The 438955-nt window shown below is 40.0% G+C and overlaps 4 protein-coding genes and 1 long non-coding RNA gene across 17 annotated transcripts; 4 read left to right on the top strand and 1 right to left on the bottom strand.

Moving 5' to 3' along the window:
- Positions 1 to 37087: 37087 nt before the first annotated feature.
- GRM1 (glutamate metabotropic receptor 1) lies at positions 37088 to 234768 on the bottom strand. 2 transcript variants are annotated; one of them, XM_055714872.1, is made up of 9 exons: positions 233897 to 234768; positions 196813 to 197062; positions 111083 to 111318; positions 84174 to 84420; positions 77993 to 78161; positions 76027 to 76153; positions 68076 to 69006; positions 51534 to 51618; positions 40721 to 40829 (listed from the first exon to the last, which is right to left on the bottom strand). In XM_055714872.1, the coding sequence occupies exons 1-8, from the start codon at positions 234657 to 234659 to the stop codon at positions 51558 to 51560; spliced, it is 2784 nt and encodes a 927-aa protein (XP_055570847.1). In that variant the 5' UTR covers positions 234660 to 234768; the 3' UTR covers positions 40721 to 40829; positions 51534 to 51557. The 2 variants fall into 2 exon arrangements, with proteins under 2 accessions (XP_055570846.1, XP_055570847.1); XM_055714871.1 differs by lacking the exon at positions 51534 to 51618 and having other exon boundaries at positions 37088 to 40829.
- Positions 37138 to 57636, top strand: LOC129736407 (uncharacterized). 2 transcript variants are annotated; one of them, XR_008732961.1, is made up of 4 exons: positions 37138 to 37228; positions 43776 to 43854; positions 49435 to 50048; positions 57543 to 57636. It is a non-coding gene; the product is annotated as an uncharacterized LOC129736407 (long non-coding RNA). The 2 variants fall into 2 exon arrangements; XR_008732960.1 differs by lacking the exon at positions 57543 to 57636 and having other exon boundaries at positions 49435 to 51480.
- Positions 234769 to 256562: 21794 nt separating the features above from the next.
- Positions 256563 to 321782, top strand: SHPRH (SNF2 histone linker PHD RING helicase). Its single transcript, XM_055713254.1, has 30 exons — positions 256563 to 256729; positions 258869 to 259540; positions 259913 to 260042; positions 265006 to 265224; positions 265508 to 265586; positions 266376 to 266526; positions 268252 to 268357; positions 268853 to 269109; positions 269538 to 270233; positions 273598 to 273849; positions 275255 to 275333; positions 277115 to 277278; positions 277365 to 277621; positions 280362 to 280483; positions 283293 to 283381; positions 285096 to 285185; positions 287591 to 287698; positions 288646 to 288788; positions 292157 to 292330; positions 292659 to 292721; positions 293858 to 294083; positions 296607 to 296750; positions 298057 to 298158; positions 298970 to 299041; positions 300786 to 300974; positions 306296 to 306388; positions 306935 to 307021; positions 307414 to 307592; positions 309478 to 309558; positions 310789 to 321782. Exons 2-30 carry the CDS (start codon positions 258899 to 258901, stop codon positions 310883 to 310885), a joined length of 5091 nt encoding a protein of 1696 aa, XP_055569229.1. The 5' UTR covers positions 256563 to 256729; positions 258869 to 258898; the 3' UTR covers positions 310886 to 321782.
- A 30929-nt stretch (positions 321783 to 352711) lies between these two features.
- Positions 352712 to 370076, top strand: FBXO30 (F-box protein 30). Of its 2 annotated transcripts, none has more exons than XM_055714413.1 (3): positions 352712 to 352906; positions 364222 to 366316; positions 367171 to 370076. In XM_055714413.1, the coding sequence occupies exons 2-3, from the start codon at positions 364238 to 364240 to the stop codon at positions 367372 to 367374; spliced, it is 2283 nt and encodes a 760-aa protein (XP_055570388.1). In that variant the 5' UTR covers positions 352712 to 352906; positions 364222 to 364237; the 3' UTR covers positions 367375 to 370076. The 2 variants fall into 2 exon arrangements, with proteins under 2 accessions (XP_055570388.1, XP_055570389.1); XM_055714414.1 differs by lacking the exon at positions 352712 to 352906 and adding an exon at positions 357041 to 357141.
- A 17576-nt stretch (positions 370077 to 387652) lies between these two features.
- Positions 387653 to 437516, top strand: EPM2A (EPM2A glucan phosphatase, laforin). Of its 10 annotated transcripts, none has more exons than XR_008732701.1 (5): positions 387653 to 388777; positions 426129 to 426370; positions 427806 to 428109; positions 430374 to 430423; positions 437291 to 437516. XR_008732701.1 is itself a non-coding variant. In XM_027810938.2 (5 exons), the coding sequence occupies exons 3-5, from the start codon at positions 408473 to 408475 to the stop codon at positions 428084 to 428086; spliced, it is 540 nt and encodes a 179-aa protein (XP_027666739.1). In that variant the 5' UTR covers positions 397468 to 397591; positions 402665 to 402839; positions 408427 to 408472; the 3' UTR covers positions 428087 to 429745. The 10 variants fall into 10 exon arrangements, 8 of the variants coding, with proteins under 8 accessions (XP_055569200.1, XP_055569199.1, XP_055569201.1 ...); XR_008732700.1 differs by lacking the exon at positions 437291 to 437516 and adding an exon at positions 430589 to 430706; XM_027810938.2 differs by lacking the exons at positions 387653 to 388777; positions 430374 to 430423; positions 437291 to 437516 and adding exons at positions 397468 to 397591; positions 402665 to 402839; positions 408427 to 408489 and having other exon boundaries at positions 427806 to 429745.
- The last annotated feature ends 1439 nt before the right edge of the window (positions 437517 to 438955 follow it).

Raw genomic sequence — 438955 nt, 5'->3', positions numbered from 1 at the left:
AGGGGGCTCTTCCCTGGAAACGCTCGAGGTTTCTCCCCTCTCCTCAGCAAAGAGGCTTGCGGGACAAAGAGGGCTTTACCATCACGTCTGCTGACAGCAGTGCTACCGTAACCCTCACCCACAGTGGAATCCCCGTTACCGGGCTTGCTGCCCGCCCGGCCCGGGCCTGACCCTGCACACCAGGTGGGGTGCTGAGCCAGGCCCGGGGCAGTGGGGTAGGCAAGGCCGTCACTGTGAGGGGCTCGGGTAACCGAGGAAAAAATCCCCCCCTCACCTGCAGGATTCCCATCAAACACAACTTTATTCGGTTCCCTTCTCCCCCTAAATTAATCCAATAACATATTTTTTAATCACTTTCCAGTTGTTTTAAATAATACATCAGGCAATGAACAGGCACACCGTGAGAACCCAACATAAAATAAATTTCCAGTCCCTGGGACCATGCAGTGTCGTGTGTGTAGCTTGTAGGTGCTGGGAAAAACAAACGTCTTTGCTAATGTGCTCTTCAAATAAAACACCCAACCCCAACCATCTGTCCTTGCGACAAGAGGCTGACGTTTTGTGGCTAAGTAGTGGTGTCTTCGTGCTGTAATGCTTAATTATTGTGTAAATTCCTTAACAGAGTTATTTCATACCGGAGAGGTGTGAAAAGTGCTCCAAAAGGGAAATGCTGTGTGTCTGGACTGTGTGTGTGCACGCCAGCTGGGAGCCCAAGTGAAGACCCTGTTAGCAGTGAAGGGATGCCTCCAGCAGGAAACAGTGGTTAAAATACCTGGTAACTAATCTGGCAAACCGTCTTCTGTTGCTCCTGATTTTGTAATATTTTATTGCATATACTTATTTATTCCTTTCCTATGCTTTAAGTAAGTGGCTTCAATAAAATGATCCAGACTTCCTCAGCTGGCTTGGAGCATGCTTACTTCCATGTCACACGAAGGCGGTGCATGCAGCATACATGGGAGTGGGTGAAGAGAATAGCTGTTTGGCAAAATGAGGCTAAAAACCTAGGGTTCTTGGAGAAAACCTGTGTTTAGAGATTTTGGGTTAAATTTGTTAATTTAAGCTGTCATGCTATATTGACGTCAAGACAATTGTTCTAATTACTGTTTGCTTTCCAGCAGCAATCCTAACATCAGAATATAAACTAGGGGAAGACTGTTACTCAAAAAATAGACTTTTTTGTTGCTTTTTTTGGATGGACGGTGGCAGAGGGTATCACAGGTTCTCTGGCAAGAGATGAAATAAACAAGAAACATTGCCATTAGTTGGGAGGTTGATGACGGATGTGAGACAACCTCATTTCAGGTACATGTACTTTCACCACTGTGGCTTCTGGTAAACCTCTCTAACTGTATCTAGACTAACACAGCACAGCTATGGTCCATTGAGACAGGGGGGTTGGCTGGCATGCACTGAAGATCTTTCCCTGCATAGGTGCCAAAGTTTCCCTCCTTGCAAAAACAAGGTAGGATGGAAATGAATTGTCACGTGCTCACTTAAGGTTGTGGCTGGGGTCTGACATGGGTGCAAAACCCTAGCTCCTCAGGCTTAGATGTAGTCTTTGCATCTTCCTTCCCTACCTGTCTGGTGGTGATTATAGTGCTTTCCTACCTTACAGGAGAGTTATATGAATTCATTACTAGGCATGTTCTGCCATTATATGGCAGGGGGTGGAATACTTGCCTGTTCTAATTGCAAGCTTCTCGTAACATTAGATAAAGTGTTTTTCCTTGCATAGATGGGGTGAAAAATTTTAGGCATTTCCTACCATTTTTTAGGCCTGCCTACTACCCTCTTTGTCTTACATGGCATAGAAATTCATTACTCCCATTATTTTCTTCATTCCTTCTCCTCAATTTGTAGAAGCAAGGGAACATAGATCATATTGGACAACTAAGTGAACAACTGTACTATGGTTAGTAAACTGAATACAAGTGCTTCAGAATACTTGAACTTTGGTATCAGCGGTACAAAAGAAGCCTGTAGGTTATTTTTCCCCACATACTGATTTTGAGCAATTAGAACCAACATCCAAAACAAAGAAGTCTATAGAAGTCATGATCTGTTCACAGAAGAGTCACTAACAGAAACAAGGGCAAAATGCGAATGATAAGTGTCCACAATTAATAGTTTGATCAGTACTAATTACATTACAGCATGCCAAACATATAGCAGCAGGTCTTGCCTGAACTAATAATTTGCCTTAATTTCATTATTATTCATTTTGTTCAAGCTGGCTGATATCTGTGTGGAGCAGCTTGGAAGAATTCAGTCATTTGCAGTCCTGTTATTACTGTTTTGTCTCTCCATGGTGCAGTATAATCAACCATGCGCAAGGTTATAGAGTAATCATCACCCGCCTAGTGCAGGATAGGTAATCTTCATACTGTGAGCTAAATTTTGGTGTCACTTGGTCTTCTGCATGTAGTTCTACTTTTTAACTGACTCCTCTTTACAAGTTAAATGTCAGCAAAAATCCTATACTGAACAAGGGTTGTTGGCATCTTAGTACGGTAATTTGGATTACAATGATATATTTTACCTTTGGTTGCCTACACTGGGAGACCGGGAGAAGGTTATTGTTGTGCCATTCTAACTAGCTTATCTGGTTGGTTGCCTTTAAATAAGATGCTTGCTTCGTATTTCAAATAGCAATTGTAAAAGCTATTTGTCTTTTTCTTTCCCTGCACTGGAGGTATCAGGAATGAGGAAGAGAAAATTTAAATCTTACAAAACAGGCTTTTGGTATCCTCTCGACCTTAAGGCTGAAGGTTGGATGGAATAAAAACTAGCAGCTTTTTTTTTTTTTTTTTTCAGTTGCTGTTTGCTGGCATTAGCCTGCTTATTCACTGGGGTGTTTTGCTAAATTATCAGTTTATCCATGTCAGAACATTGGCTTCCAACATCAGCTGGGTTTGAGGAACTGGCTGCTCACTGGAGATGCTTCAGAACTTTTAACAGCCTCATGATCATTACATGATGAAATACCAAAGGACTCGTGAAATAGCTCTGCTTGTAAGATGACACTGTACCTTCCTTTTTTCTGATCCTTAATGTCTTTTTGTATCGCTCTTCCTTCAAGACTGCTTCTTCTAATCTTTCCCATGTTAATCACTCCTCTACTTCCTCTGCACCATTTTACTCTATTTCCCTCCTGTTGTCATCATACTGACTGTAGTTCTTTAATATCTTTCCATTTGTCTTTTTTTTTTCCTATTTTTATTTCCTTTTCCCTGAATGTTCTTCTTCACCTGACTTCAGTTTAGGCCTTTCATTTCTGAACTTTTTTTTTTTTTCATGATTTCTCCCTTTCATACCTTCCCATTCTGAGCTTTTTCTTCTCTGATGCAAATGAGGGATTCTTCATGTTTCTTCTTGTCAGCCTGCACTGAGGAAGGGATAGCAGCAGGTTCAGCCAGTTAGTCAAGCCAGGAAAGCTACAGGAGGCCCATTGTTGCCTGAAGCAGAGGGATGCATTTCACTTACTTTTCCCTGCAGTTGCATTAGAAGTGAAATTCATAGCTGAAGGGATGGTGCAAGCTGCTGGAAAAGTGGAAGAAGTACAACATGTGGAAGATTTCTCTGTATCTATATGAGGAACCACAGCTGCTTGGACGCTATTACTGGGCAGATTTGCATGCTGTGTTATCTATCTCTGTGCGCTTCTCTGATCAGGTGGGGGATGCACAGAACAACTCCTCTGCTCCACGTGCATTTCCCAAGGAAGGGGGGAAAACATCTGTGTTGAAAAGATTGTTGTTATAACAGACAAATTGTACTGCTTGGAGCAGCATAGGTGTTTGAATGCTTTCTATTACCAGTGGTTTTCTAGGGAAATGTCCCAAAGTACTGCTTTTAGTGGTAGTAACGTACAAACAGTAGAGGTCAAGGTAAGAACGCAAGGCTGGTGGACTGCTGGAAGAATACTATGATGGTCAAGTACAACACTGGAGAACAAAGCATATACACAAGAGGTCTGTTTACAGTCTAAAAAGGCATGTTTAGTTTTTGCCTGCTGAAAATGTTCTCCGTCAGTGGTATGAGAACACCCATGACCAGAAAGCTAAGATTTTATGTTAGTATTAGCTTGTCTGGGGCTTCATTTCCTACAAGGAAATATGATACACTGTTGTCTCCTGACCACAAATTTAACTGTATTATGTGGATCTGAACTTGTAATATACACACAGCCTACATATGGGACAATTCTACTGATACTTGAAAGATGTGATTGTGGAAATACAGATACTCTTTCTGTGTCAGTTGTAAAATGTATCTTGGATGCCTGCACACAAAACTATTACTAGAAAACCATAAATATATATTGGAAATTCTAGAAAAATGAATATTAATATTTTATTTAAAAACATAAAATAATGGTCTGTTTAGTGAAATTATGGATGAATGCTTTTGTCTGGAAGAGGAAGAGAAACCAGCCATGAGGAAGTCATGTCAAACAGTGCCATTTGCTAGTCTTTGGCAAACATTTGGAAAGAGCCCTGATGATCACAGACAGAAGCCTCTTTCACAAGGCCTGATGGTCTTGCACTGAGGGTAGGATAGTCTCCCTCAGACTAACTCATCTGTAATCCATGCAAATAAATGATGTGTCTGTTGGACTGCCATCTTTACACAGCATCTGAGTTACATGATCTCCGTTTACAGGCTTCCTGTTAAGCACACTCTGTTTTGTCACTAATTCTGTTCTTCTGAAAAGTCTTTTGTGCCTTTGCGGTTATCAGGAGGTGAATGGATACAATGCTGCTAGAGCTACGAGAGGGACTGAGGCACTCTCATCCTCTGTGACTGCAACATGTGACATGGGGGCAAGTGGTAGTGAAAGTGCTAAAGATGTGCAGAACCTTCATGACTTGTTTTGGTAAATTTACATCTAAGGAGATGACAGACAGAGAGAAACAGCTTTTGAAGTCTCTCCATTGCAATTTTTCTTTTTCCTCATTGCATATTAGAATGGTAAATCCTTTGTCTTCATTAGCAACACTCTGAAGAAGATAATAGTTCAATATTCTAGTATTGAACCAGGGCAACGAGCCCCAGGAGTGTTGTTGGCAGGCAGATTTGTGGCAAAATAGGAGTACTTGTAAAGCTTCATCTTCAGATTGAGGCCAGGAGGGAGGACAGCAATTGACTGAGATTCAGCTAAGAAAAACGAAATAGTTTGTGAAATACTGAGGGAATTATTACTGTACACTTTCTTCCCTTACTAGCTGTTCACTCCAGTTTGTATGGGGACCTTAGTTCCAAAAATTCTCCCAACACCTTTTCCAACATTCACTAGTTAGCATCCCATTGTCCTCAGTACTCCCAAGACATGTTTTCTAGGATGGGAACAGAAGAAGTTCTTCATGTAAGGCTCTTTCCATCCACAGTGCCTCCACCTGACTCTTTCACAAAGTCAGGGTCATTTTGGTCTCTCATCAGCACAGAAGACTAGGCAATGGCCTATATGATGGTGATTAACTAATGGCACCTACAGCCAAATATCAGGTCTATGAGCTGCTGAAGATGGGGATGAGGTAAGAGGATTTACTCTAGCAGCAACTGGTAGCATCTCCAGCTGGGTAAGAGAGGACTCTGCAGTAGGCACCAACTAGACATGAGCTGCCCTAGTGAAACACTTTTCATGTGTTTTAAACCAGCTCTGAAACTAAGTACTTAGGAACTCCCAATTATCTTTATGTTGATGAGTCGACATAATTATTTTTTTCATTCTTATCTAAAATCCTTATCATTCTTAGCTTATCTTGGTTGACAAGTGTGCTTTTCCTGTACCCCACTGAACAATATTTGCAGCTACAGAAGTATGACTAAAGTGAGATGTGCCTTGGAAACATAGATACCAAATTACACAGATACTTAGAGTGACAAGAACGAAAACTGGACACTAAAGAAATCCATGTTTACCCACATATGTCATTTTAATTACTTAAAACATTTATTTTTTAACAACCTTTTAAAGCAGCAGCATTTATTTTCTCTTACACATGGAGCAAAGTAGAAAAACTGAAAGAAAAAGCATTCTGTGACCTTTTTTAAACCATGTTATACTAAGTCCCTGTTCTGCTTACACATCTAAGCAAGTGCGGAACTTCAGACGCCATGAGTCATCCCATCCACCCCACTTTCTAGAGGTTATTCATGTGCACGAGCTTTGTCACATGCAGCCAGCTGCTACATTTTTGTGGTGGGACAGAGAGTGAAAAAGATCAATATTACACCAGGCCTGGAAGTACAGCTAATATGCATGTAAATATAAATATACATCATACTTCCTCATCACAGGTTCAACTGAAAATGTAGATGCTTTCCCCACTTTGCTGCAAAGTTTCAAAGTTATTACAGGAGAGGTGAAGATGCCCATTCCTTTCTCTAGTCCCATTCAAAGAGGCAAGCTTCTCTGACAAAGATTTTGAATGAACCTAATTACTGTATTTTGTGTTGGCCTCAGTGCTGTTCTGTGCCTTAAACAGACCATGAGCTCATGTAATGGAGCAGATCATATAATGACCAAAATAAATAATAGTTTCAGTCTAATTTATATGGAGATTATGATGTAATTTAAGTTGTAATTATGTGGCTTTCTTACAGCTGATTTATCTGCCAGTTGCCAAAATTCATGTTTGAACTGAGGTGTCTAAGAGGCCCCAGACCAATTTTAAGAGTTTTTTATAGATACGTAAAGTTTGATTTGTGCTACCCCTGTGCTACCCCCTGTGTCAATTTTCAAGATTCAGTGGCTGAAATGAGAGTCCAAACCTTTCCAGAAAAAGAAAGGCTTTTTTTCTTGACTTGGGACAGTAATTTTTCCCCCCCTCTAATTTATTATTGAGAAATGACTGAACAGGTCTTGCTGACAAGTTTTAGAGGTTTTGAGCCTGAGGCAGGCAGCTGGCATGGATAAAGTTTGCTTAAGTTTCAAGCAGGCTAAAGATTCCCAGCCTTCATTACTGGGAAAGCTAGTAGCTCCCGCTGCAGTACTGTAGTACTGTATCATCTTATCCCCACTGCTCCTCAATTCTACAGGTATTTGGACAATAGTTTATAGGTTTGGCACTGCTTTCAAACCTAAAAAAAAAAAAAAAAGAAAAAAAAAAAAGAAAACAATGTCCTGTCTGTTTCCATAGTGGCATATTCTATCCATCTAAATGAGTATTGGTATTCTTTCTTTAGAAAGACCTTCAGGCTCCATGCATCTACATTAGCAAAATGTATTTTGCTAATCATATTAGCATTTTTTTTTTTATACTCAGTATTCTTTACAGGAAAGTGTGGAAATAACATATTGGGAATACAAATAGAGTGTGTGACTACTGTGACTGTGTGAGAATGAAGCTGGGTTTAATGCCCAAACACTTTACCTGTAATTGCAGACAAAACAGTCTGCACTTATTCCCTGAGAAAAGATCTTCTTTTCCTACTTTTTATTTTTTTGGGGGGGCGGTGGTGGGGAGAGTGGTGATGTTGATTTGTATGTGTGTGCAGGTTTAGAGTCTTCTTGAAACCATTTTCTTTCTTGAGTGTGTACTCCATCGTGGTGCTTCAGTTCTTGACCTGCCCCTGGCTGTGCTTTATTTGCCAGATCCTTCCTGAGGAGCAGCACCAGTCAGTCAGGGGAGAGCTGGCAGCCAGGGAACAGGGGACTGAATGCTTTTGCCAGCTGGCTGATCAGCTGAGGGACAAAGACAATAGCTTATCTATGCTTGCTCTGGTCGGCTCCCAAGACATTCTTGTCCTTCAGACTGGCATGACTCTTGGGTCAGTGCCAATTTTCATCAATGTACTGAGTCTGTGTACATTTTGCTCCTTTTTGCTATAGATATTTCCATTTTTCCAGAATTTTACTTTCATTTGTGGTGATCATCTAAAACACCGCTGCCTATTTTCTTCATTGTTAGCAACAGACAGTTAAATATAAGTTACTGTCAGCTTGGTCTACCTAAGCTGCAGCATTATTTCCTCAACCTCTGCTTATTCTATGGACGCCTTATTGCCTACACATCTCTAAACCACCTGAACATAAAAAACAATAAAGCACTCACACTGGGCAGAAGTCCTGGCAACTGAATATCGGTGTTTACTGTTTATGATACAGTCTTTTGAAAGTTAGCTACAGGATTTTTTCAAAATATAATTGCACACTTATTCATACCTAAAACCTAGCCCAGGTTCATTGTTTTTTGCTTGTTTGGTTGTTTGTTTGTTTGGTGGCTTTTTTTTTTTCCAATCAGTTAAGCTCCGTAGCTAGTGGGAGAGGTTAGCTAATTAAAATTTTCAATGAGCTCTACCCATATCAGATCAGGACCTTTGGAAATTTTTTGCAAGATGAGTAACAATCAAGGTGAACATTAGATGTAAATGTTGCTGATTCCCTGAGCAGCAATGAGCAAGGAAAAGGGCATCTGCTTTATTGTCTGCTATCAAGTTATACTAGATATTATTAATGAGTGATTACTATTTGCTAGTTTTCAAACTATTGCCAAGAGAGTAGATAAAACTGCCACTGAGTTACATATTTAGGTCTTAGGATTGCTCTTCCAACTGGACAACTTGGAGTGCAATTATAATCTTTACCTTGCTTTCCATCTCACCACGTTAACATAAGTTACGTAGCTAATCTCTCTACTTCCAAATACTTTGTTTCATGAGCACAGTCTGTTTATGTCAGAGATAATATTCTCAGCCTTTATACTTTATGTAATTCACAAACAATTAATTCAGCACAGACCTTACAGTCCCATCATGATGGTTCTCTTGCAGCCTGTGAACAAGCTTTGATTTGCTATAGTATTTCCACAGGCGTTTGTCTCTAAGCTTACTAGAGGTGCCTAATCACTGTTGATTAGAGGAAAGCAATTGCATTCTAGTCTAGGAATCTGGAAGATGGCAAGTATTTTCCTAGGGTTCTTTGGATGAGGGAAGAAGCTTTCATCCCAGAGTACTTCAGCTCAGCATAATCTATTTTCCTAGGGCAACTTAGAGATGCCAGAGAAATTTAAAAAGATAGCAAGTATGGTGAAATCCTAAAATTGGACCAAGCAACGCTGCAAGGAAATCTGGAATAAATGGGGTATATTCAATTACTGCCAATTTTCCAGAAATTAAAGAGAAGCACAGACAAAAGAGGGAGAAAGAAAGAGAAGACAATGTGCACATTTGTGCCTAATTTCAGAACCTTCAGTTTCAGAAAGTCATCATATCACGAAGAAAGCCCCCAAAAGCAAACTAGGCAAAACCACAGAAGAGTCACATTCAATTGTAGCAGGTTCACCATGAAAGTAGGAAGGCAACAAGAATTTCCTGTCAGATGATGGACTTCATCACAGATTTCTCAAAAAAAAAGTTATCACAATGTTTGCCTGGCCTTCAGTCCTAAGTCATCTTTCATTTCTAGGAAGGTACCATGGTGTGAAATGTCAAACCGACATCCCAGAGTATCAATTTGTGTTTTATTTCCAGCTGCTACTAACATGCTGCATAATGCTAGAAAAATCATTTGCTCTTCCTGGTCGAGGTTCCCCAACTACAAAATATGAATAATTATATTAACTTTTGAAAATCTGAGATGAAAACCTATCAATTAAAAATACTTTTGTAATTATTAGTCTGATGTGGCTGATGACTTAGAGTCCTTGGGTTCATATCTAAATTTGACAAAAGACAAGCAAAATGTTGTAGCCTAAAATGAAGTATTTCTACTGATTTTCTGTCAGTACCTATTTATCTTTCTTCAATTCCTCTTTTTATTCTTTTCTCCTATATTATCCCAGTAATTCTACTAAAGAAATTTATCTTCTCTGAATATCTTTTAAAGACAGTATATTAAGTTTACAAATCAGGCACTAGTCTGTCATTTAATTTATAGGAACAAAAAGTTCCTGACTACTTCAGGAAATTCTTAACTACTACTACCACTGCAGTCTGCAGTTTATTCTCTGGTTTGTTTAATCTAACCCTCTAAGTACTGGTACCGATCTCAACAATGTTAAAGGTGTCTAACTGCTTTTGTCATAGCAGTAGTTCTTAAATATTAACCCGGTCTCAAACATCCACACAGCGAAAACCCACTCCTTTCCATGCTGCTGCAGCAATGTGTCTGTGATTTGCCTGTGACGGAGATACTAAGTTCATCACACACAGCTTTCAGATGATGGAGATTTTCTTCCTAACAACAGGCTGGCTCAGGTATCAGCTCTTCTGAGCTACTTTTGCAGTTTCTTGCCGTAATAGCTGCAAAACAAACCACCAAAGAATCCAGTCCTTACCACTTAAGTAAGGAAACTCACTTAAAGAACAGAGAGAGTTTTGCAGATACAGAAGTTCCATTTAGAACTGAAGATGTTGATTTAAAATATCCCAAAGCTACAACTGACATTACTTCCTTTTGCTGGACCTAGCAAATGCTTTCTTTCTTACATGTGCTTATATGTCTGCTGCAGATCAGAGAGTTTTTCTTCCAGAATTGATTCTCAGATGTGTATGAAGTTTTAACAACTATAAACAGTCTTTTCAAATAGCAGCTTGTCACATGACACATCAAAGATACCAACCAAGGTTGTTGTTCTTCTTTTTCTTCTAAATGAAGACATTTATTCTGGCAGCCTCTTATAAACTACTTCAAAGAAGTCTTCCCAAGTCCTCATTTTTTCCAGTAGACCTAGTATTCTGCATCTTTCCTTCAGAAAAGTATCCAAGGTGTTTCAAATGTAAGGAGTTTGATCTAATAGTGATTTTGATTTTTGAAAATAATAATGCATTTCAAGACTCCTGATTTTGATTTCAATGATTCTTTAGTTTATATCTCTCAACTATTAAAGATCTATTTATGTATATATATGTATTATACATATATAATATTATGTATCATATGAAGATCTATTTATAGATAGATAGGGTTGAGGGCTGAAGCAAATGGAGTTTTTGAAACTACAAGACTGTCAGAAAGAGCCTCTGTCCAACACAGTACTTAAGATGTGCTTAGTGTCAATGTTTGAGTTGATGTAGGAAAGCTGAGATGATACTTGAGACTCATGCCACAAAGCTAACCTCTTTAAGTGCTTTATTAAATGACTGCTGAGAGAGCAAAGTTACCTGCGCAGGCTGGCCCCATGCAGCAATAGGAGTTTCTCCCACGCCACTTATCTGCTGGAAGGAAGAACCCGTCATGCAGTGATCTCTTCACCTCTTTTTTTAATACGCCACCAACTGCTGCCCACTCTGCATAGTATGAATTCTAACCACGTGGTGTCACTTCAGTAGGTGGTTCTTGGTAGACATTTTTTTGCACAGTACAGGTGACTGAAACTACATTTTTACTTAATTAAGAAATAATTAAAAAAAAAGAAATCTACTTGAAAAGCCAAGCATTTGAAGTTATGAATTGCCAGAAATGAGGCTGTCCATCCAACGTCATTTGTTACCATATGTGTGCCTGTGCTTAATAACACAACCATATTCTTCCCCAGTTCCCAGCTTCATTGACTGTTGGTTCATGTAATTTAGTTCAGTTAAACTTGTTAAAGAATAAAGGTAAAATCTCCCAATGATAAACTCTGTATGATAAATGCATGAGGATTGTTCATTTTATGCTGAAATGCCTTACTCGCTGTGTCTACAGTGTGTATTTTTCAAAAGAATTTTGGGAAATGGACCCATTTCCTGGGCTTGTCTAGAATATCTATGTTCATGGCATAAAAGCTGAGACAATAATTAGCCCACCCTTCATCTTTTTGGAAGCAGATCATTGAGTTTGATGTGGTATACACCCCAGAGATTTTTCAGATGAGACTTCAAAACTTGAAACTAGATCATGTGTGCTTTGATTTGCAGGCATTTTGGGTGACTATAATGATCACATACAAGGGAACTGGCCTTTAGCGGAGGTTGGCAACACACTAGAACAAGTCTGTGTGAAAGACATAACAAGCAGTGAAGTCATCTGGACCTCCTCCCAGTTCATCATTGACTAATAGATCCATCTGCTATCTATCTCATACTATGCCCACTGTTCTTCCAAATAGTTCATGATGGTCAAAACTTGCCACTGAATTATTACAGAATTGGGTTCTGAATTTAAGTGCTTCTTGTGCCATTACATACTGCTCAAAGTTTGGATGAGAACTCACCATCTCTACTTGCCTTAAGCTGTCACTGCATTACACCTGTGTTTCCCATTTTATATCTTCACTCCATAAGAACTCTGAACAGCTGTGAGAATGATCACCTGGAGGCTTCTGCTTTCTGCTGCAGTGTTTTAAACAGCCCCAAAATGAAATAGTTAAATCGTTGGTTTTTAAGATCATGCAGCCCATGTACAAAGGCTGGAACTAGTGACTGTAGCATATGTGTGGCATATAATTAAACCTCTTTAATGACACCCACATTGCTCTCAGTGGAGAAGCACCTCACAGCAGTGGAAATATTTGCAGTTACAAGGGGAAATTATTGCCATTGTAACTGCCAAGAACTTGCAGCCTACTTGCATGTAGAGAAGACACCGTGGAAGGCGCTTCTCCTATGCTATGAACTTCACAATCTGAACAAGGCCAGTGGACAAGTTGGACAGAATTATACAAGGCTTCTAACATAAAGCGCATTGCCTATTAATGTGGTTTGCTTTGTTTTGTATTTCACAAAGGAATAAAACCTCACTCCCTTAAGTGAATTGGGCTCATGGATATAACATTAAAGAGGGAGTTCTAAAGAGGAAATGTTCCCAAAGAATTCAAGGAGCATATTACTTGGAGAGAGATTGTACAAAAGGCATGGAAGCATTTAAAAAAATTTCCACACAGCATGACATGCTGCTAGGTTGTTATTCTGTGACGGTTCTCCCTATTTACAGTGAAAAAAAAATCCATTCTACAGCTAATGAACAAGACATGGTTGTCCTTTCTTTTTGCCTCTCCTTTCTGCTAGGAATGACTTGCAGGACTAGGAATGATTTCTGTTGTTGAATTACAAACCTTGCTTGATGTATTCTTGCTTGACAATTAGTTTCTTGAATTGTAGGGTTGCTGTAAAATGTAATGAGCGGACTGTGCAGATATGGAACTCCATGCCAGAGGACATAATTTCTTTCTGTAATCATTCATTTCTACTCTGCAAGCTTTTGCTTGTACACCATGTTTCTCAGCTTTGTCACCCTTAAATTAAAAGCAAGTCTGCAGGGACCTAGTTCTGTGTAATAATGATCTCAGTAAGATGAGTTTCAGAAGGTATAAGAAGTCTATAGAAAGTGTAAATCTTTCTCCAATTCCAGTTCTTCTCTAATCACAACTACTGACAAACTAGTCACACTTCCTTATTTCACTTGTTAGAAGATGTAGTTATTTGAATGAACAAATTACTCTCTCAGTGCTAAAGAGTGATAATACTTGTTCTTAATTTAAAACTGCTTACGCTACGATTTCCACCAAACAGTGTGGAACAGTAAGGATATCATTTCTAATTGCAGAGGCACAAATAGTTCCTCATATGGCTCAAGGTCCTTGTCCTCACAAGATATTTTTTTTTACCCTTTTGAAGTTCACCGCAGGACTGGCTTACGATAATTTTTCATTCACACTATCTCAATGTTTTCCAGTAATCTGACATCTCACTAGGACCAGATTTACAGAAGACTGAAACATCAATGACATATCTAATTATCATGTTATTATACCACATTGCCATTTCATTACCTGTATTCAAAGTTTATGTGCACATGTCCAACTGTTGAGTTGTAGTAAAGAGTGAGCAGAGCCATAACATTGTTAATTATTTTCCATATTAGAACTGCCAGGCAATAATTTTTCAAAAACAGATGAAAGCAAACTTGTGCCTAAGCGTTATGAAATGTGGGAAATTAGAGTGTATTTTCATTCTAGCAACTTATAGACCTCCTGGTTTTGTGATCTACTTTTCCCCCAAGAACAAAATTGTGTTCATGCAAAAAAATTTGTAACGGTAACCACGTATCAGTTTTCTCCCATCTTTCCTCCTGAAAGTATTATGGCAGTTTTTCTCTTTTTTAGATTGTTTTGAGATACCTTCCATTCAGAGTTCAGATTCTTTTTCCTACATATTGACAATGTTCACAAAGGGGTATCCCCACCCACATTAAAAAAAAAAGACACAACATCTCCAGATAGGAGGAAGATCCTGCTTTTATGATCAGCTGTAGCAAAACCAACACATTAACAAAACCATTAATACACAAGCCAAAACACATGTGTAACTTCCTATTGTACATCAGTCAAAAAGTCTTCCTTGTCCTTTGTTTTTTCACCATCACTGTTATGACTTTATTTGCACAGCAGTATTGTTTTTGAAGAAAAGGAGGATGCCACCGTTTCTGTTTGATTAATGAAGATCTTTTCTAAACTCTTTTTCTGCTTCCCTGACCTCCCTACAGTCCTTGCTATTAGCTAAAATGGGACAAGGATCTTCTGCTGGTGCAAGGTCATCCATTGCTGTGCTGAACAGTTCTCAACGTGGAAGTATTTGAACAAAGCATTTGACATCTTAATGGGATAAGTTCTAGTTTCACAGCAGTCAGATCAAATACTTGACAATTATTCTGAGAATGACTAATCAATTCTGGTTGCTGTTTTCACAGGCTGACTTAACTCTTCTTTTGTGAACTACCAAGGTTAAGGATTGATCTGAATCCTGTGGATGTGTCCACACTAAACACTGCTCCTTTGGAGGCTAGGTCTAGTGTGAGCTGCACAGGGTAGCAGTGTCAGCTGGTGCTGCAAGAGTTATGTTGCCTCACTGGATGACACTTTGCAACCAGCCCCCCCTGGCAGATGTAACTGTACAGCAGGAAGCCAACTTTTGTTAGCTGCCCTTACATTGTCTGCGTAGCTGATGTAACCAGAGCAGCAGAGAAGCTGTTCAAGTATGCTAAGTCTCCATTCAGGGGTTTTGCAGAAAAAGCCTTGTTCACAATTCAAAATTTTTGGTATTGCTTCTCCCATCAAAATCTGGGTGTGTGAAACAATAAGGCCTGTCATGTCTAATCACATATTCACAAAGCATTGTTGGTATACATCAAGCCATCTGTTCTGAAAAGCTTTTTCTGCCTATATGTCAATTCAGAGCAAGACAAGGTTATGATTATCATTATGCATAGTATCATCCCAGTTCTCCCTAGTATGCTGACATCCACTTGTGACACGACTTCTCACAGTGATAATTGGTTACAGCAGCACAAGATCCTTGCCACACCATTCCCAAGTGATAAGGGATGTGCAAGATGAGCTGAACTGCCTCTGCCCTGCATGTCTGGAGGGGAGTTTTGAGGAGCCAAGGCAGCAGCCCCGAGGTAGCCTGTGGGAATGAGACAGGAGCTGGACTCAGTGTGGCACTGGAGACAGGGACTCTGAGCCTCTGGAAGGCGTTTCTCAAGTGGGGCTGAGCCACGCAAAGATGAGAATCAGTGATCTAGACCAGGTCATTGCCTTTGTTCTTGGCTCTATTATTACTTAAACTTTGTGAATAAAATTGCATACCGCTTACTGTGGGAATAAATATTTGATTTTTTTCTTTATTTTTAAATTTCTCCTGGACGCAGAGAATGCAACAGAAGTATTTTGTGTAAAGAATAAGGAGGCACTTCAAAGCAAAACAGGAAGTTAAGACATGACAAGAAACAAGTACCAGATAAATGAATCTGAGAATGTCTGAAAGAGGGTAGTGGTTGAAAGGATTCAATGGAGATGCAGAGTATAATCTAAAACCTATGTAGCCAGTCTTTGCACTGAGCACTGACCTAAATAAGGTCTGGATCATGACCAAAGAGATAAATTGTGTATCAAGTCGCCCTCATCAAAAGTTTTTACACAGGCGTTTTGATCCACTTAGTGATTAAGGTCACCCAGCAACATCCTTTCCATTTCTGGAATGTATTTTACAACATACTGTGCATATCTTACTGAGAATTCACAAAACCCATTTTAGTCTACAGATGCTCAGGAAACTGCAGTGGACACCTTGAAGAACTGGATCTCGGATGCAGCCAACGAATGCACCACTTAATCGAGATGTTATTAGTCTTATCCTTTCTCATATTAGTAGAATAGTGTTCAAAAAGATATGGTGACGTAGCAAATATCTCAGAGAAGGTCCAAAGAACATTTAAGAGCAGAACACAGCCCTGTGTTGTAACCGCAGGATGATCACAACAGTATTCAAGGCCAGGCAGCACTCATGTATCATTAGATGAGTGTCACATGTATATGCCTTCTGGTGCTTTTTAAACATTGCTGCTCTTATTTTTCTTAGAGGTTAACTGCTAAAGCTTGTAGGTGCAAATGACACTAAGAAATAGATTTCTTATCATTAGGAAGAATCTTAAAATTATGAAATAATAAAATCTTGCTCTAAGCACAATGAAGTCAATTTAGCATAGAAATATTCACATGCCATTGTGATTCCTGTATCTCTTAACCTAAGGGAATCACAGTTTAATAAAGTGAAGACTCCATGCAGTTTAATGAAAACCAATATGACAAAATCTAAACTACAGTATGAAAATAAGGTCAGCATAAAGTACTTTTAATCTGGTATGACTGACTCACAAGAGTAAAATGAAAGCTGTACTCAGCTTTAAACATACTGAGAACCTCTCTAAAAATACTTGATCCGAAGATCAAGTTTTAGGTTCTCATCATTCATGTAATTATTGGACAAGAGAAAGGCTGTTTGGTTCCAGTTCTGTGGTACTAGATTTATTGTTATATTAAGTTCAACAGCACTTGGAGGATGGGCATTCCACTGCCAAGTGAAATCCCTGAGCACAGTGACAGGGAGTCTCCACCAAAAAGACAAAGAGATAAAAAGGGTTATGAAGGATTGTTGTTTTCATTTGATAGAAGATAAGCTGAACACCAGATGACATTACTTACAGAAAGTCAGCTATCAATAGGACAAACAGTGGGAAACTGGATTTTCAATTCACTTGCAGGTTGGACAAATTGAAAACTGTTTTCCCAAAAAATAATATAAAGATTCAAAACAGCATTTTGAGTATTCTGAACATTTAGAAAATTAAATAGAAGGAAATTTGGGAAAAAGACCTTTACATCAGAAAGTCAAACCATTTAACTATCAGAACGTTAAGAAAAGTACTAAGACTTAAAGAATTAAGAGTTTCTTGAAACAGATTACACAAAATGCTTTGGGTTTGGTATTTTTTAGTAATTATTTCTACTTGATTTTTTTTTTTCTTGGAACAAATAGCAAAATAGGTAAATCTGCATGTGTTTATAACATAGATATGTACCCAAATCAAATATTTCTGAAGAAAAGGCATGTTTATTTGTGAACAGGAGTTAACAGAGCTAGGAGCCGAATGCAGCACCAGTGCCATACTGACCCTGGAGTCCAAGGCTGTCTTACAACCCTGGCCTTTCAGCAGATTCTAAGACTTACATATATATATTACCTGGCACTTGATAATAGTAATTTTTAGATAGCACTGACTGAGAAGATATTCAAGAAAATAGTTTAGTTGTTAAACTAAATAGTTGAAACTGTAAGAAATCAATGAAACATGTCAGTTTTGATGAAACTTTCATGAGAAAATAGTTAAGCCTACCAGAGTTTTTCTGTTCAAAGTCAGGATAATATCACTGATGTATAATTGCCAGGGAGTAAGTATAGGCAATATAACAGAATAGAGATCCTCCTGATTCAGAGGAGAGCCTTAAATGAAGGTTTCCTGTGTTGCTTCTTATTGCAAGGGGAGTCACAGCCAAGGACACATCTGGAAATTGATGCATTATGTATAAAAAAAATGAAATAACCAGCCACTTACTGATTAGAGAGTGGAAAGACAGCGGTTTCTCTAGCCATTGGTATTGGTCTCATGGTGTTACATTATGCAATGAATTTCAGCATGATATTCCTGTATGCTGAATTTCTCACCCAAATATCTTGTGGGGTCCATTTAGCATGAGAAGCATCTCTGGCAACGCTTTCTATGAGCAGCTCCTGACACTCACTCAAGGTGAGAGCCCAGAACACACTGCAGCATCCACATGTCTTTGGTCTTTACCTCTTGGAAAAGCAAGAGAAGCTAGAGTTATGCTACAGAAAGTAAAATACCACCAGCACTGCTCCTTCTCACTCAAAATTCCCACCTACTTATGCAGAAGGATATACATGTCTCCATGTCTTCTCTCTGGCCTCACCTGTTCATGTGATCAGGACAGGTTGCAGGTGGCTGTGCTTCCCAGGAAGACAAAGCACAGCTCAGGCTGGCCTCCTGTAAATAACACTGCTGTGTACCTACCTCCACCTACAATCACATTTACAGTCTTAAATTCACACTATCACACCTGGCACAGAAGCTGACTGCAATTAGTATTTGGGCTGAAAACTACATCACACTAAGAAGAAACACACTGAGTTAAAGGGCAGGGTAAAAACAGAGAGAGAGGATTCATTTTCTGCAAAATCCCCAGTGAGGGCTGTGCTGAGCATCCAAGCACAAGGGAAAGCAGGAGGATCTGAGAGCTGGTTGATGAAGGCTGGCAGCTGCAGTCACACCAGGCCCATGCATAGCCCATCCACTGCTGCTGGATGTTGCTGCTCTCAGCTGTGCCATCTCCTGTCCCTGCCCCATGTGATGGATAATCTGTCACTTATGCCAGGCTTTTGCTTTCTGCACCTGCCTCCCTCTTATCGACAGTATCTCCTGAGTACAGGAGCTTTGCATCAAGCTGGCCACAATTTTTTTTCAGGACTTCAACTTCTTGGCAAGCTTTGGAATCCTGTAGTGTCAACAAAACTAAATCCAAGTAACAGCTTTCGTAAACTGAAAGATTTACAGACTTTTAGGACAGTAGAGAGTATTTGCTCAACTAGCCTACTCCCCATGTAGCACAGGTTATAGCACCCATTCAGTACCAAGTCCAGTAACCAGTCTTGACTGATTCAGAAAGTTATCTGCTTTGCTCTTGGCATCAATCGATTCAGAAGTGTGGAAGAGCACTGAACCATGTACCTCCACTAAAAAGAGGAGAAAGTTTTAAACCAGAGAGGACTGAAAAATGCAGAGCTTGAGTAAGCATAATCTATAGCACTTCCAGCTGCCTGCCTGTCTTTTTTTTCTCCAGATGTCTGCTACTATCTAGGTCATTCTGGCACCCTTGAGCTTGAAAATGTTGTGAAATTTAAAGACTATTATTTTGAATTAAAATTATGCAAATGAGGTAAGGCATAGATAGTGCCTGAAACTAGGACCAGTGCCTGAAAAGAGCAGGCACTAAGCAAACCACCATCTGCACAGCCTGAAGAATAATAACACTGAAATGCTAATCTATCAACTGGTGTTGCTCTCTGCTGTGGTTTCCAGCAAGCTTGCATTTAATTTCTCACTGCAGCTGATACCTATTGTCATGAATCCTCTAAAAAATGGCCAAATGGTTGAACAGAATTAAATTTCGGGTTTGTGCATGGCACTAAAAAGCACAGCAAACTCAAGAGCATCACGTCCCCATCACCATTCAAGTTCAGTCCTGAATTCAGTCTAACAGAAAATTTTGCATTTGTTTAGTTTGTCAATCTCAAACCAACATATTCCAAGAAATAAGGAACTCCATCAGCTGGTCTAGTCAGATTTTTTGTTATGAAAAAGAAATTAAGGAAGATGTAAACTCTACTATATTTCATATGAGAACTTCTAGGGATTTGAAGAAAATAAACTTTTTCAAAGAGAGGACACTGTAAATGAAATATTTTCACCTTGCTTTTCTTCTTTTCCTCTGCAAAGTAGTTTTCAACCAGCTCAAATTTTCTGTCTTGCAGGATCTGGCAAGGCTACAGTCTGTTGAATCTACTGTGAGAGTTTTTGAAAGTAATCTGCAATGTATTTTACTCTGCTCACCTTTAAATACTAGTTGCCCTGGCTTGTTTGGCATTTTTAAAACAGAGAGACAACTTTGTATGTCTGGGAAAAATTTCATCAAAAGCATTGTCCAGCATTGGAACAGGCTGCCCAGGGAAGTGGTTCAGTCACCATCCCTGGAAGTATTTAGAAGACATATAGATGCGGTGCTTAGGGACATGGGTTAGTGGTGGACTTGGCAGTGCTAGGTTAACGGTTGGACGCGATGATGTTAAAGATCTTTTCCAATATAAACAATTCTATGATTTTGTGAATTGCTTCTTGACATTACTGAGCAGCAGCCGATCCTTCAGTAACATTTTCTTTTCTTTTAGCAGGACATTGATTTCAATAGGATCTGACTGGGGCTGAATTTGTGCACCTTGTTAACCTTCCTTCAGTGCTGCCCATGCTAAGAGTTCTTAGGGAGAGAAACTGGTGAGACCCTCCTGCATAAGGGGAAAGGGAGGATGTGGCCTACAAAGGGAAAAGTCGGGAGCTCCCCAGGTCAGAGCAGGTGAGGAAGCACCAGATTGTGGCATATGAATGAGACTATCTGGGATGCAGAGATCACACTGACCTCATTCACTGCCCAGGCATGGAAGATCCACCCATTATTTGCCCTAGAAATCTAGGCAGAGCTAAAACAGTCTGTACCATTAAACTGTCTGCACAGTCCTCTCTTGGCATGATTTTTGGTGCATGCCTATGAGGAGTCTCCCAAGCAATTGCTGGGTGTTGGTCAAAGGCCAGCTTGGGCCAGGAGCCATCCACAGAGACAACTCAAGTATGACTACTCTGTGTCAGAGAGCAAGAGATTTTAGCCACAGGGTTTCAAGCTGTGCTGTGCCAGTACGCTTCAGGGACAGAGATTAGGTCTGATTTATTTTGTTTAGCATCCCTGTAGCCTACAGGGGCTGCATTCTACAGTAGCAAACATTGAGCTGGCAGGTGCAGAAGCCTGCCCCCCTTCCTGCTGAGCAGAAAGCGCCCATGTGCTGCATGCTGCGGCCTGACATTTGGACCTAACAACTGCGCTTGTCACATATGCTGCACGTTGTAGACAGTTTGACTGCAGCCACTGTACTCCAACACTGCTTCATGTGATGGTTGTGATGAATATTAAATAAATTTGAAAGGTTATATGGCACCGTGTACACTGAAAGCAAATTCCCTGAAATTGGTCAACCTTGCACACTTGGGAAGAAGGAAGACCCATCCCACATCATCTCAACCTTCCTGCCAGAGAGGCTCATCAGCCAGGAAAGCTCCATAATGCTGAGCTGCCTTCTCACCTGTGACAGGCTTTATGTTCACCCAAACTTTGGTGCGAATCTGAAAATTCAGCTTCCAAACTCAAGAAGAAATTGTCCTTTAGGGAAATATAGGTGGAAGAAATATCACTAAGAACATGATTAGCATGGGCAAACTTAGGCTGTGTGTTCCTCTAATAGGTAGGCTTATAAAAGCAGTTTGTGTGCAAAACTTAATGGTCTTTTTTCTATAAAAAATATTTTTTGTCATTTACCATGCTGTGCTCTTTAAATCATGTTTTAAATTATTTCTCTGCCTATGTTTGAATTCAGCTTTCAAAGAATACTGATACAATAAAAATTGTAGTTCAAAGGTCACTATTAATTGTATAATTTGGTCTGTGACATTTGGGTATTAATATTGCAATCTGCTGAACATTCAAATGTAGAATGGTAATAAATATTTTTTCTACTGAATGAGTTTTTTTGAGTTATTTAATCTAAATGACATCAATATTTTGAAAGTTCATTTTTTAGACTAAAAAGAGAATATATAACGTATTTCTCTCTACTGATTATGCAATCTGTAGACAGGTCATGTGATGTATGCCTCAGTATCTTACCATAAGGATCACGTGGCAATTTGGGAATACAACAAACAGTAGCTGGGGGTTCCAACAGTTCTAAGCTAATCTCCAAAAGCAATAAGATAATCCATCATTTTTATAATAGCCTCATGTTCAGTCTAGACTGGCCATTTATCTTGTTCTCAACAGGTGTTTTAGCTAATACCCTCTCAATAGTGTCATTATAAATCTCAATTTCCAAATATTTACGCAAAGACCATAAACATCTTAGAAATCCTTATGTCTTGTAAATTTCACCTGAATTTTACCTTCTGCTAAATCCGTACAGCCTCTGTGACCTCTGCATCAGCAGTGGAATCATGTACATTCCAACCTGGGCTGCTGTAAAAAAAAAAAAAATACTGCTGCTGCAAATGGTGAGAGAGGCGCATCAGATGCCTCCTTTATTCTACAGAAAATGTGGAGAAAGGAAATCCTGGCATAGTGGGAAGATGCAGGTCTAGCTATGAGGCTTTGCCTGCAGAGGATAAAGTAAATTCAATGCATTCAAACTACAGCTTTTATCGGGCAGAGGCAGATGCAGATTAACAGCCAAAACTCTCTGAAAAAGAGAGTCCTATAGTTTCTTCATGGAAAGTGTTGGTAGCTCCTCAGTACTGAGGAATATTCCATGTGGACAATTTTAATTGTGCTGACAATTCATTTTCCTCAAACTGATCAAAATGCACAGTTCTGAGCAGTTTTACCTAGTGATACTCTGCTATGCGCGTTCAAGTTCCGGATATATGTATGAAATTTTACAATTAAACATTTTAATGGAGCAGTCAGCGGTCTATTTTGCCTGGAGGTATGGATCATTCTTTTGCTTCATTTAATTTTTTTAAGTCATGATGTGTCTTATGGCACAACAAAGTGGTAAATTATCACAGTGATAGTAAGTGTTATCATTTCACAAACTGCTGTCAAACTTCCCTTGAATATGTTTTTCCACCACTCAGGGTTACAAAGTCATCAAAACAGGAAGCCTCGTTTTCTATTTGTGTATACTTTAATCACAGACCTCGATCCAGCCTTCACCAGAAGAAACCCTGTGGGCAGTGTTAAGCTCACATTTCATTTTTTGTCTTCAGTCACTTGCCAATCCTGACAGAATTCCTCCAGTAAATCTCCCCATGATGATTTGCATAGAAAATCTACACCACTTAAGTATTTGAAATAATTTTAAGTTCTTGGGAAAAAAAAAAAAAACAACAGCTTAAAATAATCTGTTTCCTTCAGCTGTCATTCCACATGCAGCTGTTGAAATGTCCACTGTCTTCTGATAAAACATGCCTACCAATGCATTGATCTATCCGGGCTGGTTTTATCAGCATCCTCCTTCACATTAGTGACTGGGCTCAGCAGCGGAGGGGAGCTCAGACCTCGAGGCTCAACTCAGAATGCTGAACTGAATATTTGTTGAATAGTCACTGAATATTCAGAATATTGTTGGCTACTAACGATGTTCACCTGCAGGAAGATTATTCCTATATTAATCTTAACTATCACGTGCTAAAATTCAACCCTTTTCCTTATTTCTTCTTGGTCATTCTATGCAAAACATTTATCCAGTTAGCACAGGCTTCCTCCCTGCCTCCTCACAACTTACAAGTGACTGAAGTGCACGGAGCTTTTAATCAGGAGGAAAAGATACTGTTTTATCAGTTCCAGGTCCCTCCTTCATTAAATCGATGTTCTCTCTCCTAGGTGCAAAAGACAGCCATTTAATGAACAAAAGGCAACGTGAAAGTAATGGCCAGGGCCACCTGGCCACTTGCCAAGCTGTGGGGCAGTTGCTTATTCTGGCCAAAGACTGATTTTGATTAGTTACCACAGTTACAGTTACACTTGTATCTAGCTTCATGCTTACCGAGAGAAGAACCATCTGAACCTTTAGACATTATCCCTTTGCCAAATGTTTACAGTATTCATCCCCTTTTTGGGAAAATAGGATTTGTCAGAGGTGTAGCAGTAAAACGGCACTGGAAACTAGATAGTGTTAAAAGCAACAGTTGCCTTCGGAACAAACTTGGCAAATAAATATTAATTAATAAATAAACTGAGGGCAATTTTCCAGAATTATTAAAACGAATTGCTGAAAAAATAGGCTTACTTGTGTTTGCAGTCCCCCTGTTACTGTGGGAGATGATGTGTTGCAGGGCATGTAGCGCCCAAATTCTGGAAAGCAGCTGTAAGTCTTGCGGGAAGCGATGTCTCCTGCACTGTGGCAGTAAGGCAGAAGATGTGCTTGGAGCTTGGATGTTTTACAAAGACTCACTCTGGCAAAGTTTCTGTGGACCTCAGATGCAAGGGCAAAGCAACAGTCATTGAGGGATTGCCATCTTGTCTGTTGCACACAAACAACACATGGCTGTGCCAGTTTGAATCATTTAATATCATCTGAATAGGTTTTTGGACATATATTGAATGTCTGTGTTCATGTGTGTGTATACAGATATTTTTATCTTACTGGAGACTTAATCCTTTGGCAGTCAACTCTGAAGTCCTCTGGAGTGCAGCCAAGATATTACTTTATGAAATCTTCTTGAAGTTCTTCTTTTTTGAACTATGAAAATACTTCATTTTTTTCACCTTAGATGATTTTTCATTTTTTTATATAAAAAGAATACTGCCAGCTTTTTCAGCATTGCATTATATATCATATATGTATATAAATATATACATATCATTCAGCCCCAGATGAAAAGAGGTCTGGTGTTCAGTGTGTGTTGGCATCCTGTGGAGAGGCCATACTCAAGGACTCTTTATGGATGACTGGGGTCTCTGTGCATCATGATGGGATAATAAAGGACTTGCTGCTTAGTGATGTTATGAGACTATAGCATCTGATAAATGACCTTTTCATGGGGATTACTGAATGTGAATGATCCACCTGTGTCTCCCACTGACCCTGTAGACCAAATGGTGATTAGATGCACCAGTCAAAATAGATTCATAAAAGACACACTGGTTTTTTTCTTCCAATAATAGAAAGCTCACTTATTTTTGCAGCAATTATGAATTCTGTTTTAATGGAATCCAAAAAAGTGCCAGATGCCCTGTCTATAGGATAAAAGCTTGTATTTCAGGGAGAAAGGAAGCAGCATCTAAGCAAAAGATACAAGCACACATTTTGTTTCTTCCTGATTACCCCCAGTACTGCTTGCTGTACTCTTGCTAATTACATAAAATGATCCACCCTTTTTTCTTTCTGTTTTTTTTTTTCTGTATTCTTTTTTCTTAAGTTCAGATGTGTAAAAGAAGGGAGAGTTGGAATATTTCTAAGCTGATGAAAGGTTTAATCAAAATATTTAAGAATCCTGACCTTTTTGTCTGTTATTTCAGTTAGATTGCTAAAGCTATAAGAAAATGTTCTAAGACAACCAGTTTTTACAGCATTTCTTCTTTTTTCTCCCTGTTTTTCTTCACTGAGATGCTTGGCTGTCTTAACAGACACAGGATATCTTCTATCCTATTTTTGAAGCATAAGAATATCTAAATTTTCTTTCTTTTCAGATTACAGATGGGAAGGTTTTTTTTGCTTGTCATGAAGCTCACTGAATTTTATTTTGGATGTGAGAAAAGAACAAGTTGGCAATACCAATTATTTGTCATTTTTAAGTGATTCATTAGGGACAATTATATCGTTACCTCTATCTGCATTAGGTAAGTAGTGGATCCTCACAAATAATGTGAATTATGTGCTAAAATGTTAAAGATTTTTGATATCCCCATAAATTTGTCTTTTATTTCACGCAAACAGAAACACCAGAAACCTGACAGTCCCTCTGTGGTTTCTCACCCCTACCATGCACGGAAGCTTACGCTCCCTTCCACAGAAAGTGGCTCATGAACCACCATGACCACACTACACACACACGTAGTTAAACCAAAGGAGAAATGGATGTGCCATCAGGTGGAACAGGGCTGGATGTGCGTGGCTGCCAGGTGTGTATATGCAAGGAGCTATGGGAAAGGAACTTTCTTAGTCTTTGCTGCATATTTTACATCCTTTGTTCTGTGTCTTGCGTATTATCTCTGAGCATGTGACACTATTCAAAGCTACTGCAGAATCCTCTTTGCTAAATTGATGAAAACTGGCCTTATAATGGGACAGAATATCAAAATTAGCACTGCCTGATAAAAGAAGTTGCCAGATTTCTTGGATGAACTATAGCATAAGCAAAATATGTGATTGGCTCTCATTTGATTAATCGTATTGCCAAGAAAAGCCCAAAATGACACCATTTATATTGTCAGATCATTCCCAGATGAATAACTTTTATTTCTTCTAAATAGCACACAGTCACAACAAATGTCAGGGGGTAATAAATGTACCTGGATTTCAACCAGACAGGCTGCTTGACAGTGGTTTAGAAGTGCAAGAAATATCCTACTGAACAGGAATAAGACCAGTGATTTCCTGTACTTCTGAGTTTGGCTGACGGTCTACCCCAGCGTAGCATGTGTTGCTGAGGACCGCTACCTCGGCATTGCCTTAAAGCTTTACAGCATCTCCTGCTGTAAGACTTCGCTTGCAGCTGCTTGAGATTTTGTTAAATTGTTTGGGCTGTGATTTTCCAACAATTCAACCAATCTTAAATTTTAAATGGTAAAATTAAAGATTTCCTCATCAGTTAAAAAAAAAAAAAATACAACAGCTTCTTTAACAAGCACTGAAATTCACTCTGACTTTACTATGGGGGTCTTGCCTGCACTGTGTCTGCCAAGGGGGTACAAGGTACTGGGCATGGAGACCAGGACACTCTCCCCTGAACATTGTAAGGGGTCATCGGGGAAGCAGACACACCTGGGGCAGAGATCACTTCTTTCGGAGTGATGCAGTGGCCCCAGCACATGCTGCAAATTCACCGGCAAAACATCCCACCTCCCTGTAGCACTGGGCTACTGAGGGAGTGAGAACCCCTCATTGCCACTCAGGCACTGGAAGGACGATGCAATGAATCAACGTAGCCCAAACCACTAGCAGCAGCCACGAGGCTGTCACTGCTCTGCTGCTGAGTGCAATCTCCAGGCTGTGTTTCAGCTTGAAAAAGATGTTAATCTTGCCCACAGGAACAGTATTAACATGCACCATCTGCAAACTTAACCTCCTAACAAGCATAACCTTGTTTTTTTTCCCTTTGTATAGACATGTGAAGACAGCTTTTAAAGACAGGAGCAAACACCATTTTCCCATGGGCTACTTTTCTATTCAATAACAGGATGAACTTGTTTTAGGAATGAATCAGGTTCATGTGGTAAATGAAAATTGTGTGGTAAATGAAAATCATGTAGTAAATGAAGAGGGGGATTGAGAGAAGTCAGAAGACTTTTTTATGAGCTTGAAATATTAGACCTGATTTCCAGCTTTGGGCAGCCATATGTACTAACAAAGCTGTGATTTTGTGTATGACTTCTATATAATATTATGATGTTATGTAAATTGAAGTAACTTGCCCAAACTGTGGACCCACAGTTAATGGTTTGACTCTTCTCTCTGTCTCGGTTTTATAAACTGCTTAGTGGGACTAGTAGTGTCCTCATATCACGTTGGAGAGTTATAAAATAAAATTCATTTGATTTATTTGAATGATGTTTAGTAAAGAAAGCTTGCTCACCTTCTCATCAGTGAAGAACAACAAAATATTGAGAAATCACTATCTGAGCACAGTCCATCCCCTGCACTGAAAGAGGGAGAGCTGTAAAAGGCAGATGGTCATGTAGTGACATAATTAAAGGCTTTGTCCTAAGGAATGGCTAAAAAGAAATCAGAACTACAGATGAATAAGCATGTCCTATTTCAGAATGCTAGACTGGGGGCTAGATGGTACCAAGCAACATTAGGGTAGCTTTTAATGTTCAAGATGAGTATCAATAACTAGTCATAGGTAGGAAGAGGAGAATCACTTCTTTTTCTCCTCAGTGCCACAGGCCCCCACTTGTGGTACAGGATCCTTTCCCTGGAGCAAGAGTTTGAAACATTTGTTCAGAAAGGCACCTAAATCCATTAGAACTGAGATCATCAACCTGAATTTTATATATATGCTTAATAGCTGTAGCTGTCATTAACTTCAGGAGGATGAGAACTGAAACAGGCTTTTTTTCCTTTTTTTTTTTTTTCTTTGAGTATCAAAATAAGAACTTGGTGCTCAGCTTTAGCAAAATATTTGAAAATGTTGGTGTTAGTATACAATGTGTCAGCCTCCTCACCTGCCAAATGAGGAGGACAGTGCCACATCCCACACAAACATACTACATTACAGACAGACTGGATCCACAACTATTTTATGCTCTGTAAAACTCTAGGAGAGGAGTGCTCATAAGCTTCCAGAAGCCAGCCTTTGAAGAGCCTACATGTCTTGCACCAGGCTGAATAATGATATAAATCTCAGAGACAGAAAGGGTTTGGGACTAAGCTGTTTAAGTGTGAACACAGTATTCTGTAAGATGCCATGGCATCAGTTTAAAAAATCTTGGAGGTACTTGTGAGAGAGAATGCAGTTAGTCAAGAGGTTTGAATCTGTCCTGAGGAATTTTAGTGTTTCCATAGGCATGAGAAGGTAAATTACTGCCTCGTATGTTTTCCAACAAAAGTTACTGGCAATTAAAAAGTAGACTCATGTCTTAGTTATTGGATTATAGAATCACAGAATGGTCAGGGTTGGAAGGGACCTCTGGAGATCATCTAGTTCAACACCCTGCTAAAGCAGGTTCTCCTACAGGAGGTCACACAGGATCATGTCCAGGCAGGTTTGGAATGTCTCCAGAGGAGGAAACTCCACAAACTCTCTGGGCAGCCTGTGCCAGTGCTCTCTCACCCTCAAAGTAAAGAAGTTCTTCCTCAGATTCAGATGGAAATTCCTGTGTTGCAGCTCGTGCCCTTTGCCCCTTGACCTGTTGCTGGGCACCACGGAAAAGAGCCTGGCCCATCCTCTTGACATCCACCCTTCAGAGATCTGTACGCATTGATAAGATCCCTCTCAGCCTTCTCTTCTCCAGGCTGAACAGGCCCAGCTCTCTCAGCCTTTCCTCACAAGGGAGATGCTCCAGCCCCCTCACCACCTCTGGACCCTCTGCTGGACCCTCTCCAGTAGCTCCCTGTCTCTCTTGAACTGGGCAGCCCAGCAGGGGACACAGCACTCCAGATGGGGCCTCACCGGGGCAGAGCAGAGGGGGAGGATCACCTCCCTCGGCCTGCTGGCCATGCTCCTCCTCACGCCCCCCAGGATCCCACTGGCCTTGGCCACGAGGGCACAGTGCTGGCTCGTGGGCAACTTGCTGTCCACCAGGGCTCCCAGGTCCTTCTCAGCAGACATTCAGACAGTAACTACTTTTTCTGCATGGCTTGAGGTCATTGTCAATGATGAAGACTGACCCCACAGTCATTAATGACTGGATATTGTCTTATAAATATCAGGCTTTCTGTCTAAGTGCACAGTCTCTCTTTTCCCCCAAGGAACCAGCTTTACACTATTTCCTTCTGTAGGGCAAATATGTTTCAGTCTGTTGTTGAAAAACACTGAATTACATATTTTGAGGAAAAGATACAGGACAAAGTGTAACTTCTTTATGGGTTTATGCAAGGCTTTCCTCTCAAAATAAAGGAAATAAATCAAACCTAGTCTTCCATTAAAGACTATTTTTCTTTGTCTGAACCTGGTTAAATTCATATTAGCCATTCACGGAAGTTATGAGTTGCCCGTAAGAAAGCTACTTTTGGAAAAGTTAGGAAAACTGGCCTGCCTGGATGATTAGTGTCAGGCATTAGCTCACTACATCAGGTGTTCAGCCTTAGTCAGGCAATGTGAAAAGCCTGCACACTGCATCTTTAAATGTAGTGATCTAGCAGAGCAGAAAACATGACTAAGGGCCTTAGGAAAAATGCTTATAATTGGAGAATCCTCTCCCTTTTCTTCTTGAGGTCAAGCAGTACATAACATGCCCATCAGCTGATGTGAGAGCTGTGGTACAATTACTATATATACCTGACAGTCTGCAGGAGGCTTATTTTTTGCAATACGGTAAACTAAATAATAAAATAAATATCTCAGTGCTTGAGTGGATCTTTCCTGGTAGGGAGTGATACAAGTTTCCTTTGAATTATTCTACAGATGCAGTGATACTTTCAAACATGGATTAAAGAAGAAAAAGATTTTTTTGCCACAATGTCCTATAACTTTTATATTAGAAACTGGACTCTGATTCCTCTGTCCTGGTCACTTGACATTAATCATCTGTAGAGGAGTGAAGGCAGTGGGTTGATTGGCATTGATAACATGCAGCTGTGGCCTTGCCTCGGCGGCAGTGGGTTGATTGACATGGACGATGTGCAGCTGTAGCTTGTTCCACTAAGTGGTTAAATAGCCCTGAGGATTGGGGCAAAGGCAGTTTGATGGAGGAGGAGCAGTGTGATCTGATCTCTGGAGGATGGAGATACAGCACAGACAGTAGAATCTGACCTATGGTAAGAGCCTTGTTGCAGCCTGCTGGTTTGTTTGTGCTGCAACGATTGGTGCCCTGTGTGAGGCTGACTGAGTTGAACAACAACTAGTGCCCAAAGTAGCTGAGATGAGTGGGAGAACCTGTGACCCATAACAGATGCTGTGAGAGGTGAGCTGTTGCAACTAATCAATATAGGTGTATTGCAATATTTGTTGTCCATCTTAACTCAAATTGCAACTTTTGGTACCCAACATAGATGGGGACTAATTGATATGGGTGCAGAAGAAGAAAATTCTACGTTAACAATGCTTAGAGATACATTTGAAAAAAGTGTAAAGAATAACAAGAAGGCAATAAGAACTTTGCCAGGATGGTGCAAAGTAAATAATGTGCTAGTTATGCTGAAAAATGTTGGCAGTGTTCAGACATGGCAAAATGCTGGAAAACTTCCTTGAGGCTGCCTCAAGGGCTGATGAAATTGCAACAACGTTGCTAACAACATGGAGATTAGTCTTAGATTTACTAGAACAATTAAATGTGGACAGGGAGATGAATTCTATATCTGCAATGCTTATGGATATAGTTTAAGAAACAGGTGTAAAATATGACAAAATGGCAATAAGAATTCTGCTAGTGTGGTCTAAAAAGTATGATTTGCCAGTTACAGTGAAAAAGGCTTTCAGCATTCAGACATGGCAAAGCATTGGAAAGGTGCTTTTTGAGGCTGCCTCAAGGGGAGACAAAATTGCCACAGCTACATATCGTCAATGCCAATCAGCCCACTGCTTTCATTCCTCCACAATCATCCATGTGAAATTTGGGTGTTTGGGCACCACTTAAAATTTTTAAAAGACTTCAGATTTCCTTAAAAGAGCAGAAGATGGAGACATGCTTGGCATAGTGCTATTACACCAACATGACAAGGCCTCTTGTTTTTGATACCCTGGTAAGCATCACTCTTAGCCTTGAGCTGGACTGAGCCTAAAGCATTAGGAGGAGAATCTTGAAATAACTTGTAACTTTTTGGCTATTAAATTCAGTAGCCCATATGTCTCTTAAGTACGCTTTTAAGTATCAGGTCTTCTTGATGAGCTTCTGTTTTGCTTCTGTTGTCTTTTCCAGTGTGATGCACTGTCACAGAAGGTACGAACTCAAAGAAAATCCTCAGCTGCCGGGGATGTCTGGGCTTGGCCCATCGGGAACAAGACATGAAGGTCTAATGGACACAGTGCACTACTTCTCTCCAGCCCAGTCAGAACTCTGGGTTTTCATGATTTAGCCAGGATTTCATAGATGTCGGAGTGAAACAACTCATGGATGCCATTCATGCAGCCTCTCTGTTTCTATAACTGTGCTATATGAACAATACCCACACCATTAGGTATTAGCACTGTTGCGCTCTCTTCCCAGCCGGAACAGTGACAGCAGATGACACACTGGCTCCTGTGCCTTCAGGAGCAAGCATCAGTTCTGATGTCAGTTTGCATTTTGCTTAGAGGCCAAATGAAAATGCACCAGCGGAGACCCCTGGAGCAAGAAAACAAAACCACCAGAGTCCTGCCAACCCCTGCAGGCACCTTTCCCCAAGGAAGGAAAGAAACCACTGGGAAGAGCCAGGGCTGGAGCTCGGGAGGGCCTGGAGACAAAGAGAAGCTGAGGCTGGGTGAGCTGCAGGCTGTCCCCAACACCAGCCAGTCCTATGCTGACATAGACACACTGACCAGAGTCCTCAGAGGGGGATGGCAAGGGGTAACTGCCTGTCTTTGTATTTTTCAAAGCTCTTTGTCCCAAACTGGTCCCACACGTCTTGGTTGTGTTGGTGAGCAGCACCTGTGGTCTCAAAGGGCCTGAGAGGATCCCATCTGCCCTGTCTGATCCCCAGGCTGTGTGCCAGCACAGGGTCTTGTCTCCACTGTGCATGGGGACCCTCCTGAGGGATGTGCCTGGCCTCTGCCAAGCAGCCTCCCTGGGCTACCTGCCTTTGGCACCGAGAAGCCTTTGCCCAGAAGAGTGTCTTTCATCCCTGTTTCTTCATTCAAACTGGCTTCTTTGTGTCACAGGTGGAAAGCTGTCTGTGACAGCAAGATGAGGAGCGAAGGTAAGGGAAAGTCTTAGCAACTGAGCTGGGAAATTGAGGTCAAAAGGTAAATATGGCTGGCTGCAGTGTTTTCTGCCAGCTGCATGCTATTCATGCTGCTGCAAATAGAGGTGCTGAGGCTCCCAGCAGCCAGCAGAGCTGGAAGAGCTCTGAATGCAGAAGGAAAACACTACACGAATGTCTCAAAGCAGCTTGCTGTGCAAGGAAGCTTATTTATTCCCTGGGTCCTGATCTTGCTTCGGCACTGGGCGCTGTGCAGTCTGTCATGGGCAGGGTGGGCCTCACATTGAAGATGATGCCTATCTTGAAAATCAGCAATAAGAAGAAAAAGGCTTCAGAAGTTTTGTAAGTGGTGGCAGCAAGAAGTGAGGAAAGGTCTGTGCACAGCAGCCCTTGTAGATGATGATACCTCTCCCAAAAATTAAGAAGGAAAAAGGCTCTGAGTGTTTTGCAGGTGGTATTGAAGCTGACTGCTTAGTGTTATGCTGGAGCTGGTACTCAAAGCCTGGATCTTGCTGGGAAAATTAGTTCTTGTTAGACCTGATGGTATTTCTGCCCTCCTGGGTGTTAACTGTGCTATGGATTGTGGCTTTATTCACTGAATTATATGGCTGCAGCACCTAAGTGAGCACCAGCTGATGTTTCTGAGTCTGGAAAAGAATAAGCAAGAGTGAATTGGCATTGAGATGGAGCTGGGAAAGAGAATAAAAGGACTATGGGATTTCTCATGCCTTTACACAACCCTCTCTTGTGTCCAGACCTGCAATGGAGGAAAGGCCTTTGAAAACTCAGACTGTATCTGAAGGATTTCTATGCTCAGTTTTCACTTGTGTCAATTGTAAGCTGGCACTCAGCTCCCTTATCCCACTTTGAAATACCCCATGGTAGATGAATGTCCCGAAGTTGCTAAATGAATCAATAGCTGAAATGGGGACAGAGCTCAGTGCCAGGCTGTAATGCACTGAGTTTTTCCCCCAACAGTGTGACTCCTGCCAGACTGTCCTATATGAGCACTGGGTCCATGAGTCTGTGCAGATCCTGCTGTTAGGGACAACAGGAGGGCAATGCTTTCTTATTCTGTGTGGTGGTTCACTTAAAAAAAACCACCAAAACCAAACATATTACCCAAGCACAAATGGCAAGGTGGAGGGCAGGACATGCAGAATAGCCACCTCTCAAAAAGGGAAATATTGCTCAGAAGGAAAATCTCTCAGCTCTGCTGGGGAATTGCAGCCTGACAGGGACTTCCACCCTGCAGAGCTGGTGCAAAGGTACAGCACCAAATGATAAGAATAATGAGCAGCAGCTGCAAAACCAGAAATAAGCCAAAGATCCTCACAACTGCAATACAGAGCTTTAGGTGGGAAATTAATCTTTAGGAAACTCAAAAGTTAATAGTACTGGACCAGCTTTGTGAGGAAAATGACATAATTCAGGCCTTAATGCTGATTCATACACATTTGGAATCTCAGCACTTGAAGGCTTCAGTTTCTAAATTGGCATTGCACAGATGCACAAGAAAATCCTTGCACAGTTAATAGTTGCTAGGTATTCCAGGCACTATTTTTAAGCAGAAAAAAACCCACCCAAGCCAAACCCTGCCCCAAAACAATTGCCAAGGTAGCTGCCAGATTAAAATACAGTTGAACTGTTTTGCTTCAGTGTTCAAGCAACATGTGTATCATACATCGCAGGAAAACAAATTTGTTCTTACCTCCTTCCCCAAATAAAAAGACATCTATTTGTCAGTGCATTTCAAAGTCTAAAAGGCACATAGAAAACTCCTATACTGTAAGTTTCTGAAAACATTGCTGAGATTCAGCTTCATCAAAAGCCATCACTCTCAATGGCGGTATTTAATATTTTGCTTTGATAACTTTGTGGTTTGTCTATTTCAGTGTTAGCTTACAAGAGCAGCTAAAGAACGAAGGGCCAACACTTCAGGTCTGTCAAAATGCAAATCACAGAGGCTGACAGGACTTTGTGAGATCAGAGGCTCTAGCTGAAGTCTTTAGGGGTACACTGCTCCACAGCACTGTCCTACCTGCCTTTCTTGTAACAGAGGTAAAAGCACATTGTTCTCTCTCTCTTTCTCTTTCCCTGTATCATTAAGGACAGCAAAGGCTACAGTGAGCCCTCTGTACTGCACAGACCTCCCAGTGTCAGCAGCCCAGGAAGCAGCAGGTGTTACTCTTCTGCCTGTGCTCAGGGGCTTTACGAACACCACAGATGTTTGGCAGCACATGCTGCTGGGCATTCAGGAAAGTGATGGTTCATCACACCCTGGGATTAAGGCTGTAGGATTGACAGGTCTGCTTAGCCATAGTGGGGGAGACTGGTCTCACCTCAACCTTCATGCAGTCTGTTGGAGGGGAGCTGGGGAAATGGCTTTTGTTAAATTATTGACTTCTTTTGAGTCCCTCCACAGCACTGAAATCCCACATCTCTAGGTGGTGCTTGCAAGGAAAATAAACTCTTTGTGCATTGCAAAGACACTATGTGTAAGGCAAATGGAGTCAGAGGGAGCTGAGCAGAGACTTTTTTACCCTGAGCCAGTCCCCCAGGCACACCGCCTCCCCAGCAAGGAGGTCTCGCAGATCCTGCTCCTGCTGCAGACTTAGAGCAGCACAGGGATGTAGGAGTCCCATACACCACACTGTGGTGGGTGGGGGGGTGGGGGATGGATCTCATGCCACCTACATATTGCATGGTGTGCAATAAATCAGTGGGTGGATTGAATGTCATAGATACATACCACTCCTAAACTCTTATCTGTCTGCACTGGTATCTGTGCCAGCTGCTTCTCCACCTACCTAGAGGCCTTTTGGTTATGGGAACCCACAACTCACAATGATATTTTACTTCTGTGGAGATGTATTGCTTACGCCCACCTTTGAAATCGAGTAGATACCAGATGCTCTTTCTTGGTACCAAACATGACCTGCTCTCCCAGGTGGAAAGCAGTCCCCTTTTCGGTGATTTACTAAGAACTGGAAGTTGAATTAGCAAGGCAAAGAACACCTTGCTTGTTTTTTGAGTTGGATAGGATTTACCCATAGCACTGGAAATGGAAACCAGTCATTCTGCTCTCATCTGCCATCTCTTGGAGCCTGCAGGATTTGTCAAAATGTGGGTCCAAGTCCAGATATAGGGCCTGCGGTAGGGCCACACACTTGGCTGTGTTACATTTCCTTATCTCCCTTCTTGCTAATATTCTTGTTGGGAATCTTACGTAGATAAAAATAGGCCTTGATATTCGCTACAGCGTCTGCTGCTTCTTCCCAGTGATTTGCAGACAGGTACTTGCCAAGTATCTAGTGAGTCATTTATTTGGGAAAAAAACCCCTACCACAACAATACAATCTGCAAAACCACGCTTTTCCCACTCCCTTGTAAGAAATATTTTTAACAGCCACTCAGACCTTGTGTAGAACAGCTATTAGCAATCTGCTTCTCTGTTTTTCCCTAAAGAGTGATGAATACAGCTCCAGGGGCCCAATTTCCATTGCCTTGTGCTTCTGATAGCCACTTACTCCATGCAAAGTGGATTCGACACACTAGCCTGGGTCTAGAGACCTGGCTTACTGAGCAGAGCTTGGGCAGATAGACATGGACTGGGCTGGTGGAGTTGCCAACCCTGTCCTCGGCAGGAGGTTGGAGACCAGTGCTCAAGTATGTGAAGCTGCTTTGTTGCTCTGTGGTCCTGGATCTGTCACCCATTTACCCAGTGTAAAGCTACTTCAGATGGGCTTTTTCAGCAGCTTGTGCAACACTGCCCAGGGTCCTCTGGAGGGGAGTAATTGCTGTGTTGTCCTGAGGATGCTTTTGTAATTGAGTTCACTTGAACAGCAGAACCTTTATGGAGACATAGATAGACTAGACTTCAACTAAAAAAGAGGGGGGAAAAAAAAGGGGGGGGGGGGGGGGGGGAGGAAAACCTCTACAAGCAAAGATACCAAACTTTTTTTTGGCACTTACCACTGAGTGCGGTGTCATTCTGTGTACTCCAGCAGTGCAGTAGTTGTAGGTGGACTGACCCCCTCAGAGAAGGGCTCTTGCAAGGCTATATCCAAACCAAGGAGCTACTAGAAACAAGCCTATTCACAAGTTTAAAAAGAAAAAAGGCTAGAGTTTCTACATCTAGTGCCACTTGGGTCTGAAAATCTCAGCAGCGCTTCAGTAGAAGCATTTATACTCCCATCTTACGGAACCCCAAGGTGAGGCATGCAGCAGTTCAGGAGTCACCAAAAAGTCAAAGTGTTTGTGAGTTATAGAGCAGGATTCAAGTACTTTGCTCTGTTCAGAGGCAGTCAAAGAAGGAGCACAAGGTGCTTGGGATGGATCATTGTCTACTGCTTATAGCTGTCAAGAAAGCATATTTGAATTTTTTGAGTTTCCCTGATGGGAGAAGGTGACATCTCAGTCAAACACATGGAGTATTTCCAGCAAAGGGTTGGTGTTTCCCCATGTCCTTGGGAAGCAAAATTTCCTGTCATTTGCCATTGAATTCTCTTTTACAATGTCAGCCTGAGTGCATACTTCCAGTGCTCCTGATTTTATTAGGAAGCCAAAAACCTGGGATTTGCTTTCCAAACAAAAATCCCCCAGTTCTCCACCATCTTACCTACATGCCACAATCTAATCAATACCTACCTCCATTTAGGCATCCTATCATTTCTCACACAATGCTGAAAGGCCCTGGAACAATTAATTACTAGGCATGACTATTTTCTGCTTAGGAGGCAAAAATTAACAATCTTGGCATTCTGTTTTTAAATAATAAATAGAAAATTTATTTTACAGCATTTTCAAGATCATTTTGACAAAAAGGCAGTTTTCATCAAGCATTTGACAGTCCAAAAGAAAGAACTTTTACAGGAAGCTTCATAGCTCATACAACTACATACACAAGGTGAGTTCTTGCTCTTTAGATATATTTACGTATGTGTATGTTTCCAGTTTTAACATTTACAAACTAAAAGCTAATATACTGAATTTCAAGAAAACTCCTACTCATAATTACATTGCAGTAATAAAATCAGTGCTTAATATGTTCAAAACAGACACATATGAAAACAATATAGTACCTTGCCACATTGCTGTCCCCCCATCAATATAGATCTGTTACATTTCTCTTTCTTATCTATCGCATTTCTTCAAAGATCAGCTTCCTAGTACTACCTCTGTGCTACTGAAGTGTTTTTGGAAATAGCACAACAAATCTTACACTAAGATTATATGAAGATAGAATTCATTGCCAGTGTAGTGATCAGCAAAGAAAATATGGCATTTTTCTCATTGCTTTAATGAGTAATCAGCATTAAAAAACCAGAAACAACAAAAAATTACCCCTAAAGGCCCCAAGCAGGCAAAAATCAACCAACAGACCCCCAGGTGTCTTTAGTTCATTATAGAGACATCAATCTATTGACAAAGACATAACTGTGTCTTTGGGCAAAGTCGTTTCATGCTTTCCACATTGCAAAGATAACAATTGGCCACTAGTCATACTGAAAGGAGCAAACATCGTGAAAAGAGGATGAGGAAAAAAGGCTCTATCTGGTTTTGAGCACCACCCAAACTTTCCAATACCACTACTACAAGTCAGACCAAAATGATGAGATTTGGATCTTCAGAGACTTGATGACTGGCAGCAGGACTTCTTAAAATTCAAGTGAGAAGAAAGAAAAAGAATAGAAATATGCTGAATTCAGAAAAACTGTGATAGAATATTCACAAGAAGCATGATTAAAATCAGGTTTTGCAACTACATTGATATGAAGAGATTCCTTAAAAATATCTTTGGAAATAAAGTATAGAACTGTGGGACAGATCCTCAGCTAAATTCAACAACACAATCAAAGTTCATAGCAGCTAAAATCCTGTCCCGTATATGTATAATACACACGTTTATAAATAGGGTAATAATAAATACAATTAAGTTCAAGCCACAGCAATTAGACCTGGACTTTGAACATGCCAGCCATTAGGGAGCTTTGGATTAGATGTATTTCTAAGTAACACGTGAAGGACAGAAGAAGAGGAATGAATGACAGAACTACAGCTGCCTAGAAGTGGTGTTTAAGATATAATATTGTATATTAAATAGAAGTAAAAGCATATGGAAAGAGCATGCAACTAAACATCACAAAGAGATTAAAAGAACCATCTATAACAAAACCTGGGAATTTATGCACACATTAAGCACTGATGAAATTTCTTGTCTGGACATGATTTTATTTTAAATTATCTGAAGCAACAAAATAGTTGAATTACTTTTCCTGTCTCACCTTTATACTGGCATGTGCAAGATTTCTAAAACAGACTTTTTTCTTTTTGTTTTTTTTCATTAACACACTTGCTGCAAACATGTAAAATAACAAATCTCAATACACTTGTTATTAATACCATATGTCTACTTCATAAAATATCTGCAAAACAAGGCACCCTATTATAAGGGTAACAATCTCAGCTTGTATATGAAAAAAAAATATGTTAGCACAGCATACAAACCTCCAAAGATCTATTGAGTATTTGTAACAATGTGATATAAAACATGATTTAAACATAAAAATATTCATAGTATAGAAGACAATCTTCCAGTGGTAGCTATAGGACATTACGCTTCACACATACCATACACACGCATACAGAAACACAAACGTACACTCACTCTCTTGCTTCGAGACTGACTATAACCCCCAGTACGGAATTGCCTTTCTTTCCGAGTAATAGTTGTTGCTCTAAGTATACAGCTATTTTCCAATGTATTTGATTCCAAAGTAACACAAAGGAATGATGTAGTCACATGGCAAGTATGTTGTATTATGAAAAGTTAGTCAATAAATATTGTTCTGCTACAGGAAATGTTGTGTAACAGTTCAGTCACATAGTTTGCAATCTTATACAAAAGGGCAGTTTATCTAAGTCCTTATAGTATTACAAGTACTACAGCAAGGGCTTTCTTCAGAAACCTCAAGTCCTAACTTGATAATATTTCTGGCTCTGTTCACCATCAGCGTTAAAACAGCCCAGATCCCCCAAAGAGCAGCCTAGAGTATGAAGAACAAATTGTTCAGACAAAAGTCAGTCAGAGCCATGTGCTTTCACATTATCTCAGCTCCTTTCCCCCAGACACATTATGCAGTTCTACCACCTATAGAAACCAGGAAAAAAATATTTATGCATATATGTCTCATATACAAATAGCTTCATTCCTCCTCACCACACTTCACCCTTCTAGCTCCTGGGTGTGTTGGTTCTGTAGCAGACAGCAGTCATGAGATGTACTAATGACTTCTCCAGGTGATACTTCCCAGAGTCCTTTTCAAGCATTGCCAAGAGAGGGTGTGACTAAGTGTAATTTTTTTTTTCCTGTTGTGTTTTTTTGCTATAGAAGTTGTCTCTTGGGTTTGTGCTTTGTTATGGTTTCCTATCTTTTTATCAAAGTACAATACTTTTGTTTTCAACAGCTAGAGAATTCTGAGCCCTCAGAATGGATTTTTTTTCTTTTTGTTTCCTTTTACTTTTTTAAGTGCAGGATGAAGCTTTTTCCCTGTCACATGTGACTTTGTTCTCTGCTCGCTCTCTCCCCAGCCCTGGGAGACTTGTCTCCCCAAGACCTCCCAGCAGGCAGCTGCCAAAGTCCTTCTTGCTTTGTCTCTTGCAGCATCTACAGAGTGGATGAGCTTTGTTTGTAATCCCTCAGGATGACAGAGGCATAGGTCACATCTGGGGGCGTGCAGAGCACTGACTCTGAGACGGGTGAGCTGGGCACAGAGCTGCCTGAAGCCACTGAATCCCGGAAAGGGGATGGGGGTGTCAGTGCCGGAGAGTCTTCCAGAGTCAGTTTGCTGGTCGATGGCTCCTCATCCTCCTCCTCTTCTGGGTTCTTTTCATAGACGTATCCCTGAATGAGCTTCAGCTTCTCGCTCTCCACTTCGTCAGCTGGGGGAGACAGGGGGTCCTCACTGAAGGCAGCTGCCTGGAAAGGTGGCAGGGGCGGCTGCTGTGGTGGGGGGGATTGGTAGGGGGGCTGCACACCATTCCCCGAGCTGGGTGCTGGGAGGATGGCATTGAAGTCAGGGATGCCAGTGGCAAGGTTGTTGACCACTCCTTGCAGCTGGTCCATGAGAGACCGTGGCTGCAGGGGCAGGGTCTTGGGGGGCTGCTCTGGCAAGAAGAGGGGTGTCTCTTCCACTGTGGTCTGCAGCGGGGGAGTCGTTGCGACCCGCCTGTGCACCACCATGGAGGGGCTGCTGGGCTGGTTGAGGTGAATAGGCTCTCGATCTTCCTCCTCCACCACATTGCACAGAGTCTTACTGCTGATGTCGGTAAAAGTCAGGCTCTTGCTTTGGCCGTGGTAGCTTTTAGTGAGGGGTTTGATCACCGCTGTCTGATTGCACCCTGTCTCCTGGCTCTTCACATGCACTGAGAGTCTGTGCCACATGTGTTCCCCCTTGGGACCTTGTCTTCCACCTGGTTCAGACCATGACACAGACTTTCCATTAGAACTATGAATAAAATAAAGATGAGTTTATTTGCATTTACATTACACAGATACAGGCAGTATAACAAACAAACCTACAGAAATACTGATTGCTTTGCTTCATTAAAAAGCACACCCCCCCCCTCCAGTTCTTCACGTCGTCCCAGAAATACTACAGAAGGAAACAACATTGTGCTTTAGCAGCAGCAACTATGCTAATTTTCATCCAAAGGCAATTACTCCCTGCTGGTTACCCACCCTACAGCCAGCCTGGAAAGCCTGGCCCGTGGGAAGGGCTCTGGGAGGGCTGGATGTTTTGAGGACTTTAGCTACGTCATTTTGTACCCAGGTTTGCTCACCCCACCTTGCAGGGGGGAAGAAAAAAAAGGGGAAAAAAGTCACAGGAAGAACTTTAGTTAAGTCTGATTTGCAGCTTATAGGAAACATTTCCAAACTGTTGGAAGAACAACCCACAGCCTTAGCTTTTGGCACTCTGGGTAGAGAGAGGAATTGTTACTAACCCCTCCTTCCCTTTTTATTCCCTGGCCCCATTTTGTACTAAGGAACAGATTAGCTATTACAGCAATGAAGGACTCCCTGGGCCTCCATCAGGTAGGAGGCAAATGCACATCTTCCTGAGTGACTATTATTTACAAACCAGGGTAAAATGCTGGGATTGAAAACAGTTGGTTTGTGTGGGTGGAGGAACAAGCAGCGACACGATCGTGGTGAGTTGAACCCTTTGACTTCACACACAGGCTGGATCCTATCAAAACGCTGGGCTGTTTGGCTGAGCGAGGACATGAGAGTCAGGCCTGTCCCTGAGGAACTGTAGGTTTTTTGCATTTCCCTGTGCTTTTGCTGGGAACAGCACTCAAAGCAGAGTGATAACTCATTAGCAGCTGGTGGGCCAGGAACCTGAATGGTGCTCAAAAGGACCAAGCAATGTTTACTTGCAGGTCAGGCAGTAGATATCATTTACAAATTATAATATACATCACCTGGGTGGAAACCAGAGATGGGGAAAAATTCGGAGATGATTTATGCGAAGCAGCCTTATCTCAGGTTTTCATCCCTCAGGGGGCAGAGGTAAACAAAGTGATTGCAGTGCAGGTGGGAGGCTGGCACAGCAGCATTGCCTCCTCCTACTGCACACACCAGGGGAGATGGCTTCCCTTACACACAGCCTGCAATATTGTTCTAAGTATTTTGCCTTCCCTTGCTCAGATTCCTGTGCTTCTCTTTTTCTTCAGGGAGTAAATAATTACCAGTTGAATTTTGTAAAAAAATATCGACTGTCATAGCTGGAAGAAACGGGTACAACACAGATAATGTATATCTGGCAAAACAGAGAAGAAATGTACATGACAACATGGCATGTTTCTGCTGAGCAGTAAATATTCCTGGAGAAAAAAAGAATTTGAGATGGATCCAAGCTGGGAAATTCACCTCCAACTCCAGACTCCAAACGCTGGACCTGTGACTCACCAACACTGTGGGAACTGGCTTGCAAGGACAGGCCAATATAAAAAAAATTCATAATTCCCCACAGCACGTAGTTGGTAGGACCTGGAGCTGTTTGGACTTAGAGCTTTAACCTAGAGGGAAAAAAAGCCAAGTTTCCACCTGAAGAATGAAACCTCTGTGTTACAGTGATCAATGGAAAGATAAGAATGAAGGATTAGAAGCATTCCTGTTCTGATCAAAATGAGCTGTGATATGACATTTTTTTGAAGTGCTATAGAGATAAGCAAATGAATGTAACTGTTGGGTGTGAAAGATTTTTAAAGTAATGTTTTAACATACCAAGATCTACAAACTCTTCACACGGAAACACTTTCTGTCTGCTTTAACTTCAAAACAAGTCTCTTCTTGTAGAAAGGAAAAAAGTCAAGCGATCTCATATTGTATTTTGCTGATGCTATAGCTTACAAATCCTGCAAAGGGCTTTTCTGAAAAACACCCCCATGATGATTATCTGCTGTCTGTTATGCTAAGTCCACTTCTGCATCATTTACTTCTTCCTTCATATCTAGCTCTGGTGCGTCATCTCACTTTTGAATCCCTCCTCACACCATCTGTTTAGTCTCTATCTCATTTTGTTCCCAAGATTTTGTATTTTACATCAAAGGCAAGCACTGCTATTTTAAGGAACTCCCTTCCTCTGTCTTCAGGTCTTCCTCCTATTCAGCTCATTTTCCTCCCCCTCACTCTCAAATTCTGCTCTTCTGACTTCTTTCTTCTGTAGCACTCTCCATAATGTACTGAACTGAGCCCAGGTCAGCGGCCATACTTGCATCACACTGCACTGAGGCTGCACTACCCAAACGTGGACTGCAATATCCAAGCGTGAGCTAACCACTTAATCAGGATTTGTCTGTTACCAACTTGCTCTACAGGGAAAGCCGGTGCTGGTGAAGCACCTTGCCTCGGTTTGCCAGACCTTACTGCTCGTGACTCCGATGGCCTTGTGACAAACAGCTTTAGAGCGGCAGTGGCTCTCCATGTGGCAAATCTGGTGATTTCCACCAGAAATTCTCTCTTTTCTGTTACTGTTCTCCTCAGTCTCTTATTCCATCTCTTTTCCTCAACTGGATCCCCTTGCTGTGTCCACGCATCGTTAGCCTGTTAATGAGTCACATTTGAGACAGTCACAAGACTGTCATAGAAATACCTGGGGTCTGTCTTGCTGGATGACTGGTAGGGAGTCACACTGAGATTGACATACTCAGGCAGAATTAACAATTAACAGGTAAGAAAAACGCTTGTTATGCTGGAACAAAGACCAGCCATCTTGGATAACATTAATCAACTCTTAGACAAAAAGTGAAGGTGGGGCTGGAGGAGTTCAGACCTGAACTGGGTCTCAGTGAGATAGGAGCTGACTCACTTGTGCAAAGCGGTGATGGCAATCCTGACTGCATTGGGATGCATGGTCACCATTCACTGATTGTCATCTTCTTTTTTGAAGGAAGCATCCGTGGGAGAAGGTGAAGATCAAAATAATCTGCCTGGTATAATGGGAGAAGCGATGATTTTTCCACGCCAAGGTAGGAAAGGGCACCGAGCCAGGTTACAGTTTGGGGTGTTGAAAAAGTGATGTTCAATTGCCCAGTGATGAGGTGGGACTAATTGCTGTTTTCTTGCTTTTATCAATAGGATGGTTACCCATTTCATGTCCATCATTAATTTATTTGCCTTACTAACTTTCTTTCTCCCTTATACAATTTCCCATAGGATGTAGACTTCACACTTACTGCCTAGAAGTGAATTCCTTGGAGTGCCAAGGGATCTTAAGGTTTGTAGTTGTGTATACCCAGCCAAGTACTGTTTCTTCATATAATACAACACGCCAAGTACTATTTCTTCAAATCCTTGCATCTAGCCTAAATGTTCAGACAAGTTCTTGGATATCCTATCAACACATAAGACGGGCTTGCTTTTACATTATAGGCAAGGACATACATTGAATTTAGCTGTTGTTTCTCAATTTTCAACACGGTTTTGTCTAGGGGTTTTGTATTTTGGGGGAATAGACATATTTTTTGTCTGAATTTTTATTAGTTCCATGAACAGATCTGTTGTTATTTTTGGTAATTCAAAGTGCTATTTTTAATATATGCATCGATCTTCACAATATACTCTCTGCATGACTCTGGGGCAGTCATTTTCAAATACTTTCAGGTGATGATTATGGACACTAAACAAGCTGGAAAACAACTTCAGTCTTTAACAGTTACTCATAGAAAGTCTTTAAAAAAACTAATGCACTCAGATCGGAGACTGTGATCCAAAATACCACTGCCCAGTTGTAGAACATGCCTACAGCGTGTTAGATAGCTCACTGTTCATTGTTAAGTATCTCCAGCTGTCCAAAATCCTGCTCCTGCTTGTGGCTAGGGGTGCCTTAGACTCAAGTCCAGTCATAGGCCAAGAACAGAGTGCTGCTCCTGCCAGTGCTTGGAGGATCTGCCCTCGTTGGCTTTCTTGGAGCAACGTCGAGTCTCAGCACCCCATAACAGGCGGTTCCTCCCCAGCTGCAGGGTCCTAAAGATGCCTTACTTCAGATATTGGGTAGCAAAGGTTTCTTTACATCTTAGAGGCTGAATGCTCCTGAGGTAGAAGAAGATTGCCCCAGTGGTCTAAAGTAACTTAGTCTGTGCAACTCTTTGATCCTCTCACCAGTGAAGCTATAGCCTGAGACCCAGAGCACAGAAAATTCGATGAACTTTCAATCCTGTGTGCTTGAACCTTTGTCCTTTTTGCCTGGAACATTTCATGTGTAACAATCCCTAACTGATACCACATGAAATGGTTAAGCAGGGCGATGTATGCTCTGATGAGGTTAACTTTAGGAACCAAGGACGTATTGGGAAATGGCTTCTCATCTGTTGTAGTGCTTGTCACTGCTAGAATGAAACAGCTGGAGATGCAGTCGGTCAAAGAGCTTGAAAAAGAGCTCTTCCAGTTAAAAAGGAAGGGACATTCCTTGATTTGTTAGAGTTCATCCCCTGTTTCATCCAGTTAGGAAGCCAGAGTTGTGGTCTGTTATCTTCTTCAAGTGGCCATGAGCTAAGGGAGCATCTTAAGCTTGCTGAGATGAGGGATACAGTCAGTTGGGCCAGGTCTGGTGGTGTTAGAAAAGATTCAGAGCACAGTTTTATGATATAAGGGTAGGGTTTTTTTAAGCAGCAATGGCAATGAACCAGTGGAAGAGGTTATAGGTGAAGTGACATATATATTCTTTTTGTTTCATTGTCAGACTGATGCTTTGGCCAAAACTACCTCCTTGTAGTCACTACATTAACTGAAAAGCCACAGCCAGCAGAATGCATTGGGATAACCTAGCGGCCCCCTTGTACGAAGAGAAGATCTTAGGAATGAACGTTAAATGCAACCTGAGAAGGGCCTATCAAATTAAGTCAGCAAAAATTAGGTCCAAACCAAACCCTGAACTACCTTACCAGCAACCAGACAAGGTCAGTGTCAGGTACTGCCCAGTCAACAAGTGATGCTCCCACTTTCACAGAGTGGGGCAGATACTGGCCGCCTGACAGCTGTGCTCCAGAACACAGCACCCGCAGGGCTGTCCCTGTGCGCTCACGCAGGGATGGCCAGCATTTGGAGACAGCAGGGAAGCAGAACAAAGGCAAGACCCCATCCAAAAGCTGTGTATTGGACAAAACATCTCTCAGCCCAAACAGCAGTTGCTGATGGATGCCCTCCTAGGGAAGCCAGCAAGGGAACTTCTGCCCTGTGCACAGAAAGGCAGTTAGCCATCCACAAGCTTTCTCTGACCCTGCAGTCATGCAAGAAGCAGTAACAATCCCAAGCTTGTCACTCTGTCCTGCCGCAGCCTCACTGTTCCCAGGTCTCAAGCTAAAAAGCTTAACATTTAAGGGTAGTACCTGCACTGCAGCACATTGCAGGTTCTTTGCTGGTATCCCCAAGGTCTCTTACACTATTTTCTCCATTTAGATAAGGCCACTGGGGCGTGAAATTTGATTAAGGGAGTGAACTGCTTTTAATCCAGGGTAGTGATATCTCCCTGTGCTAAACAGGACCCTCCTCTTGGAGCTGCAGCAGTCAGCCCTGCCACTCATTACAAGAACAAGCCATGCTGGTTAGCATGTTCCTACAAAACTAATTTTTGGAGCATTGCTTCTAGAGACTCATCTTTTTTACTAGGTTGAATTTATCTGTGGCTCACCGAAGGGTGAAGGAGCCATCGTCTACCACAGTCCCTATGGGGTGTATGCTCAGGTTTTTGCCTGATATTATCACCTAAAAGAAAAAAGGAATCACAAACCAATTTTAGCCTTTGTCCATTTACGCTGTAATCTATCTCAGTGATCAGAGGACCCTACAAAAGCTCTCACAGTGTGACTCCCTTGCTTTCTGTGGTGCTGTGTAATTAAAGCAAAATTTAACCTCTTGTGTTTCTGGAAATTTAAATTACTAACTTTTCCTTGTTGCTCCCCTCAGGGTTTTTTGTTGGGTTTTTTTTTTAGGAACAAGTTGCCTTGGCCATGGGACACAATGTTCCACATAAATCAGAAAGCTGTTTTAAATGTATGATGGAAACTGCTAGACAAGATACAGGAAAACATATCACGCAGAACTGATGAGCACAAGCCCAAAGCCACCTTTCCAATCTCCTGTCTTGCCACTGGCTTATGTCAAGTAAATCTAGCCCGTTCATTTCCTTCATTAGTTACTGTGCTGCAGAGGTTAAGTATTGCTTTTATCTGAGCTACACACAGGCTTTCTATTTAAAACTGATTTTTTGCTGATTTTTTTTCTTTTTTTTAAATTGGAATATTATTATACAGTCTGTAATGTGGATGCAGTAGCTACGTCTAGCCTGAGTACCCTGTGACATGATCCCGGTTTCTATTCACAGGGTCCTGAGGTTGGGGTCAGACCCTTGGGGCAGTATCAGAGGGTGCCAGTGCCCTCCCTGCCCCTGGCTTTATGGCCTGGTCACCAGACAGGGAAAGCAGGAGGCAGGAGTGGGGTCACACACTTTACGCTTTTACTACCATGGAACCGGGTTGCCGCCAGGCTCATACCTGGTCCCAGGGGCAAGGAAGTACTCCCAAATCCAACAACTCGGATATAGTCAAATACCCCTAAATAAAGAGATTTATTCATTTTGGGACTTAACAATTACATATACGTGCACAGGTACTTTTGTACAACTGTAAATTGGGGGGTTGTGGTGGAGGGCAGCGTGAGAGAGATGCTCACTGCAATGTTTCAACATAGCTGAAGTCCTACAGCTTTAGCACGTATCACAGATCTTACTTACCCAGCTCAACAAAGGTGTGAGAATATTACACTGATAATGTGTATAAAGGGCTGACTACTAATTATAATTACTACACATAAATTTTTTGTCTCGTCTGAGATATAGAAGTAGTGAAAAAACTTTGGTTCACCACTGTGTTCACCAATTATTTTGAAAAAATGTCACATAGCTACAAACGTGTTGCTTGGAGAAAACAACTTATTGTAATAAATAATACAAAGTTCAGGATAAAAAACAGTTTGTCCCAAATAGCAAGTGAATTCTTCCAGTGTTCAAGAAATGAAGATCAGAAACCTGAAAATCAAAATGAAATTAAAAAGTGGTCTTACTAATGAATAGTTTTTGAATCTGTTGGTTGGGGGTTTTTTTGTTATTAATAAGTAAACCCCATCAAATATTCAGAATTAATACATCCTACTGAATCACTTTATAATTATTTTTCAGGATTTTAAAGTTTGTGCATGAAAAAAAGCAGGATGTGAGTCATCATAGATCCTCAGTATCAATGGAGAAGCACATTTGTGTTATCTGTAGATGTGTCTCGTGCTGCACATTCAAATAAATGTATATGACAGTGCAGCCAATGACCATATCTGAACTGAAGCATTTATTCAGGCAGGCTCAAAAGGGAGCACAGCTAAAAGAACCTGAAAACTGAAAATTACAATGTTTTGGGCAAAGGGACCTGGAAAGCTTAGGAACATGGGAAGAAAATGATAGAATGAAATTAATTTAGGAAAAGTGTAGGTGGGTGCAACTAAGACAGAATAGTCTTAGGACTGGAAGGCTGTGAAGATCAAAAGCCTTCAAAAAACATTGCATCAAAAGAAATACTATGGGGAAAGATCTAGAGCTGCTAGAGCTGCCGTTGAATGAAAAACACTAATTAATGAACTCTGAATATAATAAACCTGCAAAAATAGTCCAAGAATTTTGTGTTCCTCACTCAAAAGCACCACACCATGGTACGGAGATTGGGAGGTCTTTCCCATGAATGCAATTTAATAGTAATTAAGATGGTTGGCAGTTTTTCCTTGCTTTCTGTAATCCTCTATGGTTCTAATAGGAAATTATTTGGGGCACCATGTTTTTTACCAGAAGCATATTGACAAGCTGGAAGCTGTATACAGAACAGCAACAAAAAGCCCCCATTGGGGATAGAGAGGTAACTGTGAGAGAAAACTAAAATATCTGAATGTATTCAGTTTGACTTCAAACATCTGAAAGGCATTAGCACTGAAGCTGGAAAGTATTTCACATAGCATACAGATGCACAACTGAGAGCCCTAGATAAAATTACAAAAGAGACAAATTATACTGAAAATCCAGAATATTTCCCAGTCAATAGCTGTATCAGAGAAGGAATAAATTCCTAATGAACTGGTAAAAGCCCATTGATCTGGATACTTGCTGCCAAAAAGTGTACAGCCCTTGCAGGGGTACCAGTCAATGAGGTCTTTCTCCCACTCTAAATTGTCAGATTCTCTGGTATACTGGAGAATAAAATAAACTCCCAACATTTCAAACAGTGCTTGAAGAGCCGTCAGACTTGCCTTAAGATGCCCCCATTTTGAGTGCAAACTTAACCCAGTTGCCACAGGAAGCTTAGTCATGAGGCCCCTTGTTTGTATCAGACAGCTCTCCCTAATATGCTGCAGCAGATAAAGCAGCTAGTAAAGACTGCGGGTTTTCTGGGTGTATCTGAAAGTTTCCATGGTAACAAATGTGCAGCTTCAGAAGAAAAGAGCCCTGAAACCCAAAACTGATGTTTCTGAGTTTTTTAATATGATAATATTTTTTTATGATTCTATATTTTCAGGATTCTGCATTTTGGACCATCTCCAGGATCACACGGATGATGGAGATCAACATTAAGACAGTAACTGATGCTAAGTATTGTGTACATCAAAACACTAGAGAGTTTCAAGTCCCTAAATCTAATTGCTTGTAACTGGAAGGCAAGGAAAACCATAGCGCCCGTGGTGATTGCTGGCACGTTGGGGTAGCGAAGCAGGGCTTCCTCAGGAAAATCCGGACTCACACACTGCTGCAGTTCTGGTGACCGAGGCTCAGGCAGGAGGCCAGGGGGTGGCCATGGGCAGCTGAGGACACCACGGACACAAGCCTACTGCTCAGTCTGGGCTGCGTGGCCTCAGGAAGCGCGGGCAGTCGGCCGCTAGTGGAGGACATGCCCTTCCCCTGGCCACAGTGCAGCACTGCCCAGCCTCTGAAAGCACCAGCCCTGGCTGGAGGGAGAGGGAAGCCTGATGGGCAGGGACGGGCAAAGCCAAAATGGCAAGCTTCGTGCTCAGCAGGTCTGAAAAGCTCCACTGCTTTTTAAAGCCTTTCTTATCTGTATAGCTGCCACAAGTGTTTGAAGTCTCATTGACTGGTTGGAGTCCCACCAGAGGTGTTCCTCAGGAGCTCATGTGGGTAAGGATTTTTTTTTCCAAAATGAAAAAAAAATCCCAAGCTTTGTCATGCAAAAAGCAGGAGGTTCAGCCTTCCCTGTGCTCAGGAGTTTACAGCCTATGTACGTGCTTTTAAAGCATAATCTGTTGTTGCATTCGCCTTTGCTTCCTAATGGTATGCCTGTGTTGGACTCCCATTTCGTCATCAGTCTTTGCAGACATACAACTGGCAATCTGTGCCCTGGGAATCTGCAGCACTTGTTCCAGCTTGGAAAAGAAGGGCATATTGTTGTCGGACTGGAAGCTAATGTACAAAATGTTTGTACTGCTCCTCACACTGCCTTTGTAAAGTTTGTCTTTCAGGGTGGCAAATCTGGTTGCTGCACAGGCCCTGTAAAACCGTCACTGCTGCTCCAAATATATGATGCCTTGTATATATTTCTTCTGATCAGCAAATCAGAGGGGCAGATTCGATTGAATTAACATCATTTCTACCTGTCTACAAATAGCATAGACTGCCGGAGACATATACAGAGCTAGAATGCTTTGTCGCTGATTAGAAGAGCTGAACAGCATCTCTGGCAGTAAAGAGATGGGGCTGCTCAAAATGCTGTGTCAGCGGATCACAGGCAGCTTTCCACCTAGTCACTGCACAACCTTCCCTGGGGCAGGGAGCAGGACTGTTTCACATCTGCAGTTTATCAGATGGAAATGAGCATAAATCTATCCTGGAAGAAATGAGGCGAGGCTTTGCTGTTTCTGCAACAGCTAGCACGTTTTCTCCACTGGGTTTGTGTTTGCTCAGAGGGAGCAGTATTTGCACTTGTTTCTGAAGAGCTGGACTTTGCTATTGTTGGCTGAATGCAGAATATACAGAATCTGAATATCTTTCAAAAACGATAACAGAAAAATTTCTCTGCTGTTGTTTAAAGATACTTTAGGGTGACTGTTCCTAAGCCAGATTCTGCTGATTTTATTTACATGTGCCTGCTCATGATTTCCCTGTTCTGCGAGTCCTACCAAACCAGTGTTTTCTGTGTTCCCCCTGCTGGCTCTGCAGCAGCAGTTCACTAACAAGCACAGTTAGCAAGAGCTGTGCACAGCAAAGGTGTCTTGCCGTGAGACAGCCACTAGATTCTTGTTTAAAGCACGCAGGATAATGTCATCTCCATGCAAAACTGTAAAAAAGAAAAAAAATGTTGGCTAAATGGAAAAAGAAGATAAAATCAGTACAAAAAAAAAAAAAAAGGATGTATTTGCAAAGTTGTAGGCATTTATAAATAAAATTGAAGGCTTAAAAAAAAGTAAAAGCTGCAAAAAAATTTTTCAGTGTCCTCGTCATCACATCTGGTCAATAAGATTAAGGCATTGTGCAAAACAGAGGACATAAGCATATTTCCCATCTTTACTGGCATGCACCACATTTGTCCCATCATTAGACATGATAAACCAATGAGAAAGAGAAAGCAAGGGGTAAAACCACTCTTTGTCATGCAGCTTCTCTTACACATTCACTGCAGTGTGGGATTTTTCAAAGCTGCACATGTGCCGACGGACACTGGCTGGTGGGCGAGAACTCTGGCTGCCTCTTCCTGAAGATTGAAAAGAAAAAGACACCCAGTGAGTGGTTATACACATGTGCACACATGGTGGCTATACCACTCAATAGGGTGCCTGTCCCTGACCTATGCCTAAGGGTCACTGTGGGCTTTCCCATCTTTTCTCTCTTGTCACCTCAACTTCCACATAGATTTCTGCTTGGCTCCAGCATGGTGCTCATTTCTTCTTCCTCTGCTGAGCCCTGATGCACTTCACATGCCAGATGGCAAGGGCTGCTGTGCATCTAGCTGCCAGAGGGACTTCTCCCCTGGTATTCTCTATGCAGGGTGGAATGGCGAAAAGGGGGCATCTGCCTTTTGCATCTTATTTACAACAAAAACATCACCAAAAGTTTTTGCTGGTGGAGTTCGTAATATATACTCAGCTCCTGCTTTTTCCTATGACTCTTATTCCCCTAATCTGCTTTTCTAAATGTTTCCCTTCTTTTATTTTTGAGCTTTAGCCAAATAGTCACTAGCTTTTATTATATATGATCACACTATATGTGCTTCTTTTTTTTCAAGGAAACATTGGCCTTGTTGAGGTAGACACAAAATGAATAATCTCCTAGGTGCTCTATCTGTAATGGTAATTCAAAAAGGAATTGCAGATTGCAGTTTTGGCCATTAATATAAGACAATTTCCACTTCATTTTTCTGCTCTTCCCTTACCCTGTCAAGCGAATGCAAACTCTCATTTGTCTTCCCCAGTATCAATAAAAATATATACACACACGCACGTGCTTTGACAAAAATCTCAGGTATTTTTGCACATGGAATGTATCAATGAATTTCTGCAAAAATAATTTTCATTGTATTGCAAATAAAACGCAAATCAAAATTCAGCATTTCTCCCCATCAAACAATCATAATGCATGCTTGCCAGACTTCTATTTACCTCAAAACAACGGATTCATGGAGGCTATGTGCGTGTACTACATACTCAGTACAGCTGCTCATGAGCCAAACAAGCCGCCATTCTCACCACATACTAAAGCACAGGAGCACAGCGTGATGTACACAGAATACATGCATACCCATTTTGGAGAGGTAGATGCCTTGAGATGACTTCTGAACTATTATGAATAAAACACAAATAAGACATACCGCTGAGCAATTTTGTAAACCTACTTACTTTGAAGTCTCTAGAATAATTAAATTCCTTAGCAGGTATAATGACATCTCTGAGATTTAACATTTTAAAGGTGATCATAATTAGGACCTTAGCTACCATGGTCTCTTCTAGAGCCTATTAAAGTTACAGAGATTATTAAGCTTCTGATTAAACAGAATTTCCAACATTTCTACAGACCCAGTTTTCTTCATCTGTTGACAAAATAAGAGCTTTCTACTTTCTGTGCTTGCTTTGCTAAAAGTCAGAAATTAATGGTTTATTCACTCAGAAGAGCTAATTTTACAAAACAAGTAACAACATGCAGTTGATTATCCGAGAGAAGAATCCAGTTCTAAATGTATTTCACACACACGCAGTGCTGTATGCACAATAGAGGGCACCCAGCCACAGCGAGCCTTGCTCAGGGACCCTGGGAAAGGGGAAACGCCTTTGCTTCAGAGCCCTGCTCCAGACCTAGGTCCTCCTGAACCAACAGACTTTGCCAGCTATCGTCCCTCTGCTATGGCAGTTTGCTGTCGCTTCTGGCTTACTTTGTTACATCCCTTGTTTCCCCCCAAATTCCTTCTTATTCAGATATATCTCCGGAGTGAGGTCAGAGCATTTTGGTCTCCAGGCTTTGGGCATGTGTAGATCTTGTTATGAAATCGTCTTATGTGAAAGGAATAAAGAAGCCTGCTTTCTCAGGCAGTCCAAAATGCTTCCTAAGAAGTTCGAAATGCAGTGAACTTTTTCCTTTCTGTGGCTACAGTTGGGCTCCTCAGCCAAAATCAAACACAGATACTACATGTAATAGAGTATGCAACCCCCAAATGCCTCGCCAGGTTTGCATTCTGTGGGAGGCTGTTGTTAAAATGCTGCCAAACTCCATCAAAGAACCAGTCTGCCTTTTGGTCAAGGTCAAGGTCAATCTCCGTATGATGATCTACAGCACATACACTACAGGAATCAGCTCTAAATCTCAAGGTTTGTGCTTCAGCAGAATTTGGATTTGGATTTACAGTGAAATTTGGATTTATAGTGTTATGGGAAATGTAGTGCCTGTGTTGATTATACTTCAGTGAATTATTTTGCAATTATCAAATAATTGTCAACTGCATAAATAATAATGAATGCTTTTGAAGCATTCAGTTTGAAGTATCCTTGTAGACTTGCTTTGTCTTACTAGTAGTGTGTGTTAATACTGCAGAACCCTAATTCAGAATTAGTGCCCAGATATCTGTACCTCTCTTCTTTTTTTCTTCTGTTTTTAATTATGACAATGTACCCCTCCTCTTCCTCCCAGCCTTGCAGGAATTGATGGCATTTCAGATACGTTTCTCTGGTCACCAAAAAATTAGGTAGCCTTCCCATCTTTACAATATGAGGATTAATGGATCATTTTTGGGGCAGTCTTCTCAAAGGTAATTCCTGCTGAGTGGTTATTTGTATCCTGAGCCCAGAGGCAGGATGGATCTTCTGTGCATTTGAACAAGGACTTGGCATACCATCATGAAAGTGTCTGAACTGCTTTCTAATGAACCCCTGGGTGCAGTAACATGGACTCTGGCAGAGGAACCAGGGTGGCTGTTTAGAGGGTTTATGAAAGAAGTGGATTAATTGCTTTACGTCCTTTGAAGCAGAAAAATGCTTTCAGCCAGTCACTCAGAACAGAATAGGTAAAGGGCCTGTTGAAATCTGCAGAGAGGAGTATAAATGATCTGAGGGAAGAGTCACTCTTGCCACTTTATTTTCTGTTCAGTGTAAATGAATCATCCCACAAGGCAAACAGCTGTGTCAGGATTGTAGGAAAGTGTAAATTGCTATCTGTAATGTTTTATATCTGAACAGCTGTGAAACTAGAAACATTCACCTTCTGCTCTGGAATTACTCTCTCTGCTCAACCAGCCTCCCCAAACAGACACAAATTGAATGAATCTGGTGTCCAAGATAACTGAAGTGCAGGACAGTGTTGCCTATCATCTGAAGCCACAGTCAGAGATCCTCCACAATAGACATTGTCCAAGCTGTAAGAAAAGTTTTCACATTCCCCACAGTAAAAAATATACGGAAAAGTACATCCCCGGATTTTATACAATCTAATCTGAAAAAATTGATCAACAATAACATTAGGAAGAAAGCAAGGTGGGGAGGAAATTCAAGAGAAGGGATGATGGCATCATGATGATACTTACAGTGACAGCCTTGAATCATCCTGTAGTTTTTAAGAACTTGTGTATAGCCCCTAGCTTTAATACAGGAAGGGAGAAGCCTTGTGCCATGAGCCCTGTGGCACATTGCCATCACATCCTAGAATATATCCTGCTCCAGCATTCAGACTGACCTCCCTCTGTACTCCCAAAGAACAGCTCAGCAACAGCACAAACTTTCTAGCCTGCTTTTCACCTCCTCAACCCTCCAGCAGTCTGCAAGGTGACTGCGGAGGTAAGCACACTTTGTATGTAGAACCAGATTAGTAAAGTGCTCACCTAAACACACTCATCCTAAATCCTCTTGTCTCTCTAAATCTAGCACCTTCCTAGGCAGAAGCATGTTCATCTTTGTGATGTCTGTGTCCTTGAAAGGTCAGATTTTATGTGTGGTTGTCATGGTTAGATCAAAAGATATCTACATAAAAAGAAGTAAGTCCATGTCCTTTTCCTGTAGGAAGAGAAGCTGAATTTTCAATACCTTTTGTACAAGCCAGGATCTGATAGAAGTTTCCTGCAACAAATTTAATTAAGCCAATAGATGAAGTGGGGAAGATGGACAAGTTTTCAATATAAATTCATTTTTAAAACACAAGTCCTAAATTCCAGGATAAGTGATGGTTGGAAATAATTGCTCTGGGTGTTAACTTAATTATGCTAATCAATGCCACATTGATTTGTGGGCAGTTTTTGGAGAGAAAGAAATCATTAAAAGCTGTGGAGCAAAAAGCTCTGCAAGTAGGAGGGAGGTTATAGGGTCGTTCTCCCTTGCCAGGCAGTGAGACATACAGGTATCTATCACCTGTGAAGGAGTGAGGAGCAGGAGGAATTTCACAGAACACCCTCTCTGTCAAGGTGGGAGCATCTGCCAAAGAGGACATGGCCATGCCAAAGAAGGGTCATGGTCACCAAGGAGAACATAGTCCCAGTAGGATGCCCAGAAAGACCCAGCACTGAGCTGCACAGTGGAGACAGAGCTAAGGCTGCACTTCAGGTCACCCCAGGCCAGCAGGAGCCAGCTGTGTGCCCAGGGGAGCGCTCTAGCCCTCCTCAGCTGCTCCCTCCTGCTGTCCCACCCTCCCTTCTGTGCCAGCTCAACCCTTGGTGCAATTGTTCAACCAACTGGCAGGGAATGACAGGGACAACTAATCTGGGTCACAGTTAAGCCAGAAAAAGAAAGGAAAAAAAAATATTATCAGTTCCCCGCTCCAGTTCACAGCATGGCCTTCCAGGCTCTTGTCCCTGCAGAAGTGATGGGACGGCATGGCGTAGAGGAAGGCTTTGGGTGTCATTTCTGGCTTAGGGAAGGTTAAAGCATTTGTGGATTTACGGGCTATGACAGCAGAAAGTAGCTGCAGGCAAATCTCTTGGCTGTCCCAGGATAGTGGCAGGAGAATTTTTTGAGATAATTTCTATAACCCTAAGGATTAAGAAATATGTATAGCCTTACGTTTGAGAGGATATGAGAAAGTAAAGGAGGAAGAACTGCTCACTGACGGGAGCACGGAGAAGTCCCAGGGCCACACTTTGTACCCCACGGGAGCCTGTACTGCCCAGACACACAAGCTGCCACTGCCCACACACGTGAGCCCCCACTACGCACCCCCCCGAGCTCCCACCGCCCCCGGTGAGCCCAGGCAGCACGCCTGCGAGCTCCCGAGGGCCTTGCGGAGACACCCAGCTGCCCCTGCGTGCTCCCGCCATCAACCTGCCACCCAGCCTCACAGCCCATGGCACGGCTCGGGGAGGTTAATGCTTCCCATCTGCTTGCTGGGCGTTGTTTGCAGTTGTTTGTGCTGCTGTGGCTGTGTTTTCAAGCGTAGCCCTTTGTCAGTCCTTGTCAAGGTAGATCATCCCTCCGTGGGGCCTTACACAGACTCTGGGATTTGCCTTTTTTCATTTGGTTGGTTGTTTCTTGGGTGTTTTGCTGATGGCTGTCTGGTTAGTTGACTGGAGTAATGTGGGATAAGTCTCAAATTCCAGATAATCCTTGATCTGGGAATGCAAAGCTTGCAAGCCAGCCAAAACAGGTGAACTGAACCATCTGAAATGATCTAGCTTGTGCCATGAAAACAAATGGCCAGAAGAGAATTATAACAAAACATTTCCCATGGAAGTAGAGGGGAAGACTAACAAAAGCTTTAAGAAAGCAACAAGAGCAGACATTCCGAACTTTAACACACTAAGGATGAGGGAAAATGGATAGTGCTGGGTAAAGAGAAGGATGTACTAGCTAAGAGATGGCTTGCAGATGGGCATTTAAACTGAACCTGTGATTCTCTGGGACCGATCAGACTGAAACTGCAAACACCAGCAAAGCATCTACTAGTGAGAAGCTGCTAAAATCAGATTGGGGGCACTTGTTTTGCTAGAGTTTAAGATCAGCTTTGACATCTCCTGCTGTGGTGCTGCAGCACAGCTGAGCTGATCTAATGATCTGCTGCTGAAATTGACAACTCTCACCCCCTGTTCCCTAAACCAGGGGCAGCAGGGACACCTTCTCTGGTGCTGATGTTAATGTTTCTATGACCTTGAGATCTGGCTCGAGAAGAATCCAGCAGATAATAATTCTTTTTTTTTTTCCCCCTCTCTGTAAGGTTAATTATACAGGGTGAAAGAAGATCACATCCTGCATGCCACGGAAGAAGAACCACAGAGCAGAGAAGGGGAAACAGCTTAAGAAGAGATAACTAAAGCAGTAAGTTAGAAATGGTAAATTGTTTATAATGCTGTAATAATAAAACTGGAACTTTTTAGTTTTCAAGTGGGCTTTAAAGTGACAAATTGTGTGATTACTTCTAGCCTGCACAATTGTTTGCTGTTTACAGTGATGCCTTTCAACCTGTGCTTGTCAGGTGTGGGAGGCTGAATGCCAGAGTACATACATGCTCTGAAGAATTAGCTGACTTGTTATTTCAAAATTAAATAGTCTTTAACAACTTTAATATGAAGGCAGATGTTCCATTGCTAAAATATACTTTCCTTTTCAACCCATGCTTAAAGTGGTTTCTTGGAGTCCTTCGGCATAGCAGAGAACATAACTTCTGTAGCTGGCCATGCTTATTAGTGACTCTTTGACAGTGGATGGCTTCTGCATGGACACGAAATCTGTCATAGTCGGTTCTGCAGACTTCCAGACTTGGGCCTGGAAACCCCAAACAAAGGTCTGGCAATGCTGATTTTACCCATTCAGAGTCCTGGTGGCACAGAACTAAGAACTGGGAGAACAATGTGATCAGATCTCTGCTCCAGGTGTGAATGCTTGTCAGTGCTTTTAGGAAAGATGGAAAACAGTATCAGAAGACAGGTGAAAAAAATTCAACCCATACTAGCTAAAAAAAAATCGAAGTCAAGCAGGAAGCAAAGATGGAGATTTGGAAATTCCTCACTCTTCCCTTTATAAACTCTTAAATCATCGTAGACCAAAAAAAAAAAAAAAAAAAAAAAGAGAGAGAGAGAAGAAAGAAAGTTGCTCCAGTGCAAACATCTGTGGGACAGGCATTTAGGAAAGACTACACCCAGATTTTGGACTGAGTAGTACACGAGAAGTTAGCCCCTGCTTTGCCGCACATCGTAACCAGCACCAGTCTCTGCATCTTCTTCTGCATTCTATGAAGTAATGTGAATAATAGAAAAATTAAGATGGCATTAAATGTTGTAGGAGGTAGTACAGGTGTTTGTGAATAAATGTGTCTGAGTTTGTGGGTATTTTAAGAAAAATGGGCTTCTGCAGGTGCCTGGCTAGTGTGCTGTGTCCTGTCCCTGTAATAACTGGAACTCAGGTGCTGCTGATGGTGAGACACAAAAGGTGTGCAGGCTGTGGTCTCACAAAGGCTGCTGCAGTTGGCAGTGGCTCATGCTGTTGAGGCATATGTAAGCTGAAACTGCTTGACTTTTGTTTCCAAAGTTTAGTAGAACTCCCATTGCCAAAAGTACTCCCAGCTCTGGGAGCACAAATAGTGGTGGGGAGCTACTGAGATACTGCTGTTAAGAAATTTTTTCAGATCTTTCCTTAGGATATGAAAGAGGTGTGGAGACAATTCCCAAATTAGTGACAATGTAAGTCAGGATGGTCAGGTCTCTGTGCCTTGGTGACAGCAGGCATCACCCTGACAAATTTGTTTTGAAACACTTTACTAATCAACTGACAGAGCAACGTGCAGGCTTCTTCCCACAGCAAACAAAACTTATATGCTAGTGTCATCCACCAAGGACTTTGAAGATATTTCTCTAATGAAACACAGAGCAATACTGGACTGAGACTAACCCTGTAAAATCAAGATAAACTCCTGCTCAGACAATTTAGTTTCTAGCAGGGTGGAAAACCATACATGTCTTCAGTCCTTTAACAGAGATGGACCATCTTCTCTCTCTGGGGGTGTGATTCACCTATGAATTACAAAGCCCTTCTAAAAATCAGGTGCTCTGTCAGCATATGTTCGCAGCATCTGCAGTTTGTCTTGCAGTGTTTTGTTTTGTGGGTCACCCCTGAGCAAAAGGGAGCACTCATCACAGGCAGGAGTAAGCTCGATGAACAAGCCAGAACATGAGATGCCTTTCTGAAAGAGGTGACATCCAAGGGTGCTGTCCTCTTTTGGGCTCTCATGTGCTTGTGTGTCCCTAAGCATTAAAGAGGATTAAATAAATTAGCAGTAACTTTGCACTGAATTGCTGGGATGAATCAAGAATATTTTTCAGACTACATCTTAATTTGAGGAAAAACCCAAACCCTTATATTAACTGTATATATGTATGTATAGTGCCTGTGCTGTTTTATAGCCTTATCCTTACACAGAGAATATCACATATCCATGTGATATCTTTCAGTACCCAAATTTTTGTTCACCTGTAAATTAGCTCAAAGATGTATGAAATTACATGGTGGCTCAGAGATCCCTGCAGAATAAACACTTGCAGAATACCCTGTGTGTTTATTCTAGCAAGTATTTATACATGAATTATCATGTGTTCATGAAATGTCACAGCTCTGTTTTCTTCTGCTGAGGGGAGGCGAATAACTGAGGCACAGTGCTGAATTATCACACCTTTGAGGATAGGAAGGAGGTAAAATGCATTCTTAAAAAAATCTTAAAGTAGCCTCTAGGAGACTTGTATTGTAGTTCTTTATTCCATTGACATTTTTAAATGCTAGATTCAATAAATAAATGCTATTATGCATTTAAAAATATTTCAGACTACCCCCGCCCCACCCCCCCACCCCCCAAACAGGGCTTGGTGGTTTTTTTTTTCTAAGTATGTGCCTAAGAGAGCTGGAGCTTGAGTTCTATATGTAATATAGGAAAATATCCAGGGGTTTAAGTATTTATCTGGATGCCAACTTCAACATTTATTTATTTACCTGATACTCTTAAAAGGAGAAAACTTCTTCTCTATTTTTCTCACAGAGAGAATTCTAACCAAAACAACATAAGATTACGGTGCTAAGCAGATGAACATCACTTGCTTATACCTACATGTGAACACAATTGTTTGTATCACTCACTGTTGAGTTGGTGTATTTTTGTAGCATCCTAACTGGATTGTAATGACTACATTTCAGAATAAAAATGCAATAAATAATATATACAAATACAAAATTACAAGGAAATGTAATAAGTGATCCAGTCAAGCAAGAAATTAAATTACAAGTGGTGTCCTTATTCCGGTGTTTTATGCCAAGAAAGATACTAGTCTTCCCCAGGATTTCTGTAGTACTGCCTTTGCTTCCCCTCAGTCAGGAAGCAGAGATTGTGATACATAACTGTAAAGCTCCCCTCTGATGTGATTGTGTATCTATGCATCGTTTTGTTTAGGTACTGACACTCATTACACAAAGCAACCTGGTGCTACAGCAGTGCCCATAAGCAAAACAACATTTTGTGATTCAGCATCTTGAGAGCAGCAAAACAAGAGAAGGAGCTGTAAAGCAAAGTTCTCCAGGAGTCCTTTGGTAAGAACCAGGCTGCACTCAGAGACCATTCCTTGGGTTTATGTCCTGTCAAAATTCCCTGGGAGAACAGAGTTGCGAACATCCATGAAAAAGAAAGTGGCAAAACTGCCCTGGACCGGGAACTCCTGAGAGGGAGGAAATTGCATAAAACCTTACACAACAGGCCCTTTCCCCTAAAGGGACCATCCAAATAAAATGTGGCTCTGACTGGTGATGAAGAAACAGAGGTCTGGATGGGAGCCCAGGGTGCGGGTACTGTGCCCGGTAAACCCATTTGATATAGCCTGGATTTTGTCTGAGGGGGGCTTTATCTTCACTGCTTTTACTGGGAGGGTGCTGCTGAACTTCATTGCTTTTCTGATTTATTTCTCTCAAACATAGTCTTGAGCAGCCTCTGTTTGGTCACAGAAAGGAACCCAGATGGATAAGCCTAAACTGCCAGAACTCTTGGCTTGTACTTGATGACAAGTGTCCCAATCATATTGCATATGTGCCCCCACTCCTTCTCCTCAGCTTGCCTCAGGAGTGACATGTGATTGGTTATGCATGTGCTGGGACTCCCTTTAGCCGGGATAATTTGCAAGGAAAACTTGCAGTGCCTAATGCAGCCTTGCCCCTTATTTCTCATTAGAAGGAAAAAGTAAGTCCTCTGTCTCCAGACTGGTTATCTTGCACATATATACACAGATAGACAATTTGATATACACATTTGCCATGCTTGGTTTTTAAAGAAATATGATTTTTAGCATTCATTTAAACAACTAGAGAGAATGTAAGTGTGATAGTGACATCTCAGAGTTATTTATCACCTATTCTGTGCTTTTTTGTTGCACAGGACAGAACTACATCATATCTATTAAAGCAAAAGCAAATTCAAGGCTACGGGGGACAATATTAGATATAATTACATAGCTCAGATTTAATGGACAACCCTGCAGCAGGGCTAGAAGAGATTGCTATTGGATTATTAAGTTTCAGACTCCTTTATTTGGTGTTCTTTCCAATTCTTTAACATCAACTGTAAGAGTCCCTTTGGAAACGCGTAGCTGTCTTCTGAGAGTTTTAAATACTCACTTAAATCAATATACTGACAAGGACTGAACAGCTTGACTGAGTTTGATAAATTTTCTTATTTGAAATTCACATCACATACATGAGATAACTGGGTAAGAGCTGTTACCTGTCACAGTGCTGTGTCCACAAAATCGTTAATGGTTTAATCCCAGTAAATAGCCCAGCGAAGCCAGCAAACATACCAGCTGCTGAGAGAGAGATGTCTGGCATTAAAACCTTCAGCTATCCTTGTGAGCATACACAGTGCTCTCCCAAAAATGCACTGCACCCTCAGAAAAGGGCGAAGAACTACACTGCATACAGAAGCTAGGGAAACCCCAGGGAAGGATGTGATGGGGAGGCGAGTCAGGCCAGACCAGGATGCCACCAGCTTTCCCTGTGGCACCAGGGAACCATGCCAGAGATGCCACATCTTCACCCACACTGCAAAGGAAGCAGACTCCTCCATGATATGCTCTGGGTGAGGTGCAAGGTCAAACCGAGCACCCTGTGGTTGTGGAGCCCTGTGCCCTGGCAGGGAGCTGGAAGCTGCACAGCCGCAAACCAGCACTGCGCCTTGCACCCCACGGTGCCACTGCTCTACAGAGTCAGCACCAAAATCAGAGCTGGACATCCACATCTTATTGCCAGGTTAATGGAGAGATCAAATATACAACAACAAAGAAATTATTTAAATAAATAACCTAACCTCACCTGTATCATTTTCCCTATTATCTTTTGTTTTTTTTCCTGTTAATCTTTGTATTTACCAGTTCCAGGAGCTTAAAACCTTTCTGCTGTTTCAAAACTCTCTTCTGTAATATGACTTTTCCCTCTGGGGTAAGCCTCAGCAGGATGGCTGTGCAGGCCCAGCATGCTTAAAGGCCTTCTTGAAAATGCCTTGAAATTTGACATTTTCTAAGTCTGTAACTGTAAAAATAAAGGGATGCCTTATTGTGTATGCAATACTACTGCAGGACACGAGAAATTTACCCACCACATCAATTTTCTAAATTGCAAAACAAGCCAGCCTACCATTTCCTAGTAGATTCAGCAGTTGTCTATACACTGGTTTGGAAATGCTGTAAGAAGATAAAACTACGCTAGACAGTAATCGGTATAACAAGCATTTGAAGATAATTCTTACATGGTGCTGGCTAGGTGACATAATTTACAACCAAAGAAAATACTTAAATCTATTGTAGACTTCTCAGGTTGGGCTTGTGTCCTAAGTGCAGGAGTTTGACAATATATTCTCTTTTATGGGAGAAGGTACAATGGTGACCAGTTATTATTAATCCTCCTTGCACTTTCCACTAAATCTTCTTGTTTCAGATCTTTTGATGCATTTCAGCCAGACAGAGTGAAATATTCTTTGTGCAGCTGTGCCAGGTTGAGATTAGTTTTGTTCAATTTCACACACTATAGCCTGCAGAAGTCAGGACAGAAGTCACTGTTTTACTTACGTGAAAAGTGGTCTCACATCTTATGTTCACACTTCTTTCCCCTCCCCCCTTGTCTCCATAGCCTCCTACTTAAAGGTGTCATATTGATTGCAGGGAGTAGTAACGCGGCAGCAAGAAGATGGAATACTCCTGGGCATCTCTTCCTATGATGAGGCACCCAGGTTGGATCAAGTGAGCGGCTGTAAAAGATTTGCATTTGTGTGACTGCAACTGAACATGCTGAACATTTACTCCATTTCTGGAAGCTCCAACTCTTGCCATGTTGCATTGTGCATTTGCCTCCTCCCACCACCATGGAAAAACAGTGAAACAAAATGTCCTGCCTTCTGGACGTACTTGTGATGAGATTCCCCTCACTGTGTGTCTGTGGGAGGCTTTGGAAATGAAGGAGCTGAAGAGTCCAAAAGCCTTTGTGGACTGTGAGTCGCCAAGTGAAACGAGTCCCAGAAAAACAGTATGTCAGAACAGCTTGCTGAAGATGAATGGCAACTCAGCAAGTCAGCTTAAAATGAAAGAGTAACTTAAGAATACCTGGAGATAATTTTATAATTGGCAAGACAAAAAAAAGCAGATGGTTCCCTAAGCCTCGGTAAGGGAACAGACACATGTTACTAGAGGTAACTGAGAAACCTGATTCCCAGTTAAAAATCTGTATGTAGGGACCCAGCACAGAGGGAGAGAGGACAAAGAACAGGGAAGGATGAAGGAAGCAGGGAGAAGGTACTAGGAGATGTTGGGTTGCCTGACACTTTTTATTGGAATAAAAGAATTTTGAAAACTTCTTGGCTCAAATTCTAGTTGAAGTGTGTGTGTGTACTATAGGAAAGTAACAGCATAGACCTGCAGGTTGCAGGCCTGGCTTCAGCCTTCTTCGCATTGAGTAGGGTCCATTTGAAACAGTGGCTGGAGAAGGTGTTTCCTGAACCTTCCTCAAGATCAGCATCTTCAGTGTCACTGGTTATTTTTTCTGCACATAGTACACAAGGGAGCACTGCTTCCTCAGGGAAGCGATCATACATGCACTGTACAGGAGTGCTGCTCTTCAAGCTGATTGACCCTTGTAGACCAAAGTAACATTTGTGGTCAAGAACAAGGCTAATGATCATGGCAAGATCTGCATCCGAAAGATACAATCTCACAGCTAAGGGAGAAAAAATAAGATTAAAAATTTTCTCCTAAAAATGCTGCTATGTCATCATCCTGTAACAGCCAGGATCTCGTAAAGTCATAAAGCATGAAACTAACAATAAATGTCCCCACAAAGCTTCAATAAAAACAGCAGATATCACTCTCTTTCCATATCTCCTGATGGAGCTGTTCCATTTTTTATACATAGTTAAATATTCATTTGACAAGAGGGAGAGACTGGCAGCAGTTTGGTACTGAAGGGATCACAAGGGATCTCTCAGACCCAGATTCAAGCTCTCTCACAGAAGAATACAAAGTATTTCTCTAGGGTTTGCATCAGGATTTTTTTTCTCTGTTCCAGGACACATTGCTGGTCAAGAACAGAAAGAAAGGAGGAGAATTGCCGTGGGACAATGCATAGTCCAGTTATAGAGCATTCATCTGGGAAGTGACAGAGATGCTCTTAACCTAAATGAGTGCCTTAACTAATTTAAGTGAAGACAAGTGTTACTAAACAATTTATTTTCATTGAAACTCTTTTGGTGATGCAGCTGGGACAGACATTTTTCAAGAGGACTTTCTGACCTCTATATTAGCACCAGACATAGCTGAAGGTTTTGAATTGACTAATAGATCCTATGTTAATAGATTTCCCTAGTTAATTCCTTTGTTCTACTTTAGGAAGGAGAAAGGAAGAGTGGCTTGGCTTGCTCTAGTCCCCAGGTTATGCTAGTTAAACTAACAGCACAACATTGCATATGAGTGCTTTATCCAGGCTTACATAAGTTTGACTTGCCCTTGTAAATGTAAACTAGTTTCCATACTTTAACTCTGTATGTGCACACAAATTTAATTTAGATGGATGCCACTTTTCTGTTTAGGAATTGGAATTCATTGGATTAGCAGAGGAGAGGTTTGATACAGACAGAAAAAGAGATGAAAACTGAAAAGTAGAAAAAGAAAAACAATATAAAGAGAAGAGATAACAAGAAAATGGATGAAAAGTTGTAAGACAGCTGGAAAAGAAATCTTGAATGAAGCACTGCTAGCCACTTACACACAGAAAAATGTGGCCATAGGGAGGGACAATAACAGAATGAAGAAGCAGAGCAACATAATCAGGGATCTTAATTACTGAAAAAATAGCAAATAAAGCCCAGAATTTGAGGGGAAATGGAGAAAAAAAAAAAAAAAAAAAGAAGACAACAATCTGCCTGCAGGCCATTCCTGTGGGCATTAAGCACATTCAGTAGTTTCAAGTCCTGTTTCAGGCAGGACCTGACCACACACACTGGAGCTGTCTAGGAGCTTCAAAGGCTCTAGCAAATTCTGCTTTTTCCTTCTTAGTTTCCTTAGTGACACTTCTTTATTAATGTCAGCGCAATGTCCTCACAAGCCTTGCAATGGACTGTGCTTGAAGCTACAATATCCTCCAAAGCCCTGAAATTGTTTTTTGTGCTGTCGTGTGACTTTATTTCCAAAGCTGTGTGTTTGTATGCTACTCTGTTTTCAGTTCTTCATGTCCATGTACAGAGAGGAATGCTGTCCTTCTCCATCAGCAAGCCCAGCATGCCTCCACATCTGTGCTGGTTTAGGTGAAGAACTTAGCAGTTATTGCACAGAAGGTTTAGGTCAGAGGTTGGGATTTTGCTGTGTAAGAAGATCTGGAGGCTTGGCCTGAGATAAAAAAGCATATTAACTAGGTGTTGAACATTTAGCTTAGAAGAGCATCTTAAAACTCTGTAGAACTTTTTTGCTTTATACCACTCACAGAGACTCAACAGAAAGGTCAAGAAAATCTTACTAAAATGATGCAATAAACAAATTCCTAAAAAGCTCATGTAAGCCCTGTTGTTGTTTTAGGGTGACAATGCTGAGGGGGAAGCTCAGTTTTTGAACAGGATGAAATATTTTCTCACGTTATGAACTGTATTCTAGGTATATTGCTTTTGGATCTTTAAGGTAATTTTTTTTTGGTGAAAGTAGAACAGTAAGCACAACAAAGAATTAGTTATTAAGTTTCTCATGATCTGAAATACTCAAGAGTCTTTGTTTCTGTCTGATATCATCTTAAAGATACCAACAGCATTAGCCAGAGACTACACTGCAGAGATACCACACTAGTTTCTTACAAACATGTAAGACCCCATCCAACTTCCAGAGAGTCAGAGGAAGGCGTATCAGGCTCCAGCTTCCTATTTGCATGGAATTCAATGTTTTGACCTACAGACATTTTTGGCCATCTCCCTGCATGGGGGCCTCCCAAGGGCTGCCTGCCATTCCCAGCTCCCTCTCTGCCTAGCTTAGGAGCTGGCAGTCTTATCATGGCCTCTGTGGCACACTGCGCTGTGTATTTGGGTTACTTACATCTCCGTTCCCTTCTCTTCTGACTCCCTGTCTGGCAACAAAATAAAAAGTATGGAAGTAGCATAAAGGCAAAATTGACCAGAGCATGGGTTTTCTGCAGTATTGCCTCCATCCTTAGCCCTTCCATCTCCACAACATATGAAAACAGTTCTTACACAAACCAACTGGAGTGACTCAGAGAAACTTACAGATCCCAAATAGTGGAAATTAACTGAATTTTAATTCTATCAGGAAGCTCAGAAATGTAGACTTCACTGGTTCATTATTATTCTGTAATTTTTTTTTAATTGGGACAAAAATAATCTAAGCTCATGTCTAGCCCTATGGTGCTTCTTTAAAGATTAAAAAGCAATAAGATAATGAAGAATGCAAATGTTCAGACAGCTGCTCACAGGAAAATGCTGTTTGAAGTAACAGTTCTCTCTCTCCCTCTGCTGCAGCTGGGTTGCTTATAATTATTAGCAAGGAAAATAACAGGTTCAATAGATGTAGATGCAAGTTCATTTTCGCCATCAGTTGACTTCTGCAGCTTTAACACCAACACTGGGTTTGAGAACATGGACAAGTTTACACTAACGATGATTAAGAGTATTGCTCATATTTCTGAATATTAAATAGAGCACAGGAATAGTATGAAGGGTGCTTTCGGATCACAATTATGAGGACTGTCACAAAACATTACCTTAAAAACTGATGTTCAATCCCCAACTTTCACGCACACATCCCAGCAGCCTTAGACAAGTACATGTGATTTACAACCACTCAGACATAGATTTCTGGTCCCCTTTCCCCAAAGGCTACAGTATCACCTCAGTTTGAACATAACGCAGAGTAAATGCACGTAGGTGCGTGAGATCCCCATCACATGCACGGAGAGATGGGAGAAGCTGCAAATGGAGCTTGGTTACTCTGCCACTGCCTGACCTGCCCCAGAGGTAGAGGGAGCTGTGTACACGGCTGCCTTTAGAGCAGGAGAGAAAATGAGCAGCGACATGTCCATATCCATCTAAGGCTTAGATCTAAAAGATCGTTTCCATCTTTTCTGCTACACATGAGTTGAAAAACTGTTACATACCTTACTATCGAGCAGACTATGGTCAACCAAGAGAGGATGACAAAGAGAGGGACATATACAGATAGATGTGTACCTGCATTTAACCACTTACTTTGGATTTCCAGCCCCTGGCTTCTTTCTCCGGAATATGTTGAGGAAAGTGTTGGACTTGCAAGGTGCCTTGCCATCCCCGACATGCATACGCACCACGTCTGAGGTGGTGAAGGCACTGCGGACATTCCTCTCAGGCTTGGCTATGATGATGTACATCTTAGGAGTGAACATGCACCCCAGCGCCACTGTCACGCTCAGGCTCACTGCAAAACAGGTGGTGATGATCTTGTAGTTGCTGCCAAAATAGATAGGCACAAAGGCCAGCCAGATGATACAAGTGGTGTACATGGTGAATGCAATGTACTTGGCCTCATTGAAATTGGCAGGCACATTGCGAGTCTTGAAGGCATAGTACGTGCAGCTCATGATGAGGAGTCCATTGTAGCCCACAGGAGCCACGACGCCTAGGTTGCTGGTGTTGCAGATAAGGTAAACTTCCTTAATGCTGGGGTAGGAGAGGATGGGCATTGGGGGCTCCAGGATGATCAGCGTGATCACCAGTGTCAGCTGCACACTGATCAAAACGGAGGCGATGACTACTTGGGCCCATGCGCTCATGAAGCGTGGCTTGCGGGTACAGATCTTCTTTTTGCTGCCTGCCAAGATGCGTGCAATGCGGTTGGTTTTGGTCACAAGGGCAGAATAGCACATGGCAGAGGAGAGACCCACCAGAAGGCGCTGGAGGTAGCAGGATGTCGTGGTGGGTTTAGCTATAAGGGTGAAAGGGCAGACATAACCCAGAAAGATGCCAGCAAGGATAATGTAGCAGAGCTCCCGGCTGGAGGATTTGACAACAGGGGTGTCCCTGTAGAGCACAAAGATAAGGGTGACAAACATGGTGACCAGGATCCCCAGGCAGGAAAAGACCACAGCCACAATAGACTCTATATTGCTCCACTGGAGGTACTTTACAGGGATGGGTTCGCAGCCTGCAGTGTACAGAAAAGAAACAAGAGTGTTAGAAAGGTAGCTGCCTGAAGAAAGGTCTTTTTTTCTGGATCCCAATATAATTCAAACATCAGTTTATGCCTACATGCCATGGTTTATTGCAACCATCTTACAAAGGAGTGAACTGCAGCATGGAAAAGTTTGGATTAAACATGTTCAAAAAACAACCATCAGTTTTGTGTGTTGCAAACATTTGCTCATGACACTACAAAAAGAAATGAGATTTGGAAATTTTCTGAATATTTTTCTTGAGATGACAAGCCCAGCATATCAGAGACAGAGCTGGGAACAGAACCCAGAAAACTCAGCACCATCCCTTTATTTCAGAAGGGAAAGGATTGTTACAAATCAAAATAGTTAGCTTTTTGACCGACCTTATTTTAACCTATATCAAAACCACTATAACTTGAACCACGACATTTTTGTGAGGGTGATTTTATAAATAATATAAATTAATTAGAGATCTATGGGCAGAAAAATGACAATAAATCTGTGGGAAAATCACCTTGAGGGGGGGAATTAGAGAAAATTGGGTGCTAACAGAAGCGTAGTATTACAGAAAGCTTTTTAGGGTAAAATACAGCTATCACCTTCGGGATGGTTGGTGTGCACAGAATCTGCATCGCCACAGCTCCCTAAGCAACACACCCTGCCAGCTCAGCACATGCTGGTGGGAGTGATGGAGGGTGGAGCGGAGTGGAGACCCCACGGCCAGGCTCTGCTGTGCTCCCTGCAGGGGTGGGAACCTGATGGCACCCACAGCTGAAACTGCATAGCAGCTGTCACATGCAGAATCCATGAGATGTCCGTGGCTGAGCCAGCCATTGTGGCAGAATTACTTTCCTCAGATGAAATAATCTCATTATAATACCAACGCACACCTCCATCTCAAATTTACCTGCTTCCAAGGCACTACCACACCTCACTGGGCACGTGTTACCAGTTGGTAACAACAATATGTGTGACTAGAGTCACCCAAGCACCACCTAAATGTGCTGGAAATGGGTTAGTCCTGGACTGAAATAAGTCCAAAGGGGGAGGCGGGGGGGAATTGTTGCCTAAACCTCCAGATTACCCAACTCTGATTCAGTGTTCATAAAGTTAGGTCAAGCTGACTCACTCTCTAAAGTTGTTATGAAGGGACTTCTAATCAAGGTAGTCAGCCTTGGGGAGGATGAGAAACAAAGGACAGATAGTGAAAAGGACACCATTACCTAAGTTACACAGAAAGGAGCCTTCAAGTGAGGAAAGTTCTGGCTATGAGAAGAAACAGGATGATAAGGTGTTGCAATGCACTGACATCAACAGAAAATTAGATGAAAATGAGACAAATATAATTGTGGTAGTGAGATCATAACCTCCAGCTCAAATAGCCCCCCCAGAAGAGGGCAAAACCCCACTTGAGCAGCATGCGCAGTTAGCAGAGAACTTCAGCAGTGCTATCTGAGGATGTGTACTGATTTGCATCAGAAGCGAAAAACTTGTAACCAATCCTGTGTATGAAAAATGAATATGCAATGGAGTATAAGTGGACAGATGAGGCGAGAAGTTAGGGAAGACTCCATCGTAACTTCTGGGATCAGTCGACGGGCTGAACCTGTCTGCTCCCCCATAGGGACACCTATTGTGTGCATGTTGAATAACTAACTCATGCTAACTGCTATTAGTGATTATAATTTAGTTGTATATAATTTCAAGCTTGTTTTTGCAGACAGTCCCTGTCACCGGTGATCACTAACCTTAATTTGTCATGATTTTATATTGATAAAGAGTGTTATTCCGTAACCTGTTACCGTTAGCCCTTTGCGGGCGCTAGCAGCTGCCAGCGGTGGGTAACACATTCAGGTAAAGCGGGAGGACCCGCTGAGGGTCCCCCTGATGCAGCTGGGGTGTTTCCCTGAACAAGGCAGTCGAGTTGCCCTCCGACCCAGCGGGACTGTTCAGTGAAGGGTCCCTGTAACGGGACGCTGACAGACTGGTCGGGCACAAGGGTCTCGGCTTTCCTGGGGCACTGTGAGACAGATCAGACACCCGGGGCTGAGAAGATTCCACCCCTCCCCCGCCTTCATGTGACAAAATCCAAAGTTGTAATGGAACTGCACCATAGACACTGTATGTTCTCAGTGTATTTCTGCTTTTCTTTTGCCCTTAACGTTACCTTATTCTTGTTTTATCAAACCCTCTGCTTATTGTTTTTCCTCTAAATAACGTAATTTAATTCTTATGGAAAAGCCAAGCCCATGAAATATGCATGCCTTCAAAAAATAACTGGAAAGAGTCTCTTTTATGACTGGTACAGATGTGCAAACATAGGAATCAGTTCAGATGGTACTTAACTGCTCTCTCCCACACTCAATTTAAAGGAGTCTCTGGCTACCTTCCTCACTGTGCTGAAGATGTAAATACCAGCAATAAACATTACCAAGAAGACAAAATCCTCTGTGTTAATAGGATGGTACAGTTGTGAAATTGAGTTACTGAAAACCTTCATTCTGAAATTTCCTAATTTCTGTTCTTGGCAGTGCCAAAATGCTTTTAGTGTGTTTCTGTATCCCAGGGTAAATATCCATGGCCTCTTCTAGTTCTTGTTTTTGTCCTCGTCCAGTTTCCCTTGGACTCAGATCACCTTTTGTGCCTTTTCTCGACCTTTCAGGTACCTTTCCTCCCAGTCCCTCACTGTCCCCATCTCAGTTCTCCTTCCTAGCCAGCCCCCTCTCCACCTAGATGTCTCCATCACTCACACTGCTGGTCCAGCTTGTCACTGCTGCCTGTCTGGGTTGTTGGATGCAGTTAAGAGCAGGGAAAAAGCAGCGTTGTCAGCAAGCTTGTGAAAGAGGCATTTTTTTCCTCTGTTTTGCTGCTAAATCTTAACAAGGGCCCTGATATTGTGATGAACAAAAGCCCCTTCCTCCTCAGTATGGAGTATATCTACAGAAACCAAGTTCTATGAATTAAAAGCTTCTGAGACCCACAGTTTACCTCAATTTGCATGCATTTTCCACAGGGTGACACACAATTACCAGCTGATACCTCTACCAAAATGTAAAGTCCTTCCTTCCAAATATAGAAGTAAGCAGAGGTATGGATTAGGGTTGAACAGTTTTACTGTAACCTCATTTTTAGAAATAGAAGAAAAAAAAAAGTTTTTTGTTGAAATTAAAAAAAAAAATCAGCCCGAGGCAAAGTCCTGACATGGAAAATTTCCACTCAAACTTTTAATGTCTGCCAATGTCATGTAAACTGAAAAAATGTCTTATAATTCTGTACTCCAAAGAGACAAATCTCTGAGTACCCTGCTGACTTAACTACAGGTAAAGCTGACTACTTAACTACAGGTAATGATGTTACAGCTGTCTGTAACATCAAACCCAACAGAAATGCTAGCATGTGCAACTGAAGGTCATATTTTGTAAAGGAAAGGAATTCTGTGCTCAAAGTGGTCTGTTCAAGATGCAGATAGGTGAGGAAACCTCTTCTTCCAACTGGCATTTTTATAATGAAATAAGAAGAAAAAGCTTTTTATTGGAAGTGAGAACCTCTGGCCATTGACTGCAGCAGCCCTGAGTGGAAGTTGGCTCTTTCTTTGGTTTAATAAAAGACTAAGAATCAGAATTTCCTGCTCATTGATTAATACATGCAGAGCTCTTCTTAAACAAGAAGCCAGTCTGTGGTTGCTGGAAGGGGTTAAGTTTTAAGCTTAGTAACTTCAAGCTTTACTCATATTATTCCATCTTAAACAATATTTTCAGAGCCTTAGCCCTGATTCAGCATGGTAGTTTAAGCTTTAAGCTTATTCTGTGTAAGGTCTTAGAAATCTGTTTCATTAAATTAGTGTAATTCCTGCGCACTAGCAAGCCCCAAGAGCCACATATGCTACAAACATTGTAAAAAGCTGCCTGCACTGCTTGTATCAGCAAACAGTTGTTGGTTGTCAGCGCCTGTGAAGGTGGGTCATTTCCCAGCTAGGAGAAAGTGGGCTAGGGAACCTTGTTGAGACTGGGGGAGGATACTCAGGAAATGGTGTACTTAGAGGCTGAAAAAAAAAATCCAACACAAAAATCCACAAAAAACCCAACAGCTAACCCACACTTCAAAAAAATCAGAGAATTAGTGGCAAAAGATTCACAGCTCAGTTTCTAGTAAAAAGCTATTTGTTAGGTTTCTTCTACTATTTCCCCTGTACTTTAACCATGAATCATTTCCTAGGGCAGAAGGCTAATTGATTTTTGTAATTATTTAAAAAAAATATATTCATACTGCAAGGCCAATAAGACAATCCAGGATGTTTTCTGAGGCCATTAACACATCCCAGGTAACTGATGGTCCCAAACTTTTATTATTCCTTTCATAATAACTCTATATAACTTCCTGTCCTACCCCGTTTTATTGCTTATTTAAGATTATTTATGTAAATTGGGTTTACTAGCTTCACATTCATTCTTCTTATATTAGATTCTGATACTATAAAAGATATCTCTTCTTGGCACAAGGCCTTAAGATACTGGGTTTAGTGACTATTTGTCAGGTCAGATTTTTATCATCTGTGGTGAGAAATCCTTTGTGCCTGCTGACTCCACTTCACTGAACACATGTTTAGGGGAAGCAATCTATAAAAAATTTGTACATTTAAAAATAACATTAAAATGTCAGGAAAGAATTGCTGAGCAACAGAGACTGATTTCAAACAGAAAGAATGAGCACCTTGAAAAGCATGTCTTAGGAAACAGGTTAGTATGTGCTTCACATTTCTTAAAGGGACTAAGCATTTTAGAGCCTTCATCTGTGATGGAAAATGGGACTAAAACTGCATACATGTTTAACGTCAAATATTTAAGGAAAAGGGAAAAATTAGCTGAAACGTGAGATGTTAATGTCTGCGTCAATAGTATGGTGACTGTCAGGGTATGAACGCAACACACAAAGGCAAGCTATAAAAAAACATTTGATGGGAGAAATCCTGGCAAGAAAGGTAACTCCAGATTAAATGGTACCAATAGTGAATCCCACAAAATTCAGGAACCAGAGTTTATCTATAAATCTCCCTTTTCTAAAGGTTTGTATGGCATCAGCTTCTCTTCACAACTTTGTACTGCTATTCAAGTAAATGAATTGCAGGGGTTAAAAAAAGTTTTTTCCTGAATAAAACAGAATGAAGAAGCTGTGCAGGAGCAGATTGCCGTTTTGATGTTCTCTAGGAAATCAGTCAATGGCTACACTGTCATTTAGCTGATGCTACTGTGATTTTAGAACAGCAGCAGTCCAGTCTCCTTGCTGAGAAGAAACACAAATCAGCAGGTCATCTACTGATTTCATTAAAAGTTAATAGATTGTAACATGCCCCTGAGATTTCTTCCAGCACTGATGCTTTCCTCAGCTCCTTTCAGCAGTGCCTGTCATTTTGACATGCCCCCTTTTGAGCTGTTTTGGGCAGCTGGTAGCACTGAACCATATTTGCTCAAGTGCACATTGATCTCTCACTATGTTCTTGTTCTGCCTTATTGATTAAAAAGAAGCCCCAGTTTTCTTCCCTGAACAGTAGATACAAACAATTCTGCAAAGCTCCAAGACTAACAGAACCCAGTTGTCTATAGATATCTCCTTTAAAATTAGCAGACACTGGTGTCCTAGGAGGTGAGAGCTGAATATGAGCTTTTCCAATGGTCAGGATATTTATGAAAGATGCTGTAGATTTTCTGGTGTCTAGTAATACAAGAGGTTTTTCCACAATCAGGGGCCTTACCAGGGTTTTTCAAGAATTCCTCTTCGTATAACCAACTTGTATGAAACTTGAAGGCACTGAATGATCATTGAGATTTCTGTACCCTGACAAATCTGTTTGAAGTAGGTTCAGTTGCACAGCAAGAGGTAAGGGGGGGTGTTGGGATGAGAGGTATGAGATATAGACAGATACACACCCATCTGGGACGTGGCTGTAGCTTATTTTCCATAGAAAACTAAGATAAACAATGGATCAAATTTCCCAGTTTATTGTGATTAATAATATATTTTTAGCTGAAGAAGTGGGCAGCCTTCCCTCTCTAAATCGTCTGAAAGCTCACCTCAGTTCAGTGGCTAGCTGAACAGTATGTCTTGGAAATATTTAATTAAGGTTTGAGTACTTCATCTATGTGTTAAATGCTGAAGCAACATCTAGTTCCCAGCCAGTCATGTTAAAGGACAAAGATGTGATAAATTGCCCATTTGATCTTCAGCTAGGTAGCCAGATGCCCTGCTGAATACTGTCAGCCAAGATTTGCAGATGCGGCATGGGGCAGAAGTTCCAGTAGCCTTCTACAGTGATGCAAAGCAACCCCCAAGGTCAGGGTGGTGTTTCTCAGTGCATTAAATCTATTTTCTTGGGGTAATGGTTACTGCAAAGCCCTGAGCAGTTGTGGAGGTTGACTCTGACAGGTACAAAATAGCAGAAAGATGTCACTCATCCAAAGCATATACACAGGGGAGACCACTTCTAGCTGTTTCCCTTTCTTCTGCCAGCCTTTCTTAGGATTTTGTTTACATTCCTCTTGCTTGCAGGTGCAGTAAGAATGATCTTTATACCGAACAAAAGTCTGGTAATCAGTTGTTGAATGGCCTCTGAAATCCCAGATAAAGTATTACTAATTGCATGGTAGAACAATCAGAAAGAGTATCAAGTCAATCTGACAAGGATGCACTGCGTTTTTGTGATAATCACTGCTAAAATTGCAGCAAATGCTGCTGAATTCATTAGCAGTCTTAACAGCTTTATCAGTGCTTATGCTAACTGAAGAGGAGGAACAGACAATGTCATTTCTTCGTAGAAATTGTGCCATCTTTATTGCCAGTGCTGTTGAGCTGAGCCAAAAGATAAAACAGTTTATAATGTACCCTAAGCTGCATGGGGATGTGCGTTTAAATATTTGCCTTTAATATCTCTTCATACTGCCATCTTACTCTCCACCACACACCATTCTTCTTACACCACGTAAAATGGGAATGCATTTGGAGGGACACATCCCTACCTGTCAGGTCAGCATTTGGCCACCAGCCAAGCTCACAGGCTTTACATGTGAATTCATCCTGAACAAATTCATTCTCCTTGCAAGCAGTGCAAATCCAGCAGCAACTCACTTCTCCTTTCCTGATCACCTGTAATGCAAAATACATCCTCAGCTATGATCCTCTATAAGACAGCACAGACAACCAGCAAACAGATACCACCTGCATTGTTTAAAATATGACAGGATCCCTGTGTATGGCACATTTCAAACAACTAGAAAACATGAATCCTGATTCTGTACTACCCCTACATATTAAAGTTTGTGCTTAGGAATTCAAGGATAATCTCTGGGAGAATTCTATTTAATTTTGGGGGTAGCAAGTCTGAGTTAAAAGTACAAAACATTTTTTCTCTTTGGTACAGAGGCATGGTGAGTGTTATATTTTCAGTCAGGCTTGAGAAAAGGCTTAATCTGAGAGATGGTTCAGGTCAGGACAAGTAGCTCAGCCCACGCTTAATATCTGTTGCATACCAAAAACCATAAACAAAGTCAAAGGTTAGAACAAAGAGTGATTCATGCATAGATAGATATATAAATATACACACACAAGTGCACACAGACACATAAATACCAATTTACATGGAAGTCTCTTTGGAGCTCATTACACTAGTGTAAACAGAAATTCAAATAAGAGCAAATTAAAAAATATACTGCTTAAAAGATGTAATGGGTCCTAGTAGAAAATAAAACCAATATGCAGTGACCATATTGCTCTTTTGGAGAGAAATGTCCCTGAAAGCTGTATCTTTCTCTGCTGTGAAGCTGCTAAATTTAATGATCCAATGTTGAAAAGCTGGTTTTCTTGTCTTGATTCCTAGTTCCATTATGCTGAGGCTAAAAGAAAGATTAAGGATTTCTCCAGCTCATGGGGTTCCAACAAAGGCTCTAGCTCTGTTTACCAGAAAGGAGGAATCAAGCCTTCTCTCCAGGATCTTCCTATCCATCTATATGCAGAGCTAAGTGTAGTAGTGAAACACAAAATATTTGTTTTATTGAATGCTGGCTTTGTGGGCTTTTCTTGTTAACATTTCCTCCTGCAGTCTGTGGAGAGATTCCAATAGACTTCAATGGCAGCCGAAGCTGGCATTTTGTATGCATGGTGTTTACATATACACACACATACACAAACTGCACAATCTCAAAAACAGGGAAGAGATGTTTTGGAGGGTAGTAAATAACGATAATGTTTCCCCTCCAAGACTGTTGGAATATGTCACTACTCCTTTGCCAAATCATCAATCACATTGCTTAGATTAGCAATATAGAATTAAAAAGCTGCAAGTGTGCTTATTACATGAAATTAGAAAGGAAGGTCTGCTCTAAGGTGATTTTACTGAATGGGCTTCTTGCCATTTTAAACTTACTGTATCCATACAATTTTGATACTGGTGAAACATGTCTTTATGTCATCCAGACATGGCAGGTGGCAAATTATTTGTAGCTTGGTACAAGTGCTACTGTTTGGTAAACACAGAGTGATTTCATTTGTGTTTCCATACCTCCTGTTGTGAACACGAGACACAAATAGGCATTTTTTCCCCTTTTTCTTGCAGGTGTTATTGCTGGAACAAAATACTGCATTCCCATGGGTCACGTTATTTTCAGGATCAGCCCCCAAGTGAATCACAGCCACTGAATGTTGTAGGCAATGACTAAATGAAAATTCTGTGCTTTCTCACATAAGGTGAAATTCAAATCCTGTCACACTAGAAGATTCTGCATCTCTACAAAGGGCAATTTTAGAAAACATAGGCCTGTATGTGGGATTGTAAGAGTAAGATGTAAATCTAGGAGTATTTCTATAATTTTGGCTTTCCTGAAGAAAAGGAAGTCCTACCCCTTGGCTTAAAAGAAGCTTGCTTGGGTTTAGGGAAAAAAACACTGATGATTCAATTTCTATAGCAGAAAGTTAGAGTCTGAGGCAAACCTTAATCTGGCCCTTCAAACAAGGCTCACTGCACACCGATCGGACCATCCCACTCTTATTCATCTGAATCCTGTAGTCATCGATGTTGAGCACTCCCTCATGCCAGGTCCCAATGAGGACATAGTCATAGCGGTTGGGCTCGATGTACTGCAGGTTCATGATGTCATACCTGCAAGTGAAAAAAAGAGAAGATGAGTCACTGTCCTACAACACGAAGGATAAAAAATTAATTTGACCTTTTCCTTTTGCCTCCATAAATATTCATATCAACCCTTAGGATTTGCGTACCTGTAGGATTTTCAGCAGAATCATGGGAAATGACAGCTCTGATTGCCACACCATTACCAATCAGCTGAACTGCTTACACAAAACTGTGGGTAAAAGGTTGTGTGTCCAGAAGAACCACACATCAAAGACAGCCAGCTCTGCTAAAGATGCACATGTACGCACTGGATGGATGGTGTGGTTTTTAGCCATTTTTCAAGATGCCTTAAACATTCACTTGGTGCCTACATACAGGCTGGTTGCAGTGTAGCTTCTGCTGGGAACTTGAAGTAATCAGTAGAAATGCTCAAACTAACTGAACCAGTATGCCATAAGTTAACTGTAAGCACTCGTTCAACTATTTCTATTACCCAGCCCAGTGAGACTGTCAGGAAAAATTTGCAGCTCGGGCACAAAATTTCCCTCCTCACCCCAGGCAACTAGGAGAGAACTTCCCAAGGCTAATGTAACGGAAGCATAAAACATTGCTACAATAAACAGCTTCCCTGCCTCCATCATTGCCTTTCATTTGTTGGACCTGGTGTGAGTGAATCCCTTACTGCTAGTTGTACTGTTCTCTCTTTAACCTACATAGTGTAGCTTGTGCAAAGCAGTGATTAACTGTGGTGATTTCTTAGTAGGAAATAAGCAAGAATGGGAGAAGTAATATTGGAGAGTGCACAGAGAAGAAGAACTACAAAAGAGGCTGGACCTACAGCCTGGCCTCTTCAGATGAGAAGGGGGGGTGGGGTGCTGTTTAAAAAAGGACAAGAGAAAGAGGGCTGAGAACCAGAAATCAGCACTGGAGCTAAAAATCACCTTCTGAGTGTTGAAAAGCATCTTCTGTTTGCCAGGCCTGGGAGTTACTGCCTTGTTTTTCTCAACTGGATTGTCTGCCTCTGGAGAAAAAAAATATCTTTTGTTTATAAGAACTGTTGCTAATCTGTATGTTCTTTAGGAATGAAAGGTAAGCAAACTATGAGCCATAAATAAAACTGGGATGCTTAGTTGTGGCCAAAGAGAGACATCCATTTATTTCTTTTCCATTCTGAGGTTCAAACATGCAAAATTTCAACCTCTGCACTTCACAGAGGAGAGAGGTGCTAGAATTACACTCTAGATGTCTGTCTGTCTTAACTGAGTCTTTGGAATTTCTCTAGTTAAAGGTAATTTAAAGAAGTGCACATTTACAGCTGTATTTAGACCTCAGTCTTGCCACTGACAATGTCAGTGCCATTGCAGAGCTCCGACGAATCACGTGGGAAAAGGGGCTCTTGCCATTGAATTCCGTGGAGCTCCTAGCAGGAGGCAGCTCTATTGATTCTTAATCAGCTATTAATTGAGGTGTTGCTTAGAAAAGGTGTAAATTTAAAATTCACTAGGAAACAGTTCCCTCTCATATCTCAGTCCTTATGAAGGGAGAACATAAAAAAAAAAAATGTTTTCAGGACTATGAAGAATCAGGATATCAAGAAGTAAAAAGAGCCTGGCACTTTATAATATAGACTCAACAGACAGGAGTAAAACTGAGCAGGAATGTACATGCCTCTTCCTAGAAAGAAGAACCTACTCGAATTTTAGTGTGACCTTGTATTAGACTGATACAAAGTAAGTTACTCTGGGCTGGAAAATGAATTCCGGAAGGGGAATAAAAGATTACTAAAACCTCACATTCCCTTAATGGAATTTTTGAGCCTGCACAGTTTTCATTTTTGCTAAAATATATTACAAGGTACAGAATGGCATTAATGCAATATCAATCAGGGGTTGGCAATTTCAGGGACGTGATTTTAGGTTGAAAGCCATTCTTATGTTTTCTTATAAGACTTTTCCCTTTTCTATCAGTTATCTGTCAAAGAATAAAGTATGCAGACTAAAAGCTTTTGCACAGTCTTGCATATGACAAGTTGTAGTACAACGTTTGCAGCTTTGATATGCGGCTTGAAATTTAAGTGGAAAAATGCAGTCTAACTCTAACTACACTTGGTACATGGAGATGTGCATAAGTTCTTCATCCTTTCCTTCTTGTTCTTAATAAAAAATAAATCTGCTTTGATTAAGGGCAAGTTCAGTGCTGGAATACCTCCCCCCATCCACTCATTCACATACGTACAACTGTAACAGTTCTGGTCTATGTCCAAGCTAAAAATTGTTATCCCAAAAGAAGTGGATTTGACAAAAGTTGTGAAGCTCTAAGAGAGTGAGGACCATGGAGGCAGCTGGATTTCACACATATAGGGCAGCATTTACAGAAGCCATGAAAACACTCTGCAGATAAGAAAATTAATTCTTCTTAACATAAGAGCAAGCTCTCTGGTATATTGGAAAATGATGTGACCAAATAGGTGGTGTCATATGAACAAGTTATTTGTGAGGTGAGCCAGAACATTAGCCAGCTGGCCACAGGCATATTGTTACTCCAATGAGTCTGAGACAGCTGAAGTTACCTTTTTCCATAGCCATAATACCAGACCAGCAGTGAGGTATGCTATACTGGAAGGCAGAATGGAAAACAGTAATGCTGAGCAAAGCACTGGGATGTAACTGGCCAAAACAACAACCCACGAAGCCATACTCCAAAACAACCACATAAATTGGACAAAAGGTTCCTTTATATACAAGTCTGAAGTCTTTGCTTTATGCATTTGATAATTTACTCAAAGCATTGGAGTTGATAGAATTGCCACGTCTGAAGCCAGGACAGCTACTGGAATTTTTGAACTAGACGGACTTATATAGGTCTGTGTCCAAGTCTAGTTAAGGTAAAGTGAAACACAGTGTTTCTGTTAGCTAATGAACCTCAGCATTTCTCCATATATCAGAGGTCCATTTCTCCTGCCCACTGTTACATATCTTTTTATGGTCAGAGCCCCACACAAATTTTTTGTCCTAGAGAGGTAAGTTTCTTCATACCTGCCATAAGCTAAAAGTAGGCAGTTACCCTAGAACAGACAAGAGCTCAAAATTATTTGCCCCTTGCATAGGCCCAGAGAAGGATGTGGTATTGACTACTGCATCCCTCACACCTTTTCCAGTCTTTCTGGAAATCTGAGTGATATGATTACTATTGAGAAAGGAAATGGGAAGTACTCAATGAAAGTAAGAAGTTCAGCAATTTTACCAGCATGTTCTTCATGACAGTATAGAGAGCACATACTGTTGATTTTGCAGAGCTACATCAATATCATTTTCCCCAGAGGTAGTGCAGTCAGTTAAGTGACTATATTTGTGCCCTTCTGATAAAGGTCTGCTTCACATTTCTGCATAAAAGCTCTTCAAAGAAAAGATTCTGCATAGAAGAAATAAACCTTCAAAAAATGCTTCAAGTTTTCTAATCTCATTTTGAAAAAAGCTTGAAACCATGAACTGAGCCTGGGACAGAAAAAGAGTTGTATCTAAACAAACGGTTAAGGTGTGATGAAGCTGTAGGGTGTTCAAAACAGGAAATTATGTGTCAGGCAAACATAACTACAGGCATCTGTACTCATGATGATAGTAACTAGGAGCTGGTGAGAGCCAATTGCTCAAAGAACCTCACAGATTTTGAAAATAAAGTATGAGGAAGGGTGCTGCCTTCTAAGAAGGAATATTGATTTATTCCATCTTGTGAAGTTGATTTGTTCATATGATATGGTAACATTGTATCACAAATCTTTTTACCTATTTGTGTGACATTCTTGCACTGGCACAGAAAAGCTAAAAAACCTAGGAAATTTCAGATCTGGTGATCTCTGCTGTGTTTAGGTGTTGTATGTGGTGTTTGTATTTTGCTGAGGTAGAAAAGCTCTTTTGAATATTGATACAATGGTATGGTCTGTTCACTCATCCACAAAGAAGTTTTCCACATGGAGCTGTGGGAACACTGGGGCTAATCTGAAGCTAAATGCAATATGCATGGGCATAAACTACTGCTGGCATACAAAGATCTGACAGACCATATAGATAGCGTTTCATATACACATCACCATTGTCTGATATGATATTGTCCCTGTCATAAATGCCACAGACTGATCCGATCCAAGGATTACAGCATGAATAACAAAAAGGTTAATTGAATTTTCTTGCCCAAACTTGCTAACTCCAGCTGCGAAAATATAAATGAGGAATAGCAACAACAAAGAAACCAAATCCCAAACTCACCTAAAATAACCCATCAAATTCTAAATAGGCCAGGGTATCAGGAGAAATGAACCTTCCTATAGAAGAAAATAATGGATAGAATAATTTCTGTCATTCTGACCTACTCAGAAAAATATCCTGATACAATCCCTCCTATATCTTCAGTTCAGGAACTGTTCATTCTAGTTCTATGCTTGGTACTTTTGATAGGTTTGGAAATGCTCTCAGGTGACAAGATAATAAGTAAGATTTGGGCTAAAACTGGAAAATTACACCTAAACATCAAAGCAAATAACTAACAGGCAGACAATGTAGCATATGCAAAGATGAAGTAATACTTTTATGGACATAAGTAGTGTGTAATAAAGTTACACTAAGCAGTAATTTCTCTGTCTTATCTAAATTATGTGTGCAAAGACTTGATTTATGTATTTGTGTCAGTAAGTATGTGTTGGGCTGTAACAGAACTACTTGCCTCTACTTTCAAAGTCTGACCTAGCTCATCTATATCTCTGACTAAAAAAATCTGAAGTATACAATGCTCCAGAAGACCAAACTGACCAGGTTTTTATTACTATTTAAATGTAACAAGTTGTTTAAATGTATATACTGTTTAAATATAACAAGAAATGCAAATAGAAAATGGTAAAAATGTTGGACAGTTCTGCTGATAAAGGTTAGTAATAGAGAAAAGAGCTGCTTTAAGGCCGCTCTGTCTTAGGAATACTCTTTGAAGGCATATGCCAGACTGCAAACTTGTTTGTTCCAAAGCAGTCTCATTGTGCAGTGTTGGCATTCAGATGCATTTATGCAATAAGCCCAAAGATGGAGTGAGAGAGTCTTTTATAACACTTTAATCACTCAGCAGGAAAACTAACTTCAATGAAGTAACCTCTGAGTAGGTTTCAGTTAATAATGGAATTTGCACTTCAGCAGCTGAAATAAAGTTATTTATAAAGAAAAGAAAAGCACCAAAACCCAACAAACAAACTGAAAAATAAATCCTTCTGGGAGGTGTCACAGTTAAAGTTGTTGGATAGAGGCCACAGAACTAAATGAAGAGGAAAAAATTTCTGTCAGCTGGCTCCTGTAAGAGGAACAAAGGTGACGTCCAAGTCCACAAAGTTCCCGTTTCACATATTGCTCAGGTACATACTGTGTTTGCTAGCAAGGGATAGACAGTAGCAGTTACCACAGCTGGAATTTACCAGACCCCAAATGAGTGAAACACAGTATCTTCAGGGAAAAAAAAATATTAAAATTATCTATTTTTAAACTCTGGAACAGGAGATCTTATTTGGAGTGAAACAAGTTGAGAGAGCACACAGGAGTTCACCAAGCAGAACTAAATAGTTGCTGGCAAGGATTCAGCAGAGCTCCAGTTGGAAAAGGAAGTGCTCTACAGCTTTACCTTCACAACCTTATTAAGTAAATGCTTCATTAAATTCCAATCACTTGTATCAGGCTTTATACATATTAAGACCCTGGTGCGGAGTACCAGTGGTACGCACCAAAAGTCTGTGAGATACAAGGTTTGTCCTCTCCTGAAACACTAGAAATTTCACAGGCTCTGCTGTAGTTCCTGTCCCAGTACAAGCTGTAGCTATGCCTGTATTGTGTGTTACCAGTGTTACTTCTGGCTAATGGTAAGACTAACCGCAGTAACTCCATTTATGTCTCGCGGTATGCATGCTGTATGCTTTAGCAAAATGGCCAAAGAAATCTCCATCACCAAACCCAGCAACATTCCCCCTTCCCAACACATGGTTTAACTAGTTGAGGTGAAATATCTCTTTACCTTCCAGGGGCATCTCCCTTTTCATCAAACCAAACTTCTTCTCCAGAAACACCGATGAACGAGGATTTGAGAAGGAACTCCAAGAGCTTGCTGCCATCGATTGGCTTCATAGCATCACACAGCCCAACATGTCCAGGGCAAAGGGAATGATGCATATTTTGTAGCCCATGAGCCATAGCATATATAGCATTGATGACAAATCCCATTTTACTGTCCTGCACATAATTTTCTTCCAGGCTTTCATTGCCTACAATAGTAAGAAAAACAAGTGTTATAAACAAAGATGAAATAACATGAAAATATGAAAAAGAATGAGACATAAAGAGGGATTTTCTTATTTCTCTTACAAAGCTTTAGAAGCATAAACAAGGTGCCAGCCAGGGATTTCAATTAAATAAAAAACCCAAACCCACACTTTCCCCCCCCCCCCCCCAGAAATCTTTAATTCATTGAAAGTGAAATGTCTCATGAGAAAGCACCATTTTAATCAAATTGTCAGCTAGAATTTGTTCTTTTCGAAATTTTGCTTGTCATTCCACAATGTTACGTATGCTAGGAAGGGATAAATTTCAGCTAGAACAATTTTTAATTTGCTTGTAAATTTGACTTTTTGTCACATTTGAAGATATTTTTTTAATCTCATATTTTTGAGGGCCAAGATAGCTATGTCCCTTTCAGTGTTAATAAGTAAACAACCTAAATGATCATCACTTCTGAAGCTATCAGAAATAATCATTTTAGCTAAAAGTAGTAGTAGATATGCCAATTTGGAATTGCTACAGAAAGTCAAACAAAGTTTATAGTACTAAAAGACATTTATGTAACTGCAGCAAGAGTAGACATTGAAGTCTCTGTCCCTTGATCAGAAAAAACGTGGCAGTGAAGGTTTTCCCCACACGTGGATTTCAGCTCTGATGGGCTGATGTGCAGGCACTGCCAGAGGGTGCCATTTGTGTCTGCATTTCACATCAGCCCCCGCTGGGTCCTGGGCCGTTTCCCCGCTTTCTGTCACGAGCTGCTGAGTGCTGTCAGCATTGACCCCGAGTCATAGCTGACCTGTGCTGCAGGGGTCCTGAGGGAGCTGCAAGCAAGAAACCTCCCTGTTTTGTTTCCTTCCCCCTGAGTCATTCTATCACAATATGCTCCAAACTGCAAGATGCTTTTATCTGTAGACCTCCCACGTTACTCGGTGTTTAACAGGCATTTGCAATCCACTCTCTGTTACTTTGTCTAAGTAACACCTTGTCTACACTGGGGAAGTAGGATGTGTGAGAGACTAGGTGTTAACTGACACTTCTCAAATCCAGGTTGGAGAAGATAGTTGTCATTTTAATATGAAGAAAAGAGGAAGATCTGTAAGTTCACTGGAACTTTCAAAAAATAGTTTCTTTCCTGAATGTAGATATGTTATGGCTTTCATATCAAATCATGAAGACCATCCTTACATTTATCTGTGGAAAAGGGTCTGATCTGGTAGTTCTCAGCTTGTTTACCCTACAACTCAGAAATGTCAGGTGGGGATCCATTAGGATAGCAGAGATTCCAAAGGCAGGGTTGTCTAGCTTCCTTTCTCTGGGTCTGTCTTGCACAGGACATTCATCACAACTGGGCAAGAAAATCTTGCCTCGGTACCTATTTTCCAGATGAGCTGAACATAGCACACAGTTGTGATGGTGAATTAAAAAAGCCTTGTGAAAAGAGCGTAATACGACTGAATGAGTTCATGTGCTCCTCTCACTGTCATACATTCACCATCAGCACCACCAAGCAAGGAGCAGCTGGAGAAATATTTCCCAGAGGCAATGTATCTGCCACTTTCTTTGCAGGAGAAGGTTCATAGGTCCCATGCAAATCACATGAAACCAATGACATTCAGACCCATGTTCAGAAACACCGAAAGAATAGAAATCTTCTGTGTAAGCTGACAATATTTACCTAGGGAAGCAGAGAGTATGCCAGTGCATGTACCCTCACTTATGTACTGCATATAGTACATATGGCATAGTCTAGACATCTGTTGCCTGAATATAATATGCTGTCTGAATATACTATCTCTAGGTGTGTTTTATCTGCTGCTTAGTCCCTTAGGATTAACAGACCATGAATTTATCACATATTCTCCTTTCCTATAGATAGAAAATGAATGTGTTGTCCATCCTTATGTGAAAGAAAGGCAGAAAGCCCCTGTGCCCAGTCCGGCAGTCCTCTCATGAAGCTTCTAGGCAGCAAGTCATGGACGAGATCACAAAATGACTGATAGTGCACAGCACGCACAATCAGCTGTTTTCTACCTAGGAGTTTATCTCAAATACCTCATTGATTTCTCAATTAGTTTAAAAAAAAAAAAAAAAAAAAAAAGGAACGCAAACATCAATGACACTTGCAGGAGATAATGATAGCATCCATACATGATTCCTGAGGCAAGCATTCATTTGGCTGCTGGAGGCAGAAAACTAAATGTAACAGAACTTGCCAATGTTTAAAAAGAGGCCATTGCCCTCAAGTATGTATTAACTCTGCAAAGTATGCATTTGGTTCCTCATATTTCAATACAATATGCATACCTCCAAAGAAAATGAATATTCAGTGGTGGAAGGATTTGCTTTTGACTAATTGTGAGTGAACATCTAGCTTACATTAAGGCTCCAAGCATATAGTCCCACACTGCAAAGGTGACTGCCTTAATATCACCTATAGAAATAATTGTACTATAATGGAAAACAATATATGAAGCATCATATGGTAATGAATTGTCTACAGATCAGCAATACCAACATCCCTATGTGTAAATAAGATATTTTCCAGTAAATCCAGCATAAGAAGTCATGCTTTACCCAAACTTAACTTCCCACAGTCAAAATCTATTTTATTTCATTTTCATCATTGTAAATTTTTGATATACCTATGCATTTGAGCTTGTAAAAATTCACTTATGCAATCAGTAAGAAATGTGTGGGGTTTTTTAAAACAAATGAAATCATGTAATTATGTTCAACCAGAGACAAAACAGAGGTAATCGATGTTCATTTAGGTTTTCATAGGACAGCTTGTCAAGAAATACAAGAACTAAACAATGTTTATTATGGGACTTCTCTGTGATATTGCATTTTTCCTCAGTAGGTCTTTGAAAGGGTCAAAGCAGAACTCTGGACTATGAAACTTGTTTTTACTTCCTTTCACATCCTTTGTGAAAAATAACATTGATCTACAAAGACTGATTTGAACACTAGGGCTTATTAAAATTAAAAATGGAAAAGTATTTTGTTAGCTTTTTTTTTGTTTTTGTTATTATTATTATTTTGAGGACCCTAGCTTGCACTAAGCAAAAAAAAAGAATAAATGTAAGCCACGTGAGTACTGGATTAATTGTAGTCACTCAAATTAGGTCATTACTTTTTTGAATGACCTTGAAGAATTCAGGTGTCCTAAATTTCATAGTTACATATTTTTGTATTGGATGCGATGCAAATCTTCCTTTAATAATTTCATTTTAACAGTTCATCAATAGTCTGGGTCATTTTTTTGTATCACAGTTTTGGTTTTAGTCTTTGTTTCTGTCAGTCAATCTAAAAGCTGAAAAAGGAGGAGGGTATACACACATATACTACTAAAACAAAAAATAAACAAACAAAAAAAATCCCCTAAGCACACCTTGTGGCTGCTCCCAACAGTGCTAAAAGTAGTACCTAAGTAGAGGGAGAGGAGAGAACAGACCAAAATGTCATGAAACCCACTGTGAGTCTTTCCTTTTACCATAATGTGCCTCACATCAAACTACTCTTGGCTTCAGCTAGGTACTTGGAAGGACCTGAATGTAAAGCAACCATCAATTTAATCTAGTGCCTTTGCTGTGAAGTTGATGTGGGATTAACAGTGTTCTTGAGAGCAGAGTGGGTACTTATGCAAATCCCAGTTGACAAACTCAAGTTAAGAAAAACTACACTATCAGAATTACAGCTAGAAATGAGTTAATTTTCCTGTATAAAGTAAAGGTAGGACAAGCCTATGTCAGTATAAAATAAGAAATAAAGCACAAAGAATTAGTCATTTGCAGTTCTCTAGAAAGACTAGGGCAAGAAGGAATTTAGGATGGAAAGAAATGTAAAAACATTTTGGTTGGGGAATCTGATCAATACCTAGCCAGTTGGTAAATTTTGAACAAACACACACATTTGATAAAGAACATAGTCTGTTCACAGATAACTCTTGATTAGAACAAAAAGCCAAAATCTGCTGAATAAAATTGTTGTAAATGATAATGTTTCATATGGAATAGGCAGATTTTATGGTTTGTTACTAACTGTCTTCTGCTGAATATTGAGGTCACATAAAAAGAGATTTTTTTGTCTTGGTCCAGTTAGCAACCATTATGAGAGCTATCATCTTTTCTGGTGGTCCTGACAGAGGTCTGAAGGTCTTAGAAATTGTATATACTGTCTTCTTTATTTGTAGCAGTCCTTCCAGGGATTGATATGCTTCACGGGTAGGCCATATGACGTTTTAGCTTTATTGAGAGTTACAACATGGTGTTGGTTACATTCAATATGAGTGCTCATTTAAGCAAAAAAATTGTTCTGGAAGCACAATTAGGGTTAATTTTCACTGGGAAGATGAAATAAAAGAAACCTCCCATACTTGGGTTGTGTGTATAACAACTTGCCAGGTGGCAGAGCAGGGGTTACGCCATGAACTGGTAGACAAGTACCCAGGCTTATAGCAAATATCCATATGCGTTGGAGAAGCCATGGAGGCAGATTTCTTATTCTCTCCTTCAGTTCCAACACACACCACCTTACCCACAGGATGGTTAAAAAATAGAACAGGCTTCCTAGAGAGGTGGTCAGTGCCCCAGGCCTGTCAGTGATTAAGAAGCATTTGGACAATGCTCTTAATAACATGCTTTAACTTTTGGTCAGCCCTGAAGTGGCGAGGCAGTTGGACTAGATGGCCATTGTAGCTCCCTTCAAACTGAACTGAATTTAAAAAAACTCAGCAAAACAAAAAATACCCTGACTCTGAGCAAACGTACTCAACTGGCTCTGTATGAGCTTGTGCAGAGATGAGCTAGTGACATAACATGTTCTTGGAAAACAATGGAAGGCACATATCTTGCAGTGTCTCATGTTAAAGAGGAGACCTGACAAACTCGGAACACAACAAATTTGTATCATACGGCCTTGCAAGGAGCAGGACAGAAGCCTGAACTGATCTGTCATTTCAAATCTGGGTCTCTAAAGATAAGAGCTAAAAATTATTCTGGAAACTAAATGACACATGAAAGATGATGAATTTTACTAGAATTTTAGGATATTTGGCTTAGAAAAATTAGAGCAATTTTATTTGGATGCTTAACTACCTATGCTTTTATCTTTGGACACAGGAGAGAAAATTCAATTAATTTTACAGTTCTGTTTTATCACTGTTCCTCAAAATATTTTTTTCTTTCATTTTATTTAGAACCATAGAATTTTTTAGGTTGGAAAAGACCTTTAAGATCACCAATCCAACCATTAAACCAGGACTGCCAAGTCCACCACCAAACCATGTCCCTAAATGCCACATCTGCATGTATCTTAAATGCCTTCAGGGATGGTGACTCAAGCACTTCCTTGGGCAGCCAGTTCCAGTGCTTGACCAGCCTTTCAGTGAAGAAGTTTTTCCTAACATGCAGTTTAAACCCTCCTGTGCAACTTGAGGTTATTTCCTCTCATCCTATTCCTTGTTAGCTGGGAGAAGAGACTGACACCCACCTCACTACAAACCTCCTTTCAGGTACTTGTAGAGAGCTTCTGTCCTCCCTGAGCCTCCTCTTGTCCAGGCTAAACACCCCCAGCTCCCTCAGCCGCTCCCCATCAGACTTGTGCTCCAGACCCTTCCCCAGCTCCGTTGCCCGTCTCTGGACACGCTCCAGCACCTCAGTGTCTGCCTTGCAGTGAGGGGCCTCCACCTGAACACAGGGTTCCAGGTGCGGCCTCACCGGTGCCGGGTACAGGGGGGTGATCACTGCCCTCGTCCTGCTGGCCACACTGCTTCTGACACCAGCCAGGACGCTGTTGGCTGCCTTGGCCACCTGGGTACACCGTTGGCTCATGCTCAGCTGGCTGTTGACCAGAAACCCCAGGTACCTTTCCACCAGGCAGCTTTCCAGCTGCTCTTCACCCAGCCTGTAGTGCCCCATGGGGTTGGTGTGACCCAAGTGCAGGACCTGGCACTTGTCCTTGTTGATCCTCATACAGTTGGCCTCGGCCCATCAGCCCAGCCTGTCCAGATCCCCCTGCAGAGCCTTCCTGCCCTCAGGCAGATCAACATTCCCCCCAGCTTGGTGTCGTCTGCAAACTTACTGAGGGTGCGCTCTATCCCCTCATCCAGATTGTCAATAAAGATGTTAAACAGGAGTGGCCCCAGTACGGAGCCCTGGGGAACACCACTTGTGACTGGCCACCACATGGATGTAACTCCATTTACTGCCACCCTTCGGGCTTGGCCATTCAGCAAGCTTTTTACCCAGCGCAGAGTACAGCCATCCAAGCCATGAGCAGCCAGCTTCTCCAGGAGAATGCTGTGGTAGATGGTGTCAAGGCTTTACTTAGGTCCAGGTAGACAACACCCACAACCTTTCCCCCATCCACTAGGTGGGTCTTCTTGTCATGGAAGGAGGATCAGACTAGTCAAGCTGGACCTGCCTTTCATAAACCCTTGCTGGCTGGGCCTGATAACCTGGTTGTCCTGTACGTGCTGCGTGATGGCACTCGGTATGATCTGTTCCATAACCTTCCCTGGCACTGAGGACAGAACAGGCCTGCAGATCCCTGGATCCTCCTTCCTGCCCTTCTTGTTGATGGGTGTCACATTTGCTAACTTCCAGTCAACTGGTCTTCCCCACTTTGCCAGGACTGCTGACAAATGATGGAAAGTTGCTAATGGATTTATAGAAACATTTTTTACTGTTATGGCAGTAGCCAGATTAAGTTCTAGATGGGCTTTGGCCCTTCTAACTTTCTTCCTGTATAACTTCATGAAACCCTTGTAGTCCTCCTGAGTTGCGCTGCCCCTTCTTACAAAGATCATAAACTCTCCTTTTTTCCTGAGTTCCAGCCAAAGGTCTTTGTTCAGTCAGGCCAGTCTTCTTCCCCGCCAGTTCATCTTTTAGCACATAAGGACATTTAGTAATGCCTAATCCTATGAATAATCATGCCAAACAAAGATTCTATGAAATAATTTTTGCAAAGGATTTCATTTGTTTAAATTCATTTGCCCTTATTGCTTCAGATATTTTACAAATATTGCCTGTTCACTCCCTCCTACATTTATAACATCTCTTACCATTATCTCTCAACAAAGATAACAAAATTATTTAACAAATTTCACTTTAAGGCACTGCAAAATGAATCACACAGATTATAATGTCTCTCAGTGTAATTAATATAATGATAGTATGTTCAAAACCTGTGCACTAACTGGCTTTCTCTCTTCATATCACCTTAATAACAAGTGCACTCTGTTCATTAATATTGTATGGCTGAATGAAATCCTCACGTCTTGACAGTATAAAGAGGACTTTTGTTCATGTCGCTGTACTCATTTCCAAATGTAAATCACAGGAAACAATTCAGATTAGTAAAAGTCAGTTATTCTATATGAAAACATCGAAATACCCATCCATCTCTTTCAGCCCACAATCAAATATAGAGCTACAAGAAGTTCTGAAGTTGTGTTTTCAGAAGCAACTGCCTGTTTTCCAGGCAGTTCCAGCTGTAGCTGACTGTCTGTGCAGGAAAGGCCAGAACTGCTACCTGGTGACTAGAACAAGCAATTGTGGATCAGGGCTGCAGGCTTCACTTATTGTGGGCTGTCTCAATGACTTTGCTGTCTCTACATGCAAGGTAATGTGACAGCAAAAAATTTGTGGAAAAATTAATTAATTTTTTTGTGTGTTTTACCAAGCCAAAAGAGGGTCAGAAAAAAAGACGCTTTGCTTCAATCTCAATTAAAAAAATATTTCTAATTTTCATGAGACAGAATGATAGGCTGAAAAATTTTTCACAGACCATAATAAATGCTTCATTCAACCTACAATAAATAATCCCATTGTGGCAAATTATTTTTTATTGTATGGGTTCTGGACCCAGGAAACCAGTTATTACACTGTTTTCAAACAAAAACAGACCATATGTGTAATGGTTACCCTTCACTTCCTACTTTGATGTCTCTACATTTGCAGCAGGGATGCAAGTTCAAGAGGCAGCTAAATACAGTGAAAAAGAGGAGATAGGACATACAGGGAGGGCAGTAGAAGAGCTATTGAAAAGACACAAGATAAAAAAGGTAACTCAATTCCCATGGTATGTCAACTGTTTGTTTGCCTGGATGAAGCTCCACTACTTGTCAGGTAAGGGTGAGGAAGGATGTATTATTTAAGAAAAGGGATCTTTCCTTAACTGCCTCCTGAGCGTCATGTCACCAGTCTATAGAAAGCAATGTAGCAGTCCACAGAACTGCAAGTTGCTCTGCCCTTTGGCAAGAGGAGAGGAAGCGGAGCTTTAACTAGTGCAGCTAAAAGGAAGGAGTATCTTACAATATGTGTATTCTACTCCAGATTTCAAAACATGCTGATAAACATTTGACATCTTACAGTACTGTGTAAGATGTGAAGCAATAAATGGAGTTCATGGGGCTGCAGACTTCATTTTCAGGATGTCATTAAATCAGAAAGATTTCACTTCCATTCATCAAATGGGTTTTATTTCCCCAAGCAAAGAGATTCAATTCATGCAATTATATTTGATGTATTTTTCCCTGAAAAGCTAGGATACAATTACAGTTACCAGTTGAGAGACCCTGCTGTTTTCTTTTGGAGTATGGGGAAACCTGTGGGTCTCCCAGATACTACTGCTTTGTTACATCTGATGAGTGTTGCTTTTTAATTGGGATAAGTGTACTTCTATTCTTGTATAAAACTACAGAGAGAAGTGAAAGCTGTGCAAAAGCTGAACATTCAGCAGAAGCTCCTTCAAAAATTTGCTCTAGAATTCTCTAAGGCATTAGCAGGAAGCTGATTGCAGCAATATTTGTATGCAGTGGGTTATTTATTTTCACTAGCAATGTTGGTCAAATAACTAATGAACCTTCTTCTAGAACGAAGTTGATACTGAATTTAAAAGGGTTTGGGATTTTTTACTTACTTTTACGAACATATCTTTCACAGATGTCAACTCAATGGCTAAAGGAAACCAAAACATTAATTCAGCCATCAAAGGCACAGGTTCTTCTTAATTTCAGATGATTAATACCTAAACTTTAAAAGATTAGTCCCCTTTTTAGATATACTATACACCACCAGTGTCTTCAGTTTCCTTGTGTGTTTTTGTGAGGGTGCCACATTACTCTTTAGTGTTCAAAAAAGAAGTGTCTTCCTTTTGTCTCTCCTTGTGTGTCAGAAGCAGTGGGGAAATATTTTAATTAAATTTACTTTCTTGGTTCTCCGTATCATGTTATGTAAGCACATTAGGGCTGTAAGAGCTTAGTGTCAAAGTCTCTGGAATGAGGCTGGCATACACAAATACAACAGTGCCACAGTGGAGCTGAAATATTATGAGAAAAGACCGCACAAGCTGCTGACTCATTCATTAATCAGATGCAGGGGGAGTCTCAGAGTCGCTGCACTGGGCAGGAGAAAAGCGACTGAGCAGTCCTGGCAGCCCTACGCCAAGTCTGAATTTGCAGGTCCAGCCCATCCACCGTGCAATCTGAGAGCAAAACAAAAGGAAACCAATTCCTAACTGCTCCTGTATTTCCCCATCTGCAAGCTTTGCTTAGCAGACACAAGAGTCTGAGGCTTGCTTCCCATCCCTGCCCTTTCTGCCTCTCCCTGTGGACATTCAGACTCACACAACTATATGACTCAAGGAAAAGCAGATTTAAGATGTAAACACAAAGCGACAATGCACATAACTCATGCTCACTCTGTGGGAAATGACAAAGATGTGTTCAAATGTGCCTGTGCCCAAGAGAGCAGTGAGAGCTTTCTTTTTACCTCTCCTTTCTAGTGACCCAAAGGAGTGAAGCAGGGGATGAGGACTGTCCTTTCCCAAAGGCTGGCTGCAGCTTCAAGTGAATGCAAGGACTGGGCATGCCTGATGTCTGTACCTGACAGTGCTGGGGCAAGCAGGCGAAGCATGTCTGGGTGAAAGATTATATACGCACAAGCACTCCCAGCTGACGTGCAATGCTGCAGCCCCTCTCTGCCTTTGGAGAGAGGCTAGAGGGAAGCTGGAGACCTGTGCAGCAGCTGACAGCATGGTTTTGCCAACACTGCACCACTGGAGGGGCAGGGGAGTGCAAAACAGGCCTGTGGTTGAGAAGAAGTTCCTTTTCCCCTTCTCCATAAATCTGCATCACCTGCTCTGGTTCTTCTGTTGTCTAGCAGAGAAGAAAGAAAGACAGGAAGGACGGAAGGAAGGAAGAGAAATATGATGTCCTGCCTAAGGGCCATGCTAATAGCACAGCTGTCTGCACACCAGCCACCCCCAGAGAGGGCCGTCTCCTCCTTCCCTAGGCTGCCCCTGGCAAGGTGTAGCTTTCTACCATCACAGGTTTGCAATCTACGCAAATTGTCGCCATGCATTTATAATTCCTGTCAGTGAGAGCTGAGAGAAACTTATCATAGAGTTGAAAAGTTGCAAGAATACAGAAAGTGTCCACAGAAAGTATTTATAACAACAAGAAAAAGAGCAGGAAACTGGTCAACAAGCAGAGGACTTCCTACAAGTTAATGCATATGGCACATGCTGTTAAATGCAGGCCTGGAGAGATCCACTTACAGCAGATGGCCTGACAGAAGCTCACCAGCCCAATAAAGCTTCCGTAAGGGGTGACAGTATGGCCTGAAGCCTCTGTGTTTCTTCCCACTGGGCTAAAATTCTTCATAAGGAATTTTACTTAAGAAAAATCCTAGGGTTTAAGGCCCTATGAGGATGATTTTCTGAAATTCTTTCTCCACTAAACAAGCCTGCAAGCGAGTATTTGAAACTTCTGTAGGCATCCACTGCAATAAGCTATTAAAGGTTTGGCAGGAAATTTTTGCATTGCTTCACTTTGTTCCTAGCTTTTAGTAGAATGATTGTGATGAAATATCTCTGCAGCGAAGGCTGTTTTTTAGTGAAATAGAAGCTGAAGGATATAGAGTATAGCTCAGTGCAGGGTGAAAAAACCCAGCCCCTTTCAAAACAAAAAGAAAGATCCACACACATGGTATCTGTATGTGTTCTTGCAGTGCGATCAGCTTGAGAAATACAATTCACAGAATGTCCAACAGTGAAGCTATATAACCAAAAATTGAAGAGAATATTAAGTTTTAAGGTTATTACCTCATTTTGGCTATTATCTTAATTCCTGTCCTTTGGAATCAAAAGACTGGAAAAAAGCAGAGGAAAATAACTGTCCCTATTTGAGATGAATCAATTTCTGTATCTTTGACTCCCAGGAAAACACAGTTCAGTGTAAGCTGAAATGGTTTGAAAAGAAACATGAGTTTGGTTTTATGTGCCATTCTTTTCATGGCTGCATTCATGTGCCAAACTGGGACTATACTTACAACTGCCATAATACACATAAAATCATGAACATTCATTATTATGCACATTCTAATGAAGATGTTTTGAATTAAGTCCATCATCAAGTAAGCAAGCTGTAAGGATATTTAACCTACTTGATGATCATAAAAAAAAAATCAATATATGGCCCTTCTAGCGTATGTAAATGCATCTCCAAATAAAATACTGTGACCACCCATTGGAAGACTCATGGAACTGTCCAGGAATCTGGCATGGAATAACAGCAGCTTATTAGTACCTACAGTCAAATACCCAAGCATAATATTCAAGGCTTAAAACTAGAAATCAATAAAACTATGACTGTGATTCTGAACTTGGGGAATCCATCGTCGCATGTGGTTTGGGCTTAAAAAAATCTACTCCAATTCAAATAGGACATAACATTAAATGACAAGTTCATTCCAGAAATGGGCAACATAGAAGATAATCTGAAGTGATTCCAGTGCCTTTCTTAGAGACACAGAGTAATTATTATGAGAGCTTGACAAATAATTATTATGATTTATCTGTTTTTCTTAAAAGCTGGACTGTGTACAAACTGCCTGCAAATGACCGCAACATGTTCTATTATTTATTTGAAAATATTATTTAACTTCTGCAGCAAGATATTATTTCTCAGCTCCTATTTTAATTAGAAATGAATATTTCCTCTTATAAATAGAAATAAAATATGCCAGCTGATTTTTTCTTTTTTGTTGTTGTTGTTCCTTGATTGAGTGGTTTGTACATGCAATCAGCAAAGACACTGATTTCAAATCCGGATATAGCATTTGAAATCCATCTTATTAATTCATTAGCTGATTAAGTGTTACTGCTGACAAAGGAATCTGAATGGTCAATCTCAGCCTTTGCATTTAAAGGATGTAGGCAACAGCATAGTTATTTTAATGGAAAATTCACGAGCCCTGGGAATGGAAAGGAGGGCTTTTGCCCTGTCTTTTCCCAGTCAGAGGCCATATTCTGATCTGGCATCACAATCCCCCAGTCCCAATTTATTCTTTGACATTGATTCTTTCTGTTTTTTTAATTATTTTCTCTTCTTCTGTCCCCTGTCTTAGGAATACAACAGGGAATTCAATTTGTTACTGTGTGGCCTACAGCTTTTTTTGTCACTCGCAAGCCAACAATAAACTCTCTCTGAGCCTCTCTCTCAGATTCTGCAGGGTCCCAAAGTGCCCATGCTCCCAAAGCCCCAGGCACCATTTCAATGCAATTGGCTATTGTTGCAGAGACCTTGGATGTGCCTGCTTCTCTTGCTTTCTTTACAACTTTCCTCCAGTGCCATCCTGGATCCTAACAGTGTCTCTCTAAGGACAGAATTCCACACAGCCATTTTCTACATGACTTGAACTCATGTGGAGGAACAATTAAAAAGAAAGAAAATCCAACCTTTAGTGTTCTCCTCTCCCACAGTTATCCTTGCTGTCTTATTTGCACATTAAAGACATATTTAGAACTAATATTCTTAACAGATCTGGTATTTGGAAGAAGTCTAACAGATAATGAGCCGCTGGTACTTTTATTTGAGACAAAAATGAACACATTAAAATCAAGTTCATTTGCAAATTTAAAGAAATACTTGCAGATTTTTGTTATTTGGCTAGCTTTCATCATGCTTTTCACTCAATAATAACAATAATTTAATAATTTTATATTTTAATAATATATTATTAGTCATATAATAATATATTATTGCATGGTAATAATAACAATAATAGTGATAACAATAATAACAATAACAGTTAAGTCAGATACCCTTGCAGATACCCTATTATAACACACAATGACAGAAAAATGAAAAGCACATGAAACAGGACCGATCAAATTTCAAGTGTCATGCTTTTCATCTGAAGCCTGAGACTATCTGAAAGACAGAGACAGAACTCAGTAATTGTGCTGCAGCTTTCGGAACATTAACCACCTTAGATACTTAAATTAGGAACCTGAATACATATTTAGGCACCTAATTAATTGACTTGATTAATACCTGAACTTCTCTAGCTGCTGTTGACTTCCATGGGAATTATGGGAGATCAGTACTGTTAAAAATCAGGCCAATTTATCTAGGTCTCAGAGCATGCATTTCAGGAGCTTAATTTTGGGCATCTTCATCAAAAAGTGCTGGTTCAGAGTTGAAAATAAGCAACCTTCATATTAATCATAGAATGTATTACCACTGAACGGGGCAAAGAAGTTAACAGAAATCTAGTCTCAGCATAAGTTAAATATTCAGCACCAGCACAACACCCAAAACTATTAGTCAGGGTCTTTAGATTGGAGTGGGAAAATATGATGAAGATAATAAAATATACATACTAATTAAGCTATCCTTTCTGGAGATCTCTGCTTCTATCTGGCATGGAGACGGTAAATAGAACAAATCACATAAACTCTTTTCTGTCCATTGATCTAGACCTGTAAACATCTAAGTGCTAGCTCATGGTTGTCAGTGTATGGGCATGAGATCCTGAGGACTTCCAAGATATGTGTTAGTACCTCCTGTTAACATCAGAGCAAGAACTCCCCTCATGACAGGGTACCAGCTCATGGCTGGCAGGCAGATCTAGCTGGCCTCACTGGTATTTTCCTGTCTTAAATTCCAGCATGAGTCTGAAGAATAGTCAGGAAAGATATCTAATATTTATCATGCTTTAAAACACTATTGATTTAAGATGGGTTTCAGAATTCTTGCATGACAACGTACCACCCAGCAGCCAGTACTACAGGTTCTCTTTTTCTTTTATTATTCTAAAAGAACAAAGCACATCTTCGTCACTTCTGTTCTTAATGTTAAGGTAGTATTAAGAACACCAGCATTAGCTGCCCAAGTATAAATCAATATGAACACCAACATGTCTTACCTCTGCAGAAATACAGCTCCCTCCAAATTTGTCCTTTGCCAGGTTTAGTGTTGGGTTTGCGTTATTGTTTTGTGTTGTTCTGTGTGTTTTTTTAAACAGACTGCATCCTCACACACAAAAACTTCTGTCTGAAGGGCTAGCTTCCTGGAACCACATGTTTGCATGCCAATGGGGTGGACTTCACACATGCTACGAAGCCTGGGGTCAAAGGCAGCTGCTGCCCCTGCTCTGCAGCTGAGGAGCAAAGCACCCTCTGCCACCACAACTCGTGCCTAGTTGGACTACGTTATCATTTAACAGAGCACACTCACCTTTTTTGGTTAAATCAAGTGCAGTTTTCAAGGACTGTTAGGAGGATCCAAACATTCCCTTGTAACCCTTGCAATGTGCAAGATGTTAATGGCAAATACACAGATCACAAAAATCCACTTTAAGTTCCCCTTAACTGGACATATGCCCAGAGCTGTGTTCAAGTACAGTATCACAGAAAAAATATCATTTTAAATCTAAGCTAAGATTAGAAGCTTCTGAATGACATCTGCATGAGAACAATGCATTGCTGATTAGCAGTGAACTAGAGCTAAGCAAATCAGAAGATAAAATAAGTGTCCTTAATCTTTATTCACACATTAAATTCAACAGAAAAACAGAAGCAGGATTCTTTCAGATCTGAAAGAATTTTAAAAGCATTTATTCTAGCATACCTCCTTTTTTCCTGGGTATAGCTAAATGTGACAATGCAGAAAAAAAGGGCTATGAAGCCCAGCCAAACCCAAATTACTGAAGTACTTGAGATCTAACAAGAAAATGGGCCCTTGTGATGTGAATTTTTAGATAAACTAATCCTGGAAAAACAGACAGAGTAAACTGGCCTTTGCAGAAAGTAGACAGCACACTGCATAGCATGATGTGCAAAGTACTATCGCTTTGAAGAGAACTGCCCTGATTTTCCATCCCTATAGAGCTGAGCCTGAATTCAGAGCTAAATTAAAGGTCTGAACTTGCAGGTTCCTCCAAAGCTGCATTCTATTACTTGAATTTCAACAATCTGAGCTGAAGGAAACCTTTGGAAATACTCTTGTCTTGCACCTTGCTGTGCTTCAGTGGCCCTCTCTGGCTCAGCCAGCAGCCCAGCCTAGCTGCAGTAGCTGGTTTCATTATTTTTCCCTAGTTCCCTCCACACTGCACTCTCCCAGACTTTCCAGTATGAGTGGGAAAACAGAAGTTTATTCTGGCAGCACTACTCTTTGGAGCACACGCCTTCTATCAGGTTATTCTCCCTATGGATACCAATACGGCTTATTCTGAGCAGGAAAGTTTGTGCTTTGTATGGTACAGTTTCACTACTCTGGCTCATAATTTATTGTTCTTTATACCACTGCTTGTCCAAGATCTATTAAAGGAACCCATTGATTTTTAGAACTCTATTTCTATTTTTCAGAAAATACTCTTGTGCACGAATGGCATCTCTCAGCTGCAGCTAGACATGTGTGAATGTGTGGGTTTGTGCCTACATGTTAACCTCTACTTGTATGTCCTTTGCACCTGTATTTGTGGGGTAATACTGCCAGTAATGACAACCCGTAAAACTGCAAGCTGAGTTTAAAAACTTTCCAGGTAAATGAAGGGAAGAAATGATCCAATAAAAGACCAGGAGGGCTGACAGAAGGCAGTTGGCCTTGTTTTCAGGTCAGTTACCTGTGTTATTTCATCTGGTTTACTTAATGGTTTGGTTAAATGCTTATATCTAGGCTAATTGTTCTGATGCGTGACCTGCACAAACTTTTGACTTCTAGGAACAAGTAAATTCATTTTAATTGTGTGCTTTTGTCCTCACCATGCTCCTGATACAAGTTCAAAGCACCTGTGACAGTCTGGGCAGTCAAGAGTGCCCCTGTCACTCTCCAGGCACAGGAGACAGGAGCTCCAAGGAGGCACAAGGGAGCATGATTCATGTGTCCTGTTCCCTTGCAGCACCATTGATTTACTCGCATAACAGGGAAGGCTGAATGTTACAAGCCTACCCAAGGATTGTTTTAATCCCAGAAGTGGAAAATCTGACTGTTAAAACCCACAATGGAAAATGTAGGTGTAAATTTTACGTTCAGAAAAAATTTCTCATATCCTGCTGTAATATGTATGTGTTCTGCAAACTGTCTTCTATGCTGTTTACCCACCTATATGTATACTGCTTCCTTCCTTTATTTGATGATGATTTAATTTTTTCATGGATCTCAAAAGAAGAAAAGTATTTATCGTTATTGTATTTTGATTGACAGCTTGGTTTTAAAGTATTTTTTGAAATATAAAATATTAGATAAATGTAGCTGCTTTCTTCCAAACACAGAAATAAGAAGCTAGAAGCAAATGAACAAAAGCCTGACTATAGATAATGTCTTCCTCAAATAATTCCTATGATTTATCACAGATAAGCATGTTATTAATCTTCCTCTTCTTTAAGTTTTAAAAGCTGTCTGTAACCTTGTCTGGGAAATAAAATGAGACTACAGCTCTCCTGTCTTGCTTGTTGTAAAAAAGCCATGACTAAAAAGTGTAGCAAACAGAGTCCTTTCAGACAAGTTGTCCCTAATAGGCTTTACTCTAGGTGCCCATGACACTGAGATCAGTTTTGATCACTACTGTGAGAGATTCCTAGGATCTCCTGCCTCATACTGAGGACAAAGAGAATGACACAGAAATCAGCTCCTTCTCTACCACAGGGACATAAGTATATAACGAGAATCCAGAGCAGGGGTTAGGGAGGGCAATTCACAAGATACATAAGGTACAATACATCCTGAAGAAGTCATGTCATGTCAATAGCTTGGTTCCTTCTTCAAAAGCTTATAAATGTGTCTCCTGTACACTGCACAGGTAATTTACAAACAGTGACTGATCTTTCAGAGTGTGTGCTCAGGCTAATGTCTTATAATTAACTTTTCTGACCTACTGTAGTGAAAGTAGCTCCTACTGTAGGTGCTTCTGCTGATGCAAAGTCTCATGGGACAGGTGCTCCATGGGGGAGCCTTGCAGGTGTTGAGATTAAAGGAATGTTCTGAGAAACCTCTATGAGCACCTCTGACACAGCAGAATGAGCCCTAATAATGTCTGCTGGATCTAACTTGTCCAACTCAAAACATAACCTGAAAGACAGAAAACCACTCAGATCAACTGTCACTGGAAATGCATTCACCCTTTCAGCAAAGCGTAGAAAAAAGCAAGTACATGTCCTGGAGTGCTTTGTCCATTGACAGAAAATTAAGGCCCCATGTTATGTCAATCAAAACTAAGACTGATCTTGAGAAAAAAAAAAATTCATTAAGAGAGGCTCTGAACTACATTACTGGTAGACTGAATGTAGTCTGAAAGATGTATTAGCCAAATACAAAACTGTCTGAGGATGGGAACAGGTCAGCCATCAGCTTTTTTTCTTCCTACCTGGTGCAGTAAGTGCAATCAAGGAACACTTCACAGACATACAAACATGATAGCTGTGAGTAAAGGCTCCACAGATCTTCCAAAAAGATGTTACTATCCAATGTCAGAAACAACTCCACCCTCACCGAAACTAAGGATTTTGTCTATATCTGGATGAGATAAAAACTTTCTAACAAGTGGGTGATAATGGTGGCAAGCATTTAGAATGCTTTTCAGAGAAATTTTAATTAGAGGCAAACAAGTCAAGCTGGCTCCTGAAGCACCTTTTGAAATGACTGGATTTAGTAGCTTGGGTATAATGTCCCACAGACATAAATATACTAATCCTGTACTTGAGCTGGTATGTTCGTGTAACACTGCACCGTTCCTTGTGTGTGTGCCTGTGTGGGTCTCATACCTAAACCACCTCTGCACCATGCTCTACACCTCCTTCAGATTATGGCTATACTAAGAAAAGTCAACGATTCAAGGTCTTTACAGTGACAAAATAGTCTATTTTTCCTGTAATTTTTGTCTCAAGAAGTATGACTCTGCATTATTCATACCAAAGCATAAATGCCTTTTCTGCAATATTTAATCTTCCTCACAAGCTCTTTTCTGCTATGATTATTATGTTCTACCCAAGATTTGACATGCTATGAAGATTTACAGTAGACATTCAGAACTACTTAGGTGTGATGAAAGCTTATGTCCTCTTTCTGAGCGAGTCTACTGATGCAGAAAGAAGGAAAGAAAAAATACAACTTCTTGGTACCAAAGTTGACACAAGAATATGGTGGCTGTACAGGTCCTTACCAGGAATGAAAGCAAGCAGCATCCTGGTTTAGAACTGATAGCACAACTGGAGCATGTGATGACCTTCCCACTACCACCACTCTACTTTGCACTCATTAGGCTGCGTCTAAAATACCGCATACAGTTTGTGAACCCCCAATACAGAAAGATTGATAACCTGGAGCACATTCAGCAGGGGGCCATCAGGATGATCCGAAGCTCCAGTCCTTGTCCTTTGAGAACAGGCTGAAGGACTTGTGCTTGTTCATCTTGGACAAGAGATGGCTACAGGGGAACCTTACAACAGCCCCTCATACCTACAGGGTGGATATAGAGGAGAGAGAGAGACGTTCTTCATGGTGAAGCACGGTGAGAGGATAAGAGATGATGGGCATAACTTGAAACAAGAGAGGCTCAGAGTCGATAGGAGGTAAAACTTTTTCACATTCAAGTAGTGGAACATATTTCCCGGAGACACTGTGCCACCTTCATCCTTGGAGGTTTTCAAGGACCCAATGAATAAAAGTCCTGAGCAACCTAGTTCAAATTTGTAACTTAAACTGCTTTGAGCAGTGGGTTGGACTACAGTCTTCCTGAGCTACCATCCAGACAGAGTAATTCTGTAATGCTGGCTGCACTCAAACTGCTTGTAGTTCCCTTGGACAAAGACAGGCATTAGCAGATAAAGCAATCCTTGTGGCATGACCAAGGTATGAGTAAGCACCCTACAGGGACCTTGAACTGTGATCTCCTTTGGAACAAAAAAAGGTCTACATTTCTTTTTCTTGTCCGCCACAAACACATTCATAGAATCATAGAATCGTTTAGGTTGGAAAAGACCTTTAAGATCATCAAATCCAACTGTTAACCCAGGACTGCCAAGTCCACCATTAAACCATGTCCCTAAATGCCACACCTGCACATCTTTTAAATACCTCAGGGATGGTGATTCCACCATCTCCCAGGGCAGCCTGTTCCTATGCTTGACCAGCCTTTCAGTGAAGAAATTTTTCCTAGTATCCAGTCTAAACCTCCCCTGGCACAATCTGAGTCCATTTCCTCCTTTCAGGTACTTGTAGAGAGCTTCTGTCCTCCCTGAACCTCCTCTTGTCCAGGTTAGACACCCCCAGCTCCCTCAGCCGCTCCCCATCAGACTTGTGCTCCAGACCCTTCCCCAGCTCCGTTGCCCATCTCTGGACACGCTCCAGCACCTCAGTGTCTGCCTTGCAGTGAGGGGCCCCAACCTGAACACAGGGTTCCAGGTGCGGCCTCACCGGTGCCGGGTACAGGGGGGTGATCACTGCCCTCGTCCTGCTGGCCACGCTGCTTCTGACACCAGCCAGGACACTGTTGGCCGCCTTGGCCACCTGGGCACACTGCTGGCTCATGCTCATGGCTGTCACCCAGCACCCCCAGGCCCTTTCCAGCTGCTCTGCCCCAGCCTGTAGCGCTGTGTGGGGCTGGTGTGACCCAGGTGCAGGACCCGGCACTGAGCCCTGTTGAACCTCATACAATTGGCCTCAGCCCATCCAGCCTGTCCGGGTCCCTCTGCAGAGCCCTCCTGCTCTCAGGAAGATCAACGATCCCCTCCCCAGCTTGGTGTCATTTGCAAACTTACTGAGGGTGCACTCGATCCCCTCATCCAGACTGTCAATAAAGATGTTAAACAGAAATGGCCTCAATACTGAGCCCTGGGGAACACCACCTGTGACTGGCCACCACATGGATGTAACTCCATTCACCACCACCCTTTGGGCTCAGCTGTCCAGCCAGATTTTTACCCAGCGCAGAGTACAGCCATCCAAGCCATGAGCAGCCAGCTTCCCCAGGAGAATGTTGTGGCACTAAAGTCCAGGTAGACAATATCCACAGCCTTTCCCTCATCCACTAGATGGGTCATCTTGTTCTAGCAGATCAGGTTCTTTAGGCAGGACCTGCCTTTCATAAACCCTTGCTGGCTGGGCCTGATCCCCTGTTGTCCTGCATGTGCCACATGACAGCACTCAGGATGATCTATCTGCTCCATAACCTTCCCTGGCATATTAGAGGCCTGTAGCTCTCGAGGTGCTCCTTCCTGCCCTTCTTGTAGATGGGCATCACATTTGCTAACCTCCAGTCTTCTGGGACCTCCCCAGTTTGCCAGAATTGTTGATAAATGATGGAGAACAGCTTGGCGAGCTCCTCCATCAGCTCCCTCAGTACCCTCAGGGGGATCCCATCCTGCCCATAGACAGGTGCATGTCTAAGTGGGGCAGCAGTTCACTAACAGTTTCCTCCTGGACTGTGGGGGCTTCATTCTGCTCCTCCTCATCCCCGTTCTCCAGCACAGGGGGCTGAGTACCCAGAGGGAAGCTTGTCTTACTGTTAAAGACCGAGGCAAAGAAAGCATTAAGTACCTCAGCCTTTTCCTCATCCCTTGTGGCAATGTTCCCCGCCACATCCAATAAAGGATGAAGATTATCCTTGGCGCTCCTTTTGTTTCTAATGCATTTGTATAAACATTTTTTGTTATCTTTTATGGCAGCGGCCAGCCCAAGTTCTAGCTGGGCTTTCACATCTAATCTTCTCCTTGCATAACCTTGTGACATGCTTACAGTCCTCCAGAGCTGCCTGCCCCTTCTTCCAAAGGTGGTACACTCTCCTTTTTTCCCTGAATTCCAATCAAAGCTCTCTGTTCACTGAGAAATAATCCTTCTCCTCAAAGATCAATTGAATTGATGAATGAATCATGAATTGCCCACTTTGTTCCACTTCGCTCTGTTGAAAAATATCTGCACTGATTGCCTGCCAATGTATTTTTTTGTCCCAGCAGATGAACTGTTGTGAGCATAATCTGATGTTTGCATCAGTTCCATAACCAATTTCGTAACTGTCTCTTGTGGTGCAGAGGACTACTCATCCCACCCAGTTTACATAAGCTACAGAGATTGTATTATCTGCCAAGAGGTGAATAAGGCATTCTGTAAATGAGCAGTTAGACCTCCATAGGAGAGTTTGCACTGTACTGAGTTCTACATTTCTGCATAAGTCTAACTTGCATTTAATTCTGGCCTACGTAGACTCACCAAGTCCAACAGAGAAGTATTTGTCACTGTAGATTTGTCGGGAGAGAAACACTTTCATCCAGGCTGTTTCTATCAGATCAGGGAGGAAAAAAGATCCTACAGAACTGCTGGAAAGGTATCTGAACTCTGTTGCCGGACATACACAGTCTACCACCTAATCTTGCTGTCAGCATACAAGCTCTGTATGATCTCCAGAATGTGGAAAAGGCTGAATTGTCTGATGAACTGAGAGAAGTTGTGACTGTTGCTTGGGGCAGTGCCTGAGGTTGTCTGCTAAGGGAACTTAGCAGGTTCATCCTGAGTTAGGTAGCTTCTTAGTATCTCAAATTCAGAAACAGCTTTTTTTCTGTTAGTGTTAAAACAGCCTGCTCTGTTCTGACATTTCATCTGAAGGGCATGAAGGATGATGTGAAGTTCTGAAGCTCACGATGAGCCAGGGGTCCATGCAGAGTTGCAGGACATGCTTTGTTTCCTAAAGAGAGTAGCTACTACATGAAACACATTGAAAGTACTTTAGTGGCATGGACAGCTTAAGAACAGTTCTATACTGGAAGTGGTTTTGGCCTGCTTAGATAACAAGGAAAGTACAGGAGAATGGTCATATACAAATACCTCTTTTCTACTGTGGTGCATTGAACTGGGCTGGCAGGCAGGCACCCACCAATCCACTCTCTCATTCCCTCTCCTCAGCTGGATGGGGGATAGAAAATAAAACTAAAAAATCATGGGTCAAGATAAATGCAGTGTAATGAAGAAAAGGCCATGCATGGAAGTGAAGGAGAACAGAAACATTTACTCTCTGCCTCCAACAGGGGTATGGCCAGGCACTTCCTGGAAAGTAGGGCCTCAGTATGTAGCAGTTTCTTCAGAAGAGAAATGCCCCCCACCCCCTCCTTCTTTTAGCTTTTATTGCTGAGCACATCATCATATGCTGTGGAAACTTTGGTCAGTTTGAGCCAGCTGTCCTGGTTATGTCCCCTCTCAACCTCTTGCCCACTCCCAGCCTTTGAGGGCAGGGAGAGGAGGGGGAGAGAGCCTCAGAGCTCTGCAAGTACTGCCCGGCAGTGGCTAACACACTGGTGTGTTTTCAACACTTTTTTAACTATAAATACAAAACACTGCACCATGAGGGCTGCTATGGAGAAAGTGAACTCAATCCGAGCCAGATCCAATACATCTACGTATAAGAAAATTTCTAGGCTTGAATCCTGTTGTGTTGAGGAAGAATATTTCCTACAGCAGAGAGAGAGAGAAGGGGGTGGGGGGAGTAGGGAGAGAGGCATTCCCTTATGAGAGGCATTTGTCTGTAACATTAGCAAAGAATGAGTCAAAAATAGCTCCCACTCATTTGGCTGCCACCCAAGTAGGAAAAGTTGCTTAATTTTTGCAAGAAAGGATGATCCAAAAGAGCAGTCGCTGCAAAACTCTCTATGATCTCCTTCTCTTCCCAAGAATTTGTGCTACTATGATATAGTCCTAGTACGTTCCCACAAACTATTCTGAAAATAAGGCCAAATGTTAGGCATCCCACAGACTTCACAGAGTAGAACGCACTTGGACGTGTTTCCTTCCAGTAGTGTTTAGACTAGGAAGACTTTTTTTCCCAAAAAATACTCATGTACATTCAGAGCTCAGTGTAACGTGAGAATTCCTGAAGGACAACATCTGGCTTCTCAGGGACTGAATGAGGGAATTCAAGCAGTAATTCCTGTCATCAGAGAAGGGGGATTTCTAGGAACTGGCTTTCCCTTGCTTTGTAGAGAGCCTGCAGTGCTAAGCTAGTGCTGACTCAACAGTAACAGGGTGTGAGAAATTGTGAATGCAGCTGCTGTAATTGCTTGAGGAGAAGTCCTTGCCTATCCATGAATGCTAAAAATTGAACTTTACATTCCAGTGGCAATTCTGAATAAATCATTCGGTAAAGTGATTAGGTTGTATATGAGCAAATTATATCGGGCAGGCAGTAATTGAAGATTCTCAAATACAAAATTTGTAGTTAATCTCCTTTTCACAATGGATTGGTCCAAGTATTCTGAATCTTTTAATAAGGTGGTTGGAGAACAGCACCACCTTTTCTTTTTTTGTTTCTGGCTGCTCCTAGGCAACCCACTGCTGGGTAGATACAAGTACACCTTAATCCCCTAAATATCACAAGTATTTTTGTACTTGGTTTTCTTTTTCATTAGGTAGCTTCCTGAGATGTTAACTTTCCAGACAGGAATGATGAACTTCAGCAGTCTACTGCCTTTGACTTAATTTCTGTCTATGCAAAATTCCACTTCTGGAACACAGAACAGATCAGGACCCAGAGACAGTCACAATGCATGCTAACAATGTGCATGGACTCCTGGCACCACAGGGGACTTAGCTTTTCCCATAACGTGAGACCTTATGTATCTTGTTACAGGAATATTGATGGAATACTGTGAAGTAAGAGCGAAAGATCTTAGATGTAAAGGGGTTAGGGTGCTTGATACCATTATTCAATACTGATAATATTCCTGAAATGAAGCAGTAGTAGCAGCGGTAATTAAATCTGTAGTACCACAAAGAAGTCAGAACTTCATCTATTGATACTTTTAATGGATTTCAAATATTAGTGCTTATTATTTATTGAGCAGTATGGATTATCTCTTTCAAATTTGTGCATAGATCTACTTTGTGAAGGAGGGAAGAAGCAATTCTGACTTCCTGACTCCTTTTTCTTTCACAGAGAGTTTGTGAAAAGGCCTGTTTCCAAACCTGTGAGAGGCAAAGAAAGCAGTTTCTTGGCACTATCATAGTTAGACCTACTTGGAGAGAAAGGCTCCACTAGCAAGCTTTGAAGCTGTTAGTATTTGAAGTGACGTTGTTAACCCTGAAGAAAGGTCAGATAAAGATACGTGTGCAGAAAGCTCTGGTGGTGCCAGACAGTCACCAGTCAGCTCTGTGCAGTTAAATAAAAATAAATACAATATTTTATTGCCCCCAGACTTACTGGGGACATGTAGGTCTCTTGATTCTCTAGGTATGCAATTATTGGGAATAGATATGTTGTGGTGATTCCCTTTGGTGATTTGAGATGTTTATGAACTTCTTAGTTGTGTGTGACAAGTCTGAGGGTTAGTGTTACCACCAAATCTAAGAGCTGACTGATTTTCGGCAAAGCCTAAAAAGTATTGTACATTTTGAGGCTTCATGCAAAAACTTAAAGCTTTTTAGAGGAAAGATGTCCGAGTGCCTGAACTGTGACTATTAACTGTCAGAATCTACCAATATAGACAAATGTTTTTATGTTTCATTAGTATTATCAGAATGTAGTGGTTCCTGTCTCTGATACCTTACACCTTGAGAAGCACAGAAGACCAAGGCAGGCATGTTACAGCACCTCTGCAGCACCCTCTCCAGTGTCTGGTGGCTTCAGCCTTAGAATGTCCTGAGCCAGTTTGGGGTGGGATTTTTTTTCCCCAAGAAACAGCCCTTATTGGTTATCTTCTGTGAATTTGTTTCACTGCCTTTTGGCTCAAGTTTAGTCTACAGCAACCACTGTCTGTAAACTGATCTGCACATTCTGTGCAGAAGTATCCCGTCTTGGCCATTTTGAACTTCACCACCTGGTATTTGCCTTTGATGCAGCAGATTAAGAATGACTGTGCTGGTTCAGACTGAAGTTTTTAGTTTCATAACCAAACAGAGGCTGGATAACAAATTACCTGTGTATACAACAGCTGCTGAGATTCTTCAAAATGAGACTTTTTTATAGAATATCAGCATGAAATCTATTTTTGTGAATAGAATGAACAAAAAAATTGCAATCTTAAGCTTCTTAAGAAACAAGGCTATGCACTTGCACTGTGCATCAGTCATTCACCTTCTCCTTAGTAATTTCTGCCCATGTGGGTTTATATTAACTCCTTTGCCTGAGTTGAAGCAGTCTCAAAACCAATTAAATATATATACCATAAATCAAGATTTTGGTAGAGTCCATAGTTAATGACTCCTTTGAGGAAAAAATATCAGTATAACCTCAACATTTATTTAGCCCGTCTGGCTTGCCATTAGCCCATCAGTACCCAGATGGTCCAGCCTGGCTACCAGTCAGTACATCAGGCCAATTTTGAGTCAATGACAGTATTTGATGATATGTCTCAGCTGTTAGTAAGAGAACCTGGGGGAAACAAAAGGTAATGTGGAAGCTGTTGTTCGGAAGTGTTACTGATGGAGAAGGGAAGAACCAGAAACACTATAGGAATTCAGCTCAGGGAGCACATGAAGACCAACTGAGATTACTGCTACAGGATCGAGGCGGTGCACAGGTAAAGAATAGGACAGAAATCCAGGGGAAGTCGAGCTTCATCAGTTTTGTTGCTAACGGACTAACTTCCTTACTATCAGAGTACACATTTTTTGACTAGAAATCAAAAATTTACTAACTACAAACAAAATATTTAAAAAATTATTCAGCAAGTATTTCCAGAAAAGTGATCACCTCTCTCACTCAAGTTCCTAATAAATTTAATCATAGTGAAATATTTAAATTATTTTCTTAGATTCTGCCATGGAAGAAAAAACTCATCTATGCAGAGATACACTTTTCTTGCTATGAGGTGAGCTTTACTTCTATTTGTAGGACAGTGTGTTTTTTTTATAAGTGCTCCATAGTGAAAACAAACTGTAAATGTTTTAATGGGTGAAGAAAAGTAAGGGCGAAACAGATGACTGGCCAATTTTAAGACTCATCAATTTTCCTTAGAATTTATTTTCTGCCGTAATATTTTCTATGAATTTCCTGATTATTATTCAGCTTATCAGAAAAAAATTGACTTTGAGGAAAGAAGTTTAAATCTGTTCCTGGTTTTGTTAAAACTTAATGGTTGCTTATTTTTTACAAACTATATTACAAACTTGGACACTTTTGGCAGCCTCAGCATAGCCATAAAACATGAAAAGGAACAAATCACTCTGTAACAGAGCAGATCTAAATTGAAAGGAGGCTGTGCAACCAGTGCCAGACATATTCCCACCAGAGCTGAGACTTATATACATACAATTTGGGGTTGGCATGTTTCACTGGTGATTTATACATTAAAAAAACCACAACAAACCAAACAAACAACAACAAAAAAAGAAACCCAAAGACATTTTTTTGCCAGAGCACAGGAAAATAGCTGACAAATTACCAGTGCAGTTCTTCTGGAAGTTGGGATTTTCTAGTGGGTGCCCCGGGATGCGACATTGAAATCTGTGCTGCCAGAACTCAGGAAACCAGGGGTTGCGGGTGTTGGTGTCCAGACGTAGCTTCAGATAGTAGTCATCAAATGCCAAGACCTCTGGAGACTGCAGTTTGATAGTGATGCCTCCATTTGCTTCAGGTTCGTAACCTTCAATAACTTCATCTCTGTCTGCCCAGCCGTCACTGAAAAGAGGGAAAAACCCGCTTATTACACAAAGACAGAAAGCTTGTTTTGATAAAGCAACCAGCTAAAAGCAGGCCAGCACCCTCAGAAACAAGTGATTAAGGGGGAATCTAAAAGTAAGTCTAAAATTCAGGCAGAGAGGGAAAGAAGAAAGCACAGTGATGGAGACTTGTAATGAGCAGTCTGACTGATTTCATGCAGAGTCCCCATTAACCCATCGGGAATGATGAGGATTTATACTTGTCCCTCTGGAAGGTGGTTTTGGGCATAGCTTCCGGTGTGATGTCTTTATTACTGAAGAGATTCTGCCTTATTTAGGCTGTCCTGTAAGGGGTGGAAACTGAAAGGATTAATATCGATGGAAAGGAAACTGAGCCAGAATCCTGGGTGTTTTGCAGAAGAGATCTCAGCATGCACAGATCTTATAGCTAGAAGAGTAATTCAAATAAAACATAAAGTGAGAAATGCATTGTGTTGGAAGAGAATAGAATAAGAATACTTGATAAGGTTGGCCAAACTAAAAAGAAAACCACATGCTATTCTTGCACTGCATGGGATTTGTGATAACATGCTTTTTTTCCTCTCTTCTTTTTTTTTTTTTAACAAACAATGGCTTTCTATTTTACTTCTCTGTTTATTCATGTAAAAGATACTTTCAAAAACCTGAAGATAAAACTCTTTCTCGACAACGTTATTTCATGTAAAGTCTATTTTTACAGGTTTGAACAAAGTCCATTGAGCTTAGCATCTGAGTTTTGGTTTAGTTCTTTTAACAAGAAGTCCATTGATTTAGTGTCATTCTCCAGTTCTTATTAGGGTCCCCAAAGAACAGGGCTATTACAGTCTAATTTAAGTGCAAATATACATTGGCCATTGCTTAATTTTAAGATGCTGGGCATGTCATGAGAGAAACAGATTATTCTGGCACCTCAGATCTAGCTCTATCCACTCAGAATCAGATCAGTGGCACTGCTGCTGTGAAAAGCAGACAGATGAAGCACTTTCAGTGGCAAAAAGCTCAAGAGGAAAAATGCAGCTAACCATGAAAAGAGAAGTCTCTGGTTCGCCCAAAAGAGTGAACTCCAGACATCCTGAACTCCAGACAGACTGGAAGCAGGTCCTTGTTAGGAGTCTCTTACACACAGCCTTGAGAAGAGCATCGGAGTGCAGACCATACCAGCTGAGGGCATTTATGAGACACTCAGCATAGATGTGCCTGGGACTCCACAATCGAAAATTGACAAGATTTGAAGAAGCAAACTCTGTCACAGTCCTAGTCAAACAGGTGCAAAGTGACTGTGCATTGGGCATGTGTGAGTCTTTGGTCCTCAGCCATCACACTAAGCAGCTGCATGGTTCTCTCACATTAGCTGCTGCATCTGTGCTGTAGGCACCTGGGAAAAAATGGCAGGTCTCCGTGAAAATACAAGAAAGCCCAGATACTGAATGCTTTCTATATGGGACACACAACCCAAGCCTCTGTTACAGGAAGCTATTTAAGACATGGGTCATCTGGCAGCCCACTGAGTGACTGATCAACAGATTCCTTTCAGCCTGTGCCTGGGGACTCACAAAGCTATACTTTAACACAGCACTACATGACACCTCTGAGCCAGGATTTCTTCTTTGTTTCCCCCTTTGCCAAGACCTTGCTGTAGAACTGCCCAAGTTTTCTGAGCTTACAACCCACTGACCAATATCTTCATATAGCCAATCAGCATGCGATACACGTGTATGCATGTTGCATCTCATACGTGGTATAAGAGTGGAGAGCAAGGGGAGGTGCAGGGAGTAGGTCACGAGAGGGAGGCAGTGATGGCTGAAGATACCTGCTGCGGAACAAGGGTGGGCATGATGTACTATCCCAAAGTGACTGTCTCTGCCAGGCTGAACCTGGCAGCATCTGCTGGGTCACTTCTTCCCACAGCCAGTGGTGCAGGTTACCCAGCTGCTGCCCTTGTACCAATATAGCTCAATGATAACTGTGTGGCACAGCCTTGGCCTGACAGCTGCACTTGAATTGCCACAGGAGTGCACAGAGTTCAAAAGCCTCGATTTGTCCATCCTGCTCCCTGCCCCACTGGACTGCCTTGAGTTTTGCAGAGGGCAAGAAGGCACAGCTCATCCTCTCTGCATCCCCCTGCTCCTCACTTGTCCATATGCTGAGGCCAGCGAGTAAAAAGTACCATGTACTACGCACCCCTGACTACCTCACACAACAGACCACGGTCTAAATAACCCTACAAAGGTAAAACCACAAAAGCAAACTTTCTAGATTTCACAGAATTCAAGCCACAAACTATCACCAGAGTGGAAAAAAAGACATAATATTTATTTCTTCTTATGTGGGGGAAAAACAAGCAAGAGGTTATTCTTATAGCATAAGTAATTGGGTCTTAATTGCATGATTACTTCAGTATTTGTCACAATGTTTATGGCTTGCAAACTGTAGACTCAAGCAGAAACATTAGTGAGTCAAAAAGACTAAGTAAATTGGGCCATTTTTTACAAGACTTTCTAGAAAGGAGGTAGTTTCTCTGCTGCTTGGATTCCTACCAGCCAAACATTAGAGTGATTTATTTCCCCTTCCCTGTAACTCTGGCTTGGAAATTTGCCACATTCACTCTGAAGGCAAAGCAGAGCAATTCTGCAAAGGCAAGAGAAAGTGTATTTCAAGTTCTTTGAGGGCAGCTGATGGAAAAGTTCCCCTAAATTGGAACACAGGTTGTCACCTAATGTTTCTTTGTCTCTTTTTGGCCCCAAATGTTTTTTGTTCTCTTCTAAGCTTCCTCAAATTGTTAAATCTACCTGGTAAGTTTTGTGTGCAGCAAATCGTGAAAAAAAGGCACCAGAATCAGAGGAAAAAGTTTGTATGTGTGGAAGTTCATATGGGAGCCTTGGTCTACTTTCAGCAATGTCAAGGAAGCAAAAAGGAGTCCTCTGGTCTCTTAGGGGACATCTGCCATCCTGGAAGCTGCAGGCTGGCTGTGCTAAAAGGTATCCTAAGGGGGCCGTGCAGCCCTACCAGCAGCCATGGGAGGACTATCAGAGACTAAGATACTGTTATAATTTCTGCCTATATTGCTTTTTGTTATTTATATATTAAAAAAGGGGGGGGAGGTGAGAGGAGGAAAAGGATTCACTGGGAACTGTGCATCCTTAGTGCCATATAAATAAATGGATAGCGTTCCAGAAGACACTGTCAAAAAAAATTGACATTTGTAATGCTGGGCAACAGCACGATACTGAAGTCCAGATGACAGTATGCATGTCAGTGGCAGAATCACAAGACCAATAGCTGATTCAATGGCAAAATGAAGTCTCATTTAAAAACAGGCAGTGCATACTATTCTTTTGTTGTCAGAATTGAGTGCTTTCCACCTACTTTCCTTCTTTTATCCTGCTGAATAGCAAGTAGCACCATACATAGCACTTTTTGGGAAACCATCTTTCTGTGTCTTTACTGCAGATTTCAGGAGGTGACCCAATATCCATCACCCAAACTGCCTTCCCTGATGAGTGCCCACGAGTGTTTCGTGTGACAGTCTGGCCTTGAAACGTGCCAGGTATCTCGTGCAACAGTTGGTCTGAAGCTCTGTGAGGGGGTTGAAAGTGTGAAGTCACAGTGAGGGAGGGACAAGCGTGTAGGAGTCAAACCAGAAACCACTCTGTCTGCTCTTAGGAGAGAAAGAACTGCTTTTGTTACGGTTTCATAGTGAGTGTTTATAACAACCAGAATGGTCACTGATATCCTGCAAGCTACTCTCAGTCCAAGTGCCAGTCTGGCAGCTGACATTCATGATGCCAAATCCCAGTTTCAGCATTCAATCACAAACAAAATCAGACAGAAAGGTAAAAAGCCCAGAGCTACCCAATCTAGCTTCAGAAGTCCTATTTCCCATTATCACAGGCCAAATCTGAAGAATCAAAGCTATTTTTGTTTTATCCAGTTTACTATTCTGTTAATTTGTGATAATGGATGTCTCCGAATTGTGGCTTAAGCATTTTAGCCTCCCTATATTTTGTGAACTACAGTCATATATATTCTTGTGATTGAAACACCAGGAGAAATGTAATGGATTTCCAATTTCCTCTCCTCTTCCAAACATGAACACTGTCAGCTGCTTTTCACAAGGGCTGATGAGACAACCAGCAATCAGGCTTTCTATTTTCATCTCCTCAGGACTTAACTCAAACTATGCTGCAGCAGCTCTGCTCTGCCTCCCAGAACAGCACTCAGAATTACTTTTTCAGATGCTTTTTCCACATAGGCAAACATGCAAAAAGTAAACATGATATTTTTTTTTATGAGGACTACCTGCCCTGTGATTATTGTGGTGGGAGGTAGCATCCTTGCAAAGGTAAAGAAAATGAAACACATTTGTCTGTCGTGAACACTGACTGGCAATTTGATCCCTGTACCCTTACAATGTTTGACCTGACTGACCAAAGCTGTGGAGGGCATCTGACTTGGACTCCTCTGTCTGGAGGGCTGCTTCATTGGCAGCTTTGTCAACTCCCTCTGCATTAGCTGAAGTAATGTTTTCTTAAGAAGTTTGCATTCATGATAAGATTTTTTTCTGCTGTATTGGCCAAGTCATAAACTATATAAAAGAAATTAAGAGCAAAAAGCCCTTTATAAATGCTAAATGAATTATTTTTTGCAATAATACTTTTGCCTACATCAGATATTATTATCATTATAAAACCAAATAAATATATTAATTATTTATTTATTTTTTACAGGTTTTGTTTCTGCCCTAGTGGATACTTTTATCCACTTTGAAAACAATGTTACATGTCACTATACCTATGTAAATTGGGAACATTAGTTTCAAACTTTCATCCTTCACAGAGGTTCCCTGCAGATATCTCTCTCAGGCAGGGTAGCAGGGCACCAGGTAACCATAACTGTCACACAAAAGGATCAGTATCTATATTCTTGCCTTTCTCTCTTTTCCACAAAAGTAAAGCCCATCAATGTACTTTCCTTGACACATCAATATACATCCCTGCAAAGCATGTTTCTGAATGCCTTCTTACCATTGCTCCCAAGGCTGCCAGCTAGCCTGCTGTTATGTTAAACTTTAATAGATTTAAATACGAGGACAGAACCACTCAAAGAATTCAACATTCAGTGACGAGTCATGCCATTTTGTTATATGTCAGTGTCTTTATTTTTCAGGAGAGTTATATGGGGGGTTATATAAATAAAAGGCTGGACATTTTACTTGGAAATTGCTTTTTGCAAAACCATCTTTCTGTGTGGTGGTCAGACACTGCTTATTTAGAGGCATTTCAAAATGCTACAAACCCCAGGTAGTGATAAGCAGAGTTTAAATAAGTTATTTGTTTCTGATAAATGTCAATGTTCCGGATTTCAAGAGCTGGTCAGACCTGGAAGCCTGAAAATTCCGTTTTCTCTTTTTATAAAAGTCTTCTCTGACGCTGGAAAATCCAGCACAGATTCTCCTGCCTGAGTGCAGAAGTTGTGCAATTGTGAAGGCCTCCTGCCCGCTCTTCTGGCAGAATTGACAGAAACTCAGAGCTCAACATAGGGTCAACCTGGAAAGTACCAGTGTGAAATAATTTCATAGGCAGTTCCATCAAAACTGTCAGTGTTCCTATTTGGTATGAGCACAGGTGGCAGAATCAGTCCTGGAGTAATTTGCAGGCAGAACTGTGGCTGGCAGCTCAGTTGCCCTCCTCTGGGAGTAGACTTTTTAAAAAGTTTTTATTTTGCCAGCCTGATATATTGAAAAGAAAACACAATTATCTTATTGTGAAGGAGGATGGACCTATTCTCTGGCAATAAGGAACTCTACCAAAGATATTCAGTGTCTGTGCAATACACTCCTAAAACAAAAGGTGCCACGTAAAGAAAATTGAGACTGTCCAATACTCTCAAGTCAGCAACTAGCAAAGTGACCTCCTTAGGCTTATGCATTATCAGTCAACCCCAGTAGTCACCAATGTCAGCTGAAAGGTGCTGATCCATATTGTTAATGAGCATTATTTCAAATGTGGGAGACAAAAGGCCTTTTTTACACTAACTCGTTCAGCTGATTCACCAGTACTACAAACTTATATTGGAAGGTGAGAGAGCTTTCCTCATTGCCAAGCCATGAATTCTTAAAAAGCATAGTTTTACTTTTACACATCTGACAAGTCCTAGCAATCTTAGATTAGTCCTATGGCTACAGGTAAGCCTGTATCTCACTGCTGGCAAGACCAGGCTGAACGCCATGCTATAACCTGAGGCTTGCTGAGCACTGACCGGCCTCCTTAAAACCGGAAGAATCAAGTGCACTAAATTTTATCAGATGAAATTAAAAAAAAACAAACACCAAAACAAAACAAAGGTAATATAGGCCAGTAGTTTTGCTCCTGCAGGCATAGATGAAGGTGGGAGTCATCACCTTCCCAAGCTGCAGCAGGTAATACAAGGTACTGTGGGGTTTGTACTTTTTCCCTTTCCCCACAGCCTGTGCTGGGCTCAAATGTACCTTGAATTCCAGCCTTTAGATTTCTCCTAGTTGTTGACCTTCATAGGTCGGTCCCGACTCAAATCCACTGAAAGCATCATGGGAATATCAGCCTTGCACACTGGAAGCAGGAAAAGAAAACCACTGAAGCTTCTCCTGGGAGGGCAACGGGAAGTAAAAGCGAGAGTGAATATTGCTGCCTTGACAGTCTCATGCACACAGACAAAAGAAGGTACAAGAGGAGCATTTAGTACCAGGCTGTGCAGTTACTGATTTCAGACTTATAACTCACAGAGTGCTACTATGCCACTGTGGATCACAAACCTACCATGGACTATAGATTGAAAAGCATGTCAAACCTAATCGGGGATGGGGCTGGACATCTCAAGATCACCAGTGTGACTCAGGAAAAGACCAGTATGATTTATCAATTAACCCTGCTCCCTTTGAGACTGCTACATGTATCCATCATGCTTTGAGCTCCAGTGTCCTACAGGAGGTGCTATTCAGAGAGAAATTGAAAGATGAAGTTTAAAAATAATTCCCAAGGCTGCTTTCTGCAAGCACTTTTTCATATTTCTTAGTAAATCTTCTGTTCTTGCCAGGTTCTGTTTCGTAACATTGCATACACAATTTTTCACTTCCCATCCATGATTACCAAAGGTGAGCAGTGACAGTAGCCCATTAGTACTTATAATTTACACAAGCAGAAGCTGCTGATAAAAGCTTCCAATTTTTATTTAGTGAATCACTGGCTTTTTTTGAATGAGTGACACTGTAAAGAATGTAAGTTGATAAATGATAGGTCATTATGTTTCAAATTATTATCATTCACTTTTGTGTCAGTTTCAGAGTTTTTGCACCATTCATTTAAAAAATGTAGATTATAACCTCATGGACCATGATGGATTGTATTTTGCAAATATGTATTTAGGAAGGTTTTAATTATTGTGTGCGGTGCATACATTTGCATGTAATTTACATAATGTAATTTAACTGCCTATCATGCAGGCATTATCTTTGGGAGTGTTTACTGTGAAGATTCTTGACATGTTTGGCATGTGCAGCTTTTTGTAAATGTAGTTGCTGCTTTTATGCAGGAAAGGTTTTACCATTCTCAAGGGTGCACAATGGTGCATATCTTGGAAAATCAGCAACCAGACATATATTCTCTAAGGCAATAACTGATTTTTCAAAAGGTGTACACATGCTTTCACCCCAGACTGACAAGCAGATTGAATCCTTGCTCTGCATACTTGAAATTCATGCAAGGCATTGTGAAAGCGCATTTTTTTCCAAAGGAAAGCACATGTGTATGGAGAGTATCCAATTTTAAACACACAAGTACGAAGCCTTTCACTTAGCACTGTGCTTCATATAAGGTGCTCCTAGGCTCCAATATGTGCAGCCAAATCCAAGATTTTTAATATCTTATTAATACACCCAAATCTGAAAATCGAGAACTTTACCTTTGCTACTCTGTACAAGTTCCTGGGGACTTTTTTTTCCCCTTGCTGCTGCTGTGCTACAAATTATGTGCAACACTTGGTTGAAGAATGAATATGGATATTAAGAGGTAGTTCCTGATATGGAGAACTCAACTGTAGTCCCTTTTCAGGGGGGATAGTTAGAAAGACACAATTTTGTTAAGACTTCCATTTTGCCTGAAAGTGCTGGAGACTGAGGTCTTTTCTGTGCAACCATGCAAAAGCATAAAGAAGAATAGAGTGCTTCCCACCTCCGCTCCAGCCAGCTGCAAACTACTTCAGCCTCTGGGCCAGATCTGAAGGACTGGCAAGTGAGATAGCATATGGAGGGAAAACAGGATGGAATTACATGGAAGGGTACAGGTGTGCTTACAGGAAAGAGAACAGGTTAACACATGGCCCTCTCTGCTCCATGTCACTTCAGCAGAGTTGCTGGATGTTTGCATGTGAATTTGTTGCACTTCCTAAAGGATTAGTTCAGAGATGTCTTCCTTAACCACAGACAGAAAAAGGAGAAGCACATTTCCTTTCTTCTCTCCTTGCTTTGTTTGTTGTGATACTGAGGAACATAAACATCTTAGAATCACATTCCTGTCTCCATTTTCACACAAACTGTGCTGAGCTCAAAAATACCTTGAAGTCCAACCTTTAGATTTCTTCAAGATGTTGACTTCTGTAGGATAGTCCAGAATTTTCCTTCAGTCATTTATAGCCTTATGTGACTCCTTCAAGCCATCCCTTACTGTAACCATTTCATATGATAATGCTTAAAAACAATATACACAGTTTATAGGCCTTTTTTCAATGGAAGTCAAATTTCAAACATACAGAGCTAAAGCAGATGTCGTACATCTTGCATCAGTTTGCTATTACTCGTGTGCATATATCCCATTTCCATACCTGTACAGGGCTTGTGGAATGCTATTTCTACACTGGTGCTTGAAAACTGAAGGTTTACACACACCTTTATGCAGGAACTGCTTATTGCTTTGATAGCCCCTCAATGAAACCGTGTCTGCAGAGGAGCTGATAGTCATAAATAAGAGCCTGCTATCCATTCCATTCCAAAGCATAGTAACATGGGCCTCAAAACATCAGATGGAATAAAATTAAAAACAAAAGGTCAAATATGATTAAACCTACAATAAAATCTCAAAACTTGTGATGCTATCAAAGCTAATATATATTAGAATAATATTTCCATAAACAGCTGTTTCCATTTCTACCAAAGCTATTTTAAATTTGGCCATATCTGCCATTCTTTTTCACTTTCTGTGGATACTTGAACATTCAGATTACTTGAATGTTTATGAATAAGAATTTCCACCCAAATATCTATAAATTCTTCATTTGAAATTATATATTGGTATGGAAAATATCCAATTCATACTATACTAGTGAGTCACCTAAGCACCTAAACCTTTCCAGTGAGAGAATCAAGTAATACTTGAAGGTTTTCATAGACTGAATAAAGTAAAATCATTAGACTTCAGCAACCTACTAACACAACCTTGCATTGTGTCTACAATGAATAGCTTATGAACCACTTGCAAACCAAGAAACCAATGAATAATTTGAAAAATGAATTCACCTCGAAATCAAGCCATCTTTTCACAAACAGTTGCTGAACTTTAAAATGGGTGTAATGCCTTGAATATTTTTTTAATAATCCACTATGTCCAGGTAATACTATGATACTTGACCCAAAGCAACTGTTACAGAACATTTGAAAAATACATAAAAGTATTATTTAATCTTCTGCATTTATAGCTGTCTTAACGTCATAAGTGTTATTTTCTATCTGTGTAGCTACGTGAAAAAAGAATTCTAAGTACAATTATCTGCCTGTCTAAACCAAACCCAGTTCAACATCGGTCAGCTAACCTCTACGCCTTAAGAGCATCTGCCTTATCAAGCAGAACTAAAATAGGACAGTAGCAGCCTTTTAGGCATTTAGTTGTCTGATATCCAACCCATATTAAATCAAAATATGTCCAGAATATAACTGGAAACTATTGGTCAGATGAACCACTGAAGTGCACCATCTTGTCTGAATGCTACTTATTAAAGACTAAATTGTAAGTTTATCATTCAGATTGTTCAAGTGTTACTACTCCTAGGTATCATGCTGGCATCACTGAGGATGCCAGATACTAATGCAAAGAAAAGGTGCACACAGGCTCCTGCTAGCATGCAGCAGCTGAATGGGATTACACTGCATCCTATAGTGACCCCTTTTTGTGGCATCTAGGGCATAGAATAGACATAGCAAGACGCATACATAAATTTAGTTTGTGTGCAGTGATACCTGCCTACCAGCCTGACTACCTAGGAATTAGAAAAATTACCTATTGAATCTTTTTCTTCTATTAAAAATGTGATTAATATGCAGACTTATATTGTTCTCCCAAACACTTGGATAAGTGGAGATTTTCCAAAGCAATAGGTTTTCTTATAAGTTATGTTAATCAGAAAGGTATATTTAAGATATTATAAAAAAGGATAAAACTCACTAATCTGTTATAAACATTAATAAAACTTGTGAAGTGAACAGATGTACATTTAGAAAAAGAGCAGAGTGATTTGCCAAAATCTTGCTCAGACTACTTGTATTTTATAGGTACTTGAAACAGACTTAAAGTTGCAGAAGTAAAATAATGCCATATACTTTTACTATAGTCAATCCAACCTGTAACTAAGTAAATGTGGGCCTGAAATGAAAGGCCTCCACTCTTCAAAGCGTCTAAATTACTAAATTATCAAATGAATGCACAATATAATCAGATTCATTTCAAAATGGATGAAACAAAGAACTATTCTTTGTTAATTCTGTACTGGAGATTGAGGAGGCAGCTGATTTTCTTCTGGATCCCAAGTTTTACTTGAATTGGTACACTTCTTCCAGACAATAGGTATGAATAACTTTTCTGATATCGGGTATTTTCCTGATGGAAATTCCTCTTAATACTCATCTTTCCCAAGAAAGGATGGAGGCTTTGCTTCTGGTGTAGATGCTATGCTTTTAACCTTTATTTGTGCAGTTATGGAATAACTTAGGTTGGAAGAGTTCCCTAAAGATCTTATAGATCAGTAAGCTACATGGTCTGTGCAATCTCCCTTCAAGCAATTTGGCTCATTCCTGTCATTGTCTTCAGGTCATTAGAGGAAGTACAAGTCATGTAACTAGGGAGTCAACAAATATGAAACTATAACTAGAGCTTTACACTTTTCTTTAGGAAGCCAAAAATTCTTCTATATTTTATAGATCTATTGACCCCAGAACAATCAAAGTGTTCCTAGGATCATATTTATTAATTAGTTGTGATGTCACAACTTACTAATGGAAACAGAAGTAAGCTTTTTAGAAATAAAACCTGATTTTTTCCGGCTTTTGCACAAGGGCACAATTGTGAAAGAGTGTGTAAGCTGTCTTTTTTCTTACATGACACAGTGACAGAGAAGTATTTTCCTTTTCCATTCATGAATCCAGCCAGAAAAAGAGCAATAAGTATGTATTCACATAAAATAGACAATTGTCACTTTGCTTCATGTGGTAGCAGGAGATATGCAAAGAATGTATGAAAGGCACTGTGCAGAAACTTCCCTTGAATAGAACTGCTGCGTTTATGGGCAAGGAAAGGCGGAAAAGTAAAAGTCAAATAGCATCAGCTAAGGCCTGCTGTCAGGGTACCACACGGGCCAGCTGCCCCCTGAGGGCTGGGGAGCCAGGAGCCAAGCGGGAGCCCAGCGCAGGGCAGGTTAGAGCCTCCCCAGCCAGGGCTCAGTCCCACTGTGCCTGAGCCAGGCGAGCCAGGGAGACCCAGACATCGTGGCCAGGTTCAGTGAAGAGTTCAGGTCACTGGGCAGAACATCTGATGGCATTAATCAAAGAGCTGACTGATACCACAGCATAAGCATTCCTTCTGTTTTCAGCTTTTTTTTTTTTTTTTTGAGTGATTTTAAAAATCTTTTAAATAGAGACAGGAAATACTGCTTGCTTAATGTTTCTATTCCACAACTACAGTTGCTATAGTCACCACAAACATGCAATACGTGTGCAGACAAAAGAGAGAATGACCTTCAAGACAACAAACTGGACCAATTGCCATTTTCTGATGATGAGAAAGAAAAGGAAATTCAAAGCCATGGAGAAGTTGACAAGTCCCCACTGTTATTTCATTTTGCTCTATGGTTGAATGGTATGTGAAAGGTTAAGAATCAACCTCAAAGAAAATAAATCTAGTATATCTCTATCAACCAAATCTGAAAGGAAGTTTCATGAGAACTGGAACACACAGTTATTTCTGGGGAAACATTCGAAACAAAAATACTGTATTCATCCATTGAAATACCAACAAAACCTACAGACCTCAAGGTAAGTCACATGCACATTAAACCAAACCCAAAACCCAAACAAAACCAAATAGTGGAAAAATTAAAGGAAAATGGCTTTTTTTGAATAAAAATACTGTTGTGGGACAAATGTAAGAACAGCGGTCTGAGTCTTTGAATAGTGTGGGTGCAAGGACTGTTGCTCACAAAAAGATAGGAGAGAAGCAGGAAGAAAAATTTATGTGGCCCTGTCCTCCTCATCAAAAACTCCATAGATTTTGTGTATTATGGCCTGCAAGCTGCAAGTAAAGGAAGACCGCGCAGTTGGTACTACCTCAGGAGAAATCTGGGAAGTGATTAAAAGTCAAACAGGCACAGCACTTTCAGCTGCTTCCTGCTGTCTTAGAAAGGTAAATCATTTGAGTTTTCCAGGCTATCTTTTACCTTCTATGGATGACTACCTGTGTTTAGTCTTCTACCTTTCTCTTTACATGATTCCTGGTGCATTACAACTCTCAATTTCCCACCCCACTGAGAACAAAAGCATGGGTAGGCTTAATGTACCCAAACAAAAGGAGTGGACACAGGGGACAGTCTTATAGTAGTCTGAGAATTCAGGAACCAGTTATTCTACTTGAAGCAGATTACTTATCCTTAGAGAATACTGTGGGATTGATTCTGAATCCTCTACCTGTGGTCTGGTAACATTTATCTGAGGGATACAACAGAGAAAAAAATATTGTTCAGCATTAGTAAATATTGGTCAGCTAGAGAAAGGAATACAAGGATAATATACAGGTCACTTTCATCATGGGTCATCACTTTTTCAGAAAGTCCATGTCAGGCAGAACACACAACTGTTGGGAAAGAATGTGGATGTGAAGATAGTTTGAGAGTTCTTAAGTAAGAAGAGTGTATAAATACCTAAACACAGATATATAAATACGTTGGTGATACCATAATTTTTGAGTGACATTATAACTAATGAAGAAGGAAAAGAAGAGAAGGAAAGTATAAAGTTACTATAGGACAGCCAATGCTACCTGAAATATAAATAGTTCATAATTAACACATATTAATCTTATTTCCAGTTGTAAGGAAGGAAAAATATTTAACTCAGTGCCCCATTTGACAACATTTATGAAACAATGCTTTTTTTGTTTAATTAGAAATAGCCATATATTTGTAAAATTTTTGAAGTTAACTTTACTCTGCAGTTGTTATTGGGGGAAAGAGGGAGGAGGTGGGAAAGCTGTGCAGGTATGAAACCTATGTATCATACATGTAGTAACCACAGATACAAGCTGAAGGGGAATTCACATGAGAAATGTACCCTATTTGCCGATCAGTTTTCATCCTGTGACACTCGCCAAGTCTCCTATGCAGTGATATAGGGCCACTTACTGTCTCCTGTATAGTGACTCCCACTATGGCTAAGCAACCCCTTGTCACCCCACCTTTTCCTCTTTACCATTTGCTTGTCTGTTACCTCCCCAGTTATTCTTCCTTTCTACACTCCATGACCCCCACCCTTTCACACTGTCTAACTCATTGGGACTTCATTCGATGAAAGCTTCTAGATATTGCCATGATTTAAACAACAGAGAAGCATTAAATTCCTTGCCAACTACATAAAGAAAAGGATATTTTTTATCAGCTACTATTATTTGTACTAGAGACAGTATTTCCATGTGCACAGCCAGCTATTGCACACTGGAAACTACATTTTAAACCCTACTGAAATACTACAAAGTAGAAGGATGCCACATCAGTTAAAAAGAATTAGGTGTGAAAGACTGGCATTGTATTAATGGGAAAGTTTTGGCAGAGGAAGAACAGAACTCTCCCTGGAAGACTGACCCAGTACAAAGAATGAGATCACGACAATATTTATTATTTTTTTTTTGGTGAATTAACATCAAGTTTAACTGTGTTACAAGGCAAATGAACTCCAAAATAATATAAATGCATGTTTGTGTTCTGAATAATATTTTTTTAGAGAAGTAAATATATCTGTTTAATAAAATTAGAACTTGATCCAGTATTGGTCAATGAGATGCTTGGACTGCCTAAAATGTAAGTGCTACAACATCATTACAGTTCCACCAGGAACTCAATTATGACTTGGAAACTATATTTTTGCACAGAGAATGGAAGGGAAACTAACCATGTCATGTTGATTGAACTGACATGTCACTCCCCAAAAAGACAGCCTTCTGTCATATTATAGTCATGTATATATGTACTATATTTGTGTGCTATGTAACACTGCCAGCCAAGAAAACAAGGAGGTAAGAAAGGATTTGAGGAGGGGGGGAAAGCAATGCATTTAGAATTAAAACAAATTAATATTTGCTACCTAAGTTTTTATTACCTTGGTGGGGAAGTCTCTATCTCAGGACTCAACATCAACAGGCATCAATGAATTTCAGCTTAGGACTTTGTTTTCTAATACCCAAAGAGAGGAGAAGCATGCCTTTGTTATGTGCTTGTCTAATCAATGGCCAGAAATAGCAAGGATTATTTTTCAGGGAAAGTTTGACAGAGAAGTGTCTGATGGGAATTGATTTAGTAAGATAACCTTTTAAAGTGGTATATTCAGGAAATCCTTAGAGAAGCACATACTGGTGTTAATTTGACAGCCTTCTCCATAGATATCTTTTTTCTCTTAAAAGAAAATAAAAAATATGAAGCACAATAGGAAAATACATCTGTTCCTTTTTTTTTTATGAGATCACAGGCTCTAATTAACCAGGTCTGTATTTTTGTATTGAAATGTAAGCTCATTTAAAGCCAAGGAGCCAATTCAACAATAATGGAAAGAGTTATTGCTGCTCCTTTCTGCTCTCTGACACCACCTTTACCACACCCCATCCCATCAACATAAATCAACCAATATTAGTCCACACTGGTCACTAGCTGCTTTGCAAAGAACTTTCCATCTCCTTATTTATTAAAAGCGAAAACAAAATCAAGAAAAATTACTCCTTTTTACTGCCTCAGAAAATGAGGTTTTGGAAAGCTACCTATTGTACAAAAGTAACTTCTGTGACTACGCTGATGCATAGTACTGAAAGACACAACGCTTCATTCTCAGAAGTGTTGCGGTGTTGAATTGCTTATTGTTGGCTCTTCACAGCTTATTCAAGTAGATATTTGATGAACACAGACTATAAAATTGCAAGACTTGTTTACAAATTAAGAAATATTACAACATACAACATTTTTAGAGACTTTTTAAGAGTCTTCATGGCTTATATATTTCATTCTTTGAAATCATGAGTTAAACAAGTATTTTATGTTAAATGGAAATGAAGATTCTTATATTGACACGTGCTTTCAGGAACTAGAACTGAACAGAAATGCAACATAATCTACAAATCACACACACAAAAAAAAAGCTGCTCTGGTCCTCCCACCAAGGACAGAGAAGAATACTTAACAAGCCAAGTGCAGACACAACACTAGGGCTCGGATGAAACCACACTCTTTCATTCCACAGTTTGCTTAAGTTAACTTCCCAGAAAATCTATTCACAAATAGCAGAAAATATTCATGCAAGATATACTTGCTGTTCTGTACTTCACTGACAATATAGACTCATTCAAAATCCATTTCAGCTTTATGTCTTCATAGTACAAAGGGCTTTAGATTGGTCCTACAGGTTCATCAGTTTTGCAGCCCAGAAAGACAGGAAAGCACCTTCTCCCTGGTGTGCTACTGTAGCCCTAATTATTCAACTTTTTAATGGCAACTCCTTTAAAGCATGTATCTGAAACAGCCACTCCTGTCCTAGCACTACAGAAAGATAACAGCTACCAACATCCCAAGAATACCTAGGATAAACTTATTTATTTTCCCAAGTAGAAAAGAAAAAAAAAGTATTTTCTTCTTCTTGGTTTAAAAAAAACCAAGAAACAAGAATACACCTGATATCTGACATCTAAAAAATACAAAGGAAAATAGAAGAAGGTGTGTCACAGCACTATCCAAACTATCACACTGCAACAAGGTCTTTCACCATCGTCATACCAGCATACTCCTCATGCCAGTCCCTCTGCTGCCTTCTCCTCATCACCTCTTACCTCATCCAGAGCACACAGTCTCTCTTTTCTTAATTCTTCCTCCCCCTACTTCTCCCTCAGCTGCTCCCTCTTCATTGCCTCTCAACCACTTAACAGAACCAGCCACAGCTGCACCGTATCTACATCGGCCAACGGGCCGCCCCTGAAGCCAGCCCACAGCTGTATATTATCAATGGTAATTAACCCAGCTTCATTCCTCTACAGAGGTGGAAATACTATTAGTGATTGGTTTTACTCTTCAAAACACTGGGACTTGCTCACTGCTGTATGATGGAAAGTTTATGCTAAAAATTTGTTGTTAAGTTTGAACCTCACATTTACATAGGAATACACTCAAAATTCTTCTCATCCCCCGCCTCTTTACAGGGACTTGTCAGAATTTTATACTCCCCTTAATGATCTCCCTTAGTATATTTTACATTATAAGTTATTTGCATGCAAAACATAAATTTGAATCTTTCTTTTTACCGCCTAACAGTTTACATTCTTGACATTATTTGCCTATTCATTTTTACATTTGATTTCTTTCTCTTTTATCAGCAGTCATATTTGCAATGTCCTTCAATACATTTAGGTGCCTGTGTGCTTTGTCTTCATTTCTATTGAGACAGATTTAAACAGTGGATAGTTTAGTAATTTTATTTTCTCTCTTTATTAATAAGTTTGCTAACTTCCTGCTATTTATTTTTTGTCATTGTAATAAGCTTCTCCAGTTTCTCCTAACATATCAGCTACCTCCTTCTGTATGTGTTGTAATTACCTTTCTTTGCATGTTGTTCTTGTTTGGCTTGCTGTCATATCCTTCCACTTGGCAGAAAACAAGAATGCTCAAATAGCCAGGCTGAACGAATCATATTCTTCATTATGCACAGCACTTTATTGATACGTATTTCTTATATACACTTTGAAATAATTGCTCTTGTAATTCATATTGCAAGTTCCTAGGAGGAAAAAAACCTCTCTTTGGAATTTCAGTATTTAATTTGGAATAATGCAACTCAGAAGTAGCACTTCCAATACATATTCTAATTAATCTTCAGGCATATGTATAGTGCTTAGTACTTGAGGGGATGGGAATCCTGAGCATACAACAGTTGTAGCTTTAAGTAATTTTGTAAGTACATCCTCGGCCTTGAAAAGACATGATGATTTTTGTGTTGCTATTTCTGTATATGTTTTTCTATCTGTTTGAATATATATTTCTATGCATCTGTACTTAACAAAAAAATCTGAAAACTGGTTATATATTTACTGGAGCAATCTCTTTCAGAACAGCCCCTGTGCTCCCCAGCTACACAGAGATTTTGCCACTCAGCTCAGCTGTGCTCCTGTTAGCTTTTCCAGTGCCCGCCTTGGACTTGGCATGAAAAGTCACCAAGCCTCAATGAGTGCCAGCACACGTGCTGCTGTGCCTCCCCTATGTTCAAATGGATTTGTTCTTGCATGGGAGATGGAAAAAGGAACTATAGGATGTTACTTCTGGCAGTGTATCTCCAACACACAACATGCCCCAGCCAAAGCTACAACTTTAACCCTGCTCGGTTCTCATTGCCATCAATTCAAAATGTACATTAAACTCTTACCATGCATGCAGAGAGGTCTGGATTCATGGGGAAACAGATAGGGGAAGATGAAAAAAGGTCTGGGCTGAACTTCTATATCTGGGCAGTTTGGCACCCCTGGCTGAAGAGGTACTGCACATAGGAACTGGGAGATCACTGTCTCCAATGTTTGGGTTTTGTTAATCCAGCCCTCTTCTAGTGTTAAACGGCCTCAAAAAACTGACTTCGAATATTTTCTTTTCAGAACTTTGGTCACAGAGCTGAAAAACATTCATTAGGATAGTGCTGTGCTCAAGGGGAAGACCAGACCCTCTCACTCACAGCCCATTTCTCTTTCCTGAGAGAGACAGAAGCAAACTGTGGGGTTTTGTGGGGTTGTACCTGGCCTCTCGACAGCATACGGGCAGTGAAAGTCAGAGATGAGGAGAAGGGGAGAGAAGCTCAGTGGGTAGTGGCAGGGAAGATAGCCTTGGGCAAAGGGATTACCCAAATAAAGTCCATTCCTGTTTATCACACCTCTAGCTAAGCGTTTGTGCTCTTGTGCCTGTCCGGCTGTGGACAGCATACTTTCTTTATAAATGACAACAAAAAAAGAGTAGCTCTGGCTGTTCTGGCCTCTGTCGTGAGGCTGGCAAGGCATGTTAGACCCAAGTAAGCAGCAGCCATGTGTGGTAGCTACTGAAATGTTAGTAGGACACGCAAGCACAGGGCACTGGTTACATCAGAATGCTATGAACGTCCAGTGGCATCTCCAGCTCTGATGAGGTTAGCTTCTAGGCAGACGTGTGTGTAGCAGAGGGCTAAATCAGTGGAACTCAAATATATTATAGCTTGGTTTACAGTGTCTTGTCAGTGTGTCTTTTGGCACACATGTTGGTTTATCTGGTATGGCTTTTGTCTGAGTTGTTCTTAAGTGTGTGGTGCCAAGGCTTTCCTGTGACATTTCCAGTCCTGCTCCTCTTCACATTGGCATGTGCTCCCATGGTCTGGGTAAGTAACTTTGAAGGTGCTTGTAGGGACTCTATAACAGGAAAACATCTGTGGGCCAGTTTGGAACATCAGAATATGAAGGCAACTCCAAACAACTGAATCAGAAACCAAAACACATAGTGGGAAGCCCAGTAGATTTGAGAGCTTATATTAGTAAGCTAAAGTAAGGGACTGTATGGTCCTGAATTGAAAGTAAAAATTAAACTGATTCAATTATTAAAATCAGTGGGAACAAATATTTTGGCCCAAAGTCAATTTTTAATGTAAAACATGCTTCAGCCAGCATGAGATGCAGAGGATGTATGTCCTGAAAGAGCCCAGAAAGGGTAATGCAGAGGACCAGCTGTCCATAATGGTAGTACACTGGCCATAGATTCTGTTCATTTAGAAATCTGTAAGCCAGAAATAGACAGAAACTCCAAAAGAAACTCAACCATTTAGTTAACAAGTGATGAGAATGATTAGAAAACGCCACTGAATATCTACTACTAATAATACTGAAATAAAATCTACATTACTGTTTCTGTTTAGATCTAAGAGAACTAAATAAATTGTTAATTTTGTTTTTCCATTAAATGAAACATGTTAATCTTTAACTAATTTCAATTCATATCTGTTTTGCTCTTATAAATCTCCCCAAATAAGAGACAAGTTCAAGGCAAGCCACTTTAAATGCACTGCACAGGATGTAGTACTTTCACAGGCTTCCTTTGGCTTAAAATATGCTCCTAAGAATTTTCACTAAGTGTTACATATTACTTGAAGGAACTGAATCTATTCAAATGTATATTAATGATGTTCTGACGTGAGAAAACAGCAGCAGAACATCACCAAAGACTATAAAGTACATTTGATAGGACTATGAAATTGGACCCAAATTATGCAACAAATGTAAAGCTTCAGGCTCCAGAAAATGTTTGAAAGAAAGGCTAAAGATGATACAAAGAAGGCAGTCAACACCAAGCTATTCCAGACTTCAAAGATCAAAAGACAAAGAAGTGTGCAAAGTGGGAGGGATGGTAAAATCCGTAGGAAAATTTGTGACAAATTTGACAATCAACAAGCAGTTGAACATTTTTGAAGAAGAGTATGCAATGGTACTCAAGCTTGGACAGAGACTTTCAAACCTTACAGGGTTAATAAAGTTCCTACCTGCAAGTATTTTGATACCAATATAAAGACCAGGGCATTTTCAGATGCTTTGGAAAATAGCTGAAGGATGGGATGCTTACAGAATAGGCTGAATACCAGGCACTTAGCAAATCAGAATGTCCCTGTGCATTACTGGGAGGAAGAGGGTAGATGAAAGAAGTTTTATGTATTCGCTTATGGAAAATTCGCAACAGCAGAAACTAGTCACATAACATTTTTGCCCACAGCAAAGGTGGCACTGGTTAAATGTAACTGCAAAGTAAGGTGGGCTTTTTCAGTTGCAGTTACAATATTTGAAAATATAGCATACACCAGGAAACATACTGATAGAGACACTCTCAAGGTGAATTCTCAAAAATAATGGACTATCATTGCACAAGGGAATAGTAACAAAAATTTTGTTTCAGAAACTATACTGTTCGATTATTATTTGTGTTACCATAAGGCTACATGGAGAAATTTGTATAAAATTTTTTCAAGGGAAGAATTAAATCTGTATTTGCCAGACGTGTCCTAGAACTTGTTATATCTGATCATGGTCTACGACCCAATAGGCAGAACTGTTGCAGCAGAGAATTATGGATTTCAACATGTCATATATCAAGTTCCAAACATCCTAAACTGGACGGTCTGGTGGAAAATGACATGGAGAGAGATAAACTCTAGAAGACATGTATGCTTACTGCTGATCAATGTGTGAGCACCATCTGTAGAATGGGTCTATCACTAACTGAAATTTTGTTTAACACAAAAATCAAGATCAGACTTCCTAGTTAATCAGAAACACAACAAAAGACCAAACTGATTCCGAATGATACCATCAAAGTATGACAGCTGTTCTAGGGCAGTAAAGTTTTGATAGCCTGGACATGCAGACTGTATGCATGATGGCATTTGATGGATGCAAGGATGCAGTTACCCAGGAAACTACTTTTTTCATCTTATACAAACTTAGGAACATACTTTTATAGGAACTTGAAGCCATTACAGTGTTCTGGGGGTAAAAAAAAAAAAAATGGAGGGGGAGGAATAGTTGACAGAAACTGCTTTTCTCTGAAAGCTAACTGGAAGCAGTATTGTACACAGAGCTGCTAGAAGAATGCGGAGTGGTGGAAAAATGGGTCACAGTCTGAATTGCTCTTAGAAGACCAACAAGAATATGTAGAGCACTACTAAAATAGTTTAATGTTTTTCGTATGACCCCTGTAAAAGAAAATTTAGGGTGAGATCAGTTTCTGTTTCTAAAAAAAAAATAAATGAAACATGAGGAATTTATGTACTGGCCCTTTGAGAGTAAAACAACAAAGAACAAAGTGTATGGCCTGAGACCATTAAATCAAAACAATGAGTTCTGAGCAGAAAGCTTGTTAGAGTCAGAAGACTGCAAATCTGAATCCCTCTATACTGGAGATAGTGAAATTTCATAGGAAAGAGTAACTGGTAATGGAGAGGTGACAAAGAAAAGTTTCATCAATTATCAGCTGTCTTTTAATTGCCAGCTGCCAGCTGAGCCTGATTTAACCCTGTAAGTGCTTCTTTTCTTTGGTCCAGCACAAAGAGAAAGTTTAAACACTCCCACATGACTTTTCTTTGGGAGGAAGCAAATGAGCTATGTTCACACAACATTGAAAATGGGAGAGATGGTTTAAGAACCCATTTCTTGCTGCTTCCCAGTGATTCGTCACTCCATGCCTGCTGAGTAGTGTACTTGGCTTCTGTCTTATGAATATCACACATCTAAACACCGACAGTGAAGATGCTTGCCAGCATGGGCCAAATACATAATATAAGCACAGAATTTTGCATGCAGCTACAGCTGCAGAGCCACTTAGACCTTGGTTTCAAGTACATGTCTTTCTCCCCAGCAGCTAGAACAGTTGCAGACATATCAGTAATCTCCCCAGCACCAGTGTACAGCAAAGCTTCATTGGGTACCTGAACCAAGCCACACTGATGTGACATTATTGGCAGGGATCAGGCAGCTGTGGAAATGTGAAACTGTTTGGATTCAAACAATTCTGCAGTAATAATACATTCAGTTCTCTTTCAAAAATGCTGGGAGATGAAAAATTCACATGAACTATGCAACAATTTTAACTCTGTAGCCAACATTTAAGCTGAATTCTCACCTTGCTGAGACTAGAGTCACTGAGGAGCACCTGAAACTACTGGAGTTACAGAACATTTGTAGGTATCAGGACTTATATCTACCTACAAAATTTGATTTATTTTAACTCTAGACTACCAGAAGATCCTTGAGACAAAGGTGAAACAATATACCAGGATGGTATTAGTCCCTAGCATTCTGCTGCACGCAGCGTTAACTTGCTGTCTAGTCTGCCTCTGCTCAGGGCAGCCCAGAGCCAAGGGGTAGCCCAGTGGAGTAAATCAGTATTCAGAGACACCAAACAGACACAGGGAAGGATTATGATGGCTACTCTTAGTGTGGTCTTTGGGCCTGATCAGGCATTTAGAACTCCTTTCTTTCTCATAAGCGTGATATTTCCTTTGTGGAGAATATATGCTTAGGTTGTCTAGGGGATGCTGTGTTAATGCAAATATGTGTAGAAGAGCAGAGATACAATCATACTATCTTAAGAAAATGTCTATCCCCACCCTGAGGAACTACATCAGTTCTTGAAACAGAAAAGAGAAAAACAGATGATAAAACCAGCAAGACCACAGAATATGGAAGTGTGTGTAATCTTAAAAAGCCAAGAGAAGAACCGGGCCATTGTTACTTGCGGCTTCATGAAAAATAGCAGCCAGGCATACAAAAAGGGAGAGAGGGAGAAAAAGCTTTATTGGGCAGTGTCAGGATGATTAAATGTCAAAAAACCATCCAGTCTTCATAAAAGATCAGTGATAAAAACACCACCTCATGGAGGTTGAAAATATCCTTACAGGAATAAGTGTCCCACTTTTCTGAATGTGACCTGTAGGATGAATTACTAAAATCTTAATGTAGGAAGCTGAAGATTAGAAAGGCAGCATTTAGCTGTAAGTGAGTGTGTACTGGACTAAGGATCTTAAAATACATGACTGAGGAAAGTCACAGAATAAGTCATAATCCATTTAATAAGCTTTAGATGTGAAAGGACAGCATCAACAGGTAGAATTTCTATAATGTGATGCTATATTTAAAGATAGATGACATATACAACAAATTACAAGAAAGTAACTCTTACATCATTTTTGTTCCCTTATGAAATAGAATTCAAAGATAGTTTGGCCCATTTAAAAAGATCCAATAAAGGCTGTAGCAGCATATAAAAGGCAGCAAATGAAAAAAAGACAAGCCTGGCAGTGGGTTAAAATCAAATTAATTTAATATCATGAACTCATGAGTCATTCCAAGGCTATAGTTCCAGAATTTTCATAGATGGGCATATTTCTTCTACTCCTAGATTTTATTTTCCTCTAGAGTCAGCTCCTCTAGTCAGCTAATACTCGGCCCCATCCCCTTCTTCAGCGGGATCTTCCAAAGCCTGTAGAGTTTGTTCCTGAAAGAGCTTGCCTAAGTGGATCCACTTCTGCTGCTTTTCAAGGGACAGTGCTAACTTCACTGTCTCAGAGGTGTCTATGTTGCTATCATAAAACCAAAATTGCTTCTTGGAGGCTGGCAGAAGTTTGAAAAGACTTACTAAAATCCTAATTACTGTGCTAAGGAAGCAGAGACTCACACTTTTAACCTGAAGAAGATCACAGATTATATCCAATTGATGACAAAACCTGGAATTAAGGAATTTAAGCCACAGTTACATTATGTCTCCTCAGCAGGAATTCTAGAGGAAGGAAGATAAAACACACTCTCTGAGAGGAGAGAAAATTGCAATCTGTAATGGTGTACTGTGCCCTGCCCAGTCCCAGGAAGCATTACGTTAGGTTATGAAATGCTGCATAAGTACTTAATCCAGCCACTGAAATGTGAAATTGATCAGCAAGTGTGCCTGAGGGGAAGGGCTTCCTAACAGAAACATTAAACCACTCTGGAGTAAGTACTGAATGTGTGCATGTTACCAGTTATGTGTGTTTAGCTAAATGAATTTAAAACACATAGAGCACCCACACATTTTTTTCCAAGATGCTGGGGCACCATATGATTATTCATTTATTCATCTTTAAACGGAACTGAATTCCCAGAAAGCAAATGTGTGAGATCATGCTAGAGACGGCTTTTGTGTTCCTTCCATTCCCTCCCTTCATTTATTCCAGGATACACTCTCACATTGGACCTTTTCCTGAAAAGCTGTAGTAACCACTTTGCTGAGTGATGAAAGGAATCACTATGAGTTTCAAGACTGCACTGATTTTTAGTCAAAGATAAAGCCCTGTCTGACAGCCCCAAGGACCAAGCAGAACAGAGCTGATATACATAGCGGGTCACTACAGTCCCTGGGAGTTACATGATAAACAACAACCACTGCAAACAATAGCAACAACAGAGTTTGAACATTTCATTATACAAGTATTTCCTTGCATTAAAGTATTTCCTTGAAATAATGCAAACCTTGCAATCCAGGTCTAAAAATCTTATCAGAGGAAACTGAACTTTCCAGAACCTATTACTATAAACTTGATTGCAAATATAGCAACAGGAGTGCCTTTTTCTGACATGTTCAGATTATAAACAGAATTGCAGAGACATGCAAATAATGCATCAGTTAAACTTAATAACCATTTCCAACTTGAGAAGGACAAAGATGTGTAACAGATATTTAAGCTGAACTGTTTTACCAATGCCTACTCAAAAATGAATAACCAACACATCTTCTAACTTGATTTTTTAGAAAAAACAGCTCTCCAGATCTAAGATGCTAACACACCATAGCTGAGAATCAGTTATTTCTGAAAAAAACCCACCCAAATCATAAATCAAGCATCAGCAGGTCTAGGGTGATGAAAACCAGTCAACTATTCGAAGCACAACTACTAGAGGCCTGTTTCTAGTATTAGTAAGCTTTTAAGGTCAATATGAGGTTTTATATGAAGCCAAGGTAAAGATTTTAAAACAGTGCTAATGTGTTAAGACAGTCAAGTGCTGCTAATACTATCACTTTGTGAACAGGGTTTTGTAAACATGATCACAAAGACCCTGTAAAGACAAAATTGCCTGGATCTAACCTTTAAAAATCAGAGGTGTTAACTGACTCAGTATCATTTTTAACAACCAGGGATCTCGCTTTGCAGCTCTTCATATCATAGAGAATAGTAAAACAGAACTGGTAGATCCAAGGTTAGCAATATATGATTAGACTAGTAACATGTGAAGAGGAGATCATTCATAGAGGGAAATGCTAGAGGAAAAGCCTCACATACCTTTAGAGATGAGTAATGTTATTTCTGTTGTAATGTTATAAAACTATGGGACACCCATAGCCTAACACAATGGAAGCTCACCATCCGAATCCATCATAATAAAACCTTGATGTGAAAGAGCTAGAGAAATTGTGATATTAATGTTATTTTTAGTACTGCATAGCTGAATCTCATAGCATCATACGGACACAAAGGAGAAGGACATACCAAAATCCAATCTTCTTGGCAAGCTGCAAAGTAGAGCAGGGATCTCAGAACCTGAGACGCATCCAACCTATTTCAAGCCCATGAAACACAAAGGATGCAAATAAACCATAATAACACTGTTAATAACCAATATAAAAATAATGGTCTACAACCAGATCAAAACATGCCACCTACAAGCTGTGAAAAAGAAGTAATTTTTCATCACATTAAGTACTGAGTGAAAGAAGAATCCAAAGAAAAGCTATCTTGTCCTTTTCATACCATAAAGATGTATTTTCAATGTACAGAAAAAAAGTCCCACATCTTTTATGCTTAACGACATTTGATGCTCTTTTTTTGTCTTTGATGGTCATTTCAATAAAGGTTTATGAAAATAATCTTCCCTGTTCAGTATGCTTGGAGTATATGTGCCTGGGGATTTCACGAAATGGGGGGGGTGGGGGGTGGGGTGTGTGTGTGGGGGGTGGGGGTGGGGGTGTTTGTGTGTCTGTGTGTGTGTGTCTGTGTGTGTTTGTGTGTGTGTGTGTCTGTGTGTGTGTGTGTGTGTGTATACACAGTAAGCTAGTATGTATGAAGATAGCTAATGAGTGGAATATGGAAGTGTAACATTTGCTGTATTCATCAGGCTGTAATCACAGCAAAGTCCTTGTGATTATACACTTCAAAGGGCTTCCTGTCCGCACCTCCTAACGATTTCACCAGATCACATGTGCATCAGTATTCAGATTAGGAACCGCGCTCTACTTGACCTATTCGGGCTCCCATTTCTGACAGTTCTCTCCGAAAGGCCAAGTTCATTTTCTCTCTGAATCAGTCACCGATAATCTTCCCCAGTCAACAAGGTCTCCTTTTGAGCAGCCTTAAATTAAAAACCTGGCAAACTATCCAGATAAGGAAACTGAATAAAAATTCTTAAATAAACCAACCCATCCAGACTTAACATAAGAAAACCCTACTAAATTGGCCACCACGGAAGAATAGAGATTGCTTGAATTATCTCACACTTTTTAATCTAACTGGTAAGGGCTTCCAGCAAATATTTTTGCACAGTTAGCACATCCCAAACTTTTACTGAAATTTGAGCTGATACCTATAAATTACTAAAATTGCCTGTAACTTCCTAGGGTTAGATTTTATTTACAGTAATTTATAACTTGGAAAAGTACCTGTGTGGATGGAAATTCTCTTTGCCTGCTGTTTACTTCAGGGTCTCTTTTTTTTATTTATATTTTTTTTGAATGTCACCCAGAACAATTTTGTAATTTCTACTGTAATGGCTGCAGAAAAAGATAGTTTCGCCTTTGAAAAAATCTCTGATGACCTTCTTTTGCAAAGCTCTTGCAAAGCCCACCTTGAAATTTGTGAGGGCATACAAAATATTTATTAGGCAGTTGTCTGAAAATTCATCTGTAGTCAATGCTCATGAAGTCTCACAAGTGGGTGGAGGCCAGGGGAGGGCTTTTGTCCAACTCAAGACAGGGACAGCTCAGAGGTCAGACCAGGCTGAAGCCCACAGTAAGGGTAACTGCTGGAATTGCAGTTGGAGTGCAGAGATCAAACAGAAGACCTCTCTGGCAACTTGAAAGGCTCCTTAGTCCCAACAGTCACTTCCAAAAGTGTCATTGATATTTACCTAGATGGTATTTCTGCTTCCAGGGTTTGCTGGTGTAGATAACTAAGAACTACATCCCGTTCTACCAGGGAAAGAATTTCTAAAGGAACAGAAAAAGCAAGACATCAGGTAATAAGTTACAAGTTCTTGAACACATCACTGCCCCTTTCATGGTATACTACTCAAACCCTGCTCTGAAGACAGAATGGTGACTTTTCCAATGGTTAGACATAGGCAACAAAATGCATTTTTCAGTTGTGTCTAAACCTTTAAAACAGGTCATCCCTCCCCTTCCAGTTCTCAGATTTTGCAGGATGCCAAGAAGACATAAATTCTTATGTGAGGTCAACTTACAATGCTGTCTAAAACCAAATGTTTTGTTTCAGTTTTAGGTTGATGTTTTTTTAACCTTTTCCTCCTAACCTGGACCAATTTTTAAACACAAATTCCTCTCAGATATAAAAGATAAAAGCTTCATTTGGAAGAAACTTGAATTAAAATAAAACAGCCTTTCATGGAGAAAACATTTCAGTTAGAAAAGACAAACATATTTACTTTTATATCTTCAAAGCAAATATTATCTAATGGTGTTCATCAAACCTTCATAAATTTCTATATAAATCTATACATATCAGCTTCAGTATTAAAAAAAAAAGAAATCTTCCAACATTACTCATGCATTTTTTCATTTGCGTAGCTACAGAATATGAAGAATTTCTTAACAATTAATTTACCTTCACAACACCCTTGCAAGATGGGGGGGGGGAGTAGTTTTTACTTCTTAATAGAAGCTGAACTGAGACATAACAGAGAGTAAGACAGTAAGTACAGACTAATTGAGATGTCCAGTAAGGACACCTAAAACCCAATCTTTCTGACTACCTAGAATATTTTGAATCCTTTAAAAATCTGTTCTGCATGTGTTTTCCATTGATTTTAATACAACTGATTGTATTCAGCACTTTTGCAAATCACACTCCAAGGCGTCAAAGCTAGGCCACCTGCTAAAACCTTATTCTAAATTACTTGGTCAGCATCACACAGAAATACGATGGAAATGTGATATTGTGACAAAGATAGGGAATTTTTTTAATACTTTATCATAAATGTCTTTGGATTTCAACAAATGTCAATGTTTTTCATTCAAATCATTGAACTGTCTTAAGCGACAGACTCCCTTTCCTTGTCCTATTGTCCTCTGCTTTGTTTACTACATCTGTGATATTTCAGTATTCCCTGAGGCAGTTATTCCAAACAGCAGTTGCCTTCTGACACAGCCTTGCCCATACCCAAGGGAGATCTGTAGCATGTGCTGAGTAAGCAGCATCTTACGGAGAGAGAACCTTGTGGTTAAGTAAATAAACAGTGCTTCACTGCATTCTTAACTTCCAAGTCATTTACTTCATAACTTTAGGAATAAAGTCTTGTAGTAGTTCTGTGTGTGCGTGTGTGTGCACATGCGCATCATGGATGTCATCTTCTTCCAGTTATTTCTGTTCTTTTTAAGAGAGTATTTCCCATCAACCCCTTGTAATGGAATATAATAAGCTGTGTGTTATCTCCTCAGGAGAAACCATATCAGGCAAGAAATAAACAAAGGATTTGAACACAGCTTTGATGATTCGTGCATCTTTCTATTCCCGCACAGTTACGTTCCAGATCCTTTTCATGCTTTCATTATTTTTACACTAAGAAGTAAGGACCCTCATTACAAGAAATCAGGCCAAGTATATGCAGGTCAGCATAAATAAGTATATGACACTGAATATGCAGATTTTGTCCCATATTCCATGGGGAATCCATTTGATCTGTAAATATAATGATTTGGTAAACAACATGAGTTTTGACAGTTCAGAAAATTAAAATGGAAAGCTCATGTACTATGAAAATCAGGATAAAATAATATTCTGTTTTCTTTGCGCAAGTTTTTGTATGAATGAAATGCCTCCAGAGGTGCTAACAAGTACTGATGTGCTTGGGGAAGGTATAGGTCGTATTTAATCCCTACCTTGATGGACAGCATCTGCCCACTGGTTAGCAAGGAGCAGGTGTTGGGTTTGGTTTTGCTTTGTTTTTGTTATTCACTGGGCAGACAGATTGCTCCATGCTAGCATTATTAACTAAGTATTCTTATGTGGAAGTGCATTAATTTGGTCTTATGTAACATGTTGTCATAGGTTGCCTCCAAAGACTCTTTCCAATCTTTAATGTACTGCGTGCCTCCAGTCAAATGTTCCCTATAGGAAGACATGTCCTACCTAAATGAGGGTTCTCTTGGTGTCTAGTAGTGCCCTCTGTGCTTCATGTTGCTGAAATAAAACCCCTTATCTGCCATTATGAAGCGAATGTTTATTGCTCTTTGTTATCTAAGGGCATCTGCTATTCTCAGCTCTAATCATTTTTTATTTCTTTGCTCATACTATAATACACCTTCAAAACTCTCAACACTACCGTGTGGAAGAAAAGTTCAGTGCTGACTGCCACGGATGAGAAAGAGTAAGCTTGGAAAATAAAAGTGAAATGAAATGGGAAAACAGTGCTATGCAAAAGTAAAATGCAGGTCTTAAGCTCAGGAGATTTAGTTTCATGTTCTGAGTTAGACATTAAAATTCTCAGAGAAGCTCTTCTTATTTTTTCCTGAAAATCTACTCAGTTTAGGAAAATGCTGGTTATCCATGTGAGAAATACAGAGAAAAGAAATTATTGCTTAGGGTACAGCAATTAGGAAACAAATAGTGTTGGGGTTTATTTGTTTCCTTCTTTTGACTTCTTTTTCATTGTTGAATCTTGAATCTCATTAAAAAGTTAACTATTTTCTTCAAAGTGCAGTAAGGAACAAAGAAGAAACACCATTTCCATCCTTTACACAGGCTACAGTCTTGTTTATCAGCTTAGAGTTGATAATGAGATAGGGGCCCATCTCATTTCGAACAGATCTGACTACCATGGACGGTAATGAGCAGATTCTTCTTTTAATAGTATGTATACATGGGAACAGTCCATGAGATTAGGAAGTTTGCTTTCAGGTTTTTCTATGCAGTGTCTGCCGATGCCTTACCACCATTTTCTGCTGCTTTGTTTGTCCTTAATGAGTAATTACTTTTTATGAATGAGTAACTTTTAGTAAATGACTGCAAAATAGATATTATGCTTAAGCCAATAAATTTGCATGATAATTTTTCAAACTCATAACAAATAATTAATAAGTAGCAATGTCCAGAAATATTTTTCAGTTTTTCTGTATTGACTGCTACAGGCTGTTCACCTGACTTTGTTGCTATGTACTTCCACCTCCTCAGCAGAAATTTAAAGCTGCTGGTCTTGACTCAGTAATATTGTGAGAAGAAAATCAAATTCCAGATGCTTTCATCAATACAGAGCTATTTAAGGAAGGGATCCAACAGGAAATTACAGCTGATAAATAAACACCTTTGACATACTGCTTATGGCTATGAAAAAGAAACTGATTCTCGCATGAGATGTGTAAGTGAAATCATTAAAAAACCCACAGAATTTATTGCTTTTTTTCCCTGTTTGTTATCAACCAAAGTTAAAAACATCCGAGCACATTCCACATGCTAAATGGTGACTATATCAGCCTGCAGGCATGGTAATCAGCTTCAGAATTTCTTTAACTTTTTCCTAAGCAAAAATATTGACACTATCTGACAGTACATTTAATACCTAACAGTGACAATATGCTTTTTTTTTTTTTTTAATTTCAGGAAACATTTGAAGCAGATAAAAGTCAGGGAAGGATACGATTATCAGGCTAAAATGCTTATGTACCACTCAGAACAGAGCTTAAGATATTTTTCTCACATTGACTTTTTCTTATGTAATGGCCACAGACCACTCTTGCTAACAAGAGCAACAAAATCCAGTAATTTGAATAGCCTATTGTCTAGCAAAAAGGATTCCTCCTATGTTTAAAATTCAGTCTGCACAGGGATGGATTTTCAAAATAACATTTGGAAAGTAAAGAGAAATTAAGCTATTGTACTGCCATTAAAACCAGCAGGAGTCAAAGAACTAATACATTGGGCACTACTTTGAAATAGATGGGGTGAGAATAAATTGACTGGGCAGTACTGGTATTTGGCAAAGGATCTGGATTTCAAAGTTATTTAGACAGCATGAGTTCTCACAACACTAAATTACAGTCGGTAAAATCAGAGATCATCCAGTGCAATAGCCATCCCACAAAATTAGCTTTCAGGATGATCCCCAGCATATGAACCCTTTCTACTGTGACTTGCACTCGCCACGCAGCAGTCAAATGACTAAAACATGTAGCACTGTTACAGCCTCTGCAGTGATCTTAGTGAGCCAGAATCAATTTATCAAATGGGATAAGTGTACAGAATTATCTGCCTGATGAAAATGATTTCTGGATATTACCAGTACAGAGAGATATTTGTTGCTAGTTATTCCTTTCTTTATCTGGGGAAAGAATAAATCAAAAGTGAAGTCCCAGGAACCATTACAGAGTGATTTCCAAGGAGGACTCACCCCTGCAAACTTTTGTTACATGAAAAACTGGAAATTACTTTTTGTGCATGAGAGAGAGAAGGTGCAGCATCTGCTTCTGGTTGAATTTGGACATGTCGAAAACTGAGATGGTCCTACAGTTATAAGGAGATTGCTTCTCCCTTGGAACAATTTAATTGTATATCTTGGCAAACACTATAATGCATGAAGGATATACAGCAGTGAGCAATAATGAAGCTCTAGAACACCTACAAAATACATTTTGCCTAAGGTTTGAAAGTTCTATATACCAAAAAATTAATAATGCATCTTGGTGAAGTTCTGCCATATAAGGAGAATAATTATGTCCAGTCTTTGTGGCCTGCCTCACAAAGAACTTAGTCTTCCTATTATCTGTTTTAATGCATTAATCATAGAAATGCTGGAATATATGAAATATGTGGGTTAAATAGCCATTCTCTAGACTTTTCTTATGGAGAGAAAATTAGATATCTCTCTTGGACAGATGTTCTTCCCTGATTTATACAAGTCGTGAAGTTTAAAATTGACAAGTAACAACCCATATTTGAGGAAATATTAACTGGACAGTAACAGCTAAACAGGAGTAAATGCTAAAGAGCATGAATATTTGGAACCCAATTCAGAGTCCACATGAGTTTTTCTATTGATTTAAGAGAGGTCTGGATCAGTCTGAAAAACCAGAAGCAGCCTAGGACTAATGAATGGAAAGTGATATTCAGATTACACAGTCGTCGGTAAAGCGCACGGAATGGAGTAAAAGAAATCAATACCAAGGAGAGCTGGAAAGGAAGGTAAAAAAATAATAATCCACCGATAACTATAGTTTAAAAAGTAGATTATTTAGATCACATTCCCTCTTTTAGCAACTGTTGAATGCAAAAATAAAAGCTAAATACTAAAACCAGAAAGAGACCTCTGCTGAGTGATGGTATGCCACAGCTGGGGCTGGTATCCTGCCCTACACCAACAAACTTAAGTTGGGAAACATTAGCATATGTGTGTATTTCTAAGGAACTTTGTTGCAGAATTTGATTCAAGTATAGTTATTTATTACTACAGAAAATTTTAAACACGTTGCCAACCATGAATATTAAAACATCTTTGCATTTAACGGAGGAGTTTTGAAAATGATTACTTGTCATTTCTAATATTGGTCTAATCCTACAAAAAAACTCCACATTGCCAGACCTTTATGGCCCTGGAGAGACTCACTGATTTTAGTGGTTTCTCAACAGGCTTCCTGAATAGATCCCTATTACATTACAAGTTCAGGTCTGTGCTCAGCAGAATATTTAAGAGTACACTTAAATCCATACTTACTCATCAGAGTACTCAACTTTAGGCATGTACTCAAGCCCCTCCAGAATCAATATAACTTAAATGCTTTACTATGGGTAGATATTTCTGTTGGGACACTGGCTGTACATGCCAGCGCGTATCATTTCTCCTCTGTAGCTAGGATTATGGAATATTTATTGTGACTCATACTACTATGAAATTGTTGGATTTGCTTAAAAAATTGTCAGATTATATTTGGCCTAATACATTTATATTTTTACATTCCAAAAAGTTTGCTGGAAACGTAAGTCTAATACACGATTTCTGTGATGTTTTTCACAGTACTTCGGTATGATGAGGTTTGCTATTGCATTGCTGAGTTGCTAGAAACAAATGAAAAGATGATCCATCTGTTTTCACTGTCCACTTTAAAAGAAACACGAGCTCTCAAAATTTATGCAGAGAAATGTACAGGGAAATAACTAAAAAACTGGAAAAAATTAAACCAAGATTTTTAAAATCTGATTCTATAGTGCCTTACTCTGGTTTTAAACTACAGTAACTGTTCTGAGAACAGAATACCCAGGGCTGAAAATAAGTACAATTAGGACTCTTAATTTGAAAGCATTTCCTATGACTAGCTAAATACTGAATTACAAAAAGGTGAAAGTTCTCATTTTAATTTTTTACATGAGAACTTTTGAAAAGGTTGCTAGAGAAAAGTTACCCACAGAATGTCTTCAAAATAAGATATGTGCCTCCAAATCTAGAGGCTGAAAGAAGACATCATTATTTCAGTTGGTAAGGGAAGTGCAAGATACACAAAATACCACAAAATTTATTTTGAGGTTTATATATTTTTAATGCAATTTGTTTGCAGCCAGAGGATAAGGATGCTGCATCAATTTCTGAAATAGAAAGACCTTTGGAAAGACAGATTAAAAAATATGAGAACTTTTCAAAACAAATAGTCCACAAACCACTAAAAATTAAGGAGTCTTTGTGTTTAATATGATAACTTGAATAAAACTGCAGCACAAAGTAAAACAACTGTCCTTTCTTCAGAATAAATGTCAAAAATAGTTATACTCCTTTATGTAACCAGGTAGCTGAGGTCTCTACAAAAATCCAATCAGATAGCTGATGTCTCTATAAAGATCAGTTGCATCAGTCACAGCACAAATCAAAGGCCAGTTGCATCTCTTTTCATACTAAAAACTTCCCAGTGAAACAGATTCCTAAAATCTGTGTCAGCATTTCATGTCTTTTTTGGTGCATCACTTTTCTTCCACAGAAAGAGCAGAGCCAGGAGGCAGTGATCAGCTGGAGAAGGTAAAGTGTGTCCTGTTTTTGCATAGGCAGAAAAATAGTATCTCTTTCTTGGCGGCGTAGAGAGTATAGTGGGCTGTGGCACAGCCACGTGTGGTCTTGTCTTATGTTAGATTCAGTTTCATTGTAGCGTAGGGTTGAATAATTTGACTTCATGAGTTAGGCCTGCCTGGCAGGTAGCGTTCTTATTTTGACACAAGCGAACGTTTGTTCTGTAACACTTCATCTAGAATTGTTATCATTTTGTTTGGGTTTTGATGGTACATCAGTTGCAGTAGTAGTTGCTGTAGTAAATAATGCTCAGAACTACAAGCTGCCTGATACTGCTACAACACCCAAACGTAGTATTTAGAACAGCTGAAACTGATAGAAAAAAACCCAAACAAACGAAAAAAGAAACATTTTTAAACAGCTAAGGCCCATAACTAGTTAAAACATATTTGAAGTTATCTTCTCATGTCTCCTGCTTGTGGTGTAACAAACTGGTGTGATAGTCACATCTCAGTGAGGCACAAGGGGTCTTACAATAAGCACTTACCAGCAGCCAGAAGGAAACGCCACCAGCATCTCATCATGTGTTGCTGTGTGGGTATCTGCGATTGCTTTTTCCCCTTCCACAGAACAGATGGGTAACTTTGCGTGAAATGTGTGCAAATTATTGTTGTAATGTTGAAAAAACTTTTAATTTTTTTTTTTTTTTTTTAGGTTAGTAGATTGCATTTATACATTAGGACAGGCACTTCAATGTTTGCAAAACAAGGAACAGTATGCAGACTGCAAAGCACACAGTCCCTGTGATTACCCTCTTAACCCCTGCAAGCTTAAACAGAGTTAATTATCAGCTTTGCAGTCTGCAGGTATAGCTGAAAAGTCATTAAGAGAACAGATTTTCTAGCCAATATTATACTCACAGCAGAGGGAAAAACCTTAGTTTACCTTAAATAACATTAACAGTAAAAGCGAAGCAGTTCAAATTTCAGGCTCTGTGTTCTCCATAGCTGTATCTGGATGTTTAGAAGCACCACTGAGGGCAACAGGAAAACAGGAATGGCAGCCTTATCAAAACTGTAGAAAACCTAACTGGGATAAAATCAGTCATAGTGACTGAAAAAGTACATAAGAACATTTGATTTAACCCTCAGAAAGACAGACAAAGCTCAATATCCACAGGCTATTTTTAACATAAAACTGGCAACACTGAAAAATCTTTTAAAAAATGAACCCCAAAACTACTTGATTTTGAGCTTTCTGTGAATGCATTTTTATAGAACACTTAGTGTTATAGATACAGAAGAAATATGTTTTAAAAAACCTTATAGTAATCGATTTGTCTTAACTATATGACCTAAATTCCCAGAGACCTTTTTTTATTATTTTTCCTAACTGTTGGTATAACACATAGGAAGAAACAATTGATAGAAGAAATTCTGAGAGGCTGTCTGAACTTTCAGACCTTTGCATTAGCAAAGGTATAGTTGTTAAAGGTGCCATTCAACGGTTTCTAACAAACTAATCACTGAGTTGTCCTCTTCACCAGTGTGTTGTGCTACATAAGGTTGACCAAGCACTGGCACAGGTTGCCCAGGGAGGGCCTGGAGTCTTCATCTTTGAAGATACTCAAAAGTCATCTAGACACTGTCCTGAGCAACCAGCTCTAGGTGACCTTGCTTGAGCAGAGGGGTTGGATCAGATGACCTCCAGACCTCCCTTCCAACCTTATCCACTCTGATTCTGTGCTAACTCTGAATTTATTGTCTTTCCTATTCCCCTCTTTAACTGTGAATATTACACTAAACTTTCCTGAAAAGTTCTTTGACAAAAAACTATACAGTACAAATTCAGTCTTTGTTTACCATTTCATGTCCTCCTACAGACACTCTGAGGAATGTGGGACTCAGTCTCTTAAATTGTTTTTGTACTGCTAACACAGGAGGCATGCTAGCACAGTGCTTTCTGGATGCTCCAAGGGATCTTGCAAACAAACCGCCATGTGAACTCAAATATTTTATCAGACTCACATCTGGATCCATCCCCATTGTTATTTGTCATGTGCAGGAGAAGTCATTTGGAGAAGGCATCAATGACAGTCTTGAGGGCTTTGTGCAAAATGCAGTTCACCTTGAAGCGATAGCAAAAACAACAATCTTCATGCCTCTTGACAGGAACACAAGGAGGCACCAAGACAGCAATGTGCTTTTAGATCTTGTATTTTACATACAAAAACCTGTCTCAAAAGAAAGAAGGGCAATGAGCTACATCCATCTGGTCCTTCTGGCCTAAGGTGTTGTTAGTCTTAAAATATGCCAAATAGAGGCTGCGAGCCCCCCAGCTTCAATGCTGAGCCACATGGCAAAAGCAGCCCAGTGAAGGACTGAAATCTGTGCAGTTCTGTGTGACTTCCTCTTGTGGAAAAGAAAGCAAAGGGGACTGATAATAAAATGAAATTAAGAAAGGATACATTCAACAAATAATACTACTGACATCAACAGAGAACACTCAGCAGCTAAAGGAAACAAGACCCTTTTAGTCCTTTCCAATCTTTGTATTTCTTTGTCTTTTTTCTGGTAGTTTGAAGATTCAAGGCCTTGAAAACCATCACCTTTGGATAGCTCACTGCTAAATCAGCCCAGAATAGCTAAGAACTTGCCAGGAACTGTGATAAACTCCCTCCCAACTGAAATGTACTTCTAGGATGCAATAGACAGTTTTAGTCGTACACAAAAGCACTGTAAGCAGTTTAAAAGAGAAAACAAAGGAAAATTACACTCAATGACAAAATTCCAAAGGCATATGATATAGTTACACAAAATGTGATTCACGTAGAGCGTTCAAAGGAGACTCTATTCGCTCTGCACAGACTTATTCCATTCTGCATGGAATAGCACAGATATGGTAGATTGGAGCATAAATCTGAGACACTTAAAGCTCCAACTGAACTCCAAGATCCTGGAAAACCCTTAAGCTCCAGGGCTCAGGTGAATGTCCTGCTTGTATCCAGCTCTGTAATGGTAGCAAGACCTAGGATGGACCTTCACAGCTATCCTTAGTACTCGGTGCTTCTGTTCCGCCCTTCAGAAAAGCAAACTCACACATACTAACATTTGTCACTCATATTCTAATGTCTCTGTGATGCAGAGTTGAATCACCACAATTACAAAGACCGGACACAAGAATTTTGTGTGTATGCGCATCTACCTTGACAATTTCTGTGTTGGAGTCCATGGATTCACTGGCAATGCCATAGGTGGACACTTTTCTCACATTATTCACACCTCATCTATTCGTATTTCCATCTAGAATGCCACTAAAAAATTTCACATGCCAAAAACCATGCAAAACAGTGGAAGAAGCAGTTCCCAACCATGGGTGGTCCCAGCCAGCTCTGTCGTAGCACCCTAGAGCATGCAAGGTGCTTAGATTGGCTGTGGGGGGGGGAAAATGTGTGACCCAGAGATACAATCTCAAACACTGAGGGCTGCTTGGAGTCTACAAGCACTTACACCACCCAGGAGGAGTCGTGATTCACAGCATTTCTTGGGGATTGGTATGCAACTTTTATCTTCTGTGTGTTTGACTGGAAAAACATCAACAGTTTTGCTGCTTCCACTCTCAAACTTGTGGTAAACAAGTGAATTTAGGAAGAAAAAAATAACCCTCCTTCACTGACCTGAACATGTTGTTCCACAACACTAACAGGTTGCTCCACTTCGAATATCACTGTAAAAGAAGCACTCTGTGGTACCAAAAATGTGTTGAGCACTAGAATGGCTGGTCTTCTGCATGCCTGTTATTTCAACTTGATTTTATTTTGGGGGCTGGAAGGGGGAGGGTTCATTGCTGCTCAGAGCTTAGTGCAAATGCAGCAGCCCACCAAAACTGTAAACGTAGGTTGCTTGGCAACTGCTTTTAAACAGTGTTATTTGCTCTCAAAGAGACAAGCTGTTATTTCTTGCCTTTTAAAACAAAAATGTAAAGGAATAAAAAATTGAGAATAAGAAAAAAAAGGGGGGGGGGAAGGTAATTACTTCACCAGCTAATAGTGTAAATGGCTCCATTATATGCACACAGTGGTGATGTGCAAGGTCTTCCTTGTTACCACCATATGATTTCCGACAAAGAACCTGCAGCAAAGTTGTTTTCTACAAGAGGTGCAGTCAAGTGGAACTGACATCTAGTATCAATTCAGAATAATAAATTACATGCAAGACAATGTATCTCACAGGGGAAAAAAAAGACCTGTTAGAGATCAAGGTTAACCAGCTCAAAATTTTCTTTTTTGAAAGTGCTTGCCAGCAGCCACTTCAGGAATAGCTGTAACTCCCCCCATGCATACCCCCATCCAGCTGTTTAATCCCAGCTTAGAGGAGACTGTGAAGGGGCAGTGTGCTCAGCACCGCTAGAACATTCAGCCCACAGACTTCACAGTGCAGCTGCAGAGCAGAATTAGGCCATCCTGATCCCAAGTGTCCCCTGGGCATGTGGCATATTGCAGACCCAGCACAGGACTCTCAACAGCAGCATTACAAGAGACAGGATCCCTGAGGTCCCCAAGGAGGACATCCCTCCATCTGGAAAGCTTTCACACCTTCTCACACATCCTTTGTATCCACTCCTTATTTACACATCTGTTTCTATATGATAAAAAATTTCCCAAGGGTTAGCAGAGTATAAAGCATTTTCTCTCCTTCCCTTCTCCAAGCATTGCTGCGGAGATGGCCCTAACCCTGCCAAAACAGACACAAACAATATGCAAGTAATGCACTCAAAGGAGCAGCAGCTACCAGTTGTACAGCAAATCCCAGTATCCACCTGTGCTGTCTGTCTCAAGCCAGTCTGATAACAGCAGTTGCAGTTCCTAGCTTGATTTAAAGTGCAGTAGGTGGTTAATTCTGTTTTCTGGCTTCTCATTAAAATAACCAAAAGACTGTATATGGGGCTTGGCATATGTGGTATTCTAGAAATAGAGGAAAGATACTAAAATGCAAGCTTATTTTAAAATACTTCTATTAAAATGATCTTTCATCTCTATTCATTTTTAGCCATATTTGGCCTTTTCCATAAATATTAATTCCTTAGAGGTCATATTAAAACATTACTTGTTGCTGGATCTTCTTACTAAAAGCAAAATGTTGGATGCAGAAGAGGACTTACAAAGATGCCTGTATATGATTAGAACACTTACTTGCCATAGGAAGACTTAGATTCTGAATGTCACCCTTCCCAAATCAGAGATGGAATCTGAAGTGGTGGTGTTTAGGATGCTGCCATGCACAGAAAGAAATTTCATTAGCGTGCTAGTTGTTTATTCTTTTGCTTTTTTTTTTAACTCACACTGTTTATAACGTTCAGCTGAACACTACAAGTAAATGCTCACTGAGTAAACAAGATTTGCTGTAAAGCCTGGTAATCATGGCTGGACATTAGGCTCCCTTCATATTATGATTTTTTTAGTTATTTATACAAAGTGAAACAATCTCAGCAGGAGAGGGGGAGAGGCTAGGCCATTCCATTGCCTGTAGGACACAACTTCCAGGTTTTTACACCACCAGATTTCGTCCCCAACAGAAGCAAAATGCCCCGGTAGAACAGTGGAGAACTTTATATCCTTCCTCTAGCATGTGTAGAAGCAGTCTGCTTAACCCTAGGTGACAGATCTGATGACTGTATCATAAGCAATCTTATCAGTTCATCCTAGCTAGTTTTGTACATGGTATCTAACTCCCCAAACACTTTATTCAATGTGAAATTATAAAAGAAATTTAGCTCACCAAACTTAAATCAAAGCTAAATTAATTCTGGGTTGACTGAAACTGCTCTTCCCTATGTATTACTCACTGCTTATAGTTTGCTGAACCCTAGAGGAGGCTGGTAGTGGTACATGGTACGTTTATGGTTTGCACCTACCACCGTCTCTATTTGGATAGCTGAAAAATGAATTGTAAGTCACTGGTGTCAGTGTTTTGTAGTACTACTGTTGTAACTGCACCTTCTTGACCATTTATTAGGAACCCCAATGACTGGTTTGTGGAGATTGAACTTCTTTCTTGGTGGCAAAAAACATTGTGGAACAACTAGGTTTGAAAAGACCCTGCTATTGCATCATACTTGCATCAAGGCTGTATTGCTGCTGGACAATTTGTGAAACCAGAATCTTTGTCCTATCCCTTATGCTTAGATCATGCCCAACAAAATGTCACCTGAAACTGAAGCCCAGAAAAACAAACTAGCAATGACTGCTCAGGACAACGATGTCACATGTCCATAGGTTCCACCACTTCCATCTGCCTCCCTTTTCCTCCTTAGCAAGTATATGACATCTTAAATCTGCCTTAACTGAACTCTGCTTAGTTTGGTTTTGCTCAGACAATGAGTGTTATGTTGCATCATAGCAACACTAATACCAGCTATTATTTCGCTGTGCAAAAAGACAAGATAGCTTGCAGAAAGCAGGTATGCTGAAGGAACAGTAAAGTTATTCAAATAACATATTTGAAAATTTGTTTGGTATGTGCAGTTTGGGTTGCAACTTGTCATGACAAAATGTGTGGTTTATAAAACACACACACTTATCTCTCTTGGAGGAAAATCTATGCAGGACAGAGGTCTAATTCACACTACAGAGACTAACATTTCAAAGGAAAGCACATAAGGTACAGATATGTCCTCAACTGGCTGTCAACTCGATGATATATATGTGTATGTATATTTTGTCCGAGCAAGAGTCAGCTATCTGAATGTCTGCAGAACAAATAGAAAGGAGGAGAATTGCTGATAAAAATTAATTTGTATGTTTTAGTAAACACAGTAGAAAGCTTTAAAATTGCAGGCTAAGCTCTTAAATACTAGCAAGAAGATACAATATGAAGCAGTTTAATGTTCTTCTAATACTGAAAGATGACTAGAGGTCAAGAGTAATCAGGTTTCTGTTAAGAATACCCTGCAGACGGTGGAAGCTCCCAGGTCAAAAAACAACAATGACTAGCTCACCTAGTGTTCTGAAAGATTGTCACTTGAAAACACTGTATGGCTAGCATTATCAGGTTTTATTTAATCTACCTGGAAAGCTTGGTGCACAGTGAATTTCAATATCTGCTATCTGGCAAAAAGAAAAAAAAAAAAAAAGAAAAAAAATGGAGACATAGGTATAAGTCAATACAGAGGCCAAGACTCATCAATTAGGCCTGAGTACTTTGCAGCATCAAGTATACCAATTGTGTTGCACCAGAGAAAATCTGTATTCATGTGATGGACCTGTATCTTTTTCAAGTCCAAAGCTGATCCACTGCAGCACAGGTCACTTTGGCTGCATGTAGATTTATCTTTTGGGGTTTTTTCAATTAATTTTCCCATGTAAGTATGCAATTCTAATCATAATGTTCTAAACATTTTGCAGTTTCTTTGATTGTTACCTAAACAGTGCCTGATTCCCATGTGTTATAGTCTTAAACCATATTTTGAGATTACATTCTAGGATAAAATCTCCTTCTGCAGAGGGGAACTGAGGTGCACTCACCTCAGAAAATGGGTTATGTGAAATGTTTTTCCTGATCTAGTTCCAACAGTAAAAGAAACATATTTTCTGATATACATTGAAAACAGTTCTTAAATGAATGGCCCTAGGAATTAGTCTTCACATTTTGTATCAAAAATATAAAGCATATGCCCAAACACCCCTGTCAAAAAGAAACTCACAGAAAACATGTAATTTTATTCCAGAAGGGTGGGATATTTCCTTTTTTTGGGCTTGTCATTCAGATTTTTTTCCCATAACTCTCTGCATATGTTTCATGTGACTGTAAGAGTTAACAGCAAAGGTAGATGCACAGAGTTATACAGCTGTGATCAAACACAACTTTGCCATCACCCCACCAGTGAGATCCAGCAGTAGTACCACTAGAAAAGCTTTTTATAGCCACTGTTAATAGTGCAGATTTTGTAACCATCTCAGCCAATTTTTAATTTGTTGGGGTATTTTGTAAGGACTTAATGATCATACCACTTAATGATTTACCATTAGTAAAATGTAGTGGCACATACGCATCAGATGGGCAACTGAGCAGCTGGCCGGCTGCCAGGCCTCTAAACACAGCAGTGGTGAAGTTGCAGGAACATCTCAATTCAATTTTGTCTTAATCTAAAGCAATATGCAAGGGAGGTGCATGAGGGACTGTGATGGAAGCAATGAAATGCTTTTCCTTCTGTGCAAATCATAACTGACTCTGGTAAAGGCAGCAATGTTTCATCAGTGTGTCCTAGTGTCAGTCAATTAGGTATCAGGCACCTTATCCCCCAGACATGTTTTTTCCCCATAAAACTGTCAATATTAGGAAAAGTGTGCAGCGGTTACTTTTTCAGAGAGCAGTTTATATTTCAGACTCCAATTATTGCCAGAATTATCTTGAAGAAGTTAGAGCTTTTTCCCAGAGCTAGAATTAGAGTACATATGCATCTCTTTAGATTGTTCAGCCCTTTATCGCACATGTGCATTACGATAAGGGCCAGATTCAAAGCACTGATAGTGGTCATTCAAATTCTGTACTGCAAAGGAAAAGAAAAAAGGAAAGAAAACATCATCTGAATTATTTTGATTTCTAAAGTTAGTCTCTGTATGTCATCAAGAGATATGTAAACCTCTCTGTTAGGCAGCTGAAGGCTCCTTGGTGCATCCTGAGCCAGTAGACCAGGAATGGACAAGCTGGTCTTCTCAGTGGGCACCTGCTTCAGGCCTCTTCAGACAGGCAGGAGGCACTTGAGTGGCAGAATCTGATCAAGCAGGGGCATCATTCACCTTTGCCCACTAACCTGCTGGTAAAGCTGTTCACACAGGCAGTGACAGAAACCTGGGTTCATGTTCTTTCTCAGTCTAAGAGATACAAAAGGCCCATATTCCTTCTCAGGTGTGTATCAAGCCATGGGTGAAACCATCAGGCACTCGCAATTTCAGCAGCCTCAGATAGACTCAAGTCTGGAAAAGAAGCTAAAAAGCAGAGCATGCAGTGGCATCCATTTCTGTAGCATGCAATCAGGCTACAAGGTGAGGGGAAAGACTTCTAGATTTCATTCACTGTTTCCTTGATTGCTTATGCATTTTACATTACTTTTTTTTTTAATGAAGAATGAAACAAACCAGGAAATCCTTTAGTCAGCACTGAACTTTCCAATTGCATATTCACTAAAGCAGAGCAAGAAAATCTCTCAATACTACGAGATTTCAGGCACATTTTTAGGAGGTGGAAAATGTGTCTGGATGTAAGATTTTTTTTAGTCTCAGAACCAATTCAACAAATACAAAATAGTAGTCAGTTGAACCTATGTAATAGGGGTGTAAACTTTTTAGGAGGTGGAAAATGTGTCTGGATGTAAGATTTTTTTTAGTCTCAGAACCAATTCAACAAATACAAAATAGTAGTCAGTTGAACCTATGTAACAGAGGTGTAAACTTTTTTTTTTTCATTCTCATTGGGCAGTGTTTATGTTTGCTTAAAAACTGCAGTTACATCTCAAGTGACATCACCAATCAATATTTGGAGCTTCCATAGTTCTAAGGATTGCTGCTTAACTGTGGCAGTAAAATTATGAAATACCATCTTTGATATTAAAATCTGATCTCAATATGTACCACATCAACTCCAAAACATTTATGTTTTTACAAAATTATTAATTACCTGAAGCTAACCTAGCCGTCTTACAATAGGAGGCACACCTATTAGCACATTCCATACTACTTCAGCAATTCCATCTGAGGCTTAAATAAAGAGCTTGTGTTTTGATACTGTGTTTTGACATTTGTATAACATTCAGACTTAACATCAGAGATTTTTTAGGGAAGTACCATCCCTGACTTTAAAGTGGCAGTTGAAGTTGTTCTTTCCATTAACAGCCTATACTGAACATAGATTTGTACTTCAGTTTAGGTAAAAGATAGTAACTAGCATTATCTGTTGATAATGGAAAAATACATGTGCAAAAAACCCCATGCTTGAGTCAACACAATGCAGGAGTTATGATCTAAAGTAGGTATGATTTCAAAATACTGGCAATCGTTTCCTGCTAGTATCAAAATCCTTTGATTTGCAGGTTAAAGGCAGGGAAAAAGGCTGACTGAAGCCTGAGGTGATTAGACCCTTTGAAATGGAGCCAGGCCTCTTATGCTTGTCTTGAAAATATAAGTTGAAAATATAAGTCTAAAGCTGTTTCCAGCCTCCCAGGCTACCGTTTCATCAGATCACAGAAAGATGCTGGCATGGCAGCACTGCCTCCGCAATGGAGGGGACTTCTAACTGCTGGACCAGACTGGGTAACATCCCTGAAAGGGTGTTTCCCTCATTTCTGTCTCTTTTGTGGATGCCTGTTGTTTTCTGCAGTCCTCCTTTCCAGTGAGAAACTTTCACCAGTTTTCTAGCATGAAACAAGCTACATGAAACCTCTCCAAGCCTTCTCATAGTAAAGTGGACAACAGTAAGATTGAGCGAAAGCACCTAGATTAGGAAAGTACTTTTAAAGAAATTTAAATCAAAATTAAATACTTGGCAAAGCACAGGCCTTTGATGAACCTGAAGCATCTGTCACAGTTGCTGCTCATTTTCTATTCTGGCCTGGAATAAAGGGTTGCTGAGGTGCTCAGAGAAACAGAGCTTCTCTTTCAGATCCCCACTGTAAAGCTATTTGCTAGAAATGGTGTTAGGTGATAGAACAAAAGGACAGCACTGGCTTCTCTTAACTGCATGTGTTGCCTTTTCAGGATGAGCCATTCAAGACAATTCTGCTTCTGCTTCTCTTTTCAAGGATTTCTCCTGTTGACAGGAGCATTTACATGAGAATACAGAACAGGCACTGACTGACACTGTGTTGAGGCTCATATAACTATCAAATTATGTTAGATTAGAATAAATGTCATTGACATACAGGAACATAACACACTCAGTAAAGCTTCTGCACGAACAAATGTGAATATTTACTGAAAACTATTTAAAGATAGTATAACAGCCTGTTCAAAATTAGTGATTTTTGTTTTGTTTTGTTTGTATATTGTAGAGAAAGGGAAACTATCATTTATTTAAACTATTGTTACAGGTGACATCTGATCAGTTTTGTCCCATCTCACATTTCTAATGGAGTTTTGAGAATATGCGATAAAAATAGATTCCAGAGATGAGGGTGATATTTCTCACTCTGTGTTGTTATATCCTGTAAACAAATATGCCTATGCATATGGACATTATGATATGAGTGAAACTTAAAAATAATGGATCAACTAATAATAATAATCTCGATATATTTTGCTGGGGTTTTTTTTACTATTTATCGTCAAGATGTTGTAGGGCTGAATCACAAACCTGTAAGATATACAGAAATGATCTGCAAATCTCACAGCAACAGACAATTCCTATTTCTGGCCGGGCGGAGAGTGGTATGTAAAATTCAGGAAGCAGTGAGAGGAAGACTTGTCCAATATTTTGCATGGATATAAAAGGAACTGGAACAATACACATACAGCCTACCGACTAGAAAAGATTTGATCCAAAGATGGTGGCTGAGATGCTTACAGAGGGTGGAGAGACAGATACTGATACTCCTCTTTGCTTGGGAAGGTGGATGACGTCACTCAGCAAATGACAAAATAAAATGTTTTCCAGCTAAAAATGAAGATTTGTTTGAGATTACAGAGATATAAATTTGGGTCCAAACATTCATGAATTGATACAGAACACTATCATAACACAAAGGATGGAATGAGAGCTGCTGCCCTCATTGAGTGAACCTCAACCAACTCAGGGAATGGATACGTATATTGGTAAGATAATGTAATGTAAAAAGAGTGTGGAAAGTGCCATTTACTGAGAGAGACAGTGTTAAATGCAGAATGGAACAACCTTCTGGTTCTGTGGAAAATGGTAGAAAGCCCACAACTCTTTAATAACAAGAAAAACTGAGTAGAAGTTGTAGATAAATGATGTGTCAAATATGGAAATATAAAGAGCAGTGCAGGTATGAAGGGATAAAACTCAAATTACAAAAAAATGTTAAGGAACAAAAAGATGATACAGGTCCATTTGAATGAAGATTAAGACCATTATTTAAACACCAAAGGAGAACAAATACATTATGCAGCACCTAATACTTTTCTGACCTCTGTCTTCAGTAAAGGATTAATCAGTACTGACCACAACTTTAACAGAAGGAAACAAGAAAAGTTGGTAAGCAGGAAAGAGTAGCTTCTGGAACTGTAAGATAAATGATGGGTATCTCTGTTACAAGGTGTGATGACATTTACTCTTGAGTACAAAGGAATGGATGGAGGCTGTCCCTGCACTGTTAACTCTTGCCTTGAAAACCCTGTGAAACAACATGGGAAGTCTCAGGGGACTCAAAAGGGACGAACACAGCACCTATTTTGAAAAGGAGCAGGAAAAGGGGGAATTTGGGGTATTACACAACGTTCAAACTGATTTGTAACCCCAAAAAACACTTGAACAAATTATTAAATGACCCATTTATAATCACAAAGAGATAATCAAGTGATCAGAATCGATTGCATATTTCTTAGGAACAAAAGTTCTTAACCAATTCAATTTCCTACTTTTTCAGGTTAGATATATTAGTGGATTAGAGTGAAAAATTGCGTGTAAGATATATTCACTTTAATTAGGCTTTTGGCAGTTTCCTGCATCAGACTTATCTATGCAAATTGCAAAATATAGTCCAGTTAATGTTATCATACAAACTATGTAAAATTAATTCAAACAGTAATTAGTGTTTCTGCTGTGAAGGGATCCAAATATGTTTGTTGAGAATTCTGTGATATTCTTATTATTATTATTTATTTTAATTTAGATTGGAAAAGAGAAAATAGGTCAGTAAATAGTTTATGGCTATCCTAAATTGAGAAGGATTGCACACACACTGGAAAACAGAATCAGAATCCAAAGAAACCTTGAAAAAATAAAAATCAACTTACGAACAACAAACTGGAAATAGTGTCCCTGAGGAGAAATCAAAAGTCAAATAAATAACTGGGGGGAAAATGTATTGCAAAGAGATCTGGTTAATATTAAATGAATAACAAACTGAAAATGAGTCCACAGTATTAAATGATAGAATAAAACTTCCTGGGACATATTAATTGACATGTTGTGTGCAAGACACCACAAATAATTACTGCAGTCTCCTTGCTACTTCTGAAGCTTGTACCAAAGTACTCATCCAGTCATGACTATAATGTTAAGAAGTGCCAAAACCTGTAGCATTCCAGGGCAGAGCAAGAGGAATGATGACCTATGAGTAAATGTTAAAGGTAATTGTTTACTTAATATCTCAAAAACTAAGGGTTAGGGACACATTAGCGATGTCTTGTGTGTAAAATCTGCTAGTTAAAGCATAGCATAGAATTTTGTTCCATATCCAGAAGAGTAAGGAGAAGTAGTCAGCTTATTTTCTGTGGTATAGGTTAGGTACTAGGAAAATCCTTTTAAATAATGTCTTGCAAAAAAATATGGAGCAAGTAAGTAATGGAATTCCACTGGAGGTTTCTAAGCACCATCAGATAAAAATACGTCAGAGATCATTAACTTTGTAAGTGCAAGAGAAAGGACTGCATGGTCCCTCTTAGCCATTTCAGCTGTTTTAAGGATAAGATTTCTTTTGCCATTTTGCCTTTCTGCTTCTTGCATAGGCTAGTGTGATGAAATGCATGAATAAATATGAATAAATAATCCTGTAATTTTTTGCAGACAGGGATTCATTCTGGGCTCAGTTATGATGAATGTAACATCCCTGAAATGAAGGAGTGGCCAACATTTTCATTGTGAAAAGGAAACAAAAATGACACAGTTCTAATAGTGACTTCTAATTCCTTAATCCAGAAATTTACAATTCAGAAGCTCTTAAAAGTAGTAAGTAAAAAAATTGTTGTAGCCTTTTAATCTCTTCCCTTATGACTAGTAAGACTGTAAGGTGAAGGAACATAATTGTGCAACAGGTTCAGCTGGAAATAGCAAACAAGAAAATTAATTTCAATTTGGGTTTACTTCATTTTGAAAAGAGTGAAGGCTCAACTACATAGGTTATTCAGCATTCCCTAAAATTGCTCTGCCACAGATTTACCAACTGTATTTAAGTTCTTAAATATCAAGCAACTTTATGGAAGATTAGTGATGATTTTTAGAATGATTCAATCAATGAATTTCAATAAGTTTATAATTATATATTTTAATATATGTTCAGAGGTCACTGCATTTTAATATTTTGACATTTTTAGAACAACATATGGCTGTGGTTAACTTTCATTTTGCAGTTTTTATAGAAATCAGTCTTACTACATATTACACAAACATTCAGGAAATGTTTACAGAACTGGAAATTGTAACATACTCCACCTTTCAAAACTTCCTTTCTTCTGGTAAAGACATCTGAGCTTCAATGCTAGAAATACTATTATGAGTTAAAATCCGATGAAAATATTTTAGAGGTTAGAGTTCTGAGACTAACAGAACTTATACAAGCATTGTAGCGTTAAATATAATAGAATTCAGGGCACAGAGTTATAGAGCAATGTTGCTACTTTGATTGTCTCACATGAAGTCAACAAGGTTTTTTTCCCCTCATTTTTCTGGGTTTTTTTGAGGTTTTTTGTTTCTTTGTTTTGTGGTGTTTGTTTTTTTTTTTAAATCAGGGTGCTCCATGGCTCATTTTTTGCTGTTCCTTTGATTGAATTCTCAGGGATTGCCCAAAGAATATTGTGAAACCGTTTACTGAGCACAATGTAAGAAGGACCGAGTTCTGCATTAGTCAAGAAATGGTGTTAAGCATCATACCCACTAACAACCCTGGAGAGAAGGTCAAGAACTTGGTAATGAAAATTGAAAATGTTACAAACTGGGAAAATTCTGCATTCTAGTGAAGACAGAAAAATAATACAAACTGAACTAGAGTTATTAAAACATGAATAGGAAACAACAGTGCAAAATTAAGTTGGTAATCTATTTAGAGAAGAAAAAAGGGTTTTAAAAGCATACAACATTCCAAAACTTAACACCAATTTCTAACTAGAGAGATCAGGAAAGAAGCAGCAGAGGTGAAACTGGAAATGCAGTACAAGTCCACCACAAAGCCCACCATTACCAGTGGGAATTTCAACATTGAGTATAACAAGCTTGTCACAACCAACAAATCAGTGGATTAATGCACTTTATATGGAAGGATGTCACCGTTTCAGAGCAGCCAGAAAACTGAAGTGTATCCTACTTCAGCTCTAATTAGATCCATCCCCAGATCCCTGGCATTTAACCTTATCACCACCACAAAGACTGAAGAACTGGAGAACAATGGGGAGAACTAGAGAGGTGGAGGAAAACCAAAAGACCTATACTGGATTAATTATGAGAAAAGAGTAATTGCATAGGAACATCTAGACTAAGAGATAGCTATAGTCATGTGGAAAGGCTCAAGAACAAATCAAATATATAAATATAAAATACACTAAATGTGGTGATATCAAGCAGTGGAAAGGAACCAGCAAAAAGCAAGTTTGGGATGTGTACCATGAGCATCTGACATTTCAATAAATTTGGCTGTGGAACAGCTCAAGAGAAATGGTAGAAACCAGCAATCCCATTGCTTGCAATACTTCAAGGTTTGGCAAATGCAGACAATGTGCTGTGAGGAATACTTCCTTGCACTAGCAGGAAGAGAGACTGCATGATTTATGGAAATTTTTCAGCTCTAAATTCTATGATAAAATATATAGCCCCTGAAAGTACAATAAAGCTATACCATTCTCTGATGAATATGCCCTAACCTTTAAAAAGGTAACTGCCTTTTAAACTTACAGTGGACCTTATAAGCTTTTTTTCTCTTAGGAGGACATTTAGCCATGCTTTTTATGAGGTATAAAATTACTGGATTAATGGAAGGAATGTCATATAAATAACTATTAAGGAAGTATTTCATGACCTCCATTTCTTAGTCACCAGAAGGAAAGCAACTTCTTACAACTAATGGTAATACAAGCTGCTTTGAAAATCTAAAGTGCTAGATGACATTCAAAGTATTATTATTGCCTGATCTGTGTTGGTAGCAATCAAATGTGAAGAGAATCCATAGATCCCAGCCCATTGAAATGTATGAAAACAATACTGATTTATATTTGACATTTCCTAGGCCTGGTGAGCACCTTAATTCTCCTTGAAGTGGACTGGAGGGAGAAATTATCTCAGCACCTTCAGGAGCTCCATGCAACTTACCAGCAGAATCTGGCTGCTTTGAGAAATACTGATGCTTAGCCTGTGAGTAAGCAAAGAGAGAAAAATATCCAAAATACAAATAGTTTTCCCAAATAAAATGTTTCATAGCTATTATTATGTTTCATATAGTTGTTATCATACTTTGGATAGCTTTTTGCATTATTGGGTTTGGGTTTTTGAAACGCCCTTGATCCTTACTTCTCTTGTCCAGTTATAAACATGGAAGATGCATATTGCCTTTTCACACCTTTCTCTGTATCCAAATAATGTTTGTCCTCATTTCTACTACAAACTGTTCCAGAATGCTGTAAACTGTAAGCTTTCACTTTATATAATTAATCATTCTAAAACAAGAGAAATTCTAGAATAAATAGGAATTAAAGTGATCTCACTGGTAGTTACGAGTTACCAGAAGCATAATTATTAGGGATTTTTTGACTTTGGAATGTATGGGAAATGTAATGAAAAGCCATGCACATTAACTTTCCGTGACAGATGACTTTAGATCTTTACTAAAGAGCAGACTAAGAAAGTGTACCGGGGTGGGTGGGTGTGTGTGTGGGTGTGTGTGTGTGACACGACACGGATGGACGGACACAACAACAACAACCAAAACCCAAAACTTTAGGCAATACAGTCCACAAGAATACAGTAGCATAGCAATATTGCTGAAGTGTTTTAACCCAAATTCCTGAAATACTTACTCGCTGAAGCAAACATAGGCAGAATCATTGCCAATTTACCAACTCTGCTCCAAGTTAAGAGAACAACATCATATCCACCTGCACACACACAAAATTCTGGCACAGATCAACAAGTCCAATCTCTGGATGATCTGTTTGTCTTCAGAGTGGGGCAGATCTGTGAGGTGTTCACTGTGTCAATGAAAATTTCCAAGTAAGCACAGAAAACTTACATAATTTGAATTTTTGCTCTGACTCATAAAACCTTTAAACTGGGATTTCTAGTATAACATGCCTCTCAAAGAGACTCAGGGGCTTATCCTGATAGAAATCAGCAGTGAGGGAGAACATATATCAGTATCTGCCCTGACATCCAATGGAGACAAATGCATAAAGCATCTGCTAAAAGACAGACAATAGCTTTAGCTGAAACTGTAAAACCAATGCAATTTATGCTTTGGCTATCTAATAATGAAGACATGACAAGCTTCATCCTGAAGCTCACTGTTCTCCTAACAGCTGGCTCTGATACTTAGCCAAAAAAAAATTTTGTTTAACTTGCTGAAGCAATTATGAGGACCAAATTAAAATGTCAGTACTAGGAATAATATGTCTCTTACCTATTTTCAGCTTAAGGTAAGAGCAAGTGTAACGGATTTCATCTAGGGACAACACCCAGTTTAAAATAACAACTATGTGAAAGGAGGTAGAAGACATGAGATGTAATGAATGAAACTAATGACATTCCTTTCAGAGGTTTGGTCAGAGACATGCTGTAAGCAGCAGTTGTTGTGACTTTGAAAAACTACGGCAAGGTTACCATTCAGATTTTGAAGACAAAAGGTGCCTAGTACTTCAACAGTTCTTTGCTGTCCCAGTCCCTGATCATGTTCATTTTCAACTCTCCCCTTTATTTTGCTGCTCACACAACATTCCTAAGAATTCAATTGACAGCTGCTCAGAGTTCAAGTCCTGATCCAACTGCTGCTTAACTTTTTCTTTGCCCTTCTCAATCAAAACTGTACAACAAAACCTTACTAGTCAGTTGATTCAATCATGTTAGACCCAGTTTCTCTACTGCTTCTGCAGGCAATTTTTTCCAGCTGTCCCTTGTCATATCAGCTAGCTTTTCCCCCTCCAACAGATTCAGTACCCTGCTTTTCTACAGCCTATTCTTTGCTTTTCTCCCCAAGGCTCACTCCTTCTGCAAGTATGCTGTCTGTGCCATTTGTGTGTTCACAAAAGCCCATCTACAGCTTGACAAGCACACAGAACAAATCACAGCTTTCTCAGAACACAGGAAAAAAGACAGCTCTCTCACTATGCCAGATAAGCAAACTGTAATTTTAAAGATATCACATCTTTTCTGTTCTAGAATTAACATCTCTATTCTTCTGGTTAACTCCTATATTATAGCATTTTCTTCTTTTTTAAGGCCCTTACATCAAAATCACATCATTATATTTGCACTTTGCCATTTCTGCTTGTATTCTCTCCCCCAGATTAACACAACAATGAGAATGCTGAGGTAGCCATAAAGAAAAAGTTCTAAATCACAATGTTAGGGTGTAGGGGGCAGTAGCTGTTGCACTCAATATTAAGAGAAAGAAATCAAGGCAGGACTAGATCAGGCAGCTAGGGAGCCAAGGCAGAACTAGAGAAAGACACTGAAAAGCCAAGCTGGAGAAAACTGCTGACTTACACCTCGGAGCAGAACAGAAGCAAAGAGCTGTGGAGATGAGGTAAGTGCAAAACAAAGACTGACAGCAGGAATAAAGAAAAAGCAACATCAGGAAGTTAAGGCAAAAAATGGGAGCAAGGAAGAAGGAAGAGTGGGCAGTGGTCCATGTAAAGCCTATGTACCACCTTGCATCACAGCTTGTCCAAAGTTCCTTCTCTGGGAGAACCAACAGAAATACAAAAAGACGAATAAGGAGCTCACATTTGTCCTTCCCCACCATGAAAGAAACCAGAGTTCTTTGAATGACAGAGACAGAAGGTCTTTCCAAATAGGAGCTGCGTATCTCTTTGAATATTTACAGTCACCAAGCAGGCTAAGAGTACTACTGATTAATTAGAAAATCACTTTTCTACAGATGGCAAACAAAGGGCAGATCTGAAAGATTCAAGCAGACTTTGATCATAAACACCACAATTTTTTTTATTAGATTTATGGAAAGAGCTGAGAAAAAGATGGTAATTTTTATGATACAGGAGGCATACAGCAATGAACAACTCCTACTAGAAGGACCGAAACTTTGTCTTAGTCTCTGCTTAAAAACGGAGGCCTGGAGATATCCAGCCCAGTGGAAATCATATCAGAGAGCAAGATACAACTAACTATGGGACCCATAATTCAGGGGCAGAAGGAAGTATTCCTACTAGAACACCTACTGGAGGTGTTATATAGCTCTTCTATAAAACTCAGCAGAAAAATATTAAATCATCTTGATAATAAATTAATAGAGCATAATAAACATTGACCTAAATTTTGACTGACTTTGCACTCATCCATTGATTTATGGAGAATAATAAAAAGAAAAAGATAGTTCCACCTTTCATAAAAAAACCACCTCCTTCCAAAATTTGGAGATAAACCAAGTCCTTTCAAGGGTAGCTGGCAGGCAAGAATATCAAGCAGCAACTCTTTTATCCAGCGCTGGGCTTGCACATCATTCAGAGAGCTCCAGTCTACAGAGGCAGCCAGGTGCTGGTATGCCAGTGACTCAGTTTGAGGAATTATTTTCAGCAGAAGAAGTACAAATATCTCCCAGAATTTACATCTAGCACCACAGAAAGTTTTCCAAGTTGACTAGAAACACAAAAAATATTTTCAGTAATTATTTACATTGTACGTGCTTGAAAAGAACGGAGTTTGACAACAAAGACATTTCCCCCTCTTTCAAATTATTGCATATGGTTACTATTTTGACCAGTCAGGTATGAGTCTTTTTCTTCTTTGGAGTTGTTGAAGAAAGTGGCAACATTATTCATACTAGCAGTTAGATGACTCATTCTTTATTTGTATCCAGCATTTGCAATAAGGTGATATGCATTTTAGCTGGTTGTTGAGTGATGACATCATTACTGGCCCACTGCAGTTGCTATAGAAACACAACTGGATTTTTCACAGACCAGGCAACAGAAATGCTTCAGAGATCTGTTTGTTTCTAGTTTTGATAAATGTCTTGTCAGTCCAAAGCGTAAACTCCTAATACCTTTTACCTTCTGGAGAACAGAAGTACCAGAGTCAGTTATCTATATCCTAAGAAGAGTGGATTTGGTAAGATCACTACTAAATGATGATTTTTTTCTTACAGTTCAACCCATATAAGCAGAACATGATGCTTTAGGGAAGAACTTACTCTTGTATGTGAAGTGAGCAGAGTACTCTTCTGGTAGGCATCCTCACACTGGCTTAGATGAGGAAGTCCAAGTCATGGGTTTTACATCTCTCATTTGCATTTATGTTTAGACATTATCAGCTGCACGTATACTTTCCCATTGCTTACGAAACCAAAATAAACCCCCAAGCTAACAAGTGAGCATTCAGATGGACATATTCCTGTTTAAATCTCATGTGAAAGGGAAAATACTTCAAGGAACTTTACAAATTTAACTCTGCCACTACACTCTGAATTTCTGTAAAGCTCACATTACATATTCACTGGGGTTATACTCCCTGAGTATGCCATATTTTTTGAGTATGCAACATTTGATATTTGCAGTTCAGGAGAGAAGACACAATAAAGAAACTGCAAGACCTTAGCTGGCCCCTTTGAAGATACATTCATAAATGAAAGCACCCTTTTATGCTTTTTTGGTTTGATATAGAAATTGTCATCATAGCTGTGAGAGAAGGCAATCATACAGAGGATTTCAGAATTTGGTTTTCAGCTCTGTAGGTTTGAAACTTGGAAACACAAAAGTTCCCTGTGAACAAATATTTTGAAAATTTCTCTTTGGAGGGAAATAACATTATACAAAATTAACTGTTTCATTTGTGTTTCCTATTTTGTAGTAAATAGTTATTTATTTAGTTGTTTTGAAAAGAGAAACTAAGACTCCAAGATTTCATAAAAGGTCTAAAAGTGTCATTTCACCACTGTCTCTCCAAAATTTTTTCAGAAACACTTTCAATAAAACCAATGCAACTTAAATTCCACACATTGCACTGGATATTACACAAACTCAAAATAGATATACTGATTGTGATTCAGTCTCACAGTATGAATTTATGTGTGTATGTGGAGGTATGTTTATTTATATGCCTGTATGTGAGCTAGGTGTCAAAGTTCCCATTACAGTCAAAGAAAATTTAACCAAATGCAGGCAACAGAGACTAGACAGGGGTTCAGATGGCCAGGCAGCATGTGTCTGCTTTAGGGAGACTAGACTGGTTTTTAGGTTGTGTTGACTTGCTCTCCAGTAACTATAGTGGGATATTGGTCATACGATATATACATAGACACCTAAACTGAGACACTCCAGTTTAGAAGTCTTAATTTGTAGATACATCTCAACCATATATCTGAAAAATAGGGTTTAATCATTCTGTATTAAAATAACATAATAAAGGGTGCAGTTTTAAAGGCAGTAGGAGCAAACATAGGTGTTATGCTTGGGTATTATTCCTACCTTACACAGTAATGCATTATGTTTTTATCTGAAAAAGCAAAACTTGGATTTGAGTATACAAAACTGCAGGTGAGTGCTCATACAGAAAACTCTAAAAGGGCCTTGGTGTGGCCTCCTACAAAGGAGTGATCTCATTATCAGAGGTGGCTTTACCGAGCAAAGTGCCTAACTTGACTGTGCTCTTAAACAAATTTTTGTCATGCATTGAGTGAGCTACTGGAGAGACTTCCCATCCTTGCACGCCCCTCTAACAGCTCTAACCACATTAGTTCTACCTTACGTATATTCATTTGCATCCACAGCTTAATTCAGTTTGAAAAGGAACAACAGCAGAAAATCAAGCACTATACATTTCAAACTTTTACACTGTGACAATATTCAAACTCACTATTTTCCTAGAACAAATGTTAAACAGATTTTCCAAGTGCAAATTTATTTTCTGAGAAAGAAAAGAGTTCCAGTGCAGACTCTGGTTTTCATCTGTTCCAGAAATGGATCCTAAACCCACAGGAAACATTTTGTAATTACAAGCAACCAACCTAGCACATCTGCACTATCTTTATTTAGCTCAGAAATGTCGAAAGGAAAGGCTACATCTCCTTCTGTGTTACCAGGTTTAAACACTTGAGTTTGAGACTGAACAAGCAGCACCACATTTCTTTAATCACTGAGCTACTAGTAACCAGCTTATCAGTATTTTCAACAGTATGATTTGCATGCGTGTGTAGTAGTCCTTAATGGTTTATTAAGGACTACCAAGCTTTAAGCCATTCTGCCAAATGAATTAGGTAATTATTTCCCTTGTTTAAGGGGATTATATATGAATTTTTATTCAAGTAAATGCAAAGAAAAAAGTATCCTATATTCTATTGATTATAATGTGTTATTCATGTACAACTACATGAATGTTTCTGCTGAAGTCATCGTGCCAACTTCAGTAATGAAGTGTTCAGCTAGATGAGTAAGAGAGAGACTGTGTAATTTAATTTTCTTTCTTTTACATTAATACAAGCAAAGCCTGTTGGTTAATATTCTATCAGACTTTCCTATAATGAATATTAAAAATATAAGCACTTTTGGTTAGACACAAAGGTGAGAAATGTTGTCAAACAGAAAACACTTTTGGAAAATCTAAGTGCCTACCAAAGAAGGATTTAGAGAAAATGCCAACTCATATGTGATTGCAGTGATGTCATCCCTGTGTATCCATGCATTTACTATGGCAGTTAAGCAACGCAACCTCCAAAAAAAAAATAGCACAGAATGGCTTAGCAGAGCACAGTGAAAAATAATTCATTCTCCCCTCAAAATCTTTTTGCAAAACACGCTTCCTCTACAGTTTAATTAAAATCATGCAAATCCCAATATTTCCTTTTTTTTATTATTTGTTCACATGATTTATTTAACAGTGAAATCTTTTATCTATACAGGGTATATGCAGGTAATTTATTTATAACCGAGGTTATTTAACTGAACCAGCAGTGATTTGTGCATGAGATCACCTGTGTCTATTGAGAGGTCAACTGTAGTCACCTGGATCCCACCCAAATGCAATGAATCTTTGAGCTGTGACCTTAAACATGGCACTTAGCTTTTCATTTTAAAAAGAGGGTTCAGATGCAGAGGGCATCATCAGTTATATCATATTCACCATAGCTGTGTGTTGCCCATTTGTTGTTTCCAAGTTACAGATTTGTTAATTAACCCATCACTTACACTAAAGATTTTGTTATTAGCAAAAGGAACACCCCTTATATGCAAACCCAAGAATTTGTTGTCAGTTTAATTAGTGTTAACAACCTCATCCGTTATTTTTAATCTAGTTACAATGATACTAAAATGTTATTACATACATATTATAGTGTAAAATGTAGTATAATATATTACATATAAATATACAATTTAAGTTATATATAGCCAAAATTTCATGCTGTCTTTGATGTTTTGCCCACCTTCTTAAGGCAGAGGGTGAGGGGTCACAGGGGATGGGAGGAAAGAGGAGTTGTCAGTGTCCAGAGAACTTTTCTAGGAAGAGAGTGATGCTGATGGTTTCTCCCTCCTCAGAATAATTTTTACATTTGCTAACATGTTCTAATCCTTGTTGTTTCTTCATTGGTCAGCAAGTCCACATTACAAGTAAATTCACTGTATTTTATCTATTTTTCCTACTGTTCTTTGTTCTCTTTGTTATGACTGAAACAAGTTTTACTGAGCTCACAAGGTTGCATTCCTCTGCTGGCCCTGGGGAGTTGCTTATAGTGTACCATACCGTATGGACAAGTGTCAATCTATGCCTGTGCTTATAAGACCTCTGCTTCACCCCCTTCATTTACTGCTCTGTGCTGCAGTTTATTCTAGACCTACAGGTAGTTCATTGCACACATAATAAGCACTTTTTATTATCTACTAGTTGCAGAAATAACAATAAGCATCACAACCGCACAATCATAGAGAGCTAAACAAAAGCTAAAAGAGGTAGCTAATAGTCACCTCGTTATTAGATAACTGGGGCCGCAAGCGGAAATAAATCTCCAGAAAGGCCAAGACAAAGCCTAGCAGAAAGCCTGTGGCCTGTTCCAAGCAATAACACCACCAAATTTACTGGGCTACCGGGTTACGTATGGCATCAGAAAGGACAAAGATAAACTTAGCTGTCGGTTTCTAGGATAGAAAAAATTCAGCAACAGATTTCCATAGCAAAAGCAGATCTGGAATCTGTCTCTGAACACCGTATGTGAAATAAAGCTGACAGAATAACGTGCTTGAAGTTAAGTCTACTGAGGCTGAGTTATGCATCCATGTAAAATCAAAGAAATGAGGTAAGAGTCATGCCAGCTTACCGACATACACACAAGGATATATTTATGTGCTTAATTGTCTATATTATACTTCAGAGTATCAAGCTGCACATGCATAACATTTACAAGCACACACCAGTCTTTCCCTAACCCTTTCTAGTCCACCTGCTCAGGTGAACAATCCAACAGACCAAATCACGAAGGAAATGTCTAAAAAAGGATTTTGAACCCTGGCTTCAGAAATCTCAAAGACAACTTGATATTTTAATCTTCTGTTTGGTCCTATATAGTCATTACAAACCAAACCAATTCATTTCTCCACAAGATACCACTTGAATAATATAAAATTTTTCATTCTATAATGTGACAGGTAAGATCTACAAGCACGACTTCTTATCTTGATTACTATATGTTGCTGACACCATCATGTGATGACTTCTGTATATGAGTACTTCCTTCCTCCTTTTTGCATCACCTTTGATCTGCATTTTCATTGTTTACATATAAATTTTTAAAACAAGTCCATACTAGGCTAGGTCTGTGATTAAAATATTTATGAATGTTGCATAGGTGTCATGGGAACTAAAAAGGGAAACTGTGATTTGTATATTCACCAGGTTGCTAAGCAAAGAAGCATCTTTTCCATTACAGCCTGCATGATTGCAGGAAAGCTTTAAGGAAGATGCAATCCCTATAAAAAGGAAACCCACACGTTTTCAAGTAAGAATAACTTATTCAAAGTTAGATGAAAATTTTCTGTTTAAATGCAGGGGAAGTCTGGTTTAAAAAAAAAAAAAAAGTGTCCACTGCCAAAGGCTCTAACTTATTATGTTAAATTGTTCCTTACTTTATTCATACTATGTGAAAGAATCAGTTTATTTCACATCATGGTATTTCCTTTATAATACAGGTTTTCAGACTAGGTGATTTTATGAAAAGTGTATAAGAAACCAAAAATACTGAAAGGAAAGTCGTTCACATCCAAGACAGTCATGTCTAGCATATTTGAAGTTTGAGATTGTCGATATGGCAACAAAAAACATTCATAGTTCAAACATAGAATTGATAGTGTAGGATATATTGTGTATTCTCACAACTGCGTGTGTTCACATTCAAAAAAACATTTTGAACCCTCTGTTATTTGATTAGTTTTAAAGGAAGATGGTCCTTGGTATATATTTTCCAACCAAATGGATCTAATAAAATGCTTCCAAGAAATGTCTGTAAATTATTATAATTTCCTCAAAAGCAGTGAGAAAAAAATCATAGTTTTCTGACCAGTCTCACATGATTTAAGTTGCTCGTGTCTGTGAACAGAATTTGTATATTGTTTTTGTTTCTCTATTTGACACAGTTTCTGAAATTTCACTACAGGGGATTCTGACATTAAAGTAACAAATTATCAGATACAACACTAAGAGGGATATCTTGTAGGTGTAAATACGTAATTTTAAGTATCAAACGAAAATGGTATTTAAGAAAAGCAGCCCTCACCTTGAATTAGCGTTAGTTATAGCCTGACATGCAAATTCCTTTTGTTATGATAAAGCAAAAGGTTCATCTAGATGCTCTCTCAGATACATGACACACCAGAGAGTCGTCTCCTTTGTATTGCATGCATCTATCTAACTTACTCATCATGTCTTCAACATGCTGAACTACAAGATGTCAAAAATGTTATCAAGGTATCATTTAGCCCTCTCACACTGCAGCACACTGAGCTCTTTATTGCTTATAGCTGTACCAAGAGCACATACTGACAGATGCTTAGGAAGTTGTGCTCATTTTCACCATACAAAATTAAAAAGCACATCTCTCTAACACGCTCCACGTGACGATTTTAGCCAACAACACCCATCAGTCCTGAGCAGAGGGCATCCAGCACCCCCCTTGGCTGAAACTATACTGTGCCATTTTTAAGAGTAGTCCAAAAGGCTGGTGCCATCTTGGCACTATCATGGTGGTCACTACTAGCATGGTGGTCACTATCTTTTCTTCTTGATGCATGAGAGCAGTTATAAGCATGAAATACAAAATCCAGTTCTACTGAGAAAGAGCATGACCAGATGATTAAATCTGTGAGGTGCATCTATCAGATCCTGGTATGCTGGTAAAATGAATCCCAAAATTGTCATCTACCCTCTTTACAGAGGCAACTGGACACCCCAGTGTTGCTCCTAACACATGCTGGTCAAGCTACTCTTTGAAAGAATTATCAGTGCCATGAAAGGTAACCCCATGTTCATCACACATTACTATTCACCATCCTGCTCATTTTTGTTCAATGTAAAGATATCTTTCTTCATTGATTTGTTACTAAAGCACATTAGATCAAGCAGTCAATGTGAATTTGCTTTGTAGCCTACTCTAATAATGGAAACACTCCAAGAAAACTGGTAAAAGATGTAGTTTGTGGTACTTGGCAAGACAAAACAGTACATGACTGCAATGCATCTTCAGAGAAAACAAAAAAATCAACAACATGCATTTCACCAGCTTTCAGGATTCATTAGCTCAAAGGAACTTAACTCCAATTTCTCTACAGGTTCAGTATAACAGTGTGTGCTCTGACACAAGACCTCTTGCTTTAACCTTATTATGCCATAGTGGGTAGATACCATTTCTGAGCCGTCAGCAAATCTCATTTATTGTGGCCAAGGTCATATTTTCTATTTTGAACCAAATCATCCATCTGTCACCTCACTTTGGCCAAGGCTGCTACTGTATTTGACTTCACTTTCTGTTAGCCTGTATGTCCAGCAGTGAATCTCCTTCAGATTTAACAGGCCTTACTAAGTTCCTTAAATACTATCTGTAAAAAGAAATATCCACCTTTTTTTTAAGAGTTAAAAGTGTTTCCAATTGAGATCAGTATCCACTTTCTTGGGTGCAAATATTGAAAGCTGAAGGAATAGTAAACTCAATTTTCAATGCTAATTGCCTTACATTAAAGAACAATATAACTTTTATCTTTTCTTATATTCTTATTACACCAGAATTCACTGCATTTTTCAGATCATACACTAATGAACTCTTTTCCTAATGGGTATTCAGTACTACATCATTTACACCAATTTATTTCGGTAACAAACTAATTCCAGAAGCAGCACAATTAACAAAGCACTGATTCCTTGTCTAGTTGGTTTCCGCATTTCTACATAGCACCCCCAAAGAATAACCACTAAGACTCACTAGCCCCTTCTTTTCTTTCAACTCGGACTCAACAGAAGTACCTCTGGCCCGATCCATGCTGACCACCTGGTCAGGGTGCTTGGTGAACTGGGAGGCAGAAGAGGTAATTAGCTCTCAGTAAGCTAAAGGACACTGCTTTGGGCTTTCTCCTCTGCTGATTATGGTATGACTGCTAGGAAGAACTTTAATCCTGAAGAACTTTACTTGTCTTTGAAATTGGCCAAGCAGCCTATTCTAGGTTGCTTGGTAGGCAAGCAGATGGCCTGATCATATAGGCCAGGGGTCCTCAAACTTTTTAACCAGGGGGCCGGCACGCGGATGAGGTGGCAGGAGGTCATCTGCGGCTGCTTGGTTCCCCCCCACAACCCCCGGCGGGGGGGGGGGGGGCGGGGGGGGGGGGGGCGGGGCGGGGGGGGGGGGGTCTGTAAATACCGGGGGCCGGATTGAGGACCCTGGGGGGGCTGTATCCAGCCTGCAGGCCGTAGTCTGAGGACCCCTGATGTAGGGTGTTTTTTCCTGTAAAGGCTATGGTGAGAATGAATTTCAGCTGAATGCATTCCCTTCACATTCATTTTTAGAACTAAAATTTTAATAACTAAGTATTCAGATGCTCATCTGTTCGAATTTTTGCTAGCAGAAAGTGTGGTTGTCCATAAAGTAAAAGTTATACTACATTATTAAAGAATGTACTCAGGAGTTTTGTGGGGTTTTTTTTTTCCCCGTGAAGGGGAACTGTGTGATAAGTTTAAGAGCATTCCAGCAAGACTGTGAAATAAGAACTTCAGCAAGCTTAAAAACGCAATCATTCTTGCTATTGAAATGTCCCAGATTCTTAAGCTTCCCCAAGACAGAGTCAACTGCTAATATTATTGTTATTCTTATTATTATTATTACTACTACTACTATTCTTATGTTTTTTTAAGGACAAATGGGTGCTACGTGTCTGTTTTCCTATTTGCATCTTTCACCATTATCCAGAATTGTAACCTTTTAAAAAGTTATTTTACATAATATTTCTTATTTCTGACTGATGGTACATTTCTTGCTAATACCACGTCTTTACTTCAATTCAGAACCAAGTTTTATATATGTATTTTGTCCTCTCTCCCCATTTTTTCCTTTGATGACAAAGAGTTTTTTTTAATTTAAAAAAACATACAACTGGGAAAACCTTAAATGTTGATGTAAGAGACAACGCAATAGTGCTTTCAAATAACTTCTTTTTCAAAACATCAATATCCATAAGAACTGGATAGTTTATGGAGCTGATGATGAGATGTGAATAATTCTATGAGTATGCAGGTTCAGCCTCAGCAATGCAAGCAGAAACTTATTGAGTAGATCACCATACAATAAGTCTGTCATTGAATGTTCATTGACGTGTATCCAGTTCCTCAGGAAACAAAAGCAGTGCCATTGGAACACAAATGTAGTTGGTATATCATTTGGTATCACTGTTCAGGAGGCCAAAGAAAGTTGTCCTCTTTCATTAGGAGCATTATATTGTTGGGTGTTGCACTACATCTGTTTGGTCCATAAAGGACATAGATTTCTGCCATTTTCCCTCTAGTATACTATGTGAAAAATAACTTCACTTTTTTTCCTAAAATAATTTTAAAACTGGTTAATATATTCCAGTTAGATAGCACACATTTATCCCCTGTGATCTTCTTTATATAACTAAAGTATCGTTTGACTTTCAGCATGTTTTTACTTCATGACAGCTGAGGGAAATATATATACGCAATCAATATTCCTAGGTAACACCTGAATATACAGAGATTTTATCTACAACACAACAGCAAAACATTAACACTTTTATCTCACAACCCTCCTACAGAGAAACAAAGACAAGAAGGCATTACCATGCCCATTTCAAGGACTGCAAAAAGACCAGGCATTTGCAGGAGTGGTTCGCTCAGGTCCACAAAGTAGAAACAATAATCATAAATCAGCATTTTCTTCCTATCAAGCTTTAGCTAAAGATGACAATCTCCCTTCTCTAAGCTGAAAACAACATATAGTCCCCAGACTGCAGTCAGAAAAATTAGTCCAGGAGAAATAGCAAGACAATGCTAAAACCTCTGAGGAGAAATAGGCCAACAATGTAGCCCGTAGCCTGATACAGCTAGAGTCGTTGAAGGTTATTGCTTCAAAAGGTGCTGGAAAAAAACAAAGAACAGGTGTTCGTGCTGATGGGAATAAGAATGAAATCCAACACTTGTTTCTGTCCTCTTAGTAACCCTTACTCCATGATTTTTGGTGTCCAGTCTTAATGACCCTAAATCTTCTGAAAGTCGACTGTGCTAGAAATGTCAAGCAGTGATTCAAAAAACATTCACTATTACTGCGGTAGCAGCTGACCACAAACATAAAATTCATGATCCAGACTGTTTGTCACAGGACTCGGTCTTATCTGAAATAATAGAAAATATTTGCCATAGTCTTTTAACCTTTTAAGCAAGTAAAAGCCACAGAGTGTGAACATACTCCAATAAACAGTCTCTAAGGTATGTGTATGCTGATGTATCAAAAGGTTTAAAAAACATCATTTGATTGCATGTGTTCTCCATCACATATGTAAGCACTCTACACTTCCATAAATTAAATGCTTGTCAGACTGCAAGGCATGAAGATTCTTTTTTAGAAAGCAAACATGCATTTAGCCAGCCCTGATCATTGCTAGTAGCTGTTCTGAATTCTGGTCAGCAAAGCATGGTAAATAGTCCTTCCCTTGCCATAACCTACCATGATAACAACTCTACATCTGTATCCCTAGCACAATGCTGCAGCCCCTCCCTCACCACACACAGTGACACACCAAATACATTCTCTGGGCTCAGCAAGCCTTGCATCAGGTCCTGCTTCTACGTGACGGCCTGGTGAAAGGGAAAGTTAGGGAACAACTGATGTGGAATAATTGCAACGGCAGAAGAAATGGATAGTTATCTAAACTGCTGTGCTTGAGACTCTGACAGGCCCACTCCATTATTAGAACATGCTAATTAGTATATGCTCTCTGATTTTCTCTCTGCTACTCTTCTTGACATGTTAAAAAAGAAGTTGGAAATAGGTGTTAATTCACCTTATAAATTAACACGTACACAATGGGGAAGCGTTGTTTGACTATTTTCTGTTTGACTAACTTTATAATACTTAAAAATACAAACCCTGGCCTCATAGCTACATGAACTTATCGGCCAGTAAGAATCTTGCCTCAAACATCACAGTCAGAATGCGTTGATCAGGGGGTTTCATTTTGATGCAACTATGGAGAGTGTCAGCTGATAATCAAGAAAGTGCTTAGGATGATTTTCTTACTGGCACTGAATTCCAACAGAGATGGGAGGTGTCTGAGGAGAGACAAAGCAAGAAGAAAGAAGATGGAAGAAAGGAAATTCTTGCTGAACAGTGGATCAGAAGCCCCAAGATAAGCACACAGAGAAACCTCTATCTCTAGGGATGCCGAGCAGTTCTGAAAATCTCTCCTGCACAGCTAAAATCCCCACCAGCATGACACTGGTTAAATGGAAAGAGAAGGAAGGAGAAATTATGGCTTTCCTTCTCGAAGTATAAGAGAATTATTCAGAAGCATTTGTGAGCCAGCCATACACGCCTACCAAATGTATCTTTTTGCTCCAGCGGTGCATCAAAGGGGACTGTGCATTGAACCCTGCAGAGAATCCCAACGTGGGACAAAGGAAAACTTGCCTGAGGGATGTGGGACCTGGGCAGGCCTACCTTGGCCAACGACACCTAACCCACTTATATTTAAAATTATATCATCAGATTTTATGCAAATGGATGCCTGAAATATATGACTGTAAACAAAGAGTGTTCCTATACAAAAAAAAAAAAAAAAAAAAGAAAAAGCAAATGTTCAGTATTTTCCAGATTTTGATTGGTGAATTTGTAACATTGGGGGACCCTTTGGAAACAGTTGCTGCTAACTACAGAGACTTGATGACACTGATAATATGCTGTCTTTGCTGTAAATATCACCCTTTGTTCCTCAAAATACAGGGCTGCTATTTACACGTTCGTTGCAGCCAAGGTTCAGTTTCTCCTGTAGGTCAGAGTGGAAGATTACTTAATTACATACTTTTATGATGAAAATCACTGCTTCACATCTGCCTTTGTATCAAAATATGTCTGCCTTTCATCCAACTATATTAATTGCATCAAGTACGCATAGTCTGTATGCTGTTATAAATGAAAAGTAGATCATCTAATTTTCCAATACAAACAATAGATTCAGGAAATTAGTCATATTTTAAATTGAAAAGTTAGGACACTATTCTGTTTAATAATTTGCAATGTGTATTGATACCACAGTGGATTGTCAATGTGAAGCCAAATTACTTTTCCATAACCACAAATATGAAACCAGTCCTTAACTTTGATATAGGTAAAAACCTAATTCATAAATCTAGGTCCTGTTGTCTCTCTAAAATAGCCCCAAGATTAGTTCTGACATTCATTCCCTTTGAGAAACTTCAAATAGTAAATTTTAGTAGCTGTATAAAGTGTCTAACAGTTTTCCAAGTAAAAAAAAAAAAATTAATTGGAGGAAAGTTTATTACACCACAGCAGTGACAAGTTCTCTCTCTGCAGGCTTGCAAGCTTCAGGAGCACTCTAGCTTTTAACATACGTCAGCTGTTCTATGCCAGTCAACAGAAACCACAAACCAGAAAGGAATGCAGAGGTATCAAAGCAGTTGTCCAAGGCTCCAGATATGCAGCAAGCTCTCAAGACATCCTCCTCTTGAGCTTCTGTGAGGACAGAAAAACCTCCAACACTGTTGGCCCTAGCTATGAACCACATCTTCCTGAATCACTGCCCTTCGGCTGGTAGTCCCCACCCTAACGGTGCCAAGAAAAACTCACTGGATACAACTTCAGGTTCTGCTTTCCTTATGAGTCCCCATCTTCAATGTTTTTCAGGGATTTTCATGTACAACTTCATCTCCTAGAGACTATTGTGTCTTTCGAAACAAAATAATCCCATCTCACAACTAAATGTAAAGTTATCCAGAACAAAATATTTCAACATCACAAGCCTACCTAATGTTTTTTTAGCAGTAAAGAGCTTGTGTGCTACTTCTAACAGAAAAGGTATGTAAATAATATAAGCACATCTTTCCCAGCAAAAGGAATACTTTATTTTGTGAAGGGCCATGAAAATGCAGATAATATGAAGTATAAGACTGGAGAAATCACAAGGAAGCACATGCTAAATGGCCACCTCACTTCTGAAGGTTTGGCAGGGTAGTCTATTGACACAAATTTATCTGCTGGCTAACAAATACAGACATGCTCTTCTCCTCTCAAACCATCGTCAGCTTTTTTTGGCCACAAGACATACTCTGGAAATGATAAAAGAAACTGGGAAAGTTTAATGAACTTACCTTTAAAAAAAATTAATTCTTAAAGAATGAGACAAAAAAGGTTTTAAATAAAACCTTAAACACAGCACAGAGTGAGTAAATAAAGAACAATGAGATACAACAGCCTCTTATGACAAGGAGATCATGTATTTCAGCACTATGAAATATGTGGTTATACAGACAATATAAGACAAAGATCAGACTAAAATCAAATTCTGTCTTGAAAATCACAAATAGATGGTTTACCTATTACAAAGAAATATTACCTCAATTACCTGAATTCAGATAAAAAATTACAAAAAAAATCCTAATGCACCCATAGACAGGGACCAAGGCACAAATGCAAGTTCAAAGCCTGAGGAATGCTGTTTTCAGAGACCTCTTAATATTTGATTACTGATATAAAATTGTGACACTCTCCTCCATGACTACTGCATAGCACCAATAATTGGTTATCCTTGAATACATAAATTAACAAACATGTCTATACCTAATGTCATTTTATTCTGTACAATACTTACAAATACATCTACTGGCTTTTTGATCAAGCTGATTTCCTGATGTTTGTGGCTGGCAAGTCAGCTTATTTCTTGTTCCTGAATCTTCTTCCCTTCTGTGTTTTCCAGTCATCTTAATTAGCATGATTAAAGCCAAGCTAAAGATATATTAGCTATAACTTTACTCATTCTTTGCTACTCTACTAAATGTTATCCTGTGCTGCTTCTTAAACTATAATATGATCTTATTGCTTTCATTTTATACTAGTAATAACCTATTTAGTAGTCCAGAATATAAAGCTAATTATAAGTGTGTACTTTTCATAATGACCACACAATCCTTAAGTACCTTCACCTTTCTAAGTCCTTTCAAGGAATCAACATTAAACCCAAAATCATGTGTGTTCTCTATAATGTTTAAGTTCATCAGTATAAAAGCCTTGCATTTTCCTGTGACAGCAACCAGGTGGACACTTACCAAATTATTTTTTTTTTTTAAATCTTTAAGCCTATGCTTAAGAGTATTGCTGAACAGAAGCAACAGCATCTCTTTGACCGTGCAAAGTCAAGTCAAGTTACTGAGGAACAGCCCTTTTCTTCACTCCTACTGCATTTAAAATTGGTTAATAGTGGATTCTACATGAGACACCATGGAGTTCACAGTGAGTGGCTTCTCTGCAAATGGTTGGTGCCAAAACAAACAGATTTTTTTAAACCTGGGACCAATCTGCTTCTTTTGTTTTCTAGACATCTATTTTGTGGTAGCTATGGCAAGCAGCTGAGTGATTTCCTCTGTTCCCAAAGGAGTTCCATTTCTATGGATGGTCACCACTTTTCTATGTTATGCAGCTAGAGGTTTGGAGTGTAAATTCACCATTAGATGTGGGGATAACAGTAAACAAACTAACCAGCCAGCCATGTTAACATGTTGTCAAAAATGAGGGACAGTATCAATTTAAATTCATTACTTATTGTAAAGATCTGGTAATGGGAAAATTTTTACCTTTTCTTATCATACTTCAAGTACAATGGCTGTCAAGACATAAATGTTAAACATCCGAATAATCATTAAAAACCAGGGCCTAATTCAAGTTCAGATTTAAGAACAATTTTTTTGCCAGAATCAAGATTTTTTAAATATTTCCAATGTCACTGGTCTCTCCACTGCCCAGAATAGTATCTCTCAGCATTTTATTGTAATTTAAAAAAAAAAATAATAAAAAAAAATTATGTACAAGGTGGTTTGAAATGACTAGGAATGGAATCAGTTTTCATTTAAAGGAACTATGATTCAAAATTCAGTTAATGCCTTCAAAGGGTCAAAGACTCTGCACAACTTGTTTCTTAGTACCAGAACCACCAGGAAAGAAGTGCTCGATACCCTATTTCATGCCAGACACAGTCTGAATTCATTTAAACATCACTAGGATAAGACAGCAAGAAATATACCAACAGGAACACTAGCTTTGCCTGTCAACGATCTCCACAGGTGTTTGTACTGCAGTGGCTGCTACCACCTCAGAACTGAACTGTGAATCAATGGGCAGGTTTAGGTTTGCAGAGTACAGGTTCGGTGAACTGGATTTTGTGGAGTGAAGCTAGGGAGGAAAAAAACCCTGTTTCTTTCTTTCTCTCTGTATAAATTTCAATTAAAAAAATTTCAAACCTCCCAATCTGATGCTGGAATTAGAAGTCTGAATTTCTCTTGCATGACTTTGGATATGTGTTGCCCCTGTAGCCAGTGGAGCAGGGAGACAGAGATGTGGACAGACAGGTGCCTTAGGAGGGTAACAAAGCCATCTGCAGAGAGCCGAGGGTGACTGCTTTCCTTGCTCAGGTACTGCAGGAAGATCCTAACCCCTAACGGGAGGACTGTGAGCCTGAACAACCTTCCCTCTGGTTCTCTCCTCCTCTTGCTGATAAAGCATTGTATATATCATGGATCTTTTCTGCTGTGGTGCATATTTGCAGCTACTTGCTAAGAACTTGTTTGTTTAGAGAGTGCTCATTCTCTGATCTCCTTATGCATATATTTTTAAGAGTATTGATGGGAGAAGCCAGCACTTCAGTCACATACCTTATACTCTACATCCTAAGGCCAGCCTTGGACAGAAGCTATTTTACACAGAACTGTCCATGCTATTACAGGAGACTCCCATTTGCCATTTTGGCCAAAGCATTTGCCATAGTTTTGAGCCCAAATACTTCAGATCTCTTGTAGATAACTTTGTTAAAGATCACCAAGTTCCTTAAGGATAAAGACAAAGCTGACCTTGAGTAAGGATTTTGAATCCAGGTCACTATTCTATGGGGAGCCAATGCAAACAGATGATGGATTTGATGGGCTCACGGTATCCCATACTGCTGAGAAAGCATGTCACGGTGTACCATGCTCCTAAGGACTTGAGTCTATATAATTATTATATTGTGTTTGTGTAGTTCACAGAGGAAAAAAAAAATTAGGTTTGTATTTCTATCATTATACATGAGAACAGGATGGAATCTCAGACTACTGAAAATGGTGGGAGGTTTTGATTTGTGGAGTCACTATCAGCAGGGATTTCAAAAGCATTACTAAAACTACAAAGAAATGGATGAATAATACATCTGCTGGAAATTAAATATGTGGGGACATCAAAATTATTCACCGATTTGGAAAGCATGGAGGGTTAAATATTATGACAATTTATTTTGACATTCTCTAGAAGAAATATTTCAATATTTTCAAAATAGGAACATTCTGAATTTCTATTTTGAAATAGCATATTTGTTTTGAAATTGATACAACATAGCTCTGGATTTAACAAAAATGTTTCAGGTTGGCAAAGAATACATTTTTTCTTCCTGCTAAGGAAAGAAAACAAACTATTAAAGTCATTAAAAGTTGTTTCAACTTGTTACAAGCATTGCCTCCAGAATGTTTAGTTCATCCACCAAACTTTCAAATAGATGACAAAATGTATCATTCCTACAGCTCTTTGAAATAAGAGGGGAAAAAAACTGGAGATACATACCTTTCAAAGACCCTGGTTATGAAGTTTGTTTTTCCTGGCCTACAACTCATTCCAGCATAAACGGACTTCCTATGTTGTAAACCCAAGATAAGCAGATAGATATCACCTAGAGCACTGTACAGCTGTTTCTCCCTCTGTATTTGCCCCTATCATTTAGCTCCCCATACACTCCATAACGGTCAATAGACCCTGGCTCCTTCAAGAGAGATGTAAATCACTACCTACCTCAGGGGGGATTTCAGTTACACAGCAAGGCTCCTTCTGCTTTTCAGTCTGAAAATTTGTGGCAGTTTCATTCAAGTGATTCACAGAGCCTTATATTAAGTTACATACAACATGGAATAATTCAGTCACTACAACAGTTAATGTCTTATTTTTATGTTAAATTCAATTTATTCTTACTATGTCTCAACTATTTCAGCTTTCACTGTGCTGCAGGCATATACATTAGCAATGTATGAAGTTTATTTTAGAGGCTGCCAGGAGCACAGAGCTGGAGAATCTGGACAGGTAAGGGGCAGGTACATGAAGCTCTGCTTGCCTGGGGACACAAAATGTGATTTGGGATTAACAGGAACAGTAAATTTGAATTTGGAAAAATACCTGGCAATGAAACAGCAACTCTTAGACTATAAAGCCTAGTTCTGCAGTGGGAACTGCAATCTCAGTCACAGATTACATTGAGCACTGAATATTACAAGTGGCTCACAAAAATAGTTTTTTCTAATCCAAAGACTCCAGCTTAAGTAAAACTTAAGTTTTTAAAAGATGAAGTGCTAGATCCTGTGCTACAACTTTCATTGGATCAAGCCAGGAAAAGAAGGAGCACAATTTGAAGTAAGCCTCCATCCCTTTGCAGTGACTGTCTACTTGTACTCAGCACTGATGAGACTACACTCCAAATACTGTGTTCAGCTTTGAGCCCTTCAATTCAAAAGAGACATTGGGGTGCTGGGGCACATCCAGAGAAGGGCGACAGAGCTGGTGAAATGTCTCGAGCACAAGTCTTATGAGAAGCAGCTGAGGGAACTGGGGTTGTTTAGTCCGGAAAAGAGAATACTCAGGGGGAACCTTATCACTCTCTACAACTAACTGAAAAGAGGTTGTAGGCAGGTGGGGTGGTCTCTTCTCTCAGATAAAAGTGACAGAAGAAGAAATGGCCTCAAATTATGCTGGGAGGTATTAGATTGGATATTAGGAAAAATTTATTCACTGAAAGGGTGCTCAAGCATTGGAACAGGATGCCCAGGGAAGTGGTGGAATCACCATGCTTAAAAAATGTGTAGATGTGATGCTTAGGGACATGGTTTAGTGGTGGACTTGGCAGTCCTGGGTTAATGGTTAAACTTGACGATCTTAAAGTCCTTTTCCAACCTAAATGATGCTATGATTCTATCTGGTTTTGGAGCTCTGTCAGAGAGACTGAAGCTTTACTCAGTGTGCCCATACATTCTGAAAGAATGACGCTTTGATACAGACACTTTCCCCTCCAGGCTCCCAGCCAGCTTCTTTCCATGATCATCAAGACAAGTAGCACAGCTGTTCATGCTGATCCTGAACACCTCCACTTAAGCAGTGAGGCCATGGCCCCCATACAATATCAAAATTCAGCTTTAGTAAGTGCGTATAATTTATGCTAGCACTGCAGCAAGCCTCTTTTTAAAACAGAAAAAAAAAAATCCCCTCTTCTGCTTGGTGTTTGGTCTTTCCTTTACATTCTTTCCTAAGTAATTTTTGTTTGGTTTTAAAATACTATTACTGTTTGCATGAGTTGCAGTGCTGGCCAGCAAAACCAGTTATGAGCCAAGGTCCTCCCTTTGTGTATTGCATTGCACATCCTTAAAAGATTTTCCCTTCCCCAAAGCATTTGTAGTCTGCAAAACCTTAAAAACGTGCATTTAGTTAGAAAGACACATGAGGACAAACATGATGGTACGTCTAACATAAATGATGAAAATGAATCCAGGTAGACTCCTGTTCCCTCTTCCATTAGGAAGACTTGATTCAATTAAAAGCCAGCAAATGTAAATCACACAGAATATATCCTTTTATATTCAGACTAATGTGTGGAACTGACAGACGCTGCTGAGGTTTTGTTGAAGTAAATAGCTTAGGAAGCTTTAAACAAGAATCAGACATTAACAAACAAGCACAACATCTGTAATTTCCACACCAAGGATGAAAATTACAAGGAATGTCAATCATCTGGCTTGAAACTAATCAGCCAGTCAGCATATCAGAAAATATGTTTCTTCACAGAGAAGAAAAAATATTGAAGTAAAAGATCTTAATTTGAAACACAAGCACTGGATGTTCAGCACTGACAGAAACACAAATCCTACAACACGTGGACATTTTTCTGTTTTAACAGGTAAGCACTTTGTATCAGAAAGTTATTCTCATTTCACATTCACTTCAACAGCACTGTTTTCCAAAGGATTATTCATGCTTCACAGCACCATGAAAACAGAATTCAGCCCTTGGTATTTTGCTGGAAAGCTTCAGTATCAACAGAAGCGTTCTTGTATTGAATCCTGATGGGCTAGCAGCCCACCACTTTCTCCGGTCTGGAGTCATGATTCTGCTTCCATTCAATTTGTGCAATTTATAGAGACTCAGCTTGTTTCATGTTTCTTAACACATCTCAATTTGGGTCAGAAAAAAAGTAATAATTGCCTGAAACCAAAGCTATCACTCACCATCTCTCTCTCTCTCTTTTTTTTTTTTTTTTTTTTTACATACAGACTCTTGTAAATCATTCTCTCCCACTTCCCCATTCTACTTGCCCTCTTCCTACAATCTATGTTTTTCTTTCTCACATTTTAGTACCACCTCTTCTCCTTTCTTAGCCTTTTACCTTTGCTGCTTCTTAATTCTGCCTGCATCTCTTTACAACTGCAACTCTTACCCTGCTGGAGCAGCAGGTTGTACAATTACTTAAGTTTTCCCATCTAAGAAGTTTTCCCACTAATATAATGGTAAACAGAAAAAAAGAAATCAGTTATACTTGGACAACAGAGCTCTCAAGAGACATTATTGCACTCTATCATCCTCTATTTCTATTCTCATGCTTACTAGAGAGACGGTGGCAGGTTTCTTGTGAAGACTTTAAACTCTCCATTCCCATTCTGGGTTCATTTGACATACATTGTAATCACACTGCTGAGAAAAATTCATTTGAAATGCATGCAGGTTAACACATCTAATTTTGTACTCTAGGTGTTCCGCTGTAAATTAGTCTGGGCACTGACCATAGCAGTGGTACTACAGTGTCTGGTTTGTTTGCTTACACCAGGTTACCTCTTGTGAGTCTTCACATATACTTAGTTTGCAGCTCTGAAAATGATCAACTGCTAGCCTTAGAAGCTGGAACACCTGCCCAGTTTTTCACTTTATATCATTGCCAGTCGTCAGAATTTAGTTTTCAGGTTCAAGTCAATTACCCTTACAGTACTTGAGGTCTGTAAATGCAATAGTGGTTAATATGGTAACAAATGCTTCATACTGTATTTTTTAATGGCAATAGTGATGCAAATTCCCATTAAGAACAGATGAAAACAATAAAAGGGCCAGTCTTACATAACTGCATAGCTACTTTTGAGGTGAGGGGGGTCTTCTTTTTCTTGACTGTTATCGCACATCCACACACAAAAAAAAGAGGATATATCATTCCTGAATTTTTATGTTTATTTAATAATGGCTTTGAGTGAGACTTGCAAAAAAGGGTGTAAATCTGCCTAACATAATAGGAGCAACCAGATAAGGCAGAAAAGTTCCCTATTCCTCAAGTTTCTCTGTAATACGAGTAGGATTTTCAAGAGCATGTTTTACTTATCTCCATTTCTGATTCAGAAAATGCTAAAATTCCTCCTGACTTCACAGAAATGAAATTATGTAAACAGTGAGGCATTTTTACTACAAAAATTAAAAGCTGCATAATGGTAGCAGGTGCTGAAGAGCTCAATATATTGATTGGCAAGAAAGTCTTGAGACTGAGGTAAACAGGGACAGGAAGACCAAGAAAGGATGGTTGGAGATGCGGGAAACAAAATGGTGCATGCAAAGAACAACTAAAGAATGCAAATAATATATAACAACAAGGAGGCAGGTAAAATCGAATATTCTGAGATGTATTAGAAGAACAGTAGAGAAAATTTGGATATTTCTTATTAGAAATAACAACTTACAATGATTCAACCTCCTGTGAGAAATCAGCAGAACCCGTAACAGGAGTCACATTCAGGTTGTCATTTCTGCATACAGAAGTGCTTAAATTTGACCTGTTATGCAGCTTTCCTAATCTTCATGTTAACATGGAAGAGCTGATAGTCAGTCTCTTCTTAGCAATGCCTTCTTTGGACTGAAACCAAAGAATTCAGTCTTACTCTGTAAAGCAGAAAAAAATAATACATTCTATTTCTACTATACTAAACAGCAGAAGTATATTTTTCTTTTTAATTCTGATTTGCATTGCATCCTTCCAGTCTTTGATGAAAAGAGGGACAGGAGGAAAAAATTTAAACTTTTTCCCCACAGAATGAATAAATATAGCCAAATCACCAGCATGGAAAATAACTGTATGAGCCCTAGGTACCAAAGCTTACCCACAAATAGCTCATAGTGAATAATGCATATGGTTTAAAGTCAGTTAAAATAAGTGCCAGGTCACTTATCAGGCAGCAATGAATTTGCAGGGCTTTGATACAAAATTCTTTTTTTGACTCTCCCTCTCTGAGGTACAAGTAACTGAAATAAGATGCAGACATTTAATGCCTGAAGTGAAATGTGGGCAAGAGCTGGCCAGTTCTGCAATCTTTCAGTCCTGCATCAAAACAGACTAATGGCGCTGAAGAGGCAATAGTGACATGAAAAAGCCAGCTTTGACTTTGTGAGATGAGTTCTTGACATCATGTCAGGACCTAAAGCACTACTATCCCTCAGAAATGGAAAGGATTTGCCTTGGCTGAAAATTTCAGCAGAAAACAACAGACTAAGGATCTAACACCATGGGCCATTTGCTTTGATTCCAGTTTAATTTCAGCTTCAGAAACATTATGCATTTGGCTGTCAGATTACAACCTTTGCATGACCTAAAACTTTTACACTGTATGTTCATACAGATGCTTCAGGGCTAGCCTCCCTTCATATGAATTCAGCTCCTCAGACTGCTAAATATTGGGCACATACTCCAGCCTTGGAAAAGTACCAGAGGTTCTGCAGCAAAGCCATTATGTTGAAGGCATTTATGAAAGGAAAGGGAAAAACTACTGAAAATCAGATAGTATATGGTCTTTCCCCACAAGACTGTACCCTGCTCTTTATTTTACCTTCTCTGGTCAATGAGCCAAAAGCTTAAACAAGCAGTAAATTTCTGCACTGAAAATGCAGCCAGATGATTATGCACAGAAGCTCTAAAGCTCTTCAGTCACTGCTTTCCGGCATTCAGTAGAAAGTTGTTTAAATTACAACCTAAATTATTTTTTCCTTGATGTGCTTGTCCCTGTCAAAACGTGTTGTTTGTATGAACACAGCTCAGGTAATTCTGATTACCTTCAGTCAATAACTTGCCCCTAATGGCAAATTTTCTAGTGATCCAAGGACTGGAACTGTTAACAGTCTATATATATGTCTATACTGGAGCAGGAAAAACAAATTTTATACTAAGACTTGGCAGGAAACATGAAAATAATTATCCTTTAGTAATAAAAAAATGAACAAGTATTTCAGGGAAGGTTCACCCTTCATTCTGTTTTTCTTGAAAAAAAACCACAGGTGATTCATTTGCTGTTTAGAATTAAGAAGTTAAACCTGAAGAAAAACATTGAGCTTTATAATTTGAGGGAGGGGTTAGCTCATGGTATTACTTGAACTGTATTAAATTACATTTCTATTTGAGCACTGAAAAGCACTAGAAGTAAACTGCAGGAATTCCCAAGTTGACAGTATTAGGGTTTATTTTAACTGTTGTCAGTAGAAACATAAACTGCTTTGTTTCCTAACCATTGATAAAAAATCCCAGCCTCACACAGACATGCCTGAAAAAGTCTGGCCGTAAGTAAATTATACAAAGACCCTTAAAGTAGTACCATTCAATATGATCCATTCACATAAAAGCACAGTATATCCTTCCAGTGAGCAGCAGCCATCCAGCTACTGGTTGCTACAGAGGCATGATAAAACCTATACCCCCTAATAAATAAACCATCAACAACACATAACACCATGTTATTCGTAATTCATTGGTTCTAACGTCCATATTAATTCACAGCCAACAAGCAGACATTGAACTGTTGCACTTTTTCAATGTTGGAAGACTGCAGAAAATGTTCCTTCCTTGCATTCTGTTGGACGTTACTAGCTTAGATAACTCTCCTTGCAAAATTCATGTCAAGACAATTTGAAAACACTGAACCAAGTCTTAGCCTTTTTTTCCTAAGCATAAACTGCCTTAGATTCATTGAAAGCTTTACCAGAAATCCAGAAACAAGAGAGTTTTGTCCCCACAAGTTTTACCATCATGAAGTTTAAGTGACACATTTCTTATTGATTTCAAGATACTTAGTTGTATGCTTTTGTCCCCTCTCCTTTTCTAGTGACTTAAGCAAGTGAAAGATAGCATTACTTAGCCTTGATAATCAATTGCACTAAGCATTCAGAAACAGGAAAATCCCAGTCCCTTTTCTTCTCTCAATACAATCAACATTTAAGAGAAAGGTACATTAATAACTACCTTAAAACGTGTACATTGCCTTAAACAGGTTTTCATGTGTCCTGTTTGTTAAATCAGCAACCTTTCATATCAATTTAAAAAACTGTGTATTTACTTTATTAAAATAACTTACACATTTGTATTTTAGTAATCAGTACTGCTTCCACTTTAATTAGTCTTACAGGTGCATTCAGGATTTATTAAAGTGTTGTATTTATGCTTTGTGATGTTTATATTAATAATATGTACAAAGACATCTTCTGAATAATAACTTGGATATTGTTTTTCTTTCAAACTCTTGTAAAGAAATCAAAGAAGTGATTTATGACTACTGTCCAAGAACAACAGATACTCAGTTGCGTCTAATCTAAGTACTATCTTCTGTGATTTATTTCTTACCACAGATAGTTTGCAAGCACTCAAATACAGTTTAAACATACCATTTCACAACTGCATGGCCTACAACCTGAAATCCCTATAAGCTTGATCCTTTCAGGAAGTCTCTGGATACATAGGCATGTAAGGACAGACAATTCTAAAGATCACATGGGAAAATCACCCTGGAAAAAAGTTGCCAGGAAGGATTTGGGCTTTTTCCTATGTCTTCAAGTTACCAGAGACCTAGTATTTCATGTCTATCAAAACAGGATCTCTCTTGGACAATCTGGGGCAGGAATTTACATGGACTACTGGAACACAGTTTCATACTTGGTGATATGATCTGTTTCCTCTGAAGTGGATTCACTTTAGCAAGCACCATACTGGAAATTCTGAGTTACAAGCCTGTGAAGAACTAGGAATAACATAAAGAGACCATGGCTGAAATTTACTATTTTGTAACAATTTTTATTGGATAAAACAGAAACTATCTCATTTTGAGTTAAAAAGGAGGGTTTTAATGAAATTGAGTAACATTTACAAAAACATTTACAATTTACAAATATCTCACCTATGACTTTTGAAAATGACACCCTCATTAAAAACAGAGTGTATCCACAGAAATATCTAAGGGTTAATACATGTCTTTGAAACTAATTCTGGATGCCCATATGACAGAGGTTTGATTATATCCAAAACCTAGTTTAGTTCATGTCCCATAGAAGGGAGAAGGAAGTGAAAAGACAAAAATCCTCAACCCAAAACAGTTAAAAAATTGCCCACTGTATTAATTAAATCCCATTTTACCATTAAAAACAATAGGTATATTTCTTGTATTTTCTTGTCTCTACCCCTGAATAACTGAACATTGTTCCTGTTGTTAAGATCAGCAGGGAAATGTTCTCTAAAATCCCAGCTAAGTAAACCTCAATGTTCTATCTAATTCATCGTAACTTCCAACAAGCAACAGCCATAGAATGGCTATTGGTGAACTCTGTATGTGAACTACAGAGAAAGTCAAATGAAAGGTAGTTCTGCTCTAATATGTGCCTATTTAATTGGCACTTGACATGTAATCCCATTTTAATGTGGATTGATATTATTTTAGGTTAAAGGGTAAACAAAACATGCTTGTTCATAGTCTTCTTGCATCATGTAATGCTGTTCTCATCCACACTGATTATAAATTCTCATCATAGTTAACAGGTGCTAGACTGCAATTACAAATTGAACTATGAATGAATAAGGAATTCAAATTTGTAGAGACTGACATGTGCTGAGGTTCCAGACTTTAAAATCGGCAATGGATCCTATTACCAACCTTGATAATGTTCAGGAAATAGGCTGATGTTGCCAGGTGGGACTATCTTCATTGACAAGATTTTGCTTAACTGCCATATTCAGTTAGACTTCGAAAGTATTCTAACATTGATCATGAATGATTTCAGCATTTCATGGAATCTACCTGAATTTTAATCCAGGAATTTGAATCCAAACCTAGCTAAACCTCTGATTACATCTAAATACCTATTTAAATACAGAATCTTCCACTAACTTGGAGTGTCAACAGCAACAGACTCATTAGTAACAGTCATTCTGAGCATCTTTGGCTGTGGAGGTACCAGACAGATAAGTCTTCTTCCTGCTGTAAACAGCATGAAAGGTAAACTTTTTTTCTGCTTAAATTACTATCTTCCTATTTGTCAGCATGCCACTTGTGTTGTCATCTTTACTTTAGGCTTTTGAACCACTATGAGTTTTATCAGTCAGACTACCCTCCCAAAACAACCAGCACATCATATACTAGTGGTTTGGGTTCTATCGTATCCATTTGGCAATGCTGGATTACCACCAGTTCTCTTAACACCACATTTCCATTCATAGTAAACTGTAGTAACATAGCAAGTAACACTATCATGAGCAACACTGTGTGATATCTACTATTTTTGCCAAATTTACAAAGCCTAAACCTATGCTAGATAATCTAGGCTAGCACAAGACAGGGTTTTTTTCCCCACTGACAGCATAGCTTTGGCTCTTACTGATTTCTTTGTAATCTGTTACGTACTTAAAAATAGCTAATCATATTTTCTGGAAATGGAGTTAAACACATTGGCCCTGCAAAGCACTTCAGCTCCTTTGGGAGAATGTGGACATTTCTCATTGATTTTTCATAAACATGGGGCAGCCCCTGTGTAAATAAAGACACTGTGCACTGGAGAAAGCATCTTTCTTTCAGCTAGTCTAACTTAAAAAAATAGCAACATCCTTTGATGGTCATCTTTTTTATAAAAAACATCCCAATATAACAGCAGAATATTCTCAGTCAATTTGTAGGTTATGTATGAGCCACTGGCACCAGGGACTTGTCTGGGAGGAAAAGGCACACAGTCTCTTTAGCCAGATATAGAAGGCAGCATTTGTGATACTCTGTGTTATTGATATTTGTCATGTCAGAACTGAATGTAAAAGAAAGAGAAATACCTGTCATCATACTGTTGTCAGTGCAACTTATGTCATCTCTGGTAGGTTAGCCTTGGTCAGCAGCCAAATGCCCACCCAGCTGCTTACCAGCTACCCCCACCCAACAAGAGAGAGGTACAAAGTAGAATGAAAAATCTCATGGGTCAAAACAAAGACAGAGAGATTGCTTAACAGTTACCATGACAGGCAGAAGAGACTCAACTTGGGGTAAAATAATTCAATATATTGCCAATTAAAATAGATTTGGATAGTGAGAAACAGAGATACAAATTAAAACACCACTTTTTTCCAGAGGTCTACTTCCTTGGAAATTTACAAGGTCATCCCTGAAGAGATATCTTGCCTTCATGCCTGACAGAGGCCACCTCCAGAGGTTTTGGATTATTGCCTTTCCAATTTCTTTGTCTATTCCCTGATCCCTAGCAAGTTACCCCAGCTTCTGAGTTTCCTCATGTTTTAATTCCTGACTGTCAGCCTCAGTATCCCAGCATCCGAGCAACAAGGCAGCCATCCATTTTGCCTGGCTGGCAGACACAATCTTTCTGCATATCTCAAAGTTCCCTCAGGGACCAGGTGATTTCTTCCTCACTATAAAGTGACTTCTGTCATCTCCTTCTCCTGTTTCTTTGATGAAGGACCAGCTTCCTGATCAGACTCTTCCTCCTCCCTTATTAATCCATGTTATGAACCTGTCAATTTCTCCTTCCAGTTTTTCTTTATGAGTACTGGGTTGATGTAGATAGGGTTTGGGTCCCTGTCTTAACCACCGTGTCCACAGATGCAGAGGCCCTCCTTTGCTCTGATGGAGCTGAACAGGGCTCAGTGTCCCAGTCACAGTGCTAGGAACTGATGGGTCTCATGCAGGTAGGCAAGGCACTCTTCTGTCAAGTCGTGCACCAAAATTTGATGGGATTACATGCTTGTTCACGTATAAAATCCCAGGCTTTGGAGGATGATAACTGCCCTAAGCACCTACCCAAATCCTCCCACACACCCTGCCACCCAGGGATTGACTGCGTCAGGGCACATGTCTTAGACACTCACTGGCAAGTTGTTTACTCTTTACACCTGGATGAAATCTGGTTCCACATATCCAACAATGTCAGATAATGGGACCAAACAACTTACACTGACAGTGCCTTCTCAATATTTTTGAAGGTGTGAAGTTAAATGCCAAACCCACAAATATTGTCTTGTGAAGGGAGGGCAGTCAGGAAAAATTTTGTCACACTATGCATCCTGAAAACTCTGTCACCCTGCATTAAAAGGGTTTTATTAAAGAAGAACTGACTTGCCCTCTGTCATGCGCTGAGTTCACAGCAAAGAACCCAACCATATCTTCACTGCCAAGTGTCCAAACTTTCAGGAGAATTCACCCTACCAACTCTTAAAATTTATAGTTCTACAATAGCCTATAGAGCAATATTAATGGAGATCATAAAACGTTGGGAAGCCTACAGAAGTAAAACAGTACATAGCCTATTACCAAGTGTTATATTGAAAAATGGCATCTGCACTAATACTTCCTTCCTAGTTTACACAAACCATTGTGTGTAGGAGTTTGAGAGATCATCAAATTGCAAAACAGCATTTTCATTTCCAACTATTTATCTAACATGTCTGTTCTCCAATGATCTCAGAGTAACTCTTAATATTGGGGATTTCATTTGTATCTTTTATTTGCTTTGCATTACCCACACAGATGCTAGAAAGTCAGTTACATGCCTTGCCTTGATGCATCATCCCAGGGGATATATAGGAGATTCATCCACCTTGCCAGATTCTCACAAAACCTAATTGATGCTTATTAAGTAACGTAAAACCTGGTGGCCTGCATATACATGATTAGACACATGATGTTGAGCATCTTTCTACATAATCTCTTCACATTAAAACTAATTTCTGCTAAAAGAGCTATAACCTCAATTGCCGCAAGAGTACAGTTTATTTTATTACCATAACTTTTGCCTTTGGTTATTCCAGTACTATTCCAATCACTGGTTTTATACAAAGCCATGATCAGTTTTTGCCTTCTCCTTTCGCTTTGATTATCAGCCACTTTTTAAAGCTTTATCATCTTTAATTTCATAGTTTAATACATTTTACCACTAAACTCTCCACTACATTTGGACACTGATCAATTTCAGAACATCTGCAGTTCTCCCTCAGGTTGTAACCTCTTCTCCCATCCTGTCTTAATCCCAGCTTCCCTCCAGATTCAGAAATAGGAATTCCCTTTCTTTTTGCTAATACAACAGACTCCCACCTCCAGTAGCAAAGGGGACTGAACTTCTAGTTTGATCTCCAGTCTGAATTTGGGAACACTTGCTTAGATAAAGCACAAATAGTGTCTTAACTCCATGCCTGAGAAGAGTCAGCACATCCCGGAAAAGTCCCCAGTGTCCGATGACCCATTTCTGGCTCAATGTGACCCCCTATAATTCCCAGATTAAGCTGAAGTCAAATAGAGTTCCCAGCACTCTTTCCGATACCTTGAATTTAGTTAAGCTAAGCCTTTCCTGTCTCCTTTGATCAATAGAAATATTGAAGATGCAGCAGGAGGATGCTATTTAGCCAGGTGTCCCTTTGTAAAGGCTTCCTCTTTACAATGAGTCAGAGCAGAGTATGGGGTTGATACAGTTTGGCTGATAATAAATTTGTGGGTAAATTAAAGGCTTTGTTTAGCTCATAATTGCAAAAAAAGTCTTGATTTCACATTTACTTCCACTTTCCGTCAATTAAAAGAATGTTCTTAAAAGGCTTTGGGGTTTTTGTTTAGGTGGGTACTTGAATAAAAAAGAATAAACAGCATGTCAGAGCAATGTTAATATGCGCCTTGGTTCCTGTTTGTATATAGATGACCAAATTCATCGCACTGCAGTTCCTCTGCAACTTACTTACTCACAAGTTTGCTAGATTTGCCATTTTTTAAAATCACTTAATTAGGACAATTCAAAGAAAACCTCTTTTCTTTTAGTTCTGTAAGCACATATGAAAGATGTGCAAGCCCTATGATACTTTTTATTTCAACCAGCTGTTGGACACAATCCAGACTATGCAAAACAATAGCCAGCCTGGTTTATGATTGGAACAGCCCACCTAGCCCTAAAAAAGGAGCCTCCCATACTCTTATCAGCATAAAAGAAGGGTATGTGAAAACCTACCTGAAAAATGCATTGTGATTTCCAAAGAAATTCCATTATTAGCATTTAATAGGTGAGAATTTCTGACAAAAGGCTCAGAGCAATGCTGCTGGGCAGATTCTGAGACAAATAATTGAACTAAATAGAGCAGTATAATGCTTGATAAAGGCTTGTAGTCAAAATTATAAGCTGAAATGTTCCACACGTCCATTGAGTAGGGGATTAAGTAAATAGTTTAATAGGAAACTAAAGTTTGTACCAAAGTACCTCATTTTGGTGCTTAATGAAAGAGACTGATTTCCTTTGGCTCTCTGTTATGGACAGTGTCAAGAGGGAGCACCAAAATCAGGTGAACAATAAGATATCACTACAGAATGACAACAATACATGAAGACAGCGTTACCTAAAGCCGCAGGGCATTTACAAAAAGACCAGGGATGCTGTCACCCAGACTAATTTTATTATAGTTAGTTTCCTCTATTCGCTGATAAAACATACTTAAAACATGTCAGTACTGAAACATTCCATTATTCATTTCAAATTATGTGTATTGAATGATGCAGATGAAAAACGCATGCACAAATCTAGAATACCATTCTCAATACCACCTTGCTCTCTGTTTCATTTTAATGCTGATGGTTTTCAAAACGTGCTATATCTTATCTACACACACTTGTAGAGATACAGTCTCTGCTCCAAACAGACTGCAATGAAAGACTGCAACAAAAATAAACAATGAAAGGAGAACCATTGATTGCTTTCAGATGATTGCTTAGGCCAGATTAGCTGTCTGACTTAAAAAAATCATAATTCTGGGTTTTGAGGAGCAATATAGTCAAGGAAAGACCAATATTATAGCACAGGGCAAAAGGAGAGCATCTCAGTTAATGACAATGACAGATACAAAGACTTTAAGGAAAGAAAGGGACAAAAAGAAGTCTGAAAGATCAGAATGACAACAGAACAAAAAGCAACAGAAGCTAAATAGGTATGGAGACAACTGTCAAAAGCCTTAAAGGAACGGTGTTTAAACAATAAATAAGAAAGAAACAAAGAGTAACTAGAAGGATTAAGAAAGACATTATTAACCTAACAGACAAGACAGAAAATGTCAGTCCTTATCATTTGAACAAGATTCATTGAAATGGAAAATGAGACAAAGACATTGCAAAAATCAAGGTGAAAGTCAAAGAAGCCTCAAAATAAGAATTATCACAAAAATATAAATGTAGATAGACTACGTGTGATAGAACTAAAATTACTATATTTCAGTGAATATCTACAAAGAAAAACTCTAGAAGGAAAAAAGTAACCATTTTCTTTTTGATAAAGGTAGCCTTTGCCTGTCCAATACAAGCCTGCACTATTACTCTGGTTAATATAAAAACACACATACATACTGACTTGACCATAAGCAAGTTCAACATTTTAAAAAACAAACAAGTCTGTGTAATATCAGTGCCCTAGCTTTCAACAGCAAAGATCAGAACAAAGTATACAACTGAGAATTACAGGTTGTAATCATAAGACTGGAAAAAAGTTCCAGTAATCAAAACCACACAATAATTTGGGGTTTCAAATTATCAGGAGACATGTTTAGTGAAACACATGAAATGCTGTCTTGTGTCACACTTCCAGACACATTCTGAAACCAGAATTCTTCTCTCCCTATTTTGGTTCTAAAATCTGTGTATGAAACGCTCCCTTAAAGTGTGCAAAAGCACAAAAGCACTAATATCATGTATCCATATAAAAGAATTAGTAGTTAACAGCAAAAGTTACCACCACTAATTAAGCTGGCATACGTCGCCATATCACATTCCAGAGATCTGCTTTACCATCTTGCTATTTATTTTGATTCATTAGACAAGTAAATATGGTAATTACAGGTAGCCTGAGTTGCATGGCTCTGAAATGAAAGGACCTCCTGCAGGACGAGAGGGAAAGGACAGGCAGAGAAATGACACCCAGAGCCTTACCTTCCAATTAGCAGGAACTCCCCAAGCACTCCCAGGCGCCTCATGGCAATGAGGATCCCCCTCACTGTCATCCCCTCGCAGAAGCAAACCACCACTCTAGCCTTGGGTAACCTTTCTCGCAGCTTGCGGAGCAGGCGGTCAAAGCTCTTTTCCCCAGCGTTGCTGTAGATCTTGTCAGAGTGAGCAATGCAGAGACCCTCTTGGGCAGCCAGCTCTTTGAAGGCTTCCATTCCACTTTCTCCATAATTTCCTGTTAAAAAAAAACCAAACAAACAACTTATATTATATCATGCATTTATAAGTAAAGGGTCTGTGATGGGAAAGGATCGTTTTCCTAAAAAAAATAATAATAAAAAAAAATCAACTAGTATTAGCAGAAAGAAGAGCAAAGGAGATCCACCAAAGTAAACAGAGTTCAGTGGAGCAACAGCAACAAGCTGCCTGTTTATCAGTAGGTCTTAACTGACCTGGAGACTGCAAGTTTCTTTTCTTACATTGATTTACCAGTGAATATTGAAGGCAAACAATGGATAAGTAGAGACGGGGACAGAAACAGCTCAGACAGTAAGAATAAAGTTTTATTAACATTTCTATGGAAAAAATCACAGTTGTCCTAATCATGGAATACGGTCACAAAAAGAGAAAAAAGGATTTTATTGCAAGCCATTCTGTCCCACATGTGGTCCACTCTCATAAAAGTGAATGAAAGATGGATGAAAATGTAAAACACATTGATCTGTTAGCATTTTGAAAGCCACTTGCACTAATAGGACTGACCTTCATGACACTTAAAATTTAGGCTTGATGTTTCTCTTCAAATAGGGGACTTGCTATCTGTAAGAACTTCAGAAATAACTCTTCCTAATCTAGAAATATTTGAACTTTTGTGGCCCAGACAATATCAAAGCTGATTCTCAAATTCTCTTCACATTTCTATTTATAAGTTTAGGAAGCCAAATAAACAGCTTTACAAAACTCAGACTGCCTTCATCTATGGAGACAGGTGAAATCTCAAGTTTTCTTTGAATATTTCATGCCTGCCATGAGCACAGGATTAATGATGAACATCAATCAGGCAAGAGGAGCAGATGGATTGCAAAAAAACATCTATTAACATCAACAAGAAATGGTTCAAAAAGAAAAGCATTCATTTTATGCTATCCACATCCATAATGATTACTTAATTTATTGAGGGAGTAGCATCAGATATGCTGAACACTTCTAGACCCAAACATTTCTAAGCAAGGGATGACTGAAGAGGTCCACCTTCCCCCTTTGTAGCTATAGTTTGAAATAGCAAATTGCAAAGAGGAACACTTCTGAATCAGCCTAACTTCCTCCACAAAAAAATCACAACTACTCAAAAGGTGTAGCCACCAGAGAGAAAATTCAGCAAGAGGCAGTTCAGGCATTCTTTATAAATCCAGTAGAAATAAGTGCATTTTCCAGAAGTGTGGATCATTTCCTGCAGATCAGACACATTATGCAGACACACTATGGCAGTCATAGTCATACTAGGACACAGCTAAACGTGCCAGATGTAGTGTCAAACAAAAAACACAAGTTCCCCAGCCTTTTACACTGAACTAGTTTCTCTCAAAATTGCAGCACAGCAGAATGGCCTCTTTTCCAGTCTGTGACTCAATGCCTGATACAGCAACCAGGTCAGTCTGCTTTTTTGTCTGAGCCAGGCATACTCCAGAGCAGCAACAGAGCAATGCCTTGGCCCTGCATGGCTGCGGGGAGGGGATAAGAGAGGAAGATCTGTGCCTAGTGGGAGCACACCAGCAAGCAGCCCCCAGCATGGGCTCAGAACTGCAGCCCCATCCCAAGACCCTGTACTTGGGTAAATGGAGTGGGTAAATTGTACCGTGTTTGTTTTAAGCTGAGAATGACACATGTGGAGATATTTCCATGTATTTATAGGCCATAACCTGCAGTCACCAAGGGATTTACCCCAGGACCTGAGGCTGGGCAGTTTGAGCTGTAGTGCTTTTATGACTTGGCTCAAGTCCCAGACTGAGGCAGGACAGCCTCATCACTGACTTGCCATTAGCAAGCACCTTATGCTTTGGAAGGAAATTAGGATATATTTCCCAACTTCATGTGGAACTTTGCGCAACGCAGACTCATTTGAAACCAGTAGAATCATTCTTAAAGTCTTACCTAAGGTGAGCCAGGGGACTAAACTGAATCTTTTTAGATATTTAGGCAATGCATATTAGAAAACAAATGTAGTAAGTTTCCTACCTAGATATTAAGGTGGGGCGGCATTTTCTCATACATCAGTACAGCACTAACTCTGCTGTAATTCAAGTTAATGATTTCAAGAAATGAAAAATTAAATCCACTTGGAATGATTTTTCTCAGCTTTAATTTTGATGGAGTAACAATTATCTCAAACGTAGTCACATCTGTACTGACAGTACAACAGCCTACCAAAATACAAGCTATGAGGAAGTAAGACTGTTGTCTACAAATTCAGTAAGTGCGATAGCCTAGAAGGCAGAAAGCTAATGAATATCAAAAGCAACATCGACACAAGATGAAATAAGCAAAAGAGAAGGCAGAAACAATCTGAAGCTGAAAAGGAAAGATTTCTAACCCTTATATGAAAGCAGTGAAACAGCTTTCCAATAGCAGCACAAAAAAAGAAATATGATGTTAGACTGCAGCTTGCTCAGCTCGCAAGAGCATTATGTAATGTAGATGTCTGCAACAGCCAGAGATGAGACTTGATGACCCAGGAGGTCTTCTCAGAGTCCATTTGCCATGCTCCCAATGCAAGGCAGCACACTGCACACCTTCCCCCTTCAGGGGAAAGGATCAGGCAGAAAATGAACATGTGACAGCTGTTAGATACATTGTTCAATGTACCCAGCTACCAAGGTACGCACAATGTAAGGGCATATATAGAATAGAAAGCACTAATTAATTCTGTGCAACAGCCAAGAACACATCCATCTGTACCAGCTTGGTGTGTACATCCACTTTCAATCCACACATATGCAATAGCTGAGAGGGCAAAAGTGTAATGAAAAAAATCTGCATGAGATGGTAGGCAGTGAAAAGTTCCAACAGGGCCATGGGCTGAGGACCACTTTTCTTTAGAAAAAGCCATTGAAGAAAAGTTGCAATCTTATCTGCAACTGCCTTTTGCTACCAGGATCAACTGGGAAAAGCAAAAGTATTTGTTATTCTGAGGCTACAGACAACTGATTGTCATTCTGACCTGTACCCAAAATTACATGAGCCAGTAACATACTTTGAGCCCAACAATACCTTGCTAATTTAAAACAATTTTTTTTCTCTTCTTTTTAGCTCTGTTCAACTTGTACCCTAATCAGAGAGCCAGATGTTTTCCTTATATGCTTCTAGCACAGCCTGTACAGCAGCATAAAAGTAAATTCTAACCCTATCATGGCTCCAGTTTTACTAAGAGGATTTTCATGACACTTTTCTCTCAGTGCCAAAGACAGCTTTGCTTTGCCACTCTAAAAATCCTTGATAAGGCCTTCCTGAGAGGATCCACATATCTGAAGATGCTGGTGAGAGCTACATGTAGTGGGAATTATTCTCATTCATTGCATTCCATGTATTAAATATCTTTATAAAAACATTAACATCCTGTAGTAAAAATCAAAGATGTTCTCTTGATGAACAGAAGACAGACAAAAGAAGAAATTACTAAAAATTTAGCCTCACAAATTGTTCCTGTGAGTCAGCAAGTATTACATTTGTGCCACAGCTACACTGGAATTAACACTACTTGCTTGTACTAACACTTGAGCAGTGTGGGGAGCAGAACCCATGAGCTCCATCTAAAAGGTTTATGTTCTCCTTTTTATTGTAGCTTTTTGGCAAATTTATCCCCATTCTCTTTGTCAAGAGAATAATCTATTTTTCATTTATGAAATGGAGCAGAAATGTAGCCTCAGCAATGAGGTGCTTATGAGAATCCCGGAGACTGCCTTCTTAAGGGAAGCACAGATTAGCTGTGTGGGTCTTCCCAAGCCGTATGACGGAAAGTGGTGTGTTTTCAGGGGGCTTATAACAACAACAGTGTGTCCTGCATAAATCAATGTCCATTTTCATTCAAGGACAGGGATTATTTGTGGGGCAGCATAAGGAAATATGAATCGTTATTTGTGCTGCAGAGAACATCCCCTTGAAATATACGTGGGGGGAGGGGGTGTGTGTCATGCTGAAGAGGAAGACTAAGACTGTTCCCTCTCACTCTGCTTTTAGGCAATAGGAAATATCAACTCCTTGTTTAGGGACTCCTTCAGAGACACACCTACAAAAACAACAAGAAAAACCCAGAGCAGAGGATCGTGCCTGGAAGAATGTTCCAACACACTTAAATAACAAAAGTCAGGGAGCAAGAGATACTTCACCTACCTAGGCCATGAGCAATACCCTCAGGTGAGGTCACCTATTCCTTGCCATTAGGGGCTCATTTGCTGCATTTATTCCTCTAAACAGCAGCAGTAACCACAATCTAGCTGAAAAGTGAACACGCAAAAAACACCGTATACCCTGCAAACACACAGTGCAGGAAGTGCACCAGCAAGAAAACCACAAAATCTACCTTCACTGCAGGGTACTACAGAAGCAAGTCATGTTGCAGGAAGGTCCTTCTTCTCACAAATAACAAATGAGAAACTTCCCTGTCTTCCTCTTTCCTCTCTCAACATCGTGATTTCTTTGTTCACCTCTCCCAGATACATTGCTGGAGGTATGAAGTTTGTTTCACTGTTCAGTATTGATTGACTATAAAACATCTAGTTTCCTCAGCTCATTAACTACTTTTTGGCAGAGAAAAAATAAGAGGAGAACAAGAGCACTGCATGACATAACAGCAAGGAATAACTATTCAAGAGCTTCTCTACTGCAAAACCAGATTATTTGGGATGAGCAGAGCAAGTACATGATTTGATTATTAAGGTACTTCCAGATATGTTGCAATAACTCATCTGTAAAAACTAGTGATAATTTTAAATATGACAGTAACTGTACAGTTGTCAAATGCAAGTCTGGGAAAACTGGAAGGTTTTGGACCACTGAACAGATAAAAAAATAAAAAAATAAAAAAAATAAAATAAAAAAAGGCAAATAAAGAGTGCCAGTTTTCTCTCCTACAGCATCCTATGTTTCCCTATGCCACAAAAGGCAACTTTGAATAGGGTGAGTTAATAAGAAAATTATTCATTTATCTCATTTTAATACCTTTCTTATCAGTTGAACCATATTAAATAATCATATGCATACTCTTATTTCATTGCAAACTAAAATTAAGAACATCAAACATCAGATTTAATCTAGTATGTTAGTAACAGGTTGGGAGCACATACATAATCAGCTAATGTGTCTCAGATGACAAGCTGTCACTTTCTACACTGTAATACTTCAACCACTTACATCCATTTGTCCATACCTTTGATTGAGAGAGTTAAAAATAAAAGACAAAGGCCACGTTTATTCCCTAAATGTAGCAGACCAACAAAAAACGAAAAGTTGTAGAAATGGATCTGCCCCTGTGTGTTATTTTTGTATATCCTGAACATAAATACTACACTCATAGAAAGCAGCTCTGGTGCCGCACAACTTCCAGGACCATTGAACTGACACCGTCCCTCCTCTGCCAGAATTCTCTGTCACTGTGGAAAGGGCAAAGATCAAACACTCCCATGTTTCCCCAGAATATCTTTTTCAAGACTAAAATCACAGTGATGTCAGGAGGGGCTGCATTTTACCACTTATCTGTTATTCCATATAGGATTTGTGTTTCCTTCCCTCTTCACTTAATGCTGACTTTACCACCTAAGGCCCTTTACCACACAGTTTCTTCTCAGAGTTCAGATAGCTTTCCTAACATAATTTTCTTTCTTCACTGAGTGTATCTCACTTCAGGTGTTTTTAAGGGGCAACTTCAAAGCAGGAGAGTTAGGCTATGAAAGCACTTCACAAACCTTAAAGAACTGGCCACTTTACTAGAAGAATACTGCATGGACATGGGCTCCAGTTCTGTTATCAGGCAGGACAAAACAGTGGAGAAAATACCAAAAGAAAAAACTTCACTAAACCTAAAATCCCAGTCTAACTGCAAAGCTTAAATGGAAAACTTTACATCTTACTTAATTCTAAGTAGTTTGCAGATAAATAAGGGGGGAAATGCTTTACAAAGAATGTTAAAGTAGCTATTTTAATTTCTCTAAGTACAGTGGTTTTAAAGAAGAGAGGAACAAGTCCTAGCAATGTTAACCACTAAGGACAGTTTAATATAGGTTGAATGTCACAGATACTCACTACAGGTACTCCTCTCCTAAAGACCAGCTGGACTGTCCACTGCTCTCGATTGCTCAGAGCAGGTCCAGCCACCCAGCTCCTCAGTTCTAAAGTTGCATTTAACCTGCTATGACTTGTAGGGATCACAGATCTTACCACCACCAGCTTGCCTCCCAGGCCAGCTCATGGCTCGGTGGAAGTCAGCATTTCCCTTGCATTTCTCTTGACATTACTGGACAGACTGCATTGGGTGGAGGTCTCACTGTCCTTTAATTGCAGAGAAACTCATTAGAAATTGAAATAGCACTGTAAACACTATGTCTTCTTCCAAACTACCTTAGCAAAGTTTTCTGTGTTTACCAGAGATTTCCAAGCAACTGCACTCTAGCCTTACAAAAGCCAGAAGGATGCATTAATGAACTGAGTCATCTTTGGTATATTACAAACCTCCGCCATCTGTGCTTACAGCCTATTTTCTCCAAAAGTTAAGGCCCCTCTAGAAATGCAGAAAGTGAGCTGGTGAGACCAGACTAGCCTTTTCATTTTCTGAGGTCAAGTAAAACTGCATACAAAGGCAAAAATAGAAACAGAAGATGAAAGAGTGAGTTTAGATAATTGTTACAGCCATTAAACAATACAATGCTCCTACCATAATCCAGCTTTTCAAAGAACCATAGAATGCTAGGGGTTGGAAGGAGACCTTAAAGACCATCTAGTTTCAATCCCCTGCCATGGGCAGGAACACCTTCCACTAGACCAGGTCGCTCAAAGCCCCATCCAGCCTGGCCTTGAGCACTTCCAGGGATGGGGCATCCACAGCTTCTCTGGGCAACCTGTTCCAGTGCCTCACCACCCTCACAGTAGAGAATTTCTTACTAATAGCCAATCTAAATCTACCCTCTTTCAGTTTAAAGCCATGGGCCCTTGTCCTATCACCACATGCCCTTGTGAAAAGTTCCTCTCCAGCTCTTTTCCAAAGAAATGAAACTGTATTTCAAATAAGAAAATCCACATGATTTTATTAAATGTTAGATTACTTTTTGCCATTAACTACAAAGTATAGGCATTTTGCCAACAGCTCACCATAGCGATGTATTGTCTCAGTGAAGAAGACCCAAATGAAAATAAAACTGCTACTGACTGAAGTGGTTATATTTAAGTCTTCATCCTGAATGAGGCAGGTGCATCATCTTGAACAACTAATTGATATTCTTGTCAGAAATACAAGCACAGGTGAAGTCAGTCCTGAAGTAATGAGAGTATTAGTGCTAAATGACACTTTCCTAATAAAAGAAATGCTAAAATGTGGTCTTATGTCAACTTTTTTTCTAAATGTATTCAAAGAGTACATCCAGTGCTTATTTATTATATGTCTAACAAAGAGCTTTAGAATTCTATATGCTAAAGAAACTATTTCAGCTCCAACCCTAGCTGATATACAGTACTTGTTAACAAATTTACTTGCTGAACTTAGTCTTTCTGTTCATTACTTATCAGTATGGAGTTTCATTACTTATCAGTATGGAGTTTCTAGTTCTATTCATAATGGATTAAAAACAATCTAGTGATGCCTAACATCACTGTTAGTTAGTTCTGTTTATTGGTTGAACAAAAGGTCAGAGATTTTTTTTATGTTTCTTGATGAGGTTAGAGAAAGTAAAGAAGAATATGTTTTCAACACTCTTGTATGAATAATATTTTTTTTTATGTTTGCTGTGAATGTTACTGTCAGTAAAATCATTTACAAAAACAGTTATAGAAAGAATACCCAGAAGGGACATCAAAGTAGAAGAACAATATTCTTTTTTTTTTCCTTCTAATATGAGCAGACATATGGGAATTAACTATATGCTCAGTTCTGCTCATGCTTTGGCAGTTATGCAATTAGATTAGCTTACATTTCAAGCACAAGACTGAGCAATCAAAAATCATGCACACAAGTACCCTACTACAAATGAAGGTTTGAACATAATGGAATGAATGGAAATTTAAGAACATATTTCTACAGGTTATCTGGTTTCTGAACCTGAGGGCAAAGAGCAATCAGTTTCTGACTTTTCCCTAAAATTCTGAGAATTAAAAATGGCTATTTTATTTTTGTGAACCAATATACTCACAAATCATATATTTGCATGGGCTGGGACTTAAGAGGGCCAAACATCATGAGATACTTCATAGTGTTATCAAGACCAGGAACGCTTCCTGATAACCTACATTATCAATGGCTTTAGGGGGTATCTGGAAAGTATGTTAGAAATTAGATTACTTTTTGAAGTGTATTTTCTACTTATTTTCTCATTAAGAGAAGTTAGTGTTTGGACCTATTCCCACTGAAGTCCTTGAATTCAGCAGCTAACTATAAAATGTTTATTAATTCTTAAGAGGGCAAAACAAATTATTGAATTTCATTCCTTACTGTCTGTTAACACACATTTTTGAAACAAATATCCAAAAAGCTACTGACCTGAACTATAACCCCAGAGCTAAATATTCATGGCCTTTAGGGCAATTTTGGCTTACATATGGTGTTTAGACACCAATACTTTTTATGTGAGCTACAGCTCTAGACGTGAATTATATCAGGTTTGGAATAACATCTAAGTAATAAATCTTAGTCTCCTGTCTAAAAAAACATACCTAATCATAGCTTATCCGTCACCAGTGAATCTGTTCATCTAAATGGAATAAACTGCTGGGTTTTGTTGCAAATTAGAAGATAGACTTTTTGATGTATGCTTTATCAAATCCCTGGATATTTTAAATCTTATTATTCAGAAGAAAATTACATGATTTCAGAAAGAATTGTGTTTTCATTTATGTTTAAGAAAGACAGTCGCTGCTTTACCTTATGTGTCTATTAAAGATTCTGATAAAAATAAATGTAATTTCCTAATGTTATCTGAACTGCCTACCCTCACTTACAGCCTACTTTTGATTTTTACTATTATGACCAATCATCTGTAATCAATTATGTCATCACAGCTGGAAGAAACACAGAATAACATATTAAACAATTCTGCCTCTTGGACTGATACAAGAAAGAAAGAAAGCCAGAAAGGTATAGATGTTGAGTCTGAAAGCTAGAGATAAGAAGCAAACACACATTTTTAACAATTTAAGAACAGGGCCTAGAAAAAGAGAACTGGAATGCATAAGCAAAAATAAAATGTATCTAAACAAAAGTCTTTCATTTTTACACAATCAACATTTTCAAAAAATTGAATTTAACTTTATAAGTATTTTTTCAGTAACACCCCCCACTCCAAAAAACCATTTAGACAAAATATTTCCTATCGCCCCTAAACTGAAGTCTCAGTTCTGCACACACTGTCACAGATGGTGACTTGAATACTCATAGTGATGCTTTAAAGACTTAGAGCAGAAAAGTTAAACAGCACAAGTGTTTGTAGGATTTGAGACTGACAGGAATAAATTCAAAACAAAACAAACAAAAAAATCAAATCCTAATTTTGGATGGTTCATGCTGACATTCCCAATTGAGTTCATAACCTCAAGGATTAACATGATATAAATGCTTGAATTACACAGTGTTAAAAGGCGTATGTGATGCTGATTGGTGAAAAGTTTGAAATACCTTTCCTCACAGGCTATCATAGTATCTGCAGATGAAAAGGTGGCTTAATGCTGAGAATCCAGGCAGAGCTAGTACAGGAAATGAGTGTAAAAACTGGATTAGCACAAGCAGAGAGCAAATTATTAGGTTACTTTGCATAGCTCGTACTGAGGTAATGTAATAAAAGAGTGAACTTTAGAAGGGCAGACTTGTGAGATAGATAAATATTGCCTAAATGCAAGTAGGACAAAGTGATAAGCCCAAAAACTTAAGATATTGGAGAGCACTTAAAAACACTGCTTGTGAATTAAAAGCAAAATGAAGAATTCATTTTCTCTTCTCTGAATTGCCATGAAGCTACAGAAGCACAGGCTGGGACTGAGCATAGGTATTGAGTTAGCCAAGCCCCAAAACAACAAAACTGTCACAGCTGTTCCAAAACTATTTCACAAAACAGATAACAGCCGTTATCTGCCCCCATGAGTCAGGAGCAACCGACTCCATCCACCAGCGCGTTGCACGCCAGCCGAGAAGGGCATTGGTCCTGTGTCCATACAGCTTTGCCGGGCTGCACCTCAGGGGTGATGCCTCAGGCAGCCCCCGTGTGTGTTTCCCCGCACCAGCACCCGCAGCCAGGAGCGCTCCCAGGCTCTCTGGGCCGAGCCAGGAAGGCCGGGGGGGCAAGAGGCCCTTTTATTTCTCTGGACATGGTTCCTCATGCACCGTGCCTCCTTGGGGAGATCTATGCAACACTGCTACCCAGACCTGTAAAACGGCTCGTTGGAGGGAGAAGAGAAGGACCCTTTGCTGGGTTAAGAAACAAGAAAAGACAATTCATGGAGAAAGACTAAAAGATTGGGGGTTTTTCCCCAGACATCACAGTTTTGTCACATCATGCTCACAGCTCTGTTGGCTTACAGATAGCTCCTGAGGAAAATGACATCTGGGTACTCACAAGTTGTGTGGTCATCCTGAAGGTCCCAGCAGTCTCCTGTCCCCAACTCTGAACCCGAGCATGTCATCCCAGCACGGCTTCAGCTGCTCAGTCCTCAAGAAACCCTGCTGGGGAGACGTGCTGGGGGAAGGGAACAGCCCTCAGCCAAAGGCCCAAGGAATAACCACAGCCCTCTGCAAGCGCCAGGGAAGACGGGCACAGCCATGCTTGCTCCCAACCACCTCATCTTCTTCCAAATTGGACCTGTGAGTGCCAAAACACTCAGAGAAACCGGGCACCAGTGAAAGGGGGCAAGCAGAGGGGGCGGCGGTGACAGGCCCTGCAGACTGGGCAGAGCGGGGCTGCAGGCCTCGCCAGGCAGGAGCTGGTGCCCCGGCAGCTGGGCTGCCCTCGCTCCCAGGGCTGGTGGCAGGGCCGGCGTCTCTGCCAGGCCCTGTCCGGTGTATTCACATGGGAACTCGGCGGAAAGGAGGGGAGAGGGAGAGCAGGGGGAGGTGGGGGACCCCAGATGGGGGGTGGGAAATGGGAGAAGAAGCTGAGGCAGTGCCTGTGATAAGCTCATCCACATACAGCAGCTACTGAGGGCAAGACAGCTATGCTTCTGCAGTTTGCTGCGTACAAGCTCTCCAGGAACATTATAATTAACTGCTGCCAAAGCAGGCTGTGAGATGGCAGACTGCGAGGCAGATTTGGGTGGCCTACCAGCCTCAGCTTTGGCACTTTGCTGGCAGCATAGAAGCAAGGTTTTCAGCCTCGACAGCAGCCAAAGGGCAGCATCAATGTGGCTGGCTCTGATCTCACAGCTGTGGGAGCCAGAAAAAATCCATCAGCAGCTGTGCAGAAGTGATCTTGGTGAAAACAGGGGCTCCTCAGCCAGCCTGTGCGGTTGCTACAGCACTGTGAGACAGAATAGCCCCCCATGCCAGGGCTTTTGATGAGGGTCTCCATCACGCGTTTAGAGAAGCAATGGTGCTTTTCAGGGTGTTCTAGATTTCTGCCTTGATTGAATCAATAAAAAACTACATGGATGCCTCTTGATCTTGTGACAGCGAGTGTGGTAGATCTGAACTGCACACTAAAATACTCCATGTATTGCTCTCCAGCAACAGGTTCTACTTTTGACAGAGTATAGCAGTTCAAAAGATGTACTTCTACAAACTGGGAGTGTTGGAAATCAGTCCCCTGAAGTCCTGACTGAGCACCATGGGGGTATGATCCAAAAGCACAAGACACTACAAATCCTGTTTTGGTATTGTATAACCTAACATCAATAACATGCCTCTGGTACAAAATAACATAATGTTCTGTGACAAGATGTAAGCAACACAGAGTGAGAAGATGCTGAATCCTTCAGACACGTTGAATGTTTTCAGGCCAGATATCGACTGCTTCTTGTATCTAATCCAAATACAATCAACCGAATTGGTGCTGATACCAAAACATGTGAGATCAAAAATAAACAAATTTTCAGTTTCTAATTACACCAGACAATTTAATTTCTTTCTTTCCCTCTCTCTCTTTCTTTTTTTTCAGATGGGCTGAAAATTTCATTATTTCTTTTAATTAATTTAATTGCCGTTAATCTTCAGAAGAACAAATAGGTATTAAGCATAGGTGTTAAGCTGCCCAAGTGTTAAAAGGACCAACATAAAACAGTGAGGCTATTTATGACACCAAGCTCTTAAAAGGTTCATAAAAGTGTTTAAACAGCTGGGCAGGAGAAATGGGCTTTCTTAGAGAAAAAAAAAAACAGCAGTGCAGGAAGTCGCTGCAAAGTCTGTATACCACATAAACTCTTTCTCTCTCCAGCAAAGCATTTCTGCACTTAAGTGAAACCTAGTAGTCCTTTTCACAAGTCCCACATAATCTTCCATAGTAAGCAAGAGATTTAAGTTAGATTTTATGATTGTTAGTACATAATCATTATTTCACCAAGGGAACATAGAACACCTTGACGCTTCCATTCTGTTGTAGGAATAAATTAACAATTCTTCTTAAGACACAACTAAGAGATAAGCCGGTCACATACCACTTTGGATGGTACTGATATGTCCCTTTTATTAATTTTAAATGTTTTCTTTCTCAGCACTATTTTTCATGCAACTGAACAGTTTGCTTGTATGGTTTGCATGCACTTGCCTATCTGAGAAGTTGATCATGATGCAGTGATCCTAGAGGGTACCTTTAAGTAAATGACATTTGCCTTAGATTAAACAAGTGATACTTTTGTACATGACCATATACAGAAGCAAACGCACAGCTGCTTGGAAAAGGGGAAGTTCAGGGCATCTGTGAGTCTGCACTACATGAAAGCAGAGATGCTCAGGGACTGGGCAAATCCCACTTACATGCTAAAGGAATTAGACAGTGCAGAAAGTGTTTAGCAGTTTCATTAACAGCAGGATTTCTGTTTCTAAAATGCTGCTATACTTTTTCACCATCCATGTGTTCAATAAATAGTGAACAGTGGTTTTATTTAAAATATGGCCTGAATGCAATTTTTTTCTCTATCTCCTTTGAAAATATTAGAAGCCTCCGAAGGTAATATTGAAATTAGCTGCTGCTCATTTCCTTTGGTGCTGTCAGGATCCTGCTCAAGACTTCCTGGTTGCACAGACAAAACATTGATGGGAAGGGAGGGAGAAAAGACTGCTAGTGATAAATAAAATCATGTAAAGACTGTTGTCACAGATTTCAGCATACTTCCTTTATGGATTCAGTTCAAATCCCCTAGCTTGCTTACCCAGAGGAATAAGGAGATAAGAAGCTCCCTCATGTATGCAAAATGCACAGCTTCCATGAACAATGCAAAGTAAATCATTCCAAGCCGTTACTCCCCCAGATGGACAGAGAGTGAAAGGTGCTCACCAAGGACTGTCTGGCCCTGACTATTCTGCAAATGCAAAGGCCTCTCTTCCACTGTCACTGCAGCCCCACACATGGGAGGGTGGTTGTGGTTCTGGTGCATCTGGGAGGTTGAGTACAAATGCAGAAATCTGCTCTTGAAATGTCAGCCTGATGACAGGAATTACTGGTCCAACTGTGACCAAGCTCATTCCTGCAAAATCTTTAGCAACAAAGAACCTCAAAATCATAGACAAAATTTGTATGAACATATACAGCTTTTGGACATTTGCTAGATGGTTCGGTGGTTAGATGTTTTTTATGTGTATGAGATTTTGTGTCTGAGATTAATTTTATTCTTAAAAACATATCCCACATTGCTATGGCATTTTCAAAGGAACTACAATCTTATCACATACATCAGTCCATGTTTTAATATACTCAGAAAAGCATATGGTTATGCATATTAACATACTATGAGGAGATGCTTTAGGCAGACCTAAATTTTCAGCTTTGTTAACTTGGCTATCCATATGCTCTTGGAAAGCATGCTAAACTGACACAGTGAGGGCCAAAATCTACTGTTTAGAGGATGCAGATTTCAATGATTGAATCAGGAGTTGCATGCATACACAAGTGCAAAAATAGGCACTTGTGGCTTATATTTTTGACATTTTTTAAAATGTTGTTGCAACTTGATACAGAGAAAGGCCAAGAGATGAAAGTTGTGTAAGTCTGGAGATTTTAATAAACGTCAGCAATACTTGTCTTCTAACTTTTGCCTTTCTTGGTTCCAGCATTCCGCTATATACTCTTTGAGCGCTTGGACAAGGAGGCTGTGTTGCCAGAATAGTTACAAAGGGGCCATGTCTAAAAGCAAAGATGTGTAGTTGACAAGGCATGCTCATAGGCTTCTCAGAGCCTTGGAGGTAAACTGATTATCTCTTCTGAGATAAAATAATTTTTAGAAAACACAGTGTATGGAGTAGGAAAACCCAAAACCAGTTTAAAACCCCCAGAAATTGTTACTGAACTCTGGAGGACCATCAAATACATCTTATTAGTAAGTGAAGCAACCAAGGCTAGATTACCAAGGAATCAGAAAAGACAAAGCGCCCAGCAAGAAATTTTCGAAGTTTGCTAAAATGAAAAGTATATCATTGTATTCTTTTTTCTGACCCCTGAAAAGGGGTTATTTTGGCTGATGGTTACTGATATAGTACTTTTGTATAAGGTTTTCCATTTTTAGCTAGTTTGCCTGCCCTAATCTTAGGTCGGTGCTTTTTGAGAAATTCAACCTCTTATTAACTTACACCCAAATTTTTAAATGGTTCCCCTTTTAAAAAGAGCCTGAAATTATCTGGACTGAATTTCTATTTATTTTATTTTTAAAAAAACAGAGGCTCAAGCAAATGATTGCTGAAAAAATTGAGAGTTGCAGGCTTCTACAATGCCTCTGAGAATTCTTAAAATATAGAACGGCAATATTTCCAAACTTATTGCGTCTTCCTTAGCTTACAAAGGGGGCCTATCAAACCAATAAGACATGCTAAAAATGAAATGAAGAGATTAGAAAGCAAACAAAAGAGAATCTGATAAAAAATTTAAATTGCTAGACTCTGCTAGAGATAAATTTAACTTCTTGTTTAAAGATCATATTTAAAGACAGTATTTTTAAGACATTGTCTGGCAATTAACTGCAATTATTTAAAAAGGAAAAACAGGCCAACTATTTACTAAACTAATATACAGGAACCTTTTGAAATAATTTATTGCATAGTGGTCTGCAGCCAAAGGAACCATAACTGATGATTTTTTTGTGCTCTCTGTTCACTGCTCCCTGAGATTATTCATTGTTCAGTTGTGGGCAAAAAAACCACACTCAGAAAGACAACTGAGTAGCTAGGTTCTCAGTGGCACTGGGACCAAGTTTGGTGGCATACTGCTATATACCTGCCCAGGGAGCACCACCTTTCTTCACAGAAGCATTCATTGACCTCTTAACTAGTGCAATGGCTTTGTGTCTTTTTGCCATGTACTTCTTGCTAAAAGTAGTTCTGGTTGATGCTTTCCTTGGAATCACTTTCACTCGGTGAGTGTTAGAGAGGCCTCATCGTAACATCTAAAGAAAAGTTCAGGAACAGCAGGACCTTTGTTGGGACTTAAATCCTGTTGTGACTACTTCACTCGGCACTTCTCAGTCGCACATTAGAGTCTATCTCAATAACTAGCAAAGAAACATTATGACTAATAATTATATCTGGAATACATTGCTGAAATACCTCTGCAATATCTTGTCGGAACATGACTGCCAGCCTTGTTTTCAACCCTATATCCCAAAGAAAACCATAACTGAAGTTTTACAAGAAAGTAACTTGCAAGAGTTCCCCGCTTAGCACTCCATTCTCTCTTAAATCTCATCAACAGTTATAACAAAATAATGTTGCATTTCCAATGAAAAAAAAAACCTCCAACTTGGGAGAGAAAAGGCTGTTAAAAAAGTCATGCTTTAAAATGCCTCCTCACACATTGCCTGGGAAAAGAGTTCGGACGCTATTTTCCCTTGGCAATGTTGATCAGGTAATTACTTCATTTTCCTTACAATCTAAGAAGCTAATGTTTTTTTTGGTTTTGTGGGTAGATATCTGCCTATAACAAAAAATATTGATGATCAAAGATAAACGGATTTAAGAGATTAAAGAAGTCCAAATCTGAATTATCTACTACATTAACATCATAGTGCTAGGAAAAAAAAAAACTTGAAACATCACTTCCTGTATTGCATCCACTTTAGTCACATTTTGTTATAGATGTCAATTCTGTCAGATTATCATCTGTCAAAATGAATTAGTTGGAAATGTAGTACTTCGCTTTTAATGAAGAATAAGATTGTAATGGCATTTCAATTTCCCTTCCTCCTCTTGTTAGCACTTGATAAATGCTCTCTCACAAGCACTGCTGCTCTTCTGACATGATGCCTGCACTCTAATCTAACAAATCTAAAGGAAGTCAAAAGCAGAAAGCTTTTAAGTTTTCTTAACATTTCTTGACATCTCTGCAAGATATTTTCATCTTGATGACTTAAATTTGAGTGGATTTGTTGTTTTTTCCTCCCTCCTAAATAATGTTGTATTTTGAGTGGATATCCATATTAGCACAGATAATTGAACACAAAACCATATGTCAACAAAAAACATCTGAAGCACTTCTGTATGTTCATGTACGCAGATACAAGAGGGGGATGAACTATTTTCTCTCTTACCTATGGGGTGCTGTGAAAAAATTTTATTTAATCACAAATGACTGGTTTTCTTTCTTTTCTTTTAGAGTGGAGATCTGTCAATACACTACAATGGGAATAGACATTTCCCCGAGATATCTGCTGTACTTACAGTCCTTGAGAAACAAAATATGGCTTTCTTCAATGCAAAACACAACTGTAGGCACAGCTAAAAGCACAACAATGACTCAAGTGCCCCAAATGTTGACTGGGCAATCCTTCTGAGCAACACCATCAGAGATTTGCCATCTTTTGAACACACACAGAAACAGCCATCTGCTACACGGGGAGCTCTGTCACTGGAGCTGGCTCAAAAGTTTGTCAAAATCGTGAGCAGAAGGGAGGAGGGGCCCTGGGATGAAAATGTGTGAAAGTCTGCTAAAGTGAAAGGTATATCATTGTATTCTTTTTTCTGACCCCTGAAAAGGGGTTATTTTGGCTGATGGTTACTGATATAGTACTTTTGTATAAGGATTTCCACTTTTAGCTAGTTTACCTGCCCTAATCTCAGGTCGGTGCTTTTTGAGAAATTCAACCTCTTATTAACTTACACCCAAATTTTTAAATGGTTCCCCTTTTAAAAAGAGCCTGAAATTATCTGGACTGAATTTCTATTTATTTTATTTTTAAAAAAACAGAGGCTCAAGCAAATGATTGCTGAAAAAATTGAGAGTTGCAGGCTTCTACAATGCCTCTGAGAATTCTTAAAATATAGAACGGCAATGTTAATCATTAAATGTTAAAAAAAAGGATTTTTTTCAGCTGGGTGAAAGCACTGGAGCAGCAGCTTGATTGCTCCTGGCTGTTCTGGACATATGGAGGCTGGGAGCCCTGACCTCCTCAACCTCAGGAGTTGTCACTACCAGAGCAGCAGCAGCAGCTACTGCCTCATATGTCATCTCTTGCCCTTAATGACACCAAGCAGCCCTGCCTGCCAGACTAAGCAGAGACAAACTGGGCAGCAGAGCTGTGCCTTCCTCTGCCTCTCCCAGTAAGTCCCCCCAGCCACATTCTTTGCTTAGATATGAACTGGCCTTCCTGTCTTGGAAAAAAGGAAATTATGCCATTTGGCTAGTTTGTGGTATGTGAGTTCAAAAGGTAACAAAGAAACACTGGAAGCTGGGAACTTCAGAAAAGAAAAAAAAAGAAAAAAAGAAAAGAAAAAGAAAGAAAAAGAAAAAGAAAAAGAAAAAGAAAAAGAAAAAGAAAAAGAAGAAAAAAGAAAAAGAAAAAGAAAAAGAAGAAAAAAGAAAAAGAGAAGAGAAAGGAAAGGAAAGGAAAGGAAAGGAAAGGAAAGGAAAGGAAAGGAAAGGAAAGGAAAGGAAAGGAAAGGAAAGGAAAGGAAAGGAAAGGAAAGGAAAGGAAAGGAAAGGAAAGGAAAGGAAAGGAAAGGAAAGGAAAGGAAACGAAACGAAACGAAACGAAACGAAACGAAACGAAACGAAAGGAAAGGAAACGAAAGGAAACGAAACGAAACGAAAGGAAAGGAAACGAAAGGAAAGGAAACGAAAGGAAAGGAAACGGAAAAAATAAAAAGAAAAGAAAAGAAAAGAAAAGAAAAGAAAAGAAAAGAAAAGAAAAGAAAAGAAAAGAAAAGAAAAGAAAAGAAAAGAAAAGAAAAGAAAAGAAAAGAAAAGAAAAGAAAAGAAAAGAAAAGAAAAGAAAAGAAAAGAAAAGAAAAGAAAAGAAAAGAAAAGAAAAGAAAAGAAAAGAAAAAAGAAAAGAAAAGAAAAAAGAAAAGAAAAGAAAAAAGAAAAAAGAAAAGCAGATACAATGAATAATGATGATGGATTAGTGCTGGAAGGGATTCTGCAGAACAAAAAGAAGCATTTAATAAGTTTTTATGTTCTGTATTTTGGGAAAGAGACAGATAATGTATACATACCAGAAGATGATGACGGTTTTGATGGTGATGATGAATGGTAATTTCCCTTCCCAACTCAGAAGGAAATCAAGTGGCAGCTCCAAAAGGTAGGCATTTTAAAATGGATGTGTTCAGATAACTTCTGGCAGAAGTTGCTGACGAGCTCTCTGAACTACTAGAAATGATTTTCAATGGCTGTCCGAAGTTGTAACACACCAGAGGACTGCAACAAAGGCAGCGTTGTGCAATACTTCAAAAGGACAAGTGAGTTGACCTGAATAATTACAGGTCTGCCAGCCTGACATTCATTTTGGACAAAATAGCTCAGGAGCTGACATGGAACTGGAGTAGGAAAAAAATTAAGGGAGTGGGGCAAGGTAACATGTGCCAATCATTATGTGTATGTAGAAACTAGATCTTTCAAATTTAGTTATCCAAAATATCTTTTATCAATGGATTTACAAACTTGGTTATTAAAACTAATAATGTCAATGCAATACAGTTAGATTTCCACGGGACATCTACCTCATTTTGCATGACATTTTGGTTATGAATCTGGAATGATAAGAATCAGTATTGCATACATAAAATAGATTAAAATCTGGCTGGTAGGTTTCAACATATACTTGCAGTGAAGGAACACTCATTAAATGGGGGTCTCTTTATTGTGTCCCGTAAGGATCTGTTCTTAGATTTTACTAGTTAACATTAATCAGTGACCTGGAAAAACAAAAATACAAAAGCATTACCAATGACATTTGCAAATGACAGAAAGATTGGGAGACAAGTTACTAATGCAGTATGATCTACATAATTCAGTAAACTGGGCATAGAGAAAAAAATATGCAGTTAAAGACACATATATTTAAACCCTCAGGAGCTAAAAATGTTACACATACAGGATCTTGGACTCCATCATGGCATGCAATTACTGGCTTAAGGATTATAATAGACAAGCACTGAAGGTAATGCTGTGGCTAAAAAAACAAAAGCATTGGGTTTTAGTTATCTAAATAAGTGTGATACTGTACTAACAGAAGGATCATACTACCTTAATTCTGTTTCACAACCTTATGACTACTTCTGCAGTAATATCCAGTACTACAAGATACTGGAAAACTGGTGAAATTTCAAAGTGTAACCCTCAAGATCATGAAAGACAGGAAGATGTAACTTAAAGTGAGTTATCCAAGGGCTCAATCTCCTTCTCATATCAATTCCTGCTCCCCTTCCTTCCCCCCGCCCCCTTCCCGCAAAGCAGCAAGCAAAAGCAGAGCATTAAGAAGCTGTTAATTGTAGAAGGAATTAAATTCTAGAATAACATGGCAAGAGAACTGTTGGTATTTAGGAACTTACCAGGGTGGATCTTAAAATGGGTTAAATGTACACATACAGTTATACAATGTGGGGAGTCCATGAAGAAGATGCTTATAGGGTTCTGGAATTTTGAGTTGGACTGTATCTTGGGAAACTTCTGCTCAGGTGGCACCCACCGAAGCTGAACCTCTGCCTCTCCTCTGCATTTCTAAATATGTTTCCTATTTCAAAACAGTTGAAGTTCTCATAAACTCACAGGTCCTATACCACTTGAGAATATATTTTAAATGAAGAAACATTCAAACTTAAGTGTAGCAATTGTCATTTATCTGTAAGATGTCCCTATAACTTGTCAGCATGCTTGGTCATACAGTTATCCAGGTTACTTAAGCATGAAACATTCAACCTGGGAACTGTCCATTAGAGAGCTCTGGGCTGTAAATCTAGATTAAATAATAATACACTTCAAAGTATTTGAGGAACTACAGTTTGAAATGCTAATGCCATTATCTCTACTGTGTTAGCTGTGAAAGCTTCAGCATGCCAACATTACAAACGCAACAAGGCCTCTGCAGACACAAAGTTCCAGTCAGGCAGTTCAGCATTTAAAGCACTTATCAGCGAAGTGGGCAATATGGCTTCAATTTTGGCATGAGAGGATAAGAAAATAAATCTTTTACACAGGAGAGTAACTTAATCACGGAAATACAGTGTTTCTTGAGCTGGACTCTACTGGATCTGGCTGCAATGCAGTTAACTTTCTTCATACCAGCCTGTATGGGGCTGTGCTTTGGATTTGTGGGTAAAACAGTGTTGGTAACACACCAGTGTTTTGGGTATTGCTGAGCAGTGCCCACACAGCACCAAACCTTTCTCTTTTTCCTACTCTGCTCCCTCCTTGCCCCACAGCGAGTAGGCTTGGGATGGGCAAGAGACTGGATGGGGACCCAACAAGGACAGCTGACCCAAACTGGCCAGGGATTACTCCATACTATATGACAATGTGCTCAGCAATAAAAACTGAAGTAGAAGGAGGGTCTGGGCTTCCAAGAAGGCTGTTGTTTGGAGACTGACTGGATGTAGGTCTGTCTGTCAGATGTGGTAAGCAATTTCCTTTGTTTCACTTGGTTTTTTCCCCTCTTCCTGCATCTATTTATCTCAACGTACAAGTTTTCTTACTCTTGTTCTATTTTCTCTCCACGTCCAATTGGTATGGAGTGGGGAGAGTGAGAAAGTGACTGTGTGGGTGGCTGGCTGTTGGCCAGGGTCAACCCACCACTTGGAACAATGAACACATAAAATGTCCTTGCAAAATACAGCAGTGTAACATTTGACAATAATACTTCACAAAATGGTATTCCCATCTGCTCAGAGGAAAAGTTGATTGAGACTCTCTTCCAGTTAGTATGATCAATGAGATAACATGTAAAATAAGAATGACCGTCATGTTTCCCTCCTTGGCACTTATTAAGAGTGTCTCAGAATAAATTTTTTTTAAAATGTTAAAGTAATTTATTTGCAGTTGTCCAAAGCACTTTTTCCCGCAATAAATATAAGAATGAATCACCTACAGCTAAGCTGTAGCCAATCACCATTTCAAGGGTGAGTTAGGACTAAGGTAAAATGTCCTTTTTTTTTTGTTTGTTTTCTTCATGTAACTGTGAAACATATTTGGATCCTTCTTATCTACTGGATCTATTCCTAATTAGCAGTGAAGCAGAACTCCTTGACAGATGCAGAACTTAAATGCTCTGAATAAAATCAAAGTTGCCGAAATTAAGGGTGAAACATCTGTGCTTGCAGGTGTGCATCATCCCCACCCTCTTGTTCACTAAAATGTATGCCTTTGCTTATTGGTGCTCCTGATTACAGTATGAAGAACATCCTTTTCCTTTTATTCTAAATAACAATGGCCTTCGTCACCACAAAGATAATTAGTAGCAGTATAAAGCAAATTTTCCCTGAGACTGAAATTCAAATGTACGTTACCATGAAGCAATTCTTCATAAAGATTTACATTTTTAGAATATATCTCTGGAATCTTTCTACAAAAAAATAATAAGATATACAGGTTTTCTCTCAGCTCTCCTGTTTTATAAGCTTCTTTCCTCATAATTGTGTACATTTTCCTCATATGCATGTACATTTGCATTGAAATGGTGTAGTAATTATACCCAAAACTTCTTCCTATGGAAATCAGCGGCCAATCTTCCACTGACATCAATGGAATCAGGTTGAAAGTGAATTCTATTTTTACATTAAAATAACTTACAATAATAAAAAGCTAATTATAATCTAACTGTAATGACTACAAAGCCTTTTTCAAATTCTCTGCCTGTCTGAAAACTCAGGTTGCAGGTCAGCTCAGACAGATTTTTATTTTTTTTTTCCCGTTTAAAGAAAATGTACTTCCCAGTGACTGAGGACATGTCCATCAATTCTGTATGGTCCAGAGATGCTTACACCTGTCTGTTCAAATTACTGAAATATGGTGGCTTATGGTAAAAACATGAAAAGCACAGTACTGAAGAAGAGTGATTTGGCAATAAGCGTGTGCTTTTCCAGAAGACAATACCTTCTGAAAACAATTAATAGTCAATTGAGATTTTAAAAACTGTTCTAGGTATTCATATAGATTCTGGGATACAGGCCTGGGAGAGAAAGCTGCAGGAAAGACTAGAAGAACTTGGTACAGAAAGGTACAGGCTGTGATTATTAGGGGGTGGAATGATGAGACCCAGAGTTAGAGGCAGAGCCAGTTAGAAGATTCTTATAGGATGTTTCCTCCTTTGAAAGGTGCTGGTTCAGTGAAATCAAATGATTCTACAAGAATCTTTTCATTTCAACAAATTTCCCCCCAAAATAAGGCAGCCAAGTCCTGTTTTGTGGCAGCTCCCGGACACCTTCTGTGTTCTGCTGGCTATTAAGCAATGGAACATACATAGTGCTTATTCTGGATGTGAGCTTCATTTTGTAATTTTTTTTTAATTATCTGTTTTACGAAATATTGTGTATTCTGAAATTTAAGTTAGTATTTGCTAGACACTAGACAATTTAAGATAGCTTCCTTGGAAGTTAAAATTTTATACTAGTATGAGGAGGCTGGCAACAGCAAAAAACCAGCAGATTTTTACATGAGAAGTCTTTGTGTGGTGGAGACGCAGAAATAGTTCCTTTCTTTTTCTGCTTTGTGTGTTATTTTCCTGCATGTATTATGATAAAAGTTGCATGAGCTTGTGAATTTAAGCACATACAAATCAACACTCTACAAGTGTTCATTAAAAATGAGAGGAAAGAAATCCACGTGACATTTACCCTAGTGTAATCTAGCAATCTAGTGTTTCTAGCAAATGAGTAATAAAAGCAAAACAAATAAAATATTTAAAAAATAATCCTAACTCTTACATGGGCAAATACAATGAAGTTTCAGCATTCATTTAGCTGCCTACTTACCTAGATCTTCTATTTACAAAATTGGAAGAGAGCCAAGCTAGTCAGTTATTTTAGTTGAGAAAGACAGTGGTAACTAACTTTCACCTGTCCATTCAAAGCAGCATATCCAAAATCCTGCCCTTTTTCTCCAGTGGACTGCAGCCTTTCTTTAGTCAACCTACTCACCGGTTTTCATAATCCTCTGATATGTACAGTTCTAAGGCCGTTTGGTTTCCTCTAGCCTAACCCACTGCACAGACCTTTACAAGGCTTATAAATGTTAGTTTTATCAGTAGAAAGCCTGTCTTTAGTGACAGATAAGCACATCGTGCCTAATCTTGTAAGGCACTGGACACTGCTGTGATGTGAGCGATCCCTAGAAACTGTCATGTAAGTGTATGGTTAATTCTTGTCCTCCATAATTCAAGTGTAAAGTTAAGCTAGTGCTCACATGCCTTTTGGGATCAAGCAAGAGTATTCTGCACCTTAAAGGATCTTTCCATAGAGTAAGATGCATGACTAAATTTCAGTCAATAGCTTCCATTGACTTCATTAAAGCCGAATCATAGTTCTGAGTGTAAATACAGATGTATTGCCAGAATTTTAAAGAGCATTTTATTATTCATATGTCCTCAGGATATGAACTATAAAAAGCAGTGATGTGACTTTGGGTATCTGTGGTACCAGCACATTTCTGCTTCACACTTCACAGGCAACACCACAGCTATAACAAGAGTGGAATACATTATTTCACATATATTTGGACTCAGTAGAAAAGGCACAAGTAGGTGTGACAAGGACAATGAGTTTTCAAACATGACTATAAATTGTCTTGTAAAAGTACATTAAGGTGTTCATTGCATGAAAGGATAGCATCTATAACATGCTGGTTGTGTTCTGAAACAACCAGAAAATATCAATGGACATATTTTCTCTGTTAAAAATAAAATGAATATTCACAAAATTCATCACTGAATTCATTTCTAGAAAAACTGTTGGGTAAAAATGTTAATTATGCTAGCTACCAACTTCTTGTTTTCTTTGTAGTGTTTTCTTATTTATTTATTTTACATGGGCTGTCAAATGAATTATATCACTCTAGGTGCAAAGTCGTATTCTAATTAAGGAGACCATACTAAAGTGTCACTGCATCCTTTTAGAAAACTTGTTGTTTTCTTCAGTCATAGGGGCCAACATTTATGTCAGAAGTAAGAGAATAAGTACAGTATAAAATCCGCATGAAACTAAAAATTTCCCCCAAGCAAACATAAATAGTATGAACTAAAGGGCTCTAATGGTAATCTGGTAAAAATGCGTTAACAAGCACCAGCTGCTGGTAAGGGAACAAATACTGACTTAAAATAATGCATGTAAACTGCACCAGCGGACTGACTTCGACTGAGAGGATTATTTCATCCCGTTTCTCTTCCTCTACAATCAGTATCAACATTTTCCAAGGCAGTTGAGCAGATGAATGAACCCATGAATATTAAGATACTCTTTAAACATTTTTTCCTGCCTGTTTACATAACCAAAACCATGCATTAATGACTAAGATTTAATGCCAGAAAGAAGCGTCAGCTCTTTGTATCTGACCACCTGTATAATGCCAGCCCATACATTCAGATCCCACTGTGCTGTATCCAGTGACTTGCATTTTGGATAAAACTGTGCTGCAACATCTGCAGCACATTTTGATTAGACAACAGAAAAAGGCTGAAAACATATCACTTTCCTCAGTATTTGTCCCACTGGTTAATCACCATCACAAGTAAAAATGTTTGTCTTCTTTCTAATCAGAATTTGTTGGCTTACCAGCTGTTGGTTCTTGTTATGCATTTAACCATTAGGATACAGAGCCCTGTACTGCCTGCTGGTTTTGTTTGCTTGGAGGAAATGAAACATTTTTTGATAAATTAAGCTGTATCTCTTTTTGACAAACCAGGTAGACAAAGCTGGCTTAGATTCCTGCTAGAAGGTAATTTTTTTTCAGTCCTCAAATAATTTAGACTTTTATCCTTACCTCTTTTCAACATTTTAACTTTTTTTTTTTTTTAATGTTGACAACAGAACTGAACAAAGAATAGCAAAATTAATACTAATAATCCTTAGATTGAGGTAAAGTTCCTCAAGGAACACATTAAGCATGAAAGGATGACATTAGCTTTTTGTATTTTGGGTTGGGTTTTTTTGATGCAGCTCCTCTATAACCATATAATAAATTTAGGACTTCTTTCAGGGACACAGTTCTCCTATGTAAATTGCACATGTGCTTTATTCCTGTATTTATGGCTGACATTTGACTGTATTAGCATGCATTTTCTTAGACTGGGCCTAGCTTGCCAGGAGATCCGAACCTTCCCTTTTCTCCCTATTAATTGCCATTTCAAAAATCTGCATATCTTGTCAGCCATTATGCTTTGTATATCATTGACGAAGACAATGAGGCATTAGACATTTTGTCAAGTTCTGTGCAATGCAGTAGATATAATCTCATTTGATGGTCACTCTTCACTTGCTGAGGTCAGTGTGCTGAGTTTTAATTTATATGATACCTATTTCCTGACATTGCACAGTGCTTTTTAAACAAAAATAACCCATAATACTAATTCAGTGACTTACAGAAATCCAAGTTGTTTTGTCTGCACTGTTATCTATAGCTACCAAGTTTGCATTTTCATCAGGGCATAAAATCAAGTTTGTTTGAGAAGACTTATTTTCTGTAGAGTCACACTGATTGGTTTTAATTTAATTACAATTTTTTGTTATCTGAATCCTATATCATCTTCTTATTTTGCTGGGGATTGCTCTCTTGGTAGCCAAAGCTGTCTGGCATAGCTCATTCGTCTTTTGTGTTTGGATTTTTGGCATAACTCAACACTGTCCATTTTTGGCTGTTCCATATTATATTGAAATCAATATTAATTGCCTCACTCAACTTCTTAACATTGGTTTTGCACATTACTGTCCTTATACTGCAGACTCAGAGTTTTGCTACACCCTCATCCTACCCTTTTGCAGGATGTCAACACTGGAGGACAGCGTTGCAAGGGTGGTTAGGGGTATGTGTTTAATAGAATATTGGCCATTGCTTTCTGAGGTCAGTGACAATTCCAGAAGGAGCTCCGGGAAAACCTGCCTGTTATTCTTGTGTGTAATTTCCCCTGCAGGTTGGCACTGCGTGGGGAGGAGGAGGAATTCTGTCTCTGCGTGACTGGCACTGGCACCTTGTCACTTAGTATGCATTGACCAAGCTGTGAGATGTTGGAGCTCTGGTCAGCCTTAACAGTGGACAAAGAATGGTCTGAGCCGGGCAGGTATCCCTGTGAAAGAGGAAGGCTAACCCTATTTCCAAGGGAATGCAGTGACACCTGAGGGCCACAACTGTAGTGACTTGAGGGGGAAGGAAACAGGAAAGGCCCAAGTGATACCCAGGCTGCTGGGGCTGCTGCCTGGCTCATTTCCCCTTCTCAAAGTCTTGAACATTTTTGTTCCAGCAAAGCAGCTGTCCCAGCTCAGCACTTTGCTTCATATAGCTGTAGAGTTTTTAGAACGATCCTGAATATGAGCTTAGCCTTGTAGGGAGGTTCGGTCTGGCAAATAAGGGCATCCTCCTAGAGAATGGTGTTGGCCCACAGCTGTAGAAGTGGGTTTTAATTTTCCAGTCTCTCAATTCATCCTACCAGTTTTAGCAATGCTGACAATATATCGTTCCTTTCCAGTAGTGTCAATATTAAGTTTCACATATTTGCTGCTCAGGAAGACACTGAGGTGTATACATGTGGAGCTTGCAGTCAGAGAAATACATTTTTACCAGGAGGATCACCACCTTTCAATACCCAGCACTGTGATCTACATGCCAAATTTCCATTTGCTAAAGCCTCTCCAGAGCACCATGTGGGTAAGAAAGGCTTATATAAATAAGCATGAAAGGTTTTCTTACTTCCTGACAATTAATTACAAATATATCTTTTATATTCTATTCCACATAGGAGAAGACATTCAATGTTCAGTGGAGCCTGGCCAGACATTTTAGAAAGTATTTATGAACACTTGTTCAGATTTTAAATAGCTGTCACTTCAGCAATATTCATGCCTCGTTCTTTTTGCTGTTTGCCAGGATTACTTTTCTTTGAATAAATGTTTGGAAAATTACTAGCGCAAATCTATCTATCCAGAGATGAGTAAGGATGAAAGTTGCTGGTCAAACAATCGAAAATGGTGACCACATGTAAGAAAATGAAAGTTTGCTACTCACACAGTTTGCAAAGAGAAACAAGAGTTAAATTCACTAAGGAATTCGTATGGGAAGAAATGAAGCAGATTCACCTTCTTCTAGTTGGAAAGAAAAAAATATGTATATGAATATCCTCTAATATTGTGCAAATCCAACAAACACAGTTTGCCTTCACACAGTTCTACACTACGTTCGATTAACTGTGGGATCCTTCTAGCTGTAGGATTCACAAGCCCTGTGGATTTTTAGCACTTTCTGAGAAATGTCAGCTCCACAACCTGAAAAGATAACATCTGATGGCCTTGCTGTGCCCCATTCAGGTTCCACTGGACTCCACAGAGGACCACTAACTAATTTCAATGATCATTGGATCAAGAGCCTTACAGCTACACTTGCTCTCTGCACCCAAGTGGGACATGACCTCCTCCGTTTTGTCTACCAGAACTGCCAAATGCTTATTCTTACAACATTCCTACCACATTTCAAACGGACTTATACATCATTGCTGTCTGTTACTATAATTCAAATATACTTAAAGAAATTAATTTGTTTAAAAACATTCAAGAGAGAATACAAATGGAAATTGTTCAAACAGAGGACAGTGCATTGTATAACAAACAATTACTTTTCAGTAAAATTAAATATCTCACACTGGTTTTTAGGCAGTGGCATGTCACAAGAGGAAAGAACAGCTTGTGATGCACAGTACTTTTCATTAAAAAGCACCCCACGTGTCACAAAATGCTGTTAACCACCCTGGCACTGTATGTAGTATGGCCAGACTGTAGGTTAGATAATGGAAAATTAAAGCAAATCTTACACACTGTGTATTGATTCTTTTTCATGTGTGTTACTCATCTGCTCATTGAATTCAGAAAAGGAGCAGCAACTCTTGGTTTAGTCTTGAGCAGTATACAAGGCCTTATTAAAACCTAACTATCCAAAAACCAGTCTGTAATTGTGACTGTAGTTTAGTCATATCTGGACAGAAAAAAGCTGCATGTGAAATAAAAAGTCAGTAACAGCAATATTAATTTAAAACAAAATAAGTTCTATAAAAATGATACAGCTAATTTCAAGGACATTAAAAGAAACAGCCAAAAAAGTGGCATACTAACAAATTACATGAAGACTACTGAGAAGTATATGACAGGCTGAAAGCTAAAGCTCCAAAAGAATCAAAAAAGCCAGCATAAAAAAGAAGAAAAGTAGATTTTCTAAAGCTATTAAAATAAAACAAAAAAAAAAAACAAAATAAAATAAATATAATAAAAATAAAACAAATACTTTAAAAAGTCTAAGTTGTATCCTAATGAAGGAAAGAGAGCAGAGTATACCTTGACAAATGAAATACAAAACCAGAATAAAACAAGATGAAACAATTTTGAGACATAAAGGCATAGAATCTAATAACCCACCAAATATTCCAGAGACTTGCCTGATATTCAGTGATGACGAGTTATATAAAAAGAGCACTCAGGGAAGATAAAACCATAACAGAAAAATTAAATTAATTCTTTGAATCTGCACTGCCTGCAAAGGTGGATAGGATGGGTCTCATACCAAGGTCATTCCTTATGTAGGATAAGACTGAACTGTTGTCTCAGAGTGTCAATAGAATGTATTGTAGAACAAATCCATAACACGGACTTTAACAAATCACCAATACCAGCTAATTTTCTGTTGTGGTACTTTACCACCAGTTAAACTGGCCTTAGTACCAAAACAGATGGAACTTGTAAAGTGGAAAAAGTAATTTTATTTCTTCACATACCACTTTTCATTTTTTAACAGATTTTATAGAGACTACAGAGGCACAGACAGTAACCCAATGGACAACAGACACGATATTTCTGCAGACTTAAGATACTACTGCACAAAGCTAATTGGTAGGAACCATAACAAGAACAGTATTAATGCACAAATAAATAAATATGCCATATTAGAGAAGAATGAACATAGCTTTTTCAGAGAAAATACATACCTCGGAAGTTCATTCATCTTTTTTGTTGGAGCAGATGACCATATGAATGATACAATCACTACAGAGTACTTTGAATTTAGATAAAGCTTTTGATGAATTCTCTTATTAAAGGCTCTGAGAGAAACAGGAGTAATATGTGATAAGACAGAAAGTCCTGGATTAATAATTGGCTAACTGATAGGGGCCGAAGTGTAGAAAATTAATTTTATGTTAATAAATTAAAAGTAGCACACATGAGGAAAACTATGTGTATAATGGCCTCTGAAGTTGGCTTTACCATTTAAGAAAAAGGTTTTGTGGTAATATTTTCTGGCAGCATCCATTCAGTGCATGGTGATAGCTAAAAAGGTAAAGGACTACTGGAAGTTTACTAGGAAAGGTCTGAGAGAAATACTGAAATTGCTACTTCACAAGCGAGTTTAACCCCCACTGACTACTGAATATAGCTCTGCTTCCATACATTTCATATCGGAATTAGAAATACAGGATAACAATCAGGATCAAGAAATGATGAGAAGTTTTTTTCATGAACGTACGAAGATAATGCAGTCATCAAGGAACAGTTTTAAGTAAATAATAGGAAACACTTGTTCACACAACATACAATTAAGTTATAGAATTCATTGTTATGTTACTATGGAGACTGAAGAATAAATAGATAGAAAAAGGGACTGGAGAAATTCACAAAGGAAAGGTCTATTGGCAGCCGGTAGCCCTAGTATTTGGGAAGCTGCTACATACTCTTGCATCTTTTAATATTCAGCCCACTGCGGAAGGACCAGTACAACAGTTCTAAAATTCTTAATTTTTTATTTCCTTTCCTCAGCCAGAGACGAAGTTTATTTTTCACATAAAACAATTACTACAAAAAGCCTTTATATATGCACCATTCTTAGGCATACCTCTTACACACCATTTGTGGTGTGAGGTATTCTGATTGAGATAGGGGGTTAAAAAATGGCCCTTATCCTGTATGTGTTTCTCCCCTGGTAAAGAATTCAGTAAACTCGGTTGACTCCAGTGACTTTATCCCACTCCAGTGTCCCTGACCAGCCACTGGCGGGCACTCCTTCATACCGGCCAGGAACTGGGGCCGCAGCCCAACAAGCAGCAACAGCTACGATAGCTTCAAAGATCACAGGACTCCTGCCACCTCTCTCAACAGCCAACTTTGTGTTGCATTGATAGGCCAACCAGACGTAGAAATTGTTCTTTAAGCTGTACATTCATAGTAATAATAATAACAGCAATATTAGTGTTTGGGAAAAGATCCGGTCTGAAAAGTTAGCCAGCAAAACTCATGGCATTCATTTGTTGCACACGTCTCTCCACCTATCTCTGGTGATATCCTTTAGCATCTCTTAGATACCTATAGGTGAAAGAATGGTTTCTTTAGGTGAAATGCTATTTTAGTTCATGCCCAGTCAGTTTCTGGCCCTCCCGTTCAGACTGCCAGCGCAGCTGTTAATTACTGCCATCTGTGATAGTGGCTTATGCTGTGAACACCTGCCACCCAGAAAATATACTGAAGTCTCTGCTTTGCTTAGCGTGGGTCAGTGAGCACCAGTTAGTAATGACTTTGATGGGTATTTTTTCTGGGTTGCATGTGGCAGATGCAGTGCTTCTGGTCTCCCAGTACCGTTACCAGCTCACTGATGCATCAGATCCCTGAAGAATCTCTCTCAATGAGTGACACTACTTCTAGTTATATGGTTTCACTTTACACAGCTTTTGGTTTTCTGTCTGAGAAACCTAAGGACAAGCAAGTTCATATTATGAACCATATGTTCAAAGGAATATTGTAGAGGCATTTTCACATAGCTTTTTGAGAAAGCCAAGATCATTTAACATTTTCAAAACAGTCTTCAGTGAGACAAGAATCCTGCAGGAGTTTACAACGATGGTGGGACACACAAATCTGAGAGCAAGGGCATAATGCAGAAAAAATAGAAGTAAAGCACAAATGCACCCATGGTTGCTGACTGATAAATATGAACTCTAGCAATATTGCTGAGAAGACAGGCACAGAAGTTCAATGAGTCTTTTGAGTTGATTTAACTCATGCAGCTGCCAGTTGTGCAGTTGAAAAGCTATATTATTTGTGAATTTAGGAGTACTGCAAAGCAATATATTTTCGAGAAGGAATTTCTCTTGACCTCTATGGTGTTTTTCACGCTCAATAATTTTGCTGACATCAATCATTGTGAATGATTCTTCCAGCACCTTCTAATAAATACAATTAATACATCCAATGAAGGGAATATTTGAGTCCCTACCTGTTTTCAAATTAATTTCTGTCCTCCTTGGGACATATCTCTCTCCTTTTTTCCCTGTCATAAAGCCTCTGAAGATGGTTAGTGAGGCCAGTTAAATCGAGAAAAAAATAGATTGGAATATGCATTTGTGAACACACATCTCAGGCACAATTCACAACACTTCATGAGGTTAACTTTTAAGAGCGTTTTTGTAACTGTTGGTAACTATAGAAATTTTTGCAAACTCTGAAATGTCAAACATCTGAACTGGAGTTGCTGTTCTCTATTGCCTGACCAGAGCTTTTATCAGAAAGTATCAATCATTGAGTGACACCATGGAATTAGTAATATAACATTGTTAGAAACAGCTGTAGGAATATCTTGTGAGAAATGGAAGACAATTGTATGAAAATGATTCCTCTAAGCTATTTGATGGATATCTCCCCACTTATCTTTAAACAGAAGTGTTGTCTTCTAGCATGTCTGAAGCTACTTTACTGAGTTCTACTGGAAGAACTTATTTCCTCTGAAATTTGCAATGAAGTACAAGATTCACTCCCTTCCCTCATCTTTCCAACGTATATAACCGTGCTTATGAATTTCCTGTACATTACTACAATGGAAAGTGTGTGGCAGTCAGGTTATCAAAAATAATTGTGAAGATAATACACCTTCCATCTACTTTGATCTGAAAGTCTTTACAGTTGTGCCATCTGCTTCATCATAGTTCATTTCAAGCCTTATACTTCAGAAAAAGAAACAGCCTGGCAATACAAATCTGACAAAATTGATCAAGACCAGAAACATCTCTGTGCTCTCTAAAACAAATCTATAAACAATCAAAATTTGGTGCAATTAACTTAATCATTCGATTTCCAAAGTTGCTTTTACAAAGTCTGCATGTCAATCTGTTGGAGTGGAAATTTTCTTTATACAGGGGTATTTCTACACTAAAGTGCAAGAACGGTCCACGAATCGCAAATGGCACTCAAATGGATCTATTCTGCATGTTCAAATTTCATTTTCACAGAATCGAAAATCTCACATACCTGTTGTAAGGTATGTTGTATGCAATGATTTAAATTAAAAGCCAGGCATAGCATCAAGTATTTCCATTTGCATATTCAGAATTGATATATCGCCCTCTCTCCTGCTTCATGTATAAGAGGAACCACGGAAAGTGAGGGATTTGGTGTAGACTCAGTGCTGTTCACTAGCCAGGGTGCAGGTGTTTTGTGGGTTTTGGAACTTGGTGTAACATACAGCAGCCTCACAGCGGCTCTGCATTTTCTGGAGACAACACTATTAACTTCTGTGCCTTCAGCATCAAAACAGCAAGAGGTGGTGCCCGCCATCTCTTGCCTTGTTCTACAGGCAGCTCAGTGGCTCTTCTCCAGCAAGGAAGAAAGCGTCCCCGGTAATTCCTCATAGTTTTACCAAATAACCAGTTGCTGCGTGGTAAGTTAAGAATAATACCTGGCTATGAGGTTATCTCACTGAAGACCAGAATATCTCACTTGGAAAGTAACCCTTTCATCAAGACAGCTCCGTCTGTCCTTATCATGCTTGGGATTGTGCCTGACTTAACACATGTGCTTTTGATGCCTTTGATTTCCATAGGAAGCCTTGGCTCAGAGTTAGGCATCCACTTATGTGCATTTCCAGATAAGAACGACACCCAAGCCTAAGAGCTGAGATGTACACATGCCAAGAACTCCAACACTGAATTACCTTTGAAGAATCCTTAAAAAGCTAATAGCCTTGAAAATGTCTTGCAGCTACTACACAGTCACACAGCCTTCTGCCGGCAGATGCACCGATTTCTCACATCGTTTAATGACTGCTGCCCACTCTGGAAAAAATACACTCTTGTGATGTACAACTATCCTCAACTGAGATACGTAATAAAATAACCAAACATAGTAACTTGCCTTTCTGTGTTCTTTAATGTGGAGCTTTATGTGTCAATTTTAATCTAAAAGGAGCAACGTGCTATGTGGGCCTTTGAAAACAGACTTTATTCACTAACTGAGAAGTTTCCATCCAAGTGCAATGTTTATACTTCTTATTAAACGAATGTGCAAAAAACCCTAAGAGGTATGGCATACCTACATGCAACTTCATGTACTAGTGTGCAGAGGTTTTATAGAGTAAAATGCCGTCACCAGTAGTTAACACTAATCATATTAACACAGGAAGAATAAACTTTCCTGTCTAAAACAGAGTAGGATATTGGGGACTACTTAAAGACATCATGCTACATGGGTGACTATTTTCATTCTCATGGTATGCATAGGCTTCACGTTAAGGAACATGGGCATCAAATTTTGTGGTATTTATTTCTGATTTTCATTAAAGATACAATCGTGTAGACTGGTATTGTTTGGGGCATTCCAATAACTCTAACTAAAGTATAGAAGCAGAGGAAAAGTAAGCAGAGGAGTTGGATGGTTCAGACTGTTTGAGAAAAGGCTCATCACCTCTAGGCTATCTGCGACCCTTCCCTGGGCCAGTGTAAACTGAGGAGCATGGCTGGCTGACACAGGTAGCCCGTCAGCTCAGTGGTCTCGTTGCATCCCCTTGTGGTTGGGTGGCTGCAAGAGCTGAGGATTGTCCATCCCCATGAGAATGAGGGGTCTGGTAGCAACTAAGAAGCTTTTTGCTCTCAAGAGGTGACCAGATTGGATCTGGAGTCCTTAGAAGGTGAAACAATTCTTCAGAGTGTGAAGCTGTGCATTTCCTAGAAACATGCACTTTCCTTACAGTCCTTGCTGAAGTGATTCTCCAACCCATGATACCCTAGAATTCCTCCTAGCACATTTTGCAGCCCACCATAGAGAGAGCGTAGAGGCCTATGAGTAAGTGTGGAGGAGGAATGTTTCTAACTACACTTTATCCCTGTATTTCCAAACATAGCATGGATAGAGCAGCTCCTGTTCACGCAGACTGTTATTCAGAGTGGCTTTGTGTTGTCTGTGAAGAACAGTCCCACCTTTAATGAACCAGCAAGCAGATCTCTCACAGTGAATGCATGTGATTTGAAACAACAGAAATGTAACAATTTACACCAAATTTCATGAATACTAATTTCACTTTAAATTAAAAAAAAAAAAAAAAAGTCTCTGGAATCCACCCAGTAGCACTTGGGATGGGGTTAATAACTTGTCTTTCTGGAAAGAAACACAGAACTTGAAGCTTGCTACGTATTTCCAGTGGAATCTGTAGCTTGAATATAACAACAAAGGTATGGCAGGTACAGATTAATAGTAATTAAGAAAGCAAATATGAATCTCAAACTGCATAAGCTGCAAAATCCTTGTGACGTTTCCTAAGAGGAGTCTGTTGCCTGGTGGGGTAGAACTGATCCACTATTTTCAAAAGTATCACTTCAAAGTCTAGAAAAATGTCTTGCAACAAGCATTTTTCATCAGTCAGTAATGTAGTCATACAATAGATATTTAATTAAAATTTCTCAAAAGCAATGACTGAAATTACTATGTATAACGATCTTTTTAAAATGAATGAACAAATAACCTTCATAAGCTGCTGTCTTTTCCAAAAGAGGCAAGTCCCACTAATGTTAATGTGAGTTGCATCTACAGAGGGAGGGAGGGAGGGAGCAGGTCCCTTAAGGCAGCTCCTCAGGCACTGTGAGTTAGCATAGCTCCCCGAAGTGCCTCGAAGGGAGAGGTGGCGATTTACATCAAGAATTTGCCCCTTTCATGTTTATTTTTCACACTGGCCTTCCACAAGATCTAATCAAATCTGTCAGCAATACAGGATCTTAATAGCTCGTGTCCAACTCTTGCTAGCAGTTCGTTTTCTCATGTGAACAGGGCATAAATGAACTGGAAATGTCAGGTCATTGCTTCCTCCTCTTACCCCTCTCCCCCCCAAACTGCAGCACTTTAATGTTTTAGGTGTCCAGTTTTATCCAATTCACCTTTGAATGTTTTACATGAAGCTCTCCCTAGAGATTCTTTTATTTATTCATCACAATATACGTTCTTACCTCTTTTTACTTAGTCATCTCTGTGAGAATTAAAGGAGTGGAGTCAGCTCAGTAACCAGAGGGAATCATAAATCAAATCCGTACAAAAGATACGGTCAGATAAACAGAAGAGCTACAAAACTCTAGCAATAATGTGGCCAGCTTTGCAATTTTGTACTTAAAAATCCCATTTTCAGGATCATAACTGGACTATAAGAATGTCACAATAATATATCACAAGAGTTTGCTTTCCATCAAATGCAATTACTTCTGTAATTTTTGTTTATCACCTAGCCTGGGTAGGAAAAAAAAAACAAAACCAACCAAACAAACCCTAAAAACTCTCCTTTTTAAAATACCCTCACTTTTGATATTTTCTTTTGATATTTAAAATTAACAAACCCTGCTGACTACGAACAGATTGTACAGAAAAGAATGTTTTTTTACTGTTCAAGCTGCATGGAAGCGTGCTTGCCCGTACCCGCAGCCAGACTAGCCACGGCTCCTTCCTTCCCACGGGACTGGCTCTGCAGGGGCTACCTGGACTGCAGCGGGGCTACTACATTTTGCTAAACTTGCGGCGATGGCAGCGACCGAGCGTGCGAGCGGGACCTGGGGGCCGGGGAGCCGGGGGGTCGGGAAGCCGGGGCGCCCCCCGGCTCCCCGGCCCCCCAGCATGCTCACAGCTGTTAACTTGTCGTTTTGGGGTTGTTTTTTTTTAGAAATACAGGAACCGCTCTGCCTGTGAACGGGGACGGGACCTTCGGGGAGGCGCCTGATTCCCTGCGGGTTTCCGTGCGCTGTTGGCACCCCTCCCGCAGCCGCGGCCACCGGGGTCGGGGGGGCTCCTCCGCGCCGAGGGAAACAGTGTCCGTGTCCCCCCCCACCCCGCGACTCTGCCCCGTTCAGCTCACGGCTCCCCCGGGTGGCAGCGTCCCGGGGAAGCACCGGCGCGTTCTTGCGGAGCCCCCGCGGAGGGCGCAGCGCCCGGGGCCGCGGGGGAGGCGGTGTGGGGGCGGGTGGAGCGGGGGGCGCAGCGGGCTGCCCCATACCCCATACCCACCTTCCGTGTGCACGGCTGAGACGTAGGTCCAGTTGTAACGCTTGACGATGTCGAGCATGGCCCTGGCTTGCAGCGTGTCGGAGGGGACCACCCTGAGGAAGTATTTGTAGAGCGTTTTGTCGCTCAGGTCGATGCTGGTGGCGGAGTAAGCGATCTGGGGGATGTCGAAGAGCTGGAGCAGATTTTGAACTTGGATAGCGACCGAGCTGGAGCCGGGGCCGATGACCCCCGCGATGGGCTTTTTCACTCTGCTCTGGGGCTGGGGCTGCGAGTCGGAAACGCAGCGGGTGCCTCCGTCCCTGTCATCCCTGATGGAGATGAGGGAGTCCCGTATGAACTCGATGCTCTGCTCCAGGGCCACCGAGGAGTGCCAGCAGGAGTCTCGGATCTCGCTGCCCAGGGTGATGTTCGGTAGCAGGACCGGGTCGGCGTTAATTTTATCCAAAGTGTGAAACATGGCTTCGACTCTCTGGATGCCGTATTGCTCCCGGATTTCCCCGCACTTCCTCTCGGGCACTTTCTCAGCCGGCGGCTGGTGATGGACAGAGAAGAGGGCCCCGATGATGACATCCCCGTCCATCCGAGCCACCGACCGCTGCGAGGAGGCTGCGGAGAGAAGCACCTTCCGCCCGGCGCTCCTGGGCAGCACGTCCATCTCCAGGAGCAGAGCAGGGAAAAAGACCAGCAGCACGCCAAACATTTTGTTGCACGATGTCATCCAAACCCAGGTCACGAATTTCATGGGCTCCTCTTGCCTGCACATGGTTTAAGGACATGTAGGAAATGGCACCCGCTTCCCCCCGCCAGCGCCCGGGTTGCTCCAAATACCATCACAGTGAAGTCTTACAGCATCGCTCTCGGAGGTGCCAAGGCAGCCGTCATCCTAGTGACTTTTAACCTGGTGGCATAGAAACAGGGGATCAAACAGGCTAATCGGGAAATCGATGTCAAACCAGAGCTCGATAAAGCAACCCCGCACAGTTCGAGATGACTGCTTTCGCAAATGCCCGGGGCAATTTGCTTCGGTAAGCCTCTCGAAAGGAAAATTCAAGAGGGATTACGATATGTACTTATTTGCCTCGACGTACGATCATGCGCACTCACGTATGTTAGGTTTATATGACCCTTTTCGTGTCCGCTTTTCAAGCTGAGGCGGCTGTTCCCCGCAGCCGCAGCCGGCGCACACCCTCCCCGCTGCCCCCGGGAAGTTTGGAAAGTTTCGGGAAGGGAGGTGGCTCACCGGAGAAGCGTCCTAGCCCAGTCCCAGCCGCCCCAGCCCCGCAGGCCAGCTTACAGGCGCGTTTTCTCGCGTTCTGACTACCTGAAGGCATCTTTCTCAGCTCAGGAATTTCCTTTCCCAGTACAGAAAGGAGGTGAAAAGCGAGAGCGAGCAAGCCGGCGCCGGAAAATGTCATTTAAAGGTCAGCGAAGAGGGGAAGAAAGGAACCACTTTACCGCCTAGATTAACTTTTCCGTGTGTAGGGGGCAAAACTGTAATGCAGCCAGGGACACGCACATGCAAGCGGGGGAAAATACATATTAGTTACTAAGGCAACCGCGGGCAAAGTCCTGATGTGCCTTACCGGCACGCCTGCCTTGCGTGCAGGCTCCGGGCGGGCAGAGGCGGCGAGACCCGCGGCTGGGCTTGGAGGCTTGAAACGCCGCGGTGGGAAGGGGGCGGGCGGAGCGGCTGCCGCCGCCGCCACCGCCGCTGCCGGCCGGGGACCGGGGAGCGCGGCCGGGCCGGCCCAGGTCCCTGTTGCACGGCGGCGCCGTCAGCACCCGGGACAGCGCCCGGGACAGCGCCGCCGGCCCGCGTCCCGTTGTCCCCCTGCCCCACCGTCCCGCGGTCCCGGTGCCCCAGTGCCCCGCCGTCCCGGCGCCCCAGTGTCCCGCTGTCCCGGCACCCCGCTGTCCCGCTGTCCCAGTGTCCCGCCACCGCCGGCTCGGCCGCCCGCCAGCACCGCCGGGCGCTTCCCCCTAACTTCTGCCCTCCGCCCGGCGCCGCCGCCGCCGTTTCCCCCACGCACGGACACGGGCACCGACACCCCGAGGCGCGGCGGCCGGCCGCCGCTCCCCCGCCCTCCCCGGCGGCGGCAGGGGTGCCGGGCCCGGGCCCGCGGCGGGCAGCGGCGCGGCGGGGAGGGCGATGCCCGAGCAGAGCCGCCGTCCTGGCCGCGCGTCCGCACACGCCGGCGGGCAGCGTCCGCAGCGGGCGGCTGCGGAGCCCGGCCCCGAGCGCCGTCCGCCTGCCCCGCCGGAGCCCCGGCCGCCCCGCGGTCCGTTCGGAGGGCTTCCCCTGAGACGTACCTGGCGGGGGGCGGCAGCGGCTGCCTGCCTGCTCGGAGCCGGCATTGGCGGCTCTCCGGCCGCCCCGAGCTGGCGCGCTGGCGGCGGGGCGACGGCTGTGGGCTGGGCGCTGGTGCCCTCTGTCTTCAGCACCGCTCCACCGCAAGGAAAAAAACAGGTCATCCCGGGCTCATCCATTATCTCATACTGAAGGATCAGTCATTTTCTCCCCTCCTTAATTTCTTCGGCTATTGTTTTGTAAGCGAGGAAGGACGCATCACCCGGAGCACGCTGCGGCTGCAGGGGAGGTGTCTGCTCTCACTCACCTCCCGCGGCTCCTAATTCATTATCTTCTCGCCACAATTAGCAAGAGCGAGAGCGAAAGCAAGAGACTGCTGCTCGAAGGGACTCGGACCACGCTCGGGAAATCCGAGATTGTGAAATGTGCTGGTCTGCCTCACGGGCAGGGTTTCGCTATTAAAAATAAATATTTATATTGGGGGGGGGGGGGGGGAAGATGCTGCAAAAAGATAAATCACCTGTAAGGATAAAGGCATTGAGATTACACTTTTCAGGTCAAGATGAATCTAAATGAAGCACGTGAGAGGCATGTCAGATTAAAATAATACCAGATTGAATAATCATAATTCAGACGACCTGCTTGCATCCCTATCACAGGTCTCGGGTGTTTTACTTGGCTGTATGAAAGTTAAAGTTAGATTACCTCCCCGCTGGGAACTCTATAGATATTTGCCCTACTTTTGAAAGAAAGAGGCAAGGACAAACATTTAACTATTGCTCATTCAGAGAAGGGTTTGCAGTGAATGCTGCCTCAGGGATGTCTTCTCCATGTGTCAATATTTGTGCTTTTTTTAACTGTCACACAACTAGTTATTCACCTGCTTTGTGTGTTTATCCATGAGGCATATTCATTATGGAAGACCCAGCCCAGGGGTTTGCAGGTGGCCACTTTCCCTGCAGGTCTTGTTTCCCAAAGAGGGAGCCTGGGACATAGGGGCTGCCTGTCCCCTGCCTCGGGGCATGAAGTCCCCAGGACGCTGCAGAGCCAGCCTAGGGCATCAGAGCCAGGACCAGGCCTTGAGGGACATCCCAAAGTGCAGGTAAAGGGGCAACAAAATTCCCCTTCATCCATGTTTTAATAATTAATCTTTAGTCTCTGCCCTTGACACAACAAACCTGCAACATGCCAGCAAATTATTCCAATGGTGGAGTGAAAGGTTTGCTCCGCTGGCTGTGGCAGGGGAAGTGTTTGCAAATGCTCCCATTGCTTCTTCCCAACGTTTAACGTACTGTAGCCTTCACCCCCTCCAACCTGGCTCTCACAAAGACAGAAGGTCTTTCTGCTGAGGCTCGTGGATGGCTGTCACACAGAGCTGCTCTCCCTCCTGCGGTGGTCTGAGCTTTGCTGAGACTGGAGGGCCCGGTCACCAGGTCCTGATGCCCAGACACAGTCTCAACTGCCGCCTCTCAAACCCCAGCAGCAGCAGGTGGGAACTGGCAGATTTCTGGGGCTCATGAGGAAACACCTGGGATATCAGGAGGATTTAAGGAAGACTAGGGAAAGAGGGCACTGGGACTGCAGGGGTGTCAATCTTCCCTAGTGATCATGGAGATAACAGAGGCTTCCCTCATGGGAAAGTAGCACCATGTACCCCTCCTGTCCTCATTCCCCCAAAGAGGCCAGAGTCCTCCCACTGCCTTCTGCCCCGTCTCCTACACATTCTGATCCTGTCTCAGCCCACAAGTCTAACATTTCTCCCCTCAGAAACAGCCCATGGCACCAGTCCTACTGCCTTCCCAAATTTCTTAACATATGGTACCTTTATCATCTGGTAACCATCCTTGGGGCGCTACACGGGATTGCATTTTTTGCAGAGATACAAGCTGCTGTCAGAAAAGCAGAGTATCAGGACAAGAAGAGAGCAGGGGCTGCAGCTGGCTTGTAAGCAATGTTTGCTTTCCACAGGAAATTACCTTGTGTTGAATATTTTTGCTTTCTGAAACGGAGGAAAAGTGAACAATTTTCAGTCTCCCATGTAACACAATTTAAAAATCACTTAGAAGTTGATTGAAATATTCTATTTTGATAGCATCAAATGTGTTTTGTTCTGTTTTCCTTTTAAACATTTTATACAGTGTAGGAAAGTGTATCATTATTTTTACTTCAGATGAAATCAATCTTCAGCTTAAAATGGAACTTCTGTTCCAGTATTTCTTCAAAACATTTTTTTTTCTGAAACAGGCATACTCCTATTAAATGTTTCTGTCTCACCAAAATGACCTCTTTCAACAGAAAATTTTGTGCTGGAAAAGTTCTGGTCAGCTGTAATGCGAAAGGCCAGTGTATTGTAGAAAATGGTTTGAAAGAGGGGTGGTTTGGAATACCAAAGACTGAAGCTTGGAAACCTGGTTTGCTCAGACCCCACTCTTGGTTTTCCAGACATGGCTCCTTCCTCTTCTACTTCCTACCATGACAGAAAAGTCAGATTGACTTCCTCGTCATGCAGAGTCTTCAGCTAAATTATTGGAGAGATTTAAAGCTACTCCACAAGGATCAATGCCACTAAAATTATACAGTTTTATTCTGCCTTGGAAACAAGTAGAAAGCTCATGTGTTCCCACCTGAAGTCAGTTAAAACATATACCAGCTACTTGATAAATTGTCTATAGTCCTTTCTGTTCTGCTCACTCAGATGCTATCCTTCATGATTTGCAAAAGCCACCTACTATATAAAAACAGTGTGCATGCAAAACATGCATAGGTAGACCTCTATAGTAGATACCAAATTGTTTACTCATGAACAAGGATTTAGAGGCATCTCATCATCTAGCAGGCTTGTTCAGTTGAAACAGGGAATTTAATCTTCCTAATATATTCAATATTTTTTCTTTTCTCTCAGCAAAGCAAATGTTTCTCATAGGTTTTCATTTAAAATGTGTACCAGCTACATCACTGTCACCGTCTTTCTTATATTTAGGCTCTTAAGTCACCCTATCTCTTAAGAAACAAAGCAACAGCATTTTTAACAGTTTTGATTACTTACACTTGCTGCATCTGCTAAGAAATGAACATTAATGGATCGATGTCAGTATATATGGAGCTTCATAAAGATCTGATTGCTCAGCTGTTCCCTGTACTAGTAGATCCATTAAAATTAAATAGGATTAACCCATGAAATTTAGGCCTCATTTCTGCGATACTTAGAAACTAGTAATAACTTCTACATGAACCTCTGATTATATGGGGTTACTCTCCTCTGCTCTTTTTTTTTTTTTTTTTTTTTTTAACAGGCATAGACACCCCTTGACCCCAACAATCCCCAGAAATTTGAAAGCTTCCATTGCTCATCATCAAACACCCTCTCATCCCCTGCCTCAAGTCACAGTATCTTGAGCACGTTTTACAGGCTTAGATTTCACGTCCTTTTAAAATAACAAAAATACCTCCTCAGAGATTTAGTCAGGAGGGAAGTGTCTGCCTGGTTATGATTTCAAATGTCTTTCAAATAAATGTGAGATCCAAATCAATGCAAAATTCAACATTCAGGGATGTCTTGTAAATTTTTGACACTCTCTAAGGATTAAAGACTCCATGAAGTGATGAATAGACTAGATTTATTCAGACGTTCAGCAGTCTCCATCTCTGGCTAGCAGAGCTGTTAATAAGCTAAGATTAATTCTTTCTACACTTTAAAATAAGTAAATGATTGGTTTTACAACACCATATTAAAAACTCTCAGCAGAAGTGCTTCATGCTGACTGTTAAGGAGACAGACTGGAGAAGCGTGCTCCAGAAGAGAAAGGGCCTGGCCTCTCCTCAAGGGAAACTCATCTCACAAATGGTTTCTTTGCCACAAACCAATGCTGTCCAAGAAATGACACACAACAGTCAAAAGTGCCTGGTTTGCCTTCATTACCGAAAGGGCACATATCTCAAAGTGTGGAGATTTCCTAGGCACTCGCTCTTGCAAAACCCAGTGACAAATCTTGGTGCTCTAATGGCTATGGAGATGCTCCCAAAGAGTGACCAAGAAGTCAGCTGGATGTCTCCTTTGCTAAAGAGCAGGACTATTCGGCCCTGGATAATGTTTCAAACCATTCCTGTATTTATTTATTTCTGAACAGCAAAAATGTACTTAGGGTGCCCTCTAGGCCAAAACACTACACAAGATTTACAACATGCTCTCGCACACACCAATTCTATCAGCTTGATTAATTTTGATAAAACTCTATTGCTCTGAAATCCTCTGATTTCCCTGAAATCATCCCCTAAGAAAACACCTGAGTGAACAGCTAAATCTGTGCTGGGACTTCCATACCAAAAAGCTTATGCAACATCAGGACAAAGAGAAAAGTGCATTTCAAAGTCAAAGGTCCACAATTTCTGAGCTTCAGATTCTCCATTTAAATGCCACAGAATTCTAATTTAATTTTGTAATATCAGTGTGAATCACTCTGGCTGAAGTCGCCAGACAGGGACTTATGTAAGTGTTAAGAGAAAGATGATATCTTGGATATATGGGATTTAATACAGATTAACTACATAGGTCTACTTAGTTAGATTGTAACTAACAAACAGGACAAGGAATTTAACCAGAAGTCACCGTACCCTATGGAGAAAGATTGGGTAGTCTGTAGGAAATACAGCAACTAAAGCATTCGCTGACCAGAATTTTCTAGTGATTTTCAAGGACAGCTCTGTGTAAAACCATCTGCAGGAATCCAGTCTGGTACCACAGAAAACTGGTAACACCTACATAGGGAAAGGAAGCCCTTGCTGTACAGATGAAGGAAAGGTGCTCCTGCTCCCTCCTGCCATCTAGGCTTTCAGGCTGGAGCTGTGGGTCGGTAAGCCCTTACGCTGCAAATTTCAGTTACAAAATGAATAAGCAACTTGGTAAGATCGAAAATTTACTCTCAGGCCATACTACGAAACAACACATCTGCACTGTTCAGAGGGAAAACTGCAAGTTCCTAGTAATTTCTGAAATTTCTGCAATGGCTACAGTTATCACTGAAGAAATCCACTCTGTATTTACTGTCTCCTTCATTTCACCACATATCCCCTTTCTAGATATTTTGTAAAACAAAAACATGACAAAAAAGTCATATTAAAAATCACAAACGTCAGAGACAGAAAAGTCTAGCAGCCTTTCTAAAATGGGAGCATTTTATAGACAACTAAAGAATCAATGAAGGTTTTACAAATAGTTTAGCAATCAAACCACACGTAACAAATATCTGACACATTTTAAAGAACCTTTCCAATGCTCAAATAAAAAGCCCAAATTAATGGATCAAAAGTGTAACTTATGCTGAATACTCCAGAACATTACTTTTCCCATTTACAGTCTACTGCTGTTTATGTGACACTGTATACAAGATACTTTACCAGCTTCCATACATATCTATTTTTGAAGTCTGCAATAACAAATACAGAATGGGAGAATGGAATAACTTAAAGATTAGTAGGATTTTGTGGTGATATTTAATGGAAATGATGTAATTTTCTACCCTGTATCTTCTTTATGCATCACATTTGTTCAGGGTGTATGGAAAGGATGCCTTAAAATCACTGCCATCAGACTCGTTGGCTTTTATTCACTTTGCTCTTACTATACATGGGTGTAAATGAAATCAGAGGCGTCAGCTAGGGGAACTTCAGCCCTATTGTTCTCATTTCACAATCATTATTTTCATTATTTTTGTAAATGTAGGTAACGTGACAGAATAGCACATTACGAGGTTACTCAATAAAATAATGGAAGCTGCATGTTTTAGAATCATAGAATCGTTTAGGTTGGAAAATGCCTTTAAGATCATCGAGTCCAACCATTAACCTAGCCCTGCCAAGTCCACCACTAAACCATGTCTCTAAACACCACATCTACATGTCTTTTAAACACCTCCAGGGATGGTGACCCAACCATTTCCCTGGGCAGCTTGTTCCAATGCTTGACAGCCCTTTCGGTAAAGCAATTTTTCTGAATATCCAATCTAAACCTCCCCTAGGGCAACTCGAGGCTGTTTTCTCTTGCCATCCCATCATGTTTCCAAGGTGGCAACTATGTCATAGTTTCCCTGCTGCACAATGGCTTCCAGCTGCTCCTGTTTGTTGCCCATGCTGTGTGCTTTGGTGCAGATGCACTTCAGTTGGGCTATAGATCCCGCCACCTTTTTGGGGGAAGAAGCCCTAATTCCTGCATGACTATTTTCAGGCACTTCTGTGGTTTCTATCAATAACCCTTGCTTCTTTGTTTTCTCATGGATCTCCATCCCCTGACTTCCACTGAGACAGCAGACGGAAGGACCTTGCTAGCACAGCATCCCTCAAACATCAGAGTGCTGCCTGCAGGATTGTCACTAGCAAGCCTGGTTTTATCTCTTTCCCCCTTCAAAAGTAGTTTAAAGCTCTTCCAGTGAGCACTGCTAACTCCTGTGCAAAGACCCTTTTCCCCCTTTGAAACAGTTGACCCTCACCTGTTGCCAGCAGGCCCGCTGATGTGTAAACCAACCCATAGACAAAAACCCCAAAATTCTGCTGGTGACCCCAGGCTCAGAGCCAGGTATTGACCTACTGGCTCTTGCTGCTTCTTCCCTCATCATTCCCTGCAACTGGAAGGATTGAGGAGAACACTGCTTGTGCTCCCTGATCCCTTAACCAGTCATCCCAAGGCCCTGAAGTCTCTCTTGATTGCCCTTGGACTTCCTGTTGCAACTTCATTACTGTCGACCTGACCCATCAGTAACGGGTAACAATCTGAGGGCTGTAGGAAGCTTTCTCTTCACGTCTTTATCCCAGGTCCTAGGGAGGCAGCAGACTTCCCTAAGTAGTGGGTCTGGTCTGCATATTGGGTCTTCTGCTCCCTTCAGAAGGGAGCCTCCTATGGCAGTAACCTGTCTTTTTTTTTTCTTTATGGAAGCAGTTTTGATGCAGGGCATAGGCCAATTTAACCTTTTAAAGGCATTTAGAAGAAAAGACATCTCAAAGTGGATCTGTGGTTTGAGATATGTTGAGCTGCAGAGATGCACATGAGTGAATTTGAAGGGATTGAAGTGCCATGGCTTTGCCCTCTTTCAGATTGCATTGGTCTTGCCTCAATTATATAGTGTATAAGCAACATGGAGTGAACAAAGTGAGTGAATGGGTGCATAGACTGAAGGAAAACTGGTTTAGATTCATACCATGCTGAGTGAAAGACAAAGGTATCGGCAATGCTCTGCCTCCTGTAAACAGCCACAGAAAAATACCCAACACTGAAAAAGGGAAAGGAAGCAGATAAGTATTTTTGTAACACTGCTTACACATTTATACCTGTCAATTTTACACACTTTTTGTAATTTGGTCTGAACCCAATGGTTCATTCAAGGAATCTTGACATAAAATACTAGGTAATACTGTATTTCTTTCTAATACACAGCTACTACTTCAAGCAAGACAAACAGAAGAAAAATCTGATGCTGAGAAACAGCATGAGAATATGGTGTACAAACTTCACTCCTCCAACTATTTGTAAACTGTTTGCTGCATTTGCTTAAAACTTGATACACAAAAGCACCACACCTACAAAATGAGAGGTTAGTTCAGAGCATTTGAAAAATTAGTTATCACTAAGTGCTTGCAAATGTTCTTCTGTACTATAATAAAAACAATATTGGAGAACCTTCTTTTTCTGTGATTCCAGAAAAAAGGAAGTACTTCTTTTGTTTATAGTCATTGTGAGGAATTACCTTGATAACAGAATTTGTACACACACTTCACCATTTTGACTTTCTATCCGGGCAAAGCATTTCTGGAAGTATTTCATTACTTCAGGATCTATTAGAAGCCCTGTTAAACTCTCTTTCCTCTCACTGCCCTGACAGTATGCTGCTGTGGTTTTGGTGACACAGTGATGCTTTCTCCCTGTGATTTCCTTCTGGTGAAGTGGCTGCACTGTCTCACTGGCCCACTGCCATTTCAGGGATGCCAAGACCTTGATCTTCGCCTGGGGTGCCTGGCTCCTCAGCCACTAGCTATAGCTGGCTGGTCCTTAGCCTGTTTCAAATCCCCGTTCCTCCAGAATAAGACTTTCCTACTCTTGTCCAGCTATGTAACTCAACACCGGATCTATTACAAAAATTGCCTTTATTAAGGCAGGAAAACAAACATCAAGCATAACACCACCACTGCTGATGAAATGGCTGAGGCAGCTGATCCAGCAGCTTGCATTCATTGACTGTGAATGCTGGTCCTCAGTAAGTATATTCAAATGCTTTATATCTTGCATTTCCATCAGCTATTTGCCTTTAGCCACCCATTCTCTAACTACGAAATTCTTCATTTTTATCTCCAGTCCTCTTATGATTAATGGTTCACATTTGGTTCATGCGTTAGGTCACAGAGCTTCAAACATCACTCTTGGATGTTTGCTCTCCTGCATATCTTCTTTATATGCTGGTATAAATTTTTTGGCCTTTGTTGAGCAAAACAGAGTTATAAGACACTAACAGATTCTGAGTTTCTATAAACATTGGAGTAACAATGTTTTGAAGTACCAAACCCTCTCATAAGCTTTGAATTGGACATTAAGAAAAAGGATGCGCCTAAAATCATTAGTGTCTGAAAATCTCAAATATTATCTGTAGCCCTGGGGCTGAACAGAAAGTGATCAAAAAGAAAGGCCAGAAGCAGTGAACAAAACCCAAGACTCACATAGTTTTAATTAAAGAACACTCTTATCTTGGTTTTCTAAGGAAATAAAGCCAGTGTATTTACTGTGCCTACTGCCTCCACAGCCTGAAAAAAAATACCAAAACCGATTCAGTCTGCAACTGTCACAAAAAAAAAAATCACTGAAACCTGAAAAAAAGTCTCAAAGATAAGCGCTGGGGCAGCTGTAGAACAGGGTGTCTCTGCCCTGGGGAGGTACAACCCAGTACTCAAAGAGGTGATTTTCAGAAGTGGAGGATGTTGTGATCATTAGGCAGCCTGATTACCTGATTACTAGGGCTGGGTAGGAAAGTGGGGTCCTCATGGAACCACTAATGCCTTCACGTATGTAAATCGTGTGTATAGATTATTAATTGTAACTCACAAGGTGATTCTTCAAACTTGATTAGACGTGAACGGATCAAGGGACAGGAAGAATATATAGCTGAAGCGCTGTGTTGTCATACTGTAAAGTGCACAGGTAATCAACACTTGCTTCACTAAATTAAGAAGACTTACTTGAAAAAAAATTCTAAATAGCGGTTAGTTATGTTTAGGGAATACCTGCATATTCATGATGATGAGTTTAAAACAAAGTGTCCTTGTGGATTTCAAATTATATGTACAACCCTTCTGTGTAAGCACATATTAATTTCATGGCATAGCCTTTTATTTTTATTCTAGAGGGCATTTTTTAAAGTTTTTATAGCACATAACTTGTTTTTGTTTTCGTTTTTGTTTTTGTTTTCCTTTTTCTTGGCAACAGCTTCTAAACAGACTCTTTTTCATCATCATTGCACTTTTTCTTCAGCTGTAAAACATGAGTCCCCAATAAATTACCCCAAACCAGCTCGATTGATTTGACAGCTGCTGTCACTACAGTAATAAGCAGCTATTGATTTCCATGTCTTTATTTAAATTCAACCAACACTTGCTAGTTCTGCATATAAACATCTTAATTCCTATTGTGTTTCTGATTTCTAAATTGTACCTGAACTTAGTTTATCTTCTTTTCCTTGTGTTCAGATCTCAGGAAACTGTTTTTTTCAAATCTATTATTAGATCTCTCAGCCTAATTAAACATCTTATGTCCTACCCGGCTTTTATGTTTCTTCACATTCCAATCACTCTCAACAGAGGAAGCAAATCTGCACATCATTCTTTCTTCTTACTCTCCTTTACCAGACAATGTAGTATGCTCCACTCAAATGATTTATACAACATTTTCAACCTATTTTCTCAATCATCCTGAAATTTGACTGTTCACTAAAATCTACATGAAAAGTCTTCCCCATTTGCTTTCATTTTGTGGCTATATGCAAACAGACTGATGACACATGTATAGAGTCACAGAATCACAGAACCGTCAGGGTTGGAAGGGACCCATGGAGATCATCTAGTCCAGCCCCCTGCTAAAGCAGATATAATCCCAAACAGTAATTGGACATATGCTTAAGTCCACTCTCATTTAACAGAGCTTTTAAGTTTGTGCCCTCAGTTTTCTTTTTAGAAATTGAGGAGCAGGCCGAGAAGGGGAATTCAGGGATATTTGGTGAGAAGGCTGCCTTCAGCTTTAGGTGTCTAGTTCATTTTAAATTTTGTTTATTCCTTTCTAAAGCTGTAAAAGCCTCATGAATAAATAAATGAATAAATAAATAAATAATAAGAAGGTCTGTTCAGTAAGCATTCAGAGGAACCACTGTTTTATGGAGGGAGCACCACACATGTTTTCCATGCATCACAGGTATGCCTTCTACCCATGCACATACTTCCTAGTTCAAGATCCCCACAGCTGAGGAGAGAGACATGCTGCCTTATTTGTTGCTGCAAGGAAGACCTGATGCTGCAAGACCAGAGCTCACATCAGCTCCTTGAGGTTGCAGGGTACATATGAGAGTCTGGAAGAGCTCCAAGGAGTGTTAGAAAAGAGTCTCCTAACATTTCACTGTTGTAAATTGTACTTTTTAGGATGCTGAGATTAAATTGTCTTATCTCTTCGCCCATTTTAACTCTCTTGGTTGGAGATACGAAATGTGGGTGAGAGGAAGCTGTTATTCAGTTTGATGCTATTTTAAATTTTATAGTGTAGATAATGTATTCAGAAACCTTTTCTTTGAAGGTATTCTGCATTCAATGCTGTTAAAAATGTGTCACATCTTTATATAGTCTGCAGGATAATTTTGATTAGATGCAGTTCTTACTCTGTGGACAGAAGCGTATAATGCCTACAATTATTATGGTAATTGCATATCAGAAGTTGGCTAATCACAAGAAAGCTATTTGTTTAGTACATAATACTTTAAGGCTATGAGATAAGGAACTGTCTGCATTTGAAGAATAAATGATAAAGACCACTTTAGAGCAGATTGTCCTTTATGCTCCTTTTTTTTACACATATCTTAATGATCACTCAAATTTAAGTTATTGTGCTCCAAACAACACTAACTTCACCAAAATTCCTCAGAAATGCAAGGCACAAGTGGGGAAAACAGCAGCTTGGCTCCTCAGGGAACCACCTTCCTTGTGCAGAGGTTGATGTGGAAGGAGTGTTTTGCCTGGGAAAGCTGGCACCAAAAAGTCAACATCAAACTCTCATCAGACAAACGAAACCCAAGCCTGAACAATTTTGGTTGGGCCCAATCAGGCAGAACTGGAAAATGTGGCTGCCTGGGCAGGACCTTCCTAGGAAAGCTCTTAAGTCACAAGAAGCTGGGACAAAAAGTCTGTGAAGGTTTACGTGGTGCAGACACTACCCGTTTTTTCCCTGCTCGAACAATGGTGTTTATTTGGCTTAAGGAGCAAAATTTTGAAACACCACCATCAGGTACAGATAATTCTTTTGGAGTTACCAGGGTAGCAAAGCAAAAGAAAACTTGGCATTCAGGGTTAAACCACTTTTGGTGGATAACTTATAAATAACAGCAAGTTATTCAGCTGGTTTTCTGAAAATAACCTGGCCTTTCTTGTGTTATCAGCAATGTCTTGTCTTCAGGTCTTCTGACACCACACTCATTAACACTGACGTGTGCCGCGAGCTGGACTGACTGCGGGGCAGCAGCGAGCACAGGAAGCTCGTCTGACCGTTCTCTCTCCGTAGAACCTCACCAGCAGCTGCACATAGCACTGCCACATTTCTGCTCATTGGGGTTAAAACTGGATATTGTGGGTATTTCCCACCAGGTTTATCTTTTCTGGAAGGCTTCCTGACAAATGCTGTTTCCAAGTACAGGAGAAAGGAAAAACAATCCATGGCCTGTGGTAGAAGCATCCTTGTTGCTCTCCTTGCAGCACAGATGTCATAGGGCTCCCCGGGGGCCAGTGGCAGCGGGGACCCCCATGAGGGTCCATCGGGGCAGGGCCTGGCAGCCAGGCCTGTCCCACCACCCCAGCTGGGAATGGGACAGAGCCAGGGGCAGAGAGCCAGGGGGGTGGCCAGGCAGAGACAGCTAGGGCTGGTGCTGCTCCTAGGGCCTTGACAGAAATACACTGACTTATGCTTTGGGCAGGAGCCAGAACTGTTGCAATTTGTGATAAGCCATAAACAAGATGCTTATCAAGCCAGAATACAAGCATTCCTTGTTTTGCTGAGGTCTCCACACACAACATTGTAGTATTGTTATTTATATCCTATAACATCTTTAATCATTTATCACTTTCCATCTGTGCTGCAGACCCAGGACTTCATCTATTAGGAACATCTGCAGGTCCATAAACATCCTAGGAGAATTTTTTTTGCTACATTTTTGTATTCTGTCCCTACTGCCCAGAGAAACAAACTGAAGATAATGAAAACTAATACTTTGTTGGAAAAAGCGGAAAATATTTATTTTGCTCTGACCCCGTTACTTTCTGTCACAATCATTTTTCAAATAAAAGCCTATTCTCACATCTCTTGGCATCTCCCCATTACCTCCTCAATTAAAAAGATTTATTTTTGCTCAAGCAGGGTTGTGAGGTATAGTATTTCATTGTTTTATTGGGTGACAAGGTGTTTGGTTTTTTTTCCCTTGAGACTGCTCAGTGATGCACAGTCATTTCTGCTGACTCATTTCCCCGGCCAGAGAAGGTAGATGCTACCAACCCCAGCTAAGAAGTACTAACAGTCCTGTGGTACACAGATGGGTCACCATGCAGGAAAATGCTTTATAATGAAACAAGTCCAAAAGAAAACTCCTCAGAGCACTGAAAGTAGCAAGGAGATCATGTTGAAGCATGGTTTATTATTGAAATTTGTGTGCAAACTTCGTAATTGTAGTGCTACGTAACAGATTATTCGTCTACCCTAGTGAGAGTACAGCAGACACAGAATTATTTGTTGTTACTGTTTTACAGCTAGAACACAATCCATGTAGCTAGGTTCAGTTGGATGGGGAGTAATGAAAAGATAATCTACAGATATTGGAGATTAAAGAAAAATATTAAAATTCAATTACAGGTTTCTGTAATTGGAAAAGGTGACTATGTATAGAAGTACCAAAATAAAGTACATCAATTGCTTGCGCCCCTTGCACCCCTTGTGTTGGTTATAAGCCACAAACCAGAGCTGCTCATTTACACGGGCTGTTCCATCAGTTCCACTAGGTTGGGGTCCCTGTGGTACCATGTAGTAGAACAAAACCAAACACACATTTGGGGGCCCAAACCAAGTTCTCATTGCTTTTTGCTCATTGCATTTCTAAGTGTTAGGCCAAAGAGATGCAAAAACATAGTTTGATTAGCAAGTGTAGGTGTATATATTATTGGAAGTACAATGACATTTATATCCAGAGAAAATACTCTCTCATTAGTTGCTGCCTTAGTGAGTTAATGCCCCAGGCCAAAGTAAAAGGTCAGCTCAGGGATGCTTCAGGCGCCCTTCTACTAGAGAGTTGGTCCAGTGCCCCACATGGCAGGGGGTCTAGAGGATCCTGGTCTCTTAACATCTCTCACTGTACAGCAGTATGAGCCTCATACTATCACACTCAGGCCTCTCTTGTTCCAGATTTACTGTGCTTTTCAGAGAAAAGTTATAAGGGACCAGATCCCATTGCATTAGCAGAACAAAGCAGCCGGTTCAGCTGCCCAGCCGAGAGCTGCCTCACTGTAATTCCCTCGTGGCATAGTGCCGCATAGTATCTAACTACCTCATATACTGCAGATAGAAATATACCTACGTCTTCTACCAGGAACATTGTCTGGCGCTAACATCCAGATAAGCACTGGGTAGTTTGCTGACAGCTTTGTGATATCTGCTCGGCTGTTTTATGCCCTGTGCAGTCCGTGATTCAGCACTGCCTGCTCCCTCAGCTCAGAATCAGAACAAATGCTGGGCGGTGTGGAGTATACATCCTACCCCCGTGTAAAATCAGGTGCTTTTTCTGAGTCAGTGTAATAATCCAAGTGGGCTCGAAGGTGAATTTTGGACAGATAATTAAATATAACACTCCTCTAAAGAGCATGATTATAAAACTTCTGCCATGAAGCTACATCAATCTTTATGAACTAATTCTAACATCAAACCTTGTTAAACTTGAAGAAAACATCTGCGGAGGCAGATTTTAATCTGTGTTAAATAAATACATTGGTTTGTGACTTCAGTACTGCAGATCTTTCTGTACTTCTAATTTTACAGATCAAGGAAATAACATCCCTGTCGAAGTTCATATTTTCTTTGTCAGAATACGCAAAGACTGCTTCTCACTTCTTTATGAGGAAAGTGGCCAAAATAAAATTCTTCCAGAAGGCTGCGCATTTTTGTTTCAGTTTCCATTTGAGTTACCTTTTTATGTATAATCCAGACCACAGATAAGAATTTTGCATGAAGGCATTCTGATTGGCTTAATTTTTATATTAGAGAGTTAGCTATGAATTCAAACCTTCTCTTGCCAGAGTGTGAAAATAAAGATTTTTCACTGCCAAGAAATTTATCTCTAATAGATGCTCTCTGAAATATGTCTCTGTTGTGAGTGTCCTTCAGCTCTTCTCCAAACCAGTGCCACATATTATGCTATAAACATCTATATTTTGAGCCTAAATTTCCAAATGATTTTACTGATTTTATAATAAACATTTTATTTACTCAATTTCAGTTTTATTAGAGGGCTTGCTTTTTCTCAGGAACTGCTAACTTTTCCTTTACATATTTTTGTTATGTAAAAAAAAAAAAAGGCTCATAAAAGCAATATTAAAGCAATAAAACCACCTTATTTAGGTATATATTTAAATAACTCCAAGAACTGGATTCCAAATCCTACATAGTAACTCTAGACGATGTCCTAGATGCAATGACATGGTTATTTTTTTTTTTCCTGCTCTATATTTAGATAGTCTTTTTAACCGTCCTTTTCTCTTGGAAAAAGGGAGATGGGCTTAAGTCCCACCAGTACTGATCAGCTGCTACTGTCAGTCCTGAGGTCAGGTGTATCACCTGGTTTTCACAAAACCAGCACGTAGCTCAGCTGAGTGGCAGATGGACAAGGGTGTATAAGAATTATGCATACACGTGAGCTGAGACAGATGGCCTGAAGAGTCGTATTCCATGGGGTGCAGATAGATTCCTCCAGGAGATGCTGTGTTAAGAGGCAGAAAGGTACAAGTGATACACTGAACTTCGCTATTTTGAAAAAACAGAACTGAAGCCCTGAAAAAGTGAAAAAGGAGAGGCTTGCCATCCCGTGGCTCCATGGTATTGCTCCCTGCATGCTGAGGAGTTAGCCTACTGGCTTACATGATTGCTTCTGGCACACAAAAGTACTCTGCTCTTTGTAGCTCTCTGAAAAGTATTTAAATCTTCTACTCTTTTGCCTGAAGCAGGATTATGCACTGTGGATGGCAGCAATTATATGGTAACACTTTAGAAGTCCCACTAATATAACTAAATTATTTTAAACCACTAAACACTAAGGAAGCTGGGTAGAGTTGAGGTTATGAACATGATTTCCTACCAGGGCACAGAATACTGACCACAAGTTTATAAATCTGGAATAGACTGAAGCCATATTGTCTCCATAGGGATCCATCTTTTCATTTCTATCATATGGTGAGATAATATCTATATGATATGATATGATTATCTGTAGAACTCAAAAGATTTTTCCTACTAGTTAACTAACCAATTAACACAGTAAGTGGGTTTCTACCTAGGTTGCTGAGGTGCACAGATGCTCAGTTAGCTCTTCAGCATAAAGTACAATCATTTTAGTGCAGGGAATATAGTCTGTCTGCCCTCAGTTTTATTCTTTTTCTGCAACTGTTCACATTTCCTACCACCAGAACCAATGTGGAGACAAATACAAATTTTATTTTCTTTAGAAAATCTTTGCTTGCCTTTGCAACCAAAATATTGGTGGAAAGGACTCTAAAATATCACATGGACTAACACACTGTTTTCTCTTCTCTATCGTCCCTCAAAAAAGAAACCTTTTGCAAAGTAGCATGCCTCCTGCTTCTATTTGCATACTTTTTCCAGGATTTAAAGGTTGTTACTGAGAGCAAAGGGGCATTTTTATCCATAGGCAAAGGAGGCTATGTTCTCAAGTGTGGTTACAAAAACCACACAGTCTCATTTTATGTCATATTCTCTTCTCTTTACACTGTTCCTTTCTATTTCATTAAATTAAATGGCAATTATCTTCCTTCATGCATTCAAGTTCTTTAGAACAGGAGGGAAATTACCAGGTACTAATCACTAGAATCCCTAGTCATTAGTTGCTGAATAGAAATGGGCATTCTTCCACCTGCTCTTGACCCTTCTTTCAAAATACACCTCGTTTATCCTGAGGATTGAAGAAAATATTTCCTACAGAATGGGAGTGAGAGAAAAAGAGAGGCTCAGACAGAAATCATTACCCAGAAAAGACACCTTCTTGGTGCCATTGTATTTTCCCCTCTTCTGAATGCAGAAAAGTTCCTTTCTTGCTTACTAATTTTTATGACATCCAGATAAGAAAATAAAGCTCACTTTCACAAGTGCTTTAGACTAAAAATCTTAAAAAACCACCATCACTACCAAAGATGGCACAAATCCAAACCCTGAGAGGAAATCCTTAAATAGAAGACATGCATAATAAAGAAATACATAAGTTAACTGAAAGAACAGGACTTACTAGGAGATTCACAGCCCTTAGACTGTGAACCAAGTTTGCTGAAGCATGGATTGTTATCTGCTATTTCTATATGAATTCTTGAAGTGTATACTGTTGGAGCAGTTTCTAATAATGGGTGAGTGATTTGACTACCATCTGTCTTGTGTTTTTCTTTCATTCTTTTCCTGCAGGAGAATATGTGATGTAATGTTTCAGTTCAGTCATTTTTGTCTGTTCTTTTTTATGCTGCCATATAGTTGTATTGGAGAAGTCTGAATCAAAGAAGTGCTTTTCGAGCTCTTAGTGGAAAAGGGGCAATGTTTTCATGGTCATCAGTTCCCAGGGAAGCTAGGGTAAGGGCTAGGTAAGAATATTACTGCCAGAACATTACCTCTGTAATGTGTTTTTCAGTTTGAAGGAGATCAGGAAAATTTCTCTGGATGATTCATCTGCTACTGGATTCAGAAGTGGATGGAGCCTGTGCCGAAAGTTTAGCGTTCCTTCAGAAATTTGGAATATTCACTCTTACAAAGAGCTTTTGGGGAGCTCACAGTTCTGAACTGGAAAACTGTGAGTTGTTGTCAGGATAGATCCATCACATTTAAGCAGGGTTTACAGATTATGATGAAGTAGGATACCACAATGTTCCTTGCTAACTTTATTGCTAGTTGTGGATCCCAGGACATTAATAAAGCTGTTTCAAATTACTAACAGATCAGACTTGACAGCAATTATGGATCCCTATAGGAAACCTTTCAGGCTACACCTGTAGCCTCCATCAGGCACACCAGTGGATACAGGCTAGTTCCTGGGCAAGTGGCACAGCCTATATTGTACCTAAGGCTTGGGAGCAGCTTTTCCCTCAAGTGGCACAGCTGATATTGTACGTAAAGCTTGGAAGGAGCTTTTCCCATCTGCATTTAAGCAGGACTGACCTTCAGCATGAGAAGAACCCAGCAACCTCTGTTTCACTCATGCTTGTGATGACCCTTCCATACCCTTTATAAGGGCACAGGCCTGCCATACCTCTGACACACGAGTCTTGTTGGAATAATTGGACAGTCATGCAATGCATTGCCACTGGTGCTAGCATTCCTGGGCAAGCTTAATACAAAGGCTTGTCTTCAGAGCCATCCAAACCCAAAACAGAAAGGCAAGCAATCACAATGGACTAGGTGAAGTCTGTATTCTGTGTATTCCCAGGCACCCTTGGTTAGAGACTGCAGGCAACAGTGATTGTTCAACCTGGCAGAATGTCCTTTTCTTTCCTATTTGCCATTGCTAGTAGAGCCCAGACTCGATCAAGTGGAGGAAGATAAGCAGCAGTCACTGGTGGGACTTTTTCACACCATCAAGTCATCAACAGCAGGTACAGAACGCTTGCATGAGGAGTCCCGCATTTGAGATCCCACACAGGGGGAATCCACGCCGCCCCAGACTGACAGCATACAGCTTTTGTGACCCCCTCACTTCAGTGGCCGTGACAGGAGCTGCTGTACTCTGGCTGCCTTGACTCCTGTCATCGAGAGATCCAGTTCAGGATGGGAAAATCTGATGTTCACATCTTGCAATATGAACCTGGATGTCATCCTTTTAAAGGGAGCTGCCTACCCAGGCATATGGCTGCATGCCAGGAGGTGGGAGTGAAACATGGTTGCTTCATAAATTCCTAAAGAAGCACATAACTTCAACTACTTCAACTGCTTGCTACCTTACCGATTGAGTCAACAGCTAAATCCCAAAAGGCACATCCAGAAATAAAAGGGCTCTGTTTAAAAAAAAAAAAAAAAAAAAAGGAGGATCAGGATCTTTTACCAAGACCTTCTCATTAGGAGGAAGACAGAAAGTCCCCCATGACAACTCCAAGCCACTAGTTGCGCCCACAGGGTGATCCAGGTCTGGCCTTAAGCTTTTTGAACTAACAGCACTTTCTTCCTACTTTGAGCAAAACTACCTGTTTTGCCACCTCCCCAACAATTTCTTCATACAGTTGCCAGAAAATCTGCTAGCAGTAAAGCTGTGCTTGCAGCACCAGCAAATACTCACCAGCATCAGCATCTTCAGGGCACCACCAGCCCTGACTGTCCCTGCCCAGCCACCCATGGCTCCCTCCCAGCCCAGCACCCCACATCAGCCCCTGGGGCTGTCAGTTCTTGCCCCAGCAGGGCCAATTTCTGGCTGTCCACAGCCCTGCCCAACCACGGCCCCCACCAAACCGTGGGGCCAGGAACCTCCCCATAAAACAGGTTTGATCACTTTGCATCCCCTTGGTTGCTGTTATTTATTACCAACATACGCTGGAGTGTCTTCCCTTTGTGTCTGTTCTGCTGTGACTTACTGTTGCAACATAGCACTGAGTGATGATCTTTAAGTGAATTTTCATATAGGAATGCCAAATGCTCACGTAGCAAATGAAACATTGTGAATTAAACCAGCCAAACCACCATGGCACAAGGGCCAGCCAAACCACTGTGGCGTAAGGGCCAACATTCTGAAAGTTCTCTTTACCACTGCACACCACAGTTTTGAGCAGCTCCGCTGAACCCACAGGGGCTTTGCCCTTCCAAAAGGGCTGAAAATGGTGGAAAATCTGACACAAACGAGTAATGAATTAATTTGTAAAAACAAATACTAACAAATGGTTGAAAGGAGTGCTACAAGAACACCTTCTTATTGTAAAGGGCTTTCCAATTCACATATTTACAGCTCTTTTTGCATTTCAGAAGAAAGATGTTTTTCTAGTTTTTACTGAAGCAATAGTTGTTAACAATTCATTTGGACTGTTTTTGCCTTTTTGCAGTGCTAATTGCCCAGAAATCCACTCTTTATATCACTCTTGCCACATGACCTAACAGATGTTTGCATGCCCCTCTTCTGTCAACATGGCTTCACCTCATGGACCTCATCAAGGTTTCCATCATTACCACTATGACAAATAGTTTCTCAGTGTCACCCTCCCTTGTGACTGGCCATGGAAAGAAGAGCTTCTCCTCTGCTCCCTGAGAGTTTATAAACCCAGTAAGATCTTTCAAAGCAATGACACAAGGGCTGTCAGTGTAGTACTCATGCTTAAAGTCACTCAAGGCAACAGGTTTTCGTTACTTTTCCCCCAAGTGGCCTTTAGTGCATCGCCCCTGACACAAACACCTGTTGCAGAGACCTGAAATACCTCACAGAGCCGAGGTGGGGCTTTAACCTCCCCAGTACCCTCTAGCCTCGTTTTTCACGGGTGTAACCCAGGCCATTCCCCCTTTTCCTCACTATGTCATAAGGCCGTGCCTAGGCAACACAGGCCGATACTAGACCTCGGGCGGCCGCCCGGCCCCGCCAAGCGGCCGCCCCCTCCCGCTGGCACAGCCCCAGCCCCAGCCCCGCCCGCCAGCGCCACCCCAGCCTCGTTCCCGGCCCGCCCTCAGCCACGCCCCCCTGAGGGCGCGCAGCGCTGCTCCCGCCCCCCTGCCCGGGGCAGCGCCTGCGCCTGCGCCGCCCCTCGCCCTCCCGTTGCTCGGTCGGCCGGCGTGGGGGGCGGGGGGAACTGTCACCTTCCGCCGGCCCTATTGGTCGCCGGCTGGGCCAGGGCGGGTGCGCGCGCATCCCCGTGCCCGCCTACCCCCGCTGCCCGGGAGGCCCCTCAGCCTGTGCCAGCGGCGTCGGCGTCCTGCGCCGCCGGCCCCAGCCCGGCCCCCGCTGCCGCTGCGCGAGGGGGCCCGCCCCGAGCGGGGAAGGAGCCGCGGCCGCCGGGGCGGCCGTAGCAGCGTTACCCCTCCGGTACGTCGGCGGCGGTTGGCTCTGCTCCCCTCTCCCCTCACCCGCGCGGCTCCGTGGGCCGCAGTGCGGGGCCGCCCCCGGGCTCGGGGGGGCGGCCGGTGGCCAGTCCGCCCGCCTGCCTGCTCGCCCTGCGCGCACGGCGACCTGCTGGCCGGAGGGAGGCGGGGCGGCCTTGCCGCGGCGGGGCTGGACGGCCCGGGGGCCTGCGTGAGTGTCCCGGGGCGCGGTGGGCGCTCCGGGGCGGCTGCTCGTTCCTCGCCTGGCCTCGCGGGCCGCGTGGTGACCGGGGCCGGGGGGTGCGCGGCGGTGCCGCCTCTTTGACCTCTCCGGCGGCAGGTGCCGCGGGAGATCTGGCCCCGGTTGCCGAGGGGTGCGCGCCGCCGCCGCTGGTGTCTCCTTAACGAGTTGCAAGTAACTTTCCTCGTTAGGGACGGCGAGATCCGCCCGCGGCCTGGCGGCGGAGCCGGGGCAAGAGCCGGGGGGGTGGCAGCCGCCGGCCGCTTGGCGTGGCGGGTTCCCGGCCGCGGTGCTGCCCCGCCGGGCCGCAGCGGTGCTGGGCGTGCGTGTGCTGGCAGGTGCCGGCTTGGCGGCGTGGGTCCGCCGCCCCGGCCCTGGGAGTTCTGAACAGCTCTCCGCAAACAGCAGCTCGCCCCGGTTTGCACAGCGGCGTGTGACGGTGAAGCCGGTGCGCACACGCAGACCTGGTGGCGCAGGGATCCCGGTGCTCGCCGCTGAGGCTGGCTGCGCTTGCTGTCAGCAGCGCGCGGTGTGCATGATATTTATGTGAAATTATTTAAAAAAAAAAATCCCGTGTTTCCTTCCCGTAGTTCTGTTGGCTTCGAAAGCCAAACACAGCAAGATTTGTATATTTCTTAATGTTTCTTTTGGCTTTCATGAATTTTAAAATTTAAGTTTGTTGTTTGTTGTTGTTGTTTGGGTTTTTTTTATAGGACCCTTTTAAAATTATACAGAATTCTAGGAGTTCTGGCCTGTTCCAACATAAAGCCCTTTAACATTAGGATGTGGGATACTGGATTTATAGCTTAGAATATTTGCCTTTCATCTTCATACATGCTTTAAAAAGTTGTATGCAGAAGGTGAATTGACAAGGATATCTAAATATTTTCCTGCCTTTGCTCATAAAGACGGTGCTGATGAATATGAGTTCATAAATCTATTGCTGTGTTCAAGCCTCTTATAAAAACAGTATTTTTTTTTTTAAAAGGCTACTTCTAGTTTGAGTACTTAAGTATGAGCCTGTAGTTTTGAGTATGTGTTTGCCAGATAGGTCTGATATTTCATAATCTTTTTCATGTGTGGTGTTTAGCATGTGTGTTTTATTTTCTAGTATTTTGTCCACAAAAATCTTTTCACTGCCCAGGTTTGGTCAAGGAGCTGTGTGTAGCTTGACTTCACTATGCAGTTAGTCAAAATCAGTAAGACTATGTATGCATTTACTTTGCTGACTGGTCCTGCTGAAATGCACAATAGAATAGTCCCTCCTCTGCAAGCAGTTTGTATGTCCACATTCCAGGATGCAGTTTCCTGGGAAAATAAAAGTATTCAATACTAGTAGCAAGGTCACTGGGGACTTCTAAGGACACAACTTGGTAGCTGAGGCTCTAAACCGTATTTTATGTAGTGGCAGCTTCAGACTAGCCCTGTGTTAGGTTTGCTTAAAGTTTCATCTCAATGTGGGCTTTGAAAGGAAGAAAGAATTGTGTGTGTGTGTTTTCCCCCACACTCACCCCCAAATCTCCTGTACTTCCTGCACTTTCTTTTGTGGAGTTTCTTTTGCCATCTTCCTCCACCCCCGCCTCTGAGGGATTCCACTGCTTCTCTTTTTATATCTTTCACACAAGATTCTGAGTAACAGCTGTGAAATGTAGTGTTCTTGTCGATCTCTGTCTGTAGCTGTCTGGCAAATTGGTAAGATGTAGTAGTATAAGGCAAATGCTTCATGTCCAGCTTTGTGTGATGGCACAGGGACAGGGGAGGCGCTGTAAAACTGTCTCTTCTGAACAGTTGGATTTCTTAGTGCACCTCTTGCAAGTTCAGCAGCTACTGCACAGTGAAATTTCAGTGTCAGTGTTTGATTTTTGTAATACTTACTGCTGACTAATTTACTTCATCTCGCAGACTGAAAATACTGTTGAAGAAAACGACAAAATGAGTAGTCGTCGAAAACGTGCACCTCCATCAAAAGTAGATGAGGAGAAACAGAAAGAGCTCTGCTGGAATATGCATGAAGACCGGAGAAATGAGGTGATAACATTAGATGATGAACTGACTGATGAGGACCACGTTCCAGGTCCAAGCACTTCTTCTGCATCTTTCATTGTTATAGATGATGATAGCATTGATGAAGATCTCATTCAGAAAGAAGGTAGTGGCTCAAAATCTGTTAAGTTTTTGACAGTTAATGATGAGGAAGACTCTTACTCCATCTTGACTCCTGTGTCAGTACAGCTAAATATTATAGTCTTGCCATATCGTGTAGATGGGTCCTGGAAAGCTTTGTTGGGAGAATTTGCTCTTCGTCTTCCTTCTGAGCAAATTCTGACTGAGGAATTCCATGAAAGGAGCTTTACCTTGATGAGAGGAGACTCTGATGATCAGCTACAGGTTTGTGTTCATGAAAGAAGTGAAGAGGAGTACAGTAATGAAACAAAAGAATACCTGGGTGCTTATGAACAACGTATTTTGGTGGAGCCAACTTTAAGTGGTGAAATATTGGAAGGCTTGAGATGGCTGCAAAAGAAAAAGATAATTGGACTTTATCAAAGACCTGGAGAGGCTCAGGTTTTAAAGGTATGGGTTAATATATTTGTTTTGCATTTTAAATGTTCATTTGTTTGTTTGAAATATAAAACAAAAACCTCAGAACAACAAAGTCTGGCAACTGCTGTGCATTTATATAATGTGATGAAAATATGTAGTTTCTGCTTGCCTTTATGAATGTCTTCAGTATGTTTTTGCCTAAAAATCTGTTTTTACTTTTGCACCATTAGTAATGCGTTACCCAAAGGAATCACAGAAGCTTTTACCTGCAGTGTTCTGTATCCTCTATGTGGTGATTTTTAATGGATATATCTGCCTGTCTACTAATTTTCAAAGCACTGCTGTTATTTTCATACTTTTCTAACAGTTATTGAAATGATTAACTGTATAACCGTTTCACAGGTTGGAATTTACCTTCTGGAAGCTGGGCTAAGTAAACCAGAGTTTCTCAGTGATGGAGGTGGGAGACCCAAGAAAGCTAATCAGCTGATCCAAAAACTCATGGAAAAGTTCTATAGCTTTTTAATTCCAGGTAATGCAATTCAGTTGAATGTTGATTAATTTTTGTTATTAAAGCATGTTGGTTTGTTTTTTTTCAGTAGTATTAAATGTAAGTGAAAATAATAAGTTATTCCTCTATCTAGAGCAAGGTAATTTTTTTCAAGGTAATGTTATTAGTGATTCTCTCTGTGTTAGCATATGAATAATGGCCAGATAATGATTAGTTTATGGTCAAATTACAGGTGATATAATATTCCTTGTCTACAGATAAGACCCAGAGGCACATAGAAGTTTGAGTCCTTACCTTTTTGCAAGTAAATACAGTTTTCACTGATTCTTGTTGGCTGATTGAACAGTTCTACAGTAGCTTGTCTTAAGTTACACAGGGAACTGTTTAAAAGAACCATGAATTAAGTTTGGAAAGCTTTTGTTCCTGGTTAGTGCCTAACACACAACTGTGACTACATTATAACTGCTTTACAATATAAGCCAAGGAGAAATTTTGTGAAGTACTACAAAATGCGCCTTTACAACAGTTTTAAAATTACACCAGTGCAAACTTATAAATATGGGCCTTGTTGTCATTTTGAAATTGAAGATACGTTTGCCAGATTATACTGGGTAGAGAGACAGATTTTTATAGAGTGATCAATGACCACTTTATAGTGTCATGGCTTAGGAAACTTAAGAAAACCCAACCTTTGTCTTGTTCCTCAGTGTAGAATGGCTTCAAAATCTTAGTTGAATACTGACTCAATGACAGTGACAGTAATACACTGAGTTTTAATGCTTTTGCAGAAGCAACAGAAGCATAGCGCACACCCACCCACCCCCAATACTTGTACTTCATTTCAGAAGGCAGAAGTGTATAAAAAATTAGGCAGCTTGCTAAAGAGAAGCTAAAAGGAAGAGGTAACGGTAGAATATGTACATCCGTGTCTGCTGCAAAGAGTAAATGCACAACTGTCAGAAAAGACGAGATATACCAAGAAAGGGCCAGGACCAGTATAACTTTAGTATGTGGGGAAGAGAAGATACTGCATCTAAGAGGTCATCCTTCAAAAAACTGAAGTAATCTGACTATAGCAACTTGTCAGTTTAGGTTTAAAAGCACACTGAAGCAGATCCAAAAAGAAGTCTGAAGAATAAAGAGCTTAAGATATAGAAATGAATAATAATATTTTTAAATGCAAAAAGAGAAATGTGGTATCATAAATACATTAGAAGTAGAATATCTCCTGAGAATTTGTAGACTTGAGATGACTAAGGCATTTGAAAGAGTGCTCAAATAAAATGTGCAGGAAGCACAGTTTGCCTCTCTGCCAGTCTTCTTATTGTGGAAGAGTTGGGGAAAGGTACTGTTCACAGACAAAATGAATAGTGACCTATTTGGAGAACCAAAAATAATTTTCTGCTGGAACCTGGGACATTTGTCCTCAGTACGCTAAAGAATAGATTTTTACGGACTGTGTGATTCAGTATAGCTTACAGTTGAAGAGGTGGTGTAGCGTCTGAAATGGAAGATATGCCCCTGAATGTTACTAGAGCAAGAATGTGGACCTGAGCAATGGGTTGTTATACCTTGACTTATCTTTTCCAAAGCCATTCAACCCCTCATGCTCCTAAAGGAGCTGTGTTGCCAGTTGGTAAAATTTCTAACTTTTTCAGCATGTGCAGTTTGATGTGGTGTAAAATAATAATAGTCTTGATTCTACAGCAATGAATGCCATGTAAACAACTAAATAAAGGGTGCGGAGAATCAAAATAAATGGTTGTGAGTATGTATGAAGGTCACCAGTCAAGTCCTACAAAGGATGCACAAGGCATGTGCAGCTTAATGTATTCTGTTATTATTAATGTATTCCTAATGCTTTTGGAAATACGATTGGTGAGATGGCATCATCAACAAACTTTAAATGTCTTATTCAGCATAATAGAGATGAAGAACAACTGAAAGCTTGCAAGCAGGCTGACCAATGGAGATTCAGTATAAATTTAATGTAGATAAATATTTCCACACTGTGAAACCAGTTACATTTTCTAACAGTTTTTAAGTACAGATGGAGCATAAAGTAATATAGCCTTGATTCTACGGTGATGAAGGTTCTTAAGAAGCATAAATGGATTTATGTTAGAATAAATTCTAACAGCTTAGTCTGTGTTTGAATTTCACCTGTTTTAAAACAGAATAAATTGAAATTTTTGTAAAACTGCACATAAGTATGTATTTTAACACTCGCAATATACACCTAAAATGGACTCTACGCAGCATTCCAAGATGAGGCTTCTTATCTCCATTGATGAACAATTTCTTACATTGATGGAGTTGCACACAAGGATCTCTGTTTGCTTTAATAAATATCTGGTTTTATAATAGTTTGTATCCTTTATCCGCTGTATAATGTTGCATGTTTGTTCTTGTTGCTCCAGTGAACGCATAGACACAGATCACCTATAGATCCAGCTAGCTTTGTTCTTAATATGAAAAAAATGGTCTGCGTAATTGATTTTTTTTTTAATTAAAGAAAAAAGATGCCTATTTAATTGCTTTTCTAGTGAATGGTAAATGTTTCGGAGTTTGTTTTCCCATAGTCTCATGGAACTGTAGTATCACATGCAGTAGCATGCCAATAGAATAGACCATATACGATCTTCCTTCAGTTTTCTTAAGAAGAAGAAATTCTTTGTACAAAGAAGAGGGTTTTGGTCTTTGTATGGCAATTTTTAATACCAAATGTGAAGCAACAAATTTTCTATTCATCCATAATAAAGGAGGAAAACAATTACATTTTCAGTGATGCAGATAGTCTTATACAGCAACCTGGAAACTGCCATACAGATAAAATGTAAAGATCCTACTGCAGGTTCAATAGTGGAACTTTAGTTCAGTCATTGAAGGAATTAAGTAGGATACTTGATGAAACCTATCAGAGAAATTGATTTTTCAGGTAGTGTAATACCATCTGTTTCTTGAAGGTTTAAAAAAACCCAAACAAACCAGAAACAAAAGCTATGTAATTGAATTACGTTTTGTTATGGTTGAAAGCATAATTAAATATTCACTGTTTAATAAGTAACTGAGAGAGGAGTAACTTCCTTAGTGTCCTTTTAAAACTCCCTGTGGTACATGAACTTTTTAATCAGGGGGGGGAAATTATCTTTGAGAGAATGAACAAAAAGGTATGGACAAAGCATACCAAGTCATATGAAAAGAACATTTTACATTATATTGTAATCTTTTCTTTCATGTAAAATTCTGGAATTACTTAGTTTATACAGAAGTCAATTTATTAAGCTCTGAAATGTGGGACTTGAAAACTGTTACTTTACCAAGTGTAATGATAAGTGTCATTATGAATCAACTTCATCGATCAAAGTTATACCCTGCAATCACTCTGATTTCTCTGTTCTTTCCGTGAAGTGAGGAATGTGTGTGAGAGGATCCCTTGGAATGGTTCTGTAATATATAAAGCTGCATGTTCTGCTTGGTGCTTTCATTTGGCTGGAACGTGAATAATCCTACACGTGCACTCTGGTTGCCTTCTTTGCAAGTCTATTTTATAAACATGGATTTATAGAAACTTCATGTCTTTTAGAATTCTTTTGTTCCTCGTGAAGCCCTGGAATTGTTCCATTGACTTCAAAGGATTAGATGAGGGCACTCCTGGCTGCCATACATAGGCACATAATTTCCTGCTGTTTGTTTTGGAAACCATTCTTCACCTTCACTATTCACTTGAATGAAAGAAAGCTTTTGCTTTCCATGAGAGTCCTAATAGCAGCCCCAAACCTTATTTTAGGATTAAGCTCTCTGATGTTTGTGCCAGGTACATCTCCTCTTTGTTAGCAGAAAGCATTGTTATTATAATTTGATTTAATTGTACCTGCCGCTAGCTGTTTTCTCTTTTTTTATCAGTATATTATACTTTTAAATATACCTTAAAGTCACTTTGTGTTGAAAATGCTGGCCTTGACTTGCTTCTAAATGTTTTTGGGTTGGTTTTTTTTGAGAAAAATACTGCAAGGTAGCTTTACCTCCAATACTAGCTGGAGTTACCGTCTTGTCTTTGAACTGTAGAACTGTACAGCTATGGTATTGGTACTGATGTTTTTAATTTGAGACCTAAAACACTGTTAAAACTTGTCCTCTAAGACCATTGTTCCCTCATCTTATATCCCAAAATGCTGACCCTTTAATTTTTCATGAATTTTTGTTCTATCGTGCTTAAATTCTGTGTGTGCCCATATATCCACTTCATGTGAAAAACAAATAAGCACAAGGCTTTCTTTCCTAGAGGATAAAAAAGAAGGCTATGCTTTCTGTCCTAGAGGGTACATGCTTCTCTTGAGGTAGGATTTTAATTTCTAAAGTACCTTGTCTGAATTTTTGTAATGATGCAAGTGGTGAGAATTTCATGTTGTCCTACTGCTACAATTTTTTTATCCAGATAGATAATTTAAAGTTAATGTGAAAACTCATTGAAGAGAATCGCCTGTGGGTTTTTTAATACATTATTTTATCCAGAAAGGCTTTGTTTCATGAAAAATACACAAATCCTTGACAGCCCGCTGTGTTTTTTCTGCTTTCTAGAAGATCATGAACTCGTTAACATTTAAGTCTGAAATGTGAGTTACTTGTAGTTCTGTATCAGTTGGAAATGTTTAGTGGAAGGTCTTGGTTAAATAAATAAGGTCTGGTTGCTCTATCCCTAAATACTAAAAGAACAGCTTTGCTGATTATGTATACCTCTGTGATTGCCATAGTGTGTTAATCTTAAATTTTGGGACAGTAGTGCTCATTGTTTCCTGCTGCTGCCTAGCTGAGTCAGGTACAGCCATGGCACGTTTAAATGATGTTTTGCATTGCTTGCTTTCATATGATATTTTGAAACATGTTATTTCATATTTCAAATAAATGTATTGCAGCAAAATTTACTGAAGTGTTGACCACGGTTGATTGATAATGCATGTCTTGAATTATTTGGTGTACGCAGATGAGCTGGAGGAAGATGAGGAAGAGTCTGACATGGAACTAGAGCGACAAAATATTGAAGAGCTTTATGACTTTGTAAGGCATACCCATCAGCAGGATATCGACTTACTGAGAGAGGATGTGCAGCATCCTGCATTAATTCCTATTCTGAGGCCATACCAAAGTGAGGCTGTGAACTGGATGCTTCGCCGAGAGAACCTTGCAAGCACTCCGAGCAGTGGCAAGTATATGAGTCTGGAAAACTGGTGTAATTGAGGAAAGTGGCATTGTATTGATTGAAGCTTTGTTAATGATTTCATTGCCATTTTTATAAAAGCTGTTGTTTGGGTAGTACCCTAAATGATAAACTAAATTTTGCTGAACAGCAGTTGTATCTTGTTGGTCATGAAGCACTGTGGAGGTAGAGGTCTGCTTTTTGTCTCTGAAAGTCGCAGTAAGGCTGAGCAATTTTAAGCGGTATGCTGTTTCTAGAGAAACCTCATAATGAACTCTTTTCTTCATAGAAAATGGACTGCACTTCTTATGGCGGGAGGTCATCACTCTGGATGGAGTAAAAATCTACTATAATCCATTTACAGGCTGGTATGTTTTTATAGTTACCTGCTTCTGAGAACGCCTCAGGGTTGTACTTTTTGAAAACCATGTTGGCAGCTTTTACCTTGAGGATATGAGATAATTCATAACTGTCATTTTTCAGTTAGCAACTGAAGGAGTAGAACAGTGATATTTTTAATTTGGAAAAAAAAAGGCAAACTGGAGTATATAAAGCACAGGTAAATATGTAAATCTCAAGTTGAAGACATTCTTAACTTTTTTTTTTTAGTTTTGGTACAGATTTATGGGTTTAAGATTAACATTTTTTTTAAAAAAATAGAGCATTGGAGGCTTCAACCTTCTGGTCCAATGTTTTTAAAGTCTAAAGGAAAGAGGTACTATAATGCTTTTTATTAATGCTGAGTATTGCATTACAAATTCTATTTCATTTTTCTCATTAATTTGTTTAGAATAGAACCTTTTGATTACTAGTTTGCGTTTTATTTTTTCCCTATATAACTTTCAGATGTTTAACATGTGAACATGAATGTATTTCAATAGTTTGGAGACAAATGTTATGATATGCTAAGGTATAGGAAGGTGAGGCCTGTTAAGGGGAAAAAAAATCCAAAAAGTTCTGGCATACGAATTCCTCTCGGTCAGGTCTGTACACCCAAAAAACTTGCTAGTTTTTGTCAGTCTCAGTTTATCTAATAAAAGATAATGCCTCACCTTAGAAACTTTGCCTTGCTGAAGCTATGCTGTGTGTGTCCCTAAACATGTGCTTCTCTGTTACACCATGCTACAGTTTAATTTGGGAATGTACTTGAATTTTAGTATTATCCGTGAGTATCCAATTGCTGGACCCCAGTGGCCTGGAGGTATTTTAGCAGATGAGATGGGTCTTGGAAAAACAGTAGAAGTGTTGGCTCTTATTCTGACTCATACTGGACCAGACATTAAACAAGATGATCTGATGTTACCTGAGGTAAGAAAACCAGGATAAGATTTAGTACGAAGAGTTAATGGAAATGCACTTCTCTTGAGTTTGTTGCTTTCTGGTTTATAGAGGTCCAGGTCTAAAGCTGGATTAAAGTACAGTGAAAGTGTTTGCTTTGTAGGAGGTGGTACTTGGTGGCATAAATAGTGGAATGGTTTGCATGAGAAGTGATTGATAGTTTGCCATTGTTGAAGAGTGTTAGCAGGCAACTGCACTCTTAATAGGCTGCTGGTAGTTTACACACAGTGCAGGAGTGTATAAATATGTAACTTAGTGTACAATGTTGGAAATAATTCTCCCCTTAATTTCATTGTGTTGATGAGTGTCAAACATCCATTGGACGTGCATTCTGTGCTAAAATAGGGGTGATTTAAACTCTGTGAATAAAGATTTCTGCTCCTCCTCTATTTCATATGATAAATGGGCTTAGTTTTGTATCTTTTCACTTTCCTCATCTGTGCATTCTGTGAAAACTTAGCACACTCACTAAAACCAAAAATTCTTCCTGCAGGGAGAATTTTAAGTAAACTTTTGCCACTTCTGTGAGTTCCATCCTTTTGAATTGATGGCAGCCCATTTCACTGTACATCTATTCATAATGATCTCCTGCCTGATTGTAATTTTATCAGCTAAAAAGACCCAGTTCTAAAGATAATAAGATGATTCTTAAATGTATCAGAGAGTCAGCGCTGAGGAGTGTGAAGAAGGGAGTATTGGCACTAAAGCATCTAGACATCAACTGGCAGCAATAGCTAGAGACCATAGCTTTTGGAGAGCTGGAGTTAGAAACTGTTTCATCATATGAGTAGTTGGGACAAACACTTAGCTAAAATTTTAGGATCTTTATGAACAGAATTACGTGACATTGTCTGTGATTAAAAGGTACTGTTCCACTCATCCAGAAGACCCCTTTTCATCTGTATTTTTCTTGTCTTCAAACACAAAATGACTTTGTCCTGAAGAAAAAGAAAACAGAAGTGCTTTATTCCAACAGACACTTTCTGAATGACTCCTGGCTTGTGTCAGAGTTACTCCAAGTATTTCAATTCATCGTAAGGCTCAAACAGTGTTTGGAATTTTATTGCAGTTAGTGTTAAAGAATTCAGCAAAGAAACCAGTTGGACAGGGCAGAGTGATGTGTCAATGAATACAGCTATAACAGTTAATCCAGTTAATCATAGAATCATTTGTTCCAGCTTTGGGATTCTTTTTTTATGTCCTGGTTCTTCAATATGCATCTCCTTGAATTAAATCACTATTCCTGAATCATTAATAATTAAGTAAATTTGGGGGGGGCAGTCTCTAAAAAGCAACTGACTTGTTACACAGGTGACTAGGGCTTTTCAATCTATATTGTGTACCTCCTTTTGTGTTTCTAGCTACATATTAAGTACATATTTTCCTTCCCCCATCAGTAACCTAGATCACTTACCACTACAGTCCTGCAACAATTCTGAAGTAGCGGAGGACCCAAGTGGCTTGCACAGGGCTGTTTTTTCTGTCAGCGTAAGGTGCTGAAGAGTTTGCTGAGAAACTGAACTGAATGGGGTATCACTCTGTACACTAAAAATGAGCTATCTGAGCAAATTTGTGAGATCAGACTACACATCTGTAGCAGCTTATGCTTATTTTCAAATGTGAAAAGATTAATGAAGTTCAGAATGACTGTGAAGAAATGTGAGCTAATAACTTATTTAATGTTGTCTGCATTAGGGTAAGCTCGTGAACTTCTTTGTTCCACCTCAACCTTCGGAAGGAAATAAAAAGAAAAAACCAAAGGAAATGGAGCTTAAATTGAAGGAAAAAATACAATATCCTAGTAAGTATTTTTGATGACTTTTAAAATACCTTTTGCTTTTGGCATCAGTCTTATATTGGCTGCTGACTATGAGTTCAAGACTACTCTTCAGTTCTGCAGAGTGAAATTATTCTTTTGCTGAGCACTCTGATCGAGGATTGCAATGCTACAGTCATCCACAGTTAAAAGTTACCAACTCAGAACTCTGTTCTACAGAGCTCCATGTAACTGAAGGTTGTTGTAAAAGAGTTTATGCATTTAACTGAAATACACTGCCTTTTTATAAACTTCGGTAAAAAAGAGTGGCTTCTGTTGCTATTCATTATTGTCTAAGAATCATTGAAAAACAGTGATTTGTAGGGCTACCTCAAGTAAAGCATTGTCAAAACTCCTGCCTGTCTTTATTTTGCATTTTTTGGATGAACACAGTGTTTATAGTTCCCTTGATGTGCATTCTCCAAGGCAACTTTCATTTTATCTGAGCTGTAAGTTTTTTGGCATTGATTCTACATACAGGCTTACGAGTGATGATACTAGCAGCTGTCAAGGAAATGAATGTGAAGAAAGGAGCATCCATTATTGCAATATTTAAGTACATCAGTGCTATATATCGGTATGACATACAGAGAAATAGACGGCTTCTCAAAAGGACTCTAGAAAAACTAATAGCAGAACGAGTAGTAGAGCAAGTCAAAGGACATGGTCTGGCTGGGTCTTTCAGGCTGGGAAAGAATTACAAGGAACAGAAGAAGCGAGAGAGAACCAAAGAGCAGGTAAAACATGCTGCTGTAGTTACTGCAAAGAATGTTGCAAATGCAGATCTTATTTCTACCAATTGCATGCTACTGTCAACTGTGTTGTCTGTGTGCACTATTTCAGCGTCACTGGCTTATTGATAAAAATGAAGAAAATTGAAGCATTTACTTTTGACATTCATGAACAAAGAAGCAGAAATCATAAGTAGATTAAATTTGGGCCTAAAATATTAACTATATCTGTCATAAATCTTTTAAAATAGTGTTGTGGGAGCTGGTGGTGTATTGTTCTGTGAAGTTGTCTTTTGAACACTGGTAAATATTAACCAAATCTTCGAACTGGAAATTAATATAAAATCTTAATATCTGTGTCTTGATGTGTTTATACATTAAAAAAAAAAGGTGAGGAGAAAGTCTGTATATTCTTGGTTAATTTTGCTTTGTAGATAGCAAGGTCTTCAGAAAGTGTTCAGAAGAAGCAGCTGATTGATGCTAAAACTCAAACCAAAGAATCAAGAAATAGTAATGTCACTTCTGAAAATGTCATTAAAATCCCTTCGCGGGTGGATATCACCATGGAAGAACATGATTATTGTACAACTAGCAAAAATAACAGGAAATTTGAAGCAGATCGTGAGAACTCTGTAAAAGAGAATAATGTGCAGCAGGAAGCTGTGGTCCCAAAGTCTCCTGATTTGCAAGGCAGCCTCCTTGTCTCCAGTGATGTGAGCAGTCATCCTGATTTTGATGTTTCAAAAACTACAGCTGATGTCCAGCAGGAAATTCCAAAGGACCAATCCTCACATTCCCAAGAACATGCCAGCGGTAACATACAACATAGCAGTTCTGTATTTCCATTTAACACCTCTGAATACCGATTTGAATGCATCTGTGGTGAGCTTGGGTTGGCTGACTATAAAGCTCGTGTGCAGTGCCTGAAATGTTACTTATGGCAGCATGCGGAATGTGTAAACTACAAAGAGGAAAACCTGAAGATCAAGCCCTTCTACTGTCCCCATTGCCTTGTGGCAATGAAACCTGTTTCCACGGGAGCAACTCTGATCATTTCTCCAAGTTCTATTTGTCATCAGTGGGTAGATGAGATCAACAGGCATGTAAGATCATCTTCTCTTCGAGTTCTGGTAAGGTTGTGTTCATATTCTGGCGAGCTACTTTGTCAAGGCTCGGGGCTTCCTGTCTGACGCATCACATAAAGTTCGGGGGTTTCTTTGTCCTCTGTGTCAGAATTGTGCGTTTCTTGTTATTAGACCTATGTTTTGGCATCACATGGTGCATTGGTGTCCCAGAAAGACTGGCTGCATTTAGTTCTTCATTTTTTATCTCATTAGTTGGTCACTGGGAGGTGATACATTGGACTAGGTATCTATCAAATGGAAGCAAATTTTGAGCAGTTGCAACAGCAGGTGATTTGAGAGGGAAGGTTTTGTGTGTTTGTTTGTTTTTTTCTGAAAGCTTACCAAGGAACTTAGAAAGGCCTAACTATAGTTGTTCTGGTAGTGTTGTCTCACATTTGCACCCAAGCAGCTCTCTAACAGTTGCTTCTCATTTTTTTTCTAGATAAAATCGAATGTTTCAGTAGGTAAAGTGTGCTTGTGAATTTCTGGTTCTTGGGCTTTACAAGAGAAGTCTTGGGCCTTGGTGTTTCCAGAAAATAACACCTTTGCAACTGGGGCACAGTGTCTATAACATCTGCCATATCTTTTAGGATCTTGCTCATCTGGAGACCATGTATTGTCCTTTTACTTGATTTCTAATAGCTGTATGTGTATAAAATAATTACACATATAGCAACTATGGCTATACAGGATTTTTTAAAATATAGTTATCGCAGTATTCAAGGGTAGCCATTGTCTTTTATTAATGATGTAGTCAAGTTTTGTCCTTTGTATTTTTAGTAGGCAAGAACCTTTGTAAGGATAAAGTACTCTGAGAACCGTACATCCCTTCTGTTTTGAATAAAATAATAGTAGTAGCAGATTGATGAAGAGGGAAAGCTTTGTATTCAGGGATATATCTGATGTCTTCAGCTATGCTGCATAGATGCCCGATGTATACGTGAATTCTAGGCTTCCGGTGAGCTATTTGTGTGAGAAGTGTAATTAGTTTTAGTGCAGCAGCTAACAAATGTGTAAAACTTGCACAGTTTTCTTAGGATCCAGTCCAAGTTTTATACCAGCTTTGATGAAAACTGTCAGAAATAGATTTACATGGTAACAGTAAAAGAGCTTAAATCCCGCATGTCTGTATGTTAAGCTGTGTAACACCTTCCATTCTAAGACACTGTTTTCAATTTTTTTTAACTGCCAACTATAAGTCATCCAGACTTCCTTTCAGTGTTGCTTCAAAATGAGAATTTGTTGGGTTTTTTCTGTAACATTAACGTGAAAATAGTGCAGACATTTCAAAGAACTAGTTTCTCATGTTAACAGGCTTTGCATTGCATGCAAAGGGTGGTTTTTATTTTTCCACCAGCTTGCAACCCATGGGAAATTCTGATGGCTTTATGTAATAGACAAAGAAATTAAAATTTATCTGTAGATCTTGCTTTGTGGCAGGTTGTCTTTTCCTGCCGCTGTGAAAACAACCAACACTTGGCCAAGTTACAAACCTCCGGAAAATCTGTTCATAAATACTATGGAAGAGATCATTAGACTTCGACAGCTACTTTTTTTTCTTCTTCACAGTTGCTTCAGTGAGCATGCTCTTTTTTTTTTTCCCCTTCTTTTTCCTCCTCTTTCGTTCTTTCTCTTTTGTTCATGTGCATTGACTTGGTTGCACGTCCTCCATTGTCACACTCTGAAGCTGAACAGAAATTTTCTGCAAGTGTTTCTTCCAGTTGACAGAAACACTGTTGCCGTATGCACAAACATAAAGGAAGATTATTACTTGAAGAAAAAGACCGTTAACAGTGAAATTAACAAATGTGAAATCACATACTGATCATCAAGGGGTAAAGATGGGGGGGAATCAACTAAGGTTTTATAGTGCCACCTTAATTTTGGTATTTTTAACTATTGGTTGTGTGATTGAGAGTGATAAAGTTTGTGCCCATATGAGGGACTGAAAGACACTGTGATTTTCTTAAATGGTAAAAGTGTTTGTAGGTAGTTGCAGGTAAACACTAAGCAAGATTGTGCATTCTTATATGATAAATCATGAACTTGCAGAATGAGAGACGAATAGAAAGATGCTAGTTATTTCAAGATGAGACTAAAATACAGATTCTTGCTAAAAAAGATAGGGATATTCCTGTATCTGTCAGAAGGAGGCCTTATTTATTTTAATACTGTGATTAACCTACAGACCTAGATGAGTGTTAAGGAGTAGGTAATGATAAAACTCTTAAAGTAAGCAATGGATGCCTGTAATTTTGAAGTAGGTTCCTGAAGTAAATTGGGAGCAAGAGAAAAAGTTTGTATGAGAAGGAAAAAAAAGGCGATTGATACATAGCTCTAGTAATAATTGTTCTTAGTACCTGAAAATCCAGGACATGAGGAATTGCTCCTATTCTAAAAATAGATTGTGTACTGTACCACATATTATTTGAAATTTTAACATGTTTTGGTATTGTAAGTATACTGGGACTCGTACTACGTGCTGTATTTATTTTCTTTAGATAAAGAATATTATCCTGGGGAAGCACGTAGTAAGATATTTGGTGTAGCTTGTTAATTTTTTTATTTAAACTGTATTTGGTGTAGCTTGTTAATTTTTTTATTTAAACTGTAGTATGTTTCCAAAGGATTAAAATGCTTTAAAAAGCATTACACTTAAAAAAAAGCTTTATGCTTAAAATGCTGGGAGATAAGAAAAATACTTCTGATATTAGAACAAATGTCAACATGAAAGGTTTATAATAATATTCTGTGGATGCACAGGGACTGTTTCTTACTAGGTATTCTTTCTTTCTCTTGAGTCTCTGTAGAAGTCTTTTTTTTTTTTTTTTGTAGATAAAACATTACCCAGAGTATCATTTCTGGGTTTTAAATGTTTTGCTGCATAATTCTGTCTTTGCTTAATTATCCATGAAATTTTTGGGGCATTGGGGAGAAAGGTAATATACCTATGGTAAAGAAGGAGAGGACTGAATATGTAACACTGACTTACATAATGTTGCTCTGTACAACATTATGAAATAATTAATTTTGCAAAGTAACTGTTACAACAGATAACTGTTGTAGAAAATACTGAAGTCCTTTTCTGTTTTTCTTCAAAGGAGGAAAAGCTTGTTTTGTAAAAATATAAATAATCATACATAAAAAATTTTGCATCAGTGTCTGGATTGCATTTATTATTGGTGTTACTTCTGTGTATTTCCCACCATGCTACTATATGAATACAGGTTTTATGAACAGTTTCTTCTTATATGAGTAACACTGCTAAAAGCATGCATGTTGTAAGCTGTATGGGTGTGTTAGAATTTTTATTGAAGTGGCTCTTACCTTCATTCTTTGCTATTGTGCTATTGAACACAAATCTGTGTAGGTGTATCAAGGCGTGAAGAAGCATGGCTTTTTGCAGCCACACATGTTGGCAGAGCAGGAGGTAGTTATCACCACATATGATGTCCTCCGCACTGAACTGAACTATGTAGATATACCCCACAGTAACAGTGAAGATGGGCGCCGTTTCCGCAACCAGAAGCGGTACATGGCCATTCCCAGCCCCTTGGTAGCAGTGGAGTGGTGGAGGATCTGCCTTGATGAAGCACAAATGGTTGAATGCACTACTGCAAAGGTATGACGTTCCTGGTCATGAATTTATTTAACTTGAAAAGGTTTTGACAAGCTTATTGTAAATAATACAATAAACTTCCCTCTCCCCTTCTTAACGTTCATTGCACTCAGGTAATTTGTCCTTGCAGCTTGTTCTTTATAAGTGAATTTTTTGTTGGAGTTATTTACTAGTAAGTGGTTCTTCTCTTGGGATTTTGGCAGACTCTGAAGTATACCCACCTCAAAAAATACTTAGCGTAATCTATACCGACAGTTCAAAAAACTAGGTCATCACGTTGTATATGGTGTTTGATAATTTCAGACAAGACACTGGCCTATTCGGTGACGTGATTCAGAGGCATAGATACATCCTTTGAGTTAGAAGCTAAAATGGTCAACAGTCTGTCTGCAAACTCTAGGGCTGTAGTCTGCAGAGGGTGATTAATTAGTATTTGTCCAGTCTTTTTGCCCAAGACAGGAAGACAAAAATGCTACTTACATAATGAATTATGGGCTTTAATTGTTTGTTTTGGTTTTTTTTTCCCCCACATACTGTTTCTTTTGCTGTTTGTCGTCTTTGAACCTGTATGTGGTGGGTTGACCTTGGCTGAATACCAGGTGCCTCCCAAGCCACTCTTATCACTCTCCTCCTCAGCAGAACAATAGGGGAGAAAATAAGATGGAAAAAAAAAACCCCACCTTACGGGTCAAGATGAAGGCAGTTTAATGAAGCAATAGTAAAGGTCACGCTTGTGGAAGTGAAGAAAACCAGAAAATTTATTCTCTACTTCCCATCAGCAGGTGATGTTCGGCCACTTTCTGGGAAGCAAGACTTCATTATGTGTAGTGGCTGCTCCAGAAGGCAAACGTTGTAAATAATGATTGCCCCTCCCCTTCCTCCTCCTTTCTTCTGGCTTTTATATCTGAGCAGACGTCGTATGCTGTGGAATATCCTGTTGGTCACTTCGGGTCAGCTGTCCTGGCTGTGTCCCCTTCCAAGATTTTACGCACCCCCAGCCTGCTGGGGGCTGGTGGGGGATGTTGGAGAGGCAGCCTGGATGCTGTGCGAGCGCTGCTCAGCAGCAGTCAAACCACTGGTGTGGTATCACCAACTTTCTAGCTACCAGTGCAAGCACAGCACTGTGAGGGCTGCCGTGGGGCTCAGCCAGACCCAATACACCTTAATTGCACTTAATTATTTGGAAGTGGATATGACTTTTACCAGCTTTCAGTTACCCTCAAAAAAGCTCAGTACAGTAATTTTATACACATTTTTATAATATATTGTATCAATGCTGCTTACAGGTCTGCTAATATCACATACTGAAAAAATGTTCAGACCTTTTAAAAATAAGGTCCACATCTTTACAGACTGTGTTCCACTCCGTTCTTCCTTTCCAACTGTTGGTTCTATCTTCTTTTGCTAGGCTGCTGAAATGGCACTCCGCTTAAGTGGAATCAATCGCTGGTGTGTCAGTGGCACTCCTGTGCAGCGAGGATTAGAAGGTGAGATTTTATGTAGCAGTGTCTTCTGTGGGTTTTTCTTGTGCTGATAATTAGGTGTAGTGGTTTGAAGCAGTTAAAATGTCTGCTATTTTTTCTCTGAATTCTTTAGATGCTCTGACTTGGGAAGCAATAATCTTTAAGAATGTAATAAAACCATCAATAAATAAATGTATCAGTACAAAAATTGCAGAGCTGAAATCTTTTTATCTCCCTGAATTAGCAAATACTTTGAGGAGAAAAGCTGTATGGTGGAACAGCTGACTCAAGGCTGTTCTCCAATTTTCACTTAGTAAAGTGGGTAAATATTAACCCTTCCTTATTGCAGCTAAAGATGGTCTGCACTGCTTACAGAACCCTTCTGTCCAATACAGCAAGCAAAGCTGTATTTGCTTTTTGCATAGCCCCGTATGAACTACTGTGGGCATCAGCTGCCATGAATATAAATTCTAAAAATTGTACTAAAGCTTTATGAAACTGTCTTAAGTCCTTATGTAAGGACTTAATGAATTGAGATGAGTGGCGTAGGGAGCTGTATGTTAGCAGGTGTCATTTATCTTGTCTTTTTTGTGAGGTACTCAAGTTTCTGTAGACAGGCTTCATACAGAGATAGAAAAAAGAAAGGAAACAGAGTAACTTCTTTATCTCCCTGTGTTCTTTGGATTTAGAAATATGTGGTGCACATTGAGGCAATTTGAAGGTGGATAAATCGGTGTAAGCATTTGTGTGCATTTGTGAAGTATTGTTCAGATACCAAGCTATTATAAAAGTCAATATTGTAGATTAATTCATTATGGAATTATGGATTAAATTTATAAATACACACAGTAGTTGTGAGAATACATAGTTAATAAAGCAAACACTATAGAAGTGATTCATTTGACTGTCATGATTAACTTGTTCAAGTCCTTATGTATGATAGTGTTGATTTATACATATCTGAAATGTTACGTTGTCCATAATACGTGTTGGCCAGGTGCTCAGGCTATATTGAGGCAGCCCCCATCACAGAGGGGAGAAAACTGCTGACTGATTTCAGTTTGTGCCCCAGTGTTGTAATTAAATGGGATAGAATGTCTGGGTAAAAATTGCTTCCTGCATAGAAATAATTCTTAGAATTTTTCTTCCCCTGGTCTGTGATGTATTTGGTGAATGTCTCGCATTTCTCATCTTTTCCAGTAAGATTTAGATATGAGCTTAAAGTCAGTATGTCCTTAAATTTTGTCCCCCAGAATGATGGGTTTCTGAACCATCTCTCAATTAGTAAGAAAACAATAAAAGTGTGTTTTGTTAATGTCTTATGCCTTAGTAGAAAAGTGAATGTCTTCTCAATTGCAGCCCTTTCTAGGATTGTGGGCAACAGACAGTTGGTGCACAGCAGGCTGTGAAGTAATGATACTGAGCAGTATTGCTTTAGAAAAACCTGGCAAATCCAGTTAACCATATGCAATCATGTAATTTCTACCTCTCACCTCTGCTCTGAATAGGTTTACGTTCATTGCTCTTGAAAACTTGAAAAGAGGGAAGTGTCTCACAAATAGTTATAGTCCAGAAAGTTCTATGAAAATCAACAACTAGCTAAAGGAGAGAACCTCAGTCGTCCTCCACTTGGTCAAATTACCTATTTTGGTGAGGGAATGACTGGAAAACAAGTGGAAAGATGACAGCCAGGATGTAGTTGCTTTATGTCTGGTAACCTTTGTATGAAATGTAATTTTTTTGGAGGCATATTGTGAAGTATTAGAGCACAAACACTGTACTAAAACACTTTCTTTTCTTGGCAGATCTGTACGGATTAGTCCTTTTTCTTGGAGTTGATCCTTACTGGGTCAAACATTGGTGGGACCAGCTTTTATATCGACCTTATTGTAGGAAAAATCCCCGGCCTCTCTACAGTCTAATTGCCAAAATAATGTGGAGATCAGCAAAGAAGGATGTGATTGACCAAGTAAATAAGAGTTTTGGCTTTTAAAATTCCTGAACAACATTTATCAATACCTTTATTTGCAAATTACTTTTCTTTTTTAATTGCAGATTCAAATCCCTCCTCAGACAGAAAATGTACACTGGCTTCACTTTTCTCCTGTGGAGAGACACTTCTATCATCGCCAGCACGAGGTGTGCTGCCAGGATGCATTGGCAAAACTCAGGAAGATTTCAGACTGGACTCTTAAGCTTAGTAGCCTAGATAGAAGGACTGTGACTTCTATTCTGTACCCTTTGCTGCGGCTGAGGCAGGCCTGCTGTCATCCACAAGCTGTTCGGGGAGAGTTCTTGCCATTACAGAAAAGGTGAATTTCTGTCACTTCTTAAATGGCTGGCTTTATCCAAAGCAAAAACTCTGATTGTCTCCAGCAGTGCAAGATCCTGTACAGTTCTCAAACAAGCTTAATTTTAAGCTTATTTAGTTAAATATGCAGCTATGGCACACCAAGGTATCTGACCTCTGAAGCTGAGTAGGATGCAGTAGGGTAGTTAATGTAGTTCTTGTGTAAAAGACTATGATACTGGGAGGCAGTTGTTAGTGCAGTAACATTTTAACCTTACGATGCTGATGGATACTGATGGTGTTGCAGGTGACAGAGTTTGAAACAAACCAGATTCTCTTTCAGTTTTAAATAAGCCCACTGATTTTTTATTCATCTTAGAAAACTCATGTTTATAAATGAGAACAAAAACCAAAATGAACCAACAGAATGGTATAATTCTTTAATTCAAAGAAAATGTTGTTAATCTAAGGTTGCAGAATTGGTAAAGATAGATCCAACATTGAAAGCTGTTTAAATCCTTCGTTCTTTTTTTTCCTCCTTTGTGTGCTTTCAAGATCATCTTCAAGTGCCCTGCAGATACCAGTTTGGTCTTAGCCTTTGTTAGACCAACAGCATGTTGCTAGCACTCTTTGTGAAATATAGCTACTATTACTTTTTCAGTCATTTAGAGGGGCGTTGTGAAAGAACAGGCTGTTTTCATTCCAGGCTCTCAAAGTACTGTCTGTGTTGTTTCTGTTTGAAGCTACAGGTAGGGAAAAAATTAACACTGCCAGTGTTATTTCTGCTGTGCCCTGTTCTTGTTCATCCATTCTATTCAGTCTTTTTCTATCCTTTTATGAAGTTTTGTGCCTACTCCTTCCCCTTTCTCACACAGGGCACCTACATTGCCTAAGCAGCTGTAACGGACGTTGCACCTACTTTAGCAAGTACCAGTAGTAGGCGCTATGCTATAGCACTTTCTGTCCAACAGTCTGCTAGTGTGGAAGCAAGGACTCAGACGTGGGAGAAATCAATATTCCCACCAGCCTATACAAGATTATTTGCATTAAAATGAGCCTGTGGAGTACAAATGAAACATCTAAACGGAGCTGAGTATGCTGGGGACAGCTTAGTAGTGTGTTGGCTTTGGTGGAATGGTTGCGGACTAGCAATGAAAATTTTTCTTAAAATTTTATGTACAAAGAAAATTTGTTTCCCAGCACTGTTTACATATCTTTTTTGTGAACCAAGCTTGACAGCAGCAGTGGACGTTCCTAGAACAGAAGATTTGGCTCCTGGCCCTGGCTTTGATTATATTTAGGAGAATAATGAAGAAATTCAGTGCTAGGAGTTTTGATGAATAAGAGAAATCTACTGAAACAAGCAAGTTGATGCTGGAGCATATGGATAAGAGAAACTGGCCTGAAACAAGAAAGCTGAGTTTGAAGCATGTTGCATGTTAGATGACATTTTTTCCCACTTGTGTAGCGAAGGCAGTAAATGAGAGCATCTACTCAGCAAAAATATAGCCCTCAAAAGGGAGTTTTCTAGGCTCCTCTAGTTAAACTGAGTAAAAAACGTTTGGTTTTGTCTCATTTGGTAGTCTCAGGCTATGTATCAAGTTGCATACTCTTTATGTACATCATTTTGCTTTTACAATTTTTCTTGAAACTGCTGATGGTTTTGAAAATGAAAGGTAAGTAGTAATAGCAGAATTATCAGAGTATGAACAGCAGGTGCTATGTGTATATGCCAATACCCCTCCAGAATTCAGCTAATTACAAAGTCATTTTATTGATCTAAAGCCTACTGTGGTGTAAACTCGGGGGCAAATGGAACAGTGTTGCAAGGCAGGTAAACTAAAGGCTTAGTCAAGAATACCCTTCCAGCATATCTTGGGACCAAACTGCACAGGAGTTACATCACCTCTTACCCTACTCCATCTACAGCACTATACACCAAATAGTAGATGCTTCTCCTGAAGGTCAGTGAGGCTGAGGAGCAGAGTTTCAGGGAGCACGGGGTGATGTCTGTTCTCACAGAAACAACTGGTCACAGAAGCAGCCTCAGGTCAGCTGTTGTAGACTGTTGCAGTTTACTCTCCTATCTGTTCACATCAGTCTTGCTGCCTGGATTCTTTGTCCCTTGGCCTTACTCCAAGCTGTTCTTCATGCTTCTTTCTTTCTTCGTTTTCATCTCTGTTCTTCCTCTTACCTGTCAATTTCCTGTATTTTTATGTTAAGCTAATTCTCTCCGGACTAAATTCTTCTCATGAATTACAAATATTACAAACAAAAGTAGACAAGGAAGTTTGAACGATAATTGCTAATCTTTACTACTCTCATTTCACATAATTTTCTGTTTACCTTGACACCTCATGTGTTTTGCATGTTTAAATTGGTAGAAGAGGGGAGAAACACAGTCTCATAGCTGTTTTCATTTGAACAGCTTCTAGCAAAATTAGGTCTATTTTTGCTTGTTTCCAGGAACGATTTATTTTGCCTTGTGAAGGAATATTTTACCCAGTTCTAATTTTCCTTTTGCTTCTTATTTCTTGCTTTTAGGAGCTGTCAACCCCTTGACATAATCAAGTTAGGGTAAAGCTCCAGCTGGAAGAAAAGCTGACTAGGTGTTTTTTTTAATAAGTAAATAAATCGCAAGTAAACATTTGCACAGTATGTTGCATGCAAGTAATAATCTTCTGTGCTGCACAGCATGACAGTTTTACCTCTCTAGTGTTGTGGTTTTGTTTCAAATTTGAGCCATTTGGTCTCCATTTCAGCACCATGACCATGGAGGAACTGTTAACATCTCTACAGAAGAAATGTCGAACAGAGTGCGAGGAAGCTCACCGACAACTGGTGTGTGCTCTAAATGGCTTAGCTGGCATCCATATCATTAAAGGTAAGATTGGGTGGCTGTAGCATATTCTTTACTCCTTTTAGTAGGCTAATAATGGTTTAGACAACACAATGTAAAAACAGTGGCTTTTTCTAATTGAGGGAGAAAGCCATAGTGAAATCCAGGGAAACTAGAGAGGCTTGTAACAGTATTTGTAACAAAAACCAACATTCATTCTAGATGATGGAAACAAGGTGTAGTTTGGTGTATCTTTGAGATGTCTCAGAGTATTTCTGGCTTTTATGTTTTATATTCTTTCTTGATTCTACAACCTGTGTACTGAGAGGATAAAAGAAGTAGTACTTGTGTAATTGTACTTAAGCTGCTTTTGTTTTATCAGTACTGCTTTCTGGGCTTCCTTTGTGCCCCCTGCCATGCAAACTGCTATCCTGACTGTGGAATCTCTTTGCTACTGCTTGCTATAGAGCTTTGTATGTATGTAGTTTGTCTGAGTTGAGGGGAAAAAAGCTTTGAATGGGAAACAAAACTAATTGTGTTAATCTCAAATGTCCCATTAAACAATATTAGAATAAACTAAAATAATTTAGTCATGAATGTGGAACAAATGCCTCTTTGCCAAGTAATAAGACTTTTAAAGTTGACAAACTGCTTGAGTTTTTCCAGCTCATGTTAAAGTCTTCCTTCAAAGAGGAGAACAAGCGAACTGCCTGTTCTGTTACTTTCAGAAAGACTACAGAGTCTGTAGTTAGTAGGTTTTTTTACTTTGTTTTGATTGCAGGATGGAGATCAAGTGTTCCAGGTAGAATCAAGTGCTTAAAAATTTAAATACTTCTAAATTACATTATTAGCCAAAGTAAAGTTTGGCCTTTTTTGAAAAGTAGGTTGATGAAAATTGCATCTGGTGAGAAATAAAAACAGGACCGAGGCAGAGTTCTGGTCTATAACACACACACACACCATGCCCCCCAGCATTACTGTTACTCAGTCGTCTTTATCAGCCAGGAGGAAGTGCATATTATATGGAAGTGACGCCATGAATTTATTGTTGGTACAGCTGAAATCTTAGAAGTCTAATTGTTATTAGTCCAACTCTAATTGCTCTGGGCAAAAAAAGAATAATCATCGCGCTTATTTCTACTGCTGGTCCTGCTTTTATGCTTACCTTTTTACTGCCCTTCTGGGTCCTGAGGTCAGTGGTTTCATACTGGGGGTGGCAATGCTATGGCTAGTTATCATTTGGAGTTCTTTGTCAGGAAGAGTAAGATGTTTCTGTTGATGGTTTCTTCTTTCTCACTCAAGGATCCAGTTGGGGTCATTTTTATGTTTGCTAGCACACTTTTACACCTTTCTCGTTCATCACTGGTCTGCAGTTCCACATTAACACCAAACTTCGTGTACATGATGCCTTTTATGAATGTTACATACTATTTCTTTGTTCTCTTTGTTGCCCCTAAAACCAGTTTTGTCCAGCTCTAGGTCTTCATTTCTTTGACTGTGGGTGAGTTACTAATAGCCATGGCTTCCTTATTCACTGCCGAGCCTGTGCACCATCTCTTAGCATCCCATGGCTGTACTCTACACTGCATCCTAATCTTTACTTTTCAAGTTCTCTGCTGTTGTTACTAGGCCTGTATTTCTCTACACTACATCGTTGTGTTAGTTGTAAATATCTCATTCTATGTGGAATAACTGCTTGTTACTGCTGTGTATATAAAGCTGTGATTGTACCACACAGAAAAAAGTTCAAAAAGAAAAAAAAGACAAAATTAGTCATAGACACCTAGCGAATTAAAGAAATTGCTGTCACAGCTCAGCCAAGGAAAAGGTCGAGGTGGGTCAAGAAGAGTTCAAAGGAGGCCTGACAAGCCTCAAGCTTGAGGCCATGCAAATTCAGCAAATTTCAGCACTTTTGGCCTGTTACTAGTAATAGCAACAGTATATTGCAGGACTACACTCTTACAACTGGCAACTGTTTCAATGTAAGAATAAACAATCTTGTTGAAATAGAGTTGTTACACTTACAGATAGGTAGGAAGATGATTTTTGTTTTACTGTTATTTGTTTTTATACTTTTCATGTCCCTGTACTTCTCCATGTTTTAAGAGTCTGCTAAGGCTCTTACTGACTTAAGTAAATTTCAATCGGTTGAGAAAAGAAAATAAAAATTGATTATTTTTTTGCTGCTTTTCCATACGCAAGTTCAATTTTATATTTCTTTTTTAATTTATATATATTTAATTTATAAATATATTTCCTGAGATGTGATTGTGATGTTAGCAGCTTACATCAGTAGTTATGCTCCCTGCATGTATTTAATCATTTCTGCATTTCTGAAGTATGACACAACTTTCATTGTTTTCACTGGAGGAGTGAATTTGCAGTGCAAATTTAGTAATGCACCACTGCAGTGAGTTGTAGATTATGGGGTTTTCAGACTTATGCAACTGTGAATACGTATTCTAGGATCAAGAATTCTACGGATTTTGCAGTCACAAAAGATAGTTAATTTGGAAACTGCTTTAGTATTTGTGAAATATAATACTCTGTCTTTTACCAGATTTTTGGGGTTTGGGGTTTTTTTTGATTTATTTTTTTTGGGGGGAGAGGGTGGAATGAATAAGGAAGGTTTGCTTGAAGACAAGCAAATACTATACAGCCTCTCTGAAAACATCTCTAGTATGTTACAAGTGACGGCCAGTTGTGACTGCTTGTATGTTTAAAAACCAACACAATATGTGTATGTTTTTGTTACTTTTTTCAATTCAGGAGAATATATATTGGCTGCAGAGCTGTGTATATTTACAAAACAACACAATATGTGTATGTTTTTGTTACTCTTTTTTTAATTCAGGAGAATATGCATTGGCTGCAGAGCTGTACAGAGAAGTTTTACGATCATCTGAAGAGCACAAAGAAAAGCTCAAAACAGATTCCTTGCAAGTGAGTGAGCATTCAAATGTAAAGAGATGTAGTTAAGAACTGGAATACTTTAGATTTAATTTACCAGGTCAGTCTTTTCTTCCTCCCATTGGTGTGCTGAATGACTCTTTCAGTCTGCTGTCGTTGTCATGATCTTTAGATAGGAGTCTGTCCAGTGATCTTCATGTTTCCTTTTTTCTTTTTTCTAAAGATACCGTGAGTCTTCACGGTATCCCAGAAGCAGTGTATGATCTCCACCTGCTGTTCTGCAATAAACTTAACAAGCTGAATTCCTAGACTTGTGTATGTAGCTGTGACTACTCACATTAATGGTACCATATTACATCCTGCAAATACAGGCTGCTGGGTTTTTGTTGAGAATGATATTAATGTGCTAAATGGTAGAGAATAATAACATTGTTGCACTGCAGATGATGTTCTCTGGAGGGGCGTCAAAGCGTGAAAAAGAATAAAAGTGAATTTTCTCTTCAGGCAATATATTAATACATTTTGAATACTGTATTAAAAATATGAATATATTTTCCTGGTAAAAAAGCAGTGGTTCTCTAAGTAACGTATTTTATGTCTTCAAGAAATGTCAGTTCTAAATTGACCAAAATTTTCTTAAGCATAACAAGATATTTAAAATGTTAATGACAGGTAAATAAGAAGTGTTCAATTATCTATTTCTTTACTTTGCTTGCTTCCATAAGTTACTGTTTGATGATCCTGCCTGTGGTCATCTCATGGCTCTGTTGTGTTCCTTTGATCTTCCTTTCTCCTTTGTGACTTCCCAGAGGCGTTTTTCACTTAGCATAGCCATATCAGCATAAACTTTTTAAGCTACTCATAACAAGATTAATTAAGCTGTTTTATTGGATTATGCAATCCAGTAAAGCTTTTTTTTCCTTCTGAAAAATGTACACTGGTTAATATAGCCTTTGTGTAATAAAACTCAGCTTCTGTTGAGTGCTTCCCAGTTGTGTAGGCTTAGCTCTTTATGATAATGGCAAACTACTGCTGGCCAGTGCTCTTCAGTGGCTGAGATAGTAATAGGGCAAAGGGGAACTGAATCCAGTAGGTGAGAACTGCACAAGTTCGCGATAGTTGAAGTTATTAGTATGAGTTTGTGGGAGATGAGCAGTCAGCGTAATATTAGGGGTCTGGTTTAGGATACGTAGGGTGAACCTAGGTAAAAGGAGTTGCCTTATATTAACAATCAAGTTTATTTTCCCTAAAAACAAACAGAAATGTCATGTTCTATTCAGTCACCTTTTATTTCAGAAAAATGAAAAACATGAAAAAAGATTGAAGCTTTTGGAAGCTGTTTTGTTTTTCTAATAGCTTATCTAAAGCAAAATAAAGTTAAATGAATTATAATACTCTGAAAGATATTTATAAAAGAATGGGCTCTGAGATAAATAATTCATTTTCCATACTGTCAAGGGCTGTTTTAATTAAGAGGGTGAGTATAGGACAGAATCTGATGACTTGGCATCAAAATTGCCTGCCAATTTGCTTTCGAGGTGTTGAAGGTCTTTTTAATGTTTCATTTCCAACCTCGAAGAATCTTCATTGCCTTTAGAAGATGCTTCTAGATTAACAAAGAAAAAATAAAATTAATTGTAAATGACTACTAACTTCTTGCTCTAAGCTTTCTTTGCTGTTAAAGCTTTTCCTGTCACAGATGTTGCAATGTATTTTTTCATGATTGCTGTTGACTTTCTGTATTTAGAGACTTCATTCTACACACAATTTGATGGAATTGTTGGCAAAGCACCCAGGAATTCCCCCAACTTTGCGTGACAGCCGACTTGCAGAAGAGGTAAATGTTTATTTATTATATATGAATAAATTTTGAAGAGGACCTCTTCAGTTTTTTATTTTTCAATATTTTCTGTAACAGAAGAATTAACATTAACTAGATTTCAAATAAGTGCAACTTAAAATGTAACTACGTACAGTTCCTTTCAGGTTAGTAAAATCAAGAGGTGTTTATTGTGTGAGGTGAGAGCAGAAATGTCCAGTAAAATGCTGCTGTTCCGAGTGCTTGGTAATCTCTGTTTTGTGAGCGTCTTTTATTGAGGTTTTAATAATTTTCATGTCTAAAATGTGCTTTTCCCCACCCCACAATGTTCTTGTGGAAATAACTTGCATAGATGTTACTGATAAAGAATACATCATCCAGAATTGAGTCCTTTATTTCCTCAGATTTTCTTTACTTTTCTCATTTTGACTGCAGACAGTCACAGTCTTCTCTAGGTGAAGTTTGTTTCTTGCATAGATGCCCTAATCATCTTCTCAGTCATGCCTTGAAGCTGGTTTTATACCTCTTTTTTTGGTCCTGTGTGTGGTACTGATAACATCTTCTTTGAATCCTTCTTGAGAAGGTCCTGATTTGCAGTGTTCTTTGTAGCCTAAAGTTTGCCAGTGGCATCTGCCCAGGTCCTCCCTGTATTATCTATATTGTATTCACATGCCCTACAGCAACTGGTTCACCCCATCACTCTTATACTGCCTAAACATATAGAAAGGTTGACAGTCTTTGGCCAGATGAGTGAGTCGCTGTGTGTTACTCTGTGTCCCTGTTTAACTATATCCTTAACCTTAACTGGGGAAATACCTGGTAAGATAGCTGGGATCACTGGTCCTCCTCACTGGTTACTCATAGTGGATATATGGACTACATTTGCAAAAGAACATTGTTACTGTGGCATCATTTAGGTTGGAAGGGACCTTGGGAGGTGTCTAGCTGTACCTCTCGCGCAGAGCAGGGTCAACACTGATTTCTGGCAAGATAACTCAGGGCTTTATCCAATTGGGCTGTTAAAACCTCCAAGGAAAGAGATTTCACAATGTATCTAAACAGCCTGTTCCAATACTTAATAATCCTCATATTGGGGGCAAAAAGTAATGACATAGAACCTCCCATTCCAATTTATAGCCATTGTCCCTTGTTCACTTGCCATCTACTTCAGTGGAGTGCCTGGCTCCCAGTTCTTGGTGATTCCCTTCTAGCTGCTGGAAGGGTGCTATTTTATATCCTCTAAGCCTCTCTTCTCCAAGCTGGACAAGCCCAGTTCTTTCAACATCTCCAGTTATATGGTGGTGTTCAGTATCTGTCTTATTATTTGAATATCTTGTGATATTTTATCATTTTTATGCAAATTCTATGCATAGGTAGTATTTACTCTCTTTTAATGAGACTTGTTCTTTAAAATATTTAAAGAAGTTTCTACCTGCTTTTATAGAAATACTGCCCATTTTTTCTATTGGCCTGCAGCTCTAGCAATTTTTTTATATCACCTTCTTCTGATATTGTAAAGAGGAGGACTGGAGAATTTGTATTTTGCTTACAAATAATGAAGCAGAGATTGTTTTTTGTAGCTATCTTTTGCCAGTAGCTCATCCAAATACCTGAGAGTCCTATACACTCCTGGTAAACTGAGCTTCATCTGTAACAATAATACTATAATTATTTTGATACTAGCAAACAAAAAGAAGACACTTAAACACATCCTAAGATGCACAGAATAAGAATACCCAGTGAAATCACAATGTAATGGTGAAAGATACATATGTGTGTACATGTTACTTGTAAGAAATGTAACTTGTTCATCAGTTGTTAAAATATCAAATAAACTGGTACTCACTGTATTGTGGAGACACCTGCATACCAAGAGGGGTTTTCACTGTCAGAAGTAATTTTTATGAAAAAATTGTGATCCACCTAAAAATAATGAAATATAAACCTTTCTTGGTTTTTTATGGGTAAGTTTTCTATGTAGGTAAGTTAAATTGTCCTGTTCTCATGTTGTTCTAGGGTCGTTTTATTGTTTGCCTGTTCAACACAATGTAATTTAATTTAATTTAATAACACAATTTTAATTTAATAACACAATTTTAATTTACAGGGAAGTAAGAATTAAGAATTAAATTCCAGTTCATTTTTGTAATGCAGCGTATCCTGTTGTGTTGTTTGGGCTTGTCCAAAAGCAAAATTGCATAGTTAGCATCTTTGTAGTCATTTCTCTTCTGAAATTCTTTTGTGGGCTTGCTAATAAATGCTAGATTCTAGAGGAAAAAAATGCTAGATACTACTTATAAATGAAAGGTAGAAGTAGGAAGCTTAAGATTTTAAAATTTTATGGTAGCTGGGAAGTTTTTATATTTTCAGTTATTCTTCATAGATATGATTTGTGCATAATTTAAGCTCTTATTTCCATACAGGCAGAACAGCTCCGACAGCATTATATGAGTAAATCCAATGCGGAAGTTGCAGAAGCCCATCAGGCCTTACAACCAGTTCTTCAGACCATTCGGGAGCTCCAGAGAAAGGCAAGTACCTCTTACATGTTTAGTGTCTGAATTATGAGATTTTTAAAAAAACATTAGCTTCATCTGGCTATCCAGTACTCCAGCTGTTTATTATCTGAGTTCTTTGAAGGCCTATTTTAAATGGGACTTTGGCAGTGTGTGCACACACGCACAGCTCCAAAACATATTCTGTGTTCCCCACATAGAGGCACACAGTCCTCAAAGAACAGATGACTAAAACCAGAAGTACATGGAGAGATGATTCAAGTAGTTTAACATCATGCTTGATTTTTGTTTTGACTGTGCTGCACTTGTAATTTAGGTAAATGTTACAGGTTTTGGCCTTGAACATTCCTGTGTTGTATCAGATGGCGTTTCAGTTACTTTCAAAGGAACTGTTCTTCGACATGCATTTAGTCATTGTGCTTCGGGTTTAATTGTGTTTAGTCAATATGACAATTCAGGTTTCATGGAAAGATGGAAACCGTTAATGAATTGATGAACACCTGAGTTGAAATGCTGCTTGTCATTTGCACAATAGGGGAGAAATAATAAAGAAATAGGGGGAAATGGCACATGAGGAAGTAAACTTCTGCATCTTCTTTCACATTAATTTCACAGAGAGCTTGCTTTCTCTGATTAAATGATCCTTTCATCTCTTTGAGAGAGAGAGAAAGAGGAAACTTTGAGATTACAGTATCTGTGTGGCTCTTCTGTGTAGATGGCCTCAGTGAATGTAACTACTGCAGCAATTTGAAGGTGTGGAAGTAGGTGGGTATGTAGAAAATTCCTTAATCATATTCACTTAAACAGGAAAGGGAATATTTTTTTAAACATACTCTCATATTCCACTTTCCATGGAATTTACCAGTCTGAGTGTGGCCTAAAGAGCACTGTTAAGCTTTTGCTGCAATGAGTAGATTGGTTGTTTGTTGAATGATCATGGAGAAATCTGTTTTTACATACAGATACATTCAGGTTCTCCTTGGTGGTTGGATGTCATCCAGACAGCAATACAGTATGCCATCGATGAGGAGCTTGTTCAACGTGTGCAAAATGAAATAACCATCAACTACAAACAGCAGACTAATAAACTCTCCATGGCAGAGAAGTAAGAGAATAGCTAAAATAAGCTAATTAATACAGTTGAATCTGCTCAAGTCCTCTTACCAGTTTGTGCTAACAATTGCAATTAAATAGCAGGCGTTTGCTTCAGAGCATCTGGGCTGCAATTAAGTTTCAAAAACAGTCCCCCAAAAAGCATAACTAGATAAAAGACTTAGAAAAGCAGGAGAATTACAGGTTTTTCCTAGACTAGCATTCTTTTAAATGTTCCTTTTTATTATCTACTGTGACTTTACAGTCTTCTGTACTCACGCAACTGCTGAGCAAGAAAGATTCAAAGCTTACTGCATTAAAATTGAGTAACCTCTAAAAAAACCTGAAGTGCTTAAATGGAAAGTAGACAATATGAGAAAGTCCTCGTGTAACAACATAAAATAGCATCACTTCTTTTCTAAGGGAAGAATTTTGGTCTGGTTTCATGTTAGAGACAAAACTACCGCTATTGTGTAGAATTACAGAGTAATGGATTGGAAGTGATATCTGGAGGTCACCTAGACCAACTCCCAGCTCAGAGATTCAGCCCAGTTAGGTTGCACAGGGAGATTTGTCCTGCTAAGTTTAGGATATCTCCAAGGAGGGAAATTTCATAGCTTCTATGTGAAACCTCTTTTGGTATTTGACCCATTGGTGGGGGAAAAAAATATAATTAAAATCCTTCTATCTAGTTAATATTTCCTGTGTTGCATCTTGTGTCTGTTTTCTGTTGTCCTTTCACCATACACCTCTGAGAAAAGTTTGGCTCAGTCTTCTCTGTACGTTCCAGTTAGGTGGATGTAGAAAGCAATAGTGTCTCCCATGAGCAATCTCATTTTAAGGCTGAATAAACCCTTTTCTCCCAGCCTTTTTTTGTATGTCCTGTGCTCCAGCTCTGTAAGTTCATACAGAAAAGGGAGACGTAGGACAGAGAATGCTCTCACAGTTTAACTTCAGGCAGTTTTCTCAGCTACATGAACAATCATTATGCTCTTAAATACGATCTTTCTGAATCTTGTTTTAGTTAAATACATATTTTTATTTATATATATAATATATAAGTACATGCATATACATATGTATATAAATACCTAATGTTGTTATAAAAATGTGTATATGTGTGTAAATTTAAATACTTAAAACTGCACAGGTGTTAGTTAAATATGTGAAGATACATCATCCACTATGACTACTCCGTTATCGTGATCACAAAAGGTGGCACAGTTCCTTGCCCTTGCTGGAAGTAAGCTTCATTTGCTTTTTGTACTTAACATAATTCTGTCGAATAATCTAAATAAAGATACAAAACTTTACCTCTTCTTTCTTCAAAACTCAGAATTATGGTGAGAAGGAAGAAGGAAGTTCTGTCTGTTCAAAGTGGATATTTGGGACACCCAGCTGGAAAGTAGCTTTGCGGAAAAGGAACCTGGGGGTTCTGGTGGGACACCAAGTTGACCAAGAGCCATCTATGTGCCTTTTGTGGCAAGGAGGGCTAATGGTATCCTGGACTGCATTAGACAAAATATTGCCAGCAGGTTGAGGGAGGTGATCTTTTCTGTCTGCTCAGTGCTGGTGAGGCAACACCTGGAGTACTCTTTGTCCAGTTCTGGGCTCTCCAGTATGAGAGAGATGGACATACTGGAGAGAGTCCAACAAAGGGCCAAGAACATGATGAAAAGGCTGGAGCATCTCTCACATGAGAAGCTTAGAGACTTGGGACTGTTCAGCAATTCAGGGGGGATCCCCTTAATATATATAAATACCTAAAGGTGAGGTGCAAAAAAGATGGAGCCAGGCTATTTTTTAGCGGTGCTCAGTGACAGCACAAGAGACAGTGGGCACAAACTGAAACACAGGAGGTTCCTCTGAAGATCAGGAAATGCTTTTTTTACTGTGGGAGTAACTGAACACTGGCACAGGCTACCCAGAGATGTGGTGGAGGCTCCTCTCCATCCTTGAAGATGCTCAAAAGCTGTCTGAGCATTGTCCTAGGCAACCAGCTCTAGCTGACCCTGCTTGAGGAAAGGGGTTGAGCAAGGAAGCCTCCAGAGTCCCCTTCCAGCCTCAACCAGTCTGTGAGTCTGGATATGAGTGTTTTATGGTTAAGTGTTATTTAAGAATGATAGCATCTCATTCTGGTTAAAATAAATTCGAGGAAAGGATTGTTCGCGTGTTCACACTGTGCTCATGTGCCTGTGTGTCTGTCTATATGATTGTCTGGGTCATACTGGGGAAAAAAATTCGAGGTTTTTTTTTTCTTACTAGGAAGTATGTTTTTAAATTGTTGCTGCTTACAGGTTATATAACTTTGGAAGAGCTATCTGCGACTCATATCACCTTTATAAAATAGGGATAAAACTTATTTTCTTTTTAATTCATCTTAGCATGTGCAATAAAACCTTAAAGAACAGTGTCTTGTGAAGTACTACTGGTCAGTGGTGGAAGTAACAAGTGCTAATCTCTGGTTGAGTATTAGAGATGGTTAATCCAGGGTGTAGTGTGGGAAATTTTTATAAATCTGGAATATTTGACAACTGATGATACTAACAACAGACTTGTGATTGCAATTTACATGTATTTTCAGGCTACCTGGTTAGGCAGACTTCTCTATTTTATTTTAAAATATATACTGCTTAAGTAGGTCATCTTAAATGCCAGACTTTCCTAGTGGTGTTAAACCTGTGCTTTTCTCTCCACACTTTATAAAAGGGATGTTTTGGATCAAACTTTCCATATGGGGTAGAACCATAGTCTTGTAATGCACTGTCCTGTCCATGGATGCCAGACCTTGCATAACTGGTGCATTCTCAGCAAGAGACCTCTGCTCACAAGAAGAACACAACAATACAGGAGGTGTTTAATTGGTGTTCATGTTCCCACTCCAATCAAGACAGACAGCTGAGTTTTAGGAAAATAGTTCAGTGTTACGTCCATTTAGTAATTTTAACTTTGAAAGCTAACTTGCAAAATGCAGTGTAATTTTGTGATGGGTGCACGTGTCTGCTGTGAATGGCACAGGTGCACTGAAAATCAGTTTGTTGGCCAACAGATGCAAATAAAACTAAGTATATGCAGTTGTTTACCTTTAGTAGATTTGCATTGTGGACCAGAATGTTGCAGGTTGGTGTTGCCTGCTAATATTCAGCTGCATCTCTCAAGTCATGGAAAGTGTCTTTCTGTTCTAGAAATACCAGGCATCATCTCAGGGGACACGATGGTATGATTTCTAACAGCATTACACGTAGCAGTAATAAGCATTTACTTATTATATGACCTTTGTATGTTGTCCTGGATTGCTATTTCTCTTATACTTCAAAATACTGAATTAAGTTTGAATTTGGTGTCTCGGTGTGCAATTAGTTCCCTTTTTCTTTAAATCAGATTCCGTGATTGCAGAGGCCTTCAATACCTGCTCACAACCCAGTTGGAAGAAGTGAAGAAGTTCCAGAAGATTGTAAGAGAAGCAGTGAAAAACTTAGAAGGCCCTCCCTCTAAGCAGGTTATTGAGGCTGCCACTATCTGCCATTTGCGACCTGTTAGACTTCCACTTAACAAGTATGTCTTGAAAATGGAAAATACACTTTAGAAGTGTTTCATTAAATTTTTCTTTCATTTTAAATAAGAGATTAAAGTCTTTATTCTGTATTCAGGATTTGTACGCACACAGATATTGCAGATCTATTTGTTAGAATCACGACCTTAATTTGGTTTTATTCTTACAAAATCTTTTCCTGTCATTACTGTATCAAGTATACATAGGACTGTTAAATTGTTCTTTTTTTAAGGACTTTTTGTGGTTTTATATATTGGAATAGGGAATTACAGGAATTACTTTGAAATTCCAAGTGTTTGCTTCATCAGAAATCAATCTTCTGTATTGCAGCTGTGTCTTTTGTAAGGCTGATGAGTTGTTCACAGAATATGAGTCGAAGCTCTTTTCTCATACGTAAGTTCATAGCTTTATAAACTTCTCACTATAAAAAAATGTGAAAGTTGGACTCTTTTGTATTTTCTCCTTTAAGTTTTCTGAAATAACTTTATGCACAAATTACAGCAACTTCTTGCTAGTGGCCTTGATGGCAATTTTACTACTCAAGTTTAATTTTTTATGTAAATTTCATCTGGAGAAGTTGTGCACAAGGAATGAATACATGCCACTTTTTCTCAAGCTCCTGTACTATAACCATACTTTTGAAATGAAGTGTTTAAGTGTTCAGAAAGTGTGTATAAATACAAGTATCCTAATTAAACGCATATTCCTGTTTGTGCAAATATTTATTTTCAGTCCAATTGCAAGTGGTATTATACCATACTCATTCATAGATTTATTGTTTTAATTCTGTATAATAGTAACAGAATTTAACTAAAGTTGTAATGTGACAGGAGATTTCAGACACGAAGGCAGCTGTGAGCTGAAAGAAGGGTTGCATCAGCACATGGTGTGAGAGAAGTATGCATAGTGGACATTACTGAGAGGCATAGATTACAGCCCTCTTCATGCTTTCTCTTTGAGTTTTATCTCTCATGTCCCTCACAATGTCAAAATTAGATTGAAAAATCTTGAGGTCGCTGAGAATACATTTTGAAAAGTCTTTACTAGTGGGATCTCTGTTACATAATGATGCTGGAATCATTAGGAAATGTTAGTGTGTTTCTGAATTAATATTATTTGTCAAGGAGTGAACTGGGAAGCTGTAGTGTTTTTAAATAGTGCAATACACAGCAAATTTTGCATTAGAGTTTAACTGCAACTCTTGCTGCTTTAAAAAGTCAATATTGCATTTTTTTAAATGAATGTGACATTAATCATTAATAACTACTGAAAGATAATTAAGATGTGTAAGCCTTTATTAATAGCTATAGATGATTTTGAGCTGACAAAATGGCCTGTACAGTGATTTCATTGCTGGTACTGAGGGCACTGTGTTTGAAGCAAGCTTTTGGGATATTGAGTAAGAAAACAGCTGTTTGTATTTGTTGGGTTTGCATTATCCTTTAACCAAATATTAGAAGGTGAATAAGTAGAAATGGATGTGGAAGTACAAAACCAGTGATAAGTATTGTATTGGGTTTGTTTTTAAGTGTGAAAGGCCAAATGGCAATATTTGAGGAGATGATAGAAGATGAAGAAGGGCTCGTTGATGACCGTTTGCCCACCACAAGTAGAGGTCTGTGGGCGACCAGTGAAACTGAACGTGCCTTGAAAGCTCTTCTCTCCTTTGCCAAAGCTCACCGAATGGATATCAAGCTAACTGAAGAAGGCAGCATATTTCTGGAACTGTATGAAGCGTGGAAAAAGGAATATAAGGTACAGTAAATGCGATGGTGATGGAACAGTCATGTAGTCCATTTAATGTAATATAAACAAATTTAGATTAAACATGAACAAATCTAAGCTGTATTCCTGAAATTAGGGTTTACCTACACAAAGCTTATTTGCAGTGCTTATTACAAGATTTGATTTTAAATGGTTTATATATGATTTAAGAGTTTCTAAAAGCTATACTGGCTACTAAGCATGTTAGTAAGCAATGTAGTTGCATCTATTAAGACAGTATACAGATAAAATTAAATGTATTAATCTGTTCAGTTAAATCGGAATATAGCAAAACTCAGCTAATAGAACATTGGTCCATTCTGTAATTCAGTTTACTTTCAGTCTTATGCTAGCTACAGACATCCTTTCATTATTGCTTTATTTCCTGGATCTTGTTTACTGCACAATGCAACCTGAAATTAGTCTTCTGTTTGGATCAGAGAACTGCAGGAGTATACTGTGAATTTCTTTATGCATCCGTGTGTGTGTGTGTGTTTCCTTGTAGTGAATATATACTGGTGATGGAGAAGAGGGAATACCTGTTGCACACATGGGTATCATCCTGTCTTACAGCTTAGGTGCCATCAAAAGTGTTTTCTCTTGAATGCTTCTCCTCATTAACACGGACCTCAGCTTCAGTAGAACACACTTGGTACACTAGTGCCAGGTTTGACTCTTCTGTATGGGTTGGGTTTCTTTGTGGTCTGACATCAGAGGAAATTCCTGTTCCTTGAAGGGTTATCGCCCTTGTGATCTTTCTCCTAGGCTTTCTGTTTCATAAGTCTAGGAAATTGTCACTCATTTTTTTTCAAAACTAGGAGGTTTTGAAAAAGGCAAGATAATTCTTGCAGAAGTATGCTATTGAAGAATTTAAACATTTGTTATTAGCTTTTGTCTATAGAAGAAGAGACTATAGAGTGATTTGCTTTATGTGTCTTTGACTAATGGAATTCTGTCTGTCTTTATTTTTCAGCAAACTTGGTTACTGATCACCTATTTTCCTCAAATTGGTAGCGCTACTTAAGAGTGAGACTTAATCCAGAGCTGCCTTAAAAAAAATTTAGCAGGTTACAGTGTAACATAGTGCAAAACCTTTTTAAACAAAATGACATCTCGATCAGTATTTAGTTATCTGATAGTTGAAGTTATTAAACCCTTAAAGTTGTGCTGCTGTCAGCAAAGTCAGGTCACTCACTTAGGGTACCAAAATGGTGATTGGAGAATAATAATGCTAGCTCTTCTTGTGCTTTGTTATTTTATATCCTCAGCTTGTAGCAGTTCACAAAAGGAGGACGACATAAGATAACTAGTTACCAAGGCATTACTATGTATTGGAGATTTTCTGCTGCAGGAAAGGAACCCAGTCTCTTCATGTCCTTTTACTTTAGGAAACAAAAGTTGGGGCTAAAATACCAATGAGAATGAAAATAGTGCTGTTGTGATTCCATCTTTTGTGACTTGGAAATACTGAGTCAATTGTCTGTACTATTCTCATCTACATTGAGCTACAGGGATGACACTCTTTAAAATAAGCCTTTAAATCTAAAAAAAAAAAAATTGTGTGTTTTTTTTTTTTTTAGCAAAAGCAATTTTAGTTTAGTTTCCTTAATTTTGGGGAAGCAAGCTCCTTTCATCTTATTCACTGTCCTTACCCTGAATGCCAGATTTAATACACAGTAATTTTATGTTTCTCATCTAGGCATAGCTCCAAACAAATGCATCATTAGTCTTTCTTATGCTAAAAGAAAATCCCCAGACTTTCAACCAGCACACCCCCCAGCAGCTGAGTGTTTAGAAATATCTCTACAATTCAAAAATCAGAAATCAACAAATATTAATTTTTGGCATTTGCAAAAGGTCTTAGGATTTCAGTAAGATCACTGGAGATATTTTTTTTTATAAAATATGTAAAAAGTGGAAAGCTAGGGAAGAAATATTTTACTGTACTATTAGTAATTTAAAAATAATGTCTGTTTTATATGTATAGTATACTTCCAGTTGTATCTGTCTCTTTTGTAGAAAGCAAGAATTTTTCTTGGGAGAACTGAATCTGCTGTTATCTTCGCCTTGTACTTGTCTGTGCCTTTATCAAGACCACTCAAACTGTTAACGTTTCTTTAAAACATACTTCATCATTAAGAAGCAGTCTTAGTACTATTATAGCTAGCTATTTAAAATTGATTAATCACTTTTCCTTATTTTATTCAGCATTTGCTTAGTCTTGTAAAGCATTTTGTTTCTGACCTTTTATTGCATGAGTTAAAGCAATTGTAGAAGAAATGAGAGACAGCTATTTATAGCTGTTCATAAAGAGAGGCTGGGAAAGACAGCAGGCAAGATGATCTCTTTATCGTTTGTTTTCCTTCATAATTATTTGTTGTTGTGGCTGAATTACTGTAAAGAAATATTATCCCTTACTCCAAAAAGATTTTCACATTATACATTGTATGGCAGAATCATATAAAGGGAACTCAGCTCAGTTCTGCTACTAACTCATTTGGACTTTTCTTACAGTTACTTCATGAATATTGGATGGTGCTTAGGGATCATGTGTCTGCCATTGATGAACTGGCAATGGCTACAGAACGGCTGAGAGTGCGTCATCCTGATGAACCAAAACCAAATCCACCAGTTCTCCACATCATAGAACCACATGAGGTAAAGTACTTGGCTGGAAAGAAATGTTTTTTTTTCTGAAAGAACCTATACCTTCTACAAAAAAAAGTCTGTATCTAGATCTATGTATAATGTCTGTAATATGCCCCTGTTTCCATTTGAGAACATCTTGGTGGAGTAGAGTTCCTGTCTGTTTCTACATTCAGTGTAGGCCTTTTGAGCCTGTAACTTTTATTTTGAGATATTTTTGTCAGCCTTCTGACTGTAAGAGTGGCATGCTTCCAAAAGATTGCTGTCCTCCAGCAGCAGGTGAATGGCTCTGGGACCTTTCTCTGCAATTGCCCAGTTTTCCCAAGCTGGTGGAAAATTAAGTTGATCTGTTTTCTCACCTATATTGCTACTTTCCATAAGGACCTAAAAACGAGCCGTGAAAACCTAAAATACAATTACTATTTTTTTCCAGTATCTTGGATTTTCTGAACCAGGTCTGAGACTTTCTGTTCATGAACACAGAGAAAATGCTGGGTTGATTTAACCTCAGTTTTGGTTTTGGTTTTTTTTTCCTCCCCACCAATAGAAATATGTTTTCAGTAGAACATTTTGTGCTTTTTTTCAGTGAGATTCAGTGTTAGATAAAAGTGGTTTTTTTTCTTTCTGTAGGGAAACAGTCAATTTTGTCTATGTATTAAAGCAATTTTTAAAATGGAGCACTGTCCTTAACAAATGTTTAACAAAGTCTAAGATCTGTGTATGAATTTTTAAACATAAAAGAAACACTCATTACTTTATCCTTCATCCTTCGGGTGCTTGCCTCTTCTGTAGTATTAACAACTGTACCACTACCAACTGTAATTAATTTAAAAGGTGTCAGCTTGATGTTTTTGTCTTTGTATAGGTTACATGAAAATTAAGGGCTTCTAAGAAGTATAAAAAAAATAATTGTTTCTTACACATTGTTTTTGAAACCAGCAGTAGAATCTAGGATCTATTTGGCTGTAAGAAGATAGATGATAAATTGAATTAAATTTGAAAGAAACGTTTTAAAAAATGCTATTTTAATTTTTTTTCTCTGTAAAGAACCAATAATGCAAATAAAACAATAAAGACCAAGTTTATATACTTCCTGGGTCTTAACCTGTTCACAGTACTGTGTTCATACTGGGTACAGGAAAGGAATAGTAATTTGCTTGGTGAGAAGTGTGTCTTAAATTTACAGCATGAGCTGTTCTTCTGTCTGTCCCCCATAAATTACTCCGTTGAATTTTGCCAAAAACGTTAATGTAATCCTTTTTGTAAAACTTCACTTTTTTTTTTCTTTTTATTAATTTGTTTAATACCGTTTCCTTAGGTAGAGCAAAATCGAGTGAAACTTTTGAATGACAAGGCAGTTGCCAAATCACAGCTTCAAAAGAAACTAGGACAACTTCTGTATCTCACCAATCTGGAGAAAGTAAGGTTTACAGTTCCTTGGTCTTTACCGAACTGATGTACTCTGTTTACCTAGTGGAAGAAACCTGCCGTTATTTTTATTGACAACTTACATTTTAAAGAAAATATATTTTCTGTAAAAATTCATTACATATTAAAATTCCATGTGTCATTCTTTGTGTTGCTGAATAGTTGTATTTTGCCTGTTTGCTTCATTACACAGTTACAAAACTATGAACTAGTTTTTGATGGTTAAAAATTTAATTAAAACTAACTGGACCATATTTAGTAGAAGTCTTGTAAAATTACGTACCTCTCCATGTACCCTTGATATTTTATGAAGAGCTTACCTTCTTAAACAAAGTCAAAGAGATCTGTAGGTTAAATAAGCGTAAAGAAACCAACAAACCAAAACAGTCAAAACCTATGTATTATACATTATTTTAATCATACTGTACCAGTAAGTACAATTATGCCTAAATAAGCATAGTTAAGCATGATGAGGTATATTAACCTGTTTTTACAACAGTGTGAAGCTAGTGAGGAGTTTCTTGTTTGAAGCACGATTTTACTTGGATTTTTCAAAGTTCGAGTAGAAATTCAGGTACTGTCTGAAGGACTGCAGTATGAACAGTGCTCCTTTTATTTACCAAAAATGACATATTTTTTTAACTTCTCAAGAAAGACTTAATTATTCACGAATGATCTTTAATTTGCTCATACAGGGTTTTTTAAGGACTTCATTGTTCATTTTTTCTAGAAGCATGTCTTAAATATAGAAGAACTTTTTATTTGTTGAAACACCAAGTTTGTATTTTTTTTCTACTTTGCAGTCTCAGGATAAAACTACTGGGGGAGTTAACCCAGAGCCGTGTCCAATCTGTGCACGTCAACTGGGAAAACAGGTAAGATACTTAGCCAGCAGGTTTTGTTCTTACAGTGTCTACCTAGATCTGAGTCAGTTGTGTGTCGGTTTTTTTCAGCATCTGATTTTCAATGAACATTGTATTGAAACAGGGGAAATAGGCCCCTTCCTGTAGTGCACCAGGCAGCCGCTCCCCTGAAATAACATCTTGCTCAGATGCAGGCGCCTCTTCTGCCTTCAGCTGTTGACATCAGTGCTTAAGTGTTCCAACAAAAATGTTCCAAAAATGTGTATTGCTGCTTGTTTTAAAACTTCGAAGTTTTGCTTTCATACTTCTGTCAGAAAAAAATCTTTGTCATTTATAAGCTAACAGATTGAAGAAATAGGTAAGCTTCTGTAGTATACTGTTGTATTTTACTGTAACAGCTCTCATTGATAGTATGTTTTTTCTTCTAGACTTTTAAAGAAATAGCTATCAGCTACTTAAACAGTACTAAAGCCCAGTAGAATAAAGACTGGCAATCTGGATTTTTTTCCCCACCACTTACCTGCTGAACTACAGGAGCTGAAATTTAAATGAGATTTAATCAGAACTGATCTGTATCATAAAGTACAAAGCCATAGTTTATCCTTTACATGCATTAGGTAAAAGCGTGAGCAGACTCCTATATAGTCAAACTGAATTGTCTCTTTTTTTAGGATAGCTATTTTAAGGTTGTTTAGCTTCTGTTAGCTTTATAGACATGTATAAGCACGAACCGGTGTCCTGCAATGTTTCCAAAATTCTCTCTGCATTCCTCTTCCAAGGGTTTTTACAGAAAACAGTTGTTTGCACTGTTTCATCTCTGAGTTGGAGGAGCTTACTGAAAGGAAAAATAATCTTTTCTTTAACTTTGGCTGAGACTGCCACTTTGGATGGTAGTAGCAGTCATGTTGCAAGGAAATTTTCAAGTGCTTTACATCCCATTTTGATTGAAAGAACCTTACAAAGCCTAAAATATCTTCAACTTGATAGTCATGTAGTCAGTTTCCTTTGCTACTTGGACCCATGAAAACTATTTTTTTTCCTTTTAGGTTGGCCTATAGAACAGACTAGTACAGAGAAAGACACTATTTCTAGGTGCAAAAACACTGGTTTACAAATTACTTCTCTGTTACGGAAGGTCACAGCTGACACATAGATATTCTATGCCTGCAAAAGAACAGCTTCTTCAATGTAAACTTCTGTTTCTAATGCATTCTATCAAAAAAATTAAGCCTCTCTATTCAAAATCTTCTAAATTCCCAAGATGTTATCTAGGACGTAACAATTGATAAAAGTTAAAGCAGTTTGTTTATGATTTTTTAATAAAGAGTGATCTGTTATGAATGTATAGATAAAGACTTTTAAAGAAGGCTAATATAAACAGGTTTGTAATTTTTTTAAAAATGGTGTAAATACTTAATCTGTTTACTTAACCTATGCATTAAGAATCATGATTCATAGAAATGTAAGACTTTAATGTTTTTCCTGAAGTTTAGGACTAGGGAAATGCAAAAAAGAACAATAAATGCAGAGAACTTCTGTGGATTGTGAATCTTTTCTGTGCTGGAAAACGTTGAAATCCAGGCTTTTTAGCAGTTGGAATGCTAAAAATTTAAAAATTCTTCAATTTTAATCTGAGTTTCATAAAAATAATGTTTCTATGAAAATCTAAATTATCACGTATTAGTACACTGTTTTCCTTTTGCATTGATCTAAAACTGATACTGTGTTGTGTTGTTTTTCTTAATTCCCTGCATAGTGGGCAGTGCTGACATGCGGACATTGTTTTTGTAATGAGTGTATAGCTATCATCATAGAACAGTACAGCGTTGGCACCCGCCGGAGCTCAATTAAATGTGCCATTTGCAGGCAGACAACATCTCATAAAGAAATATCTTACGTCTTCACTGCAGAATCTGCAAATCAGGAGGATGATATTCCTGTAAAGGTATGTTGTTTATATGAGCTTTGTGGCCCAAACTTTTTCAGCAGTGTGTATTTGTTGTGTTTTGTTGCACGCTGCATCTATGCAGACGAATCTACCCAGTTCTTATAAGTAGGTTCACTTTTTTTTTTGTTTATAATGGGTATAGTTCTTTTCCTTTTGAATTGGATGAGATGTATATAGGCTTTTCTTATAATGTAATCAATGTTTTTGGATTCTTCCCCAAGGAAGGTTGCACATTTTCCTGTCAAGTAAAAGATTTCTTGGGTTTTTTTTGGTTTTTTTTTTGGTTCAGGTGGTTTTTTTCTAACTTACCCTTTTCACAACATTTAAGGCTTTTGGAAACAAAACATGAAAGTAAACAGTGTGAAAGAGGGTATCTTTTTAACACCTACTCTTTAAATGTGCCTGAGGAAAGGAAATTACACATCTGTTAAAGTAATGCTGTCTTAGGGTGTGGCGGGGAGGGACAGCTTTTGCTGAGCTTTGGTTATGTTTGGGGTATTTTTTTAAGCATTTGGCACCGGGTAGAATAAATTGCTGTTTGTATCCAGGTGATTAGGGTTGGGGTTTTTTTTTTCTTATGGTGGTTTTGGCTTTTTGTAGCCAAGGAGAGATGAGGCATAGTTGTGATGTGTTTGCTTGAAATGATTAGTTTGAGAAAGCTGTCTGTACTATGAGGCTGTTAGGATGATGTAAATATTTCAAATTAAATCTTCATTGTGAGCCAGAGAACATGAATCCTGACTCTCAACTTAAGATTCATTATCTGGAATTTTTCTTGAGCTACCTGAGAAGCAGAGTAGTTGTTTTGCATTTTGCATATCTATGGTAATATTGTCTGCTGTAGGAACCATAATTAGGAGGAAAGAAACTGACTGCTTTTTTAGTAGAGGTGAACGAAAAACCTGAAGGGAGTTTATTTCTATGCTTTCTCCATCTAACTTGGCCAATAACAAATTAGTGGACAGATTTTATTGAGTATATCCAGTAACTTGTCCCAAAGTTTATTCAGTAATAAATCAAATAGTAGTGAAGAAAATAGAAAAATGTTAATCCTGTAAAATACTATTTCTCAAAAATAATGCTTTCCATTGGAACCCGTTGACCATGAATTTGTTCTTTGGAGAAGGGTTTCTCTGGTGTGGTGTTAGGGACATTCTCTTTTCCTCACAAGTGTCATCAATAACATGGTTGTGAGGCCTCTTTCTTCAAGATCACCCCCAATTCTTTCCATCTAGTAGTGTGCTGTAAGCTTTTTCTCTGTATTCTGGATGAGTGTTGACTCGATGTAGCTGGATACTCTGCAAGTATTCTTTCTGGGTTTTTTTGGTTTTGTTTGAAAAATCAGAAGGAAAACCTTGGGAAAACTATTCGTGCTTCTTGCCTATCTCTGTGTTTTAAACTTGTCGGTATTTGGCTAAAACTTCACTGACTGGATACATATACCTACTGAAAAGTTGACTGTCGATTAAAGACTGAATTTTAGTCTTAAAATAGCTCCCTATCTGAGCAGTTTGTTTCTCATGGCTTTCCGCTAACAAAGTACAGCTCTGTTGAAGACTGGTAGCTGTTCTCTGCAGTAACTTTCTGTTTATTCCTTTTAGCCTAACTTTCTGAGGAGACAAGGTCTTTTCATTGTACTGTCTTACTTATCCCTTAATTTAGCAACCCATTAGATCATTTCAAACAGCTTGGCAGAGAGTCTGAGTTTCAAAGGTAATCAATTTTCTTCAAGTCTTATTAAAATAGCCATACACATAAAGTATGTCTCCTACTTAAAAAAATACTGTAGCTTGACTTTACTACAAAAGAGATCTTAAAGTTCAAGTCTGTGGGGGAAACTTTATTTGTAATTTGTATGCTGCCCTAATGACAAACGTTAATGAACCTCTAGACAGAAATATGTAGGAGATTGGTTCTGATTGCACTGTTTTATCTACTTTTCTTAGTAACAGAGGGTTTTCCTTGGGCTGAAGGCAGGGGTGGAGGAAGAGACAGCATCTCCATGAGTCTTTAGTAATACTGACATAAATGTGGCGCATAGGTACATTTTTTGCTTTGCAGAAATCTGTTATAGAATAGTGTTAAACCAAAAAACTGGTTATTACAGTTGTGGAAAAAACCAGAGGATTCTGGAATAAAATGCAAACATGAAAAAAAGAATACCTATAATATTTTTATTTAGATGATCCTGCTATCTTTAATTAAACTATGATTATAATATAGCTGGACATACCAATCATAGTTTGATTAGTATAGTTAAAAGTAATAACACAATGTGCTGACAAAGACTTCTGTGGTATCTGTGCAAGTCTCCGTCAACCTTGCGGGTATACTAGGGTTGCTGTCTTGTACTGAAGTCAGTGCTACCACGTTCACAGTAGTTCATGTCAGCCTCCCTGAACAACTGGAATTCCATTTTGAGCTCAAATCATTAGATTTGAAGTAGTTGACGGCATGTGGCGCCAGGGGGAGTAAATACACCGTGTATTTGAAGTGCTAGTTCTTAGGACCTTGCTATATATGTGTTTTAACAGATTATTTCCTCAGTGTTTAGAGATACCACCCTATTTCTAACAAGAAAAATTCAAATACGTTTAATAGATTACATTGAGCAACTAAATTTCATAAATAAAACACAGAAGGATAATGTCATTTACTGTCCTTTGCAAAGAGTTGTAGTGTTTTCTTGTAGTATTTCTTCGTCAACACTTTGGGCAAAGCAAAAACACGAATTCTGTGAATTTGCATGGTGTCTTGAGCAAGGCCCCGTTCATGAAAAGTCTTCATTCATGGAGAACATTAATGAAACATTCATGAAAAATTAACAGTTCATACTGTAGCTTCACTGTATGTACTATCGAAACAACCAGCATTTTAGCATTGTTAAAAATTTCTACCTCGTATTCCTTTAAGGACTGTTAACAAAGAATTACTAACTTACTATGGTTTCTATAGAATACTGAGGTTAAGATCAGTATCTTACAGCATATAATATGAAAATTGTGTGATTTATTCAGCATTTACATTTTTACCTGAACTTTCTCAGACCTCTGGTCTCTTTATTTTCTTCTGTTGTGTTGTATACATCTTGCTTTTCATTGTACCAGGACTAGCTATCTTAAGTTAATGTCTTAGATGCAAAATGAGTGCTGTAAATGGCAGCATTTTATTCTAAGAGATTACTGGCATCCTTGCCTGTTCTGGTTCCGTAAAAGCTTCCACTGTGGTCAGTATCGCAGTGGGTATTGCCAGCCTGTCACCTGAGACAGAAATTGTTTGTTAGAGGGTAGTTTTGATTCTAATGTGTCCTGCTCCATAATTAATTACAACTAGCTAATCAGTTTATAAATACTTATCTGGATATTCAACAAAATGGCAAACTCGGGTTGAATGGGTAATGGATGGGGTAACATTTTTTTTAAGATGCACTGAAAACAAATAACTCATAATAGCAAGGGTATTTCTGTCAGTTTCACCTCTTCCTAAATATTGAGAACAAAACTGAATTTTGTGTGCTGTGAATGAAAACTTTAGTCATTTGTTAGTTCAATGACAAGCCTATATGTAGTTTGTCTACTATAATGTAAGCAGAGAGGTGGATAACTTTTCACACTTGGTTATCTTATTTTTAAAAATAGAGCAAAAAGACTGTAACCACTTTGATTGTTGTGCTGTTCTTTGCCAGAGTTCCTCTGACCAATCTTGTACAAAGTTCCATTTGTAACACCTGAGTCACAGGAAGTCTGGAGGGTGGAAAAATCAACAACAGTGGCTAAAGTTGCTATCTCTTACAGCAGGAAAAAATAGGACCTATGGTAAGGTCCAAAAAATGTCTCTGAGGAAAAGACAGAGCAGATTAGCTAGAATTTTCATCATTGAATCAAAGATGAATTGTATCAGAAAAGCACATAAATGACCCTGGAATATATAGGAATATTAGGAATATATAAGAAAAAAGTTAGTTTCAGATCTTCTAACTGCAGGTGATTATGATTGGCAGGCAGCTGCCATAGGGCTGCAAATGTGTCATTCATCCTTGCAGATCATAACACCTACTGACATACCAATTGTTCATTGTCTATCTGACTTTTGGAAACAGTGTTAATGTCTACCAGGTGCAACAGAGGTGACGTGGAAAAAAGCGGGTTTGTGTCTGTGACAAAGTTGGAATCGGTATGGAAGACCCTGGGAAATAAAATGGTACTGCTTATTGCAGCCTCTGGTAACACAGTGCGCAGAAAGTCTTTTACATGTATTTCTGGAGCGTTCATTTAGCTGCATAATGTATGAATGATCAAGTAGCCCAGCATCGGTTCCAAACTTGTGCCTAGACTGCTGACATCCTTCCCTGCCAGTTCTGCAGGCAGCATAACTTCAGTAAATTTGATCTGTCATTGTAGGAAGCCAACATAGTTAATTCAATGTTCAGAGGACAGGTGCAGACAGAAATAAAACAATATTTGTCCAGCTGAATCTAGCATGGCTTGAAATGACTATGCATGTAAGAGCTAGTAGGAATTAAATAAGGGCTTCTTAAAAAAGCCACATTAGGTAAAATTACTGTGATACAAAGTACATACTGGAGGAAATAGAGGGAGAAACTAAAGAACTGTTTCTTGAAATCATCTTCCCAACTTAAGGGGAAAAGAGTACAGAAATCAAAGTGGACAAGAAGTAGAATGTAGTATTGGATTCATTAAGCACTGAAATACTTCTGAATGCAGAATATGAAGATGTTTTCATTGCAGCGTGCAATCCTTCAATAATTAATTTTATTAACCAGTTTCTTATTATTTTAAAAATAATTAACAAGCATCATAGTACTGAGTATAAGTTTGGTGTTGTCAGAGTGAGAAACAAAAGCAACAGAAAGAGCATTCAGGTAAGTGTTTTTTCATTGCCGGTTTTCAAGAGATGTGAAGGAAGGGAAACTTAAAAGTGCGTTTGGAAGATTCTGTAAAGATTGTACCACTAAGTCAAACCTCCGGGGGCTTAACTGCTATGTTTGGTGCAGCTGGACTGCTTGGGCTACCCACTCTGCCTCATGCAGAACTAGATAGGTGTATCTGTGTGGCGCTTCATTTTTCCGTGTACTGTACATGCTGTAATACACTGCTGATCCTACAGCAGTGCATTATAAGGGAGACATAAAAGCAGTTCAGTGCTACTTAACCTGCCCTTCCTCCAGGTTGCTTATTTTTCAAATTCCTGTAAGACAGTGCAAGAGTCCTAATATAATGTTATTTAATAAAGCAATGAATGTGGAAGGAATTGTTTAATATCCTACTTTACTAATGCTCTTCCTTGACTTTTCAAAGGGAAGTCATTCCACAAAAGTGGAAGCTGTGGTCCGAACGCTGAAGAGAATTCAATTTAAGGATCCAGGGGCTAAATCCTTAGTTTTCTCAACGGTATTAATCACCATTTTCTGTTTTGTCTTTGTGTGTGTTTAAAACGGTCATAATATTTTCAGGCTTTAGTTTAGCTACAAAAATGTTGAATCACTCTGTACAGCCACTTGATTGTTTTGAGAATTTGTAGGGCAATTCATGTAACTGGGACATGAACAATGATTGTAGTCAACAGATGTAAAAGCTTGTTTCTTCAAAGGGCAAACAGATTTATATGGGAGCATTAGAAATTCTAGACATTTTTCTTCAGATATTTTTGATACATTGTAAAACTGGTTTTGTGATGGCTGCCAAATTATTTTATTCAAGGTTATCTTTTTAATTGCATTTCTTATTTAGTTTTATGGTAGGTTCAGTTCCTGGCACATTAGTCTCTTTTTTTTCTTTCTCATTTCCCCCCCCTGTTTTTAAGTTGCAAATGCCAGTATTTTGAAAGTAGTTTCTATCTACTGTTTTTTAGGGAAGTTAATTGTATGTTTTAGTTGTTGTTGTTTGTAATGTTGAGTTACTTTTACTGTGTTGTGTGCTTTTGTTTGTTTTTTACAGTGGCAAGATGTGTTGGACATAATTTCAAAAGCTTTATATGACAACAACATGATTTTTTCTCAGATCAATGGAATCAGTAAATTTCAGGTACACAAAGAATATTTTTCTTAAAAGTATTTTCAGTGGGGAAAATTACAGTTCATAGAAGTTAATATGATCCTTTCAATTCATTGCTTCATTTGAGAAACTGAAAGGTCAGCAAATTTGTTCAGCAGAAGCTTTGATCTCTGAACTCCTTGATTCTGAGAATTGTAATCACAAAAAGCCACAATTTAAACCCTTCAGAGATAAACAGTTCATTCACATTTGAAAAGGAAGTGTTGGCATGGATGTTAAGGATGAGGCACACTGATCAGCCAGGATGCAGGATTGTCACTCTGGGGCCCATAGTAGCTGCTATAATTTCTTGAAAATAGAGATGTTCTCCACACGCTTCATTGAGGAACTTTTGTCATGCTGCCGTGATGTTTGCCTTTTAGGAAAATCTCTCTGCGTTTAAATATGATCCCAACATCAACATTTTGTTGCTGCCTCTTCACACGGGTTCCAATGGACTAAACATCATCGAAGCAACTCACGTTCTGCTTGTAGAACCCATTCTGAATCCTGCACATGAGCTACAGGCTATTGGCAGAGTACATCGTATTGGTCAAACAAAGTAAGAATTAAAATTGCGTTAACTGGTTTAGATATGGTCCAGAGTAGAACTGCATACTGCAATAAGAATAAATCTAGTTCACTGAACTTCTCAATTTTGGAGATGAGTGTTTTCACAGGAATCCTATTTTTAAAGATGATAAGAGACAGAAAGATTTTTTTTAAAAAAAAAAGTTTGCTGAAAATACACAATGTGTATTTTAAGGAATTCTTTTGTGTTATGAGAGTAAGATGCAGAAGCAAATTGCAGTTAGGAAGAGTAGTAGACTCTTGAGTCCAAAGTCCTGAAAAGACTTGTTCAGCTTCTGCCCTATTTTATATGTGCCATTGATACCTTGTTTTTTAACTTCAAGGTTCTGCTTGTAAGCATGTCCAGAAATGTCTTCGCTTTGCAGGTCTGAGCAACTTGCCATTTATGTCACAAGTTCAGGCATGGTCCTTCCTAGTGTCATTGAGAGGCTCCTTCTAGCTGGTCATTCCCACTTCCAGATTAGAAGCTGCATAAGTTGTTGGGTTTTCACTTAACAAAGGTTTTGGAATGTTTATCCTGAACAGATAAGATGTATATGTTTTACCTTAGGTTTTATGTCATTTGAAAAAGTAATTTAAAATCCCTGTACATGAACAAGAAAAATAGCTGGAATCAATTCTGGAATAATAATATTCTAGAATAACTGTGCATTTTGTGTTCTGGAAATGGATACAAAGCAAGAGGACATGAATGAGCATGTGTGTGAAAGGATGTTTTTGAACAGGTGTGTATTTGGGAGTGTTGGTAAAGATTTTGAATTAACTGCAGGCATGGGAAAGATTGATTGCAACAGCCTCCATTATAATTTTACATGACGCTGGCACAAAAGGTCTGGCAAAAACCTCACAATAAAACCAGCAAGAATGTGTGCTGTACTTCTTAAGAACTAAGACTTCAGCAATGCTTACTTGAAAAAGGGCTGTGTTCAAGTACAGTGATCATAAGGGAACACTGTGTTTAGTTTCACTGGTGCAACTATTACCATTTCCGTTGCGTTCTTACTCTTTTTTTTTTTTTTTGGTAGGCTTTTGTTTGTGAACCACAAAGTATTCCCCCATCATTTCTGTGTGTAACATTACCTACCAAAGTTTCAATATAAGATCTGAAAATCATCCAAGCACTTTCAAGGGTTCATATCTTGAGAAGTGTTTATACTGGGGGGCCTGGAATGACTTTCCATTTTTATCTTTGGAGCAGACTCTTTTCCATTTCACTTGTGCCTGACACTTTTGAAATTTTATTTGGTAAATGGAGCTCTCATTTTATGTTTATTGACGTTTTGGGTTATATGTTGTATGAGTGCTTACGATTTCATGTTTGCTGACTACAGTTACTGACTTCTAAAAGAAAAAAGTATAGTATTTTGCCATCTTCAAGAACAACATTGTTAAAACTCTGGGACTGAGCTTTAATTATCCATCACACTGAGCTCTCTCCTGGACTCACTTGTGACAGTGCAGTATAAACATTGTATATAGCCAGTGGGCCAAAGTCATTTCTTTAAACAACAATCTAGGTTCTTGAAGGCTGTTTGTTTGTAGCAGGGACACAGAAAGCAGAACTTTGCCCAGCATCTGCTTTAGGATTTTAGTTAATACAGCTTATATTCATTTAGTATGTGATCCAGCCAAGTGGAAGTGTGTGCTCTGGGACCCACTAAGTATCCTTAAATGTCAATGAAAGTTGTTAATCGCCTTGTAAGATTTTTTTTTTTTCTTAATACAGAGGTGGTTTTTTTTAAACACTTAAAATAATTAGTATAAGACTTAAATGTGGTCTTGAACTTTGACAGGAACAGCATAACTTCTGCTGACTTCTGGTTTTGTTTGCTTTTTTTTAAAAAAAACACATTCAGGTCTACCATTGTTCATAGGTTCCTGATAAAAGCAACAATAGAAGAGAGAATGCAGGCTATGCTGAAAACTGTAGATCGAAGGTATGTGTGGAATTTTTTTTAAAACATCATTAATGCACGGAAAATGAAAAGGTGGTTCTCAACCATACTTTTATTACAGTTAGATATGTGTATCTTAAATATAAACATCAACTGTTCTTCAAATTGTTTTGACTGACAAAAAAGTTTGAAGACTTGAAAAATTGATCTTTTAACCTCGTTCTTGTAACTTGAAGCTTAAGGTATTTTAATTCTCTGGAGAATATTTTGGTTACATTTTGTATTTCATAAAAGCCCAATTGATTAATAAATCATGTGTTAGGCAAACCGAAAAGATAAATCATATTTCCATTAGTATGAAAGCATTGCAATTAATGGAGTAATACAAAGTCTGCCACTGGAGTAACAGCATATGTTACAAGTTCTAATATAGGACATTAATTCTTTCTGTCATTATTTGTAAATTCTGCAAACCTAGTCTGTCAGTGCTGTGTCACAGTGGTTGGATTTGCAGTCAGTGCAAGTGTTGTCCAGATGCTAGCTCATAAGTCAGTCTGGTGAGCAGACACAGAAAGCTGTTTTCACTGTTTATCTTACCAAAATCTACAAGTAATAACGGACTGGGAGTGGAACAAAAGTGATACTTATGTTCTTTATGCAGGAAGTATAAGAGGTTGTTTGTACTTCTTTAGCTATATTGCATACACATATAAAATCAAGGACGAGGCCTTAGTTTAAGGCAATTAGTTATTTTTCCAGTTTTGTGACTGTTACAGAGTATGAGACTAAAAGCTTGCATATCTTTGGCTGTAGTTATGAAAGATTTCAGCTTTAGGTTCGAAAGAAGGATTTAATCAGTTTCCATATCTGTAAAGTAGCACTACTTTTGCATATAAAATTCAGATAAATGTACAGTGGCTGAATGATCCAATGAAGGCTATTGTTTTGAAAGTAATATCAAACTTTACGCTTGGAAGCTGAAGCCAATTCCTGAAATGTTAAGAGGGCAAAGCGGATTATCCCACGTTCTGCTGCCTCTGCAGCGTTTGGTGTTGACCACTGGTAGGGACAGTAGATGGACTTTGTACCTTGCTCAGAATGTGCAAGAGAAGTAGCTGATCGGTGTAATTTCCCTGGCAGAAAATACGTTTTCTGCTGAGCTTCAAAGCTGAACAGTTACTGGGCTCTGAACCATGTGGTCTCTTCCATGTGTACAGCTTGTTACTTCAGTTGATTCCTTCTCTGATGCCTGCATGCAATTTTTTCCCACAGCCACACGAGCTCTTCCATGAAACAGTCAGAAGCCTCAGTTCTGACAGTGGCAGATTTGGCTGACCTTTTTACAGAGGAAACTGAAGAACTTGAGTAAAAACATTGGTTTGGCCTAATGAAATCAGAAAGTACCTGACGTAATAAGCACTGGTATATAATCCGCTTGATCTGTTACTCCTGTAAACATCATATAACATTTGTCCATAACAGAGCTATTGGAAACTGAAGTCTTAATTGTTACTGTTTTATTCTGTGGTGAAGTTCTTAGCAGCACATACTTCTGATAGCACTGGAGAAAACTTGCACTTTGCACATTATACGAAAACATGGATTTTATTCCCAAAGAGCATTTGAGCTGGATGCTAAAACTGAGATCCTGGACCCTTGGTTGAGAGGATTTTTACCATCAGGTTTGACTGGCTAGTAGCTCAGTCTGAGAGCAAAACTATGTGGGTGGTTGGGTGGGAAAGGGAAGCAGATAAACACAAATCTAATTTTTTTTACTGTACAAAGAATTGTTAGAAAGAATGACTGTAAATTAATATTCTTCTAGAAAGGGCTTGTTAGCTTTTAATGCAGAGTTACTGCACGTCTTATTGGTAACACTTTAAATAATCTTTACTAATAATTTGGATATTTGTATTAGGCTTTTAGATATTCAGAAAGACTTGTGACAGTTAAAAAATCGTTGTTAATGCTTACTCACTGCAAAATTATGATAATTAAATTATGCTTTTTGTATGTGTGTTGGTCTGGTAATCAGTTAAATACTTGAACTTACTGTACGTGTTTTCACTTATTCCTGAAGCCATGACTAATTTGGTACTTTGTTTAGAAAAAAATAAATAATGCTTTTGTTACAGAATTTTTCAAAATTTAATTGGTTAAGCTGCTGATCACTTTATTTGGTATATACATTTGCTCACCCTGATTTTTTTTTCTGTAGGTCTCCCCTTTAAAGGTGCAGCAATTCACATTCAAAATAGATAAAATTAAGATAGGTGGTCTAATTATTAGGTACATAATCCAAGTTAGATAATCAGTGAAGAGAGGTGAAACTTCATCCTTAGGTATGTGAGATCACTCTACCCTATCTCTATTGACAGTAGAGAGTTTAGAAAACAAATCCAAGCTAACTTTTAGGCTGCTGAAAGTAGATACGTTTTAAGCCTTTGGCATAAATTGTGGGTCTACATTTACACAACATCATTTCTGAAAGTATTACAGAAGCAAGCTCGGTTACACAGTAGATGTTAAACACAGTTTTGTATTTAGAGACTGGGCAAATGTGTATGCATAAGCAACAGGCTACTTCCCGCAAATCACAATATTTACTGTTTCAGTACACGATGGTTTTTCTATATTTTAGAAATCTTACTTGAGGTTGAAATTGAGTCCTTTGAGAAATCTCATCTTGGAATTTGTAATAGTCTTCTAAATAGATTTGCCATATAGTTACTGAGCTTCTTGAGTTCTGTTTTCAGTCATACTACATTTGAGTTGCACTGTTGTGTATTAAGCCTATCCACGTGACAGACAGGGTTTCCGCTGGTAACAACAAATGTGTGTAGAATTTACAAGAATAGTATTGTGGCTTTTTTGGCATTTATAGTCTGTTGTCTTTCTGAACTGATTAGATACTTTGTTCTAATGACTATTTGAGTAAATTTACAGACAATGTATCTTTATTTCCCATATTTGTAAAAGGTTTTAGTATTATCTATATGTTTTGGTTTGGAGATTACTGGTTTTTTGCAGATTACAGTTTGAAGCAAGGGAAATAGAATAGATACTAGACTTTTTTTAAAATTAGATTGATCAAACACAGACTGTGGCATCTCCATCCTTGGATGTATTGGGAACTCAAATGACCCTGAGCAACTTGATCCAGCTTCAAATTTGGCCCTGCTACGAGTGGTGTGTTGGACCAGATGACCTCTCCATGGATCTGTTCCAGCCTAAATTATTGTACAGTGTACTGGAGATCACGCTGTACAGACACTCCAGGAACTCTGAGGGCAGCAACATTCCAGTTCCTCATCGTCCTCAGTGAATTTTAATATTGTACAATGTAATGTGGCTGAACAAGGAGCTGCTGTTTACTCTGAGAAATGTGGAAGCACATAAACTGTGGAAACATGTAGTGTTTACATCCATAGCTCTCATTTTAAGTAACTAGATGTGGGAATAATAGTTGTCAGTGAATGTGAAGAAGAGAGGCAAACTGAAACATATCTGCTGAGAGGTTTCCTGAGCTCTGCTAGGTTTTGGATTATTTATATAAGGACAATGGCATCATTGTTTGTTTACAAAAATGTGGCTTTTGGATTCCTAACCAAAAGCATAGCTTCTCATCAAGCAGTGCATGTTCCTTTACTCCTGACTTCTTTATTTTATGCTCACATAACGGCACGGAATGCCAAAGATCTGGTTCTAGGCGCACTCCCAACTGCCCTGGAGTGCCAGTACCTAAAGCTCTGGAGGTATAATCTTAAAATGTGTATACTAATTGTGTTAAAGCACCTTGTGAAATTGGAAGGTTGAACCATCGGCGTATATAGCCTGTGTCAGTAATAAAATGGATTCTTCAAGTTGCACATAATACTAAGTACAGAGACTAAATTTAAAGAATTACCTTGAAAAAGAAACCAAACTGTAATCTACTGCTTTTTGCCATTCTCTGCAACATTTTCTTTGACACCTTGTGAGGTAAACTTTTTTTCCTTTACTCCCCCGTCCGCCCCCTTGCTAAGGGTGCAGCTTGTACGTCTGCAGTTTTTCTCTTATCAAAGCACAGTGAGACGGTTTTCATGGTGCTGCCATGATTTTGCTGTCTCAGGAGAACACTCTTTTGAAAGACAGTATCTTAGCTGAGAACAAACTTTGTTCTATCATAATAGTTCCAGTATATTCATGGAAATGGTGTTTTCTACAGAAGACACAAATCTATAAATACTGACTACAGTGTTTACATAACTATTGTGTGGACATACCCACAGGCACGTACCAGATTCTCATGTGTTCTCCTGCTAAAACATGGAAACATGATCGAATTGACAGTATTGCTTACCCAGTGAAGTCAATCCCTTTAAAAATGAGGCTCCAACGGATCCCAAAGAACTCAGTGCTGACCTTTCATCTCTTTCAGTTCCCTGACAAATAATTTTGGGAGGTTTTTGGCTGTAGTTGGTGAGGATTTCAGGACAGGTTTTTCTCCCTGTATGTAAGTTCAGTGCCTTATAGAACCGAGCCGTCCTCTTACTTGGGTATCTGTAAAAGCTTGATGCAAGTAGTAGACTTCCTCGAACTATACGATATGAATGGGTTGGAAACTAAGGAGTAGATTCCCTTGTGGTGTTAAATTGAGCTCTGTGAATTTCACTGTTGATCTTTAAATGAGTTTGTAAGGTTCTCATCTGTTCCTGGCATAGACTGATTTAGAAAGCATTTTGTCTTAACCTGTCAGGTAATGTTTTAGCATACTACTGAAAGTCCAGGATGCACTATAGTTTTCACGCATGTTGGATACTACAAAAGAATATTTACCTCAGTCTTTTCATGCATATTAAGGAATGGACATAAGAGTCAATGCATTTTGTTAGATAGGTCTTCCAAAACCACTTTTCTGCCAATACCTGCAGATGGATTCAAGTTGTCTCCCAGCAGACAACCCTCTACTTCAAAAGCAACTGTGCTTCAATACAAACGTGACTGGGATCCGACAGAAGAAAAAATGCGTAGTTGTTTCTGGGTAAAACCATAATTAGACACACTTCCTCCTGTAAGATTCTGTCTGGATTCATGGCTGAGGACCAGTTTATGGTCTTTCTGACACAAACGGTGCTGTCCTCTTTCCATCTGTTTTTGCAATCCTTATGTTATATTTTCCAGGAGTCCCAGAATTATTCATTTAATTAGCAATTACGCTTCAGGTAAATCAGAGGGGAAAAAGTCTGTATTGGTCAATCTTGGCATTGACCAATGTAAGAAAAACTAATCTTGAAATTTATTGCTCCCCCAAGGTAAGGAATTAGATGGGTTTCTAAAGGAAAATCTGGGGTTTTTTTCTAGCTATGAATGGAGCCTGTTGCTGAAGTTAAGCTTCGGAAGACTTACAGCTTTAAAACTGTGATAAGCTTTTCTATAGACTTAAAGGCTATTTGCAAAACCACTGTGCCTGCACTTTTCTTCCTTTTTTTTGGTTGACTGACACAAGTATAATCTTGTAAAGACCTTATACTATAAATGTAGGCTGTAGGTTAAAGGAATTTCATAACAGCGGAAAAAGGAGGTCCAAGACATCCCTCTCTCTCCCCTGTCTGTCTGTCTCCCTTCCTCCATGTTTGTCATCACACCCCCTACACCCCCCCCACCCCAACCTTGCTCAGTTTGTTACAAAGAATGTTTGTGTTTGGTCAGTGGAAGTACAGTAAAAGAGTCTTAATCCATCAAATGGCTACAGCAACACTAGCTTATTGTGTCAGAGGGAAAGTGTCAGGGGTAAAGGAAACTTTAACTTGGTACAAATTCTTTTTAGTACTTGTAATGTCTTCATGCGGGTCTGTTGTTCACCACTGCAGAAGCAAATGTTGAATTTCACTCTAGTAACTTATGTTTCTGGTTTTATATTTTACAGCTGACGTATATAAAGGACCTGGTAAAGTAAGCCTCACTGATTGCTCAGTAATTAGAAGTTTTTTAGTTTTAAAGTCTATAGGTTTTGGGTTCCTAAAGTACACCCGAACCACTGTCGCAAGTCCCAGTGCATCCACTGTCTTCTCTTTAGAGGAGAAGGAAAGAATAGGTAACTACTGAATCACTGCAGGATTGACTTCAAGTCGCAAGTAGTCATTCTAGGTACTCTGCAGTCATACACCATGTAAAGAGCACAGTTAGTTGAACTTGTAGCTTTCAAATGTAGTTAAGGAACGAAGTCATCTTGCGGGGGGGAGGTAAATGACGTAGGGTTTCTAAATACTTGAGTAATTCTACTTAGAAAATTGGGATGTGAGGTACCTGTAAACCTCTGGCTCAATTTCCTTCTGCATACAAGATGTCAGCCATCCAGGGCTTAAATTCCAAGTCCCTTTGTTTTGTGTATTTATAGATTTCATACAAGCAAGTGCCCAGCCCTCTTCATTCAACTGGACACATACTAAATTTTATCAGTTTATAGCAACAGATGTTGTTATTTCTATGGTGTAACATCTCTTGGTTTGATAACAACTTCCGTATCGGGTAGAAACTACCTTTCCAAATTCCACCAAGTGCAATGTCTGACTGCTGACAGGGTGCCCCAAAGTGTAAGTTGTTAGTGTAGCCTGGCTTGGATAGTTGTGGGGGGGTTATTATGCTATTCTTCCTATCCTGTGGGGGCTAGTGAGCTAGCTGGATTCATGCTACGTTGCCATGAATTGCCCCCTCTTTAGGCTAACAGGTTATCATCCTACATCAAACAAGTTTTGCTGATGAATCTAGGCTTTTTCTTGACTGTGTCATTTGGTTAAGGAAGAAAATCTAGACTGCCTGTCTTGTTACCCTGGCAGAGTTTTGTCCTAATCACTCTTGGAGACCCCTGAGATGGAGGACCACAAGTGTGGAAACAGTGACTTTCCATTTGTGGATGCTGATATTGTAAAGGATCAGCTCAATGTTCACAAGCCCATGGGGCCTGCTGGGATTCATCCCAGAGTTCGGAAGAAGCTGGTAGATAATTCTGGCAGGACACTTCTCGATCATCTACCAAAGGCCTTGGGAGTCTGGGGAGGTCCCTGCTGACCGGAGGCTAGCCAGTGTTATTCCAGTTTACAAGAAGGACCCAGTAAAATACAGACATCTTGGTCTAACCTCAGTTCCTGGAAAAAATTACAGAGATAATACCAAATACTATTGATAGTAATTTACAAAATAATGCAATCATCAGGCAGTCAGCATGGGTTCACAAAGGGAGAGTCCTGCTTGATTTTATATTCTTCCGTGATAAGGTCACCCACCTAGTGGATGAAGGGAAGGTGGTGGATGTATTTTATTCTGGATTTTAGTAAGGCTTTTGATACTGTCCCAAACAGCATCCTTCTGGACAAGTTGTCCGGCTGTGGTGACACAGGTCAAGGTGGACTGAAAAAACCACTATGTCTGCGTGGCAGGGTTTGGACAAAATGGCCTTTATTGTTTATACAAATTATTTATATATCTTAGACAGTACGCTGGGAACAAGTATGAACTGGGAGAGTGGCTGGAGAGCAGCCCTGCAGAAAGGGATCTGGGGGTGCTGGTGGACAGCAGGTTCAGTGTGAGCCAGCCAAGAGGGCAAACTGCATCCTGGGGGCAACAAACACAGCAGAACCAGCTGGTCAAGAGAGGCAATTATCCCCCCCGTGTTCAGTGGTGGTGCAGCCTCACCTTGAGCACTGTGCGCAGTTCTGGGCCCCACAGGTAAAGAAGGATGTGAAGGTCCTTGAATGTGTCCAGAGGGCAACAGAGCTGGTGAAAGGGTGGAAAGGATGTCCTAGGAGGGGCAGCTAGGGACTTTGGGCTTGTCTAGACTGGAGAAAAGGAGGCCAAGGGGTGACCTCATAGCTTTCTGCAGCTGCCCGATGAGGGGAAGCGGAAAGGGAGCTGCCCATCTCTTCTCCCTGGTATCCAGTGATAGGATGTGTGGGAATGGTTCAGAGCTGCACCAGGGGAGGTTAAGGCTGGACTTGAGAAGCATTTCTTTACGGAGAGGGTGGTCAAACGCTGGAACAGGCTTCCAGAGAGGCGTTCTGTGCCCCAGGCCTGTCGGTGTTTAAGGCATTTGGGTAATGCCCTTAACAACGTGCTTTAACGTTTGGTCAGCCCTGAATTGCTCAGGCAGTTGGACTAGATGGCTGTCATAGGTCCCTTCCAACTGAAATATTCTGTATGAAAACTGCACTTAAAATGCCAAGGTGCATTCAACCATTTTTAATGGCTTGTTTTGCTCTAATAAAGTGTATGTATATATTCATATGTGTATTCAGCATGTTATGTTGGATAGCCAAATAATTACTATTAAAATATATAAATATAATATAATATTAAATAATAAAAAATAAATAATTAAATACAAAATAAAAATATATAATATGAATATAAAATATATAAAAATATAGGGCCACTGCTCTGCTAGGTGCTTCATAACGCATTTATAAAAACTCAGCTTTAAGGTACATTGATAAGATAGGGAATACATTTTATAAAGAACAGACAAAGCCATTATATTTAATATATTTATTTCTCATTCTCCCACCGTGACATTTTTTTGTTTTCCTTCTTCCCTGTGTGCCATTGATTTGGTTTGTATTCTGTACTGTAGACTTTGAAGCAACACTAGAACAAATGGTGAGGGAATAGAGGACACACTTGACTGAAGTGGTGAGCACCTGCTTTTACATCCCCAAACTGGAAGTTTACTTAAGCAATGTGAAAGTCAGTCAGCCTAAGTCTTTTTTTTTTTTTTTTTCCATTTGGCAGGGAGGAGTATTTTTGTGTAACTTCTATACTAAATTCTAAACATTATCATATTGCACTGTGGAATAATAATTCCTGGGAATGCCTCTATTTCCCCTCTGGCTACCCAGGTTCTGCAAATGGGAAATCTCAATTGCAAAAACTTTCTGGTTTCCTGTTTGTTTACATAAAGGCCATTTCCTGCTCACAGAATGACAAATAATGATACTAATTCTTCCTTCCATGTATATTAACACACACTTATAAGACTATTCAGTCGCTGTAAGCAGCGGAATTGGTTTCTATTCCAGCTTCTCCCAACTTTCTGGAAAGTAAACCTAAGTAGTGCAGGTGTAAACCTAATAGCTCCTCTCTGCAATGTTTGCTTTGATATGGGGCACTTTTGAAAGCATATACGCTATTCTGCTGCAGATTAATAATACTAAATATGATGAGATTTTCCGTAGTGTACTGCTGTTCTTTTATGTGTGCCACCCTCACAGTGCTAACCTTCAAATACCACAGAGAGCATGCTGTGTGCCTTGTCCGCACAGGAGGAGGGCCAGCAGCAAGGAAAGGATGTATATGTGTTGTTTCTCTTCTAGTCTTCTACAAAGTCTTAGTAAAGCAATGTAGGACTGTGGAAATTAATACTGTGCTAAGTGCTGCCACCATTGTTAGGTCTTGAAAGCAGATCTGATGAAAGGACACTGTCCTACAGCTCCTCTTACAGAGACAGAAAGCCCAGAGCATTTCACCACCAGCCAGAAAGAGATGGAGGGAGTATCTGCCAAGCCCCGGTGGTCCATTCATTGCTGCTGCTCTTGCACATGCTGCAGTGGAGCTAGAACCTGCGCTAGATGGAGTTGGAAGAGATGGGGAGGAAGCCGAGGGGAAAATTTGAGGAACAATTGTAAAACCTTCCTCTGAGTGCCCTTCTGCTGATTTTCCTCAGGAAGGAATGAGGAATGATAGGAGCAATGAATAAACAAAGGGTGAAAGATCCTAAGTGTAATCTACTCATTGGAGCTTAATGTTCATCTAAATGCAGCAGCCTATTTTTGTGTGTTCATGATTTGAGAGTATAGTAATTTTCTTATTGAAACCTTGGGGTTTGAATGTGCAGGGCTTTGCAGTCATTGAGCAAATGGGAACATTAAGAAGTTCTACCCCTGTGATGTGATAGGTATTTTAATGTGCACTTCAGAAAGTCACAGGACTCCCTAGCCAGAGTCATGCTGTGGATTTATGAAGGATGACAGTTCAAACTCATAAGATATAAATTTATAGACCTCCCCAAAACAAATTGACAAGTTTTGCTTAATAAAGGGAAGGTAATTAATCACTTCTGCTGAAATGCACGAGTGTCTCTGAAGGGGTGAGACAGTGGACTTCGTAATTGCCGCTTGGGAAGTTTTGCACTTCGTGAGCTTCCATGCCAGCCGAGGGGACGAAGGGCAGTAACCCCACAGCAGTCCCACTGTGCAGGGAAGTGGAGTGCTGAGGCTTGCCAGAGGTTTGAGCCTGCTCTGTCATAAGAGGACTATGTCAAAGATATTTCTGGGGAATCTCTCCTTTTGCATACTTTAATCATTGGGCCTCTTGTTAGCATAGATTTTTCTGTAAAGTTTCTACAATTCTTAACATACGCTCCATTAGCAAACTACCACTGTTCAAAAGGATTTCTCTGTTTTCCCTGTGGAGCATGTATTTAGTTTTTGTTACTCATGCTTAACAATGGGGTGGGTGCCTCTAAATCATGTACAGCTCTCCTTAAAAGCCTCTGAAGTGGAACTGAAGGACATGAAACACCAAGGGGGTAGACACAGGGAACGAAGTGAGGGAGGTTCTACACCTGCCTAGCAAGGGGCACCCTGTGCTGCTGCTGGAGCACGAGAGAGAAACGTGCGAGTCGGGGTACAGGAGGGAGCGGGTCTGGTCCTGTCCTGGTGGCATCAATTCTAAAATAGGTAGAAAAAGCTCTGAGTGGTGTTGGTCTCCACTAACTACACTTTAGGACTCCTATTGTTGGGCACAGGACTTTTTTTTTTTTTTTTGAGGCACTTGGTCCTGTGGAGAGGTTTTAAAGGCCAAAACTATGACCCTGGACTTAACAAGTCTTGAGGGATTCTTTCACTTTTCATTGAACTGAAAACCCCACCTCTTACTCCCACCAGAGAAAGCAGCTGGAAGGGCAAGGGTACGGGAGGGCTTCCGAGGTGCCCTGACTTGGAACTGCAGGTGGAAGTTTGGTGCTGACTGTGCTTTGCAACCTATTGTTGCTGGTTTGCTGGCTGCTTCTGCGCCAGTGATTTCAGCAGATGATGCTGATGTGGGAGAGGGTGAGTTGTGTATTTTGCTTGAAGAAAATACCATCGTTGATTATTTAAATAAGGGTGTTTCCATGGAGCACCTATAGCAACACAGAAACCCTGTAAGCCAGGTTCTTAACATATGCTGCTGCAATTGGCAGCTTTAAAACTTAACCTGAAATCAGAATCCATCATAGCTATGTAATAACAGAAGACAGTCCTTCCTTGGTGTCATGCTGATGTACAGTGGGATGTGGAATAATTTTAGGTGGTACCAAAACAGAATTTATTTCATAACCCTAATTCATCCCCTGGATTAGTTTTCTGCTATAACTTTGTTGCTTACAAAAGGATCACTAGAGCCTTTGTAATATTTTAAGTCAAAACTGATACAGATTTTAAAATAAAACGGTCAGTTGCCTTAGTGTCAGTGGTGCCAGTTCCTTGTTTATTCATGATGTTATTTGGTTACTGTAATAATGTTAAATTTAAAAATAATTTGCAAATGAATCATGGGATAGATCTTTGAATTAATTTAGGGGTTTTTCCTCATATATTGTTTTAGTAATCAAATTACTATGAAGTCTGTAAGTTACCCACTTTTTGTTAGAAAATGCTTCCTTTTATATAAATACATATTAACAAATACTTTGTCAGGTATTTGCAAGCGATCTGGTGTCCTGTAATTTAATTATAGATTTCTGTATGGAAACAGAAAATAATTGAACTGTTCTATTAACAGAATAGTGTGACTAATCAGCTTTTGCAGTGGCAAGTTAATGAATTTTAGAAAGCAACCCACAGGAGAGAAAAGAGCAGTTTTCAATTGTGTTCCAAAACTGAAGTTCCTGGATGATAAGCTAAGAAACAGTACTCGGATTACCTGATCTATTTCCTTGCATTATATAGACGCTGTAGCGTCAATGGAATAATTTATCTAGAAAGTAGCAAAACTAAATTTTAATTTGAAAAATTACCAGGGATGGATAAATGTGCAACTTAATGCTCTCTTGGTCTCTGAGTACCTTAACATTCCTGCAATCGCCTTTCTTTTGTATTCACAATTTGCTGTCAGATTTACATCCTACTGTCTCTTCAGGTTTGCAGCTTTTTCAGAGTCTTTGTAAACACAGATTTTTGTCTTGTATTATCCTGCTACTGATATAATACTTATTGTTGTAATATTCATTAAATATCCTTTTTTTTTCTGTCTTTCTGGTTTGTGGAGAAATAGCTGGCGCCTCTTCTGAGAGACAGTGCTTCATAATTTGTGTTCCTATTCCTCAGCATGTAACTGAACTGTCTGATAGATGTTACCTGTTAAATAGTATCAATTAATAGGAATGCTCTGCATGTGTAAAGAATTGTTATTCAAAACTACAATTACAATATGTGTCGAAGCCTGGGGTCCATAATTATTCTTTTCAGTGTGGTTGGTTGAGCCCAGCTCCAAAACTGCTGCCTTCTGGAAGCAGCTAACACTTCTCTGCAGCAGTTCTTCTCTGCAGCAGTTCTTCACTGCAGTCTCCTGCTCTCTAGAGACTGGCCCGTGACATCTCCCTGATAAAATCATCTGTCAGATCAGTTGTGTCATATTTTCCTTCCTAGAACTGTAAATCAGATTTTCTTAATCCCAATATATGCAGAACGATTTTTAAGAGTGTGGTGTAATTAAGAGACTTCTTTGGCCCACTGCTGTATTGCAGTTCCTGTGTTACTGGTTCTAATTCTTTTAACATTTTAAAAAATGAGTTAAAAAAAAAAAAAAAAGTGTTAGTTATATCTAGATAGAACCTAGAGGGTGAAGAAAATAGCTGATATGCTGCAAAAAACTACACTTCTTGACAGAGCATGAGAAATGATGTTGACAATAAGGTATCTTAACTGAGTTTAAAGTCAGCCCGACCAGCAGGTCCTTATTTTTCTGGGCACTGTACAAATGCTTGGCATATAATCCAAAGTCCAGATCCAAAGTGGGAGATTCTCTGAGTTAAATGGTCTGTGGGCCAGTCACACAGGGATGGACTAGTCACACAGGGAGAGAGGACCTGCAACCAAAGCGCACCGAGGCTGCAGAGGACGTCAGGTCAGTGAAGGGACTTGCCCAAAGGCAGACGCTGGCGGAGGGGAGATGAGAGCCCCGGGACGCATCCTGGGGGGGGGATGAGGCGCCCACCTGAGCCCGCCGGCACCCTGCGTGTGGCGCCCATACCACATGGAGCTGTTGGCACAGTCACTGTTGGAACATTCAGCCAAGCTGTTGTGCACGGTGCCCGCTGGCACACAACGGCATCCCGCTCCGGCTCTTACTGTGGTATTGCATATTGATGCAAGTCCACAAAGGCTCTTGTAACTTGTCAGGTCGTTCCTTGCAACGCTCCCTGTTCCTGTGTGTCATGGGCAGGCAGGGCAAGAGTTTCTTCCATGTCCCCCATGCCTCGGCAGATGGCTTTCAACAGCCCTCCTGCACTGAGCAGCCACTCAGCCTTCTTCAAGGGGTGCCTGTTTGAGCAATAATGTGGAAGAAAGTGTGACCCTGGAGAAAACACCACCTCTACTGATGGGCCAGAGCATTTTATGAGTGGATATGCTGAAATATTTATGCTATAAATAGGGCAGGAGATTAAGTTTTTCTATCAAAAGGCAGTACACCCATCAGAAATGCTGAACGCATCAATCGGGGGTGTTACAGATGGTTATACTCTGGAACAGCAAAGTGTCCATGCGTTAGGGGAAGGCACTAAGGCTCTCCAGGGTCCAGTTATTAAAAGATGGTCTCACAGAAGGTCCATCGTGGGGTCTCATTAAATCAAAAGGAAAAGAGCTGGTGTGAGTGACGTACCAACTTTCAATAAGATGTGTTATGATGACACTGTCTTATGACATCACTTGTACCAGCACTCGCACTAAGGAAGGAGCAACTTTTTTTCAGTTGTTTTCCACCTTGCTGGAGAGAGGTCTCTTTAGTTTTAAATACTGTAATATGTGGTGAGAAATGAAAGGTAGGGCTTCAATGGAATCACCCTGAAAATTTCTGTTTCGTATTGAAATTTCACTGTGTCAACTCCCCTCTGGCTTTGGGAGCCTTGCTGGCCAGGCTTGGGGCAGGTGGGGGTGCGTGACCCATAAGCATATGTGACTGAAGGCTGCGAAGGAGCCTGTGCAGTGTGCCAATTCCACCACCCACTGCGGGGAAGCCCTGGCTTGAGGAAAGGTGGGTGCACACTGGTGATGACTGGGAGCTGTAATCATCATCCAGGGAGGTGGAAAACGGGAGGGTGAAGTAGAACTGCAATGACAGAAGTGGGAGCACATGGGTAACGCTTTGAGGAGCAACTTTTTCCTCCCACCACACACAAAAAACCAAATTATTGCTACATCTAGTTTCCCTTTGCTTAGCTATCCATGGTATCCCAGATAAGGAAGATGGTGTCTTAACAGAACAAGTTGTTAGGTGTTCATGTGGTGAGGGAAAAGGGAAAATCTGGACTTGTGACAGAGCTAAAAAGCTAAACAGAAGTCACAGCTGGAGGGAAAGGTCAAAAGTTAAGGTGTGCTGCTGGCTATTTCCAACGAGATGCTTGAACAAGTTGGTTCCTTTGGGTAAGTTTCAGTATCTTGGAACACATTTTGCTGTCAGTCAGTCCACTGTAAATCTGGAGCTTCATGGAGTTTTTCCGTGCTCCTGCCAGTGCAACTGAGAGTAAACTTTGGCTCTGGTTACATCCATCTAGAGCAAGCTGCAGCTTGCCTTATCCACAGAAGAATTCCTGTTGACTTCATGAAGTTTTTCGTGAGTTGGGACATCTGGATTTGGTACAGTACTCCTTAACATTGGGATGTTGCTGTAAACACTAGGATGTTTACAGAAATGAGAGACGAATCAGACCCCTGCTAATTATTTCACAGGAGCATAGGGTTTCTTCCAAGAAAAATATCTGAGCACTCTAGGGCAGCATCTGCTCCCAGTATTTTGTTGTGCAGGAAAACCTACATTCGGGAAGATTAAAATTAGCTTCCCTGGATTCCTGCACAAAACTGTCAGCTTGAGAATCTCCTCTTCCTCGCAACTGTTAATTGCGGTAATGCCCTTAAGTGTCAGTGAAACTGTAATGGGTGCTGAGCATCTGTCTCCCATCCCTCGGGAGTTCCAGCCTCAGTCTACCCCGAGCCAGGGCATGCATCACTGGATGATTAAAGGCTCGGCCTCTGTTCCAAGTGAACTGTAAGTAGGCTACTATGGAAATTAAGGATGAAGATGAATATTTAGAAAGTGAGAGCTGTGTTTTAGATACCCTTCCCTTGTACCCGAGTCTAAATTTCTTTCTGAGTTAGATACACTGTACGGTTGCATTTTTGTTCCTTGGTTAGACACCTTCTTAAATACAAATCATACATTCAAAGCAGAAACTGATCTAGCCTATTTTTCTACCTCCTGCAGCTCATGATCCACTCCAGCATGTAAATTTTAAATGAGTAGCCACTGTGACAATTGGGAAGACAATTAGTACATAAAAACTTTCATGAGCTGCTTCAGTTACAGTAAGAACTGGACGTAAACCGGCAGGAACTTAGCTTCTGCCATGTGGCAGAATCGTTTGGAGCTCTCTGTGCCAGAGGTTAGCTGGCAGCCAGAGGGAACTGCTGCTGCTGCTGAGGTGGAATTAACTGGCTGCAGCTTACACGGGTTGGTCAAGTTGATGCTAAGCCAGTGACTCAGTGGTAAACAGAGAGATGGGGCTCTCCTTGTGCAAACCCTGCAAGTACAAGAAATAACCTTCCCTTAATTTTGCAAAATACCAGATTTTTTACAAACACTTGCAAAGGTCATATAGAAAACGTAAGATTTTCCTCACCCTGGCCAGTATAATTAAAATGCTCCCTGACACGATTGCCTTGGGATTTTAGCACCAGCCTTGAACCTGAGATGCTGCTGGAGCTCTGCCCTCGCTTACCAGAGGGGGGAGGACAGCAGCACTGGCTGATGCTGTTTTCAGTAACCATACTGGCATAGCTTCACGTGGTCAGGAACCCAGCTCCAGCAGATGAGTCACACTCAAAGAAAAATCTCTTGTGGCTGGAGATCGTCTCTTCCACATCACCAACTGGATTTGCTGTAACAGCAATATGAGGCTGAATATCATCTATTACTTTACTGTACTTACTGAGTATTATTATGCAGTACTCGGTATTTCCTTGTTACTTTTCCTAGAGACTTCACATATACACTAAAGGAGGGAAAAGACACGGCAGGACCTTCCTCTATCTATTTTTCAGCTTGGGGGCTGATGTTCCCACATTGCTGAACAGGAGGAGAGTACTCCGCTCCTCTCTGGAAATGTCTGTCCCTGCTCCAGTGCTTCAGGAGGTGTTTTTCAGATCTGGTACTCGGCCGTGAACTGCCTTGCTCAGTGGAACTGGCTGAGCTGGGGCGCGGTAGTTCAGGGCTGTTGCATACTGATGCGGAGCGGTGCCAAGCCATCCCTTGGAGTCAGAGCAGGCACTTCCAGAGCCTTCTGGTTCCAGCAGCCTTACTGGGCAGTTCATCCAAATTAGTGTTTCATACTGAGGGGTAGGAATGCGTCTTTGTAACTCCCTGACACAGTGGGTCAGGGAGCCAGCCAGGGGAGATGCCCTGCTGGACCTGCTCTTTACAAACAAGGAAGGAACTGGTGGGCGATGTGGTGGTGAGAGGGTGTTGTGGGCATAACAATCATGAGATGATAGTTTTCAATTCTCAGAGAAGCAAGGAGGGTGGTCAGTAGAACTGCTGCCTTGGACTTCTGGAGGGCAGACTGGCCTGTTCAAGAGCCTGGTCTACAGAGTCCCCTGGGAGAGAGTCCTGAAGGGCCAAGGGATCCAGGAAGGCTGGACATTCCTCAGGGAGGAAATTTAAAGGTGCAAGAGCAAGCTATCTCCATGTGCTGAAAGACAAGCTGGCAGGAAAGACCAGCCAGGCTGAACAGAGAGCTTTGGCTGGAATTCAGGGAAAAAAGGAGAGTGTACCACCTTTGGAAGAAGGGGCAGGCAGCTCTGGAGGACTGTCAGCATGTCACAAGGTTATGCAAGGAGAAGATTAGATGTGAAAGCCCAGCTAGAGCTTGGGCTGGCCGCTGCCATAAAAGATAACAAAAAATGTTTATACAAATGCATTAGAAACAAAAGGAGCGCCAAGGATAATCTTCATCCTTTATTGGATGTGGCGGGGAACATTGCCACAAGGGATGAGGAAAAGGCTGAGGTACTTAATGCTTTCTTTGCCTCGGTCTTTAACAGTAAGACAAGCTTCCCTCTGGGTACTCAGCCCCCTGTGCTGGAGAACGGGGATGAGGAGGAGCAGAATGAAGCCCCCACAGTCCAGGAGGAAACTGTTAGTGAACTGCTGCCCCACTTAGACATGCACCTGTCTATGGGCAGGATGGGATCCCCCTGAGGGTCCTGAGGGAGCTGATGGAGGAGCTCGCCAAGCTGTTCTCCATCATTTATCAACAATTCTGGCAAACTGGGGAGGTCCCAGAAGACTGGAGGTTAGCAAATGTGATGCCCATCTACAAGAAGGGCAGGAAGGAGCACCTCGAGAGCTACAGGCCTCTAATATGCCAGGGAAGGTTATGGAGCAGATAGATCATCCTGAGTGCTGTCATGTGGCACATGCAGGACAACAGGGGATCAGGCCCAGCCAGCAAGGGTTTATGAAAGGCAGGTCCTGCCTAAAGAACCTGATCTGCTAGAACAAGATGACCCATCTAGTGGATGAGGGAAAGGCTGTGGATATTGTCTACCTGGACTTTAGTGCCACAACATTCTCCTGGGGAAGCTGGCTGCTCATGGCTGGGATGGCTGTACTCTGCGCTGGGTAAAAATCTGGCTGGACAGCTGAGCCCAAAGGGTGGTGGTGAATGGAGTTACATCCATGTGGTGGCCAGTCACAGGTGGTGTTCCCCAGGGCTCAGTATTGAGGCCATTTCTGTTTAACATCTTTATTGACAGTCTGGATGAGGGGATCGAGTGCACCCTCAGTAAGTTTGCAAATGACACCAAGCTGGGGAGGGGATCGTTGATCTTCCTGAGAGCAGGAGGGCTCTGCAGGGGGATCTGGACAGGCTGGATGGGCTGAGGCCAATTGTATGAGGTTCAACAGGGCTCAGTGGCGGGTCCTGCACCTGGGTCACACCAGCCCCACACAGCGCTACAGGCTGGGGCAGAGCAGCTGGAAAGGGCCTGGGGGTGCTGGGTGACAGCCATGAGCATGAGCCAGCAGTGTGCCCAGGTGGCCAAGGTGGCCAACAGCGTCCTGGCTGGTGTCAGAAGCAGCGTGGCCAGCAGGACGAGGGCAGTGATCGCCCCCCTGTACCCGGCACCGGTGAGGCCGCACCTGGAACCCTGTGTTCAGGTGGGGGCCCCTCACTGCAAGGCAGACACTGAGGTGCTGGAGCGTGTCCAGAGACGGGCAACGGAGCTGGGGAAGGGTCTGGAGCACAAGTCTGATGGGGAGCGCCTGAGGGAGCTGGGGGTGTTTAGTCTGGAGAAATGGAGGCTCAGGGGGCACCTTCTTGCTTTCTGCAACTACCTGAAAGGAGGCTGTATACAGGTGGTGGTAGGTCTCTTCTCCCAGACAAAAAGCAACAGGACAAGAGCAAATGGCCTCAAGTTGCAGAAGGGGAGGTTTAGTTTGGATATCAGGAAAAAATTCTTCACTGAAAGGCTGGACAAGAGCATTGGAGCAGGCTGCCTAGGGAGGCTGGTGGAATCACCATCCCTGGAGGCAGTAAAAAAATGTGTAGATGCAATGCTTAGGGACATGGTTTATTGGCGGACTTGGCAGTGCTGGGTTAATGGTTGGGCTTGATGATCTCAAAGGTGTTTTCCAGCCTAAATGATTCTATGATTCAGTACCACGGTTTGTGACAAACATTGCACTCTTCCCTATACCATCCAAAGATGTCAGTGCTTAAAAGCTTTTTTGGTCTCGGTATCTATGCACATACCCAAGTCAGACTTTGCACTGAAAACAGCTCTGTGTGTGTGGCACACACTACCTTCAGCACCAGGAGGGTCATTACAAGGAAGAACCTGAAAGATTAGCTACATTTTCCCTAATACGAACTCCACATTAGGATTTGTTCATTGCACCATTTGCTAAGATCTGAGCAGAAGGGTCCTGCATTTGACAGGGAAAAACAAAGGATGTTCCTTTCCATTCCTGCCTTTTCTCCAGGGACACTGTGTCCCTGTGCTAGGCACTGATGTGAGGGAAGAGGATCTTCAACTCCTGGACACAAGACAGAAACATTCTGGATCTCCACAAGCCAATTTCCAGTTCCCCAGAATCTATATTTAGCAGTACTAATGAAACTGCAAAGAAACACCTTGGGTTACCCTGAACAGATTTTTGTTTTCTTTATCTTTTAACCATTTCTCAGGCTGCTGCAGTTGCTCCCTCACTTGAATTCCAGGGCCACATGACAACTGAGCCGTTCCTTGGTCGGCTGCTGGTCTCAACCTTAACTCTGTGCTGTGGCTGTGAGGCCCCTTGGTAAGCTGAGAGAGAGGAACCTGTGGCATTGGTAATATTGGAGCATGGGGTAAGCTTGATTTCTTGCTCAGTCTTCACTCAGGCTGTTGTTCTTCTCATGAATGGATTGGCAGCGGACAGGTTTGCGTTGCTGCTATTTAACGTGGTATCATTTATTAAGGAACTTGCTGGTTGGTGGCTTAGGTAAGGAAAAAGAAGGCCCTAAAAGGAGCTTAAATGATCTCTCAAAGAAAGCTTTTTCAAGTTTGCACTCTATTTCACAACTTAAAAATTGGACTATGTTAAAGAAAAAAGATAAAGTTTCAGAACTTTTTTAATGATGGAAGTCATTTGGTATCATGTGTAAAAGCTTTATTGTATCTCTATTACAAGCAGTGGAAAAAGCACTGGGCTGGTTCCTAATTTCAGTGATCATTAACCACCCTGGTGTGATAAGGTGTGAGGCAGTAATTACTGTTTTTCTGGCACATTCTTTCAGTGATCTCTGAGTTAGGGACCTGCTAAATTAGGTTAGGGCATGGTAAGATTTCATGAAGATGGGCTGAGTCACGCACTCAAGCAATGAGGGATGAAAGCTTCCAAACCAAGCTTTGTCCCCCAAGATGTCCGTCCCACTGCATTAGTTTCCAAAAATGACAAGGACTGCCAAGTATTTGGCAAAACAGGCCCAAGGAAACATCCCAATGAACAGCTGACTGCTTTCCTCAAAAGATGCGTGTTACACTAGCGCTTACAGCTAGGCACGTGCAGATTTTAAATACCTTTTTCCTATGCGGAACAATACAGAACGCTTCATGGAAGTCCAACCTTGGGGTCAGAGACTGATCCAAACATGATCCAAAGAGAAGAAACCATTTCCTAAAAATAAAACCTGTATATGAGCTGGACTTGTTCTGTACTATATACAGCATCACACATAGTTAGGGGCTCGTAAGGCATAACTGGTAAGTTGAGAGCAGAGTTGTTACTCTACTCCTGTTTCTATAGCTGACCTGGGATTTCTAGGAAAAATATACTTTAAATACAATATCCAGTTTCTGTAAAAGTTTTCCTTGAGTCATTTCCCTTTGAGAGTGCTAGTCTAAATGCCTCATGTATCACACGGACCAAGTTCTTTACTTCATGGTGCATCACGGGATTTATGGGAAAGCTGCAATGAGTGGCAGGAGGTATAGTGCAGGGAAGAAAGCACAGCTTAAAGAATAGAGTTGAAGCATGAAGGGTCTGAAGAAAAATGTTCCCAAGGCACTCTGGCCACTTACTCAAGCACAGTTCTATGTCAAACTGACCTGAAATTAAAAAAATGCCATTCTTAAATGTCAAAGTATTTAAATTTTTACATTTTTGAATCAGCATGTTCAAAAATCTTCTGTTTAATAGAGAAGATACTATTTCTGATTCAGGATGATGATTAATATCAAAGTATTAGGAAATTATGAAAAATGGACATACTGACTTTTTTTTCCTTAGCTGTACTTATTTCATTGTACTTTTTGTGACTGAAACTCAGAATAGTTGTATTTCCACATAAATTTCAGTCCAGCAATCTTTTGTTGATTTCTTCATCAAAAAATTCAAAAAATTCAAAAAATTTTGTTGGTTTTTTTGTTGATTTTGTTGATCTTCAGGTGGAAGGGTTTCTGTTAAATCTGAATTAGGATTTAATATGATGAAGAATCAAACTGGACTAGACTGTATAAACTCAAGTGCTTAATTTTAATATTTATACAGAAATCAATGAAACTCTTGTCTGTACCAGGGACCTGACTGAGGTGGAGATTCCAAGCACCTATTTTTCTGAAAAAGAAATCACCAGTAAGCACTCATCCACATTAAACAAATAGGGTATTTTTATGCCTTCAACTGTGGTTTTTTTCCCTTTGATCTCAGTGGCAATTACACATTCCTGTAGTCAGCCTTGCTGGAATAATGATAAACTTACTGAATTCGGACAGACAGATAACACAAGACTGTGGATGTCATGGGGGAACTGCACCTGCAGGACAGTGGGCTCTCTAGACTTTAATCTGAATTCAAATGTCTCACTAGATATCTTCGTGGCAAAGGAAAGAGCAGAAACAATAAACTATTTTATCTTTAAATCCTTCTAATTTTCCCACCCCTTTCAGCAGTAGAGGAAATAGAAATTGGTGGCGGTAGCACAGAGACAACTTGGCTTTCATGGTGAAAGACCAGAACATGTTAGACCCAAAATGACAAAACAGCATCTATCCCATCACTTCTTGAGTTCAGCTGCAAACCTCTTGGGCTCAGTGTTGTCTGATCATCACAAGGACTTTACATGACACAATGAGACCCATTTCCCACCTGACATAAATCAGCAGAGGCCCAAAGAAGTCAGATGAGGAAGATCTTCCGTAATGGCTCTTTCCAGAATCAATGATGTGAGGTTATTCCTGTCATTCAGTCAGTCTCTGAAGCACAGAGGAGGAACCAGCAGCCTTTGTCACTGTCCCCTCCAGCAGCAGCTGGGAATTCAACCTCATTCACTATGAATTCTGATGGATAACATTAAAAAACAGTCACAGGTCTTCAGATGCAGAAGAGCCTGCAACAAAACCCTGGCCCTATTGTAGTTCTATTAATATTTCTAAAAGAGTAAAGGTTTGCTTTGCAATTCTTGCACTTGAGTATTTCACCGGTCTCTTTTCTCTTACTTTCACATAAACAGATACAATCTTTACATCCTATATTACAAATGATACAAATTTACATACAGCTCAGTTTGTCATGTGAAAATCCTTTTTTGTCCTACCTACTTGAGTTGAATGAAAATGTGATGGTGAGTAAAAGGCTCTGCTTTCCCACTTTACTACATATTTTGCTCAGTTGCAAGGGACTTGTGTTCCTATTTGTTGACTGCCTACAGTCAACAGCACACAGTGACTTGCATTTCAGGGTGCAAGAAGAGATAATGTGGAAAATAACACAAATATGGTTAACATCCAGCTGTTCTTTGCATGAATTTTGCTGGAGCTGGATAGTAAACACCTACATGGTGTTTACTGTCCCTACACGGTATTTACTTCTGCTCTTTGACCTCTTACCTAGTGCTGGGCAATTTATTATTCTCTCAGCCCATTAACCAAACATAGTTGAAAAATGAAATTTTGTATCATGAGAAGGAAGGCAGAAATACATAACTTTAGGCTGAATTTTTCAATGTGCTCCAGTCAATACCAAGGAGAAGACAATTATGAAAGTACTGGAATACTTTGCTTTGACATTTTAATGACTTGTTTAATGTTGGAAAAGTAAAAAGAAAATAAAATTTTTCAGTGCCTTCAGGAAGAAATATGTTAGTTGGCTTTAAAATCACATTTCTCATTTTGCAATTAACCCAAGGGAAAAAGTGAACATCTGAATTGATTCAGAATATTCTTCTTTGTTGGCCTCCTTGTTTTATCAGAGATAAAAATACATTTAATTTCTATCCAAACAATTTTTTTCTGGTTGTTTTCTTTTTTAAGAAAGAAATTTTTTTTGTTCTTTCTTTCCTTCTTTCTTGGCAATTGATTCAAAAAAGTCTGTATTTGTACAAACAAGCTGACAACATTTAAGTTATCAGAAATGTCATCTTTTATGTGTCATGGTTTAACCCCAGCCAGCAACTAAGCACCACCCAGCTTCTCCCTCCCTCATGCTTCGTGGGATGGAGGAGAGAATCATAAGGGTAAAAGTGAGAAAACTCATGGGCTGAGATAAAGACAGTTTAACAGGTAAAGCAAAAGTCACACACAAGTAAAGCAAAACCGGAATTCATTCACCACTTCCCATGGGCAGGCAGGGGTTCAGCCATCTCCAGGAAAGCCGGGCTCCATCATGCATACTGGTTACTTGGGAAGACAAACGCCATAACGCTGAATGTCCCCCCGTTCCTCCTTCCCCCAGCTCTGTATGCTGAGCATGATGCCATACAGTATGGAATGTCCCTTGGGTCAGTTGGGGTCAGCTGTCCCGGCTGTCCCCCCTCCCAGCTTCTTGTGCACCCCCAGCCTACTCGCTGGTGGGGTGGGATGAGAAGCAGAAAAGGCCTTGGTGCTGTGTGAGCCCTGCTCAGCAGTAACAAAAACATCCCTGTATAATCAACGCTGTTTCCAGTACAAATCCAAAACATAGCCCTACACCAGCTACTGTGGGGAAGATTAACTCTATCCCAGCCAAAACCATCACAGTAAGAAAATTGTTTTGCAGCATAAGCCAAACAGTAAAAGAGGAACAAAGTTTATACTGGAGCTCCCTAAATCAAGCTCAGAGGATTTTGTTGTGGCTGCCTTCCAGCTCAGATGATCCAGGCAGGTGATTAGACACAAGAGATTTGCCCCTCACAATTCAACATATAAAATCTGCAAGAAAAAATCCCAGTGTTTCTGCCTACATTACTCCAGGGCTGCGTACAGAGCCTAAATGGGAGCTCTACTCAGCTGCCAAAGAAATTCTGGGTAAATGGGGACATAAATCTCCTGCTGCTGAGCATTCTCCACCAGTGCAGCCCCTAGCTATCAACTGTGCATCCCGCGGGTCTGCAAGCCAGAGTTCTCCATGCTGTGGTTGAGAGTTTGATTCAAAGAAAAGACCTAAACTCCCATTTCAACACTTTGGACCTCTGTTCTTTCTGCTGTACTGCACAGTTAAAATTAATAGCTCCTTGTTTATTTTATTCTTTAGAAAGGAAATGCTCTGTTTCAGAGCCTGGAATGTATGTATATAAGGTTATGACCACCTAGCTATAAAGTGAGCTGACGCTAGCACATTACATGCTGCTATAAATCATCATTTCATTGCAGATCTCTGATTTACACCTGAATGACCCCAAATGCCATGGTACTGGAAAAGGGAAAGGTTTATGTACTCAGCATTAAAACCAATTTGACAGACTGCAGAAGCAGAGTGGGAATATGCACAATGATCTGCTGTTGAAAAGAAACCTTATTTTCCCTAAATGCCATGTTTATTTGTTCTGGTGCTGCAGCTGGGGTGGCTTAAGCTACGGAATAGCACACGTGTTTGACGATGAAGCACACAGTTTTGTATTTTCTGTGTCTTTCATTGCTGCTGCTGCCCTACACTAGTTTCTTATTATTCACTGAAACTTCCGTGAGGACTGCTGATGTCTCCAGAAATTTTATGACCATGAAGAGTTTGTATAAACTTAATGCGCCATTTGAATAACTAATATCATTTGTAAGATATTAGAAGCATTAGGCAATGAAAGCAAGTATGCCTATTCTGCAAAACTACATTTTCTTTGAAAGACTGATGGACACCAAGCAATAAGCTGATGTTGCTCAAAGTCCATGCGAATGGATCTTTGCATAGACAAGAACAAAAACTTGCTATATGTGTGGTTTCAGAATATACATTAAAGAAATAATCTTACAGCTATAAAAAGGCCAAATTCAGATTTATCATAGGTGTAACTTGAAAAAAAAATATCAAAGAAGGCTCAGCAGCTTTCTCCAGTTACATACCTTCAATTAATAGCCATAATTATATTTTGCAATATGAATTAAAGAAAGATGAAAAAAATTAGGATAAACACATGTGCACGTTGGTGAAAAGAGGGAAACACTTTGCCCGAAGCCCAGACATTCCATGCAGAAGGAAGGGGCATGTGAGACCGCCTGAGTTTTAGGTTTTAAACACCTGTCATCAAAAAGGGGATGTACTTTTGGCTCCACTGCCTTATGCAGTGTGAGTTTAATCATGTCTGGCACCACCTGTTAGTTTGAAATTACTTTAATGAATGTTCATTTTCTCCTCTTAAGCTGCTCCACTTTGAGAGCTAACAAAGCTTGGCTCCTTACAGATTTGCATGTCACCTCCTGCTTCCACTGCCGTAACATCAGCCTCTGCCAATGCCTCCATCACGAGGTTTTGTTTCCTTTCAGATTTTCTAGAGCTACCTTCTGCCAAGCATTCAGAGAATCTGCCCCAGAACCCCTGGGCTGGAAGGGACCGCGGAGACCACCTGGTCCCAGCTTCTGCTGAAAGGTGGTGCTTATCCAGGACCTCATCAGGCCAAGCCTGAAGTGTTCCCTCCTCTAGACACTTGCACAATCAGACCCCTAGCTCTCCCACATGTCCCTTTTGGTTCTTCACCAATCCCCCCACACATTCACCACCCACCCCACCATGGTCCACAGCCAGGCAGCCTGGGGCCAGGGCTGTGCTCGCTGGACCCATGTGCCAGCAGCCCACATCCAGGGAGGGAAAGGGAAGGGACAGACCCTTCTCCCTCTCAGCACTTGCAAGGTTTCCCTTCTCCATCGGGGTGTAGTTTTACACGCAATGTGTGTGCAACCTTACTGCCCGTGGGAACGACGCCGTAGCAAACATGGCTGAGGGCAGGCTGCAGCCTCAGAAGCTGCCAGGACTGCTGGCAGGTAGATGATGGGCTGGTGCTCCACACTGATTTCCCATGGCTCCTGTCTGTGTCTTTGCGTGCCTCACAGCAACGTACAGAAGTGCTCCCTCAGATGCCCTGGGGTGAGAGCGAAAGCAAGCCTGGAGCATGTGCCTAAGGCCCCCCTCAGGTTACCCCATCCCAAAAAGCAGTCTGCCTGCAGAGCTGCGGCGAGGCCAGGCATTAAGGCTGGGAACCCTCCAGAGCGGAGCAGCCCACCTGCAGTTGGTGTAGCACCTGGCTCAGAGGAGCAGAGGTCTCTCTTCACATCTCAGTGTTAACAAAATAACCACGATTGTTATTAATGACGGTTGTTTTTAATGGAGCTGTGTGGTGCAGCATGATAGAAATGTGCCCATTATGAAGGTCTGTACAAACAGCAACTGCTGACAAGTCTTCCTGTCTCCTGATATTTATTAACTTTCAGACTTCCAATGATGCACGTGTTATCTTCACAAACACAATACAGGGTGATTTCTCCAAAATAGTTGCAAGAACCTGTGTCAATATTACATTTGCTTGCCAATACCCTACCCGTTACATGAAACAACAGCCTGACGGGGAGAATAAAGCCGGTGTTGACCTCAGGTAATTTTATTTTTCCTCCTAACTGGAGCTAATAAATTGCTCTGTTTAAAGATCCACTAGAAGAACCAGCAAATTTGTCTAGGGAAATTCCCCACCTTGTAAGCGTGCCTTCTCACATGACTTCTGTAATAAAGAACGAGGCTAGCAGAATTTGCCTTAGTCTGCTTCAAACCGTAAGATGTCATGATCGATTTCCATAAGCACAATACTTACTGCAGTGGGGTTTTAGCTTCAGTCATGGCCTCTCTCCAGACCACGCAGCCCTATAAATTTCCAGTACATTTACTGGGATCCTGCAGATCAAAGTCTCGCAGTCAGAAAGCTCTTGAGCTAGTGCCTTAGTTTGCTGCAGGGATTGCAGCAAACACCTACAAGCAGCTGGTCAGATGTGCGCCCCCAGGGAAGGACAGACAAGTCCCACAGCTGAAAGCCTCCCGTGCATCCTCAGTGTGGCTTCTGTTGAAATAGACACAAGCACTGCCCACTGCTGGGCCACAGACGCTGGTTAGCCTGGGTTAGGCGTTTCTGCCACGAACACTGACTCAAAGCCTCACAGGACCCACCACTTCTCCTTCTCCGTGGTTTAGAGTGAGGAATTTCTGGGTCACGCGCTGGACAAATGGCCACTGAACATGCACGAAGCTGCTGTGCAGCCCATGCTGGGGCACCCAGCTGTGTCACACCTACCCTGCACCTGCAGCAACGAGAGGACATAAGCTTGCATGGACTGCGGGCTTTGGAAGCACTGAACCCAGGCGCTGCACAGAGCAGTCACCCGGGGCAGCAGGGTAAGCTGGCTGTGCTGTGTTTGATCCGACAGTGTGGGCAGGTCTGGGCCAACTTTCGTATTTTTCTGAAAAGTTCAATGTAGCCTTTCACACCACAGATCCCAGTTCAGCAGAGCACTGAAATCGTGCTGCAGTTAATGTGCATGTGTCCTACCGACTTCATTAGGATTTGAGTTTTAATTTCTGGCTTTGCTGAACTGGGCTCTGGAGCAAACTCAGCTTCATGTATCGCCTGACAAATGGTGGCATCAGAAGCACGGTGCGTCTGGCACCATCATAGTTTAGAAAATGTGCTAGTTCATGTGATTTCAAAGCAGTAATTCTGTTTCTCAAACTATGAGGCTCTTCAAAGACAATTCAAAATTAAGATTTAAAGCACCAAAATATGGATAGCTGTAAAGCATGCAAAGAGTGATTTTCCAGTTCAGACATGCTTCTTATGATCTGTTCACACACTGTCTCAGTCTAACTATGTGATTGATCCGAACTGTTTACAGAACAATTACATTGAATACAGAAGATGGGAATTTCTCTGTCTCAGTGCTGCTATACAAAGATCTGAAGTTTGAGGATATATAGACCACCCTTTTTAACTCTGTAAAACATTTTTGTTGAAGTCGATTTGATATGTTATGTGATTGTATTGGGTTTTGGTAGCAGGGGGCTATAGGGGTGGCTTCTGTGAGAAGCTGCCAGAACCTGCCCCCGTGTCTGATGGAGCCCATGCCAGCTGGCTGCAAGATGGACCCACTGCTGGTCAAGGCTCAGCCCATCAGCCATGGTGGCAACACCTCTGGGGTAATGTGGGGTAAAGCCTGCGGTGAAGCCCAGGCTGCGGCAGGCTGTCCCCTCAGCCCCGGGAGCCCACGGTGGAGCAGATCCCCCCCGCAGCCCCTGGGGACCCCACGCCGGAGCAGGGGGATGCCCGCAGGAGGTTGTGACCCCGTGGGCAGCCCGCGCTGGAGCCGGCTCCTGGCAGGGCCTGTGGCCCCGCGGAGGGGTGAGCCCAGGCCGGGACAGGGCTGCTGGCCGGGCTGTGACCCCGCGGGGACACACGCTGGGGCAGCCCGTTCCTGAAGGATGGCACCCTGTGGGAGGGACCCACGCTGGACACGGAGAACTGTAGACTGTGGGAAGCGCTCGTGTTGGAGAAGTTCATGGAGTGTGCCTCCTCTGGGAGGCAAAGCTCTGTCCTGTTTTCCTTCTGTTCCAGTGATGACCACCACAATGACTAGCCCAAGCCATCAGTCCCAGGTCTCAACCCGAGAGAGAAGTCTCAACTCCTGTTCATGCTCCCCTATTCATGCATCGTTCTGGTTCCTACAGTTTTGTCTTTTCATAGGAAAGATCCATTACAAAGTCAGATCATGCTTCAGATGAGCAAAATGAGTGACTGGATGATGTGACTTGCAACAGAATTGGGCTCTCCGACCTTCCTAGCCTGATGGGCCACATCTCTCCGTGGGCAGGTCAGTGGAAGGCACCCTTTGTTGTATCCCCATAATGATGGACATAAGGCAGATGGAGGCCAAGATGGGGAGTAAACTACTCACCAGGTGTATCCTCACCTAGCTGGTAAATAATGCATAGCTTTCAGTAAAGGGAGGAGATCATAGAGAACGGGAGGCCTGAGAAACAGAAGAACCTCATCTGACAAACCTGCCGTGGCCAACCAACAGAGCAGGTATCCTTGCTGCGATGAGTCAGTACTGGAGTCAGGCCAAACAGTATCTTCACAGCTTTTGTGATCCATTACCTCCTGGGTTGGCTTTTCTCCTGTCTCTAGAGCTCTCCTCCTGGTTCTCCTGCTCGCTGAGTGAGAGTTGTTCCCACACAGAAGACCTCAGTTTTTCTGTCTTGTGTCTGTACCTTGTACTTTCTCACTGTGTGTTTTCTCTGCCCCACTCCTCTACCCTCCCTGGCCACACATGGCCAACATTGCCCCTGCACTTTCACTGCTCCTCTGTCCCTGGAACTTTGTTTCCAGCCACAGCCTCTGTAGCATCCGCCTTTCAAAGGCTGATCCATTTTGGTGGTGGATTTCTTAATCTCAAAGCAAGATGAAGCCATTGGGAAAAAAAAAAACCAAACCAAAAATCTGTTTTAGATTAAAATATTTTAGTTAGCTTCAGGTTATTAAACCATTTCTAACTTACGGTGAAATTTAGATTTCTGAAAAAAAGTATTACTTTAAATGTGAGGGTCAGAACTTTTCATTTTAAAAGTGTTGGAAAAAAATGTTGGGAAAAGATTTTAACAATGTCCCTTCTCCCTTTTAGTCAAAACTAGTTACTTAACTGAAGTGAGTTAGGTTCAGCTTCATTCCAAACTATATTTGAAGAGAATTAATTGTAAAGTACTGTTATATTTTGAAAAAAAAATATAAACCAAGTGAAAGTCCGAATCAGTTAGTATTACAAGAATTTTCACCTAACAATAACTATCCTCTCTTCTGAGTCTGTCACAAGTACCAATGAGGTGAAGGCACAACCAAGACGCCTTTAACTTTGGAGCTAAAGATTTATAATCATCACAAAATTATATCTGTCCCCTTCAGGCTCCAGGTCATTTATTAATTCAAACTGAAAACTGCTGGACTATACCAACAAAAGACCTTCCCATGCTGTCCAGTACTCCTTTACAGAAGAAGGTTTGTATTCCTACATCATACATCAAACATTATTCAGAAACTAGGGTTGACTGAATTTTTTCGGAACAGCATATTTTTTGTTAGAGAAAATATGCCGTGAAATTGAGTATTTTTCCACAGGAATATACTGACTTTTAGAAAAAAAGTAATGGAAAGAATTGTTGCTTTGGTGAAATTCAGTGTGCTTCATCTGGACTTAATAGGTTCTGAATAAGGCTGAAGCTATTCCAAACAAAGGTCCTTACTTTCTGAGATTAAATACTTCAAAAAGACCTGTTTGAAACTTTCAAATAATACTGTCTTGAATTCTCCCTTCATAGGAAGTTTGAAAATTTAACTTTTCCTTTCAACTCATGACACAAGGAAAAATCAAAGTGGTACTTTGTATGTACTGAATATACTGTAAAGGAGAAATTTTATATATTTACCAACTCCATTATAAGATCATCAGCTGAACCATATGTACAGTCTGACCACGCAGCCACACATATTTTTGTATTACAATAAGTTCCCATGTAATTTTATTCCTGAATTTAAGAATGCATTAAAATAGTCACTAGCTAAAGCAGCTGGGAAAGAAAACTTAGAACATGTTAAGTAAATGTAGATTTTCACTGTGATATCTCCATAAACCTGCACAAAACACATACTTCTGCAAGGAGCTTGCAGTTCATCTCTATGAACTAGTAAAATGGAGACTGATATTAATTTAAAGATATTGCCTTTTCTCTGATGATAATTTGAGCGGAAACGCCACACTAATGTGTTTATCTGCCGGTAATGAATGGAATGACAAGCCAGGGATGAGCAATAGCTGCTGCTGCAGACTGCGGGGATGGGGACGTGGGCTGCCGTCTGACAAATTATCAGCTGCTCTTGATCCAGGTTAAGACATTGCTAAATCGCTGTCTCCCAGCTGCTCACCACATCTTTCTCCTCAAATCCTCATCTCTGCAATTTTAGCAGTTCAGCTGAAGCTCTAAGTTACAAAGGGAAACAAGTATTTTACATAGCAGCAGGTCTTAACGTGGACCACTGTGCAGAAGCAGGTTACTGACTGATGAGCCAAACCAAAGGCCAGTTAGCAGAAACTGTCCCCTCCAACAGGCTTCTTTACAAGGCAGGCGCTTTCCCTTATGGCTTGCAGCTGGATGCATGTAACCCTTCACGGAATTTTTGCTGGGAGCACTCAAATACTTTCTGAAATTCATCCAGAAACACGCATGCCAGTAATTTTAGGGTGGCCTGTCTTGCAATTTTACTGTTAAATCTTTCAATAAGATGATCACCACAGCTTTCACTTTAAGGGAAAATTAAATTTTACAGTGTGCAGAAAAGCTAACACATGTACAGGCTTGAAATAAAGAAAAAGAAATGAGAAACTGACCTTTTCAGCTACTGAAAAACTTCTTTGAGGCAAATGTATTTACAGTACAGTCACTCTTCCCTGCCCTTGTCCAAGTATACTAGCTGTGTCCGTATTTCATTAAAAATGCTAAAACCTCAAATTCAAAACATTTTGATTCAGGATGGCACCATGTTTCCTGGAGTTACAATTTGTTTACAATCCATTTCTCCTCTATAGACAAGATTTTCTGGCTAAGCTGCATTTTTTTGGAATATGGAAGGTATGACAAAATCTTCAATGTGGCCAGAGAATCAAAAATATAGGGTACTGGATCTACATCTCCCATTAGGTATCAATATTGTCAGCAGTCCACCTTCTGATAGTATGCCAAATAAAAAAAAATGTAAAAAATATTTTGCCAATACTCTTCCATGAAATTATTATTTTCTTTTGTGACCATCAAACTGCCCTAACAAGAAAACCCTTTTCTTTTTTTTTCCCCCATTGATACTGGGAGCTTGCAATATTAGATTCTTCTCTAAAATACAATAAATGTATGCAATGATGTCAAACAGGCCTCACCATAAAGTCAAAAATTTGCAACAAGTCACACAAAGAGTGATTGCAGATGAAATGAACTTGCGTTTCCCTTGAACCCTTTTTTTAACAAGCATTAAAACACTTCTGAGATCTTCGTTCACTCCTAGTGTTAAATCGCATCACTCTCAGCAGCACAGCCTCAGGAAGGATAGCCCAGAGATGACCTGCTCCAGCCCTTGCTGCAGAACCCCTGGCCACCCACCCTGAAGTGAAGGCCGGGTGCCTGGGAGGGCCCTCTGAGCACCAGGCAAACACCAGGCAAAGTGAGGGGAGGCAAGAAGTATTGTAATAACACACCTGAGACAAAGTGACTGTGTGACATCCAATGGCCACCACTATCGGAAGGATGCTGTACCACAGAGGCCACCTCCCCTAACCATCTTTTATCTAGCTATGCCCCCCATCTCTGACAGTCCACTGCTCCATGTGTCAGACTTAACTCTGACATCCCACTACTTAATTTACCTTAGGCCACCCTTTCCCAGGTGGGCACTAGCACTTAATTCCTTTTGGTTGCTCCACCTGAAAGGTCAGACTTAGAAAGGATCATCTGCCTCCTCCTGAGGCCGAGCTGGTGTATATTTAGATGCCTCCCTGTTTTAAAACAAGATTTTGTGACCCTGCTTCAGGAATTTTCTACTTTTGTTTTTCTGTTTTATTCTAACGTCCACAGAAGAAAGAGCAGACAAAAGAATAAGAGAAATGTATTTCCTTGCAGTCCTTCGCTTTTTGAACGGTTATGAGAAAATTTAAAATTACTATTTAACAATGAAGTGGAAACTGGGATTTTGTTATATATGTTACAGCCTTCTGAATAAGAAACCATTTTATTATTAAAATTTAGCAAATTCTCACTTCTGCCTTTCTCACTGATTTTTATTCCTTTAGTTCTAATTTAGATTAGTTTGTGGGATCATATCAAGTTTCCCACTGGATCCTGCTGTTTAGTTAAATCTCTTCAATATCTGGTACAATCCATTTCATAGCCTAAAAGTCTTGTGATCTCTGGATCTAACTGCATCATATCTTTTATCTTATATAGTTGCCCAAAGTTGCCAAGGATGAAACCTTGTCTATACTGATGGAGGAAGAGTGGAAGCAATGTTTAGGATCCAGATGTTCAGATTTGTTGGTGTCTCTTACAATTACATTTTTCTGCACTGCAACACTCAGATTTGTCACGGCACTGCAGCTCTTTGCAAGCCCGTAAGTTTTCTGTGTGTGATGTGAGAATAAAGCTGAAGTTGTGTTACTGCTGGGTCAACCTAAAACATCAAGATCAGATTCCTTACATGGGAGTTTCTGAACCCCAACTGCATCATTTAGCTGGTGCTTAGCCCCAAGATAGTGTTCAGCCACTGGGCTCTAGCATGCCCATTTACAAGAATAATAGTTCTTACTGCAAGCCTGTGCAATGACTCAGCAGAAATTAAACGGAGGAGCAATCTGCAAAGGATTTTATTTTAGCCTTACACTTGCAGCTAGATAGCAAACTATTTAACCATGATTAAAGAGGCAAAAGTCCCATCAAAATCAATTTGTGTTTTGTCTACATCATTTGGACTGATAATACTTTGCATTATTTTTAGAGCAGCCTGTCCGGTGTTGTGCATAGAAAAAAAGATCTGTACTGATGGTAGTTTACAGCTTAAATTACACATTGTAGTCCTGAAGGAAAACAAACAGCAAAGAATTTGTCTCTCTCTGATCAGACAATGTAATGTGGTACCGGAAAGCATGTGGTATTACTTGTTCCTAGAGGAGTTTTAACTAGGTGACATTCAAAAGCATTCAGCTAATGAATTATGGGCTCCTGAAATAGAAGAGGAGTTTTCTAATGGTAGCACTGTAATATTCCATCCAGAAGAACAGATTCCTTTATACTGTGGAATCCTATAGCATTGTGATAATAATAAGATTTATTATTCAAAGCCCAGAGGGGAAATATTTTGCAGATTGGAAGAGAATATGTTATATCATATTCTCAGTGCTTACGAGATACTACGATACAAAATACTGTATCTACTTGATAGGTTTCAGGTGGTAGAGGTTTAGATATTAATGGCAACTGCCTCATGCCAACAAGGTTTTACAAACCAGTCTGTTTCTTTAAAGATGTATCTGAAATGCCACCATGCTGACATTAAACAAGGGAGGAAATCAAAGCAGAAGGCAGTATGACATTTTGGAAACGGACTCAGAACCAGATGCTAGGTCTGAAAGTCACAAGATTGCAAATGCACTCAACAAACTAAGTCTGACAAAAACAATACTAGGGTATGCTTCTGCTTCCAGATATAAATATAATTTATTGCTTCAGACTTTGTTACATAAGCTGTCCACACAACAGCATCAACTTCCCTTAAAAAGACAAAACCCCAAAACTCCAGCAACATGTGATCTTATTAAATCACTGCTTAGTTTACCTTGTGATTCAAAACCTCAGCAAACCAATGTCATCATATTAATAAAATACTTTTGAAGGTCATAAATAAGTAATTTACCATTGCACCAGGTTTATTTTATTTTTTCTGCTAGGACCTAACCTAGACACATCTAGTGCTGGAGAAAAGGAGATTATGGCACCGTGAAGAGTAGGGCATACTCCATACTGACCATTGCTAATGTGAGAAACAAAGACACCTCAGGATATATCTGCAGAGTTGCTCTTGATTTGATCATACAGGGTCATTCAGTAGTGGTTGTCTTAATTGAATCTCCTTTTGCATGTATTTTGTATGTATTAGTATAAATGATAGCTGTGTTGCGTTTACCAATCTATATGAATAAAACTGATGGGGAGAGTAAGAAAGCCTTAAAATGCATGGCCAACCTTAGATCTTCAAAATGTGCAGACTAATAATGCTGACATCTGCTCACTGCAGCTGGGTCCACTTTCTCTTTTTTTGGAGTAAGGTAGACTTTCACCACGTAGGTTTTTTAGGTTTTGGAACAAAATGACATTGAGTTCCAAGTCTAACACACAGGCAGAGAGCTTGGCCTTACCCAATTGTCAGTGCTTACGATATCTACGGTCTGTACATTTGAGAGGATGCAGTACCCTGCTTCCAGTAAGAAACTGGCCTGCCATAACAAAATCTTATGGCTGCAAATGAAGTCCTGCCTATTGACTCCTTCTGCAGACCTCTTTCTTTGCTATTGCACAATATCTTGTGGGGGAGATTGGGACATTCTAATGGGACATTCCCAAAGCTCCAGCATATGTTTATGGAGGAGAAGAGATAGCTACAGCCCTAGTAACTTCCCTGCACAGCTGTGACTGGAGGGAATTATGGGCTGAGAGCCCAATCGGTGAAGCAAGGTTTTATTTTCGTCTCTGCAGCTGACCTGGATGTTCAGTTCTGGGTATGTTGCAAGGGTGTGAAAGGGGTAGAATTTCTGAATCCTTATCTGTTTCATTACGGATGGTGAAAGTTCTTCCTTAATCCTCAGTCTTGTTTTTGAAATTGACTCTTTTTTTGGAGAACTGGACCAGGACAAAGCCATACATATCAAGACCCTTCCCCAGATGACTGAACACTTTGGGAATTCCCTTCCTCGTTCCAACCAAGATGCTGAGAGATTCACTAGCATTGCTCAGTGGAGTTCCCCAGCATCATTTGCAAGAACTTGGTCACTATATATAGGGCTTGGAGAGAGGGAAGGCTTTGTCCTTGGAAAAAGGGAGTGTGCATGATGCCAGATTTGACCTGTAATTCCAGACAGAAGCACTTAATACGAAGGAGTGGCCTATCTCCTGTTTTCAGAGAGTCTTGGTTGGATCAGCCTGCTTGGGAAGAAAAAGTAGAAACAGGGGAACTACTATAAAAGGCCAGTTTTACCAATAGCTTAAAAATACACTGTTGCTGTATATCATCTTGGCCATATACTTCTAAATCTGAGCATTCATTGCAATTTCTCCTGGTTACACCCTCTTCCTACTAGAACTGTTCCCTTCCAGATCACATTGACAGCCCTGTGTCTTTCCTTGCCATGCCAAAGCTGCCTCTAATTTTTCTGCTTAAGATACATCTTTCAGACCAACAGTGTGCTCGCCATTTTTTGAAACAGCCACAGTAGTTGTCCTTGCATCTGCCAGTCACCAAAACTTAAGCCATAACTCAGAATTTCTGATGTATGTGGAAATCTGGCCACATGAGTAAATGCTGACAAGAAAAGAGTTGCATTTCTATGCAATATATAGAAATCATACAGAATTATATATAATATAGAAATGTAACATACAATATTATATACAGAAATATAATATACAATGATACTATACATAATATCCTATATGATTGATGTATAAGTATATAGGAAATATAAGCCTAAATAAGCAAATATGGATATTTCCTCTTGTCATACCCGCAAATCAAGAAACAGAAATCTTTCAGGCTCGCAAAGTAAAAGGGTATGTTTCAAGCCTGAACTCAATTCCTGAAGTATTTTCTAGTATGTCTTCCATCATCCTAGAATTTCACACTCATACATACAAGTAAGCTTTCCCATTTTGGATGTGACCAGAGCTGGTGGTAACAGCTCTGAAACATAAATACAGTTGGGGGAAGTCAATAAAAAACCCATGGTGTAAGAGTAAAATGTCCAAGTTTAAACCCCCTTAACTTACTTTCATTGCTTTTGTTGCTGAGTGTATCCTTCGTATGATTAAAAGCATATGTGGTTAGGAATTAATTCTCAGACAGGCTGCTAGTACCTCTTTGTGAATGACACTCTTGTAAAAACAAAACCACCTTTTGCAGGAACTACATTGATTTGCCACGGCAGAAAATAAAATCTGGTATAGCTCTACTTGGGCAAGCTGCCCCAGGCTGCCTGTAGTTCCAGGTCTTTGTCTGCAGGTTCAGGCTACTGTTGACCTCAAATGACTTTGAATGAGCTTGGCTACAAAAAAAGTGTTCCACTACAAGACCTCTGAGTAGCAGATACTCCTGCTTTGGCTGCAGGACAAGCTGTGTCTTGTGTCTCTGGAGTACATGATGTATCATTGGTTTGTATATATAGGTCTCAGAGCCCTCTTCTGAACGAAGATAGCTCCTATACAGGGCCTCACGGAGCTGGTAGAGCTGTTCCTTCCTCTACTTGTAAGCTTTTGTTTCTAAGCAAGCAGTGTTGTGCATAAATTAATTGACTTTTTTTAGAGAAGCATATATAAGCCTGATAGTTTGCCATTTCTTTTACAAGAATTGTACCAGCTATGGCAGAATGACCAGAAAGAAAAGATGCTACTCCATTCCTCACTCACATAATCTCTTACAGTCCCATAAAGCAAAAGCTAACAGACAAGAGAGAAGCAACTCCAAGTAAATGATTCATAAAGTGGTTCAATAGAAATAAAAAAGTTTTATGTAGTCTGGTGCAAATCACCAGTATGTTATCAAAGCCAAAAATGTGACACTGCTTTGAAATTGGATTCTTATCACTGTTTGAGGAGATTAAAACTGAAATCTACTGTAATGCAAAAAACTTAACTGTACTTATGCACACATATCACAAAGGGGTTTGATTTCCTTGCCAGTGTACTCTTTTGGATTAGCATGTACGTGCACAACCCCAGCAGATGTTCCTGTATGACTAACGAATACACTGCTTTCTGATCAGTCCTAATGACTGGGAGCTACCGTGTGGATAACTGGCTAGCTGAAAAGGGTCACATAGACATAGTCCAGCTGGCTGGACAAAAATGCACATCGCTCTCAGCTTATCTGAAGTAAAGCAAAATACACTGTCTTTGGCTGTCCTTGTTACACAGTAACAGGAAGATTTCGGTGGGAAAAGAATGTTGCAGGTGGGAACACAAAACTACAGAAGAGAAACTAGGGGCGGGCTTGGTATTTAGGTAACTAACCAATAATGAGCTTAACTTTTGTAATATGTATGAGCTAATTATAAGAAGGCATAAAAGGTGACTGTAAGAGACAATAAACGAAGTCTGCTGATCACTCATATTGAGCGACTGTGTCTTCTCTCCGTCGCAACACTACCGTGCCTTTTTTGTCAGTAAGTTGTGATAAAAACTAAAGCTAGTTGTTCTGAGGCACATATGGGTGATAGTAGACTTAGGAACCAACCAGCTCTGATAGCATTCCAGTTAGTCCCAGCTCTCCTTCTCCCCCCCATCATGATGCTGCCAAAGCCAGAAATAAGCTACAGTTGCACAGCAGGCAGTAGTGTGTATATGATATTTTGACCCTTGCTTTGCCTTGCAGCCCTCCATGGCACTCCCAAGATCAATCATCTGATGTTGTTCTATCACTTGACCTTCAGCTCCTTTCCCCCTCAGATAAAACACTGAAGTGGCATTTATAACACCACCAACTCAGTTTTGTAAGGGAAAAATGAAAAGCACCTGTGGCTGACTGAATCTTGCTAAGTCTTCTGAACCAATCACCCCAGTCAATGCTAGCTGATGCTTTACTTTTAAAATACAACAGCTCTCAAATAGCATCTTTATTTCTAAAACAAATGATGCACCTTGGAACCACTGAAAACAGTATGGCAAGGCTGTCTAAATATCCCCCAACATATGGAATAAATAAAAATAGTAATAGATAAAAATTGCTGAAACGTAGCTATGCAAAGAACTTGCGAGTGCCAAAGAGAATGAAATCAATAAAAGGTGTTATATCATTGTTGGTTTTATTGTCTAATGGGGAACTCCATCCTCACTAAAAAACAATGTTGTGCTATTAAGCCCAGGAGGTACAATGATTGTCCTGAGGGCTGCAGCTTTCCAGTCAAACCTGCTGTGAGCTCAGAACCGTCTCCTTGACACTGCCATGAACTCAGAAATGTGGAGTCAGAGGGACCAGCTCTTCCCTCTTCCCACGACTCCAAATCAGACACAACTCCATCAGATTCACTGTTACGCTGTTACAGAACTTAGGCAACTTAAGGAAGAATTCAGTGCTGAAGTGCTGTCTAGCCTAGCTGCCACCCATAATAGAAGATGCAGCACCATGTGGTGCAGAGTCTTCCCCTCAGACTGGAGACTAATTCATCCTCTCAGCTACATCACGGAGGATGAAGCCTCTGTGAAACAACAGGAGACCCACAGGACTGAAAACAGCCTCCTTCTCACAAAGGCAACCCCTGAGTTGAAGGGGCATTATCATATCCCAGATGATTGTATCCTGCACGTGTGTATGGCACAAAAGTGTTCTGGGTATCTTTTATGTAGACCACCGCTGTCCCTTGCTTGGCTCCTTTAACAATCCTGCTCTGTTCCTCCTGCCTGAATGAGAATTGGAAGTAAAAGTGAAGAGAGCCCAGTAAGTCACAAATAAATAAATTTTGCATCAGTTTGCACACTGTTCTATATTACTAACTGCTTCCTCAGAGTTTCAGCCGCAGTACCTACCCTTTCTCCAAGTTAAACAAACTGGTACACATTGTTTCTGTGCTGTCACTTCTCTTCAGAAATGTTTTTTTATAAATACTTTTGAATTGGGGAAACCTCATCTATACCAACATAATTTACTATCAGTTAGATGTCATTGCAAGAGCCTCTTCTGTAAAAAAACACTGCCTATCATTTTCTCTCCAGGCAAACCCAAACTTCTGCTAGTTGAAAGCTTAATTCTTGGGGGAGCACTGATGGCAGTTTTAATCATAACTGGAATCTTCGGAGAACTTCTATTTCAGCTAAGAAGCACAAACCCTTCTACACCAGTGCAGCTGACCATGACATTTTCATAATTCAGAAACAGCCTCACCATCTGTGGATTCCTCTGTAATTTCTTAATGTCTTTGGTCTACTATCACAACAGATCAGAGGGTGCCACCTCTAATTAACCATTAAGTTCATGGTTTTCATTTTGAGATAGTTGAAGATATCAGAGAACTAATGTTTCCTTTCAGACCAGTATAGTTTACTAAGCATAAATAAAATATAAACTGTAATTTATTACAGGTATATTGTGGTATGGATTTTTACCTACAAAAAAGTACTCCAATCATAACCATTATCTGAGTTTTCACCTTTGCCTTAAAAAGGGGTGTTTTTGTGTGAAATCAATGCTGAATGACTGTTGAAGTCCTGGGACAGTGATTCAAAACACTGATGGGATTGTTTCAAAGAGTATAATGACATACTAAAGTATTCAGGAATACATACACTCATAAGACTTACAAGTTTCCATGAAATAGCACATTAGTTTTTTCCACTCTGAAAGCAAGCACTGATCCTTTTTATCTTGCTGCTTCATAGGTCTAGAACTAACCAAGAGAGTCCACTTTGGCAGGATCAAAACTTTACTGATTTGGTTCTATTTATGCCCCAGTATCTGGTATATATAGAACACCAAAAATCCCACAAAACCTACGTGGCACCCACCCACCACAGTTTTCATGGTTGTAACTAAGTAGGTGGGCAGTTATGCTGACATTGAGGCATCTGACCTGATGTTAGGGTGGATTTTCCTACCCAAAAAACCCTTCTCAGGTTAAATATTGAATATGACAAAACACCACCAAACTGTAAAATTCACATGAGCGTCTCTAGTGGCTTCTTTTATAATTCATGTTCCACATGTTCTAAAAGATCAAGTGTTGCTACTATCAAAAAGCTTTACAAAAGAGAATCTGATTACTATGCTACTTCAAGTCTCTAGGCTAGCTGCAGGCTTTTTTAATGACAGAAGAGGTATCTTTGCTTGGAAAGTAAACGTAAAGGCATTAAAGTAAGTGTCAGATCTCTTGATGGGCCTAGATTGAAAATACAAACCCAGGAGGCGCAAAAAACTTCTTCTGAGGTCTCTGTTGTTTGGAAACATCCTGCTCCCAAAGCTGTGCAGTGCAAATTGCATATGCGGCTTTGTGGGCAGATCTCAGCTGTTTATTTTTACCCATTGCTAAATACGAATGCTCACGCATTAGTAAATCTACTTGCAAATGCATTTCGGAAACATTTGTAATTTTTTCCCATCTGTATCAAGGGGAAAGACCCAAATTACACTGACTCAAGAATCAATTTACACTTCACTCTCCTCTTGACTTCAGTGACAGTGTCATGTACAGAACAACAGTGGACCAGACATGGACACTCATTTTCCATTTATGAGTAACCAGAATGAAGTTTCATTCATTTTGGATTTAAGCCAGTAGAAAATAGCCTCTCCAGTTGTTCACCCACTGAATCCTCAAAGACTTTCTGGCTTGTACATCAATGGTACTAAGACAAATTATATGATTACAACTTGCCTAATTACCTTAAATAGCAGTTCATGAGAAAGATAATGATTGGCAGGTGGGGTAGAAGGGGATAGCTCTGGGACCATGAAAAAGAAAATGCACTAAAATATTAGAGAAGCAGCAGATTCTTCCCTGAGTGGCCAGAGCAGTCTCAGCTGAGGTATGAGAAAAGAAGCCCAAGCCACAGAAGTTCACTGTCCTTACTCAAAAGAAGCAATTAAAATAAAAAGGCCCACTTCTGTCATAGAAGTCCACTCCCAGCACACAGTCAGCCGAAGAAAAAGCACTGCAACACCCTATGTAATTAATACCTTTGCACTAGGTTGATGTCAGTCAGCCACAGAGTATATTCCACTCTGATGAGAATAAGATGCACAGCAAACTTCACCTGTCTCACAGACATTTCCAATAAGAGCAGTTGTGGAAACCAGTGACTGCCTACATGGCTTCTGCCCAGCAATTTATATAATTGCCTGCTGAGCAGATGAAATGATTTTGTTTGGCTTCTCTGAGTCATGAAGCCAATCCCTACCATCTTCTGGAGCTCACTTGGCTAGATTATTATGTCCTGATCCTATAATCAAACCTATGAAGGAAAAAAAGGGCCTGTCCTCAGGATCAAGAAAGATCAAGGCTGTAGTGTAAGGGTGGAGCATACCTGAGAGTGCTTATTATAGGAAGAGCTGGCAACGACGCCCCACATTAAGGTCATCTTATGCTTTGTCTTGCATACCTAACATGAAAATGATGGCATACAGCTTTCTTTCATGCTCTCTTATTTTTAGAGTAAGAGAAGGTAAGAATCTTCCAAGACGCTGAATGTCCAAACTTGCAACTACCTTTTTCGTGTATCTTTCACTTACTTCCCACCGAACCTGGGTTAAGTGGTAAACTTAGAAAATCTATTTGGCTTGCTTTAAAACCTCCACAACTTCTCTCAAACACAAATCTACATGAGCTGCAAGGAAATGAGGTCTCTGGAAGCTGGGTGCAGACAAACAAGGTTTTCAACTGGAAGTGTAATGTTAAGTACATTATGCCTCACAAATCAAGAAACCGATCTGGATCTTCCATAGCCACAAAATATCTTTACATTAGTCTGTTCCTTCTGAGCAAAGGGTATGGTCTAAATAAAACAGCTTTTCTCTCAGGACCACAAGGTGCACTGCATCCCCTCAAAACGTGACATGTGTATCAGGATTAAGGACCCTTACACTCCACATAATCCCTGCCTAGCTACAGCCCCCTCAGCAGCTGGTTTCCACAAAGAGCTGAATCTGCAGAGGCTGCCTCTATACCCTGCACCTCTGCGAGCAAGTTCAGGATTCTGGATAAAAAAACTGACCCATCTTGCAGAGTGCTTGCCCCAGGAGCCTCCAGGGTGACCCTAGGCCGAACATGCACCAGGAAAGGTGTTAGCCAAGCACGGCCAGTAACACCAGAAGGTACATTTCCAACTGGCTGGCAGGAAACGTGGCCGAGGAGAGGCCTCAGCGAGGTAATGGCGTTCACCGGGGGAGCCGAGGGGGCCGGTGGGCCGCGAAGCGGCAGCTGTGCGCTCTGCCCAGGCCCTGCCTCACACACCGGCAGCGGCGGCGGCCGCCCCGCTCGGCCTCAGGGGAGTCTCGCACTCGGCAGCCCCACTGCCGGGCCGGGCCGGCTGCCAGGCCGGGCCGGGCCCCGGTGCCCCCAAGGCACCGCTCCCTCGCAGGCCGGCCCGGCCCGCGTTCCCTGTCGCCCCACGCCAGCGGCCCTGTGCCCAGCGCCGACACGGACCCGGGCCGCCTACCCGCCGCCGCCAGCGCGGACCTGCCGGAGGGACGGGCACACGGGGACATCCGGGCACCCGCCCGGGCGGCCGCGCAGCCGCTGAGGTAACCTGGCCGCGCCGGCGCCGCGCGCGCCCTCCGCCCGTTGCCCCGCCCCCTGGGCCGCGCGAGGGAGGCCCGTGCCCGCCGCCCCGCCCAGCCCCGCCCCGCGCGCTCGGTTGCCCTGGCGCGCGCGCCCGCCCGTCCGCGCGGCCGTTGGGGGCGCGGCCGGCAGCGGGGCCGCGCGGGAGCCCGGCGGGCGGCGAGGCCAGGCCAGGCCAGGCCGGGGGAGACGAAGCGAGCGCCGCGGCGGCGGGAGCAGGGGCGAGGCGCCGCGCAGTCTCCCGCGCCCTCCTGCCTGCCTAGCGACGGGGACGGGTGAGCCACAGCTGTCCGCGACCGGCGGGGCGGGCCGGGCCTGGCGTCCCCGGCGGGGCTGCGTCTCCGCTCCTGGCCGCCGGCGGCTGCCTGGCAGCCGGGTGGTAAACAAATGGCGGCCCGGCGGGGGCGAGCGCCGGGGTCGCTGCGGGGCGAGGGCGGCCGGGGCCCAGCGGCGGCTCGGTCGCGGCTCCCCGCCGACTCTGACGGGTCCCGGCCGGGAGGCGGGGTCGGCGCTGTCCGCAGCCCCCGGAGGGGACCGCGGGGGGGTCGGCGTGCGTGCTTCGCCGGCGTCCCCTCCTCCCTGCCCGGCTCCCGCGGGGCCCGAAGTCCTGCGTGTGAGCCGGCGGTAACGTGCCGTGGGGGGCGGCCGTACCCCCCCGCCGCAGGCCGCTCGGCGAGCCGCGGTCGCCGGGAGCGGGCGGCGGCGGAGCCAGCGCTGCCGCTTCCTCTTACCCCGCGGGGCTGGCAGCGCTGCCCGGCGCGCCGCGGTGGCACGGGGGAGCGGGCAGGGCCGCGGCCGGCCTGGCGCAGCCGGGGCATCTCCGGTCTGCATGGAAGGAGAGGGAGAGCGAGCAAGTCGTCCGGAGGTATTGCTGAGAGCCTGCGCTAAGCCCCCCTGCCCAGGTGTTGCCGGTAGCTGTGCTCACATCATGCAAGGGGCGGTGGTTTGTCGCTTCTCCCATCTTCTTGATGGCTATTATTGATGTGCGTGGGAGCCCTTCCTTGCCTCCTTTATGAAGGTAAAGAAAGTTGTGTGGCTGTACTCCTGTAACCCCGCAGGTCGGCCGTCGGAAGTGTGCAGGGAGGTGACAGCAGCTTGTTGAACAGCACACTTGCTGAAACAGTCGTGCGGCCTCACTTCCAGAAGTTCTAGCATCGCTGTTGTTTGCAGCAGGTCTGAGTTCTCCAGGGAAAAAACCCTTGGGCTGGAGAGGTGGCTTTCCTTTGTCCTGTAAAGTTCTATTCGGATTTTGCTGAGAAGCTTTTCATAATCCTCGTTTTCCTTTTGCTGATTATGTCGTTAATATGCCAGAATAAGTGTGTGTTAACATACTAATCCAATACGGCCTGTGCTGCTGTAGCAAGATCATCATCACCTTGCTTGTGCTAGCACCTCAGGCAAGAGAGCTTCCTCTGCTTTCTCTAGAATTGGTGTGTAGCACTTGATGGTTAAATTCTTTCCCTGATAGCTGCTGCCTTCTGCTGCATGTTAATGTCATACACCTTGACTTGTGCTGTGATCTGGAGGGTTAAGGTTCATGCATCCCTGCTGATGAGGATGTTAATTACACTTATTTATGATGTACCCCTCTCCCAAAAGTACAAAACTATTATTAAAAGAACTTTTGTTGGTAAGCAAGTTAAATACCTGGAAGACTGAAAAATACACTTGGCAACTTTTATCTGTTTTCCACTCTATAGGAGGTGAATACCTGTTCATAATTTCCTCATAGTGGTCAAGTTTCATCCAGAGAAGAAATAGATTCAAAGGGTGAATTGGGGTTGTATTGCAAGCTGAGACTTTTTCTGGGGTCTCTGTGTTGTTGTTTTCCAAAGTTAGAGGGTGTTAGAGAACAGGAGAATCCCAGCAGAATGGGCAAAGGTTACGCAAAAGCAGTGGTTTTACTTTACTTCTTGAATGTTCTTTCTTTTACACTAAATTCTTCTTCTACTCAATTAACTTCTTAAACTTGGATTATATTTCACTTGCCTCCAACTTTGTTGTTAGAAGTCTCGTGGGCAAAACAAGTGCAGAGTTTAACTAGCGATACCTGCTTGGAAACTTTCTGGGCAAGATTTCTGCATGTTTTGGACAGCTGAGTTTTTGACATAGGTCGTAAGGAGTGTCTTGTAGTACCTTTGTGAGAAAGAAAGCATATTTCTATTAGTCTTCAAGTGGAGGTCCTGCAGCTGCTGTGGATTGCAGCTTCCTAACAAACCTTTGTTTTGTATTCAGCCCAGTTGAACTAAAAATAATAAAACCTTCATATTGATAGGCCTGTTTCTTTGGTGAGTTTTGTTTCAAATGAGGAAAATGCTGTTTGCCTCTGGCAATGAGATCCAGTGGTATAGAGATGGGAGTAGGGAATCATCTATCTAGTGATCGTTATACTGATGACAGTTCTCTTTCAGTTTCCTTACCTGCACAATAAGAATAAAGGTTACATGCGTATTTGTTGGTGAGATGGTTAGATTGTATAAAGAGAAAGTATTCCTGAACAGACCACAAATAAATGGGTAGTTACATTTCTGAGAGTTACAGAGAAATCCTACCTAAGCTGTCCGAAGTGTTTGGGCAGTGTCTAGTCTCAACACTGAATGAAGGAAACTGAAAAAATCTTATAATACAAGCTGGTCTAAACCAGGCGAGTTAAAATGGCAGGGGACCTCTAGATTCTGATTTACTTTGCAAGCTACTGTTTTTAATAGTTTCTGAAGTGACACCATGTCTTACTTTAATTTTCTTCTAATCTGTTAATGCTACTTGAATCTACAATACCCTGCAGGCCCTTACTGTCTGTGGAACATCTAATTGAGTAGTTGTTGGCCTCTGAGCCAGCAACTGAGAGGTGTAAACTTAAGGCATGAGAAAGAGAGGCATGGTGAGGTAAAATTCTGATTGGCATAGTTACAGCTCTTCATATAAAACTTAAGGTAGTGATTTCAGGCTGATCATTGGGTAGTGGCATGTGGTTCAGACTTGGTTACATAGGTGCCGGAAGGTGGTTGGTGTTTGTTGAAGTTTAAGCTTTGTATTTCTTTATTTAGAAGCATCTCTAGTAGAAATGTAGTTTTTCAAAAGTCCTATGTGACAGAGAAATTTGTTGGAGTGACAGATTCATTTCAAATAGGATCTTTTTAAGAGTGTCCTTTATTGACATAGCTGTAATGCTCTTACAAAACCTTGTTTTGGCCAAGTCACTTGTCATCGGCTGTGGAATGTGTTTGGATGGGAATGTTCAGCTGGGGTCTTTGGGGGAAAAAAGAATAGCATCAAGCCCACTGACATTTGGAAAAGGCAGCTTAAATGATACTAGAGATCAGAAGTTGATGACTCATTGTACATCCTAAACCCGTGCACAAACTTGTAGTGCAGATCTTTGTGTTTTCTAGTTCTTCATTCCAGTTAAAAGCATATTGAAAGAGCTGGTATAACATGTTCATTATGAGAGATATTCCCAGCTACCTGTCATCAACTGTTTGAGATAATTGAGTTTTTGTTTAGAAAAGTTTTTTTTAAAACTGGGTATTTTTTACTATTTCCATGGGTCAGGTTTTTTATGTCTGCTGTCTGTTTTTACTGTATGGTGGTCAGGCCATTGTCTACTAACAAGGGTGTATTTTTAATAGGAAAAGTAACCTTATATATACAGAGTACATGAAATCTACATTTCAGTCTAGTATCTTGGAGAGAAGTTGTGTTTGTGTTCCATTTACTTTAAAGTTTGTTTTCTTACTTTGCTATGGGAACTGGTTAAGACCTGAAACAGTATATTAACAAGATGTTTGGCCTGATCTCTGTATATATAGAGGTCAGGAATTCTGTGGCAACATGTACAAATTAAAATATGTAATAAGAATTATTTATTAATGTTCCATGAACACATGGAAGAAGCAGCTTGTAATAGTAAAGAGCTTTTTAATATTAAGCAACTGCTTAATAAGTTCGCATGTCTGAAGACTGACGCTGGACAAATTCTAACTAGACTAAAATGCATTTATAAAAGAAGCAAACTAAATTATTTTTTTTTTTAGTTCTCCAGCTGTTGCAATCTTTAATTCAGGTTTGGGTTTTTTTTTTCCTTAAGTGGCTCCTGCTGGGCCAAACCAAAGAATTGAGTGAAGTAGGTCAGAATAATAACTTTTAATAATATCTTCTAGCCTTAAATATAAACAGGTAACCATCTACCGTGACTTAACAGCTAGCAATAAGCTAAAATGACAAAACGTAGGTTGCACTTGCTAAGTTTGTAAAAGCTTGTTTATTTTTCCATAAAACCTGCAAAATATTTCAAAATTTGTATCTCCAGATAGTGTAAGCACATGACCTTTTCAGAGTATTGTACATATAGAAAGCAATATGTACACCTGAAATGAAACCTTCCTTCTGATCTCAGTTCTTGCAGAGTCTGCAGGAATCGAGAAGTCACACTGAGTTCAAGTTCAGAAGTGCTTTACACATGAAATCTACTGGCTCTCTAGCTGATTCTGCCCTGTCACCATCTCAACAGGTAGAGTGCTTTTGTGCCTGAGCCATGCAGCAAGTGTAGGTGTTCCTAGTTTGGTTGTCCTGTGTCAGTGTGTGGCCAGAGGCAAGTTAAGGCCTTTGGGTTTCTTCTTTGGGGAAATGTGTCAAGGAGAAAAAAATGCATGGCAGATCTGTCACAAAAGTACTCTAAGGAAAAACCTAGTAGTTTTGGTTTTGATTTTTAACACTCCCAGTGTTTAATAGTGATAGAAGAAGGTGTTCTATCATTCCATCAGGGCTTCTATTCTAAAATGGGACAAAGCCAGATGCATGGGGCATCAGTGGAGGGTCCACTTCAGTCAAAGCAGTGTTTTGCTTTGGGTCATTTTCCCCTTGATTTCTGGTTTTTTTGGGCCACAGTGATTTGGGAGGAAATACTTCACTGAATTGTCTGAATGGGAGGAAGGTGGTTTGCCACTAGGGAGAGGGGAACTCCTAAAGTGTTATTCAAAAGAATGCAAAGTACAGGTCAGCTCCTGTAATAAGATGCTTGAGGCAGGAGTAGACATGGAAAAGCTTTTCTTTTTAAGGTTGACAATAAAAAGTTGCGCTTCCTTAGAATTCTAATGCTCACTATTTTTGCTGTAGTTAGAAGGTTCTTTTTGTTTTGGTCTGGTTTGTTTTTGAGGTAGATGGATAACTTTAATTTATGCTTCAAAAAGCAGTTAGTACATACTTCTTCAAAGGCAGATCACTGATAAAACTAGAATCTTTCCAGAAGTATGGAAACCCCTAAAGTTTTTTTCTTGCAGGAAGAGGCCATGTTTTGAGCCTGACCTTTTTCTCCCTCTTTTGTGTAATTCATATAAATTGTATGGACAATGATGATAATGGTAGAAGTAGCATCCTACTTGTATAATAGTTTGGGCTTTAGTAATTTAAACTCCTTCTCATGTGTGCAGTGATTAACAACAACAACAACAAAAAAAATAGACTCATCCTAGTGTGTCAAATATGTGCAGTCACTACCAGGCAGGGAAGATGCTCTCTTCTTTGTTGTGGATGAATTTTGTTTGAGAACGCAGTGAAAACTTGTCTATCCAAATGTTTTGAATCTAGCTTTAACTTCCCTGTTCTGCCCAGTTGTAACAGAATCCAGGCTTGTCCTGATGAACTCGCGGGTGGGAGATGGTAATTTGTGACCCATAAGTTTGAGATTTTAAGTGTGGCATCCAAAAGGATTCTGCTTCCTAAAAGTATGTCTGATGTAAACTAGTTTGAAGAGATACAAGGCTTCACAAAGTTCTATTTAGTAGCTTCTCTTTCAAGTCAGAAAAAATGTATACAAAAGGAAAAATTGCCCGGTATATAAGATGCTAAAATATGGCCACATGTACTACCTTATTACTTGTGCAACTGGAGCATATACCTTTACATTTGTCAGCTCTTAGTCATGCCATTTCATGTTAATAACTAGCAGTTTGTAATGTTGTTTTCTTTTGAATTTACCATTTTAAAGAGTCGTTAGAAATTAGTATAGCATTAGATTAACTTTTTTGTATGCCCCCGTTTCCTGCCTTCCCAGTGCTGTGGAGAGACATTTAAGCAGGATTTGAGGTACCCAGCTCCCTAATATGAGGACAATGGCTGTACTGGCTTTGGAGGAGCCTCAGGATGGGACTGTTTAACTTTAGACTTTGTGGAGTCCTGAGGAGTAGAGTTAGAGCATCCTCAAGCAGGGATGGCAACTAGTGGTGGCACTTGCCATTCGTCAGTTGAAATGGTGCTAGAGACACCTTGCTGAACCTCCAGTTCATGTTTTTCATTGGTTATTTGAAAACTGATGAATTAAAAAAGACTTCAAACCAACCAACCCAAACTCTACCACCCCCAAACCCAAAAAGGGAGCATAACACAGAAAGTTGAAGTGGCCATGCTATTGTAATAATAGACTGAGGTGTTGAGTTTTGGGTACAAAAACTGCTACACTTTTTGCACAGGATAGGTATGACAAGTAAAGAAAAGCTTACCTTCTAGAAGACAGCAAAGCTTGTTTAAAGCATTTGATAGTCCTGTTAGTCAAGGCGAATGAAAATTATTCTGCCATGCATGGTGGGATATAGAAAAATAAAATAGCTTGTTAAATAAATATCTATAGTGCTGCCAATTCTATTTTGGCAGAATATTCTAAAGCTCTTTTTTCTCCCCCCCCTTTTTTTTTGGTGGTTGGTTTTTGGTTTGGGTTTTTTTTTTTTAATTTTTATACTGCTCTCTGCCTCTTGTTCTATTTTTCATTACCTTTTTTTTTTTTTTCTTTTTTTTTTTTAGCCAGCTATCACTTAAACCTTTCTCTAACTTGGTCATTTCCTCACTGAAAGTTTCTGCATCTTACCAGAGTCGTTAGCCATTCTTTTAGCCAGGGACCTGGGTAAAAATGGAAGATTCAGAAATATGGCAGCCTCTTCCACAATCTGCAAAGCAAAAGGGATTTTTTTAGAATGGTTTGCATATATTTGGCTGCCTGTGGGTGAATTTGGATGCTCCTGGGAGTTTAAACCTGTAGTACTGCTTGTATGTCTCTATTCTTCTACTTCCTTGAACCAGTAATTTAAGAACCCGTTGGCCTATTTAGTCAAATTTGATAGAAGGAAGAGTCTCAAAGATAGTTGAGCTTTATAGGTTTGGTGAATAGAAAGTGGCTGAGTAGCAAGTGTTCCAACAGCAGTAATAGTTGCTGTTTTCCTATCATATGGGCGCCAAAGAACTCATATAGGGGAGAGTAAGTAAGTAGACTTTGAGCTTGATAATACTAAGTACAGCTGCTTATACTTTGTGGTGTAGAAGGAAGTGGGAGCTCTCACATGCGGCTGAAGTATGGTGGTGACTGAAACCCTTATTATGCTATTTTAATGTTTGTGTTACAACAGCAACTTAAAAGCATGTGGCTGTAGCAGCTGGAATCTTAATCCTTTTAATTATGACAGATTTTCAAAGCATGTTCTGGCTGATTTGGTCAGCTGACTGTATAGTATGTACAATAACATCAAGTGATTGCACAAATTCTGAGAGCAGTGGTCACCTCAGTGGAACGGGATGTATTTTTAGGTTTCTCTGCTAGTAACAGTCAAGTGTGTGTACTTCAGCATCTCATATGAACTGAAGCTAGCTGCTGACACTACACTGTCAGAAAAGGACAGCTGTTTGTTCTTGCTCTGGCCATTGATCTGACACTGTCTTCTCACGAAATTATGGCAAGGAACACAGTGGGACATAAACACTGTGAATAGTGTTGGTATGTGTTTTAATGACAGGTATTTTTCTTCAGGTCAGCAATGACACTTTGCTAACCCTTTCAATTTTCTGTATCAGAGGAAATTAAAGCACTTTGTTACTTCCAGCAAGAGTTTTCTTTCTCTCCCCTTTACCCAACAGTTTTTTCCTTTACAAGGCAGTGTTTGGGAAGAGGGTGGTTCTTGTTCTTAGTGTAGTACTAGCGATATATTAATTTTAGTTCTTTAAAGGAAAATGATTCATATGTGGATCCTCTTAATGAATCAAAGAGGTGCCAAGTTCCGTGGTTCACAATGTTAGCTTACAAAATAGCGTGAGTCATGACCATTTGTTGATTAATGAATGTGCTAATTCTTGAGGTCTTACCCATTTATTTCACCAGTTTGGTAGGGTCATTTTGTTTTTTGCCTTTGAACTTAATTTGCAATTTGATAATTGAATTGTATCAAAAGCCTTAACTAGTTTAAGCAGTCCAGGAACTCATGACTGCCCCAAACAGCTGTTGAGTTTGAAGTCCAGGTATTAAAATTAAAAATATAGAAAAGGACCTTTAATATAAATAAAAAGACTTTGTAGTAACCTATAAATTAAATGTGACATTTTGACTAAATTGAAATTCTGCAGCAGGTGCTGTGAAGTTAAGGCTTGTAAGCAGGACACGGAATTTTAGTGAATGTCCTGCTGATGGTCTACTGATGTCCAAAGAGATTTTAAACTATATATTTAGTTAAGGTGCAAAAGGATTTGAATTTTAAGAGAAATGGGAACTAATATCAAACTTCTTAGCGACCAATAGACTTGTTATTTATAGGAACTGAGAGAATAGGTTACTTCAGCTATTTATTTGATTGTGTGCGTAACTGCTTCTGTATAAAAATGATTGCAAGCATCTGTTATAGAACTAAACTAGCATCTACCTTTGGTAAAATGTGGTGTTTTAGAGTCTTCGCTGGCATGCATATGCTGTGAGTTAGTGATATTTGGTGTTTTCACCATGTCTTGTCTCCTCCTTACACACTTCAAAATTTCATTTGCTTGTATGGAATCATTGTTTTGATGAATATTAGTTGTGTGTGAAAGGAGTCCAGGAGCCTGAGAAAAGCCGGTATCATCATGCACCTTGGGTTTCACAACCTGACTTGTGACCAAGATAGTGTGCTAGGGATGAGGATATTTTACTGTCTTAATAGAATGTTCTTCTGTGTAAGCTCATGTAGGCTATCTAAAGATAGTATTTAATGATGGTTGACTAATTTAGGGTATGTCTACACAAATGGTGCAGGCAAACTTGAGCTCGGTTTGACTGTGTTCTGAGCTGTCTGCATGTGGGCCACCTTGTCCTAGAGCAGTAGAATGGTGCAGGCACAGCAGCGGGCACTGGCTAACGCACCTGCCTTCTGCACTAGAAGTTGCTCGCTTCTGGCCATCTTAAAGTGAGCAGGGTGCATAGCTTCTTGCAAAGTAGGTAAACAATTTTTTTCCTTAATTATTTATTATTTATTTTAATGTGTAACTGTGGGTAATTGATTAAATTAAGCCTTACTGCTACCAGATTGTTTATTTTACGGGAGCAGGACTGTGTTTAGATACATGAAGCACGGGCTGGGCTCTATGAGGGCTCTTGCATTATAAACTACCAATTGTATTTTTCAGGGCTATTTCCATTTTGTGTTAAGTGCTTCAAAATAGATAAATAACCTGAGAGTTTCCTTTTGATCTCTGCTCACCTGTTGACTTGAAAACTAAAGTTTGATTTCAGTATTGCCGCAAGACATTGAAATTTTCTTTCGTCTAGCAATAGGTAGGCTGCTGTATTTGGCAGGAATTACTTAGAGAAGGTTTTGCTGAAAGAACTAAGAATATCTCAGAGAAGTCAAATAATTTTTTTTTTCATTCTTTACTGAACATATTTAAGCTCTTTGCAGTAGATGCTATCTGACATAATATGCAAGTTGAAAGCAGGTTGTGTGCTGGAAAGGGTTGCTAAAATGTTTAGCGAGTCAGTCAGTCCCTGAGTTCAGTGATTGATGCACTTGATAATTAATTCAAAACTTACTTGTTATTCAGTATATAAATACTAAGGTACGGTGGGGAAAATTCAGCTGTGTTTTGCCTGCTAAGTGTAGCACATATGCTTCTTTGTTAGAAGTGTTCAGGAGAGTGGGTGGCTGAAATATTTGAGTTATCCAAGTTACGACGGATGAGGGGATGCGGACTGATTGCTACTTAAAGTTGGCATGAATTTCAAAGCATTAAAAGAATACAAGTGAGTGAAGTGTCACATAGGTTTCTATTTAAATGCTTTAAATTATTTGAAGTGGATTGTCCAAAAGGCAGCTTTGTTTCCTCTTACCTTCAGTTTGAACAAAAGGAATAATATTCAGCCGTATTATTTTTACAGTTTAATTTTAATTTAAGAAGTTTTAATGCATTAAAACTGCAGTGTTTAGTCTGAAGACAATGTACGAGTGCACTTGTTGGCTAGATAAAGAACCATTTCTATTAATCAGAAATTCTGTAAGCGTTTTATTTTTCAAAAGAATTGCTGGAGGGTGAGCAGTAAGGAAAAGATGGAACTGAGAAATGTATTTTTGACACAGTATTTTGAAATTTGGCTCTCTACAAGTCATTCTCTGGTATCTCTTAACTGTAATCCCTGGTGGTATCACTTCTGAGAGGGAGTTTGTTAGAGCTTAGGGGAGAGCTTGGTCACATGCATGGGGCTGCGCTCCAGCTAGTGAGGGATTTTAGAGCTTCTCAAAGTACAGTACAAAGATGCAATGTTTGCTTTCTTTCCCTGCCCCTTCCCGCAAACCCCCCCCCCCCCCGCAACAAGGGTTGAATGTTTTGTGTCAATGTGTTACAATAGATTATGCAATTAATTTTATTTCAAACTTTATTGCTCTTTGACCTTGTTATGGAAAATTATTGTGATACCCTTATACTTTGAACTTATACTTTGAATATTGTAATCAGGATGGTCATAGGATGCACTAAAATTTACCTTTTGTGTGTTGAACTTGACGTATAGATAAGACCATGTGGGGTAGTACAGTTTTATGTAAAAGTTTTCAATGAAATAAAAGGACTTACTTAATGTGTAGTATAATTGCTACCCTTGTGCAGCAGCTACTATAAAAACAAGAGAGGAGCTATAGGCTATAGATGAAGAAAAAAAGAAGAGTAAGAGCTGTTGTAAAGGACTGCTGTCTGTCGGAAGCATGGAGTGGGGGAGAATGGGACATGACAGGGGATGGAGCTACATGCTGAGGGCTGCAGATTGCCTTAAACAGACCTGCATGAATAGAGTGTCAGAAGCTTAGGTGGTAGCAATCAGCCCAGGGAATAGGTTGCCTGACTTTAATTTAGAGAACTGGAGATGAGGATGAACCTGGATTCCTTTATTTTGTCTCCCTACTGTGTAGAGTTGTATGGTTTATGATTTCAGGTAGTAAGCCACAGTCAACAATCATGCTTTGTTTTTCATTGAATCATCTATTCGCAATGGGCAGGGGAAAAGAACTATTTCAGAGAGAAGGATTATACAACGTTTTTACCTAAGCTGCATATATTATACCGGGTGAATAATTTCATAGGTTGTGTGTCTTGAACTCTGATACAAATGTGTATCCTTAATTTTCAGGGCAACTTTTAAACACCATTTCTTTGAGATAAAATGTCACGTTTTCTCTTAAAATGGCTACTGATCAGTTCAGATGGTGTTGACCTATATTGCTCTGTATATGTAGAAGATGCAAAACTGCAAATAATAGTAAATATTAACAACATGGAGTTAATATTCTATGCTTTTGTCTCCTTTCTCTTCACTCAGAACTGGATTTACAGTCATGGAGGAACATCAGCAACATTTACACTGTGTGAACTGTGTCAGCCGTCGTTGTATGACCAGACCAGAGCCTGGCATTTCTTGTGACTTGATTGGCTGCCCGTTGGTTTGTGGAGCAGTTTTTCACTCATGTAAAGCTGAGGAACATCGCATGTTATGTCCACTTGAAAGAGTGCCTTGTTTGAACAGTGGCTTTGGGTGTCCCTTCATAGTAGCCCGAAATAAAATTGCTGATCATCTGGAAGTTTGCCCTGCCAGTGTGGTATGTTGTACCATGGAATGGAATAGATGGCCAGTCAGTTACGCAGACCGAAAATCTTACGAAAATCTGAGTAAAGATGTTGATGAAGTGGAGCAGCTAGACATGGCTTTAGCCCTTCAAGACCAGCGCATGTTACTAGAATCACTTAAAGTAGCAACTATGATGTCAAAAGCAGGTGATCAAATACCAGAATCCAGAGAGCAAACCTCTGTCAAATCAAGTGCCCCAGATACAGTGCATTCAAATGGTTTGATGCCTGTAGATGAAGAGTCGTATGGTGCACTTTATCAAGCTACTGTAGAAACAACAAGGAGTTTAGCTGCTGCTCTGGATATCCTGAACACTGCTACAAGGGACATTAATATGTTAAATTCAAGCCTCTGCATTTCGCCACATGAAATGAAAGAAGATACTGAGATTAAAGAACAAGCTTGTAATGGCATTATTCAGGATAAAAAGTCTGACCATGGATATCCAGATGAAGATAACATAGGAGCAGTTGGGGGAATTAACTTTGATAGTCTGAGTCAAAATTCACAAATGGAGCAAAATGGTTCTAGTGATATTTGTTATGATGTAACGCAAAAACATGACTTAAATCTAAACCTCAGTAACTCCTCACTTTTGTGTAATGGCTTTCATGTAGAAAATGAATGTTCAAAGGTGTTGGACCAGAATGAAGATCTTGGTGTGTCTAATTCAAAACCATCCAGTGTAGCAAATGGTGAATGTACTGCATCTCGTGACGATGAAGAATTACAGCCTTGCAGCTCCTTCCCTGTAACAGCACAACTTAAAGAAGTAATATCAGATGATCACTTAGTTAATGGCAATGTTAATCATGTACTACTTCCCCGTAGTGCTAATGAAGAAGAAATGTTAGAGAGACAAGTGGAGCAGGAGAGACTGAGAAATGTAGATGCGTTTTCAGTTTTACGGCATCGGTCATACAAATTCCTTGTTAGCCACTATTGGTCTGCACCAAAAGAAGACAAAGCTGTTGATACATCAGATTTGGAGATAACAGAAGATCCTATGGGTCTTCAGGGGATTGATCTTATCACTGCAGCTCTGTTGTTTTGCCTAGGAGACTCTCCTGGAGGTAGGGGAATATCAGAAAGTCGCACTGTCGATGTGTATCACGTTGACTTTGGGACCCAAACGTTTTCTCTCCCATCTGCTATATTGGCCACAAACACAATGGTGGGGGAAATAGCTTCAGCTTCTGCATGTGATCATGCCAACCCACAGCTCTCAAATCCAAGTCCATTCCAAACCCTTGGACTGGATTTGGTATTGGAATATGTGGCTAGATACCAAACAAAACAGCGTTCAATGTTTACATTTGTTTGTGGACAGTTGTTTAGGAGGAATGAATTTTCATCGCATTTTAAGAATGTGCATGGTGACATTCATGCTGGCCTTAATGGCTGGATGGAGCAGAGGTGTCCTTTGGCATATTATGGGTGTACATATTCCCAACGAAGGTTTTGTCCTTCAACACAAGGGGCAAAAATTATTCATGATCGCCACTTAAGGTCATTTGGAGTTCAGCCTTGTATATCCACAGTATTAGTAGAACCAGCAAAAAGCTGCTTAATTGGACCGCACAATGACCATCTGAGTAGTCTACCTTTTGAAGTTCTGCAGCACATTGCTAGATTTCTAGATGGCTTTAGTTTATGTCAGCTTTCAAGAGTGTCACGTTTAATGAGAGATGTGTGTGGAAGCTTGCTTCAAGCACGTGGGATGGTGATCCTGCTCTGGGAGAAGAGAAGGTACCCAGATGGAAGTTCTTCTTGGCAGATAAAAGAAAAGGTAAGTTATTTTCTATTTTGAAGATGAAAGGGAAAGCATTAAATTGGTCATGTGTTTGCTTTTTCCCTTCATATTTTCCCTGATCACTATTGTTATTGCTGTTTTTTGATAGAATATCCCACCAAGAAACAGATTGTTGTATAGAATAATAATTAGTGAAAATTGCTAGCAGGTTGGTTCAGTCTTCTCCACACTTGAAGTAGTAGAATTTGAAGTAGTTTGTCTAGTTTATACTTGATGTAAATAAATTAGCCTCTCTTTTTTTTCCCCGAGATTTTAAAATATTAAATAATTACTTTGTTATTTTCTTTAGTATCAATATTCCATGAAAGTAGGAAAGTTGCCTACAAAGTTTGCTTTTCTTGCCTTTATACTGTTTACAGCAGTTTTATTTTTTGCTAACCTATTGAGATTCTATCTATTGCCGTGATATTCAGTGCCTTAAGTAAGTAAGTAATTGTTAAAACCTTTGGGTGACCTTTGCAAAGTGCAGTTTTCGCCATTTCCCCCTCCACTGCAGAGTATCTTCAGCCATCATTTGGAATTGAAGTTGATAGTTTCAGAAATGGATTCTCGTGACTGGTCATGCAATACTTTATTTAACTTCTGATTGTAACTACTTTGTAGACACAGAAAATATTTTCCCAGGGTTCAGAGTTGCCTTGGAATCTGAATCAGCCTGGGACTGACTATATAAAATTTAGCATTGTATGCTTGTGTCATGTTGATTTTTAGTATGGTTTATAGTAGATGCAAAACATTGCCTGGAAGTATTATAACACAAACATTTATTTTCCTGCTCTGAGTTCAGGTATCTTAAAACATTTTGAACCTAAGTGCAACTTATTTTTTAGGTTTGGCGCTTCAGTACAGCCTTCTGTACTGTGAATGAGTGGAAGTTTGCTGACATCGTAAGCATGGCTGACCACTTGAAGAAATGTAGCTATAATGCTGTAGAGAGAAGAGAGGAGGCTGTTCCGCTGCCATGTATGTGTGTAACACGAGAACTCACTAAAGAAGGACGTTCACTGCGCTCTGTTTTGAAACCAGTACTTTAAATATTGCAACCACTCCAATTGCACATACACTCAAGCACCTGATATAACCTCGGTAATATTGTGACACTTTATTAATGTACTAAAGATACTTTCTAGCTAAATCTACTCTGTCACTGTGTATATAAGGTTTGAAGTGACATTTATTTTTTATAATACTGTTTAGCTGGAAAGTAATGAAAGTTGCCTTAATGTTTGAAAAATTCGGAACTTGCTGGACAGGGTAGTTTTATCTAACTTATATAATTTAAGAACAAAATCCTAAGGTGTGTTTTCTGATTCACTGGTGCCCATGTTGCTGTTGACTGATAATGTTTCAAAAATGGCCTCTAAATGGTGTGCACGTTTAGATAGGAAACACTGAATTGTAGTGAGAGAAAATCCTGACCAAATATACTTTCTGTATTTGGTCTATTTTTTTTAAGAAATTACAATCCAAATATTTGAAAGATAAGGAAAAATTCAAAACTTTATAGTAGATGTCTCAAATGCAGCTTTTAAGCACATCTTTTCTCATGAAATCATTGTTCTAGTGCTCTTCCTAGTTAACAGGTGATCTAGGATCAGGTTTTTTTTAAAAAAATTTTTTTAGGAATGATCTAAGCGAACTCAGATTTACAGCAGCTTAATTTTTAGTATAACTTTCTTTTGACATGTCAACAATGATTATTTTTCTTCTGAACTATTAACAGTTATTTCACTTTTGGGAGCAAAACTTTTGGAACTGAAAACATGGAATACTGGTTTTTACTCTTGCACCTACAATGACATCGATATAAAATGTTTAAAATGTTTTTCCTTGTCCTGCAGTTGGCTGAGGGTTAAGTTGCTTGAGCAGTCAGAAATTGAAAGTATGTGATGGACAGTTACGGATTTATAATGCAGCTAATGAAAGGGCTTTACTTGTTCTATGGTATTGTGAGATGTATTGTCTCATTTTCTGTTAATTTGTCTATAAAATGCTGCTTTTTTGAGGAGCATTTTAAATTACTGGTATGTATAGCAAATGTATCATCTTCATAAGATGAGACATGATTTGTTAATTGCATAAGGCATATCAGAAACGTACGTTCAACCACATCTGTTAAATAAACAGCTCCAATTTGCTTCCAGTCTTCCATAATAAAAGCTCTTACAAAGCATTTGTGAACAGAGGATCCATGCTATGAAAAATGGCCTGGTATAGCAAAACTGTAATAACTTGAACCGACTTTCCAACTTGTTTGTATTAATGTTGGTGTCTCTATCCTGTTGCACGTAGCAACTGTGCCACAAAGCTAAAACAGAAACAGACCAGATCTTGGAACAAAGAAATACAGTACGTATTTCCATTATAGGAAAAAAATAAGAGATTAGTAAGGAGGAGATGTTTACAAAAATGGCTAAATTTATTACTCTTAATTTCTGTACTGGACACTTGTTTATGGCTAGTCTGACTGCAGTGCACAGCTTCAGTATCTGTGCATTTTCCATTCTGGGTCCAGTCCAGCTAAACATTCGCTGCCTTTTTCTATCCAAGTGCTACAGGTGCCCAGAAAAAAAATAAATCTAGTTCTTCAGTGCCATGAGTTGTAATTACAAGAGCTCAAATGGAAGTTCTGCCTGAATCTTCAAACCACATGTTCTCTTTCTTTTTTTGTTTGGAGAGAGGAAAGAATTAAACCCTCTACAGAAGTTAGTAGTATTTGCGGTTGTTCTAAGGTGTTACCACAGTTATCTGGAAAGGAGAATCTAGATTCATATACAAATCCGACTATACCAACTGGGTTTTAGGTAGGGGTTTTAAACCGCCACCCCTGTTCTCTGAGTGTATTGAAATGCTCATTACCTAGAAATTTTCAGTACAAGGTAGGAGACAGACTTTCATCAGTTCTTGTCTTCTAGCTCTAATGGCTCCTTGCTGCTGCTCTTCAGTGTTTAAATGTAGTTGTGTGCCTGGAAGGACCCTGAACGTTAAGAAGTTGATGCTTGCGTTTATGGCTAAACCTACTCTAAAACATCTCTCTTGGGTTACTGGTATTTTTTAGTCAGCAGTGTTGTGGGTTTGGTACTTGGCATTCTTTGTAGCTACCCAGAACCCTGGTAAGTGTGGTAGGCAGGCATGTGTTTCGGTCGCTTGGGAAAAGAGGGTGTTCAGTTAGAGGAACTGGTGTCGGTAGAATCTCGCATGTAGCACAGCGCAGATCTACATTTAAAGTATCATCATTTTTTGATCTATTCATATGAACTTTTTAAGTACTCGGTGGGGTTCTTAAGAAATAACACTATTTCTCAGTACATGCACTTTTGTTTTCAAATGTAGATACAGGCTTTTTTGTTAAATTAGTTTATTTTTTATGAGAATCCAGAGCTATTAAAATACCATTGTTGTAAACAAAATCTCTGCCTTGTAAACTGCTCCAAATGCAGGAATACAATATAGTTAGGATAAATTTTTTTTTTTTACACTGCTATGCAGTTTGTAAAACATCTACGGTGTACAGTCAGTCTATCAAAATGTGGCTTGTTCACATTTGCCCTTGATTTTTAAAAATGTTATATCCCTTTGCTGGTACTTCTTTCCTTACAGCATATATAGACAGCTGTTCCAGTATTTCTTTTACTTGATACCACATTGCTACTTTGTTTAAAATATTATGTTTTCAATCATTATGCAATATTTTTTGCAATGTCTGTTGAAATCCTAATAAAACTTTTGGAGTTTCTCTTTTAGTATGATTGTACTTTTTTTAAAGCTTATCTCCAGCCTGCTGGTGTTCAAACTGGTACTCAATGTCTGTCTATAGCGAGTACAGTAAGTACTCAGAAGAGCAAGTTACATAAAGAAATCTATTTACAAACATTTAAAATTGCATAGTTTGGAAGTGAGTAATATGTATTCACATTCACTTCAGCATGAGGATTGGTCATTCCTTTTTAGACTATATACCCATTTTTATTGCTTTGCTCTATCATGATAATGGAAAGATTATCTGATCAATATGATACACATGCTACCGGTTTGTGAAGAATGTTTTCAGTGTGTCATCTCATGAGTAAAGGTCTCTGTAGAAAGTTGTTTAAAATAGTGCAGGAGCAAAAATTTAGGGTGGTTTTTAGGTAATAGTTTTAGTTCCGACTGTTTGTGGAATGGCAAAACATAAACCAAAACCTTATTAAAATAGAATACTGCCCTGAAATTGACCTTTTGCCCTGCCATTTGCTACTATGAGTATGCTAATAGTCTTTACAAATAAAAATGTACCTATACTACAGAAATCTCATAATAAATTAATATGAACTGTGTCAAGTAACATGGTGTGGCTCATGGTTTAATTTCAGTCATTACAAACTTGTGGCTGTTTTATTTTTTTAGACAGGCCACATTTTGTTTTCCTGTCTCCATAAATGGATGGTATTCTGCTGTGTAAAGAAATATTTTTTGTCTCACTTTGACTTTCTTGATGCTTAAAGTATGCTAAAGGATTTGCCTGTATGTTTGACTTACCTTTTCTGAGAATACTACTGCTAAAACTATCTTCATAGGCTCTCACCTGTGGAATGTACTTTCCTAAAATGAGATTTACGTTCAGTGGAGAATTCAATGCTGTAATATCAGAAAGCCGATTTAAATTCAGTCAGAATGGCTGTTCAGGCATCTTTGCTCATCTTCAGATGAGCAAAATCTAGTGGTTGTTTACAGCACTGAGGAAAAAAGAGCATTCAGATAGTGTTTGTAAGAAAGTTATGGCCTATAAAGCAGAGTCAGTTTGACGAATGGGATTCTCATTGTGTGACTGTTGGGCATGTGAAGAATATTATAGCAAGAATCCAAACTGGAGAGGAAAACTGAATGGAGAAGTAGGCTTGAAATAACAAAGACATGAAGGCCCAGCATACAGAGTCTTCTGAAGGACTGTGTGTGAGAGTGCTGGCAGCTTCTGATTTGTGCATGCTTCAGCTGTATTTTACTGATGATTTATTGGTCTTTCCATTATAGTGGGAGTTGCCCTGCTGCTGTTTAAGCTCAAATACACTTTAGTTATAAACTGTCTCCAAGTGCTGCCTGCATTCCTCAATCAAGTATTAATTAAATTGAATGCGGTCCTCTACTGAATGCAAGTTATGTATTCAGCATGGGTTCTACATGCTGGTGATGTCAGAGGCAATATTTGGTAAGAATAATAGAAAAACTAAGTCCTTCAGACACAGAGAATTCATCTGCTTGGTTTCCTTCTGTATTTGCCAGAAAAAGGGAACAAAAATGTGTTAGACAATGCAAGGAGCAAAATAAGAAGACTTGATAGTATTCAGTATAGTTTGCCAATGGCCTGGTAGTCGACAAAACATTATTAATCATCGTTTGATGCTCTATGAGATGTGACAGCAGAAGTCCACACCTCTGCCATTTTGACAAACCGGGTTCTGTAACACATGCAGTAGTAGGTATGCAGGCTACTTTATAGCCTCAGGTAGTAGCAAAATATATACAAAATAAGTTAGAACTTCACGAGGTAAGAATTCACATAAGGCTGAATTTGTAGAATCAATCAGAAAAATGAGTTCTACCCTGAGGATATTTTAGTGTTCTGGTGCTTAGTTTCATCCTTAACTGTGCAGACATTACTTATTTTAAATCGTATTATGAACTGCAGAAAAGTACTAGGGGAAGTTGCAATGACCTTACAAAATTTTTTCAGTTTGACAGTCATAATGTAGTATCGAACTGAGAATTTTGCAGTATAAAAACATGGAACACAAGAAATAGATTGTAATAGACATTTTTCATTTAAGATCTGCTTTTTTCCCCCCTAAGGTATGTTTTCAAGCATGTAACAAAAGAGCTATCTTCAAGCTTATTGGGATTTAATTGGAGAGAATTCTAGCAAGATGAAAGTTGCGTTGTGTTAGTATTTTGACATGAACTTCCCAGCAAATGGGTAGGTTGCAGAATAAACCTAATCTGATTATGTGGCTGGTTAGCAAATGAATGGTCAACAACCTGGCATGAATATATGTTGAACTTTGTTCAGAAGTGTTAATGTTTGATCGTTACTTGTTGTGTAATCCCAATATTTTGTACTCTTTAGCATTGTAATTATATAGTTGTGTTCCACATGTAATTCTGGAGGCCTTTGCAGCAAACACTAAATAATATGCTGCTTAATGAGATTTTAACCTTGGTTAAGATAAAATATGACTGTTCAGAACTGTGCAGCTGTTTATGAGCATCAGCTGTCTGGAGTTTCACATCATTATGTGTTTCAAGAGTAAGGGATGAGTGGATGCCCTGTTGCCTAAGCAAGGTGGCTTTACTTCTAAGCAAGAAGAGTTTTATATGGTATCTTACAGTGCACGTGGCTTTTGATATGTGGATGAGTAAGATGTTCTTGAGTTAACAGTGCGGTAAGACTTAACTTCTCAACAGATGGCATTGCACACAACACAAAATGGCTTTTGTATTTTGTAATAAAACAGGTTCAGTCTAAATGACCTGTGACTTGGACTTCAGTTAACTGGAGTTGCAACTTGTAATCGTATTTTTCAGCTGATGGCATTTTGGATAAACATAGAAGCATTATGTTCAAGGTTAAAAACCAAAATAAACCAACCAGAAAAAAAAACCCCCACAACCAAAAAACCCCACCCCAACAGCTAGAAAAGTTCTCAGTGATGGATTTCTGTCCTCTTTCTGTATATAAAGTGTTCATTAATGTTTGTTAGGACAGCCTGGCAAGTAAATAGAAAACTCAATTTCTGTATTTTGTTCAAATGAAATCTACTGCATATAGATAACACAGTGCATCATTTTAATGAAAACCAAAACCAAATGCACTTAAAAAAAGCTGTGTGATTGGCAGTGTCACCTTTTTACTGTCTCGTTGATCTTCAAATGAAGCTTAAATGATATCCGAGTTTTATCATCCAGATGGTTTTTATTCTCTTTGACTAATTCAAGCATGTAAATAGGTGAAAAAAACCCTCAGGACTATTATAGGTTTTTAATGGCCTCAGACAGTTTGAAGTACAGGATTCTATCATTGATCTTTGTCATGATTGTAGGGGGTCTTTGGCAAGATTCTGGTGATTATTGTATACCTCAGATGCAAGGGGATGATCTTTTCAACCCTATATTGAAGATCGGGGAGAAGGACAATTCTCACAATAGCTATATCCTCCATACCATCTTAAAGCTCTTCAGTTTTCTAGGAGTCACATTGAACAAAGAGTCTTATCTCATGTCAGTGCTTATCTATTTAATGTTTTGTACTTCATGTCTTTTTAATTTCAAATACTGTGTGGGTTTCATAGGAAAAACTGCCTTTATACTTAGCAGGGAGTTTGACACAAAAAGGTGCCAGAACACGTAATTGTCCCTGTGCTTGAATGTTCACAGTTCAAGGAATTTGGAACATGTGCCAGATGAGTATCACAAATTAATGTTAACCAATATCAAAATCATTATCTTTTCCATCTAAGGAAAAATCTCTGGATCGTTACATTTGTTTTCTGATCACCTGATTAGGATATCTGAAGCAAGTCTCTTTTTTCAAAGTGGTAGGGGGAGAGGCAAATTGCAACTAAAAAAATGGTTCTCATTCTGGCTGAGGAAACAAAAACCTGCCTTATTTTTAAAACTTTCTGTAGTCCTGCTTCTTGATTTAAGCCATTAGAAGTTCCGTGGGTACTGTTCTTTACACTCATGTCCTTTGGAAAGTGAGTCATGGCAGGTGAACTCATGTTCAAAGAGTTAGGCATGCCAGTTCTCTTCCAAAAGAATTAAATGGAGGCAAAAGACTAGGAACTTTGTCTGCTTTGCTTAAGTTGAAAAGTTTCTCTTCAGTGTTAGGTATGGCACAGTCCCTGTGATTCTTGGTTACTGATACGGTCTGAGAATAGGAAGCTCTGCAAAGTTTAGTAAAAGTGCATTCTGTAGCCCTTTGCACACCAGTAAGGGCCATTCTGTGTTTTTGCAGTCATGTCATGTCACAGGAAGATTTACTCAAGGATTTAATGTACTGCTTCTGCTTGCAAACTGTTCATTAGCACCAGGTTAATGTCTCTTCATGAGGATATCTTCTGAGCATGTGCCTCCTTCCGTGGAAGCTAATAGCCTTTTTGGTGGCTATGATTTCCACTGAATGGTGTTAGAAAAATCGGGCTTTATGGCAGATTCTGTTCATGCAGGGTACCTTCCCTCCCCCATGTTGCCCTGTGTGCGTACTTCAGTTTCTTCCCTGGGATCGTGTCTTGCTGCCACTGAGATCAGGAGATGACTCTACCTGATTCACCCTGAGGTGTATGTATCCAGGACTGAGGCCCTCCTCCTTGAAGGGTGTAAAGCGTGCTTCATCTTGAACAGGACTGTACTGGGTTTATGTGGCAAGGGTTTGGTAGCAGGAGGTGAGGGTGGGAGGGGGAGACCTCTGTGAGAAGAGGCTAGGGGCTGCCCCATGCCGAAACACAGTTGGTTCTAGATGGCTCTACGGTGGACCCGTTGCTGGCCAAAGCTTAAAACCATCTATGAAGCTGGTGGTGCCTTTGTGAAAACACATTTAAGAAAAGGTAAAAAACACTGTGCAGCAGCTGTGAGAGGAGTGACAAAAATGTGGGAGAAACAGCCCTGCAGACACCAGAGGGCAGTGAAGAAGGAGAAGGAGGAGGTGCTGCAGGTGCTGGATCAGAGATTCCCCTGCAGCCTGTGGAGAAGACTATGGTGACTCAGACTGTGCCTCTGCAGCCCGTGGATGCTCACACAGGAGCAGGTATTGGCTGCAGCCCATGGAGGACCCCATATCAGAGCAGGTGGAGGTACCTTGAGGGAAGCTGCAGCCTGTGTTGAGCCTCCACAGGCACAGGCTCCTGGCAAGAGCTGTGGCCCATGGGAAGGAGCCCACACTGAAGCAGGCTTTCTGGCAGGACCTGTGATCCTATGGGGTAACCATGCCGGAGCAGTCTGTTCCTGAAGGACTGTACCCTGTGGAAAGGACCCACGCTTTTGAACTGGTTTTGAACTGCAGCCCATGGGAGGGACTTACGCGGGAGTAGCTTGTGAAGGACTATCCCATGGGAGGGATCCTGCTCTGGAGCAGGGGAAAAGTGCAAGGAGGAAGGAGATGCAGGCAGGAGCTGTTAACGACTGATCACAAGATCACAACCCCCATTGTCCATCCCCCTGTGCAGTTTTGCAGGGGAAGGAGATAGAAGATTTGGGAGTGAAGTTGAGCCTGAGAAGAGAGGGGTGGGGGGAAACGTCTTCAGTTTTTGTCTTTGGTTCCCACCATCTTGCTCTATTTTTAGTTGGTATTAAATTTGATTTTCCCCAAGTCAGTTCTTTTTTGCCTGTGATGGTAACTGGTGAGTGATTTCCCTGTCCTTATCTCAACCCACAAGCTTTTCTATCTAATTTTCTCCCCATCCTGTTGAAGAAGGAGAGTGAAAGAGTGGCAGGGTGGGTGTCTGGCAGCCAGCCAAGATGAAACCCAAGGACAAAACCCATTAGAAAGCACTTCACTTCTTTTGTCTCTGTGGCAATTTGTTTCTCAGGTGTGGTTGTCTCCACTCAAAAGGAAAAATCTTACACATCTAGTAAAAGGCCTGTTCTTCAGTCACTGGAAGGCTACTTGAGATGTATCATCCCTATGCATGTTTGTACCATTTCCAGTGGGGGTTGGAACCTGGAAGAAACATGGAAGGGCTTGGGAGGCTGAGATACAAGGCTTTCTGAGTTGCTTTGCACCAGAATGAGATTCTGAGGTCCTGTGGCTCAGCAAGGTAGGTGGGCACCACCCCTGCTCCATGTGAGAAGGAACGGCCTGACCATGTCATGAAGGTCCTGGCTCAGACTGAAGAGTACTTGGATTAAAATTATTGAATGCATAGGTACTCATAGTATGAATTAGCACCAGCAGCACCACTCGAAAGATTTTGCTTCTTAGTAGCCACTTTTCTTGTTTCCTCTTACTCAAGTGGTTGAACAGTTTTGACTCACGGGTTTTGATCCAGAGTAAGGCATTGAAGCCTTAATTAGATTTGTCATCGGGGATGCAGTGTTAATGATGGAGTAAAGTAGGTTGTGTGGTTTAATGATACTCAGCAATATCATTCAGTTGGAAAGCTATAATTCCCTTGTAAGGAAAAAAAAAAGTATGTTTTCCTTCTGCTTTGGAATGAAACACAAACTTTTTGGTATGGTTTATGTCAAGAAAGCAAGCAAGATGCAGATCCTCATTGTAACAGCTGAATGAAGGGCGTTTGGTATGTGGAAGATTCAGGTTGTCTTGTCTCCAAATCAAGCAGAGAGGGGACTTTAAGTAATAAGGTGCTGTTTCTCACATCATAATCACTGCGAGAGCTGCTTCTGAGTTCTCCCTTGCTTTCCTCTTTCTCTCTTCATAGAGTGAATTATGTTAAATTATTCCACTACATTGAATAGTCCCAGAGCAACACAGAAAACCCTGTATTAATTAGTTACCTTGTATATAGGTGTGTTAAACAAGGTTGGACAGAATATCCATAGAGAAAATGTCAGTAAGAAATCTTCAAAATAGATGGAGAATATGGGATAATTTATGCTTTGAAAATTGGTCAAGATAAATTGTGACTGGTCTCTTTTTTGCTGTGACCACAGGTGGGCTCTCAGCAAAAGTGGGTTTGAGAAGCACTGCTCTAGAGAGAGCTGGAGCACAGCGTGCCTTTGGAATATTCTGTTTGAACTTTAAGCAACTCTAATTGGACAGAAGTTGGATGAGCAACTTAGTGTTAATGATGGTAGTTACTGACAATAACATATAAAGTGGTTTAAGTATTCCTGGCAGTTATGGTGACATAACAGAGCTTGGAAAAGTTAACAAGTGCTAACTGAAGCACGCTCTGCTACTTTGGATCTTGAGCATGTACCTGATGGTTATATGAAGATCATGGGAGAATGTTTTTCTTCAAAGTCTGAGGCAGTATATTGAGTTAGAGTGACTACTTCCATCCATGGAGGTAAAATTTTACAGTTGTGCTCAAGCTGCAACTAACCTGAGGAGAGACCAAAGAAAGTACTGGGAACATTACTAACTGCACATCTGGGGAGTCACCCATGGTGAGGGAGTTCCCTGCTCCCAGATGCATGTGACAACATAGCTTGTAATTGCAAGCTACTGCAGTCTAACGAGTTACCCATTAATCAGCTGAGACATCATGGTAGTGTTAGCAGATGTGTTACAGATTGCAGCTGGAGCAGATTGAGAGAACTAATTTACCACAACTCAGCTAATGACACATTACTCCACAAATAATTTGATGGAGGAATTGCCATGGGATATGCTAGAAGCCAAAATCTAGCCTGCACTGTCGGTGATCCTATCATTGCCAAATGCACTGTCCCAGCAGATTTACTGCCACTTGTTTCCCTCTGTGGCATTAGATACTAGTCTATTGATTTTTTTACATTAGCAGTAGAAGTAATGATATTTTTCAAAATGACGCCTATATGAGAGACCTTTAAAGTTGCTAGGCTTCAAGGGGATGTTCTCATAAACTCATCCATAATGCAACTTGGGTGAGGGAAAAAAAATCACTTTTTATTTATTGCTCTCTACAGATCATACAAATGTAATCACATTGAAATGAAATGAGATGTTAAAGCTATGACTGCGGTAATTCTGTGAAATTCATGTAGAGTTCATTTTATGCTTAGTTGGATCAATATATCAAACATGTCTGTTTCTATTTCCTTGATTTATGTAGGTAGTGATGTTTGAACAAAGATGTGCTACAGCAAAACAAATATTAATAAATACAGAATAATAAGCGTAATACAAACCCACTCATTCTCTAGCAGAGTAACCAAACAGAACTGGTTTACTTAGGAAAGACTACCAGCAACTTGTTTATCTGACCTAGAGGCACTCGACTGAAAAGTGGTGCCAGCTGGATTTGTTATGTAAATAAAACTTTTTAACAGATTTTGTGGTATTTTTGGTTTCAGTAGAACAGTCTTAAGGTTTTTAGCTACAGGGATATATGTGCTGGACATAGTCATGTTCTAGGATATGATAACACTATTACTAAATTTACATAAAAGATGTGTTTGTGGGGAAATGAGTGGATTCAATTGACTTCCACACAATTTGCAAACTGTTCTAATCTAGGTCATACTGGTTGCTGCTTATGATATGTCTCAATTCTAAAACAAAGTACTAGTTCTCCAAGTCTGAAATAAGCCCTTCTAGCTGATAATGTGCAATTCATCCATCACTCTAGTCAGCTGCCAAGTAACAATTCAGTAGCTTTCACTTTTGTATTTCTCTGGTTGATGACGTCCCCAAAGAAAAAGTTGTTATATTTGCAAGCATTTCTGAAAGGCAGAGAAGAATTGCAGTGTTCAAAAAAAATTATATAATATCCAAATCAGTAGCTGAAGTTTAATTAATCCCTTTAAATGCTGGGCTGATTGTATGTGAACTGTAATGAAATCCACAGAGTTTTGCAAAAAGCATGCCTGAAAGCAGCAGCAGAAAAATGATTAGCCTCTCAAGTCTATGAAGTCCAAACAGTGAACGGTTTCCTTGCACTATTCCTTTTTTCTTAATTTCTGTTATTTTCCTTGCATTGTTCTAAAAATAATATCCCACTGACTGTCCACAGTGAGGCTCCTAATTTGCAGTCCAACTAGCCTAAATATGTAGAAGAACATTATTTAGTAGTTTTATAAACTGCAATTTCATAAAGTCTCAAGTTGAAACTTGCAGCACTGTTAAATACCCAAATAGATGGCTTAAAAGCATAGAAAATGAAAGGTGTATTTCCAGAGGGACTTCATGCGTTGATAAAATCAATAGAGGGTACTGGTTTGTCTTATTTTAATTGTAATATTTAAATCTAATTGTAATAATTAAAGTCTCAGCTTTAGGCTTCCAAATTGGAATGCTTTTGCTAGAGTCCCTTTGAATCTACTAGTAAGTGAAGGCAGTGACAGCATGTTTGTTTTTTTCTTTTTTTACACTTTTTAAAGATGAATAAAGAAACACCTGCCTTCTAAGATTTAGCGTCTAAAATGTCAGAGAGACTCATCTGGTAAGACAGATTGGTTTAACTTTCCCTACAAAGCCATGGAGACTAGAATGGTATGAATACTGATTTGTGCTCTCTCCTTAAAAATATTAAAAGAAAAAGCATTAGAAGATAATCTAATCTAGTTGTTCCAGCAGAATACACCACCTTGGCTCAGTTGCTTTGGCACGTAAACAATGGTGGGCTCAGCTTCTGCAGTATTAAGTGTAAAAAAAAAAAAAAAAAAATTCTCATGCTTGTTCAGTATAGGATCTTTCTGGAATAAAATAATACTGAAGTTGTTCTCCTGCAGATGGTTGTTGTGTACGTGGATAGGTCGGCCGCTGCCATCTCCCCTGCAGTGCTTGCCTTGGAGCGTGCTGTAGCATGGGTTGTTCTACTGGTCACATGCAGCAGCAGGCTTGATTTTTTTTTAAAGGTATTGGCATTGGTAACTTTGCCAGACTGTTTACTTCCATCTTGTGGTAGGTACAGACAAACAAGTATCTGTAGTTAGCTAAGGGAACATGCAGATCAATATGCAAATATTAAATGTGCCTTTTGTGTGCATAATCATTTCTTAGAAATACAGTTGAAGAAAACACTGCCAGTTATTTTAGCTTGTGTATTATTATATATTGATAGAATCTATGTAGAAGGAAATGGGTGTATAGCTGAAAAAAAACGTAATCGGAAAGCAAAGGTAAAATATGTGGTTTGTTACACTTGAAACACACAGGCGGTCCCTTGCTTGATATGCTGCTGTTCCTGGTGAGGAGCTGTGCAGCAGCACCGGTCACGTTCACTCAGTCAGGACTGATACGCTCAGACATTCAGATTACGGAAGCAATAGATTGAGTTATCACACCTAAATCTTTTCAAATTGCTGAAGTTTATTTTGTTTGCCATTTAATGCAGTCAGCATAGCGAATATTTATGCTATCAGTATCATTGATCACTAAGGCAAAAAATTTTACTTTATTTGTATATTCATACTTACAGTAGAACTGAAAATACAGAGCTTCATTGTTGCTTTCAGTTAAGTAATCTGAAATGTGGATGTTTACAAAGGAAATCTAGTGACTGCTCATCAAGTGTTTCACTGTGCTGTCCCTGTCAATCCAGACTGGCCATCACACCAGTCTAATAGCTCTATTCCCTTTCCCTTTTCCTCCTTAAAAATATTTTAACCATTGGGATAGCTGTAATCAGTAATAAATGAAAAATAATCATAAATGTGTGCAGTGTAAAGAACTGTTTTTTAAACACGATTAAGATCTTGAGAACTAGGAACATGGTATTTACTACATGTGTTAAAGAAATACTAGACACTACAAAGAATAGTTGATTGGCAGGCAGAAGCTTAAAGAGGGCTTGAAGTTTGCAACATCAGTTCCAACAGTTTATATATAAATGTATTTTTAAAACCTCCATTTCATTGTTTTATGGGTAGGAACCTGAAAAGGGAGAGATGAGATCAGGATTTATTCTACAAGTTTCCTAGACAAGGAAGAGGCTATCAAGCAAAACCTAATTCTGATAATTTAAGAAAATAATTCCACTCTACCTGGAATTTGAGGTTGTGAGTGATATACTCAAGAATTACTCCCTTTTGGCTGAATTAGTGCCTGTTCCTAATCTATTAATCTAGTAACTTTTCTGTTTAGGTTTATCTCAGAATAGGAAAGGCTTTAAGGCTTTTGGCAACGATATTTTATATAGCACTAAGCCTTCCATAATGATCTTGGCTTGAGAATATTGTGCCTATGTAAGGGTGCAGATGACTTAATGTATAGAAGTAAACCTAGAAGGAATCTTTAAGTAGGACAATTAGATCTAGGTGCTATTTTTGAGTAAACTTAAAGCCACTCTGCAGGGAGAAGAATACAAAGATTCAGACAGCTTGTATAATTGAATTTTCATGCAGTAAGGAGCAAAAAGTAAGTACTGAAAAAGATGACGTCATTTGAGAATGGAAGTGTGCTCACAGCTGTTCAAGACAACATAATTTGTATGTGTAATACCAGTGTAACTCTACAAGGAGAGTGTTTGAAGTACATACAGTACTTCAAAGGTTATTGTAATCTTGTTCTTGAACGCGACTGATCTGTTTTGGGGCTGATCTCCAAACTCTTGTTATTCCTTCAAAACAGGTGAAGAACAAAACAAGAAGTGGTCAGATGGTGGCTTAAGCGCTGGATACAGCTCTTGAGTAGCCAGCTGTGGCTTCCGTGTTGGGATTACCTTGAGGGACTGGCTGTGCTGATGGGAAGGCATATGTGGGAGGGAGAACTCAAGCTCAAGTGGAAACAGGTCACCATGGTACACAGCAACATACACACACCAAATTAAGTAGTAGGAGTTCCCCGTCTATGATCTAGTCTCCAAAGTATGTCATACACATCTTCTGGCTCTTGGCTGCAAGCTATTGCCACGGCCTGTGAAAGGTTGCTAGTTTTCAGGCTGCTTACACGCTCATCCTAGACTGCAATTCCTATTTTCAAGGGTTTCTTTGTGTCTGGATGAAAATAGTGTTTGTTCCTCAGCAAGGATTATTTGTGTGTCAGGTAAGTGAATTCAGTGAAGCTTGCCACATCAGCTGAAATGATGATTCTTCTTCAAAAGAGGAACAAGAAATGTACAGTTGAAAAATTGGTAAATACATGAAACCAAGAAGATGAAGAAGCAGCAGCAGTTTGTTGGATTGATACAGTGATACAGCAACATACTCGTGCAAGGAAAGAAGATAACAGAGCGGATACTCTGTACGCTATTACACACTTGAACATTATGTCTACTTCTTCATTAGATGTGGCTGATGATAGACCTCTTTCTGTCTTTTGTGCATGGTGGGACTGTCAGGTGAGGAAGCGGGGTAGTTTCTGGATTTTTTTTTTCTTTCTGCTGCCACTTTACCTAGACCTTAAAGATAATTTGTTGATCTAAAGATAACTTCTGGATATTTTTTTTAATCCAATTTCAGTGTAAGAAAATATATTTGTATACTTAATAATCATCTCTGTACATTTCATCCTCTGTTCCCCCTTCTGTTATATGGGTCACAGCTTGAGGGATAGCATCCCTCAGTTTGTGTTTGCTTTCTTTTTTAAACAAAGCCATTCAATTATTATACAATTAAATGGTTCTATTTCTGAATTCCTTAAAAATCTAGTGAGAAGACTTTTCTGCAAGGCTTCCATTTTTTTAATGCTGTACATTAAGTTCCAGTCAGTTTTGGAGCTAGAAATGTATTGCTTAAGAGCACATCGAGAAGAAACTGTTCTTCTTTTACCTTTCCCATGGTTGCTTTGCAAACAAACAAGTGCATTCTCTCACCTTTTACACAACAGCAACTGGATTTTTATTGTTCCTGAATTCAAGATCAATATTTTATTAATTTATATTCTGAAGACAGCAAATTATGAGTAACTTACAATACGTAAGTGATGCTGTGATCTTAAAAGACTGTGCCAAATGTTTTGCCCTCTAACACTGTGTGTGACTTTCTGAAATACTGTTGGTCATACGTGAAGCACCTGCAAGAAGAAAGTCTGCATAATGAACACGAAACAGTAACTTTTTCTTAAAAAGGTCACAGGAGTATAACATACAGGAACTTTCTATCAACCAGTAATTTGCTGGGCATCCTAAGAACACTGGAACCATGCTGCTACAGATAGTGCGTTAGACTGGAGCACAGTTACTAGGTTCTGTGTGCATCTGCTTTTGAAAGTGGAAGGATTATGTAAGTCTGCACAAAAAAAGGCACCTTCTTCTACTTAAAAAATTAATCTGTCATACTGCAATACTGCACATCAATTTTGGGTCAGATTGCACTTTCCTAAATAATGGAATAGAAGTTTTGGTATTCCATAAAATCAAGTGTTTGGTTTTACACTGTGCCTTGTTTCAAAAGGGCTGAAACACTTTTTCTTTGTTGTTTTTCTTTTTTCCCCCTCCAAGGTAGGTATTTTAATGAGAAACTTGATGTACCATGGTGGTAAAAGGCTGGTTTCAAACAATGTACCTTATAATGAGTTGACATTTTAACAATTTACTGTTACATACTGTTTTTCACTCAAGAAGCTCAAGGTACTTTGCAATCATCATATCTTTACTCTCCTACAGGAGTTTACACAAGCCCTCCCAGTAAATCCTTGGCCTCTCTTCTGTCCCTTTGTGCCAGGCTGAACAGCCATTACTGTTAGGGCTCCCAGAACGCTGGGTTTGTTTAGGGACACATTACCCTGCTGCAGATGCTTCACAGATCTGTGAGGCTGGCCTGGAGCGTCCCTTCAACAGCTGTGTCGGTCACTTTAAAACAGGACAGGAGCCACGTGCTGGGCTTGTCTGTGATCTTTGTTGATCTCTGGGCAGTGATGAGGCTGATACAACATAGTGAAAGGGCCCTCTGCTGAAATATGCTGGGACTTTCTCCAGCTCCCACAACATTTGAGGCTGGGAAGGATGGGAGATGGCTTTATTGGATTTTGAAAAAAACAAACCTACCAGAACAGTTATTCCTGTGTGTGTTCACGTAATGTTTACTGCAAAGTTACTGCGTATTTATGCTGCCTAGTTACTTCTGAAAACAATTTTTATATATATATATATATATATTTAAGGAAATATGCTCCACAAAACCCCATGCAAAAGTGAAAATAATCTCCTGTAGTTTCCTCCCTATTACTACAATAAAAATTTCCAACACAATTCCTAAAATGGTCAGGCATGCCAGAACTTCTGTAGCTTAGTCTGCATAAAAGGCTGTTACTAGCACTAAGCAGTTAAAACAGTTCATGCAGTTATCACTGCTTTGACACAGCACCTAAACCTAAAAAATAGGAATAACAGTGCTGATCTGGTTACAGGTTCTTGAATTGCTTAGTCTTCTTTCAGTCTTCAGACTATAAAGGTAAAAATCTCAGCTTTTCTTTTCTTAGCTGATGTACTGTCAAATTAGAACAAACAGTGAAAGCGTTAGTTCATACTTCTGTTGGAATTATCACAAGAAGGACAATGATACTTCAGTATAAAGCACTGATTAGATTATTAATCAACACTCACTTAGAAGAGTGGTCTTAAATTATTTGTATTAACTAGTTATTTCTATATTTAGTTCAATCTCTTTGACGAAACATAGACTTAAGTTTTTCAGCAATGAGCTTTTTACCTAAATCACTAATGCATGTAAATCAGCTTACCACATAATACATTTTCCCCTTTACATGCAAGACTATACAGTGTGCTGCCTTTCTCTTTTCTGTAATTAGCAAAACATTTGGAAATTGCAGTAACACTTTCTCCATATCTTTAAAAGAGAGAAAATTACCTAAAAAGGGAAGAAAGGCTCGTCTAGGAGGCACACAGCCGATCTAAACATCACCCACAATGTGCAGTCAGGAACACCCCCACTCCCCCTCCCTTCTCCAAGCAGATCCTCTCAGTATTTGTGTTTTGTTTTTGTTTTTCAAACTCTTGTCTTCACTACAGATTTCCCTACTTGGAAATATTACTGAGATTGCTGTACAGCAACAACAGATAAAGCTGTGCCAAGCAGCAAAGCGGCCCATGCCGTAAAAGTTTGTAATCAGTAAAGAACACGTACACTACACAGTCTACGCCAACATGGAAGTTCATCTGTCATTTTAGTTCAGATAACTCTGTGCTATTTCTATACCTAGTAGACACTTTTCAAATATGAAAATTGTGAAGAAAAATACAACTTTCCTCTTGGAAAGCTGAATTTTGGACTGCTGCATACTGTCAAACTTCTTAATTAGTGTCTTTATTACAATTTCAGCCAGGAATACTTTGTCCAATTTTCCTGAATGTAACAAATAGTTCAAAATTGAGTTCACAAAAATACCAGAACAATTTTATGCCAGGAAAAGACAGTATAAGAAATTAGAGGGACTTCTGTAGGATAAGAAAACAACAAATGTATCTTTCCTGACTGGGTAATCATCCACAGCAATGGGATTTGTATAAACACTGAATCTCAACATTAGTATTTCAGTAAGGCCCTATGTGGAAAGTTAGATTTACAATTCTGCAAAAGTTAGCACACAGCAACAGAAAATGCCTTTTAATGTTTTACATGTACATAAATATAATCACAGCTCCAGTTTTTGGACATTCAAACTTTTCCTTAGAACCCTTTTAGCTACAACAGTTAGGCAGGAACAGATGACTTAACTATTGATGGTAAGTTGGTACAAAGCCTCAGTGATTTGTCCCATGGAATCATCAACACCTGCACAAATTTTGAATAAACCACACATCAAGGCTAATTAGCTGGAAATTACATAAGGCTAGACCTACCAAGCACAATTTGAAAGAAATCCCACAAAGCAATTGATTCTTACAGAGATCGCAATACTAAAGCTATGGAAAAATAATCTTTATTGTACAGTTCTTTCCATTTAGTCAGTTACAAACACAGTATTGCCAAACACCTGGGATGGTAACAGTGACAATAAATTGAAGGCTTAAAAATAAATTGGGCATTAAGCATCACTATGTTGCTAATTTACTGTTAGATTTTAGGTAAGTCAAGGCTTCCGCTTAGATGCTGTAGGGTAAGTATATATTGCTAGATGCTAAACAGCTGTTAAGAACACAAAAGCACAGCGTTTATTATTACAGATCAGACAGGCCACCAAGACAGTAGTTTGTTCCCACAGGTATGAACAGTTAACAATAGTTTCTGAGACAGGTAAAAGCGATTTGATTATTAGGGTTTTGGCCCCCTTATGTCAAAGCATTTTGATGGGACCTGTAAGGCTTGCCAAGCTGGAATGAGGACTTGATATAGGAAAAAAAAGGAAATGGTCATGTTTAATTTTGTGGCTGTAAAACACGACTGGATTATAGAGAAATTTTTTAGCTTTGAGAATAGCATTGAGGACTGCGGGGGAAGAGCGCTGGCCAGGCAGTACTAGGATAAGAGGTCATTCTGGCAAAGGAAACTAGTTTATTAATAATTCCTTAGGAGGCTTGGGATGACACTTAAAATAAAATTCAGGGTTATGCCAATGGCCCCACAGTGGAAGTTCTTCAACAACTTCTGCAATCCCAAACACTAACAATGAACGTAACATCTCCCCTGCCCCCTCTTCCCCCACCTTTACTCTAGCTGAATTTCCAGTTTAGGAGATGACAAATCCATAGACCGTGCAAATCCAGCAATGGAAAACCCACGCATTTGCCTTTGCTTCTGGGCTTAAACCCAAACCTTACGGTACCTATAGGTCACCTACCTTGGAAAATGCATTTTATCCTGTCTGCAGCCCTACTCAGTCCACAATTTCACCAATAAAAATTGCTCTTCTATTCCCACTTTCCCCAGCCATGAGTCTTCTGAGTCCCAATTCAATCTCCAGTTCTAGTTTTTATCCCAGTCTTGTAGAATCCAACAATAAATCCAGTTTTTCAGCCTTTCTTGTTTGATCTCTCAACTCTAACGCTAATTGGAACTAGGTTTTTTAGGAATCAGCAGGAAGCCAAGCTTGTCACTTTCTGTCATCTTTAAACTTTAATCTAAGTTTAATCTAACACCCGATATTGATGTCTGTCAAAATGGATTAAGGCGGAACCTGGATGGACTGAATTATTTTTAAAGCTAGTATTTGGCACATCAGGGTCGAAAGAACCATTTTTTTATTGTTCCACGTGGCTTACAGGTCTCAGATGAGGACTGAGTACTTATAGGCCCAAAGAAGTTAAGGTTTGTCTAAAGGTACACTGAGCCTTAGACAACAGCCAGGAACTAAACCTTCAATCAGATTTATCGGTGGATCCTGCAGTTTCTTAGCCCAGACTGTGACTGGAATGAACAGAAGCATATGGTTTTATGTAGACATAGTATGCTGGGGTGCTTTTAGGGCTACTGTCAAGCTTAAGCTTGAACTTTGGGATAAACCCCCAATGTTCACTGTTAACACTCTGCCGCCCAGAATACCAAAATCAAGGAGTATGGTAAAGGGGTGGGTATCTGAAAGACAATGATGAGATAGGTTACGGGTAAGTCAACTCTAAGGCTGAGCAAAAGCAAAGATTAAAATGTAGTGCTCTGTTCCACAGTGGCAGCAGCGCTAACAGGGAGGGCTGGTGTGAGCAGAAATGCATGGAGGACAGCCAGAATTTCCTTAGCTTTGGTTATGTCTGGAAAAGTAGGGCCATATCACTTACACAAGTTCCATGAGCATCAATGAAAATGAGTTAAAGAACTGTGGAACACAAATTTGGCAGTACACACACTGCAGTGCGTCATCACCCCTGCACACAGGAAGCGGGCAGCCATCTTCTGAGGCGGAATTTCTTTGGACTCATTGCAAGGTCTTCATCCTGTTCCCAGAACTTGACCTAAACAAAGTTACTGCTCCTCTGCTTCTGTCCGTGAAGGCTTCTGAAATGGGCGGATTCAGACGAGAACCCCCCTATACACGGTGGATCGCATCCTCCCGTGCGTTGTCGGGAGCACCGAGTATCGCTGCGTGGAGCTCCCGATTCCAGCCGGCAGGGCAGGACGCAGTGCCTGCTCTCAGGAGCCGCAGAACGTTTAACAAGGAACGTTTAACAAGCCTTCTGCCCTCCCCAGTATTTCACATTCCTGCTCTCACCACCCTGCCTGCCCGTCTGCAGCAAAGACATAAACGCCACGGACACCGAACTCCCACCGGCGGCTAACCCGGGTGTGCGGTGCTGTGTAACGGTGCGCTCGCTGCGCTAACCGAGCCTGGGCTCGCGGCAGTAACGGCGCGTCACTCAACGGCCGGTACATGTCCACTCGCCCAGGCCTCGGCCGGGATCTACCGGCAGGGCCCGCTCCCCCTCCAGCGGGGCACCGGGGCAGGCGGTGCTCTAGCTCCCGGCCGGCGCTCCGGGCAGTCAGTCCCCCCGCCGCCGCAGGGCCCCGCCGCACCCGGGCCGGTGCAGCCCCGGCAGAGGACGCCGCTCCCCGCCCGCCGCCACGCCCGGCCGCAACCGCCCCGCCCCCCCAACCGGGCCCGGCGGGGGCGGCGTCCCGCGCGCAGCGCCCTGCCCCCGCCCCGGCCCCGCCGGAAGTGCGGCCCCGAGCGGCGGCGCGGCCTGGTGGCGGCGGCTGCCCAGGGACCCGCCATGCTCTTCCGTTTCGGCGTGGTGCTGCCGGCCCGCATGACGGAGGGCGGCGGCGCGCTGCTGGTGGCCGGCTCGCGGCCGGAGCTGGGCCAGTGGGACCCGCAGCGCGCCGTGCCCATGAAGCCGGCGCGGCCCAGCGCCCCGCTGCCGGCCCAGGAGCCCGCGCTGTGGCTGGCGGAGGTGGCGCTGCCGGACGAGGACGCCTCCAGCCCCTTCTGGTACAAGTTCCTCCGGCGGCAGGGCGGCGACCTGCTCTGGGAAGGTAACGGGCGGGCGGGCGCCCTCGGGCCGCGGGACGGGCCGCGCTGGCGGCTGGGCGGAGCCGGCGCCCCGCCCAGGGGAGGTGCTGGCGGCGGGGCCAGGCGGGGGGGAGCGGCCGGGCGGCGGCGCCCTGGGCCCCGGTGAGGCGGGGGGAGCGCGTCGGGCGCGGGCTTCAGCCGGCGGGGTGCCGCCGGGGGCCCGCCTGGAGCGGTGGCTCGGCGTTGGGCGGAGCTCTCCGCCCTGGGGGCATCGCTTGCCCCGCTGGCGGCTCCGAGAGCCCCGCGCCTGGCCCCGAGCATCGCCCGGGCAGGGTCCTGTCAGAGGGGCCGGCCCCCAGCTGGGTGCTGCGGGGGCGGCGGGGACGGCGCTGGCCGCCGCCTGCGCGGGGTGGCCCGAGTCCGGCAGCGGGCAGAACCTGCGTGTCGTGACATGCCGTGAGCACTCGCTAACAAAAACGTTTTGTTACCATGTGGCGGAGGACGGTGAGTGCAGAAGGAACCTGCGCTTCTAGGTTGATAAAAGCCCTCTGAAGCAGTTGCATTGGGTTTTTTCTTACTTTAGCACCCGTTGTCTTTTTTTTTTTTTTTTTTTTTTTTTCTTTCCCCAGAAGTAAAGAGCTCAGAGTTTCGTACTTGCGCTTTAAGGTGCGATCTGTTACTTTTTTTTTTTTTCAGTAAGCTGAAATGTCACGGTGGCATTTTCAGGCTGGTAAAGTTTACTATCGGAATTACTGGGAAAAAAATAGGGAAGGCTTTGTCACAGCTTTTCCAGTCGCCGTGCTGTTGCAGTAGGACTTCCACGTTTTTTCTCTTCTGTGTTGAGAAATGTTGGATAACTAGTCAGTTTGCATGTGCTGTTCTATTATATCTGAGGATCTTAAAATACAACTGTATGCTGGGTCACATAAATCACTAAATACGGACCTGACAGATGCCTAGGTAATTTGTGAGGGTGGTTTTTATTTATAAAATAGTTTTATAATCCACATACCAAAATAACGTGTTGTACAGCAGTTGCTCTTCACCCATTTTAAGAATACATATCACGCTTTTAAACTGCCATTCTGTCACATAGACTAAAACATGTGTGTTGTCATAAGTTGCATTTATTTTTTTCTTTATGCTAATAAAAACTATATGTTAATAGTACCTTCGCAGAAGTTTATATTGTGAAGTACTGTTTACACTGTGTAATAGTAATTGTTTTATTTAGCAGCTAAAATAAATAGTATATTCTGCCTGTTTTAACCATGTTTTTCTTTTGCAGAAATGCAGGAAAAGTGAATTTATGGAATAAAAATCTTTGCATCTGTCCAAGGAAGCAGAATTGGGTCTCTTTTGAAGGTGCCGAGTTGTATATAATATGCCAGTGATACTGGTGTATAAAAAAAGTCCTCACCACACAGAATATAGAAATAGTAATAGAGCATTCCAGTCTGTAGAGAATTTGCGATTGTAAGGTGATGGTTTCTGCCTTGTTGGGAAGTAATGACATCTCAAGGTATTGTCTGTACCTGGGAGCACATTTACTAAATGGAGTCTGAGTAATAAATTATGTTTTGGCAGTAGTGCTACTGATGCACTTCTAGGATTTAACGTGCATGGGATTTTTTTTCTTGTCATTGTGAATGCTCAGCAGTTTGTGCTTAGCTCAAATGATAGAAAACAAACAGGCATATCATCCAAATGCAGAGGGGATTCTTAATTACTTATTCATATCAACCATTTTTTTCTAAGTCGTTACTTACAGGAAAGAACTAAATTAGCTTAAACTTTGAAATTTATTGTTCTTCATGTGTTACATGAAGGGAGCTGAAGGATGTTTTTCTGTCCAGTGATTAAGAAATATCTTGCTGTCCCTTTTTGTGTCATTTGTTTTAATGATCATTTTTTCAACTGTAAAACTTTTGTCTGTCATCTGTTTATTCTTGTAAAAATCACATTTTGAAAAGACAACTGCCTGTTTTTAAAAAAACTTTTTTTGTGATAAGTAAATGCTGTGCTTTAGCTCTTTAGTATCCTATGTGTTTATTAAAATGTACTTTGGGAGATATTTAGCAGTTACAAAACATCTGCAGTTTTGAAGCCATGGTTATGAGGGATAAAGGAAAGTGCAGAATGATCCTAGCTCGAAGTTTATGAGTTGAGGTGTTCATCTGTAACGAGAGAAAAACCTATCCAATTATGGGTGCAGATACTTACATATATAGGATGTGAGTGTGCCATATTTAAGAAAATTGCTCCCAATTTTTTCATTAGTATACTTCAGTGAGAATTCCATTAGTAATGCATATTATTTTATAATACTACAGTACATGTTGAATCGTATGTTTTGAGTGTAAATTTTGTTCATCCTTAAAGCCATTCCACTGCAATGGGGAAACTTAAAGTGAAGTTATTTTTCTTGTGGGCTAGAAGAGTCAAAGTCACGGGCTAGTGTTCTGTGGCTTTTGGGTTCTGCCAGGTGGTCTGGTAGGAAGCCTTCAGGTGAGGCTTGGCCTGCAAGAAATGACAAGATGGCTTGTTGCTTGTGTCTGGAGGGCACTAGTTCCCCTCTCTAGGAGGATGAGGTGGGAGAGGAGACTCTCCTGTGCTCCTGAAGGTTCAGATACTTACCTCTGCTGTCCCAGGGTGATGATGCAGCTCGGTATGCAGGGCCTGTTGCTTAAAACTATTGAGCTCTTATGGCTCAAATCACGATTGCTGTATGCACTTTGGCTCAAGTGAGGTTTCTTCAGAGTTGGTACTTCGTTTACCTGCCGTGAGCTCAGCTGAAAGGCCTGTTACCCAGGAGGGTTTCTGACTGCTACAGCCTACCTGTGAAAAACAGGTTGGTTATGTTGAGCTGTAAAATCTGGGAATAGATTAGAAATAAGATTAAGACTAAATGAATGTATATATCCCCTGCCCCCCACCTGCATCCTATGTGTCTTTCTGTGTACTTTGGTTTTGATGTAGATTCTTCAGAACTGGGTTTATATGTCTCAGCTTGGAAAGTAAAAGTATATTGTGCCTACTGTCAAAACTAAATAAATACAAGATGAAACTTACAGTTGAATTTGTTTTTGTGAGTTTATGCTTGAACACTCATCTATGCCTTTATCCCCTTTACTCTGATCTAAATAAACTGTAGGTACTATACAAGATACATGTTCCATAATAGGACAGAGGAGTTGCTAAGGGTATGCCCCAAACTGTAGTTTGAGATGATGGAATGCAGTCTGTTGACACCTTACATTTTGAAAAGGGGAGAAAACATATATAAAAAATATAAGGTTATATTCTAAAATGTTGATCCGTTGTCACATAACCATTAGTTTGATGTAGTTGGTGTTTGCTTGAAGCTTGCGAGAGACAAAGCTGAAAAGCATAGTCAGCCTGTGTTCTAGTAATTTGTACAGGTGAGCAGAGCCTTATTCCTTCCAAAAAGAAAACTTCTCTAGTTTTGGGGAGGGGGGAGGATAGAAAAGGTGTCTTGTTTGAACTGCTGTTGCTCTCTGTGGTTTCTTGGGCACCCAAAACCAACAATACAACACAGTTCGATTTAGAAACAGTTGGGTATGTTGGCCTTCCAACATTTCCAGTCCATGCTTCTGTGAGCTTGTTAGTTACAGTTGAAGCCATCTGTTGGACAACATACACTTCTGATGAGAGTTCAAAAAGACTGGAACATTTATGGAGTAATAAAGGTTTTCATAATGTTGTAATATAATTAGTGGAAATACTAGAAGTAAAATTTGATCATAGCTTTCAAGGGTTGAGCACTTGATTGGCTGAAAACATCAATGATAGTAAGGTGTATTTCAAAGTGTGTTGAAACCTAAAACAGTCTCTATTGGCCTCAACTCCATGGAACAAAATGGGTATAATTTCTTATTTTAAAGGGAGAGATTCTTTAAAGGCTGTATAGGCAGTTAATAACTAGTTGTCATTTGCATTGGAGAGATTGTAACAGAATAAAACATATTTTGGTCTAAGCCATAGCAGGATAAAGCAAAGTAAAAATTCTTTGAGGCTATTCTGGTGAAGCACAGTTGGACGTGACATTATTTTTCTGTAGCCTAGATGAATGTCGTCGTCTTTCCCAAAGCTAGTCTATAGATCGCTACATTAGGTAGCATTTTTATTATTAAACAAAGAAAAACAGTCTGGAGAGGATACCATTTCTTCGTACTCTTTTAATGCAGAGATTTTATGTAGTATTGTTCCCACTGGGTGTCGCCGTTTTACTTGCGTATAGCCAGTGACTGCCTAGTTTCTAGCAGCTACTTGCACATTTCATCAGTGTTTAATCTGTTCCGCTTTTGAAAATAATCCAGGGTTTTACTTGCTTCCCCCATCCCAGTCTTGTTCTGAAGTAGGTAGTGATGAGGAAGACACATAAAGCACAACTGGATATTGATAGTTGAGTGAGTGTGGGTAATTAACACATTTTGTTTGTGCAAGGCTGTTGCTTTCTGGACAATGCTAGATGCCTTAACACTTTTCAGGTGTGAGAAAACTTTATGAGTAAAAGTGGATAACTTTGAAATCTACTTTCCAATAAGTCTTCAGTGAATGAAGAGAAAATTTTGTTTACAAAGTGCAATAGCTCCTGGTGTTTTGTTCTTCATCCCCCTCAAGACATAGGTTTAGCATGGATTCTGGTATAATTAATTGGTAGGAAGTTTTTCATTACTTCCTATCTGTGTGTCAGCATTAACCAACTTACACTGAGCAGACTACTGGAGATCAATAAATCAACGGAGAGTTGCCCCTGAAACTACACAATTAGAAGAATAAAAATAAGTATGTACGTATGCAGTCCTCTGGATTTGGCAGGTATGTGTCATTTCCTACCCACGGAGACAATCTGGGGCCAGCTCTGACTGCTGTGAGAGCCCAACTAAAGCATTTGTGGTTATAGTGAGTAAAGTTACAATAAATGCATTGGTTTTGCAAATACTTTTATTTATTTACCATTTTTCCCATCCCCACTTAACTCCCTGCCCTCACTTCCAAGTGACAGCAGCCTGCGATATGGGTCAAGAATTTATTTTCAATGGCCAGAAGCCCTGAGAAGTGTAAGTAACGGGGATGATACTGTGGTTAAGATTTTACCATGGTTACTATTTTGATGTAGCTTATTTCCTACCTATCGTTCAGTAGTCTTGGCTGGTATGGTAGAAAGTAACAATCAGTAGCATACATAGAGTTTCAAAGCTGTTCGGAAGGCTGTATTACACTATACATCTTGTTGCTGTCAGCCATTGTTCTATCATCCTTATTTTCTTTAATATTATTTCCACCATCTATGTGAGAAGAACCTCTTTTTTTATGAGCTGAATTCCATTTTAGTTCTTATCTCTGGCCTAATCTACATCATTAGACGGGGCATTTGATTAAAAACTCTTTGTATGGTAGCGGCTCCCATTGAGAAACATCTGTGCCTAATCAGACATAGAGGGAGGAATGAAACACATGTTTTTGTAAGTTGCCTTTGAAATGTCTTATTTTTTCATCTCTGATTTAAGGGGGTAAAAAAAAAAGCCTTGTTGATTAACAACATTAAATGCTGAGGGTGGCTTTCTTGTAAACCACTTAGTTCTAATTCTGGCATAATTAAAAAAAAAATCCATGAAAAGTTCTCTGCAGAGTAGACTAATAGACAAAATCTCAAATTCAGCATGGATTCTAATAGGTTTAAAACTTGTTTCCTTGGTTATATATATCAGCCCTACCAAATCAGAAGTTGAAACAGTCTGATTTAAGTCTGGTAGGAAGTAAACGTGCGGTGTATGATACAAATGGTCATCTGCTTTTTGGTTTGGATATCTCTTTTGGGCTGGAAAATGCAAGGAAGCATTTCTGAAAATCAAACCAGTCATGAAGGAGTTAGTGAACCAGGTGTGGCAAATGAACAATTTTGTCTTATAGCAATATTAGATATTTAAGTAATACTATAAATTCCTCTACTGTTTTCAGAATCTAAAGGGAAGACGGTTTATTGACAGCAGAAAAAGTAGCATTAAAAAGCAGAGTAAGTATACTTTCATTAAGCACACAAGTAAAGGGTTAGTATATGACACAGAATTCAGATGCGTTATTTGGCACTTTGTCAGGGGTGTAAAAACAAAGCGCCTTTGCTGAGACTTCACGAAGGTGGGACTCTGGTCCAAGAGCCTGTGGCAGGTTCAAACTGGTGAAATGCCTGACTTCACTCAGTTCCAGTGAGGGGAATTCAGCCTCCCCTACCTCTGTGCTTTTAACAGTCAGGAGCAATTCAGCTGTGGGGGGGTTGAGACAGATCCTGGTTTAAGACATCAGAGATTGAATTTCATTTAGACAGGCGGCAGGGAGACTTCCATGATGTAATCTGGTGTAAAGGGTAAGTGAATTTGAATATCGTAAGTGTAGTGAAGGAAGTTCAATTAAAATAATATCCGATAATGACACCATGCAGTAGCACATTCGGGTAACTGTGAGAATTGTGTCCAAAATGGGACTTGAGGCTTTTCTTCGTTGGTATGAAAGATAAGGAAGCTAGCAAACACTTAATCTTTTAAATCATTCATTTTGCAGGGTTTTTTTTCCCAATGTTTCTCATAGTTCCTGTTGTTCTATTACTGTTTTTTTTTTTAAATCTTCTATTCCTCAACCCCTCTGTGTTTCTCTGCCCCCAGAGTGTTGATGGTGCTTATGATGTTATTAAACTCTTCCAGGGGAATTTCTAAGCAGCAAACTCAAGATGTTAATTTACCTTGTTAAAGGACCTCATTTAATATTGCAAGTGTAATTAGTTATAATATTTAGGCATACTTAAAATTTTGACTTGATGTGTAAAGCCTGCTGCTTCATGCAAAATTTATGGCAAAGATTACAAGAGTAAGTCTTTGCTCTTACTGATTTGTAAGCAGGTGATCTGAAGATTGCCTGGCTGCTTGCTGTTTGGATTTGTTAGTTGCCATTGAAGCTAATGTGTGCATCTAAGGTTGTCTAAGTAGCCCTGTGGTTTTTCAAAAGTAGCAGTGAACTGAGAAACACACTGACCTTGCTGGGTTTGGAGGTTTGGAAGTTCTGTGTTTGTGGTTTAGGGTCTGCCTAAGGCAGGGACAAGGTACACAGCACCCCTATGGCTGCTGCTGTGCCCTGGAGTTTCTACATACCTTCCCTCAAACAGTAGAAAAGATAAAAAAATGCAAAAAGCTGGTAGCTGGGAGAGCTGTGGCTGAGCAGCACACTAAGTGGCTTTTCTGCAAAGAGCCTTGCAGAGACAGTGGAAGAGGCAATCTTATTTTTTTTTTTTGTTCATTCATGTTTTCTTCTGTTTGCCACACTTAATGGTGCTGAGAAATTTCATTGACCCAGATTTTGCTCATTATCTTTTGAGATCAAGCTGATAATTTCACCACTGTGACTCTTCTTTTAATCTGCATGCAGTTGTCCTCTGTGTCAGCATGAGTCTGTGCTGTTGGCAGACTGCTGGATTATAATTTTTTCATCCCTGCAGTACAGCTGTAATAAAATAGTAACTGATGGGTTTTCATTGCACTCTGTTACTCTATGTGATTAGATCAAATTTCAGAAGATCCTCCTCTGGTCCCTGCTTATCTTCTTCCAGTCCTCAGTCTTTGGACATCTTTTACTTACTGTATCTTCACCTATTTTTCCTTTGGTTTGTTCTGTCTCCATCTTTTGCCAGTGCCATTTATCATTTATGTGGAGATCTGTGGTTTTAATCTTTGGTCGGTTGCACAGCCAGCTTCCCTCTTGACCACTTTGGTCATCCTTCCTATGCATTAAATCAGGAGCCGTAAGTGCAGTCACGCAGATTTTGAAGGAGCTCCCTGTGAGGCTTGAGCTGTAAGCAAGGCTGCTTGGTTGCTTTGCTCTCCAGCAGTCCCCTGCATCAGTGGATTCTCCTGCACAACCATCTGCAGTAGAGACAAACAAGGGGGTTGCAAAAGCAATGAGAAGCTTTGTCATTTAATGCCTAGAAACTCATTTTTATGTTTTTCTTTCAGATAAGCATTTTTGCTGTGAAGAGTCACAAAGATGGAATTGAAATGAAATCATTCTGGATCTTATTGAAGGAAAAAGGGTGCTACCCTATTGGTTAAACAAGGACCCGTGCCTTCTAATAAACTCATGCAAATTCCTTTAGTGCTTTAATTAGGGAAGTCGATGTGATCGCTTGACAAGAGGATCGGTACCGTTCACATATGTAACTTACCCTTTTTTATGGCTGAATTTTACATGTTTTTAAATGATTGTGTGTTTGCCTCCCAAAAATAAATAGTTAAGCCAATGATTTGCTACTTGGAATAGTGTGAATAAAAACAAAATGAAGAAAAATACTAATTTAGAAGTGGTTTGCACTGTAAAAACTTGTCTTTTCTCTTGTGTATTGCCCTTTCTCAAAGAGCATTTGTGCTTATTTTCTCTTCTGCAAAGATGTATAGGTGAGTGGAAAACAGATTTGATTTTCTTTGCTTTACTATGGGCTCTAGGAACAGAAAAGTTGAAATGCTGTTAAAATCACCCAAATCTTTGAGGCTGCACAGTTTTCTTGATTATAAAAAACCCTAAAAATTCACCCAAATAATTGTTTATTTCATATTAAAGGTACCTGGAAGCCTACCCAGTGGTCTGGCGGTGTGTGCTGTGAGCTCTGGGACTGGAGCTCTTGTTGTCTGGCAGACGCTGGTGAGGAGTTACACAGCTGCTGGGCCTGAGCATGGTGTTTAAATGCGAGTTGTGATAAATTCCCACTCTAGAGACTGGGAATTCACGGAGGGTTTACTCAAAGTATCTTGAACTCTTTGCGCAAGGTTTGGGTAAGCATGGGGAGACTGGTTATTGTAAGGGGGCGGATGTATTTATAGTAACAATTTATTTATCAAAGGGTTCCTTTTGGTGAGAATTTGCCTCGCAGCTCCCCTAGGGATTCTGCAGCATGCCTTCAGCTCAGCACCATCTGTTTCAAGCTGTTGCCCTCCTAATGGCGTGAAGTCTAGAGCACCCAGCTTGTAAAAGGGATATGAAGTCCTCCGGCTGTTCAATGTCCATGTGGATGGCGTGTGCCTGGGACCGGCCATGGTGCACACTTTTCCCAGTAAAGATGTGACATGCACTTGTGGTCCTGGAAGCATGCTGGGTTGCAGCAAATTAAGCCCTGGCCCTTCTCTGTGCCATGCCAGACAGCGATGCAGAGGCACCCTGGCAGACGTGGCTGCCCAGCACGGTCAGGATAGCCTTCCCAGCTTGTAGGTGCAGCTTTCCCAGGCTTCAGGTGCAGAAACTAAGCTTCAGCACTCGGCTCTCTGTTTCAGTAACTTTATGAAATACTTTGTGCGTTTGAGAAATAAGCGATGCTGCTGAGCATGGCTTTCATGGGGAAGGGCTTCTTGGCGAAGTCACTTGGAAAATGCAAAGGTGCAGTGTCCTTTCAGATACAGAACTTAATAGGGACAAATATAGGGGTAGGACAAACTTAGAAGTGGAGTAGGAAGTTGGTGTGGTTACGAGCAGCTTCAGACATGAGCAGGCATGTCCTGACTCCACATACAGGCAGTCTCACGGCACTTCTGCCTGCACGGGCCGCTATCCTTTCTCTCTGGTGCCTGAACAGAAGGTAAGGAATTAAAAAGGGCCACAAGACACTTTTGATGCTCTGAGTCAGATGCTGCGGAGCTTGGTCCCACTGCCTTCAACATGTGCTCTGTCTCCTCCCAAACTGACCAACCACACCAACAGCCCTGGACTAGGGAGAGAGTGAGGAGGCAGTGGTCTTTGATCCATGGTGCTGGCAGTCACTGCCTGGAGCTGTCCTGGGTGTGGGGAAGCACCCCATGCTTCAGGCTTCCACATCCAGAAAGGGCTTTGCTTGGTCTGTTGCGGTGAGGGAGGAGAGAGTTGATGTGTCACTCTGTGCCAGATTTTTATCCTGCCTCTGAAAGCTATTTTCTTCTTGGTGTGAACTCTTCCAGGGCTTGTGGGAAGTCTTGGGCCAGCTTGTCGGAGCCTGACGGGCTCATGTAACTCTACCCCAGATGAGATGCAAGGAGCCTGCTCTGTCAGCAGAGCTGAAGGGGCTAAGTGAGGCTGAAGCATGTTTTCCCTGGACATAGCTCATACCATTAGGTTGATGCACCTTGCTTCACACAGAGGAAACTCATGAGGAAAGGCTGAAAAAGATAGGGATGGAAAAGGAAGAACTGAGGGTTATCCAGCTAATTAATAATTTCTGCTTGTCACCCAAGCTGTGCCCATTGTCCTAGCTGTATACATTCTGCAGATATACAACAGAACATGTAAGTGATGCTAATTATTTTCTATTTAAAACATGGTTTATGGTCAGTTACCTTGAACAAAAGCTGGCTTTATTGGTTGACTTTTATTTTCATATTACATGACTCTGGAAGATTAAAGTTGAGAGAATTCAATCTTTAGCCCTTTTATAGCAGCTCTAAATCATTCATGAGTTCTACATACTCCTTCAAAACTGTCACCTGGTTCTACTTCTGAAACTGTTTCCTTGCATTGTTCTTTTATGGCATCCAAAATACTGTGCGTTTGCTGTGACAAACTGCTAGCAGAAGCATGATGTGGACCGTTACAATTTTCTCTGTTTTTGAAACCTGGACCGTTAAAACAATTTTCTCTTTTTTTGAAATGTGTTAAATGTGTCTTGTGAAGCAAACTGTGGCGAGAAGCACTTGTGTATCATTTGGATATTACCTAGGTAGTGAGATCCTGATTATTTGTGGTAGTTGCCTTCTTTTGTAAGTCTTGCAAGGGGAATAGAGAATTCAGCTTCCTGAACACAGCTCAGTGCGATCACACTGTTCTCTAAATCAGTATTTCTTGGCGATTTCAGGCATTCTCCCCTGAAATTATATCACTGTATTTTTTGAATATATGTTCAACAAATACATGAATATATATACACACATGAAAAAATGTGTTGAATGTATATGCACATACATTCTGTTGCACAGCCGTCATAGTTCAGTTAGAAGCTAATGTTAATTCATGGATTGGTATAATAATACTTAAGGAGTAGTAAAGAGCTATGCAATTCTTATGACAAATGTTAAGAATGCAAGCTGTTCTTGTTTACTGGAGTATTACAGCCAAAGTGGTAACATACCTTTCGAGATTCCTGTTTGACTGCAGGCCACAGCGGGAAGGTGAGGTCAAGTGGTGCAGAAAAATCAACAGCAATAAATAACAATTAAAGAAGGAAGCTTTTCAGAATGAGATTTGACAAAACCTATTTGAGGGAACAAATGAAACAAATGTCTCATGACAATTTACTCTTGGGTCCACTTTCATGTAGGCTAGGTTGGGGAATGAAGGATGGTGAACGTGAAAAGGGTACAAGGCCAGGAGGTTACTGCCATTTAAGAAGGCAGATGATAGAGAAGGAAGTTAAAAAACCAGCCAAATTAAAACTAGAGGAGGAGGATGGACAGTAAAACTGGCAAATGACAAAGGTGCATGCACGTCAAGCAGCAGCGGCTAGAAATGGGAAAGTAGGAAGCGTGTCGTGGTGCAATTGGGATCATGGAGGCAGAGGCTTTGTTGTCTTGTAGGACTGACTAGTGATTCGAGGAAAGATGAAATTAAGCAGGAGGGAGAGAACACAGATTGTGATTGCAAAAGTTCACAGAGAAACACTTGTGAGAGAGGAGGAACAGTTGTGAGCAACGGAAGGGGCAGTCCTTGTGGGAGCCAGGGAGGGCACCCAGGCACTTGCACGCCAGGAGAAGTAGGGCTGGGAGTAGCAAAAGAGCCAGAGATCCTGAGAACATGGTTTAAAACTTCCAGGGTGCAATGAGGGCTGGTGGCTCCCTGGGGTCACCCCACGGGGCTGGCAGCCAGAAGCAGGCAGCCGGGGGCAGCAGGGGTAGCCCCAGCCCTGGGCATCAGACACCTCCCTGGGGATGGGGATGGGCCGGGACATCTGCCCGTGGGTGGGTGGTGGTCAGGATCAGACACAGCCTTGTGATGGCAGGACCATGGTGATGTGCATCGCTACAGACAGTTGTCAGAGAATAAAACGGGAAGGCAAGATGTGTTATTTGTGGTTGTAAAGATTTTGCTGAATATATGAAGTTAATTAAGTGCCATAAACATCCCTAGGTTTTGTTATGCTGTTGTATTAGTCGATGTATACTGCTGTCTTCAAATACTGTTTAAAAGTGGTAAGAATGTGTAAACAATTAGAAATGTTAGATAAAAATATAGTGGTAAGATTTGTAACTTCAAGGGCTATATACTGATCTTGCTCACCTTATTTATCAAAAGGTGTGTCCTACCATTGCATATGATGCGTAATGGTTCAGCAATATAGAAAGCGAAAATAGTTTTCTGCGTAGTATTTTCTTTTTGGTAAATGTTAGTATTTCAGAATTATGGTAAGACATGCTGCATGTCAGCTGGAAATAAGGAGATTGTTGGAGCTTTAGTATTAAATGTTAGTCTTATTCTCTAATCATGGCATTAAAACATCTCCAAAAATGCTCTTGCTGTAGCAAATTTCCCTAAATGTGGTGCTTGAAAGCTGGTCATGCATTTATGTGCAGCGTGAAATTGAAGATACTCCTTCGGGCATAACTTTACTCAGAAATGTTCTAACATCATTAATAATTTATAAGTGTAACAGGCTTACGTTAAAAGCAAGCCACAGACTAGGTCACTTCCAATCTGCACAATAATTCCTACATGGCAATTAGTATTACAATAAGTATGAAAAAATGGGGGGAAGGAGAATTTACATGTACTGAAAATTTGGAGGCAAAATAACCTTTTGATTGATGACATGACCCAGTTCAACTCAGGTCACTTACTCTGGCATGGTATTAAAAATTTGTCTTCTGGACTAAAGCTCGCACTATTGCCATAAGAGAAGAAGAAGGGGCGATGGGTATTAGTTAATGGAAAACAGTAAGAGAAAATTTTTTCTTTAGACAAGGCCGTTTTAGGTGATTGGGATCGCTTGCCATTGCAGGTGTGACCGTCTCTCTCTTGGTCACTTTGGGCAGCTTTTACTATGTATAAATAGACCCTGTAAGCAGGATGTGCATCTGAAGAGTACAAAGCGATTGTTTATTGGTTAGCAAACGTAAAAGATGGGTAGGATTTAATGAGCTTCTAGGCTAGACACCAGTGTTGGGTCCTGTCACGCCTGAAGTGTCTTTGCTGGCCAGGCAGGTGTGAAAGAGGAGGGGGAGGACCACCCTTCTCTCCTCCCTGAAACAGGTATTCATTGCTACCAGGCTGCTGTCCGCCACCTGCTACCTTTCTTTCTTTGGGATTTGATGCCTTTCCATGTTTTTCCTCTTGAATCCTTAAGCTGGCAACAAATCCAATGTCAGAGTCCTACCTTTGTTTGCAGTTTTACCCTTCTGATCTTGAATGGCTGTACTTTCTGCTCTCTCTGAGGTCTTTCTCGTAGCTTGGCAATTCCTTTAGAAGTAAGCCTGAGGCAAGGTGATGCTGCTTGCCCTGTCAGAGCTAGACCTGGGGCCACAGAAAGCTGGACCCTCCAGAAGACGACCACCCAGCAGAAACATTAAATGCTGAGGTCACATATTATCAGACATTAAATGAAATTAATAATTCTTGAAATTTTTAAGTACCACAGTTCATGATGTGGGAGTCTTACGCAGTTTTAATGCTTTTCAAAAACAATTAGCAAACAATTATTTTAATGCTGAACATTTCCTTTGCAGCAGCACTTCTGTTACCGCTATTTCAGGTGTTAGTAATGTGCTGTGAGAAATGCAGTTTGAACAGGCAGCAAACACCACTCCTGGCCATAAATGCTCTGTTCACGTCTCCTGCAAATCTTGCAGAAGATTTTCCAGATACACAGCCTGCAATTGTCCTCTCTTCTGTTCTAGGTAATGGGCCCCATCATGATCGGAGTTGTGTTTACAACCAGAGCAACATAGTAGATGGAGTTTACTGCCTCCCAATAGCACACTGGATTGAAGTTTCTGGACATACTGATGAGATGAAACATACAACTGACTTCTATTTTAATATTGCAGGACATCAAGCTATCCATTACTCCAGGTAAAAGAAAAGTGCAGGGCTTGGCTGGTGTCAAGTATTCAAACAGAAAATCTGTACCAACACAATGTCAGCAAGATTTGAATTTGAGGTGGTGAATGGTAGTATGTATGTAACAGTAAAGTTTAACGAAGATTCAATACCTCTTTGCAATTAAATCTTACTTTTGGCAATAAAAAGGAGAGATGCTGAGTTCAATGATACCTGCACCTTGTACAGGTGTATTAAGTTGCATCACATCTTTTCAGATTTTTATGACTAGTGGTAATTTATGGATAAATTTATGAGGAACTGTAATTTTCAAATGCTTGTCCACATACACATGTAAATATGCATGTATGCAATGTGTTTGGTTTGGGATTATTTTGCTGAAGAACATCTCCTGGGAAACAAAAAGAATATATTCCATCACTAGAACTTTAGGTGTCACATTATATTGCTCATGTGTGGCAGCAACTGCAATTAGTGACAACGATTAGATGAATTCTCCTTCTGTGCATGCATTGAAAAAAAATACTAAAATTTAGACAAGTCTTAACAAGTTTGTACTTCTGTAGTGTTGAGTCCACTGCCTCACCAGTGAAGCATCCTGGCCTCAATTAGGAGACAGTAAAGCTTAAAGAGGGCACCCACCCTTTAGGGCTGCAGATAAAGCACAGGCTGTATGTAGAGTGCCAGCCTTAGCACTGGTGGTTAACAAAGTGACACTGAGGAATTTGGGACCATTTGAAACTTTTTTTCCATCTCCAGTCACGGATGTGGCAGCAAGTTTGTTGATTGATAATCGTTGCATGAATGCTGGCAGCCCTGGTGTGCCATGTGCAGCTGGTGTTCGTTACAGAGCAGTTAGTGGTCTCAAAAGGCTATGTATTTTTTTAAGAAATCAAACCACCTGGTATTTTCATTAGGTCTTAGCATTGCTTTGTGCAGACTTCTCCGCATTACTGTTTCAGCTACACCAGCCTCACCATCTTGTCGCTCCTCTTTCTACCCTTTTGTCTCTAGCCTCTCACAGGGTAGGAAGCTGAGTTGTCTCGTTCTCATCGTGTTGCAGTATGAGGGAAAGATTTCCTTCCCTTGCTATCTTTTGGAACAGTACGGATTCATAAACACTGTTAGGCCTATGTAGGCATTCGTGTGGCTTGGTACCTTTTCCCTGAGACCCCCTCAAGCTATATAATACGCCTGACAGACTATACTGTTATCTGTGTCTTAAGCATCCGTTTCCATCAAAGCATCCGTTTCCATCACCCTATCAGAGAAAAGATCTTGTTTATTCCAAAGCACAGATTTGCCAATCCCAAATAATCTTTGCTTGGCAGACTAAGTTTGTGAGAAAGAACAGCTGTCAGAAAGCCAGTATCTGAGTACCAGACGCTAACTTATCTTCCTTTCCAGAGGCAGCAGTGATCCATTTAATGCTGCCTTATCTGCATGACTATATGTTTCCAAGGTTAGGTAAAAAGCTGTAGATTCCACTAAAGAATATTTGAAGGAAATTTTCTGAATTGTGTAGTCTTTCCCAGATGAGGATCTCCTCCTCTGTTCCCCTCTCTGAGACACATGCCTTCATTGTAAGACAGTCTTATGCATGCACACATCTTCAGTGATTCTTATTTTTGAGCTATATTAAGTCAGCATACCCTGTAACAGTCCTGTCTCATAATTATTTGTAATACTTTGAAGATACGCAGCCTTAAATGACTTAACAGTTGGAGGCAGATTCACCATTCTGCTGCTTATAACAAAGCAACACAAAAATACTGGCTAAGATGATTTTTTTTGTTGTGTTTTTTTTTTTGGCAGAGCAATTGAAGTGAGCTGCTGAAAAGGCCTTTATTTTATAATGAATTTCTTGATTCAGAAGAGTACTATGGAGATTAATATTACCAAAAAGGAAAAAAAACCCAAACCGCAAAAACCTCCCCCAAACCAGAAGCAAAGAGCCAGTCCCCCTGCCCGTACGCGAACGGCTTAGTGCGTGATGGGGTCGCAGGTGCCCAGCTAAGGTTACTTTTTTCCACACTGTAGCAGAGACAGCAGTACTGTCAGGAGCTTTATGAGCACAAATTCTGAGTTCTGTTGCCAGCTGTAGGATCTTTACAGGATGGTGGCGGCTGGCAAGAAGTGATTTATCAAAGAAAACTTGTGATATGAGCCCCTTCTCTACATCGCTCCACTTTATAGAATTTTCAGGGCGTGAGTTAGCTGGAGAGGAAAGTTTCTCTCTGTTAAAATGGCCTCACACACAAGCCCTCGGACTGATTTTACTTGTCATCTGTCCAATCACAACAATTAGAAACAGTTGCTCTGAGCCTTGCCTCTTCATAAAAATGTGTGCTACAACTTTAAAGGGGCTGCAGCAGGGTGGGAAACAGCTGCTTCCTGCCGGTGCCAAAAATCATTTTGAGTCATGCTGAGGCTGATGGTAATGCTCCAAGGAATCAGATTTTTCTTAGTTGGTATAGATATATTTGCTCATGAATCAGTGAATTTATGTTTAAACTTATTAGAGAACTCACTTTGTGTTGGTTGTTCAGGTTGGAGAGTATATGATGTGATTTTTAAGCATAGCAGGACTGGAATTAATTTTATGAAAGTGTGAAATGGACCTCACCTGCAGCAAGAGTCGTGACTGATACCTCCGTGGCATTAGTGTTCACTTGTTTTGGACATGTAATGACACATATCACCAAATCTGATTCAGGAGAAAGATAACAGTCCCTTTCTCTTTTGCGCTAGATATTACTGCAATAAGATGCTTTCAAATTGCGGGAGAGTTCACTTAGGACACAGTAATTTTCCAAAGCAAATTAGAGTTATTGTAGTCTTTTTCTGGGAGAAGATGACTTCAGAAAATTTGTAAATCTGGGGCATGCTAGTTCCACTTCTGTTCCATCTGTGAAAGGCAGAACTTCCTAATTCTTAAGTGTTACATGCCTTATTATTTATATAAAATCCTCTGCAATTTTCAGAAGAAAGGCATTGCATAAAAGCAAGAGAGGGAGAGACACCTGAAATTACAAAAGCCTTAAATAATATGTTGGAAACAATTATGCTTGATGGCAGAATTAGGTGCTACAGGAATGAATATCACTGAGAGGAAAAGCCATCTAGTTACAGTTTGCTGCTTTCAGACTAATTTTAGGTTTCTGAATCCACCTCTGGTAAGTAGTGACTTCTCACAGATTTTGCCTGCTCATTCTAATATGATGTATGACTACCACCTCTTCATTTTAGGACATACACTTTGATGCCATCTGGTGTCTAATTTTTTAATAATGTGTGTTTCAAATTTGCTGTCTTCATAACTGTAATTTTATTCAGTGTATGTGCTTTTTGGTCATATCTCCTAAATCTGACGACAAAAAATATTTTTTACATGCTTTGCCTGTAAAATGCAGCCAAACTAGGTTTTGTAAGTGAATTCCTCAGACAGAAATGATAGCTAATCTGTAACTGAAGTATTGTTATGGCTGCCAAACATTTTAGAGGAAAATAACACGTCAGCTTTAAATATAAAAGAATGTGACAGGAGAGTTGCTACATGAGAGTAGCTGTGGGTCCTGACAACAATTTTATAAGGTACAGTTTTTATAGTAGTTTTTTTTCCCACCTAAATATTAAGGCTATTAAATATTAATATTTTTATGTTTATGGAGTGAGTGGGATGGTCCTGTAGCTGGATATAATCCAAGAAATTCTGAAGCTGGTGGATGTGTTGCTGTCATCAGTGTTTATGTCCCTGATTTTTTCCATAACATAAAATAAAGCAAAACATAAAAGAAAATAAACCCTTGTGCTTGGAAATACTGTTTTTTCTTTGTTTGTTTCTTGATGATTGCAAATCAAACTTAATTTATGATGTAGTCTTTGTAGCTTGATGGTAAGACTGCTTCCTTCAACACATGTAGGTTATAACCTAAGTTAAATGTTAAGTGGGGATGATCAGGAGGGTGATATAAAATGTGTGCTCCGGGTTTGTACTAGAATGTTAATGTAGACAGGTGAGTGAATGAGGAATGATCCAATGAAAATCCAGATGCTTCTTGTTTATCTTCTGGAGGCACTGAAACAGTATTCTGCTGATGAGTCCTGAGTTTCCTTTTGTCTGTAGTAATTCTGTGAAGAAAATGAGCATTTCCTTGACTGACATGCATCTTTAACTAGGGTGGAAAAGAGGAAAGCTAGTTGAGTATATTTTTGCATGAGAGTCACTGGAGAAGGGAAATAATGTAACTTCTGTAAATTTATTTGGGTCATACGAGGCGCAGTTATTGCTATTTGAGTTTTAGAACACTGCTGGGACTGATGAATGTAAAGATATACTTAAAGACATCTGTGGTAGCACTCAGCTTGAGATTAAGACCACTAAATTCATATGTCTATATACAGACTCGCCGGTGACTGCCTGTCTACTTTAGAGTGAATTGAAGAATTGAATTGGTCTCCAAACTGCACTGAGATGCTGATGAGATCTCTATTGGTTTGTAATGAGACATTAAACATCCTGTCTGGTTGCTTGGATGTTGATGTCTAGTGTCATTTGAGATACTCTAGAGTTTACTGTCTGGCCTCCAGCTGATGTGCTACAAGAACAAGATTTCTTTTAGCTCGTTGGCCATATCTGTGAGCCCCATCCGTGTGTTCCAGATGCTGTAGGACATCTCAGATGTCAATGGGAAACTGTCCTTAGGTAATGCTTTGAGCATTGCTGTGCCTGAAGACAGCAGTTTGTAGATAACAGGGGATAGCTGTCTTCATCTTGATCTTGTATCCCATCCCTAGCCTGTACTAATGGGTAATGTCCATCTCAGTTTTGTATGAAGTCAAAATTAACTTTGAATTCTGTGACTGGAGAAAATACAATAGAGCACTTTTATTTGTTTTTACTCTTTAACTTCTCTTCTGACTTACTGATTTTAATTAATTCACAAAATAAAATGCCCTTCTATTTTAAATGTAATTCTGAAGTAATTTTTTTATTACTGAATTATTTTAAAAGCTGTAAAAGAGGAAGCTGTCACACACACACCCCCCCTCCCTGAAGTGCAGTGAACTATGCTACTGAAGTAGAAAGCTGAACTGATACTTTATGCCTGTGTTATGAATTAAGAAGTGATGATGTCTATGGACATTACTGTAATTAACATTAAAAGCTGAGAGCTAGCTGTCCCCTGTGCCTAAAGAATACTTGTGGTATTAAAGAAAAGAATAAGAAATAATGAGCTCCAGAACAAAAGTCTTTGATTGTATTCTAGAAAAATAATCCTGATTAAAAATACTTAACATCAATAGGAGTTTGACCTTTGGTTTCAGTACTTGGGGTTCTAACTGTAAAATTATCTGGCCATTTTATACATTAAATAATGAAAATATTCTAAGGAACAGTAGTTTGCAGTATGTTCCCATAAACTAGGACATTTGACTACTTGTTGGAATACTGATTCATTATACAGAGCTATAGTCTTAAACTAGTCTAAACTGGAGTCATTGCTTACTTATCAATGGGAATCATCTTTTATAGAATGATTACATATTAATTCTAATTTTTGTCCCTTGTATATCATATTTTTTCCTGTATCACCAGCTCAACTGGAGCCATGAAATGCTTTTACTAGTCTGCTGTGAAGAAAATGGATTTCAAAACAGTGTAAGAAGTGACTTTTAAGCAATTTTTAATCTGAGTTCTTGAAAATTAAGATGCAGTGTGAGGAAATAGGAGCAAGAGTGAGAAGACAAATTATGAGGTCAGAATTTTATCCATTTTTAAAGTTCTTATTTGTTTACATTTACTTCACTTAGAAGTATATCTGTATTGGGTAACAAATACATTTTTCTACACATTTGTCACCCATCCAAACAAAAGGTTTTCCCTTTCATTAACTCCCCACACTGCCCTCCCTAACAATGGCTAGAAAATTGAAAACTGATTCTACTTTTCGAAGTTTTGTGATTTTTGCCTGGGCAGGATGATGGCACCTGGCTGGGACAACCTAAGCCAAGCTGTTGGAGAGTTAGTGACAAATCTGAGTCCCGTCAGCTGTGAACAGAAATCCAGCGAGGATGTGCCAGCAGTGCCGTCGCGGACTGTGGTACCTGTGTGATACCGTGGGTGAAGCGGACTGCAGGGACTCACTTTTCAGTCATTTTGGTTTTCTGAGTACTAGCAAATAACTGTTGTCAGCACAGCTCCAGTTCCCTTGCTGTGACCTACCACCTGAGCACTCGAAAGGAGCTTAGAGTGGGAACTCCTGGATCTCCTGGGTATTACACATTTCTGATTGCATTTGTTGTGAGTGTAACAACCAAAATCCGGCATTAGAATGGGTGATGTAAATTTTGCCAGAAGGAAAAAAACCACAGAGCTATTTAGATTAAAGGTTTTTGCATGACTGTCATCAGTGTTTGCATTCCCAGTATTACTTCTACCTATAGTGTCTGGTCTATTAAATCCAATGAACGGCTTAGCCGTTGTGGTGCCAGGTTTGCTGTGTACTGCAGTGGCTGAGGGACACAAATTATCATCTAGACCTTGGGATGACACTGTTGAAGTGATGGCTGATGAATGTGATCTATGTGAGTACAGTAAAACTGTGGGAGGGAATGATTTTGGCAGCAGATGGGACTGAAAACTAGCAAACTTGTGAACTATTAATATTTTTGTCAGCAGTTTTTCAAATGGCACCATTAATATTCACCAGCTTTTCTGTTTACTCTTCTTTTTATAAAGCTACAATGTATGTTGTCAGCATTATTGATAAATTAATAACTTTCAACAGTTCATAGACAGTCTAAATAGCATAACATTTTATAAATGTTTTAATGTGGTATTTTACATGCTTTGGGTTATTAAAGCAATTAGAATAATTCTTGATAGCACAATAAAAGCACATCCCACTGTTATGTGGATTTTACTTTTGATGGAAACCGATCTATTTCTAATGGAACACAGAATATTTTCACAGTTCAGAAATCACCGAATCCCCTGAAGTAATGCCTAACAATCATCTGCACTGGAAAGAAATGGCCTCCACAGCATCTTCATTTTTGCCTTCTTTTTCTTAAGTCTGTTATATTCCTCATGAGGGAGACAAGATCTGTGAAGCTCTTTCCATTGCTTATCCCTGGAAAGAAAGACAAAGGAAATCTTTTGGACGTTACATATCTAAAAAAATATTTTTTCCTAATCACATTCTGAATCATACTCAGAAGTAATGTCAAGCCCCTTCAAACTGCCCTGTGACTCAGCTGAGACAACCAGCTGGCTTGCCTAAACTTTGACGGCTACAGAAGTGGTACGAGTATGCAATGACTTCCTGAGAGTATTGCTAGAAACCCTAAACAGTAATGCCCCTGAGGCAAGAGAGAGCTTTTGCAGTGACAAATCTCTTAATGTACTCTCATCTCAGAAGTTCATATCATTTTGGGTGGTGCAGGGCTGGGCTGGGCGTTACGGGGTCTGCCCAGTGCCGCCGCTGGTCTGCGGCATGTGCGTGGTGGCAGGAGGAGGAGTGGGACCACAGCGGGGGTCCCGGTGCTCCTGACGCCACATCTGCACAAAGCTTTGCAGGGTGCCGGTTGTTAGATGTGTCATTCCTCTGGACACCAAATAATTTCTGTGTATCAATTATACATATAAAGTACATTGAGCGTGGCTCAATGTGCTTCTGGTCAACTCGGTGAATTTGGAAGACTTGAAAAAAAATTTGAAAATAATTTTAAAAACCTGGCAGGACGTGCATAGCTGAGTTGGACCATGGGTTGTGAGATGGCTGAGGGAGAGAAAGCTGTGAAGACTGGCTGCTGCTTTGTGGAAACACCTTGCTTTTGTCCACATACCAGGAGCTCGTGGCTTGCCAGGTGCGTTAGAAATAAACCTGAAATGAGGGTTTGACTCAGAAAAGCTAGTAATTTAACCAGGGAGGGGGCAACAGGACTCAACAAGCTAAAGGGGAGCTTAGCATGCTGTCTGGATGGTCTTGTGAGTTTTATCTGGACTTTTTTCTGAATTTTTCTGTACCATTCTGCCATTCGTGTGTGGCATTTGGAACAGGCATTTGATTGAGAATTATTTATTTAGAGGGATGATTGTTTAGGAATGAGTATTTCATTAATAAAATGGCAGCAAGCAGAGGCTGACTAGCTGCTGATGGGAAGATGAGCACCTTTTATCAGCTGGCTGGTAGTGGGTAATATTTGCTTAAAACCACTGTTGCTGTTTTAAAATGCGTTTTTTCATAGGTGTGTCGCTGCACAAAATTATTTCCTTACTTCTTAAGGAAAAACTGTGTCATTCTGGGAGCAAAACCCAAGGAAGAATGGGAACCCTCGCTTGAGAAGTAAACATATTTATTCGTTCTGTTTTTCTCTGTGGGAAGAACAGACAAATGTTGATAGTCTAGTAAATACGAATTGTATGTGGGATATCACTGTTAGGGAGCAAAAACCATTGTTGCTTCTAATTTCTCTTTCTGTATTACTGTGCCTCCCTGTCCCTTGTCTGTTTTTCTTCTGGAGGTCTTCAGCCCTTTTTCCTGCCTCTACTCTTTAACATTCAGGCTGTCAGTGAGGGAGTAAAGTTCTGTCTCCATTGGAAAGCAATTTGCTGGTGTTGCCAGCTGTGAATGAAATTGACTGAGATTGTGAAATCCTGGGCAATTTAGCTCGCAGCTGGGATGACTGGGAAGGGGCAGCAATTGCTCTTTCACCAAAGATGATGTTCCAGTTGGCTTACAGATATTTATTTCCTCTTGGTTTTTTACAGGCATTTATGAGGTGCCCTGTAATTGCTGACATTTCGTAGCAGAGTTTATCTAAAGATAGCAGAAGCTCTTTTTCAAAAGCAGAGACTGGGTACTCAACCTTGTTGCTGTTTAATTTACCAGGAGGGACCAAATTCAGGTATTTGGCTGTTATTGGAAGACCTTCACTAAGAGAACTCCATAATTTGCAGCTGGTGAAACTGTTGAACCAGGGACTTGTGTTTGCAGTGTAGACCCATCCTTCCTACCCTTCCCGTGGTTTTTCACAGGCACAACTCCTGGGGCAGGTTATCCTGGCCAGCCTGCAGCTTGCTTTTAAAGAAAAAAAAGCCTTGAAACGAGAGAGTTTTCGGTCTCCAAATGTGAAAGGTAACACCTTCAGATAATTTATTACCACCAGCTTGTTTGGTGTTTGCTTGCTCAGTGTATAACTGTAGATCTGAAACAGGTAACCTGTAAGTCAGAAAAATCTGAAATTAACTGCATAGTTGTTTCAACTCAAGCAAAATCAATGAACGGTAAAAAATACATCATTTAAAACAGTAGCAAGCTGAAGCCATTAAGTTACAAATTCTACCTCTATCTTCAATAATTTTATAAATGCTGAGAGATAGCAATGCATGTTGTCATGCTTAAGTGCTCTGGATATTTGCAAGATGATTTTAAAAATGCTTCTCAATATAAAAATATGGAGAATCCTATTTAAAGGATAAAGAATGATTTATTAGAAAGGAAACTTGAATGTAGCTCTAATTTCTTTGAAGTTTGTGTCAGAAACACAAGTATTTTATTTCCCAAGAGTAAATAGAGATTATCAAATTGCTGCTGTATTTTCCCGTATATAATTTTCTCTCTGCAAGAAAAAATGAAAAACAAAGAAATGAACTGTGTTTGTCTTCCCAGGGAACATGCTAAGAGGCTGAACTGAAAATCTCTTCTTCCCTCTTTTAATGCTTGTACTTTGGGAAATTTAATTTCAGCGAATCAGGTACATAATCCTTGCTGTTTTTCAGAAGTATAATATATGTCCTTTTGTGAACTATGATAAAAATTGAGTCAAATGTTGTAGATGTTGACAAGTTACAAGAAATACGGTTTCCTCTTTATTGGTCCAATGGAAATCATAGTTTGTAAGTTTAAATGAAATGTCTCTTTTCTTTGATGTACAAAAAAATAATAACAGAAAAGATGGTTTTAAGCATGCAAGAAGATGAAAAAGGGAAAACATGCATTTCAGTTTTAATATAGAGACAAGAAAATGTAGAAATAAAAATTAATAATGAATTAGAAGCTCACTCTCTTCTCTCCCTCCTTCCCTCCTTCCTTCCCTCTTATTCCATGTCTGTCTGTCTATCTATCTACCTATCCATCTACCTACGTACCTATAATTTTAGCTGAGTGAAGAGCAACAGGAATGGGATTGTAGCATTCATGCAGAAAGTCATCAGCTGTGGGCCAGCAGCAAGACTCTCCGTGGCTCTGCCTTGCAGTTTAGGGGCTGGATGCTAGATGCTAGCATTTATCTGTGGATGTTGGTGGGCTTCTAGAGCCTTCTTTATTTACAATTTTTTTTTTGTTTGTTTGTTTATCTAGCTTCCCTGGGACTGCCTTTTCAAAAATTTCCAGAACAGTTATATCCAGTGCCTTTACTTTCCCAAGGTGAAGATCTGATAAGGAGGATAGGCATCTTCCCTAATAAAATAATTTCTTTAGTGTTCCTTCTTTCTGCATTCCAGCTGCCAGCTTGAAGGGTTGGCTGTACGCAGACCATTCCTAAATGCAGCGTTAACTACTGCTTTCACTGCAGAAGACTGAATTGCTCAGCTTCCTTTAATACTGAGTTGCTTCGATCTGGTGAGATAAAAGGAGAAAAAAAGCTTCTCAACTATATTTGCGGTCCAGGTAATAGGGCTATCCAGTATGAGTAATGTTTTACAAATGTACAAAGTCAAGCTTCAGCTGAGAATATAAACACGTTTAAATAAATTTTAGTAACAGCAGATCACTTTAATACATTTCTTCAAATGCCTGCAATTTCAGTTTCCAAGCAGGTGAAATGATACTGTTCGGAAAAGAAAGAAATCTAAAAAAAATTTAAAAAAGCAGTTTAAATAAATAGACAACCCTTGGTAATTCTTGTCAATCTTTGGGCTCCAATAAAACCTGCAGCATTGCTCGTTCACAGAATTTAAGTCAAATGATTTTTTTACCCTTTTGACACCCAAGACTTTTTTGAGAGATCCCACTATACTTTGCAGTTTTGTGTTAAGAAGGCTTACACAGGTCCTTCTGGGGCCTCTCAGTAGCTCCGTTACAGTCTCAGCCTCAACTTTTGAGGCTGGCAACTCATCCACCAGGGTTATGAATTTTATGTTTATAATCTAGTAACCAGATATGTTAGCTAAAATGAAATTTTCTGACAATTTTGTTATGGTAGCACCATGCAGCTGTTGTGCCTTTGATTTGACTTTGTTGTGGGAACACATTATTTTAGATATTTATGTAGCTGACTGAGGTGATGCATTGATTCGGTCTTTCTCAATATTTCTGAGGTGTTGTCCCCCAGCCTGTGGTACTCTAGAATGTGTCTTTCCCAGTTTAAAATTAATATAAGTGAACTGATGTGAGTTTAGAAATTCTGAATAAATGTCTTAACCAGAATGATCACAGATACAGAGCCCATCAAGACTGTTGTATTTGAGTGGTACCACAAGGGATGGATGTGATGGATGTGCTTCTTTCTCTGACTGGTGCAGCTCTGAAGGGATTCCAGCACTCTGTACATGTGCATATGCTGCCATGTGAATCACAAGGCCACCTTGCAATAAACTGTGCTTTCCAATTATGTGATTTTCATGAATATGTGCTTTTGTTTCTGAAGCACTGGAATGCATTTCTGTTGGATTTGAAACGCTTTATTTTGAAAAGTGGATTTATCTTTTATTATTTTCACAGTCTAGATTTCTAAGCAGCTGCTAATAAGTAAACTCCGAAAGAGGATAAAAGATATATTTACCAACAATTCCTGGAACTTCTTGAGCACTAACTTAAAAGTTCATCTCTACTGGTTTAAGTCAATTTTGTTAAGATGCTTTAACTTAAAGGTGCCAGCAGTGGCATCATTCCCATTGCTAAGCATTAGTGTTAGAAATTCTCATTCCTAATGCCAAGAGATTCATGGCTCATTATGATCTGGCTTAGTTTAGTAGCCTGTTGTTCTTGTGTTTCCGAGTATTTGTTCTAATTCAAAACAAATGGGATTGCTGGCAACTGAACAGAGACATATGTAGGAAGTAACAATTGGCAACCGTGAGTGCATGAGGCAAGATTCTATAATTGGAGCATTTAGGTATTAATCCACACAAGCCAATGGACGAGTCCTTTCCAGGTTGTTCTGTACAAGCATTGGAACCGGATTCTCTTCTCAGGCTGTATTTTTGTAGTTGGCATATCGCTTGGTTCAGATAATGTTTATACAAATGAAAGTACGAGAAGAGTCATTCCCTACAAAGGCAAACCCTGCTTTCTGCTGCGTGCAGTGTGCTCCTTAGGCAGCAATAGAAACCTTGCGTGTATGTTTGAAAATAAAGTCTGGCTAGATCTGGACACCCTGCCCTACAAGGAATTGGCGTGCTTGTGAATGATTGCTTTCTTACCTTCACAGTAGAAATACATAGTGAAATATGACATATTTCCCTTTGAATACAGGGAGCGTTAAATTTTATCTTCCACAATTTAGTTTTGGCCATGTACATAGTCTTGTGTGACCAAGTTATTTTAGATCATATCTAGAGTAGCGATAAAACAGATTATAAAAAAATGTATAAAATATAAATTTATTTGCTGTAAGTTTTTTAATGGAGCGAAGTGAATGAGAGGGGAGAAAAGTGTATAGTATGTTTTTTCCCCGTATAGATTCAAATGACCTGCAAGCTTAATGAGAGCAATTTTGTTGAATTTATTGGACCATACACACTTACCTAGAGAGCAAATTAGATAAATTTGATCTGTTGTTGTGTCAGAAGAACAAAGATGGTTTAAAATCCCTTTTGCACTTCCATTTCCTAAGTGGGAACAAGTCTGGAACATGTTCTAGTCCTGGCATGGAAGAGATCAGCTGTGTCAGGCTGGTTTATCTCATCAGTAATTGGCCTTTGAGGTAATTTATGCGATCCCTGTTCATAGGGACATGCTGTCTCTTTTGTGTTGCCTTCTTCACAGGAACTTTGTGGTCAGGAGATATCCCACAAAAAAGAATGCCCAAGGTTGCTTGTTAGGAGAACTTTACATCCTCTTTGCATCACAGCAGGAATGGGAATAGCAAATTTGGTTTTGCAAACTCATTTAAAATACAAAATGATGTAACAGTCTTTTTTGTTTCTGTGTCAGGGTTTCCTTGACAGAAGATTACGCCTTTGTCACAAACTGCAGTGAAAAGCAGAGATACCTGGGCTAACCTGGAATGAATGAGGGCATTTGCCACAGGCTATGTAGCTTTTACGACACTGGAGTTGGAGCAAAATAAATTGGCTTGCAAGAAGCTCTGTGCTACATAACTCGACTGCTTCTGGTATCTGAGATAGACTGCATAGTTAAATTAAGACTGAGAAGGAGGATATATTACTGTTTGTAAAAGACATTCAGGAATAAGTACAAAGGAGGGAGAAGAATTATTGAAATTGAACCTGCTTTAAGATCAAATGGATATTAATTGCTTCTGAATGAATTTAGAGTGTAAATTAGAACAAGGTTTTTGACATCAAGGGAATGATGTCTGATATCTGGCATGACCTTTCAAATAGGGCAGGGAGGAAAAGGAACCTACATTATTTCAAGATGGATCTTGATAAATTAATATAGGTAGTGATCCCAGAGATGGAAATTAAAGTTTGTGATTATAATACCATAGATCATAGGCTCAAAGAGACCTCAGAAAGCATCCAGTCCATTTCCTTGCTCCAGCTTATTCTCAATTACCTTTAAATCATTCTAGGCTTATCCAGCCTGATCTTAAATATGATCTCATCTGATGAGACTCTGCTGCCCTGTTACTCTTCCATTCAATCACTAGTCCAACCATTAAAAAGCTTTCCTAATCTCAACTTAAGCCTTCGTAGCACAATTTAAGTTAATTTCTTCTTGTCCTTTCCACAGCAGGCTTGGAGAACAAATTAGCATCCTGCCCCTTTATAGCCATCTCTTATGTTCTCGGAAACTCCTGTCCCTTTTCCCAGAATCACGGAGTGGTTGATGGAATATCTCAGTGTTTTCATTCTGATATTAACCCTCAGTTCTTCAAGTCTTTTCCCTGAAAACTTGTCTTCTAGATCTCTGATTGTTCTCATACTCTGTGCTGGGCTCTCCAGGTGTTTCTCTTCCTTCTTCCCATTCCTCCTGATGATGGTCTACCAGTACTGAATGCAACAGAAGGATTATTTTGTGACTCTCGGGCATAGTGCTACTGCTTATTTATCCAAGTTTTAGTGTCATTTTTTCAATGTGGGGTGTGGTTTACCTCCCAGTCGTCTAGGGGTTTTTCATTAAATACATTCACTGCTGTGGCAGGGTATAGGATGTTAGAAATGCCCTTGATCTCTGCAGCTGTCTTTATGAGATGCTTTTGTGAGTTGCTTCTAATAAATCTCTTATGCTCCTTGACAGGGAATGTTTGAGGTTACTGTGGAAGGGGGAGGGGGGCTGTAAACAGAAAGCTTTGTGGATCCATCTAGACTAAGCTTCTGTTATGTGATTGACTTTGATTCTACTTAGGTGGATACTTCTTATCCTGTATCCCTGGTGCAGTCAAAGCTGGGACAATCCATAAAGCAGACGTAGCCTACAGGCCTCCCCGCAGTTGGAATCCACAAGAAGGTTATGAATGAAGAGCTGTGCTGTGTTTAGGCATTGGCGGGGTTGCTCCTTGCCTCCTACCCTGAAGAGTGCACCATACTACCTGCTGTAAATGCAGATTGCTGGGTGAAGGAGGGACAAACAAGCTCTTTTGTGCCATCAAGCTGATGCTATGGAAATCTCTTTCTAAGACAGCAAAATCTGAGGGCACTGTACCACTGGAACTGCTTTGTGGCTGAATGTCTGGGTAACTTTATATTTCAGTTATCAGTTTGATATTATTCTTACCTGTTTTCATTTTAGTGCATTGTCAGCTTGAGGTTGAATCTTAATGGCTTCTTTGTTCTGCATATCAGCAAATGAGGTAGTCTGATGCCACACTGGTGCATGAATTTGTGAACGTGGAATAAATAAGGTACTATTAAGCATAACACTCAGAATTCAAGGGCTTGAGAAACTTTGCATGTTGCTAAGCTGACAAAGGGTTGTTTTAAAGTGATAAAAGCAGGTGTTTCTTTTTAGTTGCCAAGACTGCTCCCATGAGAGAGGCTAGATAAGTAGTCTAAATTACATCTAAGAAGAAAATTTGCCAGAGCTTAATTACTTTTCATAACAGTGCCAAATAAGAAGGAGAAGAAGGAAAAAAACACCTTGGAACTACATTGTAGTCTAATTCTCCTCGTTTAAAGCCCTGAGGTAGAATTGTTAACTTCACAATAAAACTACACCTTTTCAGTGGTAAAGCAGAACAAATTTATAAGCAATGACTTGTGCTTCTTCTACATTTGGCATTTAGGTAAAAGCAATTTTTTTTGTACAAAAAATATAAGTAGTTTTTACAAGGCCTGCAGCTGTGTTGTTTCAGTAGGATATAGTTTTATCATTAATCAATGCTTTTCTTTGATGACTTCTGCTAAGGTTATGGCCGTTTATTCCATCTTTATTGAGAAGAGTGATTTTATTAAGCCTGGCTATTATATCTTGGTGTTCTGTGAGTTAGACCATCGTATCATCATCCTCGCTCTCCTACTCTGGCCAGTTGTGCTTGTCTGTGTGCTGAGTAATTGAGTGCATCAGACTGTTCAGTCAATCCTGCTTAATTCAAGCCTCCCATCACAAAGACTCCATCAGCTTGTCTTCTGCAAGGAGACTTTATCAGTAAGTCAGCAGGAGAAGGGATTAAGACCACAGCCATTTACCCATGTGCCCTGTGCAATGTGCAATGAAATGTCAGTGTCATAACCCCTCAGTTCTATATTATTATTTCCTTAGTAAGGAGGCATTTTGCTGAGAGATCTCTGTCCTTTAAATAAAGAGGCTGTAATGAAACCAGAATTCTTTTACAAGACCAAACCAGGGACTTGTCTATTTTGATATCTGCCTGTGTCTTCAGTATTTTGGAGGAAGATGCAAGAATGAAAAGAAAGATTAAAAAAAAATAATCTGGCATTTTTCCTCATCTCCTGGTAGTTGCTTTAAAGGTGAAACTATAGGAGTTGAGATTCTTCACCTCATTTATGGAGATAGACCCTGTTGATTTGCCCCTCCCATATATTTTATCTTTAACCAGTCATCTAATTCCCTCTTAAAAAAGCTAAATTCTTAGTCTGCCCTCATATGAAAGCACTTTCAAAAGAAATAGCTATCTTCTACGTATTTTGGGTGTTTTCAATTTTCTATATCCTTTTTTATACAATGAAATGGTTAATAGAAAGTTCAAAATTTGAGTGCCTAGAATAGGATCATTGAACTGGCTAATATTACCACTTTGACCCCTCTATAAAGCAACACTTTCACCAACATCACTGCAGGCATGTACTTTTCCCTTTCTAATTGATTATAGTTAGCTTAAAGCCCAGTGATGTGTCTGAGCGGCTGAGATTATTCATTCCAAGACACATTACTGAGATGCATTCATCAACTGGGAATCTCATCTGCTCCTTTGCTGCATATTCATTTAGATTTATTTGATATCACTGGCAGTTGTAACTAATGTCATCTTAAATAATTCTGTTTAGGGCAGATTTTACTCTATTCTTGAGTAGGCTTGTCTCTTGTGAGAGCTCTTAACTTGAAAACAGAATTCCATGTTGAAAATAGGTCAGCAGTGTCATGCTGTAAAAGGACAGTCAGGGAACTAGAAAGAGGGATATAGCCTTTAAGGCACAAGAATCTCCAATTCTCAGAAATGGTAAAACTTCTTTCCAGAACCGGGCATTTTAAGAAAGATGTTGACCAGCTGGAGAGTCCAAAGGCAAACAAGAATCATCAGATGCTTTGAATATATGACAAGCAAGGGTGTATGTATGAAGAATACAAGGCTGTGTGAGTGTGTTAGTAATTTTCAGATAGTTAAAAGGATTTTGCAGAGTGGAAAGGAATTTGTGTCCATTATGGAGACAAGAAGATTTCACTGTGACCTGTGACTGGGCTATTGGATGTTAGAATATCTCTGAAGGCGAGGATAGTCACCAGTGTTCTTTCTACATATCAAGCAATATTTGAAAGTGTTCAGATCTTCCACTGGAGAGCAGAATTTGGCCATTTGAAAATCTTTCTCTGTAAATGTATTTCAGGACATTAGATAACAACCTAAGTAATGTTTCTAGATCGCTCTGACAAAGGTACAGGAACCTCATCTGATTTCTAGCAAGTGCTCTTAGTATTTTCACTGTCACAGGTTCAGGAGAAAAGAACAAGGAAGGCCCAGAGAGAGATGTCTAATTTGGTACATCAGGGAAGGTATGTATATACCTAAGAATGTGCTGCTATATGTTGTTAGTAGGGTGCCAATGGCAAAAGAAGCAGCACATACAGGTTGATAGTTCTGGGTCGACATAATCCAGTGGTGTCACCTAAAGTGATGTGCCTTGTCACAAGGCAGAGGGTAGAGAAAAGACAAAAGAGCACCTCAGTGACAGCTGGTAGGATTTCCTATATTCTCATTTTGAATATGCCCAAAGCAATACTTGTGAAATCTCTGTGTCAAATGAGAGGGAAAGAGAGGTGGGAGTTTGTCTCTGTCTCCCTTTGTTTCTCATCAGACATTTGGTCTTTGAACTAGTTTAAATTTGGTTTCAAGTAGTAAGTTTCAATGCAGATTTTTAGTTCAGACAGATCATCATTTTCCATTAAAAATCCACTTTATAAAAAAAATTGGAACCGGTTCCTACTCCAGTACAATCAGGGGAGAAACAGGAATGCACTAAAATCGGAAGCAGTCTCCAGTAGTTGGAGCGCTGCAAAAAGCACCTCTGAGTCGTTCTTCAGGCCTGCATTCCCCTTGGGCTGCTTGCTTGTAGTGGTGTCAGGGTAATAGCACTGCAACAGTACAAAAACCACTTGGTATGCATACGAGCATCACAAAATGCTGGGGTAAATTGACTGAGTTACATATGTTGCTCTTTTGGGAATGCGGAATAAGTTTTGCTGCAAGTTACACGTAGTTGTAGTTGCATGCTACACCTTAGGAAATATAAGCCTTAAGGAAGGACACAACCAATTTAATCATTCTTTTGTTTGTTGTTTCAACTAAATTGCTCTTTCTTGTTATATGTATATATTAGTGCTCATCTTGCTGCCATCAAATGCTTAGTGGGACTGAAGGAAGACTGCTGCAGACAACTGAAGTGAATTGTGAGCTTTAATGTCAGGCTACATCTTGATACGGTGTTGAAGGGTGAATCAATCCATCACTTCTCATTTAAAATAATACACTGGGCCTTGGTCAAAAATATTACCGAAATAAACAAATGACATGGTTGATGGATCACTCTGTTGCCAATAACCAATGAGAAATGCTTTAGTATTTGTCCTTCGTTTGGCAAAGTCCTCTTTCTTGATTAAAACTGGCAAGTATAGGGAAAAAGGACTTCTGAAATATTGCACCTGATAGATGTTCTGATGAAATGTGTTCCCCAAAGGCTTGAATCCTACCCTTTTCCATAAGAGCTGTGACTCCTTAGAAAGGCTGACTGATTTTAGGAGAGACTGTAAGATGCCTGCTTCTAGCACACTGATGATTGACCAGATCTAGAAACAGTACCTGAGTCATCCCAGCTCACAGCTCAACTTTTTCAGGAAATTTGAATTCGGTGCCAGTTTGCCTTAAATCATTATCAACAAAAGTAACACAGGAACTGCTTAAGAAGCAGCATAGACATCTGTGTCAGGGAGGAGGAGCTGACTGCCCCATGCAGTAACTGGTACCTTCCCCTAGGGCAGGTCGCACTCCCTGTGAGTCAGATCCCTACAGCTACAATTGCTGGGTTGGTTTTGTACTGTCTGTGGAGATCTTAGAGCAAAAGGTGCAGTGTACTACGCTTTGGGGACGTTTCCTCTAGCCTGAAAATTACAGTCAGCATCATTAAAAAAAAGATTAGAATGCTAATCTTTCATTGCCTCAGACTCATTTTCTTCTTAAGGATGGGAAGACTATTTGCATATGCATTGATTAAACTGAATGCATTTGTTGTTTCAGATACATTCATATGAATTGTTACAATTTAATCTAGGCTGTGCAGGGTCCTGAGGGGAAGCAACCAAGTGCAATATATACCTGCATCATTAAAAAGAATTTAAGCGTGATGACAGCTGGAAAATAACGGTACAAATGATTTCAGGGTGTTCCATATTTATTCCCTGGTGATGATAAATTGTTGTTGGTTTTCTCAGCTTACAAGACAAAAGGCGAGTTTTTCATGTCAGCCTTCAGCCTGGGCTCTGTAAGTCAAGTAAACTCAGCAGACACCTGCCTAACATTAAGCCCTTGTTACCACAAATTTAAGCTTCTTGGATTTATTCATCCGTTTAATCCCCAGAAGTCCCCCTTCAGGTAGGTAAACATTATCTCCATGTTACTGATGGAGAACTGAAGTGTAGGGCAGGCTGGAAGTAACTTTACAGAAAGTAGCTTTAAAGAAAGGGCTTTTAGACAAGCTACAAGTCTTAATCTCAGAAGTTAGCTGAATATTTTTGATGTTACTTTAGGTGATTTGTTCATGGATAAACTGTCTCTGACTGAATTGACCATGTCTTCTGGGACCAAGCATGGTTTACAAACCTTAGTAACACAGGGAGTTAACAGGCGCAATGACAAAGTGCCACTTTTATATTAAAACAGAACTCTTAAGTAGATTTTTGTTAAAACACCATCCTGTTGTGATATTTCGGGAATGTGACAAGGGTTAATGGCTGAAGAGCTTATAGGTTTATTGATCACACATAATCTCTAAATGTTTTTTAAACTGTACGTAATCTGCCACTGGAAAACAGCTGCATGTGAGCTGGAAAGCAGCAGCTGTTGGAGAGCTCAGAGTACTATTGCAAGGCAATTGAGAGGGGAAAGTAAAAGAGGTCTCTTTCCCCTGCCAAATACTCTTGTGGCTAAAATCCAGCTATCTACTGAAGCACAGTGGCAACTTAAACAAGAAAGGTCACACTGGAAAAGGAAAACTAAAAGTCATAGGGGGAGAGATGTAAAAATGAAATTACCACATTCTTGCTTTGTTTAATATGCACTTCTTCCTGATCCTCAGCGTAATTAAACCCTCAGTAGGGCTATCAAAAATCATTACATAAAATATATCTGCTAAACTCTCCATCACTTTCTGTATTGGCACATGCACTCACCCTTTCGTTCTTTCCTTCTGATGTCAGACAAACTCAAGGTATGAACCAGATAAAACCAAACTGAAATACAGGTACTATGCAGTAGTATTATCCCAGAATTTTTACATAAATTAGCCTGTTTTCTGCATGGACTGTTCTCCTGGTAAAAGAGTGGTTAAACCTTGTCCAGAAAGACCAGGAATTTATAGTTATTTGGGGATGGGTGAATAAGGGGCTTAAAGACCAAGGTCAAGGCTGCATGTTGCTACTTTCAATAGCTAAACTCTAGGACCTGATAAAAAAAATAATTTGCAAGAATTAGTTATCTTAAATACGTTGTTTTGATCATTCTCTGAATGCCACCACTAGTTTGGTTAATTACAGGGAAAGACAGTCATAAAAACTTGGTAAACCCATCAGATTGTTTACTAAATGCAATTATTATTTGCAGTACAGGAGGTCCTGTCATGGACAAGCCCCTTTAGGCTGCAAGAACAAAATAAACAAATGGTCTATATCCCAGTGGTCTTGCAGATAGTGCAGCTGTGATGTTCACCCACTAAATAATCATTGAGGAAAAAATTACAACACATTGATTTTTCTGTAAGCAAGAATACTACCCAGAATTTTACTTATCTCAGGAATGCTTTAGTTGCTCCTGAAGAATCTCAGGAATGCTTTACTTGCTCCTGATTCAATCAAATGCTAGAAAACATGCTTTTGCTCTCCTGTCAAGGTAACTTATTGTATTAGATGTTTCCCAAAATATCAAGAGAATTACATATGTATGAGTCTCCAGGAAAGCCTTTGAAGGAAGGATACTAATGTTCTTGTTCTTGAAAGAATATTCTAATATTGTCGCAAAGTATTAGTGATATTGCCATTTTTCATTCCCGGCTATGGAGTTTTGTGGGCATTGCTCATATCCAGCCATTTGTCAGCGTTTGTTAGGGCACTTTAACTTAAATGTGCCACCTTGAAATGCAGTAATCACTGGGGGGTGGGATGGGGGGGTGGTGGTGGTCCTGTGGCTGAAGCCTGACAGCCGTTGCTCTTTCAGGTTAGGATGGGGTTTGGTGTGGGGTTGGCACAGTGAAGCAGTTGTTGCAGTGCACCTTCACTAACCCCTCTGGTCAGTGGGAATGCTCGATTTGGTTTTGCTGGATTTTTGGGCAATTTTGAGAAGGTCCCTTTCTGTACCAGTGTGTGGGATTGTGTCTTGAACATAATGGTTGTACATAATTGTGCTTTATTGCATTTCCTTCAGGTTGCTGCTGAATCCACCCTTGACTGAGTCTTGATATTTCTTAATATATGACTTAAGTAGTAGCTTAAGAAATCCAGAGCCTGTGTATTAGAATGTCTGTCTTTCTGTGTCTTCTCTCCTTCATAAAGGTAGTGTTCAGGAGTGTGAGAAAAGTGACAAAGGAAATGACTTCAAGGTGTAAATCTGAATTTCTGAAATTTTGGGTTAAAGCTTGCTTGCTACTCAGGAGCAAATGCATATTCTATTAGCAGTGGGCAATAATTCTGTGAATAATAACGTGAAGCAATAACTAAGTTATATGTCTTCAAATGATCTCACTATTGAAACACAGTCAAAATGGTTATTTGCTGTGTAATATTGTCTAAATTGGACTCAGTTACTATATACTGAGATTGAGTGTGTTGTCTCACTGAAGCAGGGTCTGTTAAGGCCAAAGAATGTGTGTGTGTGGCTAGTAAGTAACTTACTGTGGATGCAGCTGAAATACGGGAAACAGCAATAATAATTGCTTCCTGGATTTTAATTTTTCTTCTTGACAATGTTTCAGTAGTAACATAGCAGAGTTTAATCATTGTCAATTATAGGTCTTAATTAAAAGCTAGTAAGCACTTATTACTGAGATAGTGGAATGGAAATAGCTACCTGATGATTTAAGGGCTGTTTGTAGGAGTAAGTGCTCCTGAATAAACGTAAAACTTTTCTCCTGAGATTAAAATTGGAAAAGACCATAAGAAATACATGGCAGACATTTCATTTTTGAGGATCTTGCTTTTGTTGTAGATTGGCTTAAATTTTTTTGCAGTTAATAATATTTGCAAAGTTGTATGTTCAACTGCAGGAGTATTTTGTATAGTTTGTGGATTGCATGTGTAAAATAGAAGTTTATGCAAACAAAATTAATGTAAATAGATCACTAATAATTTGTTCGTGTAAATAATCCATTGTAGATATCATCAGTTTAATTACATATGCAGATTAAAAATCCTCATTTGAAGACAAGCTTCTGAATATTCAATTTATATTTGTTAAAATCTGTTGAGACTTACAGTAGTTTTATAATTAACAATGGGAGAACCATAAAAGTCTTGACGTTTTATTTTGTTAAGTACCAGAAATATGGATGTTTATCCATCCTACACATACCTTTCAAGTTTTCTTGCAAAATTTCTCGTTCTTCAGGCCTTGAGGGAAGCTAGATATGTATTGTAATTCTGCATTTGCTTCCCACTAGACTCCACAAGAGCAGACAAAAATGAGCAGAAAATTAGTCATTCATTTTTGTGTTTCCTCACAGAAGGGCAGTTTAAGTTGGTTTGGTTTTTTTTAGTCTACTATCCTCATTATAGAGATCGCTACAAAGCTGGAAGAGTTCTATCTGTTTGACTCATTACTAAAGTGAGTGAGTTCTGGATCATGTGAATCTTTTAGAACTCCTTTTTTTCATGCAAATTGCTTGAATCTTCAGAGTTTTCTTATTCTAACCTGTGATGTTACTAAGCCTCTACTGCAAGCTTAATGATGGATGCCTTGGAGACCTGTGCTACTAATTATGCTCAGAATTTTTTTCTCAGACCGTCTAGCTCTTTGCAGTACCTTAGGAACTTGATCCCCAGCATCAAACATTACCAGCTCAGCTGTAATGAAATAAGAAACTGCTTACTGCATGGCATGAAAAAGCTGCACTTAGCAGTGTTTGTGCGATGATGCTAACCAGGTTTGGGGCTGGAATGCCGCTGAACTTGGCAGTTTCCTTGTTAAGATATTTCAGTCAATTCCACTGCAATGTTTTCTCAATACTAGAATTCTGCCAAACATCTGGCTGGGAAGTTGCCCTCGGCAGCTGGAGCATGTGACTGTCAAGCTGAAGCACGAGCTGGGTGTTACCGCTGTGATGAACTTCCAGACCGAATGGGACATTGTTCAGAATTCCTGGGGCTGCAACCGCTACCCGGAACCCATGAGCCCTGAAGTCCTTATGAAACTGTATAAAGAGGAAGGGCTTGCCTATGTCTGGATGCCAACCCCAGACATGAGCACTGAAGGTAATGCTCAGACCACTCTTGCAGTAAATTAGTAGTAAAAAAACCTCTGAGTTACTGATCCGCTACTTGCTTGGCTGGTTTGGGTTTTTTTGTGCGTAAATTTTGTGTAAAAACATAGCTAACACAAGGTATAATGTCTCTGTGTGTTGACTCTAACGAATTGTTCATATTTTCTTGTAGGCAGAGAGGCCATCTAAGGTACTTCGTGTCTGGCAAGATATGTGTATTTGAATTTAAAGCTGTCCAACATTGATAACTGCTTGACTGCTTTTGCTTTCAGCCTGAATTCAGCCCATCTAATGAAAATATGTTGTGTAGGTAGAAGACAGCAAGCCTGCACAGCAGGACAGCTTGCCATCCTTGCTGGTTAAAAATGGAGAGACAGTACTGTATGTCTGTCTCTGCTCTTCCCTTCCCCCAACAAACAGCTTTTCTTTAACTGTAGTATTCCAGTCTGATGCATCTCTATGGAGTAATTTATGTAATTATTTGTAACTAATTCAGAATATCCATAGCACCTGTTGTTGTAAAATAATTATTTTTAATTTTTCATTTTTCTGTTGGAATGCTCAGTTCAAAATCCTATTTCCAACCAGTAGATTAGAGAGTGTGTGTGTTTTCAAGTGAGTTGCTTACCAGCAGAAGAGCGTGCTCTTTCAGTAGGGTGAAATACTGCTGCCACAAATAGAAAATTGTCATATCAGTAATAAGACATCAGGGAAGACAGGAGATCTTAAAACAGGGATTTGAAGGGTCTTAATGTCAGTGCTCATCTGTGCCACGAGGAAGAGTAAGGCTCTGATGTTTGCAGCTTCAGTTCCTGGGAAGAAGTTCCCGTAACAGGGAGAAAGGCATCAGGAAATATGTTTATTCATCCCTTTGGGAGTGAGAAAAACTATAAACCTATTCTGTGTTGTTTAACCATGTGCTAAGTACACAATTAAATCATAACAGTATTAAGTAGCACAGGGAAATATTCTTCTGCTCTCCCTCCCTCACTTACTATTGACATAATGGCCTTCATTACAGTGTTTTGGAAAGCAGCGGTACGTAGGTAACGTCAAAAACCTCTGGTACTTAAAAACATTTCATTTTTGGTTTGCTAACTTTAATGCCATGCAAGATGTGCTGTTTGATGTAATTTGCTGCATTGTCTCAGTCCCTGTGAAAACAAATATGCCACACACATCCGGTGTTAATCAGAATGTATATTTAGAGAAGAATTAGGGCATTTTACAGATTTTGTGTGATCTGAATCTATGTTGCAAGAAAAAACAAAGTTAGAGTAAAAAGTCATTAAAAAAACCAACCAACCAACCCCAGAATGTGTTGTTTGCCATTATGATTCATAGTTCATCAGGCTGTGCAGACATAATCTCAACTGTAAACCTGGCTTTCTGAAATGCAAATGAATGTGCCTTGTTTATAACCTTAGGAAGAATACAGATGTTGCCACAAGCTGTCTGCCTCTTGCACGGGCTACTGGAGAACGGACACACTGTCTATGTTCATTGCAACGCTGGTGTTGGCAGGTCTACGGCTGCTGTCAGTGGCTGGCTGAAGTACGTGATGGGATGGAGCCTGCGGAAAGTGCAGTACTTCTTGGCTTCCCGGAGACCGGCTGTCTACATAGACGAGGAAGCTCTGAATCGTGCTGAAGATGATTTCTACCAGAAATTTGGGCATCTTCGTTCCTCATGCAAAATACAAGAGTAGAAAAGCAGAAGAGGAAAAGGAAGGTGAAGAGGAATCCTTACATTTGAACCCCAAGGACTTAGAAATCATGAGTCAGACGCCCGCCTCTCCTCTTCAGTTTATAAACTCCTCGTAGAAGTCGTGAGAATTTTGTTTCAAAATTGCCTTTGAGGGTTTTTTTATTTGCTTTCTTTAAGCTGATATGATTTATTTTTTCAAGCCTTTCGTTGTAAGTATGAGACCTAGAAACTCTGCAAAGGGAAACAAGATTTTCTTTTAACTGCTTGCCTACAGGACCTGAGTTTTCAGGGTAGGCCTAAGACTTGAGATGAAATGGTTAGACTTAGCAATATTCAGTGTCAAGAAAGAAAAGGCATTTTCACAAAAATGGATACAAAGGTTGACTGGATTAAGGTTCAGGCTAGGATGGAGCTGATCATCGTCAAAGCTGCTCAGTTATTTTAGGTGGGAGCGTACATTATTGAAGTCTTCTCTAGTAATTTGGTAGACAAGTGGTATTGATGAGAAAAACCAGAAAGAAACTGATTTCTCAACTCAGTTTCTTAAACAAAAAGCTAATGTTTAATGCAGTGAACTAAAATTTGCTCTCTTTGCCTATCTAGTTAATGTTAAATATTAGACGTTACAGCTATGTCCTGTTGTGACATCGGGGTTATGCTAGGATGTAGCATGGGGAGAGGAAACAGCTCCACTTACTGCAGTATTACTGTTTTACAGGGAAGGACTACTATTTATTCATTATCCTAGGCTGTGAGACCTCTAAGTCAAAGATACATTTTGCTCTTCTAGTCCGTGCAGTGCTGTAGGGTGGGCTCCCTAGGTGCCAAGTCAATCTAAGCCGTAACCACTGGGCTACAACAGGACCTATAGGAACTGTGTGATAAGCCTCTGCACATGCCTGGCACCACAGCCTCTGTGTTGCTGACCTAGATTAATTTCTTCACTATAGCAAAAGTCTCTCCTTGTGCAAGCACTGTGTGGGTGTTCACAGATGCTAGATTTCACTGACTGAAGCTAATGCTGGGCTGTCTCTGGAATGAATGAAGCCAATACATTCATCTACAGAAGGAAAGGGCAACTCTGAGGAGGGTTTCTCAGGAGCTTACCCTCAGCAGGCTAATGTTGGCTTTGTGGGTGATCCTTAGTGTTTTCTGGTGCTGCTTAGTCCCTTAGCTGAACTAAGCAGTGGCACCAACAGCTTCCAGCCCTGCTCAGGTAAAACCAGTCTGCTGTGGGTTCAGCCCAAGAGAGAAGGGAGAGCAAGAGTTTACTAAGGAACAGAGGATGAAGGATGCATAAACATTAAGAAATCTAATTTCTATAGGCTTATTCTTCAGTGAAAACTCTTTTTTTTTTCCAGCCAACTTGTTCCTCTAAAGACCTAGTCAGTGCCAGAGTAGTTTAGTTGATATATATTGATTATCTGAACGCTTAATGGAGAAACTAGTAGGTATGAACTGTTTATGGAGAATGTCCAGAATAATATAATACATTTTATTTATCCTATACTTCAATCATCTTCAAAAGGAAAAACATTTATTTAAGTTATATGTGTGGTTTTGATCATGACTTTGTTTCTGACTTTTTTGAAATAACACTGCTGTTTAGAAAATGGATGAGAAGAGTTCTCTATTAAATAAAAACATAATGACAATCCCAGCAGCCCATTTTGTCATATATCTTTGGCTCCCAATTTCATGAGTAGCAAAACAGATCATGACCGATATTTCTATATAGAGGTGGGATCAGCCACTTTAATGGTAGCAGCCCATTTCTTATCTGCTGTACTGTGTCAGTTTTGATGGACCGTTGAGGATGAAATCTCAAAGAACAACACAGCAAAGATGTGTGGATGATATGGCATCTCTGGGACCTCTGAAGACAAAAAAAGGGTTTCTTCTCCTGGCTCGATGCAGAGAGCAGAGGGAGCGTGTCAGTGCTGCTGCCTGGCTGTCGGGCTTTCATGCGAATGTCCAGAGCTGCAGGCTGGCTGCCCAGGAGTTACCTTGTTTTGACTGAGTTTGAAGTAAAAATGGTGAGGTTTTGCTACTGTGTGACTCTCAAAATCAAGTGCTGAGAGGAGGGTGATGGCCTAAGAAGTAGAGAGTAGAACCTGCTTAGGTTTTACATTTCTGTTGAGATATATTTGGAAACCCCATGCTTAAAACGTGTTTCCAAGCATCCCCGACAGACAGTCCTTTTCATCAGATGCAATTTGTAATTTATGTCGGAAGAAGTACTTGTGGGTTTGATTCTTGTTTCATAGCTAACTATATTTCTCTTTTAGGTCTCTTGGGACTGAACAGTGTAACATGGCACAAACAAGTTTACAACTAAGTAAGTATAGCTACGCCTTATCAGCTATTTCCTAATTCTGATTTTATCCACAGTGGAAGCAGACTGGTGCTTCGTTTGTAGGGTGGAATTCAAATGATACAGAAACCACAGATTCAAGAAGTCTCTAGCAAGGGGTTGTTGATTCATTGCTTATTGTCATTTCAGTTTGCTTGTCTGCTGAAGTGTTGGGGGACTATATGATATACAGATTGCGTTAGCTGGTGAAGTGCATGAAAACTACTTGCCAACGTCACGATAATAAAGAATGCAAAGAGCTCCTATGGCTTGCAGTCCCTTTGTACCTATTTGTAGCATAATTTTTTCCCCTCATTGCCTCCTTACTGCGTTCCTCATTGAAAACAACCATGTCAAGTAACATTAATTCAAAGCCTTGTCTGTTGAATGTAACTAGGAATTTTAATGCTAGAGGCATCACTGCAAGAGGCTACAGCAACAGAAAAAGCAATCATATAAAAATACTCTATTTCTCAAACTCTATAATTATGTGATAAATCTGCATCTAGGGATTATCTATTAGAATTCCAATTTGTAATATGTTCTTATGCTGATTGGATCGTTAGCTCTTTCCACAGACTAGCCTCTTGATGCAATTTGGATGAAAGGACGAAGATAGTCAGTTGTTTATGTACTTGTATATGTCCTTGCTGCTTTAGTCATTAAGTGCTACAAAATTTAGAGAACAACTCCTATGGAAAGATTTAGAAACAGATAAACAGTAATGGTTATTCTAAAGTGGGGTCAAGAAGCCAAACTAATACACACACAAAAATAGGAACCAGGTACAAATATTTTGATAATTCATCAATGAAAACCATCAGTTGGGGAAAATGGTTTTCTGCTGGCATGAGCATCAGTATTCTCTGCCTCATTACAGCCAGGTTTTTACCTCTGTTGAATTAAAGTAAGTAGAATTTGCTGTGTGAAATGGGAACATTTATAACTCTAGGTGCTTGGAGTACCTCAATGTCATTATTAGGCCAAACAATAGTATATATGCTTTCCTAGGGCAACATACATGAAGGAGCTAAGCAATCACTCTTACAAGTGATTTTGTAACAAACATAGCCCCTTGAGGGATGGCTCAGGCTTTGAATTATATAGTTTCATGAATATTTTTCCTCTTGACATCAGAAAAATGCTAATGAGAATCTTCTGCGTGACTTTTTTAGGTAGGCAGTGCAGCCTGGTGAAAGGAGACTGGGCTGGCTGGCACGACTGTTGAATTCCTTCCTTTCTCCCTTACTCCTTCCTTGTAATTTCACACTTTGCACTTTGGTCCCTTTGGTGCTTGTCTGCTCTAGTTGCTTAGGTTGTAAGTTTATGGTCTTCCCTCTCTGTACAGCAGCAAGCACAGTGAAGCTCTGGCTGCAGGTATTATACCAGAGCATACTCTGGAGCATTTGGAAGGTCTCACACCTGGCAACTGAATTGTGTGTGCTGTACAAAAACATGTGCAAAACAGTGCCTCTGCTCTGGAGCGGAATTAAAATTTGAGACTCCTAGCCAAGCCCTCTTGGGCAAAGATAAAGGAAAAAAGATAGGCTGTAGGTTGTGCAGGAGCAGGTAATAAAATCTGTATTTAAAACGAGAATGCAAAAAATCAGGCTTACTCTGTTACCTGCTATGGTGCCGTCTTTGAGTTCTAAGTTATGAAACTCACTGACTGTACTGGTCTGTAATTGAGAAAAAATATCTGATTTGAAGTAGTCAAAGACATTTATCTGATTTGAAGTAGTCAAAGATATTTGCCATATTACCCTGTTGCTGCTTTTATTCTTCATCATTAAATTGCAGTGAGAGGTTTCAAACCAATGATAAAGTTAAAAGAGAAATAGTACGATTCTTAAAAAAAGATACACTGGGACTGTGCAACAGAAAACTATGAAACTATGAAGAAATATTTAGAAGGATAACTACCGCAAAAGCATATATTTGGCAAGCAAGCCCTACCTTCTTGAAGGATAATGAGCATCAGGCTGCCCTTAGCTAAAATGGAATTGGATTAACGTAGCAAAGGATGGGATATAGATGACTGTCTCCAATTCTGTTTACATTCTCAGTGGTAAATCAACACCTCTGCAGCTATTTTGCTGGAAAAAATTGTGTTTTATTTTCTACATGTATATAGCTTAAAGGGAAAAGGGGTGCTCTGAGGGAGCAGACTTTGGAACAGTGGAAGTATAAAGGAATTAATCTTTTTTCTGTTGCTCAGCAACATGACATCACCAACAGCAAGGCCAAACCATATGACTTCATAAATGATCTTCTTCCTAAATTAACAGAGGAAAGCAATTTTTTCAAGGGCAATGACATTATCATGTACTAGCATCATTGCATGGTTGTGATACAAGCAACGAAAATACCCGTTGTTGGCCCTTCAGTTATGCCAACAGTGAACCTGTAGGGTGTTCATTCTTAATTAGGCGTGTTTTCCTCCGCCCTTCCACCTCAAGATCCTTCATTCCAGTCTTGACTGATTTACAGATGGTTTTGCAGCTAAAAATTGCCATATTTGTAAAGATGAGTAATAAGTATTTTATTAAACATTTTTTACGTATCAAGGCTTGCCTGAGAGTAAGGAAGTAAGACCTGTTACACCCTGTAAGCCAAGGATGGTGACACTGTGAACCTTAGCCCTATATAATTCAACTGCTTTGTGCTTAAACATGTTGTCTTATTTCAGAGATTGAATTTATAAAGGTTGCAAGATGATGTCTGTGATTTGATAATTACTTCAATGCTGATGTTGTTATCTTTACATCAAGGGAAAATAGAAGGCCTGTTTATTCATGAGCTGGTAAAATATTAAATGATATCTCATTCTTGATTTAGATGGTGTGAGGAAAAAGCGTAAAATGATGCCAAGAAAAAAATTCTAATGCTGGGTGGCTTTCTATGGTCTTTACTTTAATGTCTTTATAACAAAATTTATTTTGTGGTAATGCAGTTTCAGCAGGGAAATAACTAACGGTCAGGCCATCGTCCAAGGGTAGCAGCCATAGCTAAGCTGGGCAGCCAGGCCAAAGTCACTGCAACAAATCAAATGCTGAAAATGAATCCAGTCTTCAAAAATTCAATAAAATACATAAACACAGACATTAAGAAATGAATATAAAATTTGTGTTTGGAAAAAAGGCAAATATAAATGAAGTATAATCCTGACCAATGTCAAAGAGAAAAAAATATTTTGTAGTGGGATAGCAAACACCACAACTCACTTGAAAACATATTTGATGTGTTAGATAGAACTATAGCTGGTATTTAAAGTTCATTAACCAGTCTTTAACTGGGTACCACTTAAACTGTCTAGTCTTAAAATGCAGTTACAATATTTATCTGTATAAAGAAAGAAATGTGGAAGGGTAAGCTCTCAAGGACACAGACCAGTTGGATGTCCTCTCTTAGAGGCGTGTACTCAAGCTGGTGAAGCTTTATAAGCCCAAAAGTGGTTGCTGGGGCACTGCGGTTTGGCAGTCAGATAAATCCCTTACGTAGAGGTACGTTGTTCTGAAATAGGATCAATAAGGCCATGCTTTAGAAGAACTAATGGGAAGGGCATCTCTTAAAATATGCTTAAATGGTAGCTTCAGATGGAAGTTTAAACAAACATATGTCTTGATGGAGTCTTTCTCTTCAGATGTGTTGCTGGAACAGTAAAGCCTCTTAGAGGTCTTTTGCCCTGCAACACCTGTGCTTACAGTCAGAGCACCAGAATGGGAAATTGTAACTGTGAGTAGCAGTGGTCCTGACGCCAGTTAAGACTGCAGGTGAAATGGATTATTTAATCTCTATACTTGAGTTACTCTGTTTCTTAACATGACACAAAGGATGCTTAACCTCAGTTCCCTACCAAGAACTGAATGGGACAACTGCTGTTCTCAGTGCCTCCATTCACAGTGGCTGTGTGGATGCCTGTGAGCACTTGAACAGACACTATTTCAAGTAAGTCCGTGTTTTATATGGTCTCTTCCACTGGGATATTTAAATTTTACTGGGAGTTACTTGTCCATGTCCCCAACATACTTTCCTGGCATGTGAGTATGGCAGTTTGGTGGCACTCATAGGCAACACAGGGTCTAGAAATAAGAACCAGGACTCTGATCTGGCTTTCTTCCCAACTGGGGTATCTTACTCACCTGGAATAAGGATGCCATCATCTTCCATCAGACTTTCTGTAGTTTTCTTGGTGCCTTACACACATTTTCCATCCAAGTGCCCTCTTCAGAGAATAATGAAAGCAACCATGATAGGCTGTTCTCAGCACTGAAAATCTCATTTGCAGTGTGGTTGTAGGCTGGTTTCTTTGTTTTTGTTTGTTGTTTTTATTGTTATTGTGTTTTGTTGTTTTTGGTTTGTTTTTTTTTTTTTTTTATTTAACCTGATTTAGGTAATGAACAACGGGCAACTAAAATAGAAAGTGGTGCTCTGAATTTTTGCCATCTTCCACTCTTCCTAATTGGTAAAATAAATGCATTGTTCTGCAGTAATTTTCATGCAAAGGAACACAAAACATTCCATAAGGCAATAACTAGATATACTAGACCACCAAAGAAAGACTTAGAAGCAGGAGTAGGAAAAGACATGAAATGCAGACAGGAGTGGTCTGCTGAGATGAGGCAGAGCAGGTGGCCAGGTGGCCTTCCAACCAGTGGTCTCATGTCACGAGGAAAGAAGCAGAGGAGAAAGTGAGGGCTTGCAGCACAGGCTGAGGACAGGGAGGGGAGTCAGTCCAGGCAGAGCTGTGTGAACCAAGAGCAGCTGGGGAATAGCCAGGAACTGGGGGAAGGGCTCAGAGATGCGGGGTGAGCAGGGCTTGCTTGCTGCGGGCAGCGGTGCCGCCGCTGCAGTCACATTGTCACTCTTGTTTCAGGGAAATATCTCATTCAGCAGTTAGCAGACACAAGCATGGGGGCTGAGGAAATGCGACAGTGAGACACAAATACATCTCGGCACCCAGAGATCACCAAAAGCACACAATATCCACAGGAACAGCAAAGCCTGGCAAGCTATTTAACAAAATCTGCCAAGATCATTATTTTTGAGAGGAAAAAATTTGATTAGGTCTCTCTTGATTGCTGGGAACATGACTTGAGTACACTTTGGAAAATGCTGAGCTCTGCCATTTGTGTATTTCTGCTTATGGAACTGAAATCAATAACTTAATTTTAGCTGTAAACATAGTTTTATTTTGCTTTCCTTAATAGCAGTCATTTCAAGGTGTCTTTCAGTAGCACCCTGATTTAAAAAGAAAAAAAACAAACCCCGAAAGAATCATATCAGACATTGATATAAATGATATGTATCTAGGGTAATTTCTGTGCTTTTAATGATGCTCATACTGTTTATTGGGGTATTACTGAGCTCAGAATGTGCAGTTACCTTCTTTTTACTCAATTACTGTCTTACATTCCAGACTAAAACACAAACTTGAGTAGTACACAAAATGTGAAAAATAGCTAGGTTTGGAACTGTTTCTGAAACTGTTATGTTTTTGCGCTGCTGTGAAGGTCCAGGGTTCACCATGTCAAATTTGTTTTAAAACCCCCACAAGAATAAAACAAACGTTGAAAAGAAATGCAGTAGTTACCAGAATGTTTATTTTCCTATTACCCGCTTTTCATTTGACAGGGCTGGAAAAAAAAAATAATTGGAAAAAGTTGTTAAAGTCAAACAGAAGACATGCTTATGCACATCAGCATACCTTTCCTCCCTTTTTTTAGCAGTGGGTTCAGGCAGAGCGTCTGCTGATTCTCCTCCTGTGCTCTGAAAGGCTCTGCTCAGGGGACATCTCCTTTAGATAGAAACTGATCTATCAAAGCACTTACCGCTTGTGGAAATTTAAGTACAAGAATAGTCCTGGGGATTTCAAGTTGAAAACTTCACACTTGGTGCCTAAGTGCTTTGTTGCATTCGCCACCTTGATTTTTGATGAGATGAATTCTAAATTGGTGCCTTGCTGCAACCAAAATGCCCCCAGCAAATGCCATGGATTGAGAGTCTTTAGAAAAGATGAGGACACTTGCTTGCTACATGACTGTGGCTCAGACAAGATGTGTAAGGTGGTAAAGTGAAATCACTTTGTTTTTCAAGGGAATGGGTGATAATAGGTGTTGGAACATCATTACAAATACAATATCTGTGTTGTGCATAATGCCAGCAGAGTGATCTAAGAATTTATGTTCATGTGCCACATGCCTGCCTGAAAAAGAAATAAATGGAGAGCAAGCCTACCAAGGATCAGAGTTTTCAAGACTGCAGATTAAAAGAATGAATGCTTATGTGTCAGATACATATGGAAACGCAAATGTGCTCTGCAGTGTCTTGGAAGAGCCTGTGCTTTTTAGCAATATTTCTGTTGTGTTATGCATGAATGTGATTTTCTCTAGTCTGTACACATTTCTCTAGTCTGTTTACTCTTGTACTTTTCCACTTGCTTTCTGCTCCTGCTTCTCCTCCCATTTGAAACAGACTCAAATACTACAGAAATTTGGAGGAAAATGCTTTGACTTATGGAATTTTTATTCTCTGTAGGCTTCCTTACCCTATTTTGGTAACTGCTTGTTCCAGACCTGCAAAACACCAGAGCAATAGTGTACCTACTTCAGTGCCACAGCTCGCTCTTTTCACCTGTTCTTTCATGGTTTTTGAAGATGGTGGAGAGAAGCATAGAACCGTGTAATCATTCTGCATGGCTCTGGATCACCTCCAAGAGATGTGCAGAAATCAAAGCAGAGAGACAGATAGAAATCTCATTGCTGAAGACTCTGAAAACTACAGCTGAGCATGATATTTCCACCAGTCCTTCCAGACATCATTTGAACTAAGGTGTTGGTTTTTCCTACATAGGTTGTTACTCAGAAAATCCTTGTGCATTTTCTTCTCCTTCAGTGAAGAGGGCTGGTCTTGAAGAACACTTGGCAACTTGCAATGGTTGTGAATGGTCTTTTGGTCTCTTTGGTACACAAACACTACCAAATTCTGATGTGTGCCTTGGACGGAGCCATTTGGAGCTGCACACTTGATATCAGAGCTACAGCAGTTTCCTGTGAATAGATCTCTGCTTATTTTTATATTTTTCTGTATCTAATTCTTTCATTGCCTAAGTTTTGGCACAGGTGTGTAGAAACTGTTCACTCAGTACCATTAGTTATCATTTGCGTCTGCTCATGGCCTGTATGTAATACAATTCCTTCAGCCAGTGTCCCCGCCTGTTGCCGACGGCAGTTCTGTGACCCGCAGTGCCTCAGCTGGGCAGGAGCAGATTGCCCCAGTTGCTGACAAGTAGGGGTGTAAGTTGGTGTTGCAAAAGGAGTGGTAGGTCAGGTCGTTTAAAGAATTACCACCGAAGATGTTACGTGAAATGGATTTAATATGTTGAAGCGTGACTACACAGGTTTTGATGGCAAGATTCACTCTATTACTTAATACATGGAGTAAACGCATGGAGGTAAATCACATTGAAATCAAACCAGAATAGAGGCAGAAACAGTTTATAAAGATCAAAGGTATAAAAGGTTAAAGGAGATTCTTCCACTGAGTCATGAGGTTTAAAGAGTAGACCCCCTTGCTTTCTAAACCCTCACAGAGTTTAGTTGTGGCTGTATGCAATCTTTGTCTCAGACTTGGCCAATGGTTTATATCTAAAAGAGAGAGAGAGATAGAAAGTGGGGTAAAAGGGGAACCATTCTGCTAAGTCAGGAAGTTTAGAATAGACCCCCCCTTGCTTCCCAGACTCTCACACAGTTTAGATGCAGCTGGATCTATCACTAGTCTCAGACTCAGACAGCTGATTTGATCTAGGGAAATATAAAGGGTAAGGGGAATTCTGCTGTTGAGTCATGAGGTTTGGAGTAGATCCCCTTGCTTTCTAATCTCTTACAGAGTTTAGATGTGGCTGGATCCATTCCTAATCTCAGATTTGATCTAAGGGTGGGGAGAGAGAGGGAAGCGAAAGTTTATTCACATTCCTTAGGATTTTAGCAGCAAATCAGTTGTTTTAAATCACAAAATTACATAGCCAGCCTAACTACTTCAAGCTTGCAATATATTACAGCAAAGGTATACCTACTACAAGATTGCCCTTGAGTTCAGTGAAATACATCTAATGTGTTTGCATTACTCAACAGGCAAAGGGTTGAGCCTCAAGGAGCAGGGTTATCAGCCCAGGCCCTGTCATCGACTTTTCATGATGGTCCCCCCCTAGTATTGCAGGCTGACTGGTTTGTGAGCTTTGAGCAGTGTCCCGCTCAGAGGGAGATGCTGGACGCAGCCCGCTGTGGTCCAGGGGAGCTCCAAGGTCCTCACTTCAGGAGCACTGTTCATAAGGCTGTGAGGTGGTGGGCTTTAGTCATCAGCAAATTTCCATCCCGACTGCAACCTGAGCTTGCAACCTTCTCAAAAATTCCAGGAACAATATATTGTTGCACTTGTTTGCCACTCAAGCTGTGGTCTGGTGTGAATATTCCAGGGTTGACAGGGAATAACTGGTTATTTCAATTCTTCTCTGATCTG

Source organism: Falco cherrug, chromosome 6 (assembly GCF_023634085.1).
Source record: "Falco cherrug isolate bFalChe1 chromosome 6, bFalChe1.pri, whole genome shotgun sequence".
NCBI classification, from domain to species: domain Eukaryota; kingdom Metazoa; phylum Chordata; class Aves; order Falconiformes; family Falconidae; genus Falco; species Falco cherrug.
This window is presented reverse-complemented; position numbering and strand designations above follow the sequence as displayed.

Excerpts from the sequence above, each read along its gene's own strand:
- GRM1 (XM_055714871.1), bottom strand. The coding sequence starts at position 234,659 with ATGTGCAGGCAAGAGGAGCCCATGAAATTCGTGACCTGGGTTTGGATG. Across the intron at positions 84,421-111,082 it reads CTTCCAGAAGAACTGCACTG|GCAATGAAAGCCTGGAAGAA; the intron begins GTAATTTGTCAG and ends TTACTATTGTAG. Across the intron at positions 76,154-77,992 it reads GTTTGAAGGGCCAGATTAAG|GTGATCAGGAAAGGAGAAGT; the intron begins GTTTGCCTCAGA and ends TTTGCATTACAG.
- FBXO30 (XM_055714413.1), top strand. The coding sequence starts at position 364,238 with ATGGAGGAACATCAGCAACATTTACACTGTGTGAACTGTGTCAGCCGT. Across the intron at positions 366,317-367,170 it reads CTTGGCAGATAAAAGAAAAG|GTTTGGCGCTTCAGTACAGC; the intron begins GTAAGTTATTTT and ends CTTATTTTTTAG.
- EPM2A (XM_055713225.1), top strand. The coding sequence starts at position 388,176 with ATGTCCACTCGCCCAGGCCTCGGCCGGGATCTACCGGCAGGGCCCGCT. Across the intron at positions 388,778-426,128 it reads CGGCGACCTGCTCTGGGAAG|AATTCTGCCAAACATCTGGC; the intron begins GTAACGGGCGGG and ends TCTCAATACTAG. Across the intron at positions 426,371-427,805 it reads CCCAGACATGAGCACTGAAG|GAAGAATACAGATGTTGCCA; the intron begins GTAATGCTCAGA and ends TTATAACCTTAG.
- SHPRH (XM_055713254.1), top strand. The coding sequence starts at position 258,899 with ATGAGTAGTCGTCGAAAACGTGCACCTCCATCAAAAGTAGATGAGGAG. Across the intron at positions 277,622-280,361 it reads TTCTTGCCATTACAGAAAAG|CACCATGACCATGGAGGAAC; the intron begins GTGAATTTCTGT and ends TCTCCATTTCAG. Across the intron at positions 285,186-287,590 it reads ACAGCCGACTTGCAGAAGAG|GCAGAACAGCTCCGACAGCA; the intron begins GTAAATGTTTAT and ends ATTTCCATACAG.